Here is a 576,716-nt window from a genome sequence, read left to right as displayed (position 1 = left end):
CTACGTTTTTTCTCCATATCTCCTCCTCTCATACTTATTTGAATCACTTCTACAACACACCAGCGTAGGTGTTCAACCTTGTGCCCTTTCTCTTTCCAATGCTCAACCAACGGGGCGTTCTTCTTGTTGGTTCAAATTTCAGGTTTTGTTCGTTTAATCAGATTAAACTAACATAAATCAGCAATTCGTACCAACAAGAAGTTGTATACAACACACCAGCGTAGGTGTTCAACCATGTGCCATTTCTCTTTCCAATGCTCAACCATAGGGGCGTTCTTCTTGGTGGTACGAATTGCTGAACAAAGGGTGGTGGTATGTACTAGCGCTATTTTGCCAGTTGGTGTTTACAAGTCGCTATTAGGAATATGCGTGCTAAGGGCGTCCCTTCCTAATAGCAAGTACAAATGGTATGTACCATTGTTTTGCAACCGTATTTCCAGTCGCAAAACACTCGCAGTTTACTGCCTACTTCAAGTAGGTGGTAAGCCACTTGCAAACGGGAAGGGGGTCCCCTTGGGACCTCTTCCTCTTTGTGAATGGGTGCGAACATCTTTTTTAACAGCAGGCAGTAACACCAGGGAACACTGCCTGACCTTAAAAAATAAAAACATATTTTCATTTTTTGGTTTTTTAAAACGCATCTCGTTTTCCTTTAAGGAGAACGGTCTGCATATGAAGAAAAAAAGTTGCTTCATTGAAAAATCAAACACAGACTTGGGGGTCTGCTGTTCCCAGCCTATCACTATCCCTGTGTTTGCAGGCCATTCCTAATGGGTCGCAAATTACGACCTGCCTTATGAATAATAATGAGGCAGACCCATTTGAGAATCGCAAACAGTGTCTCAGACACTGTTGTACATTCCATTTTGTGAGTTGCAAAATAAATGGTCGTATATCTGGCCCTTAGTTCAGGATGGGTTGCCAAAAAATAAAATAGTAATCAATAAACTTTATTACCTTTTTATTTTTTAGCTCTTGAGCTTGTGGGTAGACCCTCCTCCGCTCAAAGCCTCTGCTTGATACCCCAAAAGCTACGACAGCAGAATTGCCTCTGAATTATTGAGTGCAAGGATTTGGAAACCTTTGAGAAAGTAATCCTGAAACAGTAAGATGGGTACGGAAATAACGTTTAACATCTTTAGGCATCTGAACAACACACAACCACATGAAGCTGTACCATCCTCTGGCCACAGGTTTCCTATACATCAATTAATGTATATCATTTTGAAAAATAAATTCTATGGTATTGAATTTTTATGGCTGTTCATGAAATATTGAATATTTCTGCCCATGCATGACATATCTAAACAGTAGCTTGATGGAGAAAAACACATATTGCTTATATTTAAACATAAAGCTCACCTGCCTTCATTAAGCAAACAGTTCAACACATTAGATGAAAACCACCTAGTGAAGCATAACATTTGAGGCAGAAATTGTTACACAAAACAAAAGAGCACTGCCACTGTAGACAGCATACATCAGTGTAGCCCACAATACACTGCAAAGGCAGTTAACACCTCCGTTATTATCAGGTCGAGCCTAGCGGCAGTGCGCATGCATTGCTCGCTCTGTGAGGCATGCTGTATTGAGTATGAAATAAAAGCTCTACCTGTTTCGCCGCCCATCTTTTCAAATGGCTCCTGTTACTGTCCTTCCTAAATCGTTGCTTTTCATTGGTAAATAAGCGTACTAGTCCCTCCTTGGTACCGCCTTGTGGGCATTTGCAACCTCATACAAGGACTGGACCTTTTACTTGTGGTGTTATACGGTGTGCTTTATATGGTCAGTGAGCACTATTTTCATTAATGATCTTTCCCTATTACACACACAACATTGCAGCAGGCCACGGCGCCACGCTCAATAGTTTAGCAGGCGGCCACTTTTTTTCTTGTCAAGAAGTATTACTTTGCACTTTTTTTTTAACCCCTTCGCTGCGGCGGCAATTCCGCCGCAGCGCTAGGGGGGAGTGGGCGGCGTGCGGCACTCACATGCTCATGACAGAACCGCTCCGTTACGAGCCTCGGGTGGGCTGTGCTTGTGACGGAGCGGTTCCGTCACAGCCCCGCCCGCTCAATAGCACGCGCCGCGCAGGCGCGCCGAGCGGGCCGTGACGGAACCGCTCCGTCACCAGCACAGCCCATCCGAGGCTCGTGACGGAGCGGTTCCGTCACGAGCATGGGAGGGGTTAAACAGTTCCCAACACCGCATATAATTATGGCTGACCGAGAACTAAGCAAACAATGGCGGGCACATGGCTCGCCCAACTCGGTCAACATCTCCGCTTTTATTTTCACAACACGGGTGCTGCGCTTTAAGTTGCACCACGGTGCCCGCTTTTTCCCCATTTCACTCCACGTTGTTGTCCCGCACCCGGGATAAAATTTAAGTATTAACACGGGCGCCCGTGCTAGCCTTTAAGGTAAAGAGATTTTTTTTTTTTATTCTTTGGAGATTAGAAGTTCTCTCCTTTGTATAGTGCCAACATGTCCCCTTTCACTCACCTTACAGTGCATCGCGTTCCTGGAGCGCAAAAAAGGTAGACGCTGTATATTCCCTGGGAGCTCAATTCGCCTGACTAGACCTCCCAAACAACCATTTATAATAATGCAATCGGTCTCGCATTTACGCAAGTTTAAGCTATAGCCATTGTAAATGATAATGCATTTTTTATGTTTTAAAAACCAAAACATAAATACAAGGCATTGTCATTTACAATGCCAATAACAAGAGACCTAGTGCATTGCAAATGCTTGTTTAATTTTGCGAATCAATCATCTATCAACACTGTTCTGTGTCTCCAGACTTTCTCAGAAGTTTTTGGGGGGAAAGAATGTTTCCTTAGCGTTACATGCCTTATCCTGGTAGCAGGCTTCTTGCTTTTCGATTTTTTCCCACTCAAAATAATAGCACTTTGCAATTTTTTGTTTTATGCACGTTTGCTTTCCTGTTATCTTGTAGGCATTTTGAATAAGGTCCTCTTGATAGCCCTACACAGTAAGGACAGTCACACTCTTTGCATAAGTGTCTTCTGAAAAGCCACACTATTAGAAGGATGTTTTATTTGCTACGATATATAACAACCTCTCTACATCTCCAATCATACTCCTCAAATGTTCATGCATAACCTTACTGGCTCAAAAACAAGGAATGGGCATATCTAGCTCTTCATCCCTCAACTCAGCACACATCCTACAAAACAATCAAAAAACAAAGGAAGAGATTGTTTCCTCCTTACTCCACTCTCCAGTAATCACCATAAAAAAGCTTCCTTCATCTTCTCCACAGACCGTAACTGAACCATCTACAAACTCCAGTAACAACCCAAATCCCAAGGAAACCTTTCACTCCACTCACCCTTCCCTCTACAAATGCTCCTTAACTCTGCCTGGTATACCCCATTGCAACTTAAGTAGTCTCAGCCCCACCAGAATTTACTGGATGAACAAAAAGTAGTTAGGGGCAATGAAATCTGCTCGGAACCCCAAAAGTGCTACAAAATTTACTAAAAAACCCAAATCTTAGAATAACTTAAATGTTTGTTTATCAATGCACGCTAAACATCTAACAGCCTGATTCCGATGTCGTTCAGAAGGCCTCTGGATTGGATTTGGCTTTTTCCGGATCTGATTCGTAGCCCTTGTGAGAAAGTGCCATCTTTCTTGCATGGTATGCCCCCACTTTTTTCTGAACTGCTCATGTGCTTTGACTGAGTGTGCCCTGGGCTCCTGCCAACCAGGTGCCCAGGGCCTGTGTTCATTCCCTAAAACTGTGTTGAAACTGAAACCCAATTGGCATCTCTGGCCACCTGTCAGCCCCTAGTAAATTGTACCCTAGATACCCAGGGCATGGTGACCAGAGAAGACCCCTAAGGGCTGCAACACTTATTGTGCCACCCTTAGGGGGCCTGTACCCTGACACCCACACACTGACTTTTCAGGCTGTGTGTCTAAGTACAGAACTAAATAAAGAGTCGACATGGCACACATCCCTGTGTGCCAAGCTCACTGCCCTGGCATCCATCAGTCACCCCTCTAGCTGGGTGCCCTATGCCAGTGGTGTGGGCACAGGTGCATGAGCCCTGTGCCCCTACAGCACCCAGGGCCATTCCTGGGCACTGTAAGTGCCGTTCTGCCATTAAAAGTATATGGTGCTAAGAGGTTGTCATTACGAACTCCACAGCACCATGATGGCTTCACTGAAGACTGTGAAGTTTGATATCAAACTTCTCAGCACATTAAACCTACACTGATGTCAGTGTGGGATTTAATGTAAAATGCACGACAGAGGGCATCCTAGAGATGCCCTCTGAAACCTAACCAACTCCCAGTCTCCTGACTGCATGGCTACCGCGGCTGCCACCATCAGACATGTTTCAGGACCCCTGGGTCGAGAGCCTGCCGCTCTCGGGTGCCTGAAACAATGCATATCCTGGGACGAGGTGCCAAGCCTCCTCCCCCCAGGATGGGCAGGGGAAGCTTCAAAGGTATACCGCCTTTGTGAGCTTCTCCAGGCCACTTGCTGTACTCGACAACTGTCCCCCACTCTGGAGGGAAGAACGGCGGGAAACCCTAAGTGAGGAAAGGGGGTGTGCCAGCCTATGCCAACTACACCCCTCTGGTGGGAGAGGCGAGGTGACGCAGGGCTCCGGCCATCTTGAGGATGGGGAGCCTTGCCCAATCAGAGCTAGGCTCCTGCCCCCCTCCCACAGGAGAGGAGCAGGCTAGAGGGTGTACTCACACCAGGACAGGAACCCATTGGTGCCCCTGCCCTTGCCCTACCTGTAACGCCCCTAACTATAGTATTTAGGGGCACCCTGAACCTTCTTTCCTCAGATCCCGATTGCAACAAGAAGAACAAGAAACAAGAAGACCTGCCGTGCAACTGCTAACAAGTGGACAACACCAACTGACTTGGCCCCAGAACCCTAGAGGCCTGTTGATCCTTGAACCTGCTCCTGCGAAACTCCGGCGTCTCCTGCGGACAGCAACCTCGAAAACCCCAGAGGACCTGCCTGCCTTGAACCTCTAAAAAGACTGTGACTCCCACGAGCAGTGGTTCTGCTCAAACAGCAATACCCCTGGTGCCAGCCAGGAACCGCGAATCTAGCACACTCTGCACCCGCCAAGCCCGGCCTGTGCCTGAGTGATCAAAGACCACGAGCACATCCCTTCGGCGACTGTAACCCGGAGTGCAGTGCCGAAATGCCCTCCTCGATGACCCAGACGACGCCTGCAGCCTCAGAACCAGGGACCCCTCCAACCGCAACCAGCTGAGGGTAAGATTTCCCGACGCAAAAAAAAACCCTGCACCCAGCGCCCCACGGCCCCCTGTGCCTTCCTATGGGGTACCTACCTCTTCTCCAAGATCCCAACGGCCTCTCGAAGTGGTGTTCGCACCTGAAGAATCTCCGTCCTCGAGCCTGCAGCCTTTGTTCACTTTTTAACTTTCCTATTGGATAACATTGAGCGCCCGACGGCTCGAAAGCACCCAGCCGCCCGAGTGCCGCTGGAAGTGCAACTACTACTCTACTTTACTTCCCCACTTGCCCTGAGTAAGTGAACAGGAGCTCAGCTCCCACAGCCGCGTGGCCTGCTTGCTTGCAGCCACCAACCAAAGACCCCCTACCCTCCATAGGATTGCATTGGGCCTACTCTCTCTGCACCCGGCTGCCCCTGTGCCGCTGAGGGTGCAACAACTGTACCTTTCCGACCCTGGGAGACCCCTGAGTCTATGCTCAGAACCTTAACTCTACCAATCGAGTACTTACCTAAAAGCTGATAACTTCACTTTCCTTCCATAGGTTAACATTGACTGGTTTCACTTGGAAAGTGTGGAGTTTTGAAACTTTAAAATATTTATCTAAAATCAGCCGAATAACAAATTCTGATTTACTCACCTGTGATCAGGAGAGAAGCCAGTGCTGCACCTTTTAGCCCAGCACTGAACCGTAAAAGTAATCATAAGTGTACTTACCAGTAACTTGAATTTCCTCCCTTATGATAACATTGCTTGGTTTTCACTGAAAAGTTTCTAAGTGTCAACTTTGAAAATACAATTATATTGTTTAAAAATCACAACTGTAACCAAAACGCTTTTACTTAATTGTTTACAGCTTAGGTCCCGGGACTGGATCCAGGATCCAGTCCTGTGGTTAGAAAAGTAATCCTTAAAGTCATCAACTGCATTTATGTAGAAAAACCCATTGAGCTCATTGTTAAATTTTGTTTGAAATTGTGTTGCCTATTGCAACCACTGTAGCTATTGTACTTACAAAGTCTATTGCCTATGTTGATACCTTGTTGGTTCTAAAATAAAACAACTATATCTTTTGATATAAAAAAATTGGCCTAGAGTTCAGTTCTTGAGTGTGTGAGACCATTTGCTGACTGAGTGTGTACAACAAATGCTTTACACTGTCATCTGATACTGCCTTACTGCTCGACTAAGCTACCACTTTAGAGAGTAAGGTTATTTCTGTAGTAGGGGATCTCTGTGTATAGTCATAATCTAGTGAATAGTCCCGCTCATGTGCGTGGACCCCGGCAATCCAAAATAATCTCTTAAATTGTCAGAAAATTGCAGAACTGCAAAGACACTTAAGAGAGAATTTAAAGACAAATAATGCAGCCTATATCCACAGGCTACACTGCCCAGTACTTCAACTAGAAATTCCACCAAAAAACACACACAAATAGCACAGCCTGCCCAGTTTCCTCCATAGAGAAACTTGCCTCTACCAGAAAAAGCCTCTGGAATGATAGAGAGGAAGGCATGGACAGACAAGCCCCATAGGCTGCCATTATGTGGCTTAAATAGGATACTGTGCCTTTAAGAGAACTTTCCAAATCTTCTCCCAGTATCCCAGAATGCACAGCAGGTCCCTCTTACTTTCAGTTCTTTTTTCCGGCTCCTGCTAACAGGACCCTGGTGCATTGAGCTCTCCCTTTTTCAAGGGTTTATTGGAATTTTGTGCACTTTTGGCTTTAAAAGTGTTTTCAGTTTGTGTACTTGGTGTTTCCCTTCACTCCTGGGTATTTGTTCAGGCTTTTTAGGGCTCTAAAATGCCTGCTCTCTTCGACAAGTGCCCAGCATGTGGAAGGAAGAAGGCCAAGACTGATCCACACAACGTCTGCATACTCTGTCTCCCTGAAGCACATGTCCCTGAAGAATGTGACATCTGTCAGACCTTTTCATCAAGGACCCTGAGGGACAGGTTGAAGATTAGGCTTCAAGGCCTAGAGGAGAGACGACTGCAGGCTGCAGGTGGGTCTGGGCAGGCTGGGAAGGTTCCCTCTGCCGAGGCCTCTGGGGGGCTCCCCAGAGGCAGGAAGCCCAGCAAACAGTCCCGGTCTCCGTCGACGTCGATTGCATCGACGACGACGTCGAGGGGGATGACGACGGTGTGTTCCCCATCTCCCCGGGGCTCCGGGTCGAGACAGCGAGGAGGTGCGACGTCGAAAGGCCTGGGTAGGCCGCCGTCGAGATCACCGTCTACGGCGTCTTCGCCGACGTCAGCATCGAGCCATCGACGTCGACGAAGGACCGACAGGCATCGGCGCTCGCCGTCAAAGCGACACCGCCGGTCGCCGTCGAGTGGACGGTCGGCGTCGAGTGGATCCTCGACATCGAGGACCTCAGACAAGCGGTTGGCGCCGAGAAGGAGTCGACGCTCATCGTCGAGGACTGCACGTTCGACGTCGCGGAAGTGGCGTTCGGCATCGAGGAAGAAGCGCTCGACGTCGCGGAGGCGGCGTTCGACGCCGGAGTTGCGGAGGCGACGTTCAACACCGGAAAAGCAACGCTCGACGTCGAAGAGAAAGAGATCGGCATCTCTGAGACGTTCCAACTCTCCTAAGCGGCGCAGAAGGATTTCTGGGGCCAGAAGCCATGCTGGGTCTGGTGGAGGACGCCGGGGACGGCTATCACCTACTGGAGGGGCTGATTCGCAGTCACCTCCCCCGAAGAAGTCACCGGACTCGGTGTACTCGGTGGTTTATACACCACCTCGGCCTAAGACACCCCCGCCTCCTTTACCTAGAGAGGATCCTCCCATCAATCCTCCTCTTCCGCCACTTCCTCCCGCGGGGCAACCACTACCACCGCTTCCGCCACGTGGGCCTGCTCCTTGGTCGGAGATACCTCCTGTTTCTCCACCAAGGTCGGTGTCACTGCCTCCGCTCCCTGTACCGCCTAAGGGGACTCCAAAACCACTACCCCAGATAAGGCCAAGGAAGACGCCTCCACAGAGGCCTGCGGAGCGTCCACGATCTGGGAGATCACGCTCTCGCTCCAGGAGGAGAGAACGATCGCGCAACAGGTCGTCCACGCGGTCGAGACGACGCCACAGGAGGCGCAGGTCTCGTTCCCAGACGAGGTACTCGGGGCCCAGGGACTATTCTCCGACTTTGTCGGAGTCACCGGAGACAAGGGTGTCACCGGTTGACGATCTGGTGTCCTTTCATGATGTCCTTTTAAGAGGTGCAGCAAAATTGGGCATCTCGTTGACGGTGCCCACGCCCAAGACATCGGTGATCTTCAAGACGCTTCACCAGAAACATCTGTCTCGGCCATTACTACCACTGGTACCGGGCCTGGTGGAGCCGGCCATGGACCTTTTCCTTACCCCGGCGGTGACTAAGACGGCCCCCTCGAGATTGCAGAAAAAATACCGGGCTCCCGACCAATGTTCCCTCTAATTTTTTTCCTCTGTGTGCGGCAGTGGAGGGTCTCTGTGCGCTGCAACCATGGCTATGTGCGACAGGAACCAAACCGCGCGTGTCTGCGGCGCCAAATGGCACTCCAAAATTTTACTTTAAAAAGTGAAAAGATAGTGCATTTTCACACATACAGCGCCACAATAAGGGTCTTAAGGGCAGTTTGCAAATTGGATAAGCACACCATGACATGAATTGGTTACACTGGTAAGTACACTTCAAGTTTAGAAAAGCACAAGACTTCAATGGTGGTACCATCATAAGATTTTAATAAATATTCTTAACTGGAGCACAGTTCATTGGGTGGGGAAATGTTGCAAGCCTATACAATATCTTATATACACAGTAAGGGAGAGGGCTGTTCAGACAAGTCAAGTGGCATCACTAGATGGGTGACAGGGTTGCTTCTCACGGCGATCCTTGCCATTTTTCCAGTGCTGATAAACTCGGTCTAGGTCAACTTTCCCATTCAGGAGGTAGGCCTTTGTCCTCATCAGCATGTCCAAATGCTTCTGCTCTAGTCTATTCCTCAATTTGCTCTTGATAGTATTCATGAGGCTGAATCCTCGTTCACAGTCTGCACTAGATGCTTGAAATGTTGCACAGACATCAACAAGCTGAGACACCACACTATACTGAGCAGCATTGCGTAGAGTGAAAGTCACCATGTCTTGAAAGGTGGTAAATAACCCACCCTTAACATGTTCTGCCACCACATATTTATAGTCTCTGTACTGTCGAACAACATCTTCTGGTGTTTCACAATCACCCAGGGCCAAGACATTTTTATACTTTTCAACAAGTCTTTCAATATTCTCAGTCCCAAAATCAAAATGCGATTGTGTGGCTATTGCCTGGATCTCAAAACTTGCCCATTCTTTTAGCTCACCTTCAGGGAACCTTTTTTGCATGTGCTCACAAAGAAGGGAAACAAAAGACAAAATAGGCCCACTGTCAAACTCTTGCCTTTCCTTGTACAACACCATCAGCTCTCTTACATTGCTGCTCCAAAATACAGTGTCCCCCAAATACTGTTGCTTAATTTGGCCAATCTTTGCTCTTGCATACTGTACGGCTTCAACAGTAGTTAAAGAACTTTTTTGGAATAGTTTGCACAAAGATGCAAATTCACCCAGAATGTCATTAAGTACTGCAAGGGAAATATGGTAGTTGGAGTCCGATAGTTTTTTATAACAATATTTAGCAATTGGATCATTCTCCTCAACTTTCTCATGCTCAAAGTACTTAAGAACAGTCTCGTAATTACGAATTAGTGCACCAACAGCAAAATGCCTTGAAAGCCACCGGACTTCATTCAGTGGTCGAAAAGAGACAACTTCACATTCAGTGACCGATGCAATTTCATCCAGCTTGGACTTCCTTGCAGGAGATCTGGAGAACACAGTATAGACAGTCCTCAATAATGTCTCCATCTCTTTAATCATTGGAACCCTCTTCCAGGCATCATCAATTCCCAAATCTTCTCGATGTGCGACACAATGCTGCTCAACTAGATGAGGAATGGATTGTTTAAGGCGAGTAGCAACACCATTATTCTTCCCCAGCATCACAGATGCACCATCAGATGTGAACATGACCATTTTCATGAGGTCCAGTTGATTGGCAGTGTAGAATTCTTTCACGGCAGTAGTGATAGCCTCAGCATTACAGCTAGTCAGCTTCACTATGCCCCCAAACTGCGTTTTGTGCTCAGTTGATGTTACAGGTCGGAACTTGAAGTACAGGATGAGCATTTTTGTAACAGAAATATCTGTGCTCTCATCAATTATCAAGGTGTGATACAAAGCTTGCCGAAGTTCTGTCATAGCTTCACAGTGTATTACGCTATTGATGGCCTCAAGGAACTCAAAAGCATAGTTCTTGCTCCTCCAGCTGTCTGGTATCTTCACATACAAAGCTAAGTGGTCATGGATGTCTTGTACAGATAACATTGAAGTGTTCATCTTGATTGCCAGCAACACGTTGTTGATGAGAATCTTTATCTCCTCAGGCATAGATCTTTGGCGTTCAACTACTTCCATTCTATTTGCTTTGTCAGTGGCAGTTTCTGTCAGCATTGCCCGTACTCCAAAACCAAACCTGGCAGCAGCACTTCTGCTTCTCAAGATCACCAAGGCAGACTCATGTACTTTGCTAAGTAGATGCCGTTTCATGTAGTCCAGTTTCCAGCCATCACTCCATTTCTTCCCTGTGGAAAAGTCCCCAACAATCTTGGCTTCGGCACATGCTCTGCAAATCAAGCCCACATCTGGACTGTATTGAAATAGTTCCCCGAGTTGCATGCGGACCTTGCTTCGTGACTTCTGTGTCTCAGCCTCCACAATTTCCTTCATCCACTCTTCCTTGAATACAAGGCAACATTTCTTCCTTTGTGGTGAAGCACTGCACTCTCCCGAAGTTACAGCTTTGCGCTTGAACATTTCCGTACCCGCCGGTTTGAGCCTGCTGTCCCACAAAGCCTGCAAAATAAGGAAACATGGCTTACGTTGACGCCTAGCTCATGAATGCAAACTGTTATACTACAATGTTCAAGATGCACCACAGTTTAACTCAACCCAACAATTACCTCTTCTGCTTGCACTCACGTGCGCCTCTTTAAATGTTTGGGGTTCTGGCTGTGAAACCTGCAACAGAAGAAAACATGGGTAAGTATATATGGTACTACAATGCTGAAGATGCACCACAGTTAACTCAACCCAACAATTACCTCTTCTGCTTGCACTCACGTGCGCCTCTTTAAATGTTCGGGGTTCTGGCTGTGAAACCTGCAACAGAAGAAAACATGGGTAAGTATATATGGTACTACAATGCTGAAGATGCACCACAGTTTAACTCAACCCAACAATTACCTCTTCTGCTTGCACTCACGTGCGCCTCTTTAAATGTTCGGGGTTCTGGCTGTGAAACCTGCAACAGAAGAAAACATGGGTAAGTATATATGGTACTACAATGCTGAAGATGCACCACAGTTTAACTCAACCCAACAATTACCTCTTCTGCTTGCACTCACGTGCGCCTCTTTAAATGTTCGGGGTTCTGGCTGTGAAACCTGCAACAGAAGAAAACATGGGTAAGTATATATGGTACTACAATGCTGAAGATGCACCACAGTTTAACTCAACCCAACAATTACCTCTTCTGCTTGCACTCACGTGCGCCTCTTTAAATGTTCGGGGTTCTGGCTGTGAAACCTGCAACAGAAGAAAACATGGGTAAGTATATATGGTACTACAATGCTGAAGATGCACCACAGTTTAACTCAACCCAACAATTACCTCTTCTGCTTGCACTCACGTGCGCCTCTTTAAATGTTCGGGGTTCTGGCTGTGAAACCTGCAACAGAAGAAAACATGGGTAAGTATATATGGTACTACAATGCTGAAGATGCACCACATTTTAACTCAACCCAACAATTACCTCTTCTGTCTGCACTCACGTCTGCCTGTGCAATTGTCTTTGTAGTACGGTCTCACGAACCTGCAAAAGAAAAAAGGGTGCAGATTGTGAATCTATTTACCCAGCAACCCCCAACCCAACGAGGAACGTAAACAGAATTACCTTGTCTTTGTGGTACTCGCACCTGACCACTGTAATCCAAATACCGTACAGACTGGAAACCTACAAGTGAAGACAAGTAAGTCAGCAAACTGTGCATGGGACCAGTCAAGAGGCCCAAGATGAAAAATGACCAAATAATTACCTGGGATTCCAGCCTAGGACAAACAGGGGTATGCCCATGTGTTCCATTATTAGCATCCATTATCTTAAACTGGTCTATAAATCTGAATTCCCAGGGGAAAGCGGCATCACAGAAGGTGTAACACAAAATACAAACTGCAAATGGTTGAGGTGGGTGAACAAGGTAACCCACAGGATGGCTGAGAAGCACACAATCCATCAAAAGATCCCACCTGAAGCTGCTGCAGTGGCGCGCAAAAAATATGATTGCCTACGTTCAAGCAATTTTCAGGCAACCATAAATATGTCAAGCTAACTGAAGAATGATGGACCTGCTGCAGAGAGATCTAAGTTTTGCCTACTGGAAGTTAACTCATTAAGTAGCTGAGGAGGTTAAAATGCCTGATGAAAAGCTGGTGAACCATGCAGATCAAAAATCACATTCAATGTAACTAGGTCCGTGCATTACTGCTTCTGTCAGAAAGCTCATTTTGCTACTTGCAGTTTATAACTTTAAACCCTAACCCTTTTTGAACAGTAAATAAAACATTTATAAAAACGCAGCCTTAAATTTAAAAACCTGCATCAAGAGGAATAACCTTAAATCTTGTTTTACTTGCAGAGATTTTTACATATTCCCCACATCTTCATTGCTTTTGTTCACAAGAAAATTTCACCCTTAGCCATCGAATGCTAATCATACGTACATTCTGTTCTTAGCTGCCCCTATATTTCTGTATTCTGCCTCCTTGCCACTAGTTTTTTGTGCCCGCCTGACCTCTGTGCCACTCGTTTTTGGTGCCCGCCTGACCTCTGCGCCACTCGTTTTTGGTGCCCTTATGCACTCTGCCCCACTCGTTTTTGGTGCCCTTCTGGCCTCTGCCCCACTCGTTTTTGGTGCCCTTCTGTCCTGTTTCTCACTCGTTTTTTGTGTCTGCTGTGGGCTTTTGTTTAAATATTGCTGACAATCAGAGCCCCCTCACGGGCTCCGATTAACAGCAATACTTAAACAGAATGCCAGTCTGCCCCGCCCTTTCCTAACAAAAGCGCAGACACTTTCCAAACACAGCGTGTACTTTAGCACACGCTGTGTTTGGAAACTGCCTACGCTTTTGTTAGGAAAGCGCGGGGCAGACTGTGGCATTCTGTTTAAGTATTGCTGTTAATCGGAGCCCGTGAGGGGGCTCTGATAGTCAGCAATATTTTAACAAAAGGCCAGTCTACCCCGCTCCCACACTGCCACAAGCGCCATAATCCCCAGAATAACCACCAGTCCCCCCGCCCCCCAGCCAAAAAAAAAAAAAAATCACCACTGTCCCCATATCTAAAACAAAACTGAAGCTGCAAGTCTATGACCCAGAATGAGTTCAGATTTAGGAGGAATTGACAAGTTTACAGAAATAGGCTTGGAAACCTATGATAGTTACAAGTTTCTAGGACGTTTTTGTGAATTCCATTTTTACATTAGCAAATATGTAAGTGCCTATTTGTTCATGAGAGAGAGAGCAAGAAAGAGCAAGAAAGAGAGAGAGAAAGAAAGAGAGAGAGAAAGAAAGAGAGAGAAAGAAAGAGAGAGAAAGAAAGAGAGAGAGAGAGAGAGAGAGAGAGAGAGAGAAAGAGAGAGAGAGAGAGAGAGAGAGAGAAAGAAAGAGAGAAAGAGAGAGAGAAAGAGAGAGAGAAAGAAAGAGAGAAAGAAAGAGAGAAAGAGAGAGAGAAAGAGAGAGAGAAAGAAAGAGAGAAAGAAAGAGAAAGAGGGAGAAAGAAAGAGGGAGAAAGAAAGAGGGAGAAAGAAAGAGGGAGAAAGAGAGAAAGAGAAAGAGAGAAAGAAAGAGAGAGAAAGAGAGAAAGAAAGAAAGAGAAAGAGAGAAAGAAAGCGAAAGAAAGACAGAGAGAGAGAGAAAGAGATTTTCTCCAAAGGGAGAGTTCCATTTTCCCTCGGGGAGGCATGAGGGGGAAGAATGTGCTTTTCAGGCACACATTTCTAAGCATGGCCAGAGTGGAAAGGTGTTGGCAAGGAGGTGATCAATTAAACATGGTTGGCTGGGCACAAACTGACAGGGCATTTCAGCTCAAGAACTACCACTTCCCGCCTACTTCCAGCCCTGTGAGGAAATTTGATTCAAAGGATTTACTTGAATGAGGGTTTTTATTTGAGTACAAACCCCCCTTTTGCACAAGTAAAAAGGCAGATGTACACTAAATGTTAGGAGGCATGGCTCTGTATTCAAAGACAATACAGCACAGTGGAAAATGATGCATAAAGATGCAGTACAAATAGGAATACATTTATAGGGAGCGTGACTTCTGAAACACGTCATGGAACCTTAAGCCGAGAGCACTACATTCCTTATACGTGTTGGTGCCACCCTGCTAACAAAAAGTCTACTGAAAGTCACTTCAAAATTAACCGGCACATGGCTTGAACAGGTAAATCAATCATACTGACTTAAGAATCTTGAGCTCGAGTGTGCTCTTTTAATCCTATAGGACGTTTGCAGGGCACAGTTTAGAACTGTGACCCCAGCGAATATCTCCCAGTGCAGAGCGGTTCATTATTTCATGATCTAAGGGGCGCGATGATGACTTGCACTCATGGAGCGCTGTATCAATCAGACCCAAGTAGGGACGTATATCAAAAAAGTATTACAATTTTTGGCATTTAATAGTAAATTATAGATACCGTTATACGAGCCCAGGGCTCAAAGTAAACTCTGACATGTCCGTCCCAGGCACTGGTTCTCGCACCCATGCCTCTGTTTGAATTTAACAAATTGCACAACACGTACTTGACACCACAAAGGCTAGAGGCGATAATGAAGAAGCAGACCGTATACACTCGTTCTGGGGTTGCCTCCTTGTCACACAGTACTGTATTGAAGTGAACAATTAACTTCACTGATAGGAAGATTTATGCAAATCTTACACATGCCTGTTCGGGCTAATGCCCAGGCTCAGATAAAGGAAACAAGAGACGATTAATTTAATTGGCGTTGGTCCTTTCCAAAAGGAAGATACATATGGTATGGGAATAACGGAGCACCCACAACAACTAAAAACCTTGTGAGGGTAGCTACTAAAATAAACAGAAGACGAAATGGCATCCATGACTGTAGACAGGTAATTGCTGAGGGTAATTCCACTTGAAATAGCATATTAATGCTCCGATTGTGTAGTATTGACATGTCCGTCCCAAGTTGCGCCGATTTTATTATTTCATAATGCGCGGCTGCGGGGGAGACTGTGTGGAAATGCAGTTAAGTGTCCATGTTAATCGCAGCCCTTTCACGAGCTGCGATTAACATGGATATTTAAACAAAGCACTCAATGTCCCCCGCAGCCTCGCGTTACTAACAAAACAATCCAGCAGGTTTACAAACACATGCCGTGTTTGTAAACCTGCTGGATTGTTTTGTTAGTAACGCGAGGCTGCGGGGGACATTGAGTGCTTTGTTTAAATATCCATGTTAATCGCAGCTCGTGAAAGGGCTGCGATTAACATGGACACTTAACTGCATTTCCACACAGTCTCCCCCGCAGCCGCGCATTATGAAATAACAGCGAGGAAATAGTGTGTGCCGTCTGAGGGGGTACAAAAGCGCCAGAAACAAAACAAGTCAAGGGGGCACATAGCACTTACCTCCGCTCCCCGACACCCGAGTGATACCTTTCACCGCCGCCTCAGCAATCACGAAATGCTCGTTTTTCGCGCCGCGCGCTTTTTAAAAGCGGCGGCGCGAATACTCTCGCGGGATGTGCGCGCTCCACAAATGGGAATGCGCGCTCAGGGAATGGCAAGTGCGCGCGCGCGCGGGCGCGCGCCTTGCTGGGAACAGTGCTCCGGACTCGGATCCGGCTTTTCTAAGGGTGGAATCCCCTCCAGACTCTGTGATAGTGACGGCGGCTCGTAAACAGCATGCCACCACTAAGTCATCCACAGTTCCGCCAGATAAGGAATTTAGGTGGCTGGATTCGTCTGGGAGAAAGGTTTGTGGGACGTCGGCGACTTCCATGAAAGCTGCGAGTGCCACGGCCTTGTTGGGGCGGTATGACCGAGCCCTCTGGGAATCCCTCCAGCAGTTTGTAGAACATCTGCCGCATGATAAGAGAGAAGATTAACAAGAGGTTTTGAATGAGGGGATGTTGGTGGCGAATCAGGTCATCAGTGCTGCAGCCGACTCTTCCCTGCTGGCGGCGCATGGTTTCTGCCATGGGATTAACCAGCCAAGACACGCCTGGCTCCGCCTCACGTCACTAAAACCTGACGCACAACAAAGGGTTGCCAATCTACCATTCTCTGGCGAAACCCTATTTGGGAAACATGCGGATGACGAAATGGCCTGCTCACGGCTGTGGGTCTGGAAAAACCCAAGGATAACAAGAATTCGTACCGCCCGTTCCAGAGACGGTTCGGTGGACAGGGCAGAGGGCGTGGCCAGTCTTCGGGACAGCAGCAGCAGCAACAACAGCAACAGTTCCGAAGACCGTTCCAGAAGCGTCAGAGAGGCAGAGGCGGCCAACAGTCAGCAACAGCGACTAAGGGCCCGGCCGGGTCTAGGCCCTGAGCGCTTACTTCCCTTACATCGGTTACCCACTCCGGTGGGGGGAAGCGTTCAATTTTTTCTGGCAGAGTGGAGAAAAATTACTCAGGACAAGTGGGTGCTGAATATTGTTTGCAATGGATACAGTCTTCGGTTCACCAGCCCGCCTCCATCAATCCCTCCGGTCAGCTCGCAGTTTCAGCTGCGCGAGCTCCAGGCGGAGGCCGATATCCTGTTAAGGAAAAGGGCGATAGAAGACGTACCTCTGTCTCAAAGAGAAAGAGGTCTGTACTCCCGGTTCTTCCTGGTTCGCAAAAAGGACAAGAACGAGTTAAGGCCCATTCTGGATTTGCGGCAAGCAAACAAGTGGATTCGCAGAGAAAAGTTTCGCATGCTGTCGTTGCATCAAATTTATCCTCAGCTGCAACGGGGAGACTGGCTGTGTGCCATAGACCTACAGGATGCACACTTCCATGTGCCCATTGCACACAAACACAGGAAGTTCCTGCGATTCCAAGTCGGCGCCAATCATTATCAGTACATAGTACTGCCATTCGGGCTGAAGTCTGCGCCCCGGACATTCTCGAACTGCATGGCAGTGGTAGCCGCACACCTAAGGAAGAACAAGGTGTTTGTCTACCCTTACCTGGACGATTGGTTGATCAAGGCCTCCTCCTTCTCGGAAGCTCAAGCGCACTTCCAGAAGACGTGCGTTCTCTTGAACAAGCTGGGGTTGCACATCAACATGTCCAAGTCTGTCCCGACTCCGGTCCAGTGCATACAGTACTTGGGAGCCACCATCAATACGCTATGAGCAAGCGTGTCTCCTTCGGAGGAGCGACGATTATAACTCCTTCGGAAGACTCAGGCTCTTATGACCACTCCATCTACAACAGTGAGGATGGTGTCTTCTCTACTGGGATCGATGGCCTCTTGTATCTTCCTCACGCACGGCTGCACATGAGACCATTGCAGGAGTGCTTGGAGGATCAGTGGGATCAGAGGAGAGGATCTTGGGATGACAAGATACAACTGTCTCTGCGTGCTCTTCAGTCTCTGAGGTGGTGGTTTTCAGCGGAGAATCTCCTGAGAGGGGTTCCCTTCCACAAGGACATTACCACGCAGACTATCGTGACGGATGCATCTCTCCACGGCTGGGGGGCGCACTCCGGAGACTTACAGATTCAAGGGACGTGGTCCCAGACGGAGTCCACGTATCACATCAATTTCCTGGAACTCAGAGCTGTTTACTTGGCGCTGAAGGCCTTTCTTCCGTCCTTCCGGACCAACTCTCTGCTTGTGCAAATGGACAATACGACCACGATGTATTACCTCAACAAGCAGGGGGGCTCGAGATCGCGCACCCTGTCACAGGAGGCGCAGACGATCTGGCACTGGCTTCTGGCCAGAGGACTGACGATAAGGGCCACCCATCTACCAGGTGTGCAGAATGTTCAGGCAGACGCACTGAGCAGACTGATTCAGGAAAACCACGAGTGGGTCATAAACAACGAAGTACTGGGAGAAGTCTTCGCAAGGTGGGGGACTCCAGACGTAGATCTGTTCGCCACCGCCGAGAACAGCAAATGCCGAGACTTAGCCTCCAGGTACTACCAGCCGGGGACGCTGGGGAATGCGTTATGGATCAACTGGTCGAACAGCTTTCTGTACGCTTTTCCACCCATTCCCCTGATTCCGACGGTTCTCATCAAGCTGTCCCAGTCCAGGGCGCGGATGATACTGATTGCCCCGGAATGGCCCAGACAGTGGTGGTTCACGGACCTCCTTCACCGGTCTCTCCTTCCTCACATGCGGCTGCCGTGCAGGCCGGACCTTCTCACGAAGTTCGGGGGGCAGATGTTGCATCCCAACCTCTCGTCTTTGAGTTTGGCGGCATGGCTCCCGAGATAGTGCAATATGGCCATCTTAATCTCCCAGAAGATTGCATGGACATACTGAAGGAGGCTAAGCGACCTTCCACTAGGACTTCTTATGCGTACAAGTGGAAGAGGTTTTGCATCTGGTGCACGTCCAAGAACTATGACCCGACAACATGTAAGGAAGATGTCATCCTTCCATATCTTCTACATCTGGCGCAGTCTGGCCTTAATGTCCATTCCATTAAGGTTCATCTGGCTGCATTGACTGCCTACAGGAAATGCCCTTCACAGACTTCCTTCTTTCAGATCCCTGTGATCAAAGATTTTTTGGAAGGCTTGAAGAAAGTGTTCACTCCTGTCCGGCTTCCTTCGCCTTCATGGGAATTGAATGTGGTGCTGTCCAGATTGATGAAGGAGCCTTTTGAACCTATTCATAAGGCTTCGTTGCAGCACCTGTCCTAGAAGGCGGCGTTCCTCCTGGCCATTACATCGGCCCGCAGGGTGAGTGGAATTCAGGCGTTGTGTTGCCAAGAACCTTATACTGTATTTCATGCTGCTAAGGTTGTTATGCGTACTCACCCTAAATTTCTTCCCAAGGTTATTTCTGATTTTCATGTCAACCAGACCATAACTTTGCCTATGTTTTTTCAGAATCCTTCATCTCTAGCGGAAAGGTCTTTACATTCCGTGGATGTTAGGAGGGTGTTGAAATTTTATCTGGATAAAACCAAAGATATTCGTAGGTCAGACCAATTGTTTATCAATTATGGATCGGTCAGGACGGGTCTTGCGACCTCTAAGCTGTCTATCTCTAGGTGGATTGTGACCTGCATACAGTTGTGTTACCAAAAAGCTAATAAGACCTTAGGGGATAAACCTAAGGCTCATTCCACCAGGGGCAAAGCTGCCACGACTGCTTTGCTCTGTAATGTTCCAATTGCAGAAATCTGCAAGGCGGCCACTTGGAAGTCGGTCCATACCTTTGCTAAGCATTACTGTCTGGACACTGATGCCAGGGCAGACGCTCAGGTTGGGCAGGCTTCGCTGCGAAATCTGTTCGCACAATAGTGGTGTTGTTTCTCTTTTCTCCACCGCCGCTTTGGTGTGGGGATGGGCTTGCCATTCTATTCACTAGATTATGACTATACACAGAGATCCCCTACTACAGATGGAGTAGTTTCTGTCCTGTAACTCCAGTTCTGTAGTAGGGGTATCTCTGTTATAGTCATAAGCGCCCGCCCTCCTCCCCGGTGGAGAGAGATATTCATGTAAGGAATGCTACAGGTCTGGCATGTTACGCCTTCAAAAAGAACTGAAAGTAAGAGGGACCTGCTGTGCATTCTGGGATACTGGGAGAAGTTCTGGAAAGTTCTCTTAAAGGCACAGTATCCTATTTAAGCCACATAATGGCAGCCTATGGGGCTTGTCTGCCCATGCCTTCCTCTCTATCATTCCAGAGGCTTTTTCTGGTAGAGGCAAGTTTCTCTATGGAGGAAACTGGGCAGGCTGTGCTATTTGTGTGTGTTTTTGGTGGAATTTCTAGTTGAAGTACTGGACAGTGTAGCCTGTGGATATAGGCTGCATTATTTGTCTTTATATTCTCTCTTAAGTGTCTTTGCAGTTCTGCAATTTTCTGACAATTTAAGAGATTATTTTTGATTGCCGGGGTCCACGCAAATGAGCGGGACTTATCACTAGATTATGACTACAACAGAGATACCCCTACTACAGAACTGGAGTTACAGGACAGAAACTACTCCATCTAACTTTAGCCTCTGCCATACCTCTGGGGACTGGCGACTCTATACACACTGTCCCTTACTTTGGTCCAGTATATATAGAGCAACTTTCTTACAGCCCTTGTTTCCGACTGAATCGTAAACAGGTCCGAACGACCAAGTACAATGCAAAGATCGCGTCAACCGAAATGTTTCCTGAACTTGTCCGTACGACTCGTTCGTAGCCAAATCGTGCTGCGCAAAATTGAGCTGAATTCCGACCGAGCGAGTACGATGCACGATTCGGACAGCCGCTTTGCTTTAGTCTCAGCCAGACGAAACTGCTGTCATCCTTATACTTTGGGGGGCCATAGCAGGCCCACCTTCACCCCGGGCCCTCCAAATCTATCACGGGGCTGTACCCATGGGTCCCCCGATCCATGCAGGCAGTGTTGCGGGCACCATGTGGTGCCCGCCACATGGTGTATGCTTTTCCCCACCCATTTTTGCTGTGGGTACACGTCTGTACAGAGGCTCCCATAGAGTTAAATGGGAGTCCGAGCAAACAGAGACTGTAAGCATATGGCTTCATCGTACTCGCTCGTTCGGACTCCCAGAGCACGTTTCGCTCTGAAAGCCCTCCAGGTCTGAGTCGTACCGTGGGCTAGAAACGGGCCCTAAATGTAGAATAAAGATCTATAAACATTTAGAAAGTAGTGAACTTGAATTATTATTCAAAACAAACTCACCTCTCAGATTACTTTGAATCAATAAAATGCTACCTTCCGAATATAAAATACTTCTACAAAACAAAAAAGCACAAAGAGGCAGGGGAGATCACATCACATTCCAGAATATATAAATACAAAAGACTAACAAATCTTTAAATGCAAAACAATGCGTCTAATTTTCTTCAATGTATCCTCTCTCTCCCATCTCATCCATACGAACTCTGTTAATATATAAAGTCCCCAACCCACTTTAAACGTCTGTGATTCCATTGCATTCATAAGCCTTCAGCATCCTCCCCTCATCATACCTGGAAGATTCAACCCTGATTTGGTCACTAAACAAGCAAACTACAAAATTACTAACAGGCAACTTTGAATCCTTAGGCCTAGCCAACAGGTGAAAGGTCAAACAAACAAAAGGCCGCACTCTAAAAGCCATTTCAACTCACATGGAACAGTCAAAATTAAATTCACATCCACCCTACCATTGGTCAAGCACACACAATCAACTTCACTATCTCCTGTACTGAGTCTCACAACTCATCCTGCAAAAAACCTAAACTACTCGTCCTAAAAACAGATATGCAACAATAATAAACTGATGGACTCTCTTGAACAATAAGTTGCTTCTGATTTATAGCTTTTGTCCCCCCAAAAAAACAATACATTACATAAAATGGCCCTTACCATCTTGGATAAATGTATCTCACTAGAAAATGTCTATCAAATGGTTTAACAGCAAATTCCAAGGGATGAGAGAAAAGCCTGAAGCACCATGAAAAACGTATCTACTGAAACACACCTGGAAACTATAACAGGAAGAAAACACCTTTCAAGTCAAATCATTAATGCCATGTGCTCCCCCCAAAAAGAGTTGTCTAAAATAAATAATGGAAGCTCAAACACAAAAACATGCTCAAAAGATGACTGTAGGTCAGGTCCTCCATGACACACTAGCAACACAGTGAATTCCTTACAAAACAAAGCACTTAAGCATCCACCCAACTCATATTTCAGGAGCTACTTAAAGATCTTCTGTTTTTTTTCCTTGCCTTTCCTTTGCCCTTCATTATTTCTCGACTTTTACTACACCCAAGATACCAATCAGATCTCACTACTGCTTAATATACCACTCTAAATCCTAAGGAGCAAACGTAAATGTATTTCCTCAATCACAACATCTCTGCCCCACCCAAACAATCCCAGTTCTCTGCCCCGTTCAAATGCTCACACAATGTGGAAGCTAGAGATCCTGTAGAACAGCCCCACCAGGAGCAGCCTCCCTGCTACTCAGCCCATCTTCAACTGTCAACTCACACCAGGCACCCAAACATTCCAAACATGTCCATTGTAGGAAGGTAGATCCCTGACTATGGTTGCCCCCAACTTTTTGCCTGGTGTTTTGCTGGTTTTCTGACTTAGTTGACCTGGGGCCCTGCTATTCAGGACCCCAGGCCCACTGCTCTCTCTGTTAAAATGGATTCCATGTACCCTAGGTACATATCCAATTGGCACTGGGCCCTCTCTGAGTCCCTGTACCCAGGGCTGAGGTGCACCCAGAAGTTTCCCAGGGGCTGCAGCATGTATTATGCCACCCCTGGGCTGACTAACTAAACAGACACAACTGGCTGCTTGACAGCTGGGAGCAAGGTGGTGTAATCACCCTTTGCTTTAGATATAATATACCTATATCTAAACCTAAATGGGCACACAGATCTCCTATCAGTCACTCCTATGGCAGGCCTTAACAATCCTGAAGGCAGAGTGCTTGGAATCGTGTGAGATAGTGCTCTGGCATGAGCTGAGCCTGTCTGCGGCTTTCGGGATCTATCCCTTAGCCGTTTCCATGTACTCTTAAGTGCCTTATAATCCTCGCGGTTATGGTAACTTTGGACTGACATTATCTAAACATGTCGTGTAAGGTGTCATACGCTTTGGAATACTACCCCCTCGCCAGTTCTGGTGACGGGGGTAGCATTCCACCCCTCTAGAGGGAGAAGACATGTTGGTAACCTGTAACCCCGGTTAAAGTCAGACATAGCCTCAGCTCCACAAGATGGATGCTGCCACCGAGACACAAGTCTGCCCTCCTGCTGCTGGGAGTCCTCCCAGCGCGGGAGGCAAGGACAAAGGGTTTCCTGCCAGGGGCGGTGCAAGCACCGTCCCAGACAGGATTTTGTGTATTCTAGGTAGGCAGGGCTTTAGAGGAAGGTGACTGCAAGTGGCACCCCGGTGCTCACTGTGCATATGCTGGCTAGAACCAGTTCCAGGGGCACACCAGCTCCTGAGCTGGGGAAAGCCCGGCATGGGAGAGGGGTGTAACCACCCCCCTTCCTAGTCCCACCCATAGGGCAGGAATTAGTCGCGTGCCAGCCCCCTTTTGCAGGATAAAGGTAGGAGCAGGCCCCCTTCCAAATCAGATCAATCTTTGAATCCTGAACCGACTTTCTACGAGAGGAACTCAAGACTCTTCCTAAGATTTCTCCCTTGTGACTAAGGAGTAGTCACCCTGCAGCAGCAGGCACCAACCAAGCATCGCGGTCTGCTGTAAGTCTCTCCTCCGGATCAAGACTGCCCAGCTCGACGAGAACCGGCTTCCCTGGCACCTCTGACCTCAACCTACATCTTCAGCCCAGCTGAGACCCGTGGGTGCGACGAGACCTCGAGGGACCGGCCATCATCAATACTGCACGACGCTTGTCCAGCACGACCACCGAGTGACCCTCGACTGAGTGCTTTGGGGTAAGAGAAGCCCCGACCCTGAGCAGCTCCAGCACCGAAGTTCAGCCCCCCTGCATCCACGAGATCTGCGTGGGGCCCTTCTGCTCTTTGCTGCTCACCGCGTTGTCCAGGTCACTCGCCCGTTGGCTAGTGGCCCTCTTACGACGCTTCACGACGACAAACACCGCTGGTCTGGTTGCTCCAGACTAGCCCTTGCTCCCCTCCAACAGAGGAGAACCCTGGACCCTCCTGGTCCACTCCAGACTCCATTTTAAAACCACCGCGTGGGCTTGCATTTGCCAAGACTTGTTGCCCCAATCCTGGGCCCAGCGACGTCGACAGCAGATACCTTCGTGGGACAGCTCGCACCTCCATCCTGGTCGCCGACAACGCCTCCTGGTCCGAGAGACTGCAGAGCCCAGCAGCGCCCACTCACCTGGTCGAGGTGACTTCGTCCGGTGCCATCCTGGTGCCCACCTAAATCACTGGCTAGTGATTCAGAACTTGGTCCCCTCTGCTTACAGGTCTTCTTCTTCCCTGATCCAGGCTTGGATCACCACAAACTTCTTCACTGGCCGCCTGCCAGCAACTTCTTTTCTTCAGGCTCCTGGTTCGTCAACGAGGGTTTCCGACGCCACTTGAACCCTATGCAGCCGCAGCCCCTGGGCTAGGTAAACCGAGTACTCCGGTGCTCCAGCATAGTCCAACACTCTAAGTGTTCGGATCCACTCTTGTTTTCGACCCACCTAGTCGGGTTCGCCCGAGAACAGTAACTTTGTCTTTGCTAGCCTCCATAGACTTTTTCCCGCCTTACGCGTGAGAGTTCCCACTCTGCACACGACGTCCCTAGGTCTCCTGCTGTTAATCTAAAGGTTCAGTAGTCCAGTCCTAGCGATTCTAAAGCCTATGAGAATAGTACTTACCTGCTAGTAATTTCGCATTCCACTTCTTGTGTATATGGTTTTTCGTGCCCCTCGGGCATTTGTGTAAATTGTGCGACTTTAAGTATTTTCGTAAGAGTTTTGTTGTGTGCTTAGCTCCCTGTCTCATAAAGAGCCAGGGTAGTCTTGTTAGAAATAAATATACGTTTATTTTCATAACAACTTGTGTGGTGTCCTTTCACTTGGTGTTCAAGGGGTAAGTAAGTAAGTAAATGTAAGCTTTATTCGATTTCAAAGTAAAAATCATAAAAGCACAGCAAGTACATCAAAAAGGCATTTCACAATGTGTTATATGTTATTAATACACATAAAAACATATATAAATAATCGATTGCTTAAAGAATTAAAAAAGAGATCATAGTGAGACATCAATTGATCTTAACTTAAAACCTAACTCATCAAACAGCTATATATAATGAGGTACAAGGAAAGGAAATCTATTGCCACATGGATTTACGGTACTTAATAACTGTATTTAGAAAACTTGAAACGGCAAAAATCACATGGTCATTTTCTAACCGTAACATTCTCTGAAAAGCTGGTCTACAGTTCCTCAGACCCCAGTACTTTAGAAGGGATTTTAAATATTGTTGTCTGGGATAACTGTACAATTTACAAAAAAACAATATATGTATATTAGATTGCACAGCGTTATTGTCACATGGGCAGACCAGTTTACTTGATGACCAGATGTTCGCGTCAGGTAAGGTGACCATGCGAAAGAAAGTCCCTAGGCGTAAGCGGGATAAAAGCATACGCTGAAACGGACTAGGGACAACAGTCAAATAAGTTTGCAATCCTTCATTGGGGGTAATGTCCTGGAAATTTAAGACTGAGTGTTTTTGGTTTTCACAGTTCCATCTTCCAGTTTCCAGGTGATTAATTATCAATTTTTTAAGGAATGATCTTGAAATACCCTCCATCGTACTTGGCTCCTCAAAATATTCTGGGTGCCCCAACTCAGAAAAAAATGATCTTACATATGATAACCATCTGAAGTTGGCAACCCTATCTAAGGTGAGACAATCTGCTATAAGGTCCCTGTTGAAGCTAGCTTCTGGGGTTACCCACACTTTGTGCCACAGGATGATTGGAGACATCTTAATGATGTCACCGAGGTATTTAACTCCTGCCTCAATATGCGCCATAAATGTAGAGGTACTTTTTGGTACTCCCAGTAGGTAGCAAAGAAACTTATTTTCGCAGCCCTGCAGAGAGTAGTCATTCTCAAAGCCCCATAGGCCCGCCCCATAAGTAGCTGTTGACACACACTTAGCCTGGTAGATCTGTATAAGCTCCTTGATTGGCTTACCACCAAGTCTAGCTGAGAAATTGCGCAAGGCGCCTATGGTGCGGGTGAAAGCCAGCTTTCTTGCTGCAATCGCCGGCTTCCAGCGGCACCTTCTGTCAAACAAGACTCCTAGATAGCTAAAATGATCAGATGTTGCTATTTTCTGTTTCTCCAGGAATATATTACACGGGGCTCTATTTATCTTTCTAGTACATGGCATGGTGAACGTTTTTGATATATTCACTCTGAGTCCTCTATCCTTCATGTAACTAGCAAAGTTATTTACCGCCCTCTGTAGGCCGACTTGGGTCTGGGACATTATGGCCGCGACGTCGGCATAAAGTAAAATTGGGACTGGTAAACCTTTCACCGTAGGGTAATCGTTTGAAGCAAGTGAAAGGTGTTGTCCCACTGAATTAATATAATAAGTAAAAAGCCGTGGGGCCAAGATACAGCCTTGCCTCACTCCTCTTGAGATTGGAAATTTTTTGGTACATTCTCCCTGGTAGCCATATCTTACTCTAGCTCTTGAGTTATTATAAAGCTCCTTGATGAAGGTAATTAAGCGAGCATCAATACCCAGTTCAACCAGCGTGGTCCATAATAATAAATGGTCCACGCAGTCGAAAGCGGAGCTTAAATCGATGAAAGTTATAAATAATGCTCCGCTTCTGGCTTTGGTGTATTTGGAGATAAGGAGGGATAAATTTAGACACTGTTCGATTGTCCCAATGCCTTTCCTGAACCCATACTGCAAGTGTGATACTACTTTGTGATCCTCCTCCCATAGTTGTAATCTTTTTAAAATGACTCTACCTGCTACTTTCATGAGGCCATCCAATAAGGATATTGGCCTATAGCAGGTAGGGTCGTCCCTATTGCCTTTCTTGAATATAGGGACCACTATAGCGTCAGACCATGTTTTGGTAAACCCACTTCGGTTACCCTGATTTAAAACATTTGTAAGGAGGGGTGCCCAAAGATCTGGTTCAGCTTTATACACATCTACCGGGGTACAATCTGGCCCTGCTGCCTTGCCTGATGCGCTTTCCCTTATTGCGGCACTAACTTCTTCTATGGTAAAGGTTAGATCTATGGGGAATGGGTGATGAAGGGGATGTGATAAAAGTGTCATATCTTCTTTCCTTGTATGGTTATATAATTGGGTGAAATGGATTAACCATCTTTCCCCAGTTATAGCGAGATCCATAGTGTTGCCTCTTTCCCTCGGTTGATATAATGATTTCACCAGCTTCCAGAAGAGGGAGCTATCTTTCTGTCTAGAGGCCTCCATCAGTGAATCCCAAGCAGATTTTTTTAAAGCCAATCTTCTTTCTTTGATAGCCAATTTGTATAGTTTCCTGGCTTCTCGTATTTTTAACGGATTTCTTGGTTTCAGGTTCAATACCCCTTTTAAGGTTTTCAGAACTTTTGTGCATTTCCCATTAAACCACCCCTCAGAATTTGTTAAATTATTTTTAGGCATACGAACCAACAAATTTTTTATATGATATTGAATGTTAGCAAATGCTGTCATAGTGTTTATAGGCTCCTCGAATTCCTCCAGGCAGATGTTAATGTCACTAATACAATGAGAAAACAACTTCTGTAGGAACGTGCTAGGTACAATTTTTCCCCATTTTACCACGTATCCATTAGTATTAGCTAAATCTATCTTAAATGGGTACAAGCGTGAAATTCCCAGACTGTCAGGGCCCCTTTTTACGTTTAGCTCAATTTTTAGAGGGTAGTGGTCGCTAAATATATCTTTGCCAACTTCCCATGAAGATATGAACCCTGGGTTGGCATGAGATGTCAATGCAAAGTCAATGACCGAATTACATCCTCTACCAAAGAAGGTTGGCTCAAAGGGGATAGGCGGTGAACAAGTCTGGTTCGCAAAAATTAAATCAAAATTAAAAAACGATACCATTTAGAAGTGACCCCATCTTTGTGTGAGAAAAATGGATAGGGCCCTCCGCCCCATAATCAGACAAACCGCACAAATCTGTTTCGATGGACGGGCAAATGGTACAATTAAAATCCCCGACCCAAAAAATCTTTACCCCCTTTGAGTAATCAACAAATCGGATCATTTGAGACAACATATTTGACATGATAGACTCCATTTCGCTATTAGGGATGTTATTATAGAAATTCACCAATAATATTTTCTCATTAGAGCCCCATTTTAATAATAGCATTTGAAAGTACAAACTAGAAAAAAATTTATGAACCTTAACATCTGCAGTAGTAGAAACATAAACACAGTGACCACCCTTATTGTGTCCCTGTGTTGACAACACTGCAGGTGAGTGAAAAGTCTGATACCCCTGCAGATGAATTTCCTCTAACAGCCATGTTTCTTGGAAACACAATATACCATGCTTTTGTATGACTGCTAGCCAAGCTTTGTTTGCAACTTTACTTCCTAAACCTGCCACGTTCCATGATAGAAGGGAATTAGGATGTGATACCGTAGTGGTAAATACATCCGGACTCGGAGTGATCCCCATGGGATTTCTCAAGGACTCAGGAGACATAATAACATAATCCAGTGGAGTCGTAACGCTAGGAGTACGGCAAATATGGGGGGTTAATTGAGAACAATGAGGGACGGAGCTTATTTCCAAAACCAGTCCTGTTGACCTGTTCCCCTCCCCTGCCTTATCCTGTTGCTCATTCAACGGACTGATAGAAATTTTTTGAGAAGAAATATATTGTCGCACCTCCTGCCCCACACACGTCTTCTTTCTATTATTATGCTCAGTAAGTCATTCATTTTCGTCCATCCCGAAGGAGGATGGAATAAGTTAGTCAATGGTATATTCCAAACATCCTTGGGATTAAAAGTTTGAAAATATTCCCATTGATTTGGGTGGACGGGATTTTTGTAAATTGGTGGCCATTGATTGGACTGCCACGGTGGAAAATGAGAATTGCTATTAGTATTATAATCAGTATAGGCTTTGGGAGTCATTGAAGACTGTGAGCGATACGGAAGATGCGATATATGCCTAGTGAAGTGGGAATGAATAGGCATTGGTTGTGGAGGGGCAGGGAAATTTCGAATATGATATCTTTGGTCCGGCTGCAAAGACATCATAGGTCCCAAAGGGACTTCCGGTTTCCGAGTATTCATGGGGTTATGAATTTTATTCCTCAATAGTGAATTATTGGGGGGCAGAGGTTTCATCAAAGATTCCGGATAAAAGTAACTTAAATTGTGCGTGGTAATCCCCCCCTCGCCTTTCCCAGGGAACCAATCACTGAGGTAAGTGACCAGTCGGTGATCTTTAAAATTGATTATGATCACGTCACCCTCGATATCCTTAGGTCTGGTGCCGACCCACTTACAACGCCTCACCGAAACAATCTCGCAATTTAGATGCTTCGGGGGTGGCCTATTTCTCTTCAGCCAGTAGATAACCTTATTTTTTAAATTGGAATGGTGTTCTGGGTTACCCGCTGGCGGAGGAGGTACACCTGTAAGTATGATGACAAAATTAAGGCATTCAGGCGGTAAGTCAACAATATTTCTTGGTCTTAAACTTAGTGTGGGGTCAGAAGTTGTATTACCTGGCGGGTTGGTGTTGTTAGGGCGTCTGTTTGGGGTCCCTGTATTCGGGATAGGGTTATCTTTGGTGGTAGTGTTAGTTGTACTAGATTTTTTATTTAAATTAGTGTGTAACACATGTTTGCAAATCCCCTCTATGGGTTTTTTAGTTGTTGTTGGGGTACCATGCATTGGCTTGGGTTGGCTAAGATGATTGTTAAGCTGTGTTGAATTGTCACTATCATCAGGTATATAACAAAGTAAACCCTTCTGCCCTTGAAGAATTTGCTCAACTTTCTCCCCCAAACTTGCAATCCTTTCTGTGAGAGGTAAAATAAGAGCCTTTATGAGAGAATTGATATCCTCTAGTAGCCCTGCATAACTAGGGACAGATATCGGTTTAGGGGTTGTGTGCCCCGCTGAGTCCACTCTCCCTTCCTTTGGTGGAGTCGTATGTAGGATCTGCAAAGGATTGATGAATTTTGTAGAAATACTCTTTCCGCTTTGGGGTGCATTCTTCCTTCTCCTCTTCCTCAGGGGAGGACCCGAGGAGCTATCAGAACACTTGTTTATAGCCTTGATCGGTGTATTATTTGGTGGATCAATAGACTTCCCAGCAGGAGTGTTGGGAAGAAGAGGAATCGGTGCAATTGGGGTAAATATGGGTGAAGGTATATTTATATTATAAAGTGGGGCTGGATCATTAAGGGGGGTACATAAGTCTATTGACTGGCTATCCGGTACTTGAGAAGGGAAAGTGTCCGAAATAGTGATAGGGTCCATCTGATCAGATAGTTTGTCCTGAAAAATGAGGGGAATATCATCTGTGGAAAAGGAGTCGTTATCATGCTCATTTGAATCTGTGAGGTCTATTAAGAGACCAGTAGCTACATCCGGGGGCAGGAGGGGTCTTTGTTTAAGCAATTCGATATTGAGGCGTCTACCAGCTCTCTTCTCTGCAAGTGTAATGTCCTTATCGACTTCACTTTTAATTTTAGCAAAAAATGTGTCCAGGGGGCCTAAAATAGTATTCCCTTTCGTTCCTGGGGCAGAGTTTATCTCGAGTGAGGACATCTCCTGACCGGGGTGAGTTACAGACCAAAGAAACAAATACCTCTATGGGGGTATATAAAGCGATGGCGCCTCTGCTCTACCTAAGCTTTTACTACTAACTTGGAAATCTATCACAAAAAATACATGTGGCACAATGTTAAGAAACATATAAGACAAAAATAAGAGCAAAGGGAGTGGGCCCAGCCCGGCCTCATTTGGCCACTGACGGCCACAGACGGTCCCGCCCTTGTCCCGGGCTTCTCCCGCGCGCTCCCGCGCAGCGGGGCTACCTGGAACTAAAATAAGGACTATGGGTAAAGAGGAGGGCCGTCAGGGAGAGCGGCCCAGGTGGTGGCAATCCGGGCAGGCAGCGCTCCTGGGAAATGTAGTCCCCAATGGAGCGCTTGCACTCGCTCGCAGCCCTGGATGTCAAACGCGCCTCCTGTGGCCCCGGCAAAGTCGGCAATGTCCCCCCACGCAGCGGGACCCGCGCAGCGGGTACCGCAAGGAGTGAAGCAAAGCGGGAAGGAAACAGCACACACCCAGCGTTGATTTCAAAGAGCAGCAGAGCGTCCCGCTGGAGCCCAAGTTCTTGTGGGTTTTAACAGGTCCAGGTGAGATGGGGCCGTCAGGGAGAGCGGCCCAGGTGGTGGCTATCCGGGCAGGCAGCGCTCCTGGGAAATGTAGTCCCCAATGGAGCGCTTGCACTCGCTCGCAGCCCTGGATGTCAAACGCGCCTCCTGTGGCACCGGCAAAGTCCGTTCAAAGTCGGCAATGTCCCCCCCACGCAGCGGGACCCGCGCAGCGGGTACCGCAAGGAGTGAAGCAAAGCGGGAAGGAAACAGCACACACCCAGCGTTGATTTCAAAGAGCAGCAGAGCGTCCCGCTGGAGCCCAAGTTCTTGTGGGTTTTAACAGGTCCAGGTGAGGAGGGGCCGTCAGGAAGAGCCGCCCAGGTGGTGGCAATCCGGGCAGGCAGCGCTCCTGGGAAATATAGTCCCCAATGGAGCGCTTGCACTCGCTCGCAGCCCTGGATGTCAAACGCGCCTCCTGTGGCACCGGCAAAGTCCGTTCAAAGTCGGCAATGTCCCCCCACGCAGCGGGACCCGCGCAGCGGGTACCGCAACGAGTGAAGCAAAGCGGGAAGGAAACAGCACACACCCAGCGGTATATGTGATGGTAAAACAGCTGGCTTAACACGCCCTCTAGAGTCTTAGCCTTAGACTGCTCGTATCCATGCTACTAGGATAGCTGGTCTATAAGGTTGACTTACAACCAATCATCAATAAGGGTTGTCTGGACTGATACATAGTGATCACTAGAATAGTGAGCACTGCATATCAGGCCAACTTCTACCATTAGTGAGCAGCGGTTGGGATTTGAGCTTGCTGTTGTTTTACCACACGTATCCTAAGTATATCATTTGAAATATCACATAAGTACTAAGGTACATATAACTTAACTTAGAATACTCTGAGTTCTACTGAACCAGCTGTTGTAGCTCCTAGGGCCTAGCACACCCTAAACTACAACTCTAGCAAGGGATCAGTAGGTAAACAAATAGTGTAGGTAAGTGCACCACTTACACCTCACTAGAAAAGCATGTCTACCCAGGGAGAGTCTTCAGAGACTCCCCTTGTGGCTGTTGACCCTCCACAGGTCATCTCAAGATATGCAGCTCTCAATTTCCAGGAGTTGAGACACTTGTGTACCTCCAGGAAATTGAAACAGGGGTCTAACCCCACCACTCCCTTTCTGTTAGGTCTCTTAGAGACATATGATGCTAGGAAAGCCTCTCATACAGATGGGAGTATGCCAGCCTTAGAGGGTACCCTTGGTGATCCAGACCTCCTTGACACTGAAAATGCAGTTGAGGAGGAGGATCTAGAGGAACTCTCTGAGGGTGAGGCAAACAAGGGTCCTGAGTTAGTCAGCAGACTCACTAGGGCCAACTTAGACCTACTTGGGCAAGGATCTGGGGGACCCCCAGTACTGACCCTAATGAGGCCTAACCTTGGAGTTAGAAGAGGTAGATCTCCTTCTAGGGACTCCAGTATATCTCTGCACTCTAATGCCTCTTCTCAGAGGAGAAGGATTTCTCCCCAGAGGAGATTGACTTCCCCTCAGAGAAGAGAGCATGAAGCAAGGATGAAGCAGGCTAATCTGAGGATTGAAAGGGAAGAACTTGCCCTGGCCAAAGAGAAGCTTGCCTTTGCTAGAGAGCAGCAGATGAGTGGGACAGTTCCCACTGGTGGCAGCAATCTAACAAGAGATAAGGAAAGGGGTTTAGATACTAAACACCTGACTAAGATAGTGCCCCTCTTTAAACAAGGGGATGACATCCAGAAATGGATGGCTGCTTTGGAGAGGGCCTGCACTGTCCAGTGCATCCCCCAAAGTCAGTGGGCAGCTATACTGTGGCTCTCCTTTGATGGCAAAGGTAGAGATAAGCTCCTCACTACTAGAGTTGAGGATGCTAACAATTACCAAGTCCTGAAAAATACACTGGTTGATGGGTTTGGCTTAACCACTGAGCAGTACAGGTTGCTGTTCAGGGATACCCAGAAAACTCAGTCTCAGGATTGGGCTGACTTTGTTGATTGTGCCACTAAGGCTTTGGAAGGCTGGCTATTGGGTAGCAAGGTTACTGACTTCACAGGATTGTATAATCTTATTATGAGAGAGCAAGTCTTAAATAATTGTCAGAACCAGTTATTACACCAGCACCTGGTAGACTCTGATCTGACCTCTCCACAAGAATTGGGTAAGAGGGCAGACAAATGGGTCAGAACCAGGATTAGGCCTAAGAACCAAGGTGGGGACCAGAAAAAGGAATCAACCAAGCCTCAAGAAAAGGGTGGGGATAAATCTACAGAGAAAACTTCCCTAGGGCCCCAAAACTCCAAGAATGGGGGTGGGTCCCAAGACACTTCCTCTACCCAGAAGAAACCTTATTGTTATCCCTGTAAACAGGTGGGTCACTTGAAAACTGACAGCAGTTGCCCAAAGAATAACAATAAGGAGAACATACCCCCAAGTAACATTCCCAAACCTCCTGTTACTACTAGTAGTAATCCCCCAGGTGGTGGGAGTGCCCCCAAGAATTTGGGTGCATTTACTTTGGGAGTTCCTGGGGACTCTGGCCTAACCAGGTCCCCTGACTTAGATACTCTTGTCTGTGAAAATGGCATGGGGTTTGCCAACTTCACTACTTGTCCCAACACTTTGAGCAAGTACAGACAGGAGCCCCTCATCAATGGTATAAAAGTTGAGGCCTATAGAGATACAGGGGCTAGCATCACCATGGTGACTGAGAGTCTAGTCCCCTCAAGGCAACTTTTACCTGGTGCCACATACCAGGTGACCAATATTGATGGAGTACAGAGAGATCATCCCATGGCAGTGGTAAATCTCAGCTGGGGAGATGTCACTGGCCCCAAGAGAGTGGCAGTGTCATCAAACTTGCCTGTAGATTGCCTACTGGGGAATGATTTAGAGACCTCAGCCTGGGCTGAGGTAGAGCAAGAAACCCATTCCAAATTGGTAAACCTCCCTGGTAAGGTTAGTGGGGCCGTGATAGCCACAGCCCCAGTCCAAGATATCCTCCCTGAACAGGTCAGGAGGGCTGTGCCAGTCACAGCCCAATCCCAGACAGCTTCCTTCCCAGAAAAGGTTAGCAGGGCTGTGATGGTCACAGCCCATACCCAAACTGAGTTCCCTCCTGAAAAGGTTGGGAGAGTTGTGATGGCCACAGCTCAAACTCAGACAGATAATAGTGTTGTGAAGCCTGAAACAATGGATCACTCCACTCAGACAGAGAGCATTGAGGAGGAAGAGAAATCTCCCTCCCACCAGACTTTAGGAAAGGATCAGCCTCCTCAGGGAACTGATCTGACCCCTTGTGAAGAAACTGCCCCAGAGGTAGTCAGGCCTAGCCTGGCAGAACCCCTGATGTCAGTGGACCCTTCCAAGGTGGGACCCCGTCTGGAGCAGGTAACCTGCCCCTCTCTACCCTGCCTCAGTCAGCCCAGGGCTGTAGAGGTCAGGGAGGCCAGTGGTGGACCCCAAAGGGCCCCCTGTCCAAAAGAATTTCCCAATCAGCAGATTAAGGGCACTGAAGATAGTAGTCCTAGCCAAGTGAAAATAAAACATACTCCTGAGGGATCCCCCTTAAAATTAGTTAGGGACCTCCCACAGATGGACACTGTTGGGCACAGCCAAACTTGGGACCTGAGGGCCCCAGACCTGACCTGTCCCTCCAGTAAGCCAACCAGAGGGACCCAGCCTCCAGCTTTAGGTAGCCAGAGGTTGACCCTGAGAGCTCACAGCAACTCAGTCCTGGAAAGAGAGGCACACATGGTAGATGGTGATTGGAGGAAGTTGAGCCCAACATTAGTGGAGACTCACTTCAGTACTCCATCCCAGCACCAGCCTTTTACTTTGCCAAAACACACCACAGGTAGAGATTCCCTATGGTGGAGACCCTCAGATACCCTTAGGGTGAGGGATTGCTTAGTGGACCATAAGATAGGGGGTAACCATGCCAGTGCTGGTACTTCCTTATATGGCCACTTAGGCAATATAGGCTTACCTGGTCAAGGATAGCCTTATCTCCTTTCGTTTGGGGGGGGGGGTTATGTAGGAAGGTAGATCCCTGACTATGGTTGCCCCCAACTTTTTGCCTGGTGTTTTGCTGGTTTTCTGACTTAGTTGACCTGGGGCCCTGCTATTCAGGACCCCAGGCCCACTGCTCTCTCTGTTAAAATGGATTCCATGTACCCTAGGTACATATCCAATTGGCACTGGGCCCTCTCTGAGTCCCTGTATCCAGGGCTGAGGTGCACCCAGAAGTCTCCCAGGGGCTGCAGCATGTATTATGTCACCCCTGGGCTGACTAACTAAACAGACACAACTGGCTGCTTGACAGCTGGGAGCAAGGTGGTGTAATCACCCTTTGCTTTAGATATAGTATACCTATATCTAAACCTAAATGGGCACACAGATCTCCTATCAGTCACTCCTATGGCAGGCCTTAACAATCCTGAAGGCAGAGTGCTTGGAATCGTGTGAGATAGTGCTCTGGCATGAGCTGAGCCTGTCTGCGGCTTTCGGGATCTATCCCTTAGCCGTTTCCATGATAGCGTCAGACCATATACTCTTAAGTGCCTTATAATCCTCGCGGTTATGGTAACTTTGGACTGACATTATCTAAACATGTCGTGTAAGGTGTCATACGCTTTGGAATACTACCCCCTCGCCAGTTCTGGCGACGGGGGTAGCATTCCACCCCTCTAGAGGGAGAAGACATGTTGGTAACCTGTAACCCCGGTTAAAGTCAGACATAGCCTCAGCTCCACAAGACGGATGCCGCCACCAAGACACAAGTCTGCCCTCCTGCTGCTGGAAGTCCTCCCAGCGCGGGAGGCAAGGACAAAGGGTTTCCTGCCAGGGGCGGTGCCAGCACCGTCCCAGACAGGATTTTGTGTATTCTAGGTAGGCAGGGCTTTAGAGGAAGGTGACTGCAAGTGGCACCCCGGTGCTCACTGTGCATATGCCGGCTAGAACCAGTTCCAGGGGCACACCAGCCCCTGAGCTGGGGAAAGCCCGGCATGGGAGAGGGGTGTAACCACCCCCCTTCCTAGTCCCACCCATAGGGCAGGACTTAGTCGCGTGCCAGCCCCCTTTTGCAGGATAAAGGTAGGAGCAGGCCCCCTTCCAAATCAGATCAATCTTTGAATCCTGAACCGACTTTCTACGAGAGGAACTCAAGACTCTTCCTAAGATTTCTCCCTTGTGACTAAGGAGTAGTCACCCTGCAGCAGCAGGCACCAACCAAGCATCGCGGTCTGCTGTAAGTCTCTCCTCCGGATCAAGACTGCCCAGCTCGACGAGAACCGGCTTCCCTGGCACCTCTGACCTCAACCTACATCTTCAGCCCAGCTGAGACCCGTGGGTGCGACGAGACCTCGAGGGACCGGCCATCATCAAGACTGCACAACGCTTGTCCAGCATGACCACCGAGTGACCCTCGACAGAGTGCTTTGGGGTAAGAGAAGCCCCGACCCTGAGCAGCTCCAGCACCGAAGTTCAGCCCCCCTGCATCCACGAGATCTGCGTGGGGCCCTTCTGCTCTTTGCTGCTCACCGCATTGTCCAGGTCACTCGCCCGTTGGCTAGTGGCCCTCTTACGACGCTTCACGACGACAAACACCGCTGGTCTGGTTGCTCCAGACTAGCCCTTGCTCCCCTCCAACAGAAGAGCACCCTGGACCCTCCTGGTCCACTCCAGACTCCATTTTAAGTCCACCGCGTGGGCTTGCATTTGCCAAGACTTGTTGCCCCAATCCTGGGCCCAGCGACGTTGACAGCAGATACCTTCGTGGGACAGCTCCCACCTCCATCCTGGTCGCCGACAACGCCTCCTGGTCCGAGAGACTGCAGAGCCCAGCAGCGCCCACTCACCTGGTCGAGGTGACTTCGTCCGGTGCCATCCTGGTGCCCACCTAAATCACTGGCTAGTGATTCAGAACTTGGTCCCCTCTGCTTACAGGTCTTCTTCTTCCCTGATCCAGGCTTGGATCACCACGAACTTCTTCACTGGCCGCCTGCCAGCAACTTCTTTTCTTCAGGCTCCTGATTCGTCAACGAGGGTTTCCGACGCCACTTGAACCCTATGCAGCCGCAGCCCCTGGGCTAGGTAAACCGAGTACTCCGGTGCTCCAGCATAGTCCAACACTCTACGTGTTCGGATCCACTCTTGTTTTCGACCCACCTAGTCGGGTTCGCCCGAGAACGGTAACTTTGTCTTTGCTAGCCTCCATAGACTTTTTCCCGCCTTACGCGTGAGAGTTCCCACTCTGCACACAACGTCCCTAGGTCTCCTGCTGGTAATCTAAAGGTTCAGTAGTCCAGTCCTAGCGATTCTAAAGCCTATGAGAATAGTACTTACTTGCTAGTAATTTCGCATTCCACTTCTTGTGTATATGGTTTTTCGTGCCCCTCGGGCATTTGTGTAAATTGTGCGACTTTAAGTATTTTCGTAAGAGTTTTGTTGTGTGCTTAGCTCCCTGTCTCATAAAGAGCCAGGGTAGTCTTGTTAGAAATAAATATATGTTTATTTTCATAACAACTTGTGTGGTGTCCTTTCACTTGGTGTTCAAGGGGTATATGTGATGGTAAAACAGCTGGCTTAACACGCCCTCTAGAGTCTTAGCCTTAGACTGCTCGTATCCATCTACTAGGATAGCTGGTCTATAAGGTTGACTTACAACCAATCATCAATAAGGGTTGTCTGGACTGATACATAGTGATCACTAGAATAGTGAGCACTGCATATCAGGCCAACTTCTCACATCCATCACACCAACATTCCACACAGAACACTCGCACTGGCTGAGCAGCTAGGAACCAGGCAACATAGGAACAGTTTTAACACAACAGCAAGATACCACAGATACACTATGGGGTGGTTTACAAAGGTATTTATGGCACATGAATAAAAACATAAATATTAAAGAAACACGTAGTAATAGATGCCCTTCCTTAGAATTACCCCAGGCGTCAGACTGGATAAGGAAAGTTTTCATCAGCAGTATCCCTGGGCGTCGGTAGGAGTCGTCGTGCGGCTCCACGTGCGTAGTTGGCGTCACTGTCGCCGAGATGACGTCGCTGGAGCTACTTACATGTGCCCACGCACACTGACGTCAGTTCTTTCTTTTTTCTGCACCAGCAAGCCAGATCCTGGAAGAGCAAGTACCCCCAGAGTTTTTTTTCTAGGCCTTTTGTCTCAATTCTTTTGAGTCGATCGACTCCTGGTGTCGTAGGGATGCCCGGCTTTAAGAACTGAGGGGACTTTCACCGCATGATGTCAGTGACAGACCCACACGCGTGTGTCTCTACTGCCTGGGGCGCGACCACAACTCCCAGGTCGTGCCCCGACTGCCGGGCCATGGCGCTGAAGACTTTACGGGAGTGGTCCCGAAAGTTGCTGGAAGTCCAGCAGTCGGCTCCCCATTGCTCAAGGTCCCGGGGGAGTTTGAGGACCGTTTGCGGAGCCGTCACCATCGTTCCTCTGGATTTAAGTCTTCGCACTCGGGGTGAGGTAAGCCGGAGCATTGCCAGAAGAAGTCGAAGAAGCATTGTCGCTCTTCGACTCCCCCTCGCCTGACGCGGCTGAGAGTGCGGGTGGTGCCACCCCAGGGGCTCCGACTGAGCATGTGACGTCGCCGCCAGCCTACCCGCCCTTTTCGGGTCTGTCGGCAATGCCTGCTCAGATGCAAGAGTTTCTTGCTGCCATGGCCCGACTCTTTGGGCTGTCTGGCCCTGCGGGCCTGACTGGGGGTCCTGCCCTTCCATCGTCAGCGGCTCCGAACCCGGCACCGCCGTCTGTTTCAACCCTGGCGCTGCATGACCCCCCTGGATCCGGGCTCGGATCCCGGGCAACACCGGTTGACCTCATAACACCTCCACTGGTGTCGAACCCTCCTCCAGCACCACCTTAGACGTCGTCCAGTGCCACCGCCGACGTCGGCCCCAGTTTCAGCCCTGAACCGGACACAGCGCCGGATCGGCGTCGCTCGATGCCGATTCCGATCCTGATGGGGCCTTTTTACCCCTATGTCCTTCCTCCTTATTTTCAGCCTGCTTCACAGACTTCGGCGGAAGGGGAGGACTGGGAGGGGTCTGAGGACCCTATCACACATCATTGTGATTATGATAAGGACTGGGCAGAGGATTTGGGGAATGCCAGTGGTCTTGACACCTCACCTGACCTTGTCAAGCTGTCTCCTCCTCCTACCGTGGCGACAGAGGAGGGAGCCAGTTACGCAGTGGTTTTGCGTGGGGCGGCTGAGGCCCTCCACCTCGAACTCCATACAGTGGCCATCGGGACTAACCTCCTGACAGAAGTGCTTCAGCCTGAGGCAACCTCTTTGGAGCCCTTGCTGTCTTTTAATGACGCACTTTCTGACGTTCTTTTGGGCACTTGGTCCAGGCCCAACACAGGGGCTCCAGTGGACAGGAACGTGGCCTGACGCCATTGCCCGGCTCCTGGCGACCCCCTCTTTCTCCCAACACCCCACTCCCGAGAGCTTGGTTGTCCAAGCCTCTACTTCACAGAGCGCGTTCCCTTCACATCACATCAGTTCAATATTTACAAATGTGTAGTTCACAGACCGATTTAGACAAGCAAAGAACAATGAATGACTTGTTGCTCAATTTAATAAAGGTATATAAGGGGAGGAGCCGCGCCAGCGACCAAGATGGCCGCTTGAGCATCGGCTCCGCCGGCCGCCACATCCTGACCGACTATCCAGCACACTATCCTGAACCCCGTCCCTACCAACGGGTGGGGGACCAGTACCTGAGTCGCCAGGTGAAATTCTGGCTCGTTTGGCTGTTTCGGTGACTGAATATCCTCGACGGAAGGATTTGGGCCTGTGGTCTTGGGGTCCGGGACCCCTAGTTCGGAGCCATCCGGGGTGTAGTGCAACAACATCGGCCTCCAGGACCGGAAGTGGCTGGTCGGATCTTATTTTGTCACCTCCGGGTGGTGGCCGAGACGTCTCGGGCCTCTCTATCCTGCCTAGAGGTCGCCCATCGTAGGACCCACCAGCACTCGACTGAGGAGTGGTGGGTTTCTCCTGCTTTTGCGGTCGAGATGGCGTCGAGAGATCTTGAAAAGCCTCCGCCGAGATCTCTGAAATCCGCTCGGCAGGTCCAGTCGAATCGTATCGACAAGTATGCCGTTTCCAAGGGGTCCCCAGTTGATGCGAAACAAACCCCGTCCGGGGGTGCGGATGGGGATCTGGACGATGATGACCCCACCATGAAAGATTTAATGGCTGCTATCACTGGGGTCCAATCTTCCTTGGGCAAGATGGACACAAAACTGGACACTGTCACTATTGAGGTGGGTCTCATCAGGGCTGACCTCACCAAAACTACGGAGAAGGTCAAGAACCTTGAGATCAAGATGGGATGTCTCCTCGAGGATGTGTCGGAGCTCCAAAAGGAAGTGCGTGATCTTCAGGTGGCCCGACTCAAATTCGATGGGAAGCTCGATGAGTATGAGGGTCGGGCGCGACGCAACAATGTCCGTATTCTGGGGGTTCCGGAGCGGTCCGAGGGGGTGACCCCGGACCTATTTGTTGAGGACCTCATCCTTAATCATCTCAAGCCTAAGGGCCTCAGCATTTTCTTCACCGTGGAGAGGGCACACAGTATCCCCGGTGGCCGCCCGAAGCGCCTCCACGTCCCCTCATTGCACAGGTCCTGAATTTTCGAGACCGGGACGCTATCCTGCAATCAGCGAGGTCCACGGGACCGTTGGCCTACGAGAATGCTTCGTTGCTATTTTTCCCAGACTTCACTCAGTCGGTTCAAAGACAACGGCAAGGGTTCCTGTCCATCAAGCGGCGACTGAGGGACCGTGACATAAAGTACTCTATGATGTATCCGGCTCGTCTGAGGATTGAACGCGATGGAAAAACATGGTTTTTTGACACTCCTGAGGTGGCTGTGGACTGGCTGGATCGAATTGTGGGGTCGGAGCCGGGGGCTCGGGCCCGTTCAGACAATGAGGAACTGTGACTTGTTTTGAACTGTGTCGATGGCGCAGAGGGGCCTGGTAGGGGTTGTCAAATTTACCCCCCCTCTGGACTATTTTTGTTCATGACTCTTTTTTGTGCCTTTACCGGATGGGGGGGACAGTGGTTGGTCTGGGGTGGTGGGGGCGGGCGGCCTGTTGTAAGGTCCTCCTCCGTTTTTCTACTTTTAGATAACTGTAGTTAGTTGGGGGTGACAGGCACACTGCGAGTTGGGGATGTGCATTCTTTTCATGCAGGCGTGCAGGGTGGGGGGTTGGGGGCCTGGGTGTTGGGGGTTTTGGCGGTTTGATTAGTTTGTTTTGTATGACCAGGGTTTGCTATGGGTGCACTCGGATCTCCTGTGTTTCGGAATGATGAATGGCTTCCGTTAGACAGGGCCTGAGGTTCTCCGTCCTCAGCTGGAATGTGAATGGTTTGGGTGACAAGATAAAGCGAACCATGGTGAGTCAGCTCATTAGACGGCACATGCCAGACGTTGTATTGTTGCAAGAGACGCATCTCTAGGGGTGTGGACATCTTAGTGAGGAACTCCTTTCCCTTTGCGGTCCGCTCGACCTGGTCTGACAATCGCGACCGTTATGTAGCTATATCGGGTCTTTGGGAGGGTAGGACTGTCACACTTGTATCTATCTATGTCCCTCTGGCGCTGCAGGTTGATACGTTTCGTGATTTGGGCCGGATGATTCAGACCCTGCCTGTCTGAACCACGGTACTGGGCGGGGGTTTTAACGCAGTCATGGACGGGGAGCTCGATAGGCTCCCCCCCCCCGAGTGTTGTTGCCCTCTCGTAGGTGGTTGCCCAACTTTATTTCTGAGTCGGGGCTGGTAGATTGTTGGCGTCTCAGACACTCGAGCGCTATTGAGTTCACTCACGCCTCAGCGGCGCATCACTCCCTTTCAAGGATTGATCACATTTTATTGCCAGCGGCACAGGCGGCCATTGTTCGGGACGTGGCTCATCTGGCGTGGGGGGTCTCCGACCACTCGCCGATTTGGCTTCGGCTGTGCATGGGACAGGGAGACGTCGGAAGGATAGCCCCTATAAATGCGTGGCGTTTGAAAGACCCTGTGGTTAAAAAGGAGCTGGTGCGAATCACCGATAGTTATTTTCTTGAAAATGAGGGTTCGGTTACCTCGAGGTGATCCCTTTGGGAAGCGTATAAGACAGTCGTGAGAGGGGAGGTCCTTTCCCTTGTATCTGGGCAGAAGAAGAAGAAGAGGGCGGAGTTGGATAGAGTGGAGGCAGATCTCTTGGCCCTGGAAACTGCTGTTTCCTCCGGGGGGGACCCTGGGGAGAGCTATCGCCTCGAACTGCTCCGGGATGAATATAGGACTCTGACACGTAACAGTGCGAGGGCACAACACGCTACCACCCAGAGCAGGATCTATGAGCACGGGGATAAGGCGGGGAAGCTGATTGCTTGGTTGGAGAAGGGCGACTGGGGGTCTCGATTGGTGCCGGAGCTGAGCATTGCGGGCTCGGTGGCCACGTCGGACCCCTAGTTGATAGTTGAGGAATTTGCTCGAAACTATGAGGAGGTATATACCTCGGCTGGATCTTTTACTGATGCAGATAACGCTGAAATGATACGGGATATACCGATGCCAACCCTGTCGGATGATCATAGGGAATTATTGGACTCTGCTCTCACGAATGACGAGTTGGCGATGGCCATTAGGGGGGTCCATTCTGGTAGGGCCTCTGGCCCTAATGGTCTCCCCATTGAATTGTTTAAGCCCCATGCTGACCGATTGGCCCCGTATCTGAAGGATATGTACATGGAAAGCCGTGATCGTGGGGTGTTGCCCTACGATCAGCGTGTTGCCAATATTGTGGTAATTTATAAGGAGGGTAAGCCCAGGCTGGATTGTTCTTCATATCGTCCAATTTCTTTGTTAAACGTGGAACCTAAGGTATTGGCCAAACTGTTGGCCACCCCAGGGGCGTAGCTAGAGCTTGTGGCGCCCGGGGCTATCCCACAGGTTGCCGCCCCTAGGGGTTGGGGGAAGGGGTGCTGGGGAATAAGTACGGCGAGCAATTGAAAGAGGCCCGAGAGACACGTAGTATCGCTGCTAATAGTTACCTCGATCAATCATGCAAGTTACATACATGACACGGTCCAAGGCTACACAGTTGAATACACTGGCGACCGGCAGTACAAAGGAGAACACACAGACTGCATAATCGAACTGGGGACTCAGAAAAAACGCATGTAACATCCATCAGAGAGATGCATGAACGATTACCTGGTAATCCCCTTAGCACAATGCAAACATACACATACATGACACTGTTCGGGGATCCATCATCTACAGCTGACATTAAATGACCAAACATCATGGTCCCCCCATTAAAGCAGTGGGGACATGCACAAACGTGATGTGCTCTGACTTGAGGTACAATAATGCAATGACGAACTCAGAACAGCATGAACTACTGAGGGGAGGTGGGGGCAGGGTGGTACACATATAGCCTGGCCTTAGAACAAATTCACACCAGTCAGACCCACGCCATTGCAGCCAGAGACTTTCTGCCAAACTCCTAGTGCCTACTGCTTGGTGCTGATCTAAGTTGGAGGTGTGCAACAGCTAAGTTCAATTCAAGTCAAGGGAGATTTCTAATTTCTGAGTATCTTGTCACCAACCTAGTATCAGCCTGCATTAATTGAGAGTTGCACTAGTGGCCCACCACAGCAGCAAGCCACTATAGCAACAACAAAGTTCGACCCTGCAGGGTTACAGCATTACCATCCACCAAAGCATCCAGGCCTATCAACAGTGCCGGCTTCTTAACGGATGTGTTCTCATTCCTTGAGAATCCTTGGCCCCGCCAACTTGTCATACCAGCACCCATCAGGATGCAGAGCCATAGCGGAAAAGGCACCTGAAATCAAACACGGAAATGGAAAATATAGCAGTGTATGCCAAATAAGAACACGCCCCCATGACACGATGCGGGCAGAGCACATCTCCCTTAACTCCCTTGACAAGGGAGATGCCGTTGCCGTGTCAGCACAAGAACACATCTCCCCGCCCTTCACTTTAGGGGGTGTCAGAACACATCCATCTTGCTCTCCCTACACCCAGGGCATGCAGCAGTACGGAACACATCAACCTTGTCCTCCCTAAGCCGCATTGCCTGGCGTGTCCACCTCACCCTACTGTACGGCAGTGCCACAACATGCCCCCCTACATTTCCCTTCACTCTCATGCCTGCAGTTCCAATCCACACATCTTTCTTTGCTCCCCCTTGACCCCAAATCACACTGATTTCAATGGCCACAAGGCAATTACCATATAGCCCAGTCTGTTCCTACTTTGTTTTTATTATTATTATTGTCACCCTACACTAAATATTACGGCTGCATTGCACTGATTATGAAGACTACCCAGGCTCTGCACAAATAAGGAATTCCACTTTTCTCTTATATTTGTGGTTTTTCTGCCCCTAGAATTTCCACTGTGCAACTGACATGCCTAGGCCAGGGTGATTTGGTAAAAATAATCAAGCTGCCCGTTTCCGCCTGGAATCATCTAGCAATCAAAACAGAAAACGAGACCCACCAGATCTGCGTTGGGGCTGCAGCCAGTGCCCCTTTCAGTATGATGTTGGCGCTGTTCTCTTAATACATTCATGAGGAAAGCCTACATGCATGCACACGCCACCTTTCTCTTGTAACACAGTTTGCTACCGCTCACATTTTGTTTGCTTTTGATACTTGCACAAATGCCACCAATGCCTATTTAATGTTTGTTCTTGTGCCTGAGTGTCTCCCAGTTATTGCAGTATCATACCTCTAATTGTACTCTTGTAAGCTGCACACATGTCGCTTTTTCCTCCTGTAATGCACCGTTTGCAAACCTCATGTATTTTGTTTGTTCAAAATTGTCACTTTTGCCTCATGTAATTTAATATTTGTTTTTGTAATTTGTTCACTTGTAATTGTCTCCTCATGTATCATTACTGTTCCTAATGTGAAGCTCTCTTACACCTTCGGGAAAGTCCGCGCTACATAAAAATGCATAAATGAAAAAATATTGAAATAAATACGAGAATAAGTCACAGTACCTTTCACTGCGAAGCGTCAGTGACTGCAGCTGCAGAATCGGCTCTGTGTGCTGTCTCCTCCGCACTGTACGCAGCGCCCGATGCAGCCAGGCAGCCAGGCCTCTCATGATGGTGCCACGCCATTGAGGATTGTGAGACCGAGTCTCAAGGGCGGGTGACACGCATCAACACCATACTACTGCTGACACTGAGTAAGTCTGTTACAGCGTGAGGCGGCAGCCTATCACCCTTTAAGGGCTATTGGATGGCGGCCGCGGGACGGGTGTAAAAGGAATTGTGTCACTACGTCCTGACGTTGCGCGCGCGAGAAGTGCAGACTAAGGGTGATAGGCTACCGCCTCACACTATTCCCCTTTAGTCATATTTCTGACGCGCGCAACGCCGGGACACATTTCTTTTTACTCCAGCGACCGCAATAGCCAAATACAACAGTAGGGCGGCTAGGGCGGCCATGGCCGCCCCCAAAACAGTGCCGCCTGGGGCGGACCGCCCCCCTCGCCCCCCCCCCCCTAGCTACGCGGGTGGGCCACCCGCTTGGTGAAGGTCATATCGACCTTGATCCATCCAGACCAGTCTGGCTTCATGCCGCGGCGCAACACTGCACTTAATCTTCGTCGGCTGCATGGCGTGGTGGCGAGTGCGTCTCACATCCACGAACCGACAGTGTTGTTGTCTTTAGACGCAACTATGGCCTTCGACCGGGTGGAGTGGCCCTATCTTTTCGCGGTTTTGACGAAGTTGGGGTTTGTCCCAGTATTCATCGATTGGGTACGTCTTCTGTATTATGCCCCCTTATCTCGGGTGGTCGTGAATAATCATAAGTCCCGTGATTTTTCTCTTGGACGGGGAACTCGTTAGGGCTTCCCCCTCTAGCCTCTTTTGTTCGCTTTGGCCCTGGAGCCGCTTGAGGCCTGGGTGCGGTGGGACCGATCGATTAGAGGGCTGCGTTGGACTTTGGAGTGGGAAGACAAGATTTCGCTCTAGGCTGATGATATTCTGCTATACCTTACCTCCCCCCGTAGTCCCCTCGTTGTGTTTATGGATGTCCTCGCTATCTTCGGGAGGTATTTGGGCTTCGCGATCAACTGGACGAAATCGGTCCTTTTTGTTCTGAGTGGAGATCCCCCTAGAGTGCCTGGGAATTGCCCTGTGAAAGTGGAACCGGTCAGTTTTCGCTACCTCGGGATTCATATTTCTAGGGATCCTAAGGTACGCTTTCGGTTGAATTTGTTACCCCCTTTGGCCAGACTTCGCGCTGATGTTGCGAGGTGGAAGACGTTACCGCTCTCTCTGTTGGCCCGATCTGTCCTTTTCAAAATGATGGCTCTTCCGCGGTTTTTATACACTCTACAGAATTCCTTCGACCCTGTGCCCCCGTCGTATTTTGGCGAATTTGAGCCTTTGCAGCGTAGCCTTCTGTGGAAGGGGAGGCCGCGTATTGCGTTGCCGAAGCTGATGCTGCCTTGGTATGATGGGGCATCGGTCTGCCCAATATCCGGAAGTACTATTGGGCGTCCCAGTTGGCCCCCATCAACCACGCTATTTACGGCTCTCCTGTTGATCCCGGGTACGCAATGGACCGTGGTCAGGTGCCGGGGGGAAAGTACACCCGCGTGTTATATGCGAGGCGTGGTCATTTTCCGTTGGTGGGGCCCCCCTTGATCTCTACGAGAGTGTGGCATGAGGCCAACAGGGACCTTATATGGGCTGGGCGCTTGACACTGGCTACACCGTTGTGGAGTTCTGAGAGATTGGGGATGCTTTGGAAAACTAAAGGGTTTGACCGCTGGGATTTGATTGGTATAACTCAGGTGCGTGATGTGTGGGGCAAGGGCAGGATGTTGACTTTTGAGGAGCTGCAGGCTAAGTATCAGCTGAATGAAACGGAACGGTTTCGATACCTCCAGATTAGCCATGCTCTGGGTGCCGTTATCCCCAGAGGCGAAAAGCCACCGGTGGCCTCCCCACTGGAGGATCGTTTGCTAGATGGCCTTGTCACCACAAAAACGATTTCTTTAACATATTGCAAGCTGATCAACCATACTGAGGACCGCCTGGTGCAGTTGCGTGAACAATGGGTTGCCGATGGCCTTGTGCTTGATGAGGAGGACTGGAGGGAGGCGGTGTTGTCCCCTAAGGAGGTGGCGGTCCCTATGAGGCTTCGATTGGTTCAACTAAGGATTTTACACCGCTCCTATGTCACGGGTCCGAGATTGCAGAGGATGGGTTGGCCGCGTCTGCCGATTGTAGAAGAGGGTGTGGTTTACCTGGGACGTTCCTGCATATTTTGTGGGAGTGTGAGAGGGTCCGTGACTTTTGGACCAAGATACATTCGAAAAGGAGCGAAGTGTGGGGAGTGAGGGTTGAGCTGGAGGCAAGACGTTGTTTGTTGAATGTGTGGGAGCCCACGGACCTGCCGAGTCATGGTAAGATCTGGGTGGCTCTCGCTTGTGCGGTTGCCAAGCGGAATATTGCACAGCTTTGGGGTGCTTCTCGGGCACCTCAAGTTGGGAAATGGATGGAAGACCTCGACTGGTGTATGTTTCGTGAGAAGTCTGTATATGTGTCCAGAGGACGGCCCCGCAAATGGGTCAAGATCTGGGGAACCTGGAATGCCTATCGAGGCGACATCTGTGAACCACCGGAATTAGATCCTGTTAGTGAGGAATAGGAGAATGCCTAGGTCCACTCACTTCTTTTAATTGATTGCTTTTCTTTGGAAGTCTGCATCTAAACATATGTAACAATGGTCACCTCATGGACTCTGCTTGATGTTTGTATATGTATTGTTTGTCTCTTTTTTGATATTAAAATAAAAAAATAAAAATAAATAAAGGTATATGAGACATATAAGTTTAGCAATCCGATCCAAAAACAAAACATTCCAATAACATTATATTTTACAAATGGAGGGTACAGATCAATAATCCTCCTGTAGGGCGTTGGACCGGCAGCCGACACGTGTTTCATTACTAGGTAACTTTTTCAAGGCTTAGATAAATGTCCAGTTTGGCTTAAAATTATTCCATGCGTGGTCAAGGACTTCAGGTAAAAGATAATCATAGCTGTTCATCTATTGGTTTATTTGGTATTTCTTGCCCGGGACGGAAGTTGCAGCAAAAAAATATTTTTCTCAATAGATCCAAATAGTTGCCTTCAGAGACTGAGTAGGCTTGTGTCTTAGTGTTTCATATATTTAAATAGTTTTCTGTATTTTACTGTTGCTGTTCATGTGAAGTTGCTTCGCTTATGGCAACCGTCCCGAGTAGGTCATCGACGTGGCATGGACAGTTCTCTCCCAAGCTATAGCAGCTGGGAGAGACGCAGCTAAGTTCACCATTCGTTGTGGGCTTGATATCGGCGACTCGCTGGGCAGGACAATTTCCATGACGGTGGTGCTTCGGCGCCACGCCTGGCTGAGGACAACTGGCTTCTCAGGGGATGTCCAGAACACTCTGATGGACATGCCCTTTGATAGCATTTTCCTCTTTCGCAATAAAGCGGATAGTGCGTTGGAGTGCTTTAAGGATTCACGGGCTACAGCCAAGTCCCTGGGCCTGTCAGCCACTCGCCCTCCTCCGCCTTCCGCTTTTTATGGCCACGGAAGGGTAGCCCAACACGTTTGTTCCAGAGCCACAGGTCTGCGCAGCAACATCCCCAGCGTGGACGTGGGAACCGTCGAGGCGGGTCTGGGGGCCAGCGGGTGGGTCAGTCCACCTCCACCCCCGCAGCATCCACTGCAAAGCATTCCTAGTCTGAACTTTCAGGCTCATCAAACGCCAGTGGGCGGCAGAATTCGCCATCATCTCCCCCACTGGTGCAACATCACATCAGACAAGTGGCTGCTGCAAATTGTCCGAAGGGGCTACTCCCGCCCCTTCGAGACTACCCCTCCAGCCATGCCACCTCAGTACCACCGCATGTCGGGGGACCATCTTGCGCTTCTTCAGCGGGAAGTCACGGCCCTCTTGGCTGAGGGGGCCATCAAGCGCGTTCCTGGGCCAGAAGTAGGTCATGGTTGTTATTCTCACTACTTTCTGGTCCCCAAGGAGGACAGGGGCCTGCATCCTATCTTGGACCTCAGGAACGTCGACCGCTTCCTCCGGAAGGAGAAGTTCAAGATGTTGATGCTAGCTCAGGTTTTGTCTGCCCTCGACCCTAGAGACTGAATTGTAGCGTAGGACTTGCAGGACGCATATTTCCACATCCCCGTCCTTCCTGCGGTTCACGGTAGGCTGAGAGAACTTTCAGTTTACTGTGCTCCCCTTCAGCCTTTCCAGCACCCCCCTTCAGCCTTACCAGCACCCCTTGGGTGTTCACGAAAGTGATGGCGGTGGTCGCAGCTCATCTGCGCAGCTCAGGGGTTGAAGTCTTCTCCTATCTCGACGACTGGTTGTTGAAGGCGCGCTCGCCCCAGGCAGTCGTCTCCCGCCTCCAGACTACGGCCGACCTCCTGCATTTGTTGGGATTCCCCATCAACGTGCCAAAGTCGCACCTGATTCCCTCTCAGAAGCTCGTCTTCATCGGAGCAGTTCTAGACTCGGAGTAGTTTCGGGTTTATCCTCCCGAGCAGCGAGTCCGGAATATTCAGGCTATGATTCCGATCTTTCAGCCTCTCTCCTGTGTTTCGGTCAGGATGACCCTTCCGGCTACTGGGCCTGATGGCCTCCTGCTAGTGGATCATGCCAGATGGCATATGCGGGCTCTGCAGTGGGAACTGAAGTTCCAGTGGGCACAGTATCAGGGCAACCTGTCCAATCACGTCCAGATCTCGGAGGGCACTGCATGCCAATTGCAGTGGTGGCTCACGAATCGCGATGGGGTCAATGGCAGATCCCTCTCCCTTTTCCAACCGGAACACACAGTTGTGACGGATGCATCCCTTCTGGGATGGGCAGCCACTTGGGAGAGGCTTAGATCAGAGGACTCTGGTCTCCGGCGGAGTCCCAGCTTAATATCAACCTTCTGGAGCTTTGGGCGATCCGGCTTGCACTAAAGGCATTTCTTCCCTCTGTCAAGGGCAGAGTAGTGCAGGTGTTCACAGACAACACCACCGCCATGTGGTACTGCAACAAACAGGGCAGGGTGGGGTTGTGGACCCTCTGTCAGGAGGCTCTGCGCCTCTGGACATGGATGGAACATCAGGGCATTTTCCTGGTGGTTCAACACCTGGCAGGTTCTCTGAACACCAGGGCGGATGAACTCAGCCGCCGGAGCATGATGGATCACAAATGGCGTCTGAACTCGGACGTGGCGCAAGGTCTCTTACAGCAGTGGGGAGAGCCTTGGTTAGAATTTCCAAGACGGCACTTGCTAGGCGATGCCTTTCGTTACGAGTGGAGTTGCGGTCTACTATACGCCTTTCCGCCTTTACCACTTCTACCCAGAGAGCTGAAGAAGTTCAAGCGTGACCGGGCTCAAATTGTATGTTATCCCGAGCTACTCAGCATAGCTATCGATCCCCGGATCTGACTGCCTCTTCGGGAGGATCTTCTGTCGCAGCCGCAGGAGACGATCCTCCACCCGAACCTGTCCAGCCTCCACTTCCTTGCGTGGAGATTGAGCGGCGGCAGTTGACGTCTTTTGACCTGCCTCCTGAAGTTTGTGATGTAATCCTGGCAGCCAGGCGTCCCTCCACTAAAACAGTATACGCCTGCAGGTGGAATAAATGTGTGGCATGGTGCACAGCAAAGGCTGTGGATCCCCTTTCTGCCCCTCTTTCAGAGGTCTTTCTATTTCTCCTTTCTTTGGCCCAGCAGGGCTCTGCTCTGGGCACTGTCAAGAGTTATCTTTCGGCCATTTCAGCCTTTTTATGGCTTCCAGATCAGCCTTCCCTTTTCAAGTCCCCTGTTGTAAATAGATTCTTATAAGGCATTACTCATCTTTTCCCTCCTGTTCCTTTCATAATGCCTCAGTGGGACTTGAACCTGGTTCTGACATATCTGATGTGTGCTCCCTTTGAGCCACTTCACAACTGTCCTCTTCATCTTCTTACTTTAAAGACGGCTTTCCTGGTGGCTATCACCTCTGCCAGACGAGTGAGTGAGCTCCAGGCCCTTTCTTCTAAACTTCCTTTCCTCTCTGTCCATCCGGACAAAGTTGTTCTAAGGACTCGACCTTCTTTTCTGCCAAATGTTTTCACTGCCTTTAACATCAGGCAGACCATCACTTTGCCTACCTTCTTTCCGCCTCCGCATCCCTCAAAAGAGGAAGAGAGGCTCTACCGTCTGGACCCAAAGCGTGCGCTCTCTTTCTACCTCAACCACACACAACAGTTCCAGGTGGATGACCAGCTCTTTGTTGGTTACGTGGGCGCCAAGAAAGGTCGGACTGTGCACAAGCGGACCATGGGTTGTTCTGTGCATTAAGGCTTGTTATTCTTTGGCTAAAAAGCAGCCTCCAGTGGGACTATGCGCCCATTCTACCAGGGCGTAAAAAGGTGGTCGGAGTCTATTGCTTCGGTAGGCATCAAATGTCACAAATCAAGATTATGTAACTCAAATCATAAACAGTCCATACGTGCAGTACATATTTTATTTATGCACATCATAAACAAGATACCCAGTATCAATCGATAAGTATCAGAATTTGAGAAATCAAAACAAAAGGCATATCAATTATTTTCATTGATTCAAAATAAATTGGAAGACACAAGTATGAATCAATTCAATAATAAAACTTTTCATATATGTGGTTAATAGTAAAACAGGAATTAATTACATTCTGATGTATCAACACGCTCTTAGTGAAAAGAAAAGGAGTAGTTAGAGGGAATGGGTGTGATGGGATATGAGTGGGGACCGGGTAAAGGTGTTGTGACCATGAAACAATCACAGTAAAAATCAGTGCAGCCTTTACAGTCTGGTTTAGATCGGTAGTTCCATATTACTCTTTTACATAGGATCTGTATAAATCCATTAGTCTCTCCTATGATTAGAGGAATGGTGTGGAATGGTCGTCTACGTTTCGACCCCTGGTTGTAAGGGTTATTGGAAACCTCATGCTGGGGTCTTCTTCAGGACACAAAGGAAACTGGAGCGCTTTACATGAGGCCAATTCATTGGCCGTGGGGATAGGACCATCCTGGGTTCCTATGTTGTAGAATATAGCTGGGACGTAGTCGCTTTCCAAATGTTTTATCTTTATAATCAAAGTTGTCGTTTATCCACCGCTGTCCGTGAGGGTGCGTGGGGAAAATCACTGACCCGATGGTCTCATACACCCATCGGCTGCCGTGACCATGAGATGCAGACGCGAACATCTTGATGTAGAATAGAACCATCGGGTCAGTGATTCTCTCCACGCACCCTCACGGACAGCGGTGGATAAACGACAACTTTGATTATAAAGATAAAACATTTGGAAAGCGACTACGTCCCAGCTATATTCTACAACATAGGAACCCAGGATGGTCCTATCCCCACGGCCAATGAATTGGCCTCATGTAAAGTGCTCCAGTTTCCTTTGTGTCCTGAAGAAGACCCCAGCATGAGGTTTCCAATAACCCTTACAACCAGGGGTCGAAACGTAGACGACCATTCCACACCATTCCTCTAAGCATAGGAGAGACTAATGGATTTATACAGATCCTATGTAAAAGAGTAATATGGAACTACCGATCTAAACCAGACTGTAAAGGCTGCACCGATTTTTACTGTGATTGTTTCATGGTCACAACACCTTTACCCGGTCCTCACTCATATCCCATCACACCCATTCCCTCTAACTACTCCTTTTCTTTTCACTAAGAGCGCGTTGATATATCAGAATGTAATTAATTCCTGTTTTACTATTAACCACATATATGAAAAGTTTTATTATTGAATTGATTCATACTTGTGTCTTCCAATTTATTTTGAATCAATGAAAATAATTGATACGCCTTTTGTTTTGATTTCTCAAATTCTGATACTTATCGATTGATACTGGGTATCTTGTTTATGATGTGCATAAATAAAAATATGTACTGCACGTATGGACTGTTTATGATTTGAGTTACATAATCTTGATTTGTGACATTTGATGCCTACCGAAGCAATAGACTCCGACCACCTTTTTACGTACCTGTTTAACTGACCCCGGTCAGAGAGTTCTTAGGGTTTACCCCGTTACAACTCATCATTCTACCAGGGCGACGGCAGCCACTACTGCTTTGGGATGGGGAGTTCCCTTGCATGACATCTGTCAGGCAGCTAGGTGGGCCTCGCTACCCACGTTTACCAAGCATTACTGCCTGGACAGCCAAGTCGGGAGAGACAGCTTTTTTGGCGTTCTGTTCTCCAGGACTTCCTGGTGTGATCTTGGTTCGCAGACCCACCACCGTGGTTGGTATTGCTGGGGTATCTATTCTAAGGTAAGGAATCTATCACTACGTGTTTCTTTCAGATGCACAAGTTACTTCGGTAACGATACATCTATAAGAAACTTTATTAGTGAAAAATTCCTTACCGCTCCACCCATCCTCCCCATTCTGCAAACTGATTTCTAGGGCTAAGGTCATCCCTTTCAGGGCCCTAGTTTCATGGCACCAGTGGTCAGTTTCTTGCATGGCTCTGCGTTCCTGGCTTGTGTACTGACGTCAGCGCGCTTGGGCGCGTCTAAGTAGCTCCAGCGACTTCATCTCGGCAACAAAGACGCCACCGATGCCTACCAATGCGCAGGGGTACTGCTGATGAAAACTTTCCGGATCCTGTCTGACGCCAGGTAAGTAATCTATCACTACTAATGTTTCTTACAGATATATTGTTACCGAAGGCAAGTAACTTATGCTTCTGTAGTATTGTTTTATATGTACATGGTATGTTGAATTTGTCTTATAACATCTAAAATATGAATATTCCGGGACTATTCACATACAAGAAGTACGGATAGGGCTGTGTATTCTGCACTTTAACTAATAAGGAGTTGAGGGTTTCGGCTCTGATTTACAAAGATATGTAAGAGTAGGTAAAATGCAATCCTGTAGAACTAATTTCTGTACCCAAATGCTTTTGTGGATCTATGCCCACATCCTCACCAAAACAGAATATCTTAAACTTAAAACCTTACACCTCCTAGAACACTAAAGGCTTTTTTTGATTTGCAACCTAAGTGTAGAGTTTTATGTATTAGAATGTGGAATGTGGTTTGGATGGATTCTAATAAGGAGAGAGGAAGAAGGCTGGCTCTGTAAAGGAGAGTCCACTGTATTTTTGCTGGGAACCTGAGAATAAAAGAAGAAGAAAGAAAGAAAAACAACATATTTTTCTTTACATGGCGACAAGCGTTGGTCTGGCAGGGGACAGACAACAGGTATCCATCCCCTGGACACAAAAAAGACATTTGAAGACGGAACGGGAAAAGGATTGAAAATATGCAGCGCAAATCGTAACAGGGTTGGGAACTGTGGTAAATAAATAATTAATTACCGGTACTATTTTTGAATACATTAATAATAACAGATAGCTCAATAAATAAGAGACAGGATCCGGGGTATCTGAGTCTAACAGGCTTTAATCAGGCACAAGGGAAGGGACAGGATCGGCACAGCCTGAAATAAAAGACACGAGTGGCAGCTGCAACTTCTCATTAACAGTACAAGGTATATATAGTAAAACATCACAATTACATTACATACAGTAGGCGTAACAAGTGACAAGCGTAAGATAAGAACACATGGGCGTGGAATGAAGGCGTGCACAGGGCGTGCACGTAGACATGTGATGAGAACGTCACAGAAGTGTCATAAAGTGGGTGGAAACATGGAGGGGGCTACCTGAGCAGCTGGGACCTTTAACCTAGTGGTGCGCGCAAACGGGCAATGACGTGTTACCGGGGAGAACTGGGGGCTATGACTTCTGCACTAGAAGAGGAGACTAAAGTATGCGGTATCAGGACGACATGTACCTATAGCATATCTGGTATCTGGTGTTTGGAGTACATGTTGATAGAATCTAAAAGTTATCAGGGCAAAGGCTACTTGACACTAAGGCTGGTGCATGCATATATTCTACATGTATTGCGTGTGCTATGAATCTTTCATGAATATTAATACAGTAATTCACTTGCATGGAGACAGAAAGACTAGACTATAGCTGAAGCTGTTTATGCGGTTCGCTAGCTTAGGAATGTGAAGACGGAGAGCTGAACTGATAACTAGAGGCATAACATATTCTTGGCAGACAGGCAGGCAGAGCCAGGCCGGGCACCGCGCTGCGCGGCAGGAAATAAGTGAAGGGTCAGGGATGCAGGTGGGGGCTGCTTCGCTCCTCGGAGTGGGTTCAGGAGACTGGAGCTTGAATCTGGTGTCCGGGCCCTTTTGAGGCCTAGAAACGGGGACAATGCGAGAAATATAACGTGCATACTGTAAAACGTGGCAACATAGGCCTAATACTCGTTGCTTTCACGAGAACTGGAAACTGGCATACTAGAGTTGGACACAACTATAATTACGTCTTTAATCGATCATAGGGGGATATATGCATATCGATCATGCACATATAACATAGGATGGGGAACACGTAGGCACATATGACAAGGCAAAATTCAATTTTCCTCATTCCCTCCTTGTGCCCTACGTTTCCATCAGGAAACATCAATATTCATGATACCATCTATCTGTTCATATAGCATCATTTGCTCATCTCGAATTGTCTTGGAACGGGACTTAGGACTAGGAATACAAGAGGTAGCACACAAGCCGCAAATCGCAGGGCCACATTGTAAACAGAGACAGCAACTGAATATGATCATTACTGCTATACCTAGGAATGACAATACTTTCCATCCCCAGGCAGATATTATACTCCAGAGCCAACCGGACCATGTCCAGGTGCCTGGATTCCGGTGTAACTGATGGGCAATTTTATGAAGTCTGGTTATAGCTAAATAAACAGACGGTGCGTTATTAGGAATGAAAATGCAGCAACTAGATCCGATGACTCTACAAGCTCCTCCCCTATCGGCCAGTATGACGTCAAGGACGAGACGATTTTGGAGCACGACAAATCTCATAGCAGATTGCTCTTCAGTTAAGTTACCTAGAGCGGAAGTAGTCTCATTCACTACTGCTTCAAGGGTTCTGGTTAGCCTACGTATTAACTTACTATTCTGGACAGGACCTATGAAGAAAAAGAAACCTTTATTGAAATCTTGATATTGTTCTAAGGCAGTTTCAGTTTGATTGACAATTGGGGACTCAGTCTCCCTTCTATGTCTAACGTGTACTAGATGTGTGTTTCTGTGATAATCGGATGGGGCTAGGAAAACTGGTGGCAGTAGGAAGGCAATGTAACATGTTCCATCCCAATTTAGGGGCAGACGAACATATGCGGTCTGACCACACACAAAATAAGAATGACGTGAAGCTTTGAAAATAGATTTCCCACTGTCACTATACTCGACCACAGTAGTACAATCACTATGTCCTACATGTGCGGAACCATTCTTTCTGACACATAATTCGCCTTTCACGGGTAGAACTGAAATAGCAGGCAAATCTGGAGTAGTCTCAGACTGAACATTCAAAACCATGAAATTGGAGGAATAATTACCTACATCATATACTTCATTTTCTAGATCTAACCCTGTTCTATGGGAAAAATCTTCCTTGCCTGGGAAACATGTTCTATTCAGAAGGGACATATCATTGGAGGATGACGTTAACGTGGACCATGCTCCACACGAACCATTATGTGAAAACGGATAAGGAAAGAGTGGCAGAACTCCCTTCGGTGTCTGGAAAGGGGGGAGTCGACCACACACCCAACAATTAGTGGCATTGCTGGTCTGGTGTGAATAGTGTAACATTCGGATAAACGTGTTATTGCGCATGGCAAGACGATAAGATAACTCGTGAGGAGGCAGGTCACTAAAAGTGTGCTCTACTGTAACATTAGAAAACATACGTACATGAGAATTAATAGGAAAACATACATGTAAGGCATAACTTATGCAGGTAACCATAAGACTCAGAAATATCATGAAAAGTAAAGTAACAATACATCGACTTCGAAGATTCTTTTGATAACGTATTCTCTTAGAGTTTTGACTAACTCTCTCACTGTGTGGGTCTATCTCATACATGTCAGGAACCTGTCTAACCGTTTCACCCGAGAGGGACTTAGACAATTAAACTGGCTGACTTACTAGACCTTTTCTTTATACTCCTGCTGCGGAGTTTTCTCTAACAGGGGAAGTTTAGATTCAGTGTCTGGGCAGTCCTTGAGAACGGGGCAGTCCTTGAAAAATGTTTTTGGCCTAAGTCCATGGAACCGCTTCACATGACTGGAGTGCAACCACCCCTTCCTGCCTTCAACCTTGAGGGCGGTCCTCGTTGTTAGCAATACAAGTCTTGGCTCCTTCCAGCGGGGCTCCAGCGGACTTGAACGATCAAAGTTCCGAATCAAAACGAGGTCGCCTGGTATGACCTCATGCGGTTTTACTTGGGTGTTGTCTGGAAAAGCAGCGGCAACCTGTGAACGACAAGATAGTAGTGCAGACATCAAGGAAGCCAAGTAATCTGTCAGCATATTACTGTCAACATCTGTAATTGTACGTGGTCTAGGTGTACCCCACATGTTTGGGGGACGACCGAACACTACCTCATAAGGGGACAGACCGGAACGGGAGTGAGCGACCATTCTCATATAGAAAAGGGCGACTGGCAGTGCTATTATCCAATCTACGCCTTTCTCTGCGCATACTTTGGCAATGCGGATTTTCAGAGTCTGATTATGTCTCTCTACGAGACCGGCTGCTTCAGGATGTCGTACACAGTGGAACTTCCACTGGTACCCTAACAGAAGAGATACTTGTTTCATGAGCTCGGATGAGAATGGCTGGCCGTTATCTGAATACACGACCCTAGGTAAACCATAGCGGGGGAAAAACTCACGAACCAACTGCCTGGCAGTGGTCGCAGCCGTATAATCTGGGACTGGATATGCTTCTGTCCACCTGGACAAAGCGCATACAACTACGAGAACATACTTGAAACCTCGACATCGCTCCATCTGAATATAATCCATCTGGAGGACTTCAAAAGGGTGGTCAGGAGGATGGAATCCACCTTGTTCCACCGGAACACCTTTACCTGGATTGAACTGACAACAGATCATGCAGGTACGTACTTTCTGCTTGGCTGCTGCTCGTAAATGCTTGTTAAACCAAAGGTTCTGAATACTGTCTAGCATGGCTTTTTCTCCTATGTGTGCTGGACTATGTGCGGTGTTAATAATGACTTGAACCATAGAGTCGGCGAGAAACCATGTGGCTTTTCCCTTCGTCAACCATCCTTGATCTGTCTGGACCCCTCCTTGTTCAGACCATTTCTTGATTTCATCGGGAGTAACATGTGACTGTATATCTAGTACGTCTTGTATAGGGTCCTTAACTGTCATACAAGTAGTCTGATCTGGAATGTCTGTCTGTGTCGTGTTAACTGGAATGTCTGGAGTCTGAGCTGTGAGCTTGGCCGTTCGATCTGCTAGATCGTTACCCTGGGAAATGATGTCAGTGACTTTCGTATGTGCCTTGCACTTCATGATAGCGATAGCTGTCGGTAAATGTATTGCCTCTAACAGAGCTTGAATGAGGGGGCTATGCTGAATCTTGGTTCCATGAGAAGTCATAAAACCTCTTTCTTGCCAGAGCACTCCAAAGTCGTGTACGACTCCGAATGCATAACGTGAATCTGTGTATATGTTTACTTTCAGGTTCTTAGCTCGAATGCAGGCTTGAGTCAGAGCGACGAGCTCTGCTGCTTGAGCAGACAGGGTGTCAATACGATGAGTTTCTATAACTTCAGTTTCAGTAGTCACTGCATTCGCGGCTACTAGTTCTCCTGTACTTGTTCTCATACATGAACCATCCACATAAAGTGTCAGGTCGGGATCTGGTAATGCAATGTCTGTCAAGTCTTGTCTTGGCTTTGTCATGGTGTTAACTACTTCCACACAGTCATGTGTGGCAGGATTTGAAATAACTGAAGGTAACAGTGTAGCGGGATTTAAAATGTTGCAGCGTCTGATTTCTATGTGTGGCTGAAACAGTGTCAGTTCATAACCTGTTAATCGTGCAATTGTCAAGTGCTGAGTCTGTGTTCGGTTTAAAAGAACTTCCACGGAGTGTGGAACTTGTACTGTCAAGGAGTGTCCTAACACTATGGAATCACTTTGTCTGATAGCTAGAGCTGTGGCTGCAACTGACTTGAGGCACGCAGGCAGAGCCTGGGCCACTGGATCTAATGTGCTAGAAAAATAAGCACAGGGCTTGTATTGTCCTGCTTGATCTTGTGTGAGAACAGATAATGCAGTACCATCACGTTCAGTGACAAAAAGTGTAAAAGGCTTACTGTAGTTTGGCGTTGCTAGAACAGGTGCTTGGCATAAAGCTTTCTTTAACTCATTGAAAACAAGTGTATGTTCCTGGGTCCAAGGGAGGACAGTCGATACGGCTGCCTCCTGAGTCGTTAACTGTATCAGTGGCTTGGCTAGATATGCGTACTGAGGAATCCATTGTCTGCAGTAAGAAGTGAGGCCGATAAAAGCTCGTACCTCCTTCTGAGTCTTGGGCTGGGGAAGATGTGCTATTAACTGGATACGGTCAGGTGTCAACTGCCTACCCCTCTTGGACAGTAAGTGTCCAAGGTAGACCACTTGCTGGACACAGAATTGCAATTTGGAAGGGGACACCTTGTGCCCCATCTCGGCCAGGAAATACAAAACTGTAAGTGACGCACGTTCGCAGTCACGTTCAGAACGGGCTGTGATCAATAGATCATCGACATACTGGAGCAGAGCAGTGTCAGTTGGCATGTGAATATTGTCTAGTTGTCTTTTAAGTGCTTGACTATAAATGCTAGGGCTTTCTGTGAAACCTTGAGGTGCTCGTCTGAATTTATAGCTTCTTCCATTTAAACAGAATCCGAAAAGAAACTGGCTGTCTGGATGAATGGGGACACTAAAGAATGCGTTCTTGAGATCGATAACAGTGAAGAACGTAGCTTCAGAATCAATGGCAGTCAATAGGGAAGAAATATCTGGAACCACTGGGTACTGGGGTATGATACATTTATTAAGTTCTCGAAGGTCAATCACTAATCGATAAACTGGAGGTGCATTTGGATCAGTACGTTTCAGAATCGGAATGATAGGAGAATTACATACATTGGAGTCAGTTTCTACAACCACTCCTTGAGCAATAAGCTCGTCAATAATTTTGGATAAGGCTGCTACAGCCTCAGGTGGCAATTTGTACTGTCGGATTCGTGGTAATACAACACCTTTCTTCAGAGTGACACGATGGGGTGTGATGCGCATACAACCTACATCAGTTGGACCTTGCGCCCATAAATGCTGTGGTACATTCAATAATCTTGAATCAAAATCACGTAATACATAATGACCTTTAAAATCTCGCAAAAACAGTCGTACCCCTTCTGGGGAGCAGCATATGACTGCTCCTAATTCTTTCAAAGTCTTAATGCCTAATACATTTTCTGGACATGATTTCGTTAGTAATAAGTCTGTAGTTCGGGACAATGGACCAACTTCTAGAGTAACTGGTTTCGATATTTCATTAACAATAGGCTTTCCTGAAAATCCAAGGGAAACATTTCTAGAGCCTGAGAGTGGAACCCCTGGAACCTCGTCATGACTGATGGTAGTCCTACTTGCCCCTGTATCAATCAGAAACTTTCTGTCTTTCCCTAATACTTGACTGTGTACATAGGGACCCTCTTGATCTACAGGAATCTCGATGAGAGGCAAGCCAACCTCCCTCTCTAGGCTGTTTCATGAATATGGCTGATAATCTGGATACTCTGACTGTGCGTACTGGTACATCTGCTGTCTAATGTGTTGTGTTGCAGCTATAGGCTGCGGTACTGTAACTGTCTGTTGTGCGTTCTGCGGTGGCTGGGAAGTCTGTGAAACTTGCTCTTGTCTAGGCGGACGTGATCTCTCTTTCGTTTTACCAGTAGCTATGTTGTGTTTCAGAACTGCACATTCGTTTATATAATGACCTGGCTGTTTACAGTAATTGCATGTCCCTTTAACGGGAGCTTCAGGATGACTGGCTTGATTCGGACCCCTCTTCTGACTGTCTTGCGGAACAGACTGTGCAACTAGTACTTTCATTTTCGTGTCTTTCATACGTCTCCTTTCGTGTTCCTGCTCCTCCCTAATTCTGTTCTGGTGGTACTGTAGCATCTGGAGCATCTGTGACGGAGTATTAGCTTGCCAGGTACTTTCGACTTTCAGTACTCGATTTTTAACTTGTGGACTTGAATTCTCGACTAGCTTGGTAACAAAAAGATGTGGATACGATTCACTACTTGTTTTCAGACCACTATTAATAATGAAACATTTCTCAAATCTAGAATAAAAATCACTAGTATCTTCGTCTTGTTTCTGTTTACAGGCTGAGATGGCATCCCAATCTTCCTTTTTTGTGGCTAGTAATCTTGGCAAAACTTGTATTAATAACTCGGGCAATGCTTTAGCTTTATCCCCAAGACCGGTACCTGGAACTCGTGTGTTATCTTCAGTTTCTAATGCGGTCCAATCTATCTTTTTCTCTCCCACCTCCCATTCTTTTTCTTTGAGTTTTTCATATATGCCCGCAGGCAACAGGACCTTTAACATTTTAATGATATCAGGATACGTGTATTCTCCCATACGGAGCATGTCCTTTAATTCACGGTGGAACCCTGCTGGATCTTTATCGTGACAGGGAATTAACTTCTTCATTTCTAAGAGTTCTATTTTTGTGATAGGGGTGTAAACAAATACTCGTTCTAGGCCACCCCCTTCTACCTTAACCGGATGTACTTCTCGTAACGGATTCTGTCTGTCTATGTAGAATGATTTTCTTTCTGGGGGTGGAACGGGAACAAAATGTGGATTCAGAAACGTTCTGTATTTGTGGCGCTGTTCTAATATGACACTAATTAAATCGGTACCTAGACCTTTCCATCTGTTTAGGAGTAACTCGTTCAATACATCATGTAAAGGACCTGGATCAGAATGCTGATCCTCATACAGTGTAATGAGGTGTTGGATCATATATGTACCCACCAGACGCTGCTCGGCTGGGGGCAGTTTCAGAAACATTTGGGCCACTATTTCGTCTGGAAACGTGGTAGAATCACTAGTCCATCGGACTGCTGATCGGACTAGTTCTTGTTCATGCATTGTACTAAGCTCGCTATAACCTATTCGTGATTTCAGAATTTGATCGGTGGCCTGGAATACTTGTTCAAGAGAACACTGTTCTGGTACTGGAGGAGGAAAAACGTTCTTGTAATCTAGGCGTGAATGTCTGTCGGAAAATCTAGTTCTACCTACATACGCTATTCTGGAGGGATTCTCGCTGTCTACCTCTTCACTAGAAGAGTCATTCTCTTTCTCGGTTGCTCTTTTTGCTTCCTCCTTCTGGTGTATACTTATAATTTCCTTACGAATTTTCTTGTACATACTTTCTACACTACCTTGTGTCTTGTGTTTTCCCTCGGCTATATTGTCACTCCACTTAGTCAGACCTTTCATCTAGTCTTTGTCTTTATCAGGATAATCTTGCTCTCTTATTAAACAGTTAATCAAGAACTGTAAAATCATATGTTGAGTCTCGACTTTTCGGTGTGCCATAGCTTCGTGAATACTTCCTGGATTCTCTCCTGTACGGACAAAACGATATATTCTGTCTAGATGTTCCTTCATGTCGGGCAGGGTGGCCAAAAAGTTGGCAACCCTTCTTAAACGTACTGAATATAATACCATGTGATCTTCGCCTGGAACTGGATCATATATACAGTCAGTAAGAAGTCGCTTGAGGTCTGTGTATGTAGCCACTTTTGGCGTACGCTGTAACTCTGCTTCTCGCGGTGTCAGTCGTCTTACTTGAGGCGGGGTGATAGGAGCACTTCCCCCCGCTGCTCCTAGACTAGAATCGTCAGTTAATACTGTACGTGCTGGTAAAGTGACTGGCAAAGCGGGTACATTTAATGTGGGCTGGTCCGGGGGTACTGGCACATTAACTTGGTCCCCGGGACCAGTGGCTGGAGGAACAGGAATTACATTATTTACAGGATGCTGAGGGTGAACGGGCGGAATAGGATTTGCATATTCTGGGACTGTGTCGTCCAAGTAGGACGAAAGAAAAATTTCAGCTGCGGTCGGTTTATGACGTAGCTTAATCGGGACCAATGGTGGCGGTAAATTACAGGGTGCTTCCGGGGTTGCCTTCGGCAAGCCCTCGGCAAGAAGAGGATACATACCTTTAACAAGGGCATTTCTCTGTCTGTCTGACTGTTCTGCTCTAACTCGTTCACCTTCTTCGATTAATTCCCTTTCTTGGGCTTTTTCTGAGGATTCCCTACTTAATTCTGTTTTTCTGATTTCTTTTTCGGTTCTTTTATGAGATTCTTTGCGCCATAACTCGATGGCATCTTTCTGGGACTGTCTGGCTTTCTTTTTCCATAATGCTTCTTCGACTCGCATGATGCACTCGGCATCCCATGTACCTGATACAGGCCATCTATATTTCTCTTCAAGATCTTTCGTATAATCCGCCCATAAGTCTAGATATAATATGGCATCTAAGCCATGCTTGTGATACATAAAGTGTCCAGGACTGTCCCTAGGAGGGACAGGAACTGCTTCTTCGAGTAACCCTTTTCTGGTTTTTATCTGACGTAATTTCGAAAACAGAGGCATGGCTGAGTTATACTTGGAACACAATACACAATAATCACAGTAATGAAATGGCAAACAAATCACTCATACCACGACATAGAAATACATTAATAACAGTTCGAACAGAATACTACCTGATACACTGAAAACATAACACATGAATTTCTCGAGAACGGACTTACTAGAATTACTGGATGCACTGCTAAAACAGTACAGAACATACCGGTCTCGTAAAGAGACACGTCATACCGTATCCACCTAGGTGAATACTTCGGACTGGATCTGTGTACCCAAACCCATCGGACCAGGAACAAACTAATGAACCTGTCTAGATACTTCCCCCGCAACGGTACTCACCGGGAAGCAGAAACTGAAGGCCTCGGACTGGACTGGACTGCTACGACGTCTGGTTACTACGCATGCGCTTCGGACTTCGGGCTTCGGTTACAGGTGGGCCTCCGGATACCTCGGACCTTGCTCTCTCGGCTTGGGCTCTGGTCGGGTTGAACCGCATTCCACACTGCCTCGTCTGGATGCCGGACCGCAGTTCCAGTCTCCTCTGTGGGCCTGAGGGAGACTTGAAGCAGAAATATCTGCACGTGCACGGTAGAGTTCCGTCACGGCTGTAGAAGGGTCAGGGGGCCTGCGTTACATCGCCGGCGCGTGGGGAAAGAGCTCGTCCCTGTTCGAGCGCCATTTATGTGGTAAATAAATAATTAATTACCGGTACTATTTTTGAATACATTAATAATAACAGATAGCTCAATAAATAAGAGGCAGGATCCGGGGTATCTGAGTCTAACAGGCTTTAATCAGGCACAAGGGAAGGGACAGGATCGGGACAGCCTGAAATAAAAGACACGAGTGGCAGCTGCAACTTCTCATTAACAGTACAAGGTATATATAGTAAAACATCACAATTACATTACATACAGTAGGCGTAACAAGTGACAAGCGTAAGATAAGAACACATGGGCGTGGAATGAAGGCGTGCACAGGGCGTGCACGTAGACATGTGATGAGAACGTCACAGAAGTGTCATAAAGTGGGTGGAAACATGGAGGGGGCTACCTGAGCAGCTGGGACCTTTAACCTAGTGGTGCGCGCAAACGGGCAATGACGTGTTACCGGGGAGAACTGGGGGCTATGACTTCTGCACTAGAAGAGGAGACTAAAGTCTGCGGTGTCAGGACGACATGTACCTATAGCATATCTGGTATCTGGTGTTTGGAGTACATGTTGATAGAATCTAAAAGTTATCAGGGCAAAGGCTACTTGACACTAAGGCTGGTGCATGCATATATTCTACATGTATTGCGTGTGCTATGAATCTTTCATGAATATTAATACAGTAATTCACTTGCATGGAGACAGAAAGACTAGACTATAGCTGAAGCTGTTTATGCGGTTCGCTAGCTTAGGAATGTGAAGACGGAGAGCTGAACTGATAACTAGAGGCATAACATATTCTTGGCAGACAGGCAGGCAGAGCCAGGCCGGGCACCGCGATGCGCGGCAGGAAATAAGTGAAGGGTCAGGGATGCAGGTGGGGGCTGCTTCGCTCCTCGGAGTGGGTTCAGGAGACTGGAGCTTGAATCTGGTGTCCGGGCCCTTTTGAGGCCTAGAAACGGGGACAATGCGAGAAATATAACGTGCATACTGTAAAACGTGGCAACGTAGGCCTAATACTCGTTGCTTTCACGAGAACTGGAAACTGGCATACTAGAGTTGGACACAACTATAATTGCGTCTTTAATCGATCATAGGGGGATATATGCATATCGATCATGCACATATAACATAGGATGGGGAACACGTAGGCACATATGACAAGGCAAAATTCATTTTTCCTCAGAACAAGTATAGTAAGACGCGTGATCAAGATCCTCAATTTGCGATTATTTCAGCTACAATTTTTATAATTTAAGTGTTGTGGCAGTTACGAGTCAAGGGCGAGGACCCTGGCGCGAGTGCACCAGAATGCACGTGTGAGGAGGTACTCAAGAGAAGAATGTACGATGGCACAGCGTGAGCTAAGCGCAAATGGCTCAGTGTGAAGCCTGGTGCGTGCGCATCAATATGTGCATGTGAGAATGTGCTCGAGAGGAGAGCGTAGAATTTAATCAGCACAAGGGGCACAGCGGAGCTTACAGAGTACAGCAGTGAACAAGACAAACAATAGAATATAAGCACAATAAAGCTCACTTCACGGTTTTCTTGTAAAGTATTAACTACCTGGAATCCATGACATGAACGTCTTCCTCATGAACTGAGTGTTGCCTTCTGGGAATTTGAAATTAGACGAAAGACCTTGTCAAAGTTAGAGAAATGAACATTAGCAACAGTAAATCTCAGTGTATTGCTGAAAACAAACCAAATGTCAAGAACTTTCAAGGATTTGTTACGTTTTATTATTATATTAGTTAATTGTGTTTAGCTATTATTTTAGATTGTTGTTTTAGGTATTTTTACAGGTATAGCAGATCAAGCGATGGCATCACCACCACCATTTGTGTCTACCCCAGGCAATCCTCCTGTGCCGTGGACACAATGGAAGAAACTATGTTTAACATATATATATTAGCTAGTGGCAGAGATAAATATGTCGTGAGGGTCCGGTTCTGAGGGTATGCGAGGTGCAAAAGCGGGCTGAGAGCGTTGAGGGCGATGTGCCAGGTACGCTCCAACCCCCTCCCGAGACCCATGGTGCAGTTAGCGCCATATTATAAAGTGCTGAAACAGTCCGTAACTAGGAGTATTTTTGGAATGAGCTAATCGCTCTTCCCCCCCTTTTTATTGCACTTTATCACCTTTTTGATCTTTTTTCACTTTCACGCCCCCAGGTTAGGGTGGACGATTAGAGAGTCCATACCGCCGGGGTTTAATCCTGTCCTGATGAATGCCTAGGTAAATTAAAACCACTGTAAAGGCTGAAACATGTTGACTGACTAATGTAGTATCTGAATTAACCAATCCATTACCTTGGCAGTAAATTCAGACACATAAACCTTTTATTGGTGTCCTAGGGATCAACCATTAAACATTTTTGTAGATACCCTTCAGACACTTTTTACCTTTAATTTAAACCTCACATCACGCCCTTTTCACACAACCAGCTCCGCAGTCTTCTGGCGTCGTAGCACACCAAAGAGGCATTCGGCCTCTTTGGTGGGGCCCAATGATGAAGCATGACACTGACTAGGTCGGTGTGTGAGGGCTTTCCTTTTCACCCAAAAAGGGTGTGTGATCCCCCAGTTGCTTCGCTCCGTCTCTGTGGCTTCTTGAGACTTTGACCTCTCTTTTCTTGTTTACTTAGAGATAAATATGGGCCACCGGGTTGGCAATCCAGTTACATCATTTAGGTTTGGAGGGCAGGAGGTTGTATGAGGAACTTACCGAATTGTCTTTGGAGATGGGAAATGGTCATCCATGTAATGTGTATGAAGTGTCTTCACAAATGTTGGACTTGCAGTTTATGTCAAAAATCAACATGGTTCTCAACGTCATAAGTTCTTTACCAGGGTACAAATAGTGGACAAAGACTTTGCATCCTATGTAGCTGCATTGAGGGGATTGGCAGTATCTTGTAAATTTGAACAATTAGCTGATTTATTGATCCGAGACCAAATAGTCAGGTGCACAAAAAGTAAGTTTTGGGTCAGACTTGTTGGGCTGTTGTCATCAAAGAGATTTGGACATTATAATAAACCCCAATGCAAAAGAAACAGTGAGGGTGGTGGAACCTACAAAAAGGGTGGAAGCCATTGATGTTGAAGGTCTCATAATGTCAAGGTATCCTAATGTGTTTACGGATGAGTTGGGGTTATTGAAAGGATTTTCTCATAAGATAATACTGAAGAAATGTGTCAGGCCTGTTGTGCACAAGGTAAAGAATGTGCCACATATGATGAGGGAGCCCTTGCGTAAGGAATTGGATAAATTATTGGAACAAGACATAATTGAACCAAATTAAAGCATCAGAATGGTTGGCCATTGTAGTAGTAACACCGAAGGAAGGGGGAAAAACGACATACTCATATTGGGGAAAGAGATCATGATGTGGTGTTTGATGTAATGAGAAGGTTGGAAGACCATGGTTTGACGATAAAAAGAGAAAAATGTCAGTTGAGGAAGAGGGAAGTGACATATTTGGGCCATGTGTTAAATGCAAAAGGAGAAAAGCTCAAGGAGAGTATTGTAAGGGTTATTGAAAATACAATGGCACCAACAAACAAGGATGAATTAAGATCTTTTCTCGGACTTGCTTAATATTGTTCAAAGTATGTGCAGAATTTCACAGCAATTGTAGAACCACTGAGAGTGATCATGGCAAAAAAGGAGGTGTTTGAGTGGAATGAGGATTGTAAGGGGACCTTAATTAAGTAAGATAAAGGAGTGTATAGCACGGGCGCCCACAGTGGGACACTTTGAAGTATCGGGAAGGACATACATTGCAACTGATGCGAGTAATGTCGGATTGGGAGCAGTTTTGATGTAGAGTGTGACTGGTGAGGAACGGGTGATAGGATTTGCATCGAGGAGGTTGAAAAGTGCGGACGTTTCTTACTCGGTCATTGAGAGAGAAGCTCTAGTGTGCTGTTAGGGAATCAAGCATTTTATGTTCTATGTGTGGGCTATTCCTTTTAAGATAAAAACTGACCATAAACTGCTCACTTACTTGTTCAAAGGAGGTCAAGGATTAGAAGGTTATATTACTCAGAGGCTATCGAGGTGAATGTTGTTGTTTCTCCGTTACAATTTTGAGGTAGAGTATGTTAAAGGTTGTAGAAATATTATTGTAGATTGTCTGTCCATGTTGCCTGAAGTTGATGGAGAATATAAGGAGAGAGAGATGTTGGTGAAAGAATCTAGAAAAAGCAAGGTGATTGCAGATTGTGAGAATAGTGAAATGGCCCTGGGTTTTGATGAATGGAGGTTAGCCATGAATGAGGATTTGATATTGAGGGAAGTGAGGAGTAGAATAGTTCAAGGTTGGCTCGAGGAAGATGTTTTGTACTGAGATTTAAAGGAATATTTAAAATTGTGGGATGAGTTGAGTGTGGCCGGTTGTAAGGTGTTGAAAAGGAATCAAATTGTTCCTCCTGTTGGTGTTCGGAGTCGGATTGTTGCTCTAGCTCATGAGGAACATCCAGGAAGGAACATGAGAAAGAGGAGGGTGCGTCAATCTTATTGGTGGCCATGGATGGATTGTGTTATTGAAGAAGTGGTAAAAACATGCATGGCGTGTGCGAATAGTGACAAGACTAAAGTGGTTAGGCAGCCACCCTTGTAGTATTCGGAATTTCCCATGAAACCGTGGGAAAGATTGGCCATTGATTTTATTGGTCCTCTAGCCAGACTTGGTCTGAGAAACAGATACATCTTAATAATAGTAGATTATCATACCAAATTGTGTGTCATGGAAACTTTTGAGTTGATCACGACTGCTAATGTAATTGAGTTTTTAGGGAGAGTCTTTTGGACGTAGGGATTCCTAAGACCCTGGTATCAGATACTGGAGTCCAATTCATTTCTCTTGAAATGACTAGTTCTCTTTCCTGGATGGGCATTGTTCATGAAAAGGTGGCTTTGTTCACGCTGCAAGCCAATGGATTGGTGGAAAGGGTTAACAGGATGATTATCGAGGTACATTCAACTTTCATTAGTTAACCGACTCCCGTGGAAAAAAAGAATTAAGAAAGATGGTGTGGGCACATAGGACAACGTATGACAAGTATCTAGCCCAGGCAATATGTAGCAATAGGCAGTGTAAGCAAAACAAGAAATACAAATAAACACTTTCAATTACAATATTAGTAAATTTAATAAGTTCGATAAAAAATGAATAAAACAGTTCTTGGTATTTCTTAAAAAACAGATATCTCTGTACATAAGATCAAAGCTGTATGGTATATATATATCATACTATACAGATTGATATAGCAAATTTGACGGTTTTCTTCAACGCGTATCGACACAGGGGTGCCTTCTTCAGGAAAGTACCATCAATAGTAGTAAGTCTGCAATCTCAGCGAAAAGACGATGTAACTACGGAGGTATGTTACAAATAGCTTTAAATCGAGCAGATTCTATCAAGGGTGATGTAAATAACAGCTCGCGCTTTTAGAGACTGAACAAATACAGGGCGGGCGTCACGGTCTGTGTAGATCAGAACGCTCGCTCGAATTTTGTTTTTAGAATGGGGGAGCGTGACTTGTGCGGCAAGTGCCCGTATCTTTGCAAGGGGCCAAATGAGCCTCTTAATGTCTGTTCTGTGCTTCGTCGTAATCAGAACGCTCGCTTAAATTCTTTTTGTTGGGAGGAGGAGCTTGACTTGCAAGGCAAGCGCCTGCTTCTTTACAAGGGGCCAGATGGGCCTCCTAACGTCTGTTCTTTGCTTCGTCGTGATCAAGCAGCAGAACACAGGACCGTTAGACGCTCCTCCTCCATGTGGGGTAAAAGTTCCCAAACTTGGCAGGATCCTGGTACTGTCCAGAGCCTTTTTGATTGGTCTGGGTTTGGAGACCGGTCGAGTGGCCCCTGCCTTGACCGGTCCCTCGAAAAACACGGGGAAAAACTTTCTTGATCGTGGACTGGTCTCTGTCCAAGGATGTAAACGTGTTCACAAACTTTCCAAGCTTTTTTATAAAAGGCTTGCCAAACAGGCCCCTTGAGCAACGGCGCCCGCCTCCGAGTCCACCAGGTCTACTAACTTTGGGTCGATTTTAATGAGGAGGAACCGCCGGTGCTCCATGGACAAGGCACAGTTGGCGTTGCCCATGAAAATAACTACTCGTTGTGCCAACCCAGACAAAACTTCAGGGGAGATAATCGAGCCCGATTGCTTGGCTTCTTTGGCCCTGTCCAGAATTTTCGTTATAGGGCCCAGGGCGTCCAGGAGCTTATTCTGGCACGCCCACAAGGAACGATCAATCCCTTTGTTAGGATCTCTGATACATTTTTGGAGGAAGGTAGACATTCGGGGGTCAATTTACGGCATCAGAGCTACCTTTCCCTCCAAAGACGGGTGGGGGCACTCCGCCCTAAGGCAATTACTGGCCTCCTTTTCAAGAGGACGCCATATGTGTCCTGCTACATATGAGGAGACCTTGTCGGCCGGGGTCCACTCTAAGATGTCTGAGGGTGGGGAGGGAGACCTGCAAAGGGTGGGAAGGAAGCCAAGGTCTCAAAGGACCCGGGTCAGAATTGGGGTCACAATGAACGTCAGGGACTAATTGGTCGAGTGACCGGGGCGGTAGGTTGAGAGGCAGGGAGGGGGGGGGTAGAGATCCCTATGGGTAGAGCAGGCTGACTATCAAGGAAGGCCTGCTTCAGACGCTCAAAAGCATCTACATCAACACCCATTTCCCGAGGGCGTTTAGGTGGCGGGGGACCCAGGGCATCTTGGGGAGGGGTCGCTGTGGTTTGTAAATTTGCGGCCACCTGCTGCTGGAGGCGCGCAAACACCAGCTCTATTTGCCTGGAGAGGCGGTCCTCTAAGGGAGAGATGGCTTGATCCACCGCCCTATAAATAGAGGTGTCAAACGCCTCGTAAAAGGCGTCCCCCCAAGGGACATCTGCCAGGGGGTCTTCCTCCTCATGATACTCCTGGTATTCCTCATAATACTCCATCATTAAAATGAGGCCTGCAGGAAACAGAGGAACCCAGAAGTCTGCAACCGGTTTATGAAAACACTTGAAAGGAAGGGGTGGAGACACTGGGCCTTAAGTATGGCCTCACACTAGGCTGGGTCGGAACAGCTGCTGGCTAAAATATCACAGAGCACCAACTCCCACAAGGGGCAACAGGCTGGTATGGGTTCAGTCCCCCAGCAAGGCTCAACAGCCGATACAAGACCTCACAGAGGAGTTCAAATTCAAAATACTGACTCGGGCTCCTGTTATTGAAATGGGCAAGGGAACCGAGCGTACAACCAATCAGAAGAACAGCGGTGATTTAACTAAGGCCACTGCCTCCTTCAGACCCAAAGGCGTTCACCTCAGACTAGAAGAGAAGGTTACTGCAATGGCGCACGTCCATTGAAATTCATGAGGAGAAATTTCAAGGAATGCGACGCCTAAACTCTCCTCCCACGCCCTCTAGCGGGGGAGGAATGCGGAGCACATGCCAGCAGAGACCGTCCCCGCGGCGAAACACCACAACGCCGGTAAGCGCAGCCTACGCACACACTCAGTAAAGGAAACACCACAACATACGTGCGCCCGGCAAATTACATTATTTCAGCAACAATGATCTAAGCGCAATAAACTATAGCGCAGAGCCACATTATTTAAATACAATCTAGAGAGAATCACGCTGAATATGATGAACACGAGATCTCAAAGAACAACAAACTAAGCACTAGACAGTCGCAAGAAAACTGAAGAGCACTTATCTGGCTGCGTAGCAGCGAAGATAGAGGAAGAGGAGACACTAACAATGGATAATGTATTGGACTGAGACGCTCTGATTGGTCACTGTCTCCTGTCTCTGATTGGATGTTGGTACGTGTGGTTTTTCTTGACTACTTTCCCTTTGGTTCATGGGAAAGGTAGTCTCTTTGGTAATCTTAAAGCTGCTAACCAATAAAGTGGAGAAAGATTGGAATAATCCTCGCCTCCAGTCCTGACATAGAATTGACCGCAAGCTTATCAAGGAAAGAGTTTCGTGTCTTCAAGATAAAACTAAGTAGTACTATGATTATACACAAAGGGTGAAGAAAAAATGCTTACGAGAAGGTGATTGGGTGGTAAAAAGGTAGGGTGGAATTGTGTGTAAAGGAGAAAGCTAATTTTCTAAACCAGAGAGAGGAGTATGAGAAGTAAAAAGCAATGTTGTGGTTCTATGTATTGGAACTATGTGGACTTTCAGAAATGTATGTAAGGTAAACCAACCGTTGGTTGTGGACAGTGCCGAGTGATTATTGCCATGTTTAGTATTGTGCTAGGATATGGTATGTCATTACTGTTCATTTCTTCATTCAGTTTTTTGCATGTTTCATATGTCATGAATATATCGTAGTTACGCACAGTACATTTTTTATATGTGTATTCTTATATTCGCATTATTGTGCATTACTTATTATATTAACTGTTAAATCTGCGTTGCAAAAGGAGATGTGTAGAGTTTTATGTATTAGAATCTGTAATGTGGTTGGGAGGATTCTAATGAGGAGAGAGGAAGAAGGCTGGCTCTGTGAAGGAGAGTCAATTGTATATTTGCTGGGAACCTGAAAATAAAAGAAGAAAGAAAGAAAAATTACATTGTATTTTTCTTTACACTAAGCTATGTTAATATGTTTTAAATTACTAAAAGAACTAGGCAATGCTTCCTACCAATGCAGTTTCCCTCGCTCAAGTAATAATGATTTTAATAATTGAGTAAAGATTAATAGTCATGCTACACCCTGCATTCCATAATATGCGCTCTACTGTAGGACGGACCATTATATGTTCCCTTCAACAAGGTTATCGTCAATTTCAATGGAATATCGCTGGAAAACCAGCGATATTCCATTGAAAACAGCGATAATCCCCGCTATCGCTGGGATTTTTATCTCCATGGCGTTAAGCGTTGTTAATACAACGCTAACATGGAGATTATAGCCAGCGATAGATTTCCTCACGCTAACAGCGGTCAGCGATAATTATCACTGTCGCTTGTTAATATGCCCCCAAATTACGTCAATGTTCATTAAACCAAAAAACAGAACTAATGAAGAATAAAGATGAATAAGCTAGTCGACTCGGAGGAACCAGCAGTTGCTGCAATGTAACCTATGTCAATCTGGGAAAATATCACAAGGCAAAACCATGCTTAGTTAGATCTTTTTCACAACTATTGGGTTAGCTCGAATACTGAAGGAAGATTGGTTAACCTCCTTAGTGTAAACACGATTTTGCTGAAAGAGAAAGTATGTTATTGTTTTGCAAAAGAAAGTAAAAAAAGTACGTTTTGTAAAAAGTAGAAAGATGGGAAAAAGTCCCTTCAGCACTTGTCTAATATTAAAATGGGTCAAGGTATTTCAGATTCTTTACTAACACCTATCCACCCAATTATCTGTAGAAGAGTTCTGCTAATGTGGGTTGGCACTTGAGCTGTATACTGGATGTGACAGGCTCCTTATAGCAAAAAAGGTTACTTGTCTCTGTGCTCAGAACAAAAGTAATGTTTTAAACCGCGTTTCACTGGTTTGTCCTAGATTTATTTGAGAACTGAAAGCTTATTTAAAGCCCCTAGTCAACCACTTTAAGATCACAACTGTGTCAGTGGCTTTAAGGATACTTTTCATGTGCGGTTCATATGTAATTTGTAATGTAGTGGGAAATGTTATTCACACATTTATTAAAAAACAAGATCCTAATGGCAATTACCCCCAGCTTGCAGCCCATGTAAACCTTACATAAAGGACAATCCTAACCAAGAGCATGTGTACATGAAGCTGACAGACGAGTAACAGGGAAGATTTAAGAGCATGCAGACAAGGAGGTGTATGCTTGCCATTCATATTTCAGGGTGACCCGGTCCTGGTGAGATACATGGGAAACTAGAAAGCCAAAACAACGTTTTGTTTATTTTTTTTGCATAGCTCGGATTGGCGATGGAAGCTCACTCTCTGCACTGCTGCTTCTGGGACAGGACCGCTCCCAGAACTGTAGGGCTGGTGTCAACGGATAGCTCTGTGTCCTTGCTGGTAGTCCAAGTAAGCGAGGGTGGTCTCTGCGGACAGAGCATGCTTCATGTCTAGGAATGACTTTTCCTGCTCAGGACCCCACTTCCAGGGAGTTGACACCTTGATGAGTTCCTGTAGTGGCCTTGTGAATTGCGTTCTGCATGAAATGGCCTGAGTACTTGACCATTCCTAAGAAGCTCTTCACTCGGGTGACGGTGGAGGGGGCAGGCGCGTCCTGGAAATCATAGACCCTGGCAGGATCGGGTGATCTCCTTTGAAGAAAAATGGTACCCAAAGACACTTTTCTATCTGCAGGGTGAGGTCACAGCTTTACAGTCCATGGAATCCAGACCTTAGCCTGTGGAGATGCTCTTTCAGGGTAGGGGCATGGACTAGGATGTCATCATTGACGTTCAGGACACCAGTGATGCCCGCCAGCACTCCTCTGATGTCCTGAAGCACCTGTGCTGCACTGGAGATGCCGAAGTTGAGACGTTTAGATCGGTGTATCCCCAGGTGAGTGGAGAACGTGGCCATGTGTCAGGATTCAGGTGCGAGGAGGATCTGGTGGTATCCTAAATGTAGGTGCATTTTTGTGAACCACCGGGAGCCTGTCGGCTACCCCACTATGTCATCCACAGAAGGTGCTATGTGGTATTCACTATTGTTCGCAGTGTTTGGGATCCCAATTGCTTGGGCTTGCGAGCAACATCAGTAGGTGACACCAATGGCGTCTGCCCTTCCACCTTTTTGATGAGGTCAGCTCTTTCCAATTTAAATACTTCACCCTCCACTATGGGGCAAAGATGGAAGGCCACTTGTACCGACTGATCAATGCGGAGGTGGACTAGTTGGTCTTTCAGGCATCCGATGCCCTGGAAGAGTTGTCGATCTTGTCAAGCAGGGAGTCAAGGGCACTGATGTGGACCCCAAACTTGAACTGGACCAGCTGTAATTGTTCAGCCGTGTGGCAGCTGAGCAACATGACTGTCCCTCCTTTTGTGACATAGACTTTTGTCTTGGTGGCCTGACCTTGGTGGCTGATGGTAGTGGTGAAGTTTCCCGCCAGCAGGAGGCACGTGGAGGTGCCATAGGAATACACCCTGGTGTATGACACCGGAGGTGCGGTCATTTCTTTGTGCAACAACAAAGGTAAGATGTTTATTGAGACCCCTGTGTCGATCAGCACCATAAACGGTTGTCCTTCGACCATGATTTGGCATTGGGGGTCCTGGCGGATAGGCCCTGGGTTTGGTTCCACGAAGTGAATGACATGGACTATCCTTCTGACTCGTCAGCATCATCCATGCAAAAAGAACAATTGATAGACAGAATGCGGAACAATGTCATACATTCACCCCAGTAAAGAGATCTGGGCCTAAATCCATGGTTGGTGTTTCTTTTGCTTTCTTTTGCTTTCTCGCCCTAAGTGCGCTGGGTATGCCCAGACGTGGGTCCCGGGCTCACTGTGCCACAGGATTCAAGCTAGGTGAAACCCCAAAACCGGTGCTGGTTTCCGGTCCAGGGAAGACCTGGCTTGGCAGTTCGAGCTGGACTGTTCCCATGAGGCACAGGGTCAAGACTGATTTGCATAGAAAAGACTGTGTATGTGCGTAGAGGATGCCCGAAAAAGTGGATACGACTCTGGGAAGGGATGGAACACCTATAGAGGAGGGATATGTATCTTACCAACCATACTTCAAGATCAGGAAGTAATTTAAGGTGATTGATAATTAAGTTGTAATGTGATCAACCCACAATGTTGTAATACAAGAGCAATAATGTACAATTGTGAAGGAAGACTGCAGATATTAATAGGAGCAACTGAATGTAAAGTTATCATGCTAAAATACTATATAAATGTGCCTTTTCTTATGATATAATAAAAAGAATTTAAAAAAAATAAGGATTCGAAATGCAATAGGTCTCGCCTTTGATTAAGTTAAAGCCATTTGCTTTGCTAATGGTATTGTATTCTAGCTTTACATTATTTAGTGTACATTTGTGATATGTTGTATGTTAGAATTGCATATATACATGTGTGACTATATTTGTGTGTATACATATGCATATGTATATATATATATATATATATATATATATATATTTGTATCTATATATATGCGACGCATCTGCATATATATACACATATGCATACATGTATATATATATATATATATATATATTCACTGAAAAAACCATAGGTTATAGACCATATATAGTTAGGAATTAGCATTTACAAAACCTTGAAAATTCACTGAAAAAACCATAGGTTATACACCATATATAGTTAGGAATTAGCATTTAAAAAACCTTATTTTACTCACACAAAACCATTGAAATTCCATATATAGTTAGTTGTACTAACTATATATCGCGCACCCGCAATCCACTGCTGATCATGTCACATATTACATCATTCATGACATGGTCAGTGACATCAGTGATGACATCACTGATGACATCTCAAATGACATCACTGATGACATCACTGATGACATCTCAAATGACATCACTGATGACATCACTGATGACATCTCATTTGACATTACTGATCACATCACTGATGACATCATTCATGTGATAATACGATGAAGCTCTTCAGACTCTAATATAACCTTAGATACACTCAGTGTAAACAGACACTCACAGACTGTCACTCATCCATGGAGTTACTCACACACCTAGTCAGTCATGCAAAGAATCAATCACACCTCCATTTCCTCAACTATACAGTTATACACACCTTACTTATTCAAACATATACTAACACATATTTACTCTCTTATACAATCCCTGATACAAGTTCACAATGATCCATACAGCCACTCACACATTCACTGGCTCTTTTGCACAGTTATTTATATATGTCAACTCTCACATGTACTGTGTTTTACATATGTACTTACTTTGACATGTAGCACTGAGATATCCATTCACTCACCAATACACTCATGCACACAGTCAACCGCCCATACAGCTGTTTCCACATGCACTTTTGAACCCATACATCTAGTGAATCAACTGCTCACACATCTATGCACAGAGTCATACACCTCCCAGCCACCCATACACACTCTCAGTCTCCCATACAAATACTTGGGCAACCAATCAATAACCCATATAGTTAATCATATAGCTAATGATCAACACATGCAGCAGTTTATAGAACAACAGACATAATGATGCACAAATTGAGACAGTTTAGTCACTAACCCATGCACTCAGTGAGACACATTTAATCACTCACTCATACAGTCAGTCATGCACCTACTAAATCCTTCATCCAGACATTTATACATCCACTCATTCTTAAATATGTAAGACATATTTTAACTTTACAGAAAAATAGTCACTGGATGTTGTCATCAGTGATGTCATTTGAGATGTCATCAGTGATGTCATCAGTGATGTCATTTGAGATGTCATCAGTGATGTCATCAGTGATGTCACTGACCATGTCATGAATGATGTAATATGTGACATGATCAGCAGTGGATTGCGGGTGCGCGATATATAGTTAGTACAACTAACTATATATGGAATTTCAATGGTTTTGTGTGAGTAAAATAAGGTTTTTTAAATGCTAATTCCTAACTATATATGGTGTATAACCTATGGTTTTTTCAGTGAATTTTCAAGGTTTTGTAAATGCTAATTCCTAACTATATATGGTCTATAACCTATGGTTTTTTCAGTGAATTTCATTGGTTTTTTAAAAGCTAATATCTATAGCTGTAAAATGTATTCTTCTTTAAATCCAAAAATATATTTTATATGTTTATTAATAATTTTTTTTAAAATATTTTTTTTGTTTCGCTCCCGGTCCGCGAACCGGAAAGCTTTCCGTTAGCTCAAATTGATGCCGCGACCCGGTCCGCGAACCGGTAAACATTCCGTTTGCGCAACTGCCGCTTTAGAAATCAACATCGTGACGCGTCGCGAAAGCGCGACGTATCGCGTTGCCGCGTAATGCGTCTTATGACGTACCGCGTTAGCGCACCCGGAAGTGTCCCGGGGCGCGGACCGAGGCGCGAAACGCAGCTCCCCGGAAGCGATCCGCGGCGCGTCGCGAAAGCGCGACGTATCGCGTTGCCGCGTAATGCGTCTTGTGACGTACCGTGTTAGCGCACCCGGAAGTGCTCCGGGGCGCGGACCGAGGCGCGAAGCGCAGCGACCCGGAAGCTATCCGGGGCGCGTTCCGCAGTGCGTAACATGAGCGTGAGAGGTCATGTGACTTGTTAATAAAACTTTTCATTGGTTCATTTCACTTTTGGTTTCATAATCATGTAAGGCTAGGTCAGGTGACCTAAAAATAACACTTTTCATTGGTTGAGAACTATTGTTTTTCCCAAATGATGAAAACCCCTCCTTCTTTCCTCACTCTGACTTTCATCATTGTGAGAGGAAGACCTTTATTAATACTTCAGAAATGGCTTCAGTAGTTGCTTCAGCTGGTGCACCCCCACCACCACCTCCACCTCCTCATGGGAAGAGAGGACCACCTCCCCAGGTCATGACCAACAAAGAGGAGGAAGAGGAAGAAATAGAGGAAGAGGAGAGAGAAGAACCACAGTTCTTGGAAGAGGTGCCCCGGGTTTCCCATAGGAAAGCCAGTTTCATCTGGCAGTTTTATTCAATCCCTCCAGGGCAAAAGAAAGTGAATGCGAGGTATGTCACCTGCCTCATCTGCAAAGATAAATTATCAAGAGGGACTGATAAGAAGTATAGTTATGGGAACTATACCATGCATAGGCACATGACCAGGAAGCATCCACTTAATTACAGCCGGGCGGAAATACGGGATTTGGAAGAAAATCCAACATCAACTCCTGTGGCCAGGTCAAGATCGTCAATATCATTGACACCAGCAGAGGCACGGGAAACTGTGCCAAACATACAAGAGAATTTTGGCCACATGAAACATACTTGTATGCACTGTGGTGCGTTGATAGCATGTGGTAATATGAGTATAAATGCTATCAACCTGGCTTATGAACATCATAATTGCCCTAACCGCCCCCAGTAATTTTTTTTTGTTCCTGTTGAGCCCTTTTCAATGCCTGTATTTTGTTGTCCCCCCCCCAAAAAAAACAAAAAAAATATAAAATCGTTAAAAAAATACAAAAAAAACAAAAAATGTTCAAAAAAAAAAAATATATATAAAACAACAAAAATATTTAAAAAAAAGTTCTTTTCAGAACTACCTCCCCTTTCAAAAAAAATTGCTAGAATGTTTAGCACTCTGGCAAGCTCTATTTCTTTTGGTTCGCTTCCCGGTTAGCTTCCCGGTACGCGGACCGGGAGCTAACCAAAAAAAAAAAAAAAAAAAGAGTAAGTATAAGGAAAGTAAACAGAGAGTGATGTTAAAAGAAAGACAGCTATAGGGAGTAAAGAAGAGATACTGTTTAATAGATCTATTTACCGAAGAAAAGACGGAAGAGGGTATAATTGTGAAAAACAAAATAGATAAGGAAGTGAAAGAAAAAAAAAGAGAGTATAACATTAACAAAGAAGAGTTTCTTGGAGAATGTGAGTGAATGTTCAAAATAAGATTAAAACATGGGGAATAACAGAGAGAAAAAATAGAAAACAGAAAACAAAAAATAACAGAAAAAGATTAATTGAAACAGCAAAGAAATGTAAGTAACATAGAGCCATATCATCAACATAGGCAATAAAAGTTTTGCAGCTTTTATTGGCAGAAATGTGTCGCTAAAGCCGCTTTTGCGGCAGAAAACTGCCACTAAAACCACTTTTGCACCAGTTTTCTGCCAATAAAAACAGCAATAATTTTATTGGCTGTGTTCATAATATGCCCCTTAGTGTGCTTCAACTACACAGAGAAAGCATTATGAACAAGTAGTGATAGAGTGATCAGTCAAAGACACTAAGAGTAATAGAGACGGAGTGAGTGAACAAGAGTGAGGAACTATGAGAAGAGAGGGACTGAGAAAAAGAGTGGAAGGAGTTGAGTAAGTAGGTAATAGAGAAAGGAATGAGGGAAGTAGCAAAGGCAGGAAACTGAGGGTTAAAGAAATGAAGCAGTGGAACTAATAGAAGTTAAATGTGATAGAAATGTAACGAAAAGAGTACAAAACATTTACCTTATAATTGTCGTTAAATTACTCACTTTTTGTTTTTATACTTTCAATCTGTGAAAGAGAGAACAAACATTTGAAAAATATTAAAACATGTATTTAAAAATTACAAAAGACAAGGGAAAAGATTGAAGGACAAACAGTTTTTCAACAACTTTGACACTTACAGAAGCTTCTGCTTCTCCAGGCCCACTACATAGTCCTAAAGATATACATTTTATACTAACAGTATCTTGATGCAGATGAAGTGAGGCCTATCTTAAAACATGGTGCATCTTTTGCATTGCTGTTGTCTCAGAAAAGTGTCGCAAGACACTAAAATTTTAAATGATTGCTTCAGGATGCCAATAAGATGTGTCCTATCCAGAGGTTTGTTTGAGGTGAGGCCTACTCAGGGTTGCAGATGAAATTTAGAGTTGTTGAAGAGTACAAAGAAGATAATACATTTGCAGGCCTACCAATGAAGTGAGTCATGTCCACTGCACTCTTGAACAAAGGCCAAACCTCCTCTGTTTCCCTGGACAGACCTAAACTTGATCTGCACAATGTGATTCGTAATGATAGGAAACACAGGTGATGTAATTGAAATACGTACAATTTCTTTTGCTCATTTCACAATCACATCACTTGTGTTTCCTTTGCTTAGGTATCTCATTGTGCAGATGTAGTCCAGCATATGAAAGAGTACGCAGAAGTGCAGCACTGCATGCAACAACTTTGACACTTACAGAAGCCTCACCTTCTCCATGCCTCCTACACAGTTCTACATATACATCATAAATGCAAACAGTACAGAATTAATTATACATGTTAAATGGTTTATTTTTGCTGTTCTCAGAATGTATCAAAATTCACTAAAAACAGTGACTTGAAGGTATTCATCATATAACAGCGGGGAAAAAAAAACAGAATCAAAATGATTGTGTTTAAAAAACCCATACAACATAACAAATCAGAATTCAGAACTCCTTAAAGTTAACTTACTTTCCATGACGTCAAAGGATGTCCTATGAACAGCTTACACTCTGTTGTGCTGTTATTACTTTCAGCCCGCCACTTTCTGAAAGAAAACCTCCATCGTTTTTAAAAACATGTTACATGCAATAAATGACTTCTTGCTCTCTACCACAAGTTTCCACAAGGCCAAATCTTGTCAGAGCCATTTATAACTCTTGGATTTCTTGTAAGCCAATCCCGTCATTTGGCATTTCTGCAACTTTCAGAATTAAAATGTTGAAGATCATTTTCACAATCCTGGAATAGTAATATCTTCCCCTTCTTGCTCAGTCATGTTCTACATTTCCTATGACACTGATACTGCTTACTATGAAGCAGACTTACACTACCTCTATGACTACTACAATTATTTAATTCTCTACATCACTTTTAATCACAAAGCAATGTAAAACAGTAGACAGCATTGCAGACTTACATTCCCTCTACTCTATGTTTTGATTGGCTGCTTCAATGAGCTTATAAAAAGAAATAGTTTTTCTGAACTCATTCAAAGTGCACTTATTTCTCCATGACGTCCAGTCTTATGGTTAGAAGTTATGTCTCTGAACTACACTTATCCTCAAGGCCAAATCGTGTAGGAGCCATTAGAACTTCTTGAAATTCCACAGAGCACATCCCGAGATTCTTTCCCTAAAATTTTGGTTTTAAAAGCACCAGGTAAGAGTTTTTAAGGTCATACGGCAATTTTTTTTTGAAAATTAAAATAGAATCATTGCAAAATGACCAGCCATTTCTAGACTTTAAATAAGCTGTGTAATGTCCTGATGTTATTGAAGGACCGTCATGATATATAATTGCTGCAGTTACAAAAGTCCTTCCTGATATTGACAACTGCGAAGCCACAACATTTTTAATTAAAGTTGTCAATTTTGTTCCATCAGGCCTACATCGTTGGAACATTAAAATGACATACTGGCCATATGTTCGTATAAATAATTTGGACATCATTTCAGATTTACATTGGCTACACTCCATGTTGTGATCAGCTGCTTTTACTAGCTTATTAAAGGAGACTGATTTACTGTCTGGCAAAGTTAAATATATAAATCTTTCTGAGTCTACACTAGTAGTACTTGATACCATACAGTTCTCGCAGTCATGCTGCCATTGATAAGAAAGCCCAAACAGCTGATCTACATCTACACCTTCAGCATGCAATACATCAAGCATATACATTAAAAACTCCTGACAATCTTGCTGAATATTTTGAGAGAATTGTGTTTGGCCTGAACATCTGTCTAACAGATTTCGAATTTCAGACACACTTTCTATGTTTGTTCTATCAGTGCTACATTTCTCTAACACAGAATTTAACAAACTGCAAAATCTTTGATCAGAATTGACCACAATCTCTTCTTTTACATTTTCTAGAGAAAACAAAACATTAACCACTACATTAGCATAGCAGTTGACACCAGAACTGTTTTCAAATTGAAAACCAACAACATCTTCAACAGAATTCTTTTTGTTTCTGCTTATAATTTCAGGTTCATCGACTTTTCGTCTTTTTGCTACAACCTCCCCAGTATTGGTTACATTTCTTCGTTTCCGGCCTACCACACGTTTCTCAAACAAAGGATATTGAGGCAAATGTGGCGCATACTCTCTTCTTAACCTATTGTATTCCTTAACACAATCTAGATCCGCACAAATGCTTGTGACATCACACTCAATCAAGTACAATCCCGATAAAGTTCTAACTCGTGACAATGCCACATATGCCATACCCTCCTTGAACACAGAACTGCCAATATTCACCAATGCACTGTCTACACTTAAACCTTGCGATTTATGGATTGTCACCGCATATGCCAAGCAAACAGGAAACTGCTTACGGCGAACATATAAGTCTTTTACAAGCAAAAATCTAGCAGAGCAACGACCAATTAGCTGTACTTCCTCAATGCCATCAAATTTAATTTTTAAAAATTCAATTCCATCTCTATTTCTGTATTTTACAAAATCAACAACATTACCCATTGATCCATTTACCAGACCTCTTTCAACATGTAAATTCCTTCTTAAAATTATACGGCAGTTCAAGCACACATTCAGAGTCTTTTCAAAACCTGCAGTTTTAGATATACTCTTCTCTAATGAATCCAATTTTGTTTTCAGATTCTCAGACAAAATAATTGTTGATCCCATATGCTCTACTCTGTCACTAGCTTACAGTTTCACAATCTCTTGCTTTTCTAAATGCAACATTTTGTTGTTGAATTTGGCACATTCTGCAAGAGTTGGCATCAAACATATTCCAGATTTCTTCTCAGTAATTTTCTGAAAAATATTCTCAGGCACAACATCTTGTTCTGGATATAAATTTGACAGTAATTGTGCATGTAAAGCTTCTTTCCCATGCTCGGTCACTTCTCCAATTCTAACATCTTGTAGAATAGTCTTGTAAACTTCATCCTTCGCCTGACGCATATTTTCATGCAGTTCAGCATAATTGAAGTTTAACCATATATTGACGTTGCCAATGCTGCCTAGGCACTTCCTGGTATCTTCATGCGTGAGCATTTTGAACACAGGTTGCCCTTTCACTGGTGTCAGCTGCAGAAGATCTCCGAAAACAATGATGTGTTTGCCACCAAATAACACATCATACTCTGTTTTGAGAACTTCTTGCATTCTCAAATGCACAAAGGCAAGCATGACATTGGAAACCATGCTTACTTCGTCAATGAGTTTCATTTTCCTCAAGATTCTTGAAACTTCAAAACAAGCATCTCCAGATAGCTTGTGATATTGTAATTTGTTGTCATGCTCCACTGGCAGCATCAGTAAACGATGTAAAGTAATCCCTTTAATGTTATGTGCTGCCAGTCCAGTTGGAGCGGTGACAACACAAGACAGCGATGACTCTGTCCTTTCCTGCAAATAGCATGAAATTGCTTTAATGAGGAAACTTTTTCCAGTTCCCGCTTCTCCACTCACGTACAGTCGGACAGGCTTCAACGACGTACATGAGCACTCTTTCTTGTCATGACTTAATCCATGATCAATTTGCATGGTAACTTCGTCATATATTTTCCTCTGCTCAACGTTGAGTTGTCTTTCCAACTCTTCTAAGTTAACCGCATCCTCCTGAGCATGTGCCATGGCTCTTTCCACTTCATTCATAGCAGTGGCAGCTTCATTTTCGATAACAGGTCCTCCTAGTGGATCCTGACTCAATGAAGCAGAACTCTGACTGTCCTGAGAACTGTCTCTGGCAATCTCGGCTGCAATCATTGCTTCCTGCTCAATTTCCGCATTCAACATTTGTACATATTTGGGAAAAGCAGGACATTCTATGGTCTCCTTGGCGGCATTGAAAGAGTCTTCGTAACAGAGAAAATCCCCAAGCAGTTCCTCTTCTGCACGCCAAGGCTTGAAAAGTTGCAAAAGTGCTAAATAGAAAAACTCCTTTTTTTCAGGAGATTCGCCACTCAATTTTCGATGGTTTACCAAGTGGCATTTTCTTTGCTTGACCAGACATCCCTCACTTCCTATTACAGCATACACTCCTTTCTCAGTATCTTCTTTGATGTTCCTCTTGAATATGTAATTTTGCAGAACCTCATACAGACAAACATTCTCGAGGTGACTGCTTCGATTTGGATAATATGTATCCAACATGTTGGTCTTCAAAATGTCGGTACTGTTTGGCTCCTTTTCCGCCAAATACTCAATTTCCCGCACAGGTTTGAGAACTCGATTACGCGTTGCAGCAAGACCAAGACTCGCCCAAATGATACTCCTGGACTTGGCATAGAGACTTGCTGAAGACAACCGGTCAGAACATTCGTACGCTCCGATTTCTCGATGCGACAACATCTTCAGACTGAAACTGTACAACTTCTTGCTGAGGCTCTTTTCATGGGAAATGTCCTCCCACATATCCTTCAATTCTGTCTTCTCTTTTTTGGTGATGTAAGACGTCACATACCGAGCCACAGCCATACAGTTATCAGCCACAAACTGTATATCCATGTTAGCATTCCACATGGACAAAATCACCGGGTTGTAGTCGTTGATGTACTTGGACTCTTCGTTCCTCTTCAAATTGTATGTGTTTTTAGGTGATTTCTTCATCACATTATGTCGCAGCGAAGACATCAAACTGTTTACTCTTCCTTTAGAAATCACCGGTCGTGGAAAACCGAAACGACATTTGGTGTAGAACTTGTCCTTATTTCGGAATTTACGACGACAGTACTTTCCACATCGATGGCTTTGGAAACGCAGAACTTTTTCTCTTAGGCTTTTCTTCTCCTTTGCGTTTGGAACAGCACACGTAGAATACTGTTGTATAAAACTCATCACTGAGTCTTCTGGATCCGTTCCAAATTTAGGTGCATCCTTGATCCACAGCAACATATGTATATGAGGAGCACCTCTTGCTTGGTACTCCTTTCTCCAGAAGAAATCCAACACCTCTCCAAGAGGTGGATTCTTCTTATTCATGATGAAAGACATCATAGCTTCAAATCTATGATTGAAGTACCTACATACATTGACTGGATCCAAAGAGCACAGTTCTCCGGGTGTCTTGAATTCGATGTTTTCTACGTTAGCATTTGCCTGTCGTAGAAATTCAAGTAAGTCTTCCCAGCCATACTCGGCACAGCTCAGAGTGAGGAACCATGTGGGAGTACCTAAGTTCCTCAGCATACATTTTAAATCACCATGACGACGGTACCAGTACTCATTAGTACCACGCTGACACGCCATGAGATTAATCAGGTGAGAATCCAAAATACTGTCTTGGACATTGACTTTATCCATAAAGTCACTTGCCGAGATGTTTTGCATGTGTATACCACTTTTCAAGATGTGGTTCACTGCATATGACAGTCCAGACAGATCGCTTTCAAACAGGAGATGAAACAAATAAGGAATGCATTGTCGAAACCTAGCATCTCCTGCATACAATCGCAAAGTCCGGTATTCAGAAGCAGGAATTTGATGAGGTCGCTCATCATATCTTCCTCCCTGACCTGTTGGAAAAAGCTGTGGGAAACACCGAGCTTCCAAACTTTCCTCCCAAACACTAATGGGACTCCCTTTGGCTTGTTTCATTTGAAACAACTCAATAGCATTCCCCATGACTTCCTTGGAATGCAAAGGATGAACACTATAATGTTCATATATTTCTTCAGTAGTAGAAGTTTCTACTTTCTCAATTTGACCAGCACACAAATCGCTATCCTCTTCCTCACTTACTTCCTCTTCTGCAACATATACATTCTTATAGTATTTTTTTTTTTTCAAATACAATGTTGCCTTTTTAACTTTCCTAACATCTACTAAATCTTGCCATATTTTCTTATTCTTTGTCGGAACCCCATTAACTAAGATAACCAGAGGTTCCTCGTCCACTTTTTCTACTCCAATTGTGTTAATGTTTTTCTTCAAATCTAGAGGCAAATAAACAACTCTTCCCTTTAATCCTCTCTGTAAATCTGATGGAGGCAATTTCCCTGTCTTTGGCTCCATTCTTACAATAGCCTGAAAGGGATGGATACTTTGAATCAAAATAGATTCATAAGTATTTAAATCCTTCAATTCAGAAGGAATCTCAACCAATTCCAGATTATTATGAACTGCTCTAGCAGGCATCTGGTTTTGATTTAATTTGCAACAACAATAAGTACACACACGTTGATCCAATCCCAAATCAAAACAATTTTCTACCATCAAGTATGTTGCGAAATCCTTCCATTCACTATTATTTTCCCTTTCACTTTTTGCATATAAATCCACTAACTTAGTCTGATTCTTATAATAAGTGCGTCGACAACACACACAAGTGAAATTTGGCCTCTCACTTGATTTGACCTGAAACGTGGCAATTTCCCTCTGGAAATTATCTGTACTGGAAACCTGTACACTATCTTCCACATTACCCGCTTCTTCTTGGTCAATTTCAACATTCTCCTCTTTACTTCCAAAGTAACAAAACTCAATTTCTTCACATATATTCTTCACATCTATTTCAGAACCATGCAAAAGAGCAGCACATAATTTTTTAAGCATAATTGCTGGACTCTTAGCATAATACAACATTCTAACTAATTTCCTCACTTTATTATGATGCACTGCTAGCATCCTGAAATGATGAAAAACACTCTGGCATACTCTCCTGGAAAGACAAGCCAGTGAATGACCATGCAAACCTGTCACTTCTCTCACTCTGCAAGGATCTAATTCTTGCAACAACCTTATTTTCTGCTTCAAACTTTTCTTATTAAATGACCGTACAAAATCACAAAGCAAATTGATGGAATCCTGTCGCACACTGCAAATACTACTACACTTCCAGGTGTACACAGGACCCTTAGCACGTCTTCCTAAAACCTCATTACCTAACACCTCTTCTGCCTCTGTTGTCACAAGTTTTTCTTTTTCAACTGGACAACCATCTTTCACTTCATAAGCACGACCACTGGTGTCAACTGCATGCACCAAATCATTATCCTGGAAATAACTCTCCTCATTAAAAAATGCCTCACAGCTTGAACTATGCATCCATTCTCCAGAAAAAACTTCACAAAAATTACTACGATTAACTATTCTCTTCCATCTACTATTTCTTTTGAAATCATAAATTGCCTTGTTTAGCTTCCTAATTCTATTGATTATCAAAATAAATAACTTACGTTTAATTTCAAATGCCTGATCAATAACTTTCTCAACTTTTTTTTTTCTCTTATAAAAAACCACTTTCTGTTGACCTTTCTTAATATTTTTTAACAAATTGCCAATTATCCTGTTGCGGAACATTCGTTTACGAATGTCCCTAAACTGTTGTTTCCTTCTACTATCATGCACAGAGTTATCTCCTGCTCTAGCAGTAACATTTTTGATTGGCCTTTCCTTTCCATTTGAATTGCTTCTCTTTTTCTGGACTGAAACATTTTCTGTAGTAATATTTTTTTTACTGCAAATATTTCTTATGAATGTTTTTGTACTCTTACCCGGTGCTTTCTTGTTGACTTGACAAATCTTTTTGTTAGAGGACTGCTGCTTTTTTTCAATCACCTGCTGTCTTTGACGTTTTGCAGCCTTTCTCAGTCTTTCTTTCGTTGGCATGGTGAAATGTTGAAATGATCTGCAGTTGAATCTGTGGTAAAATATATTAAAAAATTTTATTAACCACTATTACCCAACAGTACATCAATAACAGTAATCAAAAACTTAAAACACTACTTTACATTTTTACATATAAGATTTTTTAGTGCATGGCAATTTTAGAATACAGAAATAGCAGAAAAGAAATGGAATTTATATTCATGTTACCTGTGCTATCTTATATGTGAATCTGATCTAATTTTATGAGCATATTTTAATATTTTATTGAAGACACTACACATAACCTGTTTTTGAAGGTGTCTTTATTTTTAAATTAAACGGTTTACATTTTTACTTTTTATTTATTATAAATTTTAAAAATAAATGTTTATAGTTCCATAGCATCAAGCAGGTCAGCTTCCCACCCTATGTCATATAATTCGGACAAATCTGCATCCTCATCACGTTCTTCTTCATCCTCAGGATTTAAATCATCCAAGGGATCAACATCCACTGATGTTTCAATTACAAGTTCAATGATGAGGTCAAAATCAACTGATTGCAGATTATCGCTCATGTTGATGTTGTCTTTATCTTTAAAGAAAGATAACAACAATGAGATGTTGCAGAGTAAGAGACAAATCTCAGAGATTATAATAGTAAAATTGTTTAACAAGAGTAACATTTTGCAGCTATTATTTAGCCATGTCCAGCGATGCTGAGCAGGTGAAGCCTATGTCTAATTTTTCAGTGAACAGGACTCATCTCTTCTTAACCTTGGATAAGTCTCACCGACTCTGTGTCCCCTGCACATACTTAAATGTAAAGGGGCAGATTTATGTTAAATGGCACATCCCCAGGCATGCACCAGTTAACGTGCACCGCTGCTCTGCCACCCATGGTGTGCCGCATTTACAATCAGATAGGAGAAAGCTGCGTCAAAACCCTGCGCCTGCTTTAAGCAGGCATAGGTCTTGACGCAACATTGTGGAGATGGGGCACCCCTGAGCCTTGCTGGAGCTGCATCGCACTTGCGATACAACTCCAGCAATGCGCCACCTTTACAGCACAGATACGTCACGCATCTGTGCCATTTTTGCCCCATGCTGCGCCGCATTGTAAATGCAGCACACCACGGGTGGCGGAACAGCGGCGCAGGATGACTGGCACATCCCTGGTGATGCGCCAGTCATCATAAATCGATCCCTAAGCTTCTTATCTTGTTACAGATGAACCGCCATATGTATCATCAAACTATTTTGCATTTCCTAAATAGCGAATTTTAAGGAATAAATAGCAATTCTTTACCATTCCTAATTTGCAATGAGCAAATTGCTAATTGCAAATTACCCATTCATTTCCATGGGCTAGGAGGCTCATAGGAATGAAGGTGCAATTTGCGATTAGCAATTAGCTCATCGCAAATTAGGAATTTTTCCAAGGGTGCAGGGGTGTCTCAAGAACACCCTGCTGCACCCCTGAAAAAGAAATTTGGGGGTATATGGCGCACATACATGCCCTAAGGGCATGTATTGGCGTCATATGGCACCTTTTGTTTTTTGGAAAAAAAGCTTTTTGAAAAGAATTCGCAAATTACCACCAACTAGAAGTTGGTGGTAGTTTCCAAATCCTTAATGTCATTTTTTACATATTTTTTGTTTGATACATTGCATTTAAGGAATCGCAAAATTTGCAAATCCTTCAGTGCAATCGCAAAATAAGGAATAGCAAATTTTGAATTAAGGACATTTTAAGTCATTTCCACATGTGCAGTGTTTTCAAATTTTGATTTGAAAATCGTTTTTAGGGAAAAGGAATGGTTTGTAAATTTATGACAAGGACATAATGGTGTATGCTTCTTTATAAGGCATTTCACTGTCTCTGATGTCATTTTTCCCATATTACATTATAAGACCTTTCCCCATGGAGCACATTCCTTGTAAATATGCTCCCACCTGTGCATGGTGAATTTAGATTTTGACTGTTTGAGTCACATAGCCATGTTAAAAGTGACCCAAAAAAATTGCAAAGGCTTTAAAAAAACACTTTCATGTGTCTTAAGGACATTTTAAGTCATTTCCCCATGGGCAGTGTTTTGTAAGTGGCGCAAAAGAGGCATACACCTATCATAAATCTGTCCCTAGCATTTTAAATGATTAATTCATGATGACGATAAGGTGTGGCCTATCCAGAGGTTTGTTTAAGGTGAGGCCTACTCAGGATTGCAGATTAAAGTTACGCTTGATGAAGAATACAGAGGAGATAATACATGTAAAGCTCTACCAATGAAGTAAGTGATGTCCACTTCATTGCGCCAGTCATCATAAATGTATCCCTAAGCTTCTTATCTTGTTAGAGATCAACCGCCATATGTATCATCAAACTATTTTGCATTTCCAAAATAGCGAATTTTAAGGAATAAATAGCGATTCTTTACCATTCCTAATTTGCGATGAGCAAATTGCTAATTGCAAATTACCCATTCATTTCCATGGGCCAGGATGCCCATAGGAATGAAGGTGCAATTTGCGATTAGCAATTAGCTCATCGCAAATTAGGAATTTTTCCAAAGGTGCAGGGGTGTCTCAAGAACACCCTGCTGCACCCCTGAAAAAGAAATTTGGGGGCATATGGCGCACATAAATTTTAACAACATTCCTTTACCTCAAAAACGGTTTTCAAGTCATAATTTGAAAACACTGCCCACAGGGAAATGACTTAAAATGTCCTTAAGACACATGAAAGTGTTTTTTGAAAGCCTTTGCAATTTTTTTGGGTCACTTTTAACATGGTTATGTAACTCAAACAGTCAAAATCTAAATTTACCATGCACAAGTGTGACCATATATACAAGGAATGTGCCCCACGGAGAAAGGTCTTTTAATGTAATATGGGAAAAATGACATCAAATGTCCTTAAGACACATAAAAGCGTTTTTTGATTGCCTTTGCAGCATGTTTGTATCACTTTTAACATGGCTATGTAACACAAACATTCAAAATCTAAATTTGCCATGCACAGGTGGGAGCATATTTACAAGCAATTTGCGCCACAGAGAAAGGTCTTACATTGAAATGGGAAAAATAACATCAGAGACAGTCAATTGCCTTATAAAGAAGCATACACCATTATGTCCTTGTCATAAATTTAAAAACAATTCCTTTTCCCCAAAAACGATTTTCAAATCATAATTTCAAAACACTGCACATGGGAAAATGACTTAAAATGTCCTTAAGACACATAAAAGCGTTTTTTGATTGCCTTTGCAGCATGTTTGTATCACTTTTAACATGGCTATGTAACACAAACATTCAAAATCTAAATTTGCCATGCACAGGTGGGAGCATATTTACAGGCAATTTGCGCCACAGAGAAAGGTCTTACATTGAAATGGGAAAAATAACATCAGAGACAGTCAATTGCATTTTAAAGAAGCATACACCATTATGTCCTTGTCAGAAATATTATAACCATTCATTTTCCTCAAAAACGATTTTCAAGTCATAATTTGAAAAGACTCCACAGCTCCTATGCAGAAAAACACCCTGTCAGTACTAATACTTCACATTTTCTCCAATTACATTTTCTCAAAGAAACAAAATCTATTTGTAAAACACTTGAGACAAAGCAACATTTGAAAAACACAACTTTCTTCATAATTTTCTCCTTAAAGCACACTATTCTCTATCTAAATTAAAGAAATATTTTCTCACCTTAGCAAATACTTTGAGTTTGAAAACAGTCTCAGAAACACACCAATTTGTCTTCAGCAGAGCAAAAGGTATGCACTCCAGAGTCTGCAGCTATCAAAAGCACAGAAATGCTGTAATTCTTCACACATATCTCTCATGTCACCCAATCAAAACTCTTCCCTCACTTTTTTTCAAATGAAAACCCTTCCCCCCTCTGCCATTTCATGCCTTTTCTGCATGGCAACCACCTCTTGGAAGACTTCTGGTGTTTGCAAGTTCACACAACAATGTTGCAATTGAACTCTGAACTCTCAGTGCACCTCATATCCAGTGCATTCTTTCATTTAATGATTTTTTCTTGACCACTCAAAATACATCTTTCAAACAACTCATCCATGCACCCTAACTTTCTGTTTTCAGCAATCAAAATCCACCAATCACTGTTACTGCTTCATTAACACAGAAACTCCACAGTTTTTTTCATTTTAAACTCTTATTTTTTCAACTGCCATTTCATTGCCACACTTCATCTGACTGCAGGAGAAGCTTCTCTCACCATGTTTTCTGTCTGGATTGTTGGACATAGTTACATCTATTGGGCTCAGAGGTATGCTGAGAACAGGAATTTACCTAACCTCAATTTACAAGATGTGGAAATTAAGTGGTTTGGCCACAGAGGATTAAAATGTCACCAATTGATACCATTGGTGAAAACCTTTATGCATTTGCCAAAACCTGACCTGTTAATTGTGCACTGTGGAGGTAATGATTTGGGCACTTTGACTGGGGTAGGTCTGGAAATGCTTTTAAAGGACACCTTTGAGCAATTGATTGCACTTTTTCCTCAGACTGCCTTGGTATATTCAAATATATGCCAAAGACAGAAATGGAGGTGGTCAAACCAATTTTGTCCACAAATTGAGAAGTCGAGGAAGCATGTAAACAAATCTGTTTCAGCTTACATGAGAGACCATGGAATGGGCTCCCTGTACAACAATAACTTGCGTTACTACATGCAAGATATCTACAGAGGAGATGGAGTTCACTTCTCAGATGAGGGCAACAGAATTTTCATTCTGAATTTAAGACTGTGCATTGGTACCTACTTATAAGTACCTAAATGTACCATAAACCCAAAAGCTCTTCTCAGAGCTACCCTACATCTGATCACTCCCAATTATTATTTTACTCTAACATTTTTCACTAATTTTCAACAAAGTACGCTCCCTGGGGCGCTTCCCGGTACGCGAACCGGGAGCTAACCTCGCTAAATTTTTAAAAAAATGTTTTTTTTCTCGCACATATGGGCCTCCTCAGCCACCCTCAGAAAACCTAGGGGGTCAAGATAAGTCTACCGTGCCCCCTTCTACCCATTCTGAACATTATTTGCCCTCCATCTTGTATCTTAATTCGACCGAAACACAAAATGGTGGACTCCCGTAACGCTTAAGGTTCGCGAACCGGGGCGCTCACCAGTTCGCGTACCGGGTCGCTCCCTGGGAAGCGCACCATCAAAAAAGGTGGGAAAGTAGTTTACAGAAAAGCGACTGGAGACAATTTCACCAAATATAGATTAGCTCATACTACATACCAATCCCTACCATTTTCACAAATTTGATTGGAATTCCATTTAGCCATTTAGCCTGTAGACCTCTCTAAATACCCTGAGGTAAATTACTTCTCAAAACACATCTGAAGTGTTGGAATTGACAACCAATTAAAATGTTACTTTCATTTTCTACTTTTTTTACCTGACATTTGATTGGTTATGTACCTGAATATATATAAAGAAAGAGAGAGAAACACAGCCATTTTGACTACTACTTCCTGAATTACATTGCAAGATCATTTTCACTCACAACTTAAACTTGTTTTTAGAAGGTGAGATATTATTTTATAAATTTGAAAATATTTTCAGATAGTTATATACTATCCCTCTGTAAGAGTTAGACATTGAGAAAGGCTTCTTTATTATAATTATGGATTGATTTAGGTTTCTGTGGTATAATTATGAATTTACTTAGGCTTCTTCACAGGCACTTTTTAATAGTACTACTTCACGCCTGAAACCATACAGTGCCCATAGATTACTTCTCTGTTATAAACTCACAAGTACCTGTCTGAACTTAAACCCAACAGTGCCCTATCACTACTGATATATTTATTTTTTATGCAAATTACAGCAATAAAATGGAAGGTGAGCAGAATGTTTAGGTTTCTGTGGTATAATTATGAATTTACTTAGGCTTCTTCACAGGCACTTTTTAATAGTACTACTTCACGCCTGAAACCATACAGTGCCCATAGATTACTTCTCTGTTATAAACTCACAAGTACCTGTCTGAACTTAAACCCAACAGTGCCCTATCACTACTGATATATTTATTTTTTATGCAAATTACAGCAATAAAATGGAAGGTGAGCAGAATGTTTCCTTCAAAATTGTTCTGGACAGCAACAATGAACAAGTTATGGAACCCATTGATGACTTAAAATTCATGGATGAGTCACGGGACTATGAATTACTTCAATGTGTAGAATCTGTCGATCATTTACTCCATTATGATGACGGTCAAATGTGGGAACTTATGTTCACTCAACAAGAGGACATATCGGACAGTCAAATGCTAGACGTTCTATTAAATTTTGAAAAACAATCTGAAAAATAAAATTGTATGTAATATTAAAAAAATTGTTTGAGTCTTTAATCATTTTTATATGTAATTCATAAACTAGTTAAATGTTAGAAATGTTATTAAATTTTGAAACACAATCACAATAATAAATAATTGCTTAAAAAATAAAAAAATAAAAAAATAATCAACAAAACCAACAATCAATTAACATACAGTATTTGAAAAGTCTATCATTCATTTTTCATTATAGTACGCTGCCCAGAACGCTTCCCGGTTCGCGAACCGGGCGCTACCCACGCAAAAAAAAAAAAAAAAATTATTTTTTTTTTGCCCCGCGGGGCCCTTTTAAAGCCTCCACATTAAACCTAGGGGGTCAGGGAGGATATACTATGCCCCCTTATGGTCATTTCCCCCTTTGTTTTGGCCTCCTCTTGTCTCTCAATCCTACCGAGAGACAAGATGGCGGCCGCTCTGGACTGTTTAGAATGTTGACAGACACCGGAGAGCCAATCAGCTTCGCTACGCGAAGTTCCGGTACGCGTAAAGTCCGCGAACCGGAGCGCTGCCCGGTCCGCTGTTACAGATATATATCTTTTTTTGAACATTAATTTCTCAAAATCCACTGAAGCACATATATTGAGACCTAGCAAAGGCACATCGGGCTACCAGTCCCTACAATTTTGCCAAGTTTCGTGCAAATCCATTCAGCCGTTCGGGCTAAAAGTGAGGCCAACCGCCCTATGGAAAACTCAATGTTAAAAACACGTTTTGGGACCCCCCTTTTTTTTCAGCCCCCCCTTGACGAACCCCCCCCAAATTTCCAGGGGCTGCTCAGAAACAAAATGTTCCATTCTCCAGAAAATTTCAGCCAATTCCGTCCACAAACGCCAAAGTTATTAGACATAGAATTTTCAAAAATCCCATAGGGAAAAAATCCTAACTATATATACCTACTGGCGGTCTCCAATGTGTATTTGACATCTCTTCTTCATCTCCGGCCTCCTTTCTCTCACTGTGTGTCTCTGATGCATCTTATCGCTGCTATTTTGTGTAATTACAGAAGAGAGTAAAATAAAATAGTTCGGAACGTGAAAAGGGGGCAAAGTAGAGTACCCCTCACCCCCTAGGCCTTCTCAGGCGGTCCCAAAAGGATCAGTTTCTGCTTTCCTGAGAGATTATGGTATGAGTTCCATATACCACAATAATTTGCATTACAACATGCAAGATATATATCTCCTATTACCAACTTTTGGAGATATTCGCGCTAAGCGCGAATATCTCCAAAAACGAACACCTGCCCTAAGCAGTTCTTAGCCATGTTATCCAATGGGAGGTGGATAACATGGCTAAGAGCATTAGCTCGGTAATGCATGAATATCGCTGAGTTTTCAGCGATATTAATGCATTGCGGTCGTTTTTTATCGCATTTGCGATAAACCTTAATAATAGCAAGGTTTATCTTCGATAATTTCTGACGATGCTTAGCGGTAAAAAATTTGTTGGTAAGCATCGTTAGCGATAAATATCGCTTAACTTTGGTAATATGCACCAACGTCTGTTAACGTTCGATTCGAAGGAAATGAGGAAGTGTTGAAAAACATTGTTTGCGCCATCTTGCCTTTTTTGAAATGCCACACTTTTGTCGTGCACGGCAGCCATTTTAGATGCCTTGACCAGACCCACTCTCTGCACGCTGTCGATTCGTAGCATGGCTCCCCCTCGCAAGCATCTTCCCCAGGCACTGGTCACCCCCGCTCTCTGTGTTATGCATGGGCAATAAACCTCTCCCCATCTGCGCTGCTCTTCCCTGAGCCCGCCCGACACCTCCCTTTCGCCCTATTCACTACCGCACCCTCTGACACTCCTCTTCCTCTGTGTCCGATTGTCCAGGCTATCAGCTAGCCCTGCAGATGTAGTTTATGGCCCCAGCTGTAAAGAATCACCCCTCTTCAAAGGAGTTATAGTAGATCAAGGCCCACACCCGATGAGATCCGTCACACCACACGTGTTCCTACTATCTGAAAACCATCCTGTATTGTGATTGGGGAGGGGACCGAGCCTGAAGCGGAAGATTCCAGGGATGACTCTTTGTACATCAAAGTTTTTACATTTATGTGTCACATTAAAAATATATAGCACTCCAACAAAGTAGTAGGATTATAAAACTTTAATAACTTATAAATATATACAACAAAACAAAAACAGTAAAAACATTTAAACAACGAAGAGACCGTGGCAATTTCTTTTGAATTATCCAATACATTTATTGAAATTGACAGCACCAATAATGAAATATTCTCACAAGGAGATGACTTGAATGATTTTTTTGATCAATCTCTTGATGGCGAATTTATCGAATGTTTGGAGACCATAGAGTTACAAGAATCATCATTGCAGACTTTTCATGAGGAAATTCCTGATGAGGACATGTTACTAGTTCTTTCAAATTATGAAAATTCAGAAGATGTTGCCTGGGGGTGGGTCGTCAGTAGCAGTCTGTTGTGCGAATAGTTCCAAGGCAGCAGAACGCGCTGAAATCTAGATGGCACGAAGGTGATGTCTAGTAAGTTGCCGCCCAGCAAATAACGGAGTGGGGCGCCGCGGGGGTGAGTGAGTCCAGTAGGCACCACAGCTATTCTTACCGGCATTGCAGAATTACTGCTGGGGACAATGCCTGTGCTGTAGCAGGGTCACAGCAGAAACAAAAAGGATTCTGTTGAAGATGTTGTTGGTTTTCAATTTGAAAACAGTTCTGGTGTCAACTGCTATGCTAATGTAGTGGTTAATGTTTTGTTTTCTCTAGAAAATGTAAAAGAGGGGGAGGCAGTCCAAAGTTCTGGTAAAAGGGCAAAGGAAAGGATCGGTGGTTTGAACTATCAGTCAAAAAGGGGAGGGGGTGCAACAATTTTTCCTACCGGGTCACAGTGTGCTTTCACCGGAACTGAGGTTTGCAGGATTCTAGTAATTCAAAGTGAGGCTGGCGCCAGCATGGGAGCGCCGACGTCCCGCGGATACAGTTTCGTCACTCCACGGGCGATCATGGCAGTCATTCCCCATCGGGGGTGTCTGCGGGGGTCGGAGACTCCCGCGGCTCCTCTAGAATCTTCAAGGTCGTGGAGGACTACGGTGGTGGAGTCAACCAGTGACCGGGCCATTTCTTTATGCTGGGCCCGCTCTTGCCAGGTCGATCGCCATTTTGAGAGTTCGGTAGCTACTGGCGATCGCGGGGTCAAATGAGCGGACGGGCTCCACCCTGCCAGGCGAGACGTTGCAGCATCGCCACAGTGGAAGAACCCTTTTCCGGGCGCCTGGAGCGCTGAGGGTGCAGGTGGGAAGCCTCCACTGGGGAGGCGGGAGAGGCCTCTTCGCACCGTCTCTCCCTCCCAGTGCACCCCACGGCGTCTCGCTTGAGATTTGTTATGGCCGGACCAGGCGATGTGGACGAGGGGGGGGGGGGTCGGAGGCATGTGCAAGACATTCCCCCAGTGTTGTCAAAGCCATTATTGAAGAAAGAAGAAATGTCCCGTCCGTCTTCGGGCCGGGCTTCCGGTGGATGTCGGCCGGACGCCCCTTGCTCTGGCCCCATGAACGGGTTCCTTGGTTTATCGGCTGCAGCCGGATCCCATCGGCCCCGGCCGTTGGTGGCCGGACCGGTAGAGAATGTGGCGGGACTACCTGCAACTGTCAAGGGCCACCGCGGCCGGACTGGGAGAGAGAGGGGAGGGTCGAGGACACGGACATTCCCCCCCCTGCAACTCTCCAGCGTTGTCAATCCCCCTGGCCGGGTCCCGCTGGCCTCGGCCTCTCCTCCGGCTACACCCTACGTGATGATCTCCGAGGCGTGGCAGCAGGACCCGCCTTATATGTGTTGCTTCCGGCTGGGCGTAGCCGAAAACCTGTTGCCCTTTGGAAGTTTCTAGAATGGGGCGGATGTCTGCTGACTTCTATCTTTCCCAGTTTGCCGTTATTTGGCCGTGGCAGGCGGTGGGACAGACACGTTTTGGGGCAGTGAGGGGCGATGTTTTCAGGTTTCTTATTACGGGCTTACTTCTAACGTTTCTTGTTTCTAGGACAATAATAGGTTTTATCATTACGTATTGTTATCGTTTCTTTGTTTGTTATTTAATAAAAAGTTCATCAGTGGCCTACTGATTTTCGTTTTCCTATTCTTTTCTTTCCAGGTTGTTTCATGCTAAAGTTTCTGTTAACAGGATACAGTGATCACTTCGTTATTATTGCATATGTCCTTTTCACTAGGGGTGCTCTCTTGTTGGGCCAGATGACCTATCTCTAGTAAATGGTCCGGGTGAAACAGGTGCATCAATCAGTGGGGAGTAGATAGGCATGACAGATTACAACGGGGGAGAAAGGTCCGCATTACCTACACTTTCACTACTTGTAAAGATTTTCCTACGTTTATTTGCAAACAGGGAATACCTCCAAAAAGAACTAATTCCCAAACAGTCAATGTTCGGACAATCAATCAATCAATGAGGAATGAAATAGGTACGACGTGTTAAAGGCTTGCGTTACCTACCCTTCACTATCTGCAAAGGGAGAGAGAATATTCCTATTATTCCTCGTTTGCAGGCAGAGAAGATCCTTAAGAGAACCAACTTCGAACAATTCAATGCTCGATTCAAACAATCAACAAGGGGTACTGTGAACACAAATGAACGCCGCTTATGTACATACACATTGCTATTTTCAACAGGTTGTTCCTAATGTTTCTATTTTAGCGAGGTCAAAAAGAGATCCCATTAGTGGCCTGCTGATTTTGCTCGATTCCTTTTGTTTTTTTACACGATTTTTCGCTATCTGCAAAGACTAAACAGAGTATTGCGACTGTGCTTGTTTGTAAATAGAGAATGAACCAAAGAGAACAATCAATCAAATGGAGAGAGAAGCAGGCACGACGGATTACAACGGGGGCAAAGGCCTGCGTTAACTACCCTTCACTATCTGCAAAGAGAGAGTACTCCTAATAGAAATGAGGGGTGGGGGGCAGCATTCAAAGCAGATCAGTGTGCATAAACACGAAAATGTTTTTACTTACCACGTACTTAACATTCGACAGCTTATGATATTTGCTATTAAAAAACCATTGAAATTCACTGAAAAAACCATAGGTTATAGACCATATATAGTTAGGAATTAGCATTTACAAAACCTTGAAAATTCACTGAAAAAACCATAGGTTATAGACCATATATAGTTAGGAATTAGCATTTACAAAACCTTGAAAATTCACTGAAAAAACCATAGGTTAGAGACCATATATAGTTAGCTGGACATTTTATTGACATAAAACCAATGAAATTCCATATATAGTTAGTTGCACTAACTATATATCGCGCACCCGCAATCCACTGCTGATGATGTCACATATTACATCATTCATGACATGGTCAGTGACATCACTGATGACATCACTGATGACATCTCAAATGACATCACTGATGACATCACTGATGACATCTCATTTGACATCAATGACCACATCACTGATGATATCATTCATGTGACAATACAATGCATCTCCTCACATTTTAATATAACCTCTGTTTCACCCAGTGCTAAATACAGAGTATAATTTTTGAAACCATTGACACACCAATACTAGTTACTACATACGCACTCACTGATTGCTACGTCTACACACACCTTCACTCATTCACCCATACAATCATTCATACATACAATCACTCATCTTTACAACACTATCATATGCACTCATACACCTATACAGACACTCACAGTCTGCCACTCATCCATGGAGTTACTCACACACCTAGTCAGTCCTGTAAAGAATCAATGACACTTCCATTTTCTTGTCTATACAGTTAAACATAGAGCACCTTACATTTTCAAACATATACTAACACATACTTACCTTCTTATACAATCATTGATACAAGTACACATTGATCTGCACAGAGTCACACACCTCCCAGCTAGCCACACACACACTCAGTCTCCCATACAAATACTAGGGCAATCAATCAATAACCCATATAGTTAGTCATATAGCTACTGATCAACACATGCAGCAGTTTACAGAACAACAGACATAATGATGCACAAATTAAGACAGTTTAGTCACTAACCCATGCACTCAGTGAGACACATTTAATCACTCACTCATACAGTCAGTCATGCACCTACTAAATCCTTCGTCCAGACACTTACACATCCACTCATTCTTCAATATGTAAGACATATTTAAACTTTACAGAAACAAAAAATCACTGGATGTTGTTATTTTTTATTTATTTTTATTTTTTAGAGTTTTCTATAGCGCGAACTTGAACCGATTAGGTTATCAGAGCGCTTTACATAGCACCAGTTCCGTTACATGTTATCACAGCAGTTTACATAGAATCAGTTACGTTGCACATTTCAGTAACTTGAGCCGATTAGGTTATCAAAGCGCTTTACATAAGACAGCATTCGATGTCCAGTGCCCTCCTCCGCCGTGTAGCGGGGGACCACTTCCAGCCCTCCGAAGTCGTCGAGCTGTCGGGACTAGGCTCCTGGAATGACCAGTGCCTATTGATTAGACCACTACTCTTCTGCGTTGCTTTCTTTGGTAAAGCACATTGAAATGATCTAGCAATCTAGCACATCCCCCGAAAACTGTTTCATTGAAGAGGAAAGGGAGAAACTGCTGAGTGGAAGGTCATTGTGAGCTAATCACCTCCAGGGCACAGATGCGCAATGCTATCATCCATTGCTGATGAGGAAGAAATGTGCCCTCTGGCTGATTATGGGTTTGGCTGCACTCTCACTGAGATGTTTCATGTTGATGGTTTCGAAGCTAATGGTTTAACAGCAGATTGAGTGATCTGGAATGATTTCCCTCGTCTCTTCATTGATTAAACGCTGTTTTCAGAGACAGAGATCCCCATTATGGAATAAACCTCAGCTCAGTCACTAGAAACATCAAGACAAGCCTCTCTCCTCAATGATCTACCAGTAGACAAAGCACTAGCCAAGATTGTTGCAGTTTTGACAGTGATAGAAATGTATTTAAACCAGGTGAAGTCACAAGGAAGGTCTCGCCTCTGCAGCCATCCCATTTCTGCTCATCTTTTGATATCAGATAGATTTTTGAACCCTGCATAAGAATACTATATCACTCTTCTTCTGGCTAACACTATAAGACACATTCTGACAAGCCATACCACTGACTTTGAGGTGTGTGAATGAATTCTACTACCAATATCTCCAGATACAAATGAGGAATGTTAGATGGTAAATAAGAAAGAAACATTTACAGAACCAGTTCTGATTTTTTTCAGCAGTAAACCTTCAGTTCTACATGGAGTTCAATCGGCAATCCCTTTCTGTGGATGTCTGGCCTTTGATCCTATATTGCTCTAATAGATTTTTATCAGTTATTAGTTATCAGTGATGTCATCAGTTATGTCATTTGAGATGTCATCAGTGATGTCATCAGTGATGTCACTGACCATGTCATGAATGATGTAATATGTGACATCATCAGCAGTGGATTGCGGGTGCGCGATATATAGTTAGTGCAACTAACTATATATGGAATTTCATTGGTTTTATGTCAATAAAATGTCCAGCTAACTATATATGGTCTCTAACCTATGGTTTTTTCAGTGAATTTTCAAGGTTTTGTAAATGCTAATTCCTAACTATATATGGTCTATAACCTATGGTTTTTTCAGTGAATTTTCAAGGTTTTGTAAATGCTAATTCCTAACTATATATGGTCTATAACCTATGGTTTTTTCAGTGAATATATATATATATATATATATATAGGCATATCCATGTATAGGCATATCCATGTATATATCTATTGTACAGATATATGCATATATATATATATGCAATACAATGTATGTGTATATATATACTAGCAGCCTGTCCCGACGTTGTCCGGGGATGGCCAATTTTCAGTGTTGCCTTTACTTTTTGTTTGCGTAGTGATGTGTGTTTAATTCATCCGCAGGTTTTCATTGAGCCACACCTAATTTTGTTTTGCTGTCCCTGTTGAGAGTGTTCCCTCTGTGTGCGAATGTTGTTGTTTCCCAAATGTTGTAATTTGCGCCGCAAGTGCAGCAAGTGTTACAGTGGTCGCTCAGATGTTTTGGCCTGAAATTGCTTGTTTGTGAAAGGGTCTTTCCTTGTTTACGTTTTCGATCCCTTTACTAATGTCTTTCTTTTTGTTTTTATCGGCGCAAGTACTGGCAGTGTTCCACTGATAACGCAGAGTGTTTGAAATTCAGAAGTGTTTGTGTAAGTTTTAAATTTTGTCCGCAGCATACGTAATTATTCGGAGCCTTGTGAGTAAAGTCTCGTTCATGTTCCGTCGATTGGCTTTCTTGTCTAAGAAATGGGCGCCTATTTGTTTACGTTCCTGCCCCTGTGACAACGTTGTCATTTGTCAAATGGTTAAACATTTGTTATATTTTTGTATCGCAACTCGTGTGTGTGTTAATCATTGTGTGTCGTGATTGATGGGCTGTGCGAAGCAACGCGAATGATAGGCGGCCCTTTTTGTAAGCCTGCCCCCTGTGGCACTGTATTATTATGGAAGGCGCGCTCCTTTTTGGATGTCATCCCAAGAAGGCGTTAATGTTTGAAGGGTAACGCCGACGAATGCAAGAATGTCGAGGCGAGTGGTAGGCGGCCCTTTGCAAATGCGCGGGATGCAGGGTTAAGTGTGTGCCTTGCACAGTGAAATCATTGAAATCGCATTTGCGCTATGCACATTGAAGTGTGTGGTGAAGTGTGTGCCTTGCACAGTGAAATCAGTGAAATCGTTTGACATATGTTTATTGTTTGTACTTTGGGCCATGCCCCTGTAAACGCCCACATCTTTTGTTTGACACACCCCTCTAAACGCCCACATCTTTCTTTGACACGCCCACGCTAACGCCCACAAGGGACTACTTTCCCACTTTTGGCGTTTTTGCTTTTTTGAATGTATATGGTGTCCACATCTATAGCCTATGTCCTTCTTCTGCATCTCCGCTTTCAAATGGTGTATTGGGTGTAGTGATTGGTGCAGTACTTTTTGAGTTTACCTGGCTCAAAGGTTTGTGTTCTCTCTTTATAATAGTAGTATAGATGTTTATTTGTATGCAATTTTATATGCATTTTTATGCATATACATATACTTGCATATATATATGCATATATATCTATGCAGAACTTCTCAAACCGGATTGATTTCAAGAAGTGATTTGCCCAGAATCACAGGATGTGGTGTCGACCCAAGGCTCAAACCTTGGCTTCCCAACTCCAAGGTCTGCAGTCTAGCCGCGAGACCACATCCTCTACCCTTCTCCCTGTCTGATCACATTGTTTCTCCCTTCTCCCTGTTTAGTTTAATTCTCTCTCTCGAAGCCTCCCATAACTGCTGCAACTGAAATCACCTCGTGGAGCTGGTGACAGAGTCACTATGGAGGCAGCCTGGGCTTTCAAAACTGGTCTCCAAGGCTCCAACATATCAGGCAAATGCCCTATGGAATATAAGGCCTGTTGTGCAGGGAGGGTTGTATCAAAAGAGCAAGCCTCGTTCAAATGAGCTAATCCAAAGGTGGAGCCTGTTTTCGCTCAGCATATTAATGGCACAGGTGGTATGGGATTCAGCACCATAATAGGTCATAAAAAGGAAAACAACAAAACTAAAATGGCGCAAGTGTGTTTTCTCACTTTCGGGTCAATGAATTTATAAGAGGTTATATATATAAACCCATATGAAGCATTGTCAAACTGCGCATTTTCTTACACCTGGACCTTTAAAGAGTTAAAAAAATATCCAGGGAGGGAGTACTAGAATGGTACCCTAGATTCATCATTAAAGTCGATTTTGTTTCTGGGTAAAGAAGGATAACATCATTTCCACCCTGTACGTGCCTCTCCCCAAACGGAAGATCTCACGAACACTGCACATTTTACTCGCAAAGCCTCAAAAAGCTGAATAAGCTTGTAAAAAGAATCCACTTTGAGTGGGTTATGGCAGAAGTCCCTTCCTTTCTGTCACAGCAGGAACGTGCGGATCACCTTTCGAAAGAGGGATTATACCTGCGTATTTCTAATCAACACCTCACGCCATCAGTGGGAATTCTGGCGGCGCACTGAGCCTCACAGGATGCAGGGACAGCGAGTCAGAATACTCCATTTGACTCTCTTCAAAGGGAAACAAAGAACCCCTCTGAATGCCTGCAGCCCCCACAGGGAGGTTTCTGTTTACCCTATAAAATATTAATTGTTTTTGTTGTCAACCGCTAGTGAATAAAGGCTTTTATATGCGTCTGCGCACAGGAGCTTCTCCATACTTCACTTCTAATTGAAAGCTGAGCATCTGGTTTAGAAGATTTCTTTCCTTATGTTGAAAAGGAGGGTCCGGCAGTGGACCTTGGTCCGCCCACTAACAGAGTGCGCCAAAGTCCTGAAGTCCTTGTTTTCATTGTTTACCAAGGGTCGGTCCGCCGCGCTTCATGTTAGCCATAAATCTCATCTCCCCGTGGCATCCCCCACCACCTCCAACAAGTTGCTGTTGCTCCGACAGAACAAATCAAATTGTATGTTTTAGTGCGCCATGCACGCTTTCACTTTAAAAGCATCCGTGACAATGGCGGTGCGTTTTGGAACCTAACACACAGCCCACACGAAAATAATGATAAGAAAAAAGCAAGTCGCTGTTGCTTCGACAAAACAAATGAAATTGTATGTTTTAGCGCTCCGTGCGCGCTTTCACTTTTAAAGCCTCCGTGACAATGGTGGCGCGTTTTGGAACCTAACGCACAGCCCACACAAAAATAATGATAAGAAAAAAGCAAGTCGCTGTTGCTCCAACAAAACAAATCAAATTGGGTGTTTTAGCGCGCTGTGCGCGCTTTTACTTTTAAAGCATCTCTGATAAAGGCGGCGTGTTTTGGAGCCTAACGCACAGCCCACACAAAGATAATGATAAGAAAAAAGTGCCGAAAGTAAATATTAAACCCACCGTCTCGCGCCGCCAGTAAAACATCCAATCCCGGTGGGTGTGGCCTAAAGAGGACAGGGTGGCAACCAGGAGGGACTAAAAACCCTCCGGTACAATCAACAAAGTATGTTCAGATTAATCACTGATGACAAACGACGCACGCCAATGAAAATTGCAGGTTTAGCTGAGACACGACTTCTGGAACCGTATTGATTCCAAGAAGCCCTCGCATGGGGAGAGCAGCGCATGCACGCTGCTAACATCAGACGAGACCTAAAAAAGACTGATTTGTATATGGCCTGGTGAGCAAAAGAACGATGGATTTAACCCAGATCTCTTGACTGGGGGTGAATGGTTTGATTTGTTCTGCATTCTGTCCATCAATTGTGTGTCTTTTGCTTTCTCGCTCTAAGTGCGCCGGGTATGCCCAGAACTGGGTCCCGGGCTCACTGTGCAACTAGATTCAAGCTATACTGGATGATGAGGGGTGAAACCCCGAAACCGGTCCTAGGATGCTTGTTTCTGGTCCAGGGAAGACCTGGCTTGGCAGTTCGGGCTGGACCGTTCCCATGAGGCACAGGATCAAGACTGATTTGCATATGGCCAGGTCTAAACTGGGGTGGCATGGTGAGCAAAAGAACAATGGATTTAATCCAGATCTCTTGACCGGGGGTGAATGTTTTGATTTGTTCTGCATTCTGTCCATCAATTGTGTGTCTTTTGTCATCATCCATGTCATCTTCGAGCCCGGACTCTGTGTCCATCTGGTTGGTCGCCTTCCTCTTCAGCCCTTTTGCTGCCGGTGTTGATCTACAGACCTTGGCATAGTAGTTAATTTTGCCGCAGGCTGAGCACTTCCTTCCTTTTGCTGGGCAGTCTCCCACATTTGGGGTGGGGCCCCCACACCACCAGCATAGTCTGGCAGCTTGTGGCGTTCCTTCTTATGTTGAGGTGAGGATTTGGCACCTACTTGGTTGACTGGTTCAGCCTTGATGGCTTGATGGAGCGTGGCCTCCATGTGGGCAGCTAGCGAATTCGACAGCTCCTTTAACCTGCCCATGGTAAGGATATCATCCATCGTCATATGGAGCACTTGTAGGATGTGCTCGTGCACAGCCTGAGATAAATTGGGTGATAATTTCATCCTGCTCATTGGGGAAGAGTATACGTGGTCGCATGGCCTAACATGAAATTTGGCCAACCACTTTTCGGGTGTCTGTCGAGCTTGCCTTAGCAGGAACCTCTCGCAGTCCAGGTTAGCTAAAGGGGCGAAGTGAGCCATCAGGGCTGCCTTGTGCATTGTGTTGGTGTGTGGGGTTCTGCTTTTGTACCTTATTAGACAGTTTGTGGATGTAGAAGCATTGGTCGTTGCCTGTCTTCCTCGAGTGCGATTGCTGCAAAGTACCTCTCTAGACGGTTTACCCAAATGGCCCATTTGACAGCTTGAGAGCAGAGCTCGAAAAATCCACTTGCTATGGCGAGCCAGATTCAATCAGGACTAGGTATTTTTTGGGCCTACTCGCCTTTTCGGGCGAGCTGACAACAGGTGTTCTGCTTGCTCACAAAGTGAATGAGCAATAAAGATGCCTTTAAATCTTGTCACATTTCATCAGCTTTCAGAGACGGAGGTCAAAAGTCAATTTCTCTTCCTGCATTTACCTTTTTTTCCTGTTACTGAAGTTAGAGGATTTTGTAAAGGGAACTGTGTGACAATTGTGCTGTGCCAAGCATCCGAAATGAAAGGCTAGAAGATTTCAGGCTTTTTTTCTAACACAACACTGAAATAGCTAATAAATGAACTGTTCAAACTTTTCAAATATATTTCACTAGTCATGAAAAAACTTCTGTGGTAAAAAAAAGATTTTTATAGGATCAAAACAAATCAGAACACTTTACTTGGAGATGTGCAAATTTAATTTTTTTTTGCTGAAACCCAATTTCCAAACATTGTTTATGCGCTATATGGTTTTATCAGTAAAACTACTTGTTATTGGGAAAGGTTTGTGGCCATTTCAAAGGAAAAATGTGCTATCTGTAAATGACAGTGCACTACCACATCATGCTTTAGTAATATATTTATGAAACATGAGTTTTTAAACATCAACTGGGAAATATTCCTGCCAGATGACAATGCTATTAGTGAATTAAGAGGCAAGCTAGGGATCTTTTGAACCCTTTGTGTTGGCTTGATTCTTATTATACATGGAGCAATCGTTTAGTGTTATAAATGAATAGAGCTTTTTGTACAGCAGAAATAGTAAACTTGTATATTTGAAGGTACTCTTTTATGTGATAATGAAGAAAAAGGCGGCTCCATAAGACAAAATATTTGCCTAGGATTACATAATTTGAGACCAGTTCACGTGTCAAGTACATTACAGTTAGGTCGAGTAGATTATTCAAATTACTAGACCTGCAGGTGGCATCGGGGGTGGAGAGGAAGATGGTGCTGTGTCTTCCTTTACTGTGCTTGGCTGTGGCACTGATGGGTGCAGGCCATGTGCAGGTGCGGGCTATGTGCTGACCAGCCTGACAGGGTCATGTAGGGCCTTCTTTTACTATAGTTTCAGGCTTTGATTGGGCCTATGCACTGTTCCTTTCTTTTTGGGTATATGTAGAGTGTTATCTGGTTGCTGTCTTGTGAACCAAGATCCTGGAGGGCAGTGGTGTGAGTGTGAGCAACTCCCCAGGCCTTTGGTATTTACAGAAATTGTGCTTGCCAAGCATATGCCGTTAGACAGGCTTGAGATGCAGTGTGGGCTGTGAGCCGTTAGCTGCAGGGCCGCAATCTGCCACTAATTTTACTAGGATTAGGTGTGGTCGATGGACAGAGTTGCGCTTTCACCGGCAACACTGTTTCCTGCAACAGAGGGTGTCAGCAAACCAGATCCTGCCAACTGCGGTGTAGTGGACCATGGATCGCGTCCTTCGTCACCAGTTGTTGTGTCCTTGGCACTGGTAAGCGTCAGAGCCTTGGATACGCTGTGAGGCCCCACGTGGCGTGGGGACATTAATCAGGACACTTACGCTTATGGTAGGGTTCTGGAGCTGGACTGCCTCCGCAAAGCCCCGCCTCTTTATTTATAGCACTAGGGGAAATATGACCGCGGGTGAATACAAATGGGTGCCGTCAGACAGGGGTGTGAACACTAATATCCATGTGCGGTCTGCCGCTTTACAGCCATCTGGACAGTTTTATATCAGCATGCCATCTGGCTCCACCTCCACCCCTCTTCAGAGAATCAACCCCCACCCTTTCCCACAGAACTAATTCATGCACCCTCCCACCTCCACTTGTTGGTCCTTCCACTCCTAATCTTCTTTGCACTATCTCCACCTCCTCCCCCATACAGCCCCCTCCATTACCAGGTGCCCCTATGCAATGGTTTTTCTATCAGAATCACTTTTCCCTCCCCTTGGCACTTCTACACCACCCAGATAGAGCTACTTATCAAAACAGCATCCTCTAAGTCCACCAACATAAACATGTTGGGGTCCACCTCAGCCTCCACCCAGACTCCAACGAGCTCCAGCATATCCCCCCTACCAACCAAACCATCTCTCAGCTGTTCCCCAGAATAGCATACTGACGAGCTACAGCATATCGCCCCCTGCACTACAGACCCAACCGTCACTCAACTGATCCCTAACATATCACGACACAAAAATAGGCTACATCCTGCCCAACCCCACACATCTAAGATGAACACCGATCCTGCCACTAACACTCACTTGGACTCCCCATTCCTCACTTCTTGACAAACGATACCATACAGTTATCTCCACCTCATACCTAGACACACCATAACCAGAATGTTTCAGAGAGAACCCAAAAGGCCAAACAACACTCTTGACAATGCCCCCAGTCAATCCTGTCACCACAAGATCATAGTCAAATAGGAACCTGAACACCACTTGCCAACTCAGGCTGCCCGTCTAACTAACTACCTTCTAGCATAACCAGCCTCATCAGCGACCATTACCTACGCTTTGCTGCATGCTGCTAAACTGTCGGTCAGCAGTCAATCATGCCACTGAAATAGCCGAAACTATATTGCGATATAACATTTACATCTAATTAAAACCTGGCTAATAGAACACTCATCCCCTCTCCTCGACCTCCTCACCACACCAGGCTTCTCAATCATTTGCTGCGACCGGGAAGAGCAAAGGAATGGTGGAGTAGCCTTCATACATAAAAAACACCTTTGCCTAACTCCATTCCGCACCAACAAATGCCCTACCTTTGAATACTTAAGAGCTCAGTTCTCCCTCCAGGTAACAACCGACAATTCATTTAAGAACTAATGGACCTAATATTGCAAAGCTCCCTAAAAGGTAGCCCAGATATTATACTAGGTGACCTAAACCTGCACTCGAATAATGCTGAAGATTCTACAGCACTAGCCCTATACACTCTCCTGGAAGCTAACGATCTCACCCAACATTGCAGTAAACAAACGCAAATCAAGGGTTCGACCCTCGATGCAATCATCTCTAAACATAACTGTAATAATCTGCTTCTCATGTAATGCATCTCCCTGGCCCTGGTTCTCTGCCTGATGCTCTAGCTATATGATGTCATTTGGAATGTTATGGATGTTTGTACTTGAAGTTTTATTATTACACCTACACTCAGCCGGACGGCTGCTAAACTTTTTATCTTGTACTTTTAATATTGTATCACTGCTTTTCCCTTGTGTCCGACCCCTTCCCCGTTTTTAGACCGGAGCCAGCACAGCGCACCTACACTATTTAGGGCTGACACACGATATTTCTCTCGTCATTTGGGGCAGTTTTTTTCCTCTGGGTGACTTAGAAACTGGTGGCCGATTCTAGGGCCATTCATTCAGGTCGGCCGATTTGACGGCGGACATTTTGGGTAGGGCTACCTTTATTCGGCGCTTTAGTCTCGGCTATAAAAGCCAAAGTGAAGCGCTGCTCGCGAGAGCTTTATTATTACACCTACACTCAGCCGGACGGCTGCTAAACTTTTTATCTTGTACTTTTAATATTGTATCATTGCTTTTCCCTTGTGTCCGACCCCTTCCCCGTTTTTAGACCGGAGCCAGCACAGCGCACCTACACTATTTAGGGCTGACACACGATATTTCTCTCGTCATTTGGGGCGGTTTATTTCTTCTGGGTGACTTAGAAACTGGTGGCCGATTCTAGGGCCATTCATTCAGGTCGGCCGAATTGACGGCGGACATCTTGGGTAGGGCTACCTTTATTCGGCGCTCTAGTCTCTGCTATAAAAGCCGAAGTGAAGCGCTGCTCGCGAGAGCTTTATTATTACACCTACACTCAGCCGGACGGCTGCTAAACTTTTTATCTTGTACTTTTAATATTGTATCACTGCTTTTCCCTTGTGTCCGACCCCTTCCCCGTTTTTAGACCGGAGCCAGCACAGCGCACCTACACTATTTAGGGCTGACACACGATATTTCTCTCGTCATTTGGGGCAGTTTATTTCCTCTGGGTGACTTAGAAACTGGTGGCCGATTCTGGGCCATTCATTCAGGTCGGCCGAATTGACGGCGGACATCTTGGGTAGGGCTACCTTTATTCGGCGCTCTAGTCTCGGCTATAAAAACGTTCAGGCATGACTCCGCGCAGCGGACGCGTTCAGCGGGCGCGCTGGATTCGCGCCGGAGTCAAGCCTGAGTCCTGCCTGTCCGCGCACGAACGGGCCTAGGGCCGGAACCTATGCCGGGCGCGGACACCGATAGGGTGAGTTACTCGCGTCGTGCCTTATTAAGTCTTAGACCTACAAAGAACACACAGTGTAATTATGTACACGAATCAGATGGACATTTTTATAAATTGCGTACTTTGCCACCCGGTCCATTTACAACTGATTCAGGCACCAATTTCACACTTTTCACAGTTTTCTTATCCAGTCCCAAGTACGTCCCTCTGTTAGAGGGGGCGGACTGGCCATTTTGCACAGAGATCATTTCTCATGCAGAATTAGCGATGCTCATATCACGGACTCAGAGAGCTGCCATTTTACCATCCATCTGGCCCCGACAATCTCTCTGGCAGGTCTTCTGGTGTATCGCCCCCCCGGCCATTTTGGTCCCTTTGCTAGCGCCCTACTAGAATCTATTTCAGCACTTGCCCACTCTACACCTAACTTTACTGTGCTAGGGGACCTCAATATTCACTTTGATGATCCCCTAGACACAGGGGCTGCTGACTTGATACTAGACTTGGCTGCTTATGGCCTCCTACTGGCCAATACCGGAGCTACCCATATCAAGGGCCACCTGCTAGACCCAGTTTTTACAAATGTCCGTACCCTCCAGGCCAAATCTTCTTGCCCCCTCCCCTGGACAGACCATTTTTTGGTTCCTCTTTTCTGGCCAGGAGAATTCAGGAAGCCCCACAAGCTCGTCACGTACACCCAGGACAGGGCATGGTCCAGACTCTCAACCGAGGACTGGGCCAGAGCTCTGGAATCAACGACCCCTGCCCCCTCTGGGGACCTTGTCGTAGATGACAGCAATTTCAGGAAGTGGATTTCCGACTCACTCGACCCTAACATACCTATAAAAACCCGTGAAGACAAGAGCGGAAAGACAGGCTCGGCCCCCTGGTTTAGCCTGGAACTCAGAGCCCTCCGCAAGGAATGTAAAAAAGCGGAGCGACTGTGGAGGAAGGACTGGCTCCACTCTAGTAAAGATTCCTACCGGAGGACTGTGAGAGCATACAAATCTGCTCTGAAACTTTCTAAGGCCTCTTACTATGACGATAGGATAAAAAATGCCACAAACTCCGCGAGAGAATCCTATCTCATCGTCAAAGAACTCCTAAAGGTACCACAACCCCCTTCATTGACCAGGGCCCTACCGGACAGGAGTAATGAACTTGCAAAATACTTTGACTCTAAAATCTCCCACATTTTAACTTCACTTCCGCAGCCTAGCCAGCTACCCTGCTGGGACAACGTGACGCCTGACACTTGTTCAGTAGGCGACCCTCGCCCGCAGCTTAATGCTTTTAGGGCGGTCTCATCGGACGAAGTTGAAAAGACTCTGGCCAAGATGAAAAGTGGCTTTCCCTGTGACCCTGCTCCCATGAGGTTTTTGAAAGCAGTCGCCTCTGCGATTGTTCCTCCAGTTCTGGAGTTGATCAATGCCTCACTGTCCCAAGGCTCCGTCCCGCCCAGTTGGAAGGGGGCGGTAGTTAAAGCCCTTCTCAAAAAACCCCAATTGGACCCCGCTGATCTGGCCAACTACAGGCCGATCTCGCTCCTTCCGGGCATCAGCAAAATTGCTGAAAAACTGGTTATCGTCCAGTTGTCCCAGTTCCTGGAATCTAACAATCTGTTGCGACGTTCCCAAACGGGGTTTCGCCCTGGCCAAGGTACTGACACTGCCCTCCTCGCCGTCATCGAGGAGGCAAGGTGCATTTTGGATTCGGGGGGGTCAGTGGCAGTGATCCTCCTGGACCTTAGTGCAGCCTTTGACACGGTGAATCACTGTGTCTTGGTCCATCGGCTGGCCAGGGCAGGACTCGGGGGCACTGCGTTGGCCTGGATAGAGTCATTCCTGTCGGGCCGCTCGTTCCCGGTCTGGGATGGCAACTCCCGTTCTGACTCTCTTCCTTTGACAAGTGGGGTTCCCTAGGGTTCCTCACTTAGTCCCACTCTTTTTAACGCCTATATGGCCCCTCTGGAAGATGTAGTTGCCCCCTTCGGCATCAAGATTGTGAGTTATGCGGACGACACGCAATTGGTTGTCTCTCTCTCACATCTTGATCAATGCCCAGATAATCTCTTGCACTGCCTCCAGAAAATCCATCTCTGGATGTGCGATTCCTCACTCAAACTTAATGGGTCCAAAACAGAAATTATGCTGATGGGCAAGAAGTGGTCAGCAATTCCATCATCTGTTTGGCCCGATACTATGGGTGAGGTGCCCGCCCCCAAGAAAGAAATTAAGAGTCTTGGGGTCTGGCTTGAACCGGACCTATCAATGAAAACCGAGGCAACTAAAACAGCTGGAACCTGCTTTGGACTTATGCGGTTAGTCCGCAAGATCCTTCCTCTGCTTCTTCTTCAATCTAGGAAGCTCCTGGTTCAAGGACTGGTACTTGCACGATTGGACTACAGCAATGCTGTCTATTTAGGAGCCCCTGAAGCTACTCTGGGCAAGCTACAACGAACCCAAAATGCGGCAGCCCGGATGCTGATGGGTCTTCCTTCCAAAACCTCTGCCAGACCAGCGCTTAAGGCTCTCCACTGGTTGCCAGTGCGAGAGAGGATCGAATTTAAGGCAATGTGCATCGCTCACAAGCTCCTCAACGGACAAGGCCCTTCGATCCTAGGAGATATGGTTACCCCGTACAAAGCCTCGAGATCTCTGCGCTCGGACAATGAGCGACTGGCAAATGTCCCCAAGTTTAGGAGGGTACGTACTGGAGGCCGTTGCTTCTCCGTAAAGGCAGCCACATGCTGGAATTCGCTTTCCCGCAGTGTGCGGTTGGAACCCTGCTACTTGCGTTTTCGCAAGCAGCTCAAAACTCTGCTTTTCCCTAAATAAGTTTTTTCTCCCCTCTTGGCCAATTTCAAGCTCTCACAGCGCGGGGACGCCTCCGGGTCACCTGGCGCTTTACAAATCTTTAAATAAATAAATAAGGTGGAGCTGTTGGAGAAGATGGGCTGAGCAGCTAGGAGGTTGTTCCTTGTGGGGCTTATATTAAGACTTACATTGGAACTTCCTAAAATGTAACTTGAAGAATAAACTACAACTACAAGAGCTGTCTACTAGACTTCATTGATTTCTACAGTGGCGACGATTTAAAAGGAAAAGAACTTACGCGTGGAGAAAAGAAGCCTATGTGATGGCTACTGGAACTTAAAGTACTAATATTACTAAAGACATTGAACTATTTAAGCTTTCTGGCACCCGCCCCACCAGTGACCCTGACAACGGTCACCCTAAATAATTTTAGGTGCCAGATCCACCTGTGTATGAAACTGTAAAGTGTATCTGCAGTCCTGTTTTAAAACTGTGAAGCCCAATGAAGAGGTATGTGCTAAATCAACCTCAATGTGTTGAAATGGACTGTGATGTAGTGATGTCAGGGGCACACATCGAGCCCCGGTAGGGGCGAAGGTCATGACCCGGTGTTGAATGCTGACAAGGCTCCGGTGTGTCCTGATGAGAAGTGGCTGCACATGGTAGAAAATAATTGGGGGCAGATTTTGATCAAATGCTTTTAAAGAATCATCAAGTCCTGCTGTTAAAAATGTGACAGAGAACAAATGTGGAGAAATCTGCAGTCAACAAGAATTTACAGTTTCAACTGTGAGCAATGATTGCAGATTTTGATCACATGCCTTTAAAGAATCATCAAGCCGTGCTGTTAAAAATGTGGCAGAGAACAAATGTGGAGAAAATTTTGGATTGTAGTCTAAATGCCTTTGCACAGTCTATTGTAACTGTGCAGTGTTTGCCAACCACGATTGGTGTCTCCATGGTATTGAAATGGAATTGCAAGAAGGCCCCAGTGTGTTGTTGTGTCTCTGTGCTCTGTAGCTGACCTGGATTGCCATCAGAGTTAATTTTGTGAGTCAAGTACTGGTGATAAAGATGATTTTAATGTGAGGGTTGCCATGAGCATTGCTGCCTGAAGATCGTCACAGGTACTGTAATTTACACTAATTGAAAACTACATATTACTGAAAAGGTCGCTTTGGAAAACTCGGAACTAGTGCAACAGCGCCATCTTCTGGCTATGGAGCGCAATTGCACCAAGAAAAGGAATTAACTGGTTCACTCTGAGAGAAAGGAGGATTCAAAACTGGAACAGTAACGAAATATTGCTATAAGGAAAATAGGAAACCCAGAACTGTACTGTGTGAGATGATTGTTAGGTATTAAGTCACTCACTTGTTTGTTGTGGTGCATGTGATGACGGCTAAGTCACTTAGTGACACTGCATTGAATTTGGTGATATATGCCAATGTAATGTACATCTGCTTTTGATTTGCAACGTGTCATATTCTAAATTGATACTCAATGTGTATTTTCATTTTACAGTATTATTATAGGGAGGTGGAATTCCCCCCTTTACAATTATTTGGGCGGTTACTGCAAGTGTGTGTTTTATAGGGAGGCGGATTCCCCCTTTATAACTATTTGGGAGGTTACTGCCAGTGTGTTGTTTTGTGTGGTTTATAGGGAGGTGGATTCCCCCTTTACAATTATTTAGGAGGTTACTGTGAGTGTGTGGTTTATAGGGAGGTGGATTCCCCCTTTATAATTATTTGGGAGGTTACTCGAGTGTGTGGCAATAGGGAGGTGGATACCCCCTTGGGAGGTTACCGTGTGTGGTGGTTTATAGGGAGGTGGATTCCCCCTTGGGTTACTGTGTGTGGTTTTTTATAGGGAGGTGGATTCCCCCTTTGGGAGGTTACTGTGTGAGGTGGTTTATAGGGAGATGGAGTCCCCCTTTACGAGGAGGTATGTGTTCTCTTATTGGGAGGTTACTGTGTATTAATGCGTGTGTGGTCCTGCAATAGTATACAGACGGAACATTATAGTATGTGCATTAGAGGATATGTAAATTTCCCTGGTCCTGCAATATTATGCAGTAGAGGGTGTTCCTGGTAAGTGGACGGTATATTATAGTGTGTGCAGTAGAGGGTGTATGTTATTCCCTGGTCCTGCCATTTGTTTAAGTTTGACTTCTATATTACTACTTTATTGCTTACATTACTATTGCTACATTTACTATGTCATTATTATTATTATCATCATTATTATTACATAGAGAAGGCTGTCTTACAGTTTATTACTTACATTATTACTATTGCATCGTTAATATTATTATTACATAGGGAAGGCTATTTTATTACTTACATTACTATTTTCTCTTCATTGCATTGCTTTTACATTATTATTATTATTATTACATAAGGAGAGTTTGGCTCATGTTATTATGGTGTTCTTTTACGTTTACTTCTGGAATGTTTATCTTCTCTTCCTATGTTTATATATGTGTATACTATTTCATTGTGTTAAATAATATAAAGGGGAAGATGTGTAGTAATCTGCTTCTCATGTAATGCATCTCCCTGGCACTGGTTCTCTGCCTGATGCTCTAGCTATATGATATAATTTGGAATGTTCTGGATGTTTGTACTTGAAGGTGGAGCTGTTGGAGAAGATGGGCTGAGCAGCAGGAGGCTGCTCCTGGTGGGGCTTATAGTAAGACTTACATTGGTACTTACTAAGATGTAACTTGAAGAATAAACTACAACTACAAGAGCTGTCTACTAGACTTCATTCATTTCTACAATAACATCCTATCCCTCCACTCTATCCTACCATCGGACTGGACTGATCATCATCTAATCTTCTTCGATCTCAACACCACCCAACCAAAGGCACACCCCCAAGCCAACCGTCCCTAGCACTGGCTGAGGAACATACACCATATCCCCCAGGCTGAGTTAGAAACATTAATCAGTTCCCGAATCATACCTCCACCTGATCTCTCCTCTGCCGACAACCTTACCAACCACTACAACACAAAAGTAGTAGAACTAGTACATTCAGTCACCCCTCGTAAACTCAAGAAATCAAGAACCACCCTCTCCAATCCTGGTTCAATAAAAAACGTAACAATGAGAGGAGATAGCTCCAACTAGCTGAAAGAAATTGGAAGCAGTAGCCCTCTTTAACCAATCTCTCAATCCTAAGGGTAGAAAGGCTAAAATACAAAAAACATATCTTCGCTGAAAAAGCCTTCTTTTTCCATGACCAACTGGACCGGTATAGGAACAGACCCAAAGACCTCTTCAACATCATCAAGCAGCAAACCCCCTCTTTCCCCCAACAGTCAATCAATGACTCTACCAAACACTGCAAAGGATTTGCTGCATTTTTCTTAGAGAAAATAACTAACATTGAACTCTCTCTTAAACCACCTCCACACCCTGCACCAAGGATGCCCCATTGTGCAAAAAAGGTCCCCCCAAAGTCTTTCCCCTAAATGAAGGCTGTCCCCGACTCCCAGCAACCCAGTACTCCATCCTTAACCCTCTGCAACTGAAAAATGCTGCAACGCTGACAAAATTCAACCATATCCCTGAAGAAGTCTTCCTCAAAATACTCGCTAGCATGAAACCGGCATTGCATATCTCTGACCTCCTCCCTGAGGCACTGGTAAAAATCTCAGTCACATAATCTATCCGGTGTGGACCAAAATCATCAACTCCTCCCTATCGAGTGGCTCCATGCTGGCCCCCCTCAAACTTGATCAAGTCATCCTCCTCATCAAAAAGCCAGGTGCCGACCAGAACGACCTTAACAACTGCAGACCAATTACTAACCTCCCTCTCCTGGCCCAAACCATTGAAAAATGTGTGCTTGCACAACTCAACAACCATATTGAAAGATACACAACACCTTCCAATCTGGGTTCAGGAAAGGCTGCAGTACAGAGACTGCAATGCTGAGCATCTTATATGACCTACACAGATCTCTGGATGATGGCCAGGCCTGACTCCTCGTCCTTCTGAACCTCTCGGCTGCCTTTGACACTGTCAACCACAGCATCCTCTTAAACACCCTCTTGCAGCGGGCAAGCATCAACTCAACTGTCCTTCAGTAGTTTACGTCCTTCCTGAAGCAAGGTTCACAGCAAATCAAACTAAACAACTCAACCTCAAAAGCAACCCCAATCTCACAAGGAGTCCCTCAAGGGTCAATAGTGTCTCCTGCACTTTTCAACCTCTAACTAGAACCCCTTGTAATGATCCTGAACCGAGCCGGAATTTCCTCCCACCTCTATGCAGATGACATCCAACTTTACATGAAACTTAATCTGTCACAGACATCAAACACTTAAATAGCACTCTCTCCACAGTTCAATCATGGCTGCCCAACAACCGTCTTAAGCTCAGCCCAAACAAAACAAAACTCCTTTGTATCCAACCCAAAGGAAAATCCTTCCCCGTAGACATCTGGCTCGACAATCTCACTGCTTTAAACGGCAGACTATCCATCTTCAACTCTGTTAATTCTCTGGGGATTACACTCAACAGTCACAGGAACATGAAAGAGCATATAAATCCCTCTGCGAAAAGTGCCTTCTGCACGCTGAAACACCCTTAAAAAATTCAAAACCTTTATCCCCATCAAAGACATAAGGACTGTGGTGCAATCCTTAGTCCTCCCTGCGTTAGACTACAGTAACACAATGATTATGGGCACCACAAAAACACAGAAAAACCAAAGGTGGTGATGGACGGAGGGTTGACAATACAAACACTCACCCCCAGTCAACTGATCTGGGTTTAATCCATCACCGTTCTTTAGCTCACTCCGCCACCCCAGTTCAAACATGGCCATATACAAATCAGTCTGACCCTGGGCCTCATGGGAACTGTCCAGCCCGAACTGCCAAGCCATGTCTTCTCTGGACCAGAATCAAGCTTCCCAGGACCGGTTTCTGGCATTACAGCCGTCTTCAGCCGGGCTTGCTTGACTCCAGTGGCAAAGTGAGCAAGGGACTCACGTCTGAGCATACCCTGCCAACTTAGGGCGAACAAAGAAAAACCAAAGGTGGTGATGGACGGAGCGTTGACAATACAAACACTCACCCCAAGTCAACTGATCTGGGTTTAATCCATCACCGTTCTTTAGCTCACTCCGCCACCCCAGTTCAGACATGGCCATATGCAAATCAGTCTGACCCTGTGCCTCATGGGAACAGTCCAGCCCGAACTGCCAAGCCATGTCTTCTCTAGACCGGAATCAAGCTTCCCAGGACCGGTTTCTGGCATTACAGCCGTCTTCAGCCGGGCTTGCTTGACTCCAGTGGCAAAGTGAGCAAGGGACTCACGTCTGAGCATACCCTGCCAACTTAGGGCGAACAAAGAAAAACCAAAGGTGTTGATGGACGGAGCGTTGACAATACAAACACTCACCCCCAGTCAACTGATCTGGGTTTAATCCATCACCGTTCTTTAGCTCACTCCGCCACCCCAGTTCAGACATTGCCATATGCAAATCAGTCTGACCCTGTGCCTCATGGGAACAGTCCAGCCCGAACTGCCAAGCCATGTCTTCTCTGGACCGGAATCAAGCTTCCCAGGACCGGTTTCTGGCATTACAGCCGTCTTCAGCCGGGCTTGCTTGACTCCAGTGGCAAAGTGAGCAAGGGACTCCGTATGAGCATACCCTGCCAACTTAGGGCGAACAAAGAAAAACCAAAGGTGGTGATGGACGGAGCGTTGACAATACAAACACTCACCCCAGTCAACTGATCTGGGTTTAATCCATCACCGTTCTTTAGCTCACTCCGCCACCCCAGTTCAGACATGGCCATATGCAAATCAGTCTGACCCTGTGCCTCATGGGAACAGTCCAGCCCGAACTGCCAAGCCATGTCTTCTCTGGACCGGAATCAAGCTTCCCAGGACCGGTTTCTGGCATTACAGCCGTCTTCAGCCGGGCTTGCTTGACTCCAGTGGCAAAGTGAGCAAGGGACTCACGTCTGAGCATACCCTGCCAACTTAGGGCGAACAAAGAAAAACCAAAGGTGGTGATGGACGGAGCGTTGACAATTCAAACACTCACCCCCAGTCAACTGATCTGGGTTTAATCCATCACCGTTCTTTAGCTCACTCCGCCACCCCAGTTCAGACATGGCCATATGCAAATCAGTCTGACCCTGTGCCTCATGGGAACAGTCCAGCCCGAACTGCCAAGTCATGTCTTCTCTGGACCGGAATCAAGCTTCCCAGGACCGGTTTCTGGCATTACAGCCGTCTTCAGCCGGGCTTGCTTGACTCCAGTGGCAAAGTGAGCAAGGGACTCACGTCTGAGCATACCCTGCCAACTTAGGGCGAACAAAGAAAAACCAAAGGTGGTGATGGACGGAGCGTTGACAATACAAACACTCACCCCCAGTCAACTGATCTGGGCTTAATCCATCACCGTTCTTTAGCTCACTCCGCCACCCCAGTTCAGACATGGCCATATGCAAATCAGTCTGACCCTGTGCCTCATGGGAACAGTCCAGCTTGAACTGCCAAGCCATGTCTTCTCTGGACCGGAATCAAGCTTCCCAGGACCGGTTTCTGGCATTACAGCCGTCTTTAGCCGGGCTTGCTTGACTCCAGTGGCAAAGTGAGCAAGGGACTCACGTCTGAGCATACCCTGCCAACTTAGGGCGAACAAAGAAAAACCAAAGGTGGTGATGGACGGAGCGTTGACAATACAAACACTCACCCCAGTCAACTGATCTGGGTTTAATCCATCACCGTTCTTTAGCTCACTCCGCCACCCCAGTTCAGACATGGCCATATGCAAATCAGTCTGACCCTGTGCCTCATGGGAACAGTCCAGCCCGAACTGCCAAGCCATGTCTTCTCTGGACCGGAATCAAGCTTCCCAGGACCGGTTTCTGGCATTACAGCCGTCTTCAGCCGGGCTTGCTTGACTCCAGTGGCAAAGTGAGCAAGGGACTCACGTCTGAGCATACCCTGCCAACTTAGGGCGAACAAAGAAAAACCAAAGGTGGTGATGGACGGAGCGTTGACAATACAAACACTCACCCCCAGTCAACTGATCTGGGTTTAATCCATCACCGTTCTTTAGCTCACTCCGCCACCCCAGTTCAGACATGGCCATATGCAAATCAGTCTGACCCTATGCCTCATGGGAACAGTCCAGCCCGAACTGCCAAGCCATGTCTTCTCTGGACCGGAATCAAGCTTCCCAGGACCGGTCTCTGGCATTACAGCCATCTTCAGCCGGGCTTGCTTGACTCCAGTGGCAAAGTGAGCAAGGGACTCACGTCTGAGCACACATACCCCTTTAAAAGCGACACTTCACATAGCGGCTAGACTACTTTCGGGGAGACCACTTTGACCACATCAATCCCACTCTCAGGAAGCTTAACTAACTACCAATCGAGGCGAGAGTTAGTCTCAAAACCGCTTTCATAACTCACAGTGATTTCTACACGTAATAAACAATCTGCCTCACAGATAAATGATCAAAGGCCGGTCAAAAAAGGCTTCTCTGAAGTTCCCACAGTCTTCTCTTGATCCCACCAAAAATGAAAGAAAGAAATCTCGCACCAGCTCCTTCTTCAGTGATGCGACCAGAATCTGGAACTCACTGCCTCCGGCTTTACGTGACAATCATTCATTCTCTCACTTCAAGAAGAAACTAAAACTTTTTCTCTTCAACAAATATCTAAACCCTCCACCCTAACCCATCCGAATGGTGTGTTTGCCCCTGACCCTTCCTCCTATGAATAACTTTGAACATCAATACCACTGGGAAAATTGTGCCTCCTCTCTACGCACCTGCACAACACGCTATTTTAGAAACCTTCGAAGGTATATCGTTCATCGATCTCACTGTCTGTTGCAAATTTCCTTTCTATATTGTTTTTGTCTTTTTATTCACCCCACATGTAGCTCAAGTACCTACTGATGTGCTAACTCTGTAAGGCGCTAGGTATATTTAAAATGCAACTACCCCAAATGGCGGCTTATATAAATATATACCGTCTCCACCTCAATTCAGTGGCGGCTGGCAGGGAACAGGGTGGCAAGGCGGACAAAATATCAAAAATAAAACAACTTACCTTTTCACAGCCGCCACTCCTCCGTCACGCGGAAGGAGGAAACACACAGGCTACCCTAAGCAAATCACAATGCTGCAATACAGAATTGTGATTGGTCTGAGCTCCGTGGTTCGGCGTTCGGAAGGGGACTGGGAGCCTGTGCATATTCTCCACCCAGGCTGTGTATTACAGCCCGGTGGAGAACATGCAAAGTGCTCATGACTGTTTGGTCGGCCCAAGACGACCGGCCAAACCGTCATGCGCACTTAGAGAGTGCCACCTCTCCTCCCCCTGTGACACCAGCCCCACCCTGCCCTAACCCAACCCAGCAGCTACGAAAAATAAAATAATATGAATGTTATTATCATTTTATTTTTCCTTTTTTCACTGCTCTGAGAGCAGTGGGGTGACGTTCCTACGCCTTAGCAGAGGCGCCTCCCCTGCCTCAATTATAGTCTCTATATGCTTCTGTTTCATGCCAAATGCTTCTTTATTGATTGTCATTATATAATATTGTATTTACTCCTCATGTAATCTGTGCACCTGCTGCTGTGATAACATGGTACAGCTCTTTATACATATACACTGTACATACCTCAAACCAGTATCATGAACACATCCGGATGCCTGACATAAACTTTTGTTTTGACTATCACTTCTTGTTTATATTTACTATAAACATAACTCATGTATTTGCTGCTATGCCAACTTTGTAAAGCGCTCTGATACCTTCGGGTCAAATTCGCGCTGTACAAAATCCCGATAAAAATGAATACAATATGAGCATGACCAGAATTGTAATGCCCCTTTTGGTACAGAAAATCAACTAACACCTGTATTTTATCAGTACATATATCAAACATTAAATATAAGAAACACTTTAAAATGTGCTCCATGGCAGCCTTAATGATCCTTGACTGATAATTAAACTTAGCAAAGGCAGAAAGGTCATGTTATAATAAATACAGAAGATTTCATATAAAGTTTTGCTTAAGTATCAGCCTTTGCAGAATCTTAAAAAGTACGACACATTTTAATGTGGTGGTCAACATCACTGCATTATCACACATTTTAGCACCTGTTGTACACCTGCAAACACGCTGAGCCTGGTGAACTAAGCAGGTAGTGACCACGACCGGCAAGGTACAGCAGCACGGGGTTGGAGAACAAGGCAGTTGTCTCTGTTTCTCTGCGTGTGTGACGCAATATCTAATCCACAACTCGGCATGCAACGCTGTAAAGTGGAGCCGGACACGAGTGATGTAATTATCAGCTTTATTCTGTATACAAACACTGGTACAGCACAAGCATTTACAATGCAATGGTCTCGGCATTATTAAAGGTAGAGCTATTGGCATTGTTCATGACGTTTTTTTTTTTTAAACATAAATAAATGGTATTGTCATTTACAATGGCAATAGGTGAGCATTAGAGAGTAGTAGAGAGTATTCGCGGACACAGAGCCACACACACAGACAGCGCCGCGCACAGACACACACAGACAGAGCCGCGCACACACACACAGACAGAGCCGCGCACACACACACACAGAGCCACGCACACACACACACACAGACAGAGCCACGCACACACACACAGACAGAGCCACGCACACACACACAGACAGAGCCACGCACACACACACACAGACAGAGCCACGCGCACACACACACACACAGAGCCGTCTGTGTGTGTGTGTGGCTCTGTCTGTGTGGCTCTGTGTCCGGGAATACTCTCCTACTGTCTAATGCTCACCTATTGCCATTGTAAATGACAATACCATTTATTTATGTTTTAAAAAAAAAGAAAATGAAAAAAAATATCATGGGCAATGCCAATAGCTCTACCTTTAATAATGCCGAGACCATTGCATTGTAAATGCTTGTTGCTTTTTCTATGCGTGCTGCATTTTGCAGCACACATAGAAAGAGCAAAATGCCATTAATGATTGGTTATGTGCAGGAATGTGCAGGAAGGCTGATGAGGGGTGAAACCCCGAAGCCGGTCCTAAGATGCTTGTTTCTTGTCCAGGGAAGACCTGGCTTGGCAGTTCGGGTTGGACTGTTCCCATGAGGCACAGGATAAAGACTGATTTGCATATGGCCAGTTCTGAACTGGGGTGGCATGGTGAGCAAAAGAATGATGGATTTAACCTACATCTCTTGACAGGGGGTGAATGTTTTGATTTATTCTGCATTCAGTCCATTAATTGTGTGTCTTTTGCTACCTCACCCTAAGTGTGCCGGTTATGCCCAAATGTGGGTCCCGGCTCACTGTACCACTGGATTCAAGTTATCCTGGCTGATGAGGGGTGAAACCCTGAAACCGGTCCAAGGATGCTTGTTTCTGGTCCATGAAGGACCTGGTTATACTTTAGTCACTTTGTGTTAACTCAGTTTTGTGTCATTGCTATGCCTTTAATCAATGTTGTATCCAAAACACTCACAAAGAAGAAGCATGTTACATAAACTTAACAATTTACCCTCGTTCCGCAGGCTAGTGCTCAGACAGCTGCCAATTGCACTACCAGTCGTAAAAAAAAATTACTGAACCCACAACCTACAGATTACCTTAAACACCACATTTAAACTAAGGATTGTGAAATCTTCCTCGTCAACATCCCTCCAGGATCTAGTGCAGATTATGCCAAGGCATCGATACCTGGCAAGCCTAGGACAGACCGATCACTGCCAGCTTTTCAGAATATCATTTACAATGAGCCTCTGTGGAACCCATTTACTTAATTAATGGTCAACCTGCAAGGATGGCATGGAGCCGATCTTTCTGGACCTACATTCAATACACTTGCTCTAGGCTATTGCCAACGCACACAACACTCACTCTATTACAAAGGGTAGAGAGGATACCAAAAGATCTAGTCTGGCACTATGGCTACATTCCAGAATGTAACTATTTAATATAATGTGCAGTCCTTTCTGTGTGATTCCAGAAGCACAAATTGCACTGCCTTTGACCAGATGATAACCCAACCCATAAAGGTACCTATGCACTCAGCACTTGATGCATTTCAGCCCCAGGGTCTATTTTTCCCAAACCAAACCACCTCTAAGATGTTACATAAAAACGAAACATTTGTAATCTTGCCTAAGTGGCCTCTGTGACATTGTCTCGTCCAAGAACACAAAATATCTGCCTCAGCTAAACAGATCTATGGCAAAAATAAACATGCTAGGCAGGAAGGAAATCGAATTCTGTTGCTCTGGAAAAACCCGATGCCAAACAATACATTTAGTCATTAGCCATGAGTTTTTATCAGAAAAACAGTAAATTGATTAACAAAACAAAAACGACGAGGTCGATTTTTCCCAAAATCCGATTTCAAAGTAATCTGAATTCATCCGTGTTGCCGCCAAGAGAAGCTGATGTGCTGAGACGCTGGGTGAATCTGGTCAAAATATATTCAGTTTATTAAGAAGACAAAAATCAAAGCAAAAAAAATATCGGGCTAGGAGGAGGTCTGTGGTGAGCAAAGCCTGGTGAAATCGAAGATATAAGAAAATGCATGCATACCATGGAAACAAACACGCATGCACACCATTAAAGTAGAGGAGCAGGGGGCGTAGTTTGGTCAGTAAAATGGGGGGGTTGGAGGGCTTCAGATTTCCCAACAACCATGTGGGTTAAAATATATTCATTATACGAGAAGCAGGACAGGAGGGGGGCCTAAAGGAGCAGCAGGAAGGGAGAGGAGAGTGGAATGTGAGGGTACTTGTAACTCAACTTTATACAAAATAGCCCAATTTTAAGAAATTTAAAACTGAGTCAAGCGTACCTGTTTTAGTCTGCATGTGTTTGTAGAAATCTCATGTGAAATCCTACGAACACCTCACCATACCCGACTTAAAGCACTTGTACGCAATTATTTACAGCAGAATACATTTTTCAGCGGGTGTTACCACCCCAAACACCCATCCTGAACCTACGCCCCTGCGCAAGATAGAGAGGTAATGATGTCTGCGAAAGAAGTGCACAGGTAACCAGCTGTAAACTGCTCAGCCCTGTGAAGTCAAACACCGCCATTTGGAAGAAAAATACTTCAATAACCACAGCATTTGAATGGCACGTGGTTCAATCACATTCACATCTTGAAGACTCTGAAAAATGTTTCACAATTACACAATAAAATAAAACAAGCACCTACCTCTCAGTGCCCTCACTGCGTTGCGAAACTTCTCGATGCCGGCCAGGAAGAGAGCAGTCATCGGCGCGCGGCGGAGACGCTGGCGCCGTGTGCGTGCGCGCGACTGAATCCGCGCGTGACCAGCTCTTGTCGCACCTCTCCCATTGAGAATGCTGGGAGCGTGCCCAGCTCTTGTCTCCTTTGCTGGCTTTGCCGGCTGAAACGATTACAATAGTTCTCTGCCGAGAACGCGATTCGCGCGTCTCTAGGCCGAGACCTTAAAAGCAGGAAAACCCTCCATCCATTGTCCAGTTCCAACGTACACTGCCAGCAATCTAGAATCTCTCAGCTGATGTGGACCAGGAGCTGGGAAGGGGCATGGAGCGAGGAATGGAACACATGGCGTGTAACAAGCAGCAAATACTAAAAAGGGGCAAACACAACACATCTATATATAATAGAAACAAAACGTTAATCACGGCGACCAGACCAACTGTCTTCATTACTAACCCTATCCTCAGCAACAACCTCCATGCTTCTCTCCACAAGGGTACCATCTCTGTCAGTACTTCCATTATTCTCTGTACCAATGTTGGAATCTGTTGTTATTATTAACAGTAGTATTCACTCCAGCACCCTCAATGTTTACATACCATTTAGAATGTGCGCAGGAAGACTCCTCGTGGAATTAGTACCATGGCGGAAAACAGCCACACGTCTCAAATTCCCAACTTTTCCATCACTAAGTTGCACTGCATTTCTTAACACCTTAGTAACTCTCAAAAGATCAGAGAATTGACTTTCGCCCTTCCTCACTTTCCAAGGTTTTCTCATTTTGACCCAACACCCCACTTTGATGGTAACATTTTTTGAACCTCGTTTAAGATCATACAATTCTTTATACTTTTTGCGCTTCTTCACAATTCTAAATCTTACTACATCCACAGGCACAGTACTGGTTGCAGCTTCCAACATCCATTCAGGAGTACACTCAGTTCTGGAGCCACACCCCCTCATAACTTCAAAAGGAGATATTTCTAAGGCGTCATGTGGTGTAGTTCCATACATCCACAAGAACCACAAGAAAACTTGAACCTCCCAATAACAACCATTCTATACAGCCATTTGAATGGCATTCTTTAGTACCCTGGTAAACCTCTCGTCATGCCATTACCGCTTGGATTGTATTGGGAAGTCGTTCTGTGTATAATTCCTGCTATGTTGAAATACTCCTTAGAAATGTTAGAGATAAATTGTACACCATTGTCAGACACAATTTGAACAGGTAGTCCTTCCTCAATAAATGTTCTGTCAAGAATTTTTGAAACTTCATCAGAAGTAATCTTATTCACTATTTGGATAACAGGCGATCTGGAAAAAACATCAATGAGAGCAATGATCTACTTTACTTCAATACCAATAGGTCTACAGCTAAAGTGGGCCATGGTTTAGTGGGTAAAATGGATTCACACATTTCGGGTTTCAGAGTAACAAGAGATTCATCCGAATTAGCACACCATACACAGTCTCGTACAATCCTTTCAATAAGCACAACAATTCCAGGCCACCTGTACCATTGCTTGACCCTCTGTTTTGTCTTAACAATCCCGCAATGCTCCTCATGACACAATTTGACTATATCAGACCTCAAAGAAGAAAGAGGAACACTTCTGTGATCTCTATAAATGGATACTTTGACAATAGAAAGTTCATGTCTGATTTCCCAAAAAGGTTTCAAAACATCAGGCACACCAGTCTTCCTTGGCCTACCACGTTCAACAAATCCAACGAAGCTTTGTAGATCTGTGTCTAAACTATAAAGTTTCAACCATTATTTTCTCATCAACATTAAGTAACTCTTGATCACGAATTAAAGCAATTTGTTCACAATTGATATCACAATTTTTACATTTTTGCATATCAACTCCTAACCTTGATAAAAAGTCAGCAATGACATTCTTCCTACCGGGAACATAGACAACTTCGTAAACAAAATCCTGCAGGCACATTGACAGTCACACTATCCTGGCAGAGGCATTGAAAAGCCCGTCTGGTTTGCGGTCACTTCGTATTTCACAACTTTTCACCCACACAAAAGAGCGGAAATGCTCAATGAGACACACACACACACACACACACACACTTACTTCTTTTTCAATAACTGAGAATGTCTCCTCAGAAGAGGATAAAGCACGAGAAGCGTATGCTACAATGTTTTCCTTACCATCAGCACTTATTTATGATAAGACGCTAACAAGTACACAGTGACCACATTTTCCAGTTCAGGATCAAACCCCTTGAGTGCAGGAGCTTTAACCACATCATTCTTGATGTTTTCAAATTCCAATTGGCATTTCTCATCCCACAAAAATTTACCTCTGCAAGTAATTGCCTGATACAAAAAACTTTACCAGAAAAGTCCTTGACAAATTTGTTATAGAATTCCACAAGCCCAAGGAAGGACCTAATCTCCTCTCTATTCTTTGGACTGGGAGCGTCGCAAATAGCATCAATCAAAGAAGGTTTAGGTGAGACACCTTCACCACTAGGAACATGGCCCAAATATTTAATGGATTTAACAGCAAAAGTACATTTTGAATGTTTAACAGTCAAACCTTTTGCTTTTAAAACACCTAGGGCCTCCATTAAAATCTGGTTGTGTTCTTGCCTATCTTCACCATAAACAAGTATATCGTCTTGGAAACATCTCACTTTCTTAAATTTACCAAACAGTTGGTACATCAGCCTTTGAAAAATGGCAGCCTCAGAGAATAAACAAAATGGGAGTCTCTTGTACAGGAAGCATTATTATTATTATTATTAACGAATTTTGTACCGCGCACGGTTACCCAGAGGCATCCCAGCGCTTATAGAGAATCAGAGCAAGTTGCCTATGTGAAACAGAACAGATTTAGAATTATTCTGGAAATAGATAAGTTTTCAAATGTTTCCTGAACCTGAGCAGGTTTGGTTCAGAGCGTAGTGAGAGTGGGAGGGAGTTCCAGGCGTGTGCAGTATGAATAGAGAAGCTCCTGCCACCTGAACGGGCTCTCCTAATTCTCTTTATCTGAAGGAGGTGTTTATTATTGGAGCGTAAGGCTCTGGTGGGCTTATATGGCTGAATCATGTCCTTCAGAATAGCAGGTCCTTTCCCCTGCATGCTCTTGTGAGCAATACAGAGGGCTTTGAAGGTCACTCTCTCTTTGACCGGGAGCCAATGGAGTGCCTTTAGAGCGGGCCTGGCTGATTGCCTGGCCGGAACGTTCCGCAGCAGCCTGGCTGCCGCGTTCTGCACTTGTTGCAGGATTTTGAACGTTGATTCCGGTGCTCCGAGAAAGAGTGCATTACTGTAGTCCAGGCGTGAGATGATTAGACCTTGGACTAACAGCTTCCGGGAGAGTTCAGGTAAGAGGGGGAGAACCTTACGGGCCGAACGGAGCAGTCCATAACACACGCCAGCGATCTTCTTGGCGTGTGTCCTAAAGGACAGATCAGGCTCCAGCCAGACCCCCAGGCTCTTAATCTCCTTCTTTGGGTCAGGCGGAGTGCCCATACAGTTGGGCCAGCTGCTCGGCGAGAGGGCAAAGCTTGAGTGGCCCAAGATCATCAGCTCAGTTTTTGAGCCATTCAATTTAAGCGATGACCTGGTCATCCAGTCAAACACCTCTCTTAGGCATGAATGGAGCGTTTCAGGCTGTTTCTCCAGCTGTGTCAGACCCACCACTAGCTGAGTGTCGTCCGCATAGCTTATGGTCTTAAAGCCAAACGGAGACACCACACCCTCCAGGGGTGCCATATACACGTTAAATAACGTAGGGCTCAGGGATGAGCCCTGAGGCACCCCACAGTGAAGTGGAAGGGGAGGAGATTTTGCGTTGCCTTCCCAAACCTCGAAGGTACGCCCCTCCAGAAAAGAGGCCAGCCATTCCAGGGCCGCTCCTGCGACTCCTGTCTCTGCTAGGCGTTGTGTCAACACTCCATGGTTGACAGTATCGAAGGCCGCACTTAGGTCCAGGAGGATCACTGCCACTGACCCCCCTGTATCCAAAGTGCTTCTGGCCTCCTCTACAACTGCTAGCAGAGCCGTGTCGGTTCCATGACCCGGTCGGAATCCCGTCTGGGAGTCTCTCAACCGACCATTCTCCTCGAGAAAGTTGGACAGTTGGCGGTTAACCAGTTTCTCGGCAACCTTACTAATCCCTGGTAGCAAGGAGATGGGCCTGAAATTGGCTAAGTTCTGTGGATCTAAGCCAGGCTTCTTCAGAAGCGCTTTAACGACTGCGCTCTTCCAGTCTGGCGGTACCGTGCCATGAGCGAAGGAGAGATTGACCAAATCGGTCAAAGGCTCTCCTATCGATGGGGCAGCCTGCTTTAAATACCGCATTGGGACTGGATCTCGAGGCGAGCCACTCTTCAAGCTCCCGAGGACCTTCAGTACTTCGCCTGAGGTTACGGGGCCAAAAGACGTCAATAAATTTTCCGACATGCTTAAGTCCTCAGACGGAGTCGGGGTTCCCATCACCGGAGGGAGAGAACTAATAATGGTGTCAATTTTATCTTTGAAGTAAGTGGCCAATTCCAGACATTTTTCCTGTGGTCTGTCGTGGACAAGAATGGGATCCTGTGGTTTAAGAAGCTCCTTCATCACTAGAAAGGCTTCCCTGGATGAGGACGCAGCATGACTCACTCTCTCCCTAAAAAAGGAGGCCTTTGCTGCGCGTATAGCAAGTTTATACGTCCTTAATTCCCTACGGTATTTTTCCCTACTCTCTGTCTCTGGGTTCTTCCTCCATAATCTCTCCGCCCGTTTACAGTTCTTTCTCAGGGTTCTAAGCTCTGGGGAGTACCATGGGGCAGACCCCACTCTCTTATCCCTAATAAGCATCTTCTTGAGTGGAAGCACATGGTCCACTGCGTTGGTCAGCCAGTTCCTCATCATAGCGTCTGCAGTCACTGGATCCTGACCTTTCTCAGGCTGGGAGCCCTCCAACCGGGCATTCCAGGCCTCTACTGGGAGCCTTGACCATGCCCTGTCTATTCTAAATTTCCTGGATGGGAGGGTATCATCTTCCTTTACCTCCCAGTTTGCCATGATCAGTGAATGGTCAGACCAGGGAAGAACAAGAGGGGGCATAGCTAATAAACCCCTCATGTTCGTAAAAAGGGGGTCCAAAAGGTGCCCTTTAACATGTGTGGGCCCGGTGTTTATCAAATTCATCTCCAGGGCGGTCAGCTCGCTCATTAAATTAGTTGCCATTGGGTCAGTTGCCTCATCAAAATGGCAGTTGAGATCTCCCAACAGAATAAAGTTGGACGAAGCTGAGGCCAGGAGAGTGGTAGTTTCCATAAGCGAAGATATAAACTCCCCCACACTTCCAGGTGAACGATAAACTAGGAGGCCTGTCAGCGTGCAGGTAGGGGAGAATTTAAGGGAAAATTGGCAGCTCTCACAATCTTTCACCCCTGCCTCCCAGGCTTTACAGCCCAGTGATTCCCTATAGATAATGGCCAAGCCCTCCCCCCTCCTCCCTGCGCCTCTGTCAAGATGGTAGATCAAATATCCCGGCGCTAGCGCTGTAACCACATCCGGACCCGAGGCGTCAGATAGCCAAGTCTCAGTGAGAAACAAGGCATCAACCTTGTGGTCCAGGAGTAGGGAATTAATCTCCGTAGCGTGGCAGGGAAGGGATCTGCAATTCAGCAGGGCAAGACGACGCAGGGTAGTGGGGGTAGTTACTCCTAAATCCGATTGGCAGACTCTACACCCCCGGAAACATTTTCCCCCTTTAGCGGTATAGCAGCATGTGGCATGCTTTGGTGTTCTATAGGATAGAAGCTCCTCCTTCGTGTATCTGACCGAAGAGGCTTGATGGGGGCTCGAGTCGGGCATAACCAATGGCCCTGGTCCCGTCTGGGCCCGGACGGGCACAGACGGGCTTGACTCTGGCGAAACTCCGGCGCAAGTCCGGCGCGCCCACTGCACGCGTCCGCTGCGCGGAGCCATAAGCATCCAAAAGAAGTAATGAATGCTGTGAACTGCTTACTCTCCTTAGCCAAAGAAATCTTGTGATAGGCGGCTGATACATCAATAGACGAGAACCATTTTCCATTTAGGATTTTTTCTTTTTTATTGTTGACATCATAGATACATTCCAAATACATTCTACACATTACTGTGACCACATGATACAGTTCGTCTTATCATACATTCTATCTATAACTCATTGTATGCTATCCAACCTTATGTTACTCTAGCGTTGAGTGCCTATGTGCCCGAGAGGGCTCACAAATATTCCCTCTGTACACATTCCCTTTATTCCAGATCTGTGACAATTTCTTGGGACAGCCGTGTGACGCATACACAGTTTTTGCCATCACCATGCACCAGTCCATATCATTTTCCCATATGTTCAATGTAGGCGTCTCCATCACTACCCATAGTTTGGCCAGGTTTCTTTTGGCTACCATCATTCCCAAGGCCACCCAAGTTCTTTCTTTCCCTGTCATATCTGTGGGGTCCCATATGTTAAAAAGACATAGTTTCTTCAGCTTTGGGAGCGCGCCCTCTGTCCTCCGCCGAGGGCCACTAGGGGACTTCGCCCCCCCCTGCTCAGGGCATCTCGGCTACAGGAATACAGTGATCGGTCGTGAAGGGGCCCCGTGTTGGTATCCTACTCCGCGGGAGGTCCATCCACCAACTGCTACCATGACGGGTAGGAACGCAAAAGGGGCAAGTCAGATAAAATTGGACAAATTTGCCAAATCACAGGCCGAGACAAAGGACAAGGAAGGCTCTTCGTCGGCTGGGAGGTCCGGGGGGGGGGGGGGTACACAGGAGGTCACTCTGCAGGATATCATGGCTACGCTGACCAAGGTGGACTCCAGAATTGGAACCCTCGCGGTTGACATCGCCTTAATCCGTGCGGATTTCAACAAAATGTCCGCCAAGATATCGGACGTGGAGACCACAACGGAAGCCCTTTGTTCGGACACTTCCATCCTTAAGAAACCGGTCCATCATCTGGAAGACGATAACAAGTTCCTCGTTTCAGATAGGAATGGCGGATGGTGTGTTCCCGCCGGATTCCAGTGAGAAGATCACAGCCTTGTTTCCAGTGCCTCTGTGTCCAGCTTGGCTCGAGTGAAACTGCCTTGGTTCCAGCATTCGTTTTCCGCTCGCTTTTTGTGGATTCAATTCCCCGGAGTGTGCCACAATTGGTCTCGGGTATCAAGGAAGGAGCACGGGCTCGCCTCCTCCCTCGACCTTCATTTTTAGGTTTTGCCTAGCCAATGCGTACGAAGTACGCATGCGCTAGGAAAATCCTAATGAGTATAGTATGGGGCTGGGAATCCGCCCCCGTCTTCCATTGGCTAGCTCCATAAATGGAGGCTAGCCATTGGAAGACACATCTGTCCGTCAATGCCGGACCAGATTCGAGGGCGTTCCCGAGATTTTTTGGCTTTTGGCTACGTCACGCTACGTCAGCCGAAAGCCAATTCTCGGGAACGCCCCTGAATCTGGTCCGGCATTGCCGGCATCTGCCTTCCTGCTCGGGACTATGGGCGGAATTTTGAGAGCAACGGAGCGCTTTACGGTCAAGCGGCGCCACGCATATTTGAATTTCATATTTTTGGGTGCATATCTGCTTTTGTAGGCAATGCGGGTTGAACGATTGCCCAAGAATCGCACGATTAATAGTCAAATGCGAAACGTGGTTTACAAAAATCAACGTCGGCAACAATGCCATTAGAACACATTTCAGGCCACTCCTCACAATATATGTATGGGTAGCCTGAAGCACATTAGGTACCAAAGTTCGCTAGGTTGGCAGTACACCACCTGTCCACCACCGGCTTTTATAGTACCACCCGTTATAGGCTGTAATACAGTCCAGTTATAGCAAACAAGGACGACATATCCCAGAATGCACAGCACCTTTAAATGAAAACCACGCGACTTAGCAGGTTGGAACATAGACTCGTAAAGGTATTCTTGCTATCAGTCAATCGACGCCTTATCTCCTTTAAAAAAATTTTTTTATACTAGGTTAAATAAGACTACACGTTCCGGAATTCTAAGAAAAAAAACGGGACCGGCTCAACTAGTCACGCTTGAAACTTGGCATCAGTAGACATTGCGACTAGCTTTAGCGGTGGATAGTATTTTGTGTGTGGGGATGGGTGAGGGGGTATTTATGGCCGTTTTTAGCAGGTCTCTAGTGTTCGCCCATGAGCTGTGCGCTGACACTCTGGAATTTTTTTAAGATAGCACACTAAAACGGCACGCGACTCTTGAAGGGCCCGATACAAGGGCTACGTTTTCAATCCCCCGCCACAAGAACACGCACACTCACTCTCTCGTTGCTCACTTAGTGACAGGTAAACACAATCCTGACATGAGCGTGGTGGGTGCAGGCGCAGTAGGTCTTAAAAGTCCCCAACAGGGTGCGTGGGGGACAAAGGCAACTCTGCAGGCAGGGAGAGATAAACTGCCTCCTAAGAAACTTTAAGTAGTTTCAAAGTGAGCACAGGCGGCTGATCCGAGAGCGTACACAAGAGGGCAGCATGGGATTTCGACATCTCCGGTAGGTTTCTGTACGAAGGTCTAAGCTGTCTAGAAAACAAACACACACGGTTAGATATACACACTGCTAAAGGGCGCGTAAATGGGCATTGGAATGAAACACACTTGCACTTCCTACATTTTAATGAACTTGTTTCAGGAAGTTTAGGCGTTAATCAGTTTTGTTTTTCAGTTTTTGAATGATCACTGATTCGGCGTGCGTGGGTTATATTTGGTAATTCCGTTTGATGAAGTGGGATGGACGCACTGCTATTTGAATGAGGTTAAGTCAAGTAGCTCCCTGTTGCGCCCTATGAATATTTGGCGCCCTTGGCCTGGGTCCAACTGGCCCATGCCCAAAGCTGGTCGTGGGCGTTACCTTCTAGTGCACATTAATTTCCATATGGTTAAAACCTAAACGTCGAGGAGGTATGTAATGACAATAAAGCCCGGGTTAACGTCCAATATGCAATAAGAAGCCTGGCTAGATAGCACAGTTAACAGCCTTGCTAGTTTGCGAGTATTGATGTTAGGTAAACCTGCTCCTGACCACTGACACATCTGCCAACTGTACCATCTGCTTCATTTTCCTGCTACAGACACTTACTTGAAATAAACATCAAAAATTAATCCTTGTCATTGATTGAATCAATCACAACGTCACATAATGAAGAAAGTAAATAACACACATTGACAAAACAAGTAGGCATCGCCTGTGAAACCAGTTGGAAATGGCAATGTTTTTCCCTGCCCACCCCAGCGCGCCAAAAGTCTGCTTGCTGTGTACGTTTGGATGGATGTTTTTACGGTTTGGGAAATCTATTAAAAAACACCAACATGGGTGTGCATGCATCTGTGGAGTCCATTCTTGAATGGATTTCCTTAAAGCATAAACTAGTGTGCTTACGTCCACAGAGAATGTCTTGAAATACTTAAATATTTTAAAATGTTTACTTGTTGTTGCATGACAGTGCATTAACCAGCCACAATTCAATGTATTCCTTTCACAGCTGTTGTTGTGAACAAAGGCCTCATGGAGCGGGGTGGGGGGATCATCATTTTGTAAAGGATGTTTTTTTTATTTGATTAAAGTGAGGATTTAAACTTTACAAGAAGAGGTGTCGACTACTGCGCTACATGTATCAATCGACCTCAGCTATTCCTACTCCCATACCCGCCCCCCTTGGCAATCACGAGGCCCCTCTCATGGGAATAAAGAATTGGTGCACTCCTTCACACTGTGTATCTCTCTCCGTTTTAGAAGCTGTCCCCCTGGCACCATTTACGCGCCGATGCCCCCTACCTTGCCACCTCCCGCATTTTATGAGACGTTGCCTCATCCCCATGCTCTCCTTTCCTCCCCTGGATTACTGACCCACCACGATCAATGACCCTTCGAGCTTCCCTACAGGGATCGCTTTCTTTTCCTCTCGGGAATATCTGTCGCTCCTGTCCACTTTGAATCCGTCCCTCCTTTGCAAAATATAAGTGGCAAGATACACGTAAAGGACATGGGACATGTGGATTAATGAGTGATCACATGACCTGCCACAGAATGTGTTGCTGTAGAATATGCAATTCGCTGATTTCCATGCTTTAACAGCTGTTTTTTGCTTTGCATGTTTATGGCCCGGAGTTGTGCTGTCCTGGAGCTATGTTTTCTCACAGTGTGTGGGGGGGCTCGCAGTGTGTGTGGGGGGCTCTGTGTGGGTGTGTGTTGGGGGGGCTCTCTGTAGGTGTTTGTGGGTGTCATTTGCGAAAGATAAAGCTAGTGGCATTGCAAATGACAATGCCATTTATTTATGTTAAAAAAAACATAAATAAAAATAATGTCAAGAGCATTGCCAATAGCTCAAACTTTAACAAAGGCAAAACCATTGCATTGTAAATGCTTGTTTTGTTTACCTTGCTGATAGCCGCGGTAGCTCTGAATGCGCTGGGGCACATCTGGGTTTCCGTCACTCGTGTGAGGAGTAGTGTGTTTTCTGTGCCTGCAACCCATGAAAGAAGTATTTCATGTGCCGAACATTAATGTGCCTCTCTGAATTCTATTACACATGATTTAAAGCACCTGTATTGATTTTTCCTTGCCTCGCAATTTGCGAAGGACGCCTATAGGAAATTTCAGTATTTTGCTTGGCTTTTCTTTGTTCAATTCAGGTGCCTTTTTCTCTGTACATTGCATTTTCCAGCACACTACATTTTTAAGGATTCTCTTCTGCAACTCTGTTTTCATTGTGTTGTGAGGAAAGTAACAACACCTGCGTTTTAGTACTCTATGATGTTTAGGTTCTAAGAATAACAGTTGCCTATTTCATTTTCTTGTACCTTACTGACTCCGGCTAATTGAGTGAACCTTTTCTCAGACTTTGAAGCCATTTAGTAGGGAAGCTCCCTACTCTGAAAAGTATTGTTTATTTTTTTTTTATTTTTTTTAAATATATTTTTATTGCAGGAATTAGGAAATCGTTACAAAATCGACCAGCATAATAACACAAGCAATATCAGCGAAATACAACCCTCTGTCCCCGCACCGTAAGTTCCGTACATAGCCTTCCGACCCACAACCCTGGGGTCGGGCAGCGAAATTCAATGGGGGCTCAGAAGGATGTCAGAGCTGGTCCGGATGATCCACTGTCCGTCATCTGCTTTTCCAAACAAGCCTATAAACCCAAAAGAAAAACCCCCACCCTCAAAATACTACTAACCAAAGTAAATCCCACCCAACCCCGCCATCAGCGCCTGAGAACGACCGCAACAGGATCTACTATGGGACCCACGGGGAAAGCAACAGGACTAATAGTGCAAATGTTTTAATGGGACTCGGGGCGAGTCGCTTCTTCACCTTCAGAGTCGCTGGGGGCGCAATAATCCCTGAGGGCCTGCACTAACATTTCCCACTCCAACGCTGCCTCCTGCGCCTTCTCATTACGCTGCCTCCCAGCCAGTTGGTATCTCAGGGTGCTCTCCCCCGCCGCCCACTTCAAGAGCTCGCTGTGCCATCGACTTCCTGTCGGACCAACTCGTGCCTTCCAGTTCCTGGTCACCTCTCGCTTAGCAAGAAGGAGCCCTAGGTCGATAAATTTGCTGGAGATTTTATTCTTAGGGGTATGAGGGAACCAGTGTAGGAGTCCCACCGCCGCATCAAATGATAAGGATCTCCCCGTCACCTCCTCCAGGGTCTTCCCCACTTCCACCCAGTAGGATGATAATCCCGGGCAGGCCCATAACATGTGGAGGAGGTCCGCCTCCTGAGCCGGGCACCTAGGGCAATCCGCCGCATTCGCGGCAAAATATCGCTTAATTTTCACTGGGGTCAGATATGCTCTATGGAGAACGTAATAGTGGACCAGCTGAAAACGGGCGTGGCGTGTGCCCCTCCAGGCTCGCCGCACCAACTGGGACCAGGTCGTCTCCGGGATCTCCCTGCCAATGTCCACCTCCCAGCGGTTTCTCAAAGTAGTGAGAGGAGCCAACCCCTCGTTGATCAATCTGCCGTAAAGGCAAGTGACCGCCTTCACCGTGCCCGCAGACATCATCACGTATTGGCACACCGGAGATAAGGCGGGTTCCTCCTGCCCGCTCTTCCAGTGCGCCTGGATCGCTCGAACAATGGCCGAGTGCAACAGAAAGTCACCACGGGGGATCTCGAAGCGGTCGATAAGATCCTGGAAGTGCAAGAGCGCCCCGTCCTCATACAGATCCCCAACCAGCTGTAAGCCAGCGTCCTCCCAGGCCGCCAATCGTGACCAATCGCCTCCATGGGGGAGGGCCGTCAGCATCCCCAAAGGTATTTCGGGCGCATATGGTGTTCTCAGATGGCTTCGGGCGTGAGCCCGCTTCCAACAAAGGCGGACGGTCCGCTCCTCCAACGACAAATCCCGCAGGGCCAAACGTTGTCGCAGCGCTATGAAGGAGAGAACATGCCTGGCCATGCCCGTCCCCCTTCTGTCTTCCGGGCCTCGGAATTCCCGGGCGATCGCCTGGGTGAAGGTCTGGAGCTGCGCCGCCAGATAATACTTTTCGAAGTCCGGCACCGCAAGCCCCCCCTCATCTTTCGGCCTCATCAGGGTATTGAGGGCCACCCGACGGCGGCCCGAGCCCCAGAGGAATCCGACCACCATAGATCGTAATAGTCGAAACGTGGCCGGTGGGACCCAGATCGGTAGTGTCCGGAAATAATATAAGAGCCTGGGAAGCGCTACCATTTTAAGCAGAGCGATCCGTCCCGCCACCGAGAGCGGCAGCGTGGCCCAGAAGTCCATGCAGCCTCGAAGTGCTCGAGTGCTGCGGGCAATGTTCCCATCCAGGAGGTCGGATGGGTCGTGATAGACGAATACCCCCAGGTACTTAAAGCAGTCGGGCTCCCATCTAATCTCCCTACTTGGAGTAGGGGCGGGGGCACCCTTACGAACCGGGAAAAGACAGGTCTTGGACCAATTCACCCGGAGGCCCGAAACCTCCCCAAACTCCGTGAGCGCCGTCGCCGCTCCATGTAAAGCGTCGAGGGGGTCCTCTAGGAAGAGCAACAGATCGTCTGCATACAGCGAAACGTAGTGTGGGCCCGAAGGCGTCCACAGGCCCATATAGTGGGCTCCCGATCGAAGATGCAGCGCGAGTGGTTCCACCGCCAGTGCAAAGAGAAGTGGGGACAACGAACACCCCTGCCTCGTGCCTCGTTCTACCGGATATTGCGAGGAAATCAGTGGTCCCGCCCGGACCCTGGCCGATGCAGAGGCATAGAGAACCGCGGTCCATCTGATGAAGCCCTCACCGAGGCCGAATCTCCGCAGCACCGTGCAAAGGTAGTCCCACTCCAGGCTATCAAAAGCCTTCTCTAGGTCCACCGATAAGACAACCGGGGACGGGGCATCCACAAACGGTTCCCCTAGCAAACGGAACAACCTGCGAATGTTCATAGTCGTGTTACGCCTTGGGATAAAACCTGCTTGGTCCTCATGCACCAGGGAACTCATGTGACCCAGCAGCCTCGAGGCCAAGATACTGCTCAGTATCTTATAGTCCACCGTCAGCATCGATAAGGGACGGTAAGACCCCGGGTCTGACGAGTCCCTTCCTGGTTTGAGGAGAGGAACCACCAACGCCTCACACATCGAGCTCGGGAGCCGCCCCAGCCTCTTCGCCTCTCTGTAGACCACCAATAACCTAGGGGCCAGGAGGTCAGCATAAGCAGCATAAAACTCCACGGGCAGGCCGTCCAGGCCCGGGGTCTTATTCCTCGCCATCCGTTTAATGGCACCGCGGATCTCCCCCAATTCTATGTCGGACCCCAGGGCTTTCGCCACTTCGCGCTCCACTGTTTGGAGCTCCAGTGGGCGTAGATAATTATCGAGCCGGTCAGGGTCTCGGGCGGAGCGACTGCGGTACAAACTTTCGTAATAATGCCGGAAGCAGCTGAGAATCTCCGGTTGAGTGTATACCTCGGTTCCGTCCGCCTTACGCATACTTGTCGTCAATGAGGACTGACGCGTAGGGTTGGCCAGCCATGCCAACAACGCGCTCGACCTGTCCCCCTCCGCGATGGACCTGACCGTGTAGGCCTTGTAGTCAAAACAGCGAAGCCGTTCGACCTCCGCCGCCACCTTCTCCCTCGCCCCCGCCGTGTGTACCTGTAATTCCGGGCGCCCGGGGCGGCGAACTTCCAGCTCGCGGAGCTTCCGGTCCGCTGCGTCTAAGTCAGCTAGGATAACTCGCCTCATGCCCACCTTTTTAGAGATGCAGAAACCCCTCACCACTACCTTAAAAGCGTCCCACTCTAACGCTCTTGTACTCGCGGTGCCGCTGTTGGACGCAAAATATTCCGATACCTTATCCCCCAGGTCCGCCCTGAAAACACTGTCCTCAAGAATCTCGGGTCGTAACTTCCAGGTGGGCACCGCCGGCGCCCCGGGGAGCCAGCGAAGGGCCAGCAGGAGGGGGTTATGGTCTGAAATGGTCCTGGACAGGTACTCAGATCGGACCGCTGCCGAAACCAGTTCGGGCGAGCCAAGAAATCCATCCAGTCTGACATGCAACTCATGTAGGCTCGAGAAGTATGAATAGTCCCTAGATGTGGGGTGGTGCGCCCTCCAGATATCCGTCAGACCCCAGTGGGTCTGCCAATCCTTACGACCCCTAGCCGTGCGACGAACCGGAGAATCGGGAAGGGGTGGATGTGAGCGGTCAGTGTCTACGTCCACTACTGAGTTGAAATCTCCTCCAAGCAAAAGGGGCCCGGAAAAGAAGTGGGCCAACGAGCCCGATAACCTGGAAAGGAAGGCAGTCTGGTCTATATTAGGAGCGTACATACAGCAAACGTTCAAGTCCCTCCCTCCTAAAGTGCCCGAAATGGCCACGTAACGCCCCTCTGGATCTATCACTGTGTTCGTGACCTGGAAGGGGACCCCAGCTCTAACCCAAATTAGCGCCCCCCTGGCATACGCGGAGTACGATGTGTAGAAGACCTGCCCCCTCCATCTACGCTGTAGCGCCGCCCCTTCCGCCTTGTTCAGATGAGTTTCCTGCAGCAGCGCCATTTGCACTCCCCTACGCACTAAATAAGCGTGGACTTTGTGGCGCCTAGACATAGTATGAAGCCCCCGCACGTTCCAAGTAACACATTTCAAATTAGCAACATCAGCCATTGTCCCATATTGTTCTCGCACAGTCTCCCCATCCGGGTCCCCACAAAAAAAGTACATCATACATCCCAGCACTGATGGCGGCCATTTTCCCCAACCAAGGCCAAACAACCCAAGAACGAACCAAACCCCCACCCACCCTCCCCAGAACAGGACCCAAACAGCACCATCCAGATCCCATCCAAACCTTGCCCTCCAACAACCCAATAACCCCTACTAATCCTGCGGTCGCCACCGTAGGAAGGCCTTAAGGGCCAGGTGCGGGCCGGGCGGAGGCAGTGGGCCCTCGACGCTCAGGCTACCAGGACTAAAACAAGCCCAAAACAGTACCAAAGACCCTCGGGGCAAAAACAGGGGCACCCCACCCTCCCCGCCCTCGTTGTCAGCATCAAGTGACGGCAACCGCCTCCCCCCTGCCGGGCCCCCTCCCAAAATGAGGTAGCTCACCCCGTTACCCCTGTCCATCCAGAAGGTCTTCCGCCGACTTCGGTGTGATCACCGGTGTATGGGCGCTATCGGTCACCGAGTCCTCGGAGTCCGACGGTGCCCCCTCGTCACCCGTGTCCGCTTCCTCTTCAATGGCATCTTCCCGTGCGCCAGACAACTCAGATAACACCTCCAGCACTCCCCTCCGCTCCGTCGATGTCTCTGCAGTTGAGGGCCCCCCTGAGCGGCCACGGCGATTCCTAATCCTCCTGGATCGCCGTCTCTGTTCCGGCCCCTCCGCCTGTTGGGATGAGGAGCCGAAGCCATCTTTCCCTGCTCTGTAAAGCTCGAGCCAGGCACAGACATCCTCCGGGGTGTCGAAGAATTGAGTCTTGTCATCGACAATGATGCGGAGCCTAGCAGGATAGAGTAGCGAGTACTGGATGCCCTCGCTCCTGAGCTCGCGCTTGACCGCCAGGAAGGAGAACCGCCTGCGTTGAGTTTCGTAGGTGTAATCCGGGAAGATGTTCACCTGACTGTTCGCCACTTTGAATGGACCATTATGCCTGGCGGCATTGAGGATGAAGTCTCTGTCCCGAAAGTGTAATAACCGCGCCACCACTGGTCTCGGGGCACGTCCCTGCTGCGGTGGCCGCGCCGGGACTCTGTGGGCACGCTCCAAGGTGTAGAAGGAGGATAGCCCCTCCGGGGCCACCGTGTCACGGAGCCAGGCCTCCAAGTATGCCACCATGTCGCCATTCTCGATCTTTTCCGCAAGGCCCACCACGCGGATGTTGTTCCTCCTGTTGCGGCCTTCCGCATCTTCCGCTCTCTGCTCTAGGGTCGCAATCCGGGATAAGGCATCCTTCATAGTCGCAGCCAAGGTTCGCTGCGCCGGCTCCAAGGTTTTCACCGAGCCCTCCACCTCCTTGACCCGGTCCGACAGTTTGCCGTGGTCCGCTCTAAGGAGACCAAGGCTCGTCGCCACCTGGGCAATGTCCTGTTGGAGGGCCGATCGCGTGGTCGCTATCGCCTCCAGGACGCGGTCGAACTGCTGTTGCATCGACGCACCACCAGAACTCTTTGGGTCCCCATGTTCCTCTTTGTCCTGGGTCTCCGAGTCTGAGGCGGTTGGGGTAGTCCCCTTGGCTCCTCTAGGTTTCCCCATGTCGCCGGGGGTACTCCGTGATGGTCCAGGAGCACGCGTCTCCGGGAGCAGATGCCGACCGCGACCCTCCCGGTCACTGGATCTTAAGTCGAGTATCGGAGACCTCCTCCTCCAGGGCCCGTGGGAACTTCTCCGCTTCGGCTCGCGCCACCACCACGGCGTCCGAGGGCACCGATAAGGGGGCGGAGACAACCGCCGCCAGGTCGGGCAGGCCCGCACAGCCGCTAAAGTCCCGGGGTGAGGGTCACCAACTCCACCGGACGATTTGTGGCGCCAGAGTGTCGCGCCTCCCATGGGAGTGGACTGGCCAGGAAACTGTAGCTAGGTGCGGTGACGTGAGTGCGGCCACCGCCTGGTTCACCAGACGTCCGCTCACGGGATCCACTATAACGTGGGCATCCGCCCGGTTATCCAACCGAGTGCCTTCTCGTTGTAGAAAGTCCGATCCGACCGATATCTAGTGCACAAATCAGCAGGGGATGGCAAAGCCGGGGGCGAGACGCCGCCGGCGACGCTCCTCCAGTTCAATGGATCCGGCTAGGGGGACAATGAAGTCCGGGCGCCACGTTGGGTCCGCAAACTTCGGTTTTACGCCGGATCACCACTCGTCCGAGCCACATCAAGGGCCCTGGCAGGTCGTCGTCGGTCCGTCCAGCAGAATGCGGGGTCCGGGGTGCCCCGCAGCCTCCGATTTACAGGATAATCACGGGCTCAGTCCCGGAGCCGAGCTCTCAGGCGACCATCGTCATCGGCGCCCAAGCCACGCCCCCTCCTGAAAAGTATTGTTTATGCTTTAATTTTTGTGCATTGGCTGTATATATTCTGGTGAGTAGGGGTGGAGAGGTATAGCTGGAAGTTCTGACCTGACCTCATCAGGGCCGGTCGCTCCACCCGCCGCGTGGCTCCTCCTGAGTGCGCCCGGTCTCCCCTGCTGCCACCGCCTGTTCGCCGCTGCCCCTGAGGTTGAGTTTCCTTTTCCCTGGTTTTTTTGCACCAGTACTTGCTTTGCTTTCACTGTTGTGCCCCTGATTATTGTATTCGTGCCTTTCTGCCGCCTTTTTCCCGCTGTTCCACCCCGCTCCCTGCCGCTGCTCCCCCGCGGCCCCACCCCCTTTTTCTTCTGTACCCTCTCCCCTCTCCCATTCGCCACCCCGCTCCCGCCTGCCAGCTGCTCCTCCCTCCCACTTCGCCATATGGCGGAGTCCACGCGAACGCGCAGCAGTCACACGCAGCGGGCGCGCCGATTGTGCGCCGAAGGCGCGCCAAAGGCAAGCCCGTCTGCGCCCGTCCGTGCCTGGACCGCGCCCAGCGCCAGGACCCCTGGCCCCCGACGATGCCAGCCCACACGACGGACCTACGACGCCGCCACCTTCAACGCACTCAAACCCGACCGGAATCCCGCCTGCTACAGAGCCACCCCGAAACACACCCACGGACCCTTCACCTGCCAAGCCTGCAAGTTCACCTGCCTCCGGACCGGCACCGCACCCGCAAGGCCAGGCACCAGCAACAACCACCTCAAGTGCATCCTGCTCAACACCCGCTCCGTCCACAGACACGCCGTCGAACTCTGGAACCTCCTCGACACATCACCAGACGTCCCCTTCCTCGCGGAAACCTGGATGAATGCCTCCTCAGCCCCCGACATCGCCATAGCCATCCCGGAAGGATACAAGATCACTCGGAGGGACCGAGTCAACCAGACTGGAGGAGGCATCGCCATCGTCCACAGAAACACCATCCGCATCACGACCAACTCCGACGACACCTTCACCGCCGCCGAGCACCTCCACTTCCAGATACACACCGACCCCAAGACCACCCTCAGAGGCACCCTCATCTACAGACCCCCGGGACCACGCACACAATTCAGCGAAGCCATCGCAGACTTCATCAGCCCGCTCGCCATCGCCTCCTCCGACTACATCCTCCTAGGAGACCTCAACTTCCACCTGGAGAACGACAAGGACAGCAACACCACCTCCCTACTAGACAACCTCGCCAACCTCGGACTTAAGCAACTGGTGAACACCCCCACCCACTACACCGGCCACACGCTCGACCCCATCTTCTCCTCCAGCAAGCACATCTCCTTCAGCCACTCCACCGGACTTCATTGGACTGATCACAGCTGCGTACACTTCAGCTTCAGGAGAACCACGACCCATCACCACCCGCAACAAGCTCCCCGCAGGAGCTGGAGCAAGATCACTGCCGACCAGCTCACCACCTCCCTCAGCCAGAACCCTCCCGCCAGCACAACGGACCCCAACGAAGCAGCCCGCATCTTCACTCAGTGGCTCACCAACTGCGCCGACGACCTCGCACCACTGAAGAACCCTCCCAGCAGACCCGGCAGCAAGAAAGCCTCATGGTTCACCGACGAACTCAAAACATCCAAGAAAAACTGCCGCACCCTTGAAAAAGCCTGGCGCCACGACCAGACCACAGAAAACATGACTGCCCTCAAGAACGCCACCCGCGCACACCACCAGCTGATCCGCACCACCAAAAGGACAACATTCAAAGAACGACTGGACAACAACACCCACAACAGCAAGGAACTCTTCAGCATCGTCAAAGAGCTCTCCAACCCCAGCGCCGGAAACAACGACATCACTCCCTCGCAAGACCTCTGCGACTCACTCGCCTCCTTCTTCCACCGCAAGATCGCCGACATACACAACAGCTTCGGCGCACCAACCACGCACCCCACCACCAAACCAACGCCCCCCACCACCACCCTCTGCGCCTGGACCCCGGTCAGCACCGAAGACATCACCCGCACGATGAACACCATCCACTCAGGATCCCCAACCGACCCCTGCCCCCACCACGTCTTCAACAAGGCCGACTCCATCATCGCACCCCAACTCCGGGACATCATCAACACCTCCTTCAACACCGCCACCTTCCCGGAGAGCTGGAAGCATGCCGAGCTCAGCGCCCTCCTGAAGAAACCAACAGCGGACTCCACCGACCTCAAGAACTTCCGCCCCATCTCGCTCCTCCCTTTTCCCGCCAAAGTCATCGAGAAGACTGTCAACAAACAGCTCGCCGCCTTCCTCGAGACGAACGGATCCCTCGACCCCTCACAGTCCGGCTTCCGAGCCAACCACAGCACTGAGACCGCCCTCATCGCAGCCACCGACGACATCAGATCCCTGATCGACAACGGGGAAACAGCTGCCCTCATCCCCCTGGACCTCTCTACAGCGTTCAACACTGTCTGCCACCGCACCCTAATACAGCGCCTCAGCAACATCGGAATCCAAGAGAGTGGATCATCTCATTCCTCGCCGGAAGAACCCAGAGAGTCCGCCTCCCCCCGTTCAGATCCAAGGCCACCGAAGTCATCTGCGGCGTACCACAAGGATCCTCACTCAGCCCCACCCTCTTCAACGTCTACATGAGCCCCCTCGCAGCCATCGCACGCCAACACAACCTTAACATCATCTCCTACGCCGACGACACCCAGCTGATCCTCTCCCTCACCAACGACCCCACCACCACCAGAGCCAGCCTACACGAAGGAATGAAAGACGTCGCCGAGTGAATGAAGAACAGCCGCCTGAAACTGAACTCAGACAAGACGGAAGTCCTCATCCTGGGATCATCCCCCTCCGCCTGGGACGACTCCTGGTGGCCCCCTGCCCTGGGCACCAACCCCAAACCAACAGACCACGCACGAAACCTGGGCTTCATCCTGGACTCCTCCCTCACGACGACCAGACATGTCAACGCCATCTCATCATCCTGCTTCAACACCTTGCGCATGCTCCGTAAGATCTTCCGATGGATCCCCACCGAAACCAGGAAGACGGTCACCCAGGCACTGGTCACCAGCCGACTGGACTACGGGAACACCCTCTACGCGGGAACCACTGCCAAACTACAGAAAAGACTCCAGCACATACAGAACGCCTCCGCACGACTCATCCTGGACATTCCCCGCCGCAACCACATCTCCATCCACCTGAGAGACCTGCACTGGCTCCCCGTCAGCAAGAGGATCACGTTCAGACTCCTCACCCACGCACACAAGGCTCTCCACGACCTGGGCCCCAAGTACCTCAACAACCGCCTCACTTTCTACACGCCCACCCGCAAGCTACGATCGACCAGCCTCGCTTTCGCCACAGTACCACGCATTCGCAGAGCCACCGCCGGAGGAAGATCCTTCTCCTACCTGGCCGCCAAGACATGGAACTCCCTCCCCATCCACCTACGACTGACCCACGACCATCTCTCCTTCAGGAAACAACTCAAGACCTGGCTTTTCGAACAGTAACGGACCCCTCCCTCCCAGCGACTTGAGACCCTTCCGGGTGAGTAGCGCGCTATATAAATTGCTTGATTGATATATATAAATTGCTTGATTGAAAGGCGCGCTTGGAGGATCAAGAAGGGTGCTCTAGAAGAAATAACATTCGCCTAATAGGCGTGCCGGAGGGAATGGGTGAACCGGCCTTGGACCTCTTTGTGGAGGAACTGGTGAGGACCCACCTTCAGCCACGGGGGCTATCAAATTTTTTCTCCATGGAGAGAGCACATAGGGTCCCGGGTGGACGACCGAAACCCGGGGCCCCGCCGCGCCAGTACTGGCGCGAATTTTCAACTTTCGAGACCGGGATACCATCTTACAAGCGGCCCGGAAGGCTCTGTCAATCCGCATTGACAATGCAGACATCAAGATCTTTCCAGACTACACTGCGGCGGTCTCGAAGCAATGCAGAGGGTTCATAGACGTGAAGAAGGCCCTACGGGAGCGGGAGATAAAGTACTCCATGTTGTTTCCGGCCAAATTGAGAGTCGAAGACGGTGGTAAGGTATGGTTCTTCCGCACACCTGAGGAGGTACAGGATTGGCTGGAGGGATGGCCGAAGGTGTCGAGGCATGGTCACAATGGTCAACGTGAGTCGCAAGGGAAGGAGCAACAAGGCGACGTGGAACAGGAGTAAGGACAGGCCCCTCGGTGCTGATTCACTGTGGATAACTGACCGACTCTGTCCGGGTGGGCCAGGACCGAGGCCTGCCTAATCTCAAACGATCTAATCTGATGTGTCTGGACGGTGGGCAACGAGGAGATAGAGTTATAGTTCAGCTGTAAATGTCGCTCAAAGGTATTTATTTTCCTTTTTTAGCTCGAATTTGTGAGATAGTCCTGCTGAACTACTGACTGTGGACATGTATTAGACGATTCATTTCAAGCTTTCTTCAATGGAGTCTGACTGGGGCCTTGGGTGTTGAACAATGTTGAGGTAATGGGCTTGGTGGGGGCTGGATCGGTTTTCTCTCCCCCCCCTTATCGTTGAAGAATGGGATGGGTACTAAGCACTCTGCTTTGTTGGGGTGGCGGGTTGTTGTATTACCGTCAAGCAGGGGAGCAGGGTGGGGGGTGGTTGGGGCGGGCAAGTTTCTAGGGTTTTTTCAAAGTTTAAAGGTTTTCTGTTTGGGGCAAAGACTGCTAGTTAATACGCACGAAGGCATTGTATGGATGCGCTGCATTGTGAGAGGTGGGGTCGGATATATTGTTTATGATGGCGAACACAGTGTTGACAGGCGCTGAATCTGGTACTGATGTCCCCTCGGTGGCCCCGGTGTCTCCCTTAATGCTGCTTACTTGGAATGTACATGGCCTGGGGGATAAAATTAAACGGGGATTGGTGCTGCAATACCTAAGGCGCACTGCGCCTGCGGTGGCATTGTTACAAGAAACACACCTGATGGGCTCGGCCTGCAAGGCCATGGATCTGTGGGGTTATAAAATGGTTGTGCACTCTGAATTTTCATCTGGCTCTAGAGGGATGGGCATTCTGATTCATAAGCAATTCCCTTTGATCATACACAACACATGGACAGATACCCATTGGAGGTTTGCAGCTGTAGATTGTCAATGGGAGGGGAAGAAGTTTAATATAGTGACTGTGTATATCCCTCCAGCCCTACACTCTGTGGCCCTTCCAGCACTTAGCACGTTCTTACTGGGTCTCCCGGAGGGAGAATTAATTGTGGGAGGCGACTTTAATGCTGTTGTAGATGGCGCCAGGGACCGCTACCCAAGTAGAACAGTGGGTGCAGGCAGCTCCCGTTTGTAAGGATTTATTGATGCATTGGGTCTCACTGACGCTTGGAGATACAGACACCCTACAGTAGCTTGGAAGCCGGGGAACTGCCTCGAGACCAACGTATGGCTACTATAGTCGTGCTGCCTAAACCGGGCAAACCCTTAGATGAATGCTCCTCATACCGCCCCATATCCCTACTCAACGCCGAAGCTAAGATCCTTGCTAAAATGATTGCTGCCCGCCTGACCCCTCATCTTGGTGCGTTGATCCACCCGGATCAATCCGGGTTTATGCCCAATAGAAACACCGCACTTAATCTGAGGAGGGTGCACGCAGTGATAGCTCGCATGACTTGTATCCAAGAACCCGCAGTGCTCATAGCTTTAGATGCCTGCATGGCATTTGATATGGTGGAATGGCCATACTTGTTTGCGGTCCTCAGACATCTGGGTTTTGGTCCCAAATTTTGTGCTTGGGTACAGTTGTTGTATTCGCATCCCCTTGCACACGTGGTAGCCAATGGCCACATATCCGGGGACTTCCCGCTGAGTCGAGGGACACAACAGGGCTGTCCGCTGTCGCCTTTGCTTTTTGCGTTGGCATTAGAGCCACTGGTGGCCTGGATCCGATGGGATCCCATGATTAGGGAGCTTAACTGGACGCCGTCCTGGGAGGACCGTATCTCTTTATATGCGGACGATGTGCTTCTATACTTGACTTCCCCCAGGCGGTCTATACTTGTGCTAATGGACCTTTTCAAAATCTTTGGACGGGCATCTGGTTATACCATCAATTGGTCCAAGTCCGTCCTGTTTGTTTTAAAGGGCCCGCCCACAATGCTCCCGGTAAACTGCCCCTTACGGGTTACGGAAGATTCCTTTAAGTACCTGGGTGTATGGGTGACGCCTAATCGGGAGGCTTTCCTTCTTAAAAACTTAGAACCTCCCCTTGAGCGGTTCCGGAACGATGTACGGCACTGGCATAACTTACCCCTGACTCTATTGGGCAAGGCCGCCCTTTATAAAATGATGACACTTCCCCGGTTGTTGTATATCTTGGAAAATACCCCATTCCCGGTCCCTTTGAAATATTTTAAAAGTATAGAAACATTGGTCTCGGGCCTGCTCTGGGGTAGTAAACCAGCGCGCATATCACATGGCAAGTTAATCAGGAGTTGGTACGACGGTGGCATTGCACTACCGGTTGTTCAGTTATATAATTGGGCGGCTCACTTAAAAATAATAAACCACTGGCTGCACCACCCCAAACGGAACCGGCATTCCAGGCGGACAGATATGAGCTGGGGGAGGGAGGAATTCTCCCTGCGCTATATGACAAAAGAAGCACCTCATCCCTCCTGGGCCCTATGGCACACAAAGTGGGTATTTGGTACAAAGCCCAGGGTCGCCTTAAGTGTACGGCCATTATTACCCAACTGACACCGCTTTGGTGCACACGACGGCTGGGTAAACTTTGCAATAGTAAGGGCTTCTAGGAATGGGACCTGATAGGAATTTCTACGGTGGGTGACTTATGGAAGAATTGTGCAGTAATACCATTTGATCAGCTCCAAGTTCAGTACGACCTAGCACCCGCCTCCAGATTCAGACACCTCCAGATTAGTCACGCCTTGGTGTCTGTCCTCCCACCTGGCACTGGTGTGCCTGAATCCACACCCTTAGAGGACCGACTACTCACTGAACATATGCCCAAAAGGGCGACCTCCTTCACATACCGTAAATTAATTAATAACCTGCCGGACCCAACGCTAAAACTACAACACAGTTGGTCTACTGATTTAGGAGAATTCGATGAGGTGGACTGGCAGACGGCACTGTCTTCCCAGCGGTAGCTGGCCATTCCCTCCAGACTACGCCTGGTTCAACTCAAGATACTCCACAGGGTGTACTATAGCAGGGTTACTTTACACACCATGTGGAGGGCGGAGCATCGTCTCTGCCTGAGAGGTTGCGGGGAGGAAGGAACCTTTTTTCACACCATTTGGCAGTGCCCTGGGATAGCGGTGTATTGGGCCAGGGTTATGAGAACTGTGTCACAGGTGGTGAGGGAGTCAGTGGTTCCTGAACCAAGACGCTGTCTACTGAACATATGGGAGCCCAACGATCTTACCCACCCAGCTCAGGATTGGGTGACACTGGGGGTGATGTACGCCAAACTAAATATAGCCAAGTACCGGGGATCCAGGGCGGTACCTGTGCTTACCGATTGGTGCAGGGATCTTGATGCAGCAATGCTGGCAGAGAAAGTGGTGTATTTGAACCGGGGCTGTCCCCGGAAGTGGGGCAAAATCTGGGGGTCTTGGAACGAATACAGGGGTCATTTATGTGATCCACCTTTATCTGAGGGAGAAAGTGACTCTGATTAGGGGGGATGAGGGGTCGGGGACACTGAGTTGTGTGCCACTGATCACACCTGTCTGATATTTTTTATCATCTTGAAGTATGTAACAACACTGTTGATTACAATGCATAATCGTATCCACTATATGTACCGTATGTCTTTCATATGCCCTGCGAATGTTCTTAATAAAAACAAATAAAAATAAAAAAGACTTAGATTCATCTTGGGCTCTTTTTGTTTGCACAGGGCATTTGCCATGCACTGAGTCACTTTCGTCCAATAACACTGGATATATACACCTCCCCCGATGGTATGTATAAAGGTTCCCTCTTGAGCACACCCTCTGTTGCATCTGGGATCTTCCCTGTAGCCCATTTTTACAAGGACAGTGTTTGCTATGTATGTTCTGTGTAATATCTTGAGTTGCACTCGTCGCAGTTTTGTCAAAATTACGACCTCAGGGGATGATAGAGCTTTCTGCCATTCCTCGTCTTCCATATCCACTGTGTCTTTTTCCCAGTAACCTCAAAGTTCCAAAAGGGGGTCTGGTATGCTATTTATTAATTTCCTATACGCCGGTGATATTGCTTTCTTAGGCATATACTCTTCTAGGACTCTATCTTCAAGTGGGGAGGATTCAGGAAGCAGCTGCCCCTGCGGAATGGCTGCTTGCAGTGTGTGCCGGATCTGTAAATATCTAAACTTTCCCGTCTCAGCCATTTCATACTCTTTTTCCAACTGGACAAATGGAATCACCTCCCCTTTTTAGGTAAAGTATTCAAGACCTCTTGTAACTTCTCTTGTGTGCTTAAAGCCAACCCCCTGCTTTTTATTTTTTTATAAATGTTTATTGGCATTTCCTTAATTACATTACAAAGACATTGTTCAACAGCAAAACGTAGTAGCGCATTCAATGTGAAGTCGGCATCATATACGAATAACAGTGGTGAACAGGCAAATAACTGCATCATACTCCCGCACATCATAGTAGGTCCTTTCCTCCCCCCGTACACCCACCGTAGGAGATTATTGTGAATCAGAGAGCGAGAGTCCATAGTGTGTGAAACCTTTTGGGGCAACCCTGTGCTTTATAGGTTGTCTTTTCCCCCAACATGTACATATACATACCCTTCTTCCATTCAACCAGAGATGGGCACTCCACCGCCCCCCATGACCTAGCCAGATCGCGTTTCACCACCACTAGTCCCAGTTGAAGGACTTTGGTTTGGGGAGGTTAATATCGGTGGATATTCCCAACAGAGCAAACTGGGGACTAGGCGGAATTATCTCTCCCAAAATAGGTCTCAGTTCATCCAAGAGAGCGGCCCAATACATTTGAATCTTGGAACAGTCCCACACCGTGTGAAAGAATGCACCCCCAGACGCCCTACAGCGCACACATTCAGGTGTTTCCGCCCTCCCTATGTGGTGCATTCGCGCCCTGTCATAGTATGTCCTGTGCAAATATTTGAATTGAATCAATTTAAGCCGGGACTTAATGGCCACCTCTCGAGGATCCATCAACACCAGTTCGCAATCTAAGTCTTCCATCTCTCCCAGCTCTGACTCCCATTTCGTCTGTAACTTCCGCAAGATGTCTGGCTTATTGTGAAGTATCGTTCTATAGGTAAAGAAACCGCCTTCTCCTCTAATTCTCCCATCAGGAGTCTTCCCTCTAAGGGTGCGTATTCGGGAACATCTGTGGTGTCTATGCGTTGCGCTCGCCATGCATGTGACAGCTGCAAGTATGTGTAATGTTGAGTCATGTTTATGTCATATGCAGCCTGAAGGTGTGAGAAAGGGACCAGCTCCTTTCAATCTAAGATGTCCCTGAGTTGTGAAATACCTAACAGATCCCACTGCCTGAAACCCCGCAATTTTGTGTTTTCCCATAGCCGGTTCCCCACCCAAAGTGGGGTTTCCCTGGTTACACGGCCATCCCATTTCATTTGTCGTTCAGCCTGTTTCCACGCTGTTATAACAATTCGTGTCGGTGTCAGGAGCTGTGCGGCGCCCCTCCCCCCCCCATATAGGTAAAGTGTGTGTGTCGGCGCTTGGTAAACTGCATGTGTTCAAGCGCGTACGTGGGGTGATCCCTCTCTACATGTTGCCATTCATTCACAACGACTAGATGGGCTGCCCAATAATATGCCCGAAGATCCAGCAGGGAGATACCGCCATTATATTGGTTGCTTTGTAACATCGCCAGTGCAATCCTCGGCTGTCTCCCATCCCAAAGAAATGTCCATAACATATTGTCTATTTTATTGAACACCTCAACTGGTATTAGCTGATAGATGTTTTGCAGCACATAAAGAAATTTTGGGAGCACTATCATTTTATACAGTGCTGCCCTGCCTAGCAGTGTCAGTGGTAGAGTCTTCCATCTTTCCACATCCGCGCAAAATTCCTTGAGCACCCTATAAAGATTGTGGTCCAGCTCCATTGTTGCATTCATTGTGACGTAAATCCCTAGATATTTTATGCCGTCTCTTGCCAACTGGAGTTAGCTCGGGCGAACAGTACAGTCACCGCTCTTGCCTGCTGGGTATAAGTACGATTTCCCCCAGTCGATTTTGTACCCTGCATGTGCCCCGTATCTTTCACAACTGTCCGTAATTTTAGGGAGTGTCGTTTCCGGGTTTGTGACATACATTAATATGTTGTCAGCATACAGAGATATGCGTTTGTCAGTCTCATCACTCTCTCCACTCTGGAATCCAGTGATGTCCAGGTGCATTTGGATCATACATGCAAGGGGTTCCAACACCAGAGCAAAGAGCAGGGGGCATAATGGGCAACCCTGTCGGGTGCCCTACTGTAAGAAAGTGGCTCTATATATACTGGACAAAAGTAAGGGACAGTGTGTATAGAGTCCCCAGTCTCTAGAGGTATGACAGAGGTTAAAGTTAGATATAACCTTACTCTCTAAAGTGGTAGCTTGGTCGAGCAGTAAGGCAGTATCAGAGGACAGTGTAAAGCATTTGTTGTACCCACTCAGTCAGCAAAAGGTTTCACACACTCAAGAACTGAACTCTAGGCCAATTGTTTTTATATCAAAAGATATAGTTGTTTTATTTTTAGAACCAACAGGTATCAAAATATACTTTTCTCAATATGAGTGACTTTGGGTAATTACTTTGCAAAAAGGCAATAGACTTTGTAAGTACAATAGCTACAGTGGTTACAGTAGGCGACACAATTCTAAACGCAATTTAACATCGAGCTCAATGGGTTTTCTACATAAATGCAGTTGATTACTTTAATGATTACTTTTCTAACTACAGGACTGGATCCTGGATTCAGTCACGGGACCTAAGCTGTAAACAGTTCAGTAAAAGCGGTTTGGTTACAGTTGTGATTTTTAAAGAATATAATTGTATTTTCAAAGTTGACACAAAAACTTTTCAGTGAAAACCAAGCAATGTTATCCTATGGAAGGAAATTCAAATCACAGGTAAAGTAGGTTCTCGTTACTTTTGGAATTCAGTACTGGACTCCTAGGTTCAGCACTGGGACTCCTACCTAAGACAGGTAATGTAATTACGGTTTGATAGCTGGTACGATTTTTAAAGAATATTTCTAGTTTACAAGAATCGACACAAGAAATTTCACAGAAAAACAGTCAATGGTTTCCTATGGAAGAAAATGCAGGTAACTGGTAAGTACAGTTAGGATTACTTTTGCGGTTCAGTACTGGGCTAAAAGGGACAGTACTGGCTTCTCTCCTGATCACAGGTGAGTAATTCATAATTCGTTATTCAGCTGATCTTAGATGAATATTTTAAAGTTTCAAAACTCCACACTTAGAAGAAATTTCAAGTTAAAACCAGTCAATCGTAACCTATGGAAGGAAAGTGAGTTATCAGCTTTTAGGTAAGTACTCGACTGGTGGAGTTAGGGTTCTGGGCATAGACTCAGGGGTCTCCCAGGGTCGGAAAGGTACAGTAGTTACACCCTCAGTGGCACAGGGGCAGCCGGGTGCAGAGAGAGTAGGCCTAATGCAATCCAATGGAGGGTAGGGGCCTTTGGTTGGTGGCTGCAAGCGAGCAGGCCACGCGACTGTGAGAGCTGAGCTCCTGGTCACTTACTCAGGGCAAGTGGGGAAGTCGAGTAGAGTAGTTGCACTTCCAGCGGCACTCGGGCGGCTGGGTGCAGGGTGCTTTTGAGCCGTCGGGCACTCCATGTTATCCAATGGGAATGTTGAAAAGGGAAGACTCGGGGACGGAGATTCTTCAGGTGCGACCACTACTTTAAGAGGTAAGTTGGGATCTTGAAGAAGAGGTAGGTACCCCAAAGGAGGGCACAGGGGACCGCAGGGCGCCGGGTGCAGGGGTGTCTTTTGGTGTCGGGAAATCTTACCCTCGGCTGGTCGCGGTTGGAGGGGTCCCTGGTTCTGAGGCTGTAGGTGTCATCTGGTTCGTCGAGGAGGGTCTTTGGGCACTGGACTTCGGGTCCCAGTCGCCAGTGGGACATCCTGGTGATCTTGGGTTACTCAGGCACAGGCCGGGCTTGGCGGGTGCAGAGTGGGACGGATTTGCGGTTCTTGGCTGGCACTAGGGGTATTGCTGTTGGAGCAGAACCACTGCTCGTGGGAGTCCCAGTCTTTTGGAAGGTTCAAGGTAGGCAGGTCCTCCGGGGTTTGTAGAGGTTGCTGTCCGCAGGAGAACCCTGAGTTTCACAGGAGCAGGTTCAAAGATCAACAGGCCTGTAGGGTACTGGGGCCAAGTCAGTGGGAGTCGTCCTTTTGTTAGCAGCTGCGCGGCAGGTCTTCTTGTTTCTTGGTCTTCTTGTTGTTGCAATCGGGATCTGAGGAAGGAAGGTTCAGGGTGCCCCTAAATACAAAATTTAGGGGCGTTACAGGTAGGGCAAGGGCAGGGACCAATGGGTCCCTGTCCTCGGGTGGGTACACCCCCTAGCCTGCTCCTCTCCTGTGGGAGGGGGACAGGAGCCTAGCTGTGATTGGGCAGGGCTCCCCATCTTCAAGATGGCCGGAGCCCGGAGTCGTGCTTCACCTCGCCTTCCCCACCTGAGGGGTGGGGTTGGCATAGGCTGGCACACACCCTTTCCTCACTTACGTTTTCCCGCTGTTCTTCCCACCAGAGTGGGGGTCAGAACTGGTGGGGCCAGTTGCTAAGTACAGCAAGTGGCCTGGAGAAGCTCACAAAGGTGGTATGCCTTTGAAGCTTCCCCTGCCCATCCTGGGAGAGGAGGCTTGGCACCTCGTCCCAGGATGTGCATAGTTCCAGGCCCCGAGAGCGGCAGGCTCTCGACCCAGGGGTCCAGAAACATGTCTGGTGGTGGCAGCCTCAATAGCCACACAGTCAGGACACTGGGAGTTGGTTAGGTTTCAGGGGGCATCTCTAAGATGCCCTCTGTCGTGCATTTTACATTAAATCCCACACTGGCATCAGTGCGGGTTTAATGTGCTGAGAAGTTTGATATCAAACTTCTCAGTCTTCAGTGAAGCCATCCTGGAGCTGTGGAGTTCGTAATGACTACCTCCCAGCACCATATACTCTTAAATGGCAGCACTGCACTTACAGTGCCCAGGAATGTCCCTGGGTACTGTAGGGGTACAGGGCTCATGCACCTGTGCCCACACCACTGGCATAGGGAACCCAGCTAGAGGGGTGACTGATGGATGCCAGGACAGTGAGCTTGTGGGCATGGCACACAGGGATGTGTGCCATGTCGACTCTCTGCTTAGTTCTGTACTTAGACACTCAGCCTGCAAAGGCAGTGTGTGGGTGTCAGGGTACAGGACCCCTAACGGTGGCACAATAAGTGCTGCAGCCCTGAGGGGTCTTCTCTGGTCATCATGCCCTGGGTACCTAGGGTACCATTTACTAGGGGCAGACAGGTGGCCAGAGATGCCAATTGGGTTTTAGTTTCAACACAGTTTTAGAGAAGGAACACAGGCCCTGGGGCACCTGATTGGCAGGAGCCCAGGGCACACTCAGTCAAAGCACATCAGCAATTCAGCAAAAAGTGGGGGCATACCCATGCAAGAAAGATGGCACTTTCTCACACCTACCTATTGAGAATTCCAGTGACACTACCCCGTTGCTCTAACTCTAGCTACGGGTCTATCATAGAGTGCAGCAATCCAACGCCTGAACACTGGACCAAAATCAAAACTCTTCCAGAGCAGACAAAAGAAAGGGCCAATGGACAGTGTCAAATGCCTTTTCGGCATCAAGGGAGAGAACGAGGTGTGGATCGTCTCTTTCGCTAACCACTTCCAACCAGTTGTGCAGTCTCCGACAGTTGAGCCTCCTCGACTTTTTGGGCATGAAACCGGACTGGTCCCTATGGATGAGCCCAGTAATTACCACGGCGAGCCTGTTCGCTAATATCCTGGCCAGTATCTTAGTCTCCACGTTTATAAGGGAGATAGGGCGATACGAGCTTCCCACCTGTGGCGGTCTGTCCTTTTTAGGTCTCTTGTGGGCGGAGCAGCGAAGCTGCCATGCCTCTGCGAGAGATATTGTTAGAAAAAGAGTACTGTAAGCCCCACCCCTCTTTTTCATTGGGTAGCATCAGCATTTATGGTAAACGCTGGCTTCCCAATGGAAAGGAGTGTTTTTGGGTGCCGCCCTGTCCGCTTTTCGTACTGCCCCTCCGGACACGATAGCCTGCTTTGTGGCTGCCGTAAAGACTTTTCTTATCTGCTTGTTTATTTTAACAAGCAGATAAGAAAGTTCTTCGGTACATCCCTGAAGTAGGCACGGAGCGCGGAGGCGTACTGGGTCATGGGGAGGACATAGGGATCGGCAGACTCTGTGTTTTCCTGCCGAGGCAGCAGCATGTTCATTTTTGCATCCCGCTTTCACTTTAAAGCGCGATGCAAAAATAAACACGCTGCTGTTTGCGTCTCTGCTGCGCTTGTTTTTTTAAGTATCCAAACATACAGAGCATGAAGTAACATCTTGCAAGTAGTGAATGGAAAATCTGGGCTTTCCCAGCTGTGTTTAACTGCTTGTTTTTCTCGGTGCGGTGCCAGCTGCCTGCCGTTCTCACGGATTCCCCAGAGTCCACCCACAGCCGACCGCCCCTCCCCCCCGCCTAGATTGCCATTGGGGGTTCTGCGCCTTCCAGGCAAGGCGACGTCTCCAGAGAGACTCACTTTAATGCCTGGCCTGGTGCCCTGTGCCAGCAGGCGATGACTGTCGCTGCTGCTCTCGTTCACGCTGCAAGGCTTGGGGATCAGGGATTAACCCTTGCCTTCTCAGTGCAGGTGCATTGAACACACTCGCTGCTGTGGCTTTCAGCTCCGTCTGGAGGAATTGGTTTGAGGTTCAAGAGGGACAATGCGGAGTCTGGGGTTTAACCCCCTTACTGCGAGAGCCCTATGCCCTGTAATGCGGGTGACTGTGCTCACAGCAAGTTGGCACAAAGTTCTACCTGCTCGCTTATATTCGCCTGGTGTTAAAGTTTGTTATTGACGCAGGTGATTGTGCTTGACTCAAGGCATAATTAACCCTCCCACTTCTTGGAGCTCTGCTCCCTAGTCCTCACGTTCCCTGTGCCTCCCCCCGTTCCTGTAGCTTTTCTGTTACAAGTCACTCGTTCAGTGGGTGCCTAGATTGTCAACACTTAAAGAAATCTGAAATGACAAATCAAACAAGCACAAACAGTATTTTTGCATGTTTGGGGAGACTGGTCTCGGACCGGTAGAGGGTGGGTCAGAGCTACCTCCTTGCCTGGATCTGTTTAAATATAGCACAGTGTTGTGCAATGTTTATTTAGCATCTTTATTCAATTCACAAAATCATCAAAGCAATTAGAAACACTTCATTTGCAATAAAAATATATAAATAGCATAAAAGACAATATATATAAAGTGCAGTATTTTGACATGGTATATGATGGTATATAAAGTGCAAGTTCCCTAACATTCACATACATAAAGTGCAATGTTGATAGATTTTAGTTTTAGCAGCATATAAGTGAATATTTGTATAGGCCTGCAGTTTCTTAGTAATTACAACACTATATGTTCACAATTCCTCAATACATTACTGTTCATAGTCAAGGCTAAATAAAAGCAGTAAATCATCAGCAGGATCCTAAATACCTAGGGTACATATACCTTACAGTATTTCATCATAAGAGTAGGTTTAACCTTTTAACTATAAGATATTTAGTATGAAAGTATGCAAAGACAAGTAATTAAAATACAATTCCTGTTGGGCAATGTGCCGGGGGTGCGGTTGCTGTTCGGAGGCAGATATAGGCTAGGTGCTTGGCTGGCCCTGCCACTTTGAGATTACTGCTGAGGCCTGCAGTGAGGGCTTCATCATCTCCAAGGGTCAATTTTCTGATGATTGTTTTTAACTGAGGCAGGTCTGTGTGTTTTCCAACTGAAGCATTTCTGTGTGTCTTTTTTAACTGAGGCAGGTCTGTGTGTAAATTAACTGAGGCAGGTATGTGCCTTTCCATAATGGACCCCCTGAATGAACAGGAAAGTACACCTAACAGCAAAGTACAGCTGAGTACCGAGTATCCTGCACATTGTTGCCATAGGGCGTTTCCGTTGGGTACAGAACAACAAAGTACTCCACGTGATTCAGGTGGTGAATCCTTTGTACCCCGTGCAATTTCGCCCCATTGCAAATATACCTTGCTGCACTAATTCAGACTTGGTTGGGAAGGGCTTCTCAGGGCTACAGCTTGCATATCACTCACATTTTCAAACAAGCTAGCTGTCCCTATCACAAAAAAGTTCCTAAATCTTCTCCCCACCTCCTTTATTTTATTATTATATTTTTTTGCAGCAACTATGCCTCCAGCCCAAAAGAACAGCAAAGAACATGAGCCCCCCATGCCCTTTTTTAAAGTTGGGCATAATTGTGATGCAGTGGGCCCTTCAAACCTCCCCACCCTAGTTTTGCTGATAGCTTCTGTCTTGGGAAACTGCTGTCCCTCTGCCTTTGTTTAAAGCTTGGGCTCCCATGTACAACTGCTCTTCCAATTATGACTGAATAAACTACGTTATTTTGGATATCTTTGGCTGTTGCACAGTATTCTCTGATATGTTTTAAATACTATGAGCAGGCATTTCATGAGCTCAAAAGATTGATTTTATATAATTGATTTATATTGCATAAAGGAAAGGTTTAGGACCATTGTTTTCTATATTGAATTGAGCCCAGGTCCAAGACTGGTATTGGGTCACCCCATTTTAGGTCTCGCACCTGGCGATGCAGCGTGAAGCACTGTTGCCAGCGAGACTTACTGTTATCGACTTGCCACTCATGCGGGTACAGACCAGGGCACGCGCAGGGCTTTGGCGATTGGGGTTTGTGGACGCGCTTGGGAAGATGCGCCGCGCACACACACACGCACCAGCCGCCCCCAGCCGCGCACACACGCACCAGCCGCCACCAGCTGCCCCCACACGCACCAGCCGCCCCCTGCCGCACACACACGCACCAGCCGCGCACACACGCACCAGCTGCCCACACACGCACCAGCCGCCCCCGGCCGCGCACACACGCACCAGCCGCCGCTTGCCGCGCACACACGCACCAGCCGCCCACACACGCACCAGCCGCATCGAGCCAGTGCACGAGCCTCCACGGCGTAACCAAGTCCCACTCACCGGGTGTCATCTCCTCCGCCTCCATTGACGTGGCACACGCGGGGCTTCCCTCACTGAGGGGAGCCACGCACTTGCATCCACAACCTCAGTTGCCACTTTCATCTCGGCGAGTCACTTCATGGGCACGGGCTTCCCGCGGATGGCGAAGTCCCGCCCCACAACAAGTATGACGCTGCCGGACTTCCGGATTTCGCTCCAGATCGGGCCGGCGGCTTGCCAGGAACTCAAGCGATTTCTAGGTACTTGTTTGACTTTCAGTGCCACTTGTTCTTTTTAACGTTGTCCTCTGAATGCACAGTTCTCAGTATACAGTCTCATTTAAAAGTCTGTCAGTGGCTTCAGTTCAGTATTGCGTGTTCCAAAAATAGAATGTTTACGTTAGTACGAGTGCCGCAAATTGAGTATTGATTGACTGTAGGGCAGGACTGCCTGTTCTGTCACATCGGTGCCGTGACGCCGCAGAGTTTATGGAGTGCTGATATCCAGCGGGCATGATGGGTAGAACTACCTGTCTGTCGCCCCACCTTGTTGCACAGTCCCTGCCCCGGGCCCGAAGTGCCTTAGACGGCGTAGTAATTACCAGTATTTAACCACTTACGTATACTGTTCGTACACAATGTACATTCCGGTTACTTTGCATTCTAGTACACTTTTACATGACTGAAAGGGGACCCCGGGTAACTGAAGTCCGCAAACCCTTCTATTTGGTACACTTGTGCTGCACGAAGACAAATGGTATCCTCAGGATCGCTTCCAAAATTAAAATTACAACGAACTGATTTTATTTTGTTTCTGTGTGGAGTTGCTTTTATTAAGTTGCGTCACACTCACAATTTTTAATGTAATAAATCTGAAGTCTTGTTCCACCTCCCTGATCTGTTCAAAGTTAGAACATCTTTGGGAAATTCCATTCCTTTCATCACCTGCGCTAGACACTGGAGACTCGAGGGAATAGTAGAGGCGCAGTAAGGTCTCATCGTGTCTGTCATTGTGCACACTGCACAGCAGAGCGAGCTTGTGCACATCTCGGGAACGTCATACTTTCCAGTAAAAGAGGGTCTTTTTGTTTGTCATTTATGATGCAAAACTTAAGCCATCTGCAGCCGGACTAGTGATCCCTTCTTTAAGTTTAATTTTGCAGAAACAAATATTTATGTTATAATGTGGTGCTCTCAGTACAGTGTGAGGTTGTGCGTGCTGCTGTGCAAGGTTCATTTCGAATTTAAGTGTGGTAGATGGCGGGCCGGGGGCAAGGTGTAGATCTGTTAATTTCAAATGGAAACGGCAGCATCTTGGTCGTGTATTCATTTCACCTTCAGTAATTGCTTTGCAATTGAGCAACAAAATAAAAATATCATAGGACAATAATTTACGTACGGGAGTTCCTTAGGGTGTTGCACACATACAAGGCAGGTTGCCTAGAAACAACTGATTTTTATAATTTTGTTAACCACAAAGAAACCAGGAATGCACGTTTCCAATCGTAATCTAGGCAACCATCCCAAGCAGGTGCTGGTAAGAAGAATTCTTTATCACCGGCACTAACACTGAAATTAATGAGCTCCCATCCGCTTCAATTTCTGTCCCTGACACTGTCGTCACGCTGCCTTTACTTATCATATGCTGGCTCTTTCCTGCTACAGGGGTAGATGAAGGTGTATTCCCTCTACCGCTTTAGTTCATACTCTCCACAGTGTTTGAGGGTATATGTTATGTTATGTTAAGTTGTTTTGTATAGCGCATTTCTACCCCAGCAACGGGGCGTCCCAGCGCTCCCGGACGGGCCCGCAGAATGACATAGCGGACGCACAAGAGGAATGTGATGAATTTGTGGTGTGCGCAGCTGGGGCCAGCTAAACAGAGGAGAACAACCAGTTTTGATAAGTTTGCGGAAGACCTGATGGTTTGAGGTGGACCGTGCCTGAAGTGGAATGGAATTCCAGAGTAAAGGAGCTCTATGCTTAAATGAGCGCCCTCCCGCTCTGCTCCTGCGTACCCTCGTGGTACAGGCAAGATAGAGATCTGCAGAGCGGAGGGCACGCGTCGGGGTGTAGAAAGTGCAGAGTCCTTGCAATATTTGGGGGCCATATCCGTAGAGAATCTTATGAGCTAAGCATAAGGTTTTAAATTGGATTCTCTGTTTTACAGGCAACCACACTAGAGCCTGTGAGATGGAACAATGCTTCGGTAAGGCAAGCAAAGTACGAGCAGCAGCATTCTGTGCCCTTTGAAGCCTGTTAATGACCGTCATATTGGAACCTAGCATGAGGACATTACAATAGTCCAAGTGTGAAAGGACCATCGATTGTACTATTATTTGCCGGGTGGGGGGGGGGCTCAAAGAATCCTAGGATGGGCTTAAGGGAGCGAAGACGGCCGTAGCAGGTGCCTGCCACTCTCTTTGCATGGGAGTCGAGGGCTAGAGCGTTATCCAGTAGAACCCCCAGATTTTTGACTTCTCGTTTCGGAGTCGGTGATAGACCCAAAGAGGGAGGCCACCAGTGCTCATCCCATTTCTGAGGGTCCCGGCCAATTATGAGCACCTCGGTTTTAGAAGCATTGAGTTGCAGGCAGTTCTCAGACAGCCAATTGGTGACGGCCATTAGATCTTCACCAAATTTGGCTCGGTCAGACTCCGCATTGTTGGAAAAAGTAAAAATCAGCTGTGTGTCGTCAGCATATGATGGTAAATTAATTTCACGATCTCTGGCTAACATAGCAAGAGGGTGGACATACACATTAAACAGCGTGGGGCTGAGAGCTGACCCCTGAGGAACCCCACAGCTGAGGGGGTGCCTGCTGGATGAGTACGGAGGGGCGTGCACCTGGAAGGAGCGGTCCGATAGAAATGACGCAAACCAGTCCAGGGCGTTGCCCCCGACCCGGATCTCCCCAAGACGCCTGAGTAGGGTCCTGTGGGAGACCGTGTCGAAGGCCGCACTTAGATCCAGCAGAATAAGGGCAGAGGTGTAACCCAGATCTTGTGCCACTCTCAGCTGCTCAGTAACTGCCAGGAGGGCCGACTCCGTACTGTGATTGGCTCTGAAGCCATTTTGGGACTTGATCAGAATGTCATTGGTCTCCAGGTACCTAGTCAGGACGGCATTTACATGAGATTCCGTCACCTTAGCTAAATAAGGCAAAAGGGAAAATGGCCTGTAACTGTCCGGCCGTAGGGGATCCAAGGTAGTAGGGGAACCACCTTGGCATGCTTCCAGGAGCTGGGGACCAAAGCTGATTGGAGAGATCGATTAATCAGCTGCCATCCCTCCAGCAAAATGGAGTCATAATACAATCTGAACCTCTCAGGTTTGACTGGGTCGTCTGGGGACCCGGACTTCGCTTTAGAGGCCAGAGACTCCAGATCTGTCCGAGAGATCGGTGGGAAAGTTAGGAGGGAATAGGGAGGGACGGATGGACCTAAGGTAACACCATAGGACTGGGCCAGTGAACTGGAATTTAAGGCGTTGTAAATGCCTTTTACTTTTCCTACAAAAAAACAGGCCAGCTCTTCGCACTGTGCATTAGAGCCTATTGCATTTACGGTTGCCTCAGGAGTTTTAGACAAATCCTCTATCAAGGAAAAGATGGTTTTAGAGCGGTTAGTGCTAGCGTTAATCAGATTGTAGTAATAAGTGGTTTTAGCCTTTTTTATATGCTTGTGATAGGCGTTGGTGGTAGATCTATAGGTGGCTTTTGCTAGGGGGTCATACAAGCGTCTCCAGTTACGCTCAAGGATTTTACAATGCTTTTTTTCCAAGGCAAGTGCTCCAGTATACCATGGATGGCCCTGGTCGCGTTTGGGCCTAGACAATTTCATAGGAATGAGGTAGTCCAGTGTGCCAGTGATCCAATCCCTATATGCCTTGTCAGCCTCCTCCAAGTTGCTAGACCAATCCGGTCTTGAGGCTTTAAGTCTGGACTCAAATGTTACACTATTGAGTTTATGCCAAGGGCGTCTACAGAGGGGGGGGGGGGCTTTAGCCTTGGACCAGCTCGTATCCTGATAGAAATATGAATGAGAAAGTGGTCTGACCAGCTTAGAGGAAGGGGAGTATAGGCTGTAATGTTCTCGATGTTGGAAAACGCAGGATCCAATAGATGACTGCCGAATGCGATGGCCCTTTGACCAGCTGGGTTAGTTGACATGCCTTCATATCACCCAAAAAGGTCTGTATGGTCGGAGAGTCAAGCCTTTCTAGGTGAAGGTTTAAATCCCCCAGAACACTAAAGTTAGCTGACTGTAGGGTTAGGGTGGAGACGGTCGAGGCTAAGGATTCTTGAAAGGTGCTAGCAGGCCCCGGCGGGCGGTAAATCAAAAGGCCTGTGAGAGTGAAGGTATCAGAGAATCTGATCTTGAATAGAGCACTTTCGCAATCAGTGATGTTCGCCGGGGAAAGGGTGCAAGAAAAGTTCGATTTCAAAATCACCGCTAGGCCCCCTCCCCTTAGGCCTATTTTGAGCACAAATAGAATAGCCCAGGGGGAGGGCCAATGCTGGAATGGCCCCCGATCCCTCAACTAACCACGTTTCAGTTAGGCATAATACGTCAGGAGTTTGGTCCGTAAGAAGTTCAAAAACATCTTCATAATGTTTGACCATAGACCTACAATTTAAGCTGAGGATCATCAGTATTTCGATTTTTTCTGATGTTAGTGTGGTGATCGGAGGGGGCTTGGGGGTCTCTGTGGCCTTAAATCCGCATTGCTGACACCACAAGTTTAAGGTACCAGGGTGCCAAAGATGGGCCATACAACCATCCATGCTGCGGAGGGCGATTAACTCCTCACGCGTAAAATGGGCCATAAATGTACTAATAGGCCAGGACTCCTGGCGACGTCCCGGCGCGGACGGGCGCAGACGGGCTCGCCTTTGGCGACCCGCCAGCTACCCGCTGCGTGCGTCCGCTGCGCGGGACAGTGTGTAGCTGACTAAATAGGCACCGTCCCTGCCTCTGGCGGAAGTGAAACACCCTCAGGGGGCGGGCCAAGGTCAGAGACGCCCTCCACAACATACGGCACTTGCCGCGGTGGAACGAGGCGCCGACCAACTTAAACAGGTAAAAGCACAAAGGTTTAAAAGTTGAACACAACTCTGTATAGCATTTGTCACAAGTTTTAAAAATCACACACACTTCTCAGCATCACCGTAAGCGCCTCTCATATCAGGCGCGTCCGCTGCGCGGGACAGTGTGTAGCTGACTAAATAGGCCATTTGTCACAAGTTTTAAAAATCACACACACTTCTCAGCATCACCGTAAGCGCCTCTCATATCAGGCGCGTCCCTTGTTGCATCGCACAAGACCAATCTAGTCTAATTTTCTTCCCTTTTTTAAAATGTATATTCTGTATTGTATATTCTTAGAGAGGACGGAGGTCCCCCCACCCCCGCACAGGTTTGTCTGTAGTCCCATGTATTTTAGGACTTTGCTGTATTACTTCTGTAGGGCCTGCACGGTATAAGGAAATTACCCAATCTGGCTCACAATCTATTATCCGTCCCCTCACAAGAGCTTGCTGGTCATCTCTACAGACACCCAGGTCATGCCAGTTTTGGAAGCCCTGCATGTCACAGCAAAACACATCATGCTCTCGCAACTGTCATTTTCCCCATTGTATAGTAACTGTTTGTGAAGCTGGTGCCCACCGGCGCCTGCCTGCTACTGCCAAATACCTTTGTAGTTATCTCACCCAGGCTGGGTCGTCCATGTGGTCTCTATGCACCTGTTGGTTGCTGCCACTTTTTTCCCTTTTCAACCCCTCCCCAACCCTTCTCAATCTAAACGAGCATTTGCAATTTGCCTTTTATTTTTGTTTTTGGGTAAATGCAAGACCTATTGCATTGCAAATGCTTTTTTTGAGAATTCCATGGGTTGGTTTGTTCTTCGACTTGACCTACTGGGTCAGATGTTGATATTAAGTGTCTTTAATGCAATAGGTCTCACATTTGTGAGAGTTTGAGCATTTTGGCATTGTAAATGATAATGCCATTTATTTATGTGTTTATTTTTTAAAACAGATAAAAAAGGCATTGTCATGAACAATGCCAATAGCTTAAACTTTTGCAAATACGAGACCTATTGCATTGTAAATGCTTGTTTTCAATGGTCCCATAGTGTAATGGCAGAGTCCACCGACCCCACATTCTCTCTAAAATACAATTCCGTGCCCACCCTGAGTTCCCTGGCAACCTGAGGGTCTTTGAGTACCCAGGGGTTCAGTTTCCATTCCCCTTTCTGTCATTGGGCATGGGTACCCATGGTGAGCCACAAGTGCGAGTGATCCAAGAGCCCCCTTGCTAAATATTCTACCTTGTGTATCGCGCCAAATTCGCCCACTGGGGCAACTATGTAATCTATCCTTGAGAAGACTTTGTGGGCCCCGGAATAAAAAGAATAAGATCTGGTCAGGGGATGTTGCCTACGCCATATGTCTGTGAGTGTTAATGTGTCTGCAAACCGTTTGAGCGGCATCTCTTTGGGAGTCCCAATTGGGACAGTCGTGCGGTCACTTGCGGGCATTAGCCCGTCATTAAAGTCTCCCCCAATAATGTGTGTGTCAGAGCCCACCTCTAATAAAATTGCTGCAAGCTTCTCCATGGTCGGCCTTTGGAGCTTGGGTGGTGCATATACACTATTAAAGGTGATATGTCTTCTGTTCCACACTCCTTTAACCGCTACATATGTGCCGTTGGGGTGCGTCTAAGTGCGTTCTAGTCTGAATGGGTTTCTTGATGAGTATTGCCACACCCCTTGCCCCCGTGGAGAAACCGGCGTGGGCCAGTGTTTTATATGCCCCTCGACCCAGGAACCCACATTGAGTGCCTTTTAAGTGTTTATACACAAAGAGATATCTAGGAGTCTAACAGTGAAATCAAATCAAAAACAACTATTGACGTGACAAATAAGAGAAGGGTGGCGGCTACATTAACCAATTGCACCACGTGATACAATGACAACACATTCACGTGAGGCACACTCTCAAGGTGAAAATTTTCCCATCAGTTGTCTAACTGTACCGCCACTTTTACATCATTTGGGTTCTCCTTACCCAGGAGTCAGTGCAATCACAGTCACACAAAACGGAATAGACAACTGTGAGAGTAAAGAGACCATACAGTTCTTGTCTGTTAGGCGGAAACAGTGTGATAGGACAACTGAAAAAGCAGTGCAAGTAAGTGATTAGTGAGAATATAAAATTAGGTGAGACTGAGTAGAAGAAAGAATTTTAATGGTTTCTCTCAGCTTCCTAACTCTAAAAACAAGAGTGTAAAAGCAGATTTAACAAAATATCTGCTCAGCGAGTGGTCGACATGTTTCTGCATCTAAGGAAGTACCTATGCATTCATCAGGACCTAGTTGGTGCTACTGCTGTAATAATAGTGACAAAAGTAAAAAAGAATCATATCACCAGATTGTCAGGTTCAGATGCTCCACCACAATCTACAAACTAAAATCACATCAACAGGAGGGGGAAGTGAAAAGAAACACATGGTATAATGAATATTATAAAACAATACACTCATCAGTAGTGTTATTGAAGTGACTTGTCAGCACAGTTTTCATGACATATTCACACTCACCCAATTAGTGTGGGGATCGCGCCTCACCTCACCTGGCTGCAGCTCAGGTAAATGAGGAGCACCGCTCTGTTTAGAAAAAACACATATACACCTAAGCATTCACTGTTAATCCCGTTGTAGTGTAGTTCCTATTATCCCAATAGGCTCTGCGCATTGGAATAATACCTTCAATAGTATAGACCTAGGACGGAGGTTAACTAGGTCTTCTACTGACGATATTAGACTTAAGTTTTGGGTTTGCCAGCTAGCTCAGAGTTCACTAGAAACTTTCTCGAATAGGCAAGGAGGAGTTTAACCTCCCTGGATAGACAAGAAGGGATTTAGTTTCTGACAACCATAGAACATGACAACTTTGCTCTCCCCTAATCAAGAGTGTATCTCTAGAGTCGTGTGAAAACAAAAGACAACTTATTTTACTCAGTCAGTTCAGTGCATTCTTAGTTTCACCAGAGTGTAGAGAAAAGGAAGAGACGGGCGTGTTCAATAAAAGATGTTATTTATTGATCAGTCTCTTTTCTCGTACAAGAGAAATGAATCGATATTATTGCAATACTTATGGTTAAGTAAAGTGCATACAATAAAAGCAGAATTATAAAATAATACTGTAAAAGCATTGATATGGTTTCTAAGCCATATGATATTTAAAATGGATAAAATAGATACATACATATATACATTTGACTAATCGTACTCAACTGGTGCATCTAACTAGGCCTAGAAGGTGTACCTGACCTAAGCCTAATACGTGGGCGGGAGTATATAAGTAGCAGTTTAAGTTAAGTTTGTTTTGCCAAGTGACTGACTCAAGAATTCTCTGCAAGGGGTTATTCAGTTCTGTACCTTAGATCTAGAATGGTTGAGGGCTGGTATCTCTCTTCTTTGGTCTTGATATTCCAGGCTGCCTGCAAGGGCTGCTTGGAAGCGCTGGAGCTGGATTTCTCGGCAGGAGAAAGCAGCGTCTCGTTCTCAGCGCGTCAGGAAGGCGGGGCAGCGCCAGCGGGGTCCGCTCTGTGCTGGCCTCTTCGGCAAGTCTCGCTGCTCCGATCTCGTCACCACCGCGTGTGTTTGCTTAAGGCAATGTCGGTAATATTTATACCTGTAAGGTGCCGAGATTGACGTAAGGATGGACATAGATACGTCAATAAGGATGTCATACGAACTGGTCGTTAGCACATTCTTTACTGAAGTTCTTGGTGAAATCAAAACAATGGCCGCAGGGATTTTCCCAGGTTGTCATAGGTTTGATTTGTTTTGAGAACTCCGTATGCCTTATCAGGGGCTGAAGGAATAGTGCTTGCCTAATTAGATGGCAAGCGTTATGACCTAATCAGATAACGCGTTCCTGTGCCGTGGTGTGGCTTAATCAGATAACGGTTTTTGCACCGTGGGATGGCTGCTAGTTAATTATTAACCAGAACAGGGTCAGGAATAGGGGGATCGATACAGAACCTATAGGAATACATCACACCGTCAGGTACCGAAAATTACAAAACTGTCCAGAGTGGCTCTCAAAAGTCTCTTATTATGCCACGTAATAGCATACACACCTCTGGACTCACTGTACTCTGACCTTTGTTTCGAGTTGGAAAAGGTCTATGTATTACATGCGCACAAACCTTTTTAAGGATAATCAGTTGTTGTACCACATGCTTGTAAAAACAGATTTAAAATCTTTACTCTCTATCTCAGACTTGATGTCAAGTCAAAGTCAAATGATCTTTATTCGGAATAAAAAACATCCATAAAAGTACATACAAAGTACAACAAAAACAATAAAATACGATAATGACATCTGGACGACAAGTCTAAAAACGGTCAAGCAAGATCAAATTTCAATTTCATATCTACACACAAGTTTTGTCCCTTCATATTATGTTAAAAACAGCATTATACACAAGTTAAAAATATGTGACATAAAAAATCTCTAAAACACATAAAAAATATGCAGTGTGCAATTAATCTGCCTCAATATTCAAAGTGACTCGTGATCTGACAGCAGCTTTAAGAAAGCAGCTCACCCTGAATATAACTTCATCTGATCCCAATAATAGAAAAGACCTCAAGGCTAATTTAAAATTAGTCAATTCATTTTTTCTACAATAAGGCATTAAATAATGGGCGGAAAGTTTTTTGTAAAAACCACAAAAGAACAAGAAATGCACAAGGCCCTGTTTCATATTAGGGTTACATGGGCAATTTAGAGTTTCTAAGTTTTTATTGTAGCCCAAGGGGAAATTTAGTAAATTCACTATACTCCCATCTCGGAAACGAAACAGTAAACCCCTATTCCACCTACCAAGGTGCAGACGTAAATACCTATATGGTGGGCCAGGATGTTTAATGTGGGGTTCAGAATAGCCCATATATTTAGTAACAGTGCATTTAGTCAAGTTCTTCCTTTCCCGCTCCTCTCTATATAAGTCATATAGTGCCCTACAGATAATGGTCTTATGGGAACGATTTATTAAACTTGGTGTAGTGAACAGAGAACCCTGCCCTACACTTACGAGGCAATCTTTTACCGCTTTTAACCATGGTATACAGGATGCCCTGTCGCATTTTAGACAATCTAAAATTATTTCACGGGTCAAAATGGCGGCCGGGTTATTCCATATCCTTAGCCAAAAGAGTGCTGGTCTGGATCTTACGAAGTCCTCTATGTATGGGATGTTTAATTCGTTATGACACACATAGTTAGGGGAACAAATGACCCCCCCCAGCACCTTCCGGCAGAACCTATTTTCTTCCATTTGGATATGGGAACAGTTTGTATAACCCCAGACCTCCGCGCCATAGGTGCCAGTTGGCATGCATTGAGTTTGATAGATCTTAACTAGTGGTGTAATTACGTCTGCATGGTTGGGTTGCCTCAAAGAAATAACACAATTTATGGCTTTACCCAACTTATTCCTAGCATAAGATACATGTGCATGCCACGAACCAGTGTTTGAAAATAACAACCCCAAATAGGGGAAGGTACTTGTACTTTTTAAAACATTTGACCCTGATTTAATCTCGGCGATTTTGTAATTTTTAGGGCCACAGCTCATGATTAGGGATTTTTTAAAATTAGTTGTCAGGCCTAAATCGGCCATAAAAAGAACAAATCCTGAAATTAGAGTCCGAAGTGCCTTGGGGGTGCGGCCCATCAATACCGCATCGTCAGCGTAAAGAAGGGTAGGTATAGGGACTCCATTCACATGTGGTACATCTTTTGTTAAAATACCCAGAGAGCTGCTTAAATTATTAATATACAAAATAAACAGGAGGGGGGCCAGCACACACCCTTGTCTGACCCCCCTGCCAATGCTGATGTCATCAGACACTTCACCAGATTGATTTATACGCACACATGCTTTTAAATCTCGATGTAAAAAAGCTAAAAAGTGGACCAAATAATCGTCTAAACCATACTCAAGGAGGGTGGACCATAAGCGGGAACGGTTAACAAAATCAAAAGCGGAGCTCAAATCCATAAAGCCAAAATATAAAGGGGATTTCTTAGCAGTGATATATTTTGCCATAATTAGGCTCAGGTTTAAGCATTGTTCCACCGTTCCAACGCTACTACGGAAACCAAGCTGGCTGGGGTGTAAGATCTTATTCTCATCTGCCCAAGTTCTGATCCTTTTAAATATAACCCGCCCCAAAACTTTCAAGGTGTTATCAATTAATGAAATGGGGCGGTAACACCCCGGATCCAGCCTGTCGCCCTTCTTAAAAATGGGAACGATTGTGCTACAAGACCATGTTTCGGGAATTTGCCCGTTTGTTAAATTATTAAAAACATTGCATAATAGTGGCGCCCAAAAATCGGGCTCACACTTCAACTGATCAATCGAAAGCCCGTCAGGACCGGGCGCTTTATTTCCAGCACTTTCTAAAATGGCATCCTCAACCTCAGATACAGAAATATTAAGTGGGTTTAGGGGAGACAAAGTCAAAGGAGGATTATCTGGTGTTGCGTAGATTTTAGCGAAATGTTCAACCCAGATAGGACCGGTGATGTTACAATTAATTACCGTTAAATTGGAGCCTATAGATCTTATCTCCTTTACTTCCTTCCAAAACCCAGCAGTATCTTTCAATTCGGCTGAGCGTGCCAAGGAACCCCAGTGATTTTTAAGCAGTTCATTAGATCTAGTACGTAGGGTATGTTTGTACTCTGCTCTGAGCAGTCTTATTTGTGGTGTATCCCTAGGTTCGGCTTTTAGGGCAGCTCTCAACTTCCTGTTTGCTTTTGAGCAAAGGGCATCGAACCATCTAGGTGTTTCCTCAGCTTTACTAGAAGCTGGTCTGGAAATTTCACCTTTTATTACAGAGCAGAGTTCTGAGAATGATGTAATTATTTTAGCCCCATAAACATCAGAACTCAGACAGTTTTCAATCAGAACTGGATGTTTTTTAATAGTTTCAGCTAGGATTCCCCTATTGTCTGCGCCCTTCCAAATTACCCTCAATTTGTCAGTTGATACCTTCAAATTTTTAGCACCTATTTCATTTCGTAAACACTTGCCCCTCACAAGTGATAGGTGGATGACAATTGGGTAATGGTCGCTATAAATTTTACATACCACTTCAGCCTTGGTTAAAACATTAGCGACTAGAGGTGAAACAAAAACGTAATCGATTGTAGTCCCGCCCCCGTGACCAATGAAAGTAGGAAATGGGGCGGCAGTGTTTTCCATACCTACATATTCCATACAATTTACAAGGTCTCTAGTTGCGAGAAGATTTGACAGTTCTGTACCTCTTCTACATGGGGGATTTCTTAGATGTATATGAGCATTAAAGTCCCCTCCTAAACAGAGGCCGTCAAATTTCCCGTGTTTCTGTCCATCTACAATTTCGTCGATAAAATCAAATAAAAGAATAAAATTATGATTAGGTTGGGACAAGAAATCATTGTTATAGAAATTGATCAAACATAACCTTGTTCTCTTAGTGTAAGATAATGCCATGAAGCTGGCACTATTGGTTAGAAGTGTGGCAACTTTAACCTCTGCAGTAATTTTTATCCAAATAGATAATCCACCGCTTGGACGACCAAACGGGGGGGCTAAAACAGTCCTATTATGGCAGCTATACCCCTCAAATAGCAAATCATCGGTACACCAGGTTTCCTGGAACATTAGTACATCGTGACAATTAACCCAGTCCTTCCAAGAAGTGATATTCATCTTGGCCTTCAAACCGGCAATATTCCAGCTGAGAATTTTTAAAATGTTATCTAGACTCGGACATGGGCCCTGATCAAATCCTGAAACAGAATTTACTATAGTATGCCCCTGTTGTTCACATGATGTACCAGGTAAAATAGTCTTTGGTGTTAACAGGAATGTCTCAGGAGGTACTTCCACTGACTGGCCGATGGCAGAACACACAGAAACCGGTTCAGTGGTGATAAAGGGTAGTCAATCCAATGTTTCCAGGTCGTTAAATATAGCAAACCTATTATGTAACGGAAAAACTGGTGGGGGCTGCATCATTTTGTGTGGAGGACGATATAAGTAATTTAGCGGGAATTGGGTAACCTCTGTGGATATACCATGTCGAACAAAGTTTTTACTCAACAAAAATTTTGCAGTGCCTGGGTTTCTAAAGTTAATTACAATACAGTCCCCATTAATGTTTTTGAAAAGAGGACCAACCCAGGTTACTCGCCTTGTGGATAAGATTTCATTAGATATGTCATAACCCACACCTTTATGCTTTGTTAACCAGTCTATACACTTGTTGTGCAGTTGGACCCACGATTCTCCTTGTCCTTCCCTAAGGGGTGGAATGCCGGCCAGAACTAGAACATAAGGACAAGCCTCAGGTAAAAGATGTAAGGCAGGGCCTTGATGTTTAGCAGGTCTAGTGTCCACATGTGAGCTCTTATTATAGCGCTGGCTAGAATTCAAGGGGGCCATCTGCACTGGACCAGTGGTTATTGCTGAATTACTCTTATTGTTTGTCGGTAATGTTCCATTAGCAGCGGTAGATTGGGCAGAAGATTTGATCGAGGAATCAGAAACACTGATAACGTTACTTGGGAGCAAAAGGGGTTTGGTTAACGAACCAGGCGGGTTACTGCCTCTTATGCTTTTGCTTTTATTGACCGCAGGTGTAGATGACGGTATTGGAATAGTAGCAGCCTGTGGTTCCTTAACCGTATTATTAGCATGGTCTCCGCCAGTAAGAACTCGAGTGGTAGATTCCAAATCCTTTAACAGGCGTTCTACTCTTATTTTGTCCAAGCTTACAGTACCTTTTCTCTTGGCATCATCATTTTTAATTAAGTTTTCCAGTTTGTCAAGTCTTCTAAAAATATTATTAAATTGTTTGTTCATTTGACCTTCAAGCTGTTTAAAAATAGTATCTGCGATGGTCTCAATGAGATTCCCCTCTGATTTAGAATAGTGACTGTTAATATTGGGGAGATCAGTCTGGGTGGCAATTGACATAGAATTCACATCCTCATTGCTTATAACTACGGCATCACCCAGATGAGATTGTTCCTGCACAGATACATTATGTTGAGTCAACTTATATTTCTTCCCCCTATTCCACATACTTTGTGGAGTAGGTTGGTTTATGCTCCTTAATGGTTGCTTCCTTTTGTTGTGTGACAGTTTTACAGGGCCCCTCTTTCTCTTCGCTACGACGTTCTCAGTCGCCTTAATAGTAGTAGCCTCTGTGGATGTTACTACCAGAATAGGATCAGAGGCTACATCTGAGGCAATGTATGTAACAGTATTTTCATCATCCAGAACAATGGGCACAGTAACAACAGAATGTGATGGTTTAATCACAATGACTTCCGGGATGACATGAGTATTGGTGTTTAAACTATTCGTAGCATGTTGTTTGTTAATAGTCATTGGACCCATGGAGAACCTCCTTTCAGTTTCGACAATTTCATTAAACGCGGTATCTATCAATGTCTCAAAGGATGTTATTAATGATACCGAGGTCTCTAAATCCTGAGTAAGTACATCAACAGTTGTACTAATATCATTATGGTCACACATTGTTTTAACCAGTTGGGAAACTGACCTTACGGGAGAAGACTTAGGGGGGTGGCCCGCCCGACCACTTCGACCTCTGAGGGCCTCAGAGGGCCCGCCCTTTGCCCGGGCTTCGCCCGGCGACGTCCGCGCGCGTCCGCGACGCGGAGGGAGCGTCCTGCTAAAGTAGCGCCTCCAGGCGCGCAGCGGCAGGAAGTGGCCGGAAGTGGTCGCACTGCCCTCTGGGAGCTGTAGTCTCCAGCCGCCACCAGCCGCGAGGAATGGAGAACGCGGCGGCGGCGAGACCCACAGCGTCAGGGACCCAGGGGCAGGAAGGCAGAAGAGCGTCTGTCAGGTAGGCTTCCCGGCAGCAGTATGGCTCGTTTTCCCCCAGACTTGATGTTATATGCGATCTCCATATCGCATCCCCTCGAAAAGGCTCGAGATGTTGTGATATTCGCTTAAAGGAGTCAAGTACACACTGCCCGGGCGTCTCCCCGGCACGGGGACGATGTACATGAACGCCGCCTCACACAATTGCTCAGAGGGAGGCTACGAGATATTCTAGGCGTCACAGCCAAATGTACGGACAGGACATGATGGAGCATGATATCTTTACTCTAATGTGGACACACCTAGTGTGCCATGAGTGTTTAGCTAGATGCGGCGAAGCACTCCCAATTATCTTCAGTATGGCCGACATTCGTACGCCACGAAAGCACTTCACATCATACGATCAAACTAAACGCATGAGCATATGGACCAGGATGCGCTTACCTCTCCGTCGGTGTCTCCAAGTGTTCCTCTGCGCTGGACTTGGGGAGGCACCGAACGGAAGGGGCGCTGTCTATTTAATGACTCACTTCCTCAATGCGCTCACGTGTTAGCGCAAAGGATGATGGTTGTTGTAGTAAATCAAACGTACTGCTTAGCGAGATACTCTCCTTCAAGACCCCAGCGGTGATGGAATATATGTGTGCACCTTTGCGGATGCGCATACTTAATGTAAAACATACTACGCCTTTGTTGAGAGGCATTTAAACAATAATGTGTAGGCAGTAGCTGTAGGCTAAACTCACATTATCAATGCGCTCACGCACCTTTGTGGATGTGCATACTTAATGTGAACCCTACTGCGCCTTGGTTAAGAGGCATTTAAACAATAATGTGTGTGCAGTAGTATTGTAGGCTAGACATACATTATCAATGCGCTCACGTGTTAGCGCAAAGGATGATGGTTGTTGTAGTAAATACAGCGTACTGCTTAACGAGATACTCTCGTTACAAACCCCGGCTGTGATGGAACACACATGTGCACCCCTACCGATGCACACACCCCACGTGACCCCACTACGCCCCCGCTAGGAGTCACTTGAACAACAATGTGTAGGCAGTAGTAGGCTAAACACATGGGTCTCTCTTTGTTAAATATTTGGCTTGATCTGTTGACTACACTAGCCTCGCATGACTGCGAAGTGGTCTACAGCAAAGAATATGTGGAGGCTATGTGTCCAAGACATATATCGCTATGCAATCTATAAATAGCTGACCATTGAATCCTATGAATGATATCAATCTCTATATCAGTAATGTTAATGTTATAGAGATTAGGTATATATTTTGCAACAGCATGATCAATAACTATGATGGTACTCCACATTTCCTTCATCATATCATAGCGACATCCAGGGAATAGGTTCGTTTAGGCCCTCCTTGTCGCTATTCAGCTTATATACCTATTTCTGTTCTTTTTTAAAAAGAAATTTGCTTGCATCAGGGCAATGGTCAGGAATAGTTGGCTGTTCTAATATGGTCCACGTAAAATCATTGGGGCCATGTCCCACTTCAAGGAAGTGGGCTGTTAGGCGCGTCGCTTGTTTGCGGCAACGGACTGTACTTTTATGTTCACAAATGCGAGTTCTTGTTTTTCTTGTGGTCATGCCCACATATCTTTTTGAGCATGGGCAGGTGATGAGATAGATGGTATTCTCACTGTTGCAATTTGTGAATTTTATCTGTTGCCATGGATGGCCTGTGCCAATCTCAACTGAGGTCGATTTAGTTGTCTGCGGACAGACAGAACAGTTTCCGCAAGGATGATGTCCTTGTACAGGTGGGAGATCCCATAGGGTCCCCACCTGTCGAGTCATCCTATTTTTTGGCCGTGTATGTACCAGCTGATCTTTTATATTTTGACTTCTCTTAAAAGCAAAGAGTGGTAAAGGTAGTGTGTCCCCGCCGGTATTCAGAATTGACCAGTGTTTTTTTATGATCTTTTGAACCTGATTTGATCTGGTATGGAAAGTGTTCACAAAAGTCATCCTGTCTGGCTTCTCCTTCGGAACCGCCAATTCTAGAAGGGCTTCACGGTTGTTATTCGAAGCCCTTTTCTTGGATTGGCGTATGATTGAAGATGGATAATTCTTCTCACGCAGCTGTTCTGACAATTTGGCCGAATGGGTCTCAAAAGCCTCTTTGGTCGAACAGTTTCTTTTAAGCCTAAGGAACTGTCCAAAGGGCAAGTTGTTTCTTAGTGCTCTAGGGTGGCAACTCTCATAGTTGAGGAGCGCATTACTGGCCATGGGTTTCCTGTACAGTTCTGAAATAAGGCCATCAGGGGTGGCCAATATCAAGAGATCTAAAAACGGTAGATGAGTTCTACTGAATTCAATTGTGAATTTCAAATAAATGTTACAGGAATTTAACCAGCGATGAAAGTCCATCAGATCTGCTTCTGAGCCTCTCCAGACTACGAAGATGTCATCTATGTATCGCTTCCAGACTCGGAGCGATACATAGTAAGGATTGTCATGGTTGAGCACCTTCGTCTGTTCAAATACATGAACGTACAAATTAGCTAAACTAGGAGCAAAGACACTCCCCATACTCGTGCCTGATGTTTGGAGATAGGTCGTGTCCTCAAATTTGAAATAATTCTCTTTCATTGCTAGTTCAGCCAAGTTCATGATAAAAGGGACAGGTGTTCGGGATTGTAGGTCCCTCCCTTGTAAGATGGTATCAATGACCTCTAAGGTGTCTGTCTGGGGGATGGATGTATAAAGCGACTCGACATCGAAAGAGACAAGAAGGCCTCTTGAGATGTCGAAATCGATGTCAGGAAGAAGCCGCAGGACATCCTTAGTGTCCTTCAAATACGTTGGCATTTCTCTTACTATGGGGTTCAAGAAATGATCTACAAATGTAGATAAAAGGTTCCAAAATAGAACCAACTCCGGAAATAATTGGTCTCCCTGGAGGTGGTCTCTGTGGTTTATGGACCTTTGGGAGACAGTAGAAATATGGGATGGATGGATAGGAAGTACACAGATATTGACCTTCCTGAGGAGTGATCCATCCTTCCGAGGTGGCCTCTTCTACTAGTTGGCTAATCTTGATTTTTAATTTCTCCGTTGGATCCTCCTTTAATGGAATGTAGGAATTCGGATCCTGAAGTTGCCTTAAGCATTCGGTTCTGTAGGTTTAGCTTTACCTTCTTTAACATCTAATGAAGCTATCATAATCAAGCCCGCAGACAAAGGCGGTGCGATTGTGTTGTTGGATACAGAAACCTACAGAACCGAATGCTTAAGGCAACTTCAGGATCGGAATTCCTACATTCCATTGAAGGAGGATCCAACGGAGAAATTAAAAATCAAGATTAGCCAACTAGTAGAAGAGGCCACCTCGGAAGGATGGATCACTCCTCAGGAAGGTCAATATCTGTGTACTTCCTATCCATCCATCTCATATTTCTACTGTCTCCCAAAGGTCCATAAACCACAGAGACCACCTCCAGGGAGACCAATTATTTCCGGAGTTGGTTCTATTTTGGAACCTTTATCTACATTTGTAGATCATTTCTTGAACCCCATAGTAAGAGATATGCCAACGTATTTGAAGGACACTAAGGATGTCCTGCGGCTTCTTCCTGACATCGATTTCGACATCTCAAGAGACCTTCTTGTCTCTTTCGATGTCGAGTCGCTTTATACATCCATCCCCCAGACAGAGACCTTAGAGGTCATTGATACCATCTTACAAGGGAGGGACCTACAATCCCGAACACCTGTCCCTTTTATCATGAACTTGGCTGAACTAGCAATGAAAGAGAATTATTTCAAATTTGAGGACACGACCTATCTCCAAACATCAGGCACGAGTATGGGGAGTGTCTTTGCTCCTAGTTTAGCTAATTTGTACGTTCATGTATTTGAACAGACGAAGGTGCTCAACCATGACAATCCTTACTATGTATCGCTCCGAGTCTGGAAGCGATACATAGATGACATCTTCGTAGTCTGGAGAGGCTCAGAAGCAGATCTGATGGACTTTCATCGCTGGTTAAATTCCTGTAACATTTATTTGAAATTCACAATTGAATTCAGTAGAACTCATCTACCGTTTTTAGATCTCTTGATATTGGCCACCCCTGATGGCCTTATTTCAGAACTGTACAGGAAACCCATGGCCAGTAATGCGCTCCTCAACTATGAGAGTTGCCACCCTAGAGCACTAAGAAACAACTTGCCCTTTGGACAGTTCCTTATGCTTAAAAGAAACTGTTCGACCAAAGAGGCTTTTGAGACCCATTCGGCCAAATTGTCAGAACAGCTGCGTGAGAAGAATTATCCATCTTCAATCATACGCCAATCCAAGAAAAGGGCTTCGAATAACAACCGTGAAGCCCTTCTAGAATTGGTGGTTCCGAAGGAGAAGCCAGACAGGATGACTTTTGTGAACACTTTCCATACCAGATCAAATCAGGTTCAAAAGATCATAAAAAAACACTGGTCAATTCTGAATACCGGCGGGGACACACTACCTTTACCACTCTTTGCTTTTAAGAGAAGTCAAAATATAAAAGATCAGCTGGTACATACACGGCCAAAAAATAGGATGACTCGACAGGTGGGGACCCTATGGGATCTCCCACCTGTACAAGGACATCATCCTTGCGGAAACTGTTCTGTCTGTCCGCAGACAACTAAATCGACCTCAGTTGAGATTGGCACAGGCCGTCCATGGCAACAGATAAAATTCACAAATTGCAACAGTGAGAACACCATCTATCTCATCACCTGCCCATGCTCAAAAAGATATGTGGGCATGACCACAAGAAAAACAAGAACTCGCATTTGTGAACATAAAAGTACAGTCCGTTGCCGCAAACAAGCGACGCGCCTAACAGCCCACCTCCTTGAAGTGGGACATGGCCCCAATGATTTTACGTGGACCATATTAGAACAGCCAACTATTCCTGACCATTGCCCTGATGTAAGCAAATTTCTTTTTAAAAAAGAACAGAAATGGGTATATAAGCTGAATAGCGACAAGGAGGGCCTAAACAAACCTATTCCCTGGATGTCGCTATGATATGATGAAGGAAATGTGGGATACCATCATAGTTATTGATCATGCTGTTGCAAAATATATACCTAATCTCTATAACATTAACATTACTGATATAGAGATTGATATCATTCATAGGATTCAATGGTCAGCTATTTATAGATTGCATAGCGATATATGTCTTGGACACATAGCCTCCACATATTCTTTGCTGTAGACCACTTCGCAGTCATGCGAGGCTAGTGTAGTCAACAGATCAAGCCAAATATTTAACAAAGAGAGACCCATGTGTTTAGCCTACTACTGCCTACACATTGTTGTTCAAGTGACTCCTAGCGGGGGCGTAGTGGGGTCACGTGGGGTGTGTGCATCGGTAGGGGTGATCATGTGTGTTCCATCACAGCCGGGGTTTGTAACGAGAGTATCTCGTTAAGCAGTACGCTGTATTTACTACAACAACCATCATCCTTTGCGCTAACACGTGAGCGCATTGATAATGTATGTCTAGCCTACAATACTACTGCCCACACATTATTGTTTAAATGCCTCTTAACCAAGGCGCAGTAGGGTTCACATTAAGTATGCGCATCCACAAAGGTGCGTGAGCGCATTGATAAAGTGAGTTTAGCCTACAGCTACTGCCTACACATTATTGTTTAAATGCCTCTCAACAAAGGCGTAGTATGTTTTACATTAAGTATGCGCATCCGCAAAGGTGCACACATATATTCCATCACAGCTGGGGTCTTGAAGGAGAGTATCTCGCTAAGCAGTACGTTTGATTTACTACAACAACCATCATCCTTTGCGCTAACACGTGAGCGCATTGAGGATGTGAGTCATTAAATAGACAGCGCCCCTTCCGTTCGGTGCCTCCCCAAGTCCAGCGCAGAGGAACGCTTGGAGACACCGACGGAGAGGTAAGCGCATCCTGTTCCATATGCTCATGCGTTTAGTTTGATCGTATGATGTGAAGTGCTTTCGTGGCATACGAATGTCGGCCATACTGAAGATAATGGGGAGTGCTTCGCCGCATCTAGCTAAACACTCATGGCATACTAGGTGTGTCCACATTAGAGTAAAGATATCATGCTCCATCATGTCGTGTCCGTACATTTGGCTGCGACGCCTAGAATATCTCGTAGCCTCCCTCTGAGCAATTGTGTGAGGTGGCGTTCATGTACATCGTCCCCGTGCCGGGGAGACGCCCGGGCAGTGTGTACTTGACTCCTTTAAGCGAATATCACAACATCTCGAGCCTTTTCGAGGGGATGCGATATGGAGATCGCATATAACATCAAGTCTGAGATAGAGAGTAAAGATTTTAAATCTGTTTTTACAAGCATGTGGTACAACAACTGATTATCCTTAAAAAGGTTTGTGCGCATGTAATACATAGACCTTTTCCAACTCGAAACAAAGGTCAGAGTACAGTGAGTCCAGAGGTGTGTATGCTATTACGTGGCATAATAAGAGACTTTTGAGATCCACTCTGGACAGTTTTGTAATTTTCGGTACCTGACGGGATTAACAGTGAATGCTTATGTGTATATGTGTTTTTTCTAAACAGAGCGGTGCTCCTCATTTACCTGAGCTGCAGCCAGGTGAGGTGAGGCGCGATCCCCACACTAATTGGGTTAGTGTGAATATGTCATGAAAACTGTGCTGACAAGTCACTTCAATAACACTACTGATGAGTGTATTGTTTTATAATATTCATTATACCATGTGTTTCTTTTCACTTCCCCCTCCTGTTGATGTGATTTTATTTTGTAGATTGTGGTGGAGCCTCTGAACCTGACAATCAGGTGATATGATTCTTTTTTACTTTTGTCACTATTATTACAGCAGTAGCACCAACTATGGTCCTGATGAATGCATAGGTACTTCCTTAGATGCAGAAACATGTCGACCACTCGCTGAGCAGATATTTTGTTAAATCTGCTTTTACACTCTTGTTTTTAGAGTTAGGAAGCTGAGAGAAACCATTAAAATTCTTTCTTCTACTCAGTCTCACCTAATTTTATATTCTCACTAATCACTTACTTGCACTGCTTTTTCAGTTGTCCTATCACACTGTTTCCGCCTAACAGACAAGAACTGTATGGTCTCTTTACTCTCACAGTCGTCTATTCCGTTTTGTGTGACTGTGATTGCACTGACTCCTGGGTAAGGAGAACCCAAATGATGTAAAAGTGGCGGTACAGTTAGACAACTGATGGGAAAATTCTCACCTTGAGAGTGTGCCTCACGTGAATGTGTTGTCATTGTATCACGTGGTGCAATTGGTTAATGTAGCCGCCACCCTTCTCTTATTTGTCACGTCAATAGTTGTTTTTGATTTGATTTCACTGTTAGACTCCTAGATATCTCTTTGTGTATAATCAGTTTCTTGATAGGGGCATGTATCTAGTATGAGTCGGTAAACTAGCCCTTAGACCCCCTTCTATGTAGTTTGTTAAATTGCCTTTTAAGTGTGCCTCTTGTAGGAAGATGACATCTGGTATCAATCTTTTAAAATGTGCGGCCACTAGCCGTCTCTTAACCTTGTTCCCCATACCATTCACATTCCAGGAAAGGATTCAGTACGTTCCTAGATTAGACGTAGCCATCTCAGTGATATATTATTTCCAGCCCATCAGCGGGTCCCCTCCTCCTTCCCCACTGTGGTTGTTTCTGTTGTAGCGTGCTGTTGTGCCACCTTACTTCAATGTCAGTGTATGTGCAACTTTCCAAAACAAAACAAACCCCCCCTTCACCCTGAACATATATATCAAAGTAGGAAACAACGTCCATCATACCCCCCTCACCACACCCTGCAGGCACCCCCACAACTCCCAAACTTGTCAACAGGACAACACTGGTGCAGGTAGACCACCAAGAGGTCTGTAGCCCCACCCCTCTCCCACCCACTCAACTATATAATATTACAGAAAAAACAACCCACTGTATACTTTCCTTTCTCGCAGCAAAAGGTCCAAATGTCCTTTATGTAGCAGGACAATACAGCGTCTCTCTGAGGGCGTCTGGCCACATTGCTTCATTCCTCCTCGCCGTTGTTCGGGGGTTGCAGCGAGCGAGGATCCCATCCGGGGGACCCATGCCCGAGGCCTCCAGATGGTGTATAGTCTCAAGGAGAGGGAGTGCAGCGTCCGAAGTCCGGGATTCAAGGTTTACAGTGTTAAGAGTCTCCATGGCCGCTGGATCTCAAAGAAGTCCTTGATGCACATTCCAGAGCTGTGTCATCGTCCGAGTCCGACACTGCGACTTTTTGGTTCCTGGACCTCAGGAACCTCCATGGTGTGCTCCCAACTGATGTCAGGTGCTTGATCCTTCGCCTCCTCCACCTCGCCGGAGGCCTCTCCCAGCCAGTGTCTGGTTGCTTAGTATCGGACAGGGGAGCAGGAGAGGGCGTTCCACGTCGCAGCTGGGGCCGTTCCTCAATCCAGGACCACGTGTCCTCTGGTGTCTGGAAAAAATGCGTACTATCCTGGAGGATAACTTTAAGTTTGGCCGAGAACAGCAGCATATAATGGATCCCAAGGGCACGAAGTTTCGCTCTGATGGGATTAAAGGTGCGCCGATTCTTCTGGACATCACACGAGTAATCCGTGAACACCATCACTTTCGTATTGTCATACTTGATCTCACCCTTTTTCCGCAGCTCCCTGAGTATCAGATCCCTGTCTTTAAAGTTCAAGAATCGAGCTATCAGCGGCTAGGGGGGGCCCTTGCTGCGGCCGAACCCCAGGCATCCTGTGCACCCTTTCTATGACAAAGCAGGAGGAAAATTGCACCGCCGGAAGTGCATCCTTAAGAAAAGTCATGAGAAAGTGTCCTGGGTCCATACGCTCTGCATTTTCCGGAAAACCCACAAAGCACCGGTTGTTCCTACGGGCCCTATTTCCGGCGTCGTCATCTCTCCAGGTCACCTCTTTCACTCCGGCCTGAAGATCTTTCTCATCTTTACTCGTGGTCCGTGAGGTGTCTTCAAGCTCTGAAACACGTTGTTCGACGTCAGTTATATGCTCAGAGACCTTGCCCAAGTCTTGAGAGAGAATAGAGACCTCCGTCTGTACCTCCGCCAGTTTGCCCTCCAGTCTCTCCTGTGAGGCGCGGATCACGTGTAGGATCTCCTCTGTGTCCGGACAGGGGGTCGGCACCCTCCGCCCCGGCGGGCACGGGAAGAACCTTTGTGTACCGGTCCATCTTCCCCTGTTTGGCCGTCTTGGGGTCTTTATCTTTCGCCATCATGGTCGAACTGTATATATACCTGCGCCCGCTCCCCGTAGGTGAGATCACTGGAAAACGTGGGGAGAGGCCCGCGATGCCGCAGCAGGTACCAGTCAGGCCACCCTCCCACTTCCAGCACAACAGGTGACCGAGTAAGGAAAGAAGAATGCAGCACACCTCTAGTGATGCATCCCTAGCGAGCTTGACCACCGGTTCCTCTCCGTCCCACACGGTCTAACCCGGAGACCAGGAGAGCAGGCTGTCACTCACCCAGGACCCCAAGTGCCGAAAGGTTGTGCAGGCACACCCCTCCCATCTTCAGTCCAGGGTGCCAGGGAGTCCACAGCCAGGCCCACTAGGTGTTAAGGCAGGGGTCTTCAAACTGTGGGGCGCGACCCCCAGGGGGGCCGTGGAGCGATGTAAAGGGGGTCGCGCATTCCCACTAACACTTCTGCTGAGGCCCAAGGGCTTCAGCCCCCCTCTATCCCCATCCTGTGTCTCAGCCCGGGGCTGCTGCAGTGTAACTCGAGCTGCTGGGGCCTCGGCTGGGCAGTGTCTGGAGTCTTATCTCCATCACACCCGTCAGAGTTTTCACAGGTCTTTAAAGGCTATTTACATTTTTACATGCCTTTGTAAACTGGTTACAGTGGCTTAATGTTTTTTCCCTGATTCCAGTACCCCCTGGGTCCCACTCTGCCTATTCCTTACATTTGTATTTTACATTTACTGCTGTAGTGTGAGAATGCATTTCATGAAAAGGAATATAAAGAAGGGTTGCCAAAAGTAAAATGCCTGTGTGTGTTGTTTAAAGAGCCTGCAGAGACCTCCTCTTGACACTAAATAGATTTATAAATAAAAAAGTATGCGTTCATTCATTATGTGCATTTCTGTCTTTGTTCTCTTTAATTATCAGTCATCATGGACCATTCAGGCCGCCCTAGAACACAATTAAAAGTGTTTTCCATTTATATTTGCTGTTCGAAGTATGCACATACAAGTGCTTAAAATACAGCTTTAGGTGTCTGCTGGCAACCCTAACCATAGGACGGGAAGTTTGTTGCAGCATCAGCACATTATTTATTTCCTCTACCCTCGATTAATGCCATAATAGCAATAGTTTAACTTAGATCCTAAACCCTACGCCACTGTCAATAACATGCTGAGTTACTTCAAATGTCTGAGAATGCACCCTGCATTCAGACAACTCACTCCTCATTCTCACCCTTCACTTTCACGCTCACCCTGCACTCATAGCGATCACAATGCACTCACTCTGATCACCATGCACTCTCACCATTCACCTGCTCACCCTGCACTCACAGTGATTACTCGGCACTCACAATGCACTTGCGCTGTTCATCCTATACCTCACCCTGCAGTCACACAAGCACACTACTCATTCTGCACTCAAGTGACACTTCACTCACCTGTCCCCTCACTGCTGAATATATAACTCACACAAAAAAGTCCAGCAGTAATCATACATTAATTCGTCCTATTCTGAACTTGCACTTGAGTGAGAATAAACTATGAGTAGCTCTATAAAATTTTTTTTATGTTTGTCAGAAAGGTGCTATAGAGAGATGAGGTGCATTGTTGGTGAGTGGTAGTGAGGGAATTCATGGAGAAGAAGGAAATGGGGGTGGGGCACCAAAAAAGACTTTTGCACCGTGTGAAACCAGTGTTAGGGCCAGCCCTGGCTGGGAGTGTTAGCTCTCCCCCAGAAGTTCTGGTCTAGTGGCTTCCCTGCTTCTGCCGATTATTATTATTTACATTTGTAGTGCGCTACTATTACCAAAAGATGTCCTGGTGCTAATAACCATTTGCTGCCTGAAGGCAAATGAGAAACACACAGAAGGAGAAGGAGAACCAGCCAAATGGGGTAACCTACGGAGCATATAGAAAGGTTTTTATATCTTCCTAAAGGACAATAGATTCTTGGTGGAGTGAAGCAAAAAAGGGTGCAAGTCCCATAACTGCGCGGCCTGCACCAAAACAGCGAAACAGACAACTCATGCCTTCTTGAATTAGGAAACAATAACCAGAGTGTTACAGGCTGAGAGGAGCATACAGGTCCGACCCGTATGCTTGGTGAGGAGAGATGAGAAGATGAGAGAGGACAGCAAGGGAGTGAGAGAATTTGATTGAAGAGGTCAGGGATGAGGAGAAATGTAAATTGCAGATGAGAAGTGTGGACACGCAAGAAGTGAGTGTGAGCCAAAGGTGAGGGCTTCTGTTAGAACAAAGGGGAGATTTGAAAGATGAACGGGGGGACTGGAGAGGTGTAAGATACAAATAGACAAAAAGTTGAATGGAGAGATGAGGTGAATGAGAAGTGCTGAAGGGAAGGTGGCGGGCCAGAGAGGCCATGAGATAAATGTGAGAGACTGTTAGAGATCAGGGAAGTGAAAAGACAGAATGGCAAGAGGTGATTAAAGGTGAACTGAGAGGTTGAATGGGGAAAGTTCACAAGTTGTAAAAAGGGGTGAAAGAAAATGGCCTGCAAATTGAGAGAGGGATCCGGGGTTGGGAGAGGAGAGAGGGATGGAAGGGAGGGGGTGAGAGGAAAGCGGCATGGGTAAATTGCTTAACTCTGCACAAGACCGCCAGGCTTTTAAGGGACCTTTGCTTCTCCCGGCCAGGGCCAGGTGAGCTTCTAATGTGGCAGCACAAATTCCTGCAGAGTGAAAGGCCCTTCACCAAGGTTGACTAGAAATCTTTCTGATGTTAATTGTTGTATTTTGGATATCAACAGGTACTGATGGGGTGAAATCTTTCCTCAGTGTCACTGTGTGTAATAAATTCATTTCAAAATAATGAGGCAATGCTATCTCAAAATACGCGGCATCACATAACATCATTTACATTTTCTTCCCACACAATTTAGTCAAGTCAAGTCTTTCGCTTAATTGTGTCCTCAACTGCCTCATAATTCCAGTAGCCCTGCCTACAGGTTTGGAAATGTTTGTCAGGCGGGGGTCCTTACACCTCAAAATGTTGACAGGGGGGTCTCGGCATTCAAAAGTTTGAAGGCCTTTGGCTAGATCCAATGGGCCACAGGGGAACACAGGCCCCTACGGTGAAGCGGAATGCAAAGGACCCCCAAAGGAAGCAGCACGGACTGTCAGGGAGGGCAGGGGGCTCTTTCATATACCAAAACTGTCCGCTCCACTCCCCAGCCTCCGCCTTCACGTGCACCTTGGATCTCCACAGCCTTGGCGGGTGCTCCCAATGCGCGAGCTGAGGCCTTCAGGTGCACTGTCACTGCCGTCCGGTACCAACCACAGCACGCCGGGCGAAGGCTCCATCACGGTGACTCAGAGCCTCCCTCTATCGTCCCAGCCGCCATCTTGAGTGCTGGGCGTCAGCCGCCGCGCCGACAAAAGCTTTGGTTCCAGCTGCGGATGTGCCACTAAACTTCAGACCAGGCACACCTCCTCTCGCACGAACTCGTCAGGCTCAGGTACGAGCGTCTGATGGTGGGGAGGAACAGGATTCTGGCAGGATTAAATTTAGGGCCAGCGGAACTCGCGGAGAACGCGGCTACCTGGCCATGCTGTTGGCCCCGCCCCCCCAACCCCCTGCTTTTGATTTGTTTGTTTCACTGTCCTTTAAAAATCCTTTCTTGCTAGTGGTCAGGCTTGCTTTTGTCCCTCCTTTTTGTCTTCAGTTCCTCCCACGCAGCAGGAACTAATTACTGTCTCATTATGCTAAGGTTCCTTATCTGTTTTAGGCAGGACTACTTCGTTCTTGGTTTTCTGCTCTGTTACTGGCTGTCTATGTTCAGCTTTGGTCCCATAGCTGCTTACATTTTACTGTAGCATTCTTCCCTCCCACCTTCTCTTTATGCCACTGTTTTGGTCCGACCCCCACCGCCTCCCCCAGCCTCCTACTCCTTTGTGTGTGTGTGTGTGTTTTCTAGCTTTTTTGCACTTTTCGATGTACACCGTCAGTTGGGCTTTTTTGAGTATGATATTGGTTCGATTTGGGCTTGAATTTTGAAGGGGAATGGGCTTGTTGACGTTTTCTTCATATGAAGGAAGAGGCATTGCAGCCCCTCCCACTCCTCCTGGTGTTTCGATACATGAGACCAAGTTGCATCTCCTGATTAGGAGATGTCCCCCTGTGCACAACTGTGATGACCCAAATGAAAATGGGTAACAGTTTTAAACACGAAAAATTGTTCTCAAAATGGACAGTTCTGTTCAAATGTTGATGTTTTATTCACATCGAAGATAATATTCATTCATATTCATAGTCAAACCGCAGAAGCTCTGCGGTTTGACTATGGTGTCATACGCAGATGACACTCAGCTAGCGGTCACGATCAGCGGGGATCCCGAGGTGGAGGCCCCACGATTCAGGGACGGACTTCGGGCGGTGGCCAGTTGGATGACGTCCAACTGTCTCCAACTGAATGCCAAAAAAACAGAGGTGATGGTCTTCGGCAAGCGGACGGATCTCTGGGGAGATACCTGGTGGCCCTCTGAGTTGGGTCCCACCCCCACTCCGGTCTCGGAGATTAAAAATCTGGGGGTGTGGTTGGACCCCTCACTCAATTTTGTTGGCCATACCAAAAGGATGGCGGCCTCCTGCTTTGGCATTCTGCGTAACCTGAGACCTGCACTCAAATATTTTGATGCCGCAACCCGCCAACTTGTGGTTCAGGCGACGGTACTGGCTCGGCTAGATTATGCCAGCTCCCTTTTCATAGGGTTAAATCAGGCCGAGCTGACTCGTCTTCAGCGAGTGCAAAATGCAGCAGCCAGAGCAGTTGTAGGCCTTCCTAGGTTCTGCTCGGTCTCTCGCACCCTGTGTGCTCTTCACTGGCTGCCTGTCAGGCAGAGGATTCACTTCAAGGTGCTTTGTTTGGCTTTTAAGATCTTAAAAGGCCCTTCTGCTCCAATACTGCATAATCTTTTGCGCCCCTATATCCCTGGCCGTTCCCTCCGTTCCTCGGATCACGAACTGGCAGCAGCTCCACGCTTTAAACGTAGTCGAGCTGGGGGACGTTCCTTCAAGGTGCGGGCAGCAGCTCTGTGGAACGCATTGCCTCGCGAAATTCGGACCCTTGCCGACCTGCTTCCCTTTCGTAGGGCTGTCAAGACTCTCTTGTTTCCTTAGTTCTGTTAAAACTCAAATTTTTAAATAAATCTGCTCTTTGGTTATGTTGTGTGGCTACCTTGTCGGGCGCCGGGACGCTCCTTCGCTGGAGCAGCTGCGCGCATTACAAATGCCATTAACATAACATAACATAACATAACATATCAAAATTCATTCTGTGTTGAAACGAGACATCGACATGTATAATGTTACATCAATCCCAATGCTTTTCGGGCATCCCAGTGCCCCTTCGTCAGGGGAAATCATCTTAAATGAAACATAAATGGCAACACTTACAAGAAGAATGTGCCCCTATCACGGTTTAGAGGGCTGATCAATATATGACCTCATCTTTCCCAAGAATGAAAAAAATGGAAAGAAAAGAGTGTAAAACTAATAGACACTGTATGTGTGCAAAATGCACAACAGGATTACCTGTGTAGCCTCACATGGTGCACAAGTGAGTAGAAAAAGTGTGCCCGAAGTTTAGTAAGTCAGAAAGTGCAAAAACAACCAAACTAGCCATCTACTAAAAAATGTGATGAAACAACAACGGGTGGAAGTGACCCCGTTGTGCATAAACAATGTGTGTCCCAAAAAGTGAAAGCCGGAAACTATAAAACCACTCACGTACTGAAGGTGAATAAACGGCTCGATTCAAACAAATATGGTGATGCCAAAGACTAGGGTTTTAGTATATAGGAACTGAAGGCACTCTGCAAATTAACGTAGGTCAGTTTGAACATAAGCCTATTGGTTACGGTGTAGGTGAAAGGAAGCGCCATCTTGAGAAGGAGCTATCAGAGTGCGGTGAAGCCTAAATCAGAGGGAAGGTGTGTGAGTGCTCATATCTACGGAGGGTGACCACGAGGAAAATGTGAAAGAGAAACCAAACTGTTATAAGATATCAACATATAAGGACAACGATTAAAGAGCATTGCTCCCAACCGACACCCCTGTTTTGGAGAACTGGTGGGCTGTATAATTAAGCTTCCCTCTGGGGACCTGAGATCTCTCTACTCTTAAGAGCTGATACGTCCGACTGCTAAGTCTACAAAGAGGAGGTAGGTGCATGTGATGCCCCTAATGGTGGAGGGTATTACTATGACGAGTCTATGGAGGAGATTATTGATAAGACTGGAAGCTAAGCTTGACAAGGTCCTGTCCTCCACCCTCTTACCTATTTCCCAACGTTTAGAACAACTGGTTGCAGGTATTCCCTCTGGTAATCCTACCCCTGCCCCTCTCCCCACTCCCGAGCCAGCTGGACTTCCCTGGCTCCACGCCAAGGTGTATTCTACCCTATATAATTCCAAAGAGCAGACCCTGGATGACAACCCTACCCCTTCCCCTGCCCCACCGAGCACTGACCCAGACACCACCACTGAAGCAGGCACAGATACCACCTCCTCTCCGGAATCCAACCCTTGTAAACACGCCAAGAAGTACAAACGCTCTTCCTCGCCCACCCACCCCTCACCCTTTTCCTTTGAACCTTCTGACATAGTCCGCCAAGCTCCGCTGACTGGGTTCCCTCCCCGGCGGTAGCGGAATACATGCAAAACCACCTTAGGAAAAGTTTTGACAAAGATGTTAGAGCCCGCCTGAAATCAGAATGTCCCCGTCCTGACCTGGATCATAAAGTGGCAGTTACCCTGACATAGATTCTTCAATGACCACTTTTCTGAAAAAATACAAAAAGGATCCGAAGAAGGGCATAGAGCGCAGGCTCAAGAGACTGGTGCATCCATTCACCCGGAGGTCCTAGCTGGGTGGACCCAGAGGGCGATTTGCCTCCTTGGCAATGCCAACTGCGCCCTCTCTTTGACGTAAGTCCGTCCTGTTACGCATTGATCCACAATTCGTGGAATTGGCGGCGGCTGAGCCGAGCCCTTTGGCTGAAGGGCAACTTTTTGGCAAACACTTTGTCAAGGATATTGCCAAATTTGTCAGTACTTTCGCTTCCTTGGATGAATCCCAATCTTCACTTAAGAGGGTCTTCCATCAGGTCTCTGGTAGGGCCGGGCGTGGCAGAGGACGGTCGACCGGCTCCTACGTCAACCCCAGTCCTCAGCGAGGTTTTGCCCCTCGGCGCAGAGGGTACACCCAAGAGCCTGACCAGGCAGGCTTCTACCCACAAGATACTGTGGCTTCTGATTCAACAGAGGCGTTAACAGGGGCTCCAAAAACGTTGATGCCCAGTCATCTGGTAAGTCCCCAATTGTTTCTGATGATCCCCTGGGGGCAGATTGTTTCATATTCTTGTGAATTAGACACGTCTGATGGCAGATGCGTGGATTCTCCACACGGTGCACGGCTATGAGATAGAGCTCTTAGACTCCCCATGTCAAATGACTCCTCCGCGTCCTCTCCTTTTTTCCCTACAAGAGCAAGCTTTTATAGATTCCGAGCTGCAAGAGATTTTGACCAAGCAAGCCATTACCGCAGGGCCCTTCATTCCTGGAAGGTTCTGCAGCAACGTTTTCTTGGTACAAAAGAAGGGAGGAGGTCAGAGGTTAGTCCAAAATCTCAGAGAGTTCAACCCCTTTGTGGTATACAGGCATTTCAAGATGGAAGGGATCCATCTACTGAGCGATCTTCCGTTAGAACAAGATTGGATGGTCAGACTGGATCTGAAAAACGCATACCTCATGGTTCCCATTTGCCCTTCCCATAAAAAATTCCTGCAGTTCTCCTGGAAAGGGCAATGGTACTGATACCGCTCACTTCCATTCGGCCTGTCCTCAGCGCCCTGGGTATTCACCAAACTGCTAAAACCAGTGGTAACGCGCTTGCGGGAAATGGGAGTGCAGTTTGTATTTATGGCAGTTGATAGTCTATCTCAACAATGTGCTGATCCTGGCTCAGGATCGGGAACTTCTTCTCATTCACTTGGAATGGATGATGTACTTACTACAAGAGTTAGGTTTTGTGATAAATATAAAAGAATCCATGATTATTCGGAATCAACAGATAGAGTTCATGGGGTTTCAGATAAACTCAGTCTCCGCCCAGTTGCTTCTGCTCATGACAAAAATCAGATCCATCAAGAGAGAGATAACTTCGACTCTGTCCAAACAGATGATCTCGTTAAGAGTCTTGGCGAGGATTGTGGGCCTTCTGGCGTACTCCATCCAGGCCATCTTTCCAGGTCCCCTCCACTACAGGGCCTTGCAACGCGTAAAGATTTACTATCTTCAAAAAAGGTTTTCTTACGGCCATCTGATTCCACTGTCCCCAGGCGCTCGAGAGGTGATTCTGTGGTGGTTGGAACACATGACGGCATGGAACGGAAGAGCTATTTTTGACGCCTCTCCGGACGTCATAATAGAATCCGATGCCAGTCGATGGGGTTGGGGCGCTCGATGTGGGGACTTTGCCACCGGTGGACGTTGGTACCCTGACGAGTTAAAGTTGCACATCAACTGCCTGGAACTACTAGCGGGTTTATTTGCCATAAAGTCGATTTCCCCGCTGAAGAGCAATTGTTGCATCCTTCTTCGGATGGACAGTGTGTCAGCGGTACGTTACATCAATCAGCTCGGTGGGACGAGATCCTAAATGCTAGCCAACATTGTGAAAGAATTTTTGAACTTTTGCCTGGATCGCAAGATCAATGTGGTGACGGAATATCTGCTGGGCAAACTCAATCAGGTGGAGGATTGGAACTCCAGGTTCCTGAGAGATTACAGCTATTGGAGGCTTCACCCCTCCTTGTTTGCAGAGATTATGGGTATGCAAGGTCCTTGTCTGATAGACCTCTTTGCCTCTCGCCTCAATGCTCATCTCCCCCTCTTCTTCAGTTGGAGGCCGGACCCGATGGCGAATGGAACGAATGCGTTCCTTCAACAGTGGGGACCACAGAGGAATTATGCCTTTCCGCCCTTTGTTCTGATCTCGAGAGTGGCGGCTTACATTCGCCGGCAGGCATCATCAGTAGTGTTGGTCACACCCTTGTGGAAGACTCAGTCTTGATTTCCGACACTATTGGAGTTATCGGTGAACCTACCTTTTCAGCTGCCGGTATTCCCGAGGCTTCTCCAGGTCCCAGTGGGAGCTCCACATCCACTGGTCCTGCAGAACCAACTGTCCCTCATGGTCTGGACGCTCTCAGGCGACACAAGCGAATTGAGGGCCTTTCAACGGCGGCTGCTGAGTTTATACATCAAGCTTGGGCTCCATCCACCCGCAAGCAGTATTCAGCTTCATGGAAACAATGGATGGGTTGGTGCCTTCAATGGCAGGTAGATACCGTGGGATCAGATATAAAGGAAGTATTACATTTTTTGTCAGAATGTGCAGAATCTGGTCTCTCCTATAGGTCTGTGAACAACTTTAGGTCAGCTCTCTCCGCTGGACATAATCCCATGGACGGTAAACCTGTGGGGATGCATCCCCTGGTGTGTAAATTACTCAAGGGTATTAGAGTAGATAGATCACCGCGACCTCGGTATACTACATTGTGGGATGTTTCTAAAGTTTTAGCTTTGTTGTAATCTTGGCCAGAGAATATGAATTTATCATTAAAACAGTTGTCGGCCAAGCTCACAATGCTCTTGTGTCTGATTTCCTGTCGCAGGGTTTCGGATGTACGTGCTTTAGATTTGGCAGGAAGGATGTTCTCTCCACAGCGGGGGGGGGGTCTTTCATCATCTCGAGACGAACCAAGACTATGTCACGTTCGGTTGAGTATCCTGCTTTTCCACACAATGCTAAATTATGTTTTTTACAATGTTTGAAAACTTATGAAGAACGTACGTTAGCACATGGGACTGATCCTTTGGGTCAATTGCTGTTTTAGCAATCCAAAAGTCCTTCCGACCTGTTCCTGTGGCCACTTTGGCGCGTTGGGTAAGATGGGTTAGGTCAGAATCAGGGATTGACATTTCTGTGTATGGTGCTCATTCTGCCAGAGGCGCTATGGCCTCTAAAGCATATATTTCAGGATCCAGATTGAAAGACATCCTTAAGGCGGCTGATTGGTCTTCGGATTCAATGTTTAAAATGTTTTATTACAAACTTATTACGCATGTTTCTTCTGTAGTTGTTGGTGAGCTTTGAACCAGCATAATCTGAAGTCTCTGGTTCTGCTATAGAATACAACATTTTCCAGCTATCGCAACAAGAATTTTAGATTCTATTAAGAACACGGAGGCGAGGATTATCCCACCAGATGGGACCTGTATGATGTCAACTAGCATGTTGCAAGATGTATATTTGAACATGTTATTCCCACCCTGAAATGTTGAACCTTTTGGTTTCCTTATATTTTCATGATTGTTTCTGTTTTCAGGAACCGACTCTAAACACAATTAATGCCCTGCAGTTCCTTTGCATGGATCGCCTCGTTGTTGGAGGATGACTAGTGTACCCAGCATCCTTGGACCGTGTTCTCCGTTGAGAACGGCTCCGGTTGTCAGTACTCTCCGTTGAAAGTCAGAACTGTTACTTGCTTTTTTTGGACATTTACATACTGGTTTGCAAAGAAAAAGGAAGCCAAGATGGTGCCTCATTATTTTGTTGGATATAATGTGTTACTATTGGTTGTTAGAAGAGGCATGGTTCAAAGCGTCATGGGAAATGAAGTTTTTTATTAATGTTACTGTGTTCTCATTGGCTGCTGTGAGTCAGTAAAGAAATTGAGAAAGCATAATCCTTGCCTCCGTGTCCTTAATAGAATCTAAAATTCTTGTTGCGATAGCTGGAAAATGTTGTACTCATGGCTAAGGGTGATGGCACATAGTTCTCCCCACTATAATCAAGTCCCTCCTGCTTGATGAGCTGTGCACACCACCCCTGGCAGGCCCAGCCTCCTCTAAGAGGCACCTCCCACTCTCTAACCCCATCCGCATCCCCTCTTCCTTCCCCTGCCTTGGTCCTGACGTAGTTCTTCTAAAAGCGGCAAAAGCGGGTATTTTCTTTGCTACAGGGAGACGCATCTCCTTTAAGGACAGCTTTAAAAAATAATATAGTGGCTCTGCCACCATCAGGCCCGGACTGGCCGTTGTGGGCACCGGGCAATCCCCCGGTCGACCGCAAGGGAGGGGGCCGGTTTTGGGCCCTGGGGGCCGTTTTTGTTGCAGAGCCGTTTTTGCAGCATAGCTGCAAAATCGGCCCTGTAACAAAATCGGCTGAAAAGCGGCCCTGGCAAAGCGCTCGCCCCCCTCCCGCCCGGGGGCGGGGGGGCCGGCCGAGCACTTTGCCAGGGCCGGTTTTGGCTCCCAGTCCGGCCCTGGCCACCATACTGTCCTTAGGAGCCCTGGGAGTAACCACCGTAAACAACAAGGGGTGGGCAGTGCTTAGAAGGGGTGTGCGAATCACAATCGTGTCTCTACTGCATGATAACCCCCACACCGCCCAGGTCAAGCCCAGCCTTCGAACAGGCACTTCAACTTTCTAACCCCCATCCGCCTGCCCCTGCCGTGGTCCTGACGTTGCTCCGATGCAAAAATTGTAAAGTGCGGTGAAAGAGCCACGGAAACACACAAAGCTTGGTATTTGATTATTGGAGGAATTGTCAAACTGAACTTGAATTCAATAGAGTGCATACACAGCTGTCACTCCTGCCACCTAGTGGAAATTACCAGTTTTCCTTTTAAAAATAAATGTTTGTGTGCTGCTTGGCAGTGAGCAGAAGAAATCAATACTATTGATAGAGGAGTAGGACCAGGGCACATGTCATAAAAAAATAAGTGGGGGGACTAACCTAATTAATCAGTATGCAAGTGGCATCACAGTGCGTGAGGCGTGACATCACAGCACGTGACATCACAGGAAGTGGCATCACAAGAAGTGACATCAGATCTTAAGCCCTCACATATATGTTTAGTGGGTCTATCATGAGTACATTTGAGCACATTTCGAGTATACTTGCTAACTCTCTTGATTTAGGTAGAAGTTCACACTTTTGTAAGCTTCACATAAACCAATGTTGACTTTTGTCAGCATAAAGCTTCCTCTACCCATAGTGCTTTAAAAGAAAAAATAGTGATATATAAATGATTACAACGCGTCCTCAGGGGTAGTAAGCGCTATGTAATGCTATTTATGTTGTGCAAATACTGGGAAAGATCAACACATCTGACGTTCTTACAGTGAATGCATATCTCCTAAACAGAGCCTGCACACAGTGAAAAGCTGCCTCTCTTAAGTATGTGTGAAGTGCTAACAAGGTGTGAGTCTTTATTTTCCCTCTGCTGCATTTGCTTCTAAGTGTGAGGCTCCTGACTACTGCCAGCCAGGAGACTCGAACAAAAGGAGGCCTGATGACCCGAGATTCGGCCTTTGTTATGGGCCCAGCAGGAGTCAGAAATAAGAGAGACCCATCCCGTCCCCGCCTACACGTTGTAACTGATCGAAAGCAGATAAGGTGCAGGCGCTGCAGAAAGTGTTCCGGTGTTTGGAAATTACACCGTGACGAATTCAGCATCTTTTTCAGAGGGGCCTAATTTCTTGGCTGGGTGGACGGCGTCCACCCTGTGAAAAAAGTGGGTGGATGCCGTCTACCTGCGTGTACCCCCGACTCGTGCCCTGACTAGGACCAGACACCGATCCATTACCTCACCTGACTGCAAGCCTCCATCCAGTATCAATATGTTTCATGTCTCGAGGTTTTGAGTGGCTACGAATTGCATAAATAATGCATCTCCCTACTTTTATGATTTGCAGATATTATTTTAAATGCTCAATTTCAAAGCACCGGTTATATATTGGGCAGGTGTGACCATTAACAATGTGAAGATTTCGTGTTAAAGAAGCACACTGACGCCATACCAGAGGCCAGTGTGAGCTATAAAAATACAGGCAAATTAAAGGGAAAAAAACAGAAGCAAACACAAAGCTCTTTAAAAATAGCTCAATCCCTATTTATTTTAAATATCGGCACGGCACAGTCACGATAATTAATGTATACCACTCTCAGTATGCAATCCCCAAAATTACCCAGGGTAGAGGCTGGTAGCTCACTTTGCGGAGCCCACATGGAACGATTCTCTCTTATGTGACCTGGATTACTTACTGATGAAACTAAGATAATGTTCAAGATGGTCTTTCTAAAGAGACCCAGTGTGACCTACAGTATGGATGTTTACACCAACATAAAAACAGGCAGAAAAACAATACGCTTATTCTGTACAATCCATCTCAGCAAATGGAAAAAGGCATTCTATACAAAAAATCCTTAGATGTCACAAAAGACACATACATTTTAGGAGGAGCAAAATGACTCCGCTGGAAACTCAATCAACCACACAAAGCAAGAATAAACATCTACACTGCTGACATAATGAGGATCAAAGTCAACAAAAAGACGCTAGAGGTGTAGAAGTGAACCGGTACAACCTTCTATGGACAATCTGGTATCATTACTTGACACAGCAGCTTCAGCCATCCATACTGGATGCCGAGAACCAACATTAAAGAACAAGCATCACACAAACACCACAGTCAATCTAATTAGGATGTTGCTGAATGATAGCGCAACCCTGTCCAACCTCATTCTAACTACAACAACCACCTCAAAAGTTTTTGCCATCAGCCTCGTCTCAGAGCGAACTATCACTTCGCCAGACATCTAAGCACAGGTTTGCATGCAGAACACTCTCACAGTCAATTTAAAATGCCATCAAGCAATTCCTCATTCCTAGTGCTCTAGGCTGTGCTGCTAGCTGCTTCTCAGGTCCAATTGGTAACTTCTCCATTCTAACTCCTCTCTAGGCAATGCTGCAGCTGCATCTCTGTTCATAAACCCACTACACTTCAAACCAAAACACATAGGTAAAAGACATTGACATTTATAATGCCAATAGCCCTAACACAAAAAAATGCGAGACCTATTGCATTGTAAATGCTTGTTTCCATAGGTTGCCAACCTGGGAGATGTCAATCATGTCCCAAGCCGCGAACCCTCTTGCGTTCCTTAAGTTGCCTAATTTTTCTGTATCCCACAATGGGGTTGCTTGTGTAATTTTCCCGTCCCATCCCATACTCTTATTGATGGTGTGCCATGCTTGGACTGTGTGTTGGGTTGGACCTGTTAAATTTAATTTTGCCGAGTTCGTATATAGCCCCCTGGGGTAATGCCCCTCAGGGAGAAGTCACCTATCCATCCTATAGCCATTAGTTCTCTACATGCATTGGTTAACTGGTGTCAGTTGTGCTGCCCAATAATACTTCCTTATGGTCAGGGAGCCCTATACCACCATAGTACCATCCTCTTGTCAACTTTCGGGTCGCTATTTGTGGTTTCCCCTCCCACAACAGTTCCCTCTATGCATTCTCTATACTTTTGAAGTAGTCTGCATGTACTGGGCCCAGAGAGTTCTGCGGCATGAATAATGGTGTCAGTGGCATCATTTTGAATAATGCGGCATGTCCCAGCAGGGACAGTGGGAGGGATCTCCAATGTTGAATATCACATTTGAGTTTTGACAATGGGGGGAGGAAACTGCATTCATAATAAAGAGCTGGATCTCGAGTTACGAAGATACCCAGGTATTTAAACCCTTCTTTTGCCTCTGATATATAGTATCCTCTGGGCAAGACCAGAAAGTCCCTTCTCAATACATAAATAACTGACTTAAACCATTTTGCATTTTTGACAAGGGATAACATCTCCAATATTTTAGGAAGGGGACATTTGTCCACAACAATGTTATTGTTAAGGTACCTAAGATCAATACATAATCTCAATTTGCCATTGCTGATTCTGGCTACCACAATCAAAGAAATCCACTCAGCTGATTCAATCGGCTCAATAATATCTGCCTTGACTAATCTCTCCAACTCCTTCTCAACCTTATCTCTAAGTAGAACAGGAATATGCCTAACCTTATGCACCTTGGGACATGCATCAGGTTTTAAAACAATAGAATGCTCAAAATTATTGAGATTCCCAATATCACCACTAAAAATCTTAGAACATTTCTTCCAAATCTCAATACAAAGTAGTTCGCTATCATTAAGGACCATAACTGGATCAGGACTATTGGTGTTAAGAATTATGTTTCCCATCTGAGGTACCAAAAAAAAAAAAAGAAAAAAAAAAAAAGAATTATGTTTAACCGCTTCCGTGCGGCGCCGATTCCGCCCCTGTGCTGGACATTCCAGAACAGGGTGCGGTCGTGACGGAACCATTCCATCATCAGCACAGCTCAGCTGTGACTGATGACGGAATGGTTCCGTCACAAGCACCGAAGGGGTTAAATTTCCTTGGTCCATCCAACCCAGAACAGCAGGTCCCTTCTTAGCAATATACAATTTGCCAATTGCTTCCCTGTTCTTAAACCTGAACACCAATGACCTGTAACCAACCATATCAATTTTTTCACTGGAAAAACCCTCCAGATGAATATCCGGCTCAAGTAATTTGTCACCTAACTTCTTGGTAAACAAGGACTTCCATGTCCCTTCATCGACAATGGTGTATGGAGAACCTTAGTCTGCATACATGTGCATAATAATACCACCAATGAAAGTGAAACACACAGGTTTTTTCCTGCATGAATCACTTCTGTCATTAATATTCCAAATTAACAATTCCTTAGGATCAAAGTTGGGACTTCCATCACTGCAATCTCTTATGCTAAGTTTCTTTATACTGGACTCATCCTCACTGGAACTACATTCGGCTTCAACCACACATTTAACTTCGCTGTCCCCTTTCCTCCTGCAAACCTTGGCAAAAATGCCAACAATTCCACAGTTTAACATTTTTTGCTTAATGGCAGGACAGGACTTGCTAGAAGTTATGTGGGACGCACTATCACAGCGGAAACACCTTAAGTTACCACGTCTGATTAAATCTTTGTTCTTGCTTACTTCCTCCTTGGGTTTAGCACTACTCTTAGTTTTAATTTTACTGACTACTTCAACAGGAAGTTCTTTAACTTCTTGTTTAAGTAGCTTAGCACTGCGACTAGACATTTCACCCTTCCTAACAATATTTAAAATGTCCTTTAATTCAGAATCACCATTTATCTATAACCTCTCCTTGATAACAGCATGCATCACCACTTGGTCCCTAATAAAGTGATGCAATAGATGATCAAATTTACTATCTGCAACCAACTTCCTAAGGGCCGATACATACTCATCCACTGTTTCATTTGGCTCTTGTTCCCTATGCAAAAATGTATATCTTACGATGCCTATACATACTTTTGTCGCAAAATTGATGTCAAAATCATTCATAATGGCATCAAAACATTTATATCACCACCCCCTAAGGCCTTGATAATCTCCTTATATGCTTTCAAGGTCCCCTGGACCCACTGAATGTAACAAAATCCTTTTTTTCCTTTCTGTGACATCTTCCCGTCTTCATCGATAGTATAAACAAACTTAAAAAAATAGGCCTTCCACTCAGTCCACTTCATGCAGGGATTACCTCCAGCTGACCAAAAAGTTTAGGGAGGTTGCAGAGAAACATTTTGACTAGTGATGGCAACTGGAAGGCAATACTTCAAAAATAAAGGTTGTACTAAACAGCATTCTTACTTCACCAACAAAGGACTAGTTCACTGAGCATAACAGGAAAATTATCTCTACATTATTAAAAGTTTTAATTGCTGTCTCCAACAAAGTGTGTGTATCACCGTGTGTTAACAACATGCACTTGAGGAACAGAAAGATATGCACTAATAGAGCTGCAACTAGCCTCTTAAATCAATACACTAACTGTGCACATGACCAATATGAAAATAGCAAAATAAACAATTGATGTACGGAATGCTGGACAATGCAAAAATTCACCCCCCGTCACAAGGATCTGGGTTTAATTCATCATTCTTTTGCTCACCACACCACCCCAGTTTGGACCCAGCTATATGCAAATCAGTCTTGACCCTGTTCCTTGTGGGATCAGTCCAGCCCGAACTGCCAAGCCAGGTCCTCCCTGGACCGGAAACAAGCATCCTGGGACCGGTTTCTGAGCATCATTCTTCATCAGCCAGGCTAGCTTGAATCCCGTGGTGTAGTGAGCACGGGACATACGTCTGGGCATACCCTTCCCACATAGGGCGACGTATGCAAAATAAATAATTGATGGACGGAATGCTGGACAATGCAAACATTCACCCCCAGTCACAAGGATCTGGATTTAATCCATCATTCTTTTGCTCACCACACCACCCCAGTTTGGACCCAGCTATATGCAAATCAGTCTTGATCCTGTTCCTTGTGGGAACAGCCCTGCCCGAACTGCCAAGCCAGGTCCTCCCTGGACCGGAAACAAGCATCCTGGGACCGGGTTCTGGGCATCATGCTTCATCAGCCAGGCTAGCTTGAAGCCAGCGGTGTAGTGAGCACAGGACCCACGTCTGGGCATACCCTTCCCACTTAGGGCGACATATGCAAAAGAAGCAATTGATGGACGGAATGCTGGACAATGCAAACATTCACCCCCAGTCACAAGGATCTGGGTTTAATCCATTATTCTTTTGCTCACCACACCACCCCAGTTTTGCTCCAGCTATATGCAAATCAGTCTTGACCCTGTTCCTTATGGGAACAGTCCAGCCTGAACTGCCAAGCCAAGTGCTACCTGGACCGGAAACAAGCATCCTGGGACCGGTTTCTGGGCATCATCATTCATCAGCCAGGCTAGCTTGAATCCAGTGGTGTAGTGAGCATGGGACCCACGTCTGGGCATACCCTTCCCACTTAGGATGACATATACAAAAGAAACAATTGATGGACGAAATGCTGGACAATGCAAACATTCACCCCCAGTCACAAGGATCTGGGTTTAATCCATCATTCTTTTGCTCACCACACCACCCAAGTTTGGACCCAGCTATATGCAAATCAGTCTTGACCCTGTTCCTTGTGGGAACAGTCCAGCCCGAACTGCCAAGCCAGGTCCTCCCTGACCGGAAACAAGCATCCTCGGACCACTTTCTGGGCATCACCCTTCATCAGCCAGGCTACCTTGAATCCAGTGGTGTAGTGAGCTTGGGACCCACGTCTGGGCATCCCCTTCCCACTTAGGGCGACATATGCAAAAGAAACAATTGATGGATGGAAAGCTGGACAATGCAAACATTCACCCCCAGTTACAAGGATCTGGGTTTAATCCATCATTCTTTTGCAATGTGAAAATAGAACTGATGCAGGAAGGGTGTGCGCGTCACTGCGCTGACAATGTACCTGCTGACAGAATGGTGTAAATGAAGAAATGGTGTGCACGTCACCGTGCTCACAATGTTAAATGCAGGAATGGTGTGTGCATCATCGCAACTACAATGTTAAATGAAGAAGTGGTGTGCGCGTCACCGTGCTAACGATGCACTTCACGGACCCCTCACAGAAGTCCCCACACTAACAGTGCCATTTAAAACAGTATGAGGAGATTCTCAAAATGGTGGCACGCAAGGTCACGCATCGTGACCTGGGACATGAGAATGCGTCCCACAATGACCCAGAAGGACACAAGAAGACTACGGAATGCATTCCACAGCAGGATTCCAGAGTCCACAAGAAACAGTGCTGACGTGCAAGGAACCTCCAGGTAAGCACGACCACTCTTGAATTCAAACGGTCGTGGGCTTAACAGTAATTCGCAGTACCATGCCAAACAGTATGAAGTAAAGTAAAAGTCATACGATCTGCAATCCCAGCAGTGACATGTTCGATACTTTTCCATTAGCTTGAAAGTTAAGATCCTTCAACTGCCAAACTTTTAACCGGATTGCCAGAAATGTAACAAAAAAATATGCTGAATGAGAATGCAGACACGCGTAGATCCACCGGTGTTTCACTCATCGCCACTTGTAAAGTGGAGCTGGACACAAGTGATGTAATTATCAGCTTTCATCTGTATAGAAACACCTGTACAGCAAAAGCAGGAAAACCCTTCATCCATTGTCCTGCTCCAACGTCCACTGCCAGCAATCTAGAATCTCTCAGCTGACGTGGACCAGGAGCTGGGCGCGAGGTGTGGAGCGAGAGATGGAACATATTGCGTGTAACAAGCAAATACTAAAACGAGAGGGGGGCGTGGCCGGCGACCAGACAAGATGGCCGCAGAGTGATCGAGCTCCGTGAAAGTCGAAGCCTCCCATCATCAATCCGACCACTTATCCTGCTAATGCCCCAGTGCTGCACCGCGGATATTGTGTGGGAACGCTCCCGACGAACGTAAGACTAAGCTAGAACCCCGAAGACTGAAAGGCCGAAAAGTTATAGGAATTTAAAAATCGCGGCCTAGGCCCGAATTGAAGCCCGGAAATCGAGTAAATCTCTGCCCGAACAGAGAAAGGCAGCGTCGGTGGAGGAGGCGAGGAATGCAGAGACACCCAGCAGCAGCGGATCAGTCCCAGGAACGCAGCGGCAGAAGTACCCGGCCGAGGTCGGTGAAGACCGGGGCGACATCGCAAAACATGAGGCCCCGGCATCTCAATGCACCGCAATTCCGCGGAGGGACTGTGCTCCTCCAGCACACGTGAACGCGGAGCGAGATTACCCAACACTAAACCCAACGCTCGAAACCAACGGCAGCAATAATACGCTGCCCCCGGGACTGAGGCCCAGTCACACGAGGAAGCTGGGGACTGGTGTGGGGGACCCGCCGGAGCGCGAGGGGCCGCCTTCCAACTAGGGGCGGGAAAAAAGCTGCCAGAAACAGCGCCTAGCGGCCACGAATCCAAGACATTATCCAGCGCCACGAGTTTGGGTGGACAATAGCTGTGGCCTGAGGTGAGAGGAGGTGGATAATAACAGGACACTACTAGCCACTGACGAGACCTGTAGGAACAGGGACACACTATTACACTGCACCTCGGTGGTCTGGCCGTAAATCCTGATACGACGAACAGTAAGGGCCAGAGCCAGGGGTGACAGCACGCAGTTGGAGCACAAGCGAAAGACATTTATACCTGCCAAATCGACAAACAGAATGGGGGACGGCAGCAGACACCCAGAAAATTAACAGTCGAACACATCCAGTCACCACAGAATCGGAGTACGCAAGACGGCGTGGACTCCCTACGGATAGGCTCCCTGCCTTCCGTGGACACGTGCCAAGGATCACTGGTGGGATACTGGTGTGGGACACGCATTGCTAGCAACTATGGCGGGGCGAGGACCCAGAGTGACGCAGACCCCCCGACTGGAGAAATTTGCCTACACAAAGGACTCCAAAGGAGAACAGACGAAGGTGAGGCCTACAGACGTACCGGAAAGCACGGAGAAAGTGACCCTCCAAGACGTAATGGCAGCCCTGCGGACGATGCAAACCTCCATGGATACGATCTCCACAGACATTAGCCTCATAAGGGCGGATTTCGCGAAAATGACGGATCGACTGGCAGAGGTGGAGAAAACGACGGCGGGCCTCTCCGCAGACACGGCCACGCTACAGCAGCAAGTATGCAAGCTGGAAGAGGACAACAAAGCGATAAAGGCTAAGCTTGGCGACCAGAAAGGGTGATCAGGGAGGAACAATGTGTGCCTGGTGGGTGTTCCAGAAAACGCAGGGGGATCAGCACTAGACCTATTTGTGGAAGACTTAATCCAGAATCACCTGAAACCACCTGGGCTCTCCAAATTCTTTTCAGTCGAGAGAGCACATCGGGTGCCAGGAGGCAAACCGCGTCCGGGGGCTCAGCTGAGGCCCATACTGGCGAGACTATTCAACTTTCGAGACCGCAACGCGATACTGCAAGCTGCACGTGTAGCACCGCCATTAAAAGTGGACAATTCAGAAGTTGCCTTTTATCCTGACTATACGGCGGCGGTAACCCAGCAAAGACGTAGTTACAAGTCAAGAAAGAACTGCGCGCTAGAGAGCTAAAGTATTCAATGCTGTTCCTGGCGAAACTACGGGTGGAATCGGACGGCAAGACATTGTTCTTCGAGACACCGGGAGAAGCACGAGACTGGCTGGAGGGATGGAGACCGGCAAGGGGAAACAAAAGCAGGGAAAACACGCAAACAGGAAGCTGAGGTACCACCACGACAGGAAACAGAGGGAAGAGAACTGCCCCTGGAGAAATACACTGTTTGCACACACATGCACCACGGGACATAGAAGACATCAACTTAAGGAGTGCCAAGAGACAGCCTGAGACTAAGCCTGGTAGAAAAGTCCTTACTTGATGAACGCAACTTGTACCGGCATGTTTCTGGTGCAGGGACTAACACAGAGACACCAGAAAGCACAAGACTGGCTCAGGGGTTTGGGCCCCCGCAGGTATGAACGAATGAAGGAGGAGCGTTGCTGGGTGCATGACTAGGGAGAGGGAGGCTTTGTTCTGGACACGGAAAACTCACCCCTACGAATGAGAAGCTTTGTTAGGGATTTTAAGCGCTCTGCTCAGTTGGGGGGGACGGGCAGTTTTAGAACCGCCGGGCAGGGAGGCAGGGTGGGGGGTAAGGGTTCAGGAATCATTGAAAAAAGTGTTAAACTGTTTAAGTTTACTAGTTAAGATATCTCACAGAGTAAAAGTTTTTACTTGCTATACAGTGTTCTCACGCGCATGGCGGACGCGTCGGAACGGACGCTACCAACAATATTTGAACTCCGTGATCGCACACCATACACGACATGACACCACATGAGGGTAATGATACCATCGCTCAGTTGCCACGGCCGCCAGGCCCTCCCCTGTCCATAATATCATGGAACGTAAACAGTCTAGGACATAAGATCAAAAGAGGGCTGGTTCTACAATATCTGAAACGCAGGGGGCCCACGGTCGCATTGCTCCAGGAGACGCACTTAAAGGGAACGGCATGCAAGCCACTAGACCGGTGGGGATTCAAGATGGTGGCCCATGCAGAGTTCACGTCGGGATCCAGGAGGGTGGGAATCCTGGTCCATAGGGGCTCTCCACTGGTGATCAAGAAAACTTGGGCTGACGACCAGGGGCGGTTTGCCGTTTTATCCTGCCAATGGGTGGGAAGATCCGTGTACATTCCCCCGACACTTCACCAGCAAACATTTCAGGATCTCGGGAAACTCCTACTGGACCTCCCTGAGGGAGAACTGATCATAGGCGGGGACTTTAATACAGTGCTAGATGCGGCCGTGGACCGCAACCCGCCCAGGGACACGACCCGATCTAATCGGGCTCTGCAGGAATTTATAGAAGCAGTGGGACTGACTGACATCTGGAGACTCAAGCACCCAACAGAGCGTCAGTACACCTTTCACTCAGGGGCACACGGAAGTCTCTCTCGGATTGATTATATAACTGACACTAGCTATTTCCCCCGAAAAGGTAAGGGAAGTAGTGCACTTACCGAGAGGTATTTCAGACCACTCGCCAATTCAACTCCACTACACAGCACATATCCCTGGACGGAAGAGGATATACCCGCTTTACCCGGGGTTCCTAAAAAACGCTAAGATCGCCAAGGACCTCGTGAAATCTACCACACAGTACTTTACAGAAAATGAACAATCAGTTGAGTCACCAAGCACACTATGGGAGGCATATAAATCTGTTATTAGGGGACAGGCCATTTCAACTATCACCCGACACAAGCGTGCACAGAGAGAGACCCTAGATACACTAGAAGAGGCCGTACAGAGAGCAGAGCGAGCACATGCCATGGATCCTACTGACACCACAGCCCAATCCCTGGCACTAGCGGCCCAAGAGTTTAGAACCTATGCGTGGGAAACCGCAAAGACCAAATATACTGATACCCTCCACAGAATCTATGAACTAGGGGACAAAACTGGGAAAATGCTTGCATGGCTGGAAAAGCGGGAAAAGGCAAATAGGTGGATTGCGCAGCTTAGTCTGGGTGATGGTACTACCACGACAGACCCCGAGCGCATAGTGGAAGAGCTGGCAACACATTACGGACAATCTATACGCCACAAGCAGTAGCTTGGAAAATAAGCAATTTTTATGCGATATTAAAATGCCTACACTTCAACCGGAGGCCATGCATGATCTAGACACAGACCTCTCGGTCGAGGAATTGGGGCGGGCACTGGCGGCTATTCACACGGGGAAATCGATGGGGCCAAATGGACTACCAGTGGAACTGTACAAGAAGGTGACAGGGAATATTACACCCCACTTACTCAACATGTACAATGAATGCCTAGAGAAGGGAATACTACCAAGAGACCAGAGACTGGCCACAATTGTAGCCATACACAAACCGGGCAAGCCAGCACAGATGGCCTCTTCCTACCGTCCAATATCACTGATAAACGCAGAAGCCAAAATACTGGCCAAAGCATTGGCAATTCGATTGCAACCACATCTCAAGCAACTGGTTCACCTGGACCAATCTGGCTTTATGCCAGGGCGCAACACCTCCCTTAATTTAAGGCGTCTACACGGCGTATTAGCCCGCACACCGATGGTACAGAAAGATGTGGCCATCCTCTCCTTAGATGCCACGATGGCTTTTGACCTAGTGGAATGGCCATTCCTATTTGCGGTGCTTCAAAGCTGGGGTTTGGCCCAAAGTTCTGTGCATAGATCAAACTATTGTATATGGAACCCCTTGCCCAAGTAGTAGCAAATGGACGAATATCGAGAGAATTCAAACTGGGGAGGAGAACTAGGCAGGGTTGCCCGCTGTCAACACTTCTCTTCGCCCTAGTGCTAGAACCGCTTGCTGCGTGGATCAGGCAGGATGTGTCAATTCATGGGATGAGATGGGAAGCAGATTGGGAGGACCGAATCTCGCTCTATGCGGCTGATGTGCTCATATATTTAACATCCCCAGCGAGGTCTCTGGTGTTCCTACTAGACATTTTTACAGCATATGGGACAGTGTCTGGGTATACAATAAATTGGACGAAATCATTACTTTATGTACTACCCGGCCCCACACCCCGCTCCCCCGAGGCTGCGAGTTACAGATCACGACCAGAGGCTTTAAATATTTAGGAATATATGTCACCCCGACAGAATCCATTTTTATAGACGAGAATTTAATGAGGCCCCTGGGACGACTTCGAGCAGATATCAAACACTGGAGATCCCTCCCGCTGACACTACTGGGAAGGGCTGGGCTATTCAAAATGCTGGCGCTGCCTAGGTTTCTCTACGCCCTCCAAAACACCCCATTTCCGGTTCCCCTCTCTTACTTCAAAGCAATTGAGGCAGAAGTGACAACATTGTTATGGGACGGAAAGCCGCCCCGGATAGCGCAACATAAACAAGTGCGAAGCTGGTACGATGGGGGTATTGCCTTACCAAACGTAAAATTGTACTATTGGGCCTCACAACTGATGGTAATCAATCAGTGGCTGAATGTCCCACAGGACGAACCGGCATTCAGATTAGATAGGAGCCTCCTACCTACAGACCGACTGATGAGAGCACTGTACACTAACAAGAGATAGACCGCACTCACAGGACCAACAGCACACACGATCAAAATATGGCACACAGCACAAAGGGCGCTGGGATGGGAGGGAGTACTGACACTGGCTACTCCTCTGTGGGAGACGCAGCATTTTGGCACCCTGGCGAACACAAAGGGATTTAGACAGTGGGACCTCATAGGCATCACTAAGATTGGTGATTGATGGGTGAAAGGAGAGATAATACCCTTCGCGGCCTTGCGAGAAAAGTACGGGATGGCAGAAACGGTACATACAGATTAGGCACGCACTGCAGGGTGCGATCCCCCAGGAAACCCAATTGGCGGAATACTCACCCCTAGAGGACAGACTCCTCACAGACTATATGGACAAGAAGGCCACCTCACAAACCTATTGGAAATTGGTTAATAATCTACCGGACCCCTTGATAGCATTAAAGGATAAATGGCAGGCAGAGCTGGGAGACATAGAAGACTCGGACTTACTGGATGCACTAGCATCAGCACGGGAGGCGGCGATCCCATCCCGACTTAAACTTATACAACTCAAAATATTACACCGAGTATATTACCCGCGCACCACGTTACATAAGCTGGGGACACACCTGATCCGCTTTGCCTTAGAGGTTGCGGTCTTACAGGGACATTTTATCATATAATATGGGAATGCCCCACGATACACCGCTACTGGACAAGGGTGCTAGCAGTGATCTCGGAGGTGGGAGGGGCCGAAGTTCCCTGTGATCCCAGATACTGTCTCCTAAACATCTGGCAGCCCACTGATTTAAACTTGGCGTTACAGAACTGGGCCACGGACGACGATTGCAAAGCGAAACATAGCTGAGAACTGGGGCTCCGGGGTCTCACCGACATGTACGCAATGGGAAAGAGATATGGACGTCGCCATGGTGGCGGAAAGGGCAGTCTACACACACAGGGGTTGTCCCAAGAAATGGTCCAGAATATGAGGGAAGTGAAACGAATTCCGGGGAAACATATGCGACCCTCCGCAAACGACCCCCTCCCCTGAAGATAGCCCATGACTGCAGAAGGGAACAAATAGGCCGGGCCGGAGATAGGACTAAACAATGTTGAAGCTGTACGCTTGCTGAGAAATGGTATCATCTGTTACACTGTGTTAAGATGCTGTTGTGATGGAATACCTATGTCGCATATATTATACACTGTAAAATGCATGGTAGAATCATGGATAGAGATACTCTATGTTTGTTACGGTTATTGACAAAAATGACGATGTACGAAATTGCATTGATGGAAAATAAAGGTTTTGAAAAAAAAAAAAAAATACTAAAACGAGGCAAACACAACAGACACGCCACTGCTTTAGGAAAGAAAAAAAGACACATAACTGATTAAAAAGAGAGGTGTTTAAATGCATATTGTGACTGTACAGCGCTACTGCTAGTGCTGTGCTCAGCTGTGTGTGCTGTTGAATGTCACATACGCCTGCAGCCAGACCTGGGTTTTAAAGTTATTTAGCAGCTGAGAGAGCTCTCTCAGCTACACCCTGACTCGCCCCTTGGTGTTACCTGACAAAAAGAACGGCCTAGGGATTAAAGCAGATGAGCTGAGGTGTCTGTAGGCGAGGCCAGATGATCTCTCATCACACCTACGGCTTCCGAAGAAGGTGCGCTTTACACCCTGCCTGTACCTCTAACTTCGCTGCACTTCTGTGGTGTGTGTATTAACTCTTGTCAGTGCGCGTGCCTAGGGAATGGCAGAAACTTCCCTGAAGGGGCATTCGTGTTAAGCGATACTACCTCCTAACTCAGCCTCGCTCTGCTGATGCCAATTAATAGAGAATGTGACATTTGGCGCCAACCTGGGATGTGTTGTTTTGCGCACACCAATCAGATCAGTAAATATGGTAGCACAGCTGAAACGCTTATCCAGTATTTTTCCGTTTATTGTCAGCAAGCTACTTTTTGTCTTTATTGCATGTTATATTTAGAAACACTCATTGAGAAACCCGCATCATTTTCTGAAAACTTGAGGCCTGATAACCAAAGTTCTGGAAGCTTGTGAGCATCTTACATTTTCACTTCTGGAGGATTACATGCTGATCGTATCAGAATTTCTTTTAAACTTCTCTGTCTTGCCCACAGGGCGGTATTTGGACCAGGGTCTGAAGGGATAAAGGGCCAGATGTAGGTAACAGATTTTTACCGACTCCAAAATACCGATTTTTACCGAATCGGTATTTCAGAAAAGTGAAACGAGATGTAGGTCAAAATCCGGTAAAAAATACCGATTCGGTAAAAATCGGTAACCCCTTCACGGTATTCACCGAATTGGTATTTTCCGATACGGCAAATACCGAATTGGTAACTCACATGCAATCCTATGGGCCCGGAGGCCCATAGGAATGCATTGAAACTACCGACTCGGTATTAACCGAATCGGAAAATACCGAGTCGGTAAATACCGAGTCGGGGATACAAAATATCAGGCAGTTGAAGTATCAACAAATCACGTGTCTCCATCCCGCCCCTCAGCCAACCAACAGAGCAATAGACCAATCCTGTGCATCGACCCCACCCCACAACCAGGAAGTGGCCACACCCATGCAGGTGCAGTGTAACTGATAACACAGGAGAGCAGACACACAGAGACAGGCAGTTGTGAAGCCGATCCCTGCAGGAGAAACAAATGGAGCCCCAAGACTCTCAGAGGGAAGGAGTAGAGAGGAAGAGGAAGATGAAGTTTAGCACTGGAGAACTGCAGGTGCTGGTGGAGGAGGTAGTCAAGCACTACCCAAGAATCTTTGGAAAGCAGTCCCTGCAGGTACCAGAGGCTGTCAAGAGGAGCACCTGGCTGGGGATCCAGACTAAAATCAACGCCATAGGAGTGACCAACAGGGAAGTGGACGACCTAAAAAAGCGATGGTACGATCTAAGGATCATCACTAAGAAGAAACTGGCTGCAAGAAGCAAGGAGTCCAATTTAACAGGTGGAGGGAAGAACAAGGCACCTCCACTCACAGACCTGGAAGAGCTAGTGGAGTCCACACTGGAGCCAGACTGCGTCCTGGGGATTGGTGCTGCAGACAGCTCAGCCCGAGCTGCAGCTAAGAAAGGTAAGGGACATGTTCATCATCCCACACCCCCTGCCTGTGTACCTCCCCCAATGTGGCTATGCATTTAGGAAATCCAGTTCTGACTTTAGTACTCACCTGCAATGCATTATGGGAGTGGTAGTCATAAGAATACCCATATGAGCAGTCAACATGAAATGTTGTCAGGCATGCCACACAATACAATCAGACACATGGGAGGAGCAGAAAATAGTGATGTGAAAATGTAATTTAATATTGATGTACACGGTGAAAGCACCACTAAGATACTGTCCCTGTCTGTCCACAGGAGAGACATCACGCAAGTCAGCAGGTGAGGGAGAAGACACATCCCCAAAGGGATAGCAGTGAGCAAGAAGGGAGGGATGCTGGGCCCAGCAGTGCAAGACCTACAGCACCATGCACACAAGCAGCAGACATATCAGAGGCAGACGACACCATGCAACTGGAAGCATCTCCTGTGCTCATTGGCTCACCACTACCTGCGTCAGGACAATCACACACACCAGCAGACTCCGAGGTGTCTGAAATCCTCAGGCCTGTGAGGCATGAGGGTCCCCCGCATAGGATCCTACAAACATCCTCGGATGAGGAAGGGGAATGTGAGGAGTCAATGCAGTCTATGGCCGGGAATGCACCAGGTCACACATCCACTCCTGTCAGGCCATCTGAAGGAACAAGACGTCGTAGGGTCCGGGAGTCAGGCGGCAGTGGCCGTGATGAGAGTGTGTTCCAAGGCCTCGAGACCACAATGGTGAAGGTTCAGCGCCTGCAGGCAAAAGGGATAAGTGCAGTACACAGGGAGATGCGAATTCTGAACACCAACTTCACAGACATGAACAAGGGAATAGCATCAATGGCAGACAGCATGAAGGACATGGCAGAGGGAGTCAGGGACATGTCTCAGTGTGTGATGACACTCTGTGAGGAACTTCGTTTGGACCGTGCACAAAGGCACAGGGAGAGCCATCGTACGCAGCAGCAGACAGGCGGCATGCGGCAACTTGCAAATGCAACTTCACTGATGTGTCGCTGGTCAGTTGCAATGCAGGAGGGGCTGGTGCACTGCTGTACTGACCTCACACGGGGGATGGAGAGAGTCACTACAGCGATGGAAGTGTTGCTGACAAACCAGTCAGCCACCACAGGAGCAGAAGGTCTTGGGGACACAGATACCACTAGTAGCAGGGGCAGCACCCCTGTCCCTGAAGTAAGGAGGAGTAGCAGACACCAGAGTGCCGGCGCTGGCACAGCAGACTTTGAACCCAGCCAAGCTCATGCATCACGCGGGGCTGTTCATGGGCGCAAGCAGTGAGTCTAGCATGTTCAGTTGGACATGTGAGGGTGAGGTAACCCCTGTACACACAGTAGTGCCAGGCACACTAGTATGTGACATTTGTGGCTCATGTCTTTTCTACATAGTGCTAAATAAACTACGTGCATTGACGTACAACACGTGCTTTGTCTCGATACTTACTCAGAAGTAGTTGTGTGTGATTTCTGTCCGTCTCTGTCTTCCATCTGTGGGTGTTGGTACTCCGACTGTGTTGGCTGCTGGTAGTGCCTGCTCATCGTCATGGTCTACATACTCCTCCAATTCCACCTCTGTGCCCCTCTTAGTTGCGAGGTTGTGCAACATTGCACAGGTTGCAATTATCTTACAGCACGTTTCAGGTGTGTACTGCCGTGCCCCCCCACTTTTGTGGAGGCAGCGGAACCGGCTCTTCAGGAGGCCAAAGGTGCGCTCAATGATGTTTCGGGTGGATTTATGTGCCACATTGTAACGTCTCTGGCTGGGGGTTGTGGGGTTGAGGTAGGGTGTCAGGACGAAGGAACGGAGTGCATATGCACTATCCCCTAAAGTGGAAGACAAAATATACATTACTCAGATGCACACATTGACATACGTCTGCTTCATCTATCAAGGGAGTGTCACCCATTTCTTTACCTAGCAGTATCCTTCCCCGAATTCACCCGCTGTCAGGCGGGTATAGATCCCACTGTTTTGGAAGATATATGAATCGTGGGTACTTCCTGGGTATCTGGCCACTATATCGGTGATGATGAACTTGGCATCACAGATTGCTTGTACATTAATTGTGTGTGTTGACTTCCTGTTCCTGTATATGTGCTCTGTGGCAGCTGGGGGGGCAAATGGGGATGTGGGTCCCATCAATGCAGCCTATCACGTGTGGGAAGTTTGCCATGAGGTAAAAGTCAGTCTTGGTCCTGAGCAAGTCCGCATCAGTGTCTGGGAAGTGGATGTAGTGATCCATTCTTTGCATCATGGCATCCAGGAAATTTTGGAAAAAACGCGACAGGCAGCTCTGGAACACCCCACCTACCGCTGCCACTATACTCTGGTAGCTCCCAGATGCTAGGAGGTGTATGCTACAGAGCACCTGGACATGGGGTGGGATGGCATGGGCCCTTGGTCTTGGGTGGTCCAGGAGTGGATGCAGGTCCCTGATCAGGTCCATGATGGTTTCAGGGTGCAGTCTGTATCTCTGCAGTATCTCTGGCTCTGTCAATTGGAGGAGTGTAATCCTTTGCCTATATACCTGTTCCTCCCTTCTCCATTCTCTCTCACCTGCTGCCTGTAGCCTTAGCCGTCTTGCTATGACGTAAAAAGCCGCCATTGTGGTTCCAGTGTTGCATTTTGGGGCCCTTTTTTATAGGCTGCACCTGATTACCACCTGCTTGCAATCCATGTTAAATACCGACTCTTAATTACCGAATTTCGGAGCAAATCGGTAATTTAAGGCTCACCTACATCTCGATGGCGTGGTATTTTCCATTTCGCAATTTCCGATTCGGTAATTTTACCGAGTCGGAACTTTTACCGACTCGGTATTTGTTCCGAATCGGTAATTTTACCGAGTCGGAACTTTTACCGACTCGGTATTTGTTCCGAATCGGTAATTTTACAGATTCGGAAATATTGACGTTTCGGTATCTTTACCGAGCCGGTAATCTACTGATTCGGTATTTTTTCCGGTTTCAGGCGACCTACATCTCATTTTCCAAATACCGGTCGGTAACGGCCGAAAACACCGATTTTCGGCCGTTACCGACTGGTATTAGGCTACCTACATCTGGCCCTCAATCCTTAGTCAGCCCCTATATCCCCAATAGACCACTTCGCTCATCCACTAAAAACCTGCTCACCGTCCCGAGATTCAATAAGGTGAGATGGGGAGGAAGCGCGTTCTCCTTCCTGGTGCCCAAACTGTGGAACACTCTCCCGCCTGAACTTTCTAGCCAACCCTCACTGGTGATTTTTCGGAAACTTTTTGAAGACATGGCTCTTTTCCCTGGCTTATTAATTAATTAACTATGACTATATCACCCTCTTGCTTTGTTATGATTTTCTGTCTGTTATCTGCGCCTTGATACCCTTCGGGGTTAAGTTTTGCGCATTATAAGACTCCCATTCATTCATTCATTCATTCATAAATGTGCAATCTGCACTAACTATAAAGTACATACTGTTATCTCCGAATTTATCCAAGTTATTTCATGAGCTGTATTCAGCTCAGCTCAGAAGCAACCAGTGCTTTTCCTGAGCTGTGCTCTCTGCTGCTCATTATGAATTATAGAATGACATCTTAGAAAGAGGTTATAGGTTACTGACTTTAGAAGTTCTGCATTAGTTCCAAGTTATTTTAAAAACTTTTCAGGGCTCAAAAGTTTCAAGTTTCTTATATTTTAGAGGTTTCAAAGCACTTGATTGCTCGTTTTTGTGGCGTCTTGTGCCCTGGGCCCACATGCTAAGCAAATAAGCACACTGACACGCTGTAGTTGGGTACGCAAACTGACCAGGGCACGTGCGCCTTGCCCCTTTTATTTGCCTGGTCACCTGACGGGTGACGCCTGTGATGGGTGGGTGTGCAGTGTGGGGTGCAAACAGAGGTGGAACACTAGAACGTGTCCAGCAGGAAACCACATCCCTCCCAAACGTTAATGAAAAGGAACAGACAAAAGTCCAACCTATGATGAAAACAAACAACAATACACAGCACCAATGAGTCTCTTCAGGCAATCTACTGGGCAGTGCTGGAGCTCTGGACCACACGGTCAGGAGGCTTTGGTCCACCTCGATGATGGAGTTCAGACCGGCCTGGTCTTGCGGTGTTGGAGTCTATTTACAAAGTTCAAATAGCGATGCATCTGTAGCGGTGGTGGAGTCCACTTTGGAGATATTTTTGCAGGTGCTCAGGCTCAGGTGGGCGGCCAACATGCAAACAAAGGATGATCTTGGTGGATGAGGGCCTACCTTGTAGGCGATGATGCTTTCCAGTTCCTGAAAGCCAAGCAACTTCAGACTTGCCTCTCCTGCCTGGACTCCCCTCTCACAGGAGTCTCCTGGAAGGCCTTCCTGCCGGGCTGCCACGGGACATTGTGGACTGTGAGGACCTCGCTGAGGAACTGCCAATAGGTCCACAGCCAAATCGCTCATGTAGCCGCAGAGGGTGGTGTCTCAGTCAGTGTGTTCTCACCGTCAGGACTAGGGTTCTATGCCTTCTTCAGATGATCTTTGGGTGACCAGTCTCCATCCACGACCTCCATGCTTCCCGGTGCCTCCCGTGGAGCTGCTGCCGACGCATCTCCCCGACTCAGATTCCCATCTCACAGGAACTCCGTTGAGGCCCTTGCCCCTGGATTGCCACATGGCCGCATGGGCTGTGCGGGCCTTTAGTAAGCCGCGCTGAGGGGTGGCTGCAGAACTCCCATCAGGGCCGCGGCCAAGCCTCTTGTAACCCCAAGGGTGGATAGTCCAAAGGTTGGGTATGCTCTTCTTCGGCAGGCTTCAGGTTTACGGGCCACACAGAAGGTTCCTGGGTGGCTAGCATTGTTGAACTCCGGATGTCTTGAGTGTTTGGATCCACTCTGGTGGTCCGATGCTCCTCAGATGTTCTTGGTGATGATGCACCTGTATGATGGATACAATCATTTTCTTTCGGTTGGGCAGCAGGCAGCAATCTCTTGTTTTCGGTGACCTCGTAGAGTGAGGAGGAATAGAGGGACTTTATGCCCACTTACGGTTGTCTTCTGGCCGGTGCACCTGCTAGATGTTGTGAGTAAATGGTCGCACTGTGAAGCTTGGGGCCTGGACACAGATTGTGCTAGCTCGAGGCGTACGGTTGGTCCTCACGCGAAGCTGTCTCCAGTGACGTAGCTGGACCCCGGTGGCTCGCTTGCGCTAATGAACACCTTCTCCAGTGCTGGTATGAGTCCTCTGTCCTGTCGCTCTTCTCCTTTTCTTCTTGCACGCCTGTGGTGGTTGTTTGCCCTCCTTCGTGGAGTGGCGTCATGCTCTCCTTCTTCTGACCAGGTTCATCACTTGGATGTGGCGTCTTGCTACATGTCTCATGTTCGCGCCACATGGACTTCTCGCTGGTTGCGTCCGGTTCTTGGGACGATCTTTACTTTGCTGCTGACCTCTCATAGGTCTGTCCTGTTGGTAGGACGTGCTTCTTCTCCTTGAGGGCCTCTTGCAGGCCCCTTCCCCTCCTCAGGGATTTTCGCGACGCTCCTCTGCTCTTCACTCGAGGGCTCTTCACTCGTGCTTGCGCCTCGAGGCTGTGCCGTCGTGGCGCTTGATCCTGCCTCCATTCAGGCATGCTTGGCAGGGTTGGTCACGTTGAGTGACGTGCTCCTTGCTTGCGGTGTGAATGTGGCATCCGGCCATGTGTCGCCTGTTGTCGGAGCACTCGTTGCAGCTTGCCACGTGGAGTGTGTGACTCTCCTCTTGCCTATCTGGGGCCACTGGCGACTCTGTCGAGGCAGTGTGAGGGAGACCACTGCCGTCTTCGGCCCGCTGCGGCGTTCGCTGGTGCAGAGGAGATGTAGATGCTTTCTGTGCTGCATTCAGCAGTGCTTCTCTGTGGAGATGTCTCTATCTCCCGGGCGCCTGCCCATGCTGTCAAGCTTCTGGGTGCCTGAGCCAGCGCACCTTGGACCCTGCATTCTTGGTCCTTCGTTAAGGCGCCTTCTTCTGGCGCTTTGTGTGCCTACTTTTGCTGGCTTGCGGTGGTTTCCATTCCCCACTCAGGGGTATGGTGCACTTTACTTGCTTGTGGTGGCATCAGACAGCACACGATCTCCTTGTTCCTTTATGCGGCTTGGCTGCTTTTGGTCTTCTTGCCTTTCCTGGACTCTTGGCAGGTTCCTTGGCTGTATCTTTAACAAGGAGCTACAGGGGTTCTTTAGCTGTCAGGTCAAGCCCCCACTCACTGGTTCAACACAACTGTATGACCTGACGCTGTTTTTTTAACAGTTCTGTATGGATTTCGATGTCTATTGTAGCACCCACCTTGGCGTGCTACCTGGGCAGTTAGTATATATACTCTGCCCCTTGTCACGAATCCCTGATCAATTTTAATATTCTGTTCCCTTTTAATACATCCTACTGTGTAGTGCAGTGTATAACTAAAATGAAATCCCCAGAGATGTGAGAAAAATGTGAGTAAAGATGTGGAGTACCTCACGGAAGTAACACCATGGGAGTCCGCTGGTTGGTTCTCACCAGTGGACTCAGGTTCTCATCATTAGCACTACCACATCAAAAATAATAAAGAAGAACAGAGAAAAGAAAGTGTAGTGATGGTGAAAGAAAGATGTGCAACCCTAGTAAATATGCTGGTGCTACGGAGAAGTATCTCCCTAGTGCAACTCCGTACTGACCCAAAATAAGGTGGACCTGTGACTTAGGACCACATTATTTGGAATTAAAAACGAGCTATACCACCACTGGCTTTACCTCTTTGTTCCTTGGCTGGGCAGCTTTGAGCTTCTTGGAGCTCTTTCAACAGGGTTTCAGTCTCTCTTCCTCAGCCGCCTAGGAAGTGCACTTGGGCGTGCTGCGCTCTCTTCTATCAGTCTTTTGGCTGCATGGAATGTAGTCTTAGGAGTGCTGTGAGGCCCTTCTTTCCTCTACTGGCTGCGTCCCTGGCACATGGCGGCCACATGTGCTGGCAGTTTTCCGTGGATGTCTTGCTACTCCCTCGTGATGTGCTGAGGGTGGCTGATGTGTCCTGAGGCTTAACACTTCTGTGATTGGGCAGCACTATCTACCACGCTTCAATGTCTCTTTCTACTGCCTGTGGCGGAACCACTGCAGAATTCTCTTTCCCGACCTTGATACTCATCAGGGCCTTGCAGTGCTCATAAGGGTATTGTATATGGACAGGCACGGCGTTCCTCTCTCTTTACTTTAACAGTAGGTTGCAGCAGCCGTCCCATTGTTGCCGGCTGTTTCTGCTGGTTTGGCACTAGGTAGCGCTGCAGCAACATTTCATGTGCTAAGGCAGATGTATTCACTTGCAAGCCATGTTGCTTTCCCGTGGGTGATGTGCAGGCAGGTGCTGGGGTGATGCTCTCAGATGGAAGCAGCAGGGTGTGTTTTGCAGTGTGGGAGGTGGGGATCTGTTTCTGCAGTAGTTGTGTTTGTGTGGCTGCTTTGCTTTGAGTGGAGACCTGAGCTGGGAGCCTCCTGACTGGGCCTCGCTTGTCCCTGCTAATCCGGTATTTGCCTTTCCTAGTCTTTTCCGTGTCGGGCCAGCTTTATGCAATTGTAGCAGGCTGTGGTGCATCAAGCCACCACTAGGCGGCAATGCACTCACCGCTCTTCACCAGCTGTCTCTCTACTGCTGTGGCCTTGTTGCTAGGCAGCTGTGGTTCTCCTCCTTACTGGATGGGAGGTATATGGCGCAGGAGCTTCAAAGTTTGTTTGTGGCAGGCGGTGGCAGCCTACGGCGCCGCATTATCTAGGGCTGGAATGTTTTCTTTGTCTTGTCATTCTATCATTGTGTCATAAAGAGCATTAGTTGTTTAGCTTCTTGTCATTTTATCATTGTGTAATAAAGAGACCCCTTTTGCATCCGAGTATTGTTTCCATGATGGAGCTAACCTTTCTTTTCAGTCAGATACTGTCGTATGGAAGGATGGGCTATTCCCTTCCTACAGGTAACTGATGACGGAGAGTAATGGGAGTTCCACACCAGGAAATAATTCTTGGGTGTGGTGATTTGGATAATAACAACAATTCATATGAGATAGATACTTCCAGTAGATATTAAGTACTTAGGAGATTCCCCAAGAGAGAGAGAGAGGTATCAATAGGACAGTGGAAAGATGTATATTAGTGCTGCTTCCCGAGAAGCGAGGGGGTAGAGTAGTCCAGGCAGGATAGTCGTGGGGCTACAAGTGGGAACACTATAAATAGAGCTGCTCCCCGACACGAGAGGGGGTAGAATAGCCTGAGCCAGATTGCTGTGGGGTTATAAAGTAAATAGAGCTGCTCCCCGACACGAGAGGGGGTAGAATAACCCGAGCCAGATTGCTGTGGGGTTATAAAGTAAATAGAGCTGCTCCCCGACACGAGAGGGGGTAGAATAGCCCGAGCCAGATTGCTGTGGGGTTATAAAGTAAATAGAGCTGCTCCCCGACACGAGAGGGGGTAGAATAGCCCAAGCCAGATTGCTGTGGGGTTATAAAGTGAATAGAGCTGCTCCCCGACACGAGAGGGGGTAGATTAGCCCGAGCCAGATTGCTGTGGGGTTATAAAGTGAATAGTGCTGCTCTCCGACACGAGAAGAGAGAGTAGATTAGCCCGAGCCAGATTGCTGTGGGGTTATAAAGTGAATAGTGCTGCTCTCCGACACGAGAAGAGAGAGTAGAGTAGCCCGAGCCAGATTGCTGTGGAGTTACAAGGTGAGATCATAGGATGCAGGATGAAATTCCATAGTTCCTATAGGATTTAGTGGTATATTAGCTGTGTAAGCTTGTACATATTGTGGGTTCCCCATTCCCAGGTAAGTACCCCAGGTACTGTTGTAAATAGGGACTGGGAAGGGATGGAGTTACGTGATGACTGGGTTTGTGGTGTTTGGGTCAGCTGCTAACTTGGTCAGAAAATCCGGTCATTACAGGGTGACACCGTGATTACCACTTCATGCCAACTGAGTGCAGCTACCCTGAAGCACCAACGCTGGCTATACAGGAACGGGGGCTGTATATGTTCTTGTTGGATGACTCTTTCAATGTTGTTTTGCCCTTCTGACCGCTTTAATTCCGGCGCACTGCATGGCGCGATTCAGGTCATGTGGGTGGCTGCACCACGCACTTTGCTTCTCTGCAATCCTAGGGGTAGCAGGACGATTCCAGGGGTGCATGGCAGCCTCTGCCTACCTTTGCTGTCTCATGCGCGAGGCTACTGGTGCCCTCTTCTTCTTCACAGAAGTATTTTTTTCAGCTCTTGCCGCAGCCACGGGTGCTAGGCTTCCTTTCGCACCTATCAGTATTTGAAAAACAGCGCCTCCTACCATCCACCACTATCTGGACAGCACTGTTAGTTACAGGTGTCACTTCATGGGCTTGTGGCGGACCGTAGACACTGTCTTACTGTTGCTGGCAGATGGGTGGTCTCGTCGCCTCACGCAGACATTGGCGGTGGCGGGGTGGGGTGGGGGACGGTTACTCGACCATGCAGCAGCACTTCACCCAACTCTTCAATCCTGGCGCAAGTGTGCGCACACTTTTTGGCTGCAGGGTCATGCCTTACAGGCAACGGGTGCAGGGTGCCTCAGGTTGCATTTCCCCTCAGGGCACGACAGAGCAGCAGCTGTTGTGCACACGGGGTAACACCCCCTCATCGCCAATGTGGCGTCTTGGGCCCGCTAGGCCCACATGCTATGCAAATGACCACACTGACACACTGTAGTTGGGTACCAGAACTGGCCAGGGCATGTGCGCCCTGCCCCTTTTATTTGCAGGGTCACCTGACCAGTGACGCCTATGATGGGTGGGTGTGTAGAGTGGGGTGCACAGGCCTGCCAAGTATCACGCATCAGACGTGACATTAACGCATTTTAGTGTGATGATCCGCATCACCGCACTGAAATGCAATGTCACGCCTTATAGCGCCTCCTCCTCTGTCAAGCCTGGAGCCCGCTATAATGAAGTACTATACAGGCTGAGTGGCAGCGCGCACATGGCTGCTCCTGGCAGGATTGAGGGTTCTCTGGCTCAGCTGCTGCTGAACTGCAGAGTGTTGCTTGTTACAATGTATATCAGCCGGCACCGCGCGGCGAGTTCACTGACGTCAGGAGGAGTGGTGGAGTCACTGTGCCCTGGGCCAATCAATTGACACCGCTAAATTTTGAGTTGTTCACTAATGCGCAGGCGGTCCGGCTGAGGGCTCCTGCCTCCTGCGGTGCGTGCAAGAGCACCTTACAGTTCTCTCTTTATAGACTGCACTGACTGTTGTGCAATGGGAATGACAGCTCGCAACACAGGCTGCCGTGATGGTTTGTGATCCCGCGACAGACTCGACCCCGCCACCGGTCTCCTTGTGAACTTAGTAGCAGGTACAGTATGGCAACATTATAAATATAGTAGCGCTCGCGGCTGCTCACCCCCCGCGGGGGCCGCAACTGGACCCAACCGCATCGGTGCAGTGGCCAGCGTGTGTGCAGCTAATGATCAGGGCTGAGAAGAATTAGAAGTGCAGCGGGAGACAGAAACAAACTGGTCGGCAACGGTCCACGCATGAGATTGTGGCCACAATGGGCCCACCAATGATTTGCCTCGCACCATTCTTGTAACCGTAGCCCGTCCCAAGAGCCCCCAGCACCACAATCCACGTGTGTGGAGGGCAGGCAGGCTGTTAGGCCTCCAGTCCCATGTGTTCATGTGGCGGCGCACTTGGGAGAGCCAGTGTACCTTCAGCTGTCACTGCAGGTACCGTGACTTCACTGGAGCCTGGCAGTAGCACTAGACAGCAGCCTGCAGGGTGGCATGACCCCCAAGGGCAGCACAGAGAAACTATAATGCACCCCAGTGCCCCCCAGCACATGATGTTCTCTACTGACTCAGCCTCCGCCTTCCCTGTCCGGGAGTCCAGCAGCAATGCTGGCAGTGTCAGAGCTTTGGGCAAAGAAGTGGTTAAACAGCACTACATTATTCTGTATGTATTTTCGTTGGTGTTTCACCTTTACATATCTAAAGCGCACACCTCAAATGAAAGATAAATGCTAGTTCAAGTAATCAGTGAGAAATATGTGAAACCTCACTTGATAATTCAGTCTTCCTACAGATGTCATATCTACCTGTGTTTAAGGAGAGAGAAATAATTGAATCCTGCTTGGCGAAGTAGGGCATAGTGAATTGTCTATTTATAGTGCTATGACATCCCCTGCTTCTGCGACTGAGAAAGCACTTTAACTATGCAAGCCATCTAAGCCATCTAAGCACCACAGAAGATAATGGTCATTCAAAGTGTCCATGATTTGGCCGTAGAAAGGCACTCTGAAGTCCACTGAAATCATGGAAATGCCACACACAAGCAAACTGAAATCTTGGCAGTTATAGAGAGAGTCATGAGTGGACAGAGTGCACCAGAACCCATGGAGGGCTGGAGGTCTCCGAAGCAGTGTGATTTGAGGTGCTTAGAAGCAGAGCGCCTCGCACATTTACACATAAGTACCCTTCCATTTCTAGCACTGTGCACCAGTTTTAAGATCTTCTTAGTGTTTCTTGCTGCTCAAATGGCTGTAATTACCAATATTTATAAGTTTCCCTAGTCTTCAGTGCTTGATTTTGATCAAATGAAAGTGTCACTCATAGTCGTTGAAATATCACTCATAATTGCACTAAAATTGTGAAAATGTCACACAAAGCAATCTGAAACCTTGGCAGCTATGGCAAATAGAGGTGGAACACTAGAACGTGTCCAGGACCCAACAGTTTTTAATCGCGAAAAAGTGTCACTCATTTTTTTTAGTTGAATATCACTCATAAGAGCATTGAAACTATGCAGATGTCACATATAACCAATCCGAAAACTTGGCAGCTATGCACATCAGTCTCCGGTTCTCTTCAAAGTGTTGTAATATAGCTGTAACTTTCTACCGCAGGTAATAAGCAGTTGTAACTGTGCTTTTCTGTTTTTGTATATTCCCCAAAACGCTATATACCTCGTATTTTGAATACAAACAATATAATATTTATTTTTAACAAAAAAACAGCCAACGTACACTACCATCGTCCACCACCAGAAGTGACGTCTACCATTCCGGAAGTTTACGCCGACTCCATAACAACCGCTCTTGAAGCTGTGGGCGCAACTGGGCTGGCTGACAAGCATCGATCTCAGCGCATTTACAAGCAGAGGTGCCATTCGGTGGCAAATCGGCACACACACAATGCCCGCTGCTTCCCTCGTCCTCTCTGGTAAGGAGACGTACATATGCGATGCAACCTATTTCTTTCCTTCGTTGTAGATACTGAGCAGCATCGCACACGACGTACGCCTAACATGGCCCCTATCTGAACGGAAGCATTTTACGTGATAGTGTTTCAGATGTCCAATTTGGTCCCGCCTTAGCAAGCTGCGGATTGGTGTAAAATTGAGTGGTGACCAATTAGAAGTCGCGTCCCAAGGTGCTTAAGGCAGACACCTCGCAAACACAAATAACAAGCACTGGCAAAGCCAATTTTATTTTATTTATTTATTTTATGCATTTTTCATAAAGCGCAGACTTTACCCGAAGGTGTCAGAGCACTGTACAATAGAACCAGTTATGTTACATGAGAGAACTGTTACAAAAATGAAACAAATGAACATGAAGAGATAAAGCGCACCGCTAGTTTGTGTGCGTAATCAAAATTTAACAGTCTTGCTGAATTCTTTTGAAGTTTATACAACATGATGTTTGATGTTTTTGCAGTTGAATCACATTGAAAGTGTATCAAGTCGTGATTCAAAACAGTTAAAGACTCTATCATGTGAGTGCCTGAGGGCTGTTTTTTAAGTTCATTTTATCGCACAAAGTCACCGGGGTTTTCACTGATCTGCACAGTAGTATTTTTGCACCGATTTTCGCATTATGTATGTTTTGTGTTTAATAATGACCATCATATTGATTACATTGTGTTTGAACCTTGTTTCAGTTAACGGTCCCCGATGAAGGGCATGATAGCCCGAAATGCATTGGACTGAGAGCAAGTTAATTGAATTGAAATGAATAATATATTAAGTTGAAAAAACATATGAAACGACATTTCATGGATTTATGAATAAAATGAAATATTTGGATGAATAGAAACCATTGATTGGATTGCATCATTAAATAGAAGGAATCCTGGGCTTACCAGGAGATTAATTGAGAAGTGCGCCGGGGAATGCTTCCAATGCTTCATTGTGGGCACTACTAGAGATTTACAAAAATGAAACAAACAACAATAGCAGGCCATAGAATCAAAACAACGCAGGCAAAAGGAACACAATATCAAACACAGCAAGCACAGAATGTACAAACAAAAATATAAATATATATGACAAATTTACAATGACTAAAGAACTTCCTGGCGGGGTCTGAGAAGGAGGGAATTAGTTCTGAAAGTGTCTTTGGAATAGAAGAGATTTGAGGTCCTCTTTGAAGATCTGGATGGAGGTGATGGCACGGAGCAATGGCACGGAGCAAAGGAGGAAGCGAGTTCCTGATTCTCACCGCATTACCTGAGAACGATTGCGCCATCAATGTTTCCCTTTTGAAGGAGGGGGGCTCAAGCAGGAAGTTTTCTGCATTCCGAGAAGGTCTTGAGCCTATAGACAATTTCAGTTTATTCGCCAGGTAGCGAGGGGAGGAAGAGTGCAAAGCTTTGTGGGTGATGCACGCCGTTTTGTAAATAGCTCTAGCCTAGATGGGAAGCCATCGGAGAGAAGACAGGATAGGAGTGATGTGGTCACTTTGTTTGGACCCTGAAATGAAGCGAGCTGCTGAATGGAGGACGGATTTGAGGGGGGAGAGGTGAGATTTGGGAAGGCCAGTGAGAAGAGAATTACAATAATCCAGTCTAGAGAGAACTAGCGATTGGACCAAGGTTTTTAGGTCATTCTCCTGGAAGAACCGACGAATCCCCCGATAGAAGGCGCAGCTGATAACGTGCGCTCTTGGCAATGGAGTTGATGTGTGAGATTAGGTTGTGTCTTTTGTCAAGTATGACACCTAAGGATTTAGCGCAGTCAACAATGACGGGTTTACTGTTGAGTAAATTCAACTGATCCATCCAGGATTGAACAGGAGGCGGTGAGAGAGAGCTAGATAAGAGGAGGAATTCCGTTTTGGAGGGATTGAGAATGAGCTAGTGAACTAACATCCAGTTGTGAATAGAGTTGAGAGTAGAGTTGAGTAGTGAGAGATCATGAGAGGAAGACACCTTAAGGTAGATTTGGGTGTCACCCACATAGAGATGGTAGAGGATTCCAGATTTGCTTAGGAGGTTCCCCTAACGGTTCCAGGTAGAGATTAAATAGAGTGGGAGCAAGGATAGAACCTTGAGTGACGCCTTGACCAACCACCAGTGGAGACGAGAGACTGTTCGCAATCTTGATCATTTGGGATCTGGCCGAGAGGAATGAGGCAAACTATTTGAGTAATGTGCCTTCCACGCCCATTCTCTGTTGAAGAGTGTTAAGGAGGGTGTTGTGATTAACAGTGTCAAAGGCTGCACAGAGGTCAAGAAGAATCAGAAGGCACGATTCCCCCGAATCGAGTATATGCAGCGCATCATCGATCACTCGCAGCAGGGCTGTTTCAGTGCTGCAATTTTGAATAAAGCCAGACTGGAACATGTCAAGGAGATTATTGTCCATAATGTGTTGGGAAAGTTTCTGTGATCTTTGAAAGAAAAGGGAGATTGGTGATGGGGCGGAAGTTATTGAGGGCGTTTGCATCTGCAGAGGTTTTTTTTAGAAGAGGGGTACCCTGTTCTGTTTTGAGGACAACTGGGAGGGATCCTTGACTGAGGAAGAGATTAACTAGCCTGGTCCAATAGGAGAGAGTGTTGGTATAGAAATCAATGGCGATGACACTGGGTATGGGGTCAGTAGAATGGTTGGAGGGTTTGGTTTCGAGGATGCATTTGAGGAGATCATCTTGCGAGATGGCGGCAAAGTTCTGCCAAGTGACTAAGGATTTTCGCTCCTCAATGGGGGTGGGGTGGCTGACCTGTTCCACCAGAGATTTTACCTTTTGATCAAAGAATATAGCCAACTCAGTTGCTTCCTTTGAAACATCCTCAGGTTTGATGGTTTGGAGAGAATAATTTGGGTTTTTGATCAGGTCGAAAAGTTTTTTGGGTCTGTTTTTAGCTAAATCGAGGAGGGATCTGAAATGAGATGTTTTCTTCCTGGAAAAATGTGCTTGTGGTAATTGGATCTTGCTGAGAGTAAAAGAGAGAGGTTAGAGGTGGATAGAGATTGTCTCCAATGTTTCTCCAAGATTCTAAGGTTTTTCCTTTCGTCATAGAGAGCTTAATTGAACCAAGGAGCTGACGGGGTGGGTCTTTTCCTTTTGCTTTGGAGTGGAGCAACCTTGTCGATTTCGACTGCAAGGATTGAGAGGCAATGGGAAGTGAGATCATAGACATCCGTATTGGGGTCTAGACTAGGAAGTGAATGCATAGCAGAATCACATAGAGTCCCAAGATCAATGTTTTTGTGTTGCTTAATAAAGTAGAGGCTCTTTTAGGTTGGCCGAGAGTTATAATGTGCGAGAGGTGAAAACGGAAGGGAATGAGGAAATGGTCTGACCAGTCTACACAGATGGGGGGAGCAGTGGTAAGCTGGTCTGATTTAGAAATAACAAGGTCCAGAATTGAACCCTTGGCGTGTGTAATTTCCAAACAGTGTTGGACAAGATCGTTAGCTGAGAGAAAGGTTGCAAGCTTGTTGGCAGCTGAGTCTTCCACGGAGCCCTGGTGGAGATTGAAATCAACTAGGAAGATCTGCTTGTCGCTTTGTGAATATTTGCCACTAATGAAGTTGATGAGTTCCTCCATGAAGGAAGAGCAATTACCAAGCGGGTGATAGATGGCATGGAATCTGAAGGGTGAGCCATGATGAACTTGGAGTTCTAGGGAAAGGCATTGAAAAGTGCGAAAGAGGATGGTGGGAAAGGCTTTGATTTGAAGGGAGTTTCTGAAGATAATCGCAACACCTCCCCCGATCTTGTCTGTTCTGTCGTTTCTGAGGATAGAGTAGTCAGTAGGTATCAAAAGATCAAATGAAGTGTGAGAGGAGTCGTTAAACCAGGTCTCAGTGAGAAAGAGCATGTCGAGATTGTGGTGGGTGATAGTGTCAGAGATTTCCAGTTTGTGTTTGGTTGCAGATCTGCAGTTATGGAGCATACAATTTAGCTCTGACGCAACTGTTTTGGTGAAGTGAGTGTCTGGACTGATAAGGGGGATATGGATTAGATTCTTGAATCAGGGTGCCCCTTGAGATAGAGGCTGGTAAGTTCTGACGGAAGAGATGGTCTGAATGGTGAATTGAGTAGAATTGTTAGGAGAGGCGAGTGGAGGGGAATTGACGTTGGTAGTCTTGTAGCTAGCCAGTAAGTTGGTGGTGTCTGTGGAGAACAGACTGTGGTCTCCCTGCTCCCTTTCCCAGCGAAAGTCATTGAGAAAGCCATCAACAGCCAACTCGCCACATTCATTGAAGAACACAACATCCTCGACTCCTCCCAATCCGGCTTCAGAAAAAACCACAGTACGGAAACCGCCCTCCTCGCCGCAACAGACGACATCCGCATCCAACTGGACAAAGGAGAAACAGTAGCCCTCATCCTCCTAGACCTATCAGCGGCGTTCGACACAGTCTCCCACCGCACCCTAATATGCAGACTCTAAGACGCAGGAATCCAGGACAAGGCCCTCGACTGGATCTGCTCCTTCCTCTCCGGCAGGACTCAACGGGTCAGACTCCCCCCTTTCCTCTCAGACCCCACACCTACCACCTGCAGAGTCCCCCAGGGCTCCTCCCTCAGCCCGACGCTCTTCAACGTCTACATGGCTCCACTTGCCCCCATCGTCAGAACCTACGGACTCAACATCGTGTCATACGCAGACGACACCCAGCTCATCCTCTCCCTATCCAACGAGCCCAACACCGCCAGACGCAACTTTCGAGAAGGCATGGAAGCCGTCGCCAAATGGATGAAAAACAGCTGCCTACAACTAAACACCAACAAAACAGAAGTACTCATCATGGGCCCAAACCCCGACGCCTGGAGCGACACCTGGTGGCCCACCGCCCTCGGAAACCCGCCAACCCCCACAGACCACGCACGCAACCTGGGAATCATCCTGGACTCCGAGCTCAAAATGGACCGCCAGATCAACTCTGTCTCATCTTCCTGCTTCCACACCCTCCGCCTCCTTCGTAAGACCTTCAAATGGATCCCCCTCGAACACCGAAAGACAGTCACTCATGCCCTGGTCACCAGCAGACTCGACTACGGCAACGCACTCTACGCCGGAATAAACAAAAACCTCATCCGCAAGCTACAGAACATCCAGAACGCCGCCGCAAGACTGGTCCTCAACCTGCCAAAACACTGCCACATGTCCCAGCACCTGCGCACACTCCACTGGCTCCCCGTCGAGGCGAGAATCACCTTTAAGATGCTCACCCATGCACACAAGGCCCTCCACGGCACCGGACCAGCATACCTGAACAGCCGGCTCAAATTCCACGCCCCCCAAAGGACCCTACGATCAGCCCAGCTCTCCTACGCCGTGGTCCCCCGCACCAGAAAGACTAGATCGGGAGGCCGCTCCTTCTCCTTCCTCGCGGCCAAAGCATGGAACGCCCTTCCGCTCCACCTCAGACAGACAACATCGCTCCCCAACTTCGCAAGAAACCTCAAAACCTGGCTCTTCGACAGACCCCCTCCTTGATGGAATGGAACCTGCACCCCCCCCACCCCTAGCGCCTTGAGACCCTTATGGGTGAGTAGTTGCGCTTTAACAAACTCCTGATTGATGGTTGGCTTTATTGGGGCGCGGGAGCAAGGAACTCCTCGGGAGGTTATTCGGGGAGGGGGGTATCTTAGCACATAAGAGTGATTGGGGTCGCCTACGCAAAATCTATTTTCTTTGTCAATCTTTTTATACACGGTGGATAGCAGTTGACCTGCTGTGAAACATGCAAAAAAACATTGACAAAGCCAATAGGTTTCATATAGGTGAAACCTATTAGATTTGGCAATTCTTGGGGTGGAGGGTGGGATTTGATTTTTTTTTAATTATACAGATATAAGTAGGCAGATGTTACCTGCATCGATTCCCAATATAATACTGTAGACGATATTTCTGGACACAAACATGTGATACTCATGCATTGTGCTGTCCAATTTATGAACAGATATCATCTAGGAGCTCTCGTATCAGCTGTAATATGTTATACTTGTGAGCAAATGTGAATTCAATAGTGCACATTTACATCTTTGTGGGCATCGAATTTTCACAAAACGTAATATATAAATGACCTGCAGTGCATGAAAAATCTTAAAATATATCGCTATGCCATAAAAGAGTGCCGGTGGGGTTAAAGCGGTGACCCCACACTTGTTGCACGCACTCTGCACAGAAGAAAACAGAACAAACAATCCCGTATCGAAACCATTGAAAATTCAGACCGAGTTTGCTGCAAAAATATGTTTTTAACATGACACACAATTTTAGGTTTACAGTTTTTATGTGCGATTAGATCAGCAAGTCAAGGCTTCCTCACTTTGCATTCTGGGTCCTGTAGTACTTTTAATGCCAAAGATAAACCTGAACTGAATGAGCTCCCATACATGAACCTGAGAATCTTGGAAAGGCTGCGTGTAACAAACTAGTGCATTCTGGGACTTGTGGTCTACGTGTTATTCTTCATACACTCCTGATAACAGGGTTTTTTGAAACAGCGTCCTGAGGACATGAGTAGGGTGAACAGAATTTTAAAGCCAAAAACCGGGACATATGCTGTGAAAGCAAATAAAAGAAGTTCCACCCACCAAATAGGATTAAAATGAGTACTTGGGCCATGGGAGACTAGTAAGAGAAACACACAAGGAATAACATGAAAAAGAACGCTTCAATCAACAGAAGCGGAGGAAAAGTAAAGTGGCAAGCACATGGACAAATAAGAAGTAAGGGCCTTATAAGATATATTAAATACTATATATTTCACAAGCGCTGTACAGGCGAAATCCAAAAAATGATCTTCAAAATTCATGGTTGCTGCGTTTCTGATCTTAATGTGTTCGGAATTGTGTTTCAGTCTTTAGAAGTTTGTATAATTTTGTGTGAGGTTTACTGAAGCGCATTTGGTTTATATAATAGTCAACTGATACTTTTCTGTACCCGTTGTCTTAGCAATTTTGTTTTGTCATTACTTATTATTTTTTCAAAACGAGAATGATATTTGTCTGGTGCTGCTTTTACCATCTATGGTCGCAGAGATACTGAAGTTTGATCCTGGTGTAAGATCTTAGGGGCCACTGGGGTGGAGTTCTCTCCATGGTAAAGTATAGGGAACATTAAAATCGTTTATTATCCTTTAAAACAATCAGTGAAATATGTGTATGTTATATATGAATGTAAATTAATTTTAGATTTTTATTTTAAATATAGAAAAAATTAAAACTACAGCACTATTTTGAATTAATTGCTTATTTTAAATATATTAAATCATAATTATTTTTAAAGCTTTATTAATAAAGAAAATCTCAGCTAAAGTAGAATGTTTATATTATTTATTTAGAATTACAGAAAGATGTTATTGAAATATTTTATCAGAAAAGAATTATTTGCAATTCTATTTCATTTTTTTAAACAATAAACACACACATATGAGCCATTTTTAACTTAGTATTATCTTACTACATGGGTTTCTGTTCTCTTTGCCCAGCTGTGACCTTGTCTGTTAGCATGCTGTTGGCAGTTCAACATTCATTTGTTTGAAATCTTTTTGATTGATTTTACACAAACAATGGTTAATGTATACGCAGTAAACACTCAGGCAGGTAGATTTTCCCGTCTCCTTTCTCCCCAGTTTCCCCTTCTGCCCTGAGTGGTTTATATCACCAAACTTGGACGCTCTTGCCACATCTGGCAGCACGGTCCATCTTGATGCTCCCTCAGTGGGCGATGGCACAACGGCGGAGTCTCTCCACCCAAAGGGTCGTCTGACCTGCTGAACGTTTATTTCTTCAAGAAATTGGAAAGCTGCAATATCCGATTACCTTTATTGACTCAGCCTTTTACTCGCCAGAAGGTCCATAACTTGTGGAGCCTAGCAACAGCAGCAATCTGTTACAGTGTATGAACAATGGATAAGTGCTATATAAAAACACATTGTATGAAGATTGCTGTTCCAGCTGGGCGGGCGAAGAAGAGAGGCTGGTGGGTCAGTGTGTATTAGACCCCTAGGGTGGGTGTTACCCGACAGAAGCCTATGAGTTGAGGAGTTTAGCTTTTATGTGCACTGACTGAAGGGTCTAAACTAATGTTAGGTCTAGCACTGATTTTGTCATAGAATTGTTGATACTTGTGCGAAAGATATTTGTCTGGGTAAGACCCTAAGCCCAGTAAATCCATATAATGAGGTATAAGTAGTATCATGACACTATACCCTTTGTTGTGGTCAAGAAAGGACAATCTTCAAGATTTTGGTTGTATTGTAAATGACTTTATTTTTTTATATATTCGGTCCCATAAAAAAGTCACAGTCAATGCTCTAGTAAGTATACCTTTGTGTTTTCCAAGACTATAAACCAAAAACAAATACAGTAATGGAAATCTGAACCAAAAACAAATACAGTAATGGAAATTTGATTACTAAAGTTCAAAATTGAGTGTTATTGAAATTTGAAGTGAACATTTTCTTAATTGCGTTTGGTGAGATAACCGCAGTGTGAAACCACAGTGGACATAGGGCCTGATTATGACTACGGCGGTCCAATGGACCTCCCTAGCCACAGTGGTTGTTTAGGCACCGCTGCACCGGCGGTCCAACCACCATATTACAAGTTTGGTGGTTGGACTGCCACAGGACCGCTGCCACAAACAGGGATCCATGATCCCTGGCGTTCCAGCAGCAGTCTGAGGCCCACAATTTACTAGCGGTGCCGCTGCAGCACCACCAAGCATATTACAAGTTTCCTCAACGCCACAGTTTTCATGGCGGTGAGGCCGCCATGAAAACTAATTTGCAAATTAAATAAAATGTGTCATCATTTGTGTATTTGTTTGACAAATATTTTTTTCTGTATTTTTTGTGGATTGTTTTGTGGTTCAAATCTTTGACAATGCTTAGGCCGGGGTCCCGGGATTCCAGTAATGACTCGTTGGGGTCCAATGATTCCAATAATTATTCAGTGGGGGTTTCCAGAAGTCAAAAGGTTGGGAACCACTGATGTAAAAAACATACTCGCACCTTCTATCCGCACACCCAAGTGTGTCTCTGCGGCCTTACATTGTCTATGATAAGAGGGGTCATGCCTAATCCACAGTAGTCCATCCATTTGCCCCATATCTGGGAATTTTTCTGTGGGCAACCCTGGCAGTGCATATGGTGTTTTCCAATTGTTCCCAACAGTCTATTCAAGGAGTGTTGATGGCGTGACCGATCTCCACTTTCGAGCAATGTCCCAGTTTGCCACTAGCGTCGTCATCTCAATGTGAGATCGATCTCCTCGTTTATCCCCAACCTCATCAAGAATGCACAGAAGTGCATCCTGTTTGGGTGGATTGTGATGGGGGTCTCCAGTACCCAGTAGACTACTTTACCACCTTTATTTCTTTTTTTTTATTTCTTTTTTTTTTTAAAAAAAACCTTTATTGTGAAATTGCAAAAAAACAAATACGGGCCCATAACCATCCGGCCGGCCACAACCTCATTCGAGACAATGTTGCAAGCAATGCTGCGACTCAGTAGCACATCTACACTAAGTAGCAATCAAGTAGGGTTACACCAGACATTATCGTGTTACTGAGAACAGGAGCAATGAAGGTTAATTTTAAAGGTTTTTCTCTTAATACAAAACGATTTCAAATAAAGCACAAAAAGAGACGGAGTCCGGACAATCCTCTGACAGCATGAGTGGGCAACATCGTGGAAGAAGTATCAGCAAGCAATGCAATTCCCCACTCGCATGGCGACACAAGGATATATGCAACAGGAATAATAAACAACAGATATAGATCATGTCACCCGTTACCCACCCCGTAACAAACCAACCCGCGGACCCAAGTTAAAGCAAGAAAGGAAAGTGTTGAGAAAAGAAACAAAAAATAAGGCCCATAGTAACAAAGACGGAAAAAATAATAATCCCCACCACCTACCCCCCACCCTACACGCATGCAGGGGCTACGGCCTACCCCCCCCCAGCAGTGTGCCTGTCGCCCAATAATGAACCCGAAATATAGAAACGAGAGAAAGAGAGAAAAGAAAAAGGAAACCACAAAAGATTGGAGGAGGGCAAAATCGAAATTCTCCCGGAGTTCTCCGCCACAAGTGTGAATTCTACCCCTTACATAACAAGCAATCGCAAATGACATAAGCACAGGATGAAATGGGGAGAATTATCACATGTCACAGTAGTACGTGTTGTGGAAGCGCCCCAGACCGAGTCCCCACCAGCCACTCAATCACAAGATGTAAAAAGGAAATCCCTAGCCCTGGCCAGTTCGTGGGCGGCTCCCTAAGCGTGGCGCCAAAAGAAGACCCGCCCCAGTCCGAACAAAGGAACAAAATGGCCACCTTTGGTGAAGAAGACGTGCACCAACACAAAATGGACATCGCCAATCACAAACAGTTCCATTGTCCCAAAGAAGGTGAATTCCCAGTTTCGCCCGATAAAATGCAGTACAGTGTAGGGACATCCCAGCCAGCGAGACAAAGGCAGCAAGGGGAACAGGCAGTTGTAGCAGCGGCGTCAGAAACGAAAGTAGCGACATCAAGGGCGACGGCACAGGCCCCGGCAGAGAGGGAGACATTGTAGCGCTGCTCAGGAAGGCGGATTGCAGGACACAAGCACCCTCATAGCTGGAGGACCGATCTTCCCCGCACTCATGTGGTAGCACCGTAGCCAAGTCAAAGAACAGCGGAGGCTGGGCAGCACATCCATTAGAGCAGGGCAGTGGCGCATAGTCCAGAGCCAGTGCGACAGCATCAAGTTTCCCACACAGCACTTGGGAGCACTTCTCCCATTCAGAACTTAAATCGGCAAGAGCGGCCAGGACTGAGCCATACGTTAACACCGGCTGTCGATCTAACCAGCCCGCAACATGAAACGTGACACACGGCCCAACACTTCGCTCAGTTGAACTCAAGGCGACACAGTCCGGAGTAGAGGAGACACTCACCCCACCAGCCAAAAAGCCAGCCGCCATTACACCTCGCAGGGGATACACAGGATTGCGGTGGTGTAACCGGCACCGAGAGGCAGGAGGCAAAGCCGCCGAACTTGTCCGGTCACGTTAGAGATGATCTGCCCACAGCGAGCGTCGTCCCATTTGTGGCTCGAGGCGGGGGAAAAAACGGGGGCTAACCACCATCGTCCGGCAAGCGCCAAAATGGGGTCAGTGCAGCACAGCCCGCCTGCATTGTTCCATAATGAGAAAGGAACAGAATAAGCTCTCACTCAGCCGATGCGCGCAGGTCGAAGCAGGGTCCGTCGTTTCCCTTCACAGCAGACAGCGCGTCGCAAGATGCCAGCTCCGTCCCAGCCCGGGCCATCGCCGCCGCCCCAGCAGCCTCCAGCGGCATACGAGAACGCCGGTCCCGGTTCAAGGGCAACAAAGGCTAGCAAACAATCTCAACGATATCTCCGGTTTCCAGGCAGGCAGGGACCTCGGAGGAACGCGAACCACCACCACGCACTATCACAGTCCTCCCGCTGTAGAATGATAGCAGGATAGTATCAGGATAGCATCGCGGGAGACAAAGGCTTGCGGAGCCGGGAGCCTACACGTCCGTCCCGGTCGCCATCTTAGCTCCTCCCCTCTACCACCTTTATTTCTATGTTTGAGGAGAATAAAATTACAATAAAGAAAAAGTAGAAAATATTTACTCATTGTTTGCGGGCAGGATGCTTAAAAATTCTAATCAAATTGAAAAAAGACATAATGGACAAGATGATATGCTTACTGATGCTCTTGAAAACGTTGACATTTTTATTTTTGGGCAAATATGTTTGTAGCAATTGATTCTTCTAAGTTGTTTAATGGAAAACAGGAAAAAAGAATAGATGCATGATTGCATTTCTGTTTTGAAATAGTAGGCAATAATTTGTCACTTTAGTTTGTTTGTTACATGATGAATTAATTATGGATCACATAGTCATGCACACCAACCATTCCAGTATTAAAGATAGGCTGTGGATGGATGGGTAACCATCACTGAAAAAGTTTGTGGCAATGGCAAGGAAAGTGGAAATGGACATTGAGAACGCAAAAGGTGTTACAGATGTTGAAGTTCTGACCATCTTACCTTCAGTAAGCAATGCCCTGCTCTAAACGATACATGCCGAGTTTGTGTTTCCCTGAGACACTTTTATAGGCTGTGTCACAAGAGGAAGTACAATCGAGTCAAGTGTGTGAATGGTAAGATAGAGGTAGTGAGTTTCATTGCAAGCCAGACTAATGTGGGCTCAGTGTTTGAGGTGAGGTCTTAGTGGTAGAGTTATGAGCAGGACAAAAAGCCTTATGTAACATAGTTTTGAGAAGGATCAGTATGAGCATAGAAGGTTACTCGGCTCTCCCTAAACTATAGGTAATAAGTATGTGTGGAGACACACAGTCATCTCTAAATTGGTAGAGGATCTCGAGGAATCAGATATAAGCCCGGAGAACTTTACTGGGGAACCCCTCAAGATGTTAGTATTTAGAAGACTACTGTTTGAGGTTCAAGGGAGGAAAGCTGAGAGGAAATAATACATAGCAGAGAAAGTCCTATCTGTGCTTGGGGGGATAGACTAGGGAGACCTAGGCATGATACGAAATCTCAGTAGCTGGGAAAACAGGTTATTAATTGATGAAAAAGGGAGCATAGGAATGGGATGTTGAAAGCTTTTCCCACAGTATTTTCTGGGACAATTGATCACCGCAAAGACTTTAAGCACAGGATTGTTTTCAAGGACAATACTAGACCTTGTGTACATAAAGTTAGGCAGGTGCATAAGTGATGGGATAATAGAATCATATGAGTAATTCAAAAGAACATTGATTCTGGTCTTGGATTATGTGCTAATGCTAGGATGTAGTTGTTAACTATTAGTTAGCTATAAGTTAATAGCGACTTAAACAAAAGTATTCTCATTGATAGGTTTCCTCTACTTAAAATAAACAAATTTCTTTTCATGACTGAATGAGTGAGTTGGTTCTCTCGATTTTCACCAACATAATTGATCTTGAAGTGGGCGTCCCATTACCAGTCCCATGGTCTGACCACCATTTAATTCATTTTCTTATCCCAACCCAAAGTCTCTCAGTAGAAAAACCTAAAATGCCAGTGACTCGAAGGAAATGGGGTAATTTTAACATCCATACGTTTACACAGGCACTGTGGAAAATGAACCAGTTCTAGATATGTACACTAATGTAGACAATAAACAGGTGGGAGGGTGGATAATTGAAGCTTTGAATGAAGTAGCCCCATGGACTACGACGAATGCCAAGAGAACTAGGCCTTCAGCTCCTTGGTTTAATGAGATTTTAAGGAAGCCAAACACAAGTGTAAACTGATAGAACGCAGATGGCGTAAAAACTTCTGCACAAATATCAATGAGGAATACAAAATACAATTCAAAACATACCATGCACTTATAAAGGAAACTCGCAGTGCTTTCTATACCGGGAAGATAGAAGAGGCTTAAAACTCCTCTAAAGAAATGTTGACCATTCTTAAATCACTAAAATCAGCGGAAAAACGAACCAAACCTCCCTCAAACACGGAAGAGTCCTGCAACAAGACTGCAGAAATTTTCACTGATAAAGTAGGAAGGATTCACAACACCTTCCCCATAGAGGCACAACGCGGTAAAAGCAGCAACGACATTACGTCGTAGTACTCAAAGGAAATAACCTTGAGGAGTTCAAGATGCCTCAAACAGATGAGCTGAGGAAGCTAGCGAGGGGGATCAAATCTGGATCCCTGAGGGTCCCAGCATTCCCAGATTTACTGCTGCATTCTGCCCTTAATATCTGATCTTATCACCCACTCTTTTCAATCTGGAGAGCTTCCTGATGAATGGAATCTATGGTTCGCCCTCTAAGAAAAAACCCTCAAATAGACCATTCGGAACCTACACTCTATCTCACTACTACCTTTCTTTGCAAAACATAGTAGAAAAAATAGTGAATATGCAGCTCAACAAGCATATTGACAGTAACAACCTAATGTATCACTCACAATCCGGCTTCCGAGCTGCACACTCTACGGAGACAGCCCTTCTCCAGGCTACGGAGACCCTAAGACGGCATGTGGACTAAGGTCAAACAGCTGCTCTGATCCTATTGGACCTCAGTGCAGCTTTTGACACTATATCACATGGCCACCTCCTCCAAAGGTTAGAGTCATGTGGAGTCAGGGACAGGGCTCTGCGATGGATGTGATCCTTCCTGTCATCTAGAGGCTTCCAGATTACACAAGGCACCCATACGTTAAAGAGTTTTCCCTTACCACAGGGAGTTCCACAGGGCTCAATCCTTAGCTCCACATTGTTTATTCTATACATGGGACCACTTGCCACTATAGTGGAGGGGCACAAGGTGTCTATTGTGTCCTATGCTGACGATACTCTGCTTATTATCACACTGTCCCATAAACCCGGGCCTGGCTGCCCATAATTTTTCACAATGCATGGAAGAGGTAACAACTTGGATGTCTAATCATTGTCTGAAACTTAATGGCAGTAAAACGGAGGTGATGATCGTAGGAAAAACGCCATCCATCTGGTCGTCGACATGGTGGCCTAACTCATTGGGGCAGCTGCCAACTCCTAAAATAGAAGTAAATAATCTGGGAGTATGGCTTGACTCCAAACTGACATTTGAGAGTCAAATCAGGAGAGTCACAGGCAAATGTTTTGGCACTCTAAAAGCTCTGAGAAATGTCCTTGATCTATTGCCTATCATTTCCAGGAAAATGCTAGTACACACTGTGGTCCCTTCCCAAATTGACTACTGAAATGTCCTGTATTTAGGCGCAGCAAAAAAAGGAATAATGAAGCTGTAATCTATACAAAATGCAGCAGCACGCCTTGTGCTGAACCTGCCAAGAAGAGCCTTCATATCAAAAGCCTTAGCCAGGCTCCACTGGCTGCCAGTTGAAAAGAGAATATTGTTTAAAGCAATATGCCATTGCCACTGTATTTTGGCATAGAAAGGGTCATTATACCTTCAGAGCCTGATGGCAACTCACATACCTGACAGAAATCTAAGATCTAAGGATAAAGCACTTGCGACGATCCCCAGAATCAGAAAGGCTATTATGGTTGACCGATCTTTTAGATTCTTAGCAGCTAAACAATGGAACACTCTGCCAGCTGAAATAAGAACAGAGCCAGTTGAAATGACCTTTCACATAAGTCTAAAGACCTGACTCTTTCCACCTGCTAGTCTCTAGACCTTCCCGCAACCTTCTGTCTACAGGTGAGAGGCAGAGCTCTGTCTCTCCCTGACTCTAACCCTCACAGTTCGGATATCTGTTTGGCTATTAGCGCGGGGACACACCAGCGGAGTAACCAGGCGCTCTACAACTGGCAAAATAAATTAATAAATAAATCATCGACTTAATTGCGGGATCTCACCAAATCTTATTGCATCATAGAAATAGGAGGCTCACTGCCTTTATTACTTCCACGGGGTGTTTTCAGTGTATGAGGGTTGTTTTGGTCTTGTGTTTCCAGTGTTTTGGTCTGGTGTTTCCAGCAGCCATGTTACTAACACCAATGTTTGAATTCTTTAACAGTGTAAAATATGTCATATTCCTCCAGGATGACATATTGGTGCCGGCGAGAACAAAAACAGAAGATGATAAAATGTTGAAGAAGATCTTATGAATTCTGAAAATAAAAGGTTGTACTGTTGAATACAGCAAGTACAAATTTGCAAGGGATGTTATGTTGTATCAGGGGCACAAAGTTGGCATGGATGGAAGAAAGTTTTGAGACCGGCAATTAACAATGAACCGCCACGCAAAAGTAAAGATTTCAGGTTAACAGAAGTTTATGCACAGTTTGTGAATAACTTTGCACAAAAGACCTATCCTATCAGGCAATTCCAAAAGATCAAGCCTACATTTGAGTGGTCATCAGAGTGTCAGGATGCATTTTGTAGACTAAAGGACATTTGTAGTGCGCTACCTCTTTATAGTTTGTCCTGAAGGGAACAGTATAATAACCACTGTTAAACTTGGCATCTTTTGGCTTGTTTCCCCTGAGTTTTTGCTTTCTGCCCTCCGGGTTTTGACTGTTTTTGCTGGTATAACATTTCTGCTCGTTTTTCGCACTGCTGATCAGTGGTAAAGCGCTGGTGCTCCTGTGTTAAAATTGTGTACGATTGGATGTGTGACTTATTTGTCAGTCCCCAGTAAAGGGCACTGCAGGTCCCGGGGCTTGTGAGTCAACCGCTACTCGTAGGCCTGCAGCACGGATTGTGCCACCCATGTACGTAGCCCGAAAACGGTATAAGTGAATGAAGTTTGGTATGCCTGACCTCGGCGTCTAAAGACGCAGTCTTTAACGAGGGTGCCCTTTTAATTCTGAGTTCATAGAGGCCACTTCTAGAAAGTGGGTATTATTTTGCTCGGTCATCCTGTGTGCCTCTGCTGGAATGTGGATTGCCTGTCTGGTTTTTAGACGACAGATGGCTGGGGAGCAGGGTGGCTCCCTATAGTCTAGGTAGGGCAGGAAAGGGCTAAACGGACCTGTGTTACGATGGGGGGAAGAGGGAGGAGATTTCCTTGCACCTCAAAGGACCTGGTCTGCCTCTGACAAAGCTGTCTCCACCTCCTGCCAGGAATTCACGCCAGAGACGGCCCAACTGGTTCTGGCCAGACACCGACACTCTCTGCCTGGAAGATCAAAGGATTTTTGTGTACAAATGCTGGGTCCCAGACCCCTGAACTTTAGAACTCATCTGGATCAAGAAGACTGCACAGAAGAAGAGCCGGAGAAACTGCTAAAAGGAACGACCGCTTTGCTGCGTGCTTTACTGGGCTGACCTGCAGTGGCTGCTTCTGTCTTTGGTAGTGAAAGGCCTGGACTGGACTTTCTGCAACCGAATTGGTGAAACTCTCCAAGGGCTTGAGCTAGAGCTTGCCCCCTGTTCACAAAGTTTCAGGAACAGCAAAGACTTCAGGTTCTTCGACCCGCAGCACTAGGGACTGTGTGTTGTGTGCTGCAACCCGAAGAACGCCACTCGATAATGTCTACGACGACCCTGCCGAACCCGTGTCCTGAAGGCACCGCTGCACCATGACCCTGGTCTCACCGACGACACCTGCTGACGCCATCACCGAGCCGCTGGTCACACCGCAATCTGTGGGCACCGCACTCTGCACCGCCTTGCTTCACGTCAAAGCTTTGGCACCGCAGAGGGCACCGCTGCCATGCCTTACCGCGACCCTGGTCTCACGAGGACACCTGCGGACACAATCACCGAACCTCGCTACACAACAACGCACTGGCCATCAAGGCGCCGCCACCTCCCACTGACTTCGATGCCGCTGCTTGCACTGTGGTTCGGGGGCACCACTCGAAAGTTACACAACGCACCACCCTCATCCCACACCGCAGCCTTAGCCTACAGACGCCGGCGCCATCGACTCCAGTTCGTCAGCCGACGACAGCGCTTCAGCAATGACATCGCTGCTGCTTGCACCGTGACCTGCTAGCACCATGGCGAGCACCGCCTTCTTCTCACACCGCGACCCTGGTCTCACCGACAACGCCATCTGACGCCGCCACCGAGCCGCTGCTCGCACCTCGACCTGGGGGCACGGCACGCCGCACTGCTGCACTTCGCACCGCGGGACCCGACGCCTGCTGACGCCAGCGCTCTGGATCCCATCAGAGAGGAGCTCGACCTGCAATGCGAGTGACTTCAAGGGCCTCATAGCCCTGCATTTCTCACAGGTACTGTTTGCAGGTCTTCCTGACACTGTAGCTGGTCCGCGACCCCGCGACCAGCTAGATCTGTTGGATTTGTTGTTCACACCGCCGTGATTGTCCCGGACGGAGCTATCTGCACAAGGAACTCTTTTTAATCAACATGTTTTTGAACTTTGAACTTTTAAGTATAGTATTGTGGATTTTTAGCGTATTTGGTCTTGTCTTAAGTATATAAAAATTGGATATTTTTCTAAACTGGTGTGGTGTCCTTTTGTAGTGCTTACACTGTTCTACTGTTGGTTATGTGCAAATGCTTTACACACTGCCTCTACTATAAGCCTGGCGGGTCATGCCAGGCTACCAAGTGGGTCAGCAGGGGTTATTTTAGATGTGTTACTCCCTTATCCTGACTAGAGTGGTGGTTTCTGCCGCGCTTTGGCGCAAGTCTCAGCTAGCCAGAAATCCCATTTCTAACAACCACTGATGCGAGTAGTAAAAGAAGTACTAACCCAAGTGGTTAAGTCTGAGGAAGAAGAGGTGACTGCCTTTGCACCTCGCTGTCTTCTTCCTCAGCGGATGAAAAGTACTCACTGGCAGAGAGATAAACGTTGGAGTGTGTGTGGGGGGATTTTAACATTTTCACCAGTTTCTGCTGGGAACCCAGTTATTCTGAGATGTGATCATAAGCGCCTCACAAAAGTGCTTACCACAAGTGGTGTTTCCAATGCTTCACCTCAGTTAACACCCATGTCCATGAGTTTGGAGGACTATAATTACAATGTACAATTTGTGTGTGTGAGAGGCTGGCTTGGTATATGATGCATAGTTTGAAAAACAGGGGACCCCTACGCGAAAATATATTTGCTATAGGTAGGGCAAAAGCAGTTTTGAAAAGAAATTATAGCAAACATTTCATAAAAGAACGCCACAAACCTCTCATGCACACCCTCGTGTGTATAGCTACGACATTAACACAGTCTTATATTTTCAAGATCACAAAGAGATATATATTTTTTATGAATCTTTTATTTTTATTTTATAACAGTAGTTGTCTGATTATTTTTGGTGTCCTATATAGGCTCTTTGGATAGATAATTATACTTATAAAAATTAATAATTCATTTGATAAAGGTATATACAATTACACAAGAAACTTTGAAAAATATATAAACACATATCACAAAAACCGACAAAGACAAATCGGTCAGTAGTCTTATTGTAGTGGGCAAAAGCGGTGAATATTGACACTACGCGCGTTTCGGCATTCTGCCTTCATCAGGTGACCGTCATTCACGTATAGACTGTACAGGACAACAAAAACTATAAAGAAATACAAAAACATACATATAATTATATTAGGTAATTTAAAAAGTCGTAGCATACTAGTATTTACAATTTATAGATCGAGAGGTTATAGGTCACTATTTACACACACATACATACAATATTTACATACAGTAGCTCATGACATGATTGGAATTCACTCTTCTATATGTTCCAATACAAGGCATTGTTGTGATCAATTTAAACATCTCATTCCAGTTGGGTCTGGTATATATATATACCCCGTCAGTTCTAAGGGACCATATTTACATAATGGATATAACACGATTTTATTGCGTCAATGAAGAACATCAGGCTATTGTTATCTATTTATGAATTCACTAATAGGCTCCTCTGTCAAGTTTGATAACATAAATCCTAATACTATTGACAAAAGTGAAGATCTTGTTAAACTATTAGCCCTCAAAAAAAAGTCCATAAGAATAGAACTCCATGGCAAATACATCCTAGATTATCTTAAGGCCGGGGTTATACCCCAAGGCCTACAAATTAAAAACATTCCGGGTCTTTTCATACAAGTGAAACATTTTCTTGAACGATGGTCCCTCATCGCTAATCGATGTTCGAGGGACCTCATGATGTTGATAGTGGAAACAGCCAAGGAAGTGCTGGCCGAACTAATCCAAGAGATTCTAGATCTAGAAAATCAGATTAAATCATCAACAGTGATTACTGATATCAAAAAGAAACTAGAAGAAGTCGAATCTGAATTAAATTCCTATAGTGAATATTTAATAAAACGCAAAATGGATAAACTCCAAAAAGATATTCGCTATTTCAGTCGAGAAAATGTCTACCCATACTTGCGAGACAACTTTTACGAACAAACAGATCAGTTTGGTCAAGAGATGGGGGATTCTCATTTTGACATTAGACAGAAAAAGGTCACCACATTCTCAAATACATCAGATTCTGGAAGCAGTTCTGGTATGTCTCCCCATCAAAATCATGGTCAGGGATACATACCAAGATCAAACCAAGGTTACCGTCCTTTTTTAGGGAGGCGCCCTCAAAACAGAAGGAACTGGCGATCGAATTATCAATCCCAGTCCCGACCTTATCGACAATACCAACCCAATTTTCAACAGAGAGGGCACTTCCAACCACAATATCAGGACCATCAACCTCAGAATCCCAACCGATATCTGGAGACACGGAGCTCCAAATATTGGAGAGAATAAAAACAATTCCAATATTCAATCTAAGTAAATTTGAGGCAGATGCAGCGACTATTGCGATCCTATCAAAGGGGTTATCGTTTGTCCCTCACTCTGGACTCAATAAATTTGAGCTTTTTAATGATGTCATGTGTTTTTTTCGTCAAATCCGTCTAAAAAATTATTTTTCAGGCATAGAACACATAACAACGGAAGAGAATAAGTCAGGTCTAGCTCCTAAGTCAGTTTTTACACCCACACTAGACCAAGTGTCCCCTGAAATACGAATTTTTGAACAGGTTGTCATGCATAAAGTTTCTTGTGTAATTGTATATACCTTTATCAAATGAATTATTAATTTTTATAAGTATAATTATCTATCCAAAGAGCCTATATAGGACACCAAAAATAATCAGACAACTACTGTTATAAAATAAAAATAAAAGATTCATAAAAAATATATATCTCTTTGTGATCTTGAAAATATAAGACTGTGTTAATGTCGTAGCTATACACACGAGGGTGTGCATGAGAGGTTTGTGGCGTTCTTTTATGAAATGTTTGCTATAATTTCTTTTCAAAATTGGTATATGATGCACACTTATGTAAGTGGGCACTCTGCACCCATCCAGGCTGCCCTTATGGTGATTTTTAGTGGTCTTAGACACCCTTAGAAAGCTCTCTAAGTGGTAGTTGTGAAGAGCAGCCTTCAGGCTTAGTCCAGAAAGAGTGTAAAGCAGCTTGTTTTACCAGAACATAATCTTATTGGTATAGAAAAAGAACCTCACAGTGTATTTATCATAAGACACTCACTAACACATGCAGATATCTCCTAGCCAGAGATAAACACGATTCACACAATACTTTTCAATAGAAACAGGTAAGTAGCACAGAATACACAGTGGTCTCCAGGGGGAGACCAAACCATATACTAAAATAGGGGTATGCGACTCACAACTCGATTCAAGAATATATCCGGAGGACGTAGAAGTGCCTGGAACCCAAGGAACCACCCAAGGTGAGTATCTAGAACCCCCCCGGAGGTCGTGTGCAGTGTGGGAACAAGACCGCGTTCATAGTACAAATCAACGGGCGAAGTTGCGGTCGAAATTTTAAAGAAGGACCCTTCCCGGGAAACGGCCATTACAACACGGTCATAACCACGCGTGACCGTCACCACGAAGCCATTACTACGCATGCTTTAACGACGAGTGTGCTTTTACCACGAGTTTGCATTTACCACGCATGATAAAGGCATAAGCGTGGTAATGGCTTTGTGGTGACAGTCACGCACGGTTATGACCGAGTTGTAATGGCTGTGGATTAGGTGCTTTAAAATAGTTTTTTAGGGATTAGTGTGACCAAGTCCGAAAAGATCGGAGGCCTCATTAAAACTAACTGTGGGCTTCAAGGACAAACACAGGGGTGTCTGTGGCAGTAAATCTCCTTGCTTAATGGGCTGTGTGGCAGGTAGAAAACTAATAAAATGGCAGAGAATAAACATAACAGTCGGCGTATGCAATCCTGGTTTGGCGTCCAAGGCAAAACAAAGAAAAAATTTAATATAATATAATTATATTATTATAATATGAATATTATTATTATATTATTATCGTGTTGCAGCGGATGAGCCCCACGGAAGAAAAAAGCAGCAATTCAGTACCTGCAATGAGGAGAGGGTGGCTTGCCGAACTAGAAGCTCATGGGAGTAGCGAGGTCTTGGAAACGAGACTGCGCATGCGTAGACACTAGAAATGGTGATGAAACACAACCGGAAACTAAGGGTATCGGAGGTGTGGCCATGGCACATAGAGGAGCACACCAAGAACTGCGGAGTATGTCACTGTGACGGATAAGTGGTAGGTGGATCGGCATGAGAGGGGAGTACGGGTGCGAGAGTGCATGATTGCCGCATAAACAGAAATGTAGGGACAGAGGCGAAGAGCTGCCCTGAGTGAACGTTTCAGCGCTAAAGGTAGTCATACACATACCAGAAATACATAATAAAAGTGTGCATGAAGTGGTATGCCTGGTTAGTGTAAGCGTTGTAATGGAACTTTGAAAGTGTCTGGATGCATGTGTGATGAAATGGTATGCGTGGTAATGGGATGGCGTGGTAGTGAGTTATGCGTGGTAGTGGACAGTGGGTAAAGGCATGCGTGATGAATGCGTGCGTTGCTATATCATACATTCACCCTTCCCAGAGGACTCTGAAAAAACCCTGTGGAAGACAAGAGGTTGGATACCGTAGGGACCAGTATACCTACACCGGGGAAGCCAGGTGCATAGGTGTGAAGTGAAACCATCTTCGTACTCAAAGGGAGACTTTAGGAAGATACTGCTGCTGGAGAAGGTGAAAGTGTCCGTTGGAACCCAAAGGTGGATTCGATGTGAGGAGGGGACAGAGTCTAGGTCACTCAGGAATGACCAGGAGAGGAGGCACGGAAGACGAGTGCCCACTGATGTGGGGTGCTGCAGAAGAGATGACGGTGACCTTGGAGCTACAGCTGTGAAGATCAGGCGATTCTGTTGAAGATCAGGAGCCGTTCACAAGCTGTCCCACGTCTGTTGTCGAGAGTTGAGGGGTCGGTGTCCGTTGGGAGCACCAACAAACCTTGGCAACTGCAAACCACGTGGAAAGCGAAGAAGGTGTAGTGTCGGGACCAGCAAGGTCCAGGTGACTCACCACACGCAGGGGAGTCAGGGCAAGCCCGAACAATCAGGGGAGCCCACAGAAATCAAAGGGGCGCATCAACAGGACCCACAGGCCCGAGGCACTGGAGTCGCAAGAGGACCTCGAGCAGCTCACTAAAGATGCAGGCCCACGGTGCAAGTGATGCGGTGATGACGAAGATCTTGGTCACAGGAGATGCTTGAGGTGAGGGTGATTTGGTGCCCGGAGCTCTTGATGGAAGGAAGCCAACAAGCCTTTGGAATGGCAAGTCGACGCGGTGCACAGGGGTTCAGTTCCTGCGGCTCCGACGAGGGATACTGGCCTCAAACTCGGTAAGAGGACAGGGCAGGCCTCGAGGGATATGAAGAATCACCACCTGTGTTGCTGAGCCTTTTGGGGTCTGTGGGAGCCCAGGTTCAGCAGACCGGTCAGCTTAGTTGCGGTGCCTGCAGAGGCAGGGAAGTGACTCCTTTACTTCAAGGGAGATCCCTTCAGATTTCTTGGATGTCCACAGGCCTTGGAAGTTCCTGTATGGAGCAAAGGCACGGACGTTGCAGCAGACGAGCAGGGTGACGAGATCAGGAGCAGCAGTCTTGCAGCCTTGTGCCTAGAACGAAGGCCAGCGTAGCCCAGAGTACCCAGATGGTCGAAGAATAAGTGGTTTCTTGAAATTAATCTTGTCCCACGACGAATCTAGGGACCCACTCTCAGGTAAACCCTTAAGTACCCTAAGGAAAGGGTTGAGACGATTCATGGTTCCCTCCCAGGGGAGGGGTCGGACATTGGGGATGATACTCCCATGTCCTTTGTCCAGTTTCGCGCCTGAGTAGGAGCCAACGGCTCCCTGAGTTGGTTTGCACTGGTCTGTGCAAGTAGGGCACCAAATGTGCCCTTCAAGCAGACTGAGTGGCGCTGGCAAGCGCTCCCACCCGCCCAATACACTAAACCCTGTCTGGGAGGTGGTCACACCTCACTGTGAAAGGATACTTATTTTTCTGCCTTCCCCTGCTCCAGCTTGGCTCAGCAGCAAGAGGGCAGAATCGTGTCTCTGGTCGGCAGTGTGCTGTCCGGGTCTAGAACACTGGTACCAGGAGCATTGAGTGCCTCCCGGAGGAGCTTTACAGTCCATTTGATCATACTCCCACACCGTTTACAGTGTGGGAGTATGATTCTAACATGTTTGATACCAAACATGATAGGGTTTGTTCCAGCCAGTTTCTAGATGGTCATCGCGTAATGACGCGGTGCCCCTCTGTATGTTATATGCCTGCCTCATTTACAACCGGGGATAATGGACTCCGAAGGCTGTAGGGAAGTCTTGCTCATGCAGGGCCCCTCACACGTAGAACTGAGCACCCTGCCTTCAGGATTGAAAAGGCCTGCTTTAGGGGTGACTTATAGGTTTTAAGTGCAGTGACCTTAAATATAGGAAAACCTATATCTTTCGTAAAGGGTTGCTAGCACCAGCTTACCCAGCCTACAATGGCAGGCCTGTAGTTATAGTTTGAGTGGTCCCTTATGGGTGGTATGCTCATGCTTCAGCCCATGGGGGACCCTTGGTGTACCTATGCCCTGGGTACCTTAGTACCTAATACTAGAAACTGATAAGGGTATACCAGTGTCCAATCTGGGATGTACCTAAGTACCATACCAATTTAGGAGAGAAAGCACAGAGACTGGGGTCCTGGTTAACAGAATCCCTGTCAGACTAGTCAGAAACCATCACAGAACCATGCAAAAAGTGGGGGTAACCATGCAGAAGGATCCTACCTCCCTACAGTGTGTGATGTGAAAAACAACGTTGCTGACTTCTTAAGTCAAACCTATCAAAGAATTGCCAAGGAATAAGTGAGATGAGTTTTATGTTGCAGGGTTATGGGACAAAGGAATCCATGGTGTCAGCCAGGCTGAATAGAAAAACCGACTTGTGGAAGACAATAATTGATTGTGTATGAATATATCTGGGATAGATGGCATATGAAGAACTGTATGGACAATGGATTGACTACTTACTGGGAGTTTAAGGAACAGTGGTTTGTTGTTGGGGTGTAGTCATGTGATTCCCATGGAGTGTTTGAGAAAGAGGAGATGTAAAGAGGACCCTTATAGCCCTATAAGGGCTATGACCCGTTACCTGTAACCTCCCCTCACATACCTCTTTTACCCCAGCAGGACTACGAAAACCAACTCCGATAGCCTCTACCCTGGAAGAAGGCAAAAGAAAGGGTTAATTCGGCAGTCCTGGATCCGATGTCATCAGGAGGGGGCGGACTGAACGGTACCTCAGACTAACCAGATGACGGAGAGGAGAACAAGAAGAACGTCACAGGATCAGAAGGAAAATCCAGAAGATGCTGAGGAACATGGCGAGACAGGGAGAAATCGCCACGGAGAGGAAGCCCCTTTCACTGCGATGAGCCCAGCCGTAGCCGGGATAGGTGTGCCGAAGAGGAGACGCCTTCGTCGAGGGTCGAGATGTGGGACGAAGCTCCAGAGGTCTGGAGTGAAGGGTGGTGGTCACTCTTGGAGGATTGAAGACGCCGCCGCAACTCGGGAGAGTACGTGGACTGGGTTGGGAGTGAGGAAAGGACCATAGGGGTTCAGCGAGACAGAGTCTAACAGGGTAGAAAAATGGTGTGGGGGAAGGCAACCTAAGAATGTCTTGTTTGTTATTCTTTTGTTTCCTTTTCTTCTTTAATCGCTTTGGTATGGATTATTTTCTATTTATGCTCAAATAATCTGTGCTGCAACACACTGCATCAGTGACAGAGGCATGTAGAGGGACTATAATGCATGGGCTACTACGTAAGGCAGAAAGAGATATAGTCTCTGATAAGCCTCACTTGTTTTTGTTTCTGTGCACATTTCACCTCTATTCTAAGCTTCCCCAGAGGACCCCATAATTAAAATAGAGGGAAAAGAGAGCGCCTAGTCACCTTTGAGATACCCTCCTAATGGACATTCCCCGGTGTGGTATTGGTTCCTATCCTACACCCAAGCACCTCTTATTGTATTACTTACCGCCATCTTCCTGTCTTCTTTTCCGCGATCCTGGGACATCACCGAAGAGAGACGAACCCAAAGAGAAAAGGGAAGAAGAGGGGCAGATGTGAAGAATGAAGAGCTGAATACTCCTTCAACTTGTTACCCTCACATGACTCTCTAACCTTTTGTTAAATAAACCTCCAAGATTGAGAAACACATCAAGCCTTCTAGATTTACTTTTTAGGCGTATTAAAATTAAGGGAAGACTGAAGAGTTGTATTTGTGGCCTGGGTTAGATAAGGATTTCGAAAGGAAGGTTAAGTAATGTGTAGAATGTGTGAATTCTGACAAATCACCCGCCATGTTCAAACCACCCTTGTGCCCAGTAAGCAGTCCTAATATTCCATGGGAAGGAGTTGGTGTTGACATTATGGAATACTTACAGAGGCATAACGGGGAAGTCAAATACATATTTGTGGTATATTATCTTTTCTCAAAATTACCTACAGTGGAAGTTATGAGGTATGCTGACACAGGGTATTAGCAGGTTCCTGAATATGTTTTTTCAGAGAGGAAGTTTGCCTACGTTTTTGGCTTACAGTTCTCAATTAATACGTTTCAAATCTTTCTGAGGAGAAATTTAACCCACTTCTATTCTGTTCCTCAAGAAACATCAGGGCTGTAACAAATATCACTTTGGTATTTTAACGTTGGTCGTTTGTGGTATACAAAACACAGAGGCAAGCCCAGGTTTGCAGGCAGTACAAGTGTAATTAACGTATGCAGATTCCACTCTCTTGCTCTCCAAGGAAGAGACTGCATCCCTTCCAGATGGGCCTATTGTATGGGGAAAGCTTTTATCTACTTGCTGCTAGCCAAGTGTTAGAAATGGGGGTCTCTAGTTGGCAGAGGTAGGTACCTTTGACCAAATAGGGACCTTGGCTTCTAGTCAGGGTAAGGGGGATACACTCTTTAGATAACCCCTGCTCACCCCATTGGTAGCTCGGTACAAGCAGACTGGCTTATCCCAAAGGCAATGTGTAAAGTATTTGTACCAGCACTCACAGTAACACAATGAAAACACCACAAATAGACACCACGCTAGTTTAGAAAAATAAAGTATCTTTATCTAAACTACACAAGACCAAAATGACAATAAATCCAACATACACAGTTTAAAAATATGATTTTAAAAAGATTTGAAGACTTTGCACCAAAGTAATTGGAGATGCGGTAAAAGTTCCCAAGCCAATCAGCTGCAGCGTTGAAAAACAAAGAGATGCGACACTCCTGAGACCCTGAGGAGGCGATGTGACAGCCCGCTGCGTGCAGCGGACGGGTTGCGTCGAGTCCTGTCTGTAGGGGGAGCGTTGCGTTGAGTCTTCGTAAGGTTCCGGTTCGCAGGTGATGCGTTGTGAAAGCGTCTCGCACAGGTACGATGCGTAGATCTTCGGGATGCGACAGCGATCGATGCGGCGTTGCACGCGGCGTCGTTCCTCTCAGACACAATCCCTCGTTGCGGGCAGTTAGCTGCTGTTTGCTTTCCATACATTGGGGAAGAACGAGCAGGATCTTTCCGCAGGTCGCCGTGATTGTGCGCCCCCACCCTTGGGTTTGTGCGTGGCTTGTGGGGGTGCCTGGTTACCATGTTGGTAGTGTCACAGTATCTTGTTTAGAGAACGGGGTTAGACCTTGACGAAGGCCCCGCTTCATAGACATAGAGAAACTGTGAAATTACTGTGTGAGAAAGTGCCATCTTTCTTGCCTTGGTATGCCCCCACTTTTTTCTGAACTGCTGATGTGCTTTGACTGAGTGTGCCCTGGGTTCCTGCCAACCAGGTACACAGGGCCTGTGTTCCTTCCATAAAACTGTGCTGAAACTAAAAACCCAATTGGCATCTCTGGCCACCTGTCAGCCCCTAGTAAATGGTACCCTAGGTACCAACGGCATGGTGACCAGAGAAGACCCCTGAGGGCTGCAGCACTTATTGTGCCACCCTCAGGGGCCCTGTACCCTGGCACCCACACACTGCCTTTGCAGGCTGAGTGCCTAAGTACAGAACTAAACCAAGAGTCGACATGCCATGCCCACATAACCCACTGCCCTAGCATACTTCAGTCACCCCTCTAGCTGGGTGCCCTATGCCAGAGGTGTGGGCACAGGAGCATGAGCCCTGTGCCCCTACAGTACCCAGGGCCATTCCTGGGCACTGTAAGTGCAGTGATGCCATTAAGAGTATATGGTGCTGGGAGGTTGTCATTACGAACTCCACAGCACCATAAAAGCTACACTGAAGACTGACAAGTTTGGTACCAAACTTCTCAGCACATCAAACCTGCACTGATGCCAGTGTGGGAATTAATGTACAATGCACCAGAGGGCATCTTGGAGATACCCTCTGAAAACCTAACCTACAATCCACTTCTGGGCTGAGTGGCTGCAGAGGCTGCCACACAGGAGACATATTGCTGGTCCCCTGGGTTTAGAGCCCCCAGCTCTCCTGGGCCTGCAACAATGCACATTCTGGGTGAGGTGCTAGGTCTCCTCCCCCAGGATGGGCAGGGGGAAGCTTCAAAGGCATGCCGCCTCTGTGCGCTTCTCCAGACCATTTGCTGTATCCAGCAACTGGCCCCCATCAGTTCTAACCCCCACTCTGGCGGGAAGACTGGCGGGAAAAACTACATCAGGAAGGGGGTGTGCCAGCCTGTGCCAACCCCACCCCTCAGGTGGGGGAGACGAGGTGAAGCATGACTCGGGGCTCCGGCCATCTTGTAGATGGGGAGCCCTGCCCAATCCCAGCTAGGCTCCTGCCCCCATCCCACAGGAGAGGAGCAGGCCAGGGGGTGTACTCACACAAGGACAGGGACTCATTGGTCCCTGTCCTTGCCCTACCTGTAATGCCCCTAAATTCAGTATTTAGGGGCTCCCTGAACCTTCCTTCCTCAGATCCCGATATGAAAAGAAGAAAGAAGATCAAGAAGAAGAAGACCCGCCGTGCAGCTGCTAACAACAGGACGACAACAACTGACTTGGCCCCTGCCGTACCGGCCTGTCGATCCTGGAACCTGCACCTGCCTAATCCCGGCGACTCCTGCGGACAGCAACCTTGGAACACCCAGAGGACCTGCCTGCCTTGACCCTCTTAAAGACTGGGACTCCTATCAGCAGAGGCTCTGCTGCAACAACTCACCTGGTGCCAAAAAGGAAGCTCCGGATCAGCCCACTCTGCAGCCGCCGAGCCCGGGCCGGGCCCAACTGAACCAAGACCACAAGGACGTCCCCCGGCGACTGGGACACCAAGTCCAGTGCCCAAAGACCCTCCTCGACGAACCAGCCGACGCCTGCAGACTCAGAACCAGGGGCCACCCCAACCGAGACCAGCCGGGGTAAGCTTTTCCGACACCCAAAGACACCCCTGCACCCGGCGCCCTACAGCCCCCTGTGCCTCCCTTTGGGATACCTACCTGTGCTTCAAGATCCGAACTTACCTCTCGAAGTGCTGGTCGCCCCTGGAGAGTCTCCGTCCCCGAGTCTGCCGCCTTTGTTCCTTTTTGACCTTTCCCATTGGATAAAATTGAGGGCCCGACGGCTCAAGAGCACCCTGCACCCAGCCGCCCGAGTGCCGCTGGCTGTGCCACCTTTGTCCTAACCTACTTCCCCCCTTGCCCTGAGCAAGTAACCAGGAGCCCAGCTCCCACAGCCGCGTGGCCTGCTAAACAGCAGCCACCAACCGAAGGCCCCATTTCCCCCATTGGATATCATTGGGCCTACCTACCTCTGCACCCGGCCGGCCCTGCGCTGCTGGGGCGGAACCGACTGTACTTACCTGACCCTGGTGGACCCCTGAGTCTATACCTGGAACCTTAACTTCACCAGCCAAGTACTCACCTGGAAAGCGGTAACTCACTTACCTGCCATTGGATAACATTGTCCCATTTTGACTGGAAAATTTTCTAAGTGCGAAGTTTTGAAAACTGCAAATATTCACATAAAATCAGCCGAAGTCCGAATTCCGAAGTACTCACCTGCAAGCAGACGAGAAGCCAGTACTGTACCCTGCAGCCCATTACTGAACCGCAAAAGTAATCCTTACCGGGTTTACTAGTAATCTGTATTTTCTCCGTAGGAACCCATTGTCTGCTTTTCTATGAAATTTCTTCTAAGTGTGTACTTTTGAAAACTTGAAATATTCTTTAAAAATCATACGAAATACTGAAACGCAATTACCTACCTGTTTTAAGTTCAGACCCCAGTGCTGGCCCTAGAAGCCCAGTACTGGATTACAAAAGTAACGCGATCATACTTTACCTACAACCTGAATTTTCTCTCATTGAATAACATTGCCAGATTGTCATTGAAAAGTTTCTAAGTGTGGACTTTTAAAACAGCTTTATATTCATGAAAATTCACCACAGTAGCTAAAACGTTTTTGCTAATCTGGTTTCAGCTTAGACCCCAGGACTGAATCTAGGATCTAGTCCTGGAACTACTAAAGTAATCTGTACTGTAATCAACTGTACTTTTAAGGTAACAATCCATTGAGCTCAATGCTAAAGTGTGTCTAGACTTGAAGTACCTTCAGCAACTCCTGTACCTATTGTGTTCACCAACGTTATTGCTTCCTTGCAAAGTAATTACATGAGAGTTCTCATATCTAGCAAAGTATATTTTTATGCCTGTTGGTTCTAAAAATAAAACAACGATATCTTTGGATATAAAAACCGTTGGCCTGGAGTTCAGTCTTTGAGTGTGTGAAATCCTTTGCTGACTGAGTGTGTACAACAAATGCTTTGCACTGCCCTCTGGTACTGCCTTACTGCTCGACCAAGCTACCACTTTTGAGAGTAAGGTCAGTCCTGACTTTAACCTATGTTATACCTTTGGGGTTTGTGGACTCCATACATACTGTACTTCATTATTGTCCAGTATATATAGAGCCACTTTCTCACATACTGTATTCCCTATATTCAGTGCACGGGTGCTCCTGTGCCCTACGTTGTGGATTTTATTTACTGCGTTACCCGTAATAGAAGCGCAGTTGCGCTTTACTGTGTAATAAATACATTTGGGGTGATTTAGGATGAACTGTGATGACATACCTAATCACATATGGTGATTCATGTGTTTTTCTTGGTATAACCGAACTGCTGCATTTACAGCCCATATGTTATATGTGTCATTGTATGCCTTGCAATGACAAGATAATGAGTATTATTTCAGGACCTGCATAGTATGTACAATGATGGTGTATAGTATCTCTGACATGTGCAACATATAAGTCTTAGCTTATTGCACACCCTGGGATGTTATGACAATTGTTTAATTGGCAAAGGTTCATGTGGTTTTTGTCTATGTTAATATACAATATATGAGATATTTTAAATACTACTGCGTGGAGTCTCTTTTGTGGTTTATTTGTTGTGTCACTGATGTGTGTGTGTGTGTGTTGCACAAATGCTTTACACATTGCCTCTGGGATAAGCCGGACTGCTCTGCTAAGCTACCAAGAGGGTGAGCAGGGGTTATCTTGGGTGTGCAACTCCCTTAACCTGACTAGAGTGGTGGGTTCAGCCTGGTTTAGGTGCAAACCCTAGCCAACCAGAAATCCAATTTCTAACCCTTGTTTTGCCACTTTTGGGACAATAATTCATATCCTCAATACTTGCAGATGTCTTGCTGAGACAGTACCTGACAGGCAGTGCTTTACATACAAGAGGTAATGCGCTCCTTGCTGTAGGGCAAGATAATTACTTCTGCACATGCTTTCAAAGTAGTTTATATTAACTTAGACATCGCTGACAGTAATAACAGACTCCTTTTAAAGCCACATGACCTGCTGATACCAGGAATATTATAATCCAGGGATTTGAATTTCTCCTCAAAACCTGCAGTGACGTTATAACCAAGATGGAGTAAGCATAGCTGCCACTTTCTCAGTTCATGCAACACTTCTATATTTCCTCTATCCTTCTGTTCGGCATTACAGTACGTTGTGTGTGACACTGTGAGCGACATTTTATCATGAGCGGATGAAGGCAGGTTAATCCTGAAGCACTTTTTACTGCAAAAAAATCCTGAATCAATTTATGCGACTGCCGGCATGATGGCCTGGGAGAATGGAACCTTCAGACCCTAAACAGGATTGTAATGTACCTCAGTTGCAACCTACACCACACACACTACTTCTCTTGTAGTAGATCCCTGTTCTGCCAAATCAGCCCTGCAGCTAACCGTCACACCCACATTGACCTGAAACCAGAAATGAATTTGCAATGGGAATAGCCCGATCAATAAACATGGTGAATTGATACTTTTTCTCAGGTTGAGCTATTAAGTGTAGTATGTAAGGACTTCAAGCATGTTTTTAAATGCTTTTGTTTATGATGAAGTGAGATTCATTAGGTCCCGTTTCTGCTACCTGCATGGAGTCAGCGCCTCCAGAGTCTCCTCTGACTAACTCGCTGTTTAAAAACAGCCGACCATGTACTCACAGAGCCCATAAACAAACCATATTGTTTTTTAGGTCTCGCCTAGAGTTGCAGCCCGAATGCGCTACAACGCTTTGCGAGACATGTAGTATACACTATAGTGTGGAAGCTCTGCCCACTCTCCGGCCCATCTTCTTCATTGGCTTAGGTTCTAAATGCTGCCTTCCGTTTGGTTTTAAGCGTGTTAGTCCCTCCCCATGACAGCTATGTCAATCATTTGTATCCTTCCATGGCTACTGGCCCCTTCACTGCACAGACTACTTTCTTCACGTCCCTCCCTACCCCCCTACCGCAGTCTGTGACTTCTTGGGGCCCCCTTCCCTTGTGTTTGTGCCTTCTCGCGCCCGCCTTCACTCCCGTTTTCAATGCCATACGTCTTGCGTAAATGCGAGTCCTATTGCATTGCCAATGCTTGTTTATTTCATTGTCCTTCTTCTGTGTGTTTTTTCGCGCAGTCACTTGTCTTTGTCAATGACTGTTGTGTTTCCCTCAGTTTTTGAAAGCAGCGCCATTGTACATAAAAGCCCGTGCAGGCTCTGAAATATTTGCGCTTTAGAATTGACCGGTGGAATGTTGTGCCAGTATGAGGATGAAATCCGGTCCTTGGAGGATAAAATCCATCTGCTGACAGAGAAGTTCTGCAGCCAACGGAAATTCTCGCATCACAAGGGTGACCACCTTCCGATGACTCCGCTTAAAACATCTCAAAATGCAACCGATCTGGAGTTCGAGCTTGAACTGTTGGAGTTCGAGCTCGTGTACTTTAACCCCTTGGCCGCGGCGGTAATTCAGCTGCGGTGCTAGGGGGGAGGGGGCCGTGTGGCGCCCCCATGGTCGTGACGAAACCACTCCGTCACGAGCAACGGTGGCGATGTGCTTGTGACGAAATAGAACGCGCCGCGCAGGCGCGAAATCACTGCAGCGCAGGCGCGGCGGCCGGGCTGTGACGGAACCATTCCGTCACCAGCATAGCACCACAGTGGCTCGTGACGGAATGGTTCCGTCACGAGCATGCAAGGGGTTAAAGAGCTCACAGGCACTGAATTTACAGAGAACTCGAGGAAATCAGCGGAAAGAAACGACAACCAAACCAAGCTAGCAGGGAAATGCGGCTGCCTGTCTTTTACCCTTGAGTTTGAGCTCCTTCGTAATCTGCAAAATGACACTGCTTCCGCTGTTGTTACAGATCTGAACATCGTAATTATTGAATTGGAGGGCGATTCCGAGCTGAGGACATTTGTATCCAGAATAGAAGAGAAGAAAACCCTATTGCTTTTCTTTCGTGCTTTCTCGGCATTCTCTGAACGTTGTATGCATCGTAAACAAACTTTTCGTCGTTTCAAGGAACGGTATCCTGTTTTTATCAGGCTGCCAGTAAGGATCTTCAGCAGATCACATGGTTGTAACCAATACACAGTTACCCGTAAGTGAATTAATCATTGTCTGGCAAATCCTTGTCAGTGAAGAGGGAACGGTGACTTCAGTAGTGCACTTTTTGACTAAAATCCCCGAGCAAGCTCTTGCACTGGAAGAAGAAAGTTATATAACGTGCCCCTGCAGCTTTCATAACATTGTTGAAAGTGTACGGGATTGAGACAGCCATTGGAAAACTCATACAAGCATTCGCTATGTTGGAATAAACGTTTTGTAATCTTGATTTTCCAATATTTAACCCCCCCTCATTAACAGTTTATATCTACCACCTACTAGCCTCGCATATCTTTAAAAAAAATAATATGTATGGCAAAACCAATAAATGCAATGATTAATGTATGATTATAAATGGAGTTTTAAAACCGCCAGCAGATTTTTAATATCTTGTGATTTTGTTAAAATAAGAGCACATGAATTCTGTTTGAATTTTCTGTTCAGATACGACCATCGGTGTAGTACATCTTTACTATCTAGCTCGCCTCGTAGCTCTTTAGTCATCGAGACACCCATTAATTGCTTGCAGTCTACTATTGCCCAGTGACGGGGTGGATTGAGAACATTGTTCTTGGTGTTTGCTGGTGGTTCACATCAGATAGTGGTTTCTGAGACCCAGGGGCGTGACTAGAACCAAATTTCGGGAGGGGGGCTAGGACTCCCAGCCAGGGCTGGCCCTAGCACTGGATACGCACGATGCAACAGACTATTTTGGTGCCCCTCCCCTACATCATGCTCCTCAAATTCCCTCAATACCACTCGCCAACAATGCACCTCATCTCTCTTGGGTGACCAATCTGGACTCAGATGACACTCCCGGAGCCAGCAGACTTGGGTGCAACATTTGGCAATCGAGGATCGGTCACTTGGGACACCCAGCAGCAATCAGCTGTGATTCTCCTGAAGTGTCTACTGATTTGCCGAATTGAGCTACTTCAACTTTGTTGGCCCTGGGTCTGGTTCCAGGGGGACAGTTGACTGACCATAGGAGCAACTTCTTTCGACTTGGGCTGGGGAGTGACTTTTTCCCAAGCTAGGTGCCACAGGCACCGTCCTCTCTTTGCTAGCCCAAAGTGTGCCAGGTGCAGTCCAGCAGACGGTGCAGACCCTCTTTGTCAAGTCCAGGGGTCAGCAGGGCAATCCTTCTTCAGTCCTTTCTCCAGTTCCGGCATTATCTGAGGCGCAGGGAGATAGAGGTGCCATATTTATGGACAGAAAGTGGGTCGCCTTTGAAGCTTGTTATTTGGGGTAATGCCCTTAGTGGCTGCCAGTGAAAGGAAGGTAACACCTGACCCTGTAGCTGGCTGCTATTTTTCCTAAGTATGGGAGTCATTCACACAACACCCTAGGAGAGCAGATAGCTATCTGTTGAACAGTGACGTGTTAGGCCACTGTACAAACTGGGTCACAGAGTGGCAACTTTCTTAAAGTTGAATTTTTATAATACTGACATTAAATTTGACTTGGGCAGCAAGTCGGGTTTACTGCAAAGATTAATTTGATACCTTACAGTACCCATCCCAGTACTCCTATTGAGAAGTTAGGCAGGCTAAGTGGTCAGGTGGTAATTCTGTATTAGCCAATGGAGCTACTACCTCTTCCACAGCAAAACACCAATTAGGAAGGGTTGCCATCAGGACATGTGTCTACAAAATACATGCCCTACTTAATAATATACAGCTCCTTGCCTTAGGGTCGATAGGCCTTTCATTGGGGAGACTTGCATATGTTGTTATGGGAAGTGGGCTCTTTGCCATTGATTTGAATGGCAAAGTAGGTCAAACTAGTAGTGATACCACTGCCTTTCCGGTCTGCAGTGGCAGGCTGGGAGCCATTTTGTGTATTGTCACACACAGGGTGGCACAATCAGTGCTGCAGCCCTGGGTTGACACTCTGCCTTACATGCTCTGGGTACCCTGGGTACCATATACTAGGGTCTTATCAGTAAGTCATTCTCTACCAATTGGGGGTAGCCAACTCGACATGCACTCTGTAAGGGGTTATAACACTGGCACTGAGGTCTGTTTAGCAGGCCTCAGTGCACTCTCAGAGTCAACAGACCAGCAGCTTCAGTCCAAAAATGTGTGGGTGAACATGCAAAAAGAGACATTTCCTTACAATGTTAATAAAGAGTTATTTCTTCTTTAAAATTAATAAGACTGGCTGAGCAACTGCCTTTAGTGGAGTTGTAATGATGTCTATATGTAATGATGATTGGTCAAGACAACTAGCCCAGTGTGTCAATCGCCCTAAGTGTGGCAGGGTATGCTCCGACGTGAGTCCCTTGCTCACTTGGCCACTGGATTCAAGATAGCCTGGCTGATGAGGATTATGAATCCGAAACCGGTCCCAGGATGCTTGTTTCCGGTCCAGGGAAGACATGGCTTGGCAGTTCGGGCTGGACTGTTCCCATGAGGCACAGGGTCAGACTGATTTGCATATGGCCATGTCTGAACTGGGGTGGCTGAGTGAGCTAAAGAATGGTGATGGATTAAACCCAGATCAGTTGACTGGGGGTGAGTGTTTGATTTGCTCAAACGCTCCGTCCATCATCCCCTTTTGTATCGCTTTGTTCGCCCTAAGTGTGGCAGGGTATGCTCAGACGTGAGTCCCTTACTCACTTGGCCACTGGATTCAAGATAGCCTGGCTGATGAGGATTATGAATCCGAAACCGGTCCCAGGATGCTTGTTTCCGGTCCAGGGAAGACATGGCTTGGCAGTTCGGGCTGGACTGTTCCCATGAGGCACAGGGTCAGACTGATTTGCATATGGCCATGTCTGAACTGGGGTGGCTGAGTGAGCTAAAGAATGGTGATGGATTAAACCCAGATCAGTTGACTGGGGGTGAGTGTTTGATTTGCTCAAACGCTCCGTCCATCATCCCCTTTTGTATCGCAGTGTGTCAATTAGGCTTTTGAGGCCCAGCTTTCCTTTTTACCTGGAACAGAACCCCGTTATTACGGGCAGCAGCTTTTTGAATTTTAACTTCATAGTGCCTTGTGTGTTGATGATTTGTGATTTCTCATTTTTTTTTAAAGTTTGATTTATTAGGGAGATGAAAGAAGGGAAGGAGGGAAGGGGGGAGGGGGGAGAAGAGTTACAATAAGAGGGTCAAAGAAATAAAAAATGTAATAACAATAATAATTTCATAAAAAAGGAAGCATTACAAGCATGAAAAGTTATGAACATATCCTTAGAATGCAATACCATAAGTAAAACATAGTACATTAAGATTTAACAATTATAGGTAATCAAGTAAAAAGAGAAAGCAGGCAATGAGCAATTCATGGGGGTTTGCGAACTTCGACTATTTCAGGTGCAGGAGAAGGATGAACAGGGGAAGAGGAGGAGAGGTAAGTTACCAAAGGGAGCCAAATCAGGTCACGTTTTATAGCTAGGTAAATGGGGGATACATAATTAGTGTCTAAACGATGATTACAACAGATTGCATTCCACCAGGACTGATAAGAAATATTTGCTGCCTGTTTCCAATTAGAAGTAACAATATGAAAGGCGATAGCAATGAAAAGGTCGAGTAAAGGATAGTGGTTGGGAGAATGAGGAAGGTCTGAAGAAAGGGAGCCGAGAAAAACTAGTGAGGGTGAAAAAGGGACCTGAAAATGGAAAATCCTCTGAATTTGCTGCCAAACCAATTGCCAGAACTGGGAAGTAGGCGGGCATTCAAACAACATATGTTTAAGATCAGCAGAAGGGCAGGGACAAGACCAACAGGTAGGAGGGGTGTCTGGTGAAAAATGGGACAAAGCAAGTGGAGTAAATAAAGTTCTATGATAAATGAAAAATAAAGTTTGGGTGGTGTTAGCAGCTCTAGAGGTCTTATGAAGTTTAGTCCAAATTTTATTCCAAAAAAGTACAGGCCAATTCTGAGAAAGATCCAGCGCCCATGCAAGTTCAATGCGGGATTTCAACCTATCAGTAAGAGAACGGAAAGAGTTATATAGAGCAGATGCAGAAGGAGAAGCTTCCAATAAAAGGGAAGTAGGTCTGCGGTCCAAAGGAATATCGTTGGAGGATGAAAGAGATTGGAGATAGGAGAGCAAGACAGGGTGAAGGGAGGTATATTGTAATCGGGCAGAAGCAGGTAAAGAGAAAATAGATTGAAGATCCTGAAATGAGAGAGGCGTTTCCTGAGATAGTAATTGAGAGATCCAACAGATTCCTCGAGAATTTTAAGAGGAGAGTTATTCCAAATTGGTTGTTCGTGGGTGGAGAGGAGGGAAGGATAGAATGAAGTTAAGTAAGGAGAAAGAAGATTTCGAGAGTGTGAAAGAATAGGTAAGCGAAGACAAGTTAAAGAAGATGTAAAGGACAGAAATTCACGGAAGGTGAAAGGAGAGATGAAAGACGATTCCATGCTGAGCCAGACAGGGGGGTAATGAGGCAGAGTAGGTGAAAACCAACGAGTCGATTGTTTCATGGAAAAAGCACGGTGATATTGTTTGAAATCAGGAAAACGTACTCCAGATTGAGCTTTATCTTTCCGCAAAGTAGCAAGAGCTATTCGAGGACGTTTGCCATTCCATAAGAATTTTAGTAATAAAGAGTCCGTTTTCTTAAAGAAAGAAAGAGGAATGTGTAAAGGGAGCATGGAAAGAGTATAGAGAAGCAAGGGAGATAGCATCATCTTTATAGAGTTAAGTCGACCCCACCAGGACAAAAAGAGTGGATGCCAACGAGTGATAGCTGTGTCCATTTTCTTGAAAATATAATCAAAGTTTAACTTGAGAGTATCAGATAATAAAGGAGCAAACCAAACCCCTAGGTATTTGATTTTAGATGGTTGCCATGAAAAACCTGTAGAGGAAAAGAGATGTTTCTGACAAAGAGGATTCAAAGGTAAAATTTCACACTTGTCGGCATTTAAGCGGTAACCGGAAACTGCAGAGAAAGAAGAGACCTGTTTAAGAAAAGAGGGAATAGAGGTGGAAGGGTCATAGCAATAAAAAAGAATATCGTCGGCATAAACCGAAAGTTTGACTTGTTGGGAACCAAAGTGAAAACCAGAGATAGTGTCATCTAAACGAATTTTGGTAAGGAAGGGTTCTAAGGCTAAAACAAAAAGTAAGGGTGATAAAGGGCAGCCTTGTCGAACCCCTCTGTGTAAAGAAAAATAATCCGAGGACATCCCATTAACAAAAATAGAGGCTTGAGGATCAGAATAAAGTAAAGATATAATAGAAATGAATTTAGAAGGGATACCAATCCAACGTAAAGCCTGAAACATGAAATCCCACCCAATCCTGTCAAAAGCCTTCTCCGCGTCTAGGGAGATAGCTGCAAAAGGAAGAGTCAAGGAAGAAGATTTGCTAAGAATGTTAAGAAAAACTCGGGAATTATCAGAGGAGAGACGCCCTTTTACGAAACCAGATTGTTCTGGGCCAATTATATCTGGTAAGAGGGGATCCATGCGAAGTGCTAATATCTTCGCTAGAATTTTGTAGTCAGTGTTAACTAAAGATATTGGTCTATAATTTTTACACAAGGAGTGATCTTTATCTTCTTTTGGAATTAAGCAAATTAAGGCTTGTTGAAAAGAACCGCTAGATGAGCCGGCAGCAGAGAAAGATTGAAATAAAAGTAAGAGTTTAGGAAGAAGGAGAGAAGCAAAGTGACTATAGAATTCAATAGTAAACCCATTAGGGCCTGGAGATTTGCCATGACGAAGTTTAGATACAGCATGAGAGATTTCAGAAAGCGAAATGTCTTGTTCCAAAGCGTGAAAGTCAACATGGGAAACTGAGGGAGGTGGAAGAGATTGAAAATAAGAGAGGAGATCATCAGACGTTGGAACTTGTTCTGGGGTATAAAGAGTATCATCAAATTTGGCAAATTCAGCGAGAATTTCTTTATCTTTATATGTAGATTCTCCAGAAGAAGTTTTGATAGATTGAATTTTTGTGCGTTCTTTACGAATCTTTAAGTAATTGGCCAAAGGTTTTCCCATTTTATTCTTACCCCCATAGTATCTAGAGTTACATTTTAGTAGAGTGTTAGAAGCAGCGTCTGTAGTGAATTTGTTAAAAGAGATTTTTGCGTCAATAAGAGCTTTAAGGGAGGAATCAGATTTAGACGCAAAATAAGCAAGTTCAAGGGCTTTAATGTCAGCCAAAATTTTCTCCGACTTGGCCTCTCGAATTTTCTTGCGTCGAGATACAAAATTGATAATAAAACCCCTAGAGGCCGCTTTAAATGAATCCCAAACCATAACAAAAGGGGAGTCAGGGGTTTGATTTAAAAGAAAAAATTCCTTGGCAAAGGTAGTGAATTCGGAACAAAAAGAGGGTTCCAAAAGTAAAGCATTATTAAACCGCCATCTGCCAGAGTGAGGAGAGAATGGGAGAAGGTCAAGGTCTACAAACACTGGGGCATGATCAGAAAGTAAAATGGAGCCAATTGCAGAACGGATAGCATGTTGGGATAAGGATTTGCTGAGAAATATATGATCCATGCGGGATTGGGATTGGTGAGGAGGAGAGAAAAAAATATATTCTCTAAGGTCGGGATTGCATAATCTCCAAATATCTACTAAGGCATTGTCGTGTATTTCTATAGGTTCTGAATCGATCCCCCTATTCCTGACCATATTCTGGTTAACCTACCTAGCTAGTTAACTAACAGTCAGCCCATGAGGCAAGAAATCCCCCATGATGCAGATACCGTTATCTGACGCAGTCACACTACGGCACAGGAACGTGTTATCTGATTAGGTCATAACGCTTGAGATCTAATTAGACAAGCGACATTCCTCCAGCCCCTGATAAGGCATACGACGTTCTCATAACAAATCAAACCTATGACAACCTGGATAATCCGTGCGGCCATTGTTTTGATTTCACAGAGAACTTTAGTAAAGAATGTGCTAACGAACAAGTCGTATGACATCTTTATTGACGTACCTATGTCCATCCTTACGTCAATCCCGGCACCTTTAAGGTATAAATATTGCCGACCTTGCCCTATGGAAACACACGCGTGGTGACAAGACGGAGCAGCCATACTTGCCGAAGCCGAGAGCAGAAGCAGACCCCGCAGGCAGCAGCCCCGCCTTCCTGACGCGCTGAGAGACGCGCTGCTATCTCAAACCGAGAGACCCAGCACCGGCGCTTCTGGGCAGCCCTCGCAGGCAGCCTGGAATATCGAGAGCAGAGAAAGAGATACCATTCCTCATTCATCCTAAATTCCAGGTACAGAACTGAATAACCCCTCCTAGAGAATTCTTTAGTTATTCACTTGGCAAAAACAAACTTAACTTAAACTGTAACTTTCTATTCCCGCCCACGTATTAGACTTAGGTCAGGTACACGGGGTAGGCGTATTTAGAAACACCAGTTGAGTACGTTTAGTCAAATGTATATGTGTATGTAAATATATTTTAATCATTTTAAACATCATATGGCTCAGAAACCATATCAATGTTTTTACAGTATTATTTTATACTATTGCTTTTAATGTATGCACTTTACTTAACTATAAGTATTGCAATAATATCGATCCATTTCTCTTGTACGAGAAAAGAGACTGATCAATAAATAACATCTTTTATTGAACACGCCCGTCTCCTCCATTTCTCTACACTCTGATGAGACTAAGAATGCACGTACTGACTGAGTAAAATAATTGCCTTGTGCTCACACGACTCTTGAGATTGACTCTTGATTAGGGGAGAGCAAAGTTGTCATGTTCTATGGTTGTCAGAAACTAAATCCCTTCTTGTCTAATCAGGGGAGTTAATCCTTCCTTGAACATTCGAGAAAGTTTCTAGCGAACTCTGAGCTTAGCTGGCAAACCCAAAAATTAAGTCTAGTATCGACAGTAGTAGACCTAGTTAACGTCTGGCCTAGGCCTTTACTGCTGTAGGTACTATTCCAATGCGCAGAGCCTATTGGGAAAATAGGAGCTACACTACATGGCGCCCAACGCGTTTGGAAAGGGCGATACAACTAACGTAAGACATTTAGAGTAACTCAGTCGTGCTTTCTCACTCAGACCCCTTTTCCCAAATACTCCAAAGACGTCTGGAGTGGGTGAAAGGTTATAATATCCTCCAAAACCTCGCAGGAGGGAACTCCTATGTATGGTTCTTGGTCTAAGTCAACGTTGAAGGATAAACAGTGTTCCAAAATATTGTGCATCTAATCTCTGTTTCCATAAAGAAACCTGATCTGCAAATAAACATAATACCATCCTGTCAGCAAAATGGACAGCGATGAAGAACGAGAGGTTACTAGATTAGCTACTGAAATAGCAGATGCTGATGCTACCATGCAAGCAGCAGACGCGGATATAATACTCATTCCGGTCGCCAAAAGAAGATCTATAACCTTAAAACTTATAGAAAATGGACTGACACCTAGAGGTGGCACAGTCATATTCGTAATCGAGGCACACGAATATCGGCAGACAGAGGTATACTATACATGGATACATTTTCCAGCAGCTAATACTATAACAAAGTACTTCCACTATTACAAAGTAGAGGAACCTCCTAATGAGTACACTCCTTTCGAGGAGGTGGAAGTACCACTCAAATTCCAAGAGCATTTGCTCTTATTTGATGGCGCCCTAAAACATAATAATCACATTACAAGGCTCGGTCCTTTAGGAAGACCAGGAGCAACGTGGCCGGTCTTAGCCGGATACACACCATATCCAGACATCGAAAGAATGCCTGCAGCAGAGCTGCTAATACAGCTAAAACAACTACTAAAAATTCACAGACAATTAGTTCAGTATGTAATGCGGACTTCAACAATACAGCCAGCGATTAAACTTCCACAGCTGACCCCTCACCAGGGGAACACAAATAAAATTACACCACAGAACATCCAATCCTGCCTAGGTAAAGTTCCAGCTAAACGGGAACAAATACCATTCTGGTTGGCACAGAAAATTACCCAAATAGAGGCGGTGTTTCCTGACACCACCCCATTAGAAAAACACAGGATTCTGACTATATGTCTCCCAATGGGAATCGCACCACACATTGAGGACTGTGACACTTGGGGTACAGTCTTTGCTTCCATCTACACAAAAACGCACGGTGTTCCATCCATTTCGGTAATACCAGATGTGCTAAAACAAATTCAAGATGAATACGGTCCAGAACCTGCTTTAACTCTTGGTATGAAATTACTAAAAGACTTCAAGCAGGTATCGGCTATATTACTAGCCAACATAAAGGGTGAAGCAGCAAACGTGGCGATCCGCCAGAGGTTAAAAGAGACAGATATAGCAGACCAACCAGCTGAAATTGCCAGAATCATAGAAAAATCCTATGAAGAACTAGGCAGAGATAGTCTAGGTGGAATACCAGTAAAACCGCAACTGACTACAAGTCCAGAAAAAATGTTTTTTAATAATAATAATAATTCACCAAAAAAGAACTGGGATGGGAACAAACAATCCAATCCTAAAGAAAAGAAATTCCAGTCCAGAGGAAGGTCTCCTAGGCGAAGAGAGAAATCTCCAAACCCGAGACAAAGGTCACCCCAGAGTGAACCCTCTGGGAATAGATATAACCTTAGAAATAGGGATAATATTAAAAAACCTGATAGATATCAAGACATTGATACACGTCCCTCTCAATCTTTTCAGAATTCCTCGCAGAAATCGGAAAGAAGAGGACGATCAGAAGAGCACGCCAAGTCCAAAGACAAGGAACCTGCTCAACTGAAAAAGAAATCACAATTTCCAAAAAAGAAGGTAGCCAGTATCAAGGTAGTTAACAATGCCGAGAATACTGAGGACACAATTGAAAAACGGAGAGTGGGCTCAGACAATGCTAGACAGCGCAGCAGAGGTGAGCATAGCTCGCAAAGTCCTTATGGATCATCTGGAGACAGTGGACACGAATGAATACCTTCAAGTGGAAACTGCAGATACCAGAGTTAGCAAGCCCCACAAAATATACGAGATAACATTACGTATAGAGGGAGATAAGACTAGGAAAATAAGGGGACTATTTTGGGATAACCTCTGAAAGGGTTATGACATACTTCTAGCTGAAAAAGACTGGCCACCAGAGTTTGTCAGGGAGTGCCCTCATGGCGAAGAAGTAATTATGCCTGCCTTCTCGAATCAAATCCCGATTCATAAAAAATACACACTTGCTAGAAAGTGGGCAGTGGCCTTAGCACCTGCTTTATATAAAAATCATGTAGGATGGGATGAGGATTCTCCTCCTCACAAAGTCCAGTTAAAATCACAACCAACTGCACAAAGGCAGTACCCAATTAAGCAAGAAGCTAAAAAACAAGTAAATGAAATACTAGATCAGCTAGAATACCAGGGGGTGATTGAAACTTGCACCTCACAAATGAACAATCCTTTGTTTCCGGTCTCCAAACCAGACAATTCATATCGTCTAGTTTTGGATTACCGACACCTTAACACATGTTGCAAAACTTTGGTCCGGTCGAGATCCTGAAATATCCACACCAAATTAAGATCTCTTTGAGTGACTTTGCAAAACCAAACTCATTTGCTGATGATTGGGACTTTGAAAGTATAAACAATATGATGTCTGACTTAGTAATGTCTGCTAAATTTACAAAACATGATTATTTGCAAGGTTCTACAAATTATGATAGTATGTATTGCTATAACCACTATGGTAACCATTTCTTGCATAAATCTGCACAACCTAGAAATGTTTTAAATTTTAATCAATGGGAACATTGTGCTACACCTCCAAAAGGGAGCTCTAGAACCGTTTATGACAAATATTCATACTTTCAAGGTTTTAACACTAGTAATGCTGAAACATTTTATTATAAATTGTCAAACAAGACAGGGACCAAAACCATGATAACCAACACAAAATTGATTTATTCTGATTCATTCTTTGAAAAAATGAATACTTTTGGACTCGATTATTGGGACAAAAATGTTGATTTGAAAAGTGTTTGGGGCACAAAAGAATGGCAAGTACAGGGTTTAGAAGCTTTGTTTAGAGCCTGCATGATCCCAGAACAAATGATATTTTTAAATGACACTGTTCAACAAACCACCTGTCTTGGCTTAGCCAAAATCAAAGATTTAAATAACCCGTCTATTCCAAAGCCAACAATGTTTAGCAATAACTCTGATACAGATGAAGAAATAGACGTAAACCATATACTTAACCAAAACAGAACACATCCTGATTGGAAACAATGGTTGATCTGGCCCACAGATACAAATCACTGTCAAGATAGATTCCTGAATAAAACACAGGGTTTCAAAATGACCAGGCCAGACCCTAGATATCCCCAAAGACATCACCCAGGGATAATAACAACCTACAGTGTGGGCAAATTATGCCTTCAATGGCTACAAACTTCCACACTGCCTGAAATTAAGCAACACCTAACTTTACTTACTGATGGTACTGACTTGCGTGATTTCATAATGGGACCACGCAAACAGCGTCAAAAGCGTTTCATAGCAGCCTCTGTATATGCAGCATATAATGAGGCCCGGGAGGTTACTCAATTTGAGACAGCAGAAAGAATACGGGAAATTGACCGTATTAATTTGGAAAAATCACTTTCTGTAGTGGACAATGGGTTAATGACTCTGTCCTCCAGAATTTTTTCATTGGACAGCATTGTGTCTTCAGCAATCGATATATTATCGCAAGACTTACTGTTATTACAACATGGTCAGTCACAATTGCGTTCTATCGTACAGCTTGGCTGGACGTTACAAAATCTGCGTTCAGGCTATGTGCCTTGGCGTTTAATCAACACTACGTCACTATTCCAAATCTTTAACCTTACTGATAGACAAATCGGTATGGCGCAGAAGAGTGCTGATTATACAATCTTGAGCATTGAAAAACTAGAAAGATTACCGTTGACAATGTCAGAACGACCTGTCAGTGAATGGATAATCCACGGAATCATAAATATTCCAATCTCAACCTTCAGGTTTCAATACTGCCAAAAATATATACAGGCTGGCATGTACGAGAAATTGGGAAAGGGGTACCTTAAAACAACTTGGAACCTGCCCTATTCACATGCATGTGTCAGTAACAAAGGACAGAAAGTGTTTCTTAGTGGCAACAATTGTGCTATGTCACTAAGCGGCACGCTTCTGTGTAACGGTATTAGTTTGCACGGAGCCTGTGAAGGGAATTCATACAACCTTTCATGTCACCAGCAAGGCGCACCTGCAACTGAAATAGAACCATTCTTTCAAAGACTCTATAATGGGAGTTACATTCTTATTGTAGACCGCAGATGCTGTAGTCTTATGCCCGGGACTCCTTATCTCGTCACTACGACGGCGAAGGTCAAGTGCTGTGGACGTTCTTTGTTCCCCAGCTCCTTTCCAGACAGGGAGGCGAGGGCATGGCCCAGTTTGAAAATTACTTCTATTCGAATAGATACTTTAAGCAGAATGAAAACAGTGCTTCTTCAGACGCCTACAAGGCTCACGTCATCAAAAGAAACCGGATATCAAAAATCCTGGGACTCTCCCAGCTTAGAGACCTGAACATGACTTGGTTTCTATCATTTCGACCAATGTGGCAAAGGTGTGTTTTACCTGTACTAAGGTGTCTGCTATGCGGAGAAGAATGCGTGTTAGACACCTGTCTGACGCTACAATCGGATGCGCCGGTGGATGCAGATACACTGTTGGTTCCTACCAAGGTTCACGCACTGTGCTGCCCTCAAAGGCTGCCAATTCTGATGACGGCATTCCTGGAATCTTCACCACTGCGATTGAAGAGTAGTGAAGTACGAGATGAAAGCAGCATCGAACAGGTACGACCTTCTGTCAGCAATGCAAATCAGAATGTCAATGCAGACAATCATGCGCATGAATGCATGGTTACCCCTACTTCCGACTTAGTGGAACTTTCCCATGAAGCTGTTGACAGTTTTTTCGAAAGCCTGAATGATATGATGTTCTCTCCGGAACAGAAATAGAGACTTTTGAGTAAACTCGCACACGGCGTGCCCTGAATTCGGCCTTCAACTTTAAAAATAAAGTCACATGAACAATTACAATCCAGTTCACGGACAGCAACTTTTTTCAGCAAGCCCTTAAAAAAAATGTTCTACATATTTTTTCCCCGGGACACTGATCTTCTGCTTAAAGTAAGAAACTATTCCTAGAGAACTAAGATTTCTATTTTTTTTAGATACTTTATAGACTTTATATAGACTTTAGCTGCCCGCTGGTATGTTCACAATATATTTTATGTGATGAAATGGTTTCGACTTTTTTTCTGTATAGCCATATTAAGAGCCATTTCATGTGTATTTCTCATATACCAACAAGCAATAATGCATAACAATGCGTGTTTACTTTTGCATTGAATTCATAGCTTAAGTGCATACAATATATATGACTGCAATTTTTCAGTATATTTGAAAATTTCAAAATGCATTTATGTATTTTGGGGTGGTAAGGTATACACTATACTCTATAGTATGTTGTACTATGTTATACTATGCATAGATTAGTAGATATGACCATAGTTAGCGTGGAGTGGGTGTCGTGTATTTCTATAGGTTCTGAATCGATCCCCCTATTCCTGACCATATTCTGGTTAACCTACCTAGCTAGTTAACTAACAGTCAGCCCATGAGGCAAGAAATCCCCCATGATGCAGATACCGTTATCTGACGCAGTCACACTACGGCACAGGAACGTGTTATCTGATTAGGTCATAACGCTTGAGATCTAATTAGACAAGCGACATTCCTCCAGCCCCTGATAAGGCATACGACGTTCTCATAACAAATCAAACCTATGACAACCTGGATAATCCGTGCGGCCATTGTTTTGATTTCACAGAGAACTTTAGTAAAGAATGTGCTAACGAACAAGTCGTATGACATCTTTATTGACGTACCTATGTCCATCCTTACGTCAATCCCGGCACCTTTAAGGTATAAATATTGCCGACCTTGCCCTATGCAAACACACGCGTGGTGACAAGACGGAGCAGCCATACTTGCCGAAGCCGAGAGCAGAAGCAGACCCCGCAGGCAGCAGCCCCGCCTTCCTGACGCGCTGAGAGACGCGCTGCTATCTCAAACCGAGAGACCCAGCACCGGCGCTTCTGGGCAGCCCTCGCAGGCAGCCTGGAATATCGAGAGCAGAGAAAGAGATACCATTCCTCATTCATCCTAAATTCCAGGTACAGAACTGAATAACCCCTCCTAGAGAATTCTTTAGTTATTCACTTGGCAAAAACAAACTTAACTTAAACTGTAACTTTCTATTCCCGCCCACGTATTAGACTTAGGTCAGGTACACGGGGTAGGCGTATTTAGAAACACCAGTTGAGTACGTTTAGTCAAATGTATATGTGTATGTAAATATATTTTAATCATTTTAAACATCATATGGCTCAGAAACCATATCAATGTTTTTACAGTATTATTTTATACTATTGCTTTTAATGTATGCACTTTACTTAACTATAAGTATTGCAATAATATCGATCCATTTCTCTTGTACGAGAAAAGAGACTGATCAATAAATAACATCTTTTATTGAACACGCCCGTCTCCTCCATTTCTCTACACTCTGATGAGACTAAGAATGCACGTACTGACTGAGTAAAATAATTGCCTTGTGCTCACACGACTCTTGAGATTGACTCTTGATTAGGGGAGAGCAAAGTTGTCATGTTCTATGGTTGTCAGAAACTAAATCCCTTCTTGTCTAATCAGGGGAGTTAATCCTTCCTTGAACATTCGAGAAAGTTTCTAGCGAACTCTGAGCTTAGCTGGCAAACCCAAAAATTAAGTCTAGTATCGACAGTAGTAGACCTAGTTAACGTCTGGCCTAGGCCTTTACTGCTGTAGGTACTATTCCAATGCGCAGAGCCTATTGGGAAAATAGGAGCTACACTACAGCATTGTTTTGAAAGGAGTTCACAAACTGTGTGTGCATTCTAGAGGGAACAAAAGTAACTTTCGAGTGACGATCTAGGAAGGGATCAACAATCTGATTACAGTCTCCTCCGAGAAGTATATAATCTCCAGAAAGGGAAGACAACTTGGAAGAGATAGCAGGCCAGAAGGATCTATCGATTCCAGTGGGGGCATACACATTAAATAAAGTGAGTGGGATGTTATCAATGAGTAAGTTAACAATGAGCCAACGACCATCAGCATCACATTCATGGGTAATCGAGGAAACATTTAACTTTTTATGTAACAAAAGTACAACACCATTTTTCCTAGACGTCGTAGGAGAACATAGAACATGACCCACCCAGGAATGTTTAAGTTACAAAGCCTCCGGTTCAGCAAGATGAGTCTCTTGAAGGAACATCAGTTTTTAGTCTCGCTAAATGTGAGAGAACCCTCAGTCGTTTAATGGGATTGTTTAATCCCTTGATGTTCCATGTCGTTACACGGAACTAAACAATTTAGAAAAACATTTGAGTGTAACATGCTCAGTAATGCATAAGAAATACAATGGAGAGAAAGTAAGAAGAATGAATAGGAAAAAAGAAGAAAGAAGGAGATAAAGATAAGATGAGAAATGGAAGAAAAAGAGGAATAAACTAGTACAGAGGTAAGATTGTATCCAAAAAGGGGAAAAAGAAGAGGAAGGGAGAAACCATGAGAAATGCAAGAGAGAGTGCAAGGATGAGAGAGAGAGAGAGAGAGAGAGAGAGAGAGAGAGAGAGAGAGAGAGAGAGAGGACAGATACAAAAATACACAAAAAGACAGTACAAGTCCAAAACGAACGACTGAAAGACATACTTACGAAACGGAAAGTCCAGAACAGGGATGGGGATGGTGGTGGCGGGAGACGACGACGACAACAACCAGAACCGGCATCGAACCTCTAATACCATAAATCCAATGGGTAAGGTAAGAAGACAATAGGAGACATCAGGATAAAGATGAGGGGACATATCTGAAGAAATGAGAAAAAACATTAGGAAAAATACAAGGGTTTATAACATAAGACAGTCATCGTAACAGAAACAGTAAGGAAAACACATCATACAACGGCAATGAAGAAAGCAGAATCGCAATGCAGCGGAATCAAAAAGGCAATAAACAACAAAGTCACTCATCCAGGTTTGGAGGTATCCATGACATCAGGACTCTGTTGACGAAGGAAAGCTTGCAAGGCCGCAGGATCTTCGTACGTGGTTGTTCTGTCTTTATAGGTGACCTTGAAAAGACATGGATGTAAGAGACCATACCTGGCACCAAGGGCTCTTAACTGCGGCCGTAAGTCCAAAAATGCTTTCCTCCGATCTCCGGTGGCCTTGGAGACATCTTGGGAGAGATAGAGGCGATGACCTTCCCAGATAATCTGTTTTTTGAGCTTGGTGGCTGAAAGGACCTGCAAGAGGTCAGTATACTGCAAAAACAGCATAATTACACCCCTAGGCCTGGAGGCAACCTTAGGACCAAGACGATGGGCTCGCTGGATGTTAATGGAAGATAAGGCCGGATTGTCAAGAATCTTTGCAAGGAACGATTGGAAGAAGATGGTAGGATTGGACCCTTCTGAAAGTTCCGGAAGGCCGTATAAGCATAGGTTGTTCCTTCGATTCCTATTTTCCAAATCCTCTGTTTGACGCCGTAGGAGAAGAATCTCAGCTTCTATTGAAGGAATGCGAGAGGAGACAGAGTGAAAAGAGTCCGAGGATTGTTCCAAAATCGTGACACGTGAATCCAAAGATGACCATTTCTCCTGCATGGCCTGCATGTTTTTTGTGGTTGCTTCCATAAAAGGTTTGAAGGCCCGCAATTCTTCCAAGATAAGGTCTACAGAGGATGAAGCGCCGCTCCCAGGGGATGGCGGATCCTTCTTCAGACATTTGGATGAGGTCAAAGAGGATTGCATCTTCCCTCCAGTTTGAGCTTTAGGGATAGCCCCATGAGTAGAGTGCGACTTCAAAGATTTACCCTCCTCCATTTTCTGGGTAGGTGAGTCGGAGTCAGAACCAATGGGTGGCTTCGGTAAATTGGTGAGTTTCAAAGTGCGAAGCTTGCCCATGTAAGGCGGCCAGAATAGTGAAAGTGGAGGCAAAAAGTCAATATTAAGTATAAGGTCTTCCTGACAGGAAAAAGGTACATGAAGAGTAATAATATGAAAAGTCAGCACAAAGCCACGGCTAGAGGAAGGAGTAAACCACAGATCAGTATCAGGTATTGTGCCATGCAGAAGAACACGTCAGGATGATAGAGCAACTCAAACGAACCATGAGGTAAAGTACAATAAATTGATAATGACTATACACAAGGAGGAGAAAGCCACTGGAATAAATATAGCCACATTCAGCAACGCATGAGTTCCTAAAAAGAACATTGACAGTCCTCCAAGCAGGAAATAATGATGAGAAAAGCCATATGAAAAGGTGGAGGAAGCAACGCTTAATTTCCTGAAGCAAGTCGTGAAGAGAAACCTCCTGACGCAGTATTCCAATACATGACAAGCGAGAGGTCAGGTGTAAGAAGGTTTGCATGAGCTGGAGACATGTGAATCCAAGGCCATGATGGAGAAAGGCAAAACAGTGAGGCAAAGAAGCAATGAAGCAGGAGGGCGATGAAATGAATTGCCACAGTCACAAATTGGCGCCAGAGACCATAAAGGGAAATGCGCGAGATATAAAGCGCCTTAGAAATCAGCTCCTAGCTTAATTGGGCTCACCATTGTAGAAAGTGCAGAGAGTGTCCTCTGTTGGCCGAAGATGAGGCAAAACAGCTTCAGGGGGATATAAGCCGGCCGCCTCCGAGAATCGCGGCCGGCGCACAAAATGGCGGCAGCAACAGCGAAAACGGGACTCCCTTGCAGCCGCCGAGAAAGTCGCGAAACCGGGAAACAATGAGGGCGCTAGGCTCTCCTCATGTTCCGGTTCGCGGGACTCGGGTCATGACGGTAGCAGACACAAGTAAATTGCCCCAAATGTGTCGAGTGTGAGGAGCGGCGCCGGAGCTCCGGGATTACGCCGCCATCCTGGCCAGCGTCCAAGCCACGCCCGTAATTTCTCATTTTTTGATTTACCTTTTACTGGGTGATAATTTTAAGGTGTTTTAGCTCTTTAATAAGAGTTAATGCTTTTTTAAATGTAACCCTATCTGGGCATTCCTTCTTTATTGTTGTTATAAATGTGATTGGTCTTGACTGTTCAAACAAACTATATGGAAGAGTCAAGGATGTTTTGGGGATCCTCCTCTCTGTCTTATCTTTGATCAGTAGGGAACATATGGAGGTACAAGGTGGTCTCCACAGGTTCAAGGGCAGGTGCACCAAAACAGTGGACGTGCGCTTTTGCTTTCCACATGCATGTCTCGCCATATTTTGCATTTATGGCATGATTGTACCCACCCCTGGAATAATGCTGGCCTGGCATAACATACCATAATTTTGGCACTTGCATGGCATGCATTAGTGTTACAAGACCGAATCTATCCTTTTATGGCAGTAGTGCATTTGAGTATGTGATGAAAATGACAAATTAATATCTTTGCTCCAAACATCTAGTTATAAGGCGAGGGATTCTTCTCAGCTCAATAGTTAGGTTTTCCACACAGCTGGAACCAGGGCCAATAAGGAGAGTCCACCAAGTCTGGCTTTCTTAGAGCATGGAATCCTTAAGGTCTGAAAGGGAAAAGAATGTTATGTATGTTTGGTACATATTTGATCAGACTTGATTGAAGGAAACCCAGAGTTCTCGCAAAGATTGAATGGTATACCCAATACAGAACCTTTGTTTACCAAATACAGATTCTGGAATATACTGGAAGCCACTGGAAGGATTGGAGAGAGGGGTTGCATGAATGATGGAATATCTGGGCAGAATTACCCATTCTGCTTTTCTGGTTCAGCATAGCTGAGAGACGATAAGGAGGAATGTATTTCTCCCCAGTTAGATGCCATTGCCGTAGTCCGGTTGTAACACGATCCGGGCCATCACTGCAATGTGACAACTGTCCAGCAACATTTTCTACTAGAATGAACAGGCTGAAACTACTGCTGAAGCCTGGACATCCATTTGCAATTTGCTTTCAGTTTTTACCTCCATATTTTTAACATATTTAGCGGAGGACGTGGAGGTGCGTGGATGATCCAACTCCAAAGGCATAACAATGGATTCCAGAAGTCTGCAGTTCCACCAGTACCAAGTATCACAGTTTTCTTGTCCTTTAAGCTATCCCCAACTTTGGCTGGTTACCCCGCTGGTTCCCAGCATGCTCATTTGAAGCACTGTGGCCACTCAGGTGCAAAAGTAGCTGAGTTTCATCTGCCTATTCATGAAACTTGAAATCATGCATAAACACTGAACAGGTAATGGGAAAGTGAAGACCTCTGTGGGATCCTGTAGGTGATGGTAGAGGCCATGGACAAAAATGGGTCTGTGGCAGCTTTCTGAGTATGCTCATGTAAGAAAGAGAAGTTCTGCTTTCAAGACAACAGCTCTCAAGTCAGTAGCCTTCAGTTAGTGCTGTAGGAGCCAGTGGTCAACCACGTCAAATGCCACTGAGCGATTTAACTGACTGAAGATGTAGACACTGTAGTTCTAGTCCATCAGTTGCAGATCTCAACAATGGTGGCTACCATGGTCTCTGTGCTGCAACTGGAACTAAAACCCACCTGGTCATCATACAAGATGTTATTGGTCTCCAAGAAGTCGTTGAGTCGTTTTACAACATGGGCCTGTATTACATATATGGCTCACTTTAATTCTTTGCACCAGGAGGAGCTTGGCGGGCATCCGTGATGGCCGCGTGAGCACAGCGCTCTCCGGACCCCCGCCACTCCCGGCATGATATCCTGAACGTATCCTGATTTATTACAAGGACTCTTGTAGAGGAACCTGGGCTGATCCTTATACTGCTTTTGGATTTCGAATTGGACCAGGGGCACCGAAGCTACGTCGACTCGAACTTTCGAGGCCCGCCCTGGTGGTGCGCCCGGGACTTGGTGAGGCTCTGTTGCCGTGTCTGAGTTGAACAACAGCGGCAGGGGGATTCGACTTGTGGGTCCCCCTCTTAACTTTCGGTTTCGATTTGACTCGGACTACGTCTTCCAGTGGAGGTGTCTGGCCGGTGTTGAGATCAGCGGCGCGAGGTCGCGGTCGCACCTTCTGCCTGCTTTGTGTCCTTCCAGGCCGCTTCACACCTCGGTGTCCCCTCGCGGCTGACTTTTGGCTCCGGCACGTTATCTTCCTGCGGCCATTTTTACCAGGTCGCGTGGGTCCCTCGGGACGGATTCTCCACTATGACTGGCAGAGGGGACCAAGAGAGGCGAAAGACCAAGACGCCCCTTCGCGGGGGCCAGGTCCAGTCTAATATCATGGACCGGTACACTCAATCGAAGGGGTCCCCGGGAGCCGCCTTGCCTGGCCCGAGTGCAGTGGGGCACCCTTTGGAGGCTTCGGCGGAGCCGTCCCTGCAAGACATTATGGGCGCCATCTCTGGCATGAGAGAGACCATCGGCCAACAGTATGAAGCTCTGGCCCACAAGATCGACACTGTGGCTATTGACGTGAACTTGATCAGGGCCGACTTATCTAAAACGAATGAGAAGGTGAAATCGTTGGACCTCCAGTCATCTAGCCTCACGGCCGACGTCTCGGAAATACAGACGGAGATTGGTAATCTTAGAAAGGCAAATGATTTCATGACTCAGCGCTTGGAGGATTTTGAAAATAGAGCACGGCGCTGCAACGTGCGTGTGGTTGGTGTTCCGGAAAATCCTGACCCACATTCTGTTGATCTCCTGGTTGAGGACTTGATACAAAACTACCTTTCTCCATCTGGATTGAGCAAATTCTTTGTGGTGGAGCGTTCCCATCGCGTTCCGGGCGGCCAGGGCAAACCGGGCGCCCCGCCGAGGCCCATTGTTGCAAAACTTTTTCACTATAGGGACCGAGACGCTATCCTGCAGGCCTCACGAGTTAAGGGCCCGGTGGCCTTCGAAAATGCCATGGTGAACTTTTATCCTGATTTCTCACAGCTTGTACAGAGACAGCGAATGGGCTTCCGTGGAGTCAAGAAGCGTCTTCGGGACTTGGGACTGCGCTATGCCATGCTTTTTCCTACCAGGCTGCGAGTTGAGTACCGCGAACGGACCCTTTTCTTTGATCGGCCTGATTCGGTGAATGACTGGTTGGACTCTTTGCCGGACCGGCCTAATTTGACTGAGCCCACCGAACACCCGGGTGGTGCCGAGGGTGGTGTAGAGAGTTTAACTTACTGTCTGCGCCCCTGTTTCCATGTAATGTGATTCTTCCTGGGTTCTATACTTGAGCGCTTTTATTTTCTGTGCCTTCTCTTCTCTCATTATCTCTGTCGGGGTGGCAGGTGGGACAGGGGCCTTTTCCTCCTCCGGGGTCTTTTTGTAGAACGGGGGTTTCTGGGCGACAGGCACACTGCATGTTGGGGTGGCTTTTTTGCTTACTGCAGGGGTGCAGGGTGGGGGGTGTTTTCTTGGATGTTGGGGGGTGGATTGGTGGGGTGTTTGAGGTTCGTGTTTTGTTTTTTCAAGGCGATTCTATCTTGATAATGGAATTTTCAGTGTCATGCTCATTGGGGGATGGTTCCTGCATCACTTTGTGGGATGGGGGGTAGCGGGTTGAAGTTTGTTTCATGGAATGTCAATGGTCTAGGGGATCGTATAAAGCGGGGGGTGGTGTTGCGATGCCTGCGACGTTTGTCTCCCGATGTTGTCTTTCTGCAGGAGACACATCTAGTGGGTAATATTTGTCATGCAATGAATAGGTGGGGCTATCGTCTTGTCGCGCATTCAGGATTTACTACGGGTTGAAGGGGGTGGGCATCCTTGTCCGGACTTCCCTTCCCCTTGCTATAGATGATGTAATCCTCGATGATCGGGGGCGTTACGCCGTCCTCGTGGGACGATATGAGGGCCGAACCCTTTCTCTGTTCACCGTCTATGTGCCCCCCGGCCTGCAGTCCTCTACCTTCTCCGATTTGGGCCGAGTGCTGTTGGGACTCCCTGATGGTGCTCTTTTCATGGCTGGTGATTTTAACGCTGTTCTCTCCGGCCTGAATGATCGTTACCCCCCTAGGGATACTCCTTTGGCCCAATTGTGGCTGGGTGGCTTTTTGGATACTTTTGGTTTGGTGGACTGTTGGAGACTTATGCACCCCACTCAGCTTCAATACACCTTTCATTCTGGAGCCCATGGGAGTTTGTCTAGACTGGATTACTTCCTCATGCCAGCTGCACAGTCGTCGGCTGTCCGGGAGATTAGACACCTTCCCCGGGGCATCTCGGACCATTCTCCGCTCTGGCTTTGTTTTGATGTGGGGGTGGAGGCGGCAGGCCGGGTGGCCCCTATCAACCCTTGGTACCTGACCTCCCCTGTGACCCGTGGTCTCTTTATTAAGCCCCTGGACAACTATTTCCTAGATAACGAGGGGTCTGTCTCCTCTGCGGTGTCCCTTTGGGAGGCTTTTAAGACAGTGATTCGTGGGCAGGCCCTGTCTCTCATTGCTGAAACCAAAAAGGCGAGGAATCGGGAGGTGGTGGGTCTTGAAATGGAAATACTTGAGCTGGAAGCTGACTTGGAATCGAGTGTTGCTCATGACAAGCTCCATGCCCTGGGTCTGAAACAGTTTGCCTATAAGTCTCTGGTCACAGATGCGGCTAAAATGATGTCTCGAGAGCAACAGGGTCGTCTGTATGATGTTGGGGACAAAGCGGGTAAATTGCTTGCCTGGTTGGATAAGAAGGAGAGGGCGAACCGAGTTGTGCCTGTGATTCGGACTTTGAATGGTGTGAATGTGACTGACCCAGTTGAAATAGTGGACTGCTTTGCTGATTATTTTCGTGCGGTTTACTCCCCAGTGTCGAAACGGGATGCAGACGACTCTCGCCTCTTGTTGCGCGACATAGCTTTGCCCTGCCTCTCTGACTTGGAGCGGGTCTCTATGGAGGCCCCGCTCTCTACGGACGAAATAGCGACTGCGATTCGCCCCCTCGTTCGGGCAAGGCTTTGGGCCCGAACGGTTTGCCAATCGAATTATACAAACTGTGTCCTGATAAGATTGCGCCCTATCTTCGAACAATGTTTTCGGAGTCCCGTGAACGGGGTGCTCTCCCTTATGACCAACGCCTAGCTACGATTGTTGTAATTCCTAAGGATGGTAAGCCCCGGGATCTTTGTTCGTCGTATAGACCCATCTCCCTGTTAAATGTTGAGCCTAAGGTTCTTGCCAAGATCTTGGCTACTCGCCTCCTAACGGTCATTAGTGACTTGGTTAATCCGGATCAATCCGGTTTTATCCCGCACCGTAACACGGCTCTGAATCTGCGTCGCCTCCACGGAGCCATTGCGAGGGCGGGGCTTCTGACGGAGCGGGCCATTTTGGCTTCGTTGGACGCCTCGATGGCCTTTGATACGATAGAGTGGCCCTACCTTTGGGCGGCTCTTGAGAAGTTTGGTTTTGGCCCGGGGTTTATTGGATGGGTGAAGCTGCTGTACACCGACCCCCTGGCGCAGGTTGTGGTTAACGGTCGAGTTTCTGTTCCCTTTTCCCTTGGTAGGGGTACCAGACAGGGCTGCCCCTTGTCTCCACTGTTGTTTGCTCTCGCGTTGGAACCGCTGGCTGCGTGGCTTCGCTGGGAGCCTTCTCTCAAGGGTATACGTTGGTCCCCGGATCTTGAGGACCGTGTTTCGCTTTACGCGGACGACATTCTTCTTTACCTTACTTCCCCGCGTAAATCTTTAAATGTCTTATTTGATGTTCTCACCTCGTTTGGCAGAAATTCTGGTTTGGTTATTAACTGGGCTAAATCCTGTGTCTATGTTCTTTCGGGTGATCTGCCCCCATTGCCGAACAGAGTTCCTATCCAGGTTGTTCAGTCCGGGTTCAAATATCTGGGGATTTTTATTACACTGGATTCGTCGCTCCGGTTTGAACGTAATCTCCTTCCCCCACTTCTTAGACTGAGGCTGGACGTGGCCCGCTGGCGTAGATTGCCACTGTCGCCGCTGGGCAGGGCCGCCCTTTTCAAAATGATGTCCCTACCGCGATTCCTTTATGCACTCCAGAATTCCTATGATGTTATCCCTGCTACCTATTTCCGAGAGGTTGAAAGTCTGCAAAGGCAACTGATTTGGGACGGGCGTCCACGTGTCGCCCTTGCGAAGCTCACCATCCCTTGGTATGACGGGGGTATAGCGCTTCCTGATATCAAGAGATATTACTGGGCTACCCAACTGTCTGCCATTAACCACTCAATGTATTCCCCAGGTCGGGACCCGGCCTTTGAAATGGAAAGACTCCAGCTGCCGGGTGGAGACTTTAATAGAGCGCTTTATTCTAGGTCGGCTGGGCGCCATCTTACGGGCCCTACCAGGATCGCGGTTAGTGTATGGCACGCTGCGAATGTAAGCCTGGGGTGGGATGAACGAGTGACGCTTGCTACCCCGCTCTATGCATCTGAGCGTCTGGGATGTCTCTGGACGACGAAGGGGTTTGATCGCTGGGACACGATTGGTATTTGTAGAGTGGGTGATGTATGTGTGAATGGAGCAGTGAAGTCCTTCGAGACCCTTCGGAATGAATATGAACTGAGTGATAGGGAATTTTTTAGATATTTGCAGGTCCGTCATGCCCTTGCTTCTGTTCTGACTTCTGGTGCCGCTCTCCCCGACTCCTCCCCCCTCGAGGATCGTATCCTGGACGGCCATCTCCCCGATAGCACTATTTCCTTGATTTATAGGAAGCTGATTCACAATCGCGCCGACTTGCTTGTTCGACTCAGGGAGGCTTGGGTCGGCGACGGGCTGGAATTGGATGACGAGGATTGGCAGTCGGCGCTGTCTTCTCCAAAAGAGGTCGCCATTCCTGCCCGCCTCCGTCTGGTTCAGCTTAAGATCCTCCACCGGGTGTACGTCACTGGTCCTCGTTTGGTTGTGATGGGTTTTTCCCCGGATGGCCTGTGCAAGCGCGGGTGTGGGATGAGTGCTACGTTTCTTCATAATATATGGGAGTGTCCGAGGGTGGCGGCCTACTGGACGGAGGTGCTTGCGGTGATGACTGATGTGACTGGAATTGCTTTGGTGCCAGAGGCCCGGAGATGCCTGTTGGATGTGTGGGAGCCCACCGATTATTCGGTGGCCCAGACCAGATGGGCGACCCTGGGATATATGATTGCGAAGCAGGACATAGCGCAACTTTGGGGCTCGCACAGGCCCCCCAGTGTCTCTGTGTGGGAAGACAACATGGACTGGTCTATGTTCCGCGAGAAGACTGTTTACACAGCCAGAGGCAGGCCTAGGGCATGGACGAAGATCTGGAGTCAGTGGAACGCCTATCGCGGTGATATTTGTGCTCCTCCATTGATTGAAACCCCTGATGTTACCCTGTCTCCCTAGGCCGACGTTCCTGAACTTTCTTATACTGTCCCTTGATTTGATTGACCTCCCCGCTGTCCCCCCCTGCCTTGCCTTATCCTGCTGATTGTGACTTTGGATTCCTGATTAGTGGGGTTCCCCTCCCCCTCCTGGGCTGACTCCGTTTACTATGCATTCGCCTTTTAGATGTTTGTTTGTTTTTGTGTGTGTAAAACGGAAAATTGTCTTCTCCTGTTCTATAGTGTGGGCGACGTCCTGTATCCGGTTTGTGCCCGCCCGCCGGAATGGCTCTCATTGTTTTTATTACATTGTGTTTTGCTTTTAGCGGCCAGCCCGTGCGGTTGTAGGCCCATCTTTGTAAATTTGATTTTGTTGCTCAATAAAAGTTTTTAACCAAAAAAATAAATAAATAAATAAAATTCTTTGCACCACGGCACACCTTTAAGTAGGTGCGCTGTGTGCAAAGAAGGAAAGTGCACCCTGTTACAGTGAATGCCCTGGGTGCAGCTCACTTTAGTAAAATACGGAGCGGCTGCTTCAAAGTTGCTCTGTGTTTCACTGTGCAGGCAGCAGCCTTTCTGGACTTTAAAGAGGGATTAGAGATCCCTTTGCAGGCAGCTGCAGTGAGTGACTAAACCCGCCTGCAAAAGGATGTTGTGGGGATCCATGGGACTCTATTTTTCCTCCTCCAGAGGGGTGCCATCAGGGGGCCATACCCCTATGCAAAAGAGGGAACTCCCCTTTGAGATAGCGCTATTTGTATTACAGAATGAGCTGCACAAGTGTCTGCAGCCCCTTCTGTAGTACTAAAGTGCATAGGCCTGTTGTGCCCCAAGGGCACTTTCTGCAATACTGTCCATTATATTCCTTCTGCAACAGTGGAAAAGAGAACATCAGGGTTTTAATGGAAAGGCCAGCTTTGGAGGCGAGTTGAAAGAGACAGGCTCATTGGTGATCTGGACATAGATGAAGGCAGGCCTGTCAGAGGTTTGCTAGGAGACAGGAGAAATGGTTAATAGTTAGATCATAAAGAAGATGAGATAAGGGAAGGGGAGAGTTTCTTGGGCAGCGCTGTTCCAATAATTTCAGTTTTATGAGACTAGGTCTTCAAAAATAATAATTTGGAGTAACAGAAGAAATATTAGAACATTAGAATGTTGAGCACTTCGTTGCAGACAGTGGAGTGCTCCAGGCTTCTACGAGCCGGTAGAAACCTGCAGAGCAAGATTCTATTGTTTTCTTTTTCATTCACAGCTGATCCTGTGAACAAAGGGCTCTCGGAGCTCAAGCGGATTTAAATCCCCTCGGGCTCTGCGAGGCCTTTGTTTTATTTGTTAGACCATTCTACCCTATAGCGGCAGAATGTTCTAATAGCCTTATAGCCCTCTCTAACTGGGCTGTATCGGCCATTAAAGTCCTGCTACCTTGTTAAACGGGGTACAGCCCGCTCTAAGTAACCCTGGGCGTAGTTTACTTAGTAGCGCTACGTGTAGCTATGCAAAGTGCACTTCGCACTACGCAAGCTATGCGAACTGTGTAGTGCGGTAGGGAAAATGATGTTCACACTGATTGCACAGTGCCGGATGCTTGTCCGCACTGTACAATCATTGCAAACCGCATCGTGCACAGTGCAGGCGTTCCTTTTCTGCCGCTCGAGTAGATTTGTACTTGAGCGGCAGCTTTCTGAACGCGGACTGGTAGTTTCTCATCGCGAGCGGTCGCGAGCATACGCGACCCACTCGCAATGAGAAACCTGACTTCCCCGCGTTGAGAATGTAGCCGGGAGGTTTATTTTCCACGCTCGCAATCGGCAACTTCATGTTGCTGATTGCGAACGAGGAAAAAGTCTCGCCGGGATGTTGATTTTGCTCGCTCACGGTCACCAACTTGACGTTGAGGACCGCGAGCAAGCAAAAAATGCCCGCTACACGTTTTTGCACTGTGCTACGTGCAATTCGCGTAGTGCGTAGTTGCGCAAACTACTCACGCTCCGCGAGCATAGCATAGTCCAATGCCCTGGGTTAGCTATAAGGCAATGTTAGAACATTGGAATGTGGAGCACACCATTCAATACAATGGAGTGCTCCGTGCTTCTACAGGCCAGTAAAAGCCTGCGGAGCAACATTCCACATTGTGTTTTTTTCACAGCTATTGCTGTGGACAAAGGCCTCTCGGAGCACAAGTGGATTTAAACCCCCTCGGGCTCCGTGAGGCCTTTGTTTTATTTGTTATTGTTATAACATTCTGCCCTCTAGTGGCAGAATGTTCTAATAGCCTTATAGTCCTTCGTAGCTGGGCTATACCGGCCATTAAAGTCCCGCTCCCTTGTTAAAGGCCGAACGCTGGAGCAGGCCTTTAATGGCCGGTGTAGCCCACTACAGTGGGCTAAAAGGCTATAGTAGCTTTGGGTCCAAGATCTCTGTAATGATCTGAAGAAAATCATTAGAGTATTGTTGTATTGTAGGTAAATGTAATTGGCATGGGGAGAGGAGTTGGCCTAACGGCCAGGGTGGTCGACCTCAGATCTGGGGAACTGGGTTTGAATCTCGGCAATGACGGTGAACATCCTGTGATTCTGGGCAAGTCACATAATCTCTGCGTGCCTAAAATTGTTGTTTTTTTAAAAAATTAATGTGTCCTCAAGTAATGCAACAATGCAACTGGTGCTGTGTAAAGCGCTCTGATACCCGATTCGGGTCAAGTTTGCGCTATATAATACTCTGTAAAATAAAAAAAATAAAAAAACACTATAATGTGCTACGACCCTTCCTGAGCTACAATCTGAAAGCTTTAAGAGAAGATTGATTCACGATTTAAGCATTATAATCGTTCAAGTTCAAGCATTTGTATAGCGCACTACTCACCCAGAGGGTCTCAAGGCGCTTGGGGAGGGGATCGTTATTTTTCGAATAGCCATGTTTTAAGTTCTTTTCTGAAGGCGATGTGGTTTTGAGTGAGGCGGAGGTGAGTGGGGAGTGAGTTCCAGGTCTTGGCAGCAAGGAATGAGAATGATCTGCCACCCAGGGTGGATCTTCGGATGCGCGGGACTGCGGCAAGGGCTTGATTGGACGATCTTAGTTTGCGGGTGGGTTTGTAGAATGACAGTCGAGTGTTGAGGCATTCGGGTCCTAGATTGTAGAGGGCTTTGTGTGCGTGGGTGAGAAGGCGGAAAGTCATTCTTTTGTTGACGGGAAGCCAGTGGAGGTCTTTTAAGTGTCCGGAGATGTGATCTTGGCGAGGGACGTCTAATATGAGTCTTGCTGATGCGTTTTGGATGCGTTGGAGTTTTTTCTGTAATTTTGTTGTGATTCCGGCGTAGAGGGTGTTTCCATAATCCAGTCGACTCGTGACCAGTGCGTGGGTGACAGTCTTTCTTGTCTCGAGGGGGATCCAGCGGAAGATCTTTTTGAGAATGCGAAGTACGTGGTAGCAGGAGGATGAGACTGCGTTGACTTGTCTGGACATCGAGAGAGAGGAGTCTAGGATGAAGCCAAGGTTACGTGCATGGTCTGTGGGTGTGGGTGCTGTGCCCAGAGCGGGAGGCCACCAAGAGTCGTCCCAGGCAGTGGGGGAAGATCCTAGGATGAGCACCTCCGTTTTGTCTGAGTTGAGCTTCAGGCGGCTATGATTCATCCATTCGGCTACATCTTTCGTGCCTTCGTGAAGATTGGTATTGGCGGTGTTGGGGTCTTTGGTGAGGGAAAGGATAAGCTGGGTGTCGTCGGCGTAAGAGATGATGTTGAGGTTGTGTTGACGCGCGATGGAAGCGAGTGGACTCATGTAAACGTTGAAGAGGGTGGGACTGAGTGAAGATCCTTGTGGTACGCCACAGATGACTTCGGTGGCTTCAGAATTGAAAGGGGGAAGTCGGACTCTTTGGGTTCTCCCAGCGAGGAATGAGGTGATCCAGTTCAAGGCTTTTCCTTGTATTCCAATGTTGCTGAGGCGTTGTATAAGGGTACTGTGGCAGACTGTGTCGAAAGCGGCGGAGAGGTCGAGTAGAATGAGGGCCACTGTTTCAGCGTTGTCCAGTAGAGTTCGGATGTCGTCAGCAGCTGCAATTAGGGCAGTTTCGGTGCTGTGTTTGGCTCGAAATCCGGATTGGGATGGGTCTAGGGAGTTGTTGGATTCAAGGAAGGCGGCGAGCTGGCTGTTGACGGCTTTCTCGATGACTTTGGCCGGGAATGGGAGGAGGGAGATGGGCCGGTAGTTTTTAAGTTCAGAGGGGTCTGCTGTGGGTTTCTTCAGGAGGGCGCTGAGTTCGGCGTGTTTCCAGCTTTCTGGAAAGGTGGCAGAGTTGAATGAGCAGTTGATGACATCACGGAGATGGGGTGCGATGATGGAGTCTGCTTTGTTGAAGATGTGGTGGGGGCAGGGGTCAGTTGGCGAGCCAGAGTGGATTGAGTTCATTAGGCGGATGGTTTCTTCAGTGGTGATTGGGTTCCAGGCGCTAAGGATGTTAGTTGGCGGGGTTGGATCTGAGGGGGGTGGGGAGGGATGAACGCTGGGAGTGTTCTTAAAGCTGTTGTGGATGTCGGCAATTTTGTTGTAGAAGAAGGAGGATAACGCGTTGCAGAGGTCTTGGGAAGGAGTAATGTCGTTGGATGCTGCGGTGGGGTTGGTGAATTCTTTAACGATGTTGAAGAGTTCCTTGCTGTTGTGAGAGTTGTTGTCGAGACGATCCTTGAATGCTGATTTCTTGGCGGATCGGATCAGTTGGTGGTGTATTCGGGTGGCTGCCTTAAGGGTGGCCATGTTGTCTCTAGTCGGGATTTTTCTCCATGTTTTCTCCAGGGTGCGGCATAGCTTCTTGGATTTTTTAAGGTCATCGTTTTTAAGATCATCATTTTTTAAGGTCATCATTTTTTAACTTCCTCTCCTGAGTCGTGCCTGTTTCATCTTAGACTTCAGATTTCTCCAATTTTCTGAGAACCAGGCATAATGTTTACATCTGGAGGTAGGGTAGCTGTGTAGTCAAGACATCTTGTTGTTTACTCACAATAAAACAAATAATCTCAAAATAGATATTAGTAGTACAGTGACGGGGTTGGTAATCACGTTAGGTGCAGGTGATTCCAGAGTGAGTTTCTGCAAATTTTTAGGAGAAAGGTCAGAGAGCATCTTATGACTTTTTAATCATTTTTAAGCAAACTGTGCAGAAATGTGCTCAAATTCCCCAATTTTTTTTCTGAAACTCTTCATGGGGCATGTGAATCACTAAAACGCCTGCTAAGGGTTATCACATTTGCTTGTAAAAAACAAAGTAATGGGTGGAATCCATGAAGTAATCTCAGCCAATGGTAATGACTGCGCACCACTCCAGGACTTTGTTCTTCTGCTTTCTGTGCCACTTCCAACAGGTTCAAGGCTGGCTTATCCCTGTCTGTAGAGAAACAGTGATTAAAAGAATTACGTATTGGAATGCTACTCAAAATGATTACTTGTGGCATAGATTGATTCAAGCATTCCACAAATCCCTTTTTTGGTCTTTATTTAAAATTGCAACAAGTGTGCCCAGATGTGAGTCTGTAGCTCACACTTTCTACCATTCAAGCTGCATTCACTGACAAGCCTCAATAATGCTAAAACGGTTCTGGGGTTGCATGTGTGCAGTTTAAAAGGGACGTGGTATGCTTAGCCAATATCTATGGTGGCATAGGGGGCTGAAATGAGGGTCAGAGTATTTACCAGTGGCTGAGATTAATTCATACATTCGAGTCATCACTTTCTTTTCTCATGGTTGCTTGGTTCACACTGAAAGTATTGAAATATTTAATGAGTGTTACTTACAGGACCTATGGCCTATTAGCAAATTTGGGTGTAAAATGTACTAATTGCTCACCTTTTTAAATATTTACTGGGTGGAAACTACTGCCCCAGACACTTTGGCTGAATCCAGGCTTGATCACGTTGCGTGCTCATTATAGTTCGGGCAGATATTTATGCCTCACCATCAAAGATCACCAGTTGCCACTGAGGTTTAATCACCATTACAATCAGCATTGCTGAGATCTTTTGTAGAAACGCCGACATGGCTCACTCTTCTATAAAACTGTGAAAGAATTGAACGTTTTAGAATTATCAGGTAGGCCCACACCTCCTAGCTGCATACAAGAGATATGGGACAGAGAGAGGCTACCTTAGGACCTTAGTGAGGCCACTGTTGTAGTTCTTCCCAAACCCAGAGCTCCATTGCACCTCTGCAAATCCTACAGACCACTCTTTCTCATTAACATTGAAACAAAAAACTTGGCAAAGGTCCTTGCATCATGACTGCCGCTGCCGCGCGACACGCAGGGGAGCATGGGTGGGACAGCGCCCTAGTCCCACACGACGGGCGAGCAGAGCTCGTAGCGCGTCATCCCCTTTGAGCCGCCCTCCTCGCCAACAGCCAATAGGGAGGGCTCGCCTGGGGAAAGGGGCGTTCCTTCAAGTATAAATCAGGCCCAGCAACTATGCTCGGCCTCTTTTCCCGCGCCTGGGTCCTAGGCTCTGCGCTGATCTGTTTCACCCGCGGCTATGCGCTGTCTGCCTGCCTGCCTGCTGCACGTCTTCGTTCGGTTCGGATCGGTTCGGTTTCGTCGTCTGTAGGTGAGTGCCATGCTCTTTACTCCCCCCCCACCCCGTCCCTGGGTCAAGCCCAGGTTGCACAGGGGCCTGTGGTTGCGTTACCACGGGGGAGTGAGACGTGGCCAAATTGCGGCCTGGCCGCATGGGCAGGCGGGCGGATGAGCCGTGGGGCATTGTGCGTGGCATCGGTGGAGCTGCACGTGCACGCTGTCCACTCTCCGGGAGCACACCTGTTGGCAGAATAATCTTCGTGCGTCGGCGGCGTTATTTTCAGGCCAATTTGTGTTTGATAACGGCAGCTAAATGTGGTAGGAAGAGGCCGTTTGCTCCGGGGTAAACAGCTTCCTTCCCAGACAAATGTGCACGTGTTATTTGTGTTCATTTGCTTTCAGCCCACGGGGGCAGGTGGGAAAAATGGTTTCATATCAGCCCTTAAATGCATACTTTTATCCTGCCTCGATAATAAATGATGTGTGGGCCATTGTTGTGTAGTGCGCCCTGTCGCCTTCCTTCTATGCTTGTGTCGAACTGCAGCCGGTACGGCGGCTGCTCCGGAGTCAGTCGGGCGAGCTCTTGCGACTTGATAAGGGCTCTGCGCGTTGCTCGTATCCACTTCCGGTCTCACGCTCGCCATGTTTTCTAGAAAATAAATGGCGTCTGTTCTAGTATAGGTATGTGGGCATCTACCGTATCTGTAATCGTGTCGCGCAGACAGCGGAAAACAATCCCCAAGGCGCAAAGATTAAACTAGGACGCACATTTTGTGGTTAGCATCCGGGTGTTCAGCAGGGCCCACATTACAATGTCGAGAACCTTCGAAGAGATTCTGATTGGTAACGCGAGTATTTATTCAGTCCCTGCGTGCAATCTAGCCTTGAAGGGATGCACGCGGCAGCCTCCTTCGCGCGCGTTGAGTATTGCTAAAGTGATGTGAATCAAAAAAATGCCCGTCGTAAAGCGCGTGTTTCAGGCCAGAACCGACTACGCAAATGATGCGCGACTGCAGATCAATGCGAAATACGATATTTTAAAATGAAGGATGCAGTTCGTTCCCTTCACCATTGCTCCATGTCGTCAATTTTGTGAGCGGCGCAGGCAACCGGCTATTCAGTGCATGCCCGGATGGTAGGTCTGGAAGGGTTTACAAGCATTTCGCAGCCCCTAGATATCGGCACAGATGCTCAGGGAGCCCCTTTTGGCAGAGAATAAAAGTGATATGTGGTAATGGCTGCAACTAAAATTCGACGTGTGTTGTTTACCCACCTTTAAGTATTAAATAAGTCACTTGACTCTTTGAACTAAACTTTACATACTAGCGGGAACAAAGCTGCAGCATCTTCCCAATGTCGCGTTCAATGTTAAAGACCCCCGTACCTCGGTTTACTCGAGATGTCTGCACGAGTTGCGCTATGATATTTATTCCTGGTATTATTTTGTTCATATGACCAGCGTGGATTGTTCGTGTAAATCCAATAAACATAGATGTGTACGTATATGATGCACAATGAACTTTCCGTCTCTCCTCGGTGCGACACCTTGAATACATTTTTCTCTTCTCCGACGGCCTGCCCATCCGTGTTGTCTCGATATCTCAGCACCTCTTCTTGGGCTCCTCAACTCAGGGCCGTATTTATTGTACATACGCACAAAGACATGTGAAAGGATCCCAGGCCCACAATGTCTTTCCCGCTGTCCAACCGGAACCCTTTTAAAAACGCTGCGACGCAAATATTACGTCAGATTTTGAAGCCAAGTGCTTTATGGGGTTCAGGAAGGTGACTTTCGGTTAGTATTAATGTGCCATTAAATGTTACAGAGGGCGTTGGTGGGCCTAAATACATAAATAAACTATAACGAGTTCTACGATTAATTGGCGCATATAGGTCCGTGGGTGCACTGCGCAGCTGCGAGGCACGACCCCCTCAAATCGCAACTCCGTCGAGACAGGAATGTCCTTTGAGGTAACACAAAACCTAGTGTGGAAGTGCGTTTATCATCTCCAGATGTTTGCAGTTCTAATGCAGTGACCACAGCGAGCAGGGCAGTCCTACAGCTGTGCGTTGGAATCACAGCTCCGGGCCAGGGTGTGAATCATAGGCCGCGCGGCCTTTAATTCTCAGGGTTAAGAGTAGTTGGCCTCTTAGTGAGTCCCCACGCGCTGAGTGTGATTGATTAACACTTAAGCGGCCGCGTTGTAGGCTGCCCGGTGTATTCAGACACTATTCTGAGCTCGTGAACAAGCCACGGTAACTCGTAATTTGCAGCATAGCAGTGTGGGCGTCTCCGTTGGCTGCCATTGATACATTTTATAATCTATTACCGAAATACATTAAGGGTGGTGAGGGTAGCACCATGTTCTTTGAGATTTATAAAGCGCGAAGGTTTTAATGTGCTTTATTTGCACAAGGACACGTTTATTTTGTTGGTCGTGGGAGATTGGGTGATTTGCCAGAATAGCAGGATGCTGGCGTCCCTGCAGAGACTCGAACCCGGTGACCCAGTTCGCGGTCGACCGATCTGGCCGCTACACTACATCCATATTATTTTTTTTTTTTCCGTAACTTAGAATAAATAATGAAGAGGACACGGTTTGTTTCCTTGAAAGAAAGAGTACTCTAATTGTATGCTCTTTTCCACATTTGTGAAGCGCACGGTCGCCCGTGGGGGTCTCTGGGCGCTGGGGGCTGTCGGGGAGATTGGGCGGGCTGTTGCCCGGAGTCACATGGTGCTGGGCTGGCCTGCCGCCGGCGCCGGGGATCGAACCATGTGTGCTTTTCGTATATTTCTATACTCGTTCTAAACAACGTGTTATTGGGCTACACTTATTTTCACTGGCATTGCATGTATGTACAAGATAACTCACGAATGCAATTCTTCCGGTGAACGCACCTTTACAGTTTGTAGAAGTGCACGCGACTCGGTTAGTTCTAAGTCCCTGGGAGAGAGCAGTTTAGTTGGATCATTTGGAGGAGAATGCATTTCAGAGCGCCGGTTCTTCTTTGCCCGTGACTCACAAAGCTTCATTCATTGCAATATAATCTAACTTTAAGCTGATCTTTAGCACGTTTATATAATTAAAAGCAGCAACAACGCTTCCCCAGTACTCAATTGCTGGATTTATCTTTAGAACCGTATCCTTATTATGATCTACTTTAATGCTCTGTTGTCCTATATTTTTATGTATGACTTCCACCCTGCTCATGAAGTGAATGTGCAGGATGTTGTTAAATAGGTAGGGAAGCCCTTTAAAAAATTGCATAAGCCCTTTGATAAAAGCGCAGTAATAAATACCCATCCTGCTCATGAAAGGATGAGGCGATGCAAACTAGTGGAGTCTCGATGAGCGCAACATCTAATGTGTTGCACTTGTGAACAGCTATTGAGCACTGAAATATCCTTACTAAACAATATTGCTCAGTGAGCCGTTGTCTCATACTTTTGGTTTCCCTTAAATGTGAATCCATGCAAGTGTCATGTCATTATGTTGCCCATTGAACAACCAATCACCTTTTCACACACCTTCAATTCATAAAAGTGATATTGACCCTCAAGTTGTTCTGTTTCTTCATTGACTTATATTTAAGCAGGATGTGCTTAACTGATGTCGAAGGCCCATGTCTTAGCACCCCAGTCACACTGAAAAAGAATGGAATTTTAAGTTCGTACATGACTGGCCTCCATTCAACAGAGACTTGAAGATCATATCCTTCAGGAAGCCCATGCAAGATGTCAACCTTTATTGTAGAAAGAGGGCTTTATCATGATAATCAACAAAAGAATATCTACTGCAGTATTTTCCTCACAAACCACAAAGTGGAAGACTGCACAATTTACTGTGTAAGTGCAGTGTAGTTGTAGCAACTTATGAGGGTAGAGCAGACCGTTGCTTTTACAATCTACATGTTTGACATGCTGTTTAATGTACAGTGTCTTTTGGAGGGTAAGGTGAATGTGTCCTTTTACGTTTAAATGAAGCCGAGCTACAGCTTACGCATTGTGGGTATTGTTTCTGAAAGACATTGTCAAGAAGGTCATAACCGGCCCATGTTTAGTATCAGAGGCTGGAACCCCAGCCTTAGCAGCGAACGCCAGCCTTAGCAGCGGCGGTACTTTTAGCCTCCGAAAGGCAGTGGAAGGGTTTACCAGTCAACGTTTTTCTTAATTCAGCCTCAGTCCTGCAAAGCTGCTTTGCTCCATTTGTATCCCTCTCCCTCACCAAATGAAGACCGAGTGGTAAGCGTATTGCAAGTGTAGGAGGAATAATTTTAGACTGCTTTATCTGATATCTCAACTGGTGTGCTCTTTACTGTTTCTCCCTGGTCCCTTCCAGTCCCCTCTCAGGAACTTCTGACATGCTTGTCCATAATCGCAAGGATTTGCAGCTGCACCTCTGGAGCAGGGACGCGAAGGTCCTCTCGCAAGCAGAAACACACCCGCCAACGATGATAGTTAGTTTAGGTCCTGAACACTAAGGGCTCCAGCAGGAGTCACAGCCACTTGCGCGCAGGGTCGGCGAACATGCACCCTAATGGGGCAGTCTTTCAATTTCTTGAGGTCACCGGCGGTCATTTATTTATTTAGGCGTTTTTATATAGCGCAGACTCTACCCGAAGGCGTGAGAGCGCTCCACAGTAGGAACAGTAGACGACAGGTGAAAAACTGATAAAGGCAGACGTTAAGTTCATGAGGCAAAGCGACAATTGTGAAGAAACATAATAGGCACTTGTTCAAGTAGCAAAGGCAAACGGTATTGAGAAGTAGCATACAGTGTTACAAGTGGAAAGTGACGCGGGCAAATACAAAAAGAGTACCACACACAGGTGCAAGGATAATACTGCTATAAATGGCAAATACTTCACAGGGACCACTACTCTTCCAAAGCAGGATGGGAGCGCTTGGAGGTAGCATGCACACGATAGATGGACATACAGTGCGTAAGTGGGTAATGCAGCAGTATACATGAGAGGTTACATGAGTTGGCGAGGGTTACAAGGGATAGGAGTACCACCACCTGTTAGGTGTACCTGCCAGGCCATGCTATAACCATTCCTGGTAATGACCTTGCAGTGTTTAGCCAGGTCAGACACTGTCATAATTGTTGCGGCTACTATGTTCACGCAGCAAGTAATTAATACTGATCACAGGGTGATGTCCATAATGCTTTCGCTTTCCTTGGTCACATAAAACAGCATACGCTGGTTCATCAAGCAGATAGTAAGAAAGGTGTACAAATATCACAATTTAATTTGGCCAAAGACAGCAAACGCTTGCTCATTAAGCAGATAGTAAGAAAGATGTACTAATAGGACATTTTGTAATAACACCCTTAAGTTCACTGAGGGGAAGGATAGAGCCTGGAAGAGATGTCATGGCGCTGAAGGCCTTTTAGCAATTATACCGTATTTACAACATTAAACGGGAAGGACGATTTGACGGTAAATTCTCTGTCATAAAGACTACCATGCCGTGCCCGCATTACGGTTACATGTTACAAAAGAGTACTAAACACAAGTACAAGGATAATACTGCAGCAAAACGGCAGGAACTTGGGAGAGACATGCCTTGACTTTGTTCAACCTACATATAAGTACAGTATAGAAAACAGTTGGTCCTCGACATATATTTAACATATAAAACAATTATTGCATTTGGTTAAGTTAATTTTTATCAAACCCAGACTGAATCTGTATTGTTGGTTCAATAGGTAATATTAGCCCACATTGACACAATATCATACAGAAAGCACCAAAAAACCCTAGAGTTTGAAAAGAATCCAATCAGATTGGCATGTTTAATGTACAATTTAACAAAGTTTCGAATTCAACGTATCTTTATACACATATTTACATTAATAGTAAACAAAGATATATTTCTACAATAAAAGAAGAACGTGCACAGAGAAAGATCAAAGTGTGTGCTCAAGTGAATGATCAAGAGGATCAAAGAGACAAAGTGTAGATTATTTATATACAAGAGATTGAGCCTGCCCTAGAGAACGCTTGTAAAAAATGTACTTCTTTTTTACTAGCTTATATGCTATATACAGTTCCGTAGTCCTTAATTTGCACAGTTTGCAACGGGATTTGGAAATGGGGCAAGGGGCAGGGGTTAATAGGTGCAGGCTCCCACAGGGAATTGTCGTCGACGTTTCGACCCAACCATAAACCGGGTGGTTCAAATCCTTAACAACGGGTCTTCATCAGGACGGGATTTGGGGGAGAGGGGCGCAAAAAATCTTTCAGAGTGCACGTTGGTTAAAAACTATTGTCATTGGGCACCTGTAATGATAAATGAAAAAATGGGGCTAAGTATCACTAAATCCTATCAAATGAAAGAAATCATTGCATGGTGGTCAAGGAATAGCACTCACCCTTTTGTGGTGCATCAACATCAGTGCGACGTTTTGTCCGCACTCAGAAGTTAGTAATTCACAGATTGATACTGTAAATAAAAAAGAAAGAAGAAGGTAGCCATTAGTGCTCCTCTGATCAGTCCCATGTGTGTTATTTTACACATGCGGGAAGATTTTTCACCATTTATTTTGAAAAAATCTCACTTAAAGATTATATCATCACGTGTATATCACATCATTTACTCAAAGAATCCAACAGTCGGTGGAAGAAAAACCCACTTTAGCGTGTAGTAATTATTTGCTTGTGGCTTAGTCTAGCCAATTAGACTTTGAGTAAATGATGTGATATACACGTGATGATATAATCTTTAAGTGAGATTTTTTTCAAAATAAATGGTGAAAAATCTTCCCGCATGTGTAAAATAACACACATGGGAATGATCAGAGGAGCACTAATGGCTACCTTCTTCTTTCTTTTTTATTTACAGTATCAATCTGTGAATTACTAACTTCTGAGTGCGGACAAAACGTCGCACTGATGTTGATGCACCACAAAAGGGTGAGTGCTATTCCTTGACCACCATGCAATGATTTCTTTCATTTGATAGGATTTAGTGATACTTAGCCCCATTTTTTCATTTATCATTACAGGTGCCCAATGACAATGGTTTTTAACCAACGTGCACTCTGAAAGATTTTTTGCGCCCCTCTCCCCCAAATCCCGTCCTGATGAAGACCCGTTGTTGAGGATTTGAACCACCCGGTTTATGGTTGGGTCGAAACGTCGACGACAATTCCCTGTGGGAGCCTGCACCTATTAACCCCTGCCCCTTGCCCCATTTCCAAATCCCGTTGCAAACTGTGCAAATTAAGGACTACGGAACTGTATATAGCATATAAGCTAGTAAAAAAGAAGTACATTTTTTACAAGCGTTCTCTAGGGCAGGCTCAATCTCTTGTATATAAATAATCTACACTTTGTCTCTTTGATCCTCTTGATCATTCACTTGAGCACACACTTTGATCTTTCTCTGTGCACGTTCTTCTTTTATTGTAGAAATATATCTTTGTTTACTATTAATGTAAATATGTGTATAAAGATACGTTGAATTCGAAACTTTGTTAAATTGTACATTAAACATGCCAATCTGATTGGATTCTTTTCAAACTCTAGGGTTTTTTGGTGCTTTCTGTATGATATTGTGTCAATGTGGGCTAATATTACCTATTGAACCAACAATACAGATTCAGTCTGGGTTTGATAAAAATTAACTTAACCAAATGCAATAATTGTTTTATATGTTAAATATATGTCGAGGACCAACTGTTTTCTATACTAGCAAATACCCAGGTCCTTTGACTAAACTGGGTCCACCCCTGTTTTGATAATAAATACATATAAGTACAGGCACTGTAAGATTGCCAGATGTCTTTCTCTGTCCTACTTACCCAAATAACGTTTGATGAAGCACTATTCATTCCCTATAGCACTACTCTCCCATTGCAGGCTGGTAGAGCGCTTTTAGTAACATGCACATTACATGTACAATACATTGCATAAGTGGGTAATGACAGCAGTATACATGTGTTTCATGTGACGGCGAGGGTCACAAGGTACAGGAGTCCCATATCCTTCACAGTCCACGGTGGGACGTTAGAAGGATTCTAGTTTTATGAGCTGCAAGTAACAAGCTACAACAATTACTAATCAGTCTTCTGCATGATACATGAGGGCTTTTTACTGCAGGCATTAACGTTATACCTGCCATACCCATCTCTTTGGTTCCTGGGACCAATATCACCGGTCTTCCATTAGCATCCATAAAATATTGCAAATAACATGCAGAATGCAACAGAGAAGCAGGGCTAAGCAAGGATGTGCGGCTCCTCTTGTAGATATTGGCAGGTAAACAGCCTAATCAAACTGCAGGATTCACAAGAGGTGGAGGGCCCTGGGCCAGGTACACTATTAAGAGGGCGCCCGAGTCAGTGAATTATGGGTTATTCAGGTCCCAAGGTGGCAAGATCAATGTTGTGGTAACTAGTCCTGTGAGAGTGAGACCTGCCCTTGTAGCACAATTAAGTGCGGGCAGGTTCAGATGGGGCATTACCATACGATAACCGGGTATCCATTATGTAATAAAGCACTTTGAGGCTAAAACCAGAACAGCACCCTGTGTACAAAGGTGTGTTTTTACCTAAGGGCGTGGCCTAAGAACAGTATCTACGCAATCCCCATTAGAGGTGCGGCTTGTGTAACTAAGGGCGTGTCTACGCAATCCTCATTAGAGGTGCGGCTTATGTAACTAAGGGCGTGTCCTAAGAACGGTTTAAGATATCTCCATAGTGGCAAAGGGGACTATGATAGAGGTGCACAAAACAGCGTCAGAAAGTAGCTAGGTGGGTGGGGGGGCTCTGTCATCGACGGGGGCCTCCTCCAGAGCTGTGGCGGAGTACAGGGCGATCTGGAAGCAGATGGACAGTAGGGGTACCTCTGCGGCAGAAGGATACAGTCTAAATACCTCTGCCTGGCACAGTAAGGGTGCCTGAGCCAAGAACCTGGAGCCGAAGGGGTTCCAGGAAACAGCGTCGGCGCCCTGTTAGTCCTTCGGGCGGTCGGGGGGCCTGAACCGACCGGGGGTGTGCCTCATCGCTCCGCCCTGACAGGGAGGGCGGGGTGTAACGAAATAAAATGGTAATTTACTGCACCGTCTGAGCATCGACTCGCCGTGCAAGATGGCTCCTTAGGCATGCGGGTCAGCGAGGGGCTGCCGCATTGGATCGCCTGTAAGATGACCCACCTTATGCTACCTGTTGTACGACATAAACCTGCAACAGTGCTTTCCCACAAATATGTCTCGTGAGTTTTCCTTGGTATATAAGTGTTAATGTGCGCAGAGCGGAGCGAGCGCTGGCGGTGTGGGCACTATGCCGGTGCCGCGCGACACGCAGGGGAGCATGGGCGGGACAGCGCCCTAGTCCCACACGACGGGCGAGCAGAGCTCGTAGCGCGTCATCCCCTTTGAGCCACCCTCCTCGCCAACAGCCAATAGGGAGGGCTCGCCTGGGGAAAGGGGCGTTCCTTCAAGTATAAATCAGGCCCAGCAACTATGCTCTGCCTCTTTTCCCGCGCCTGGGTCCTAGGCTCTGCGCTGATCCCACCCTGAACCCTGACCCAGCTGCAGAGCGGCGGGCTAAAGTTGTGAATTTGTTAATGGTCATGTTTTGTGTTGCAGGCGGAGTCACAGGGCGATCTGGAAGCAGATGGACAGTAGGGGTACCTCTGCGGCAGAAGGATACAGTCTAAATACCTCTGCCTGGCACAGTAAGGGTGCCTGAGCCAAGAACCTGGAGCCGAAGGGGTTCCAGGAAACAGCGTCGGCGCCCCGTTAGTCCTTCGGGCGGTCGGGGGGCCTGAACCGACCGGGGGTGTGCCTCATCGCTCCGCCCTGACAGGGAGGGCGGGGTGTAACGAAATAAAATGGTAATTTACTGCACCGTCTGAGCATCGACTCGCCGTGCAAGATGGCTCCTTAGGCATGCGGGTCAGCGAGGGGCTGCCGCATTGGATCGCCTGTAAGATGACCCACCTTATGCTACCTGTTGTACGAAATAAACCTGCAACAGTGCTTTCCCACAAATATGTCTCGTGAGTTTTCCTTGGTATATAAGTGTTAATGTGCGCAGAGCGGAGCGAGCCCTGGCGGTGTGGGCACTATGATCCAGAAGAGCAGCACCATTGTTAGCACTGACCAAAGCAGCTTTATGCCGGGACGAAGTATCAGGCCGTGCATGCGTAGGCTGCTGGTGGCCCTGTCGCAGACTCGCAGATTGCAAGGCAATGCTGCCCTGCTCTCCGTTAACTACTGGGAAGCATTTGACATAGTACACTGGCCCTTTATGCTAGCAGTTCTAGAAAGATAGGTTCGACTGGTGCTTTCTCAGATTTGTTAGGGCCCTCTACTTCTTCCTGTAGGCTCAAGTATTTGTGAACGGTGCCCTGTTATCCCCCTTTCCAATTTGCAGTGGCACACGCCAGGGGTGTCCCCTCTACGCTCTTCTTTTTGACTTGGACATCGAGCACTAGCCTGAATGGATCAGGAGAGGTGTGATTTTGTGGGAATCCCGGTTGCTTGAGGGCCCACAGGACAGAATCTTCCTCTATACGGATGACCTTCTCTTTATCCAATGCCCTACAGCTACTATCCTGAGAGACTTCCAAATGCTATGAGTCTTTGGTGATGCCTCGACACTCCAGGTGAACTGGGGGAAGTCAATATACTTTCCGGTTGTAGGCAATCCACCATGACATGCTTGCATCTCGCAACTAACAGAGGCCTACACTCACTTTAAGTATCTGGGCATGATGGCTACCACTGACTCACGCCGGAATTGGAACCTCAACATCAGCCCATCGCAAACGGGGCTCCAGAGGGATTGTGACAGCGGATCCAAAGTGCCCCGCACTCTTATTTGTCAGGGTGCGCTTTTAAAAATGGTGGCCCTCCCACGGATCCTAAATACAATCCAGAATTAACCGCATCTGCTACCCCAAACCATTTTTTCAATCATTGCAACACTCTCTCACATGCTTCTTATGGGCAGGGGGGACCCCGCGGGTTTCGTTTGCCAAATTCACTCAGTCTAAATACAACCCTGGTTTGAGGATCCCTAACCTACAATTGTTCTACTGGGAATCCCAACTTATTCTGCTGAATGACTGCCACTTACGTGATGGGAGACAAAGCGGTTTGTCTCTAACTATTTCTACTACAACCTCATGACTTATACTCCATAATATGGTGTCCAAACTCCTCACATGCTGCCCATGTTTACCAGCACCCAGCTGGAGTGCTGGAAGGCAACTGTTTGGCACTTTGGGATGCAGGGCAGACTGACTGTGATAACCCCACTCTGGCACGGCACATACCTCAGGCACATGGCCAACCTAAAAGGATTCATGACATGGGACTTCATAGGTATTTTCACAATGCATGGTCCAATAGCTGCATGAATCCTTCCATCAATTGGCAACCAGCTGCTCATTTTATAAGACCCCATTCTTTCAGTACTCGCAGTTATGGCATGCCTTTGATTTCCATGTTAACGAGTTGCAGGCACTACCCGAGTTCCATTCCCTAGAGGCTAGGCTCACCATGACACTTGGAGAGAAAGGGATATCACAAACCTTTAGTCTCTGAGAATTATGAGAAAAGATATTGATGTCTTAGACGACGATGAATGTACTGAGGCTACAATGGCCCCCAGGCTTCTGGCAGTCTTAGCTGGACTACATCTTATACTGTTCAAATACCTCCACCGTGTGCATTACCGTCCTGCTAAGCTGTGGTGGATGGGCAGAGCTCCATCGTCCGCATGCTGGCGCTATAACGCCATGGAGGGCACCTTCCCGCATGCTGTGCGGGAATGCCCAGTTAGTGCCACATTTTGGCACCTTTTCACACGCACACCTGGGGAGGGTACTGGGGTGCAATTTTCCACTGGATCCCCGTGTTTCACTGCTGCGAATCATGGAGGTCTGGAAGGGTGGCCAGATTGCACTCTTGCTGGTCAGACTTGGAAACCCAATTGCAAAATGCAGCCCCTCCGATTCTTGTGCGCTGGCAGAGTCGGAGGCCAGAGTATGTTTGACAAAATAGCAGATCATTTGACCCATGGACACAGCACAGCGAGGCGCGAGGCCTCTGATCTGAGGGTCAAAGGGGCTCCGGAGTGGGTGGTCGATGATTGGAATGTTAACGATTGGCTGGTTCCCTGGGTCGTGGGTCGAGGGGGAGGTAGGGTCAGTGGTTATGAAAGAGGTGCGTGTACCCTGTGAAACATGGTTTGGGTAGCGTAGGTTGGGTGACCAACCGTCTGTAAATTTCATGGACCGTCCGTAATTTGGATCTCACGTCTGTCCGTGGCGATCCCTTTTACGGCCTTTTGTCCGTAATTTCTGGCATTGGGGAACATCACTGTTCCCCTGCCAGAAGCCACAGTTCCTGATGGGGCCACCTCGCACTCCTATGAGCACAAGAGCAGCTCCACCCCGCCCATTATCATTTTATTGCCACAAACAGAACGACAATGGGCCAGTTTAGGCTCTTACAGCATGTGGTGGGCCTCCTCCTGCCTTGGTTTAAGGCAGGACATTCAGTCAGGTGGAAGAAATTAACCAACATGCCCATGCTGCTAGGTGAGAATCCAGTTCATGAAAAGGTTGCGAAACATGTTGAAAAAAAGGGTTATGAGTCTTTCACTGTCTCATCATTTTAAAACGGATGTATGACGTTAGAACGCATGCTTTTACCGCTCATGCTGTTACAACGCAGTTTTTACAACGCATACCATTACAACGCATAGCGCTTTAGAGTGCTGGATAGTGAATAGTTTAATTTACTATTCCAACTCCAGTCCCCGTGGACACTAGGGAAGGTGTTGGATAGTAAATTAAATCTATTCCCTATCCTAGAGCGCCCCCCAGCGCAATGCGTTGTAATGGTTTTCGTTGTAAAACCTGCGTTATAATAGCACTGCGTGGTAAAAGTTGCGTTGTAAAGGATTTTTCCCTTTTAAAACTGATGCACCTTCAATGTTATAGTCAACAAAGCCATGGTTGCTGCTTTTTTTTAATTTTATGCAACTAGCAACCATTGCCTAAGCCAATAGTTCTGGATTGTAGGTGTAACACTACTTGTTGTGTTATATATCTTTAAAAAAAACACGTTATTTCTGACTTTTATCAATTACAAACAACATCACTTTGCTTCAAAGTAGAGCGAGGGCAGAAAAGTATTACAGAATGTGCATTTGCATGCCAATTTTCTCAAAGCCCACTATCCTTTCAGGGAATATAAAAGGGTCCAGCTGGGCAGGCAGTGTCCTTGGAACCAAATATTCCTAAACCAGCCCCTTAATAAGCCCGAGTGATTGCAATGGCCATCTAACAGTAGGGAGACAACTGGGTATGTAGGAAAGAGGAAAGACAGGGGGGGGGGGAGAGAAGGGGGAAGCGGGGGAAACCTCTCTGGCTGAACCAAGAATGTTGGGGCGCAGATGCAGGGAATGACCCGCCCCCCCTGGGCATGGGCTTCTTTACTCTCGCCTACCCATCTGCGGCAGGGGCCTGTGCCTGACCATCTTGATGTGCGTGTAGAAAACTTTGCAGTAGTTCCCATATGTTCAGGGGACATGCCTGCGTGGGCATCAAATCCCAAAACTCAGAAAGTTGGGTGTGACAAAATGCTGGATTTTTAAGCCATTCATCCCTACGCGGCTTGCGCCTGCGACCCCAGCAGATGGCTACACGTCTCTTCGCCAGCAGCAACATCATGGCAGCGAGTATTCTTTGTTGTGTTATATATCTGGATGCAATGACAGAAGCAGCAAATTACCAGTCGCAGCACACTATGCTAAGATTTTTAGCTTACGTGTTTTAAGCCATGCCTTTAATTACAGAGACCCCCAGTTTTTCCATCCCACTTGAAGCCCTGTAAACGACATCATGTCACAGTGAGACTGTGCATTATGCACCACTCATGACTTCCACTTTTTCGGATTGCCTATTTACAGGCGCATAGTGAGCCCTCCCCTGTCCCACCCTTTGCTTTAGAAACTACAGCAGGGGTGAAGACCTTGATGGGCCTCTTCTGTATGCAACTCAGCAGACAAAGGCTCAGCTCATAAATAATGTGAAAAGGTGTGTAAGTGAAGGGATGGGTGGATGGCTGGATGGATTAGTGAAAGGGGGAATGGATGAATGAAAGGGTGAATGGATGGATAATGAGAGAAAGGATGGACGGATGAGTGAGTGGAAGGATGATGAGAGAAAAGGTAAATAGATGGATGCATGGGTGGACGGGTTGATGGACGGGTAAAAGGATGGATGGATGAGTGAAAGGATGAATGGATAAGTGAAAGGGTGGATGACAGGCGAGTGAGTAAATGGGTGGGTGGATGAGTGAACTGATGGATGGAGTGATGAATTGATAAGTGAAAGGGTGAATGGATGGATGGATGAGTGAAGGAGTGAAAGGGTTGATGGATGAGTGAAGAAGTGAAAGGGTGGATAGATGGATGAGTGAAAGGATGGATGAGTGATAGGGTCAATGGATGGATTCATGAATGGATGAGTAGATGGATGGGTGAATGCAAGGATGGATGGCTAATTGAAAGGGGGATGGAGAGAGAAAGGGAGGATGGATGGATGGATGACTAAAAGGGTGAGCTGAAGAGACACGTTAGTGATAGATTCCTTACCTTAGAATATCCCCAGGCGTCAGACTGGATCTGGAAAATTTTTGCGTAGCAATACCCCTGCGCCTCCGGCAGGCGTCGTCCGTGCCTCCGGGTCTGTCATCGGCGTCGTTGGCGCCGGAATGACGTCGTCGGAGTACTTAGACGCCGCCCTCGCGCGCTGACGTCAGTTCTTTTTTCCGCACCAGCTAGCGAAGATCCGGAGAAGCTCTACCCCTTAGTCATTTTTTTGACTAAACTTTTTGATCTTTTTGATCATCTCTTTTTCGAGTCTCTCGACTCCTACGGTGCCGGTAGGGATGCCCGGTTTCAAACCTTGCTCCAGGTGCGACCGACTGATGTCGGTTACTGACCCCCATCGCCAGTGCCTTCAGTGTCTAGGCCTCGACCACGACGACCGCACCTGCCCCGACTGCCGGGCCCTGACGTCGAAGGCTAGGCGGGAGCGGCGCCGTTGGGTGCCGCTCTCTACGTCATTTGGAGATTTCTATTTCCACGAACCGGCCCCATCCGTTGACCCTGAACTTCAGGAGATGGGTGATGAGGGTGATTGGGAGGGGTCTATGGGCCCTCTGGCACAGGAGTGCCAGTCTCAACAGGACTGGACATAGGAGCTTGGGGAGGCCAGTGGTATTGACACTTCGCCAGACACTGGATTTGTCTCCCCTCCCACCGTGGCTACGGAGGAGGGGGCTGCCTACAGTGTAGGGTTGACGCGGACAGCCAAGGCCTTGGGCCTGACGCTCCCCGTTGCGGCCGTGAGGACTAACCTCCTCATCGAGGTCCTTAAACCGCAAGCATGCTCCACTGAGCCTCTGCTGCTGTTTAATGAGGCCCTATATAACGTTCTTGTGGGCACTTGGTCCAAGCCCGCCACAGGTCAGCCTGTGGATAGGAACGTGGCCAGACGCTACCGCCCGGCCCGGGCGACCCTTGCTTTTTGTCCACCCATCCCACCCCCGAGAGCCCGGTCATCCAGGCCTCCACTTCCCAGACCGCATTCCCGACGGCTCCGCCTGATCGGGAATCCAAGAGGTACGAGCAATTCGGTAAGAAAGTGTCTCGTCCCTGAGTTTGGGACTGGGGTTTGTCAATACCGCATGCCTCTTGGGCCACTACACCCACACCCTGTGGGACACGGTCGCGGACGTGCTGCCACAATGCCCGGAGGAGGTCCAGGCTAAACTCGCCCAAGCCCTTGCGGAGGGTCGAGATGCAGCGCGCTACTCCATCCGGTGTGGGCTGGATACCGCGGACTCACTGGGAAGAGCGATGGCTACGACGGTGGCAGTTCGACGCCACGCCTGGTTGAGGTCCGCCAACTTTTCGGCCGATGTCCAGGCTACCCTTCTGGACATGCCGTTTGATGGCCGTCGCCTATTTGGCGACAAGGCAGACCATGCGTTTGAGCGTTTTAAGGACTCCAGGGCTACGGCCATGTCCTTGGGCCTCTCGGCCCCACGCCAGCAATCGGGTGCCTTTCACTCCTTTCGTGGCAAGGAAGGGGCGCCCCCGCACGTGCTGCCAGCCACGCACCGCAGACTAATACACAGCGCGGTGGCGGCCGTGGAGACTGCCGTGCCGGCGGTCGGGGACAACGGCGAGGCCAGTCCACACCTTCCCCTGCAGCATCTGCCTCAAAACCCTCCTAGTCCGTGCTTTCAGGCCCATGTGAGGCCAGTGGGAGGCAGGGTCCGCCATCACCTCTTCCACTGGTGCACTGTCACATCGCACAGGTTGGTGCTGCAAATCGTCCGAAGGGGCTACTCCCTCCCCTTCGAGGCGACCCCTCCAGCCATGCCACTGCAGTACCACCGCGTGTCGGGGGATCACTTGCAACTTCTGCAAGAGGAAGTATCGGCCCTCTTGGCCAAGGGGGCCATCAAGCGTGTTCCTGGGCCGGAAGTAGGGTGTGGTTGTTACTCCCACTACTTTCTGGTTCCCAAGAAGGGCAAAGGGGGCCTACGCCCTATCTTGGACCTACGGAACGTCAACGGCTTCCTCCGGAAAGAGAAGTTCAAGATGCTGACATTGGCTCAGGTCTTAGCTGCCCTAGACCCTGGAGACTGGATGGTAGCGTTGGACTTGCAGGACGCTTATTTTCACATCCCCGTCCTGCCGGCCCACCGGCGTTACCTGCGGTTCACGGTAGGCCACGAGCACTTTCAGTTTACCGTGCTCCCCTTCGGCCTTACCAGCGCCCCACGGGTGTTCACGAAAGTGATGGCGGTGGTCGCAGCTCATCTGCGCAGGTTAGGGGTTTCAGTCTTCCCCTACCTAGATGACTGGTTGTTAAAGGCGGGCTCGCCCCAGACAGTCGTCAGCCACCTCCAGACTACGGCCGACCTCCTGCACCTGCTGGGGTTCTCCATCAATGTGCCGAAGTCACACCTGTGTCCCTCTCAGAAGCTCCACTTTATCGGAGCGGTTCTAGACTCGGCGCAGTTTCGGGTTTATCCTCCCAAACAGCGGGTTCGGGATATTCAGGCTCTGATTCCGATCTTTCAGCCGTTGTCCCGAGTCTCGGTCAGGTTGACGCTGCGGCTTCTGGGGCTGATGGCCTCCTGCATCCTTCTGGTGCATCACGCCCGGTGGCGGATGCGGGCTCTGCAGTGGGACCTGAAGTTTCAGTGGGCCCAGCATCAGAGCAACTTGTCCGACCATGTTTTGATCTCGGAGGACACTGCAAGACAGTTGCGGTGGTGGCTCACGGACCGCAATTGGGTCAGCGGCAGATCCCTCTCCCTACCCCAATCGGAGCACGTAGTTGTGACGGACGCGTCCCTCCAGGGCTGGGGGGCCACATGGGAGAGGCAGAGATCAGAGGCCTCTGGTCTCCGGCGGAGTCCCAGCTCCACATCAAACCTTTTGGAGCTGCGGGCGATCCGGATTGCACTGAAGGCATTCCTCCCCTCTGTCCGGGGGAGTGTAGTGCAGGTGTTCACGGACAACACCACCGCCATGTGGTACTGCAACAAACAGGGCGGGGTGGGGTCGTGGACCCTATGCCAGGAGGCTCTGCGCCTCTCGCAGTGGCTGGAACATCAGGGCGTGACCCTGGTGGTTCAGCACCTGGCAGGTTCGCTGAACGCCAGGGCGGATGAACTCAGCCGTCGGTGCATGATTGATCACGAATGGCGTCTGAACTCGGATGTGGCGCAAGGCCTCTTTCAGCAGTGGGGAGAGCCTTGGTTAGATCTATTTGCCACCGAAGAGAACGCGCAATGTCTTCAGTTCTGCGCGTTGGAATTTCCAAGGCGGCACTCGTTCGGAGACGCTTTTCGTCGCGAGTGGTGTTGCGGTCTGTTGTACGCCTTTCCGCCTATACCACTTCTGCCCAGAGTGCTGAAGAAGATCAGGCGCGACCGGGCCCAATTTATCCTTGTGGCTCCGGACTGGGCACGGAGATACTGGTATCCCGAGCTACTCAGCATGTCTGTCGATCCCCCGATTCGTCTGCCTCTTCGGAAGGGCCTTCTGTTGCAGCAGCAGGGGACGGTCCTCCACCCGAACCTGTCCAGTCTCCACCTACAAGCTTGGAGATTGAGCGGCGACAGTTGAGGCCATTTGACTTGCCTCCCGAAGTCTGTAATGTCATTCTGGCAGCCAGGCGTCCCTCCACAAAGTCGGTATACGCCTGCAGGTGGAACAGATTTGTGGCATGGTGCACAACAAAGGCTGTGGATCCTCTCTCTGCACCCCTTTCTGAGGTTCTCCTCTTCCTTCTTCCCTGTTGCCCAGCAGGGCTCTGCTCTGGGCACTATCAAGGGCTACCTTTCTGCCCTTTCCGCCTTCTTAAGGCTTCCTGATCAGCCTTCTTTGTTCAAGTCCCCAATTGTAAATAGGTTTTTGAAGGGCCTCACACACATGTTCCCTCCTGTTCCTTTCGTGATGCCCCGTTGGGACTTGAATATTGTACTTACTTACCTAATGTGTGCTCCCTTTGAGCCGCTCCATAACTGTCCTCTCCGTCTTCTTACTTTGAAGACTGCCTTCCTGGTTGCCATCACCTCTGCCAGGAGAGTGAGTGAGCTCCAGGCTCTTTCTTACACACCTCCTTTCCTCTCTGTCCATCCGGACAAGGTTGTGTTGCGGACAAGACCCTTTTTCCTGCCCAAGGTTGTCACGGCCTTCCACATCGGGCAGTCCATCACCTTGCCCACCTTCTTTCCTCATCCGCATCCCTCTAAAGAGGAGGAGCGGCTCCATCGTCTGGACCCAATACGTGCGCTGTCATTCTATCTAGACCGCACACGCCAGTTCCGAGTGGATGACCAACTCTTCGTTGGTTTCATGGGCGCTAAGAAGGGACGGGCGGTGCACAAGAGGACCATCTCTAGGTGGATCATCTTGTGCATCCAGGCGTGTTACTCCTTGGCTAAGAAGGAACCCCCTGTTGGGCTGAGGGCTCATTCCACTCGGGCCACGGCAACTACGACTGCCTTAGGACGAGGAGTGCCCTTGCAGGACATTTGTCAGGCAGCTACGTGGGCCTCGCTGCACACGTTTGCGAGACACTACTGCCTGGACAGCCAAGTCCGGAGGGATGGCTTCTTTGGCCGTTCCGTCCTCCAGGGCTTTCTGGTGTGATTATTGGTTCGCAGACCCACCACTGGGGTTGGTATTGCTGGGGTATCTATTCTAAGGTAAGGAATCTGTCACTAACGTGTCACTTTCAGATGCACAAGTTACTACTTGTGTAACGATATATCTGTAAGAGACATTAGTTAGTGATAGATTCCTTACCGACCCACCCATCCTCCCCGTTCTGCGAACCGATATCTAGGGTTAAGGTCATCCCCTTTCAGGGCCCTAGTTTCATGCCACCAGTGTTGGTTCTATCATGGCTCTGCGTATCTGGCGCGGAAAAGCTGTGTATCAGAACTGACGTCAGCGTGCGACTACGTCATTCCGGCGCCAACGACGCCGACGACTGACGCGGAGCCACTGACGACGCCTGCCGGCACGCAGGGGTATTGCTTCGCAAAAATTTTCCGGATCCAGTCTGACGCCTGGGGATATTCTACGGTAAGGAATCTATCACTAACTAATGTCTCTTACAGATATATTGTTACACAAGTAGTAACTTGTGCAATGGGTGGAAGGATGAGCGACTGGGTGGGTGAATGAGTAAATGAAAGGATGGCTGGATAGGTGAAAGGGTGGATGGATGTATGAGTGAATGGATGGATGAGTGGAAGAGTGGATGGATGAGTGTACGGATGGATAAGGTGAAAGGATGAATGGAGGGATGGATGAGTGAAAGGGTGAATGGAGGGATGGATGAGTGGAATGATGGATGGACGGAAGGATAAATGATGGATAGTTTGGCAAATGGTTGAATATTGATATGGATGGGTCCACAGATGGAAGGACAGAATGAATAGTGAAAGACTGAATGATGGATGAAAGAATGATCACACCTTGTAACCCCCATTATATTAAGTACATTTCTTATAGATTGATTTTCACATTTATTTGAGTAATTGTCTCTATATAATATGTGTGTGATGTAACGCACTCCGACACCCTGTTCTTCTTACTTGGGATGAATTGCACTGTAAGAGAAATTAAATACAGATGAGAGAGGGTCTATGTGAAGAGGAGGGTCACCATTGGAGGATGGTAGCAAGGCCGGACTAGTCAGACCGGGCATAGGGCGTTTCCCTGGGAGGCTGGAAAGGTAGGGGTGGCGGTTTTGTTACCTCAAAAAGACCGGCACATTTGCTTAAAGCTGCAGGCATACTGAAAAACCATGAAGTGCACAATTGTCTCAACTTAATATAAACTTCTTTTCACTTGTACTTAAGTGGTTGTCTATTTACTTACTTATATACTACTGCGCGACCTCTTCTGATGTGTCTGTAAAACGTACCTTTTGTTCTGAATTTTGACCTCTTGTCCTGAATTTGTGTCCTGAATTTCGACCCTTCGTCCTGAATTTTTACACTCGCCGTCCTGAATTTGCACCATGCCAGTTGGTCACCCTAAATGTAGGAGTATACTTACTGTTTATATGATTTAACAATATACTGTTTTATACGGGTTGAAATGGTAATAAAATGCTTGATTAAAATTATTAGGGCTCTCTGAATATCATATTTTAATGGCAAATGCTTACAAGGGAATTATGTGCATAGTTTATAGGCTACACAGAAAGACGGGGTTTTAGTTATTAATCAATCCTATGCCTCTTTTCACTTGGGCGATTATCTTGGTTAAAAAGGCATTCTGTGTTTTTCTAACAGGTAAGAAATCAAAGCCTTTTAGTAGCATACACGAAGCAGTGAAAGCCGGGGATGTAGAACAACTTGCGGCTATGGTGAAAAGTGGAGCCAGCGTAAATGAGGCTGACTCCATTCATAAATTTACACCTTTGCACTGGGCTGCCCACTCTGGAAGTTTGGAGGTAAGGACTATTTAACATTTTTGCATGATCGATATGGAAATTCAGTAACTTTGAATTATTTGGTTGAGAACAACTGAAACGTGCAAAAAATGTGAAAGAAAAATGAAAATTGTTTAGATTACTTACTGAATTTTTTAAATTTTGTTTCTTTTACGAACGTTTTATGTGGCTTGAAGGAAAGCAATGCAGATTGGGATATACATGATTTGGATTAACTAATATATCCAAACAAACACAAGCTGCTAAGTGTGCGCGATAATGTTTTATTTGAATACATGTTTCAGGAATTTTCATTTTTTTTTTTTTTTGTAAGACGTTTATTAGTGTTCAAAAAGTGCAGTACATATAGCCAAGCCTACAACCCAGCGGGCCGGCTGCAAAAAGGCAGTAGATCTCGAGGGTGAGGGACTTCAAAAAAGGGCTTGTGGTTGCGCCCCTCTTGTCACCAGCAGGTTAAACTTCAGATATCGCAGTCTCAGCACTACCTTTCAGTATTCATACAGATCCATAAGTGACGTCTTAGTTTACATTTTTACTAGAACCCAACCATGAATTCAGCAAATGAAACAGAACAATTCGTATCGGCATGTCCCTGTGCCGCCACCGCAGCTGCGCCGCGTCGTGTCTGTCTTGCTTGCACGGTGCTAAAGTAAGACCCCTTTGTATGATGCAGTGAATAGTGATGGTGTGACGGTATATTGGTGGGTCAGTGAAGCACTCGCGCAAAGAAACGCAAACTTGGATTGGGACAGCTCCAGCAGGTCGTGGTGCCTCGCCTGTCGCCTGCCAGGCGGGGGGCGCGAGTAGCAGTCAAGCGGGGTAGCCCAGCCATTGTTTTGGCAGATGTCATTTTCGCCTGGACTCGCCGTCAGGGAAGCGGCTAGTGGCGTCTGTCCGCCATGGCGTGGAGAGGTGCTGGGGCTACAGTAGTGTCTCAGGAGTCCGATACATCAAACATGTGAACATATAAGGGGAAGGGGAGGGGGGGGGGGGTGGAGTGTACCTACGGGAGCGTTGTAACGGTTCGGAGCTGGGGACGAGTGGTAAAGTGGCAGCTGCTGGAGAGCACTCGTGCGGGTGGCTGCTCGCGTCTGCGGCCTGCGCGCGCGGTGGCCGGTGTCCAGGGCTGGGGGGGGGGGGGGCGCGATGCGCAATGGCGGCGGTGGTGCCGCCCACCATGCTGTCACCCCATGGCGCTCGTCTAGCACAGCTGTCCCTACGTGAGTCCTCTAATCGCACCCTCGCCCTGCAAGGACCCCAGGATACCATCCCAATGCTGCGCGATCGGGAATTGCCTCAGGCCCGCTATTTCCTCCCGGCGAAGCGCTGTGCCTTCCGCTGTAGCCCAGTTGGTGAAGGAAGCGAACCAGTGTGCTGCGGTGGGTGGTTCCCGCCGTTTCCAGTGCCTGGTGAGCAGCCTCTTGGCCGTGATGAGGCCCAGATCCCAGAACCGGGCTAGTGTTTTATTCAGTTTGGTCCTTCTATATAGCCCGAGGATGCAAGCCTCCCACGTTGCAGGCAATCCCGGGCCCGTGCAGTGAGTTAGGAGCGATGTTACCTCCCCCCAGTATGTAGCCAGAGATGGGCAGTACCAGAGCATGTGCAGGATGTCCGCGCCCAGCAAGTCGCATCTGGGACATGCGGCAGTGTCGATCGCAAAATACTTATTTATCCTATCTGGTGTCAAGTAAGCCTGGTGCAATATGTACAACTGGATAATGCGGAAGCGGGAGTTGCGGGGGACGTTCACAGGGCTGGCCAGGACCAGGTTCCACTCTTTATCAGTCCAGTCCCTCCCCCTTTGGGCTGCCCATTTGTCCCTGATCTGCTGTGTGGATTTTTGTGTGTGGATGAGAAGCGCTTGTGCCAGCCAGTGTGTGATGTGCGAGCCTCTGCCCATAACATGCAGGTATTGGATTAGATAATGCATCGGTGGCTCCTCTTGGATGTCTCCCCAGGAGTCAGTATATGTCCGCAGTATCGACGCGTGGAGCAAGAATTGTCCTGCCGGCAGGCCAGAGCTCCCTGACAAATCCGCAAATGGAAGCAGGGCCCCGTCTGCATACAGGTCGCCCATGGTTTCCACTCCGGCCGCGATCCAGTGTTCCAGGTTGCGGGGCGTTATCATCCCGTTCCTCCTGGGAGTGCCCAGCAGTGGGAGGGCCGGGGCATACGGTCTGACGGCCTGCGTCAGTTTCAGGCTACGGACAAAGCACTTACGGGCCACAGCCATGTGCAGGGGTAGGGGGCGAGGTCCCTTGGTCAACGGATGGAACAGGGCGCACACCTGGGAGTGGGTCCATTGGCGATCCGAGTTGGCCGTGTCGTCAAGGTGGGTGTCATTCAGCCAGTACGTCACCCATTGTAGCTGTGCAGCTAGGTAATATAGCTCCATGTTGGGGACTGCCAGTCCACCCTCCGTAGTAGGGGAATATAACTTAGCCAAGGCCACGCGCGGACGTCCCGCGCTCCAGATCAAGCCGCGGAGCATTGTTTCCAGGTCGCGGAATATCCGCGAGGGGACATATGTTGGGATGTTCGCAAAGTGGTAGAGTAGCCTAGGGAGCGCTATCATTTTAGACAGTGCTATCCGGCTGGGCACGTTCAACGGCAAGGTCTTCCAGAAGGACATCTGGGCCCTCAGTGAGGAGATGGCACGCGTCAAATTGCCTTCCAGTATGTATTGTGGGTCTCTGTAGATGTGTAGCCCAAGGTACTTGAACGTGGTTGGGTACCATGTGAGCCGAGTCCCTCCGAGGTGTACATCGCATTCCCCCTGGTCCGGGCTGAACGCGTATATGCCCGACTTGGTCCAGTTGACCCTGAGGCCGGAGACCTCCGCAAAGGTCTGGAAGATGTCCGACAGCTCGGCGGGCATCTCAGTAAGGTCCCGCACATAGAGCAGCAGGTCATCTGCGTAGAGCGAAACCGTGTGTATTCCATCGGCCAGTGGGATCCCCCACTCCGCTCCTTTGTCCCGCAGCAAGGCCGCCAAGGGTTCAATGGCCAGAGAGAAGAGGAGGGGCGACAGGGGGCAGCCCTGTCGGGTGCCCCTGCGCACCCTGATCTTCTCTGACAGAAGCCTGCCCGTCCGCACTTGGACACTGGGTCTCTGGTAAAGCAGTCCGACCATTTCCGCGAAGGCATCTCCCATACCTAATTTTTCCAACACTGCCCCTAGGTATGGCCACTCCACAGAGTCAAAGGCCTTTTCCAGGTCTAATACCAGACACCCTGATCTCGGCCAATGTGCTGCAGCCGCTTCCTGAACCCGGAAGAGGCGACGCAGGTTGCGAGAGGTGCTCCTCGCCGGCATGAAGCCATTCTGATCCTCATGCACCAGGGTCTGGACCTCCAGGGCCAAGCGTCGGGCCAGGAGGGAGGTAAAGATTTTATAGTCGGTGTTCAGCATGGCTAACGGCCTATAAGACCCCATGTGCGTACCGTCCCTGCCTGGCTTCAGTAGTGAGACCAGGTTCGCCTCATTGAGCGAGTCCGGGAGTGTCGAGTCCTCAATTGCGTTGTTGTACAATTTGAGCATCTCCGGGACCAGTACGTCCGAGCACGCCTTAAAGAATTCGGCTGGCAGACCATCCGGGCCAGGGGATTTGCCATTGGATAACGCGAAAATTGCTTCACGCATGTCGTCTGGGGTGAATGGCGCCCCTAGAGCGTCCTTCTGCGCGTCCGTGAGGGAAGGCAGGGGGATGTCCGCAAGGTAATCCGCAATGTAGGCCGTGGAGACCCGCAGTTGTGATTTGTAGAGGGTCTGATAGTGCCCCACAAACGCCTGATGTATCTCATTTTGGGTGTACACCACGTCTCCCTCAGCCGTGCGGATGGCGGACACCGGTTCCGTGCGGTTCTCCTGTCTGACCAGCCAGGCCAGTAGCCTCCCAGGCTTGTCACTGTACTGGTGTACTCGTGCCGAGTGAGCCGCGAAGTTGACGTGCCGCAGCCTTTCTAGCAATTCTTCGTGTTCCGCTCGGGCCTCCCTCAGTCGGTCTCCCGTGCCGCCTACCGCCTCCTGCTCCCAGCGGAGTAAATCCGCCTCCACCCTGCGCAGTTCCGCCTCCAACTTTTTCTGTATGCCTCCCTGAGTGCTCAGGCAATGCCCCCGCACCACCACCTTGAAGGCGTCCCATTCCACTCTCGGGGAGGACGCTGTGCCCGAGTTATCTTCGAAGTATTGCGCTGCGCAGGCCTGCAGGGAGTCCCTAAAGGGGCCGTCTAATAGCAGAGCAGGCTGTAGCCGCCATGTGGGGATGGGTGGGTGCGGGCGTTCCCAAGCCACGTGCAGGGTGTGTGGGTTGTGGTCCGAATGTGTCCGGCCTAGGTATTGGGAGTCAGTGATGTGTGGCAATAGTTCCGTTGATACCATGTACCTGTCAAGGCGGACATGTAGCGTGTGTGCCCCTGAGTAATGTGAATACACCCTAGCGTCCGGGTTGTGCGCGCGCCAAGCATCTTTCAGGTCCCATTGTGTTGCCCACTGCGTGAGTGCCTTCGTGGCCCCCAGGGATGCTGCCTCAGGCCTGGGCGGGACCGAGCGGTCCCTCGCAGGGTCCAGTACCATGTTATAGTCGCCACCCAGTATCCATGGGACCCCATGCCAAGGTGCCAGTTTCTCTGAGATGCGCGCCAGGAAAGTTCCCTGATCAGTGTTGGGAGCGTATATAGACGCCAGGACTACTGGTTGCCCGTCCATGCGGCCCTTTACCAGGACATACCTCCCCTCGGGGTCTGTGTGTACCTCGGACATTGTGAAGGGAGTGCCCGGTTTCACCCACAACAGTGCTCCGCGGGCAAACGAGGAGTAATCAGTGGCATACAATTGTCCCCTCCATCTACGCCGCAGCGCAGCTACCTCAGCCCCACTCAGATGTGTTTCTTGCAGGAGTGCAACCTGCACATGTTGTCTTTTCAGGTAGGAGTATATTTGATACCTGCGCGCAGGGGTGTGCATGCCTCTAATGTTCCAAGTACACAGCTGTATCGCAGTCATGCTGGCAGCCTATACCCCCCCTCAACATTGCTACGAACAGCAGCTCCGCCAGGCGCCCCCACAGCCGCTCTCCCATTCCCCCCGCAACCCCCCCCTACAGTACACTCAACAATGTTCGGAAAGACATTAGGGTGAGGAAAAACAATGAATAACAATAACCAACAGCGGGCGTATCCCACTAAAATACCAAAAGGGCAGTGGCAAAACGGGCCACCGTCCATGCTCTCAAGTGAGAGAATCAACCTTACTCGTCTAAGGGGCAGTGTGCGCCAAGCACAGTCTCGGCAATGAGGATGTGTAGTTAGTTAGGGAGAGCGTATCCCCTCCCTGAGCCCAGCAGCACCAGGTGTAGGCGGCCGCCGTCCGCGCTCCGATGCTCAAAAGTACTCTGTTCAGGTGTGGTCTCAGCAGTGCGAGTCTCTGCAGGTGTGGGGCAGAGTGTCCTGTGCCATGGGCCGCGGGCCTCCGCCGGAGGGAACACCCCCTCGCCCGGATCAGCCCACGGGGTCAACCAGAGTTGGGTGTATGTCGCGCGGCAACCCCCCCGTGGCCCACCCCATCAACCACCCGCACCACAAGGGCAGTACTCACAGTTCCAGGTGTCCACTGTTCAAACGGCAGGCAGGGGGGGGTGGGGGACATCCCCAGCAGCGGCGGGCGCCAGACGCAGTCCAACGTCCATTCGACCGCCGCCGGCCCCCTCCTCCAGGGCTTAGCCATTGCAAACGTCACCTCCGGAATCAGTGAATCAGGTCGGAGGTTTGTGGCGTTACATCGGGCAGGTCGACGGAGATCTGTGAGTTCGGGATCCCGTAGATGGCCTCGTCATCATCGCTCGGTATTGTCCGTCTGTTGTCGTCGAAGACCATCACTTGCGATGGTGGGTCACTCAGCTGGGAAACCATCCGGAGTGCGTCTCGCTGTTCCTGGAGCATCTGGTCGACCGGGGGAGAGTGGCGCGACCCTTCCTCCTGGTGCTGGGATCGTTGGGTTCTCTGCCTGCGGCGGCGCCGGGGCCCACGCGGTCTGGGCCTCGGCCCACCTCCTCGGTAGTTTTTAGGCGCTGTGTCCGTGCCCCCGTCGAGCCATTCACTGACCTCCTCAGGAGTGCCGAAGAAGTAAGTGCTATCCCCCGCCACCACTCTCAGCTTGGCGGGAAAAAGTAGGGAGTACTTGAGGCCTGCGGTGCGTAGTCTCCGCTTCACTTCCATGAAGTCATGCCTCTGGCGTTGGACTTGGACGGTATAGTCCGGGAAGAACATGATTGTCGCATTGTCGATACGTATATCACCCAGTCGCCGAGCTTCCCGCAGCACCGTGTCCCTGTCTCTATAGTTCAAGATCCTGAAGATCAGTGGTCTCGGGTTGGCGCCAGTGGTATGGGGCCTTGTCGGCACTCGGTGAGCGCGCTCCACAACGAAATGGGGTGATAGCGAGCCCTCAGGCATCAGGGTCCGGAGCCAGTCTTCCACATGTCGCTCTGGGTGGTTCCCCTCCCATTTTTCAGGGACCCCCACGAGTCGGACGTTGTTACGTCTCGCCCTCCCTTCCGCGTCCTCAGCCCTGTCTTCCAGGAACTCTACTCTGTTCAGGAGATCCTGCACCTGTCTGTCCGTCTGGGCGACTTTGGGTTCAATCTCCTTCACTGCGCCTTCCAGGGTCTTGGTCCGATCGGATAATTTCCTGTGGTCGTCTCGCAGGAGGGTCAGGTCCACAGCAACTCCGTCTATTTTGGACTCAAGTGAGGTCCTGGTCTGCTGGAGCGATTGTTCCATGCGTTCCACGGCCGCCAGCACGCTGTCTAGTCTCGCGGCCAATTGGTCAGCCGCCATTTTGTGTAGCAGTTTGTCTGTTTTCCCCTTCGACGGGTCCCCGCCCGTCCCGGTGCGCGTCCGCACTCCCCCGGACATGTGCAGATGGTGTCTGTCCAGCAGGGTCGTCGCCCACTCCGGTGGTGGCACCTCCGGAAGCGCAGCTCTCCTGGGCGGGGGGTTCAGTGGTCAGCAGCCGCCTTTTCAATCAGGGCCGTCGTTGTCGCGTCTGGGGGGGGGCCTGTCGGGCGGGCCCGCGCCCCGCCACCCCTGGGCTGCGCTCCGTCGGTCCGGTAGCGGCGGAGGCCGGGGCGATGCGTGCAGCGAGCGCGCCCCCTGGGTCCGGGCGTCACCCTCCAGGTCAGGTCTCCCCACCACGTGTGCCCCGGGTTTCTCCAGGCAGGAGACAAGGGTCCCTCCGTGTGTCTCCGGTACAGGGGGGTTGTTTAGAAAAAGAAAAATTAGCACCAGGTTATGTGAACATATTTACATCATACTAGTGAACGCTAAAAAAATAAAGTCAATGCCTAGGTGAATTTAGTAGGAAAATATTTTTCTTTTATTTTATTTTAATTATAAACTGTATTCCCATATTTAAATCGATTAATATCTGGTTGGAAGGTTATTTACATGTGTATAATACAGTTAGTGCTTTACAATTCAAAAACAATTTGCAGATAAACTATTTCAAATAATACAGAATTAATTCCCCTTCAACGCGTTTCGGCGGTTGGCCTTCCTCAGGAATTCTGTATGTACAGGTTGATACTACAAAAAGAGAATCATATTTACAATTAATTTTATACACTTTGACCTTAAAAAAATCAGCGTTCATATAGTTATATTGTTATAACAACTACAAATCTGCAATCCATTCTTAGTATAGAGGGACCATTTAGTCACCATTAGGTTGTTGCTCAGTCTGACGAATTCTTTTAATACTTAATACTTTCTATTCAGCCCCTTTCTGTACATTTATATACATTACTTCTCTCATTACATTCTATACAAATTTACACTATATACAATGTTTTAAAACAAAGTCACAGTTGAACAAAAATACGAATATAGTGATTCTAAAGTGGGATCTGGAATACACTTCTGCAGATAACCGGACTGTTGGAACAGGTGGAAAAGATGGGCGCCCCTTTATGATTTAAGGGATAGGGAAATGGCAGGCTGCATCACTACCAACCCCTAGGCCGAGTGGTGGCAACATTTCCAAATCTAATCTAGACCTATACACTGTTTGCAAGGATGTAACTTTCTGCATCAATCTGTACCTTTTGGCAAGGCTGGAGGAAGCCTTGACTGGTGTCTGTTCCCGGAAACTTTCGATGAGCTTCTAATTAGTAGGTGTTTTTTAACGATTGCTAGATAATATGCAGGAAACAAAGCGTTGTATGTGACAACCGAATCAGAATGACTCAATAACATGTCCTAATCCTCTAAAGACAATTGCAAAAAATCTTTGCATACCTGTGGCCACCTGGATCAATGCCCAGTTAGTTGGTGGGTCGAGGATGCGGTCCCCAGTTGATTATATAACCGATATCCCGCTGTTAAGCATCGCAGGGAAGATGTTGATTCCCAGGTGGATGAACGGGGCTGCCGTAATCTATAAACCCAAAAAGTGCCATTTATAAGTCGATGGTGGACATACTAATGTGTTGTTCTATTGCTAAGTGCTGATGTTAATTTAAGAGAAAAAGACAAAGATTTCTTGAATTTATGGGCTATATGTTAAATATATGCCAAGTGAGGTTCGAATCTTATACATGTATTGCATGTATTATTTAACCTGGCGGAGATAATAGCAAATATATGCCTAGTGCGGTTTCGAATCGTCTACGTGTATTAAGCCCCCACTATTCTTTAGCCTGGCGGAGATATTAGCAAATAGAGCCATGTCATGATAATACGGTGGACACTAACTTAGACCTGTGCCCCTTAATAATAAATTATTTATACGTTTATGCAGCTTCAGTTGTTGCATGTGTTCCTAGCTACGCGATGCAAGCGATGCAGAGCAAAATGCCTGTATTAAATTATGTGCAGCAACGCGATAGTGACAACCCATACAGTCCTTGCACATTCGTGCCATTTAAATGCGTCGGTTCTGGCTAGAGATACTGCCGGTCGGAGTTAAGCTCTTATCCGTGTATTCAAGGTACGATGTTTACCCGCATCCCTCCCCATTTGTTTAAATGGTCTACAACCGAATATGTGTGGCGTCTGTACTTACTGCTAATCCCGATGTGGTCCGTCCGCACGATAGTCTCCTGGATAGTGATAACCCGCTCTCAGGTTAAGGGTCTCCTTAAATGTGGCCATACATGACGTGCCTAACAAGCCATCTCGCAATATGTTGTGAGATGGGATGCCCCATAAATTATAACGGTGGAACTGTGTAAATGTGGACGCCATCTTAAGATGGTCAAACGGCCATTCAATATTGCCCAACCTGTGTAATTCGTTAGTTGTTCTAACCGAGCTACAACTAGTGGTATCAATCAGTCGCCTCTATTTCCCAAATTTAAATTACCTATATTTTTGGAAACAATTTTGTTTACATTTTATTTGTACGCTGTGTATCAGGGAGGGCGTTAACTGTCAAGCTCGACGCCCGTTATTCAGTATATCTCAACTAGATAGGGATAATTCCTGCATATTAATTGCGAGCCTATTTTTAACTCGACATTATACAACGCGTCTACGGGCAGGTTGTGCTACTTATCTCCAGACCCAGGCCCTAAAGGGGCTCAGTGAAGCGGACACCGCATGAGCGAGCGCCATCTTGAGACGGGGTTTTTTTGGTGGAATATGAGAATGGGGACTGATAACTGCTAGAGATCTAGCTCGAAGAGCTCAGCCAATTAGTGTCTCCGTGTAGGGGTTGGACCGGGGTGGCATAGTATTGTAAATTTTAGACCCAGAGATAAAACAGTCGAATATATGCAAAAATGTCATGATCCCATGTTAGAAAGACTGTACATAGTTCACAGTATACCTACTCTTCTACATCATCTGGACTTACTGGGACTAATTATGTTATTGCTTGCTCCCACGGAATGTCCATATTCAATCCATCAGTGGCTGTCCCCAAAATAAAAATCCAGTATACCTCTCTCATTTTTCTGATTTTATCTATATCAGATCCTATTTTGTGATGTATCCTTTCTAAAATGTACCAAGACATATTGTCATGAGTGTGGTTATTCTCTACATAGTGAGATACCATCGGTGCTGCCAATTTTTTGGTACGGATCGCTGACCTGTGTTCTGTTAGTCTAACATTCAATGCTCGGCCAGTTTGTCCAACATACCCCTTCTGGCAAGGGCAGATTATTAAATAAATTACGTTGGTACTTTTGCAATTATTAAGATCTGCCGGTCTAATTAAATGTTTGTTGAACTTCAAAGTGGGGCCTTGAATCACTGTGGTACAAGATTTACAGTTTAGACAGCTATATGTGCCTTGCACTGGTTCTAGATTCACCAGTGATTGTTGATTACTTGATGTTTACGATGTCATGCGTGATCTAACAATGTGGTCTTTTAAGGACTTATTTCGTTTGTAAGCGAACATGGGTTTTGGTACATGGTCCTCTTTTTCCACATTCACATTCAAAATATGCCAATTGGCACATATGGTCTGTTGAATTCTTTCATTGAGCATTGAATGTTTGGTAATGAACACTAGGTTAGGAGTATCTTTGTTCACCTTAGGTTCCAAGAGGTGCTGTCTATCATAAAAGCGCGCCCGCTTATATGAATCCCGTATGATTTTTTTGGGGTAACCTCGTGCTAAAAATTTGGATTTCATCATAACTGAATTGTTATCATAGTCTAAGATACTGGTGCAATTGCGTCTTAGACGTAAAAATTCCCCAAATGGAACGCTGTTCTTTTGGATTGCGGGATGGTAACTATCGTAATGTAGTAATGTGTTCCTGGCCGTGGGTTTAACAAATAAATCCACGGCCAGGGTTCCATCACGATGTTTGATCAAAACATCTAGGTATTCCACTTGGGAATTATCCACATGGTGAGTAAATCTGATATTCTGATCACAAAGGTTTATCCTTTGGAGGAACTGTTCCAGATTGTCTTCATTATCTATCCAAATGAAGAAGACGTCGTCTATATACCGTGACCAGGAGGTCACGGATTCATAGAACGGCGCTGCCTCATTGAATATGTTTTGTTCTTCGAACCTGGCCATGTATATATTGGCGATTGTTGGGGCGCAAGAGGCTCCCATACTGACGCCTTGTTGTTGTATATACAGATTCCCATTGAATTCAAATATATTGTCCGTGAGAACAATCTTCAAACATTCCAATATGAAAATGGTAGGCCCAATAACTTTGTACTTATTCATGAACCAATGGGTGGCATCTAGAGCTCCCATGATGGGAATGTTGCTGTAGAGAGCTTCTATGTCCATCGTAACTAACCAGTGGGAGGTGTTACAGAATTTTACATTTTCCACCAGATTAATTATCTGTCTTGTGTCTTGCACATGACCTGGGATCTTGGAGACATATGGACATAGGATAGCATCTATATATTTCGCAAGAGGCTCTGTCACTGAACCAATGGTCGTGACTATAGGCCTAAGGGGCGGATCTGTTACATTTTTGTGCACCTTAGGAATGCCATAGATGCTGGCAAGTCTCGGATTCTTTACATTTAAGTATTCCCACTCCTTTTTGCAGATTTCTTCTTCCCTCAGGGCTTTGTCTGTCAGTTTCTTTATCTTATTTTTAGTTTGGGCAGTCGTATCTCTTGTTATGGGCGCATAAAATCTTATATCACTTAACATTTCCTCCATTTTAGCGATATAGCCCAATGTGTCGTATACGACGATCCCTCCCCCCTTATCACATGCCTTCACTGTGATGTTGTTGTCTTGTTTGATATCTGTCATAGCTTTATATTGTTCAGATGTCAAATTGAATTTTGTTTTGGGGGTGAAGTTAGTTATATTTGTGAATTTATCACTTATAACTTTTTCAAAGATGGCAACTTGAGGTGGCAACTGATCAACAGATGGCGTAAATTGTGATTTAGGTTTTATCCCAGATAGATTCACTTCATCCATGATACATTCTTGCCCTGAGAAAAAGAATTTTAATCTGATCTTGCGTAAAAAACTTTGTAAGTCTCTAAATAGGTCAAATTTGTTCAACCCAGAATGGGGAGCAAAGGTGAGACCCTTAGATAGCAATGAGATGGTGTACTTTGTTAAGTTTTTCTTGCTCAGATTAAATATAGGTAATAATTCTAATTTCTCCAATACCGGTTGTTTCTCGTTTCTAGATATTGGTTGGGCATCATGGGCTGCTGTCCCGGGAATTGACTGAAATCCTGTTGTGGAGCATGCTGGAAGCGCGGTTGATAATGCGGCCTCCAGTTGCCTCTCCTCTGGCGCTGTCCTAAAAAAGATGGCCTATTTTGGTACCTCGCATTTGGTCTAGTTGGTTGATGACTGCCATCAAAATAAGTGCCTTCTCCCTCTGAACCTGATGATTCTGAGAAGGTATTTATTCTCTTTCCATATTGATTTGGTCTATTCCCCCAGCTGTCTGTTGGACCTTCAGTATTTGAGAAGAAATTGTCTGACAAGTAGGGATATACAGTTTCTTTTTTGAAGAATTTTATATCTTTTTGTAATTTATCTGTTTTTCTTTTTATTAGATAGTCCGAATATGAGTTCAGATCTTTTTCTATCTCATCTAATTTCTGTTTTACATTTTCTACTATCCCTGAACTTTTGATTTTTTCTTCTAACTCAGCTATTTCTTTTGCCAATTCCTCTAAGATGCCCTTTGATGTTTCAACAATTAACATCATGTAGTCTCTAGAGGGGGGGGCAGCCGTTCTGACTCCGGAGCGGCTCCTAGGCCGGGGGGCTCTAGTCCTCAGTGTCGGGCCAGGGGGCGGCCGCTCCACGTCGACTCCTTAGTGCCTGTGGGAGGTCAGTGGGCCCCCCGGGTGTCGTTAGCTGCGGAGCGGTGTCCCAGGGGAGGGCTGGTGTCTGCCGGGGCTCCCGCCACTGCCCGCGTCTCTCTCAGGCTGTACCCCGCCTTCCTGCTGCTGCGGGTGTGCCAAGTGGGGGCCCGGGTGTGTCTCACCTCTGTCCAGCCGGGGCTCCCGCCACTCCCCGTGTCACTCCCGGGTCGCTCCCCGCCTCCCTACAGCTGTGGGTGCGCCAAGCGGGGGCCCGGGTGTGCCTCACCTCCGTCCGAGGCTGCAGGTGCGTGGAGGCCGCAGTATTGCCGGGGAGCGCCCGTTTCGCCGTCCGGCCAGCGCCGCCCCAGGTGTCCCGTAGCTGTGCGGGGGTGGCCGCCGGACCTCTTGCGTGGTCCTCCGTTGGGGCAGTGGCGGCCCGTGAGCCTCTGGCAGTGCTGCGCGGGTAGTCCTTTTGGGCCTGCACGCTAGGCCCAAGCCTCGGTCTCCCCTGGTCGCCCCGCCGGCCAGGCGGCGCTCAGACCCGCAGGAAGGCCACAGGAAAGGTCGGGGTCGGCCCCGTCGGTGCCCGGAATTGAAAGTTCGCCCAGAGTGCTGCGGTGGGCTCCGGAGGGGTCCGCTGCCAATTCCGGGCGGCCACAGCTGAAAATGCCGGAGAAATGGCTCAGGGAAGGGCAGCTGTTCACGGAGCTCTACTCAGAAGCGTCCGTCGCCATTGCGTGCTTAGCCACGCCCCCATGTTTCAGGAATTTTCATTACTGTTACATGTATTTGTTTTATTGTATAAATCATAAACTCTGTACTTATTACATGTATTGATGACCAGTTCAAGATGGCTACCACAGAGCATGCTGATTTAGAACGCATCATTTATGTTCTGACAAAAGGTTCACGTGACCTGAAGGAAAGCTATTATTCAAGGCATGCATGGTCATGCCTCTTCTTGTGTTTAGCCCCCTCCCCTGCCCCCCCCCCCCCAGATCATGGACAAAGTACTAATAAACATCCACTGCTACAGTTTTGACGACCGTTTTAGGACCTTCTTTATTCTTTATATTTCAGCACTCTACACAGTGCTCATGTTTTTACTAGCTCCGTCTCCTCCCACCCACCCTCATGCCACGTCCACAGACTACAAGCTCCCCGCCACTACTTTTCCTTTTGTTGATACTTTCAGTTTTCCCCACCTCTTCCCTCCTGTGTCTGTTCACTCTCTTGCACCACCCAGTCCTTGTCCCATCAACAAATCACTCCCGACTCCGTCACTGCTTTAAACCCCCATTGTAGTCTATTTCGTTCCAGTGAGTGGTGGTGTTCTGCCCTTTAGTGTCCTGTTATTGTATAGCTGACGTGCTGATTGGAGCATGTGTGCACGGCTGCTATTACTCAGTGTAGTCTCTGTTTATTTTGTGTGTGTCTGTGTGTGTATTTACACCATATGTAGTTGTTCGGCAATGGTGTTTACAGCTGGAAATTCAGACCTCAAGTGAATCAGATATGCATTATCACAGGGCATGTAAGAGCTTCTAAAGTACCTGTGTCTTATGCTGTAATTTCATAGCCACTTTTCTCCTGTGTGAAATGATTGAACTTTTCATGTCTCACCTTGTTGCTTCTAATTTCATAGGGTGGGACTCTATTTCTTCAAATTTCTCCCATCTGGACACTTCCTTACATGTTCAGCATTCACCAGTGAAGTGTTTCCATGTGCCATTGTTACTTAACTTGATTTTTCTTCAAAAGAGCTAGGCTGAGTCTTTTTCTTTTTTCACAATCAGGGCACCTATCCCAAATCGTTTTTTAAATGTTATTTCTTTTTATTTAGAACAAGGTGTGACAGGTAAAAACATTGTACAATCATGCCTGTCCGCAGTACATCGATCTGCATTGTTCCCATTGTGTAAAGCATTGCACCATTAAAATGCGTGGGATCACACTACTCTGACTCGTGCCTTTGTCTAGCCAACTGCGGTTCACAGATCTCTCCCCTGTAACGGTTGCATTTGTTCATTATTTGTGTCCAATTGTTGGGGCAGCCTCTTGATTCATACACTGTCTTTTCTGTGAACGTACAATGATCCATATCATTTTTCCAAAGTCTCAAGGTCCGCTGTTCTTGTGCCCCCCACAACCCAAATATTTAAATGCACAGCTTTATATTGCAGTCAATCGTGACGCCCATTACTTCTTACATTCAACTGTCCACTCCGCCCAATTCTTCTGGATAGCTTAACATTCCCAGAGCATGTGTATGAATGTGCCGTCTTTCCCACATCTCTTTGTGCAGTCTGCATCAGTCCTATAGCCCATCTTCACGATCGTCGGCCCTGAAAGGTATATTCTGTGAAATATCTTAAGTTGTACGAGCATGAGCCCAGAAGAGATAGCTGTTTCCCTAGGAGAGGCGAGAGCCTCAAGCCATTCCCCGTCATCCAGTCCCGCTACGTCATGATCCCATTTGGTTTTAAGTCTGAGTAGGAGGTCAAGCATGTTGTTAACAAGCTTTTTGTAGATTAGTGAAATTGCCTTTTTGGGAAGGTGTCCATCGAGTATCCTGTCCTCTAGGGGGCAAAAGTGAGACCTGGTCTATGGATTGGTGTCCGTCTTTCCTTGGGGCCTGTCCTCTGCCGACCTCCTCTGCCCGCAACCTTGGGGTCATATTGGACACCTCCCTCTCCTTAGACAAGCAGATCAGTAGAACTGTGTCCACCTGTTGCAATGCCCTGAGGATTTTGAGAAAAATCACTCACTACCTCTCCCCTGAGGCACGCAAACAGGTAGCAATAGCGGTCATTGCCTCCAGACTGGACTATTGCAATGCCCTATACCTTGTCATTAGCAGTGGTCTGATCCAGCGCCTTCAGACCGTGCAGAATGCAGCTGCCCGGTTTGTTGTCGGCGCCCCTAAACGTTCCTCTGGCACTACCATCAGAAAAGACCTGCACTGGCTTCCCATGCAGGCAAGGATTAATTTTAAGGCTTTATGCCTTACTCACCGTGCCCTCAATGAATCTGGGCCGGAGGCTATTCGTGCCCTGGTGGCCCATTACATCCCTGGGAGAACACTCCGCTCTTCCAGCAAAAACCTGCTTGGTGTCCCCCGTATAGCCAAGGTCAGGTGGGGCGGAAGGTCTTTTCGCTTCCTTGCACCCAGACTTTGGAATACGCTCCCTAATGATCTCAAGGTGATTCCCTCTTACACTCTGTTCCGTAAGGCACTCAAGACCTGGCTATTCCAAGAAGCCTATCTCTAATTCCCCCGCTGGTTATATTTGAGCTCTCTGGTTACCATCCTCCGCGCCTTGATGCCTACGGGTTTAGTTGCGCTCTTTGCATATAAATTTCCATTAATAATAGTGGGGATGACTCTGGTGGAGTCTCTCCCTTTGGCATTGCCGCCTGAAGGGCATGTCTAATCTGTAGGGACCTGAATCGTTCTGTATCAGCTAATTCGTAATCTTCTGTCAACCCTCCATAGGTCCCCGACCGTGGAGATGCCTATCAAGTCCCACCTGTCTAAGCTCAAACTCGTTGTGGCAGTCTGCCACACCTGTACTGCGTGCCCGTTGGGCCCCTTCAGTTTCAATTTAGAGGGGGTTGCATATAGTGCATCCATAAAACCTCCCCCGGGGAGAAGCCACCTGTCCATATTAAATCCTGGATCACCTTGCTGCCTGTACTTACATTGGTTTACTGCAGCGAGTTGTGCCACCCAGTAATATCTTTGTATATCCGGGAGGGCTATTCCCCCGTCATACCAGCCTTTCGTTAGCGTTTGAATCCAAGGTGGTTTCCCCTCCCATAGGAGTTCTCTTAGAGCACAGTCAATATTTTTAAAATATTCTGCTCTCACTGGGTGTGGTGTGTTCCAGGCTGAGTCTTGATGTCATCATGGTCTGCCTACCCCTCAATGTCCATGGCAAAAGTAGTTATTTTTAAGATGCTGCTGATGCGGTGTATTTCCTCATGGTCATTACAGTCTAACACTGTGATTCTTAGTTATTTTGTGTGCAGTTTCATAGAGCGCCAACACCTCTTGAAGGTAGTGGAGCGCTTTACAATAGCACCAGCTACTTTTTTGTGTGCAGTTTTATATAGTGCCAACACCACCCATAGGTATGGGAGCATTTTACATTAGCACCAGTTCCTTTACTTTACACAAGGACGCATTAAGTTTTGTAGTCATGGGGAGATTACGTGATTTGCTGAGAATCAAGGATGTTAAACCGATGCCAAAACTCAAACCCATTTTCCCAGCTTCATAGTCGACAGCTCTGACCCTTACGCCACATCCTCTCCCAAGAGGACGCCACATTATCTCCCTAGCCTCAGCCTTAGTTACACATTTTGTGATTACGAGCAAATCATTTAATCTCCCCTTGCCTTCCTGTATTTGCTGTTGGTTGCCTGTCCACCTCTGGGCCTTTGCTGCTTGCCCCGCTGAACTCTTTTGCACAGATACTGTCCTCCACGTCTCTGCTTTTCAAATTTTTTTTAATGCCGTTTTTGGTAGTGCCAACACCACCCGAAGGTATTGGAGCGCTTTACAAGGTATTTTATACCCCTTTATTGTTGCTACCTCCCGCCATCTCTGATTGTTGCCTGCCCACCTCTCCATCTCCGCTTGCTTCCCTGCTTGACCTGTCCCCCCACCTCACCTGTCACTGCTGCTTTTATTTTTTTTGTACGATCCAATGCTATTAGAGCGCTCGTTCTGTCCTCCGTCTTGACATAGTCCCTTGTACACATACACACATACCACTAACATGAATGTGCGTGTACATAAAGAAATGCATTTCTTAAAAAGTTGTTAAAACATGAACAGCAATTGTTTATCTTTTTTGCACGATCCAATGATATTGGAGCTTGAACACGAGTCGTTGGTATCGGAGCACTTGTTCAATCCTTCATCTTGCCATTGTGCTAACACCAGTGATGATATTTGAGCTCTTTAAGTACACACCAGTTACATTATCCCAGTGGTCTTCAAACATTTTGATGCCGAGAACCCCCATCAAAATTTTTTAGGCAACAAATATTTCTAGAACCTGGTACTCCGTATCACTGACAACCATACATGTTTACCAGAGAAATGGTCAACCTGTGGTTGCACCTCATTAATACCAGTTTAACACCCATATATAGCAATAAGCAACAAAAAGGTGACCAGCACAGCTTTACAAATTGCCTTTTACCAAGTGCCAACACCTCTTGCTGCTTTTTAGTAACTTTTGAACCTTTTGAATAAATACATTTTTTTGGTTAAAATCAGCAGATTATGTGGCAGATGATGGATTATGTGGCAAATGTGACAAATCTATAATCATGCTAAAATTGCTGCAGCCTCACAATCACATAAATCCAGTGGCCCTTGGTATAATAGTTGTAATGCATGGGCTGCAACTTTATTGCACGGCATTAGAGGAAAACCATATTATATTTCATGGGATGTTGACAGCTTGGCATTTACAGTTGCATGTAACTGGAGGTAGCTGAACATCATTCATCAAAATTAAAACATACGTACATTTTTTAGGTCTTTCCCCGTCCGGTAGCTACATATAAAATAACGGGCAGTTTCAATGAATAATAAATACATTTTAAAAAGTTGTTACTCAGTGGGAAATGCAATATAAAACATTATGAAAACTCTATTAGTTAATGCACTGCAAAGGTCTGTGTGAAATTATAGAGCCACAGAATTAAATCGTGGTTGGTGCAGTGAAAAATAGTCACTTGTGTATTTTTAGTGCTATGAGTTCACAGCCTGTGACAGAAAGCACTGTGAATATGTAAGTCTTTATTTTATACTTGCATTACACACAGTATAAGATAGACTGCTACAAAATGTTTTATAATAAAACTAGCTTACCAGTCACACGTTGCTGCGATCTCTGAAGAAAGGAAATTCAAGGAAACTCGTCATGATAACATTCAATTTACATTGTGTCATTTTTATTGAAACTTATTCATTTTAATATGGAAAACATTTCAAAGTGTCGTTTTATTTCTTTTTATTTATTCGAGTGCTTGTGGATACACGATTTTTTGTTTTTCCGTCTTGTGCGTACATCAGTATTCGAAAGATTATGAGGGCCCTGGGGGGCCGATATTTAAAAAATGTTTATGGCAGAAACCTTCGCGGGAGAGTACTCAACAACTTCCCAAAGTTTCATGGCGATTGGATGAATGGTGTAGTAATGCATATGCCAGAAACCTTCGCGGGAGTGTACTCAACAACTTCCCAAAGTTTCATGGCGATCGGATGAATGGTGTAGTAATGCATAAAGGACAAACAGACAGTGCTTCCATAAATATACAGGCTGCTTTCAAATATAGGGGCTTATTTATAAGCACCTTGCGCTCCATAATTTTTTATGACGCTCTGGTTGCGCAGACCCATATCTACGAGGCCACGCGAAGTCACTTTGCGTGGCATTTCATGGCCTCCTAGATATGGTGTAAGGCAATGCTGCGCAAGTTGATGTGTTGCCTTACACTGCGTCGGGGGCGGGGGGGTGGGGGGGCGCTCCATGGGCATTGCAGTGGGGTTTCCCATGGGTTTTGGCAAATTCCCAGATTTACAAGCATCTGTAAACCTGAGGATGCGTCAAAACTGTACGCTGCCCCGGGGATGCGTAACGAGGAGAAATATCTTTATTTCTCCTCAGTTGTTTCCTCTTTCTATGTGTGGCACACATAGAAAGAGGAAAAAGCCTCCATGGGTTGTTTTTGCACAGAAAGGCATGCCTTCTTGTACAAAAACAATCCTGCAAACAATGCAGACACCCTTGCACCATGCCTGCGTTGGCGCTAGGCACCAAATTGTGTGCTGGCAGAAAGGACAGGAATGCACTGTATTTTATAAATACAGTCCAATCATGTCCTTTTGAATTGGCATAGGGCAACACAGCAAAAATACTTGCGGAGCTGCCATACACCATTTCCTTGTAAATGAAGCCCATAGATTTTAGTAATATATAAACCCTATGTAATGCATTTTTTTTACATAACTGTCCCTTCAACACATTCTCAGGGATAGTAAAAGCTATGTAAATTCAATGACAATTAAAAGCCAGCACTTCACCGCTCAGTTAACTCTGTGCACTAACACACAAAAAGTTTCAAGTGATTCAATAAATGAACTTCAACATGGAAGAGGTGTGGCGCCGCGGCCAGGGCGACTGACGCTGGAATCTGGGGACCACGGTTCGATCCCCGGCTCCGGCGGCAGGTCAGCCCAGCACCATGTGACTCTGGGCAATAGCTCGCTTAATCTTCCCGACGGCCCCCCAGCGCCTAGAGACCCTTACGGGTGATTGTGCGCTTTACAAATGTGGACTTTACTTTACTTTAACAGCACTCTCCTTTCCTGAGAAATCACAGCCAGGCAGACAGTTAAACACACCTTTCTCCCAGTGTACTGCTGGTCTGAAAGAAATGCAAATGTGCACAACGAGTTAATCTGCAAATCCTTTACGTTTGCAGATTAACTTGTTGTGCACATTTGCATTTCTTTCTGGCTAGCAGTACAGTGGCAGAAAGGTGTGTTTAACTGTCTGCATGGCTCCTGTTTCCCAGCACAGGAGAGTCACTGAATAATGGTCCAGGGAAGGCATTTTAACTTCCCTGTCTGGAACGTTATCTTTTACCAAAGGAAGAGCGTGACCCACTTCCCATGACTCCACGGCCCCCCTGGGGGTCGTGCCCCACAGATTGAAGACCTCTGCATTACACCATGACATTTATTGTCGTACGCAGGGGGAAGTGTAAGTGATTTGCCCAGAATCACAAACTGTTCAGCTGACCCCGAGATTCCAACCTGGTTTCCCAAGTTCCCCTGTCGGCGGCTCTGGCCATCATGCCACTTCCTTGCTTCACTTCAAAACTCCTCAACTGTTTCTAACTTTCACTTCCACATTTGTTTAGCAAGACCCCGTCAACACCAAACAAGCATTGCCAAAGCCAATAGACCAGCAATGCCTGAGCTATTGGCCTTCTTCCAAAAGAGTGCCTGTTGTCTGTACAAAACGACTCCTGGGGCCTGTAGGACGATAAATGAGCACTCCCTTGAAGGATTGGGATTTAGATAATTCAATATTAAACTTTAGTGCCTTGCATTCTGGGAGTGTAGCCAGATCAGTGATAAGTAGCATCGTGTCCCTATAGATCATGGCTTATGCCCCACCGCATTTCCAAAGTCTGTCCATCCGGTGTATGACGTAATTAGGGGGAATGGCTGCCACCAGGTCAGGGTCGGAGGCTTGATCCACTCAGGTTTCGGATAAACCATCCTATATTTAGCTGATGGCTATCCACAAGGTCTGCAAATTCAACATGATGTTTAACCAAAGATCTAGCATTTGCAAGCGCTCACACAAACAGTAATGAAAGAGATTATGGAGGTCCAGGCAAGCACAGCCTTTAATATTTATTATCTTTTATAATTTAATATCTTACCTTTAATATTGTAGGCACGAAGCTCTAGCCTCGTCTATCTTACCCTAGGAGGGAGATGAGGTTCAAAACTGGCAGGTGGACTAGCTTTGGGTGAAGTTGGGCACAGATGGGCGTGCCTTAGGTGCACCAGTGGCGTAGATGTGTTTCATGCAGCATTAAATGTCCATCCAGACAAGAGGGGCGTGTCCAAGAGCCCACGCTATGCAGCGCGGTCGTAAAAACAGGTGAGTCAAGCAATATATTAACCAGGGTCCAGCTACCCCACAATCCACTCACCAGGCTCCCCTGTGAGAGATAGATACTGGTAAAAGAAATAAAGGTAACACAAAGGGGGGAAATTCAATATATTTATTAAAGATTTGAAACTCCTAGGAGGTCCACATAAAAATGCATACATATTATTGCAAGTAAAAGAAAAACGCATAACAAGCACAATCCACAAACCATCATAAAATTATCAGGAGCCTGCCTTAGATTAGCTAAATTTCCTGTAAGTAAAAACAAACAATATTGTCAGAGATCCTAGATCATAAAGTACTTAAGATTGTCCACATTACAACTCCTAGGATGTACATAGGACATTAAAAAGTTAACAGTTCATTAAAAAAAGTCAAAAGTTCAATTTCAGCTGGAAAATCAATTTAGAATCAGCAGCAAGATGAGACATGGGCATATCATGACCTGTACAAAAGGCAATTCAGTAGCAGCCGGCTTATAAGCAAAATACCTCCTGAATCCTACTACATTTAAGTTTTAAAATTAACAACAAAACATAGTGGGAAGCAGACGCAATCTAATCCTAATTAAGAAAAATAGCGGTTAATAGTTGCCTATCAATGTGCAAAATACAAATTAATAAAAATTAAGATACTGATACTTCGCAAATGGAATGGCTAGCTAAGAGGATAGCAGTCCATTTAGAAAGTATGCTAAAAAAAAAAGAAAAATGTAAATATGTCACATTTTTAACACAATCTTGTAAGAACACCGGTACAGGTTTAAAATATATACATGAACTCCTTAAAATAATTAAATAGTTTTACACACACTGCTTCATTTTTTGGACAAAAGAGATAATCTCAAGCTGATGCTACATTTTTGACAGAGTTTTGTAAAAACATCGGGCGAAGCCAGCGATAACAGCTCAATGCCAATGCTGGACATACAAACACAACATGGTCCAGAGTCTGGTTACTCAGCATACACAAATTACAAATGTTCCCATTATTCAGATTCTGAGACCAGTTTGCTGTAAGGTCGTTTAAAGGCAGAAGATTCATATTACCTAAGATAAGCAAGTGTCGAATACCATGTTTTAAATTCAAAAATATTTTTTTGCAATTCTCTGTGAGTTTGTCCAAGTTATTAGTTTTAATCTTTCTTTAGAGTTGCAGGACTGAATGTCTCTAGCGAAACTAATTTTGCCACTCAGAGTCTTTAGGAGAGACTTAAATCCTAATGATGGAAGGGTGAGCACTGATTCTTCTTGTATACCAAAGGCTTTTAGTGCCAATGAGAAGTTACAGTAAAAGGAGTAGTTACCTGCCTTAACATCAAAGATTTCATGGCATAGAACACCTCTTAGTGAATCTGGCTCGCTATGTTTTAGCTGATAACCCCAACGTAAAACCCTGGATAAGCCTTAAGTATAGGAGCTTATCAAACCAAATTCCAATCTGATTGCTACCGTTAGAACTAATATGTTAAAATTCCATATTTTACGTAGTATCTGACCTTCAGACTTATCCATAAAACTCCAGTCCTTAACAGGGATTGATTTCATCGCATAAAGCAGGGCTGGAGGGATTTTCGCCTTAAAAGCCATCAATAACTGTAAAAAATGTCTTCTACCCATAGCGCTGTAAAAAATGCACAAACTATTGGTGTGCAATGTGTGAGAAGTTGGCCTGATATATGATGTTCACTAGTTCTAGTGGCCACCTTGTATCAGTCCAAACAACCCTTATGGTGATTGGTTGTAAGTCAACCTTACAGACCAGCTATCCTAATGGTAGCATGGACAAAGCAGTCTTAGGCTAAACTCTTTTGGCATGTGAAGCCAGCTGTTTTACCACAATATAACCCCTTGAATACCAGATGAAAGGACACCACACAGGTTGTTATGAAAATAAACAGTATATTTATTAATAACAACACCTCTGAACTCTTTATGAGGACAGAGGGCTAAGCACATGACAATCTCTTACGAAAAATACTACAAGTTGCACAAATTTACAATGGTGCCCTAGGGGCACGACAAACCATATACTAAGTAAGTGGAATGTGAGAGTCGATAAACGGAATGGAGCTGTCCAGAGGCTGTAGGATCGATGGGACCACGCTATACTAACTTCAGGTAAGTAATAGGAGGCCCACGGAACGCGAGTGCAGAGTGTGAACTCACACGCGAGATGCGTAACAACATCTATGGACAGTACAGTTCAAGTTAAAGGTGAGTACGTACAATCCTGACTAGGTATGACAAAAACGACTGTGGAACTGGACACTAGGACAGTTAAACTACCCTGGAGCACCGAAGTGCCCTTGTTACCTCACCCACGGGCCGCGGGTGCATAGGGTTCAAAGTGCGTCGGGTTCTCGCGTTGAAGTCAATGGCGCCTGAAAGAAAAGATGCTGCAGGCGGCCAGGAGGAAGATGGTCCGGTGCAATCCAAGGGTGGATTGTTGAAGAAGGAGACCTGAAAGCAGAGGGGACAATGTTCACAGTCACTAGCCAGTGACTGGAGTGGAACCAGATCAGGTGAAGAGTGGACGCTTGACTCTGCAGCCACGTGGACCAGGAGGCGTCTTCGACGACCAGGATGGAGGCACGAGCTGTCCCACGCAGGCTCTCGCTGTCGGCGGTGTCGGATCCGGGATTGGACTCAACAGGCCTTGGCAAAGGCAACCCACGCGGTGAAGGGAAAAGACGTCTGGTGTGGACTAGGAGAGTCCGGGTGCCCCTCTTTTGGAAGGGAGCAAGGGCCAGTCTGGAGCAACCAGACCAGCAGTGAAGATTCAAAGGTTCGTCGTCTAGGAGGCCACTAGCCAGCCGGCAAGTGACCAGACAACGCGTCGAGCAGCAACAAAGCAGAAGGGCCCCACGCAGATCTCGTGGAGGCTGGAGGGCTGATCTTCGGTGCAGGAGCTGCTCGGGGTTGGGGCTTCTCAGTCCCCAGAGCACTTGGTCGAGTTTACCTCGGGAGTTGTGCTGGAAGCGAAGTGCAGTTTCTTCCAAGATGGCCGGTCCCACGTGTCTCGTCGCACCCACGGATCTCAGCTGTGCTGCAGATGTAGGTTGAGGTCGGAGAGGTCTGGGAATCCGGGTCTCGTCGGGCTCTGAAGTCTGGATCCTCGAGGGAAGACGACAAAGGGAAGCCGCTGGACGCTTGATGGTGCCTGCAGTTGCAGGGTGGACACTCCTTGCCCACAAGGGAGATTCTTCAGTCTTCTGTGGAGCAGAACGTCGAAGGCCAGAGTTTCTTCTTGTTGAACAGTTCAGGATAATCTGATTTGGAATGGGACCAGCTCCTACCTTTATCCGGCTAAAGGGGGCTGCACTACTGACTAGGTCCCTCCCCTGGGTGGGACCAGGAAGGGGGGTGGTTACACCCCCTTTCCTTTGTCCGGTTTCCCGCCAGAGCTGGGGCAGGGATGCCCCAGCAACTGGTTTGAAACGGTGTATGCACAGGACACCTTGTGTGCCCCGGGCATGTCTCATTCCTTTCAAGCCTACCCTACCCAATACACAAAGTCCTGTCTGGGGTGGTGCTAGCACCTCCCAAGGCAGGAAACCCTTTGTCCAAACCGTCCTCGCTGGAAGGACTCCCATCAGCAGGAGGTCAGACTTGTGTCTGTGGTGGCAGCATCCATTTTGTGATGCCAAGGCTCGAGTTAACTTTAACCGGGGTTCTCAGTTACATGCATGTCGTGTCCCTCTAGAAGGGTGGAATGCTACCCCCGTCGCCAGAATTGGCGAGGGGGTAGTATTCCAATTCGTATGACACCTTACTCGACATGTTTTGATAATGTTATACCAGAGTTAGCATTTAACCGCGAGGTTGATAATGCACTTAAGAGTATATGGTATAGCGTTATCATGGAACAGCTATTAGGACTTGGTTCTGCAAGCTGCAAACAGGCTCAGCACATGCCAGAGCACCATCTCACATAATTCCAAGCACTCTGCCTTCAGGATTGATAAGGCCTTCCATAGGAGTGACTGATAGGAATATATGTGTCCATTTTAGGTTTAGATATAGGGAACTATACCTAAAGCAAAGGGTGATTACACCACCTTGCCCCAGCTGTCGTGCAGCCAGTTGTGTCTGTTTAGATGGCCAGCCAGGGGTGGCATAATACATGCTTCAGCCCCTGGTAGGCCCTGGGTACACCTATGCCCTGGATACCTAAGGTATACTGTACAGGGACTGATAAGGTGGCCCAGTACCAATTGGTAAATGCACCTAAGGTACATGGTTGTCAATTTAGAGAGAGAACAGCTAGGCTGTGGGTCTGATTAGCAGGCCCACAGCCAGGGAAAGTCGTAAACCAGTGAAGCAAAAAGCAAAAATCTGGGGTGACCATAGGATTGCAGACCCCACTCTCCTACACAATGTAGCTGTACAAGTGCAGTGTGAAATGTGAGATTTATTTTTCGAACTGCCTGTTAAAAGTTTCCCTAAGTAAAGGTTTGAATCTACCACCTCCAGCCTTACAGGACCGATTTGCCAATTAAAGTTATATGATTTTCTACTTTTAGTACTTTTCAGAATTAAAATTTTACTTTTGGATATGTTTATTTTCAAAAAGTGGCCCACAGTATATTTTTGTAAGGAAGCCAACTTTCTATTCAACCCAATAGGGGTTAAGTCCATTCCTACTATATCACCTGCATATTGTAGACATCCAAAAGGGCTGGCACTTATCTTCGGGGCATCTCCATCAGCTTGAGCAAAGCAATCGGGTAAATATGCTATATATAGGGAGAATAGCAGCGGTGCTAACAAGCAACCCTGTTTGAGTCCATTTTCAGTAGGGATTACTTTTGATACTCCTTGATTTCCACCCATTAAAATCTTGCACCAAGTTAGCGAGTGGAGTGCTATGATCAAGGATAGCAGGTGGAAGGCAAACCCATTTTTTGCAGTTTTCTCCATAATAAAGGTCGATCTACCTTATCGAAGGCTGTAGAGAAGTCAATAAAAGCCATAAATACATTTGAATTATGATAGATTGTGTATTTTTCCTCTATTAGTTTCAACTTAAAATTATTATCTGGCGTAGAATGATTTTTTTCTAAAGCCTGCTTGCTCAATAGGGAGGACTTTCTTCGCTACCACCATTCCGTAAGGTGGTCGAGGATTCTACACGCGAATATTTTCCCCGTCGCATCCAGTAAGACTATTTGTCAATAATTACCTGGATGCGATCAAATGCCCTTTTTGTATAGAGGAATTAAAATACTTCCTGACCATGGGATTTTCCCATTAGAGTGGCAAAAATTTAATAATGGAGCTCAATAGGTAGCCCACAAAAGAGGTTCCTTTTTGATTAGCGTCATGGGAATTTCATCAGGGCCCATTGCTCCTGAAGATCTCATTTTTTTTAATAGCCCGACCACTTCCTCGATAGAATGGACATAGTTGGGTACTGAAATTAAAGGCTGATCCAATGCCACAATATCAGATGTGCAGGAATCGAAATTCACAGAATACAATTCCAGCAAATACATTTTCCAATCCTCTTCTTTTATGGGTATTGGGAGAGATTTCACTCTAGTGCCGCAGCAGTCGGCGATTATTTCCCAGTACCTTTTTGAGTTATTTTTTGAAGCTGCCTCTTTTAGCTGTGTCCATGCACCGTCTTCCTTTATTTGCCTTTGGGAGCGTTTTTCCCCTGTCTTTCCTCTTTAGCAGGTTTATTAAATTACTTCACTCATGCGAAAAATACAGGAACTTGGCCTCACTAGTTTATTTATTTCCCTATTTAAAGTGAGCATTAGGTTAAAATATGAACTCCGTTGAACAGGGACATGAGTTGATTTGCCAGATTTAGCCAGAAGGCCAATGTTATGGGAAAAGACTTCAAGCAAATCAGGTTGAATACAGTCACACTCAACTGATTTTAAGAGCTGCTGATCTCTTATTAGTGTTGATAAGTGCGCTTTAAGTTTAGCGGTCGCTTGAGTGTTCCAGTGGCTGCTACCATTTGTTACATTAAACCCTACAGTAGCCCCTTTGAAATTCCAGGAGCCTACCTTATCACAAATGAAATCAAACTTAAACCAAATCAGCATGTGATCACTAAAAACATTTCCCAAGACTTCCATATCTGTAAGTTTGTGAAAAAAATCTGCAGAAACAATTAGATAATCCAGAATTGATCTCCCAGTAGGCGCCTTATGGGTATAATTTGCTGGAATATCTTTCCTCAACCTCCCGTTAGCAATTATAAGATCTAAGCTTCTCAGACCTTCTAGAAGTAAAACTCCTCTTTTGTGTGTCCTGCTATTATTCGGGAATTGAGCAGTGGGAATATTTAGGGCTTCATTTTTTTCAGTGTTAGAAAAATACTCTTAGACTATGAGATGAGGCTTTAGAGTTCAGATCTCCCACTAATATTGTGGACCTACAGTCTTCCGATTCCAGGATGGAGGAGATAAAGGAGAAAAGATCTTTTAATAGGTGTGAAGAGGATGCGTCGGGAGGTAAGTATACATTTATTATCAACCACGAGTCCAACAGAACCTGGCCAACCTTATAATCCAATTTAACTGCCTGGATTAGGTTAGAGGCGTGAGAAAATTCTTTATCGGACCAACTAAGGATTGTACTTAATGTAAAATGGTGACACTACCAACCAGAATATAAGATCCTTAAGTATTGCCCGGCGGTGTCGCCTCTTGAACCCGCAAGATATTTAATAAATGAAGAGGCAGGCGCTGGAGACTGGAAGGCAGGAAACAAGGTTTTATTCTCTCCGGAGGAGAAACACATCAGTTGGACAGCAGGTATCGTTCTGAGGTGCTCTACCCGCATCTCTGAGGCCTGGCCTCTTATACACAAGTTAATCACTTTATTGCATGAAACACATTCTCGTTAATACTTTGATGTACGAAAAGACATCCTCGGAATCTCCCCTTCAGGTCCGTTCCCACACATAGTTACAGTTGAAGTCCCCACCCCGGTCACAACAGGTGATGATTTTCGCGCAGTTGGATATTCCGCCGATTCACGGAATGTGTGGGGTTCGATCGGATCTCGCAGGGTGGGGGCTTTGATCGACCCGAGGGTCTTTTAATGGGAGGAAGCTTCCTACTGTACTGGGGGTAATAAACAGTATCCGCAGAGCCAGATGGTGGCCTGGGAACGAGGAAGACAAACGGGCACACAGGAAAAAGGGGTTCGTATCAAAAGGACCTGGGACCATGAAAGGAATGAAGGGAGGTGTCGTGCTGGGAACAGGATGGGATTCCAAGGCAGAGCTGCGCTGAAGAGGGGTTTATGACCCGAGACATGTGAGGGCGAGGGGGTTGTCAGCATGCGGGGGATGCCTGCGAGGCTAGGAGAGGGAGAGAGACGCGCTGGTTATCAGAAAAGGGCAGGGAAGCCATGGTGTTCAAAATGGCGGCTGTTTACGTGCACGAAAGGGTTCGAGAAGAGCAAGAGGGCGCCGATAATGTTGACGGTTTCAGCCCAACTTTCAACAGTCCTCCCTTTTCAACATATCTAGCCAACTTGCTTACTCAATGTCAATTTTCATCAAATTCCTAACCTCGGTATCATACAATGCCCTCACGCGTTCGCTTCCAAAGTCCATAGTTTTGGGGAAAACACAACTTGCACATAAAGAACACAGAGGTGGCAGACATTGAATTCCTAAGCATAGACCACATATTACAACTACAGGAATCAGGATAATGGTGAGCAGTCTCCAGCCCCAGTTCTTAACGGTGTCCCAGAACCAACCACCAGCGACCATTCTTCTTGTTCTTGGTGGACTTCCGAAGAGAGTGTGTGAAGATGTTCAATGGCTTTGTACACTGAGGGTGAGTTGTCCGGTATGTATGTACAACAGCTGGACCCAATAATGCGGCATGCTCCTCCACGGTCCGCCAGAACCACATCTAGAACAAGGCGGTTCTGAAGAGCCACCAGACGGACCGCTTGGAGCTCGGCAGTGTTGTTAGCAAAGATACCAGCTGTGATGTTCATGGTTGTCTCAACTGCCTGAGTCAGGTGTCGGATGGCACGGCTGTTTGCCATCGGGCCCCAGAGGGGGACGAGTCCTTTCATAGCATCGAGGAACTGCGCTCCTGTTGAGTCAGCTTGCTCAATGTCTTTGGCTCGTTTTTGTCTATGGTGATTCGCTGGGGCCACATAAGTCGGAGGAAGGATGAAGGAGATGAAACAAGTGCCCCCCCAGCCTTTGGGGAGCCAGGTGTAGGCCTTGGTGCCGCAGACGAAATACATGTTTGGGGATGACACAAAGGAAGGTGGATCCGTGGAATCCAAAGTTCTGGTAAAGCGGCAAGCGCTGCGGCCCACCAGCTGTGTCCCAAGTCCTTCTACACACATGTGGCCTGTGACGTTGATGACCGACAGGGCCACAGTCAGAGTGGCAGCCGTTCGTTTCCGCAGATAGGAGAAGGTGGGTCTGGTTGGATTGTTGAACACCTGCATTTCGATCCGTTCTTTAGCCGGGATGTCCATTTGGATTGAGTCGTTGGAGGTCTGCGGGCAGAAGTGTATCTTCGTTTTGTTTCGCCGGACCCCGTGGGAGAAATGCGTTACGGTTCTGCCGGAGGTGGCATTGTCCTTATAGCTTTCTTGCAGGAGGATCAGCCAAGCAAGGCAGGAGCCGTGAACAGAGAAGGGTGAAGGGATGAATGGTATTGAATGTCCAGTGGCATGGGGTAGCAACCCCCAGATCCAGCAGTTGGTGGCATTGGTAGCAAGATTGTGTTGGTGAAGCAGCTGCACGAAAGAGTTATTCCCAAATTACTTTCGCCTCTCTCTTAGTTGAGGAGAGAGCGAAATCAGATAATGTTCCTTCATGGTGGTAGGTTGAGCAGTGGTTAGGAATGTTTCATGAGCAGGTGCATGTTCTTCCATAATCCAGAGCGTGGTCATGAGGAGAAAGCAGAAGAGGATTGCGATGAAGAGTGCAATTGTCTTTGAGCTATGGAGTCTGTCTATTCTTGGATCTCTGCAGTGGGTATTTCCTGTTGTCTCCATCGTCTTCTTATTTGGCGCTTCCATCATCTTCTTATCTGGCGCTTCCATCATCTTCGTTTTCAAGGTGCTCGGTAGTGGGCAGAACCACAGACTTAGTTTAGCTTCTCTCCAGGTAACCCTTGGTAGTTTTGGGTCACCGTTCTGAGACCTTTTAACCTAGTCAGTTGCCTACTTAGCCGAAGCTCCCTCCTTTCGACGCAGGAAATACCCTTCTCGAGATGGCACAGTGGGATCAGAATGTTTGAAAGTTCAAGTGTCTCTGTGTCGGGATAGCAGTTCAATGATGGTCGGTCTTTGTTCAGGAGCTCTTCTTGGGTACTGACGTTGTCTGTCGTGGCCAGGGCTGAGGAGACCTTTTTGCAGTGATGGGCGTGCAGCCAGTGCTTCTTCCCCTCCACTCGAAGAGCTGTCCGAGTGGTGATCAACACTTGCCAGGGGCCCGTCCACCGGGGTTCCAAACTCTTCGACCGCTGAAAATTCCGGATCAGCACGAAATCCCCAGGTTGGATGGCGTGACCCGGACCCCTGGAAGCATCGGGGATGGCCTGCTGCACCTGCTGATGAATGACAGACAGAGTTTCAGTCAATTTATACAGATAATCAGACATTAGGACGTCCGGGACGTCATGAATGGAGGTTGGTTTTGGGGCAGACCAGACACTCATGGGTCGACCGAAGACAACTTCATAAGGAGTTAAGTGATGTCGGGTGAGGGTGGAGCGCATCGATAGCAATGCCAGTGGGAGGGCGTCTGGCCATTTCAGACCCGTGGTAGCCACTATCTTGGCCAGTTTAAGTTTTAGTGTGGCATTGTGTCGCTCAACAAGTCCAGCAGATTGGGGGTGGAAGACTGCGTGGAATTTCTGTTTAATACCCAACCCCTTTAAGATGAGCTGGATAACTTCGGCTATGAAGTGGGGGCCATTATCACTCCATAAAATACGACATAGGCCGTAACGGGGGAAAAATTCCTTTAACAGTACCTTTGCAGTGGCCATAGCGGTGTTGTCACGGGTTGGATATGCTTCCACCCACTTGCTAAATGCGCACACCACAACAAGTACATATTTTAGGCCTTGGCACCTGTCTAGCTGGATGTAGTCCATCTGCAGGACTTCAAATGGGTGGTTTGGGACCCCAAATCCCCCCGGGGTACTACAGTTCCTTTCCCGGGGTTGTGTTGCAGGCATATTAAGCATTGTTGGACCAGGCGTTTGGCGGAATCTGGGATTTTATCATTGTGCCAAACTCTGGAGACAAGTTCGATCATGGGGGCTGATCCTATGTGGGCAGGGGAGTGTGCCATGGTCAGTATGGGAATCAGGTATGAATCAGGTAGCAACCATTTGTTCGTGTCTTTTGTCCGCCAGCAGCCTTCGTCATCTTTTAACCCCACCCGTGTCCATTCAGTCAACTCGTGTTGTGTGCTAGCCGTTTGAATGTCCCTGATAGTGTCTCTAACGTCAGTCCATTTTTCCGCTTGTGACCTGGTCACGTACATATGTGTTGTCGTCCTACTTTCAGCTGTCGTTCGGGCAGTGATGTCGGCTAGTGCATTTCCCTGTCCAATAATGTCTGTCACCTTCTTGTGTGCCTGGCATTTGATGACGGCGAGCTTGTTGGGGAGAAGGACAGCTTCGATCAAGGCGGAGACTAGATCCCCGTGCAAAATGGGTGTGCCGTGTGAGGTCAAGAATCCCCTTTCCCTCCAAAGGAGCCCAAAATGGTGAACCACCCCGAAGGCATACTGGCTGTCGGTGTAAATGTTCGCTGTGGTTCCTGTTGCCAGGATGCAGGCTTGTGTCAAAGCAATCAGTTCCGCTGCCTGGGCAGATCGCTGGGTGATGCGGGCTGTTTCTACTACGGTTCGAGCCGTGGTGACTGCATAGGCAGCGGAAGTGGTACCGTCGGAGAGTTTGATGCAAGAACCGTCCACCCACAGCTCCCCGTCGGGGTCAGGGAAAGCCGTGTCTCTGAGATCAACCCTACTTCTGGTTTGTTCGTCCGTAAGAGTCACGCAGTCATGTACAGGGTGCACATTGGGATCGTTCTCTGGCAAGGGTAACAGAGTTGCCGGGTTCAGTGTGGTGCATCTTTTCAGGGTGATATGGGGCGCAAGCAAAGTCAGTTCGTATCCAGTCAGTCGTGCACTCGTCAGATGTTGCGTCTTGGTTGTTTGCATCATCGTGAGTCCCTGTACCTCGGTGAGGAACCCAGTAAGGGGCAGCCTCTCGTATCGGCATCATGGTGTTAGATTGCTCGGTTGGTGGTTCGGTCACTACGGAGGTCGTGGGTTTAGTTCCCGACTCTCGTTCAGTGAGGTGGCGGAAAACCTCAAGCGTACGCGTAAGGAGGTCCGACACATCACACTCGCCCTCATCCCCGATATCGACCTTCCGGTACAGAGTCGTTAGGCTCTCGGGACCTTTGTCTCGATATCGGTCCTCGTATGCGTTCAAGACATGGTAACACAGTCGCACGGTAAAATGTCGTCTGTGACTCCCTGTATACGAGTTAAACATATCCGTGATGTACTCTTCATCTTCCTTCCTTTCTACCAGTGTCCTTGCTATCTTGTCGATCCCTGCTCGCTCATCTTTGCTGAGTCTGCTTGTTCTTGCAGGGCTAGCCCCCCGAGTCTCATGGTCGTCTAATGTTGTCGTTGATGCAGTATTTAATACAAGGGGTTCGGCTGGCACAGAGGCCATGGGGGCCGAAGCTGTGGCGGTACCTTCGTTTGCACCTGGGGGTGGTGCGTGCTGCGCTAAGGGTTGGGAAGGGGCATATGGAGGGGGCATGTAGATGATAGGGGACCTAACAGCAGATCATCGTTGGCTCGTTGTTTCGAGGGCAAATCAGGGTAGAGCGTGGAGGAGGTTCTAACCGGACACTGGCTCGGTGTTTCCATTTCTAGTTTCTGTTTAGCTTTCTCTCTTTCCTTTATCTCTTTTTCTAGTTTCTGGGCAGCTAGGTGGGCTGCTTTTCGCAGCTCTTTTCCCAACCTACTCTCAGTTTTCTTTTTACGTTGTTCAGTTTCTTTGCGCCACATGCCGAAACTGTCAAGCATAGTGGGTGTTGTCTTGTTTTTACCAAGGGCTGTTTCTAGCGTTTTTATTTTATCATCATCGAAGGATCCTATCAGTGGCCACTGACTTTCTTGATCCTTTTTCGTATATTTATGCCATAGTTTGCTATAGGCTATAGCGATCAATCCATGCTTCATGAACATGTCCTTATTAGGGGTGCCTTCCATTGGGGCTGGATGGTCCATCTCTAATAAGCGGTCCGGGCTAAACAGGCTATTAATCAGTGGGGAGAAGACAGACATGACGGCTCGTAACGAGGGACAAAAAGTCAGCACTGCCTATCTTATCACTGTGTGCAAAGACTGGACAGAATATTTCTATTCTACGTTGTTTGCAGGCAGTGAATACCTCATGAATCAAATAACAAAAGACCAATAAATATTCAATGGGGAGAATGAGTAGGTCCGCAAAGATCTGCGTTACCTACCCCTTTCACTATCTGCAAAAAGGGTGGTCTCTTTCCTGTTTGCAGACAGAGAATCTCCAGAAAACAATAGTTTGCGAACAACAGTTCAGTTTCAAGTAATTATTCAGTGGGGGAGAAAAAAAATAGGCACGACGGCTGCCTTGCCTATCCTCCACTGCTTGCAAAGAGAGAGCCTGTTGTTTCTCCGTTTGCAGACAGCGAATCTCCAAATAAATAAAAAGAGCAATACTAGTATTTCCTAAACAATCAAGCAATTATTTCGCAACTCGTCGTGTTTACACGACCTTACCCGGACCGCATGGACAGTTTCTTGTCTTCCGAATCCAGCGCCCGATCGTCCTCTTTTCTCCGTTATCTTCGCGGCACTCCTGATGGTTCCCAGTCAGGACCGTAGATCACTCGAGAGAGGTCTGTTCGGAACCAGTGAAGTTCGGATGATTGGCTGTCAGACGAGGGTCTATCGGACAGACGCGCTCCCGATCGTTGCAGTCGTTCACTCTGTCGTCGGGACCTCTCCCACTGGATCCACGAGTCGCTGATGGGCCCCACGCTTGGGACGCCAATTGTAAAATGGTGACACTACCAACCAGAATATAAGATCCTTAAGTATTGCCCGGCGGTGTCGCCTCTTGAACCCGCAAGATATTTAATAAATGAAGAGGCAGGCGCTGGAGACTGGAAGGCAGGAAACAAGGTTTTATTCTCTCCGGAGGAGAAACACATCAGTTGGACAGCAGGTATCGTTCTGAGGTGCTCTACCCGCATCTCTGAGGCCTGGCCTCTTATACACAAGTTAATCACTTTATTGCATGAAACACATTCTCGTTAATACTTTGATGTACGAAAAGACATCCTCGGAATCTCCCCTTCAGGTCCGTTCCCACACATAGTTACAGTTGAAGTCCCCACCCCGGTCACAACACGTGATGATTTTCGCGCAGTTGGATATTCCGCCGATTCACGGAATGTGTGGGGTTCGATCGGATCTCGCAGGGTGGGGGCTTTGATCGACCCGAGGGTCCTTTAATGGGAGGAAGCTTCCTACTGTACTGGGGGTAATAAACAGTATCCGCAGAGCCAGATGGTGGCCTGGGAACGAGGAAGACAAACGGGCACACAGGAAAAAGGGGTTCGTATCAAAAGGACCTGGGACCATGAAAGGAATGAAGGGAGGTGTCGTGCTGGGAACAGGATGGGATTCCGAGGCAGAGCTGCGCTGAAGAGGGGTTTATGACCCGAGACATGTGAGGGCGAGGGGGTTGTCAGCATGCGGGGGATGCCTGCGAGGCTAGGAGAGGGAGAGAGACGCGCTGGTTATCAGAAAAGGGCAGGGAAGCCATGGTGTTCAAAATGGCGGCTGTTTACGTGCACGAAAGGGTTCGAGAAGAGCAAGAGGGCGCCGATAATGTTGACGGTTTCAGCCCAACTTTCAACACTTAATAAGATGGCAATTATATTGTGATTCTGCTCTTTCAGGAATATAAGTTTGTTTTTATTTGTGCTAAGGCCGGCTGTGTTCCAAGATATCACCTTAATATCCTTGCTAGGAAGAATTCTTGCATTTTAAGCCTAAATGTCTATTTGAGTTAAGAGCAGCTGCAACCCAGCTCCATTTCTTATCTTCCTCCTCTGCGGGAAGCACATATTGAATATTTTGTTCGGTATGGAGCGAGACCCTCCTACCATTTTTACCAAGAAAAACCTGCAAAGTACTCTCTTTCTCTGGAAATGGTGTACCTCGTCCGGAGGATTCTACATCAATAGTAGGCAACTAATAAAACATTAAAAATAGGGTGAGAACCCTTCCTAATATGGCGCATGACTAGGAGCCAGACAGCTCCCTAAATCCGCACAAGTAGTGCATACAAAAAAAATGAAATGGGCAATTCCAACCAGCTTGACAGAGCTGTGAAGACTCGCTTCCTCCCCATTAAATGTCCCTCAAGACAAGGGGGGAGGGGCATGGCCAAGAACCTGCGCTTTGCAACACAACCATAAAAATATGTGGGTCAAACAATAAACAAACCAGACATACTGGTAGAAGAAGTGAAGGCATGAAAACATTAAAAATAGGGCGAGAATCCTTCCTACTAGGGCGCCCTATCTACTTAACAAACTGCAGAAGGATCATAAAGAAATTAATGCAGTATTAAAGGCCCAGTTTAAAGGTACAACATCATAAACAAAGGTGAGACTTGCTCATAACACAGGTAGCCTTTCACAGCCATATTTCAGGGTTCAACATTTGATACCAGTATTAACATTATCGATTCCCCCTTTATCCTATTCAATCCACTGCTCAAATTAAAAACACATTTTTCCTATATTAATCCACTTTGGGTCCTGGAGTAGCGTGCTACTCCCTAAAAAGCGCTTCAATGCCACGTCTGAGGTAGTAGGTGCTTTATAAATACAATTACAGTTATAAACAATATATTGATTTCAACCTTATGTTTTTATTATGATGATAGTAAGAAGGTATAGGATAACTGAATCATTAATATATCCCCACAGGGAATACATAGAATGGGCGGTTAAAGAAAGAGAACCTGAAACCAGGTGGGACCAGAAAGAAAGAAATGACAGATGGTAGTAGGGGGGGTAACCAAATCTTTCTCAGTTGGCTAAATTCGCAGGTTATACCTTGTCAGGCTTAGTTTGTCAAGTGGTGAGTAATTAGTGAGCCAGTTCTGATGGCTATTGCATGTGCAGGGGGAAGGGACAAGTGGGAGTGTTTATGGTGGTTTGATTTCCTGTAAATAGGAGTAAAATTTGGTCCCTAAAAGTCTTGGTGATCAGAGTCTAAAAGCACTAGTCCATACTGAGTTATCGGAACTTCTTGCGAACAGGTCCACGCCCAATAGGAGTGAACAGATAGGTTTCCAGTCGGAAAGTATGGCTTTCGCCCCTAGAGTTAGGGGAATATCTATTAGCAGCTGGCCATTTTGATTGATGTTTATATGCTTGGGTAATATGTCAAGAAAGCCAATAATGTAGTTTAGCATGATTTGCCTTTGAAAGACTTTATGTAAGGGTTCTTGGATATTTTTCCAGAATAGTATGACCTACTTACGTAAGACTAGCATATGCTCCATGTCACCTTTCTAACCCTTACAGTTCCTGTATAAATTGCAGTAATAAAGATAAAATACAGAAGAGTGAGGGTAGAGGCTATTACGAACCGCACCTGACAAATTAATATTGTCACGAAGTATCAGGCAGTGCACAGAACCGAGGAGTACACCCCTTTATGCTCCTTAACTAGGAATAATCCTACAACAACATTTAAACAAGAAGGTTCAATTTGCTTTTTAAACCCTCATTCTCATCCGAAGACGAGTCTCTATGTACTGCATTGGCTTGTGATCTATCACTAAACAGATCACCCAGCAACTTCACGTCTATCATCATAATCCATAACCTTGGTCTACCAAGGAGCACTCCCCTCTATGCTCCTTAACTAGGAAAAATCCTACAACAACATTTAAACAGGAAGGTTCAGCACTATACAACAAATCTTAAACATTCAGCATCAGTATTTGTTAGACCTGGCACCTTGGCGTGAGTCTCCCTTCCACTTTTTTGCTGATGTGCCTCAAATGTTTTGCTGGTGTTCGATGCTCAGGGCACTGCGCCACGGCCAATCCGTGCCGCAGTGCAAGTGCTCCCAATGTAAAGTGTATGTGCAATTGATTTCCACGATTGGCTTATTTGGTTTACTGTCAGTCCCCAGTAACGTGCACGAGGAGTGCCGGGGCTTGTAGATACAAATGCTGCTAGTGGGCCTGCAGCGCTGGTTGCGCCACTCATAGAAGCGGCCTCGTAAGACATGACTCGGGTCCGCCATTGCAGACCCCGCGTACAGTCCCGTACTGTCACGCTGACTGCGCAAGTGCCCACACTTGCCAGTCCCTGAACCTTCCCTAACCTCCATATCAGTCGCCCCTATGGTAGGCCTACGGGCAGGGTGCATTGAAGCGTAAGGTAGGACAAGCCTAGAGTGTGGCATGTCCTCATAGTGAATTACCGCCCTTCTCGTTCTTCACTATGGAAGGGCTACCGGTTCTCTTAGGCCAAGATGAGCTGTCGGAACTATTACACGCTATAGTCCCGGCAGACTCAGGGAACACGGTAGCATGTCGAGTTTAGTATGCCTGAACTCAGAATAATAAAATACTTCCTTTAGTAAGGTTTATTTTAATATCCTGTGTTTGCAAACGCTACTTTTAGAAAGATTGCCTTTGCGCGCCTAACTATTTAGCCCGCCTCTGCCAGGATGTATATCTGTTGTCTGGGTTTGTGTGAGTGACAGGGCTGGGAGATTCCCGGGGACAGTTGGGACCCCCAGGTGGTGAATAGGGTGCTTGCACCAGGATGGGTGGGCGGAGTAGTCCTTGACTCTGAGTAGGGTTGTGCTCCACCACCACAATGCTGGCTCCACCCCCCTGCGGAGCGTCTGATGTCCCTGCCCGCACTCCGAAAGAAGACGGCAGCTTCCTGTAAACAGAGTACTCCAGAACCGGGTTGAACTAGGCTCAGGCCCCCTGGCCTGCAAAGACAAAAGAATCTCAGTATAAATATAGGAGCTCCGCTCCTTACAAATCAGATCCAGTTTTGACCACGACGAACCTCTGCCTGACTAGAAGGACCAAGAGAAGCTGAAGGACGGAAACCGGTCTGAATCCTGTAAGACTGGCCTGCAGTGGTGCCTTGCTGAGAACGGAGAGGAAAGGACCAGAAAGGACTATGTAGACTTGTGCCTGAAACGATCTCCAAGGGCTTGATTGAGAGCTTGCCCCCTGAACGGAACTCCAGGACCATTGGGTTCTATCTGCTTGTGCCCGTCTGCTGTTAGGCCTTAGTTCTTATTCCCTCGCCGGAGTTGTGACTCGGGTGCCTCCGCCCCCTCCCAGGTCGTGACAGCTCGGAGCCTGGTCGCCCCGCCGTAGAGAGCCCGCTCATTTCTGAGTCGCTCTCCGCTTCAGTGCCGGGCCGCCCGCTCTCCTGTCACCTCGCCGCTAACGGAGCGCGTTGTGCACCTCTCATTTTCTCCCGCCGGAATCTGCACGGAGTGCATTCCATAGCCTCGGACGGTCCGTACGTCGTAACGTACCTGACTGTCTCGCTTTGCCCTCCTGCATACCAAGACCCGTGCTGCACCTCAAGAAAGGCCTCCCCGTACAGTGGTACCGGAAGCCTGGTGTTGCACCTGTCTGCCGTAGAACGTGACGCCCTTCACAGATCCACGAGTACGACCCAGCGTGCTAATAAGTAGTACGCCCCGCAGGCCTGAACGGCGCCTCGCCCCGTGAGCTGCATCGACCCCATATCGCCGCAACCCTCCACAGTCCTGCTCCTCCACCTCGCACCCCGAGGGGGACCTGAGCCGGAGAGATCCTCTGGAGAACAGTCGGCCTCGTTCGGAGTCCGCCCTCACCAGCCGCGCCTGAAACGCCTCGGACTTCCACAAGCAAGGTACACGTGAACTCCGTCCCGAGTTCATATCGGATCCAGGGTCCGCAACGTTCTTATTTCCCTGTCATCGTACCTTGCCGAACAACGAACATTTAAAGACTAAAGCTTGCCTAGTACCATCTGTTGGCCTCGAATCGTTACATGTTATATGGTCTTGTGATAATCCTGCTTGAATCTATCTTTTATATAGAGTGTACGTATTTTTGATACAACTACACGACTGGTGTCCATTTGTGGTGGGTCAGTGGGTTTACTGTGTGTGATCATAAATGCTTAACTTACTATCGCCCTGAGGATTAGCCTTGTCTGCTCGCGCCACACTACCTAGAGGGTGAGCAGGGGTTATTCGAAGGAGTAGTTCCCTTGCCCTGACGTGGAGCTGAGGGTCCCTGCTTGTCACAAGTGCATACCGGTGCCAACCAGAGACCTCCGGTTCCAACATTGGTACCAGCGGTGAGGATTTCAGGTTTGCATTTATGATTTATATACAGTGAATTACTGATCACCACGTAGTGAGAGCAGACCAAGTAACGAGCCACAGATTACGTCCTTGCCGAGAGATCTCCAATCTCTGAAATCATGCCTGGTTCACTCCCCGTGAGAGCACTCTCTGTTATCTCTGGAATCGACGAAGTTGACTGGGAAGGGCTTGGGCAGATGAAGATTGATCAACTGAAAGCCCTGTGCGAAAAATTCCGAGTCTCCCAAGCGGGCTGCAAAACCAGAGCCCAGCGCATCAAGGCACTAACAGCTTGGAAGGAGTCGAGAGATCCAGAAAATCAGGTGGTAGTGGATCCACCCGAGAGCCTTATCGAAGTGCCGGGAGGCCGGTCGTCAGAAGAGCTGGCGGACAGGGCCGCAACCAGAGCGCATGAAGTGGAGATGGCCAGATTGAAAGAACAGATGGCAATGGAAGAAAAACGGCTCCAGCTGGAGCATGATATACGACTCAAAGAATTGGAGCTGAAAGCAAAGAGCTTGGACGCAGTTCCTGGTGGCAGCACAACGCCAGCCCAGGTAGAGTCAAGGGTCTACGTACCGAAGGATGTGGTGAAGGAGTATTTTAAGGGGGATGACATAGGGCAGTGGTTCCGGGCCTACGAGGTAGCCATGTCCTCCCACCGGGTCCCTGAGAAAGACTGGGGAGCGGGGTTGTGGGGACGGTTCCTGACCGAGGGGCGGGATACCCTGCTAGATCTGCCTTCTGAAGAGTCCAACTCCTACCCGCACATGAAAGATGCCCTGATGAATCGATTTGGGTTAACTCCTGAAATGTACCGACAGCGGTTTAGGAAGTGTGTGAAGATTCAAGGGGGTACGTATGTGGAGTATGTGACCTTTTTCTGCAGAGCGCTGGATGGTTGGGTGAAGGGCAGTAAAGTAACTGATTTTCAAGGGCTGCTTGATTTGATGGCATGGGAGCACTTGTCGGATAATTGTTTTCCTGAGTTACGCCAGCACCTGATCGATAGCAAGCTGTCCAACCCGAGGAAGCTTGCCGAGGAAGCGGACCGCTGGCTCAGCACCAGGGTCCACAAAGGTCCAGTGGGAGATTCAGCCAAAGGTGGGCAGGGTCCCCAGCAGAAGAGTGGGGGGGACAGGGGAAAACAGAAAGGGTTCCAAAAAGGCCCCCAAAGTAATCCCCAAGGGAACCAAGGGAAAGGTTCTCAGCCTCCTCCACCCCCGAAATCAACCGGGGCCCGACAGGTAAACCTGTTCAAAGAGGGCCCATCACCTGCTTTAGGTGTGGCGACCTGGGTCACGTTGCCTCTGACCCTAAGTGTCGCTTATTTGCAAAACTCGCACCCACTGGTGCTCCACCCCGGCAACTAGCTAATGTTAACTTTGGGGAGGAAGTAGCCGTCCAACTGGGTGGGGATCCCGTTCAGATGACCCTAGTCTCGCTAGGAGACAGTGAGATGGTCCCCGAAAACTACCTGCCCAATAACACTAAAAAATATGCGCAGGTAGTGACCATCAACGGTAAGAAGGCGGAGGCTCTTCGAGATACAGGAGCCAGTGTGACTGCAGTGAGGCAGCACCTGGTGTCTCAGGAGCAGGTAGTACCGCACGCCTACTGTAGGGTTGTCAATGCTGACAATTCTGAGAGCCAATGTCCGATGGCTCAGGTTTCCTTTGAGTGGGGGGGTCTCTGGTACTCTGCAAGTCGCTGTGAGGACCTCCATGCCTGTAGATTGTCTGCTAGGGAACGATTTGGAGAACTCCCCTTGGGAAAAGGTGGAGAAAACGACTCATCTGCGGATGGTGGGTCTACCGGACTGGGTGTGCGTGACCACACGGTCCATGGCAGCCAGTAGGGGTGTCGAAGAGGTCCAGGAGCCTGAGGGAGAGGCCCAGGAACCGGCCTTAGAGAGAAGGCGCAGGGGGCGCGGACAGCCAGCTCCCGAAGTTCCCACGGCCCAGGAGGAAGCAAACCTCGAGGGGGATGCCCTGGAGCCTACCGGGAACAGATCGCCGAACTGGGAGACCTGCCTGAGCTGACCCATTGGCAGCAGGAAGGGGGTCCCTCCAGGGAGGAATTCTGCAAGGAGCAGAGAGAGTGCCCTTCTCTCGTAGGGATGCGGCAGCAGGCTGCAGACCAGGCCAATGGTGTTCAGTCCGGAAAACACTTGGTATACTGGGAGAACGATCTCCTGTATTCAGAGCCTAAGGCTGCTGAACCTGGGCCAGCCCGTGTGCTGGTGGTACCCCAGAAGTTCAGACCTTCCTACTGGGTTTGGCTCACGATGTGCCGTTAGCAGGACATCTGGGGATGGACAAGACCTATGACAGGCTTGTCACCCACTTTTACTGGCCCCAGATGCACAGGAGCTCAGATGCTCACTGTAGGACATGCCCGACTTGCCAAGCCAGTGGTAAGTGTGGAGGGAAGAACAAGGCTCCCCTCCAACCATTCCCCGTCGTCAGTACCCCATTCCAACGAGTGGGAATTGACATTGTGGGGCCTCTGGACCCCAAGACAGCCATGGGCAACAGGTTCATCCTGGTCTTGGTGGACCATGCCACCCGGTACCCTGAAGCCATCCCTCTGAGGACAGTGACGGCCCCCGTGGTGGGACGAGCGCTGATGGGAATTTTCTCTCGAGTAGGATTCCCTCTAGAGGTGGTGTCTGACAGAGGTACCAACTTCATATCGAAATATATGAAGTCCCTCTGGCAAGAGTGTGGTGTAACGTACAAGTTCACCACCCCTTACCATCCCCAAGGAAACGGGTTGGTTGAGAGATTCAACCGAACCTTAAAAGGCATGATAATGGGCCTAGAAGGACCGATGAGGCGTAAGTGGGACGTCCTCTTGCCATGCCTGCTGTTTGCGTACCGAGAAGTCGCTCGGGTTCAGTCCCTTCGAGCTTCTGTATGGTCACCCAGTCCGAGGACCTCTGAGTCTGGTTCGGGAAGGCTGGGAGCAATCTCCCAGGAAACCTCCCCAGAATGTATATAGCTACATGCTGGCCTTCCGAAACCAGACCCGGCGATTCAGGAAACTTGCTGAGGCAAACCTGGAAGCCAGCCAGGAGGAGATGAAGCGGTGGTACGACCAGAATGCCACTCTGGTGGAGCTTCAACCTGGACAAAAGGTGTGGGTCTTTGCCCCAGTGGAGCCCTGTGCACTTCAGGATAAGTGGACGGGTCCATTTGAGGTTGTGGAGCGCAAGAGTCCTGTCACCTACCTGGTGAACTTGCAAACTCCCAGGAACCCTTTGAGGGTCCTACATGTTAACCGCCTTAAGCCCCACTTTGAGAGGTCCGAGGTGGGCATGCTGTTGGCAACCGATGACAGAATGGAGGAGGAGACCGAGCCTCTTCCGGACCTCTTGGTGGCCTCCGAGCGAGACGGGTCAGCGGATGGAGTTAACCTCTCACCCTCCCTGACCCCTGAAGAGCAGAGTGATTGCCGCCAGCTGCTGGGGCAGTTTTCTGACTTGTTCTCCCTGGTTCCGGGTGTCACAGATTGGTGCGTCCATGATGTGGACACGGGAGACAGCTTGCCGGTGAAGCACAAGGCTTACCGTGTGACTGACAGGGTACGAGCCTGCATCAAAGAGGAAGTCTCGAAGATGTTTGCTCTTGGGGTGATTGAGTCCTCCAGCAGTCCTTGGGCCAGCCCAGTGGTCTTGGTCCCGAAGGCTGCGACGCCGGGAGCCACGTCCGAACTACGGTTCTGTGTGGACTATCGAGGACTCAATTCGGTCACGAAGACCGACGCACACCCCATCCCCAAAGCTGACGAGCTCATCGATCGGTTGGGGGCTGCCCGGTACCTCAGTACGTTTGACTTAACGTCTGGGTACTGGCAGATCGCCTTAACTGACGGGGCCAAGGAGAGGTCCGCGTTTTCAACCCCAGATGGGCACTACCAATTCCGGGTTATGCCCTTCGGGATGAAAAACGCCCCTGCCACCTTCCAGAGGTTGGTCAACCAGGTGTTGGTTGGACTGGACGCGTTCAGTGCCGCCTACCTGGACGACATCGCAGTGTTCAGCAGTACGTGGGAAGAACACTTGCGACACCTGTGGGAAGTGTTGGCGGCTCTGCGCAAGGCAGGCCTCACGATCAAGGCAAGCAAGTGTCAGATCGGGCAGGGTTCAGTTGTGTATTTGGGACACCAAGTTGGGAGCGGCCAGGTGGCGCCCCTTCAACCCAAAATCCAAACCATCCTGGCTTGGGAAGCCCCCAAGACCCAAACGGAGGTGAGGGCCTTCCTCGGCCTCACCAGGTACCACAGGAGGTTCGTCAAGGGATACGGCGCCATCGTTGCCCCCTTGACCGAGCTGACTTCGAAGAAGCAGCCCCGGAAAGTGATCTGGACTGACGCCTGTCAGGTAGCATTTAACACCCTGACGAGGGCCATGCGCACGGCGCCCGTGCTCCTGGCTCCCGATTTCTCCAAAGAGTTTGTAGTGCAGACAGACGCTTCAGAGCATGGGATTGGGGCTGTCCTCTCACAGACGACTGAGGAGGGCTGGGATCACCCTGTGGCCTTCATCAGTCGGAGGTTACTTCCACGGGAACAGAAGTGGAGTGCGATTGAGCGAGAAGCTTTTGCTGTTGTCTGGGCCCTGAAGAAGCTAAGACCCTACTTGTTTGGGTCTCACTTTCAAGTTCAGACGGACCACAGGCCCCTCAGATGGTTGATGCAAATGAGGGGTGAGAACCCGAAACTGTTGAGGTGGTCCATTTCTCTACAGAGTATGGACTTTACGGTGGAACACCGCCCGGGCATAGACCACGCCAATGCTGACAGTCTGTCGAGGTTTTTCCGCCTTAGTGATGAGGTACTCCCTGGGCAAGGGTAGTTCTCCCCACATTTCAGCTGGAGGGGACACGTGTTAGACCTGGCACCTTGGCGTGAGTCTCCCTTCCACTTTTTTGCTGATGTGCCTCAGATGTTTTGCTGGTGTTCGATGCTCAGGGCACTGCGCCACGGCCAATCCGTGCCGCAGTGCAAGTGCTCCCAATGTAAAGTGTATGTGCAATTGATTTCCACGATTGGCTTATTTGGTTTACTGTCAGTCCCCAGTAACGTGCAAGAGGAGTGCCGGGGCTTGTAGATACAAATGCTGCTAGTGGGCCTGCAGCACTGGTTGTGCCACCCACAGAAGCGGCCTCGTAAGACATGACTCAGGTCCGCCATTGCAGACCCCGCGTACAGTCCCGTACTGTCACGCTGACTGCGCAAGTGCCCACACTTGCCAGTCCCTGAACCTTCCCTAACCTCCATATCAGTCGCCCCTATGGTAGGCCTACGGGCAGGGTGCATTGAAGCGTAAGGTAGGACAAGCTTAGAGTGTGGCATGTCCTCATAGTGAATTACCGCCCTTCTCGTTCTTCACTATGGAAGGGCTACCGGTTCTCTTAGGCCAAGATGAGCTGTCGGAACTATTACACGCTATAGTCCCGGCAGACTCAGGGAACACGGTAGCATGTCGAGTTTAGTATGCCTGAACTCAGAATAATAAAATACTTCCGCAAGTAAGGTTTATTTTAATATCCTGTGTTTGCAAACGCTACTTTTAGAAAGATAGCCTTTGCGTGCCTAACTATTTAGCCCGCCTCTGCCAGGATGTGTATCTGTTGTCTGGGTTTGTGTGAGTGACAGGGCTGGGAGATTCCCGGGGACAGTTGGGACCCCCAGGTGGTGAATAGGGTGCTTGCACAAGGATGGGTGGGCGGAGTAGTCCTTGACTCTGAGTAGGGTTGTGCTCCACCACTACAATGCTGGCTCCACCCCCCTGCGGAGCGTCTGATGTCCCTGCCCGCACTCTGAAAGAAGATGGCATCTTCCTGTAAACAGAGTACTCCAGAACCGGGTTGAACTAGGCTCGGGCCCCCTGGCCTGCAAAGACAAAATAATCTCAGTATAAATATAGGAGCTCCGCTCCTTACAAATCAGATCCAGTTTTGACCACGACGAACCTCTGCCTGACTAGAAGGACCAAGAGAAGCTGAAGGACGGAAACCGGTCTGAATCCTGTAAGACTGGCCTGCAGTGGTGCCTTGCTGAGAACGGAGAGGAAAGGACCAGAAAGGACTTTGTAGACTTGTGCCTGAAACAATCTCCAAGGGCTTGATTGAAAGCTTGCTCCCTGAACGGAACCCCAGGACCATTGGGTTCTATCTGCTTGTGCCCGTATGCTGTTAGGCCTTAGTTCTTATTCCCTCGCCGGAGTTGTGACTCGGGTGCCTCCGCCCCCTCCCAGGTCGTGACAGCTTGGAGCCTGGTCGCCCCGCCGTAGAGAGCCCGCTCATTTCTGAGTCGCTCTCCGCTTCAGTGCCGGGCGCCCCGCTCTCCTGTCACCTCGCCGCTAACGGAGCGCGTTGTGCACCTCTCATCTTCTCCCGCCGGAATCTGCACGGAGCGCATTCCATAGCCTCGGACGGTCCGTACGTCGTTACGTACCTGACTGTCTCGCTTTGCCCTCCTGCATACCAAGACCCGTGCTGCACCTCAAGAAAGGCCTCCTCGTACAGTGGTACCGGAAGCCTGGTGTTGCACCTGTCTGCCGTAGAACGTGACGCCCCTCACAGATCCACGAGTACGACCCAGCGTGCTAAGAAGTAGTACGCCCCGCAGGCCTGAACGGCGCCTCGCCCCGTGAGCTGCATCGACCCTGGATCGCCGCAACCCTCCACAGTCCTGCTCCTCCACCTCGCATCCCGAGGGGGACCTGAGCCGGAGAGATCCTCTGGAGAACCGTCGGCCTCGTTCGGAGTCCGCCCTCACCAGCCGCGCCTGAAACGCCTTGGACTTCCACAAGCAAGGTACACGTGAACTAATAATAATAATAATAATAATAATAATCCACATTTGTAAAGCGCACAATCACCCGCAAGGGTCTCTAGGCGCTGGGGGCCGTCGGGAAGATTAAGCAAGCTATTGCCCAGAGTCACATGGTGCTGGGCTAACCTGCCGCCGGCGCTGGGGATCGAACCGTGATCCCCAGATTCCAGCGTCAGTCGCCCTGGCCGCGGCGCCACACCTCTCCCTGTCCCGAGTTCATATCGGATCCAGGGTCCGCAACGTTCTTATTTCCCTGTCATCATACCTTGCAGAACAACGAACATTTAAAGACTAAAGCTTGCCTAGTACCATCTGTTGGCCTCGAATCGTTACATGTTATATGGTCTTGTGATAATCCTGCTTGAATCTATCTTTTATATAAAGTATACGTATTTTTGATACAACTACACGACTGGTGTCCATTTGTGGTGGGTCAGTGGGTTTACTGTGTGTGATCATAAATGCTTAACTTACTATCGCCCTGAGGATTAGCCTTGTCTGCTCGCGCCACACTACCTAGAGGGTGAGCAGGGGTTATTCGAAGGAGTAGTTCCCTTGCCCTGACGTGGAGCTGAGGGTCCCTGCTTGTCACAAGTGCATACCGGTGCCAACCAGAGACCTCCGGTTCCAACAGTATTCAAAGCAATAGACATATGGAAAAATATCCAGATCCAAGATGTGAGTTTCTTAAAGGATTTCTTTTTATTTCTTTTTGTCACAAAGGCAGAGAATCATAGCCAATTTTTTTGAGTTTCTCTACATAGCAAATCAGTGAACAGTTACAAGTATTACTCTGGTTGATAGTGTAGTCAGGGAGCGCAATTGTAGGTACAGTGTTAATATAGGAATACATTTCTGTGGTCCTTGTTACAATCCAGCCTTGCAAACATTACTGTGTGCCAGGAGAATGTTGTACAGAAAGGAAACAATAAAGCTTAGCAGTAACAATAGAAATATGAAGGGAAGTAAAGAACATATTAACTGTACGGCTACGGTGGAAGTGTTACAGGCATGGGGCAGTAACACGAGGTACTTTATTTTGGGAAAGCATTATAGGTTGGAGTAAGTAAAAACACTGCTGGAGAGACAACGTGAGATACGAGAGTGCCACGGAGAACCTGAGCTATGGTGGTGAGCCAGGAATGGGGTTCCCATCGAACGTTTAGTTGGGTATGGGGAGCATTAGAAGTCCAGGCAAGTCCACTCGTGTCTACTAAAGTAGTAAGGGCAGTACTGTGCCTCCCCGAGCACCAGAGGAGAGGAGTAGGGGGTAAACTTTTTGTTGTGTGTTATGTTGTGGAATCATTGTTCGCTTCGTCTCAGAAAGTTTCTATTCGTACATCCCACCTCTTTGAGAAAGGATAGTTGCGGAGACCTGGGCTTCGTCATGGCGATGACTAGGTTGTGACTATTTCCAGTAGTCCTCATACAGCATGCCAACATCCTCCTCCCATGCCAGCTTATGGTACAAAAGCCTGTTTGGACCTTTGTTGACAAGGGAGCGGTAGTTTTAAGAAATACATTTCCTTCCTTCAATCGGGTCTTCTATTTATTTTTCGTTCAAGCAGGCTATAGTCAGGGACTTTATCAGGTGCCTTAATGTGGCAAGTCAGCGTGTGTCTTAATTGGAGATATCTGTCGATTTGTGTTGTGTTACGTGTTGATCAAAATCTTCAGGTCAGTTCAGCTAAGGCTTTCATACGGTTTGCCCCCATACATAGCCGCGTCCATTGTTGCTTGTGTTCCGGTTCAGGGAGGACCTGGTCTTGTACTTCTGGCTAGACTGTTCACAAAGAGCAGAGTCAAGACTGATTTGCATATGGCTGGATCCAAACTGAGGTGACATGATATGAAAAATATCAATACATTTGAATGCAGCCCCAAGTGATTACCAGTGGCTGAGATTCATTCAAGCATTCCATCCATCACTTTCTTGTGTACCTTGGAAATGTCAATGGCATCCCAAGTGACAGAACCCTCCAGTGGTTCACCTGTTTCATCCATTCCATCATTGCCCTGTTTTGAAGATTAGCAGTGAATCCCATTTTGTCAGATTGTTTGTAACAGTCATATGAAATAGAGTGAGACTTAGTTCCAATGCCAAATGTGGGTCATGTGTACCAAGGTATTTAAATCCAGGGCTATTTGATAGTTATTACAGCTAGGACGGTTAATACCTCCTAATTGTTTTGTCTAATCGTCATTTGGGTTAAGGAATTTTTACTTTTTCACCTTCCCAAAAAAATGTGATATGTTCGTCTGTTGTTTTGAAGGAGATATCAAAAAGTTCTATTCCAAACATACTGGTAATAAAGCTTATTTGCTGAGCGACCGACTCATAATGCACTCTATCATACCCCACCATGTAATATATTTGTGGGGGCAATATTTTTGTGTCTTATTGAATAGGATACATCGGAAATATGTTTGCTCTGTCATACTAAGCTGGTTTTGCTGAGTATATCCAGGGTGTATAGATTATTTAGGGGGAAAACTTCAGTTTTGTCCAGAGTGAGTGGATGCCTGGAAGCATATACATAGACTTGTTTGGAGTCCTCCGAGAAGATCAGAATCTCACCTGTTTATGCAGCTACCTTATGGGTACAAGAAGAAAGGGCTATGCTTTTTATTGTGTGATTGTGCCTTATGGCAATTAACTGTGGTTCTATTGCTAATAGAAATGAAAGTGGTGCCAAGGGGCATCCTTGCCTCGACCCTTGCGAGAGCGCTATATATTCCGATAACATGCTGTTATCTCATATGTGGGCTGTCAGTGGGGCATAAAGTGCAAAAACATCCTTCCAAAATACTTCTCTAGAATGGAATTTGCCAAGTAAGCACTGGACAAAGGACTCTGAAACGCTAATGAAGGTCTTCTCTACATCCAGCAAACACAGCAATTGTGGGAGAGTCAAGAAGTTACACTTTTTCTAGTACATGTTCAAATAGTCTGACAATGTTGGAGGTTAATCCCCCTTCGATAAAGCCTATTAGGGCAAAGTGAATTCGTTTGTTGTTTGATTTTTCAAGTTTGAAGGCTAAAATGTTTGCTTATATTTTCTAATCAATATTTATCAATGAGATAGGCTTGTAGTTTTGAGTTTCTAGAGGGTCCTTGCCTTCTTTATGAATAACTGCCAGTATAGCATCAGCTGCTGTGCTCTTAATGGTTGTAGATTTTGCAAAATGAATTAATTATTTTCCCATAAAGTCAAGAAGAGGATACTGAATATTCTTATAAAAGATATCAGTAAAAGGTCTGTGCCTGGGAAATTGCCAATTGCAACGTATATTCATTGCTTTGATTATTTCAGGCTTAGTTATCGGACAGTTTAGGTTCTTTGTAAGCTGATTGTCTCATGGTTTGTTCAGTAGTTTGTCTAGATGGTGTGAGCAATCATTGGGGGCAGTTTGAACTGTACTTATATAATTTAGAGTTAAAATTGTGGAAGTAATTCCGGGTGATATCCTTATTTATATTGGTAGTACCTTTTAGAATGTTTTATGGCCATGATCTTTGTATTCAATCATTAAGTATTGAGGTAATTTGCATTGGTGCTACCTGCTTTATTTGCTTCTCCAAATCTTCTAGCATTATTAATCATTACCCCAATGTGGGCCCTTTGATTGATGATTTTATTATATCAATATTAAGGTTTTTCAAATTTTCTAGACCATCAAGAACCTTTGGAGTGTGCTATTGTTTGGTCCAGTGTTGCAGTCATTATTTCAAATGGTATAGCATTTGATTTTTAGTTTAATTCTTATTGGCCATAATATTTATCAGGATGCCTCTTATTTTAGCCTTCTTGGTATCCCAAATGATCTCAATTCTGGCTTGAGAGTCATTGTTTTTACAGAAATAATTTTTAATAGTAGCTAAAATATTTTAGTGTACTTATTATTTATTTTGCTTTTTTGTATAAACTACAGCTATCAAACTACTACCTGTAAAAAATTACCCAATAATAATATTTTAAGACCAATGTATCCCAATCATGTAGACTTTTTTATGTCCGTAATGACGTATATGGTCACGGTGGTCCTTATAATATAAATTCTCATCTATTCTAGACAGAATATTTTGAATTAAGCATAACGGTTGTTAATTACCTGTTCCACAATTATCAGTTAAATGTAATACTATCTCTTACAAGTCGAATTCTGAGAATGTGCATCCTGAGTACATGCTTGCGGTGCCTTGCCATTTACACAATCTATTTTGAAAGGGTGAGCACCCTACCTGAATCCCTCATTTTGTCCAGTGCTGATAGTGCTGTAAGACGCAACCTAAATACAGTGCTAGCTAAAGGGTACCCAGTATCAATAGGGTGTGGGAGTAAGATATGATGGGATTGATCTGCTTGACAGTGGCCAAGCATATTGACTGGAAAGGTGGGTGGGTCACGGAGAGTGTAACTGTGTCTGTCTGGAAGAAAGTATGAATCATTCTGAAATTCGAGTTTTGAACTGCATAGTGCAGTCAGAATTACTCCTCCTAGGGTTTCGTCTGCTGGGATGTGGAATGAACAGTAGATCATTATAGGGCACTCGAGCAGGATCCAGGGGCTTCCAAGAGTTGGACAAGGGAGCTTCCCTGACCTTCTGGCCAGGGAGTCACTGCTTCCCACCGTATTCAATGGACTGAGGTATGTATGATCCTTTGTGGCTAGACTATAGTTAGAAGGTAACATGTCAGCACTACAGCAGTGAGAGGCAAACTGATCTGCCCATCCGACAGTGTAAAATGTGTTGTCCGTGAGAATCTAGCGTTTGGCAGATATCTAGGCCTAAGTCTGAAAGTGAGATCAACTGAGGGGGCGGTGACCCCTTCACATTGACTGCACCGGGCTACCTTCTACCTCGGTAGTGTTGTTAAAACACTATACAGACAAAACACATTATATCAGTTGTCTCCAAATCTTTTAATGCCATGACTCTCCCCCCAGTGAAAAAAGAAAATTGTTGGGGCCCATCTTTCACTCTTTCACGATTATTCTATTAGATTGGCAGTGTTTAAATATATCTGGACTTCTTTAAACATTAAAGCTAGGTCCTGTTACCGTTTTAAAAATGCAATCAAATACATAATTGCCAAACATGCCATTTCTGGTCAAGCAGGCCTTACTGATGTGTACAAGTATCCACAGTGTGATTATTCGGATGGGTGTGGGGGTTTTAAAGAATATATGGAGTCCCTTCCCCTTTTTGACACATAGTCCCAGCTAGGATATAAACGACAAAAGATGTTAGTGATGGCCCATTACAGAGCGGCTTATTACCCCTCATATTTTTGCGCTTAAAACAAAGCACTGTTATTAGCATAATGCTTTTTTTGGCCAGAGTAAATGTTGAATTTGGATTACAAGTCCACTCCTTGTTCCTGGTGCCTTTCTGATGTTCAGGATTAATTTCCGCAGTGGATTTTGAAGTTAATGCTTTCTGTTTTTTACAGTGCCTTCACTGGTTGCTGTGGCACGGGGCTGATATAACTGATGTGACTACCCGAGGCTGGACAGCAGCTCACCTGTCTGCAATAAGGGGACAAGATGCTTGCATGCAGGTAACAGTAACTCCTTTCACATATTCTACTCATATAGGATCCATAGTGGAATAGACCTTGTGGGAGATAAACAGCAGACAGGTCTTCTCGTTGGATGGGAGACAGAGATATTTTAAATGGAGATCCAGTAATGGGCTAAACGAGTGCTATGGAAGGCTTCAGTGCCCAGATGAATTGCTATGTAAAATATGCATGTAATGGCTGTCATAGTAGGCTAACTCAAGAGAACAATTGTTGGTGGAAGAGTTGTGGAAACACCCCCCTAAAAATCACTTGATAACTTGCCTCCACCATGGGACATATTTTCCTTATAGGATTAAGTTTTCTATTTCCTAATTATATTCACATTACGTTTAGTTTCAGCTCAATTAACTTTATGTGTACTGTATCTCAGGATGTCTGTTCAAGGGGCATCTCAATGCCTTCAAAAATAGTCATAATTGTGGTTACTTCTTGTGCAGAATCAAATAATACTAGTACGGATTAAAAAAACTGAAAAAAGCAAAATGTAAGAAGAGAGTCTGGGTGTAGAGACAGACCTCTGTATTATTGTTCACAAGTTGTTTAAATACTTCACCAAAGTAAGAGTTTCATCTTAGAATATAGGAGAGGGTACTCCTCCCTTAAGTTCACCAGGTATGCAGACTCATTACTATTGACTTATCCCTGCTGGATATTTTTCTGCCTGGACCACAGTGCGACTGCATATATACCAAGGCATATACCAGCGGGGAAAAACAACGACAGCACACAAAAGTTGAGGTACATGGGAGGTGGGGAGGAGGAGTAGTGTAATAATAATTATATAAATAAAGGTACTGACATGGAGAGCACCACCCACATTTAAAAAAGATCACTTTGGGTTAAGAGGGCTAACTGTTCATTGCGTATTTTTTTTAACAAAGGTAGAAAAAACAAGGGTTTTATTGGGCACCTTTGTATAAAAAATACATGCATTGAGGTCAGGCACAGGTAGAAAGGGAATCAGAGGTAATGTTATGCTGTTATTTTATGCTATGCTATGCAGATTTGTAGAGTGCACTATCACCATGGAAGGTTTCCTGGTGCTGGGCAGGTGTGAGTCTAGGCACACTTAAGGCTTAGTGGGACCTCTTGAAAACCCAAGTCCCCATCTTGAATTTGAGTTCAGTATTGGTGGTTGAGAGTGATTTTGGCCGCTGAGTTCTGAATGGTCTGCAGCCTTTTGGTGCGTCTTTTGTTACTCGCTACATAGAGAGTGTTCCCGTAGTCCTGCCTGCTTGTCACCAAGGCATGCATGATGATTTCCCAGGCACTGATTGGGAGCCTATTACAAAATCTTCCTCTGCATCTTCAGGGTATGGAAAGTTGGGACAGTGATGGTAGTGACTTGGGCAGTCATGTCGACTTTGCTATCGATGATGATCCCAAGGTTCTTGGCATGTGTTGTGGTGGCGGGTGTTGGTCTGAGCTCTGTAGGCCACCAGGTGGAGCCCCACAGTGATGCGCTCTTCACGAAGATCATGATTACAGTCTTGTTAGTGTTGCCCCAGTATTGGAACTTTCATAGATTCCCATGCTTTGTATCATTCCCCGTCGTTGGAATGGGAGCCTCGGTAGTATAAAAACCATAGAAACAAAACAGAAACCTAGGCCTAGGCCTCATCTCATTTTGTACCCTATCACCCTCTTTTTGTAAAAAGAGACCAAACTTTTGCCAGGACCAATCGGAGCAGTCTCACCCTCTAGAACCTTCCTGAGAGAGCTCAGAGCCTCAGATTTTTCTACCGCACGTTGTGCTAGGGAATCTCCACTGAGCTCTGCTCAGTTTTTTCACTACTTTCTGGATTTTTCTTCAAGTTTTTCAGGAAATTCGACATGTCTGACAAGGAGAAGAAGGCCTTATTCAGGCCCTGTGCCTCTTGTGGGAAAAAACGACTTTTTGTGGAAGATAAGCATGATAAGTGTATTTATTGCTTATATCAGGACCACAAAGCCACAGAGTGCAAGATCTGTAGAACCTTCTCGTACAAGACTCTTCAGGACAGAGAAGGCCGGCTGTTGACCTGGCTTCAGAAGCTGAAGACTCGCAAAGAGGTACTCTCTTCGGATGAGGAGGATTCCACATCTTTGGCTTCATCTCACAGATCAAGGAAGAGGGGTAGGTCTCCCCCTGGTGCTTCTACATCTGAGCCCACTCTCCAAGCCCCTCATAAGATCTATGATAGGTCTGAGAGGGCTGGTCCCCTTCAATCTCCTCACGGCAGTGAAAAGGAGAGGCAGGGACAGGCTGCTGGAGGACTCACGGCCTTAAAGGACAAAAAGGAGGTTGCTCTCTCTTCGCCTCCGTCCAAAAAGAGCAAATCCAGTGACAAACACTCTTCTGTCACTTCAGGATCTGTGCCGGAGAAAAAACAGCGTCAGTCGACGATGAAAACACCAGGTACGTCGACGACAGTTGCTTCTGTTAAAGTTCCCGCTGTTTCTTTGGCTCCGTCGACGGGCTCGTCGGCGGTAGCGATCTCCACGACGACGACTTCGTCGACATTCAAGGTCCCGAGCTCGTCGATGACGACGTCTTCCTTGTCGACGACGAGGAGCAAAGTGCTGTCGACGGCATCGACGACGACAAAAACTACGTCGACAACGACGACATCTTCAACGTCGACGATAATGTTGATGACGACGAATACGTCTACGAAGCCGTCGACGATGATTTTGTCGACGACAAGGATTGTGTCGGCGAAGGCAATGGTACCGTCGACGATGCCTGTGGCAGCTCCGTCGACGACTGCTGCGACGGCGGCTCCGTCGACGAGACCGTCGACGGGTCAAAAAATGCATTTTCCACCTAAGAGGATGAAAATAACGCCGGAGATGACGTCTCCGCGACCAGTTTCTTCACAGCTGCCAACAATGCTTCTGGATGACGAATCTGAGGAGGATGAGATTGAGGATGGTGACAATTATGGGCCTGCCTATAGTCCCTCGGACTTGAATGTAAAGATGCAGGATACGGACACGGAGGAGTATTATGAACATGCTGGTGGCCCTCAGGTGCGTCCATATGTTCCGGAAGACCGACACACTCCTGGTTTGGGACAGGGCATGGTGGCCATGCCCTCCGAGCTCATCTCTGATCTACAAATGATGCTACAGGATTATCGTAGACGGTTTCCGTCTGAACCTTCTGGCCAGCCTGCGCATTCTCCACCGCAGATACAGTCGCAAGTGCAGCCAGCTGTTGGTCTTCCAGTGGTGCCCCTTTCACCACCACCAGTAACACCTTCAGTCCGGGTCCGCACACCAGATCCCGACCCAGTTCCTGCTGCCCAACCGGATACCTCTTCGGATGAGGAGGTCGTACAGGTGGATCCCTTAATGGATCCGTTACAAGACCCAGACTTGGACCAAGGCGACAGTGGGCTTGCAGATCTGGACGCCGCTGGTCGCGACACTTCCATCTCCCCTCCAGTGGATATAGGGGGTTTTCATCACTTGATGGAAAGGGCAGCGAAGAGGTTTGGGCTGCCTGTTACGAGAGAGGAATCGGAATGTTTCCTTTATGACTTTAAGGAACAATACCGGAGATCTGTCAAGTCTATTCCCATCATTGCGCATGTATGGGAGGAAGGAATGAAAATTATGCAAAATCCGGCAACAGTTATTCCGGTTCTCCCAAGACTGGAGAAAAAGTATAAAGCTCCAGGAGGCAGTCCAGCTTGCCTTCTTGGTCAGCCAAAGCCTGATTCAGTGATTTCTCAGGCGGCCCAAAGCAAGTCTAAGAATCCGTCCACACCTTTGACCACGCCTCCGGACAAAGACGGTAGGCGTCTAGATAACGTTGGGAAGAGATTTTCATCCATGGCCAGCCTGCTTGTTAGGGCGGCAAATGCTCTTGCCATCCTAGGCCGATACGACCGCCAGATGTGGTGCGACTTGGAACCCTTCGTGGAACTATTACCAGATCCCTCAAAGGAGGAGGCCAAAAAGGTGCTTATGGAAGGGGAGAAGTCTTCCGCTGAAGTTATCGACTGTGCAATGGACATTGCTTCCACGCCGTTTCGAGCCTTGACAGGCTCAGCAGTGCTAAGGCGCCAGGGCTGGTTAAGAGCCACCTAGTTTCTTCAGGAGGTCCAAACTAGGATCCTGGATCTCCCATTTGATGGGGAAATGCTGTTCGGCAAGCATGTGGACGATACCCTGCAGAATATAAAAAAGGACACGGACACTGCAAAATCCTTGGGGTCACTCAACTACCGTAAAGTCCCCTTCAAGGGCGCACGAGGCAGAGCATTTGCATCGTACAGAGGAAACCAACAGAGATATTCCTCTCAGCCTTCACAGTCTTATAAACCCCAGTATTCCAACCAGCGACAGGGGCAATCGGCGTCTTTCTCTCGCCATCAGCCGCGAGGCCGGCAGAACCGTCAAGGCCGTGACAACACCAAGCACCAATAGCGGCCTCCTGGCTCTACCTACTGTTCCTCCCCTCCCAGTCAGATCAGTGGGGGGCAGGATATCCTTTTGTCTGAACAGCTGGAAATCGATAACATCAGATCAGTGGGTCCTCAATATTGTAGAGCGTGGCCATATGTTGGAATTCCAAGATCTTCCTCCAACAAGAGCTCCGGGCGCCCTCCGCACGAAACATCTGGGACTACTCCATCTCGAAGCCCATCAATTGTTCCTCAAAGGAGCGATAGAACCGGTACCTCTCTCTCAGAGGGGCAGAGGTTTTTATTCGAGGTTCTTCCTCGTCGGAAGACGGCAGAGACTTGGCGCCCCATTCTAGACCTCAGGGAGCTCAACACCTATCTCGTCAAGCTCTCTTTCAGGATAGTCACTCTTCAGGAAATTCTTCCTCTCTTGAATCCAGGCGACTACTTGGCGTCCCTGGATTTGGAAGATGCGTATTTCCATATTCCGATACACCCAGCTCACAGACAATACCTACGCTTCACAGTGGGAAAGAGCCATTTCCAATTCAAGGTGCTTCCGTTTGGCCTGCGGTCGGCACCAAGAGTGTTCACCAAGGTGTTGGCACCAGTAGCAGCTTTTCTTCGGAAGCAATCCCTGGAAGTTTTCCCTTACTTGGACGACTGGCTCGTCAAAGCACCATCTTTCGAGGAAACTTCTCAAGCAGTTTCAACTTGCATCCATTTGTTCCGTCACCTGGGCCTTCAGCTGAACGAACGCAAGTCAGTCCTGCTGCCCTCCAGAACCGCCAGTTTCCTGGGGGCCATTTTGGACACCACTCAATGTACGGCTCGTCCTTCGGAAGAACGGCAACAGAAGTTGATGGTTTCAGCTCGGCAACTGTGCCAGAAGAAATGCCTTTCAGTCCGCCAATACAAATCCCTTCTCGGGTCGATGTCATCCTGCATACCATTGGTACCGCATTGCAGGCTGCGAATGCGTCCTCTGCAGGAAGAACTAGACAAGCAATGGCGCCAGACAGAGGGGTCATTCAACGACAAAGTGTTGGTCACATCGGCAATGAGAAAGGCGAGCGAATGGTGGCTTCTAAAAGACAATATCGCACAAGGTCTGACATTCAGGATTTCACCTTCACCCATTGTGGAAAAGTAAATTTTGCCATGTTCTGTGTCCCTACGCCTCATCCATCATATGTTATGTGTGCATGACCAATATGCATATGTTATTCCCCATTTCTGATTAAAGACGCAATTACAGTTGTGTCCACCTCTAGTATGCTATTTTCCAGTCCTCGTGAATACTACGAATATCAGGCCTATGTAAGTAATGTTGCCACGTTTCTCAGTGTGCACGTTATTCAATTATAAAGTCTCCGTTTCCAGGCCTCAAAAGGGCCCGGACCACAGATTCAGCTCCTGTCTCCTGAAAGCCTCGCTAAGGAGCGATACAGCCCCCACCTGTATCCTCGACCCTTCACTTACTTCCTGCCTTGCAGTGCCCGGTGCACCCCGGCTCTGCCTCTGAGTCTGCCAGAAGTATGTTATAGTTCCTGCTATCAGTTCAGTCCTCCTCCTCTGCATTCCTAAGCTACTGAACTGCATCAATAGTTTCCGTCATTGTCTAGCCTTCTCGTCTCCACGTTAGAGAAATACTGTATTTAATGGTCATTTAATATTCTTCACGCACTACATGTAGAATAATGCATGGTCCAGTCTTCGAATCAAGTTAGCTTTTCCCCTCATGACTTCTAGTTTATATCAACATGTTCCCTAAACATTAGATACCAGATAGGGTTTAGGTACATGTCGCTCCGACCCTTCAGACTTTAGTCTCTGCTCCTAGCACAGAGTTCGTAGCCCCCAGCTTCTCCTAGTAACACGTCATTGCCAGTTTTCGCGCACCATTAGGTTAGAGGTCCCGGCTCCTTAGGTAGCCCCCTCCAATGTTTCCGCCCATTCATGACATATTCTGTTACGTTTTGCATCACATGTCTAAGTAAACTCCCAGTTACACCTCTTATTTCTCTTATCTCTCGCGACTGCTACGCGTCACGCCTTCTACTCCACCTACTGTTACGCCCACTGCAATGTAATGCTATGTGTTTGCGCTATGTATATAAGTCAATGTTTTGTTATTAAATGTTAGCGCGCTCATCCCAGACCTAGCCCCAGCAGCTGCTGGGCCTCTTTTCCCCTGCTGGGCCCCAGTTGTCCTGCTGGGCCCTGTCATTCTGTTCCTATGCAGGTTGTCCTGATCCTGTCCTTATGCTGTAATAAACCTGCAGAAACTCCTACTACCTCGAATCTTGACTCTTATTTATTGAGCTATCTGTTATGCTATAAGTCTAGTCAAAAATAGGGTATTATTTATTTATTTACCACATAATGGCGCCCGAACAGGGACTTGCCCTTTCCCCACGCGTCGGTGAAGCCACGCCGACCCCCTGACCCTCTGCAGTCGTGACGGAACCATACTGGCCAAGTGCAGATATTTCTGCTTCAAGTATCCCTCAGGCCCACGGAGGAGACGGAGGAGGCGGTCCAGCATCCGAACGAGACGGTGGAGGAACGCGGCGAGTCCCGACCAGAGCCCAAGCCGAGAGTCCAAGGTCCGAGGTATCCGGAGGCCCACCCGTAACTGAAGTCCGAAGTCCGAAGTCCGAAGTCCGTCGTAGTCCAGTCCCGTCCGAGGCCTTCCGTTCCGTGCTGCCCGGTGAGTACCATTGCTGGGGTAGTGTCTAGACAGGGTCAGTCTAAATTGACTCCTGGTCCGTGGGTTGGTGGTACCCAAGCCCACAAACGAAGTGTTCACCTAGGTGGATACGGGTCTTGATGCGTTCCTTTATGGGACCGGTATGTTCCGTACTGTTACAGCAGTGCATCCAGTAACTCTAGTCTGTTCCGTTCTCGAGAATTCTGTTCTGTTTCTGTTTTCAGTATTTTCAGGTAGTATTCTGTTCGAACTGTTATGTTATGATATTGTTTACTGTATTTCCAATGTCGTGGTATGCCTGAATTGTTTTCCCAATTGTTATTGTTTTTCATGTACTGTATTGTGTTCCGATTCGAGTTTAGAATGCCGCTCTTTTCCAAGTTACGTCAGTTAAAAACTAGAAAGGGTCTGCTGGAAGCAGCAGTTCCTGTTCCGCCTAGGGACAGTCCAGGTCACTTTATGTATCAGAAACATGGCATAAGCGCCATATTGTATCTAGATTTATGGGTAGAGTATACCAAACAGTTAGAAGAAAAGTATAGATGGCCCGTATCGGGTACATGGGATGCCGAATGTATCATGCGAGTAGAAGAAGCATTATGGAAAAAGAAAGCCAGACAGTCACAGAAAGATGCCATCGAGTTATGGCGTAAGGAAGCGCATAGAAGAACGGAAAAGGAAGTCAGAAAGTCAGAGTTAAGTAGAGAATCCCAAGAACGAGCCCAAGAAAGAGAATTAATCGAGATAGGTGAACAAGTCAAAGTCGAACAGTCAGACAGACAGAGGCATGCCCTTATTAAGGGTATGTACCCTCTCCTTGCCGAAGGCTTGCCAAAAGCGACCCCAGAGGCACCCAGTAATTTCCCGCCACCATTAGTTCCGACCAAGCTACGTCACAAACCGACCGCAGCTGATATTTTTATTTCGTCCTATTTGGACGACACAGTTCCAGAATATGCAAATCCAGTTCGCGCTCCACCTGTCCCTGTAAATCAGGCATTTCCCGTTCCTCCAGACACCGGAGTACCTGTTACGGTACCCCCGGGTCAGCCTGTCATACAAGTTCAGCCCACGTTACAATTACCGACCCTGCAAGCACGAAGAATGTCAGTCGACGATTCTAGTATAGGGGCCGCAGGGGGAGGTCCTCCTCAAACCCCACCGCCACACAAGCGTCTATCAGCACTCGAATTACATGCTCAAGCATCACAACGTACTCCTAAAAGTAATAAGTCTGTTACAGAAATCAGACAAGCCCTTGCCGAATGTGTCTATGACACAGTCCCAGGCGAGTATAATATGGTTTTATATTCCGTACGCGTAAGAAGGGTGACCGAGTATCTAGTCACCTTACCAAATATGAAAGAAGATCTAGACAGAATATATCGTTTCATCCGTACAGGGGATGATCCAGAAAGTATTGGCGAAATTATGTCTCAAAGGAAAGCCGAGATTCAGCTCATGATATTAAAGTTCCTGATCAATTGTTTAATAAGAGAACAAGATTACCCGTCTAAAGATCCCGCCGAAATGAGAATTCTAACAAGGTGGAGTGATAATATAGCCGAGGGTAAGCACAAGACCATCAGTGCCATGGAGAGTATGTACAAGAAAATTCGTAAAGAAATAATAAGGTTACACGAACAGCGTAAAGCAGCACAAGTAAGCGAGAAAGAAAGTATCTCTGATCCTGAAGAGGAAGACGAGAATCCCGCCAGAATAGCGTATGTAGGAAAATCCAGATTTCCAGATCGCCATTTACGTCCAGAACCTAAGTCTATTTTTCATCATCTAGCACCAGAACGAGGTTCCCTAGAACAAGTATTTCAAGCTACCGATCACATCCTGAAATCACGAGTCGGTTACAGTGAACTAAGTACTATGCATGAACAAGAACTAGCCCGATCAGCAGTCCGATGGATTACTGATTCTACCACTTTTCCAGACGAAATAGTGGCACAAATGTTTCTGAAACTGCCCCCAGCCGAGCAACGACTGGTGGGTATGTATATGATCCAGCACCTCATTACCCTGTATGAGGGTCAACATTCTGATCCAGGCCCGTTACATGATATCCTGAACGAGTTACTCCAGTACAGATGGAGAGGTCTAAGTACCGATTTAATAAGTGTCATTCTAGAACAGCGCCACAAGTATAGAACGTTCCTGAACCCGCATTTTGTTCATGTCTCACCCCCAGAAAGTAAACCATTCTACATAGACAGACAGAATCCGCTACGAGAAGTCCACCCAGTCCAAGGGGCGGGTGGCGTAATGCAACGAGTGTTTGTATACACTCCGATATCAAAGATGGAACTTCTTGAAATGAAGAAATTAATCCCCTGTCACGACAAAGATCCAGCGGGGTTCCATAGAGAATTAAAAGACATGCTCCGTATGGGAGAATACACTTACCCAGATATCATTAAAATGTTAAAGGTCCTGCTACCCGCAGGGGTGTATGAAAAGTTAAAGGAAAAAGAATGGGAGGTGGGAGAGAAAAAGATCGATTGGGCAGCTCTAGAAGCTGAAGACAAGGCACGAGTACCAGGTACCGGTCTTGGAGATAAATGTAAAGAATTACCAGAGTTATTGATTCAAGTTTTACCCAGATTATTGACAACTAGGAAAGAAGACTGGGATGCAATCTCAGCCTGTAAACAGAAACAAGATGAGGATATTAGTGATTTTTATTCTAGATTTGAGAAATGTTTTAGTATTAACAGTGGTCTCAAGACAAGTAGTGAGTCATACCCTCATCTTTTCGTTACCAAATTAGTCGAGAATTCAAGTCCACAAATTAAAAACCGAGTTTTGAAAGTCGAAAGCACCTGGCAAGCAAATACTCCGTCCCAGATGCTCCAGATGCTTCAGTATCACCAGAATAGAATTAGAGAAGAGCAAGAACACGAAAGAAAACGTATGAAAGACACGAAAATGAAAGTGCTAGTTGCACAGTCTATTCCTCAAGACAGTCAGAAGAGAGGTCCGACTCAAGCCAGTCACCCTGCGGCTCCCGTTAAAGGGAACTGCAATTATTGTAAACAGCCAGGTCATTTTATAAACGAGTGTGCAGTTCTGAAACACAACATAGCTACTGGTAAGACTAAAGAAAGACCACGTCCGCCGAGACAAGAACAAGTTTCACAGACTCCTCAGTCACAGAATGCACTACAGACAGTTACAGTACCGCAGCCTATTGCTGCAACACAGCACGTTACATCGCAGATGTACCAGTATGCACAGTCCGAGTATCCAGAGTACCAGTCATATTCATGAAACAGCCTAGAGAGGGAGGTAGGCTTGCCTCTCATCGAGATACCTGTAGACCAAGAAGGTCCCTATGTTCATAGTCAAGTATTAGGGAAAGACAGAAAGTTTTTGATCGATACAGGGGCAAGTAGGACCACAATTAGTCACGCCGAAGTTCCAGGGGCTCCGCTCTCAGGCTCAAGAAATGTTTCCCTTGGATTTTCAGGAAAACCCATAGTTAATGAGATATCAAAGCCAGTTACTCTAGAAGTAGGTCCATTGTCCCGTACTACTGATCTGTTACTTACTAAGTCATGTCCAGAAAATCTATTAGGTATTAAGACACTGAAAGAATTAGGTGCAGTTATTTGCTGTTCCCCAGAGGGAATACGTCTGTTCCTACGTGACTTTAAGGGTCACTATGTATTACGAGATTTTGATTCAAGATTGTCTAATGTTCCATAGCATTTATGGGCGCAAGGTCCAACTGATGTAGGTTACATGCAAATCACACCCCATCGTGTGACTCTCAAACCAGGTGTAGTGTTACCACGAATCAGACAGTACAGATTGCCACCTGAGGCTGTAGCAGCCTTATCCAAAATTATTGACGAGCTCATGGCTCAAGGAGTAGTTGTAGAAACTGACTCCAATGTATGTAATTCTCCGATCATTCCAGTCATGAAACGTACTGATCCAAATGCACCCCCAGTATATCGATTAGTGATTGATTTACGAGAGCTTAACAAATGTATTATTCCTCAGTACCCAGTTGTCCCAGATATTTCTTCCCTGTTAACAGCCATTGATTCCGAAGCCATGTTTTTCACTGTTATTGACCTCAAGAATGCATTTTTTAGTGTTCCAATTCATCCAGACAGCCAGTTTCTTTTCGGATTTTGTTTAAATGGAAGGAGCTATATGTTTACACGCGCTCCTCAAGGTTTCACAGAAAGCCCTAGTATTTACAGTCAAGCACTCAAGAGACAACTAGACAACATTCACATGCCAACTGACACTGCCCTGCTCCAGTATGTCGATGATCTACTGATCACAGCCCGTTCTGAACGTGCTTGCGAGCGAGCATCACTTACAGTTCTGTATTTTCTAGCCGAGATGGGGCACAAGGTGTCACCTTCGAAGCTTCAATTCTGTGTCCAGCAAGTGGTATACTTAGGACACTTGCTGTCCAAGAGGGGTAGGCAGTTGACACCCGACCGTATCCAGTTAATAGCGAGTCTTCCCCAGCCAAGAACCCAGAAGGAGGTACGTGCCTTTATCGGCCTTACTTCTTATTGTAGACAATGGATTCCCCAGTATGCATTCCTAGCCAAGCCACTGATACAGTTAACGACACAGGAGGCAGCCGTATCGACTGTCCTCCCTTGGACATCTGACCATACACTTAGTTTCAACGAGTTAAAGAAAGCCCTATGTCAAGCTCCAGTTCTAGCTACACCGAACTACAGTAAGCCTTTTACACTTTTCGTTACTGAACGCGAAGGTACAGCATTATCTGTCCTCACACAAGATCAAGCAGGTCAATACAAGCCCTGTGCTTATTTTTCGAGCACATTAGATCCAGTCGCCCAGGCGTTGCCTGCGTGCCTCAAGTCAGTTGCAGCCACAGCACTAGCTATCAGACAAAGTGATTCTATAGTTTTAGGACATTCCCTGACAGTACAAGTTCCACATTCAGTAGAAGTTCTTTTAAACCGAACACAAACTCAGCACTTGACAATTGCACGTTTAACAGGTTATGAATTGACACTGTTCCAGCCACACATAGAAATTAGACGCTGCAACGTCCTGAATCCTGCTACACTGTTACCATCAGTTAGTTCAAATCCAGACACACATGATTGTGTGGAAGTAGTTAACATTACGACAAAGCCAAGACAAGACCTGACAGACATTCCGTTACCAGATCCTGACCTGACACTTTATGTGGATGGTTCATGTATGAGAACTAGTACAGGAGAACTAGTCGCCGCGTATGCAGTGACTACTGACACTGAAGTTATTGAAACACACCGTATTGATACTCTGTCCGCTCAAGCAGCAGAGCTAGTCGCTCTGACACAAGCCTGTATACATGCCAAGAACCTGAAGGTTAATGTTTACACAGATTCACGTTACGCATTCGGAGTTGTACACGACTTCGGAGTGCTCTGGCAGGAGAGAGGTTTTATGACTTCTCATGGAACCAAGATTCAGCATGGTCTCCTTATTCAAGCCCTGTTAGATGCCATACATTTACCGACATCTATTGCTATCATGAAGTGCAAAGCACATACGAAAGTCACTGACATTATTTCCCAAGGTAATGATTTAGCAGACCGCACAGCCAAGCTTACAGCACAGACTCCAGACATTCCAGTTAATATGACACATACTCCAGATCTGACTACATGCATGACAGTTAAGGACCCTACTCAAGATGTCATAGATATCCAGTCACATGCTACTCCCGATGAAATCAAGAAATGGTCTGTACAAGGAGGGGTCCAGACAGATCAAGGATGGTTAACGAAGGGTAGAGCCACATGGTTTCTCCCCGATTCTATGGTTCAAGTTATTATCAATACCGCACATAGTCCCGCACATTTAGGAGAAAAAGCTATGTTAGACAGTATCCAGACCATTTGGTTCAACAAGCATTTACGAGCTGCAGCCAAGCAGAAAGTCCGTACCTGTATGATATGTTGCCAGTTTAATCCAGGTAAAAGTGTCCCGGTGGAACAAGGTGGTTTCCAGCCCCCTGACCACCCTTTTGAGGTCCTCCAGATGGATTATATTCAAATGGAGCGATGTCGAGGTTTCAAGTATGTCCTTGTAGTTGTATGCGCTTTGTCCAGATGGACAGAAGCATATCCAGTCCCAGATTACACAGCCGCGACCACTGCCAAGCAGTTGGTTCGTGAATTCTTCCCTAGATATGGACTCCCTAGAGTCGTATATTCTGATAACGGCCAGCCATTCTCATCTGAACTCATGAAACACGTTTCCCTTTTGTTAGGGTACCAGTGGAAGTTCCATTGTGTACGCCATCCAGAAGCAGCTGGACTAGTCGAAAGGCATAATCAGACTCTGAAAATCCGTATAGCAAAAGTCTGTAAAGACAAGGGTGTGGACTGGTTAGTAGCTTTGCCAGTCGCTCTGTTTTACATGCGTATGGTCGCACATTCCAGATCAGGTCTGTCCCCGTATGAGGTCGTTTTCGGCCGCCCCCCTAATATGTGGGGTACTCCTAGACCCCGAAGTATTACCGATGTTTCATGTAATATGCTGACAGATTACCTAGCTTCCTTGATGTCTGCCCTCAACTCATGTCGTTCACAGGTTGCCGCCGCATTTCCAGACAATACCGAGGTGGCACCGCACGAGATCGTTCCAGGCTCCCTAGTGATGATCAGAAATTTCGACAGATCAAGTCCGCTGGAACCACGTTGGAAGGAGCCACGTCAGGTCCTCTTGACCACCCGAACTGCCGTCAAGTTGGAAGGCAGGAAGGGGTGGGTCCAACTTTCTCATGTAAAACTTTTCAAAGGATCGAAACCAGTCTTCAAAAACATTTCCAAGAACATTTCCCAGGATTCGAAGGATTGCCAGAACATTGTTTTAAAGGACTGTCCCGCACAAGACATTATTACAACCCCTCCCTTGTTAGAGAAAACTCCGCAACAGGAGTATAAGTTAAAGCTCAGGTCTAATAAGTCAGCCAGTTTGATTGTATAAGTCCTCCCCTAGGTGAAACGGTTAGACTGTTTCTGACATGTATAAAATAGACCCCCATAGTGAGAGAGTCAGTCAAAGCTCAATCAAATGTATCGTTTTTCTGAGTTTCATATTATTTCTCAGCATAATGACTTCCTGCACCAGCTATGCTTTCTATCTGTGTTTTTCAGTTCCTCATGTAAATATGTCTGCTCATGCTACAGTAGAGCACACGTTTAGTGATCTGCCTCCTCACGAATATGCATACCGCCTCGCCATGCGTAATAACACATTTATCCGTATGTTACATTATTCACACCAGACCAGCAATGCCACTAATTGTTGGGTGTGTGGTCGACTCCCCCCTTTTCAGACACCGAAGGGAGTTCTGCCACTCTTTCCTTATCCATTCTCACACAATGGTTCGTGTGGAGCATGGTCCACGTTAACGTCATCCTCAACAGATATGTCTTTTCTTAACAGTACATGTTTTCCAGACAAGCAAGGTTTCCCCCACAGAACAGGTTTAGATTTAGAAAATGAAGTATATAATTTAGGAAATTATTCGTCGAATTTCATGGTTCTGAATGTTCAGTCTGATACTACTCCAGACTCACCCGCTATTTCAGTACTACCAGTCAAAGGCGAATTATGTGTCCGTAGTTATGGTTCTGTACATATAGGTCATAGTGAATGTACTACTGTTATCCAGTATAGTGACAGTGGGAAATCTATTTTCAAAGCTTCACGTCATTCTTATTTTATTTGTGGTCAAACTGCATATGTCCGTCTGCCCCTCGATTGGGAGGGAACCTGTTACATTGCTTTCCTACTGCCACCTGTTTTTCTAGCCCCACCTGACTATCATAGGAATTCTTTCTTAGTACACACTAGACACAAGAGAAATCTCCCGATTGTCGATTATACTGAAACCGCCGCAGAGCAATTCATTGATATTGATAAAGGTGTTTTCCCTTATTTAGGCACAGTTGTAAATAGTAAGCTAATCCGTAGGTTAACAAGAACCCTTGAAGCAGTAGTAGATGAGACTGCCTCCGCTCTAGGTAACTTAACTGAAGAGCAATCCTTTATGAGAATTGTCGTTTTACAGAATCGTCTCGTCCTTGACGTCATACTGGCCGATAGGGGCGGGGCCTGTAGAATTCTCGGATCCAGTTGTTGTATTTTCATTCCTAATAACGCGCCGTCTGTTTATTCAGCTATAACCAGACTCCATAAAATTGCCCATCTGTTACACCAAGATCCAGGCACCTGGACATGGTCCGGTTGGTTCTGGAATATAATTTCCGCGTGGGGTTGGAAAGTCCTGTCCTTTTTAGGTATTGCAGTAGCGATCATATTTAGCTGCTGCCTCTGTATACAATGTGGCCCTGCGATTTGCAGCTTGTGTGCTACCTCTTGTATTCCCAGTCCCAAGCCCCGTTCTAAATCCCGTTCCAAGACAATTCGAGACGAGCAAATGGTACTGTATGAAATGATAGACGGTATCATGAATATTGATGTTTCCTGATGGAAACGTAGTGACAAGGAGGGAATGTGGAAAAGTAAATTTTGCCATGTTCTGTGTCCCTACGCCTCATCCATCATATGTTATGTGTGCATGACCAATATGCATATGTTATTCCCCATTTCTGATTAAAGACGCAATTACAGTTGTGTCCACCTCTAGTATGCTATTTTCCAGTCCTCGTGAATACTACGAATATCAGGCCTATGTAAGTAATGTTGCCACGTTTCTCAGTGTGCACGTTATTCAATTATAAAGTCTCCGTTTCCAGGCCTCAAAAGGGCCCGGACCACAGATTCAGCTCCTGTCTCCTGAAAGCCTCGCTAAGGAGCGATACAGCCCCCACCTGTATCCTCGACCCTTCACTTACTTCCTGCCTTGCAGTGCCCGGTGCACCCCGGCTCTGCCTCTGAGTCTGCCAGAAGTATGTTATAGTTCCTGCTATCAGTTCAGTCCTCCTCCTCTGCATTCCTAAGCTACTGAACTGCATCAATAGTTTCCGTCATTGTCTAGCCTTCTCGTCTCCACGTTAGAGAAATACTGTATTTAATGGTCATTTAATATTCTTCACGCACTACATGTAGAATAATGCATGGTCCAGTCTTCGAATCAAGTTAGCTTTTCCCCTCATGACTTCTAGTTTATATCAACATGTTCCCTAAACATTAGATACCAGATAGGGTTTAGGTACATGTCGCTCCGACCCTTCAGACTTTAGTCTCTGCTCCTAGCACAGAGTTCGTAGCCCCCAGCTTCTCCTAGTAACACGTCATTGCCAGTTTTCGCGCACCATTAGGTTAGAGGTCCCGGCTCCTTAGGTAGCCCCCTCCAATGTTTCCGCCCATTCATGACATATTCTGTTACGTTTTGCATCACATGTCTAAGTAAACTCCCAGTTACACCTCTTATTTCTCTTATCTCTCGCGACTGCTACGCGTCACGCCTTCTACTCCACCTACTGTTACGCCCACTGCAATGTAATGCTATGTGTTTGCGCTATGTATATAAGTCAATGTTTTGTTATTAAATGTTAGCGCGCTCATCCCAGACCTAGCCCCAGCAGCTGCTGGGCCTCTTTTCCCCTGCTGGGCCCCAGTTGTCCTGCTGGGCCCTGTCATTCTGTTCCTATGCAGGTTGTCCTGATCCTGTCCTTATGCTGTAATAAACCTGCAGAAACTCCTACTACCTCGAATCTTGACTCTTATTTATTGAGCTATCTGTTATGCTATAAGTCTAGTCAAAAATAGGGTATTATTTATTTATTTACCACATGATCATGACAACGGACGCCTCGTTAGAAGGCTGGGGTGCAGTGCTCAGAGAGCTTCAAGTCAGTGGACACTGGAGTCCAGAACAGCGCCAGAGCCATATCAATTTCCTGGAGCTGACGGCCATTCGGTTGGCTTTGCAGGCTTTCCTTCCCAGAGTTCGCAACCATACAGTGCTGGCCTGGACGGACAATACGACGGCCATGCACTACGTCAACAAGCAAGGAGGTACCAGATCGCAAACTCTGTCCACAGAGGCTCAACGGATCTGGGATTTTGCGATTCTACACAACATCACTCTGACAGCCGAACACCTGGCGGGCTCACTCAATGTCAAGGCGGATGCCTTGAGTCGACAGACAGAAGTGACTCACGAGTGGGAATTGAATCAGTCCATTCTGGACAGGGTGTTCTCGGGTTGGGAGACGCCAGCCATCGACCTCTTTGCTTCTCCGGAGAACGCCAAATGCAGGTTTTACGCAAGCAAAGTTCACCATCAGGGGTCCCTGGGGAACGCTCTTTCGATGGATTGGTGCAGCGCATTCTTTTACGCTTTTCCTCCAATCCCCCTCATTCCTCGAGTTCTCAGGAAGATGAAGGCACAGCCCTGCAAAATGATTCTAATTGCTCCAGCATGGCCCAGACAGTTCTGGTACACAGAGCTTTTGAGGCTCTCCCAAGCTCCTCCAATTCGCTTACAACCCATTCCGTCCCTGTTGTCAAGGAGTCAGGGGCAGGTTTACCATCCGGACCCGACATCGCTCCACTTGACGGCGTGGCTCCTGAACACAGAGAGTTCAGTCATCTAACACTCTCCCAGGAATGCAGAGAGGTTTTGTCTCAGGCCAGAGCACCAAGTACCAATAAGACTTACAAGGCAAAATGGAAACGATTCTGCTTGTGGTGTCAAGGTCAAGGTCTCCACCCTTACAAATCCCAACCTCATCAATTGTTGCCATATTTACTATCTCTGGCTAAGTCTGGCTCGGCACATTCATCAGTAAAAGTACATCTAGTGGCCATATCAAGGTTTCGACACAGTTCTTCAGGTCCTTCCTTATGGTCCTCTAGGATCGTTAAACAATTCTTAAAGGGCTTATTCCGGATTTATCCGCCAGTTCGTCCGCCTCCACCAGTTTGGCAGCTCAACCTTGTCCTGGCTCAACTCATGAAAGCTCCGTTTGAGCCTGTGCACAAAGCAGATTTAAAGTTCCTGTCTTGGAAACTTGCCCTACTCTTGGCTCTAACATCAGCGAGAAGAGTGAGTGAGCTTCAAGCCCTCTCCATAGTGCATCCATTCCTTCAATTTAAAAGAGAGGGTCTTATTCTTCGCACCAATCCCAAGTTTATCCCTAAGGTGCCATCTGAGTTCCACTTGAATGAACCTTTGATTTTGAGATCTTTCTTTCCACACCCTTCTACGCCTGCGGAACGCACGCTACATTCTTTGGACGTTCAGAGATGCTTAAAATTTTATTTGGAGCGCACATGTCCCTTTCGGAAATCAACCCAGTTGTTTGTGTCCTACAGCGCACCACGGAAGGGATTTCCTTTGGCAAAGAGTGGCATTTCCCGCTGGATCTCCAGTACGATTCAATTCTGTCATCAGGAAGCGGGCAAGCCACTGGACAGTAGAGTCCGTGCACATTCCACAAGGTCTGTGGCATCGTCGGTGGCTCTCTTCTCGGGAGTCGCCATTAAGGACATATGCAGGGCTGCAACGTGGAGCAGTACTCATACCTTCACGAAACACTACTGCCTGGAGTCTGCAGGACGAGACGACGCGGCTGTTGGTCAGGCAGTCCTGCGGAATCTTTTTCATTGAGAGGTGAGCTTCCCTACGATCCCTCCATCCTGGTGAGCACATTTTGTTACTTTTTCTTATGCTATATGTATTACTGATAAGGTTATGTGATGCCATGTATTTACAAAATGTGTTCTTGGTAATTTACTGCTAGCTACTCTGATACAAAGCATGGGAATCTATGAAAGTTCCAATACTGGGGCAAGAAAACAAGTTACTTACCTGTAACTTTGGTTCCCCAGTATTGGTAACTTTCATAGATTCCCATGCGCCCACCCTCCTCCCCTGGGAAAGCTCAGTCTTTTTACAGAGATAGTGGCGGTTTGCACAACGGCTACGAAAATCTGAGGCTCTGAGCTCTCTCAGGAAGGTTCTAGAGGGTGAGACTGCTCTGATTGGTCCTGGCAAAAGTTTGGTCTCTTTTTACAAAAAGAGGGTGATAGGATACAAAATGAGATGAGGCCTAGGCCTAGGTTTCTCTTTTGTTTCTATGGTTTTTATACTACCGAGGCTCCCATTCCGACGACGGGGAATTATACAAAGCATGGGAATCTATGAAAGTTACCAATACTGGGGAACCAAAGTTACAGGTAAGTAACTTGTTTTCTTCGTCCTGATCAGTCATGATGGCTTTGAACTTGATCCGGGCACTGGTCGTCTTGTCCGTGAGGGAGAAAATGAGTTACCTATCATCAGCATAGGAGAGAACGTTGATATTGTGAGATGGGATAATGCTGATTAGAGCACCCATGTATGCATTGAAGAGGGTCGGGCTTAGGGAGGATCTTTGCAGAACTTTTCACTAAAGTTTGTGGGCATCTGATGTGTACGCTGCCATGATGACTGACTTGGTCCTCCAGTTAGGAAGGAGTAGATCCATTGGATTGTGTGTCCTTGGATTCTGAAGTCATGTAGCCGTTGAATGAGGATGGGGTGGAATACTGTGTCAAATGCTGTGGAGAGGGCCAGGAGGGAGAGGGCCTCTGTGTCTTCTTTCCTGAGTCATGCGGAGGTCATCCGTGGCAGCAATGAGGGCAGTTTCCATGCTGCGGTTGGGTCTGAATCCAGACTCCGTCGTGTTGAGGAGTTGGTGATCATTAAGGTAATTAATGAGGTGTCTGTTCGTGATTTTCTCCAAGACCATGGCCAGGAATGGTAGCAGGCATATTGATCTGTAGTTGGCAAGCATTGAATGGTCTGCAGAGGGTTTCTACAGCAATGGGTGGATAGTTTCATGGTACAGTGTCATGCCTCCACTTGTCATCCAAAGAGAGGATGTGACATGCTACAGAAAGCATAGAAAAATCAAAACTTAATTTTGAGGAGAGGGAAGGAAGTGGGTAGGGACTGAGTTGAAAACTGTGCAGTCTGCTGAGGGTCTCACTGCAGGAACGTCACTGCTGTAGACTGTCAGTATTTCTTGAACCAGTTAACTAATGGTGAAAATAGTTTTTGAGGTGGTTAAATGGGAGACCCATGTGTTATTTACCTGACCATAAATGTCTTTGAGTCGCCATGGAAACTGATGCATAAGTTTTGACAAAAGAAAGGAGAAGTTGATTTGCACCCCTACATATAAATGCTCTCATTCTGGCCTCATATTCTTTGATACATTTAGAAACACAAATCTTGAATTGTCTGGCAAGGCCCGGAACAAGGTGGATCCCATAGACCTTTTTTCTCTTAGCAAGTGACAACTTGACATCATCTGGGGTGAATAACCTGCCATCAATATCTAACGCTTTCACATTCAAGACTTCAACAAGATAATAAACATAATGTCATAGCCAATTTGGCTGACAGTTGCTGACAAGTTAGATTAGAATTATCTGTCCAATTGCCAAAAGTCCTAAAACCATTTTAACTTTTGACAGAAATGAATATCTATGTTCTGGAGGATCAGTCAAGGATTAGTCAAGTGGTGTTCCCTAATCTGGTGACCATCAACCAAAAATGTCACCAACTGAGATTGCTGACCTGTAGGAATTAAAAGTGCTGCAAGCCAAACCTGAAGAAGCTATTTCAGCCTGGAAATTGGGAAGATTCGCCACATCTGTCCCTAATGGATTGAAACTCCGTTCACGACACCGCCTGGTACATCTGACCAATGCAGATTTGTTATATGCTTGGCACCAGGCTTGCAGAATGAACTCAGAAGATTCTCTAAAAAGTAGCTGAACTTATCATCTTTACTCAAATTTCTCCATGCCATAAACTGAAGTTGACCTGAAAGCACAAAGGGATGAGGAAGGCCTAACTTATTCATTAGAAGGTTCTGAAATGGAGAAAATGGGATTGGATGAGCGCATGCTGGTTTCAGAAGGACCAAGAACCACACTTGGGATCTCCCGTAGGGAGTCACTATGACTAGTTTTGCTTGTTGGTGCATGATATATGTACCATGAATCACAACAAATGGGGGGAAAAAGAATGGAGACCAGACAGTCAATCCTGTGGAAAAGTATCTGTTACTTTGCTCTGGATCTGGTCTCCAACTGTGAAAGCGAGGCAGTTGATATGCCAGCTGGGAGGCAAACACGTCTGTAGCAAAAAAAAAAAACAAAGTACCATAAAGTTTCATCAGGGATTGAAAAGAACTCTGATACAGTTTTCACTTGCTGGAATCCATGAGTTTGCTCTGCCCTGGTAGATTTTCCACTGTCATGCAGATCCTGCAATTAAGGCAATGATGCCAAAAATCCATCACTCAGCGTGCCAGAACCTTGGGACTAGTGCCCCCCCAAGTTGTTGCTGTAACAAACTACTGAGATGTTGTGCACCTTCAGCAACACAGAACAATTGATTCTGTTTTTTGCATCTCCAGTTCTTTTCTGACCAGGTTTTTTTGATGGAAAAATGACCACATCTGGCCACATTCAAGACTGCTGGCATCAGACTCTATCACCAAGTCTATCACCAAGTCAGGAATCAATGTGAAAATGGCCCAGCCATTCCACATTTTCATGTGGGACTGCCAACAGCATAGTTCCTGTCTGTCCTCCTCTAAAAGAGGAAGAGGGTCTGACTATGACAGACCATTCTTGAGGTTTTGGATCTTCAATCTCTTGAAGGCCCTGTAGTACATGGGCCCGTAAATATCACTTTACTAGAGGATGAGAGTAATCCCATGATTCTTGCAAGGATCCTCAAGTACATTTTAGCCTTGGTCAGAGTTGAACTCAACTCCTTTTTGGCCCATTTTATTTTGGAGGTTGGTAACTGAAGGGTTGCAGATTGGAAGTAGATCTGGAACCCCTTGAACTTCAAGGCCCTAATTATAAGTAATGTGGAACGGTTGTATGATAGTTAGTCACACAACAATAGGGAAACCCAGTATTCAGCCGGACCTGGGCCAATAATGGTATGAAAAATAAGTGGTCCAACTGACAAATACTTGGAGAAATCTTAGTATGATACCCACATCCACCAAATCAATTTGACCATGACACAATATTATACAATTTTCAAGGATTTTATAATGTAAATTCATTCAAAATGTTCAGCATCAATAGTTGCTTCAAAGCATGAAGAAAAATAAGTGCTCAAGGAAGTACTTGTGATGGGATGTTAAAAGTGAAGGGAAAGCGGTGATAACTACAATATTTACAATGATGAGATAGACCTGTCTAACAATATTTGAATTTCTAACTAATCGACTCCCAAGTAGCAAGAGTTTGTAAATGCGTGTTACATCCTCCACATCTGGGCATAAAGAACATGTACAGGTCAAAGTAAAGAAAAGTCGACGTTTCGATCCCAAAGCATTACGGACGGCCTATGGTTCCTTAAAAAGGGGTCTTCCTCAGGACAGTGAAAAAGAGCAACCTCCGTACAGCAATGCTGCGCAGGCTATGAAAAACTTAAGGGATCGGACTATGTAGCTCCTAATCCAGAAAATGAGGCACACAGCGCATAAACACAGAAGTCCAATATGTGACTTGAGTTGCTGCGAAACAGGAGACTTCTGAGAAGTGTTGCCAAAAATTCCCAATACTTCCAGTACTTAGGGTGACATCAATCACTTATAACAGTATGCATCTGTATAGTTCTTCGGTCCGATGTGAGAATGCTGTGTTTGTCTCGCTTCTTGGTATGGTAGAAGCACAATTGGTTTTACCACACATGCTGCAATCACACAGTCCAACCACGAATGCCTCTTAACCACGCATTCCTTTACCACAAAATTTCGTGCTATAGGCATGAATGGTAAAGGGGTTTAGTGGCTAAGGTCGCCACTACCCCACCTCCCCCGACCTTTCCCCCACCCCTGTCCCCGCACTGCCCCTTAAACTACCCCAACCCCCAACACTAAAAAGGACCCCAACTACCAATTCCACTGCCCTAAGGCCTAAAAATCCTACACTACCCAACCCCTTGCCCTCCCTTAAACTACCCCAACCCCTTCCACTGCCCTAAAACCTACCCGACCCCCACCCTAAAAACGAACCCAACTACCCATTCAACTCCGAATGCCCTAAGACCTGAAACCCTGCACCCTAAATGACACTACCCCGACCTGTCCCTTAAACTACCACAAGCCTTTCCACTGCCCTAAAACCTACCGCGACCACCTCGCGCAGCCCAAAAATCTACCCCAACTACCCATTCCCCTCCCACTGCCCTGAGGCCTAAAACCCTACAGCGCCCCGCCCGCGCTGTCCTTTGAACTACCCCAACCCCTTCTACTGCCCTAAAACCTACCCCGACCCCCCTCCCTTAAAAATTACCCAACTACCCATTCCCCTCCCACTGCCCTAAGGCCTAAAAGCCTGCACCCTAACTTACACTAAAGCCCCAACCCTCCTTCCCAACTGCGCTGTCCCTTTAACTACCCCAAACTCTTCCACTGAACTGAAACCTACCCCAACCCCCTCCCATCCCTAAAAAAACCAACCCCAGCCCCACTTACCTCACTGCGGCGTCTTCCTGCTTTTGTCTTCCAGCAGCTAGATCGCACACTGCCTTAACCATGCATAGGCGTGGTTATGATATATGCATGGTTAAGGCGTAGTAGAGCTTGCGTAGTCGGAACACGCATTGTTCAGACCGCAGTGTTCTGACTGTTTCCCATGTGGAACAAAACGTATGCATGCTTTAATAAGCAAATTTAATTCTGCATGATTATAAGATGTTTGGTTTTTCCTCATACAGGATTTTCATCCGGATTCCACATTGTTTATTCTAACAGGGGGGACCATACAGCGCTCTACTACATCAGAAAAACACCTTGCCCTTAACTCACCTTCCCCTCCTTCACCTCTCCTTCCAGTCTCCCCCTGCTGGTCTGCACCTATATTTATCACCTGCTCAAAGCAGGTGGTAAATGTATGTCGTTAAAGCACATGAAGTAGAGGATTAACTGTAGTTTTAAGACTGTAGGAATCAGTTCTGCACAGTAATTCCCCATTCCATGGGGTATAGTACTCAGCACTGCACAGTACTAAGGTGATTTTACAAGGTGGTAATGTTAAAATTGCCCCAGTAATGTGCAACTGGGAATCCAGACCTGTATGTTGAATTGGGGTTAGGTCTGACTTGGACCCATTGATTCTGAGTCTTAGGCTTAGCAATAACTCTGTGGTCAATCAAAATAAATCCCTATCGGAGCAGGAACAAGGCTGATTTTCATATTTTTATTTCCTGTCTGAGGTGGCAAAAAATGATGCACTGGCTTCTGGCTCAGAGTAATTACCAGTGGCAAAGATTCATTCAAGTAATCCACCCATCCTCAATTTGTAGGAGTCATGCTTAGCTTAAAAAATATTATTTGCAAGTCTTTCACATACAAATGCGCGGCAAAAATGTACCTGCATTTATACCAAATTCTAGACGTGGGCTTTCTAAGGTTTTACACAGAATCTTAGTAGTGTGTTTCAGTCTTGTTAGAAATTATCACACGAGGAAGACTACTTTTTCACAATTAATTATTTGATGTCATAAAGTGTGAGCCCCAAAAATAATTTATTTAGATGTTGGCAGTTCTGCTTCAAGGGCATGAACAGTTTAGCATCTCCTTGACTTTCGTTTCCCATGGCCTATGGACTATGAGACGTGTGAGAAAATGTCAAAGACTGAAATGTGGCATGAAGAATTTTCCCCAAAAAATTTAAAGACCTAAAAATCCAAACATTTGTTCACATATTTAAGACATGTAGATTTTTGGTTTCCAATTTAAATGTGTGCATTTTTATAAAATTATAAAGACAAGGTCTAAGTTAGAGGTAGTGCAGCACATTTGAGTTCTAGCTTGCAGTACATACAGTATTGAATCACAATGGCTCATTTGTAGTTTGCTCTAAGAAAAAACTTTGCAAATGCTCTTTTTTGTAGGCTCTTATAACTAATGGTGCAAACCTAACATCAAAAGATGATCGGGGCTGCACTCCATCACACCTTGCTGCAGCTCATGGACATTCATTCACTTTGCAGACCATTCTTCGGAGTGGGGTGGTAAGTTTTAATTTGTTTATTTTCAGTTCATTGTAAAGGTTTTCTTTTTCAACGTTTAAACTGATTAAGCCCTATTAATTCTGAGGCCTACGACTGCACCAAATTAATCAATAATATCCAGCATTGGTGTGTGTTGTTCCATGGGTCTCTAAGAAATACCAGTATATTTTCTGCATAGAGTGGTATAACTGATCCCACCTCCTCTGCATCAAACCTTTCTCTATATTATACGTTTGAACCATCTGCGGGAGTTGTACTATATCTAGCACAAGGACGCGAGAAGTTATAAGACTTGAATGGTCCTCATCTGTAGTGCTGTTATAGGACACAGGACACCACTGGCAGCCATGTTTGGATCAGCTTTTGTGTAAAGCAGTTTCATCATTTTGATTAAGTCAGGGCCAAATGTAAACTCTGATAACATCTGTAGAAGTTGATAGAGTCAACTGCATTTTTAGGATTAAGGGTTGGCACTAATACCCCCAACTTCTCAGTTACGCCAAGTAGTGCATGGAACAATCTCCTCGATTTGTAGCTGGTGGATCTATTTGAAATAAATCCTGCCAGGTCAAATTGTTCCCATAGTAGAAACAACATATTTACAATTACTTTTAACAGTACTTTGTTATCCAAATTAATGAGCGAGGCCTATATGAATCATGCTTTTAGAGTCTGTATTGGGCTTTAGAATCACTGTAATTACCGCCAAACACTACACCTCAAGTCTTGTTTAAAGTAAAATGTCATAATCTCCATTGCCAAAGACACATCTTCCCAGATGGTGCATGCCTGAATTGGCAGACTTCCAGCATTACACAGTAAAAAACTATAAGCATTACATTATACATACCCCAAACCTATACATGACAGCAACATATTAACCACACACTACTGTTCATTCAGCTCAGCTGCTCAGAAAACGGACTTTGGTCTTTGACTTTAAAGCTATACTAATGGCAATATGGTGCTACACAAATCTTGAAAGCAAAACCTAACTTCTCTTGTAGGAGAAGGTGGTTCTGGGTATGGGTATGGTATTTATATAAGTGTTCAATCACCAAATGTTTTTGGTGATAACTAATCACTGGAAAACTGGCATTTAAAATGCTGGCTTGTGATACCTGAAACCAGAATTACAAATTCAAAAGATACATTTTCAAAGACTTCTTAAACTTTTGGTAAAGATACTTGACCATTAGTAAAGGAGAATAGAATTCCACAGCTTAGCTGATGTCACTGAGACGACCCTATATCTGAAAGTAAAAGTTCTCACTCTCGGGATCTGAAGTAAAAACCTTTTGGGGAACATAGTTATCTTCTTGACTTATCTGAAAAACAATTTCTGGCCATGAAGTCCAGTTTTATTGCAGAAGAAGGATTTGTGTATGATCCTCAGGGGATTTAAAGGCAACATATTTCTGTGCAGTTTCCTGATGACGAGTGACATTTGATCACATTTCGTAGGCCTGCAGAGCAGACGCGTTACTGCATTTTAAAAAAGATGAAGGTGAGCAATTTTATGCATCTAAAAGAATGGTGTTGGTGTAATCTAACCTTGATTGAATCAAGGCCACAACTTCTAGGTTCCTGTATTTTTTTATCAAGACAAAGAAGGCAGGACCTTCAAATAAAAAAATTAAAACATTGTTTTTAGAAATTTGGGATTCAAGTACTATTTGAGTCCATAAAGATCCCATGGTCACATGCACAGAGGGTGGGCTATCAGGGTGAACCTTATACTTTGGGACATTTCAGCTCATTCACTTGAATTCTTGGAGAAATTAGCAGAATTTCAGATTTTTTCAAGAATTCAGTTACAAAAAATGGCAGATCCCCCACTGAGTCACCAGTAAACTATTTGCCAATAAAGACTCTAGTTGGAAGAGGACTTTGATAGTTACCCCCCTACCAATGTTTCCTTATACATCTCAAACTGTTCTGTCGCATTCACCTCCATTGAAAATGTCTGGAATAACCTAACGTGGGGTGGGGGTGGGGCGGGGTGCAGGTGTACTCCCAGTCCCTGGGTGCTTGAGTTCCACAACAATGACACTTGGTTCAGGTTTCCATTGATTATTTTAGTCTGCTTGTGGCATTGTATGTTTTTTTTTCTGAAAGCAGCTGGGCATGTATTTCAGATGATTCGCGCTTAATTAAAGAACGAATCTCAATTGCATGAAAATCCTTAGAAACTCCGTTAGGAAGCAAGGACCTTGAGGGAAGCCCTAACATTCTAGCAAGAAACCTCACTGCAATACATTGTTTTAGCTGTCTGCAGAATTCTTAGACTATTTTACAGTAAAACACAGAACATTGTGGTATTTTTAGGATTATTCCAACACAAATGGAGCGGGCACTACGTTCCAAACACATGTTGCACCCCGAAGAAAGTGCAGGGGACTCCACTTTTCATCCAATATTCAATTTTTGTATCCTTTGTTCATTCCATAAATTCATCACATCTTTTTTTATTTTTTTTAAGTTGAAACGTCATAAATCCCATATGCTTAGGACATGCCTATCCAGGCCTTATTCACTAGCACCTGGGATTAATGTTAATCTAAATATCCCAGAATACAAAATAAAAAAACTGAATTTACGCTGCAAGACATACATGGGCCTGGGAAACATTGGTAACTATGGCTTAAAAGGGGACACTGGCTATGACTTGTTCAGAGAGGATTTGATAGGACTTTTTGTAAGGAGGGGGTTATTTATTTATTTCTAACTTTTTTTATAGCGAGAACATGACCCTAGTAGGTATCAGAGCACTTTACATGACGAGAAGTAGAGTAACGCTTGACCTGGTACACAGGAAACACATGCGTGAGAGCAAAACATATCAGAAAGTAAAATAGGATAACAAAGATTGGTCTTGATTAAAGTCAGTAATAGGAAGGTCAATCACCATAAGAGTTTGGTAACTATACATTTTCAATGTCGCCGATATATTGTCGTAGGGTAAAAACTTAGTCAGTAGAAAAGATTCAGCTTCTTTTTTGAAGGAGAAGGTAGAGATTAGTTGAACGTCCGGTGGTAGAGAGGTCCATATCTTGGGTGCAATAACCGAGAATGCTCTGGCAACAGTTTTCCTTTCGTGGGTTGGTGGGAATTTCAAGAGGGCACATTGTTTGGGGGATGAGACAGGGTAGGGATGTAGAAGGGTCACTGGTCTTTAAAGAGGGTACATCATTTGTCTTTCAAGAATAGGAACTGATGAGGCTTTCCAGAGGGAAAGGGGTATTGAGATTTCAAAAAGTTGTTCTAGATACGAGAGTTTAGAGGGGATTTGAAAGGTACTTTAATGTGGTTTTAAATAAGTGGACACTATATTTTTAAAAGTTGCCTCAATGGATGTTTGCAGAAGTGATGGATTCAGGTTTCAGAGAGGATATCTGAAATGGGCTTTGCAGAACAGGGTAGAGAGGTTAGAACTTTTAGATGGGTCTAGAGAGGTATTCGCAGAGATGGTCTGAATGTGGCTTTATAGTGGAATATTGATGGGGCTTTGGAGTGTATGTCTGGCTGGGTTTTTGCAGAAGGAGAAAGGGGGGAAACTATTTGGATGAGACTTTGTAAGGGTGCAATGATACAGCTGTCTAGGAGTCTTTGCATATGTGTCTGTTTGGGGTCTGAGGATGGGTTGTGGCTTTAAAGAAGGCATAACAATTGGTCTTTTTAGCAGTGTTTTGAAAAAACATTCAAAGTGGGTTATTTTAGGTGGGGATTTTAAAAGGAGATCTGGATGGGGTTTTGAAAAGGGGTTCTGGATGTTCTATTAAAGAGAGGGCCTACATGTTCTCTTGTTGAGGGGTGCCTGGATGGGGCTTTGTTAAAGGGTATCTGAATGGTGCTGTTAGAATGAGATCTGGGCAGGTCTTTGAAGGAGGGTATGTTTGGGTGAGCGCTTTGCAGAGTGACTTTGGTGGTAATTTGAGGAGGGTTTAGGATAGGACTTTGTTGTGAAGGGTCAGGCTATAACTTTGAAGAGGAGTTCTGGATGGAGGTTTGATGAGGGGCCCAAGTAATAAATCCCAAAATCCTGTCGGGTCAAACACACAGTTTTCCTTAAGTGAAGCCTGGGCTCAACCCCTGGCAGCTATGGCACAGAGCAGACAGGCTTAACTTAGGAAAATGTGTCATGTACTTAGCAACACTAAAACAGTCAAAAGGTCAATACAAACACAATGAATGTATACAAATAATTCAAATGTAATAAGAAAATTACACCAAAATGGCTAAAATCCAATAAGATGGACGAGGGATATGAATTTTTCAAAGACAAAAAGTGCTCAGAAAAGTAAAGCACCAACGGCTATGAATCAGAGGTTGAATGCACCAATTAGATTGTCTTCAAATGCAGTTTGTTTTAGTGGAAGTCGAAATTCTCCAGTAGGGCAAGGTTGAAGGACTTATCAAATGAAGTCCCTTCGAATCTGGCTAGCCACTGAATGAGGTCCCACTGACACATTGGCTTTACATGAAAAGCTCCAAGTGGGAAACTTCAACTTTCATGGTTTCCAAGGGTCCTCTCATCAATCAAGTGGGTGCTTTTCGTGCCTTCGCTCGGTTAAAATTCCTACTTTCGGATGTTAGGCTCTTTTTTTTGAAGCTCAAAATCTTTTGATGGGGCAAGCCTGAATCTGTGTTAGATGAAGTAGGATGTATGTCGTTACAACGCATGCTTTTTCCACGCATGCCTTTACAACGCAGGTATTACAACACAAATCATTACGACTTGCGTTGGGGGCACTGGATAGTGGAATAGTTTAATTTACTATTCCAACTCCAGTCCCCGTGGATAGTAGGGAAGGTTTTGGATAGTAAATTAAAATATTCCCTATCCTACAGTGCCCTCCAGCGCAAGTCGTTGTAACGACTTGCGTTGTAATACCTGCCTTGTAAAGGTACTGCGTGGTAAAAGTTTCGTTGTAAAGGATGTTTCCCGATGAAGTATGTGAAGTGTTCTGAAGGTATGGGGGTGAGGTGCTTCTTTTGTGCAGTTCACTAGTCATTCGGTGGAGGTTTTCTCCGGTATACTCCCTAACTAATGGGCAAAAAGTTCCTAAGTGCAGAACTTCATATTGGTGCAGCACATCTGTTTGCCTCACTGCAAACTATCCCCAAGTGAACCATTCTCAGTAAAAACTAAGATATCAAACTCTTTCTGCTCCTGGAGGGAGCTTATGGCACACCTGGGGGTGTGCTTTGGGTCCCCTCTAACTCAACCTCTCTAAACTGGTTCTGGGGCCAGCTCCCTCGAGATAAGAGTAGGAGGCTAAAGTGTGTTTTGTGATCAAAAACCCCTTTTCTGCAGGCCTCTCTTATTGTTTACCTATAGAAATATAGGTCTCCCTTAGATCCTTTTAAGTTAGTTAAGTTCCCGGATACTCCTGTACTTCCATGTGCGGCCTAAGATGGGCCTCATTCCTCCTCCGAGCCTTCCTCCCAGGCCAACGCCATTGTCTGTGCTCTAAAAGTAGTATTTCACACCTCATCAAAGCAGCAAGGGTTTCGGGCAGGAAACAAATAACTTTTTAATTTGCTTTTCCTGTATATTTATCAAAAATGCAACTTCACCATTGATTTGGATTTTTATTAAATATTTTTTTTTTTGAAAACTTTTTATTGATTTTAAAACAAGAAAACAAAAGAACAACACAACACAAGGCAGTACATTAAAACGTGTCATCACGTGGTCCGTGGGGGGGGGGGTACATAGAGGAATCAGGCAGTAGTGCAATCAATAAGTGGGGGAAGGGAGAGGGGGGGGGGGGAAAGGAGACCAAAATATACACAAAACAACTATATTCCTGTAGAGGAAACGTCAGGTTGGGAGGAGGACAAATCAGCATCAAATTCCGACAGTGGGGGAGTACATATATCTCCACGGTATGCGTTCCATTGAGTCCACACTTTCCCCCACTTGCCTGGTTTGCCACGGGAGACATACACCGTCTTTTCTCGAAACATGCACCAATCCATGTGTTGTGTCCACCCCAGAAGTGTCGGAGGCTTCTGAGCGCCCCACAGCTGGGCAATATCGCGCTTGGCCACCATGTTGCCCAAGGTCGCCCAGCGGAGCTGCGCTTGATTGTAGTCATTCGGCTCCCAGACATTCAACAGGCATCTTCGCGCTTCAGGCAGCAATCGCACTCCCGTGACCTCACTCATTACTTCATGCACACGAGTCCAATAAAGTAGCACAGCAGGGCATTCCCAGATAATATGAAGGAACGTGGCCACCATACCGCACCCGCGCCTGCACAATCCATCCATCGAAAAACCCATTCGAACCAGACGTGGGCCAGTTACATACACCCTATGCAAAATTTTCAGTTGGACAAACCGAAGACGTGCCGGGATAGCCACTTCCTTCGGGGAGGAAATAGCGGAATGCCAGTCCTCATCATCGAGTTCTAGACCATCTCTGGTCCGCAACCCTCGAAGACTATCTAGTAGATCAGTCCTGGTATTGATCAACTTTTTATAAATTAGCGAGATTGTGCTATCAGGAACGTGACCATCCAGAATCCTATCCTCGAGCGGGGATGCCTCCGGCTCGTCCGAGCCTAGTGGGAAGACAGACAAGACCGCATGCCGGACTTGCGCATATCTGAAGAATTCCTTATCATTCAGCCCATACGCAACTTTCAATTCCTCAAACGTCTTGACACTGCCCTTGATCCATACGTCATCTACCCTACTGATCCCGATCATGTCCCACCGATCAAATCCCTTCGATTGCCAAAGGGAGCCCAGTTTATCCGAAGCATATAGAGGGGTAGCTCGGGTCGGCCTATCGGCCCATCCCGTGGCTGCCGTAGCTCTACGCCACACCTGCACTGCTGTTTTGGTGGGGCCCGTAAGAGTTTCGCCAGCTGATTTCGCATATAGAGCCCTATTGTAGTGCCCACCGGGTAACAACCATCTGTCCATCGCAAAAGCAGGGTTTAGCGGGGGAGTGTAGGTGCCATGGTTGATGGCCCCCAATTGAGAGGCCCAGTAATAGCGACGAATGTCCGGGAGAGCGATGCCGCCATCGTACCAAGGGAGTGTAAGCTTCGAGAGGGCGATGCGAGGACGGCCCCCCCATAGTAATTGCCGCTGCAGACTCTCAATCTCACGAAAATAATCCGCCGGCACTACATCAAGCGTGTTTTGAAGCGCATAAAGGAATCGGGGGAGCGACATCATCTTAAACAACGCAGCGCGTCCCAAGGGAGAAAGGGGGAGTCTGCTCCAAGTCCCGACATCTGCCCGAAGGCGTCTGAGAGGGGGCAGCAAATTGCGCTCATACCGAAGTGTGGGGTCCAAGGTGACAAAAATTCCCAGATACTTGAAACCATCGAGTACCACCGGAATAGGACAATCACGGGGCAGGAGAGGAGTATCTCCGGAGAGAACATAAACGCAAGATTTAGACCAATTTATAACTAAGCCGGAATTTTTACGGAAAGAAGTCAAAACATCGAAAAGGACGATTAACGACTTTCGGGGCGATGTGAGGTATAAAAGGATATCATCTGCATACAGAGATACACGGCCTTCAAATCCCGGAGACCACCGAATGCCCTTCATGGAAGGTTCCCATCGCAGCCAAGCCGCCAGTGGTTCTAAAGCAAGGGCAAACAAGAGTGGGGACAGAGGACAGCCCTGGCACGTACCTCTACCGAGAGCAAAGGTGGCCGAGACACGTCCATTCACCACTACCTGGGATCAGCGTAGAGCAATCGAACCCAGCGGATAAAGGCGGGCCCAAACCCGAATTTGGAAAGGACCGCCCAAAGATAGGGCCATTCAATCGTGTCAAACGCCATGGTGGCGTCCAAAGACGCCAAGATGGCCGACTCTCTCAATGTCCCCGCTCGCGCGAGGACTCCATGCAAGCGCCGAAGATTAAGTGCCGTATTGCGATGTGGTATAAATCCGGACTGGTCCGGATGAACCAGATCGCCTATAACAGCCACCAGACGATTAGCAAGAACTTAGGCCAGGATCTTGGGTTCAGCATTTATAAGGGAAATAGGCCTGTACGATTCGCAGCGGTCACGCGGCTTACCCTCTTTATGTATAACCACTATGGAAGCCAACCTTTGATCAGGAGGAAGAAACCCTTCCTCCAGTGATTCCAAAAACATAGACCGCATATATGGTGCCAGCACATCTGGACGGAGCTTATAGAGTTCTATGGGGAGTCCATTAGGGCCCGAGGCCTTCCCGGAGCGGACCGAACGGATAGCGGTCGCAACCTCATCCGCCGTAGGCGGAGCCTCAAGCAGGTCCCTCTCAGATTCAGACAAGCATGGTAGCGAGATATCGCGTAAAAGCATGTGGGAGTCCTGCTCCGGTCTATCAGAAACAGGGGAGTACACTACCTGAAAATAATCGTCGAACCTCTCAACAATCCCAGCAGGGTCCGTGATACTTTCACCATTCGCGTCAACTATAACAGGAACCACTCGACTCGCGCATTCTCTCCTATCCAACCAAGCAAGCAATTTCCCAGCCTTATCTCCCATATCATACAGACGTCCCTGCTGTTCACGACTCATCTCCTTCGCTGCATCAGTCACCAGAGCTCTGTACTCATGTTGTTTCAGGTCCAACAGATGAAGCCTCTCAGGGGAGACCCCAGCATCAAACTCTCCCTCAAGAACGGTAATTTCAGTCTCAAGACGAACAACCTCCTCTCGTCTACATCTCTTAACATTGCCAATCGACGAGAGGGCCTGCCCCCGAATCACAGTTTTGTACGCCTCCCACAAGGAGACAGAAGTGGATACTGACCCCACATTTTCGGCAAAGTATTGATCAATCGCCTTAAGTAGTTCCGCTCTAATCTTAGGATCACGGAGGTACCATTGGTTGATCGGGGCCACACGACCCTCCGATCCCCCATGCGCGTTCACAACCAACCACAGTGGGGAATGATCCAAAATACCCCTGGCAAGATGTTTCACCTCCCCTATACGGGAAGTCTGGGAGGAGGGCATCAAAACATAATCCAATCTCGAAAGGCTGCCGTGGGCCCCAGAGTGGAAGGTATACTGTTGTTGCCCAGGATGATGTAAGCGCCAACAATCGGTCAGCCCCAGCGCCTCCATGAAGTCTCCAAGCCAGGATTGGAACTTAGCGAGAACTCGGGGAGGGTAACGATCACACATCCCAGATACTACAGAATTAAAGTCTCCCCCGACTACAAGCAAACCCTCGGGGACTCCCAGAATCACTCTTCCCAGATCTGCATAGGTCGTAGTCTGAAGACCTGGGGGTATGTAAACAGAAAATAACGTAACCACCCTACCCTCCCAACGCCCCACAATGGCGGCGTACCGCCCTCTATCATCAAGTATAATGTCGTCAACAGCAAGGGGGAGGGAGGTCCGGATCAGAATGCCCACCCCTCTGGAGCCAGAAGTGAAACCTGAGTGTGCAATGAGACGATAGCCACGCCTATTCATGGCGTGGCACGTATTACCCAGCAAGTGCGTCTCCTGAAGCAAAACCACATCAGGGGACAAGCGTCTTAGTAACTGCAAGACCACTCCCCGTTTAATTCTGTCTCCCAGACCATTTACGTTCCAACACAGTATCCTTAGTCCCCTACCCCCATCCCAGAGCCCACCCCAAGTCCCCCCCCAGACCAGCCGCGACACCACAACACAGAAGATCATCAGCATTATGCCTTGAAAAAAACAAAAAAACACATCCCTGAACTTCCCAACCCCCCAGAACAACATCATACCCCCCACCCCGCACCCCTGCGTTAGACTCAAAAGCCACCCCAACTCGCAGCGTGCCTGTCGCCCTAACATACAACTAATCTACGAAAAGAACCCCAGAGGAGGAAGTCTCACCCGCCCCTCACCCACACCCCAGTAAGACAATGGAGCAGCAATCATTATCAGTATAGCATCGAACCACTGCCGAAAGTCAAAACGTTGGTCCGGGAGCCGATGACGCTCCCTATTCCTGCTCCGTCGGGCCGCCCTCCGCTCCACCGGAAAGTTCAGATTGTTCAAATCGCCCTCGTCCCGGAGGCAGCGAGTCCAACCAGTCATTAGCCGCTTCAGGACGGTCAAAGAAAAATGTTCTATCGTTGTGGACGATACGCAATCGAGCCGGGAAAAGCATGGCATATTTCATGTCTCTGTCTCTGTCTCTCAGTCTCTTCTTCACTCCTTGAAATCCCAGCCGCTGCTTCTGGACTTGTTGGGTGAAGTCCGGATAAAAGCTGACCGCAGCGTTCTCATATTCCGTGGGGCCTGACATGCGGGAAGCCTGCAATATCACATCCCTGTCACGAAAGTTGAAAATCCGCGCAATGATGGGGCGCGGAGAGGCACAAAGCTTGGGCGGGCCACCCGGGACACGGTGGGCCCGTTCCACTGCAAAAAACTTGCTCAGTCCCTTGGGCGCTAAATGATTTAGGACAAGGTCCTCCACCAGTAGGTCCACAGCTGACGATTCCGTCTTCTCCGGTACACCGACCAGTCGGACGTTGTTCCGTCGTGCTCGGCCCTCAAAATCGTCCAAGCGACGGGAGAGATAGTCACGGGCGGATCTCAGATTACCGACCTCCGTCTGAAGGTCAGAGACGTCGGTGATAAGACTGGCAGTCTTCAGGTCGAGAGACTTGACCTTTTCGTTGGTTTTAGCTAGATCCGCCCTGATTAGATTGACATCTATGGCAACAGTGTCCAGCTTGAGGGTGAGGGCCTCATATTTTTGTCCCATCGCGGCCTTCATCCCAGCAATGACGCACATGACGTCTTTCAACGACGGGTCATCACCCAGCAGGGATTCGTCCTCAATGCCGGCCGGGGGTTTAGCCATTCCGCTCGGAGAGCTCTTAGTGAGGGTATAACGGTCCATGACGTTGGATTGGACAGAACCTCCTCGAGCGGCCGGTCTGGTCTTGCGCCTCTCTGCTTCAGGCTTGGTGGCCATTTTAGGTTGTGTGCCCCGGAGGGTATTCTGAGACCTAGTGAAAATGGCTACACTCGATGTGCCCGCAGAAGCTCAGAGAATAAAGTGAGGACCAATCACTAGGCAAAGAGCAAGAAAGTCCGGATCTCCAAGCGACGTTGCGAATAGATGAATGAAGCAAGCAACCAGGGCGACCAAGGCAAGGTCAATGACGTAGGATCGTCAAAATCGAAACCGAAAGTAGAAGACCGGGCAAGGGAGGTTAGCGCAGGCCGTTGTTATTCAATTACAACCCGGCTGGCAGAGTAGGCAAGCCCGGGGCAGTGCCATGGAGCAGGCCGCAAATATTCAGAAAGCCATATCTTCGGCTCCCGGAGACCAAATTGAGATTCGCAAACGGATAAGTGATCAGCAGGTTCTCGACCACAGAGACCCGTCGTCCAAATCAGGATTAGTTGCAGGATAGTCGATGGAGGTGGCGAAGGTCCGGGAGCTCTGAGCTCACGCCACCATCTTGGGTGCGCGCTAAGCTCCTCCTCTTTTTATTAAATATTTACCACCTTGGTTCAACCATCTCTGTTCTATATTCCAAACCAAATATTTGTGATTAACACATTAACTGTACTTTAACTTTTTCTCTCAGAGTCCAAACAGTGAAAATAACTTTTGGGGGCTAGTTCACTGCAGGGACTTGCAACTATTATATGATTACATGTTTCACTTTTTTAATACTATGCAGCTGACCTTGTGGGCCACAAGGTATACTTAGAGGTGACTTACCTAATAATTTCCCTCTTGTCGAAAGCTTAATTTTGATAGATCTGCCTGAAGGTTTAAAACTACGGGAGTCAGGCTGCATGCGTTGGCCTGAAGCAATGTTTTTCTTGTCAGCCTAGTGAATTAGACAATACGTGCTGCAGTCCACGTGTGACATTTAACTTTGTATGTCATAAGTGTATTTTCTTACAACATATACTATGGGCTTACCGGAAAGTTAAAAAAGGCAATTGGGATTAGCCAATTTTACCATGTTTTAGGGGTCAGAGCACATGAACTGGGGACAGGACAGCAGCACCCCCGTGCACAGAGTTAAAAAACCAGCAGGATCAGTCCACAAAAAAATGGGGTTGACCATGCAAAAAATAGGCACAGTATTCAAGATAGTTATGAGAAAATCATTAATAAGTTTCAGATACAGTTATTCTACCCTTTTTTTTTGTGATGGCTGATTCGATCTGCAGAATCAGACAACATAAACTGCCATGGTCTTAGTTTTTCTCAAGGAATAATTTGCATTTAGAAACTTTCCAACTGAGGGATCTGCCATTCCAAAAGTTCCCTGTTGTGTTTTAGTGAGTTTTTTTTCCCTGCATCATATTAGAATGCAGTTGTTTCTGCTTTACCAGTCCTTGATAGTAAATCTCTTTACGATTTTTAAAGCCCTAAAGGTCAGTGCCGAATCTGTGATCAACCCCCAAAAGATACTGGGCATAAATTATTAGGACCTAGAAGTGAGATTTCGATGGCTGTTTACTCCTCTTGTCTTGGGGGACATTCCACCCATTCCAATAGGTAACACAGTGGCCATGTTCTATTTCAACAGAGAGGGACCTGGTCTAGTTATCATTGCCAGGTAACTATTCAGCTGCGGTACTGACTGGGTATCCTAAAATGACCTCTTTCCTATGACCTTCTAATTGCAGGGGACAAAACAATATGCCCGTGTTGGACTTGGCCTTTTCCCCCCAAAATTTTTCGCTTTTGACCCCCTTATCTGGATTGTCTCCCCCATGGGATTAAACCTGTATAGGCCATGAGTGGTGTGAGACACCTTGAGAAAATGTAATTACCTGACATAATGTGAGCATTTGTGAAATCCCCCATTTTAAAACTGCACTCCCATTTTGGAAATGTACCTGACTGAAATGTATTGTTTTTAAAATGGATGCCATGGCCATGGGTTTTGCCACTGGACTGACATAGGTCAGCAGTCTAGATAATATTACCCAGCTACCCCTAGTTTTGGAGGGAAAGCCTGGCACCCAGGGTGCTCACCCCCTCCCCTAGAACCAGTTTAGGCTAGATGTGCCAACATTCTAGAAGGTCCTGGCACTGCCTGGGAGGAGGGTATAAATAGGGAGAAGGGTCACCAGAGAGTCAGTCAGCGCTGGGACAAGGAAGGGAGGGGGACCTGCTGTAAGGTGCTACCGCCACATGGACCTGTGAGCTGGGCCCTGCACCCCTATAAACCCCCCCCGCTGCTGTCCCCATGGGCCCCTGACAAGGGAGGGCCCCTATCCAGGTCACTGACGCTGTTTGACCGGGTATCGCGCCAGCGCTGTGTGAAGAAGCGCCCAGGAGGTGAGGAGTGTGCCCCTGAGGAACTGCTGTGGGACTGTCTGCCCCTTTAAAGCACCATGGGGAAGATCGTGCCCCCAAAAGAAATGCTGCTGGCTGAGGTGCTGTGAGGCCCTGTGAAAGCGCTGGGCCCTGGGACTGTTGTGGCCCCCTAGTGCTGTAAAGCCTATCTGACAAGCGCTATAACTGCGAAGCGCTGAGGAAGTGCTAGATTCCTGCCCCCTCTGCGTAGTCTGAGGAAGGAGCTGAGGTTGTGGGCAGAGGGAGGAGCAGTGCGCTGTGAATAGCGCCGTTTTCGCTGTTTTCTGAGGAGACTGGCAGCCTGTGAATAGCGCTGTTGTGGAGGCGCGCTTTGGGCCGATTTAAATAATTAATTAAAAAGGGAGCCTACCCCTTGTCGCAGCCGGAGATCACCGTCGCAGCCCGGGTGCTGAGGAGACTGTGAGGGGACTTTATAACAAGAAAGGGAGCCTACCCCTTGTCCTGTCCTCGCGCTGTGTGGCAGCGCCGAAAATCACCGCCGCAGCCCGGCGCTGTGTTGAGGAGATTTCCCCCCCCCCCTTGCTGGGGTGTGCAACGTTGCGGCAGCCCCCGATGCCAGGAGGGGGCCGCCGAAGCAGAGAGAGGGCCGCGCTAGGCCCTGAAGCCGTTCCGGCCCGTAACACGTGACGAGGGGGCCAGGCTGCGTCATCGGCCCGCCCCCGCCGCGCACGGATTGGCCTGCGCGGCCGTGACCTCTGAAGGCCGCGCAGGGATTGGTGGGTGGCCGGGAAGGCCCGGAGAAGCTGAATTCAAGCCCCGGGTCCCCGTGAGGTAGGAGGGGGACCCGGGTGAAGAGTCGTTGCGGGGCCCCGTGATCGCGAGAGGGGAGCCCCGATTGAGATTGACCGGAGCAGGAGCCTACCCTGCCGGTCTATGCCCTGAGTGTGGGGCCGGGAGGATAGGCGGGGCCGGGGCACACTGTCGGTGCCAGCCCCGCCTCCCCAAGCAAAGCAGGGCACCACGAGAGCAGCGCGTCGCCTGCAGGGCTCCGTGTGGTGGAGGAGCCCTGCCATCACGCACAGGAGCCGGCCGGAAGAAGTCTGTATTCCTGCGGGGCTCCCAGCCAGTGAGGAGAGCCCTGCACACCGGCACAGTGGAGTCCTGGGCCCCCGTGAGAAAGGTGGGGCCCGGCTGTCATTGTGAGAGAGAGGAGGGGGCATCGAGGCACATTGCCGGTGCCTGCCCCCCTTCACGGAAAAGAGCCCTGCTGGGGAAGAGGACCCCCGGAGTAGCCCGGTGAGTGGGGCTTTAATTAAAAACTGTGTGGGGAGTGAAGAGGGCAACGGGGCACAGGGTCGGTGCTCGCCCCCCCCCTCCTGCCCCGGGAGACATTGTAATTGAGCTAGTGGGCCCTAATTATACACCGGAGCCCCCGGGAGAAGTACTAGCAGGATTGCCAGGCCTCTGAGCTGGGCCACGACATTAGTAATCCCTGCCTGGGGTGACGAGGTGAATGCCAGCTAGTGTAGGGCTTGGGATTTGTGTTAGTGTGGCAAGGCAGTGCTTTCGCTGAATTACGCACCCCATAGAGGTTGGTTTGAGTGGGCCGGGAGGGAACAGATGCTGAGGGAACCCTCATTAAACGGTGCACCAGTGTGGAGGATTAGGCTCATGCTCATGGGTTAATGCCTAACATCGCTCTATAATGTGTAGGCTTAATGTTCATGCAGGGGATTGGCTGTTGTGTACACCCTGCTGTTTATGTTTATAGTGATGCCACCGTTCTGCCTGATGTTCCCTGAAATGTTAGGCCTGACATCTAATCTATATGTCTATACTCTGAGGAGGGTTGCCCTAGGTTGAGGTTCATAGGCCTAAAGACAGGCCCATGTTAAATGCATAATGTCGGTCTATAGGTTGGCCTGTCATGTAATACTAGGTCCCTGGTTGCATCCCATGTGGAATTGTTACAGGTGTTCCTGTCTATTATGTGCCATGATGTTATGATGTTTTCCCTTACAGGGGTTGGGTTGGCGTGATTGTGCATGATATATATACCTATGCTAATGTGGTATTCTGCATTTACAACCCCCTAAGGATGAGAGCCTGAGTTGGCCCCGCCAGATTGGCCCCAGGTCTAATGTTTTATTAACCATCCCTTTTTCCTTGCAGCATGGACTTATGGACTTATCCCTTTTGTCCCATGTAAATAATTCCCCATGATGTATTTGGCTCTGGCGCCAGTTGGCGCCTTGTTGTGATTACCAGTGTATTTTTCCTTTTTACCTTGCAGGTTGGAGATAACACTAAACTTATTCTTTTCCAACCAAAGGTGGTGTCGTGACTCTTTTGTGGTGTGATTGGTGTGTCGTCTGTGGGTACTGCGTGAATGCTTCACATGTCCTCGAAGTTTGGCCTGCCCGCTTGATGCCATGCTACCCCCTTTGAGACTTGGGCAACCCCCAATTCCAACATTTGGTGGCAGAGCGGTGGGATAGGACTTGTGTTTGTGCAGTACCACAGCGGCCACGGGTTACACTGCAAATAGAGCTTTGGAGGTAATCCGAGCCTTGTTGTGGGGATTATTGTTGCTTCCTCCTGAAAGTGTTTGACAATTGTGTCCCCTTGTTCCACTGGGAGGGTGTGTCCCGGGTGTATCTCGCCACGATGGGGTTGATTTACCAGGAAGTGGAACTGATGGAGTACACCGAACAGGAGGTGATAGACTTCCTCCTGGAGAGAGGGATACCCCCAGTAGGGAACATTAGGAGGAATTTGTTTCTCTATGCGGCCCTCAAGAGGGGAGAGGCCTTAGAGGTTAATGGGGACTTGTCTGACTACCCCCCCGAAGTGTTGAAGGGTCAGTGGGTTAGAGACCAGAGAGAGGGCTCCCCATCCAGAACCCTGGGAGGTAGTTGCTCCGATGAGGAGGAGGAAGAGTCTAGCAGGGCAGAGACGCCAGTAGCTGTGGAGGACACCGGAGATAGGGAGTCTCGCACTGGGTCCAGTCCCGGGGGCACTGCCCCATCCCTTTCCCTGTCCCCAGAAGAGTGGGTAGATAGGAGGGAGGAAAGGGAGTATCAGCTGTCGCTGGCAAAGCTCAGGCATGCCGAGGGCTTAGCGCAGCTGAGGGTAGAAGAGCAGCGACTAGAGACTGAAAAAGTCCTAGCGCAGGAGAGGATGGCGGAGGCGGAGAGGGCCTTCGCCAGAGAGAGATCAGCTCAGGTGGGTAGGTTGTCCCCTGAGAGTGGTTTTAGGAGTCTGGATTCACCGAAGAGGGTGGGATCCAGTGGTGGCAGCGAGTGTAGAGCCAGTGCAAGGAGTCCCACTCCCGAAGCCCAAGAGACTGTGCCTGATTCCCCGGAAGAGGAGGACGGGTTAGTGTTTAGGGGCAGGGGAAAGCTGTCCCATCAGTCCTGGGGAGAGTTTGAGGAGGAGTGTTGGACTGTACTGGAGGATTGTGTGGTGAGGAGAGCAGTGGAGGATTGGGAAGGGCTGTGCCATGCCGTTATCCGGGAGCACATGCTGAGGAGTTGTTTCCCAAGACTGCGTCACCATCTGTTGCAGTGCGGGTTCTCAGACCCCAGGGAACTTGCACGGGAGGCAGACCTCTGGGTAAGTGCCAGAGCGTCTGGGAAGACATTGGGGAGTGATCCAGAAAGGAGAGGTGCAGGGATCTTCCGACCCAGCGTGGCGGGAGAGGTGAGAAGCCCAGCTAGGTCCCAGGATAGTGGGCGGGTTGTAGGGCCTCACATCCCATCTAAAGGAGGGAGTGAGACGGGGAGGTGTCCCGAGATGCCCCAACTGCAGTCACAGGGACTGGAGAGTTCTTTTAGGGAACCCCAGGTTGGGAGTCTAGGCTGTCCCGGTGTGCCTTCTCGTGGAAAGGATCCCCTCATGTCAGGAGGACCCGGAGCATCATTAATTGGAGCTCCAGTGGTTCGGGGGTTTGACCAGTCACAGGGTTTAGATCCTGGACTGGGGTTCCAGGTTAAGGGGTTGCCTGACCTGGAGGGTGGGGTACCTGTAATTCAGGTCCCTACCAATTTGACTCCTAGGGGTACTACTCCCAGTGGGAGGGTGCGGAACTCTGGGAGGGGGTGCAGAGGGAGGAAGGTCTCTTCTCTGTCACCAGCTCAGCCACAGGGCGCAGATCCTGGGTTGGGTGGCCAGGGACAGGGTTTGCCTGCTCTGGTGGGAGGGACCTCTGTAACCAGAGTCCCCCCGGAAGTGACTCCCAGGGGTACTTCTCCAGTTAGGAGGGTGCGGAACTCTGGGAGGGGGTGCAGGGAGAGGGAGGACTCGCCCCTGTCACCGGTTCAGCCTGTGGGTTTCGGCTCCAGGTTGGGGAGAGAGTTGTGTGAGGGTGTCCCCCAGCGTAGGAGATGGAGGAACCCTAGGAGGAGAAGTAGGGGGAGGAGAGCCTCGCCCCTAAGGGCTGGTCAGTCTGAGGGTGTAGACCCCAGATGGGTGGACCAGTGGCAGTTTGGAGAGAAGAGAGTGGTCCAAGGGAATTACAAGCCTGAGGCTAGAGCCTCCCACTCTAGGAAGGAGAGACATCCCACTAGGGAACACCAGTGGGGTGGTGATGTTGGTGAAAGGAGGGATGCGAAAAAGAACCATTGGGTTCCAGAGTGGAGGAGAGACTGCAGGTGCTCCTGTAGTTGCAGGCCTGCGTCCACCTTTTTCCGCCCCCAAGCAGGGAAGCCCATCAAGGCATTGATATGTCTACCCTGGCTTTTGGCTGGGGGGGAGTCGTGTTGGACTTGGCCTTTTCCCCCCAAAATTTTTCGCTTTTGACCCCCTTATCTGGATTGTCTCCCCCATGGGATTAAACCTGTATAGGCCATGAGTGGTGTGAGACACCTTGAGAAAATGTAATTACCTGACATAATGTGAGCACTTGTGAAATCCCCCATTTTAAAACTGCACTCCCATTTTGGAAATGTACCTGACTGAAATGTATTGTTTTTAAAATGGATGCCATGGCCATGGGTTTTGCCACTGGACTGACATAGGTCAGCAGTCTAGATAATATTACCCAGCTACCCCTAGTTTTGGAGGGAAAGCCTGGCACCCAGGGTGCTCACCCCCTCCCCTAGAACCAGTTTAGGCTAGATGTGCCAACATTCTAGAAGGTCCTGGCACTGCCTGGGAGGAGGGTATAAATAGGGAGAAGGGTCACCAGAGAGTCAGTCAGCGCTGGGACAAGGAAGGGAGGGGGACCTGCTGTAAGGTGCTACCGCCACATGGACCTGTGAGCTGGGCCCTGCACCCCTATAAACCCCCCCCGCTGCTGTCCCCATGGGCCCCTGACAAGGGAGGGCCCCTATCCAGGTCACTGACGCTGTTTGACCGGGTATCGCGCCAGCGCTGTGTGAAGAAGCGCCCAGGAGGTGAGGAGTGTGCCCCTGAGGAACTGCTGTGGGACTGTCTGCCCCTTTGAAGCACCATGGGGAAGATCGTGCCCCCAAAAGAAATGCTGCTGGCTGAGGTGCTGTGAGGCCCTGTGAAAGCGCTGGGCCCTGGGACTGTTGTGGCCCCCTAGTGCTGTAAAGCCTATCTGACAAGCGCTATAACTGCGAAGCGCTGAGGAAGTGCTAGATTCCTGCCCCCTCTGCGTAGTCTGAGGAAGGAGCTGAGGTTGTGGGCAGAGGGAGGAGCAGTGCGCTGTGAATAGCGCAGTTTTCGCTGTTTTCTGAGGAGACTGGCAGCCTGTGAATAGCGCTGTTGTGGAGGCGCGCTTTGGGCCGATTTAAATAATTAATTAAAAAGGGAGCCTACCCCTTGTCGCAGCCGGAGATCACCGTCGCAGCCCGGGTGCTGAGGAGACTGTGAGGGGACTTTATAACAAGAAAGGGAGCCTACCCCTTGTCCTGTCCTCGCGCTGTGTGGCAGCGCCGAAAATCACCGCCGCAGCCCGGCGCTGTGTTGAGGAGATTCCCCCCCCCCCTTGCTGGGGTGTGCAACGTTGCGGCAGCCCCCGATGCCAGGAGGGGGCCGCCGAAGCAGAGAGAGGGCCGCGCTAGGCCCTGAAGCCGTTCCGGCCCGTAACACGTGACGAGGGGGCCAGGCTGCGTCATCGGCCCGCCCCCGCCGCGCACGGATTGGCCTGCGCGGCCGTGACCTCTGAAGGCCGCGCAGGGATTGGTGGGTGGCCGGGAAGGCCCGGAGAAGCTGAATTCAAGCCCCGGGTCCCCGTGAGGTAGGAGGGGGACCCGGGTGAAGAGTCGTTGCGGGGCCCCGTGATCGCGAGAGGGGAGCCCCGATTGAGATTGACCGGAGCAGGAGCCTACCCTGCCGGTCTATGCCCTGAGTGTGGGGCCGGGAGGATAGGCGGGGCCGGGGCACACTGTCGGTGCCAGCCCCGCCTCCCCAAGCAAAGCAGGGCACCACGAGAGCAGCGCGTCGCCTGCAGGGCTCCGTGTGGTGGAGGAGCCCTGCCATCACGCACAGGAGCCGGCCGGAAGAAGTCTGTATTCCTGCGGGGCTCCCAGCCAGTGAGGAGAGCCCTGCACACCGGCACAGTGGAGTCCTGGGCCCCCGTGAGAAAGGTGGGGCCCGGCTGTCATTGTGAGAGAGAGGAGGGGGCATCGAGGCACATTGCCGGTGCCTGCCCCCCTTCACGGAAAAGAGCCCTGCTGGGGAAGAGGACCCCCGGAGTAGCCCGGTGAGTGGGGCTTTAATTAAAAACTGTGTGGGGAGTGAAGAGGGCAACGGGGCACAGGGTCGGTGCTCGCCCCCCCCCTCCTGCCCCGGGAGACATTGTAATTGAGCTAGTGGGCCCTAATTATACACCGGAGCCCCCGGGAGAAGTACTAGCAGGATTGCCAGGCCTCTGAGCTGGGCCACGACATTAGTAATCCCTGCCTGGGGTGACGAGGTGAATGCCAGCTAGTGTAGGGCTTGGGATTTGTGTTAGTGTGGCAAGGCAGTGCTTTCGCTGAATTACGCACCCCATAGAGGTTGGTTTGAGTGGGCCGGGAGGGAACAGATGCTGAGGGAACCCTCATTAAACGGTGCACCAGTGTGGAGGATTAGGCTCATGCTCATGGGTTAATGCCTAACATCGCTCTATAATGTGTAGGCTTAATGTTCATGCAGGGGATTGGCTGTTGTGTACACCCTGCTGTTTATGTTTATAGTGATGCCACCGTTCTGCCTGATGTTCCCTGAAATGTTAGGCCTGACATCTAATCTATATGTCTATACTCTGAGGAGGGTTGCCCTAGGTTGAGGTTCATAGGCCTAAAGACAGGCCCATGTTAAATGCATAATGTCGGTCTATAGGTTGGCCTGTCATGTAATACTAGGTCCCTGGTTGCATCCCATGTGGAATTGTTACAGGTGTTCCTGTCTATTATGTGCCATGATGTTATGATGTTTTCCCTTACAGGGGTTGGGTTGGCGTGATTGTGCATGATATATATACCTATGCTAATGTGGTATTCTGCATTTACAACCCCCTAAGGATGAGAGCCTGAGTTGGCCCCGCCAGATTGGCCCCAGGTCTAATGTTTTATTAACCATCCCTTTTTCCTTGCAGCATGGACTTATGGACTTATCCCTTTTGTCCCATGTAAATAATTCCCCATGATGTATTTGGCTCTGGCGCCAGTTGGCGCCTTGTTGTGATTACCAGTGTATTTTTCCTTTTTACCTTGCAGGTTGGAGATAACACTAAACTTATTCTTTTCCAACCAAAGGTGGTGTCGTGACTCTTTTGTGGTGTGATTGGTGTGTCGTCTGTGGGTACTGCGTGAATGCTTCACATGTCCTCGAAGTTTGGCCTGCCCGCTTGATGCCATGCTACCCCCTTTGAGACTTGGGCAACCCCCAATTCCAACAGCCAGTTGACACGATCAGGTTATACAGTGCCTCTCACGAATGTTGGGTGAATCAGCAGGGTCTCGATTTACTCCTTTCCTTTCTGATGCACAAACAATTCCGTTCTGTGGCATCTTGTGATAGTGCCCTGTTGACAAGGAAACCAACCTTCTCAGGCACTGCCACAATAACAAGTAGGGTTTGGAAGCTACAAGGTCTTTCTCAAAAATATATCTTTTTATTTTTCCGTAAGAATGAAGAGGCGTTGCGCATAACACTGCCCTCTTTTATTACAGAGGTTCTGAAATAATGTATTCTACATCAGAAACTAATTCGTACTGCCTATTAACTGATAACTCTATTAACAAATATCAAAAGAGGTAGAATATATTGTTATAATGTTTGGTGGAATTAAACTACTCAATAAAGCTGAAAAGACATCTACTGTCAACTGGATAGTGTTGTGCATCTCTAAATACTATGACACGAGAGGGCATCATCTTCCTTTGAGGTGTCATGTTCATACTACCAGAGGTAAGCTTACATCAGTGATTTCGCAAAAGGATGTACGCATTGTAGAGACTTCTAAGACAGCCGTGTGGGCTACTCCCTGTGCTTTTTGTAAGCATTACGCGCTATGTATTTTCCCTTGAGGGTGGAGCCTTTGCCTAGGCACTGATGAAAGCTGGTCTGGATAAATGTGTGTGCCATCCTTCCAGTCACTTGGGTTTGTGTTGTTCTGAAGTGCAGAGGCACTGATCTGTCAACTATTCAAGACATGAGGTCACAAAAGATCCCTTGCCATTCAATTTCATGTTTATGGCGGTGGAATCATTGTTCTTTACATGTGCAAATGGCATTGTGGATGTTCCAGGATTATCCAGGGATAAAGCAGGGCATGCCCTAATGCTCAATATCTAGGTTCATTAGCAGCATTTGTACTGATATCTGTATTTTTAATGGTTAAGGCTCCATGAGATATTTTGGGTTCAGTACATGTTCTTTACTTTGACAAAATAGCTCATGGTAAGTGTGCAGCACATATGAGCGGTTTGTATGGTTATGTGTGAGGTCCTGTTGTGCTTGTATCATTACCTTCCAGTCTCATGAGTTGCATTTAAATTCCTTCACCAGAGCCGTATTAAGCAGGCAGATTGGGGTGTGGTTATGGCCAGTGGCTTCCTAGTAAAGTTGTTTCCTCAATCTCAGATTTGGTAGAATTTCCACTGTGTATCTTTTGGTGAATTTCTTGCTCGAAATAAGGCAAGGTCTGATATGATGTTTTCTATTCCATTGCAACGTCTTGGTGAGGTGTCTGCCGGCAGATTGGTGAAATGTTGGCGGAATTGTTAGATGACCCCTGGAGTAGGGTATTTCACAAACGTCTGCTCTAGATGAAGGAGATGGGCTGCCAGGGTGGCAGACTCTGCCAACGTTTGCGCTGACATGTTACCACCCTAATCTTAATGAGGTCTTTATTTATATTATTTGATAGTTTGATTATGCTGTGAATGATACAAAACTGGTTTGCTGTGGTGTGATAGAATTTATAGGCTAGAGAAGCCAAACCGGGTGGAGTGGCATTAATTCCCTGATGCACTGTAAATGGAAACGTCTTTTTATTTTTCAGCAGTATTGGGTTTCACCATGCTGCTCCTCAATGACAGATGCAAAAAGAACAAATGATGGGGGAATGACGAACAATGTCAAACACTCACTCACAGTACAGAGATCTGGGCCTAAAACCATCGTTATCTTAGCTCATCGCGCCATTTCAGTTTAAATTTGTGTGGCCTGTTTTTCAGTTCGTTTTTCCTTGTGCTGTTACTTATGGCTTGTTTGTTTATATTCTGTAGCCTCAGTTATCTGCCTGCCTGTGTTCTAGTCGTATTTGGGCTGTACAAATACTCACTTTATGAGCTATCATGCTCAGCCTGATGGAGGCTACTCACAGAACCTTAATCAGTCATAGCAGTGCTCAGGCACATCATGCAAAGAGAGAATTTTATGGCACGACACGGAGGCCAATATTATGCAAATCTCCTTTATTGTGGGAAATGATTAATTGATCTACAGAACCCCTTAGACCTAAGGTCCTTTTCTCATATTCCAAGAGACAACGTACCACACACAAGATCTCATTTTGAGGGAAAAAGGGATAGAAAACAGAGGTTGACAAAGTTTTAGTCCGCCTTTTAATGAAAAAGCAAACACCCTCAGGTTGAAAAGCCCTATTAGAGACATCTAAGGCCTTAACGTCCGAGGTACGTCTGAAGGAGACGAGGCAGAGTAGAACAGTTAATTTAAAAGACAATTTCTTCAAAGAGAGAGAAGAGTTCTCGCCCCAAGAGGAGAGTAGTCTGAGGACATCTCTCACGTCCCAGAGAGCGGAATATTTTGGTAGAGGAGGATTCAAAACCCGCATACTCCTCATAAGTTTTTTGGTCAGAAGATTTTGGCCTACCGAAGAACCATCTAGCAAGCAATGACCTGCAGCAATAGCTGATCTATAAACGTTAACGGTCCGATAGGCCAGACCCGAAGCGAAGATTTCAGTTAAGAAGTTAAGAACTTGAACTATATCAGCTGAAACGGGATCATAACCCCGTCGAAGGCACCAGCAAACCCATTTGTGCCAGGCCAATCTATATGCTTTTCTGGTACCGGGGGCCCATGATTCTGACATGAGCCTGAAAGCGCCTTCCGAAAGTCCAGGGATCTGCCACTGTCTCCTGAAATCTTCCAGGCCATCAGACACAGGGTGCCCTGAAGAAGGAGTGGATGGTATTCTCCGTGAGGTCCTACCAGTAGGTCTTTGAAAACAGGGATGAGGATTGGGAAATCCACGCTCCTTTCCAATAGGATGGGGAACCACGCTTGGGAACTCCAAAGGGGAGTTATTACTACTAAGGACTCTTTGTTCCTCCGGACTTGAACAAGGAGGCGAGGAAGCATGGCAAAAGGTGGGAATGCATAAGGTCTCAGACCAAGCCAGTTCTGAAAAAACGCGTCTATTCCCAAGGCCAGGGGGTCCGGTCTCCAGCTGAAGAATTTTGGCAACTGAGTATTGAGACGGTCCGCAAAAAGGTCTATCCCGAAGGGGCCCCACCGAGATTGGATCGCAAGGAAGGTGTTCCTGTCTAGTCTCCAGTTGCTTGAATCCACATAGTTCCTGGAGAACCAGTCTGCTACCCCATTGTTCAACCCCGGAATATGTTCGGCAATGACCGAAATGCCCTTGTTGAGGCAGTAGGCCCAAAAGTTCTTGGCTAGGTCCGAGAGGCCCTTGGAATGAGGTCCACCCATTTTGTTCACGTATCTCACAGCGGACACGTTGTCCATGCGAAGCATGACCGAGCATTTCATCTGATCTTTGGTAAAGCTCTGGATGGCAAAGGATCCCGCCAGAAGTTCCAGGCAGTTGATATGAAGATCCTTTTCCTGTTGGGTCCAAAGTCCCCCGGTCGAGCAGTCGCCGCAGGTCGCGCCCCAACCCTCCAGGCTCGCATCCGAGTGAATGACTAAGTCTGGTTCTTCTCCGAAGATTGCTCTGCCGTTCCAGGCTTCTGCATTTTTCAACCACCATATGATCTCTTTCTTGGAGTCGGTGTCCAGGGAGACCATTTGGGAGTAGGATGTGTTCAATCTGAGGGCTTTGGTTTTGAGCCTCTGAAGCGCTCGATAGTGAAGGGGACCTGGGTAGATTGCTTGGATAGTTGAGGAGAGTAGACCCAATATCCTCGCTAGGGTCCTTAGTGGAAAGGAGCGAATCTTTAGCACTTTCCTCAGCTCTTTCCTCAGTTTCCTGAGTTTGTCGCCAGGAAGTTTCAGTTCGGCATGGAGAGTATCTACTGAAAAACCCAAAAACTGAGTGACTTGGGTTGGAGAAGTGGAGGATTTTTTCGTGTTTATCACGAACCCTAAATGTTCCAGAAGATTTATGGCAAGGGTAGTGTGTCGAGAAGCGACCTCTTTGGATTCGGCCATTATCAAGATGTCGTTGAGGTAGAGGATCAGTCTGACCCCTTGGTTCCTTAGCCAAGCAGCTATGGGACGAAGAACCTTGGTGAAGCACCAAGGGGCTGAGGAGAGGCCGAAGGGAAGGCTGCAAAATTGCCAAAGTTTGCCCTCCCAGAAAAATTGAAGACATTTTTGGTGAGGGGGCCAGATTGGAATAGTCAGATATGCGTCCTTGAGATCTAGGCGAGTGAGCCAGTCGCCCTTCCTCAGAACATCTCTGAGAAGGTGGATTCCCTCCATTTTGAAATGTCGGAAGACCACCCACTGGTTCAAATCTTTGAGATTTATGACAGGTCTCATTTTCTTGTCCTTTTTCTCTACCAGAAAGACATTGCTGATAAAGCCGATTTCTTTTCCCTGCCGGATTGCACCTTTTGAAAAGAGGTCCTTTACTTCCTGGGAAACTAAAGCAGAATCTTTTTGTGAGAAGCGTATTTCTTGGGGAAGTCTCTTCTGGACAGGGAAGCCGACGAATTCTATTTTGTATCCTCTGACGGTGTCTAACACCCAGGGATCCTGACTTACTACGGTCCAATTCCCAGAGAAGAGGGCTAGTCTTTGGGAGATCTTACCGGTAGAGAAGGGTCTTGTCCTCCTTTCGCCTCTGAATACTCTTCCTCTGGATCGTTGTCTTTGGGGAAAGAAGGATGATGACTGGAAGCCATAACCGGACTGAAAGGACCTTCCTCCTCGTCCTCCAAAGGGTCTTGTCGAGCCATTTCCACGGCCGGGGAATCGACCCCGCATCCTCCCGGCCCGGGAAAAAACTCCTCTAGTATTGAAAACCCTTTTAATATCTTTTTGGGATTTTTGGATGGAGTTAAAGACTCCCACATATTTGGCCATATCCCTAATGAATTCTTCTCCAAAGAGAAGACCTTGGGAGGAAGCGCCGCCTTCCTTGTTAGATAGCTCAGCTAGTTTAGGGTCAATCTTGAGAAGCACGCTCTTACGTCTTTCATTAGAGAGAGCAGTGTTTGCATTGCCCAGGAGGCATATAGCCCTTTGCGCCCATTGTCGCAGTTCTTTTGGGTCAATGGGGGAATCAGAGACATAGGCTCCTTCGGCCATCTCAAACATTTTGGTCAGGGGGCCTGTGATATCCAGTAGTCTGTCCTGGCAGGATTTGAGTCCTCTGTCAAGTCCCCTCCTGGGGTCTTTCCCCGTCTTGGCAATGAATGCCACCACCTTACTGTCTAGTTCGGGGGTCATGGCTATTTTGTCGGGGAGGGAGGGGCGAGGACATTCGGACCTGAGGCGAGCCCTGACCTCCTTTGGTATCTCTTTGCGGAGCCAAAAGGACAGGTATTCGGCAATATGATGGGATGGTGTCCACTCTGGGGAGAGTGGATGCTTGATGAGGAGCGGGTCGAACATATGCTCCCCAAAGGGGTCAAGTATCCCCATTTTTGAGCCCGAGGCCCCTGATGCCTCACCAGATAAGTTTGTGATTTCGCCTTCCTCCTGATCGGAGTCAAATTCTGAGGAGCAAGACAGGTCAATTTCGTCTTCACCTCCATCGTCGCTATCAATGGGGATAGGAAGGCTAGGGCCTCTGAGTTGCCCATCCAGCGTGCCCGAGGCACCAGCATTGTCACCGCCAGAGCGTGAATCAGAGAGCAAAGGCTTTGCGCTTCTGGATTTTTTTAGCCATTTGGGGTGGATTAGAAGTGGACTGCCTTTTCCTTTGGCTTGTTGAGGCCTCGGTAGGATTCCCTTGGGTCCTCATAGGTGGCCAAGCCGATTTGGCCAGGGTTTCCAATTTTTTGTTAATGGTGTCCTCAAGGGATCCCATTACCTTGTCAAGCGTTTTGTTGATAAGGGTTTCCAATTTGTCCTCCATAGAGGATGAAGAAGGGTCAGAGGACATGTTGATAAGCTGAGATCAGAAAGGTAGTAAGCAGTGAGAATCAACTGAAAAAGAAAGAATGTTGGAAACAAAATGGATGTAATGTAGTTATGACAACAGGGGTAGTGGAAAGGGTCTTTCCTCTAACAATCCCAGTAAAGGGTTGTGAGTCCTTTGTTAGTTTCGTGTAAATTATGCCCTTTAGTCCTTCTTTTTTTTTTTTTTTAAATTATTTGTGCAGGTTGGTGGAGGATGTGAGCTCGACAGCGCCGAGGATCCGCGGAAAAACAAAGACTCCTAAAGCTAGTAGGTGGGAGAGAGCCTCGTAAGTGCTTCGCTCTATCCTCGTGTATAGAGCGAGGCTCATTTGCTCGTCTTTGCGTTGAAACCGGTCTCCATGGTAACACGGCGCGGCCTCGCGTCGGAGCGAGGGCGCCGTGTCATCACCATGGAGACGCGTGTGAGGCCGGGACCGGTGTTCAGAAGACGCCGGCCCCGGTGCGAGGTCCCAGCGCGTGCAGGCGAAGGGCGCGGGCCGGCGTTTCAAAAGACGCCGGTCCCGCGTGAGAGGCTGAGCGGTCTTCAGGGGAGACGAAAGGAATCGAGGATTCAGGCCCGTAGGGGGAAGAGGAGCCGCCCGGCCTTAAGGAGCCGGGGGGGGTCGGAGAAAGTGAGGGAGCGGGCGGGTGGGGAGAAACACCGTGCGCCGCTCTTGAGAGCAGGAGACAGGAAAGGGGTAGAGAGAAAAACACACGCAGGGAGGCACAAGGTTGCCAGATTAGGGAACAGGATAGCCAACAAGCAAGGTATAAGAAGGCATGTAAAATATATAAAATATATAAAATATGTAAAATATGCTGCCGATTAAAGGGAGGAGGGGAGTAGGGTGGGAAGAAACACACTCAATACAGTCTCCCTCGACCCAATCTAATACATATAGAGAGCACAGACAAGTAAAGTGCGGAGAGCAAATATAAGGTACTTATCTTGTGAGCAGCAGCAACAAAGAAGGAAGTCTACTGTGTGTGCATGGACTATATCCTCTCTATTGGAATGTTCATTCAAGTTCTAGATCTCTCATTGTTGCTGCTGTGAGCTACGCAATAAAGGAGATTTGCATAATCTTAGCCTCCGTGTCCTTAATAAAATCCAGATTTTCTGCCCAGCAGGCTGTGAAAAATCTAAATTGTCTCCTGTATAGCTGTGTGAGTTGTGGCCGATTAAAAGTCTGGCAAGGCTTTCAAAAGAGTCTGACAAAGCTAAATATTAACTGGCAGAGGCCAAGTCATTCTTTTCAGAATGTAGGCAAATCTGATGTTCAAGATTCTAAGTACAAATGTCACTTCCTTGCATGTGTTCCAATATTGTTACATTCTTTGTGAGCAATCTGCTCCACCAAGTGATTGAATTCGTATTTGTACAGATGTTTTAATACTGGAAGTTGTTACCTAGTTTGTGAATTTAATTAACTCGTTTTTGTTTTAGGATGCCGCTATTCCAGACAGGAATGGTTGGAGGCCAGTTCACTATGCTGCTTTCCATGGAAGACTTGGATGTTTGCAACTGCTGGTTAGGTGGGGTGCAAGTATAGACGAGGTGGATCTCAATGGGAACACTCCAGGTATTGTTCAAAGAAAGACTCTTTAGGCTCTCTATAAAGTTTTTCCTTTTGGTAGTCCACTGGTAGGAGAGATTGGAAAAAAACCCTTAACGAATCCAAATGTGAGATAAAAATGTAATGATTCCATTTACAAGTGTATCATTTAGATTTGCAGCTACTTACAAATAGGTTTGTAGAATGTATTCATCAACTTGTTTAAGCTCTTCACCTTAAGGTCACAAATGTATTTTCTTAATGTTTAGCCTGGCAAATTCAGTGTTGGAATTCATGTCAAATGTATTCGAATATTCTTCTCATCTGGGTAGGATTTGCAATAATTTAAATATTAGTGTTTTTTTCCGGATAAATACCGACACCCAGATGCACACTTCTTCACAACCTAAAATACTTACTTGCATCCACGTCCTTGTGTCCTCTATTTTATATACACATTATGAGACCATTAATATTTCAAACAATCCACTCCTTATGATTCAACTTGGAACTTTTTCTCTGCTGTGATGAAAGGATCCATTGAATATCTGTATTTGCTCTTTAGTGTGATTGAGCCGTTATATTTCTCTCATCATCTCTTTATTTGATGCTAGTTTACCTTGTTCTGTATGTTGTACTCTTCCTCGTGCCTGCAGTTATACTTTTTCATAGTAAGTGTTTCACCATTGATTCTCTGACATTTATTTTTTGGATTCAGTTTTAAATGAATATTTATGTTGTGATAATAAACCTGTCTTTATGATTTACAAATGCTTATTTGGTTCTGAGAGTAAAATGGCAGAAGCAAGTGTTCATTTGACTGTTTTCTCGTTCTTGGATCATTTCCTAATATTTCAAAGCGTATTTATGTAATACTATCAATTTTTTCTCTGAGAGACAATAGGCTTTGTTTTTCTTTTAATAAGAAAGGTGAGTGTTGTCTGATCTTGTCCAGGTGGAATATGATTCTTCACTTGCATTGTGAGAACAACCCTACTCTATGACAGCCATGGTCCTGAGATGCAGCACTGTGTGGGTTTGGAATCTGTGTGTTGGCATTTAATGCTATCTCAGAGTTAGTCAGCCTCCAGTTGTATCCAAACATAAATTCACAACTTCTTGTAATTTTTCGTCTTTCCGATGACACTCAACTGATCCTTACACTGGAGATCACACATCCAATATGTAAAAGTTCAAACAGTGCAGGATCTCAATAGCTATATGGAGAATCTGCAGTTCTCTTAAAATGAACATTTCAAAAACTGAAATCCTGGTTTTTAAGATCTGTACAGGACTGAAACTGATGAACTGAGGAGTTTGTGCTTGCCCCCTCATACTCAGTCTGCTAAAAACCTTGGTGTCATCTTCAAAAGTATCTTGACTTTCCACTAGCATATTCCTCAAGCTACCGTCAATTGTTGCTTTCTTCTAAAAGTGTTAAAAAGGTTCTTATCTTTATATCTCCTGACTATGAGAAAACTATTGTCCAGGCCACTTTTGTGGCAAGACGTGGGGCCTGATTACGATCTAGGCGGAAAGGGTCCCGTCGTCGAAACAGCATCGGATTCCCCACACTGCTAGTTACCGGTTCTCCTGCTGTATTACAATGTTGGCAGGTTGCTGGACGAAAGACTACCGGAGCACCGCCGATTCCGCCAGCCATTCGCTGTCCGCCCCATTGGGTGGCACAGTGAGCAAAAGAACAATGGATTAAAACCAGATCTGTTACTGGGTGTGAGTGATTGATTGATTCAGATGCTCCGTCCATCACCACCCCCTTTTGTACCGCTTTTGGCCGCCATAAGTGTGGCAGGGTATGCTCAGACGTGAGTCCCTTGCTCACTTTGCCACTGGATTCAAGCAAGCCGGGCTGAAGACGGCTGGAATGCCAGAAACCGGTCCTCGGAAGCTTGTTTCCGGTCCAGGGAAGACATGGCTTGGCAGTTCGGGCTGGACTGTTCCCATGAGGCACAGGGTCAGACTGATTTGCATATAGCCATGTCTGAACTGGGGTGGCAGAGTGGGCTAAAGAACGGTGATGGATTAAACCCAGATATCTTGACTGGGTGTGAGTGTTTGATTGATTCAGATGCTCCGTCCATCACCACCCCCTTTTGTACCGCTTTTGGCCGCCATAAGTGTGGCAGGATATGCTCAGACGTGAGTCCCTTGCTCACTTTGCCACTGGATTCAAGCAAGCCGGGCTGAAGACGGCTGGAATGCCAGAAACCGGTCCTCGGAAGCTTGTTTCCGGTCCAGGGAAGACATGGCTTGGCAGTTCGGGCTGGACTGTTCCCATGAGGCACAGGGTCAGACTGATTTGCATATAGCCATGTCTGAACTGGGGTGGCAGAGTGGGCTAAAGAACGGTGATGGATTAAACCCAGATCTCTTGACTGGGTGTGAGTGTTTGATTGATTCAGATGCTCCGTCCATCACCACCCCCTTTTGTACCGCTTTTGGCCTCCATAAGTGTGGCAAGGTATGCTCAGACGTGAGTCCCTTGCTCACTTTGCCACTGGATTCAAGCAAGCCGGGCTGAAGACGGCTGGAATGCCAGAAACCGGTCCTCGGAAGCTTGTTTCCGGTCCAGGGAAGACATGGCTTGGCAGTTCGGGCTGGACTGTTCCCATGAGGCACAGGGTCAGACTGATTTGCATATAGCCATGTCTGAACTGGGGTGGCAGAGTGGGCTAAAGAACGGTGATGGATTAAACCCAGATCTCTTGACTGGGTGTGAGTGTGTGATTGATTGATTCAGATGCTCCGTCCATCACCACCCCCTTTTGTACCGCATTTGGCCGCCATAAGTGTGGCAGGGTATGCTCTGACGTGAGTCCCTTGCTCACTTTGCCACTGGATTCAAGCAAGCCGGGCTGAAGACGGCTGGAATGCCAGAAACCGGTCCTCGGAAGCTTGTTTCTTGTCCAGGGAAGACATGGCTTGGCAGTTCGGGCTGGACTGTTCCCATGAGGCACAGGGTCAGACTGATTTGCATATAGCCATGTCTGAACTGGGGTGGCAGAGTGGGCTAAAGAACGGTGATGGATTAAACCCAGATCTCTTGACTGGGTGTGAGTGTTTGATTGATTCAGATGCTCCGTCCATCACCACCCCCTTTTGTACCGCATTTGGCCGCCATAAGTGTGGCAGGGTATGCTCAGACGTGAGTCCCTTGCTCACTTTGCCACTGGATTCAAGCAAGCCGGGCTGAAGACGGCTGGAATGCCAGAAACCGGTCCTCGGAAGCTTGTTTCCGGTCCAGGGAAGACATGGCTTGGCAGTTCGGGCTGGACTGTTCCCATGAGGCACAGGGTCAGACTGATTTGCATATAGCCATGTCTGAACTGGGATGGCAGAGTGGGCTAAAGAACGGTGATGGATTAAACCCAGATCTCTTGACTGGGTGTGAGTGTTTGATTGATTCAGATGCTCCGTCCATCACCACCCCCTTTTGTACCGCTTTTGGCCGCCATAAGTGTGGCAGGGTATGCTCAGACGTGAGTCCCTTGCTCACTTTGCCACTGGATTCAAGCAAGCCGGGCTGAAGGCGGCTGGAATGCCAGAAACCGGTCCTCGGAAGCTTGTTTCCGGTCCAGGGAAGACATGGCTTGGCAGTTCGGGCTGGACTGTTCCCATGAGGCACAGGGTCAGACTGATTTGCATATAGCCATGTCTGAACTGGGGTGGCAGAGTGGGCTAAAGAACGGTGATGGATTAAACCCAGATCTCTTGACTGGGTGTGAGTGTTTGATTGATTCAGATGCTCCGTCCATCACCACCCCCTTTTGTACCGCTTTTGGCCGCCATAAGTGTGGCAGGGTATGCTCAGACGTGAGTCCCTTGCTCACTTTGCCACTGGATTCAAGCAAGCCGGGCTGAAGACGGCTGGAATGCCAGAAACCGGTCCTCGGAAGCTTGTTTCCGGTCCAGGGAAGACATGGCTTGGCAGTTCGGGCTGGACTGTTCCCATGAGGCACAGGGTCAGACTGATTTGCATATAGCCATGTCTGAACTGGGGTGGCAGAGTGGGCTAAAGAACGGTGATGGAATAAACCCAGATCTCTTGACTGGGTGTGAGTGTTTGATTGATTCAGATGGTCCGTCCATCACCACCCCCTTTTGTACCGCAGGCCACTTTTGTGGCAAGACGTGGGGCCTGATTACGATCTAGGCGGAAAGGGTCCCGTCGTCGAAACAGCATCGGATTCCCCACACTGCTAGTTACCGGTTCTCCTGCTGTATTACAATGCTGGCAGGTTGCTGGACGAAAGACTACCGGAGCACCGCCGATTCCGCCAGCCATTCGCTGTCCGCCCCATTGGGTGGCACAGTGAGCAAAAGAACAATGGATTAAAACCAGATCTGTTACTGGGGGTGAGTGGGGAAAAGTTTCAGCACTCTGTCCATCATCTTGTTTTGTTTGCTATGTACGCCCTAAGTGGCCAAGGGTATGCCCAGACGTGGGTCCCTTGCTCGCTGTGCCACTTCATTCAAGCTAGCCTGGCTGATGAGGGCTGAAACTTTGAAGCCGGTCCCAGGATGCTTGTTTCTGGTCCAGGGAGGATATGGCCTGGCGGTTCGGGCTGGACTGTTCCCATGAGGAACAGGGTCAAGACTGATTTGCATATGGCTGGGTCCAAACCGGGGTGGCATAGTGAGCAAAAGAATAATGGATTCAACCCAGATCTGTGACTGGTGGTGAGTGGTTGAAAAGTTTCAGCTCTCTGTCCATCATCTTGTTGTGTTTGCTATGTTTGCCCTAAGTGGCCAAGGGGATGCCCAGATGTGGCCCCTTGCTCGCTGTGCCACTGTATTAAAGCTAGCCTGACTGATGTGGGGTAGAACCCCAACACCAGTCCCAGGATGGTCGTTTCTGGTTCAGGGAGGACCTGGCCTGGCAGTTCGGGCTGGACTGTTCCCATAAGGAAGAGGGTCAACACTGAATTGCATATGGCTGGGTCCAAACAAGGGTGACTTATTGAGAAAAAGAACAATGGATTAAACACTGGTCTGTGACTGGGGGTGAGTGGTTGAAAGTTTCAGCACTACGTCCATCATCGTATTTGCGACCGCCTCGATGGCGGTATGGGGAAAAACAGCTGTCAGAGGGCACTACAGACAAGGTTTCCGCCGTTCGGATTATGATGTACCTTACCGGCAAGCCAACTGTGGTGGCAAAACTGCCTCCTGAGTCCTCGAAATCGGAGGAAATGGAGTGCAAACTCACCCATTTCCTTCTTTTCCCGTCAGTCTCTGATCTGGACCCCTCCGTCAAGGGCCCCTCTTCACAGCAGCAACTTGACCCCGAAGAAAACGAGCCCATTGGCACCAAAATCCAGGTAAATCAGTTTGACACCTTTCTCCCATTGTCTGGACTGGGCACATATTGTCCACTCCAGCAATGGAAAAGTACCCTTTCAAGGTATTTTTCAGATGTGTCATGCTTTTGTGTAAGTTTTACACTTGTTTAGTCAAAATGTCCACACCTGCATCAACATATGAAAAAATATTTTTCAATTGCTGACTATGTCATGTGCCAGTCCCCACCGTTAGAAACACTGCCGCTGGCCAAGCGGTGACTTCGGAATACGCCGAGCGAAAGACCGTCAACTGAATGGGGTACTTTGGACTGCTGTGGCGGCAAAATGGTGGTAAGACCGCCAAACTCTTAATCAAGCCCTTGATTACTGTAACTCTGTTTTTCTTGATCTCCCCAAAAACACAAATCACTGGTTACACATGATCCAAAATGTAGCTGCCTACATTTTGCTCATAATTAGGAAATGTGAACCAATTTCCAGCCATTTGCAACACAAATCTCTGGGCCCGATTCGTAAGTGCATTCTGTGAATACCATGAGTAGTAAGTTTAGGATTTTGTCGTAAGTTAGTTCTGTGAATCGGGAAAGTAGTGTTTTTCCTATTGGCCCTTCTATATCTCCGACCCCCTCTATCTTTAAGACAGTCAGAAATATACTGGAATTCCTTACCCACCGAACTGTGTGACACTGTTTTTTTTATTGCAAGAACATACACATTCCACTTAGCACTTTTCAAAACTAAGGTACTATATACAAAGTTAGGAGACATTTCTGACTATCGCTGGGTAAATCTCTACCCCTGGTTCTCTTTAGAATGACAGTTAATCTCTGACAGATAGTTACTGATTTATTTTATAAGAGTTTACTGTCTGTTGCTTAACATTGAACTTAATTAGGCCCCTTGCATCTTTGCCCAAGCTGCCAGTGTAATAAATACTTCTGTAGCAGTGACAACTTTAGAAATTAATTCATTAATACAATAACTTTGGTATTCTGTGTCCACTGAAGAGGGAGCTGTCATCTTTATCACATTAGCTTATAAAGCTTCCGCATTTACCTATGTGAGCAATTATAAAACTCTGAGAGCTAACAAGTTAATATTTGTTATAATCCCAATTGAATTTACCATACAAAGTTCATATTGTTTAACAAACCAAAATGTAATATATACTTAAACACAACATAAAGATGGATCACTGTACAAATAAAACTCCAGTCAAATGTTAGTACTGAATTTAAGGCCATTCAAAGAAACCTAAAAAATCTGCAATGTTCTTAAAAATCTCATTTAATTCATGCTCCAAATCTTGAAAATAAAAGTTTAAATAATAGGGCACTTCTTCATTTCTTACAAGACACCAAGGGGTCCATTAGGACTGGCGGGGGCAATCCGCCCGCCATCTTTCCCTGTATTCCCCCCCCCGCCATATTAATATGGAGGGGAGGACCACGGCGGAAGAAAACACCGCCCGCAACTTTTCCACCCCGGTCGCCTTGCGGCCGGGGCGGAAAATGTTTAATATGGTGGCGGTGTCTATTAGACACCGCCAGCCATATTACGATGGCAAGAGTGCAATGCCGCCACGGAAAGGCAGGCGGTCTTCACTCTGGGGGCCACCCAGAGTGAAGGTGAGTGGGGGGGTGCACACGGGGGGGGTACCTGTGGTACCCCCCTTCTTTTTCATTTCCAAAGCGCCAGGCACCGCGCGGTGCCTGCCGCTTTGCAAATGAAAATGCTGTGATGTATTGTCAGCATTGTGGCGGGCGGTGCAGAGAGCACCGCCCGCCACAATGCTGAGAATACAGGATGTGCCCGCCACTGTGGCGGGCACATCCTAATGGCACCCCCGGGCCGCCCGCCATCCTAATGTGCCCCCAAATGTGTTCTGTCTTTTCAAGATGTATCCCTCCAATATAAGTTTCATTGTGATTCAATATTGGACAGATTCGGGAAATTCTGCCAGAATTAGGATCACAAGAGTAGATGTAACACTAGGCTGATTTCTTTTCTGATGCAGATTTCAAATAATTTGCTGATGTTAAAAAGCCCAGAAGGAGGAAACATGTTGGAATCAGTTCAACTTCACAGATTCCATAAATTATTCCCTATTCCATAGTGAAAAATTCATAATGGACCAGTAATACCACAATCCTGAGTTACCCTTCCCCACAGTATCAATAATTTGAAGTGCGGCATTACCAATGTGGTTTCCCACATTGAGGACATAGTGTGCATACTAGTTATTCTCATCAAAGTCCAAAACACATTAGTTAGCATAATGACTAAATAAGATATTTGAAAAAATGTTGGGTAGTTTTCCTGTAGGATAAGAAGAAATTGGGTACTTCAATGGAATTGTGTCCCTGTACATAGTGGATGGGGACATTGAAAATGGCTCATTAACTGTCGGATGACTTTCAGTGGGAGAGTGAGTAAAAATCTGACATCTGGCTACTATCAAGTTGACACCCAAAAGTGGAATACATGGAATGCACTATTATACTCTTATTATCTATATCTGATCTTGACTTAACGTACTGTGGGCCAGATTCACAAACTGCATTTTGTAGTACGTAAAGTAGTACTAGAGTAGTTCTACTTACTAGAAAATGCAATTAACAAACCTAAGAGTGTAAATCGTCACCTACACCTCTTCTATGGGAATACAGGTAGTGGCTGGATAAAGGGACATACTTATTACTAAATTGGAAGGGTTTAGGGAGGAATAAGACAGGGAGGGCTAGGGAAAGGGTAGGCAGAGACATGCACCACAAAAGAATATGCCCATTACTATTGACAGATGGCACACTTAAGTTATTACAGGGACTATCCTAAGGCATTGAAGATCACCAGTAACTAACTAATTCTTTACCCCCAATGAAGTCGTCCTCGTCATAGTAATGGCACATGAAGATGTACCCAAGTGCAAAAATCACGCATGACACAATTAAGTGCATACGAATCATACATATATTTACAACAATTAATTAATTGCTGTTTGTAACACCACTTTACCAAAATTGTTCTCAGCACGTGAGAACAGATCCATTTTTTAATGAGACAGAAAGGTTTTCGAAGTGGCCCATGTAGCTGCCCTACAGATTACTTGTAAGGAAACTGTAACAAAGATACATTCCAGGAAATCCTAGTATGATTGAAGTAGGAGTTTATTAGTAAATAACTCCACCCAAGCGCGAAGCGTCCCTTCAATGGAAGACCAAACGGTGACTGGCAAACGTCGTTGGAACCTCCATTGAACTGACCCACCACGTGTGAGTGTACATTTAAAACACAACAAAAGGGAAGCGGATCATCTAGCAGGTGATTACCATCTGCTACTAACCTACCTCTCCCCTCCTGAGGCGGAAAGCCGGGAGGTCTCCTTACTTTTCTTTTGGCTGTGTAACTCTGTTCGTGTATTTTAATATTGCCATTTTTAATTGTGTGCCTTTTGCAGCTCGTGCTCGCGCTTGTGTTCAAAGCGTGTAGGAGCACAGCGCTGCCTGCCACTTGATCTCCCAGCGCTTGTAAGCGCTTCGCTTTCCCCCCCTCCCTTGCCTGGGATTCTGAGACCGCCCTCGGCTGAGTATTGACGCCGAGGGCTGGGATCTCATTTTGGCCGCCATCTTGGGGGTAGGACTATTCACCCTCGCGCTCTAGCAGCGCTACAAAAGGGAAGCGGATCATCTAGCAGGTGATTACCATCTGCTACTAACCTACCTCTCCCCTCCTGAGGCGGAAAGCCGGGAGGTCTCCTTACTTTTCTTTTGGCTGTGTAACTCTGTTCGTGTATTTTAATATTGCCATTTTTAATTGTGTGCCTTTTGCAGCTCGTGCTCGCGCTTGTGTTCAAAGCGTGTAGGAGCACAGCGCTGCCTGCCACTTGATCTCCCAGCGCTTGTAAGCGCTTCGCTTTCCCCCCCTCCCTTGCCTGGGATTCTGAGACCGCCCTCGGCTGAGTATTGACGCCGAGGGCTGGGATCTCATTTTGGCCGCCATCTTGGGGGTAGGACTATTCACCCTCGCGCTCTAGCAGCGCTACAAAAAGCTCACCCTCTCCTCCGCACAGCGGACGCGATCAGCGGCCGCGCCGGATCTGCGCCGGACTCGTGCCAGAGTCCTGCCCGTCTGCGCCCGTCAGCGTCCCGGAGGCGTTTGGCGTGGCAGGTACTTCTGACCACTATGCTTTCCTACTCCACTCAGGAGCTCCTTTCGCTGCGCAATCGGAATGTGTCGTGTCTGTCAGTTTTTCCAGGCCGATATAGGGGTAAGCATAAGTGCCCTGTTTGTCTCTGGCACCCTGTCCGCTCACTACCTTCCCCTGTTCCTGTTAAGGAGAGTGGCTTAAAACATCATTGCCTACTCCTCAATACGAGGTCGTTGCATCGTCACACTCAAGAGATCTTTGATCTCCTGTCAACGACTAGTCCCACCTGCTTGATGCTTACGGAGACATGGACCAATGATTCCTCCCACCCGGACATTGTGGCTGCCATTCCCACTGATTATACCATCTATCGACAGGATAGAGACAAGGGCAGGGGAGGAGGAGTTGCCTTAGTTGTGAAGAACTCTCTTTCGTGCATGGTCACGCATACTCACACCATCGAAGGGGCTGACTCATTAGCTTTTACCATCTCCCTATCGCCGCAACAAGCACTGAAGGGCCTGATTGTCTACAGATCTCCGGGCCCAGTGGGTTCCTTTCTTGATGATCTCCAACAGGTCATGTCGGTCCTTGTCCTGAGATCGGAGCATTGCTTACTTGCGGGAGATTTTAATTTCCATATGGACGACCACAATGACCAAAATGCCATCAAACTGTTAGATCTCGCATCCACCCTGGGTCTCTCCCCTTATCTTTTTGGTCCGACCCACGATAAAGGCCATACACTTGATCAGGTTTTTTCCACCATACCTATCATGAATGTAACACTTCTGCCAATCGTTTGGTCTGACCATTTCCTTGCCCATTTTGAAATACCTTCTACCTTGGCCTCCCCGGCTAGCGCCACGAGACAGCAGGGCAGCAGTTATAGGGCACTTCATCGGGTGTCCCCAGATATGCTCACTCATGCTCTGGATGATCACCCTGTGGCTTGTACTGGGGACTTGGAGAAAGATCTGGAGAGCCTGCAATCCTGGCTTCTGGCCAGATTAAATGAGCTCGCTCCCTTACAGTCACCCAGGTCCGCTGCTCGACGGGTTTCTGCCCCCTGGTTCACGGAGGAATTAGCCCATGCCCGTAGGCAATGTAAAGTGGTGGAGCGGGCCTGGAGAGTCCAGTATGAGCCCGAGGCCAAACAACGGTATAAAACCATGATGAAGTCATACCATGAATTAGTCCGTCAGAGCAAGAAACGGTATCTTGCCAAAAGGATTGATGATGCTGCTAATTCCTGCAAGGAGATCTTCTCAATCGTGCGCGAATTTACTAGCCCCCGGTCCATCTCCACTCAGGGTGCTCCAGCGGAGACCTGGGCTAACACTATTGCCAATTTCTTTACCACCAAAATTAGGCAAATCCAGGTTTCCTTTTCGCCGAAAGCCCCAGATGATGTGTCTGTGATGCCGATCGAGACAGCGTCTCTGTCTCCCTCAGGCCCAGCTCTGCTTGATTTTCCACCCCTCTCGGTTGCCACATCTTTAGCCTTGATGAGGAACCTCAAGTCGGGCTCACCATTAGATCCGTGCCCGGCAAAATTTCTGGCAAAAATGGCAGATGCCATCAACCCCATAGCCAATCCCATTCTTAATTTATCCCTGAGCGAAGGCTTTCTGCCCCAGACCTGGAAGCAAGCCATGGTCATCCCTCTGATTAAGAAGCCCAATCTGGACCCAGAGGCACCCTCCAACTACAGGCCAATCTCGCTCCTTCCAGCACTGACCAAGATCTTGGAGAAACACGTGCATAGCGTGCTTTCCAACTTCCTGGAGTCCAATGATTTACTTCATGAATCCCAATCGGGCTTTCGCTCCAACTTAAGTACCGAGACGGCGCTCTTGGAAGTCTCGGAGATCGTAAAAGAGGTGCTGGACATGGGAGGCAGGGTGATGTTAGTTATGCTAGACCTGTCGGCGGCGTTTGACACCGTCCCCCATGAGGATCTCCTCACCAGGCTCCGTGACATCGGGCTAGGGGGGACGGTGCTCAACTGGTTTTCTTCCTTTCTGGCCAACCGCCGCCAGACGGTCTGGGTCCCACCCGGATCCGCCGAGATGCCGCCATTGGGAGTCGGAGTGCCTCAGGGCTCTATTTTGAGCCCCACTCTATTTAACATCCTTATGACCCCTCTGGCGACATTGGCGGAGTCCTATGGGGCCCGGATCGTCTCTTATGCTGACGACACTCAGCTCCTTTTCACCTGTCGCAAGAGCGAAGAGTTCGATGGAGAAAGGATCCGTGAGTGCCTTGGGGCTGTTTTTAGCTGGTTTTCACATAACAGCCTTAAGTGCAACTCGGACAAATCCGAAATACTATTCTTCGGATGCCCATCAGAACCAGACTGGCAAGGATGGTGGCCTGCCGACATGTTCCCTCCCACACAGTCCTCTAAGTGGGCCAAGAACCTGGGAGTTAAAATTGACAACGAGCTTTCGCTCAAATCCCAGGTTTCCACTCTTACGGGAACATGCTTTGGGATTCTTAGAATGTTGCGCAAGTTCTTTCCCCTGCTTTCGGAGCAACATCGGAGGATCACTGTTCAGGCCCTTATAGGGTCCAGATTGGACTATGCAAATGTCCTATATCTGGGCTTGCCTGAATATCTCCTCCAACGTCTGCAGGTCACCCAGAACGCTGCTGCGCGTGCCATTTTTGGCCTTCATCGCCGCACTAGCGCCTCTAATCTCCTTGTATCCCTCCACTGGCTTCCGGTGCGGAAGAGGATACTGTTTAAGGCCATGACTCTTGCCCATAAGGCCTTGCATGGCAATGGCGCCAAGTATCTCCAGAGGAGGCTGGACTTCTATCGACCTGCACGTTCCCTCAGGTCAGAAGCCTTGGCTTTGGCTCGGGTACCACGCATTAAAAAGGCTCGGCTAGGCGGCCGGTCTTTTAGCTTCCTTGCTCCTCAGCTATGGAACTCGTTACCGTTGTCCCTGCGAAACACCTCAAATCTGCTTGTCTTCAGGAAAGACTTGAAAACCTGGTTGTTTGCTGGATAATTCTTCCCCTCTTTGGGCCCTGTTCTGTTACTGTTATGTTTCTTGCTCTTTTCCATGGTCTGGAGCTCAAAGCGCCGGGACACTCCTTTGGAGTAGCCGCTGCGCTATAAAAGTCCCATTTTAACATAACATTTTAACAAAAAAGGACCCAAAACATTATTTGTAATCCAGCTCAGAGCTGGGAAACAACCAGCACCACACTTGGCCAACTACTGATACTGCAACTCCATACCATAGAAAATGATGGCGGTGGGGATTTCAAATAAAACCCCATAGGAAATAATGTTAAATGAAATAAATTACTCAATCTGGTTAAACATATCAATTAATTACATTTTATGTTAAAGAAACCTAAAGCCTAAAATAAAACATTTATTATTTTATATTAAAATGTTTTAATACTTTTTGCATTTAAAATGTAATGCAACATAATTGTAAATGTAATTACATTACTTTCAATTAATTCTGTATCTCACTTGAAATAGTTTAAATGCATGATAATATCTATTTTTTACATTAGGTAGAAATTTATTTTTTTAATAATCTTCAGAGACATAATTTTATTTAATATATTGAAAATAATAACATTTTAATTAAATATGGTGAAAAGTAAAAATGTTTATTAAACTTAAAAAATAGTAGCAATATTTTATGTAAAACATGTTGCAGCAGTATTCGCTTAACTGTGGTGTAATATTTAATGATTTTAAATGTAATGAATTAAATCAACATTTATTTAATATTTATTAAAGAAAAAAAATCCCTCTTAAAGTAATATGATTTTTGAAACCTTTATTTATTATTTTATCATTCAAGAACAATATTATGCATAACACGTAACTTTTAGCAGTAGCAAACAATGATACTAAAGTTAAACATTTATATTTATTTGTTATATTATTACAAATTGCAAAAACCTATGAATTAATTTAAATTGAGTTAATTTTTTTAAAAAAAGATTAAAGGTACATTTATTTTTAAAGAAAGTATTTTAATAACATCTTTATCATAACATAGTATTTTATTTTAAATCATATTTACATTTTTTAACGTTAAATTAATTTTATACATATGTATTTAAAAAGTAGAAATAAATTAATTTAATTTAAAAAGTATTTTCTATTGGATTCTATTTAATGTCCCCATCTCTATTATTTTCTATGGGCTAATGTTGTAGTATCATTGGTAGGCCATGTCCGGTGCTGGACTTACTACTGCTCCTTTTGGCTATTAACTTGAACCAGTAAATTTGGCTCAACCCTCTGTTTCAGGGGCAGTGGAGACATGTAAGACTACACTTTGAGTAACTTTACACTCGCAAATTGTGAATAGCCAAAAGCAGTAAAGTTACTTAAAAGTGTCAAGGTTAGCTCACACATGTAACTTAATCACAGGTAAGTTATCTTTGTGACTAGCCCCACATATTTATAGATGATACCCGAAGGTTCTATTTCCAAGGTTTGGGAAATATATATGGTAAAGGTGGAAAATAGGATGTGCGAGTTGGAGTGTAGAATAAGGGAAATGAATGGGAATGGGCAGAGTAAGGTTACAGTTACGTTCACGATGTAATATTGGGTTAGTAAAACGGACCTCTGTTGACAGCTACTACGTTTTTTTTTCTGCATAAAAGCATGTTTAAAACATTACAAATTACTTCAACTATTCTCAATGGTAGACAGTTAAACCCAAACTCCATAAAAATCTTACTTTTAGATAGTTATTTTCCCATATATCTTCCCTTTCCTTCCAAATTGTATTTGATTACAACCAAGTTTAAATAGTCTACGTACACAGTTACGGTAGAAAAGTACTGGTCAACCTATACACCTGCCCTCCTTCCCACCTTAAGCCTGATGATAGCCTGCAGTCCACTTCATGCTGGGTCCAAAAGAGAGCAGATAGATTGCATGTCCAATTTATAGGTAGTTGTGTTGGCGTTTCCTGACCCTTCAGAGATAGCATTTTGAATTCATGGATGCATTTTAGAGCTTCAAGCCCTTAAAAGCTGAGTTAAGAAATTACGACTATAGCGAGAATTTATACTTTTCATCCATGCTTGGTTGTTTTGACGTGCTCACTGATCATTTCAGAACGCCAAAGTATTTACATATTTTATAATGTCTAATAATGTTCTCCTTAACTGATAAAGCAAAGTATTTATAAGCATAAACGTGTAATATTGTTCTCCTCTATTCCCTAGAAACATATGCGGTGCTATTGGCCAAAAGCCTTTTGTGTTTGTCTTGTAAATATTTCCTTGTAATAGATTTTCTCTGTTGAAGATTGCTCTAGAGTGAGCCAGACGCTAGAGAATGAAGTGTGTACTGGAAAACATGTGCCATATTTAAACTGTTGATGTTCAAGCGAGAACATTGGATTTGGACATATTGAAGTTCTGGCATACATAGTCATAATAGAAGCGTGACTACCAACCAGCATTGTGTAGGTCATTTCTCTTACTCCGTCTCCCCTCTCTATTCAGTTTGGACTGTTGAAGGTCTATGTATGCATATCATTACATGTCGATTACAGTCTATCTTTAATTGAAAGCACCAGAATCATTGTGTTTGTTAATCTGGATGTTGGGTGAATAGACACTTGAACTTGGTTCTTGTTCTCACCATGAACTGAGTTGTGGCAGCAAAAGAACTACCACATTGACATCGACTTCCCCTGCAAGACCAAGTCAGGTTTGAATGTTAGAGATTTTTGGCCTATTCCAGTGGGCACATATTAGGGTTCTCAATAACTAATTTCCAATTACAAACCTGGCTCTGGAAAGCCTTTAATTACAAGATAACTTCGTATAAGTAATTGCTAAAGTCAGAGTGCCCTCCACTAAAGTACTACTTTAAATACAAGAGAAGCTTGCCATCAGCTATTTATATTATTCAAATCCATGGGGATGCTGCTGGACTAAAAGTAACAGGTAAGAAATAAGGGAATGCTATTCTACTCCAAGCATTTCCGCACACTGCATTGAAATTAAAATTCGCTCTGGTTTACATACAGCACTTCTTATCGTAGTTTATCTTTTCCTTTTTTGTAACACTGTAATCAGAGAGTAAAACTAAGGATGGATAACAACAGTGGTGGGTGGACAGATCCCACATGCAAGTTATACTCCCCATATCTCAGCAGCAAGTGAAGCCCCTGAAAAAACTCCTCCTGGATGCTGATCAGGGTAGGCTTGCCCAGAAACTGTAGTCAAGACTATCACAAACTTAAATAGGGGGTTCCTTTCCTGTCGCTGATTTAGTAGTAGCTTGTCAGAGATTCTGTAAGAGGTACCATTGGAAAGGGGAGGATCTCTAGTGGATCGTGCTTGGGGATCGCTGCAGGAGGGCAATCCATAAGCAGAGATCCACCACTGGACACCAGGGAGGGGGAAGTGGCCCCTTGGGCAAAGGCCTTGGCTCCCCCCACATAATTGTGGCCATATTTAGTCTTTCTGACACCCCCAGGGGGGCAGAAAAAACACTATATACCAGGGATTATTTATTGGGGAAATACTTAGGGGTGGGAGCTGCCCTAAATAGTCATTGTAATGCCCCCACCTCTCCCCAAAATTGCCACAGTCTTTCAAGTATTTTCTTGCTCTGTCATTCTGTGTGCCTCTGCTGGAATATGGATTGCCTGTATGGGTTTTGGATGACAGAAGGCCGGGGAGCAGGACTGGCTCCAGACAGTCTAGGTAGGCCAGGAAAGGGATGAATAGACCTGGGCTGCAATTGGGGAAGGGGGGGGAGATTTCCTTGCACCTCAAAGGGCCTGGTCTGCCTCGGACCATGCCGTCTCCACCTCCTGCCAGGAAGTCACACCAGAGAAGGCAGAACTGATTCTGGCTGGGCACAGACACTCTCTGCCTAAGAGATCAAAGGATTTTGGGATATAAATATTGGGGCCCACACCCCTGAACTTTAGAACTCTTTTGGACCAAGAACACTGTCAATAAGAAGAGCTGGTGAAGCTGTGAGGAGGAACTACCACTTTGCTGTGTGGATTGCTGTGTTGATCTGCAGTGGCTGCTTCTGAAAGGACTGGACTGGACTTTCTGCAATCTACTTTTGTGAGTTTCTCCAAGGGCTTGAGGTAGAGCTTGCCCCCTGTTTAAGAAGTCTCAGGAACAGCAAATACTTCAAGCTCTTCTGCCCTCAGCACTGGGGACTGTGTGTTTTGTGTTGCAACAGAAGAAAAAAACAACTTGACGATGTCTACAATGCCGCTGCCGACTTCGTGTCCTGAAGGCACTGCAGAGGGCACCACCTCAACGCCGCACTGTGACCCTGGTCTCACCGACAATGCCTGCTGATGCCGCCGATGCTCGCACCTCGACCTGTGGGCACGGCACTCTGCACCCCCTCGCGACGACGCCTTAGTATCCCCGATGCCGCCGCTCCACACCGAAATCTACGCCGCTGCTTGTACCGTGGTTCAAGGGCACCGCTCGTAAAGTTACAGGACACACCGTCCTCATCCCGCACCGCAGCCTTGGCCTACCGATGCCGGCACCATCGACTCCAGACAACAGCGCTTTAGCAACAACTCTGCCCCTGCTTGCACTGCGACCTGCCAGCCCCGCGACGAGCAAAGCATTCACTTGGCACGCAACCCCGGTCTCACCGACTATGCCATCTGACGATGCCACCGAGCGCTGCTCGTACTGTGACCTGAGGGCATGGCACACCGCACCGCTGCACTTCACACCGCAGCACCCGATGCCTGTCGACGTCAGTGCTCCTGACTTCAACTGAGAGGAGTTTGATCTGCAATGCGTGTGACTTCAAGGGCCCGATGACTCCTGCACGGACCTCCGTAACCGACACCTCCGGAACCGTGCTTTCGGAAGCTCAACGAGAGGTCGCCGGCGCCCTGCATTTCTAAAAGGTACTGTTTGCGGGTCTTCCCGACACCGTAGCTGGCCCCCGACACCGCGGTCAGCCAGAACTGTTTGAATTTGTTTGCTCACGATGCCGTGATAGCCCCAGACAGAGCTATCGGCATCAAGGAACTGGTTTTCAAGCATATTTTGATAACTGAAGACTTTTAAGTACTGTATTGTGGATTTTTATCATTTTTGGTCTTGTCTTAAGTATATCAAAATATTGGATATTTTTCTAAACTGGTGTGGTGTCCATTTGTAGTGCTTACACTGTATTACTGTTGTTTATGTGCAAATGCTTTACACACAGCCTCTAAGATAACCCTGACTCCTTTGCCACGTTTCCAAGGGGATGAGCAGGGGTTATTTTAGGAGTGTAACTCCCTTATCCTCACTAGAGTAGTGGTGTCCGCCTGGCTTTGGCACATACCCTAGCCTACTAAAAATCCAATTTCTAAACGGGGCAATATTGGGTGTGCCCATTAGGCACCAGGGAATATTGTTTTATTAAATATAAAATTGGGGTGCGGGCTGCCCACTATGGGCATGCCAGTGCCCCCACCCAGCAACACAAAAGGGGTTGTCTTTCGGCCCCCAACCGGGAGGCAGATGGGGGTTATTGCCCCCGGGTGGCAGAATGCCCACTAGAAACTAAAAATGTATTCTTTTTTCTAAAAGAGTGGTGGAGGCTGCCCAGAATGGGCAAGACAATTCCCCCAACCACAATTATAAAAACAGAAGTCATTCTGAGCCCCCATGGGGGCAGAGAGTCCACTATGCACCAGGATTTTTTTGTTTTGAATATGTATGGGCGGAGGCTTCCCAAAATGGCCCTTGATCTGCCCCCACGGGGGCAGAAAGCCCCCTAGGCACCAGCGATATGTTTATGGGCATGTCAGGGAGCAGCCTCTTAGGCAAGGGTGCCCACCTTTTTTGTGAACACATTTTAGCTGCTTCTGTCCCCTTAAGGGCAGATCAGTGAAATGTTTATGCTCCTCTGCCCCCAGGAGGGCAGAATACCACTAGACACTAGCAAAAGCTTCTGTGTGTGTGTGTGTAAACTGGAGTTTGGCTGACAGTCTGTGTGTACTGGCGTTTGGTTGGCTGTGTGTGAACCTGCATTTTGCTGGCGGTATATGTGGACTTGTGCTGAGCTGGCAGTGTGTGTGAACTAGTGCTGGGCTGGCAGCGTGCGTGGACTGTCGCTTGGCTAGCGGTCTGCCTGGATGGCATATGTCTGGCAGTAGGTGCGTGTTAGACTTGGCCCTTTTTGCAGGGTCATTCCTGTACTATTTGCCTTCCTCCTGGTATTTTTTCTGATCTGTTGTTGGTGGTTTTAGGACTTGGACACTTTATCACTGCTGTTCGGTGTTAAAGTGCATGTGCTCTCTATGGTAAACGTGGTAAGATTGGTCTACTCCTGTTTGGCATATTTAATTTACCTATCAGTCCCCTGTAAAGTGGTATCTCATATACCTTACTTGGTTCTGAAGGACGCTGGGGTGCCAGGAGGATCTGCCACAAAGGACTCCCTCCCTGCTGGAGGGCCCTGTGAGCTGGCCTGCCTGGGCCCAGCTCTGCCCCTTGTGACCTTGGACTCAGCGTGTGGCGAGCGCTGGATTTTCCCCCTGCTTTCTTGAAGCTGATTGCCATTGCACTGAAAAGTGCACCCAGCGCGAGAAGAGTGCTGCCAGGTCCTTGTGTCTTGTCTCCAGGGTAGAGCGCAGGACGAGCACTGTGATTCTCCCTTCATCGCGTGGAAATCATGCCAAGTCATGGAGGAATGAGAGGGGTGAGCTGAGGGAAAGAAGTGCTCTCCCTCTCCCTGCTGGCAGTTGCCATGCTGAAGAAGCTGCCGAACCTGATGGAGATTCCGCTCCGTAGTCCAATAAGGAACTGGAAGCCAGGCAGATGTTGCCTGACTGTGGCCGGAGCTTTGTCCAAGGAAGCCTGATTGCGGTTGGGGCTTGCGGAAAGGAGAGAGCCGCAAAATGGAAGGCAGGCGCGCCTGAGCCTGGTTGAGGGTGGGGATGAAGAGGGCAGAGCCAACAGGGACTTCGCTCCGTACTCTGCCGGTCGCACCAAGGGCTTTGCCGAGCTTCGGCGGGTTGCCGTGACGACAGAGAGGCAGTCCTCTGAGAGCGTAGCTGATGAGATTTAGGAATCATCCCGGCTCCTGTTTGATACAGCCACCGGCTGTGAGCTAACTCGCTCAGCCCCCACGGAATGGTGAGTGGGGCTGGGCTTTCCTGCATTGAGCTCCGGCCGCCATGGGGGTGGGAGCATTATTGATTTTGAGTCAGGGCAGAGGAGGGTGAGCCAGGTGTTGGCTTCCCTCCCCCTTCAACGACCAAGGCCGCCCTGAGTGACTTTTGTGTTGCCCTAAGTTTGGGGGCAAGAATCGGTGTTCGCAGCTGCATTGCCGTATCGCAGGCAGCTGCTTGATGGACACACACAGTGGGGAGAACCCTGACATTTGGACAAGGGCATTGCAGGGACGCCCAGGACGGGGCCCCCGAGGAGAAGGCCAGACGGCCGGGTGTTCACCTCTCTGTTTTGGGTGCGTAATGCACTAAGGTGATGTGTGCACCTTAGCAGTGATTACGGTGCCCTAATGATGGGTTTGCGCCTAATGCTTCTTACTAAGATGCCCTGATGATTATGACGTATGCCTAATGTGTTTAGGATGAGTGCCTTATTGCCAGTAGTTGCTGGTTGGTTTCCCTAACTGTGATATGATGGTTATGACAGTGGCCCGATTGGCCCAGTAGTGTATATAATCCCTGTAAAGTCATACCAAGTGCCAGATGGCACAGTGTATATATATGATTACGTTCTAAAGTGTTTTGTGAGTAATTGAAAGGCTATTTTTGATATAACCTTGTGTAGAGTTTTTTGTGGTGTGTCTAGTATGTTGCTGCTGTGTGATTGTGTTGCACAAACGCTTTACACATTGCCTCTGGGATAAGCCTGACTACTCTGCCAAGCTACCAAGGGGGAGAGCAGGGGCTATCTTCGGTGTGTAACTCCCTTGCCCTGACTAGAGTGGTGGTTTCTACCTTGCTTAGGCGCCAGCCCTAGCCAACCATAAATCCCATTTCTAACAGTGTAGATAGCATTTGGCTGGCAGTGTGTGTGGACTGTCGCTTGGCTGGTGGTGTGTATGGACATTGCTTGGCTGACGGTGTGGCTTGCATGGATCCTCCAGTGCTTTATTACACAGAATCGCCTGCAAACCTAATGTTTTGCTAAAAAGTCACTATGGGATCACCACGCTGGCAGAAATACCCACCACTCAGCGTTCCCCTAGGTTTTCCGATAATAATTATACCACACTTGTGTGGGTGCCTAAAGCAGAGAACCTAAAAATGTATAAAATGAAAATTGAGGTAAAACCAAAGTGGGTTCAAAAGGGCAGTTTTTTTTCATAAATTTTTAGGCTGACTCTGCTTTGTGCACCCACGCAAGTGAGGTATCATTTTTATTGGGAGACTGAGGGGAACACTGGGTGGTTGGAAATGTGTATCTGTGCGGTGATCGCACAACCTTGCCACACAGAAATGTAAGAAAAATGTGACTTTTTAACTAAATTTGACATTGACAGGGGATTCTGGAAAAGAAAACTTTGAGGGATCCATGCAAGCCACACATCCCTGAACTCCCCTGGGTGTCTAGTTTAAAGAAATGTCTGGGTTTGGCAGGTTTCCCTAGATGGCTGCCAAGCCCGGGACCAAAAACGCAGGTGCCCTCAATCGTTCACAAAACAACCTGTTTTTGCAAGATATGCACCTGGGTTTTTTGTTCCAGGCTCGGCAGCCATCTAGACATCTGGGAGGGGCTAGGGAGGTGTGCTTGCGTGTATCTCCCAACTTATTTTTTAACCAGAATCCCCTGCAACCCTCTATTTTAGCTACAAACAAAATCCTGTTTTCCTCCCATTTCTGTATGGGAAAGTTGTGGAATCACCAGGCTTGCACAAATTTCCGACCACCCAGTCTTCCCCCAGGTCTCCCGTAAAAAATGCTACCTCACTTGTGTGTGTGGGCCAAGTGCCTGCGACAGGGAAGGCCCCAAAATGTATTGTTGAGGCCTCAGAATGATTGATCACAAAAGGACCTGGTTTTGCAAGGGGGTCACCTGCGCTTTTGGTCCCGGGCTCAGCAACCATCTAAGAAAACCAACCAAGCCCAGACATTTCTGAAAACTAGACACCCGGGGGAGTCCAGGTAAGTGTGGCGTGCGTGGATAAACCAACGTTTTCCCAACCAGAATCCCCTGCACACCTAGAATTTAGCTAAAAAATATAATCACATTTATCTCACATTTTTGTCTGGGATGACCGTGCCAGCACAAATTGCCTAACACCCAGCGTTCCCCTCCATCTCCTGAGTAAAATTATGCCTCACTCTGCATTGGACACCCACTCAAGTGAGGTATAATTTTTATCGGGAGACCACGGGGAACGCTGGGTGGTAGAACATTTGTGCTGGCGTAGTGATCATAGACAGAAATGTAAGGAAAATTCGATTTTTTTAAGCAAAATTTGAGGTTTGCAGGGGATTCTGGGTAAGGAACCTTTGAGGAATTCATGCAAGCCCGGGACTCTCACCGATTTCTATCTTTCAGAAACATCTGGTTTTGGTAGGTTTCCCTACTCGGCTGCCAAGCCCAGGACTAAAAACGCGGGTGACTCACTCGCAAAACCAGGTCTTTTTGTGATCGATAATTTTCAAGTCTCCCAGTAAATTTTGGATTGTTTCCTGTAGGCCTACCCACACAAGTGAGGTGCTATTCTTATCAGGAGACTTGGGAGAATGCTGGGTGGGTGGAAGTTTATGGCTGTCCGCAGATTCCAGAACATTCCATCAGAGAAATGTGAGGACATTTATTTTGGGGGGGACAAAGTTTGTTTGCAAGGGATTTTTGGTAACAGAACCTGGTGAGAGACACACAAGTCACCCCATCCTGGATTTCCCGGGGTGTCTATTTTTGAAAAATATGCAGGTTTGCTGGGTTACTCTAGATGCCAGCTGAGCTAAGGCCCAAAATTTACACCTAGACACATTGCAAAAAAGGGTCCGTTTCCTATGGAAAATGTGATGCATACACATTGAGTTTTGAGCCGTTTCCTGCCGTGGGCACTAGGCTTACCCACACAAGTAAGACACCATTTTTATCGGGAGACTTGGGGGAATGCTGGGTGGGTGGAAATGTGTTGCTTCCCATAGACTCCAGAACCTTCCATCACAGAAATGTGAGGAAAATGTGTTTCTATTGACAAAGTTTGAGGTTTGCAAGAGATTTTGGGTAACATAAGCTGGTGAGAGTCACACATGTCACACCATCCTGGATTCCCCTGGGTATCTAGTTTTCAAACATGTACCAGTGTGCTAGGTTTCTCTAGGTACCGGCTAAGCTAGGGCTCAAAATCCACAGCTAGGCACATTGCAAAACAGGGGTCAGTTTTCAGTGGAAAAATATGATGTATCCATATTGCGTTTTGACCAGTTTCCTGTCGCGGACACTAGGCCTACCCACACATGTGCGTTATTGTTTTTATCAGGACACTTAGGGGAACACAGAATAGTAGAACAAGTGTTATTACCAGTTGTCTTTCTATGTACTTCTGCCTTAAATATGCAAGACAGTGTGCAAAAAAAGACATTTTGAAAAATGCCCTCTAATTCATATTCTACTATGGCTAGCCACAAATTCAGAAATAAGCAAATATGCAAATAACCACTGCTTCTAAACTCTAGAGCTTGATCCCATTTTGGAAATCCATAGGTTTCCTTGATCCCTATTTTTCACTCTTTATCTTTTACCAAATGAATTGCTGTATCCCGGTACACAATGAAAAACATTTGCAAGGTGCAGCTCAGTTATGGACTCTGGCTACAAGCCCTATATATCCCTGCAATCAGAAGGGCTACGCGGTATATTGCTTTAAAAAATCTGCTATAGTTAGAAGAAGATACAGGTGAAAATGTAGGCACAATTGGCTGTTTTTTTCAATTCAATTTCAATATTTCTTTTATTTAATCTGTTACTTTCTATAGGTAAACCTTGAAAGATCTACACAAATGACCCCTTGATGAATTAGGAATTTTAATTACCTTTCAGAAATGTACAGCTTTATGGGATCCATTCTTGGTTTCACACCCATTTCTGCCGCTAACTGGAAGGAGGTTGAAAGCACAAAAAATAGGAAAAATACGCTATGTCGTAGTAAAATGCCAAAACTGTGTAGAAAATTTAGTTTTTCTGTCAAATAACTGCCTGTTCCTAAAAGTTGGGGAAATTGTGAATTTAGCACTGCAACCCCTTGGTTGATGCCATTTGCAGGGAAAACAACAGACTTCTGCAGCACTTTTTTTCCCCAAAACCCCCAAATTTTAATGCATTTTGCCTAATTTGCTCAGCTCCCTCCTGGGGAATCCACAAACCCTGGGTACCTTTAGAATCATCATCATGTTGGAAGAAAAGGACACACATTTAGCATGGATACCTTATGTGCACAAAACGTTATGGGTGCCTAAGCGCAAACTATCCCAAACAACCAAAAAAAGGCTTAGCAAGGGGGTGGGGCCATGGGAGGCCAGGCAGCGAAAAGGTTAAATCCTTAAAAATTGTGCAATTTAAGGAGGGTTAACTTCTTTGAATGTTGATCGACAATACCGACAAACATTGTAAACTGCTAACTGATGCTACATTTGCACTTTTTGTCCTCTGTTCTAGTTGACCTGGTGATTGGTTTTGGTCCCCATAAACAGGGGGCACATTATCAGATAGCTAGTGATTTATAGTTCGTAAAGGCTGCCTGCCATGAATTTAACAATTTCATTAACAAAATCTGTACAACTTTACTAATACAAGAGTGCCATCTACTGTTTGAAATGGTAAATCAGATTGGATGCTTATTATGGATGACATTATTTACTTTGCGATTCACTTTAAAAAAGAAGGCGGCCTGCAGGGTAGCATGGCAGATAAACAGCACAACACCTGTTTATCTCAATAATCAGAGAAGAGCAAGCTCCCTGGTAGAAGCTCAACCAATTAGGCAATGTTTTACAATAGGAATCACAAAGATCAGAGTTTCATTTCCCATGAGTGGATATTTTTTAAGAGGAGAGGCTCAGAAGAATGTTCTTAGAGGATGGTTAATGGATCCATCAATGCGACGCGAGCACAGAAATATTCAAACTTTAGTGTGATCCCTCAACTCCACCTTTTTATTACAAAAGAAGCTTCAAGCCGCGGTGTCCAGAGCCTAGTTATAGGAGAATTTAGGTTTTGATCAGTTTGCCCATTTTCTACGTATACTTACTTTCCCCTTTTTGCAGAAGTCCTTATTAAGCTCCAATAGTCCAGCAGAAGAGTGATGTTTATCATTCTAGACTGGCCCTACCATGCTTGTATCTAGATCTGCTTCTCCTGTTACAGAGACCACACCAGGCTGTGCAGGCATAGCTCCTCTGCAGAACCCCTGGCTAGATCCTACGCCAAAGCCTGCTATTGAAAACCCTGATCGTTTTAGATTAATCCTTAATATTACGTTTTTTTATTTTTTATTACAATTGAGTATTCCTTAGTAATAAGGTTTTATTGAGAAATTGCACACTTCCTTCCAAAAGTAATTTAATGTTTTTATAGAAATAAAACCTTTTTGTTTTTTCTAAACTCTCTTTTAAAGAAGAGGTCTGTATTCACATTTTGGTGCCAGAAACAAAATCTCAGATACTATCTGGACAACGCTAAAGAGATTGGAAAGTGAAACACAAGTGCCAAAACCATCAAAGGTGTGAAACCACTAAGAAACCATGCAGAACATAGTGGGTAGTGCAATATGCTAGTATATTGCTGGTAGAAGGGCAACATATTCCTTGTCGGTTAGCTATAACCCTATTCCACGCAAATCAAAGCAGCTACTGTTGCTTTAATTGTGAGTGATGCCCAGCTGCATGCATTTGCACCAAGCACTAAAGCTGGGATTTTGACTCCAGAATAAATGAACAAATAGGTCAAGTTTCACAGTTAAAATTGCTTAGCTAACCGTTTTCACAGTTTCACTCTATTTTGCTGGTTTGTCTATTCCAAATATCTGGAATGAAGTGGCATTCTGTTCTATGGTCATGAATCTGAAAGCAGTGAAAGGGTTAATTCGCTAAGATATGGGAGTCAAAGGGGGTACAACATACAGGGGCATCTTGTGGAATTTCAGCACACCAACCGATGCCAAGAATGCCACTGGTACTACTGTATCAAGGGTTAAAACGTCTCAATATTTAGAGTAGTTCTCAAAAGTTCCATAATTTAATTCCCAATATCTCTTTTACATTTTCTGAAATAAACAAAACGTCTTTCTTGTAGGGAGTATTTATAGAGTGGGTGGTGAGGAGTTTGTTGTGCTTGGTCTCTGCTGCCGTCGGCTGTTGGACGTCGCGCGAGCTACCTCCCTGGTGCTGCGCACGTCCAACGGCCGACGGGGCCGCACCCGTTTCTTCGATCGTTCAGCACTGGCGCTGAACGTTCGAAGCAGCAAACAGGTTAAACGGGTGCTATTTGTACATTGTTTTTATATGTAGTTTAAATGTGTTTGGGTTGCTTTCGGTATTCCATGAGTAGTCACAACCTTTATAAGTCCATCACTGATTCTTTCTTTCATTTCTTTATTCACTCAACATCCTCCTTCCTTTGAAACAATGGCATTTTGTATATTTATACTGAATGATCTTCTTGTCCCGTGCAGCGCATTTTGCCGCGATGGAGGGCCATCTTCATTGTTTGAAGTTCTTGGTCAGTAAAGGGATTAGCATCACTCACACCCTGAGGTCCACCAATCACCACGGAGAAACCCCCAAAGACCTGGCTGGGCGCTTCTACAAGAACAACATTGTACAGTACATAGAAGGAGTGGAATATGAGCGGGACCACCCAGAAGAACACACAAGTAGGTGGTGACAACTTCTCTCCTTCTCAATCTAAGCGTGAAATCATAAGTCATGTTCTCTTTGCTTTGTCCTTTGTGTCCGGGAGGGTCCTGGAAGTACTTTTAAATCAGACGGTAGAGTTTTTTAATCCTAAATATCATGCATGTTATACCCCTTACATGTTTTCTATAACCTCATCAAATACTCTTCAGGACCATGAGTAATCACTACCTTTGTGTATTTTTATAAAAATTATAATATGTTTGTAGGAAAGTTCTTAAGCCCCACTCTGGTCTGGTGACATGACTGAAATTAATATTGTTCATGTTATAATTGTTCATCTTACAGGCTTTGGAAAAGCCTGCTGGGATCCTGACTTGTAACCTGAAATATAAACACTTATTTGTGCAGCAGTACTGTTGACTCAATTAGTTGTATTATTACCTGCTATGACATTTCTAATTTTGTTTGGCTTATGATCATCTTTACTGGAATATGCGTTTATGTTTAGAATAGCGCACTGCATGGGACAATGTGTTGTCAAAATGTTGTGGCTGGGAAGGTGATAGCATCTACTAAAGAAGCATTTGCAATGCAATCAGTCTCGCCATTGGGACCTTATATGTATTAAGCTATGCAGCACATTAGCCTGGGTGCTGAAACATCTACTGCTCTTTAACATGGAGGAAAAGTAATGCAAAAAATTGACCCGCACCAAGGTTTATATACAAGTACTAAATTATCAGATTTCTATATTTCACAAGTGTTATCGATGTTCAGAAGAAAACTTCCCACAAATAAGAATCTCAAAAGTAGTTGATTGAAGATTTTCCAATTTTCTTTATTCAATGTTTCAATTAAAAATAACAGAATTGTTTGTTGCAACTGAATAAAGAAAATTGGAAAATCTTCAATCAACTACTTTTGAGATTCTTATTTGTGGGAAGTTTTCTTCTGAACATTGATAACACTTGTGAAATATAGAAATCTGATAATTTAGTACTTGTATATAAACCTTGGTGCGGGTCAATTTTTTGCGATATATGTTTCATTGACTGTTTAGCCACTATCAGGGGGTGTATATGGGTCACATCCTCGACCGTGTCGCACAAGGAATCTTTTTGCTAGATAGGCATTACTAATAGTGAAAATTTGTGCCGGTCATTATAGCTCTGACCCTTGATCGTTTTTAGGAAAAGTAATGCACCAACCTGTGTGACACACTAGTTGTGGGAACACATGGAGAGAAATATTGCTTTTCAGCTGGAAATTGTATAGTCCAAAGCTCCGGTTTTAATATCATGGCCTTCGGTGGTCATATCACTCAAAATACAAGATTTGAAAAAAATATTAATGTATACGGGTGCTTGTGGAGGAAAATGTCTATGGACTGGAATCTAGAGAATGCTAAAGTAATTCTGGTATTGCACTGACTTCTGCTGGTCGTTTTCAATCAAGAAAGTTAAATAGAGGCAGTTGCCAGAAACATTTTGAAAAAGAAAGTCCCTCAATAAAGTAATTCTGGTATTTTACTGACCTCTGCTGGTCGTTTTCTATCAAGCCAGTTAAATAGAGGCAATTGAACAGAAAAAAAGGACCTAAGCGGAAGCAGACAAGTCCTAGGGCTGACCTCCAGAGCCCACAAAGTACATACACATATAAGTATATACTAAAGTATATACAAGAGGTCTCAAATGCTTGATCTAAAAATAAAACGACGTGGTCAAAGGAAAAATCATTTGTAAAAGTTAGTGCATGTGCTTTTAGTGAAGTCTATTGTCCAGAGACCCACCTGTGAGTGCTGTAGAGTAGGAAAAGAAAGTTACCTTCATTCTGTCAAGTCTTTCTGGACCTCGGTCGCTCATGCACTATCTGGTGACGTCCAGGTTGCTCAATGGCTGCTCAGGAATTTTCCTGAGTTGATGACAACAAGTAAGTAAGATGAGGGTCTTCGCTCATCTCGTTTGGTTGGTTCTTGCGATTATGGTTCAATGTAGCTGGAGCACTCTGTAGATTGAGACCAATTAAGCCTTGGGAACCTTGGCTTGACTTTAAAGAGGCTCTCAGTGAAGAAGTCCTGTGAAAACAAAAATACTCCAGGAGGATATGTGCTCTAGCGGAAGCCGAGGACTGATCTATAAAATATCAAAGTATCACACAATACTGGCTCACCCTGAATGCTAGTCCAAGCTTCTATCATGCAGCAGACTAGACAGGGCCACTTTGAGCGCACCGGCACATATTTTAAGAATAGCTCTCAACTTCTTACACCTCTGGAGCAGATAATCTGGGACACAGAGAGCTATAAGGCACTGTATCCAAGAACTGATGCTGAACTTTCAGTGACCAGATCAGTTCGATGACTCTGACCTCGCTCGCTCTCGTTCCTGGTGACTAAATGAATGAATAGAGCAGTCCTTTTCTGGGCGAACCATGGACTTTCCGATTAAACTAAATGTGAGAAGGAGAACTTTCAATAAATGAGAAATGCATATAACGGAGAAGAGGCACAGCTTCATCGGTTTTCAAACAGGATAAATGGGCTACAGCAAAGTACACTTTTTGTGGTTCTCTGGGCTTTGTCACATCCTAGAGGAACTAAAAAGAAGTCTCATACCGTGTCGAGTCTAAATTATTGTTTAGTCAGACATTTTGGCAACTTCTTTGATCCCTTCACTGAAGGGAATTCTCTCTAACACATCAAGGGTCCCCTCTCCTTCCATCAGAGCAGGCATTAGCATGCCTTCCCAGGTAATAAAGATGGGGTGGCCTTAGTTTAAGCACTAGCACACACACTGCTGGTTGATTATAAATATACCATACTAGGGAAAAAGTATATCAAAGAGTCATATTTTTGCATGTTTTTTTTTAATGAAAATCTCAATTAGATTTCCTATGAATAAGAAGGTGTGGTGCTCTGAAGTTTGGTGTCACTTTAGCATCCTAGTTACCCCCTGTGGTGATCCTAGCTATATTGTCAATCTCAGAACTCACAAGCCCTATACGTGCATGCCACTCTGTCTTTCTTGTTTTATTTTTTGATTCATAAAATAAAAAATTTACATATTTAAAGAAATCCTTTTAAAGTTGCCTATTGTAAGACGTTTTAAAAAAAAGTCTCGTGGGGTTTGAACCATGTGACTGTCCAACCCCATATGAATTTAAACAAGTACCCTCATCATTAGCAGGGATCCATTCCTGATGTTCCACATCATGGTTTTCCCTCCGTTCTCTTCTTTCCTGGAGCTGTAGTTTAAATTCCCACAAATAAGGCACAGCCTTTTTTTCACTCCACCCCCCCATGCAAGGGCAAAACAATCTACAAGAAAGGTCACTTAATAAACGTGTGCTTTTTGGACAAGCAAAGACTCCATCAGGAATGTAGCCTACAAATATTCTACAGATGTTTCCCTCTCCTATATAAATTATCCAGACACTTCCAATGCTTGTTCCCTCCAACTTTACCAATTCTTTCCTGATCACCAACCCCGTCAAAGTTCTTGAAAAGTAGTTTCACTCCAACTTAAAAATCACATTGATCTTCATACCATTTGCACGACCAGTCTGCCCTCTGACCAATACAAGGGCATATAAATTTAGCCTGGATGGTGCTCGATAAGGCTGTGCTTCAGACAGTAAACCATTATGTGAAGCAAGTAGGGGGGAGGAGTTGGCCTAACGGCTAGGGCGCTCGACCTCGGACCTGGGTTCGAGTCTCGGTAACGACGCTCCTGTGATTCTGGGCAAATCACTTAATCTCCCCGTGCCTAAAATGAATGTGTGTCCGTCCTCATGTAACGTAACTGATGCTATGTAAAGCGCTCTGATACCCGATTCGGTTCGGGTCTAGTTCGCACTTGTAGGAAACCGGCTATTTCTGGTAGGCTAAGGCTGTTGCCAAAGCCAGGCAGAAACCACCCTTCCAGTCAGGGCAAGGAAGTCACACGCCAAGATAACCCCTGCTCACCCTCTAGGTAGCTTGGCACGAGCAGTCTAGGCTAAACTCGGAGGCGATGTGTAAAGCATTTGCGTCAGCGCACAACAGCAACAACATACTAGGTACACCACAAAAGAGACTCCACACAAGGTTATATTAAAATAACTTTTGTATTGTCAAAATATATCAGATAGAAATTACACATGTACATTGTGCCAACTGGCACGGCAATATTCACAAGGGATTATTTACAAGACAGGGCCACATGGGCCACTGTCTGAATCAACACTTTGCAGGTATAGAAATACTTGTCCGTAATTAGAATAAAAGTATATAAACTTCACTGTAACACAAAGTAACAGTTATAGATCACACCCAGTAACTACTGGGAACAAGTAAGTACCACCTACGCAACCCTACCCCTTAGGAGACTGTCACGCAGGGGACCAGGACCTCACTGGGACCACCTGTACTAAAAAGAACAACCCCCTAAGTATCACACAGCATTTAGGGGTCTAAGAAAGAACACATTACCCATGATGTATGAAACACATTCAGAGGAGTAGTAAAGGAAAACCACCTAAGTAGCACACAGCGTTTTAGGGGTCTAAGAAAGGACACATTACCCATGATGCATAAATATACATTCAGAGGAGTAGTAAAGAGAAACACATAATGCATAAACCTACACATTCAGCGGTGTTAAGAATAAAGCACATGATGCAATAAAATTACATTCAGAGGTACCAGAATAATACAGTAGCGCAATAGTCACATGATGTCTAAAAACATTCAGAGGTGCAGGAATAAGACATGATGCAAGAAATCACATTCAGAGGTGCAAGAACCATACAATTGCGCAAAACCTACATAAGCCACCACCTGTGGCAGTCCCTAGGCCAACTGGCCTTGTTGGGGCTAGAACGCCCTGAGTCTCAATGTCAGGAGCCTAAACGCTGCAGGGGCCCACTACTTGCTGGGCCCCTGGGAACACTCACAAGGGCCTAAACGTTGCAGCTGGCACTAAGTGCTACGCAGCTGTGAAGGCCTGGCACCACTGTGCCCTCGCTGTCCCACACAGGGACTCTCTCCTGGAATTGCGCCTAAACGGTGCAACTGCCCACTAATTGCTGGGCCGCTGGAGAATCATAAAAACTGCGCCAGGGCCCTCACTGGCCCTCAGGCGCAAACTGCGCCACGCGGGAGCCACACAGGCTCTACAAACATCTACATCCCCGTTGGAGCCACACAGGCTCTGGCAGGACACTGCACAATGTTGGAGCCACCCAGGCTCTGGGCATCCCATGCCCCACATGTAGCCACACAGGCTCTGCACCCACGGTGGGGCGACCCACTGCCATTCGGGGCCGCCCTGTCTCAGTGCCTCGAAGCGGCACCAACATGCAGCAGTGCGGGCCCTCAAGAACCCCTCGCGGGCTCTGTAATCCCGGTGGGGCGACCCACTGCCATTCGGGGCCGCCCTTACTCGGTGCCTCGACCGGCACCGCACGGAGCTTCCTCCCCCGCAGCCCTTCACTCACCGGCTCTTCTGTGCGGCGGGGGCGGGCTCCGGCGGCATCTGCGGAGCTCCTGCTCCACGCAGACTCTCCTCGCTTTCCCCGGTCCCCCGTCTCGGGACCGGGACCCAGGGTGGAGCCAGCAAGGCTCCCGGAGTCAGTCTCCTCTCGCGGGGGCGAAGGCGGGGCTCTCCCGATCACATGGGAGCCTCGCTGCTCCCGCGCTGGACTTCTCTCTCTCGGCAGGGCTCCCTCGGCACACGGGAGCCCTGTCAGCTGGCCGCCACGTTTCTCTGGGGCTCCCTCAGCCGAGAGGAGCCCCCGTCCATCGCCGCCATCTCCCGCCCTTCCTTTCTTCTTCCCGCCGACTGCGGGGGCGGGACTTCCGGCCGGCCGCGACATGATTGGCCGGCCGGTCAGTCACTTCCAGGGCAGCGCGGCGGCCCGATCCTTAGGCAGGCAGGCGGGGGCTGATTCCTCCTCCGGGCCAGATGCCTTAGCGAAAATAAAGCGCTCCTAAGCGCTATTGTCCCAGCGAAGCGCTCACAGGAGCTAAAGAGGAAAAACACAGCGCTCCCAGCGCTAGAAGGGCAATACAGCGCTCTCTCAGCGCTAGATGCAGATAAAGCGCTCCCTCAGCGCTACAGGGACAAGTCCAGCCAAGTCCTTCAGGGGTTACAGCAAAGTCCCTCCAGGGTAAAGCGAAGTCCCCCATCCTTCCAGGACAGGCAGAGGGGTCCCCCAGAAGTCCAGGCATCCAGGGGCTGGGCAGCGCCCGCCCCTGGTAGATTCCAGTCCGAAGTAAGAACAAGACAAGAACAAATTGGAAGGGAACACAGCCCCTTCTTATACACAGAAAAGGCTTTGAAGTCTTTTGAAGTCTTTGTGTAAGCGAGCCCTAAGCCCTGGGTGTATCTGGTTTCCCTCCCCTGTCAGCCTCAGGTCAGAGGTGACAGGGGGCCATCCGGAGGGAGAGGCAGCAGGGTGGGCTGACAGGCACCGCCTGGTACCACCAGAGGTCTTCCCTCCCATCCGTGACAGCAGATGGGGGCCTTTCATCTATGGCTGACTCAGACCCCCTCCTACTCACCAGACGGTCCATCTACCAGCAGGCCCAGGCATGCCTGGGCCAGGCCCATCAGCCAATCACGCGCCAGCAGACTCACTACACAATTATGCCAACTTCTAAAAGTAGCGCTTCTAGACTAGACACAGCCATGCCGCATATACCATTCTGCAGCATTCATTCTCACGAGTTTACACATATCAAACTCGACCCTGCACTCCCCATGCATCAGGAATCTACCATGGGCATACATATTCCCCATTCATTCCTATGGGAGGGCAGGTCACTCACCATCCCTACACAGAGAGCACACGCACTTTACACTGTACCACAGTAAAAAAGTGCGCAGAGGCCTAAAATCACCAATCCAGGTTCCAAAAACAGGCTAGGAAAAAGCAAAAAGTCACGGGGTGAACCTGCCCAAAGGACCGGGTCCAACAGCGCTATATAAAACTCTGCAAAAAAAAAAAAAATGTAGCCTACGGGTGTTTTAACTGGCTCGAAGGAAATCAATGGCGCCCTGCCCTTCTGCAACATAGAGACGCAACCCTTTAAGATGCAGTAAATCCACTTCAAAGACAGATACATTTCTGCCTCCTGGTCTTCCTTGACTTCTCGTCTACCTTTGAAGATGTCGACAGCCAGGCTTTGTGTTACATCCTTATTCCTGCATAGACATCTTTGACACCATCTAAAACGGTTCATATAATTTCTCTCAAACAGACAAATGAGCACTTCCAAATCACCCTTAATCTTAAAAAGATTCAGAGTTTCTCAAGACTGCTTCCTCACTTGAGTTATTTATCGGCTGTACATGTAAATGTAAATGTAAATGTAGTTGAGCTTATATAGCGCACAGCTACCCGCAGTGGGTTTCCCGGCGCTTGCTTAGGGAACCCTTCCTGGTATTCCCCTGTGAGATAGCAGGGTATCCACAAGGTGAAAGTCAGGCATCCCGCCGCGAGGGGCCGTTGTGGAGCCACCTTAGTGTTGCTTGCTGAACGTCACACTTGACCCATATATTCATATATGTAAATGGGAGGAAACCACAGGGTATATCCTCCAATTGAACTATCATGACAAAGATGTCCAAAAGGAAAAAGAAGGAAAGAATGACACCTGTCATAACACCTCAATTATCCTGTGCTAAAGAAAAGGTCCCACCTAGGCGGTTAAATCTGGAAAAGTGTGCCTTAAAGGACGAAAGACCTCACCTACCCAGGGTGGTATGCTTCATCATCGGGCTCCTCCTCACACTTATGTAACAGGACATCAGTGTGGGCTTCTACCCTATAATCAGAGAAGCTCTTAGTGATGGTGCAAAGAACTGAGTACCAAATGACTTGATATTGGCGGGGTAAATAAAAAGTAAAGAGAGGGGAAAAAGATAAGGGGTACAACTACCTCTGTGTGGACCAAGTGTCATTTAATAAAAAGTACCTAGTGGGTAGGGTTAAAAAGAATAGGGGAATTAATTATTCTGTATTTGTTATGGAGGTCAGCAGGTTCATCCCTATTTCATTCACCAATAGGGTGCCATGGGCTTTCATCAGGACCAGCCCTCTCTGATTATGAACCTATTTAGTGCTATGGCAGATGTCATTATTCCTTTCTTTTTCCCTTTGGGAATCTACATGCTGCAGCCTCTGGGTGGGGTGGGGGTGGGGTGGAAGGAGGGGGTGTGAGGAGTAAGGGCAGGCTAACTTCAGGTGGGGGAGCATCATATTCTGCCCTCGATAGAAACACAAAATGTGGAAAGAGGCTCGAGTGTTGCTGTAGACAAAGCCTCGTGTGATTTTACCCGGCGGATTTACTGCCCAAAACAATTGGATTCAGTGTACGAACACCTGGGAAAACCAGGTGCGTGAGTACTGGCCCAGCCAGCCCTATACAGTGATTGTGCTCATAATCATAAATAAATTTACCACAGGGGCTGCCCTCTCTGAAAAATTAAAAAGTTCTCATGTCACTTCATTACAAACCATTCAAGTGTGTATATTTTGTGCACCATTGTTGCCAGAACAATGCTACTGCCCTTATCGTAATTTGTAAACGTTCATGAATGTCACCTGGATTCTGCGGTATGTATTCCCAGGTCTCTCTAAAATACTCTACCTCCTGCAGTTAGGTCTGCACTATAGCTTAACTTGATCTGAAGACTGAATAAACAAGTCTTGAATATACAACCTGGCTCCTGGTGTCTTTCCACTGAGGACACAACAATAGCAATATTCGCAAAATAAAAATAAAATACATATAGAGGCCCAATGCAGTTATAGCATGAGATTCACTCCCTCTGGATATAAAAGGGCTGCATTCTCTTCCGGTTTACAGGAGAGCTGTTTGTAGCATTTTCACAAGCAGACTACTGACATACATGCACTGAACAAGGTCAACAGGAGTGGTGAATGCAAGGTGGGATATCACTGATAACTAGTAGAGTTTCAAACCCATAGCAAGTACATCTTTAGGTCGAATGCAAAGAGAGAGGGAGTGACACTACTGGGCCAAAATATGCATTCTAAGAAGTTGGCTAAAAAGCTTCATGCTTTCAAGCATTTCTGATGGACATTCATCAGAAAATGCAAGAAGTCTTGGGCTTACTTTTCTGCTGCAGTGTTTGGGTGTGTTTTCTCCCAAGAACTTTTTAAAATAGTTTATGCAAAGACAGTTTTTGAATCTATTAAAATATATAGATTCTTCGGGAAATTCAAAGAATCTGTCATCAAATGTGAATTGACTGCCTATCAATTGTCAATATGTTTAAAGAAAGCTCTGTCTCTTCTACCTGACAGTTCATCACATGTCCGAATTTGCCTCTTCCAAGGAGATTTTCATGTAGTATGACTGGGAGTTTCCTAGAAAAAGTTTGGATAGGAAATAAAATGTTAAACTGTTTATACATTCTCAGATCCTCTCATCAGAGCTATACTCTGATAATATAGAGTTTACAGTTTTAGAAATCAGAGCTAATGCTAAGGTTACAACTACTTTAAAGATTGAGAAAGCAGAGTAATTAATTAGTTTACACCACAGGGTATGCTGATTGCTGTATCCTTGCTTCGATTTTAGGATGTCTACAGAAGGTACATTTATATACAGCCAGTCTAAATTAAATGTATTTACATTGTCAGTGGCTGTCTTGAAAATCCGGATCATATATTGTGTTCCACTAGGCTAGATCTGAAAGCTTAAGCCTCAGATAACACTCAGGAATGTTCCCTCATAAAAGTTAAGTTGAAAGGACATTATAGTTACAATGTTAAAATTGAAAATGACTGAAATTTGCCAATTGTAATTGACACTCATTCCTGAAGCTTCAATTGAAATCTTCCCAGGTGACACAATGAATGCGCAAAGTATTGCATGGTCACATCTATTAAAAACAGAAGGCATCCCACAATGTCACATGGGGCCTTGAAACTCTACCAGATGTGACATATATTTCATGATGAGTAGCTAAAGGAAACATAACAGGAGCAGCTAAGCATCACCAATATGCCCTGTAGTTTTTGCACACTCTCAAACAATGTGTTTTGGACTTGGCCTTCTCATGTTTTCTGAATTTGTTTTTGTTGGTATTATGACTGTGAACGTTACCAGTGATAACGTACTTGTGTTGACTCCCTTAAACATTGTAAAATTGGCCTGCACCAGATTGCCACATTTGACTTACTTGTAAGTCCCTATAAAAGTGGTACAGCAAGTATTCACGATCTGTAAATTAAATAGTAGTAGTGGGGCTGCATTACTTATTGTGCCACCCACCAAATTAGCAATTTAAAACATGTCTCAAGCCTGCTAGTGCAGCCTGCTGGACAGTTTAAAGTGCCAATTGGACCAGGCCTACACCTTCCTTTTTAATATATATATATATATATACCTCACTGCTAAGGTAAGCCTTAAAGGCCCATTGGAAATGATGCATTGTTTTTAAACAGCGGGGCTTATGGTACACGTTTTATATGTCCTGGTGATGAAAAGATCATGCATTAGTTTCACTACTGTAAGGGCTTTCTCTCCCCTTGGATACCATTGGATTACCCTATTACATTTAGTCATTTAATAAATGTTTTACCTTTGATTGTGCAAAAAGAACAATTGATGGACAGAATGCTGAACAATGTCAAACACTCAACCCCAGTACAGAGATCTGGGCATAAATCCATTGTTTTTTTGCTCACCATGAGTTTGGACCTCACCATCTGCAAATCAGTCTCGACCCTGCTTCCCTTGGGAATAGCCCAGCTCGAACAGCCAAATCAGGTCCTCCTCAGATCTAAAAGTATAACTATTTTGCTTACACCATGATGATTCTGTAGGACCTAATAATTTCCTGTGCAAGAAAACTGTATATAATCCCCAGATTTTGGGGGTGAGCCTAAGGTTTCCGGTGATCCTACTAGGGATGCTTCCTGTTTTCTTCTTGATTTTGCTGCTCACTTGGAACTTGGACTTTTCTGATTTTGTACATTATTCTTTATTTCGCTAATTACAGAGAGCCTTAGGGCCTTATTATGACTACCGCCATAGTAGTGGTGGCGGTCCAACCGCCATATTTTGACTAAGGCGGCCTGACCACCACAGAATCACTACTATTGCCTGGGATCCGTGATCCCTGACGGTCTTGCAGCGATGTGAGGCGGGTAATATGCTGGAGGTGGTGCTGCAGCACCACCAAGCATATTACTAGTTTCCTCAATGCCACATTTTTCATGGCGGTGCGACCGCCATGGAAAGTGTGTCGTTGAGGACACAAAGGGGACCCACTGGGCCACTGTTGCCTCTGCACCAAGGGATGCATGCACGGGGCACGTAATGAGCCCCCCTGTCTGCATGCCTCTTGGTTCATGCAGGGCATGGACTTGACAATCCATGCCGTGCAGGAACGTGCAATGGCGTTCCCATTGTGGTGCCTTGCTAAGGCTCATGCATGAGCCCTAGCACTGCACTGCTGTGGGCTTGCCGCCGCAGAACTCAATATGGTTTTGGTGGTGTGGCAGCGGGGCGCTGACATGGCTGCCTGCTTCCACACCGCAAAAGTCATAATAAGGCCTTAAATATCAATGACTTCATGCATTTGCATTTACAATTTCTTTACTGTACCCTTTGAGATTTTATAATACATGTGTACAATATCTATTTCTGTTCTAGAGCTCAATTAGTGAGTCTGCCTTACTAAATTGACTGTATGTTGATGTACTGTAAGGTGCTTTATCTCGGGGACACATTGCTTCATGAAATTGAGGTTTAACACCATCTCCGATTCATCCACCCCTGAGCATGCTGTTATTTTGGGAAGGTACATTTTTAGGTTTTCCTGGCGCTCACAATAGCGAAAATGGAGAATGCAGGTGTCCAATATTGTCTATCAAGGCAACCAGTCTATCATATGTAACCCTGATGTAGGTTTGAAGATGCAGGTTGAGTACCTTCCTTCTATCTTCTATAACTATTCGCAAAATAAAGAATTGTTCACCTTTTCTGCATTGAGTGAGATAATGGCCTTTTCCCATTGGTCTAATTCGCTCTGTACCATAATCATGAGTAGCCATCCAAGACATTTGTCTTTTTTCCCAGGAAAAATTCTGTCTGGTTAGAATAAATCAATGTACAAACAACCGTCTCCACTGTCCTAGTTTTTATTTTGCCAGTGTCATCATGTCACATATAAATAAGGGCAGTGCCCTGAAGGCGGAATCCGTATAGTAAGGGCATGGCACTATGTAAGCAAAAAACAGAACCTCATCATCCGTAACCTTTTTAAAAAGTGTTGTTAGATGCAATATCAACAAACCCTGTATTCCAAGTATTATTCTGTTCCAAAACTATCATCAGCAGGTACCCTGTGCGGTATCATACCCCTCAATGTCATGAGAACCTGATGCTAATACAGATCACAATTCAGTACTTCTGTCTGCTCTCCACTCATATATGTTAATATATTAGTCCACATTTGGTTATTATCCTATCCACGTGAGCTGTGTCTTCTAGCGGATTTATGGAATACAATTTCCCATAGTCTTTCCAGAATGGGTGATCAGGGCTGAACAATTAATACATCACTGTCTGTCAATTTTCAATGCTAGTTTGTGAGTTAGGCCTCTCTCACTTCTGGTCATTCAGGCAAAACACCTATGCACCTTGGTCCCCTCCCAAGATACTTGTGCATATTTGCCTATCCAGTCTGTAGTCGCTATGTTCTATCCCTTTAGAGAAGTGAGTGTATCCTCAGACATCTGTGTAAGCCTGTCCCACTCAAATAGCCATGTATGGCAAGCAAGCTCATCAAGTTTCCTTCCCATTGATTTTGTGACTTCCACCTCAGATGCCTTGTATATATAATATTCAGGCCTCCCAGATAAGTGAAAAGTATTCTATGGAGGCTGCCCATGTGTCACAATAGTGTTGTATATGCTGCTCTCATATAGTGTGCCTAAGATTCTCATCCCTGAGTGCCAAGGCATGCAGGCGCCATGACAGACCTCCCTTTTCACACCCATCTATAAAGTATGCCCAAAGGCAAGTGGTCTGGCAAAAGTCTTGGCATTGTGTTTACACCCACGATTCAGAACTTCAGAGATTATTGGGTAAGCATTGTTTCAATGGTAGTGTGAGGCGGGTGGACTGCCTAATAACAGGAGTATATCCTGGGGCCTCTGTTGATTAACCTGCATCAATAAATGAGGTGCTGGTCTCAGCAGGTTGTCTGCAGCACTAGTGATAAGTCTGTGCGATAATGTTAATTTGTCCAATAGTAGATCTGCTTCAGAGCAGTCAATGGTCCCCAAAACGTAATTTAGTAAAGGCCATGCTTAGTAGAAGCTGTGACCAAAGGCACAGCAGGGCCTGTGTTACAGACCGGGTGCACTGTAACCGTGTTTGACAACGGCGCACCTTTAAAGAAGTAAGCCGGGTGCAGACGGGGATAGTGTGCCCTTTTCCAAGTAATGCGATGCCTCCATGGCAGCCAGAAACTCACGCTGCCCTGGGGCAGTGCATTCAGTGAACTATGGAGCGGGTGACTGAAGCAGCCGCCCTGTCTTTCTCTGCCACCTGCCTATATTAAAGGGGGCAGAGATGCCGCAGCAGGCGGGTGCAGTGGGTGACCTCAAGCACCAGGGGGATATTGAGGGGGTCCAGAAGGCTACCCTAAGGGGGTGCAGTCACAGTGCACCACCTCCTAAGGCCCTTGTTATACCATGTTTGCCTCTGCGACCGCATCCATACTAGAGCACAGGTGCAGCGGCAAAGTGGAAATGAGGGAACACCCTCTCAAGATAACTTTGGCGCTATCAGTATTACAGAAGGGACCACGCTAGTGTCTGCCACCCCTTTCGTAAAAAACACAGTACCCTGGTGTGCACAAAGCAGGCGCACAAGCACATTGCGCCTCGGGACACTATGCGTCATACTTTCTTTTAAAGACACAAGGGCATTGTGCGTATCAATTTCTTCACACATTTCACTGCACATGAGCTCTAAATAATTATTTGGAAGAGTAATGTACCCAACGATCAGGAACAGAGTAGGAGAAACTGCACTTTTCAGTCGTAGCTGTAAGAGCACAAAATAATACCAGGGCCTCCTTTTAACCACAATGCTCCAGCTCAGATGAGAGAGAATCTTGCTTAACAGGTGCCTGGAAGTACAAGGCACATGACCCTAGAATGAACCTTCCAGCCACATCAGTTTGCTGGAGTTAAGGTTTGCCTAGCCCTTAAAGTATTTCATCTCTTGATAACTTTCAAGCCTGCACGTATGCAGACATTTTTCAGCTGCGTAATATACCTTTAAAGCAGAGACAGACATGATTGAGCACTGACTAGCAGGAAGTTCAGCAACGGTAGCTCAAGTATAAGGAATGTAGAAGTGGACACATTAAGCAGATCCGTCGCACAAAATGAAAAGGATTCTCAACAACAAAGTGCTTACGGTTTTTCGGCAATGCAGCACTTTTTAATAGACCCTCATGCAGGCGGCGACTCACATTTCTGCCACATGAAGATGGTTGAGGAAAAGTCAATTTGGGGAAAAAGGAAAGTGACACTACTTACCAGCTGGCAAGAATGGTGCACTTACAGACTTTGGACTGCACACCCTGGTAAAGGTCAGAGGAGACTTTGCTGGTCGGGCACGTGGCGTGCATTGATAGACAATCTGCCCAAGTGACCTCTACACACCCAGAAAAGGTTAGGACACATACAGGTAGATTCATGAAAGAAAAATCGTCTCGCAAAGGGCCAGATTCTGAGATTCTGGCCCTTTGCCAGTGCAATTTTTGCATTTGGGATTAATCATCCCAAATGCAAAAATCGCTAATTGTGAAATTGCATATTTGCGAGGAATAGCATTTAAGGAATCTCTATTTGAGATTCCTTAAATGCAATTCATTAACCAATTTTAATTTGCGAATTCGCAAATTTTGGCCGCTATTTACCAGGAATTGTAACTTCGTGGTAAATAGCGAAAACATAGAAAAATGCACTTCAGTGCATTTTTCTAAGTTGCATGTTACACACACACGTCCTTTGGACATGTGTGTGCGCAACACATGTGTACATTTGCATTTCAGGGGTGCTACAGGGTGTCCTTTGGACACCCCTGCACCCTTGAAATCGCATCCTTATTTGCGATTAGCAAATTGCTAATCGCAAATAAGGAAGATGTAGGAATCGCAATATTTTTTGCAATTCCTACATGAATACCGTTTTGCTAGTCCTTAATAGCGATTGCTTATGAATCGCTATTACAGACTCGCAAAACGGGACTTTGATGAATCTAGCTGATAGTTTGAATGAACCTCCATTCCCTGGCCCTTTAGTGTTACAGCTGAATTCGATGTAGTCCGCTTCATCCATTGGCAGCAGCATGGACAAGGACAGGGGTGATGACAAGCAACAAACCAGCTGACTATGAATGTTGGTTCTCTGGGGCACATCTTTTTTTGCACCGGTTTTATGGAGGAACGATTGTTCCCAGCTTGCCTGTTGCCACTTAAGTGGTGATAGTTGTATGGGGGATAAAGTGGGGATTATTTTTCGGGCTGGAAAGAATGCTTCAAGCTGAGACCCCATATTTAGTAGGAAATAAGTGAAGGGCGTTCAGGCTCTCCAAGGGTTTGCAAACTGAGAAACAATTGGCCTAGGCATATTGGGAGGTGTGCGGGGCACTGGGCTAATAAAAACGTGAACAACTACAGGGAGAAAACAAGTTGGCTGGTACAGAATCATTCAGATATTTGCAACTTCATCATGCTCTACAGGTGAACACCCCTGAAATCCAAGGGGCTGATGGACTATCTGCCTGCATCACAATGATTTACAGAACTATGGTGAATAATTTCCCTAAGGAATTAGGATGTCTTAGGTCCAAATAGGGGAGGGATTATGCCACCTGTGAGGACCCCAATTGGGAGTGAGCTCCACTGCATCTTTGGAAGGTTATGATACAGGGCAGGTTCAGACTGTACGAATCAAGATACAGTGCACAATATACTGCATAAGGTTAAGTTTGCAGTTAATGGGTTAGATTTTGAGATTGTGGGATGAAGGCCTTTTCTGATCCCTCTGGGAGTGTCCCAGATTATGACTCTTTTGGTAGGGTATGTGGGAATACTCCTCAAGGTAAAAGACATACACTTCTAAATACACACGAAACTTGTGCATCTGGTATGTGGCCTGTTATGCGATGCAAACATAGGGGTTCCTCAAATTGCTTGAGGGCATGACTTGGTATAAAAATATGGGCCCGTGTATGGGGGATAAAAGGATGGTTTATGAAAGTAGGGGGTTGCCCCTTTAAAATTGGGCTCTATGGATGGATACCTTTAGCTGGACTTTGGGGCTTGCACACACATGAACTGCATCTGAGTGCTATTATATGGTGATATGATAGAAAGTTGACTTTTACTTTGTATACAGGTCTGCCATATGCTACCAGCAATGAAGTTGATACTGCTGTATGATAAGTGTTATCTTTATCTCTGTGCCTTGTGTCATTGACACTGCAAGAACTGTTATGTTGTTTGCTTTACTCAGGAAAACCTGATAAAATAAAAATAATGGTATTTTATGGTGAGTTCCTCTACTGGAGTGACGTATGGCTCAAGTCATTCCACAAGGAGTCTACCCTCAACAGCTCCAGAACTGTGGCAAAATATTCTGAGGTATATCTATCCAGCAGTGACGTAAATTTTAGTGCATGGTTTCGAGTCCTACTTGTGTGAACTGCAGTCCTTGTGCTGATGCGCAGTGGGTCAGACTTCTGAGGACAGTGATTCCCTAAAGCGATGCGGCATTCTTCCCCTCTTGTTCCTCCTCAGGTCTCGGATACAGACACCTCTAGCTGTCTGTAGGCAGACCTATTTTTTATCAATACATAACAGATACTAAAAGTGGGCTCTAGTTCTTGCCTCTTGCTCATGTGTGGTTGGTTTTGTTGTCTCCGAAGTGTGCTCCTGATTCAATGCCTTTCCTCCCAAATTCTTGTGTTTGTCCCACCCAGGAGCATTTCAATCTCATTAGTGATCTGATTGGATGAGTCGTGTCCTATCACTGCAGACCTGCAGGGACTCTTTATTTATTTCAGATTTAGCAGTCCATGGGTCTGCCTGAGTTCCCTAGTTCTCTTCCACCATGTGCTCTCTATCATCCCCTACTCTCCAATGCAACCAACCCACTGTATCTCCCATCCTATCCCCATGTTTAAAATAATTTTTGTTAATTGTATTTTTTTTATGAGGCCCTGGCAGTAGCAAAGTGCTGCAGGGTCGCTTTCTCCCTCACGTGCACTTGTTTTGATTTTGTTTTCTGACTTCAATGTACTTTTCGAATGAAATTAATTCGTAATTGTATAGCGCACTTATACCCTGAGGCGTCTTGGCACTGTACGCTTACCGCTGTGGAACCCTTCCTCGCTTTTCCCTGTGAAATGCCTACTCCTGGGCACCCCCAAGGTGAAGCCAGGCATCCCAGCGCTGTTGGGGCCATTGTGGAGATTAAGCAAGCTATTGCCCAGAGTTGCAGAGTGGGACCCATGATTAGAATAGGCACCGAGGCGAGAATTATCAGGTCCGAGGAAATTGAGCCCAAGACCCGCCGAGGCAGGAATTGAACCCTGGTCCTGGGCCAGACCTCTGCACCAGGGTCTGCCGCTCTAACCATTGAGCCACACTTCTCCGTTTCTTAACTATCATAATAAGTGTCTCTTCTTCAATAAAATGTTTAAAGATCTAAAAATGTACTCAAGAACGTAATCAACTCGCCTCGAGACATCAAACGATTATAAGTATGAGAAAGATCCCCATTAGCTTTATGGCTAAGTATCTTTTCTATCTTCATGTTGCTATGTCTTCCCAAGGAATTTACTGTATGTTGTCTTTCTTTAGATCTATCATTTCCTGCTCATGTCGCTGCCTACCGTGGGGATCTGGTGACTCTTCGAAGATTAGTAGAGAGTGGAGTTATTACCATAAATGAGCGAGATGATAAAGGAGCTACTCCAATGCATAAAGGTTAGTCTGTGTAATCCGCTAATGTTACTTCTCATTCTGTGCACATGAGGAAATGATCCAGTGAATCAACCTGGCAACTAATGAAGTTTCACTTTTGTTAGAAACACAGAGAAAAGCTATAGGCGGGTGGGATACTCCATCAGAAATGTTGCAGACATCCTGTCGAACAAACCCATTATTCCTCATCTCTGTTTATACTCTGTGGAACTTCCATGGTTCCACCGGTGGAGCCTGCGGGCTCTACCGACTGAGACCTTTCACTGATGGGCCTTCGGATATTGGGCCACCTGCCAAAGTACCTAAGACCATCTGCTAAATTCTGATTTTATGTAATTTATGGTGTCATCAATGTTATTCTTTGTGATTATTTTTCATTTAATTTCTGAAGTCTTAAATGTATTAAGGCACTGGTATGTTAATGTAGTGGATCTTAGGTTTTGGATCAGAACCATAATTCCTATTCAAATTACGTTTTGTTCCACAGATTGTGAAAGGGGTTCTTTTATATAAAAGATTATCATGAAACCTTGCTAGAGAACCATAATGTATCTTAAGCAGTGATTTATTTTGCAAATTTCCTTTTTCTCCTAACAATATACTTTTTTTCTCTGCCCACAGTATATACTGTAGTACACAAAAAAGCGAGTGATGGCATGCTTGAATTAATCTCAGCCACTGATAATTACTCAGGCCGCATCTCAATTCATTGATATTTTGCAAGCCATGCCACCTCAGTTTGGACCTAGCCATATGCAAATCACACTTCCAATGGGAACAGTCCAGCTCGAACTGCCTGGCCAGGTCCTTCCTGAACTGAACTACAAGCAACCCCGTACAGGTTTCACCCTAGTTAGGACTCATCAGCCAGGTATAGTTTGTTTAAGTGAGACAGTCTGCACAGGACCCACTTCTGGGCATACCTGTCCTAATTAGGGCAACACACTTACGTATACAAAAAAAGTGATGGGTGGAAGGCTTAAATTAATCACAGCCACTGGTAATTACTCAGATTGCATCCCAATCTACATTATGCAAATCAGTCTTGACCCTGTTCCAATGGGAACTGTCCAGCATGAACAGCCAGGCCAGGTCCTCCCTGAACCAGAATACAAGCAACCCAGGACTGGTTTCACCCTAGTTAGGGCATATCAGCTAGGTATAGCTTGGTTCCATTGACACAGAGTGCACAGGACCCACATCAGGACATATCTGTCCCACTTAGGGTGACCCACTAAAGTATAAAAACAAGTGATGGATAGAATGCTTGAATTAATCTCAGCCACTAGTAATTACCCGCACCCCAATCAATCATTATTTTGCATACCATACTACCTCAGCTTGGACCAAGCCATTTGGAAATCAGTCTTCACCCCGCTCCAATGGGATCAGTACAACCTGAACTGCCAGGCCAGGTCCTCCCTGAACTGGAATGCAAGCATCCCAGAAGGCAAAAACACTTTGAATCAAAAGACTCTGGAACCAAAGATCCAGTAAGGAGTCTGTTCACTCCACTTTATACCACTTCATTCCACTCTACCCCACTCCATGCAACTCTACTCTGTGCCACTGTAAACTACGCTACTTTATGCCACTCCACGCCACTCCACCGTACACTATGCCACATCACTCTATAGGCAACTTCATGCCACTTCACACCACTCCACTCTATGCCACTGTGCTCTACTCCACTGTACTCCACTCTACATCATGCTGCTCTATGCCAGTCTGTGTCACTCCACTCTACCCTATGCCGCTCCACTCCAGTCTATGCCACTCTACTCTACTTCATTCCTGTCTGCTCCTCTACACTCCACTACTTTATTCTATGCCACTCCACTCTATGCCACTCCACTCTATGCCACTCCACTCTATGCCACTCTACTCTACGCCACTCTACTCTACGCCACTCTACTCTACGCCACTCTACTCTATGCCACTCTACTCTATGCCACTCTACTCTATGCCACTCTACTCTATGCCACTCTACTCTATGCCACTCTACTCTATGCCACTCCACTCTGTTCCACTCCACACAATGCCTCTGTCTGCCACTCTACTCTACGCCATGTCTCTCCAGTGTTCTCTGTCACTCCAGGCCACTCTAAGACACTCTACTCCAGTTCACTGTATTCCAATATATGCCACTCTACTCTACACCACGCCTCTCTACTCTATTTTACTCCAATCCACTCCACTCCATGCCACTTCACTCCACTATACTCCATTCCACTCTACACAACTTCACTCTACGCCACTCTACTACACTACACTCCATGCCAGTCTATGTCACTCCATCCCACTTTACTGTATGCCTCTCTACTCCACTGTTTGACACTCCATGCCTCTCTACTCTATGCCCCTCAACCCTACTCCCCTATAGGCCACTCCATTCCAACCTATGTCACTTAACTCTCCTCTACATCACTACACTCTGTGCCACTCCACTCCAGTCTTCGCCACTCTACTCTACGTCACTCTTCGCCACTTCACTCTACTCTACCATTCCACTCTAAGCCATTGCACTATGTCACTGTACTCTACTCCACTGTACTCTATTCCACCTCTATTCCTCTTCACTCTAAGCCACTCTACTTTACCCCACTCTATTGTGCGCCAGTCTGCTCTGTTCTACCCTACGCCACTCTACTCTATGCCACTACACACTACTCTACACCACTCTACTTTACGCCACTCCACTCTTTGCCATTCCACTCTACCACACTCTATATCCTTTCACCCAGTCAAGGCAACTCTGCTTTTTGCCATTCTACTTTATTTTGCTGTACTCTACTTCAGTCTACTCTACACCACTGTAAGACACTCTACTCTGTGACACTCCACTCTATGCCACTCTTCTCCACTCCACTCTATGCAACTCTGCTCTACACCACTCCACTCTATACCACACGCCACTCTACTCTACAGCAGTCCACTCTATGCCACTCTACACCATGCCATTCCACTCTGGGCCACTCTACTCCACTTTTTGCAACTTCACTCTACTTTGAACGGCTCCATGTCACTCTATGCCACTGTATGCCATTCCACACCACTCTATGCCACTTCACTCTATGCCACTCCACCCCACTCAATGTGCCTCCACTCTATGCGCCTTTATTTTATGCCACTCCACGCCACTCTACTCCATGCCACTCCACTCTAGGCCACCCTATGCCACTCTCCCTTGGCCATTCTACTCTATGCCACTCCACTGTACGCTACAACACTCGACTCTACACCACTCCTCTCGACTCTGTGCCACTATATGCCATTCCACTCCGCTCTATGCCACTCCTCTCTACACAACTCTACTCTATTACACCCTATATCACTCTACCCCACTCAGTGTAACTCTACTCTATGCCATTCTACTCTATGCTGCTCTACTCTGCATTACGCCACTGTACTCTACGCCACTCTACTCCACTCTGTGCCACACTACTCTATGCTACTCCACTCTACACCACGCCACTCCACTCTATGTCACGCTAGTCCATGCCACTCTACTATAAGCCACTCTACTCTAAGCCACTCCACTCTGCTGTTTTCTAGGCTACTCAACTGTACACCACTCTAATCCAAGTCACTCTATGCCAGTCTACACCATTCCACTTTATGTGGCTCTGCTCTACACCACGCCACTCTACTCTATGCTATTCCAGTCTGTGCCATTTTAATCTATGTAACTTCACTCTAAGCCACTCTACTCAACTCTGCGCCAACCTACTCTACACCAACCTACTCTACGCCACTCCACTCAACTCTACGCCACACCATTAACTTTTAGCCATGCTGAATAGCAGCCACGGTGCTGTGCAATATGGCTAAAAAACCTTGGCAAAGCCATTAGCTTACTTAGGCGAGACCCTTTGCCAATGCTTATTTTTATGAGGCTTTGGAACAGCTTACCTGCACTCATTTTGCATATATAACAGTCCTTTATAGCCTGAGGACTTGTTGAATATTAGGCTCAGTCATTTATATGGATGTATACCAAGCAAATGGAGCATGCATTTATGTACACTTATACCTAATGAAACGATTGGCATGGATGAGTGGCAATCTTTGCCATTTACTGAATTCTCTAGAGTGTTTTGTTGGACAATGCGATATAATATCTAATGTAAACAAGTTAATCAGATCTAGTAATCTAGGACAATGTAATTATGTAGCATGTAAAGATGACTTGCTACTGAAAACCTGTGCTTTGCCCTTTCTTGAGTTAGTGCACCTTTTGCTATTTTTGCACCTGAAAAGAATTAGGGCAACCATCCTTTAGTAAGTACCATCTGTTCTAGAGCAGCCGGTTAGGCCCAACTGGTTTAACATATCAATGGATAGCTGGTGGAGGTTGAATTCTAGGAGATACCTCTTCTTGATCTAGCATTAAATAATCTTATTCTCTGAGGGTTTCTGAATTAAAAAAGGTGGTTCTATTTTACTATACTGTTTGTGACATATTCCCTCGGTCCAGACACGTGACTAGGAAAAGACTGATATCAGCATTTAGCATTTATCAGTGGGTCTTTCACGCGTAAGATCTATGCTCATACTCAACTACGGTGGGCATGGCTGTGAGAATAATTACATTCATAGTGTTTCTTGACAGTTCCTTGGTTAATTAGCGTTTACATTTTTTTAACCCCTTCGGGGCTGATGACGAGCTGAGCTCGTCATGAGCGTAACGTGCCGTGCGCTGATGACGAGCTGAGCTCGTCATGTAACGCGGTAATTTGAAAAACGCAGCGCGCAGCGGGAAAACCGCTGGCGCGCATGCGGTTAAACTGTCAAGTTCACGATATAATTACTGGGAGTCGCATTCCCGGTACTATCTAGTCAACCAAAATCCATTAATAGTTGGCTACTAAGGTTTCGAATCTAAGCATGCCATTACAGACAATGATACAATAATAATAATTATATATAATTTCCTTGCTGACGTCCACAAAGTTATGATGCTCAACACTTTGTCCTAGAAATGTTACAGGGAGAAATGTGGTTGATACCAGCCTCAATTAGCCATGAACAGTCCCTAAGAGGATGATCAGTGCATAGAATCTGATGCTACATCCTCTGGAAGGCTGTGAAGTTGTGTTCCTAGCACTCTTAATAACTATATAAGTAGTAGAAACTTTACTTTTCATCACATTCCTGCATAGTGACATTCAATCTTAGTTCCTTTTTTCACTTCACCTGTTTCCTTCCTTTACTTCCTACCTTGCTCTCATTTTTTACTCCCTTTCTCATCCTCATCGTCACTTTGTCTGTTTCTTCTCTTTCTCATAGAACACTTGTATGACAGGGAAGAGCGTCACTGCATAGGTCACTCAATGTGCCTTGTATTACCAGTTACAGAGACTGATACCTGTTAATTACACTTTCAGAGTCTTGTATACATAATCATAAAAGGAAGGATTTTCCCATTCATCAAATATTGTCCCTCGCTTAATGATAGTTACCACACAAATATCCACTTTGTCCTAAAGATGGTTCATACCAATCGAGCTTGTCAAAAGATGCTTTTCAAATAGTCTAAGTTCTGCAGGGTTTTCAAGCAGCACTTTACCACATAACAGTGGCATTGTTAAGATAAACAGTGGCTTGTTGACTCTAGAGGGTGGCTGAGCGAACCTGGGGCTGCTTGGTGCCTCCATTCCCAGCCTTGTTATAGAAGGTCGTCAGTGTAGACCTGTAGAAACAAGAGCTGCCACTGGTTCTGAAAAGTCTGATTGTGTTTCTTGCATGTCATTTCGCTTCAAGGGAATCTGTCATTCTGCCCAGTTGGCAGATTTACCTAATTCTTGGAGTATACAACCTTTTATTTTTGGAATTGCCATTGTTTATAAGAGCAGTATTCTGAGGGGAACAGGGGAGAGCATCAAACTCAAAGAGTATATTTATTCCATTGTTTGTTTCAGTAGCGGGTATAACGTGATAGCTTCTAAACTGAGAGTAGTGTAACTATGCAACCGCCAACAGTTTCTGCTTCATGGACTTACAGGTTTCCCCAAACCCTTTCCTCTGCCACACAACATCCATGCCAATTCTGGTGAATATGAGCCACTTTCTCTAGGGTTTTGGGTTAGTCTTTCAAAAAGTCTTGCTGCACTAAGTAATCTCTATAGTTGAAAGTAACAAACACTTTAATTGATAAGCATTAAGACTCAGGTTAACCTATTTGATCTGCTATATTTTTTAATCCATTTCTGTTGAATGCTATTGTTCATCTGGTCCTTTGGACTACTCAGGAGAAGCAAAGGCTGATTTCGAAGTATTTTTCTTTACAGTTCTATGGTTGTTATGTGAGAATTTGTTGATCTGCTATTTTTTGCTTTAGTTGCCTGTGAAGGTCCTTACTTCTACGTACTTTTGAATACATATTTCAGTAAGTAGCAACTCCAGTCTCACCAAGGTGTCCAGGCCAACTTAACAAAGAAATGTTGATCATTGAGCTATTTTTAGTGTGTAATATCATAAACATGTTCTACTTTCCTCTGGTTTTATTCCATTGTCTAAAGAGAAGTACATTAAAGAGTTGTTTGGTACTGTTTCAAATTTCCGGTCACATTCCATACGACAACCTTTACTATTTGATGTTGCCAAGTTTTGGTGAATTCGTGTAACATGCTTCTAATAGTTTTCTATGATGTATTTCTCCTGTAACGGAAACCCAACAAAACCTGGTCCAATTTTGTATGACACGGAAAATAATCTCCATTATGATGTTTTCAACAACCTACTTGTTGTTTTTGTGACGGTCATTAGTCTCAACCGTTTTGTTTTACAATTCTTGATGAGATTGAGAGAAACATTCTCTTTGACTCTTTAGGCTCAATGAATACTATTAAACTCATATATTTGATTTTTATTTAATTGATAATTTATTGTACTGTTTTTATTAAATTAGAATTTGAAGATCTTTCATTGGAGATTTATTTTATCGCAGCATTTTACTGTCTCCTTAATTATTTTCTATACCGAATCTGCAGAAAACTGCAAATGATTTCATGAACATTCTATTTCCTCCTTGTACAACCATAGAGTTTGCCGCTGTCCGCGCCACCCGCAGGGGAGCATGGGCGGGGCAGCGCCCTAGTCCCACACGACGCGCGAACTCAGCTCGGCAACGCCCCTTCTGGCGCCCACCTCCAAATTCTAACAAGGGGAGGTCTCAATTGGGAGGAGGGGCGCCCCTCTGGTATTTAGGTTCCCAGCGCCAGTGCTCTGCCTCTTTTCCGTCCTTCGGCTCTCCCGGCTCTGCGCTGTTGATGACGAAAGAGAGAACATCCCTAGCATTTGTAATACCCACTTGACCCACAAAGGAAATTCTCCGGCGTTACAGCCTATAATTTAAAGACCATTAGACCGTTCCTCTGGTTGGACCAGATCTAAATATTCTGAAAGGGGTGGTTTAATCATTATCTTAACAAGCCCCCTTTTTAAAAACTTTGATCCACCAATTAGGGGATTTGTTGGGAAATTGATCCAATAACTGGCTTTGCCCAAAGTAACGCATAGCTGCATCTAATTTGGTTCAGAACAGGGTGATAATCATGGAATTGCTTTGCATATTTAATCACTGTAAGAACATGAGAACAAACACTTTCTAGGGATTGCCTTGACAAGAGCTCCAAAGTTTGCAGCCCGCTAACGGAATACTTTGAGTTCAAAGAACTATTTGGAATTAATAGTATGTTCCCCATTTCAAAGAGTTAAAATAAACAGCCAGGGGAGAGAGAACATGTCCGGAGCAGAGGAAATGGGTTGCCAACAATTGGTCAGGAACTAAAATCGCACGTCGACACCCATTATGTTATTCATTCCCTCAAGGTCATCACGGGCGCCAACCATTTCCAGTCCTGGGTTTATGGCAACCTATGCACCCCGGGCGTCGCAGTCGATATGTGCTACCGGGTTTGCAAAGAAGCCCGATAACTAGAGGTATGCAAAACATGACGGGTTTGCGAATTACGCATGACGATCCCAAGATGAACATATATTACGTGACATACACTTTGCATTGTGAGCTGCTTTTCTCTTTGCGTGTATAACTCAATAAATTTTTTTTTTTTTAAATTATTGGGCATGAGAAAGGTTGAGGAGTAAATACCTCGTACCAAGAGAAAATGTCTTTCAAATGAGGCGTTTTTCTTTCCACTAACATGAGCTGCAGGTGAGCAAAAATAATGGAAAGTTTGGCATTATGTAAATGACAACAAATTTTCCTCACTTCACATAATGCGAAATTCTGCAATACCCGGCATAACAAACATTAATTGTAAGCCTACAGACAACTGTGACTGAGGTCGAAAGCCAATATATGGAGCAAAGGACTCGCAACCCCCCTAAATACTTATGTGAATTTATATAGAATGAAGCTGACTGCGAAGCAGTGGATCAATGGACATTATTAGAAAAGGGGGTGCATTAGAGCCAGTGGCGTAACACAAGTTTTGTGTCTCTGGCAGATCTTTCGAGGGGTCTGCGAATCGGTACCTCAGTGGTATTTTTTAAGGCTTAGGGTTGAAGTGAGGCCCTCTGGCAGCAGTGGGGGGCCCTGCACTGCAGGGGTTGCAGGGCCAAAGGGGCAGAATGAGAGGCTACGGGATAGCCGATGGCCAGATGATCCCCCATGAGTTCGTGGGTCAGAGTGGGGAGGGGTGGCATCTGGGGAAAGCCTTGATTGCCAGAGTACGACAAAGTCACACATTGGTCAACAGTAACCATTGGCTGCTTTTGTGTACTTAGTATGATAAAGGTACTTCCACCTCCTTGCAGTATGCACGAGAAAAAAGTCAACTTTCAATGATGCAATGTTGCAGCCTTATATAGCTTTAGGAGCAGCGCTTGAAGAACGGTGGGTATTGCACTAGCCCCCTTTTGTGCCAGAATTACCATTGCAGTACATTTTCATGTCCCGGGGTATAATACATCCAGGCCACAGTTAAAGTTTGATGATATTGCGTATATTCATTACATCTAAACGTATGGAATTATCACTGGGGGTTAATATAAACATACAGACCAAGCAATGGATCCTTTCATGCCTTTAGTAGCTAGAGGAAGGTTAGGAATACTGACGGGGGGCTTGGACCATTACCCTATCATCAAGCATTGGGGGATAGCAGGCTCTTAGGTGTCTTATGGGACGGGCCAGGGCCGTTGGCAGGGACATGACGGGACCCCAGCGAATCCTGGAAGCCTATAGCTCAACATGTGACCCACTATCTAGCAGCCGTCGAAAAAGCTAGGAGCCACTGAGCTAATCTGGTCTGAAATTGTTCCCCGCAAAGCATGGAGGGGCGCACGATCACAGGTGGCAATAGAACAGTCATAGTCCCGCAAGAGAGTCAACAGGTCCATGCAGAAGTTCATGGAGAAAAGGGACTGGGGTTTATTAGGCACGCATTCATACAAGAAAGAACAGATGGTTATTACGAGAGCGATGGGGTGCACTGTCTGGGTTGGGTATGGATGTTTTCCTCCTAGACGTACAAGAGGATTTGTCAGCGGCAGGTTGTAAGTAGCAGTTTGGTGGGGGGCTCTGTCATCGACGGGGGCCTCCTCCAGAGCTGTGGCGGAGTACAGGGCGATCTGGAAGCAGACGGACAGTAAGGGTACCTCTGCGGCAGAATGGTACAGTAAGGGTACCTCTGCCTGGCACTGTAAGGGTGCCTGAGCCAAGGACCTGGAGCCGAAGGAGGTTCCGGGAAACCGCAACGGCGCCCCGTTAGTCCTTCGGGCGGTCGGGGGGCCTGAACCGACCGGGGGTGTGCCACATCGCCCCGGCCTGACAGGGGGGGCGGGCGGGAGTATAACAAAGTGGAATAAAGGCACCGTCAGAGCATCGTCTCGCCGTGCAAGATGGCTCCTTAGGCAAGCGGGACAGCGAGGGGCTGCCTGCTTTGGATCGCCTGTAAGATGACCCACCATAACGAACGTCATACCATACTTGTGTTGTATGAAATAAACCTGCAGCAGTTCTTTCCCATAAACATGCCTCCTGAGTTTCTGTTGGGAAATATAAGTGTGTATTGCAAGCAGGGGGAGCGCATGGCGGTGTGGGCACTAGTACTGTAGTAAAAGAAATAAGCATACCTCTATAACTTGGTTTTCTCCAGTATCTGGAACCAACAACCAAATACATTCTGTTGAAACAATATTACCTTGTTTAGCCTCCACATTTCCTCTGATATCTTAGTTGTATATCTATATATTTATACGGAGTACTGCACCAATTTAAAATTCTGGTTTTGCTGAAAAAAGACCATGGTGCTTTTGGATACAATATGAATCTAAGATGGTAAAAGTGTTATGTGAAAATGTTGAACCTGAAACGTACAAATAGTTTGACAGTGATAATGAGACATTAATATTTCTTTGATGAATGTGTGAGGGTTTGACATTTTATCTTTAAATCCTATGAAAAATTACAATCACCGCTCTTATAGGTATCACTAACTTGATACTATAATCTATTTTTATAGGATGTCCAGGAAGGAATTTAAGTAAGGGGCCACCTATCTGTCACGTGATGAATATTTTCTTCTTGCATAAGGGTTCGCCAATGACATATCCTCATGAACTATCAGATTCCTAGCACAATGTTGCAATCCAGTTTTAATTAGATATGTGCCGGTTACTTGTTTATATTTTTTTATATGATCTATTTCACTCATTGCAGCTGCTGGACAAGGACGGATAGAGTGCTTACAATGGCTGATTGAAATGGGAGCTGATCATAACATCACAAATGAAGCAGGAGAAACACCACTGGATGTGGCTAAAAGGTAGTAGCCCAATGATGCATGAATTTTGAAAAAATTTTATTCTGTTTTTCTGATCGATGCGAAGCATGATCACCAAGCAGTAAGATTCAGCAACACTTACTTACTCCATCCTCTGTAGACATATAGGACTTATCACCAGGGAGCAGAATGGTTTAACCCCTTCCGTGCTCCCGTTGGCTGTCGCGAGCACTACTTCGCTGGTGCTGCGAACGGCCAACGGCCGACGCAGCCCCGCCCACTCCGTGGAACTCCCGCACTGGTTAAGAAAGGGGAAGAAGGTACAAAGAGCGACATTGGTGAAGTTTTGTTGTTTTTACAGTCTTGATGCATGAGTCAGTTCCAAGTCTCTCTGTCGTTTGTTTCTCATTGAGTAACTGATCAAAGGTCTTCTTGGGGGTTTACCCCAGGCCTCAGCCACAGTATCCTTATACATCTTTCATTCATTGTTTTAAGGGGACACATTTGTAGCATTTGTAGCATTCCTGTTCTGCAGCCTAGCGCTAATGCCTGCACCCTTGCCCCATTGAGCAAGGGTGCCTGTGTTACAGGCAGGATTGTTGTTGTGCAGAAAGGAACACCTTACTGCACAAAAACAATGTAACACACGTAGAAGGAGGGTAAAACGAGGAGAAATAAACATATTTCTTCTTGTTACGCCTCACCTGGGAAGGCTTAGCATTTTGCCGAATTCCCAGGTTTACTAGCCGTAGTGATTCTGGGAATGCGCCAAAATCCATGGGTGGATGCGTGAGAACACTCAAGCTCCACTCATGGAACTCCTTCCCAGGGGAGTAATGCAAGCAGCGACTTGCGCTTCCGTGTCTTATTCCAGATTTACTGAGCCACGTAGAGCCACGCAAGGTGCTTTGTGGGGCTTAGTAACTCTCACTGAAGCCCACGTGTTGCCTTGCTCCTCCTTGCGTGACGCAATGGCAACGCATGGGCTTCGTAAATCTGAGCCACAGTTCTCTTTATCCAGTCCTGCCTGCTAACAGTCACCCATAATAGACTTTCTGAAATATTGCGTTGTTTGATGATGTCAGCTTGGGTTTAGAGCGGCACTGTGACATCATGCATTTGATGCCCCTGTTAATAAATGTGCCCACTTTCCCATAGGAATCATAATTTCATGTTTTGATATATCCTTCCTGGTCATTTAATAAAGAATATTCCTGTATAGGTCAGGTGTACATGTGATTCTACTTTTGTTCTTTTCTGCTGTATTTGAAGAAAGTACCAATCAACCCTTTCATGGCAATCACTTGAACTTCTAGAACTATGATGCTTTGTTTCTTGTCTCTGAGTTCCATATGATTGGCTGCCGTCTGTGACATTTCCTTAGTGTTGTTTATCATCGCATATTGTTCTCTTGTAATGGTAGCTGTATTTATCAAATTAAACACCGCATTTAAGTGAACATTTCCACATTTTCTTTTTATTACCCACTCTTTGTGCTCTGTACTGATTCAGAATACTTCTTTAAAGAACATCAGGGTCTATCATGTGTACATGAGAAATCTATCAGAACTTGTGCTGGGCGGACATATGTTAGATCCTTGGGTGAAAATCATACATTACAGGGACCTATAATTAATAATTTGTCACTGATTCGGAATACTTCTTTAAAGAACACCAGGGTCTATCATGTGTACATGAGAAATCTATCAGAACTTGTGCTGGGCGGACATATGTTAGATCCTTGGGTGAAAATCATACATTACAGGGACCTATAATTAATAATTTGTCAGACGTAAGAAATATGTAGCCTGAAAAAATGCACTGGCGAGTCTCGATTTTTTTATATAGCATAATCACCATTTCTACTGCCATATAATCTCTACATTGGGATAAAGTTATCCATATAATTTCTCTGGAAGCAGAGTAAACACACAGGAACCATTCCTTGGGCAATGTACTAAGGTTATTTGCACTTGCAAACCTTGTGATTCAGGATTTGCATTCACAAGACACCTTTTCACAATGTAGAAATCCGCTTTTATGAGTCAGAGAAGCCTAAGGGGTTTTGCCAACCTTTCTAAATCTAAATCTCAAACAGGAGGAAGCTTGAAGGAGGCATGACCCTACTGGTTGCAAGCCTCAAAGTAACCCCCCAAACGTTTGTAACCCAGTAGCTTCTCAAACTGTTGCAAGGCTACCACGTCTGAAGTTGGGGCGGTGACTGATTTGCAAAAGGGGAAGCTGTCGCATACACCCTCACAAAGGCAGAACATTGAGAGGCACACATTCATTTATTTATTAAGTGAACGTGGTTGCAGTCTTTACTGATCAACAGAGTCTTACATAACCCTTCTATGTGCATCCCTAGAGGAAACATGTATATAGATTATCTCTCTCCGCCCAGTCCCCCTCCCCAGAGACCGCTCATCTCACCTGCACAGCTTTAGGGAAGGTGCCTCTGATCTTCCTGTGCCCTCTCACACACCAGGCACTGCCCACCTCTCCTGCGTATGAACTACATAGACTTCGAATAACCCGTACCACATCCTCCAGCATAAACCGAGACCCCAAGAGACATTCGGAAGGATTTTCAAATGTCTTTGCATAGCAAATTGTAGATAGTGATGTCTTTTGTATTTTGGGATTTTTTTCTACTTAAAATTCCAGCACAAGCACAACAATGCAGTTGCCAGCTGGACAATTATACAGTCAACTACCCATAGCTCAATGATCAGGTCCATAACAAGCACAATTAGCATAATAATTTCCAGAGTCCGCAAGGCTCCAAATTGCTTCCATACATATGAGAACAGATAGGGATGTCTAAGGTAAATGTGGATGGATAAGAGCAAAGTCTGATACTTGAATGTGAAGTCAGCATGGTAACAGAAAGAAACAATACATGACTTGTGTAGAAACCGCTGTTTGGAATAAATCCACCCTGATTTACAATGTCTTAAGATCAATATGCCCTTTGCCAAGTGTAAATAGTGCAGGCCTGGGTTTACACGAGTCTTTCATTTAACACCTTCACTGCGGCGGCTATTCCGCCGCAGTGCTAAAGGTTTGGGGCGGCCGCGTGGCGGGCGCATGCTGGTGACGGAACCGCTCCGTCACCAGCGTCGGTTGAGCTGTGCTCGTGACGGAGCGGTTCCGTCACGGCCCGCCCCGCTCAATGGAACCCTCAGCGCAGGCGCGGAATTCGCGCCGCGCATGAGCGTTCTATCGAGCTGGGCGGGCCATGACGGAACCGCTCCGTCATCAGCACAGCTCAACCGACGCTGATGACGGAGCGGTTCCGTCATCAGCGCCGAAGGGGTTAAATAACTCTGAAAGGAATACTCTTCTGCATGATCAGGCAATAACTATTCTCCTTATGGTGTATGCGCCTGGTAGTTCAGGGCCGTAGAGGATTGTGTTGAAGTATTCTATCAGTAATGCTGCCTTAAAACTACTCTAAAAAGCATACTTCACAATACACAATATGTCTAAAATAAAACAAAAAACCTAGACGAGTAGCCAGACTATAACATAGGGTAAGTGGTTCATTGGTAAAGGAAAACTCTACCAAAGTGCCAATAAAACTGAATCAGGGATATTTTACCAACATTCCATACCAAATTTATTTGGGAATAACAATATTTTATTGACCAATTTTTGGAGCTTGGGGATATGTGTTATGCTACATTTCCCTGAAAAATCCACAGAATTAATACCAAAATGTGCTATTTGAATCTTTGTGGAAGGAAATCCCTCAAAACTTAAAGGTGACAATGTTATGGACTATCCCTAATCATGCATTAAGTGCTAGCTTGACTCTAACAGGCATTCCAATGTTTTTTGTATTATTTGTTTGTTATTAATGATCCATAGCATGAGTATTTAGTGGTGGACCAATATTTACCAACTAGCAGAAACTGATGCCCATTCATTTGACTACTTACTTTTAGGTCTGGCTTGACAGTACAGCTCTGAGCACAACCAATTTTTAACAGTATTTGAATATGCACTTAGTGTGAGCTTTGGCTCCCTCATAGAGGATTGCTTCTTTTTCACCCTCTAGCTTTTTGGTGTGTCATTTCACCTGTAAGGAAGAGCGTGCACTGCAATTTACAAAGGGCTATTTAATGTATTTTCTTTCACTGCAACATACTTTTTAGGTCTGGCATTAGCCAATACCTTTTGATTTTACTAAAACTATATGTGTTATATACCTATTTATAGGGGCTGTCAGCTAGCCCTTTTCATTCATTGGTCTGTTACTATGTCATTCAGATTCGTCTTCCACTCACGGTAGTGAGTGGATCACAGTTTAGTTACTCGTTAACACCACTCGGATTGATGGCATTCTGTCACTTCAACGCCTCGTCTGTGGTAGTAAGCTCTATATAAATACAATTACAATTTCACAAGGAGCAACACCACACATAAAGTAGTTCTATTCAGTGTCAGGGACTGATATGGCAAAGTAGGCATTCTGCCATGTCACAAGAGGCAAAACCACACCCAAAGAAATACAATCCAGTGTCAGGGACTGCTATGGCAATGTATGCTTTTTGAGACCATACATTTTTTTGCTTTTAGCCATTTTATTCCAGCCATTTTTGTAGAGGGAAAAGGGCCAGGTAGCTTCACCAACACTAAAGTTTTGCAAAAACGATGATAAAATAAAGCAGGCACTGACACAAGCAAAAGGGTAGGTGCCAACACCAGAGCTATTTCCTTTACATATCACTTTCGTCCTGCAGCTCACCACTGAGCACACTCGGTGTCTCGCTTTTTAAAACAGAATAAATGGTATTTCCACTTGTTAAGTAAACATAAGCATCAGGTATGTGCTTCCAGCCGTGTGACATAATCAGGTCATGAAGCAAAGTCTTATGGCAGAGTGGAGGTAGACTGTCCTTAACCAGTAGCCTCAAAAACACATGTGTTGTCTGTGCTCTATTGGAAAAGTTCAGTACTTGTATATTAATTCACTTTTATTGGTCATTTAAGAGCTGCATTTAGAAATATACAACAAATTGGCATACATGTATGATTGCTATGGTGTATGAGGGTTTGTAAGTGACTTCCAAATACACGATGCATCTTTCTGCATAAACATAATATGGAAAGTAAACATTGTATATTAAATGTCTACAGGGCACAGATAAATGGTCTTGTAAATCTGCATGGCACTCAAAAATAATGCAGCCGAGCTAATAACAGCCTTAAAGTTACTGACCATGCCATTCACTGGCTGCCTTTCAGAACATTTCTTTCATTAATAAACTCTACAAATAGGGCCCTGAATGCATACCGTGTCTCCCCCAAAGACTACGAGCCAGCTGGACATCTCTGATCCTAACTCTAATAGTAAACACAGGTTACTCACACCACCAAGAACTGCACAGTTGCTGTTGGCCTCATGACACTTGTGTCTCTCAGCCAGTGCTGAACATTTAGCCAACAGACCTTTAAGGCCTGGGGTTTTAGTACCCTGTATGTAGTGATGAAAGTGAAACTACATGCTAGGCAGGAAAAGTGCTGTTGGATTAAAGCCAGGGACTGACTGAAGGTAGCACCTGGTAGCTAGCTATAGGCCTAACGATTTAAAGATATAATACTCTTGAAACAACATTGTTAGGATGATTAGATGGCTCCATGTTCCTGGAACAGCGATATGGCAGACCCAGGCTTCATCGAATAAATCAGTGCCTTCAGGGAGTGGGAGGCTTCACTCTAATTGAGTCAATTGAACACAGTCAAGCTGATAAAAGTGGTTCGTAAAATTAAAGGTCACCCTGGCAAAATAGTGTGCCAATGATCAGGAGCCACCTTATCACTCTACTAATGCACAACATAACACACCGTTGGTGTTTTGATATCTTACAAGGCATACCCGTCAGCTGACTTAAGTTACCCACCTATAGTGCAATGTTGGCCCCAGCGTCGTGGTAGCAGTTCTGAGGGCTTTTATTTACAAACTATCCGGAGCTATTGGCTTTGCTAATCATTTTTGAATGTTAAAATGTAATGCTGCTCATTTGAAGCTGCTGACTGATTGGCGATCAGATCAATACAATTTTACAGACTGCCATGTTCTTGACCTGGGAGGTCAGGCGCTTAATCAACCACGAAAACAATTCTCCGGGCTTGGCTTAAAATTCTGGTCAAAATTTGAGTGTCGGAGTACATTGAAAACCTGACTGATTCCATACCTTGAAACTGATAATACATGGTACATTAGAGATAGATAAACCTTGACAACGTTGTCTCTTAGATTTTTCTGGTGGCCCACTTCTCCCAACCTCTTCGCACCCAGCTTTCTATGATATGATCCTATATAAAGATTGTACTAATGACTTGCTGACAAAATATAAATTATGTGTTGCAGGTTTGCTCAGCTGGCAGCAGTGAAGCTCCTAGGAGGATCTCTGGAAGATGATTCAGATGAAGAGTTAGATGAAAAGGATCCAAGCTTTTTCTATAGACATGGAGTAGAAGGGAGCACTGATCACCAGGATGACTTAAACTTGACTGCTGAGGACAAAAAAGAGTCTCGAGGTATGTGTGTATTACTTTCAAGAGTTTTGTATCTTTTAATTAGTTTTATCATGGTTAATAACCATTCTTTAGCATTGGTTCCTCATTAAAGTCACAGGTTTGGTTTCATATCGACTAACACTATGGAAAGAATTTGAACAATATATTGGTTGTTGTATAAGAGAGGCAATGTTCATTTCCTTCAGTGGAGCCACTGCGCAGGCAGCACAACTGTAGGCACAGAGACCCCTGTCTGCCTGACAGAGATGTCTATATTTGGCAGGTGTGCCAGGGAAGCAGATGCCATGGCCTCTGCTAACCAGGTGGCCCTTCAGGCCTCCCACCTGGATCTAAATGAGGCCCCCAAATCATTTGGTAGCAGGGCACTGCCATTGACACATGACTGCTCATCTCTCCTCCTTCTTGGCTGCAGAGATTATTGTTATCTCATATCATGCCCCTAGCCACAATCCAAGAGACCTTTGCGAGGATTTCAGCTAGGATTGATTACGGCAGGAAAGTATGGTGGAAGGGAAGGAGGATGGTTTGAAGAGAGAAAGGTGTGCTGCATTACAGCTTTTTAAAGGCTCCATATGCGTGACAACTTACTTATGAAAATTCTATACCTGGAGGGTGTAACTGCAGTATTGAGGCCTTTAAAATGTGGAGTGTATGTTCACTCCAAGCAGTTATCAAGTGGAATTTATTTATTTATTTATTGAATTTATTGAGCGCGACAGCTACCCATGAGGGTTTCCCGGCGCTAGAAGACAAATGCAGCAAAACTCCTGCCGGAGATGTTATTGGTCGAAAAGCCAAGTTTTCACAGCTCTGCGAAAGCGCGTGTGGCAATTCTCCATCCGAATGTCCAAGGGAAGTGAGTTCCACAGTCTGGGTCCTAAGTTCGAAAAGGAACCTCCACCCATTCTAGTGAGCCTAAACTTAGGTACACTAAAGAGATGATGCGACGAGGAGCGGAGTGAGGGAGCAGGGGTGTATGGACTGACAAGCGCCTGAAGGTATAGGGGAGCTACTCCGATTTTAATCCTGTGCATGAAGATCAAGGCCTTAAACTTTACCCGATTTTCAAAACGAAGCCAATGAAGCTCCCTCAGGCGTTCTGTAATGTGGTCTAGTTTCCGGCAACCACAAAGAAGCCGTGCCGCAGCATTTTGTACCAATTGAAGGCGGCGTGTGACGGCCTTGGTAGACCCCAGGTAGAGCACGTTACCGTAGTCCAGCCTCGAGGTTACCAAGGCATTCACAACGGATCTCTGGGTATTGGAGAGAAGTATCCAAAAGATTATACGTAGCCACCGCAGGATGGTAAAACAGGTGGCTGCGACTTTATTAGCCTGATCTTTCATAGATAGTCCCCTATCAATGATTACTCCAAGATTCCGCACTCGTTCTGACGGTGTTGGTAAGGAACCCATGGCAGTAGGCCAGTGTCTCAGGTTCCAAAGGTCAGGTTTGTTTCCGAGGACCAGTACCTCAGTCTTTCCACCATTTAATTTGAGCAGGTTGCGATTCATCCAACCGGATATTTCGCTCAGGCCTGCTTGCAGGGGGAGGGGGAAGTGGAATCCATTTGAGATAAAGAAAAAACAATTTGGGAATCATCTGCATAAGTGAATAGATTTAATCCAGAACGTTGTGCAACATGAGCCAGGGGTGTAACATACAAATTAAAAAGGAGGGGACTAAGGATTGATCCCTGGGGTACACCGTGCGGGAGGGATAACTTTTTGAAGATGATGAATTTGAAAGGTACGATCAGACAGAAAGGACTTAAGCCAGTCCAAGGCTTTTCAGCCAATACCAATGGAAGCCAGGGACCTGAGAAGGATACCGTGCGATACAGTATCAAAGGCTGCGCTGAGATCGAGTAGAATCAGCGCAACCGTTTCTCCTCGATCCAAAAGCAGGCGAAGATTTTCTGTGAGGCCCAAGAGGGTAGTCTTCGTGGAGAAACCCGGACGAAAGCCGGACTGGGAAGGATGCAAAAGACTATTTACTGTCACAAATTTAGACAAATGTACATGAATGTGCCTTTCTAGGTTTTTGGAAAAAGCTGGTAGTAACAAGATGGGACGGAAGTTAGAAGCAACCTTAGGATAGGGTTTCTTCAGTAGCGGGGTGACCATTGCGTGCTTCCAACAACTGGGGACAGTGGCAGTGCTCAATGAGTGGTTCAGCATTTTACAAAGTGTAGAAAAATGAGGGGAATCCAAAGAGCATAATATCGGGACAGGCAAAGGGTCCAGCGGCGAACCTGACTTAACCTTGCTCAGAATCTCCAAGAGAGTTGAGGGGCAAAGATCCGGCCAGGACGAAAGTTGAGCCAAAGGGGGCACTAGAGAGTTAGCATCCTTCTCCCTGGTCAAAAGGGGGGTCGTCAAATTATTATTATTACTACCTTGGGCAGAAATGTCCTGGTGTATATTCACAATCTTAGAGATAAAATACTGAGCGAGCTCATCGCATTTGCTGCTAGATAGAGGGGAAAGTGCCGCTGTGGTCTGTGAACCAGCAAGCTCTCTAACCACGTTAAACAGTGGATTTATTCATTGCTTCAGTAATCATTCTATTGACATGATTAGCCCTTGTAAGGGCACACACCTTGTGATAACGTTTCAGCTCAGTTTTATAAGTGATGCCGGCTGCGAAAGAATAGTCTTTCCTCCAGACACGTTCTAATTTCTTACATTTAGATTTATCAATGCGAAGTGACTCGTTAAACCATGGGGCGGGAGATTTGTGAATTATCCCTTTCTTATGGACAGAAGGAAGACAGATATTAATGGCTTCAAGGAGCCAAGCGGTCACAGAGTTAGCCACCACATCCATGTCATCAGAATCAGATACATTAATGGGCTCAAGAGCGGCAAAGGCTTTATTAAAAGCAACAACGTCAAGTTTTTTCCAATCCCTCTTCCGTGTACTCACGGCGGGTCTATGTTTAAATATGACCTCATTACTGGTGACAGTGAATTTAACTAGGTAATGATCAGACAAGATGACCGGCACCGCCGGAGAACACTTTATTTGGGCACTGTTAGAAAAGATTGGATCCCAAAAATGTCCTCCCCTGTGGGTAGGGCCCGTGTTTTGTAGGATAAGATTCATGGAGGCAAGGTCTGCAATGAGATTGCAGGCCATACTGTCTTTAAGATCCTCTAAATGCACATTGAGATCGCCGACAACAAAAAAGTTGCTGGACGATGTGAGGACTGATGCTATAAATTCAGAAAGTTGTGTCTGCCAGGAGTTAACAGGACCTGGGGGACGATACACTAGCAGTCCAGAAAGGGTGGTTTTAGGATGGAGGGCCAGCTTAAAATACGCTGCCTCACAACTACCTAAGGGGACCGGATCAAATTGGCATTGATAAATATTTTTAAATATTATTGCCACACCGCCCCCTATTTTCCTAGGACGATCATTCCTGACAATAGCATACTCAGCAGGCAAAGCTTCTGCAATATCAGGTCCAGAACTATCATGGAGCCAAGTTTCCGTAATAAAAAGTGCATCAGGAGATTCGTCCGTAAGAAGGTTGAAAATCTTGCATTTATGTTTGGGTAAGGATCGACAATTCAAGCTAAAAAAGGTGTAATTGGGAAGAGAGGGAACCACCGGTCGTAGTGCTATGCTACGACATAATTGCGGAGCGTGCAGATGAAAAGAACAGTGAAGGCAGCATTGTGGGAATTGGCCCAGCATGTTAAACCTGGCTGTCGTATGATCCATCATGGGCCTAAGAGCAAGGATCTGGTCGGCGTCATAGCAAAGTCTAGGCCGCTGGATTTGTCCAGGGGATATGGCCCCTGGGCCCGTATGGGCACAGACGGGAGCAGATGGGCATGCCTTTGGCGCGCCTTCGTCGCGCCCGCTGCGCGGATGGGAGATGATACACATTTATACGGGAAGAGGGTGGGAGAGTCTGAAAGACTAGACCGCGACCCCTGCACCTCCCTCTAAGATGGCGGCTCACCCCCGGATCAGGCCGCGACAGCGCCTAATCGGCTGCGCGGTCTGATGTATGTGCAAAGAGGTGGCCGTGTGCAAAGAGCAGGTAAGCAGCAAGACAAAGTGAAAGTTTAAAATCAATTAAAATCACACAGATAGAAAATGCTGCCAAGCTTCCCCGGCTTTCCGCCTCAGGGAAGTAAAGTGCAAATGTCGATCAATGCGCATCAGGGCCAGCGCCGTTTAAATGCATGAGAGGGCGAGAGGGTCTGAAAGACTAGACTGCAACCCCTGCACCTCCCTCTAAGATGGCGGCTCACCCCCGGATCAGGCCGCGACAGCGCCTAATCGGCTGCGCGGTCTGATGTATGTGCAAAGAGGTGGCCGTGTGCAAAGAGCAGGTAAGCAGCAAGACAAAGTGAAAGTTCAAATTCACACAGATAGAAAATGCTGCCAAGCTTCCCCAGCTTTCCGCCTCAGGGAATGTCGATGGAATAGTGAGAAGCTGTTACGATCCCACTCACCTGAAAACCAGGAGCAGCGGAAACAGAGATAGTCCCCCCTCTCTCCTCCAGTCAACCCTCCATGCTGATCAAGCAGCATGGGCGATTTGTCCCAAGGGGAAAGGAAGGAAACAGGAAAAGGAAACAATAAGTTTGGGAGAAGTCATCAGTACAGCAGGGCCACAGAACTTCCTTTAGGAGGACTAGGACACAGGATGGGGTCGACCTGTCTTTGTTTGGGCTTCAGTTACTGCCACACTCTGGAAAACACAACCACACAAGAAACAGGTAAGTGGCAGGAAACCATACAACATCGGAGAGCCCTGTTTCAATCTCTGATAACCCTTGCAATCCCTCCCCTTTCTCCCGCGTTTCTATAATACTACTCACCACATTCAAAAGAGGAAACCACAACCACCAAGAATGCATCCAGGGAAGGTAAATGATGAAAATGGGTGAATATCCCTATTCCAAGACATAGGGGGCAGGTGCCCAGTGGTAGCAGCAAGGAAAAAGGTATATTCACTGAGGGAGTGCAGAAAGAACCTTGGGTTGGTCCCCAATAGAAAGTAAGTCTAGAAGTTCAAAAGGACAGTGCACTGACCCAAATATGCTACCAAAAATAAGGACATACGGTATTAAAGAGGATTGCAGTCTGGTAGGGACGATTCAAAGGTGTGTAGAAAGGATGAAGATGATCCCAGAGTCATGTACTCTAACCTGTTCTCTGAGGATCCAAAGAGAGAAATCCAATGCGTGTGCGGTGGACTGCTAAGCACACGTGCGTAACGATGAGGAACTACACCCACAGTTCCTGAAGGAAACGAAAAGGATGCGTGCACGGCGGAATGGCACATGGGGCGTATTCCAAAATCGGTTTGCCTCTCGCAAGTGTACGTGATCAAGGGTTGAGAACAGGCAGGAAAGGGAAGACAAGTGTTGTACGATGACCCCCCCAAAAAGGGTAGGTAGGCCAGTCACACAGGGTCTAGAAGTGCCACACAGAGTAAGGAGGAATCACAAGAAAGCACTAGAGCCTCAGCAATACTTATGTTCCCTGTCAGCCCCAATCCAACAGCACTTGCATACATCTAAGAACTGAGCAGATTTCACATCTTAATGTGTGATTAAGCTGATAGATTTGGCAGCCTGTCAGGTCCTTCAGTTTCCTTATCCAGGTAAGAGGTCTTCATGTTCCAAGCTGTAGTTTTCATCCTGTAAAAATTTCTTTGAACTTCTCCATTAAGAGATCCTCACTGATATTCATGGACACAGAATATCCCTACCTATGTGCAGAATGGCAGAACACTTAACAGGATGTCTGTTCCATCCTTTCCATTTATAGTGTCTTCTGGTATCCAGAAATCTATTAGGGCATTTAGCATTTTCTGAAAATGGTAGGCAGGATTTCCATCCAGTTTCAAACAGCATGTCTTGTTCCTTGAGTTGCTCCCTTCAGATTAAGGACTTTAGGTTGAACTACCACATTTCCAACTTTATCTGGAGGCATTATCACCCCTGTATCTTCCATTCCCAGATGTCTCAATGCTTGTGCCTTCTGAGTGGATAAGATGGATTGATGTTTAGACCTAACTAAAAAGGCTTCTGTGAACACAGTGAGCCAATTATACCAAATGGACTCTTAAAAAGCCAACATAAAGTTATCCTCAACCTGTGGGTAAAATGTAGACATAGTCAAAAGGCCAAATTCAGCTTTCCCATGCTCAGTTCAAGCAATCTTCAAGAGAAAAATCCACATCCAATATAGATTCACGGTTATTCATGTCATGTTCTAAATCATAAAGAGCTCCTAAATTATCCAAGTTCCCAATTAATAATTCACTCTTGATTGTCATTTCAGGTAATAGCTCTCTAGTTTAGGTTAAGCACTAGAGTTCTGGAAGGGAAGTTTGTGAGTGAATTATAATAAATCAAAGCAAAAATATTTTACTTTTCTTTTCTTCCTTTTTAGAGCTCGGCCTACATCCCACGAAGTGGGTGTGGCTTAAGAGTCCTTTTCTGAGGAGTTCCAAAATCTAACCTACGAATTCCAGAGAAGCGTGTGAATTTTGTTCGTTATTTATGGCAGCTGCATGGCAATTGGCCCTCGCATGTCTGTGTTGTTACAAGCCAGCACGCAATAGGCCATAGGCTGTAGAGTTGCTCCGCTTCCTGCATATTCCGTGTGGAGACGCGCAGCAGAAGGCTATATTTCATCAATTATCAGCTGTCAGGGGCTGCGGAAATTGAAGGCAGATGCTCTGCGCGCATTCACCTCTTTCCAGTTACTTTTTTTTCCAGCTGTGTGTGCGCGCATGCTGGCTCCCTGCCAAAGCTTGTTTTTTTTGCTAGGGGAGAGGGCTAATGGTCACTGCTGGAATGTTAATCGAAAGTTTACGGAAAAAAAAACACGCGTGCAAAGTCGGGGCTACTTGCAGTTGCTACTGACGGAAAATCAGCTGTTCGCGACAGTTTTACAAGTCTGAACCCAGAAGTGTCTTCGTTTGAATAAGTATATTAGTGTTTTTGAGAGGTAGCCAGTGCCGGCAGTAATGCTGGTCGGGAAGCCGCCTGTTCCAAAAAGATTGCATAAACATCCTTGTAAAGGGAACATTATATTGGGGGCGAGGGATGGTGGGGGTTGCATAGGCAGAGGGAAAAGCGGCACCGTCAGATGACTGCAACAGAAAGAGCGAGCAGCACTGTTACAGAGTCACACGGTGCAAGCTGTCCATGGGGCATGCTGAATATGATGTGCTCCGGGGCGAAGTTTCACGTGGTGCAACAGCTGCAGTGACTCCAGACCCGTGATTATAACTATATTTTAGGAGTCAAGCAAGCGGCTAGGGGGCATTTCCTTCTCTGCCCTCGGGCCCATGGCACACTGGCTCCGTTATTGGTCTGCTCGTCCTAGTCTCTGGGTATCTGTGTGTGGCGGCGGGCCTGGAAATGATCAACTGCTTCTGCCATGGCCACCCTCCCACCCAATTCAATAACTGACAACATACATTTGTAATACCTCCAGGTTCCGAGCTATGAGCACCAGGCTCCTCGCACCAAGAGTCGCAGGATCGTGGCCACCCCCAACCTCCTTGGAGACGCCCATTGCCGGCTCAGCACCGCCCACCGCCACCTGGCACCTCCCGCTCAACACGCGGAACCCTGGAGGAAGAGCAGCAGGCGAGGGGACTCCCCCGGGACTGGGGGAAACTTACACAGTCTGACGTTACTACACATGTCCACAGAGCTGCAACAGGGGCGGGACCCTACACTCCCTGCTACGCGGCTGCTGTGCCCTACGGCCCGGGTCTTGACCTGTACACACCTCCCCCTTGTACTCCACCCATCCCCTGCCCCCTCACTCCTCCACTGTCCCCTTTACCCTCTCACCTGAGAACTTTTGCACATGCTCTCTGCCCGGCGTCTTCTCGCGGTGCTCTGTCGCGCTCTCTTTTCTCTCTTCTGTGTTTCCTGCCCCTCACTTTCTCTCCCTCCTTCACTTTCTCTCGCCGGTATTCACCTGCCCTCCCCTTCTGCCCAGATCTCCTCCCGTGCCTGGAACCCAGGTGTTAATGATTCCTGTGGAGGAGTGTTGCCATTGGGGGCGGGGGGGTATGTGTGAGGTTGGGTTCCCTTGGCGTTGGGGCTCAGACCATCACGAGTCACATTCGCAAGCTTTGCCACCTCTCCTGTCGATTCTCCTAACTTGGCCCATTTAAACCCGGCACCAGGCGGCTAAAGGGGTCCCGAGGGAACTGAGCGACGAGCGGCTCTGGCACCTATTCAGCGCCCTCCCTGGGTGAGCTCCGGCTTCCCACACACATAGGACGAGTCCACATCAACGAACAGCATGCGCGGCACGGGGTGTTCACAGGAAACGGAGGGGGGGGGGGCGGAGGGGGCTCAAAAGTAGTTTTTTTTCAGATTAACATACTGTCTTCTGGGTGAGGGAACCCGTCGGGAGTAGACAGGGAATACAAAATGCAGGGTGAGCAGTGTGTGTGTGCGCGTGTGTAGGGTGAGCAGTGTGTGCAGGGTGAGCAGTGTGTGAGTATGCAGGGTGAGCAGTGTGTGAGGATGCAGAGTGAGCAGTATGTGGGTGTCCAGGGCCAGCAGTGTGTGAGTATGCAGGGTGAGCAGTGTGTGAGGATGCAGAGTGAGCAGTATGTGGGTGTCCAGGGCCAGCAGTGTGTGAGTATGCAGGGTGAGCAGTGTGTGAGGATGCAGAGTGAGCAGTATGTGGGTGTCCAGGGCCAGCAGTGTGTGAGTATGCAGGGTGAGAAGTGTGTGAGGATGCAGAGTGAGCAGTATGTGGGTGTCCAGGGCCAGCAGTGTGTGAGTATGCAGGGTGAGAAGTGTGTGAGGATGCAGAGTGAGCAGTATGTGGGTGTCCCGGGCCAGCAGTGTGTGAGTGAGTATGCAGGGTGAGCAGTGTGTGAGTGTGCAGGGTGGGCAGTGTTTGAGTATGCAGGGTGAGCAGTGTGTGAGTGTGCAGGGTGGGCAGTGTGTGAGTATGCAGGGTGAGCAGTGTGGGAGTGTGCAGGGTGAGCAGTGTGTGAGTTTGCAGGGTGAGCAGTGTGTGAGTATGCAGGGTGATCAGTATGTGGGTGTCCAGGGCCAGCAGTGTGTGAGTGTGCAGGGTGAGCAGAGTGTGAGTATGCAGGGTGAGCAGTGATTGAGCATGCAGGGTGATCAGTAGGTGAGTATGCAGGATGATCAGTATGTGGATGTCGAGGGCCAGCAGTGTGTGAGTGAGTATGCAGGTGAGCGTGAGCAGTATGTGGGTGTCCCGGGCCAGCAGTGTGTGAGTGAGTATGCAGTTAGAGCAGTGCGTTAGTGTGCAGGGTGAGCAGTGTGTGAGTATACAGGGTGAGCAGTGTGTGAGTGTGCAGGGTGAGCAGTGTGTGAGCATGCAGGGTGAGCAGTGTGTGAGTGTGCAGGGTGAGCAGTGTGTGAGGGTGCAGGGTGAGCAGTGTGCGAGTATGCAGGGTGAGCAGTGTGTGAGTATGCGGGGTGAGCAGTGTGTGAGTATGCAGGGTGATCAGTATGTGGGTGTCCAGGGCCAGCAGTGTGTGAGTGTGCAGGGTGAGCAGTGTGTGAGTGTGCAGGGTGAGCAGTGTGTGAGCATGCAGGGTGAGCAGTGTGTGAGTGTGCAGGGTGAGCAGTGTGTGAGGGTGCAGGGTGAGCAGTGTGCGAGTATGCAGGGTGAGCAGTGTGTGAGTATGCAGGGTGAGCAGTGTGTGAGTATGCAGGGTGATCAGTATGTGGGTTTCCAGGGCCAGCAGTGTGTGAGTGTGCAGAGTGTGTGAGTATGCAGGGTGAGCAGTATGTGGGTGTTCCGGTCCAGCAGTGTGTGAGTGAGTGTGCAGGGTGAGCAGTGTGTGAGTATGCAGGGTGAGCAGTGTGTGAGTGTGCAGGGTGAGCAGTGTGCCTGTATGCAGGGTGAGCAGTGTGTGCGTATGCAGGGTGAGCAGTATGTGGATGTCCAGGGCCAGCAGTGTGTGAGTGTGCAGGGTGAGCAGAGTGTGAGTATGCAGGGTGAGCAAAGTGTGAGTATGCAGGGTGAGCAGTGTGTGAGTATGCAGGGTGAGCAGTGTGTGAGTATGCAGGGTGATCAGTATGTGAGTATGCAGGGTGAGCAAAGTGTGAGTATGCAGGGTGAGCAGTGTGTGAGTATGCAGGGTGAGCAGTGTGTGAGTATGCAGGGTGATCAGTATGTGAGTATGCAGGGTGATCAGTATGTGGGTGTCTAGGGCCAGCAGTGTGTGAGTGTGCAGGGTAAGCAGTGTGTGAGTATGCAGGGTGAGCAGTATGTGGATGTTCAGGGCCAGCAGTGTGTGAGTGTGCGGGGTGAGCAGAGTGTGAGTGTGCAGGTTGAGCAGTGTGTGAGTATGCAGGGTGACCAGTATGTGAGTATGCAGGGTGATCAGTATGTGGGTGTCCAGGGCCAGCAGTGTGTGAGTGTGCATGCTTTCTCCGGGCACAAACACCACCAGCCGTCAGTGCACGCTTTCACCAAGCACAAACACCACCAGCTGTCAGTGCACGCTTCCACCAGGCACACACCACCAGATGTCAATGCACGCTTTTCACCAGGCTCACACACACCATCAGCAATCAGTGCACGCTTTCACCAGGCATACACACCACCGGCCGTCAGTGCACACTTTCACCGGGCACAGACACTATCAGCCGTCAGTGCACGCTTCCACCAGGCACACACACCACCAGCCATCAGTACACACATCAATTGTTAATGCATCCACAATTAACTATTGTAGCAATGGCAGTATTGCAAACTTTACTTTTAAACATAATCATCTAAAGCTCAGTGTTGGAACTGGGGTAGCCTGGCCTAGGGCAAGACTAGCATTTCAGAGGCACAGTGTTAAGGTTGCAGACCACCCAAAAGTAAAACCACGCAATATCACACAAAAATAACGCTACACCAAAAATGTGGAAAAATAAGTACTGCTTTATAAAAATAATATACTCTGTTCTTTTATACTTTAGAATTTACAGTTCAGTACTTTGCAATCAATTAAGTGAAACAATCCGCTAAAGTTTTGGGGAGAGAAAACTATTACACAATGTAAGCACAGGCAGATATTATAGAATTAATAGCAAGCTACTTAGCAGGTCTATTTGGCATTAAAAATTCACATTGACCATAACCTTTATCACATTTGGATGTCATGTACATCAATAGCGCCAACTCTAGAATTGGTAACCTGCTTCAGGAACTGTTATTAAAAGAACATTGCATCAGATAGCAACATCAGTAATCTGCATTCAATTTTGTAGAGATTCTTGAGACATATAATTAGATTTCAATGAGGTGCCCCTAATCCTCCTCCCACAGTTCCTAACAGCTCAGCAGTTACTGTGGGGATTCAGAGTTATAGGATGTTTATAGGGATATTAACAGTCTAAAGAGAAGCTGCATTATTATCTATTCAGCTGGCCCAGCTTTCTCTATACAGCTGAGGGCAATGACCAGAAGTTATCACTATCCCCCTGGGTTCAGAGCTCCTTACTGTAGCGTGGAGACGATGATGTCCCAGTCTCCACGCGTCGCTGGTGATTTGAGGCTCCTCTAGGGACCCCCAGGCCTCTCTCCACCTCTTCCCGCCGAGCCAGCTACTTACTGGTTGCTGGGGCGGGGAAAACGACGAAGAAAATACCTTCCAGGCCCCACCAGCTGTTTCCTAGATGCTGGGGCGGAGAAACAATTGCGAGCACACTTTGGGTTCCCCCCCCTTCCCACTCACGCCGGCTCCTTTCTGAGGCGCTCGAGCGGGGAAAGGGAAAGACGATGCCTGACACCTCAGTTGCTCCTCAGCTCCCGGCGCCTCTCAAACTGATCCCGCCTCCGCCTTCCTGGAGAGGCGTGGCGCGAGCGGGCATGCGCGAGTGAGCAGTGGCTGACTCCGGAGTCTGCTCCACTCGGCTTCCTCCCGCCCCGCCCTCAAATGTCCGGCAAACCTGCTCTAATCACCGGAACAGCGCTGGCAGGACACAGCGCTTTCAGCGCAGGAAATCGATCCGCTTCTCGCTCAGCGCGGCAGGCGCCCCTGGGGTCCCGTTCACACAGGGAAGCCTCGCAAGGCTTCTCAGGCTCAGTGGAACCTGCGGGGGCGCTGCCACATAGCGCGACAAGTGCCCCAGGGGTCCCGCTATCGATGACACGCAGGATACAGGTTCCTCAGCTCTCTCTGCCGACCCACAGGTGAGAAAACTTGCTACACACCACAGGTTCAGTTTAGGAAAACGCAAATCTTGAGTTAGTCCAATGAAAAGACCCTCTTTTCTTCACTATGACGAGGAGGGGGGTTACAAATGGAGAGGCTCCTTCAGAACAAGTCCACAGAGCACTTCCTCAGCACTAGACCCCTAACTCTCCTTACTGGACAGATTCAGGACACAGGGGAACTCTTAGGTCAGTTCCCAAGGCAGGGTACTTCACAGCTCCCAAGGTTACTAAAGTTAACCCCTTAACCTTTCTATCCAGGGTCAGCAGGATGGGCTAACCTGGCTAGGACAACAGGACTAGGAGGTGGGAAAGTCTTGACAGGGGGCTACTCTTGTAGAGGGAACCACCCTTCAGAATCCTACCCCTACTAGACCTCAACCTTCACTCTAGCTGCTCCTCACTGACAGACAAAATGGCTGCCCCGCATTCCGCCTTATATAGGCTGCCCTTCAGTGGTCCAGAGTGGACCAGAAGGTTCTAGAATGCCCTATGCTAGGCTATGGCCAAGTTCTGGGTGTGACAGTTAGGGCAGTTGGTGGCCACCATTTTAGGTAGTGCCAACTTTCCTGTCAGAACAGGCCTCAGGGCCTGAGGTAAAAGATTATGGGGGGGAAAAGAACACCTATCCCCTTGACCAACACCTAAAAAAAATAGTAGACAGAAAAATAGTAAGGGTATGAGGGGCAAAAAGGGGACAAAATAAATAATAATGAGGAGGGACTGCGCAAAAAAATCCAGACAGGTCTAACACGCGTCCCCCCCAGCTGAAAGTGGGGAGAACTACCCAACCCCTTGGGAGTCCTTGTCACTAAGGCGGAAATACCTGGAGAGACCGTCTGCATTGGCGTGGTCCACTCCAGGCCGATGTTCCACCCGGAAGTCCATTCCCTGTAGGGAGATAGACCACCTCAACAGCTTGGGATTTTCCCCCTTCATTTGCATCAGCCAACGAAGGGGGCGGTGGTCAGTCTGAACCAGGAAGTGCGAGCCAAAGAGGTATGGCCGCAGCTTCTTCAGAGCCCACACCACCGCAAAAGCTTCCCTCTCAATTGCACTCCACTTCTGTTCCCGGGGAAGCAGTCTCCTGGATAGGAAGACTACAGGCTGATCCAGGCCCTCTTCATTTAGTTGCGATAACACTGCCCCAATGCCATGTTCGGATGCATCTGTTTGCACAATAAACTCCTTGGAGAAATTGGGAGCCTTCAGGACCGGTGCTTCACACATTGCCTGCTTCAACTTTTCAAAGGCTTGCTGACAAGCCTTTGTCCAAACTACCCGTCGAGGTTGTTTCCTAGAGGTGAGCTCTGTGAGGGGCGCTACAATAGTGCCATACCCCTTCACAAAGCGACGGTAGTAACCTGTGAGGCCCAGGAAAGCTCGGACCTCAGTCTGTGTCTTGGGGGGTTCCCAGGCCATGATTGCCTCAATCTTTGCCTGCAGGGGTTGCACTGACCCCCTACCCACCAAGTGTCCCAGGTACACAACCGACCCCTGCCCAATCTGGCATTTGCTGGCTTTGATGGTCAATCCAGCTTGTTTCAGCGCCTGGAGAACTGCTTGCAAATGTTGCAAGTGGTCCTCCCAACTGCTACTGAAGACAGCAATGTCATCCAGGTAAGCAGCCGAGAAACCCTCCATTCCAGAGAGGACCTGGTTCACCAGTCGCTGAAATGTGGCAGGGGCGTTCTTGAGACCAAAGGGCATCACACAGAACTGGAAGTGTCCCTCGGGCGTGGAAAAGGCTGACCTTTCCCTTGCTCCATCTGTCAAGGAGATCTGCCAGTACCCTGAGGTGAGGTCAAAGGTACTGAGGTATTGGGCAGCTCCTAGCCGGTCAATTAACTCATCCGCCCTGGGGATTGGATGAGCATCAGTTTTGGTAACTGAGTTCAGTCCTCGGTAATCCACACAGAACCTCAGTTCTGGTGTGGTGCCCGGTGGGCGGCTTTTGGGACTAGCACCACCGGACTGGACCAAGGGCTGCTGGACGGTTCTATCACTCCTAGCTCCAACATCTTGGCAACTTCGCCATGGATGCTAGCCTTCACCTTGTCCGACAGCCTATAGGTCTTGGATTTCACTGGGGGGCTGTCTCCTGTGTCCACATCATGGGTACACAGGTGGGTTTTTCCTGGAACAAGGGAAAACAGTGAAGAGTACTGCCCCAATACCTGTCGGCAGTCCTCTCGTTGCTCAGGAGTGAGAGACGGGGAGAGAATCACTCCCTCCACCGACCCATCCTTCTCTTGACATGAAAAGAGGTCTGGGAGAGGCTCGCTGTCTGTTTCCTCAGCACCATCAGTCACCATCATCAGGATGACCTCTGGCCTCTCATGGTGGGGTTTGAGGCGATTGGCATGCAGCACCCGGAGGGGCTGCCTCGGGGTCTTAAGATCCACCAAGTAAGTGGCCTTACCCTTTTTCTCCAACACCTCAAAGGGGCCTGTCCAACGATCCTGAAGGGCACTTAGCTCTCCAGGTTCCATCACCCAGACTTTCTGGCCAGGCTCCAACTCCACCGGGTGAGCATTCTGATCATACCATTCCTTCATGACTGCCTGACTGGCCTCCAAGTTGTCAGCAGCCTGCTTCCACAACTTGGCCATCTGGCTTCTGAAGGCCAACATGTAGCTCACCACATCCTGGGGAGGTTTCCCGGGAGACTTCTCCCATCCTTCCTTCACCAGGCTGAGAGGCCCACGCACTGGGTGCCCATACAACAATTCGAACGGGCTGAAGCCCACTCCTTTCTGCGGCACCTCTCTGTAGGAGAACAGTAAGCAAGGTAGGAGGATGTCCCACTTCCTCCGTAAACTCTCTGGCAGACTTCTTTTCATGCCCTTCAGGGTCTTATTGAACCTCTCAACCAGTCCATTGGACTGGGGGTGATAAGGAGTGGTGAACCGGTAGGTCACCCCACACTCCTTCCACATGGTCCGCATGTAAGCGGACAGGAAGTTAGTCCCCCTGTCAGACACAACCTCCTTCGGGAATCCTACCCTAGTGAAGATTCCCATCAGGGCCCTAGCTACCACAGGTGCAGTAACAGTCCTCAGAGGGATGGCCTCTGGGTACCGTGTGGCATGATCCACCAGAACCAGGATGAACCTGTGTCCAGCTGTGGTTGGTGGATCCAATGGCCCTACAATGTCGATGCCCACCCTTTCAAAGGGGGTGCTAACGACAGGAAGTGGTTCCAGGGGAGCCTTTAGCTTCACCCCTGTCTTCCCACTGGCCTGGCAGGATACACATGTCCTACAGTATGTGTTGGACGCCACTTTCATCTGAGGCCAGTAAAAGTGGAGGACAAGCCGTGCAAAGGTCTTGTCCTGGCCTAAGTGTCCTGCCAGGGGTATCGCATGAGCCAATTCCAGTAGAAAGGCTCGGTATTGCTGCGGGACCACCAAGGCCCTTGATGAGCCAGGGAGAGGTACCTTGGGTTCACTGTAGAGGAGGCCACCCTCCCAGTAAATATGGTGGTGTCCCGTAGCATCACCTGCTGCCTGGGCTTCAGCCTGACGCCTCAGTCCCTCAAGGGTAGGGCACTCCCTCTGCCCCTTACAGAATTCTTCTCTGGTAGGACCTCCCTCCACATGCCATTCAGCAGGGATGGGTAAATCCTCCAGAGAGTCTACTTCCCCCTCCACGGACTCCTGGCCTACCACTGCAGGTGGCCGATCTGTCACATGGGGCGTGGAAGCCGAAGCAGGCTGTCCCTGTCTCCGTTTCTGACCCTTTTTGGCAGCGGGTTGGGCCATTATTCCAGGCTCCAACCCAGGCGAACTCCCTCTCCGGGCAGTCGCAGACCGTGTGCTTACACAGGCCCAGTCAGGTGTACCCAGCATCGCAGAATGCGTCCGGTATTCCACCTCTCTCCAAGTGTTGTGCTCCATGTCATTCCCCAACAGACAATCAACTGGCACGGCAGGGCTTACGGCAACTCGAAGTGAACCTGCAACCCCTTCCCACTCAAAGGGAACCTCAGCCACTGGATAGTGACCCATTCTGCCGTCAGCCATCGCGGCGGGGTGGAGTACATTAGGAACAACCTGCTCTGGAGACACCAGTTGACTTCTCACCATAGTCATACTGGCTCCTGTATCTCTCAGAGCCTCCCCTCTTTGGCCATTGATGGTAACCCATTGCCCATACTTGGTAGTATTTGGGGGCACCTGGATCTTTGGCACCATCTCCCGCTCTCCCAGGGACACTAAGGTGACACCCGCCCACTCACCCCCCTTATCTAAGGGCAACTCCTCCCCGAGCGCTACACTAGCTACTCCCGGTGACTTTCCTCCGGTGGGAGGGGGTGGTCTTTTTGGGCATTTGACATCTCCCTTATAATGTCCAACACCACCGCATTCAAAACAGTGGAGAACCCTTGGCTGCTGGCTTTGGCCAGGATTAGGGTTTCTGGGTGGGTTTGCCCTAGGGGTGAAACCTGCTCCCTTACCTTGGAAATTATTTTGGGGACCTTTGGAGAACTCCTTCTTTTTATCTCCTCCCTCTTTCTTCTGGGGGGCGCCCTGTCCGGCTTTTTGAGAATCCCCTCCAGTCCCCTTGGAGGACACCCGGGTACTTGCCCAAGTGTCCGCCTCCTCTGCAAGCTTCCGGGGATCGGTCAGCTTGCTGTCCACCAGGTGTTGGCGCAACTCGGGAAAGCATTTCTCGAGGAGGTGTTCTTTCAAAAATAGATTGTACAGCCCCTCATAATCTTTTACCTCGCTGCCCTTGACCCAACCCTCTAAAGCTTTCTTGGCGTAGTCTAGAAAGTCTACCCAATTCTGGTTACTCATTTTGTGACTTCCCCTGAATTTTTGTCGGTACCTTTCAGGGGTAAGTCCAAACTTCTTCACCAGTGCCACCTTCATGGCAGGGTAGTGGGTTTGCTCATCCTGCTCCAGAGCCAACAAAGTGTCTCTGCCAGCAGGTGGCATGTATTTATACAACCCACCTCCCCAGTGAGTCTCTAGGATCCCATGAGCCCTTAAAGAAACTTCGTAGGCGGCTAACCATTTGGCAATGTCATCACCTGAGGTGTAACTAGCGATGACATCTTTAGGTAAGTAAGGTCTGGATTCCCTGGTGTCTACTTTCTTTTCGCTGCCACCATTGTCTGGAGTGGGAGGCCTTCGTATTAGGACCTGTAGGTCCATTTCCTTGAGGGTTCGCTCATGAGCTAACCTCCTTTCCTCCCTTTGCATATCCATCCTAGCTAACTCCAGCCTCATTCTCCTCTCCTCCCTCCTATCTTCTAGCTCGGCTTCAGTTAGACCCTTCTCTGAGACGCTACTGCCTGCCCTGGGAGGTGTCTTGGAACCTGTCAGTAGATTTCCCCCCTCCGTTTGGTACAGCATTGCAGCCTCAACGACAGTGTCCCTGTCACTCCCTTCTGACACTGGTACCTCCCCGGAATGAGCCTCCACCCATGCCCGTATGCTGGTCTGCAGCTCGCCTTTCTTGGCACCTTTGTTGAAAAACACACCTTGCTGCTGACACCAGTCCCTTAGTTGGGTCACAGAATAGTTATCCAGCTCTTCCACATTTATCTCCATTTCTGCTAGAGTATAAACTTTTCACACAGGAGGAAACCGAAAGTGTCCAAGGGTCAACCTCCACCCACCACCAGAAATAAATTTAGAAAAAACAAAAATGTAAATTAGGAGGGCCGCAAGGAGAAAACTCCTGGTGTAGGTTTAGTGTATTGCGTTGAATTACTAGTGAGTAGCTGCAACCAAGTCAGTTATCCCACCGCTAGGCACCAAATGTTGGAACTGGGGTAGCCTGGCCTAGGGCAAGACTAGCATTTCAGAGGCACAGTGTTAAGGTTGCAGACCACCCAAAAGTAAAACCACGCAATATCACACAAAAATAACGCTACACCAAAAATGTGGAAAAATAAGTACTGCTTTATAAAAATAATATACTCTGTTCTTTTATACTTTAGAATTTACAGTTCAGTACTTTGCAATCAATTAAGTGAAACAATCCGCTAAAGTTTTGGGGAGAGAAAACTATTACACAATGTAAGCACAGGCAGATATTATAGAATTAATAGCAAGCTACTTAGCAGGTCTATTTGGCATTAAAAATTCACATTGACCATAACCTTTATCACATTTGGATGTCATGTACATCAATAGCGCCAACTCTAGAATTGGTAACCTGCTTCAGGAACTGTTATTAAAAGAACATTGCATCAAATAGCAACATCAGTAATCTGCATTCAATTTTGTAGAGATTCTTGAGACATATAATTAGATTTCAATGAGGTGCCCCTAATCCTCCTCCCACAGTTCCTAACAGCTCAGCAGTTACTGTGGGGATTCAGAGTTATAGGATGTTTATAGGGATATTAACAGTCTAAAGAGAAGCTGCATTATTATCTATTCAGCTGGCCCAGCTTTCTCTATACAGCTGAGGGCAATGACCAGAAGTTATCACTATCCCCCTGGGTTCAGAGCTCCTTACTGTAGCGTGGAGACGATGATGTCCCAGTCTCCACGCGTCGCTGGTGATTTGAGGCTCCTCTAGGGACCCCCAGGCCTCTCTCCACCTCTTCCCGCCGAGCCAGCTACTTACTGGTTGCTGGGGCGGGGGAAACGACGAAGAAAATACCTTCCAGGCCCCACCAGCTGTTTCCTAGATGCTGGGGCGGAGAAACAATTGCGAGCACACTTTGGGTTCCCCCCCCTTCCCACTCACGCCGGCTCCTTTCTGAGGCGCTCGAGCGGGGAAAGGGAAAGACGATGCCTGACACCTCAGTTGCTCCTCAGCTCCCGGCGCCTCTCAAACTGATCCCGCCTCCGCCTTCCTGGAGAGGCGTGGCGCGAGCGGGCATGCGCGAGTGAGCAGTGGCTGACTCCGGAGTCTGCTCCACTCGGCTTCCTCCCGCCCCGCCCTCAAATGTCCGGCAAACCTGCTCTAATCACCGGAACAGCGCTGGCAGGACACAGCGCTTTCAGCGCAGGAAATCGATCCGCTTCTCGCTCAGCGCGGCAGGCGCCCCTGGGGTCCCGTTCACACAGGGAAGCCTCGCAAGGCTTCTCAGGCTCAGTGGAACCTGCGGGGGCGCTGCCACATAGCGCGACAAGTGCCCCAGGGGTCCCGCTATCGATGACACGCAGGATACAGGTTCCTCAGCTCTCTCTGCCGACCCACAGGTGAGAAAACTTGCTACACACCACAGGTTCAGTTTAGGAAAACGCAAATCTTGAGTTAGTCCAATGAAAAGACCCTCTTTTCTTCACTATGACGAGGAGGGGGGTTACAAATGGAGAGGCTCCTTCAGAACAAGTCCACAGAGCACTTCCTCAGCACTAGACCCCTAACTCTCCTTACTGGACAGATTCAGGACACAGGGGAACTCTTAGGTCAGTTCCCAAGGCAGGGTACTTCACAGCTCCCAAGGTTACTAAAGTTAACCCCTTAACCTTTCTATCCAGGGTCAGCAGGATGGGCTAACCTGGCTAGGACAACAGGACTAGGAGGTGGGAAAGTCTTGACAGGGGGCTACTCTTGTAGAGGGAACCACCCTTCAGAATCCTACCCCTACTAGACCTCAACCTTCACTCTAGCTGCTCCTCACTGACAGACAAAATGGCTGCCCCGCATTCCGCCTTATATAGGCTGCCCTTCAGTGGTCCAGAGTGGACCAGAAGGTTCTAGAATGCCCTATGCTAGGCTATGGCCAAGTTCTGGGTGTGACAGTTAGGGCAGTTGGTGGCCACCATTTTAGGTAGTGCCAACTTTCCTGTCAGAACAGGCCTCAGGGCCTGAGGTAAAAGATTATGGGGGGGAAAAGAACACCTATCCCCTTGACCAACACCTAAAAAAATAGTAGACAGAAAAATAGTAAGGGTATGAGGGGCAAAAAGGGGACAAAATAAATAATAATGAGGAGGGACTGCGCAAAAAAATCCAGACAGGTCTAACACGCGTCCCCCCCAGCTGAAAGTGGGGAGAACTACCCAACCCCTTGGGAGTCCTCGTCACTAAGGCGGAAATACCTGGAGAGACCGTCTGCATTGGCGTGGTCCACTCCAGGCCGATGTTCCACCCGGAAGTCCATTCCCTGTAGGGAGATAGACCACCTCAACAGCTTGGGATTTTCCCCCTTCATTTGCATCAGCCAACGAAGGGGGCGGTGGTCAGTCTGAACCAGGAAGTGCGAGCCAAAGAGGTATGGCCGCAGCTTCTTCAGAGCCCACACCACCGCAAAAGCTTCCCTCTCAATTGCACTCCACTTCTGTTCCCGGGGAAGCAGTCTCCTGGATAGGAAGACTACAGGCTGATCCAGGCCCTCTTCATTTAGTTGCGATAACACTGCCCCAATGCCATGTTCGGATGCATCTGTTTGCACAATAAACTCCTTGGAGAAATTGGGAGCCTTCAGGACCGGTGCTTCACACATTGCCTGCTTCAACTTTTCAAAGGCTTGCTGACAAGCCTTTGTCCAAACTACCCGTCGAGGTTGTTTCCTAGAGGTGAGCTCTGTGAGGGGCGCTACAATAGTGCCATACCCCTTCACAAAGCGACGGTAGTAACCTGTGAGGCCCAGGAAAGCTCGGACCTCAGTCTGTGTCTTGGGGGGTTCCCAGGCCATGATTGCCTCAATCTTTGCCTGCAGGGGTTGCACTGACCCCCTACCCACCAAGTGTCCCAGGTACACAACCGACCCCTGCCCAATCTGGCATTTGCTGGCTTTGATGGTCAATCCAGCTTGTTTCAGCGCCTGGAGAACTGCTTGCAAATGTTGCAAGTGGTCCTCCCAACTGCTACTGAAGACAGCAATGTCATCCAGGTAAGCAGCCGAGAAACCCTCCATTCCAGAGAGGACCTGGTTCACCAGTCGCTGAAATGTGGCAGGGGCGTTCTTGAGACCAAAGGGCATCACACAGAACTGGAAGTGTCCCTCGGGCGTGGAAAAGGCTGACCTTTCCCTTGCTCCATCTGTCAAGGAGATCTGCCAGTACCCTGAGGTGAGGTCAAAGGTACTGAGGTATTGGGCAGCTCCTAGCCGGTCAATTAACTCATCCGCCCTGGGGATTGGATGAGGATCAGTTTTGGTAACTGAGTTCAGTCCTCGGTAATCCACACAGAACCTCAGTTCTGGTGTGGTGCCCGGTGGGCGGCTTTTGGGACTAGCACCACCGGACTGGACCAAGGGCTGCTGGACGGTTCTATCACTCCTAGCTCCAACATCTTGGCAACTTCGCCATGGATGCTAGCCTTCACCTTGTCCGACAGCCTATAGGTCTTGGATTTCACTGGGGGGCTGTCTCCTGTGTCCACATCATGGGTACACAGGTGGGTTTTTCCTGGAACAAGGGAAAACAGTGAAGAGTACTGCCCCAATACCTGTCGGCAGTCCTCTCGTTGCTCAGGAGTGAGAGACGGGGAGAGAATCACTCCCTCCACCGACCCATCCTTCTCTTGACATGAAAAGAGGTCTGGGAGAGGCTCGCTGTCTGTTTCCTCAGCACCATCAGTCACCATCATCAGGATGACCTCTGGCCTCTCATGGTGGGGTTTGAGGCGATTGGCATGCAGCACCCGGAGGGGCTGCCTCGGGGTCTTAAGATCCACCAAGTAAGTGGCCTTACCCTTTTTCTCCAACACCTCAAAGGGGCCTGTCCAACGATCCTGAAGGGCACTTAGCTCTCCAGGTTCCATCACCCAGACTTTCTGGCCAGGCTCCAACTCCACCGGGTGAGCATTCTGATCATACCATTCCTTCATGACTGCCTGACTGGCCTCCAAGTTGTCAGCAGCCTGCTTCCACAACTTGGCCATCTGGCTTCTGAAGGCCAACATGTAGCTCACCACATCCTGGGGAGGTTTCCCGGGAGACTTCTCCCATCCTTCCTTCACCAGGCTGAGAGGCCCACGCACTGGGTGCCCATACAACAATTCGAACGGGCTGAAGCCCACTCCTTTCTGCGGCACCTCTCTGTAGGAGAACAGTAAGCAAGGTAGGAGGATGTCCCACTTCCTCCGTAAACTCTCTGGCAGACTTCTTATCATGCCCTTCAGGGTCTTATTGAACCTCTCAACCAGTCCATTGGACTGGGGGTGATAAGGAGTGGTGAACCGGTAGGTCACCCCACACTCCTTCCACATGGTCCGCATGTAAGCGGACAGGAAGTTAGTCCCCCTGTCAGACACAACCTCCTTCGGGAATCCTACCCTAGTGAAGATTCCCATCAGGGCCCTAGCTACCACAGGTGCAGTAACAGTCCTCAGAGGGATGGCCTCTGGGTACCGTGTGGCATGATCCACCAGAACCAGGATGAACCTGTGTCCAGCTGTGGTTGGTGGATCCAATGGCCCTACAATGTCGATGCCCACCCTTTCAAAGGGGGTGCTAACGACAGGAAGTGGTTCCAGGGGAGCCTTTAGCTTCACCCCTGTCTTCCCACTGGCCTGGCAGGATACACATGTCCTACAGTATGTGTTGGACGCCACTTTCATCTGAGGCCAGTAAAAGTGGAGGACAAGCCGTGCAAAGGTCTTGTCCTGGCCTAAGAGTCCTGCCAGGGGTATCGCATGAGCCAATTCCAGTAGAAAGGCTCGGTATTGCTGCGGGACCACCAAGGCCCTTGATGAGCCAGGGAGAGGTACCTTGGGTTCACTGTAGAGGAGGCCACCCTCCCAGTAAATATGGTGGTGTCCCGTAGCATCACCTGCTGCCTGGGCTTCAGCCTGACGCCTCAGTCCCTCAAGGGTAGGGCACTCCCTCTGCCCCTTACAGAATTCTTCTCTGGTAGGACCTCCCTCCACATGCCATTCAGCAGGGATGGGTAAATCCTCCAGAGAGTCTACTTCCCCCTCCACGGACTCCTGGCCTACCACTGCAGGTGGCCGATCTGTCACATGGGGCGTGGAAGCCGAAGCAGGCTGTCCCTGTCTCCGTTTCTGACCCTTTTTGGCAGCGGGTTGGGCCATTATTCCAGGCTCCAACCCAGGCGAACTCCCTCTCCGGGCAGTCGCAGACCGTGTGCTTACACAGGCCCAGTCAGGTGTACCCAGCATCGCAGAATGCGTCCGGTATTCCACCTCTCTCCAAGTGTTGTGCTCCATGTCATTCCCCAACAGACAATCAACTGGCACGGCAGGGCTTACGGCAACTCGAAGTGAACCTGCAACCCCTTCCCACTCAAAGGGAACCTCAGCCACTGGATAGTGACCCATTCTGCCGTCAGCCATCGCGGCGGGGTGGAGTACATTAGGAACAACCTGCTCTGGAGACACCAGTTGACTTCTCACCATAGTCGTACTGGCTCCTGTATCTCTCAGAGCCTCCCCTCTTTGGCCATTGATGGTAACCCATTGCCCATACTTGGTAGTATTTGGGGGCACCTGGATCTTTGGCACCATCTCCCGCTCTCCCAGGGACACTAAGGTGACACCCGCCCACTCACCCCCCTTATCTAAGGGCAACTCCTCCCCGAGCGCTACACTAGCTACTCCCGGTGACTTTCCTCCGGTGGGAGGGGGTGGTCTTTTTGGGCATTTGACATCTCCCTTATAATGTCCAACACCACCGCATTCAAAACAGTGGAGAACCCTTGGCTGCTGGCTTTGGCCAGGATTAGGGTTTCTGGGTGGGTTTGCCCTAGGGGTGAAACCTGCTCCCTTACCTTGGAAATTATTTTGGGGACCTTTGGAGAACTCCTTCTTTTTATCTCCTCCCTCTTTCTTCTGGGGGGCGCCCTGTCCGGCTTTTTGAGAATCCCCTCCAGTCCCCTTGGAGGACACCCGGGTACTTGCCCAAGTGTCCGCCTCCTCTGCAAGCTTCCGGGGATCGGTCAGCTTGCTGTCCACCAGGTGTTGGCGCAACTCGGGAAAGCATTTCTCGAGGAGGTGTTCTTTCAAAAATAGATTGTACAGCCCCTCATAATCTTTTACCTCGCTGCCCTTGACCCAACCCTCTAAAGCTTTCTTGGCGTAGTCTAGAAAGTCTACCCAATTCTGGTTACTCATTTTGTGACTTCCCCTGAATTTTTGTCGGTACCTTTCAGGGGTAAGTCCAAACTTCTTCACCAGTGCCACCTTCATGGCAGGGTAGTGGGTTTGCTCATCCTGCTCCAGAGCCAACAAAGTGTCTCTGCCAGCAGGTGGCATGTATTTATACAACCCACCTCCCCAGTGAGTCTCTAGGATCCCATGAGCCCTTAAAGAAACTTCGTAGGCGGCTAACCATTTGGCAATGTCATCACCTGAGGTGTAACTAGCGATGACATCTTTAGGTAAGTAAGGTCTGGATTCCCTGGTGTCTACTTTCTTTTCGCTGCCACCATTGTCTGGAGTGGGAGGCCTTCGTATTAGGACCTGTAGGTCCATTTCCTTGAGGGTTCGCTCATGAGCTAACCTCCTTTCCTCCCTTTGCATATCCATCCTAGCTAACTCCAGCCTCATTCTCCTCTCCTCCCTCCTATCTTCTAGCTCGGCTTCAGTTAGACCCTTCTCTGAGACGCTACTGCCTGCCCTGGGAGGTGTCTTGGAACCTGTCAGTAGATTTCCCCCCTCCGTTTGGTACAGCATTGCAGCCTCAACGACAGTGTCCCTGTCACTCCCTTCTGACACTGGTACCTCCCCGGAATGAGCCTCCACCCATGCCCGTATGCTGGTCTGCAGCTCGCCTTTCTTGGCACCTTTGTTGAAAAACACACCTTGCTGCTGACACCAGTCCCTTAGTTGGGTCACAGAATAGTTATCCAGCTCTTCCACATTTATCTCCATTTCTGCTAGAGTATAAACTTTTCACACAGGAGGAAACCGAAAGTGTCCAAGGGTCAACCTCCACCCACCACCAGAAATAAATTTAGAAAAAACAAAAATGTAAATTAGGAGGGCCGCAAGGAGAAAACTCCTGGTGTAGGTTTAGTGTATTGCGTTGAATTACTAGTGAGTAGCTGCAACCAAGTCAGTTATCCCACCGCTAGGCACCAAATGTTGGAACTGGGGTAGCCTGGCCTAGGGCAAGACTAGCATTTCAGAGGCACAGTGTTAAGGTTGCAGACCACCCAAAAGTAAAACCACGCAATATCACACAAAAATAACGCTACACCAAAAATGTGGAAAAATAAGTACTGCTTTATAAAAATAATATACTCTGTTCTTTTATACTTTAGAATTTACAGTTCAGTACTTTGCAATCAATTAAGTGAAACAATCCGCTAAAGTTTTGGGGAGAGAAAACTATTACACAATGTAAGCACAGGCAGATATTATAGAATTAATAGCAAGCTACTTAGCAGGTCTATTTGGCATTAAAAATTCACATTGACCATAACCTTTATCACATTTGGATGTCATGTACATCAATAGCGCCAACTCTAGAATTGGTAACCTGCTTCAGGAACTGTTATTAAAAGAACATTGCATCAGATAGCAACATCAGTAATCTGCATTCAATTTTGTAGAGATTCTTGAGACATATAATTAGATTTCAATGAGGTGCCCCTAATCCTCCTCCCACAGTTCCTAACAGCTCAGCAGTTACTGTGGGGATTCAGAGTTATAGGATGTTTATAGGGATATTAACAGTCTAAAGAGAAGCTGCATTATTATCTATTCAGCTGGCCCAGCTTTCTCTATACAGCTGAGGGCAATGACCAGAAGTAATCACTATCCCCCTGGGTTCAGAGCTCCTTACTGTAGCGTGGAGACGATGATGTCCCAGTCTCCACGCGTCGCTGGTGATTTGAGGCTCCTCTAGGGACCCCCAGGCCTCTCTCCACCTCTTCCCGCCGAGCCAGCTACTTACTGGTTGCTGGGGCGGGGAAAACGACGAAGAAAATACCTTCCAGGCCCCACCAGCTGTTTCCTAGATGCTGGGGCGGAGAAACAATTGCGAGCACACTTTGGGTTCCCCCCCCTTCCCACTCACGCCGGCTCCTTTCTGAGGCGCTCGAGCGGGGAAAGGGAAAGACGATGCCTGACACCTCAGTTGCTCCTCAGCTCCCGGCGCCTCTCAAACTGATCCCGCCTCCGCCTTCCTGGAGAGGCGTGGCGCGAGCGGGCATGCGCGAGTGAGCAGTGGCTGACTCCGGAGTCTGCTCCACTCGGCTTCCTCCCGCCCCGCCCTCAAATGTCCGGCAAACCTGCTCTAATCACCGGAACAGCGCTGGCAGGACACAGCGCTTTCAGCGCAGGAAATCGATCCGCTTCTCGCTCAGCGCGGCAAGCGCCCCTGGGGTCCCGTTCACACAGGGAAGCCTCGCAAGGCTTCTCAGGCTCAGTGGAACCTGCGGGGGCGCTGCCACATAGCGCGACAAGTGCCCCAGGGGTCCCGCTATCGATGACACGCAGGATACAGGTTCCTCAGCTCTCTCTGCCGACCCACAGGTGAGAAAACTTGCTACACACCACAGGTTCAGTTTAGGAAAACGCAAATCTTGAGTTAGTCCAATGAAAAGACCCTCTTTTCTTCACTATGACGAGGAGGGGGGTTACAAATGGAGAGGCTCCTTCAGAACAAGTCCACAGAGCACTTCCTCAGCACTAGACCCCTAACTCTCCTTACTGGACAGATTCAGGACACAGGGGAACTCTTAGGTCAGTTCCCAAGGCAGGGTACTTCACAGCTCCCAAGGTTACTAAAGTTAACCCCTTAACCTTTCTATCCAGGGTCAGCAGGATGGGCTAACCTGGCTAGGACAACAGGACTAGGAGGTGGGAAAGTCTTGACAGGGGGCTACTCTTGTAGAGGGAACCACCCTTCAGAATCCTACCCCTACTAGACCTCAACCTTCACTCTAGCTGCTCCTCACTGACAGACAAAATGGCTGCCCCGCATTCCGCCTTATATAGGCTGCCCTTCAGTGGTCCAGAGTGGACCAGAAGGTTCTAGAATGCCCTATGCTAGGCTATGGCCAAGTTCTGGGTGTGACAGTTAGGGCAGTTGGTGGCCACCATTTTAGGTAGTACCAACTTTCCTGTCAGAACAGGCCTCAGGGCCTGAGGTAAAAGATTATGGGGGGGAAAAGAACACCTATCCCCTTGACCAACACCTAAAAAAATAGTAGACAGAAAAATAGTAAGGGTATGAGGGGCAAAAAGGGGACAAAATAAATAATAATGAGGAGGGACTGCGCAAAAAAATCCAGACAGGTCTAACACTCAGCATGCCACCATTGCTACAATTCCAATCCAACCCACATAATTCCACTACACACCACATGCATACACTCCATAACACATGGCGAAAAGACATTGCCATTTACAATGCTATTTGCTCCAACTCAAATAAATCGGAGACCTATTGCATTTCCAATGCTTCTTTTGGATTGGAATTCCTGCCCGGTTGAATCATCCCTGCAAACCTGAATCGCATTTTTCCTGATGGTTTGTGGGTAAGCTTCGTTATTGGAGTTTTATCACACGTTATAGGTGTTTGTGCTGTCAACGTGTGGGTTTTATAAATACAAGCACATTACTTATGAAATGTGTATACTCTCCAACATTCATAATCTCAGATATCTCATTCAAACCTATTCCTTTACACTTATCTTATCTGGATATTTTTAAAGATTTTTATACATTTTGTCTTAAGCATCCTGATTTCCTGACATAAATGAATTTCTGTAGTCATTTAATTTAAGTGGCAAATTTGTTTTCATCAATGTGGAATTGTTTTTCTAATGTCTTCAGTAGTCACAATAAAAATAATTGCAAAACAATTTCCCAATCCTTGTGTAATGCTTAGTAGAGGGAAATGTAGAAGGCACAATTCCCTATGAATACTGTTATCAATATAATTTGGAAAAAATCGTCTTTCAACCACTGAATATTTCTTTGTTTTAGTCTCTCCAATTGTGCTAACCTAATTTTTACATCATTTTGTTCATCAGATTGGTGTTTACCTGTCAATGATATATCATGTTGTCGTTTGATTTAAAATTAGGAAGTTGGTTTCTTTTTCCTAATTTCTATTGATTATGCTTTTGCCATAATAGTGTAATAAGTAGATGTCAGGTTTAGGGATAATACACCACATAAGAAACATAAGAGAGTCAGGAAATCTAGCACATGGACGAGAAAATAGGGTAGTGGAGGCTGCAGTTATGGAGGATATTGGCTTCAAGGGTTGGGTCTGAAACATACTAATCCAGACAACTAAGGAACCTAAGTTGACTTCCAGATCAAAGTGGGCATAGGCTTTTAAGATGTCAGTGGATGCTGAAGACTGTGTCTGACAACATCTGCAGTTTCAATTCTTTCGCTTGGTGCTCTAGTTCACACCATAAATGTAATTTCCTCACTTTGTTTTTTTTTTCCTAATAGGTTCCCTTGGTTTCACTCCTCCGTATTCTTTGTATTGACCCATGTTTATCTTGGACTGACTTTAGTATTTGACCGGTTATAGTTTTTGCGCTGACTGCAAATTTCTCCTGTGTTCAGGCTTTGGTGACTACAACCCTGCTTTTTGGACGTGGCTTTGAGTTTCCCACTTTATTTTGTTTGTTGACTACATTTCTACCTGCCGGCACAGACGTGTTCAGTCATCTTCAGTTCTCCAGCAAGTTTCTAAGTTTTTCTAGGGGTTAGTTATAGCAGCGCCTCATCTCATACAAGCCAAACTGTGTCATAATTTTGTCATCATACTTGCATACTATCAAACTCCTCTTTTGTCACTCAAATACTCACTGTCAACGCTTTCCTTTCTTGACATTGAGTTGGAGTGTGACATCCTGTTCTCCAGAGATCCCAGTCCTGGTCTTCTAACAACCATCCTGCTGGTATGCTCTCTCGCTTTCTCATCCCTCACTCCAACTTGCTCTTTTTGAAACAGGTGCTCCCTACTCTTCTGGAGTGTGCTACAGGTAGTAGGATTCCTACAAGAGAAGAAGGTGGGACTAACCTCACTATCATTCGAGCTACATTACAAAGGTTGTGACAGTTGATGATAGAACTTTAGTGAAACAAGGCAACTATTTAATAAGTTCTTGTCAATATATGCAAAGTATAGACCTCCCGAGAATGAACTACTTGTAATCTTGGGAAGTCTTCCTTTTCTTTGTTCAGTGGTTTGAGTAGCACCTGGCTTAGCGAAAGGTCCGTCTTGTCTCCATCTTCCCTTTTATATAAAGTGACTTAATACTGGCAAACCCAGGGCAAAACATATCTTCCAAATTCGTTCTGTTTGCTTTACTAGGTCAATTCAGCATTTGGATTGGCAGCTTACAATTCCAAGAACCAAGAGAGCCTAAATAATATTTCTGCCTTTCTTCCTTGGAGCACTGCAGATTTTTTTGGGGTCAGGAGACAACTTTGCAACGACTTTAGATTAATAAGCAGGTAGTACTTACATGTGCACATCTTTCACACAGCAAGATACCCTCAATAACCTAATGAATTTATTTGCTGAGAAAATGTTGTTCTCTTCATCAGTTGTTTGAAAGCCATAGCTAAATATTTGGCCGTTAGTTCCTGCACCCAAATGTAGGGGTCTTTCCACCCTCCCTTAGGTATTTTTTATAATTCATACACAATTTTCACGGCAGTATAAAAATACAATACCAGTAACTCACAAAGGAAAAGATAAAGTAACAGTGCAATTTAGGCAAAAGGTTGATCCGCCCACTATCCACAAACCATTGCTAAACAAGTAGTTCTTCATTAACCGACAGCATTTAGAACAATTATTCCAATTAAACCATAAAACCTCTTTCCAGAAACCAAGAACAATCTTATTTCTGCAACTGGCAAGCACAGGGTATAACTTGATATAATTACTGTGATATTATAATACTACAACTGATTTTTATCCATAGGGTTCATTTTATCTAGCCCTGTTTGAACAGCTGCTAGAACTCGAAGTTATCCACTCACTGGAGATCAATTATATTTTTGAAGGGCTGTCAGGAAAATTTATATTGTGTAACCCTGAATCATATTACAAATTGAAACATGACTTTGCTGTTGGCAAGCCCCATGGCCTTTGAAATAGCCACTGTCGGCTGGCCAATAGCAGTGGCCACAAATTTCACCTTAGGGACAGCTAGAACATATCTCAACATTGATAGAGTTAGTGTTCAAAGCATAAATAGGCCTGCCATTTTATCTATAGGTTTAAAGACTTTTATCTTGATCTCCTTAACCGGAGCACATTCTCACTATAAGTGCATACAATTTCGTCCTAATTGAAAACAGTTAGTACAGTTATCTTGAAGTTGAAGTTGAAAATATTTGTAAAGCGCACTGTGACCAAGCGGCTTCCTGGCGCTGGAAGATTGACAGTGTCAGATGGAAGAGGCATCCAGGGAATTCTGGGTTGTAAAGGCTTGGGCATACAGATAGGTCTTGAGCGCCTTACGAAAGTGCAGATAAACAGTGATGGACCTGATGGTGAGTGGAAGACTATTCCAGAAGCGGGGGGCGAGAATAGAGAATCTGGTACCACCAGTTCTGGACTTACGGAAACGGGGGACACTGAGGAGTGCCTGGCTGGAGGAGCGAAGCATATACATAGATAAAAGGTTAATATATTTGGTTTCAAAGTCACTAAGTTAGCAAAGGGAAAACAAAGGCTTACAGAAACCAAATGACTTTCACTGTAAGCCAAAATCAGGTCCTTCCTATTCTGTTGCCGCCATAGACTTTTCTAAAAGGCCAAGCTGGCTTTTCCTTATTGGTGCAAAGATCATGGGTAATCTATTTGGTGCATGTATCCAGGTAGGAGAGAGCATATTTCCCTTTTACCGTCGGTGGAGGCAGATAACTTATTTATTTGAAAGGTTTTATATAGCAATGGCTAGAACCGGGGGTATCAGAGCACTTTACATGTGCAAAAATCAGATTACATGAATTGTTCAAGACCATAGTATAAACAATAAATAAAATCAAATGCTCTATTGAGGTATAATAAACAGACATAGCAAAAGCAGATATATTTACATATATAGTGGCAGGAGGGGGGATTCAGGGCTGAGCTGCATGTGAGGTAGAAATTGGAAAAGGAGGGATAGGCGGAAACCATAGCCTGGCGGGGTTTCAAGATGAAGGATGAAAGGAAGGTGGGAGTAGGGGGGGCAGTATGAGGTGAGGATAACTTAAGACCAATATAAAGATTTGCCTAAAACCTTTCCTTCCGCTCTGCTTTCTTACCCTCTAGAGTTTCAGAGCTCATAGTCAGAGATTCTCGAAGAAATTAAAAGGCTTCTTTTGTAGGAGAAATTGAGCACGATCTGGAGAAAGAAAATATCTTTTTTTATTCCAGATAGATTTTTGTGCCCAAGAGGACTGGGGGCATAAACCAATTCTGGATCATTATAACTTGAACCAGTAAGTTGTTGTAGAAATCTTTCATGTGGCATCTTCACGTGCAAAAACTGAAAACCTTGCAGATTGGGGTACATGATGATAGCTGCAGATGTCCTAGTTTTGTATTCCCATTCTCATCAATAGAGGGTATTGCTGGTATTTGAGATTTACCAATGTCAGAAATCAGCATTATCACTAACAATGGGTGCCCTTTGGTCTGAATTCAGCTTCTAGAATGATCACCCAGGTTCTATGTGTCTTGGGTGCCCATGCATGTCTTCAGGTGTTTACATTTGCTTTCTTTTGGGTGACTGGATAGTCATGGACTGGTTTTTCACTTCTTGCCTGGTAGATCTTTGGATTGGTTGTTAAACTCTTTTCAATCTGGCATGTTTCATATTCTTGATTTGTGTTCGCAAGAGCTGGGATAGTCTAGTCAGAAGGTATAGCCAGAAGTTGGTCAGCTGATTGTATAATTGAAATTGGGGTCAGAAGATTTTACAATTGCATTCTTCTTTGGCATTGTAAGTGTCTCTCAACAACTTGCTTGGGATTGGAATCAATCTGTCAGTCTCTTCGGTGGTGAACTCAAATCCCAACCTCATGAGTCACAGATTCCTCCAGTACATTTGAAGGTCTCATTGCTAGTTCAACTATCTCTGTTACCTTGCTATTCAGATCTCAAAAAACATTTTCCTGGCAGTCTCCCATCTTAAAGGGAAGTAGAATATGGAGCCATACTCACTCAGCAGTATTGAACACACTACACATGAGTGAGATATAAACTGAAGAATTCTCTTGATTGTGTTTGGAACCTAGGGTTTCTTTGGTTAGTCCTCTTTGTATCAGTCCTTAAAGTTCTGTACCCACCACAGACCAGAGGAAAGTTGTTAGTTGAGGCTCTCCTATTGAACTGATCAGGGGAGTGTCTTCACAAATTTCTTCCATTTCACATGGCTTGTCTGATTCTTCTGAAGATAAAGAAATGCTGCTATGATGTATTGATTTTAATAGAATCCTTCAGCCCGCCAGATATGGTCAACAGAACTCATTGTCCCTTCGAACAACACATTTCTATTACTTCTTCAGACCCTGTATCAGCTTATTTAGTAGGGATATATGCCAACGAGGTGCAGTCCAATTTTACCATGTTGGAAGGAGAGAGCACAAGCACTTTAGCACTGATTATCAGTGGTAAAGTGAACAGAGTCCTAATACCAACAAAAACAAATACAGCAAAACAGGAGGAGTGAAGGCAAAATATTTACCACACCAAGGATGTCAGGTCAAAAATAGAATTCATAGTCAGGAAAAGACAGCATTGGAAGTCCCATGTAACATAGGATTGGCCCTCCTATGCCATAGAGCTAATGATTCTGAGGCGGCTTCTGTGCCACAAAGGGGCTTCCAACAGCAGGTCCAACTGAGTCTGCACTGCCAGAAACATAATGGTTGTCTCAAATCTAAATGTGGCACGGGAATCAAGAGATGTAAAAGTGGAGTATCTAATTTGGGACTGATGTCCTATTAGCACACATCTTTAAGTGGCCCCCCTTAAAAGTACGAGAACCACCATGAAGGTAAGTTTTTTTTCAATCCCTTCTCACAGTATTTGAGCAAGCAACTTAGGAGTTCTCTCTCAGACAGACAGACAGACATCTCACTTCTTAATCATTACTCTCAAGTGTGAAAATGTACCCTCTTTTTCATAACCCAGTTTAATCTAGAACTTTTCCCAGCATTACAATGTGTTTTGAGTACTGCCTCCTAAAATTCCTATACCTGTAACCTTGCCATCTTTCGAACTTCTTTTAGGCAGCACCAATAATATGGGGGCTGAGGGAGGAGAAATAAGCTTCAAAGTGATAGACTACTCTCCGGGCAAGCCTGTGAACTCTATGTGCATCGCACAGCATGTTAGGTGGGATGGAGGTGTCAGCCCGATAGAGGGTATTGCAGGGTCGGAATGTCATGAAGAGAGGGATAGCAGCACGTACAGTACTAAGTAACAGATAGTACAGTTAGATTAACTTTTTTTATTGTAGTTATCTGCAATTGAAAGTAGAAGGAGTTAGTGTGATTGACACAAGGTCACCTGACTTTGGTCACAATTTGAAAGTGGTACAAGCTAATGGTCTGCAGGCTCAAGAGTTAAAATGAGAACTTGAGTAAACTTAAAAATTCTAATAATAAGAGGGGTTCCCACTCGTCCATTTTGACATTGTGTGTTTGTGAACCTGCCTTAGCAGGAACAGTGGCAAAGGGCTGCCTGCCTCTGACGTTTGTTGTGGTATGCACTACAGGTCCATTCTGAACCATAAGTTGTTTGTGAGTGGTGGTGGATTTGGATATGGGGTGGCATATTGGAGGGTTGCACCCCCCACATCCACAAATAGTCCTATATATAGCATCCTACTACCCCCAAACACAAATTAGCACAGACACTCTGCATGTGCTGCCCTCAAACATAGCAAGCACAGCCACATAGACATACTTCAACCCAAAGATACTGTCCTGTGAGTGGAATCTGGACAGCCACCTACAATATATGTAGCTCCTTAGCTAGAGTCCTGCTACCCCCACCATGCAGTGCAAGCTCCACTATTCGAATACCTCATGCCCAGACACCTTCAAACCCCCAAACAAAATTCCAGGAATGGCTTCCAGCTATCTCCACTCAGAGGCATTTAGAAACAAGCCTGGTGTCATGTCGACCGAAAATATAGTGTCAAGCCTGGGACACCTCTTCCACAAGCATAGCTGAGAACCTGATTAATCTGGGCAGCCCGTGGGCAACAAGAAATCAATCTAGGAGTAGGCTGAAAATGCCTGTCTTCAAAAAAATACAGCCACTTATTGGCCTGGCTATCTATCTCTACTACTTGTCATTTAGAGGATGCAAGATTATGTTCTACCTTCTCATAAAGGCCTCACACAATGCATTATATTCGCTCCTCCTTTTAAAATGTATGTCCAGTCCTAACATGCTTTTTGTGAGAGGGGATTTTGTTATTTGTTCATTTTAGGGCATATTTTATTGTCTGTATTTACTGTGCTTGTTCACTACAACTTGTGGGTTGATCTTGTGTTTTTAATACATCTTCTTCCCACACCTTGTCAATCTGCCAATCAAAGCACAGATAGATAAAATATGGTCACTGTGTACAGAGCAGCTGACTATGGAAGCTGGTGTATACCACGATGAGAACAAATCAATCACTTACTTTCCCAAAATCCCTGGGCAGCTGTCCTATGTTTGTCAAACATTCAACATCCAGTAGGTGAGAACAGGTTCATCATCATAATATCATTAGATTTCTGAATCTAATACAATTATCCACATGATTTCACATTTCAGTGACACACTAATTTAAACTTTTCTGGAATTCATTCAAGCACATTGAAATGGACACTTTGGGGTTTAAAAATTACTGGGGGGAAGCGGTGCACCTCACTGCACGTGCTCACCTTGGAAGTGTTTGGGTTTTTGTCTGTGTGTACTTACTGAGCTGAACATAATAACGAATGTTAGGAAATCATATCGTCTAGGAAACAGATCCAAATTGTCATACTCTTTTAGGAAAGAGATACCATTTTCATGCTTATTTCCACTCCATTTTAAATAATTGTTTCATACAATTTTAAACACTAGAATTTTTTTTTTTTTAATCATTACTGTTTACAATATTAAGACTGTGTCTAAATACAAATATAAATGTATTTAAAAACATATCACCACTGTATATTCATATTGAAAAGTCAAATACATTAGAGTAGGCAAATCATACTTCTACTAAAATGTTCTGTGTTTCAAAGTATTTGGGTGATATGCCATTCCCTTCGGTGTAATGCTTGAAAGTGCATTCTATTAGAATACAACAAATTCAATCTACCTCAGGCATAGTCTGCACAGGTGCAGCTTTGCTAAGGTTCACCTTTGCACCCACCAACTCCAGGAGAGGAAGTAGTCTAAAAAAGAGATGTGTGTGAAAATGCACTTGCCTTGACTGAGAATAGTTAAGTAAGGCTGTATGCTACCTGAATTTAAATATGCAGGAAAATAGGACCTGATGCTCAATTCTGTTGTCCATCTTTGAGCTTCTTATGCTACAATCTCCTCGTGTTTGTCACACAGATTGAGGCAGCTCTTGCTCCCATGCCTTAGACAAACAGATCTTTTCTTGACCAAGGTTAGTCTGCTGCTCTTCTTTTACTTGATTTTATGACAAAATTTGACACTGTCGACTATGGCATTCTGTTAGCCAATTTGGAAAAGGCTGGTTTTAGGGGGTTAGTGCTAGCCTGTTTTCCCTCCTGTCTGGAGAATGGATCTTATTTGGTAGCTTTGCTGCCTTTGAGCTCCTAGGTGCAAAGAAGTGCATATGGTGTTCAACAGGACTCTTTCCTTTCTCCTGCAGGGCTCAATATCTATATCCACCCTTTGATTACTCTTAATAAATCTTTTGGCTGTTCTATCACTTTGTACGCATTTCGACACTCAGATTGTTTTGAGTGAAATGCACCTCGCTCCTCTGCAGACCATTCTACCTGTCTTTTTTTGGTTCAGCAATGGATGCCTTTAACTTTCTATAGCTCGTCACAAAAAAAGTGAACTCCTAGTAGTGGTCAGAAACGCATATAGGTAACATAATTCCATTTGGCCCGCCTCCGTGGGCAAATCGCCAACACCATCTATCTGTATGAAATTGCGTAGAGTTAATGTGCACCACAATCTTTCAGTGCTACACCAGATAAAAGCCAGGACCTCTACCTGTGTACTTAACTTAAAGTAAGTTGACAGATGTTCCTTTTCCTTTCTAAACAGTTATATAGTCATTTCATTGCAACTACCAGTTTGCTCAGATTATACTATTGCAACTTTATCGATCTTGGCCTTCTTTGTGCTGTTTATACCAGTTGCAAACAGTTGTGGTCTGTGTTATTTGTGGGTTAACACAACAAAGTTACCTAACTCAGGCACATAGGGAATGACACCGGTTTTCAGTGATACAAAAGATTGTTTTCAAGGCGCTACTGTCACAACCCTTGCTTCACTGGACACAGAAGTGGGGCCCAATCACTCTAACCCATCTTATAAATTAACTCGCAGCCTGCATCTAATCTCCAGAACCGTGAAGGAAAACCAGAAATATGGAGAAATTGGGGTGTTGACGAGAGAGAGAGACTAACTCTTGCCAGCAGGTAGATTGGTTGGTTGGTTGAATACCTGGACTGGGCTTTCAGATTACACGCAGCACATTGTCTCACATTCACAACACCACGACTGGAGGAACACAGAGAGACAGGAATAAGGTAAGTATAGCAGCAGATATAAAATCAATGCACAAACACCAGGGAGACAGGACATAATGCTTAGGCTGGAGGCTGAGGAGTTTCACTGATACTACCTCCTGAGTAAATCAGAAAACTCACCAAGAACCGAGGATTATTGAACTCCACGACTTCGGGGAAATGGTAAATGAAGCAGAGATACTGAACGGACTGCATGAGAGGTTTCACTTAAGGCAGAAGTCAAAGCCAGGACAGGTGGAAAGTATCATCAGAGTCAATGGAGGGAAGTGAAAGGAGCGGCCCAAAGGGGAACTAGGGAGGAGAAAACAATATATGTGCGGGAACTGACCCTGTAGTGGCTAGGGGCACCATGCCATCAAGGAAGCTCTGGAAGTGCCTGTCTTGCTCGAGTGTAGTGTCCAGTGCCCTATTCTCCATCTTCTTCGCATAGGAAGTTTCCTGGGTCTTTTCTGCTGAAATGTACCTCGAGATCTGACAGTTCGGCATAAGGTGATTTATGAACACAAGAAATCCCCATTTTACTTCTCGTTGTGAGCCATACAACTCATTGGGAAATTAGGCTCAAATAACCTCTAAAGAGGTTTTCTGATCACAGCTGCGTAACTCCCTGTCCTTGGGGATAGAAGCCATTTGCTCTCAACTTTCTTTCAGGAAAGATTTAAAAACCTTTTCTATTCTGTTTCAGTCTCTCTGAGCCATTGTGTTTCGATCGCTAAAATGTGCATTGAACAAACATTGTGCTCTATAATGCAATCCTTGCTTGCCCTTTGGAATGTCTTCTACTATGAAAGATGATGTCAGATAATCGTCATGTATATGAGTTCTGTGTAAATGCATGGCTGAGAGGGATTCTGCGTACTCAGGTCAATTCTTTGGAAATGTCAGTACTTCACCAAGTTCTTTTTCCAGTTAATTTAATTTTAACCCACTAGTGTGAATGTTATAGGTGTTGATGACTCAGATTATTTGTGCACTTATTAGTTTTACCTCATGCATTTTCCAGGTATGGGACCTAATATGGCTAATGCAATATTGTTACATTAATAACCTGATCATCACAAACCCTTTGGGAATATTGGGCTTTTATAAGGTCAATGTGTATACATTTCTTATGCCCACATGTAGCTTCGACTGCAGCTCCTCTTCTTGCCGTTACAAATTGGAACACTCAATAACGTCCGTGGCTTGGAAATTGGTGCCCTATATTGCGTACAAATTTTCCAAGTGGAACAGTATGACTAGACTAACATATCTGCTTAATTTCAGATCATGCTCCAATTTGCGAATGCTGTGTTTTATGTATGATGTTTTACACTGATGTAGTTTATTCTATTAGCTTTAGCTTTTCAGAACTTCAGACCTGTTTTGTTGTTGTTTAGTTTTGTATAATATATATTTTTTAAACATTACTAAAATATTACATCAAAAGCATTTGGCATCCTTGTAAAATGTTTTTTACTGCATCATATGGTAAACGTATTGTTCTTCTACATGTGTATTATGTTTGTAAAGAAATGTTAATATATCTTGTAGTGAGGGCATACAAAAAGATTGGAGAACTTCAGAGACTTCTCAATATTGCTCAAGCTAACTACAAGCAACTAGGAGGCATAATGGAAGAAGACAGAAAAAAGAGAAAAGAAGAAAAAGCATCTGAGAAGTAATATTTCTAAAGCACATATTTTAATTGCTATTATTCAAAGCGTGCACAAGCAATTTTAAATAATCGGAACCTTTTGCAATATTTGTGCAAATGGGTACTAAAACACCAAAAGTATGGACCTTTTTCTTCGTGCAAAGCTGTAAAACAATATAATTTGTAACCTCTTTTAACAAAGCAAACTTCACCAAACAAAATCTTTTTAAACACTGTTCTGAAATGTAGAAACTAATTACAATGTTAATGCATAGGTCGATAGTGCCAACGGTTGGCAATGTTTTAATTCATACTTTCCATACTTTTCTTATATTTAAGAGTCCAGAATAAAAATATATCAAAGCTGTCAGGGTCAATACTCACTAGGAGACTGCAAGGAACCCTTGAGCCGGAATTACTTGAATCACTGACTCTACCCTAGGAACAGGGCAGAAAGGGCAAGAGACAGAGTTCTGGACTGGGGCAGGATAGTTTAGCCCTGTGATTTTGCCATGACTTGTGACGTAAAGTAACAGCAGTCTGTACCAGAACTTCAGGTTGAGAAAACATACCACTAAAAGGAATATTAAGATGTGCACCTCTTGGGTTAGGTGAATGGGAAGGGTAGACGTGACTGCGATATCTCTACGATCTTACTGTCTATGGTAGGGATCTCTAACTTTTTGTAAACTAATGATTTCTTCATTCAGGTTTAAGTAAGATCTGTTATCCTGAAGTCTTGTATGACTAGCAGATTGAGAAGAGAAAGAGTTAGGCATAGACTTCCACTCAAACACTTCTTTGGCACGTTTTAAGTTTCCATTAGAAGATAATCTTGTAGTCCTGTTTTGTAAATTTACTCAAAAAGGTAATGGCTAGCCACTATTATTATGCATGTTTTAAAATCAGTTACTAAGTACCTTACTCTGCTTGCACTCTCTTTTTAGGAGCTGAAATATTTGTATCCCTAAAATTGTGACTGAATCTCACACTGCCCAATAGAAATAGGTCGCTTATGATAAGATCCACTTGGGTTGTTTCTCATCTGTTCTTTGCTTATGGTTAACTGCCCTACACTATGGTCCACAACCTGACAGAACAGAACTGGCCAGGAAGGTGATAAATGTTTCTGGTGGTTCTCAATACTACCTCACTTCATCACATTAATGAATCAAGAAACAAATGCTGTATTACTATGCAGTTCAGACTGGGTGCAGGAAGTCAGGTGAGAACTGGGAACCTTGGTACATATAGTTCCTCCTTTCCCAGTCCCTCTTTAATGCAACTACACAAATATGTTCTTAACTTTTTCATGACCACCATACCCTTCAGTTAGCAGCAATGAGGGGGAATGTGTCTTATGCTCAGTACTGACCATGAGAGAGAGAGAGAGAAAGAAAGAGAACGAGACAAATCCACCAGGCATATCCAAAACACTAGGGACCTGTGTAGAGTATAAAATGTACACATAGTGTAGTCATTTTAGGTGCTCCAGGGAAGAAAATTACCATTTGTGAAAAAATATCAATCAGTAGAAAAACCCTATAACAATTATTGTGACAAATTAAGGGTAGACTGCCTCCAACATAGATCACAAGTCAAAAAATTATTATTGACTGAAATTCTATTGCAAATGATAGCAAGGGAATCCAACAATACAATGAGGTGGTGGTGCAGTGCTCCAAGTGCCTCATACTTAAAATGTTGACATCACAATAAAAGAATACCACATTAAAAGAAAAAGACACTACTGGTTGTCCAGAGAGGTATATCATAATAGTTCTGGTTAATGGATGGTTAATATGGAAATTAAAATGTGCAAACGCATATAGTAGATGGAATGTTTAATGCAATCGGTGTTGTGAGTATGTTCTTTATACAGGGTCTTTATCAGTACTGAACAAAGACAGTGGTAGGTATATTGCCCTAGAGGGGGTAGCACTCTAGCACTGCTAGCAGTATTCTCCCATACACTGACATTGTTTTCAATTTCTATGTAATGGAATGGTCACCTCCTTGTCTTTCCAACACTGGCTAGTCCATGTTGCAAAAGAAAACACAACACTCTGGATAGTGCATAGAAGTCCAAATAGTGTTTGATGCAAATTAGCCAGCAAGCGTAAAAAGAATAAGCACAGCAATTACCATTTCAACAAATGAGAGCTTCGCCCTTGATCAGCTGGAGCCTTTAATGCTAACATCCGTAAATGTTTCTGTTATATTTATACAATTTATCGCAATACAACTGAATGAAAGCGATAACGCATGATAGAGAAACTTGCAGACAGCTACGTATGAGCAGGTGCATGGATCTTCTTATGGGAAGGAATGTGAGAAGACCTTAGGATAAATATACAGTTACACGATCTAATATTTTACAAAATTCTGACTTTATTGTGCTAACTTCAGAAAGAGGCTACGCTTTGTTAGCATGGTTCAGTTGAAATGTGCAGTGTACTACACGGAATATCAAAACCATCGTTCATTTCAAATGTGTGTAAGTGGGCGATAATGCTAAGGCTTTAGTGGTCTTTAAGCTGATACAAAAAAAAAATCATAATTGATAAAATGTGACCACGAGCTTCAAGACGTACATGAGCATTAGTATTTTCGTTGTAAACATATGTGCATTAAGCCACACATACAAGAAAATTCACTTTCTCAAGTCCTTGCCTGTTTCTAATTGCCTCCTCATTTTTTTAAACCTTTTTTGTATTAGCAATGTTGCACTAAATCACATCGCACAGTGTGCAACACACATAAGTGGCGGCCGTCTCCCTGCTAACAAAGGATGTCTTCGTTTTACATTCTACATATAAGATGCTAAATTCTTACATTCATTTGGACACTTCGGTAGCAATGACGGTGCCCATGCATCTATCCATCTCGGATTCCTTCATTTAACAATTTTTGTCCAAATTTATCAGAATACTACAAATAAATAAAAGAGAATAAAGAGACAATTGAACTAGTTATACAAGAAGTGAAAAGGAAGAGGGGAGGGGCATAGCAGCGATCAGTGGCGGGTCTCTTCATTGGTGAAAGATGTAAATCTTCTAGGGCTCGGCTATCAAGTGTCCGGGGTATGTTGTCTGGGAGAGTTAACGGAGCGGCCATCTCTGCCCTACAATGGTATTGACCTATTTGCTTGTGGAGAGTGAGGGAGGGGGGTGGGTTTGTCGTTTCTGAATTCTGTGCGGAATGGGTGAGTTTGGGCACCTGTGTTGCTTGTTCTCTCTCTCCGGTCTGGTCTGCAGTTGAGTGGAGGGCCTCCAGCATGCTCCGCCAGTCATCCAGATCTTGCTCTGTTTTCTCATCTTTGCGTACCATTTTCAAGTGACACTCTTCAGCTCTGCATGTCTGTCCTTCATTTGTCTATGTCTGGGTGTATTGTGGATCCAATGTATTGCAATTCGACGCTTGTCCACGGTCAGACCTAGAAGTGCGAATTTTTGCCTCCTGCGTACCCCCTTTTTTGGCACTGGATGCACTCCTAGTAGACACTGCTTAATGGAGGTCTCCACATGCGCCGCCGTAGCTATGCGGAGTGCCTGGCTCTTCTACTGCCAATATGTATGAAGGTGGACACAGCTCCAAGTCATGTGGAGAAATGTGGCTGGGTCTGTGCTGCATCTTGGGCATGCTGCGGATCTCCCAGGGGTAAAACGTGCCAATCGCTGAGGCATCAGATACGCGCAGTGTAAATAGTAGAATTGAATAAGTCTAAATCCGGCATTGCTAGATACCTCACGGACCAGTGGGAATGCTCTTATCTTTTCGCCCCCTGTAAGTGGAGTTGGTAGGTCCATCTCCAACCTGTCTTTGACTAGAGATAGCTCAGTAGTATGGTGGAGCCCAGGTCAAGAAGTAAGATCAATGTGTGAGATTCTGCTGGTTCATCTGGAAACAAAGTCCACACATCGTGGGTCATGCGTGCTATTTTCACATACTGCAAGAACTGGCCGTCTGGAACTTGGAACTATTCTTTTGCCTCATCGAATGTTAAAAATATTCCATTCTCCTAAAAGTCTCCAGCTGTCAGTCATCCCCCTTTGTACCACTTTGTAATGTCCATAACTGTTTGAATTTGGCAGAATCCTTGTGGCCATTGTAGAGGGAGCGCGTTGGCATACAGGGCATTTCGAATGACTAAGGTGACTGATTGTTTTCATGTCTGATGCCACCTGTCGAACCACGTGACGGCAGTCTCCAGGGATCCGGGAGCTCATCATGAGGCATCTTGGGAGTTCTATTTCATTGCTTTGATCCGCCAGTAGTTCCTTCTCCATGTTCCAGCCTTCAGCACACCACTGTGCTGCGTATTGTAGAAGTCCTGCAAGGTAATAGAGCCTACAGTCAGGGTGGCCCAGCCTCCCAATTCCTGGTTAAGCTTAAGGACATCCTGTTTTACCCTTATGGGTCCTCCAGCCCATACTAGTGAAATTAGGAGACTATTCATGGTATCGAATGTGGCTTTTGGTATTCTGCAGAATACGTTTTGGAGTGCATAGAAGCACCGTGGGAACATTACCATTCTGGCCATGGCCACCCTTCTGATGGCCGAGAGGGGGAGTTTGTTCCAGAATCTTATTACTACATTTCCTACATTCAGCTTGTACTGCGCTTCCGGCCAGTGAGCCACCTGGTGCCTAGGTAGCGAAAATGATCGCTCTCCCAGCTAAATCCGACCTCCGGAAGGTCCAATGATGCATCCCTCACTAAACCCACTAGTGGAAAGGCGTCTTTCTTTCAACAGTTTACGTTCAAGCCAGACGTAGATCCAAAGGAGGTTAGGATATACTGGAGTGATGGGATCACTTCCTCTGGCTGGCGGATGCACAGTAGTGAGTCATCCGCATATAATGAAATTACATGCGTACAGCCATCTATACGGATACCCCACTGGAGTATGTCACATCACAGCCTAATCTCCAGTGGCTCCATCGCCAGAGCAAAGAGGAGCAGTAACAGTGGACATCCGTGTCGTGTGCTCCTCTAGATGGAGAATGCCTGTAATATTAGTCCACCATTCCGTATCTGGGCACTTGGTTGGTGATAGAGTAGATGTATCCAGGATTTACATTCTTACCAAGCCCCATTCTCCTCAAGACCTCCCACAAGTATTCCCACTGCAGGGTATTGAATACCTTCTCAATGTCTAAGGCGATTGCTGCCGCCCGTATCTTACTGTCTGCTACTGAATGCAATACATGTTAGCGGTGCCGTATATTCATATGCTTTCCTCTACCTGTTATGAACCCACACTGGTCCTCATGAACCAGATAGGTCACCACCATACCAAGGTGTGTTGCCAGGACCTTGGCAATGAACTTTGTATCCACATTTCACATCCTTAAGGGTCTATAGGAGCCCGGGTCGTGAGTATCCTTTGGGATCATAACTATCTGCGCCTCTCTCATAGATTTGGGCAATGCTCCCACACATTTAGCTTCCCGCGGGGTTTCCAGCAAGCCGGTGAGCAGGAGATCAGCATATGTCTGATAGAATTCCACCGGTATTCCATCCCGACCCGGGGATTTACAGCGAGACGTACTTTGTGCCGCTTCTCTTAGGTCCTCCAGCTGGTTCTCCCCATCCAGACCTGCCACTTGTTCCTCAGTGAGCCAGGGCAGTGGCACTCCTGGCAGAAATCCCTGTCAATGGACAAGTCTGTGTCTGAGTTTTCCCGGTATATCTCTGCCAAATGTCTGTGCATCAAGGCATTGATTTCAGCCTGTGTGATGGCAACGGTGCCATCTGGGCATTCGAGTGACAGTATGAGAGGTGGGAGGGCACTCCTGTTTGAACAGCCATGCTAAGAGTCTCTCAGATTTATCGCCTTTTTGATGTAGCCACTGGCGGTACTCAGGTCTGGTGAGGCAGTCCAATCTATCCCACACGCTTTGCCCATAGGAGAGATTTGTTTTTGTAATTCTAGCCTCTGTCCCCCATATTGTGCCGCAATCTATTTCCCCTGAACTAATTCTCTTCTGTCTCTTTCCATGCTGTTTGCCTCCTTCCCTTTAAGCTGGATACAGCGCCGGGACACCCCTTTGCTGGGGCAGCTGAGCGCTTTACAAATTTGTTTAACATTTGTTTAACATAACATAAGCTTGTTTTCAGCTTCAATCAATTCTCTCTCTAGCTTTCTTAGCGTTCCCCCCTACTCTAGAAAGGCATTTTTGCTGGGTCACCACTTTGATTGTGTCCCATTCCGTTTCTCTATTACTCGTAGTTGTCCAGTTTGTGTCAAGAAATTTAGCAATGACCACTCGAAGCTCTTCTCGAAACATCATATCCCAAAGTGTCTCTGGGAGGAAGCGCCACATCAGGACCCTCAGTAGCTCGCACATAGGCCCCCACTCTAGGTGTACCGGGGCATGATCTGACATAAAATGCCCCAGTAGCCGTGTCTGCACTGCGGCTCCAGCAGCCTCATCTGCAAGTAGAAAGAGATCAAGTTTGCTGGTGACATCATGTGATGCCGCGTAGCAGGTGTGTCCCTGTACGTTAGGTTGTGTTTCGCTCCAGATGCCAACGCAGCGCAAGTGACCCATCACCCCTCGCAGAGCAGCAGACATATTGGGGTTGGTATACAGCCTCGGGGGTGTCTGTCGAGGCTACCGTCCAGAATGCAATGAAAATTTCCTGCCCATATTAACAGTATCCCTATGTATGGGAGCAGGTTTTTCTCAAGATCTATATAAAACTCCCCATCATCTATGTTTGGGGCATATATGATCACCAAGCATATCGCCATGCCATCTAGCACACCATGCACTAATAATTGTCCCCTCCACTTCCTATGGAGTTTTTGCGCCTTGGAGTCTAACAGATGAGTCTCCCTCAGCATTGCTACCTGGATACCCTGTCTTCGTAGATACATTTGGACTCCGAAGCGTTTCATGAATGAATTGAGCCCTCTCACATTCCATGTTTTGAATTTAAACTGTCCCATTTTGTATGTATTCACAGTCACCCGCACACTGCTCGTCATTTATTCTGTCACCGTCGCTGCCACTACACACAGAAACATCAAATAAAGTAAATAAAGAATATAGAGATATAAGTAACATTTCCGACCCCCCGGGTAAACACTGCATAACATATTATGTGCATTCCCTTGTTGTTTATAACTCCCCCATACCCACCCAAACCCCCATGTCCCAAAAAAGAGCAAAACCATCATTATGAATCTAACATTGACTACAGGAAAGTCATGTGTCTGAACTACACTGGAATTCACATGGATACTAGTCTTCACCCAGTCATACAAGGGACGATCAACCACCCTATTAACCATATTGATAGTTACTATATAGCCAAGCATGCAGTTTACATCCTGTGCCAATTCAAGGTGGTGTACACCCCTGCACTAACCCCTATTCCGGTTCTCACTCACTCTCAGCCGTACAGTCTCTCACTCGACCATCACACTTGTTTTATACTAAAAGTATCAGCAATGAAGATGAAGCATAGATTAATGAGATCAAAGAAGAAAGAGAGGAGTGAGAAGGTGGATAGGAATAGGGTGAAACAGGACTGTTTGTGAAGAAGGTAGTGAAAGAGTAGAAAGGCTGGTAAGGAGGGGGTTGCCTGCCCATTTCATTCTGGTGCCCATCACAGTCTCTTCTTGGTGCAAGTAGGCCTGTAGACCGTACTTCAAGGCCTCCGTTGCTCACTCCTCAGGCACTCGTGTCCATTGTCTCTCACTCTGTCCAGTTCTGTCCCCCTCATACAAATACAACCTCAGTTCAAAGGAGGATCAGGGATCATCCTGTTGGGGGTGAGGGGTGTCTTCAACTATATCCCCTATACTGGCTTCAGAGCTTGACTCAGTGACTTCTTCCTCCAGTGCTTTGGCAGCCTTTCGTTCAGCCTGTTGTGCCTCAGGGTCAAGTCTGTGGGGTCGTCTATCTTTGTTATTAGTCGCCATGTGTTCCAAATCTAGTGATCCATCTTGGTGCACTACTACCTGTTGGGCGGAGCGTGAGGCTCTCCTAGATCATCCACTTTGGAGACTGCTCTTTCCCTTTATTTTAGTGCCAGCATGTCTTCGTACCAAGCCTCCTTGTCGCAGGGTACTCCCTTCTCCATGTACCTCCAGCCAATCCCACACAGACTCCTGTGTTATGATCAAGTGAGTCTGGTCACCGTGTATGACTTTCACCATGGCTGGGTGTAGGCGCATGTACTGGAGGTCCATTGACCTAAGTTTCTGCTTCACCCCCGAACTATGCCCTCTGCTGCTGTACCAGCTGCGTGTAATCCGGGAAGATTCTCTCGACGTGCCGCTTTCAGGATGTTATCACAGTCCCTGTAGGTGAAAACCTTTGCAATGAGCCTTCAGGGTTAAGCACCTGGGGGCGAGATGGTATCAAGGCTCTGTACGCCCTTTCGATCATTTCTGAGAGTTCCACCGTAAGTAATGCCTCCTTTATCCATTTTTCGAGGAAATGCTCCGGAGTCCTCCCCTCACCTCCTTCTGGGAACTCGCAAATCGAAGAATACACCTTCTGGAGCGCCCATCAGCATCTTCGGCGCAGTGTTCCAATACAGCCGTCTTGGCAGACTATTTCGTTAGGGCTGTCTTAAATTTGCAGACTTCATTCTGCCGTTCTGCATCTAGTGACACAGCAACGATCGTGGCCTGACCTGCCACACTGGAGGCTGCTATAGCTGCAAGGATTTCGGCTCCAGTGGGGCCTACTGTGCATTTTCACTCCCCGCAAGCATCTCTCCAGCGCTGTCTGCTTTAGATGCCCCCCTTATGCTGTGTACTGGTCCATTTTCATTTGCTGTTCTAACCTCTACGGTCTGTCTTTCCCCATATTTATGTACTTGAAACGGCTAAGTAGAGAGAGCCAAGCAACAGTCAACTCTGACCAATAAGGCAGTCCACTCAGCGTTCTCAGCTAGGGGCCCTAAGTCCTATGGCTCGGGCTTCATTCCGCACTTCAGGCTATAAGCCGCACAACTTGCCCATTTGCGTTTTACTACCAATTAATTGTGCCTCAATGGGATTGTAGCTTTACTCGTGGCTGCGTCTTGTTGAATTTTGCCTGTTGTGGCGCAGCAATCTTAGGCAGGTTCTGGACTGCGCTGTGCCTACAGGGAACACGGAGTTCGTCTCCCCCCACTGTGGCACTTCACAGTTCCTGTAATCTCCTGCGTTGGGCAATAACCTCGATGGCAAGAGCAGTGCGCCTCTGACCTGTTCACCTTGTTGCGCGGCCATGCTGATTGTTGATTAGAGAGGGCTGATATCTTATAGGGTCCAGCAACCATTCATGCTTTTAGTTGGCCAATGTAGGCCCTTTTCACAGTAGGCTCCCCTAATAATCTGCCTCACTCATGGAGCTTCACTTCTTTAGCCCCGTTTATGGCCAGCAGGTCCTCAATACAGCCCCCCCCAGTTGAGCCACTCACGTGAGGCTGTGGGACCTGGCCGGACCGGCCCGTCTTGTGCCTCATAAGTGCTCGTCTTTGGTACACCTGTGTCGTGGCAGCTCCAGTGCGTGTGCTACTCATGCTCTTACCCCATGGATAGGGCCGCCACTGCCGTCTGCAGTCCGGGCCTCTCCGTCACATTCAAGTCTTGAGTGTCTCACGGGGCCGGTCCTCCAACGGAACCCAGGTACACTGTCCCTGCGTTGTGGCAAGAGAGTCTTATTTCTAATTTTCCTGCTAGGCCCCCCGCCTCACTGGACGATTCTGCCTGCTCACCTACCACGCCCTCGCATGGCTCAGATGATGGGGGGCCTTCAGACTGTGGGCATCGGGAATGTATCTCCCAGCCGATCATCCTGTATGTGCTGCGGCCCTGACCTCAGTGGCTTACGGTAGTTATTCAGGTCAGGTAGTCCCCTGTCCTGTAGACGGATTCCTCCCAACTAAGGCCGCACGCCAGCCTCAGCGTTTCACAAGCAGGGCCTCCACCACTCGAGGTCCTGGCTCCACCTTGCAGCTCCAGGCCTCTGGCATCACACCCCCCTACTGGGCCTCCTTCTGTAGCCTCCCTCTGCAGGGGCACAGAGCTCCACTAGTTTGGCTGTTGGAGGGTAGCTCCGGGGGTGATCGATCAGTCACCCGTCCGCCCTTGTCTGGAGCACAACGCCTCCCAGTGACTCTGTCCAGCAATTTTTCGGAAGGGACGCATCAGTTGACACCTCTCAGTTGTTTCCCCTAATTTGTCTCCCCTGGATGACGTCTTAAGCTGCCTCTTGCCATTGGATGGGTATCTTAAATGTCAATCTTTTAACTGGCAGACAACTGAGCTCTTTAGGCTGCGTCTGCTCTGGTCACCATCTTGGGCACGCAACCCACCTCCTCATTTCTAATTTCTAATTTTTGTACAGTGCTACCCCTACTGCTGTCTTTGACACCACAGTCCTTGTGAAGACCTCACATAAATAACTTTTTTTCCTGGGGTCAAAATGTCAAATTTCATGCTACTTTGTTGCCTTTAACATTTTGGAGCACCGTGAAAGACCACACTTTGTGTTCATAGAGTACCAAACATGAGGCAAAATGGATATGGATGGCATTAGATCACTTATCTACAATGCTTTTTCCTATTCGGATGCCACTTAGTTTACACAGCTACTTCAAGATAGGCAGGATGACAGGCAAATATTTCAGGATCTAAAACAATATTCCAGTATCCATCATGACCACCCCAGCGCTGCTCCAATTTAGGAAAGAGCTATAAACTCACCTCTTTGAAGAACACTACATCACAATGCATTAACCATCCACAACACAGCTTCCTCTGTTCTTGACTTTATGCCTTTGAGCATGCTACACCACTGTGCTGCCTTTTGGCTAGGTTTACGCTATACAAATACCATATACATCAGAGTGAAAGATCCTCCCCAGAAAAAGAATGTCTGCATGGACCTGTCCCACCTCACAATCTAAGTGCCAAGCATCTGTGTCCAACTCATGATCTGGTAGTAGGCTGGAGAAAATCAAACCTGTAATTTCAGCCCATGAAAATAAGAATCTTACAAGAGAACTTTATCCCAATCTGAAAATGTGCAATTGAGAATAAGTGCAACTAAACAGAAACACATTTTGCACAGTGAGCAATGTAAGAGAGATATGTGCCTACCAAAATTCCAGGCATTACTTGTCTGGGAGAATAGAAAGGCGTTTGAGTTTCATCTTCAGCCTGTCATTTTATTTAGTTTGAAGCCAGCCCATAATGCTTGGGCTTGCTGTGTGTCATCTACCAATTGAAATCCACAGGACTGAGATAAACTGACCAATTTATTTTGATTATGCTTGTTTGTCTTTTTCATCACTTTCCTTTCACCTTCTGGGGTAGTTGGATGTTACTTGGGTACATTTATCATATAATAGAAACCTTAAATATGTGTCCTCATACGATACATGATGCAGTGTTGCCACATGGGCATATGTACCCTGCTCTATCAAAATCAAAAATAACTTTATTTGGACGAAGTTTTGCCCATATAAGCGATATAACTACCTTAGATAAGCAAAGCATTTCCTAAAACCGTTACAATTTGCACGAGTCATTCAGATTCGAGGGGGACAACAAAGACAGCAAGTATTAGCAGCATTAATTATAACAGCATAGTACCTCGAGACCTTACATCTTAAAAAGGAACCAACACCACCAATTACATCAGATAATTGCAGAGCAAATGTAAATGCAGTTCTAGGCTGCCTAATGCTATAACATTTCTTTCCAAACAATGGGATTAGGCTGGTGTACATTTCGTAAAATATACCAAAAAAAACATACAGTGCATGATCGTTTGGCATGTATTTCACATCACATGAGCATGTAATAGCAGCAAGGTTTGGCTGAAAGCCAAGAGGGAAGCACAGCAAATATTTAACTGTATTGGCTCTTAGTCAAAATAATAATGAGCGTTCCCAATGTCCCAGTTGCTGCCAAAGATAATTAGGGGGCAATTAGGAGCTATCAAAGACAGGTATGCGATGATCTGTGTTTTCCAGACCATTCTACTTAAACGAGTGCCTTCTCACAGTCATAAAAAGCTAATGCAACTTCTTTTTTTATTAAGGTTAGAGCATATATCTGACTCTACAAAAGCACTATGCATACCAATTTTTCCCAGTTCGGTTTTAACATATGCCAGCCACGGGATCTGGAAACCATTATCACAAGAGAGGCAGTCAAGGACGATATCTCTAGTTAGAGCCGCTGTCTCATTTCTCTAAATTGACAGCCAGAGTATTATCGTCCTGGCTCTAATATAGTCAGTTATATAAGGCAGATTCAGTTCTTCATGGCAGATAAATGCGAAGTTGAAATTGGAACTGCGAGAAGCTGTCTACAAAAACTATTTTCTTTATATTGTAAGGCCTCGCAGTTCGCAATCCCCCATAGTTCAGCTCCTTATGATTCAATGGGAACACATTGAGATTTATGTATCTGTGACAAAGGTACCAATTGTGCACCTCCCCAAGGTTGTGGACAACTAAAAAGGGAGCCAATTGCCTTAGATAGTTGCGTTTGGCGTTCTGCATTACCAGGAATCATGCACCTGAGGGCGGCTGCAAAAAATAACTCCCATATATGGGAAGCTGGACAGCTGGTTGAACCCCACGGACAGGGTGGAGAGCTGGCCGCATCGCAGCCCACATGCCATGACATGTGACTTTGAACAGTTTGTACACAAGTGGCCATAAACTCAACAAAAGCAGCACTAATAGGTGCAGTGCTTTTGGCGTGCTGGCCCTCAGCACAGCGTCATCCACGTATAAGAGTGTTGGTAAAACGCACCCCTGCTCTATGTTCCTGCCTTTTGTTAGCTTCTTTCTGTTCCTTAATAGTTGCCCTTCCAAGACTGCACATTTTGGGGATTCCCTACGTTTAAAAACACATTTTTACACACAAAGTAAGTAATTGTCTGTATTTCAATGATTTTCTGATTCTCCTTATGGTCATCATTGGCACATTTGCATGCCAAACATTCGAATTAATTACGTTCTTTCTGGTCTTTTTTTGTGAAAGGAATGTTTGTGACCTTTATTGCATTTTTTTTATTTGGGCCTCGCTTTAAGGGGGAGGAAAGTAAGCCTTTTTGGTATCCTTTCGAATCATCTGAATAATTAGTCTATTTGAGCAACATCTTGTTTTATTTCTTGCAGTGCCCTCTGAGGGTCATATATGTCCCTGTGCCAGTCTTGTACTTGTCAGTGCGCTATTCCAGCGGTCCCATATTTTCACATCTCCATCTTATGCATTCCTTGTTTGGCAGTAATGCATCAAAATATGAAAAGTCTTTGTTCATGGCCAAAATCAGTGTCAAAGTAGATATGTGAATGTTTGTGAACCTTGAGCCACTGGCTAGAGGAAGTAGGTGTAGTTTACGACAGAAATTGCCAACCCCATGTCGTATATTGGAATATCCATTGAGTGTCAGCCTATTGTGTGTAGTACAACCACCAATTCACTTAAGAGGCAAAAACATTTTGTTCATTTTAAAGATATTTTAGTCCTCTCTGCCTACACACCTATTGTAGTATTTGTGTATCTCTCTACAAGCTAGATATTGTTGACTGGCACAGGATTTGGAGGCTCCTTCACCTTCTGCTTCTGGTCTGCCAACTCCAATGTCTGCATCGGGCTCTTGTCCTCCAGCTCCGATCTTGGTACCTTGATGCCAACCGACGCTCCTTCCAACATCGAGGTCTCAACTTTTGGGCGTTGACCAGCTTCCGTTATAGGATCGGATATGGTGCCAATAGAGCCAACGGTCACAGACTCCCTTCCTCTGGTTTTTCCTACTGTGGACCATGGTTTTGGAAGTACTACTGATATTGTGATGTGTCTCCCTCCCATTTCAGACAAGTTTCCTGCCCCTATGCAGTCTAGCTGGTTACTTGAGTTGGGTGACGCCAGTGGCTTAGAATCTTCTCCAGCCTTCTGTCTCTTCCTGGTTTGGCTACGGAGGGAAGTTCCGCTCTGGGGGACATGCTCAATTGAGTTTCGGTTGTACTGGGCTTAAACCATCCTTCTGTGGAATTATATACAGACCCTTTGCTTGGCGTACTACATCCTGACCAACCCAACATGGAGCCTGTCCTTCCTTATAGTGACTGTCTTTTCAATGTCCTGTTGGGAGCTTCAGCTAAGCCTGAGACAGGGCTCCCTGTGGATCGCTCTATTCCTTACAAGCATCCCCCGGCCCCTGAGGAACCCTCCTGTCTCCTCAGAGCTTTGTTGTACAGGCTGCTTTATCCTCCCAAAATATTGATTTTATTCCTCCTGTCCCCCGGAAGGAGAGGCCAGGAAACTTGACACTTGTGGAATTTATTTTATTTAACAGAGTTTTATAAAGCGCGAATTTGACCCGAATCGGGTATCAGAGCGCTTTACATAGCACCAGTTGCTTTACATGAGGATACCTTCATTTTCATTAAGCACGGGGAGATTAAGTGATTTGCCCAGAATCACCGGATGTTCAGCGTCATTGCAGAGACTCTAACCCAGTTCCCCAGATTTGTGGTTGACCACCCTAGCCCTTAGGCCATGTCCTCTCCCATAGTAGGCGTTTTTTCTCTTCTTCTCGCTCTACCCAGCGATTTATGAACACTTCCTGCACATAAACAATCGCCCCTGCAGTGCAGGCACCCTTGCAACATGGTGCAAGGGTGCTGGCACTAGGCAGCTTTTTTTTTAACCAGTGGAACGCCGGGGTGCGCCGTTTTTTGGCAATACGGCGCATCCCAGTGTTTTGAAAATGTTGGCGCGCGGCTTTGACATTTTCTTGTAAATATCCCCTTTTGTGTCCAGGGCCGGACTGGGAACCATAACCGGCCCTGGCAAAGTGCTCGGCCTCCCCCTCCCCCCTGGGGGGGGGTTGGGGGTGCGGCCGAGCTCTTTGCCGGGGCCGGTTTTCGGCCGATTTTGTTACACGGCCCTGTAACAAAATCGGCCCCCAGGGGCCCAAAACCGGCCCACACCCGTGCGGCGCACAGGGGGATTGCCCGGTGCCCGCTACGGCCAGTCCGGCCCTGCTTGTGTCCTCGCCTGCTTCTCCCACATCTCTTGCCTCCCTTCCGGAGGAAGCCCGGAATGCTCTTGTAGCCCATCTTGTTCGAGATGGGCAACAAGATGCCACACTTAGCATCCGCTGTGGTATGGGTACCACTGATTCTGTTGGCCGCACTATTGGCTCTCAATAGCCCTACGTCGGCGCTCATTTTTGCATACTTCCAGGTTTTAGGAGGCTGTGCAAACTACTTTAATTGACATGCCTGTTGATGGCACCTCCCTTTTAAGTTCCACCGCCCACCGCCCAACTCGGCTTAACGCCGGTTCAGAGATAGTTATGGTGGTGCGGAGTCTTAACTCTGTTGTTGTACTAGGTTGTTGGGACAAATTGTTTCCACTTGTTTCAGCTCTTATCGACATTCATAGGGTGACGTACTTCTCTCCCTTCTAGGGTTACCCATTGTGATGTTCCTGCTTGCTGCAGATGCTTTTCTTATTAATATTCTGTTAGTGACAGATTTAGTTTCTAGACCTCTGGAGCATATCTTACTTTGCGGCCTCGTGAGGGCCTGTTCTACAGCTTCCTTTTGCAGCTTTATTTTTTCTACCGGAGTACTTACTCTATATCGGGTATTCTGCTACATTGTGCGATGCGCTATAGCCTTTATTGTGCTCCTGCTGCTATTAATCTTCTGCTGTTTGGCGTTCTTTGAATCTGTTGTTACCCTTTAGTTGTTACTACCTGCCTAATTGGGTCGCAGCTACGACTGTTGCTTCCTGCGGGTTTTTTGAAATTCATATCTGCTATCGTACCCCTGGGGTGGCTGTTGCGTCTGCTGTTCTTTTCAGTTCTGTTCCTCAGGGACCAGTCCCTTTGGTGGTTGGATTTATGCCTTGGTATCCTTCTTCCACAGGAGGCTAGGTTTCCTTTCTTTCTTGTATCTTCCTTTCTCCTTGTGGGTGGAGATACTGCTCTATTTTCACAGTTCTCTATGCCACTCCCGCCTTCGTGGGGTTGTTTTGCTATGTAGCGGATTGCTTTCCCCTATTTCCCTTCTCCCTTTGGAGGGTTTCCTTTATCCCCCCCCCCCCACAATTTTTGGTGGGGGTATTTCATTTCATTACCTTCCTTTGGGCATCTTCTGTCCAACCAAGTATTTCTGCTGCTTATGCACGGTCCTCCAATGTTTGGGGTCTTCTTCAACTTCCTGGGGTTTGTTCTCCTCACACTCTGTACTCTCAGTCTTCGTCTTGAGCTCTAGTTTGGTTTATTACCTGTTTGTCTAGTTTCCATGGAGTGTTGGTCAGGTTTCTCACCAGTTTTTTAAGCCTCCGTGGGTTGGGCAGTGTGTGATTGTGAACATCAACTATTTGTTGCCATTTTGTTGATGTTAGTCTCGGCTGGCCCTTTTGTTTCACCCTAGCGGTCTTTTTCCTCTTCTTCTCTTCTTCATGGGGGACTCCCACCTGCTGTTTATTCTTCGTTTCACCTGTTGCCAACTGTTGTCACCCTTCTTATGTTGGTGGCATTGGTTCTTGGACAGTTGCCCTTGTTTCCTGTAATGGGCAATACCCTCCACCTCCTCCTCTTAGGTGGCATTGTGTTGCTGTTTTCCAACCTTGTCTTTCTGTATCCATCTTAGTTACTATTGTACCTTCTTCTTTACGACGGTAGGATGTATTATTTCAGTCCTCCCTGATTACCTCTGTTCTTGCAGTACCCTTCATTCTTCCACTTTTAGTCCTCCCACTCACTGGCGGAGGATGGGGGTTACCTCCGGGGGAGTGCATATACTTTCACCCTCCTGTAGGACTTGTGTGTCTACAGGAATTTCTATGTTTTTTCTAAACACATTTAACCTTATATACTTTGGATGTATATCTCTTTGCATGTATATACCTAGCTCATGCATGAATTTCTTCTAAATGTCTTTTACTTGTGGTATATATATATATATATATATATATATATATATATATATATATATGTGTGTGTGTGTGTGTGTGTGCTATGCACATATGGTCGTCTGGCCTTCTATACGGTGTATGACGCTGCATTTTACCCTTACCCTTCTCGATGACCTGGTTCAGCATTCTTGGTTGCACTTGTTTGTTTAATTTCTTCTCTTCAGCGAGCATCTCTGTTAGTTTTTTCGGAGGATGCCTTATGAACCTTGGAGGTTCTCAATGTAAGACCAGTTTTCTTTACTGCTCTTGTTGTTTCCTAGCAATGCTCTTCAGCATTCATTTCGCTCTTTCTCTTTTCTCCATCATTCTATCATTAGAGGTTTATTTTTTTCCAAACTCAGTTCCTGAGCATAGTTTTCTCAACATTCAGTGGGTGCTCTTTATTCGTTGTATGTGTTGCTGCAGCTGAGTACTCTGTGTATGCTCCTTCCATGTGGTTTGAGCCTGGACTCTATGGACTGTTGTCCTTGGTCCCTATGCATTCTCCAATCTAAGATTACATCTCCTTTTGGGGTTGCCTCCTTTACTGGTTCTGTACCATTTTTCTCATCGTCTTACAGCTTTCTACTTCCTACGGGCTTCCCACAGTCCTTCTTGGAGATCAGTCCTTTTGGTCAGCATCATGCTTCATCTATCATTTTCGAATAGTCTGGTCCCTTCTATCTTTGGACTGGCGTCTCCTATTTGGGAATTCTTGGTGAGGTCAGTTCGCAGCCCCTCCTCCAAGGATTGTATTGCTTGGGTATCTGATTCTAAGATAAGAAATCTGCAGCAAGATGTCTCTGCCAGATGGGTAAGTTACTTACCTTCGGTAATGCCTTATCTGGTAGAGACAGGATCTAGCTGCAGATTCCTTATCGGCAGGGCCGGACTGGGAACCAAAACCGGCCCTGGCAAAGTGCTAGGCCGGCTCCCCCGCCCCCCGGGCGGGAAGGGGGCGAGCGCTTTGCCAGGGCCGCTTTTCAGCCGATTTTGTTACAGGGCCGATTTTGCAGCTATGCTGCAAAAACGGCTCTGCAACAAAAACGCCCAAAACCGGCCCCCACCCTTGCGGCCGACCGGGGGATTGCCCGGTGCCCACAACGGCCAGTCCGGGCCTGCTTATCGGCCCACCCATCCTCCCCGCTCTGCGAACTGAGGGCATTGTTGTCTCCAAGATCCCCTCTTTGCATTCTACTACAGTTCTTTCCATCTGTACTTGTTGATACAAGATTTTTTTCTCTTTTTGGCACAATGTTTCCAGAGACTGTTTCTCTAAGTGGCTCTGCTTAGTTGGCGCAAAAATAGTCACAAAGAAACTGACATCAGCTCATCAGTGGAGGGCTTATATGGGCTCTGATGACATCACATTCGGGAGACGATGTTGCTATGTAGTCACTCGATGCCCTCTACCGACGAGCAGATATACTGCCGGATTAACCACTAACCTTGGTTGCCCAGAGTAGTGTGTTCTCATAAAGTACTTCACCAGCTATTGTTAGGAGTACTAAGGCAGCAGCGGCTGATCCTTAAGGCCGGAGGGGGCCTGCCCCCATCTTTTTCCAAACACAAAGGATGCCGGTCTGATAATGTTTTTTTTAAAAATGTTTAGTGCATCCATGTATGTGTGTTTTTGAGTGCCTGCTGTGAATGCATGTGAATTAGTATGCATGTGAGACTTGCCTGCCGCAACCGAATAAGCGTTATATAAATGCAAATATAATATAATACTATTATTAAGCTCTACATAAACACAGTTACAGTATAATACTGTACAATAGCCTGAAGTAGAACATTTTTTCTTTGCAGAGTTATTAAAGAGCTTGAAACTCAACTAGAGTATGAGCGCCTACGTCGAGAGAAGATGGAGGGGCAGTTGGATGATTATCGGGCAGAGATTGCGCACCTCAGAGCGTCCTTGGAAAAGGTCAAGACCCCGGCCAATTTTGTGGTTAGTGTTGTTGTACTGTTCTGGAAGTGGTGTAGGTCATGTTGCAGTTGCCGACTAAGATTACAAACGGACATCACCTTTAAAAAAAACTTCTGTGGCAAGGAGATTATGGTGCCAACCCAAACCTGAAAAATTCCAGTTATTTTTAGTTACGCATCCATTCCACTCCCCCATAATACCCTCCTTATGACATCACACATGACCTCATATGACATCATCAATTACAACTCTGGAGACATTAAATATGAAGTAACTAATAACAGTATAGATAAGTAATACCAGTAATGCTTTATTGTACATGGTTATTTAAAACCTTTACAATGTAGAAAAGAGTTCAGTTAATAAAACAACGGTCAAGTTTGTACATATGAAGACAATAAATCTTTCAGTAAAAAAACATACTAATACACCAGCATCAAAGTTAAAATAAAGTATGAATTCAGTTAAACAGCCTATTTGTCATAGTAAGATGTACTGTAAGTTGATCCTTGTTGCCAGCAGAGGGGTTATATAGTAAAGTGACAGTGCAATAAGAGCATTTTAGAAAGTGCCACTTCAATAAAAACATATTTGCGTTAAAAAAAGAAAAGGTGATTAGTTATGTTGACAGTTCGGGCTATCTGTGTGATGTCATCAGTATTATTCAGTATAGTTCAAAGTGGCTGTTTGCTTTCAGCATTGACCTCCACCTAGGGAAAATCAAGGCTTGGCAGGTGGCAACATGAGGTTTGGGTAAAATTATGGGGCCTTGATTATGGTCCTTCTGCTTCTATTGGACCAAGAGATGCAGCATGTTATTCGTCCTCACCAAATGTCTGGCGCGGGCTAGACCTTAGTGCAAGCGCGCTTTGAATCTCGATACTCAAGGGGCTGATGCGATTAAGTGCGATGTTCCTGGGCATTCTCAGCAGATGGTTTGGTGGAGACTGGATGGTCCATCTGTTGGGTCCATATCCGCTTGCATCCTAGGTGGGCTGCTAGTATGTTCCTCTCTCTTGATGCTACTATTGTCTTTCCTGATGGTTAAAGCAGTAAACATTGGTGCCTGTCAGATTCCCTGCCGGGGCCACACTCTCCTAGAGTTGGTTTGTGGGCGCTTAGGAGTATTTGGATGCACCTCATGCCAACATAATGCCACCTGTTTCTTTGCCAGTGCCAGCTGGTGCTTACTCTTTGAGGGTTAGAGTTGATTGATCCTCGTCCGCGGTGCTGCTAGGTTTTTGGCTATCCTTCAGCATTTTGAGGCAGGTTTCTGCCGTTTCAAGGAGTTTTACCAATCGGCAGCTCAGTTGGATGTCTTCGCCTTTGAAGCAAGCCAGCACCGCCTGCCTGCAGGTCTGTATCCTTCGGTTGTTAAAAAGTGGTCTCAAGAGGGAGCGACGTTCTTGAATAAGTTTGCTGCAAATGGTGATGAGATGTACTGTGTTCTCTTTGCCGTTCCCGCAAAGTCGGCATGTTATGAGCTGCAGGCCTAACCACGGTGGTAGGTGGGCTCGTGACGGCAGTAACCCTAGGCGAAATTTCAGGAACTTCTCTTTTGTTTTTTTGGAGAAGCCTGTCTGTAGATAAGCTTGGGGCGAGGGCTTGATGTACGATTGAACTGTAAGCCAGCCGTGAGCACGCTCTATCAAGGCGGCTTTCTCCTGCAACAATGATTCTTTTCAGAATGTCTTATTGACCACCTTTTTAAAGCCTGCTGGAGAGCCTGGGAGTTCCAATAGTTGCCTTAAGCTGAGTTGTCCGATAGCGGCCTCCAAGTACAGCCTTGCCAGGCAAGTTTTTTATCTTGAAGTTCCTTCCACAGGAGAGCATTTAATGTTTTTAGATCTCCCCTGCTTACTTTGTCCCAGCTTTTTACGTAGGTTCCTTTACGTACCAGCTCTTCTTTTGGTAGCCCTAATTCTAGTCTCATCTGAGCGGACGATGTGTATCTCGGAAGACCTAAGATCAAGCGTAGTGGGTATACAACGGTTACCACGCATTTTTTACAACGCGGTACCGTTACCATGCTACTTTTACCACGCAAGTCGTTACCACGACTTGCGCTGGGGGGCGCTCCAGGATAGTAAATTGTTTAATTTACTATCCAACTCCTTCCCTAGAGTCCACGGGGACTGGAGTTGGAATAGTAAATTAAAAAATTTACTATCCAGCGCCCCTCCACGCAAGTCGTGGTAACGACTTGCGTGGTAAAAGTAGCGTGGTAACGGTACGCGTTGTAAAAGTACGCGTGGTACCGTCATACATCCGCGTAGTGCCTTTGCTACTGTTCCATCTACTGAAACAGCACCCCCCCGCCCCCCTCATCGCTTCACTACCGTAAATGATGGCTGGGATTAATTTTGCCTGGATCACCTTTATGAGGGGTAATAGGCTTGGACCAGAGACCGCGTTTTAAGTTTCCAAGTGCCACCGCAACAATTAGCCCTCTCCTTTTTATGGCTCACATTGCGGCTTGTAGTTGCCCTTGCAGTCTATGATGGCCCCCAAGTACCTATATTCACAGACCGTTTCCAGCTTCCTTGATGCCAAGAGCCAATTCGTGTTATTTTCTTTTTGGGGGATTAATGCACATAACCACTTGCATCCTAGGTGGGCTGCTAGTATGTTCCTCTCTTGATGCTACTGTTGTCTTTCCTGATGGTTAAAGCAGTAAACGTTGGTGCCTGTCAGATTCCCTACCGGGGCCACACTCTCCTAGAGTTGGTTTGTGGGCGCTTAGGAGTATTTGGATGCACCTCATGCCAACATAATGCCACCTGTTTCTTTGCCAGTGCCAGCTGGTGCTTAATCTTTGAGGGTTAGAGTTGATTGATCCTCTCGTCCTTCGCGGTGCTGCTAGGTTTTTGGCTATCCTTCAGCATTTTGAGGCAGGTTTCCACCGTTTCAAGGAGTTTTACCATTCGGTAGCTCAGTTGGATGTCTTCGCCTTTGAAGCAAGCCAGCACTGCTTGCCTGCAGGTCTGTATCCTGCGGTTGTTAAAAAGTGGTCTCAAGAGGGAGCAACGTTCTTGAATAAGTTCGCTGCAGATGGCGATGAGATGTACTGTGTTCTCTTTGCCGTTCCCGCAAAGTCGGCATGTTATGAGCTACGGGCCTAACCACGGTGGTAAGTGGGCTGGTGACGGCAGTAACCCTAGGCGAAATTTCAGGAACTTCTCTTTTGTTTTCTTGGAGAAGCCTGTCTGTAGATAAGCTTGGGGCGAGGGCTTGATGTACGAAGACATCCATATGAAACAATCACTATTCTTCCTTAGGATGCCTTTGCTCTCCCGGGCGTATCACAGGAGGCGTGCAAGATCGAAAAAAGAGAACTTTCTTAATATCTCAAATGCAATAATAAATTAACTATCTCTCAACTTTAAGCAACACTTCTAATGTCTAACTTTCTTCAAAACAACAAAACTACACTATCAACTTAATTCAAAATGTAATCTCTCAAAAGCTGAATGCGAGAGCTAGACAGGAAGTACAGCCCCTGCATAGTCCATGTAGGAGATTGTGTGTTCAACTCCTGTAATCATCTCAAGAGCACCGTAAGTTTGTAAAAAAAATATTAATACAATATACATACTGTACTGACTTATTAAAGATTAGCATTCATTAATAATTCGTCACATGAAACACATTTCTGTACAATAGATTAGATTGAAATGTATAACTAAGGTCTTAGAGAGCCTCCTTTGATCCACCCACAAGAGCGATCACACATCTTAAAAATGGATGTACATAGTGAAAACAGTATAGGAAAAACTGATCTTGTCTTTTTGAAATATAAATATGAAGTTTATGTAAAGATACATGATAAGAAGTTGAACATAACCAATGCAAACCATGTTGGAGTAGGTCGTTTCTGTATTTTTAAAGAGATTTTTATTTATAATAAAAAACCTTCAAATTCACTGAAAAAAACAAAGGTAAAAGAGAGGTTATACGGCCAGATGTACAGTTTTACCCATTATGTGTCTATGGGAAAATGTGTTTGTACATCTGGCCCATAGTTAGATGAATTTCTCAGTAACAACGTTAATGTTTTGAATTTTAAAAAAACAGAAATTCATCAGTTATAGTTAGCAGCACTAACTATAACCTGTGCCACCGCCATGCACTGCTTCTGACCTCACTTATGACATCACTCATGACATGATTTATGACATCATTTATGACTGACCACTGCAGAGAACTGAGACTGAATCGGTTATTAATTTTAAAATTAAAATGAAGCAGCAGCAGGCGATGCGTTAACTATGTGAGTGGACATCAGTTACTTTATCCATCCTGCAGACATCAATAATCCCATCATCATGGAGGGGAGCCATCATTTCACCGATCTTCAAAAAGGGAAACTGAAATGACCCAAAAAATGATCGGCTAGCGGCCTTGCTTGACAACGAGGCCAAATACTTTGTGGGCCTCTTACTAGAGGAACTGACATTGTGGGCAGCTGAGGTTTCAGCAATTCCGTACAACCAAACAGACTTCGGAAAAGGTATGGAAACTACCATCAACATATTAGCTCTTTCTCTATTAATCAATGCTGCCCTCGAAGCGAAGCCAACCCTATATCTGTGCTACACTGACTACAGCTCTGCATTCGACCATGTCAACAGAAACCTATAGTGGGAAAAACAAAAAAAGCTAAACATCCCCCGTTGCTTTTAAACCAGCACATTTTTCTGCACAGCGAGACATGTTTGCAAGTCAAATTAGGCTCTGGCGAATACCTAACAAGGAAGATCTCAACAAGCTCAGGGGTAAAACAGGGCTACGTCCTCGCTCCAATACTTTTCAATCTTTTCATGGGAGAGCTATCAACGCTGCTAAATGAAAGCAACTCGCACGCACCAAAGCTAGGGGGCTTCCAGCTGTCGAACTTCTTTTACGCAGATGACCTGTTACTTATTAGCCGGACCCTCGTAGGCCTACAGCGGTAAATGGACATTACGTCAAGATATTCTGCAGCTAATAGGCTATAAAAGTACACTCTCGCGAGAGGCCAGCTAGAGTCAACTATGCTATGCATGAGAGCATCATGGCTCTTGCGAGACTCATCAAGAAGGAAAAAAATGGTAACAGTACAAACATACATGATGCTCTCATGCATAGCATAGTTGACTCTAGCTGGCCTCTCACGAGAGTGTACTTTTATAATGGAATTTGAATTTTCACTGAACATATCCTGTTGTTTTAGATATAATTTGTATGCACCAGATTCTCGCTACCCCCTTTTTTATACAATCCCGCAAGACTTGTAAGATCTTAAAATATACTTTTGAGGAAAAATTTACATTTTCCTTCATTATAATGCTTACCACTTACAATCCCCACTGGTAGACTATTGGGAGAGACTGGCCTCTCCACTGAGTCCTTGCATGAATATAACTAGTGTGTAGAGTAGAGTGTAACAAGGCACTGCCTCTCCATTCACACCTTTCCCAGGTTTATTAGTATGCATAGTAGGGTTGGGATGGTACTCGCTTCACATGTAAGACCACACTGTTCCATACTAAGAATAACAAGTACTAGCCTCCCCACTTCTCACCAGGGAAATAACCATATTTATTAATGTTTGGGAATGGATTTCCCTGTCCACTCACAGATCTACCCAGCAGATATATACAGTAGTATGTAGAGAAACATTGTCTTCTGCACTAACATCCATCTCCAGGACAACTGGGTGTACAGTAAGGGATAGTGAACCAGTGGCCTCTGTCCTTACACCTCTCCTTAGAACAACAGCAATATGCAATGCTGTCTGGGCAGGGACTCATCTCTCTGCTAACACATCTTACCAGGGTAAGAGGTGTCTCTAGTAGAGTTTGAGAGAAATGTTTCTCTCTACTAATACCTCTTCTTATGCTGACAGGTATGCATATTATACTGTTGGGAGAAACTGCTCTGTTTCCAGACACACGTCTCTTGCATGATAATTCTGCATAGAATAGTGTGTGGAGGGACTGGCCTCTCTCCTGTGATGTGTCTCTTGGATAATGCTTGTGCAAATTAGGGTGTGAAAAGAAGCTTGCCTTTGTGGTCACACCTTTCCACAGTATGACAGAAGTACACATAACATATGGAGTTGAATTACATTTATGGTTAAAGTATGTCTTACACAACATCTATAGAGACTATGATATGAAAACGCATTGCCCTCTAAGTTGAGACAACTCCCCAGAATAATGTGCAAAGTAGGCTGTGAGTAGAAATTGTTCTTTCTGCACACACCTCTGTTCATATTGGTGAATGTCCATAGTAGAGTATAAATTGAGTATCCTCTCTGTTCAGAACTGCTTCTTGGATAATTTGTGTCCATATTTCAGTGTGGAGAGATACTTACTTGTGTTTCGAACACCTACCAATGGCAACACTCATACATAATAGGGTGTGCACAGCAGCTGATAGCAGTGTGTATTAGAGTATAAACACACACTTAACTTTATGCAAAGATCCCTCTCTTGCATTACAGTTACCAATATTACAGCATGCAACACCTCACTGTTGCTTGACAACTAACCATACTTGCATTGAAATATAATTGTCTCCTCTATTACCAACTCTCTATAGGATAAAAGATTAACATAGTACCATGCTTATACATATAGTAGCATATTCACAGTCCCTCAACATGGTACTGTCAGTTTTAGTGAATTTTGCAATACTATAACAAACTTGAAATCTATAATATGCATTAAGGAAACTAATCCAAAGTAACTTTAAATGTATTTATTAGAACAAAACAATTTAACTACATTACAAAACTACACAACTACATTAACAAACAATATAATCAACTATAACATGAAAAAACAACATTAAAATACATATCGTTTGGTTTGATGCTCATAAGCATCTCCTAACCCCTACCTTTTTCACTCTAGTTGACTGCTGGATTTTGATATAGGTAGCACTTCTTCAGTCTTTTAGCCACCTAAGCCTGCCAAAGAGTCTTTAGATTTGCGCCATGTTATGGTTGGCTAAGTGGCAATAAGTCTCAACAAAGCATCATATCTATATATACACAGTTCACAAAGCCCAGCTGGTCCAGAGTTAGCTAGTGTTGCTGAAATACTCAACTGTTCAGGTGACTCCACATCCTTCCAACCTGAATACATTGTGCCTGAACACTTACTCATTGATGAACAACCCAATATTTCTGCTTCGATTAACAAGACTCTTCTTTGCTGCTTATGTAAGCAGATAATTATTCCCTCGGACAAGTTTAAATTTTCCTCCTAAAAAAAGACATAATAACCACAAAGATAGAAGTTACATACAAGTCAATAATTGATAACAGTGATACATCAGTATATTTTGTAAACATTTCTATGTTTTTACCTACAATCACATATTTATATCTAATGCACCAGTAACTTGCTATTCTTTTCTCCTGAAAAACTCCACACCCTCACCCAGTTCACTTTTTTCACACATAACTTATAACATGCCATCAAACCTTATTTTATAAAAGTTTATAAAGTAACACATTCCTCGAGACTCCTTTGCTAACACTCACTGCAGCTTTTTACTCTAGAAATAGCAATATAATAATAATAATAATCCACATTTGTATAGCGCACAATCACCCGTTAGGGTCTCTAGGCGCTGGGGGGCCGTCGGGAAGATTAAGCGAGCTATTGCCCAGAGTCACATGGTGCTGGGCTAACCTGCCGCCGGAGCCGGGGATCAAACCGTGGTCCCCAGATTCCAGCGTCAGTCGCCCTGGCCACTCAAACATTTCATAGGGCTAAAATATACGTACAATGAAATTCATAACAGTACTGCTTGTATTATTAAATTTTTTGTTTTATAATTGGGCAAAAACTGCTTCCTTTACTTACAAGTTCTCAAGGTTTGTACATTTTTTAACACAATTTGCAAACCTTGCTCATATCTCTCTACATTCTAATCTGTACCTCTCAAAACCTATATTAACACATATACACCTCCTAAACAACTTTCCACTCTGTAACCCTATTGTAGAATAAGTTTACTAACATTAGTACAATTACTAACACTTCACAATAACGTTTTTGAAGTATATTGCTAAATACCCGAGTTATTTCTTAAATGCAAATGACCCCACCAGTCTCTTTCAACTCCAGATAAATTAACTTCTTCTAAGCACAACTCATATAGGCATCCTTTTCCTCCAAAGCACCAAGGACAAACTGAGCTATCTGTGGTTCTGCACCCAATCACATTACAGCACTTCTCCAACCATGTAATAGGAATGGTCACTATTGGGTGAGCCTTAGCCCTTTTTCGTTTTACTTCTCCGCATAAAATTTCCCGAGTCTCTCACAGTAGATTGTAAAACACTTCAAAGGAGGCTTAGTCATTTTACTTCAAGTCTTTGCTAGCCCCTTGCGAGATTGCACGTATATATACAGCATGCTTCACTCTTTGAAGCTTGTGAGCTACTATTGCTAGATTCTAACTGGATCACAATAACATTATAGGGAAATGTTACATGACAGCTGTGTATAGGTGTGGGGAAACACTTGCCTCTCCACACAGACCTCTGTCACAGCTGACAGGTGTGCTTAGTAGGATGTCTGGACGGACTGGCCTCTCTGCTAAGACCTCTATCTTTGATTACAAGCACCAATACTAGAGTTTGGGGAAAGACTTGCCCCTCCTCTGACACCTCTCTCTTGGATTACAAGTATACACAGTAGGGTATGGGCAGAGATTGGCCTCTTCACTTATACCTCTCACTTAGATCACAGGTGTATATATTAGAATGTAGGGAGGGCCTGGCCTCTACAGTCAAACCTCTGTCATGCATTATGAGTGTGCATGCTGGAGTATTTAGAGGGTTTGATCTCGCCACAGAGACCTCTGTCTTGGATAACTGGTGTTTGTAGAAGAGTATAGAGAGTAACTGTTCTCTTGGCTGAGACCTCTCACTGCAATGATAGATGTGCATAGTAGGGTGTGTGGAAGGACTGGCCTCTCTGGTGAGACCTCTCTGTAATGATGGGTGTGTGTAGTGGTGTGTGGAGAGGGACTGGCCTCTCCTTTCAGAACTCTCTCTGGTGATGGGTGTGCATAGTAGGGTGTGGGGAGGTACTGTCCTCTCATTTCAGACCTCTCTCTCAGGGGTGACAGGTGTGCATAGCATGGTGTGTGGGGGGCTAGCCTTTCTGCTGAGACCTCTCTCTGCAATGATAGGTGTGTGTGAAGCAGGGTGTGGGGAGGAATTGGGCTCTCCTCTTAGACCTCTATCTCATATGATGGGTGTGTGTAGTAGGGTGTTTGGATGAGCCTTAACGCTGCACACGCCTCTTCTCAAACCAATGAGCATAAATGGTAGCGTCTGATAAACACCATCTAGGCCCTCTGTTGAAATCATATAAGGTAATGTAATGTTTTTGTATCGCCAGTAAACATCTGGTAGGATTCGACCTGTAAAGCATCCGGTTTCATGGGTGGTTGCTAGACAAACCAAAGGTTGTTGCTCTAATGGAAACCAAATGCAGCATTATAGTGTGGATATTTTTGGCATTCTTAGTAATCACAGCAGTCACAGGAGCCGGGCTGTCTTCAACGAAAGGAGTGCCTGGTAGTATTGATTAAAATCCGTGGAAGTGCAGGCCAGAGGTGAGGATCTCTTCAGTATTGGCTTGCTGAAAATCATCGGCCTGCCTTTTGAGGAACAAACATTTTGGCATCCTTAGCAACAAAAGCAGTTACGAAAGAAAGGAACTCTTCAACAAAACAAAACACGAGTCCAGGGGCATCAAAAGTAGGGAGAAATTTGAGGGGATATAGAAATGCTGGCGAAGCTGAGATTGTGAAGCATGCTCCAACCCTTCCCAACTCCACCCCACCCCCCCAAAATAGAAGATTAAGACATATAACAAAAAATTCACATCTGCCAAATGCCAGGGACTGATCCCAAAAGCCCATCGAGCAATTGCCCAAAGTGGGGGGGTTCAACGCAACATGCCAATGACCAAAGAGGAATGACTCACAGCGGTGGCGGCCGGCACAAGTAAGGGTGGTGAGGTGGAGGTTCACGGACGATGGGAGAGGTCAAATTAAATAGGTAAAGCCACTTACCTTGCGCTCACCGAGTCGGCAATTCAGTGAGCGCAAGGTAAGTGGTTTTATTTATTTTTGTAATTTAATTTTACCTCGCCCGTATCCTGTCGACTCCCAACCCTGCTGCTTCACCGCTCTTCCTAGGGCCGGCTGCGACTGACTCACAGCCATTTTATAAATGTCATATGTAGTCAGGGTCGGACTGGCGCAAAGGGCAACCTGACTGTTGCTGTGGGCTGGCCTGTTTTGGGGTTGTACACATTGCCACAGCAAGCACAAATACCTGCGGTTCCCCACGCCATAGCGACCACCCAGACAGCATGTCTTAAAAAGCCCCAAACTGTTCGATTTAGAGATGTGGAACATTTTTCTCACAACCCAGTTCCTAATGTTGGCCACTGTGGTGCCCTGGCCTATTTTCTCACCCAGTCCTACCTATATGTGATGTTGCATATTTTGTGTTGTTTTGTGGAGTACGTAGTGGGGTAAGGTTAGTGTTCTGGTGTGGTTGGTTTAGTGGTGGCAACAATTCTTACCAGACAGCTAGAGCTGTCTTGCGCAACATAGCTTACTTGATGCTATATCATACTTTATTTGTTTTAATAGGGAGCGAGAGCACTGGATTCCCCCAAGGAAAAGAAGAAACCGAAGAAAAAGCAGCAAGTCATCCCTGGAGGTGTGTTTGTGAGAAGAGTCACAGAAAAATAAAAGGACATTGAAGACCTTTTGCAAATTTGCCTTAAAATAATGATCGATTCGTATAAATTCTGGCCCTCTGCTTCTGATAAAGTTCCGGATCAATTTGCATTTTAAATTATATGTATAGATATTTCTTTTAATGTTTTTCACGGCAATGTTTTGCATTTGATAAGTTTAAAAAAATGTAAATGTTTTAAAACTGAAGTTCTTAAGCCTCTTTGTAGTTGTAGTATCACATGAAAAATGTAATGTACACCATTGACTTAAATAAATCAAATATTTCCTGTTATTGTGTTTGGCTAAATTGCAGTGCTGTTTTGAAAGTAAGTTTAGCATCTAACGCCGTTTATGTAAAATATTTTACCTCGGACGTCAATGCAACCCGGCGGAATCTGTGGTTACAAAAAAGTACTCCTTCTATGGTGGTCTCGTCTCTTTAACAAGGGTTGCACTAAGAGTAAAAAATAGGCCTAGGCACTTATAAAAGTGTCCCTATTTGTGGTTCAGGTCTTTTTGTGGCAGTTTCATTTTCGGAAAAATGGGTGGCAAATGGTGCATCACAAATGGCTGCCAATATTGGGCAAAACTTAACATAATCTGAAGGCACATTTATTTATTTTTATTTATTTATAAAGTTGTATATAGCGCCAACAAGATCCCAAAGGATATCAGAGCGCTTTACAAAAGAGTGGAAGGAAGGTCAAAACTCAATATCAACATCAAGTAATAATACAAAACATGAATAATCGCATGATTCACATACAAATGACACAAAGGAAAGTAATACAATAATCAGGTATATAGCGAGCAATAAGGGGGGCACACAATGCTGTAAAAAGAGCAGACTTAGATGATGGACCAGAGATTGTAGGATCAATGATTTTGAGCCAATGGACCTCGCCCAGATTAGGGAAGGAATACATGTTTAATGGGCAAAATATTGTGATTTCTCATGTTTGAACATGGAAGCCATTCAAATGTTGTCTAGCTGCTCCATGGACACTTCTGATGCTTTGTCAAGCGATGTTGACCTTTCTGTCACTGGCAATTTAGCATTTTATAGTTGAGAAGGCTGTATGTTAGTTCAACCCCAAGGAATGTCGGGTAAACATTGTGGCAAAGGACCATTGACATCGTGCAGTACTGGATCGGATTTAAATAAGTATGTAATCTCCCCGTGAAATGATTTTAAAAAATCAGACATATGGTGAATTTTAAAGCTCATAACATTGGAAAATCACTATTGGTGTGTACATTGGCATTTACCTGTTACACCTAGGTTTACACCTGGTACGTTTTCCACCATACTTTAATGTTCCTGCCGGTAAAAAATTTGCTAAATCACCTAAAGCCGGTATTTTTTAGCCCTTATGTGTACATACTTAAAACAGCAATTATAAATAGAAAACCACCTTTAAATGCGTTCTAGATCTGCGTCAACGATCCCTGACTAATAATTAAAGTAAACAAAGGCAAAAAAAAAGTCATGTTACAAATAAACACATTCGATTTTGAACCTACTCTTAAACTTACTCTTGGAAAGGTGCCAACCTAGTCCCCTCATGACTGTTGCCCTTTTAAAAATATTAATTCATAAATAGTTAAAAAGTATCTCAAGTCTTATATGTTCCTGCAATTGGTTAGGCAAGGCATACATTTCAGTGTGTTTAAGGATTAGCAAGAATCAATTTTTTTGTCCCGGCCTAGAGACAGCTTTAGCTGTCTCGCCAGCCTCAGCATTTCAGAAAAATCATAGCAAAGTATATACTTTTCGACCGGTCAGCCTTAGGGTGGGCTTCTCCAAGACTTTTTGCCTTTGCCCTCCACTTTTTGCTGGAATTCCTTTTTGTTGGCCGTAGGAATCTGTTTACTTTACCAGTGCTAAAGTGCTTGTGCTCACACCCTTTAACATGGTAAAATTGGCATATTAGTTTACTTGTAAGTCACATGTACAGTAGTATACCATATACCCAGGGCCTGTAAATGAAATGCTGCTAGTGGACCTACAGTGCAGATTGTGCCGCCCACTATAGTAGCCCCTGAAAACCTGTCCCAGGCCTGCCATTGCAGACTAAATGCAGTTTCAAATTGCCAATTCAACTTTGAAAAATAACCCCCTTGTCAAACGTCAAACTCTCCTTTTATTGCTCATAAGTCACCCCTAAGGTAGGGTCTATGTAGCTGATAGGACAAGTTGCATTGTTATTAAAAGGTTGAAAAAGTACTTTTTTTAGATTGACATGTTCTGGCAGTGAAAATCTCCTAAATTTGTTTTTCACTACTGCGAGGCCTACGTCTCCCATAGGGTAACATTGGGCTGTCTTATTACCTTTAATAAGTGCTAACTTTTGATTGGGAACAGGTTAGTATGCCATGGTTGGTGTCTGAGAAACTGTGATAAAAATCCTCTTTAATGGCAAAGTCAGATTTTTTGTTAATATTCTGAAAATTATACTTTTAGAAAGTTGGCATTCTCCTACCCTAGCAATTTGGTGCCTGTAGCCAGTCCTAAGTCACATGACTGTGTATAGTTGGCAGTTGGACTTTGTTTATTCCTTCCAGAGAGCCACACATAGAGGGATTTGTTGTACCTGGATGGGCCATAAACTGGAAGCATGTGGGGGAGGGGCGGATCTGGGCACAGCCCCACTTGCAACGGATTAGGCTGTGCTCTGCCTTCAGGAGTGGTGTGGCTCACTGGTTAGAGGCGGCAGACCCGTAAGCCCGTAAGCGGCAGACCCGTAAGCAGAGAAAGGCCCGGGACCAGGGTTCAATTCCCGACGCGGCAGGGTCGTGGACCAGGGTCAAAACGGACTTGATAATTCTCGCCTCGGTGCCTACTCTAATCAGGGAACACACTCGGCAACTCTGGGCATTAAGCTTGCCTCATCTCTACAATGGCCCCCCACAGACGCCGGGGATGCCTGGTTTCACCTTGGAGATACCCAGAAAGGGACCATCTCACAGGGAAAACCAGGACGGATTCCCCAGCGGTCTTCAGCGCCAGGATACTCCATGGAGTCGCAGTGCGCTTTACAAGTACACCCACATTTACATTTACAGAACAATGGACTTATGAGCCCTCTATTGTTCATGCAGCCAGCAAAGAGGCAGGGCACAGGAACTAGGAAACTTCAGAAATTTCATAGGAAATCTTCTAGAAACCTAGCCTACTATAAAGGAGGAACCAGGTATAAAATAGAACCTTCAGACACATTATTCAGTTCACTTTCTGGAACTGCCAAGGTTTCTCAGAGGCCTTGCATTAGGAGTGATGATCTGTGGGTAATTCTGTTTCTGTTTATATCATAGAGTACACCACATCCTCCACACCCACCTGGTATTACGTTAAGGGCCACGCCTACCTGGCAACCACAGACGAGGGTGCCCAGTGAGCCAATGGAGCAGATGTTTTTTTTTTAATTATTTTGTCCCATTCGGTTGTATTTTTAGGGGTTCTTAGCCGAAGACCCCCTTGTTCCCCAGGAGCGAAGATAGTGTCCTTTCCGTTATCAGAGATACCTGTGCCTGAGATAACACACAAGGGAGCTGATATGACCAAAAAGGAGGGACCAAGAGCAGCACACCAAGAGGTCCCACAGCAGCCGACAAGGAGAAGGATAAATCCAGCAAGAAGGCAGGAGAGCTGTACAAGAGGGAAAACAATATGAGTTCAAGCAGTGATATAAAAGTGAAAACACACACTAAACAGTTTTGTTTAAATCTTGTGCACTCTTCCACTTACTAGCTCGCAGAACTGGCAGAACATATGGCCTTTTGATAGTAGCGTCTTCCAGTGATGAGCACACACCAGAGTCTTTAAGCTGGCATAAAAATAGAAGAACTTGCAGTGTCCACAAAACTCAAAACCCAGCACACATGCGCTATTTATAAATCAAGGGCAGAAATTATAGGAAGTAGCTAGGAGAGCTACAGAAATAAGGACAAAGCAATAATATTCCTGGCGCAACTGCGCGCTCACATTGCAGAGTTCAATCTTAGTCGGTGCTGCACAAATCCCAAAAACAAGAACGGAAAAGCTCATAAGCACTGAGCTACAAAATAGGAAGGCGGGGTGTCCCCCGCGATATATCAGCTGCTCGTGCAAAAAAGAACGCAGAGTCGCGTTACAATGAAAGGAAGCAGGGTACCGTTAAAACCAAAGACACTTGCAAGAGGAAATGTAAATTATCCTGCACTTCTCACGGACGATAATCCAAGCAGGAACCTCAGCATGGGAGGCAAGTAGAAATACCTTCACAATGGCGTGGTACGGGAGGAGGGAGGATGTTTACTGAGGGAAGGGCGGGAAGTAAAGTAAGCAGAATCCAGCGCCACTCCGACGATAGAGACCACAAGAAATTAGCACGGACTCGTGCTAAGGCGGCATTCCACAGGATACCCACAGTAGCTTGTCACAAAGCTCGGGAGGCTGAAGCAAATACAGGAATCCAAGAACAACAGCAGAGCGTGACCAAAATCAAAAACGAAGAAAGCTAAGCACTGGCGACAGGTATCAGCTGGCTTATATGTTCCCCATCATCTGACCCATCCTAGAGCTTCATGGGAGAGTGCACAATCCCCTCCTACCTCTAAGCCTTCTGGGAGACGTAGTCTCTTGATAGAGCACAACGCTCGACTCCTAACACATTCCCCCATTGTGACAGGGGCAACCAGAAATGTGGTCCGCATCGCAGTGAGGGGCGTGGTAGGACAAGCATGAACATCGCTCCGGCTGGGTTCAGGATATCTCAGGTTAGTACTTCTGACAAGGATAAACCTGCAGCCAGAGGCTGTTTGTGGATAAATAGGCCCAACAATGTCAATACCCACCCTTTCAAAGGGGGTGCCATGGACAGGCAAGGGATTAAGGGGGCTTTCAGCCTCTGCGCTGTCTTCCCACTGGCCTGGCAGGTTAAGCAAGTCCTACAGAATGTTTCTGAGGGAATCTTCATCCTAGGCCAATAAAAGTGGACAACAAGCCTGGCAAATGTCTTGTCAGGGGTTTTTCGTGCGCCAGCTCCAATAGGAAGGTCCTGTGGCATTGGGGCACCCGAGGGCCCTTGTAGCCCCATGAACAGGTTCCTTTGGCTCATAATACAGGAGGTTTCCCTCCCAGTAAATGTGGTGATTCCCATCAGGAATCAAATGCTGCCTGGGCTTCGGCTTGCTGCCTCATGTCTCCCAGGATTGGGCACTCTTTATGTACCTTATAGAACCCCTTCTTGGGGTGGGTCCTCCTTCCACTTGCCATCCAGCAAGCTCTGGCAGTTCACCAAGAGAGGAAATGTCCTCCTCAGTGGGCTCCGGGCGACCATCGTTGGTACCCCGTCCACCTCAGCTGGGAGATATTCAGGGGCTGGTTTCCCAAGCCTCTTGCCTTTCCCTCCTATGGTAGCTGGCAGAGCCATTCTTCCATGCTCCAGCCCTCCTTTACTCCCTTTCCAGGCAGCCATTGACCTGGTTGTAGCACATATTCACGCAGGCAACCCTAACATTTCCAGGTGTGCCTTAAGCTCCATTTCCTTCCAGGTAGTGTGCTCAAGGTCATTACCTAACAAACTATCTACAAGCATGTCAGGCCTCACTGCAACTTTCAGAAGACTGGAGATCCCCCTCACCAGCCACCATCCACACTTAAACAGAACAGCGGCCACTGGATAGTGACCCTCCCGGTTGTCAGCCACAACAATCTGGTGGAATGTATTGGGTATAAGTTGCTCTGCGGCCACCAGTTGACTCCTTTCCATAGTCACGCCGGCATCTGTGTCTGTCAGAAACGCAACACCTTACCCATTGATGGTAACCCATTGCCAACACTTTGCAGTATTTGAGGGCAGGTGCATTTTAGCAGCCATCTCACCGTCGCCCAGGGACACTAGGGTAATCACCTAACTCCCCCACTTACTGGGACAAACTCCTCCCCAAACACTATTGTAGCCATCCCTGCTGTCTTACCTCCAGTGGGAGGTTGTGCCCTTTTTGGGCACTTGGGGTCCCCCTTGTAGTGCCCATACTCAAAACACTATTTGGGATTTTTTTGGCTGACACTTATTCTGGTGGGCAAATTCAGAATGGACACTTTCCCTTGAGTGGACTCTTTCTTTTTCTCCCCCTCCTTCTTCTGGTAGGAACCCTGACCACCCTTTTGGGAGTCCCCCTCAGATGCCTTCTTGGAAAATATGGTGCTGACCTAAATGTTTTCCTCCTCAACAACCTTCCTGGGGTCAGTCAGCTTGCTAGCCACTAGGTGTTGGCGCTTTGGAAAACAAGTAGATAGCATGTGCTCCTTTAAAAGTAAGTTGCACAGCCCAAAATAATCAACCTTGCTGCCCCTCATCCAGGCCTTCAGTGCCTGCTTGCAAAGTTAAGGAAATCTACCCATGTTTGGGAGGAAATTTTGTGGCTGCTCCTGAAATTCTGTCTATACCTCTTAGAGGTCCACCAAAACTAATTAAGTAAAATGGCCTTCATGGGGGCGTACTGGGTCTGATCTTCTACCTCAAGTGTAAGGAGGGTGTCCCTCCCTACCGCGGGTATGTAGCTCCAGAGACTACCCCAGGACTCCTCAGGAACCCTGTGCACCCTTAGAGGCCCCTCATAAGTTGAGAACCACTTGTCTTTGTCATCCCGTACAGCAAAACTGGATATCAAATCATTTGGGATGTGAACTCTCCCTTCTGCAGTCGACACTGTAGGTACACTGCCACCATTGCTGCTGGACTGCACGCTCATGGCTCTGATGTCCAACTCTCTCATGGCCAACTCATAGGTTATCCTCCTATCCTCCATTGCCAGCCTTTTTTCCCTCTAGAGCATGCTTCTTTTCCAATTTGGCAAGTTTTCCCTGTTTTTCAATCTTGGCAAGCTCTAGTTTTAGCTTCCTCTCTTCCCTCCTGTCCTCCAGATCCTCTGGGGACAGGTTTCTAGAAGACACACTGCAGTCTGCTCTTGGAGGGACTTCCAGTCCCGGGAGGATGTTGACCCCATTCCTTCCCCCAGTAGGCTGCATGGCAAGCCCTCCAGATAGTTCCTGTTCCAATTCCTCCTCAGACTCTGACCCTTCCTCCTCATCCTCTGGATTGGTCTGTTGGGCTTCTGCCCATGCCCTAAAGGCTGTTTGAAGCTCTGCTTTCTTGGCACTTACCTTCATGAACAACCTCTTCTCCTGGCAGAACCCCTTGAGTTGGACCACCCTGTAGCTCTCCAGATTGGCCACCTTGAATTCCATCTCGCCAGACAAGGCCACAGCCATTGTAGAAAAAATGGGAATTATGCAAACAGCCTTTTGGAAAAATCAAAGATGTCAGTTAGGGAGAATTGATTCGAATTGGTATAGATATGGAGTAGTAGTGTACAGTACACCACTGTATTGCACTGCACAAACACAAGTCCTATCCTTACCACTGATCGCCAATGTTAAAAATTGGGTTTCTGGTTCGCAGAGGTATGCACCCTGTCCATACAGGAACCACAATCCTAGTCAGGGTAAGTTGGATACACACCATAAATTAATCTGTGCTCACCCTCTGGTAGCTTGGCAAAGAGCAGTCAGGCTTAACCTAAGAGGCAATGTGTAAAGTATTTGTGCAACAGTTCAAACAGTAGCACAGTGAAAACACTACAAAAAGACTCCACACCAGTTCTGACAAATAGATTATGATTTTATAAATAAAACAAGACCAAAATGGCAAAAATCCAATAAGTGGAAGTTGAGTAATGAATTTTTAAAGATTAAAAGTAAAAATAGCGCTTAGAAGCAATAAGCATCTACGGGGGTTATCTGGCCGCACTGGACATGTTCAAAGTCAAGAGTTCATACCGACTGCGATGGAGGGTGGGCTGGATAGAGGAGCCACGCAAGGCCCGCTGAACAAAGTACCTTAACTCTGGTCGCAACAACGAGATGCGGGGAGCAGCTGAGTGACGTGTTGGTGTCGATCCCTGCAGTCGAGTTGATATATAGATTTTTGCCACGCAACAATAGTGATGCATTGGTTCTGAAGAGGGAGACCCGAAGCGGAGATGCGTTAGTTCCAAAGTCGATGTGCTGGGTTTCTCCACGCAGTCAAGGGGATGTGTCGATCTTCATACACTGCAGCAGCTGCAATGAGGCGGTTCTGATACATTGGTTCTTGAGGCAATGTGCTGGTTCTGAGTGCAATGCACCGGGCCTGTTCCCACAACAGCAGCAATGCGTTGATTCCGCTTCCCACAGCAGAGGCTGCGTCGGTTCCTCTGGAGCAAGCACCAGGATCCACTTCCAATGGACCATGCACAGTAGCAGGAGATGAGAGTTTGGTATCACAGGAGGCAAGCGATCATGCCCTTTAAGATCACTCTGGGTTCAAGCAAGAGTCCAGTTCTTCTTCAGCAGGTGCACAGTAGCAGGCAGCAGGGCAGCACAGCAAAAATAATTTCTCCCAGAGCAGCAGAGTGGCAGTCTTTGTAGCAGCACAGCAGTCCTTCCTGGCAGAGTTTCTTCACAGATCCAGAAGTGTCTGATCTGGTGGTGTCAGAGACCTAGTACTTCTACCAAATTGTGCATTTGAAGTGTAGGTGACTTCAAAGAGGGGATTTGAGGTGCAGAGAGGACCCCCTTTCCCAGCCCTGGCTTCAGATTTACTACTAGGAGGAACGGGACACTGCCCATTCAGGTGTGTAAGCTCCTCCCTCCCATCATGCCCAGGATGAGCCATCAGGATACAGATGGGCACTCAGCCACACCTACCCTTCCTTTGTGTGAGGCTATCTAGAGGGAAGGCACAAATTCCAGCTGTCACCCACCCTATACGTGTATTGGAGACAGACTGAAGGAACACAAAGCATTTAGAGCAGATAAATGCTATTTTTCTAACAGTATACGTAGTAAGGGGTCGGGCCTCTTACAAACCAGCTGGGTTAGCCCTCCTAAGTATGTATGAACAAATTACACAAGCTGAAATTATTAAAGCAACATTTTGCATTCAAGGATAAAGTAATCAAAGTTCCTTGGACTGTGTGTTTTTATTCACATACATGTATTCTTCTGCAAATATTTCATATGCACGTTGACAAATCTTTTAGACCACAATTCAAACATCAAGCATATTATTGCAGTAGACAAACATGAATAAACACATTACAAACTTAAAATACACTAAGCCCTTAAATATAAAACTCAAAAGTGCTCTTAAAGTGCTTTTCACTTGAAACCAGTCTTATAATAAACATTATGCAGAGGCTATAATCATTATTATTGTTTGTGAACCTAACCTCCTGCTTTAAATGTCTCTTGGGGATTGAGGAGTCTCTTTAGGAAAGTAGGCCTTGCAATTCTATGCGATTGCCTGCTATAAGGTTTGTAGTTCTAATATAATATAGTCTGTTGACGTGTTTCGAACCCTTTATTGCTTTTAGGTTCTCCTCTGGACCCTGACTGGGTAGGTTCTCTGAAACAATAAAAATTGAATTGCTTTTAGTACACTATTTCATGTTTGGTTCTATTCCCTGAAGAACCTCCTCCACCACTTAGATTCACCTTATTACCTCTTATTTCTTCAAGTTCAGCTGTTGTGTTAGGCTCTGTAGGGCGTCTTCTGCCACATTTAGAAAAGTTTTGTTGATTGCATCAGTCTTCTAAAACAATTTGTTTTCTGTAAAAAGGAGTTATGTCGGATGAGAATTGATTTGCCCAGCTGAGCTCGCACTTCAAACTGTAAATAATCTATTGCGCCTTGTTTAAATGACTCTAAGGCTGTTATGAAAAGAGGGTCAATGGATAGCTAGGCTTTCAATATTATTGGGCGAATGTATTCACTTGGCTTTTGAAGTGGTTCAGGGACCTAGAGGCAGATTTACAAGCCCCTTGTGTCACTTTTGTGTCATTTTTAACATGGGAAAAATGACGCAAAAGTGGCGCAAGGGGCTTGTAAATCTGCCCCGTAGTCTTTCTCTTATAGCATCCAATGACTACCACGTTTTAGATATTTGAGTGCAGCAACATTTATCTCTCTGCATATTGCTTAAGAGTGGAATTGCGTGCCGGTTGTTTTCAAATGAGAAAGTGCGTCTAATTTCGGTTCTATCTTTTTGCATGTTAATTAAATCCTGGTTTTATATGCTACAGGTTTGCTTGTAAACTTGCCTTGTGTGTTAGTAATTTTTCTGGTGCAGGATCTATTCTTAAACTCACTGCACTGTTGGGTCATAGTTTTCCTTTTTCTATAGCAAAAACGCCAAGCTATGCGCTGGTAAAACCTGCGTTAACAAAATTGGATCCAATTTACGATACATTGTATCTCTGCTTGTTTCCGCGATACCGCGCTACATCACGGGTGGAATGGCAACATTGTTTTTTTTGTGTTCGAGTGAAGGAGCCAGCGTTTGTTTCTTGTGCCAGTGCTTGCATGCTCTTCTCTTTAATTTGGGCCCGCACTTTCGCGACAATAGTTTTTGGTTACATTTTTTTCAAACTTACTTCTTAATCCGGCCTTACATCTCTCCATCAACTGCTCTATCTGTTCCCCGCTTTGGTCGGATTACTGATAGTAATGTTGGTGGTGTACAGACCTTAATACTTGAGAGCCCCTTTAGATATTGCTTGGCTTGCTGGATGTTGTAGTATACATTTTAAAAATGTTGGTAAGTCAACTATGTTGATTTTCTGGGTTCCACTGTTGTTGTCTGTATGAAGTTGAAGTTAAGGGTTTTATATAGCGCTCGATCACCGTGCAGTTTCTTGGCGCTGAGGACGGATGAACCCAAAGAGAACAAAGGAGATCGCCTAGTGTGTGAAGGCACGGGAAAAGAGGAAGGTCTTGAGAGCTTTGCGAAAATCAAGATAGATCAGAATGGACCTGAGGGAAGAGCATTCCAGAAGGGAGGGGCCAAGGTAGAGAACGTCATGCCTCGAAGCTATTTCCTCCTGAAACGGGGGACACATAAAAGAAGATGGGAGGAGCGCAAATCCCTATTGGGAACGTAGGCTAAGATTTTAGAGTTAATGAAGGTGGGCGCAGTGCCAGCCAGGGCCTGAAAGACCGTGCAGCCCACCTTGAATAAAGAGCGTTCAAGGATGGGCAGCCAGTGTAGGGTTTTACACAGCGGGGTAACATGATGAAATTTGGGGAGTTTGTGAACCAATCGGGCAGCCTGAATTTGGATCAATTGTAGGCGCCGAAGTTCACGTGCAGGAACACCCGCATACAGACCATTGCCATAGTCGAGGCATGATATGATCATGGCAAGAAGAATACGTTTTAAAGCTGAAAAAGAGAAAAAACTAGAAATTTTACGTATGGTGCGGAGAGTCAGGAAACATGATGATACCACAGCGCTGATCTGAGAACGCATTGTGAGATCATTACTGACTTTAATCACCAGGGTTTTTACAGAAGCAGAGGGTAGAGGGGGGGCCAAGAGATGGGGGCCAGAAAGCAGAAGTCCAGGGACTGGAAGTGCCACCCGTGAGCACCAGCTCGGTCTTATCGGGGTTAAGCTTTAGATGGTTGGCGTTCATCCAATCGCTGATAAAAGTCATGATAGTTTGAAAATTGAGAATTGAAGCTGAGTGGGAAGAGAGGCTAAATATCAGCTGGAGGTCATCAGCATAGTTAAATATTGTGACATCCATATTTAACAGAGCAGATATAAGGGGGAGAATGTAGAGGTTGAAGAGAAGAGGAGAAATAGAGGAGCCCTGGGGGACCCGCAGGAAACAGAGCATGTGGGGGCAGAAAAACCCGCCAGCTGCACAGCCTGAGTGCGGTTCCCCAGAAAAGAGGTGAGCCAGGCCAGGGCGGGACCCTGGATGCCGGCGCCTCTGACACGGTCGAGAAGAATGGAGTGATCGACCGTGTCAAAGGCGGCGGACAAATCAAGGAGCACCAGTGCCTGGGGGGAGTTGGAGTCTGCGCTCCCTCTAAGCTCATCCAAGACAGAAAGAACAACGGATTCTGTGGAGTGGAATGGGCGAAAGTCTGCCTGATGGGGAGCTAAAAAGTGGCTCTCCTCAATGAAAGCACTAAGGCAGGTGGTGACATGGCTCTCCAAAATCTTTCCCAAGAACGGGAGCAGAGAAATTGGACGGAAGTTAGAGAGGGAAGAAGGGTCAGCACCAGGCTTTTTTAGAATAGGAATTATTTTGGCTGATTTGAATAGATCAGGGACAATTCCCTGAGTAAGAGAGATGTTGAGATGGGTTAGAGGGGGCTCAGGACAAGTGGAGAAGATCTCTCTCAAGATATAGGCGGGACAGCTGTCAGAAGGAGATCCTGATTTGACCTTCGTGAGCAGAGTAGAGAAAGCTTCCTTGGAGATCAAAGTAAATTGGTCTAGAAAATGAGGATTAAGTGGGGGTTGGGGACATGAAAACAAGGTGGGTGAAGGTAAGGAAATGTTAGACTTAATGGTTACAATTTTCTCAATAAAATATTCATTGAGGGAGTCACAGAGCAATTGAGAGGGAACCGGCTTGTATATGCTTTTTCCATTTTCCATTTATCATGTTGGTGTGTTCTTCTGATTCTTAGTGGTCCATTAGGATATAGGGCGGATCGCCACCGCCCGCATGGCGGTGGCGATTCGCCCTACATCCTACCCCGCCCGGCACCCATTTCCCCTGCCATATTAGTATGGCGGGGGCACCCTGGCGGACGGAAAGACCGTCCGCCAGTTTTCCGCCCGGTCGACAAGTCGACCGGGAGGAAAAGGATTTAATATGGTGGCGGTGTCTGCTAGACACCGCCATCCATATTAGTAAGTTAGCGGAGAGCAGCCTTTCCGTGGCGGCGTTGCCGCCACAGAAAGGCATGCAGAGATCACAATTGGGGGCCCGTTGCTGGCACCCAAGTAGTTGGGGGGTGCACGTGGGGGGTACATATGGTACCCCCCTGCATTTACATGCACAATGTGGCAGGCACCGTGCGGTGCCTGCCACTTTGTGCACGCAAATGCACAACATGCATTTCTACCATTGCGGTGGGTGCTGCTGAATGCACCGCCCGCCGCAATGTTAGAAATGCGTGATGCCCCCGCCAGTGTGGCGGGCGCATTCTAATATCACCCACGGGACCGCCGCACATATGGCAGCCGGTCACATTTTCCGTCAGGTCCCAGAGTAGGCCAGTCAGATTGGGTAATTCTCTCAACAGTTTAGAGAATAACCTTAAAGCAATCAATGCAACAGGCTGGAGCAAGAGAAGGCAAGAGAACCCTGGTCTTCAATCAAACTCCAGACAATCATCTTCAGTTAGAGTAGAAGACACCAGGTGGCAGCTAGTGATTGCACTACTTGATGGTGGAAGTCTGGATTGATGAACAGGAGATGCAAACACAGCCTGCAAATGCCAGTAAAAAGAGCCCAGCTGGTGAAGGGAGATAGCAGTTTGGGACTCACAAAAAGGCTAGCAATTGACCAGCAATTTCTGCACAGTACCTGGGTGCCTAAAGTTGACAATCACACAATCGCCTGTTGAGCTCTTTTCCAAAGGGCCTACCCATCCCAGCCTGCAGACCATCAAGATATCAGATGCTGCTGAATAGGGATAGTGATCAATAGTGTGAAACCAATGATGAACCTTATTTATTTTTAGCTGGACAAAAATTTGAAACTGTTAGGTACCAGGCAAGGAACATTTGACAATAGTGCCACATAAAGGCAAGCCTTTGGGGGAAGATAAACCGTAGGGAGATGTAATCCCTGATGCAATGATCATTTCATTGCCCTTCCTCCTCCCCCTCCACCTCTAGCGCCGGAACTAACCCGCTCATCACCAGGAAGGGCAAGAATGACAGAGTTCTTTAACCTCAGAGCCATCCTATCAGATGAACAGTTTGGTGGCTGTCGAGAGTTATCACCAACGTAGGCCAAGCAATTGAAGAATGTTCATCTGGACCAGAGGCAGCGGGAGGAAAGGGGTAGCATGGCTAAATTCAATGTACAAAGTTCCACCTCGATAGCCCCAAGCAGTTCATAGATTGGCTTTAGTTTACCCTCTGGATGTCAGTTATTTTGCTGCACAAAACCCCCATTACCTCGCCACATCCAGCAGAGTCCCCTTTTGAACTAACAGTTGAGTTGTTTTAAATTTAGCCCTGGCTGGCCATTAGCTTTGACTGGATACATTAAATAATGACTCAGAGGACACCAGGGGAGAAGTTTAAAGCTCTAATTGAATAGTAATAGCTGGGGCCACAGTTACACTGGCCTCAGGTGTTTGGAAATGAGGATGCACTGGTGAAGCAGAAGTAAGGAGCAAACAACACTCGTCAGGGGCAATTTCCTTATTAATAACACCAACTGCACAATGAAGAAACTCAGTCTCCCACCCCTCCCTGACTACTAAAGAGCCTCGCTTTCACGCGCTCCCCATTATTGATTGGAACATCGTGGCGTGTTGTGTGCATTATTGTATGGGGGATTTTAACCTTCATTTTTCAAACGTGTGATTTTAAAACTGTTTGCACTTGCACTTTACCATTTGGCGCGCTGACTCCCCGGTCCACCGCAGCCTTCATTGCTGTTTGTTGTGGAGGGAGGAATAGCGCTGGTACTTCCTGGTCGTTCCACGACGGGCGGCCATCTTGTTAGGGTGACGGTCTAGTCTCCCACCCCCTCCCAATCTACTTAAACCCCTGCCATATCGCGCAGCGGTGACGCGCAGCGGGAGCGCCATAGACGCGCCGAAGAGGCGCCAAAGAGAAGCCAGTCTGCGCCACTCCGCGTCCAGACGCTCCCAGCTCGTAGACTGTGCCGACACTATGGCGGGAAATCGCCTGACCTATAGTGCCGCCCTCTTGCACTCCCTGCGCCCTACCTCCCATGTGCGATGTTCGCATTCGATGGCACCTACAAATAAAGGGGCTCGGTGTGTAACTTGCAACTGGGGTATGCGCCCCCCGGTGTCGGGGAAATTCTCCCCTGGGCCAAGATATAGGATGTTCCTTCTTAACTGTTGGTCCTTGCCGAAGCACTACACTGAGTTGGCTATGCTTATAGAGGAGTACAAACCTGAAGCCCTCTTCTTAACGGAAACATGGCTGCAGCTTGAGCTCGACCCCGCGTCAGTCTGGGCCTCCCCCCAGGTTATACCATCAAACGATTGGACCACCAGTCCGGAAGGGGGGAGGGTTGGCTATCATCTACAGAGATAATTACCGGTGTCGTATCTCGCCCTCTACGACATCAGGTTGCGAGAGTCTACATTTCACTCTGGAATTCTCCCCTACCACCACCTTCACGGGAGTTCTAGCTTACCAACCACCTGGGACTCTCGGTAGTTTTGTCTCTGACATCACAGATATTGCCGCCAATTCAACGATTACTTCGGCAAATTTTACCGTACTGGGCGATCAGAACTTACATTTAGACGACCCATCTGACTCAGTAGCCAATAGCCTTCGTTCGAACTTTCTGGCTATTGACCTATGTCAGAAAGGGTTCCACCCGACGCATACCAAGGGACATCTCCTCGACCATATCTTTAGCAACTTAGACAACCTTACGGTCGAGGTACCTATCCCCTTACCCTGGACCGATCATTTTTTAATACCCTTTGTGTGGTCCCTAAACACCCGCCCTGTCCAACTAACCAATAATAAACGACGGGGAAGGAAGTGGGCATCGCTTCCGTCCTCTGAGTGGACACAGGCCCTTAACGAACATCCTCCTGTGATGGTGTCCAACCCCACTACGGCCACTGCCAACTTTGACAACTGGATAACCTGCACCCTCGACCAAGTCCTCCCTAAGAAATCCCTCGACCTGATAAAAAGATCTAAAGTTGCTCCCTGGTATTCCCCTGCTCTCAGGCTCATGAAGCAATCCTGCCGTAAATTAGAGAGAGCATGGAGAAGTGATCATTCACCCTCAAAAAAAGCCGATTACAGAGCTGCTATAAAGCTCTACAAACTTGAAATAAAAACTGCGCAAGCTCTCTTCTATGACTCAAAAATTAACTCTGCTGCCAACTCCCCCAAGGAAATTTTTAAAATTGCCAAATCCTTAATTTCGAAATAACACGAAAAATTGGAGGGTCTATGAGACAGGAGGCTGAGTCTGTAAGATCCTTATTGAAATACCACACTGTTGGATTGCACAAGACCAGTCCAAGTGGTCACATGACACTAGCTGTGTAGTCGATATCCTATCCGACCACCCACTTGGCGGAGCCTCGTCATATAGGACAACTAGAACCAGGGTAGTGCGTCAAGGCCCAGATGAATTGGCCATACAACCCACACCTCTGGTTCGAACGGTGAGAGTGTCCATGCCACTACATGGTACTGGTCGTGTGCAGTGCAAACAAAAAAGTGAGTGAGTGATATTTAAAATGGCGTTCCAGGCAAAAAAATGTCTTTATTGATATTCACCAGGACGTCAGGTTAAAAACAGGTGTAGAACAGTGTGAAAAAAATCACTGTTGCTTAGCTATGTTGTAAAGGCGGCCAACATGTTTCTGCCAACTGGTGTAACTACACCGGCATTCTTCAGGGCCATATAGATAAGCTGTTGCTACTGCATGAAAACACGCTAATGTTTTCTTTTAAAGTGAAGAAGACAGACCTAGAATCCTCAAAGACTGTCAAACTACTGGTGTGGTCGCATTGACCATCCTACCGTATCCCCTTGTGCGAATATCTCGAAGGTGGATACACTCCTGTAAAAGAAACAAAAAGAAAAAAACTATTTTGTGTTCATTTAACTATGTAAGCTAAAAATGTCATAAGGACCAAAAATAGGCTCAGCAAGGCTAGTCCCTATTAGAACAGCCAATGAATATTATTTAGGTTGCAAGAAAAGTAAACCATAGACAGTGCTACATGTAATTTAACAAAAAGTAAAGTAAACACGACTTACCCAGCAGTATGTGGGAGTCAAACCTCACCTCACCCGGCAACGGCTCGGAGAATGAGGCCCCGCTCTAAGCACAAAAAACATATATAAACATGTAAGCCTGAATGACTCAGAGGGCTTGAATAGTGTCCTGAGTCGAAACTATGTTTTAAAGTGTTTGTGCATATAAAAAACTGGTTGTTAGATTGCCCACAATGATCCAAAGTCCCATGGAGAGTAAAGGAAGGCTGGCTGTTTGAAACTAATATAACAAAACTGGACTGACTGAAAAGGTCCTATGTGAAAACATATTCTTCACTAGTGACAATTGTCACATGGAAATGTACCGTGGTGTATCTCATTCACAATACAGTTTAAGGTTTTAAGCTGTGAACAAACACCCATAGCCAATGTCTGCAACTAAGGCTTAATAGCAATATTAGGCACATTACAAGTCCTTGCTCAATTGTAAATTATTGTTCTTACAGAAGCAGGTAAAACTATTCAAAGCTAAATGGCTAAGCAACACTCCTACAACAGTTTAGGCGCAGCGCGACGCTCCTGCTTACCTCTCCGTCGGTACCTCTCGGCTGAATGCGAAGCCGAAGGGGAGGCGACGAAGAGAGGCGAGGCGCGTGGTTTTATACCTGCTCTGATTGGAGCAATTTTCCGTAATAACAGACAACTGCTATTCAATTGGCAATGATACTCAGCAAGCGTCTGATACAGCGCGCATGCGCACCACGATGCGGTCAGTACCTGGGGCATGCGCAGAGGCGTGCCACGGTTGTGTAAACAAGCACCGCTCGGTCGCGCATGCGCCGCTGGATTTTCAACAGTTTCTAACAGGAGAAGTGGCTCGCAAATAGAGTGTGGTCGCTCGTCATGCTGGACATTATTATAAAACCACCCGCAGAGCATCACCATGGAAGCAGGGAAACGCTCTAGATGTAAAAATGTCATCTCCATAATCTGGAAACTTAATGGAGGCACTATGTAAGTACAAAAGGAAAAGGAAAGTAACATCGCCTCATGTTTATGGCAATTGTTAAAAAAAAGTCTCTTGATATAAAGGACGTTATGAAGTTTATAACGCGCCCAAGTTAAATGAATTGTTTAGGAAACAACACAGGGCTAGTTTCAAAGTATAGAGACCGTGTAAGGGTAAAAGGTGAAAACTCCCCTAACACTGATGTTGGTCGTGTGGCTAAGTGTGAGCCACTAAGGATACAATCTGACCACTATAGACCATGAGTCTAGCTCCTTGATAAACAGGGCGAACACTTCATGGGGGGCTAAAAGAGTAGAGCCACCCGCGATGTACATGCTAACCCCCGACAGATGCCAATGGGATGAAGATTATATATTCCCAGTGTCTGTGGAAAATGGTTTTGATCAATGGAGGGGTATGGTGAACAAACTCTTCTATTTTGATTAAAGATGTATAGAATAGACAAATCCCAAGGGTCATGCTTCCATGGAAGATCGAGGATGGTCATATGGACACCCAAGGGATGTTGTCATTCAACCCTGATATATCAGTCTTCATTTTGAAGATCCAGCGTTGTTCCTTAATAAATAGAAATCGTGAGACATCTGTTATGTGCGCTGGGATGAAGGGTTGTTCTAATACCACCCACCTCAGGTCATCTGCTTTGTGCTTTTTGGTTAAAAAATGGTTCGTCAGGCAGGTGGACTGTTTGTTGCACCTTATCGTGCTCTTGTGCTCGCCGATACGCAGCTTAACTTTTCTAGTGGTATGTCCGATGTAAGCCAGACCACACGGGCATGTGATCATGTAGATCAATCGCTCAGAGTTGCAGTTCGTGTGGTTAATCAATTTCCATGGCCTCGATGTACCGATGTCTATGGAAAGGGTCTTACGGGTCTGCGGGCAAGCCGTACAGCTACCGCATGGGTAGTGCCCCTGTACCGGAGTAGTATTCCAGATGGTGTCCAGAGTGGTAGTAGTCTCTCTCCTCCGTGTCCTTGGTCTCGTGTGAACCAGACTGTCTCTGATACTGGGTCCACGTTTAAAGGCAAACAAAGGCCTGGATATTGCACCAGAAGCAGTGTTGAGCATTTTCCAATGCTTCAGTACTATTTTCTTCACTGTGTTAGATCGAGTACTGAAGGTGTGTACCATTGTAATCCTATCAGTTGGTGTTCTCTTTTGCTGATGTTCAATTAATGCCTCTCGGTTGTTATTGAAGGCTCTTTTGTGCGCCTTACGTATCAGATGATTAGGATAATGTCGTTCCTTCAGGTTCCGTGATAATTCTTTTGCGTGTTGTTCGTACAGACGATTGGAGGAACAGTTTCGCCGAATCCTCAGAAATTGACCCACCGGCAGGTTATCACGTAATGATTGTGGATGGAAACTCCGGTATGACAGTAAGGAGTTTCGAGCCATGGGTTTCTTATATAATCGACTCTGCAGGCCGTTCTCTTCCGGAAAAATGAGAAGATCTAAAAATGGAAGTTGCTCCTTGCTGTACTCAACTGTAAATCGGAGATATTGGTTTCTTGAATTCAACCACGTATGGAAGTCATTAACCTCCGGAACAGTGCCTCTCCATATGACAATGATGTCGTCTATATATCTGCGCCACAGCAACACCTGATGAAAATAAGGGTTGCTGTGGTTTAGGATATGGTGTTGCTCGAATTGATGCATATACAGATTTGCCAAACTGGGGGCAAAGACACTCCCCATTGAGGTCCCGGAGACTTGGAGATAGAGGTCATCTTGATATTGAAAGTAATTCTCCATCATAGCCAGTCTGGCGCACTCCATGATGAAAGGTATTGGAGTGATAGTATCCGGAGGATTAGATTCAAGTAATTGCCTGATGCAGTCCAGAGTTTCTTGCTGAGGGATACATGTATAGAGGGATTCGACGTCGAAACTCACCAATAGGTCGGTCTCGACGTTGAACTCGGTCTCTGCAAGTAGTCGTAGAACGTCACCAGTGTCCTGCAGGTACGTGGGTGTCTCTCTCACTAGTGGTTTAAGAAAAACATCTACGAAAGTGGATAGTGGCTCAAGTAGAGACCCGATCCCCGATATGATTGGACGACCCGGAGGGGGTCTCTTCTCCTTATGTATTTTGGGGAGGCAGTAAAAGTAAGGGACCACCGGATGTGTCGTGGTCAGATACCTAGCCTCCTGAGGTGTAATCCAGCCCTCGCAAGATGCTTCCTCGATAAGACTTCTTATTTCATTGGAGATTCTCGTAGTGGGGTCCTCCGTTAGTCGACGATAGGATTTGGAATCGTTCAATTGACGTACGCATTCCCTGTGGTAAGTGTCAGTGTCCTGGATGACAATAGCACCGCCCTTGTCGGCGGGCTTAATTGTAATGTTGGTGTCTTTGGACAAGGTAGTGAGTGCCAGCCTTTCTGTTCTGGTCATGTTGGAAAACGATTCTTTGTTCGCTTGGTCCATATTCATGATGTCATGAGTGACTGCCTGCTCGAAAGCAATGACCCTCGCTGGCACTTGATGGTTGAGAGGCGTATATGTAGATTTCGGTCTGAGGCCAGTGTTCCGATCAGAAAGGTCCTCCAAATCTATGTTTTCATTGGCTGATTTGAAGAAAAAATGTAAACGGACCTTCCTGAAAAAAGATTCCAATTCGCATCTCAGATTAAAAGGATCTCCTTCATTAGTTGGAACAAATCCTAGTCCTTTATTAAGGACTTGAATTTCGGTGGATGTAAATGTTCGGTTGCTCATCATGGAGTGCGCCAGACTGGCTATGATGGAGAATTACTTTCAATATCAAGATGACCTCTATCTCCAAGTCTCCGGGACCTCAATGGGGAGTGTCTTTGCCCCCAGTTTGGCAAATCTGTATATGCATCAATTCGAGCAACACCATATCCTAAACCACAGCAACCCTTATTTTCATCAGGTGTTGCTGTGGCGCAGATATATAGACGACATCATTGTCATATGGAGAGGCACTGTTCCGGAGGTTAATGACTTCCATACGTGGTTGAATTCAAGAAACCAATATCTCCGATTTACAGTTGAGTACAGCAAGGAGCAACTTCCATTTTTAGAACTTCTCATTTTTCCGGAAGAGAACGGCCTGCAGAGTCGATTATATAAGAAACCCATGGCTCGAAACTCCTTACTGTCATACCGGAGTTTCCATCCACAATCATTACGTGATAACCTGCCGGTGGGTCAATTTCTGAGGATTCGGCGAAACTGTTCCTCCAATCGTCTGTACGAACAACACGCAAAAGAATTATCACGGAACCTGAAGGAACGACATTATCCTAATCATCTGATACGTAAGGCGCACAAAAGAGCCTTCAATAACAACCGAGAGGCATTAATTGAACATCAGCAAAAGAGAACACCAACTGATAGGATTACAATGGTACACACCTTCAGTACTCGATCTAACACAGTGAAGAAAATAGTACTGAAGCATTGGAAAATGCTCAACACTGCTTCTGGTGCAATATCCAGGCCTTTGTTTGCCTTTAAACGTGGACCCAGTATCAGAGACAGTCTGGTTCACACGAGACCAAGGACACGGAGGAGAGAGACTACTACCACTCTGGACACCATCTGGAATACTACTCCGGTACAGGGGCACTACCCATGCGGTAGCTGTACGGCTTGCCCGCAGACCCGTAAGACCCTTTCCATAGACATCGGTACATCGAGGCCATGGAAATTGATTAACCACACGAACTGCAACTCTGAGCGATTGATCTACATGATCACATGCCCGTGTGGTCTGGCTTACATCGGACATACCACTAGAAAAGTTAAGCTGCGTATCGGCGAGCACAAGAGCACGATAAGGTGCAACAAACAGTCCACCTGCCTGAAGAACCATTTTTTAACCAAAAAGCACAAAGCAGATGACCTGAGGTGGGTGGTATTAGAACAACCCTTCATCCCAGCGCACATAACAGATGTCTCACGATTTCTATTTATTAAGGAACAACGCTGGATCTTCAAAATGAAGACTGATATATCAGGGTTGAATGACAACATCCCTTGGGTGTCCATATGACCATCCTCGATCTTCCATGGAAGCATGACCCTTGGGATTTGTCTATTCTATACATCTTTAATCAAAATAGAAGAGTTTGTTCACCATACCCCTCCATTGATCAAAACCATTTTCCACAGACACTGGGAATATATAATCTTCATCCCATTGGCATCTGTCGGGGGTTAGCATGTACATCGCGGGTGGCTCTACTCTTTTAGCCCCCCATGAAGTGTTCGCCCTGTTTATCAAGGAGCTAGACTCATGGTCTATAGTGGTCAGATTGTATCCTTAGTGGCTCACACTTAGCCACACGACCAACATCAGTGTTAGGGGAGTTTTCACCTTTTACCCTTACACGGTCTCTATACTTTGAAACTAGCCCTGTGTTGTTTCCTAAACAATTCATTTAACTTGGGCGCGTTATAAACTTCATAACGTCCTTTATATCAAGAGACTTTTTTTAACAATTGCCATAAACATGAGGCGATGTTACTTTCCTTTTCCTTTTGTACTTACATAGTGCCTCCATTAAGTTTCCAGATTATGGAGATGACATTTTTACATCTAGAGCGTTTCCCTGCTTCCATGGTGATGCTCTGCGGGTGGTTTTATAATAATGTCCAGCATGACGAGCGACCACACTCTATTTGCGAGCCACTTCTCCTGTTAGAAACTGTTGAAAATCCAGCGGCGCATGCGCGACCGAGCGGTGCTTGTTTACACAACCGTGGCACGCCTCTGCGCATGCCCCAGGTACTGACCGCATCGTGGTGCGCATGCGCGCTGTATCAGACGCTTGCTGAGTATCATTGCCAATTGAATAGCAGTTGTCTGTTATTACGGAAAATTGCTCCAATCAGAGCAGGTATAAAACCACGCGCCTCGCCTCTCTTCGTCGCCTCCCCTTCGGCTTCGCATTCAGCCGAGAGGTACCGACGGAGAGGTAAGCAGGAGCGTCGCGCTGTGCCTAAACTGTTGTAGGAGTGTTGCTTAGCCATTTAGCTTTGAATAGTTTTACCTGCTTCTGTAAGAACAATAATTTACAATTGAGCAAGGACTTGTAATGTGCCTAATATTGCTATTAAGCCTTAGTTGCAGACATTGGCTATGGGTGTTTGTTCACAGCTTAAAACCTTAAACTGTATTGTGAATGAGATACACCACGGTACATTTCCATGTGACAATTGTCACTAGTGAAGAATATGTTTTCACATAGGACCTTTTCAGTCAGTCCAGTTTTGTTATATTAGTTTCAAACAGCCAGCCTTCCTTTACTCTCCATGGGACTTTGGATCATTGTGGGCAATCTAACAACCAGTTTTTTATATGCACAAACACTTTAAAACATAGTTTCGACTCAGGACACTATTCAAGCCCTCTGAGTCATTCAGGCTTACATGTTTATATATGTTTTTTGTGCTTAGAGCGGGGCCTCATTCTCCGAGCCGTTGCCGGGTGAGGTGAGGTTTGACTCCCACATACTGCTGGGTAAGTCGTGTTTACTTTACTTTTTGTTAAATTACATGTAGCACTGTCTATGGTTTACTTTTCTTGCAACCTAAATAATATTCATTGGCTGTTCTAATAGGGACTAGCCTTGCTGAGCCTATTTTTGGTCCTTATGACATTTTTAGCTTACATAGTTAAATGAACACAAAATAGTTTTTTTCTTTTTGTTTCTTTTACAGGAGTGTATCCACCTTCGAGATATTCGCACAAGGGGATACGGTAGGATGGTCAATGCGACCACACCAGTAGTTTGACAGTCTTTGAGGTTTCTAGGTCTGTCTTCTTCACTTTAAAAGAAAACATTAGCGTGTTTTCATGCAGTAGCAACAGCTTATCTATATGGCCCTGAAGAATGCCGGTGTAGTTACACCAGTTGGCAGAAACATGTTGGCCGCCTTTACAACATAGCTAAGCAACAGTGATTTTTTTCACACTGTTCTACACCTGTTTTTAACCTGACGTCCTGGTGAATATCAATAAAGAATTTTTTTTGCCTGGAACGCCATTTTAAATATCACTCACTCACTTTTTTGTTTGCACTGCACACGACCAGTACCATGTAGTGGCATGGACACTCTCACCGTTCGAACCAGAAGTGTGGGTTGTATGGCCATTTCATCTGGGCCTTGACGCACTACCCTGGTTCTAGTTGTCCTATATGACGAGGCTCCGCCAAGTGGGTGGTCGGATAGGATATCGACTACACAGCTAGTGTCATGTGACCACTTGGACTGGTCTTGTGCAATCCAACAGTGTGGTATTTCAATAAGGATCTTACAGACTCAGCCTCCTGTCTCATAGACCCTCCAATTTTTCGTGTTATTTCATAGTCTAAGTAGGGGTGTTTGAATTTGGAGGGTCTATAAATATTAATACCCTTGACCCTTCCTAATTTGTTGTTTCTCAAATCCTTAATTTCCCCTGCCCCCGAGCTTCTGTCCCCAACGGGCGCCCAATCCCGTTGTGAGGATCTAGCCTCTTACTTCTTTCAGAAGATCCAAATCATCTATTCTTCATTCTCTGGGGGTAATGAGGCTGAGGGACCCACCATCTTCCCGGAGATAGCTCCCACTGCCCCTCGCACGCTGGATAAATTCCCTCTGTTAGATTCCATCACAATTGACAAAATCATCCCGAAAGTCACCTCGGGATCCCCCAATGACCCAGCACCTCCGCGGATTCTCACTAAGGTCTGGGACGCTATCCGCCCAGCCGTTCTGAACGCTCTCAATGCCTCCATCACCACTAATTCTGTCCCCGCCTCTTGGAAGTGTGCGATGGTCAAGGCTTTATTAAAAAAGCCCTCCTTGGATCAGAACAACTTGGCTAACTTCCGCCCAATCTCCTTACTCCCCTGGATGAGTAAACTGCTTGAGAGGCACATCAACACCATCTTAGTAGATTACCTGGAATCAGCGGACCTGCTTTGTACCTCTCAGACAGGGTTCCGCCCCCAGCATGGGACCGAAACTGCTCTTATCGCGGTGACGGAGGAAACCCAAGCCGTGCTGGACCGGGGAGGAAAGGCAGCCATCATCTTGCTCGACCTCAGCGCCGCGTTCGACACTGTCAACCATACCATTTTATTACATCGTTTAATGGGTTTGGGTGTGTCGGACGCGGCACTGGAATGGCTGGCTTCCTTCCTAGATGAGCGTTTCTTCCAGGTGTTTGAGGGTGAGGCAGTTTCCATCAAACATCCACTTAGCTGCGGGGTGCCTCAGGGCTCCTCCCTGAGCCCCACGCTTTTTAACGTTTATATGCAACCTCTAGCGGGGATAGTCCAACCTTTTGGTGTGCGTATTGTCACCTACGCAGACGATACCCAACTGGTGGTCTCCCTAGACCACACGGATGGGTCGTCTAACACCTTAGGTCCCTGTCTGGAGGCTGTAGCTAGGTGGATGCAACTTTCCTGCCTCAAACTCAATGGAGAGAAAACCGAGGTCATGCTACTGGGCAACCCTCCATTGACTTCTCTGGCCTCCATCTGGCCCACCTGTCTCGGCGCCCCTCCCCTCCCCAAACCTCAGATAAAGAGCCTGGGCATATGGCTCGACAAGTCGTTGGACTTCTCGGCTCAAGCTACTAAAACAGCGGCTACGTGCACGGGGCTTATGAAGATGCTTCGTAAAGTGCTCCCCCTGCTCCCTTTCCAGGCGAGGAGAATCATGGTCCAGGCCCTCATCCTCTCTCGCCTGAATTATGTAAACGCATTATACCTGGGAGCTCCGGTAGCTGTGACCCACAGGCTCCAGGTTACCCAAAATTGTGCCGCCCGCCTACTGTACAACATCCCCCGCTGGCAGTCAGCCAAGCATGCCTTAGATAATCTTCACTGGCTTCCAGTCGCCGCTAGAGCTCAGTTCAAGGCTATGTGCATTTTGCACAAATCCTTCCACTGAACGGGCCCTGCCATCCTGTTTCCCTTAGTTCTGCCCTACAACCCCCCAGAGCCCTCCGCTCCGGATCACTGCATCTAGCGACTACAACAAAAATCAACAAAGCTAGATGGGGCGGCCGCTCTTTTTCCCACACGGCTGCTAAGCTCTGGAACTCCCTCCCCCTCGCCCTTAGAGGGAACCCAAACAGGATGGCTTTCAGGAAAGCGCTGAAAACACATTTGTACACTAAAACTCGTTAACCTCTTGGGTTGCCCTTTCAACAATCAATATAAGCGCTGCGAGGCCTCCGGGTAGTTCCGGCGCTATACAAATATAATTTTTCATTTCATTTCATTAAGTGCAGCAGGTTGGCTGCAATCTTGCACTTCCCCATTCTGGCAAAGATAATCAAAGTCCATGAACAAGTACTTCACAAAGTAGCAAAATTGAATGTTGCCAAATAATCAAACAGTACCTTGAGGGACCATGTGTAGTCAGTCAATTTGGTGAAGCCGAAAGAGGGGTGGCCCAGCCCGGCCTCTTCTGGGTGAAGATGGGCCAGCTCTTGGCCTAGTCTTCGCCCGGGCATGCCCCGTGCCATGCGGAGAGTCCCGCGCTTTAGTAGTGCGTGGGTCCTGGAGCCCCTCTTTCTACTCAGACGGCTCAGCTGAATTGTGGGCAGTGAAGTCCCCACACGGCCCCTGAAGCAACACCGGCATCCTGCACCTTGGGGTGAGTTCAGCTCTTTAGTAGAGTGAGGTTGTTGGAGCCCCTCCTCAGAGGACTCAATTAAGTCCCCACATGGACCCATGAAGCAACAGAGATGTACCGCGCCACGGGGGGAGCCCAGCACTTTAGTAGCGCGAGGTCGTTGGAGATCCTCCTCCGAGGGCTCAATTAAGTCCCCACATGGGCCCCATAAGCAACACAGGTGTACCGCGCCACGGGGAGAGCCCAGCACTTTAGTAGCGCAAGGTCATTGGAGCCCCTCCTCAGAGGGCTCAGCTGAATTGTGGGCAGTGAAGTCCCCACATGGCCTCCGAAGCAACCCCTGGCTCTCTCGCTGATCCTTATTTCCATGCATTCTAGTTTGAAGGGGAGGAAAATAAACGTTTACAGATTGAAATACACTTTAAATTAGCTACTCTTAATTAAACCAACAAAGTACAGCACGAGCCACTGAGGGGGTTTGTACAAGCAACGTGGCTTCTGAAATGCAAGCACCAAACACAGCAAGTTACGCAGTGTTCTTTATAGCAAAGATGTACCCTGTTTAATAAACCATGTTCTTGAATCGAAGAAATAGAAGGTGGTTTTATATAAAATTAATATAGAGAAAACTTGAGCAATAAAATACATTTAATTTAATTGCTTAGGCCCTAGTGTACAAAGATTCCTGTTAAGAAAGAGTAAATTGTGTAATTTTGCAATTTGGTATCAGGAATGTACAAAAAATGGATTTGGTAAAAGCACACCGACTTTTAGCAAATGCATTTATATTTTGCGAAGCGACCTATGTACTAATAGGTTGGTTCACAAAAAAACAGAATTGTAGTCAATATGCATGAGGTAGGTCGAAAATTACGACCCACTACGATTGGCTATATTCACAGGCATAGTGGCTTGCTGGGCTCAGCAGGCATAGTGGCAGCCCTTGCGGGGCACAACATGCAGCCTGTTAGCACTTGTTTAACGCAGGCTGCATCACAGTGTGTGGTGAGCCCCGACCTAAATCACACAAACACCTGACGATGGGCTGGAGAAGAAGGGGGGGGGGGAAGTCATTATTTTTCTTTTCTCTGTGTCTCTAGACATGCCTAACTTGCTGATGCTCGCATTGCTCTGGTAAGTAGGTCCTTTTAGCGAGCTGGGCTCCATGGAGTGTTAATGGTAGCTCATTAGCAGGAGATGCTGACCATTGCATCTCAAAGTCTTTCTCTGCCCTCTCACCCACTACATTTTATTCAGCATTTTACAACTCTGTGCTTTGGCACTATGACAGACACCATCATCTATTTTTTTATTTTGTTAGCCAACCGCATGTTTCATTGTGGCGCTTGAAGTTCTACAGTTTCATTATTGGATCAAAACCCCAGCATGCAAAGTGCTGTTGGCTACAAAGGTGTTATACATGACATGGAGTCATTCGTCAGTTATTTTTAAACATTTTTACAAAGTCGACTACTCCATTTCAAAAACTGCTTGCGTAAAACAAAAAGTAAACTCTGCTCACACTTTGACTCACAAGCACTACAACAAGCATTGGTAGCATGAATCGTTTTTTTAATATGTGGAGCGGAAACCGTAGTCAATGCCCTGATTACATCTCAGCTTGACTACGGTAACATCCTGTACCTGGGCTCAAATAAAGCTGTAGTACGGCGGCTGCAGCTTGTCCAGAACTCAGCTGCCAGGCTGATGTGTAGAATTCCTAAAACCACCAGGGTCTCGAATTACTTACGTGACCTGCATTGGCTCAGGGTAGAAAACCGGAGTAGATTTAAAGTCCTGAGTTACGGTCACTATCAGCAGCCAACTTTTGTGTGCCTAGGTTCAAACTCTCAAGAATGGGAGGCAGATCCTTTTCACACCTAGGACCAACCCTCTGGAACGCACTCCCTCCCTATATTCGCAAGGAGGAAAACTACGCTAGGTTCAGAAAGAACATCAAAACCTGGTTGTTCGAGCAATAACAAGAAC

General features: G+C 46.6%; 2 protein-coding genes, 1 long non-coding RNA gene and 1 pseudogene across 5 annotated transcripts; 2 read left to right on the top strand and 2 right to left on the bottom strand.

Moving 5' to 3' along the window:
- Nucleotides 1–8,963: 8,963 nt before the first annotated feature.
- On the bottom strand, nt 8,964–12,358 carry LOC144772030 (zinc finger protein 862-like). The gene is made up of 8 exons (XM_078656240.1): nt 12,156–12,358; nt 12,014–12,071; nt 11,872–11,929; nt 11,730–11,787; nt 11,588–11,645; nt 11,446–11,503; nt 11,305–11,362; nt 8,964–11,197 (listed from the first exon to the last, which is right to left on the bottom strand). Exon 8 carries the CDS (start codon nt 11,156–11,158, stop codon nt 9,089–9,091), a length of 2,070 nt encoding a protein of 689 aa, XP_078512366.1. The 5' UTR covers nt 11,159–11,197; nt 11,305–11,362; nt 11,446–11,503; nt 11,588–11,645; nt 11,730–11,787; nt 11,872–11,929; nt 12,014–12,071; nt 12,156–12,358; the 3' UTR covers nt 8,964–9,088.
- A 201,434-nt stretch (nt 12,359–213,792) lies between these two features.
- LOC144772029 (uncharacterized) lies at nt 213,793–225,735 on the bottom strand. Its single transcript, XR_013599603.1, has 3 exons — nt 225,606–225,735; nt 215,045–215,424; nt 213,793–214,336 (listed from the first exon to the last, which is right to left on the bottom strand). It is a non-coding gene; the product is annotated as an uncharacterized LOC144772029 (long non-coding RNA).
- On the top strand, nt 225,628–548,572 carry ANKRD42 (ankyrin repeat domain 42). Of its 3 annotated transcripts, none has more exons than XM_078656238.1 (12): nt 225,628–225,801; nt 312,356–312,516; nt 364,753–364,860; nt 389,891–390,010; nt 418,464–418,599; nt 444,701–444,901; nt 462,791–462,916; nt 473,601–473,706; nt 480,044–480,213; nt 518,539–518,665; nt 537,396–537,513; nt 548,191–548,572. In XM_078656238.1, the coding sequence occupies exons 1-12, from the start codon at nt 225,774–225,776 to the stop codon at nt 548,290–548,292; spliced, it is 1,503 nt and encodes a 500-aa protein (XP_078512364.1). In that variant the 5' UTR covers nt 225,628–225,773; the 3' UTR covers nt 548,293–548,572. The 3 variants fall into 3 exon arrangements, with proteins under 3 accessions (XP_078512364.1, XP_078512363.1, XP_078512365.1); XM_078656237.1 differs by having other exon boundaries at nt 537,396–537,537; XM_078656239.1 differs by lacking the exon at nt 225,628–225,801 and adding an exon at nt 292,513–292,621 and having other exon boundaries at nt 537,396–537,537.
- On the top strand, nt 259,179–259,807 carry LOC144773240 (centromere protein P pseudogene; annotated as a pseudogene).
- Nucleotides 548,573–576,716: the final 28,144 nt, after the last annotated feature.

Source organism: Lissotriton helveticus, chromosome 8, assembly GCF_964261635.1.
Source record: "Lissotriton helveticus chromosome 8, aLisHel1.1, whole genome shotgun sequence".
Classification (NCBI taxonomy): Eukaryota; Metazoa; Chordata; class Amphibia; order Caudata; family Salamandridae; genus Lissotriton; species Lissotriton helveticus.
Note: the sequence above shows the minus strand (reverse complement) of the source record. Positions and strands in the feature narration are given on the sequence as shown.

What these genes read in the sequence shown, in the direction of transcription:
- ANKRD42 (XM_078656237.1), top strand. Translation starts at nt 225,774, where the DNA reads ATGCCCGCTGCTTCCCTCGTCCTCTCTG. An exon ending in CCCACTCTGGAAGTTTGGAG is followed by an intron (nt 312,517 to 364,752) that starts GTAAGGACTATT and finishes TGTTTTTTACAG; the next exon opens with TGCCTTCACTGGTTGCTGTG. An exon ending in AGACCCCGGCCAATTTTGTG is followed by an intron (nt 537,538 to 548,190) that starts GTTAGTGTTGTT and finishes TTGTTTTAATAG; the next exon opens with GGAGCGAGAGCACTGGATTC.
- LOC144772030 (XM_078656240.1), bottom strand. Translation starts at nt 11,158, where the DNA reads ATGTTCAAGCGCAAAGCTGTAACTTCGGGAGAGTGCAGTGCTTCACCA.